Raw genomic sequence first — 545205 nt, forward strand, 5'->3', positions numbered from 1 at the left:
GTGACTTGTGGCAAACTTTAGATGAGACATTTTATGGATATCGTTGAGAAATGGCTTTCTTCTTGCCACTCCATAAAGGCCAGATTTGTGCAGTGTACGACTGATTGTTGTCCTATGGACAGACTCTCCCACCTCAGCTGTAGTTCTCTGCAGTTCATCCAGAGTGATCATGGGCCTCTTGGCTGCATCTCTGATCAGTCTTCTCCTTGTCTGAGCTGAAAAGTTTAGAGGGACGGCCAGGTCTTGGTAGATTTGCAGTGGTCTGATACTCCTTCCATTTCAAAATGATCACTTGCACAGTGCTCCTTGGGATGTTTAAAGCTTGGGAAATCTTTTTGTATCCAAATCCGGCTTTAAACTTCTCCACAACAGTATTACGGACCTGCCTGGTGTGTTCCTTGGTCTTCATGATGCTCTCTGCGCTTTCAACAGAACCCTGAGACTATCACAGAGCAGGTGCATTTATACAGAGACTTGATTACACACAGGTGGATTCTATTTATCACCATCAGTCATTTAGGACAACATTGGATCATTCAGAGATCCTCGCTGAACTTCTGGAGTGAGTTTGCTGCACTGAAAGTAAAGGGGCCGAATAATTTTGCAGGCACCACTTTTCAGTTTTTTATTTGCTAAAAAAGTTTAAAATATCCAATAGATTTCGTTCCACTTCACAATTGTGTCCCACTTGTTGGTGATTCTTCACAAAAAATTAAAATTTTATATCTTTATGTTTGAAGCCTGAAATGTGGCAAAAGGTTGAAAAGTTCAAGGGGGCCGAATACTTTCGCAAGGCACTGTATGAGTGCTCTCAGGATCAATCGTGTGTGGGGTCTGTCCGGTTTTTAATAACATCAAGTTAGCGAGTGGCGGGCATTGTGATTGATGATAGAATTACCACGAGGGACATTTTCTGGGCATTTTTTTAACCACTTCAATACCAGGCACTTTCACCCCCTTCCTGCCCAGGCCAATTTTCAGCTTTCAGCGCTGTCGCACTTTGACACTGCACCCAAACAAAATGTTTAGCTTTTTTTTTTTTTGAGACAGAGAGCTTTCTTTTGGTGGTATTTAATCACCACTGGGGTTTTGTTTTTTGCTAAACAGACCAACAATTTTGAAAAAAACTTTTTTCTTAGTTTCTATTATAAAATTTAGTAAATAAGTAATTTTTCACCTTCGCTGATGTGCGCTGATGAGGTTGCAATGAGGGGCACTGATAGACTGCACTGATGAAGAGGCACTGATAGGCGGAACTGATATGCACTAATAGGCAGAACTGACATGCACTGATAGGCGACACTGATGGGCGACATTGATGGGCACTGATAAGTGGCACTGATGGGCACTAATAGACAGCACTGATGAGGAGGCACTGATTGGCATCAATGATGGGCAATGATTGGCATCCCTCATGAGTAGTGATTGGCATCACTGGTGGGCACTGGTGGGCATCATTTTAGGGCACTGACAGGATTTACCAAATCAAATCATGTATGGGCTGCTTAAAGGCTCTATTTAAAAAAAAAATAATTGCCGGACAAATGCCATAACAAATTTTCCCTGTATTTTGTCTAATACCTTTATTTCCTATGATTGTCAGCTCCCTCTAGTAGCCATAATGCATTATTTTCCTGACTAAGGTAATTCAGGAAAATACCACATTAAGGCCATGTGTCGGCTCTCCTTTACTCACACAATGTCATTGTGAGGAGAGGAAAGCCGAAAACTGGCATTTCCTATTTACACTGTGATCAGCTGTGATTGCACACAGCTGGTCACATGGTAAAGATCCTACGTCATAGGCTCTTTACCGAGATCGGTGATCGCCGCGCATGAGCGACCCATTGTGAAGGATGTCATATAACGTCCATTCAGAATGGTAAAGCCCCTGCCCAGCCGTCATTCTGCTATAGGCCACAGAAAGGTGTTAATAAAGGACTTGTCCAGTGTTTGGGTGTCTTTATTTCTAGAGTATACTTTTTTCCTCAATGTGTAGGGGTACTTTAGGGGGGGGGGTAACTGCGGGTCCCCTTTTTTTAAAGGGGGCTTCCAGATTCCAGTAAGATCCCTGCTTGCAGACCCCACTAGGCTTGGTTTGTGGAAGAGACCCTTGATTTGATCAACATGGGGACTCATCTTGTGACCTTGTATGGTTCGGGAAAGCACTGTTTACTTTTTTCTTTTAACCTTATTGAAGTATTACAAAATGATACACCTATTCAACTCTATACACCACATCGTGTTGTGACGTGGTGCAGTGATTTGCTCTGCGTAAAAATGCATGTCTGCAAGGCACATCATGGAAGTATTGTGGTGTAAACAGGGTACATTTTTTGCGGATCAATGCAGATCAATGCATCTCAACTTAGTTACTGTGAAAAAGCGCTAAGACAGAAATGGAAGAAACAGAAAATCTTACTGCTTCCTGTCTATTTGATGGAAGTCAGACAGAACAGGAAGTGAGGGGGGATTCTCCTCACTTTTATTGGAAGCACAGAAAACAATATATTCTCTATTTCTGGATGCAATTTGATGAGATGACACTGACTCCTCTAGATTCAGCACACTGGTAAGTGGTTACCGTTGGTGACATCCTCCCGTTTCTTTACAGCTTTCTTCCTGTAGACATGCGGGCGGTGCTGTGCTTGCAGTGACTGCCGATTGTAGAAGACTACAGTCATCCCTGTGAGGAGACACAGCAGGATGCTGGCAGTAAACAAAGTAATGCCAATTAACAGGAAATAGAGATATTCATAGAGTGTAAAGAAGTCCTGGCAATGGTCAAATGAGCTGGGTTCAATCTGCAACATCGGGTACTGGTTTAGGTATTTTGGAACGCCACATAATATCCGTTGCTTTTCTGGAAGACAAATTGTTTTTGTTGGTAAGATAAAGGATTTATGCACTGAATTAATTTTACAGACAACAGAAAACTTTACAACTGTCCAATAAGGTTGGAGCTCTCCATAAAAGGCGCAGATATCAAGCATTTGACTCATGTTTTTGATAAGGCCCAACTCCAACCAAATATATTATAATATATTATTATAATTTCATATAGTGTGATTAGAGTAGGGAAGAGTTATCATTTTCGTTTAGGTTTTCTAAAAAGAAATGGGGGAGCAACTGGGGGAAAAGCAATGAAAAACATTGTTAGGCTTTCCATTCCATCCATATTCTACTTAAAATAATAAAAAATGTATGCAGGGTTTTTTTTCTGTCTAGGACGCCATTGGGAAGATTTCCATTGCTTCCTGTGTCAATGACACCAGGACAGAGAATGAGTGGATTGGTTTTCACCAGAACAGGAAGGCACATTTCCTTACCCGACGCTACAAAAAAAATATAGATATTTGTCTGTATGCCCACTGGAAACATTTGCCATCACTTCCTGTCCTGATAGAATGCTATAGTAAATCTCTCCAAAAAGGGCAAAGATAGCATTAAAAAACCCTTACCGAGGCCTGTTCCCACTATATCCAAAACGAAATAAAAAGTTTTATTTGGAGTTGTACTTTAACCACTTGCCGACCTACCCAAGTACATTTACAGCAGCAGGTCAGCTCTCCTGCACGAACCGACGTACCTGTACATCGGCCCGTGCAAGGAGGATAGCAGGTGGGAGCTTGCCCACCGGACCCGTGGTCTCGCGATCTCTGGGTACAGAGGAAAGCGATTCCCTGTTCTGCCTAATGATATTTCAGGGGATCTCCTGTTTCCAGTGATCGGGAACAGTGATCTCTGTCATGTCCCCGTGAGCCCACCCCCCCTACAGTTAGAACACACCGGGGGAACACACTTAACCCCTTGATTGCCCCCCCTAGTGTTAACCTCTTCCCTGCCAGTGTAATTTATACATGATCAGTGCATTTTTATAGCATTTTTATAGTGCTCAAAAAGTGTCATTTCGGGTTAGATTTGTCCCGCACAATGTCGCACTCCCGCAAAAAATTGGAGATCGCCGCCATTACCAGTAAAACCAATTTAAACAAATAAAAGTCCCTACATCTATCCCGTAGTTTGTAGACACAATAACTTTTGCGCAAACCAATCAATATATGCCTACTGCGTTTTTTTTTACTACCAAAATGTAGAAGAATATATATCGGCCTAAACTGATGAATATATATTTCTCTTACGTTCACTGACTGACACAGCTCCTTACTTAGACCATCGGGTTGTTACGCCATCTTCAGGAGAGGACTAGGCAGAACATGTTAACATGTGCAACAAAACCAGAATGTTTTAGTTCCGCCCTTAGGTAACAACCCCCCAGCCTGCATACTGCAGCCTCAGTTTTTTTCTGCCTAGTGAAAGAGAAGGACCTAGGAAACCTGCGGGCCCATCGGTCCGTGGATTTTTTCTGCAGAAGTTTGCCCTTTGCACAAGATTTAGATCCTGTGATCTGCTATCAACAGCCGGCTTACCGGATACCCTTATCCTTGTAGTCTCCCCAGCCTGGCCAGCGAGCGTGTGCAGACCAGAAATCTGCACTGGGTCGTTCACGACACGCCCCTCATGCTCCAGGCGGGGCCGGTGAGCTTAATGCCCTGGGGCACACATATGACCGGGCTACTGATGTCTGCGTCACAGTGTGCCGGGCCAGCAGCCACCCCGTGCTGATCAGAGAGTGGGTCTATGATAGAATGTTCCCCAGCTCGTCAGGACTGGTAAGTACAGCTTTCCCTGCCTTGGTGGGGCTGAGCAGCTGGGCATTCCCTGGGAGGTCGATTCGGGGGTCCTTTACCTCCCTCTCTTCTCTCCCTGCCCCCACCTTCCCTCCGACCCCCCTGTGGGGGATGCTGCATGGGCTGCTGAGAGGTGTGTGTGCCATAGACAGGGGCCCCCTGTGGGGGCTCTCACCTTGTGCGGTGGCTGCGCTGGGTGGCTGTGCCCTGGATGTCTGTAATGTCCCTCCCTTGGGTGTCTGGAGGTCTGTGCCTGCTGATCGCTGTAGCACTGTTTGAGAAGCATGGTCAGACTCCATTTTTCTGAAGTCCGGCAGCCATTTTCCCTGTGATTATGTCCTTTGTACTGGACGCTGGGCAGCCATTTTGTTGAAGTCTAAACATGTTTATCATGCTCAGCGCTGTTCTCTGGGGCTCAGCATAGCACGGTTTTCTCTCACAAGCATCTGGGAGCTGACACAAGACACAGGCACACCTAGCTGGACAGCACGGAACTCGGTCAGGGTGGTGAGTCCTGCCATGGGGGCCCCTCAGCCTGCAGTAGTTAGGAGGGTCACTGTCCTATGTCCCCAACAGGTGGCAGACAGGGTAGGGTCAGCATGGCTTCAGAAACTGGTGTTTCTTCCCCTGAAATCCAGGCAATCGCAACTGTTTCGCCTGCAGAGAGTGCAGTGCCTCTGGACGCTTTGTTGGCGGTCCTTAACATGTTTGTTGCTAAGATGGAGGCGGTGCATGGGTGCAAAGGTGGTAAAAAGTGGTCCCCGCCCCCCTGTCCTTCTGGGGAGAGTTCTGACGCAGACTTGGGCCCCGCTGAGGCTGGTGACCCCTGCTCTGTTGTTTCAGATGACGCTGACCAGGACCGATCGGACAGTAAGGATGAGTCCCTGTCCGGGTTATCCTGTTGGAGCACTTATCACAGCTGTGATACCCTGAAAATTCAGGATACAGCAGATCGCTCTGCTGATGTAGTGGTCCCTTTTGGGTCCCGTAAGCCAGATTGACCTCAGTGTCCCTGTTACGCAGACCTAGTGAGCCTGGTGGCGGACGCCCCCCTGGCGACTGCCGTTATGAGAGGATCTTCTGTCTCCATTGCTAGTTTTAACGGCATGGTTATTGAGAGCCAGGTGCTAAGGAACCAGGGCCTATCGGACTCGGTGATTCCAACTATGTTGAGAGCACGGAAATCTTCTTCTCGGAAGATATATCATCGTACCTGGAAGGCCTACATCTCCGTGTGTGAGGAGAAAGGATGGCGTCCGCGCTCCTATTCTATATCCAGGATCCTGCTGTTTCTACAGCGAGGAGTAGACCAGAAATTGGCTTTAAGCACCATTAAAGGACAAATATCAGCCTTGGTTGTCTTTTTTCAGTGACCCCTGGTGTCTCACTCTTTAACATACTCTTCCACATCCTTGTGGAGCCCAGGTCACCAGTACTGGTGTGAGAGGAGAACAAAGGTTCTATGGGACAATGTGTCTGTTAAACATGGAACCATGAGCTCAGTGCAGCTCCATAGGTACAAAGGTTTTGCCAGGAGGAAGGTTCGTACCCAAGGAAGACGTCACATGTGACAAAACATGTCAGGCTGTGATACGCGCTGATGCCATTGCACCCCATGTGATCCTGGAAGGACGGGTGTATGTTTGTTTGCTGGCAAAAGGATGTTATATTTGTGCATAAGATTTTTTAACCTTGTAAGTAGCCATTTGCCTTTTTTTCTTCAATTAAACATTATCTGAATGGTATTACACTATTGGAGCTTTCTTTCTCCCTATGAAATATCTTTGGATGATCTGGAGATGCCGCTGTGAGTGTGTTCAGGGGCTCTGCCCCATTAGTCTGCAGAGGTTATTCTGCTTGTTTGTTTGACCATCCTAGAGATTGGTGGTCCCTAATATCTGGTAAGAGTCCCTGATTACCACTAACTGTGTGTCACAGAAGATTCAATATTTATCACCTGGTGGAGGAATAAACATCTATTCATCTTGGACAATTTGATGTTATATTATGGACTTATTTATTTATTAATTTTGGTGGATCTATTATTTATTTTTCTTGCACATTGTACTCTCTATGCTTTTTCAGTGCGATTATATGTTCATTCGACTTATTCATTTAATCTGTGGATTTGTCGTTTATACATTTTTGCACATTGCACTTGCACATGTCCCTGGTTTTAAGGTAAAGAAAAAAATCAAACCAGGAAAAGAATAGGGACCAATGGGCCTGTCTAGGATTCAAGTGACATGCAGACTTAAGTTACTGCAGGTTCTTATGATCCTTGTAGATTGTGATGTGATGAGGTGAACCATCCAAGAAATATTGCCACCTTTCTAGGGCCAGTTTTAGAGCAAGTAATTCTTGATCTCTGATGGAGTAATTTTTCTCTGCTGGGGAAAATGTCTAATGCCCCATACATGCGGTCGGATTTACCGATGGAAAATGTGCGATCGAATCATGTTGTCGGAAAAACCGATCATGTGTGTGCTCCATCAGACTTTTTCCGTCGGATTTTCCGACACACAAAGTTTGAGAGCAAGATCTAAAATTTTCCAACAACAAAATCCGATCAGTTAAATTCCGAACGTGTGTAGACAATTCCAACGGACAAAGTGCCAAGCAGGCTCAGAATAGACTAAGAGATGAAAGCTATTGGCTACTGGCCTCTTTATAGTCCCATCATACGTGTTATACGTCACCACGTTCTGAACGATCGTATTTTCCAACAACTTTGTGCAACCGTGTGTATGCAAGACAAGTTTGGGCCAACATCTGTTGGAAAAAATACGACGGATTAGATAAAAAGGTACATGGGTGCCTAGCTCCACTAGGGTACTGAAAAATTACTGTTCCCACTCCTACATCTAAATTGGTCAAGACTTGGTAATGTCTGCCCTCAAGAGAGTAGGGTCAGAAAGGAAGGCTTGTTTGATGCATGAAATGCTTCCACTGCTTCAGAAGGCCAATTCTTGGGATCAGCGCCCTTTCGTAAGGCCTGCAAGCATTGAGTAATGGTGAATAAACTACCAATAATAGTTGGTGAAGTCAAGAAAGCGCTGAGTAGCCTTGAGGCAGTTAGGCAAGATCAAGTTTGTAATAGCTGCAATTTTTTCATGATCCATGGAGACTCCATCCTTGGAGACAATATAACTTAGGAAAGGTAATCATGGGAGTTTAAAGAGAAACGTTTCAATTTTAGCATAGAGTCCATTGTCCTGATCCTGAACATGCTGTAAGATGGTACGGTCATGCTGTCTGTGAGCAGAGAGATCTGAAGAAAAAATGAGAATGCCGTCCAAAAAGCCAACCACACACACATAAAGAATGTCTCAAAAATATCTCATTCACCAAATGCTGGAAACCTGCAGCCATTGCACAAACCAAAGGGCATATCAAGATTTTCATAGTGGCTGTCCCTAGTGTTGAACACAGTTTTCCACTCATCACCTTCCTTTATGTGAATCAGATTGTAAACTTCCTGCAAATCTAATTTCATGAAGATTTGAGCCCAAATGAGATGATAAAACAATTCAGAAATGAGCGGCAATGGGTAATGGTTCTTCATTGTGATGGTGTTCAGGCCCCATTAGTCTATACAGGGATGAAGCCAATGTTCATCTCTACAAAGACTGTAAGAAAACCTTGCTGGAGCCAAAAAAACTGAAAATTGTATCATACTTACCGTAATTTTCCTTTCCTGGTGCCTATCCATGGCAGCATACAAGTGATAGAGCTCCGCCTCGACTCCTCCCTCAGGACTAGTGAATAGCATAAATTAAAGGCATAGTCCCTCCCCCAATATTCTCTTTAACATAGAATACTGAGGGTGGGAGCGTATGCTGCCATGGATAGGAACCAGGAAAGGAAAATTATGGTAAGTATGATACAATTTTCCATGTTGCTGGTGCCTCCATGGCAGCATACAAGTGATAAATAACTAGCTGACAAGGGTGGGATAATGCTTAATAAGTATTTAATCAGAAAAGGACATTGCAGCCTGCACTGCTCTCCTTCCGAACTCAACAGTTGTGAGAGCTCCTGGATCAATATGGTAGTGTCTGAGAAAAGTATGTTGAGAAGACCAGGTGGCGGCCCTGCAAACCGTCTCCAATGAAACATTAGCCCTTGCTGAGACTGCCCTCGTAGAATGAGCATTCACTCGAGATGGAGGCTCTATACTCCTCACTCTGTAGGCCTTCTGATTTCAGCTTTACAACCCAGGATGCTAGAGTTCTGATGGAAGCTTCTTTTCCTCTGTATCTACCGAATGGTACAATGAAAAGTCTCTCTGAGTTTCTGAAGGGTCCAGGGGCTTCTAGGTAAGCTCTGAGCACTCTGGAGATGTCCAGCTTGTGACAAGACTCTGAGTCTGCATCTATGAAAACTGGTAGTGCCCAAGGTTTCCGATGGGTGGCTTGTGGAAGCAACCTTAGGTGTGAACCCCGAAGGGGACGAAGTTCCACTCTGTCTGGGAAGAAGGAGATATGGTCGTCACCTATCCCTAAAGAGTGAAGTTCCAAAATTCTTCTGCCAGATGTAATGGCTAGCAGGAAAGCCATCTTCAGTGTTAAATTCCATATTGCTACTTGTTCTACTGGAGCAAAGGGATGGTCAGATAGAACTTCAAGGACTAGGGACAAATCCCATTTAGGAAACAATCGTCTGACAGGAGGGCGAATCTTTAATACTCCTCTGAGAAAAGTGACCACCAAAGTATCCTCCACCCATCTTCTATTTGTTGCTTCAGAAATTGCTGCTACCTGCACTTTGAGGGAGCTTAGACCAAGCCCCAGGTCAAGACCTGTCTGAAGAAAACTCAAAATATTGGACGTAGAGGGAAGGATTGGATCAAAGTTATTACCATCAGCGAATGACAAGAACTTAGTTGTAGGTTTTCTGGCTTTTAGCAGGGTGGATATGATGCCTGGGGAACACCCTAAGGCCTCGAACTTTCGAACCTTCGCCTCTCAATATGAATTGTCGGTTCCCCATAATACAGAGAACAGTCATTGATAAAAAAAAAAGCGTGGGGTTCCCCCCAAATTCAGTTACCAGGCCCTTCAGGTCTGGTATGGATATTAAGAGGAACCCCACGTCAATTAAAAAACAAATGACGTGGGGTTCCCCCCAAATATCCACACCAGACCCTTTATCCGAGCACACAACCTGGCAGACCACATGAAAAGAGGGGGGATGAGAGAGCGCCCCCCCTGAACCGTACCAGGTCACAACATTGGGAGGATGGTTTGGGGGTCTGTGACCCCTCAAAGCACCATGTCCCAATGTTTATGGGGACAAGGGCCTCATCCCCACAACCCTGGCCGGTGGTTGTGGGGGTCTGCGGGCAGGGGGCTTATCAGAATCTGGAAGCCCCCTTTAACAAGGGGACCCCCAGATCCCAGCCCCCCTGTTTGAAATGGTAAGGGGGTACAAAAGTACCCCTACCATTTCACAAATAAAGTGTAAAAAATTGTTAAAAAAACACACACACACACCGTTGGAAAAAGTCCTTTATTAAAAAAAAAAAAAGATTCCATGGTGCTTTGAGGGGTCACAGACCCCCAAAGCATCCTCCCAATGTTGAGGGCTTGTGGCCTGGTACAGTTCAGGAGGGGGGCGCTCTCCCGCCCCCCCTTTTTTTCCTGCGGCCTGCCAGGTTACGTGCTCGGATAAAGGGTCTGGTATGGATTTTTGGGGGGAACTCCACGCCATTTTTTTTTCAATTTGGCATGGAGTTCCCCTTAAAATCCACACCAGACCTGAAGGGTCTGGTATGAGTAATTGGGAGGGAACCCCACATGGAAACATGCGCCCCTTTACAGGCATACTATACACACCCCCCAAGGAATATTACACTTTTATTGTTTCACTAAGCATTATTAAAATCACTGCTCCTGAAAAAACTGCCGCATTGATACATATCCCCTGGGGCAGGACCTAGGTCCCCAAACACTTTTTATGACAATAACTTGCATATAAGCCTTTAAAATTAGCACTTTAGATTTTCAACCTTCGAGTCCCATAGACTTTAATAGGGTTCTAAAATTCACACGAAGTTTAGGTCTGTTAGCAGGTTCTGGTGCAAACCGAACCGAGGGGTATTCGGCTCATCCGTAATCTCTGGCTCTCTGACATTGGCATTGGTTGACTACCCGATCTGGTTTCTGAACTCTGGCTATGTATTGACTACACTTACTCTGTTTTACCTTTTTATTATTATTAAACAAGTGTGATTAACTGTACTTCTGTCTCGGTCTGATTCATGGTTTCTGACAGTAGGCGAAGCCCATGAATTCAGAAGATGCAGTCAGTCCACTTGTTGGTAATATTTTCTCCAGATTGGATGACCAGGATCACCACATGGATCAGTTTGCCTTGGCGTTACAAACAATCCTGAGTCGCACGGCTTACCTGGAATCTTCCACTATGGCTGCTCCGGTACAACCTGTGTCGCAGGACATCCCTGCTGCTGCTCCAGTCTCTGTGCAGGCACCCGCCTCAAGTATTACCTCTATAAGAGGCATGTCTGGTTCCGCTCTGCTTCCCCAGCGATTTGGGGGCAATCCAGTTCAATGCAGAGGGTTTCAAAACCAAGTTGAGATATACTTTGAGATGCTGCCCCAGGTGTTTCCCAGAAGCAAAGTAGGTTTATTGATATCTTTGCTTTCTGAGAGAGTATTAGCCTGGGCAAACCCTTTATGGGAGACGCAAAAAATCCATGGTCTTGCGTTACCCAATAATTTGTGGCTTCCGTCTAAAGGGTATTTGGCGTTCCCACGCGCTCCATGAGCCTCATGTCCATCAAACAGAGTACGAGAACTGTTGCCGATTATGCCATTGAATTCCGTACTCTGGCAGCAGAGGTTGCTTGGAACAATGAGGCCCTCGTGGCTGCCTTCTCTCATGGTCTCTCGGATAACATTAAGGATGAGATAGCAGCTGCCCGAGATATACCAACTGAGCTGGAGAGGTTGATCACATTTGCCATCCTCATTGACTCCAGACTCAGAGAAAGACTCTCTTTTAAGGAGCGCTGGCACAATCCTCCTGTACTTTTGTCTCCGAGCTTTGCAGTCCCACCCTTGCCTCCCTCACATCCCATGCCTCCTGGTACTGAGTCGGTCTGGGAAGATGAACCCATGCACTTGGGCTTCACGTGTCTCTCTGTGAATGAGAGAGCCCTTAGGAGGAGGGAGAGATTGTGCCTTCATTGTAGCCAGGCTGGTCACTTTTTGAAGTCTTGTCCTACCCATCCAGGGAATGCCCGAATCTTGAGGTCCTGTCACGGACAGACCTTAGGTAGCGTTGTTTCGTCTTCAGTTTCCCAGAAAGATAAGACCCTGGTTTCGGTTACCCTGTCTTGGGTTGAGTCATCCATCAAGATACAGGCTCTAATCGACTCTGGGGCTGCAGACCTGTTCATTGATGCTGCCTTTGTATCGAAGCACTCGATTCCACTGCAGCTGCGTGACACTCCACTTGCCTTTGTGGCTCTTGACGGGAGACCTCTACAGCCTGCCCATGTGACTCATGAAACTGTTCCATTGTCCATGGCCGTAGGGGCCCTTCACCATGAGATAATCTAATTCCAAGTTATTTCCTCACCTAAGTTTCCGCTGGTTATTGGTTATCCTTGGTTACAGAGGCACAACCCTTCTTTTGAATGTCTCTGTGCTAAGGTTCTGTCCTGGTCGCCACAGTGCAGTGAGAGATGCTTCCGGAAAGTAGCCTAGGTCCTGTGCACCTCTTCACTCCCCTCCCTGCCGGAGGAATACCGTGATTTTAACGATGTCTTTGACAAAGGTCAAGCCTGTACTTTGCCTCTGCACCCGTCGTATGATTGTGCAATTGACCTTCAACCTGGTGCCATACCCCCTCGTGGCCGGGTTTACCCTTTGTCAGTCTTGGAGAATAAGGCCATGGAGGGGTATGTTGCAGACGCACTTTCTCGTGGTTTTGTCCGCAAATCCTCATCTACTGCATTTAATACCAGATCTGGTCATTATGAGTATCTTGTAATGCCTTTTGGCCTTTGTAATGCTTCGGCAGTTTTCCAGGAGTTCATTAACAATGTCCTCTGAGATTTGTTACAGTTATGTGCGGTGATTTATCTCGACGATATCCTTATATTTTCCAAGTCCCTGGAGAGCCACCACACAGATGTGTGTCCTGTGCTTTAGAGACTACGAGAGAACAATCTCGATTCTAAATTGGAAAAGTACGAATTCCATTGTGAACAGGTGAAATTCCTGGGCTGTCATTTCCACTGCTGGTTTTTCGTGGACCCAGAGAAACTTTCAGCGGTCCTACAGTGGCCTTGACCCATGAGTTTACGTCCTCTGCAGCTTTTTCTTGGCTTTGCCAACTATTATCGGAAGTTTATGTTGGCATAAATGTATCTATGTATTGACTACGCTTACTCTGTTTACCTTTTTATTATTATTATTAATAGTGATTAAAGTGTGATTAACTGTATTTCTGTCTCAGTCTGATTCATGGTTTCTGACAATAAGGCACCTTGGCATGGTTTGGAGGAAATGCTGTGGCTGCAGTTACATTGAATCAAAAACCTATGGTGGAATTTTTGGAATCTCCTGAAAACAGGAAGGTGGCAACAAATGTAAGGAAGACACTGAAGGTATTGGTTGCTGAGCTGGAGGCAGTGGAGACTGAGCAGACTGTTCAGGTGCTACTGCAAGGAAGGCCTGGATTTGATACAGATGATTGGTAACTGCATGGAGGTGGTGCAACATCTGAACTTGCTTGGTGTCATAGGCAAACAGTTTTTAGAGCAGACACTCAGCTCGACCCACTGGTTGCTGTGAGCCTCTGACATTTTGATCTAAGCAAATGGTTATAGATTATGAAATCTACTTCCAGTAGGGGCTGGGTTGTTGAAACTTCGAGTGGCAGCTGGCTGGATAGTGGTTAAAGTCATAAGTTGGACATGGAGAACTCAGCTGGCTGTTTTCTTGCTGGAGTTGAGAGGTCTGAAAGGGACTGAGGTGCAGGGTCTAAGATACCACCTTGTCTTCACCAGAGCTTGGAGATGTTGCACTGCAGGTGATCCTCAAACTCAACCGAGTAGGTTGCAACCAAGAACAGGTGAGACTTTCTTGCAGCGCTGAGGTAATAGGTAACAGAACATGTTGCAGTAAGTAGCAAGAGTGCATGGGAACACACAGAGACACAGGAGAAACACAGGCTGGGAGGTCAAGGCACACAGGGAAAAAGACTGATGCAGACAAGCAGGCACTTACTGCAGTGCAGAGGGTAAAGAGATAGTGAAGGAACACAGGAACAGACACGAGGACACAGGAAGAGGTACCCAAGACTGGAGACCAAACACACTGCACTGGGGGGGGGGGGGGGGGGGGGGATGTACCTGGTTTTGCCATGGCATTCTGAGCTACATACAAAACCATGCAAAATATGCTGTTAAGGTATAAATAAACATACAATTAGGCAATTGATCAATTACAAAAAAACTACATCTGCATGGTGAAGCATTGGCTTAAGCCAGTGGAGATCTTAAATTCTATATGGGCACAATAGCATCTTTATGGTCACAACAGCAGCTTTATGGGCACAATAACATCTTCATGCTATGTTGCTGTGCTTAACCACTTGCCTACCGGGCACTTTCAGCCACACCCTACCCAGGCCAATTTTAAGCTTTCAGCGCTGTCACACTTTGAATGACAATTGGCGGTCATGCAACACTGTACCCAAATTCTTATGGTGGTATTTAATCTTCTTGCTAAACAAGCAAAAAAGGCTGACAAAAAAAGTTTTGCTTAGCTTTTATCATTACATTTTGCAAATAAGTAGTTTTTCTCCTTCACTGATGGTGACTGATAGGTGGCACTGATGGTCACTGATAGGGGGCATTAATAGGTGGCACTGACTGGCAGAAAAAGAATAATGTAGTTCAATGTGGCCACCACATGGCAATTATTGGGTTAAATCAGGTGGTGAGGAGGCAACATATTGCCTCCTCATCACTTCTGAAAAGCAATCCAAACATGGATCTTTTCAGAGAAGCAACAGTCACTTCCACACATGTGAAGGAGCCCTAAGAGTAGCCAAGTAAAAGCATGCAGGGAAGTAAAGTGCTAAATCTCTTCACATGATAACAGAAGGTTCAGCCTGATGTCCAACCAGGATGACAGTGTAAGGAGATACACAGTCTATGCCAGTTATGGCGAACCTTGGCACCCCAGATGTTTTAGTACTACATTTCCCATGATGCTCAACTACACTGCAGAGTGCTGGGGCATCATGGGAAATGTAATTCCAAAATATCTGGGATGCCAAGGTTCACCATCATTGGTCTATGCTGACAGGTCCGCAGTCCTACATTTGGAGACACATTCCACAAGCAGTTTGCTGATAACAGAAGATAAGAGATATGGGCAGCCTGTGACAGCAGGGAAAGAGATCCAGGTGTCAGCCCAACAATAAATAGGACTGAGCTCTGGTGAAGTAAACATTCTCTTATCATGTTTGACTTTACTTAACTACACTTTCCTCCCTAGTGTGCGGACACCTTGCTGATTCCAGGAGAGGGCACTTGACCCCCCTTGCCCCCTCCTGTGGATGCCCATGTGCTAGCATGTAGACATGTTGCTCAAACACTGAGTAATCTGCATGCTAGCCCTTTAAAACAATGTTACTTAGGTGATTTGCTGGAAGCTGGCAGCTGCACACAGAGGAAAAGTCCTAGCTCTACAAAATGGAACAGGAGAGTGTGACATTTACAAAGAAATCGCACTATAAGACCCTGAACAGCTTTTGTTTTGACTCACCTGGATTGTATATATTAATTTAAAATGAAAGCTTCCACTGGCTTTAAAGTGGTTGTAAACCCTTACAAACCACTTTAACCTACAGGTAAGCCTAGATTAAGGCTTACCTGTAGGTCCAAGAAATATCTCCTACACGGTTTAGGAGATATTTGCCGAAACACAGGCACCACTGTCTACGGCGCATGCGCCGTAGACAGCGGCGCGCAGGCGCACTGAGCGAGCCGCTGTTAACAGCGATATGCCGTGAGTGGCGGCTCCTGTGCGCATGCACGGGAGTGACGTCATCGCAGCTCCGACGAATTACAGCGCCGGAGCAGCGAGACCCACCAAGAAGATGGAGGCTCCGGACTACAGGGGACATCGGTGACTTCGCTGGCTCCTGTGTCAGGTAAGTGACACATAATGGACTACTATGCGATGCATAGTATTTCATTATGCTTTACCTTTGCAGGAAATCAAAGAGGAAGTAAGCATAATTCCTGACAAATTGTTTTCATTTTTTTAACCACTTTCAGACCGGACCATTTTGCTGGTCAATGACCAGAGGTCTTTTTACAATTTGGCACTGCACTGCTTTAACTGGTAATTGCGCGGTCATGCAATGTTGTTTGATTGCCTCTGCGATTTTTATTTTTTGCGATATAAACGTAAAAAGACCGCAAATTTTGAAAAAAAATGATATTTTATACTTTTTGTTATTAGAAAAATCCAATAAACTCAATTTTAGTCATACATTTAGGCCAAAATGTATTCAGCCACATGTCTTTGGTAAAAAAAAAGTCAATAACTGTATATTTATTGGTTTGCGCAAAAGTTGTCACATCTACAAACTAAGGTACGTTTTCTGGAATTTACGCAGCTTTTAGTTTACGACTGCCTATCTCATTTCTTGAGGTGCTAAAATGGCAGGGCAGTACAAACCCCCCCCCCAAATGACCCCATTTTGGAAAGTAGACCCCCTAAGGAAATTGATAAGTGGCATGTTGAGCCCATTGAATATTTTTTTTTTTTTGCCTCAAGCGATTGAATAATGACAAAAAAAAATTTTTTTATTTTTTTTTACACAAAGTTGTCACTAAATGATATATTGCTCACGCATGCTATGGGCATATGTGAAATGACACCCCAAAATAAATTCTGCTGCTTCTCCTGAGTACGGGAATACCACATATGTGGGACTTTTTGGGAGCCTAGCCGCGTACGGGGCCCCGAAAACCAAGCACCGCCTTCAGGCTTTCTAAGGGCGTAAATTTTTGATTTCACTTCTCACTACCTATTACAGTTTTGAAGGCCATAAAATGCCAAGATGGCACAAAACCCCCACAAATGACCCCATTTTAGAAAGTAGACACCCCAAGCTATTTGCTGAGAGGCATGTTGAGTCCATGGAATATTTTATATTTTGCCACAAGTTGCGGGAAAATTACAAACTTTAATTTTTTTTTATTTTTTTTTCACAAAGTTGTCACTAAATGATATATTGCTCACACATGCCATGGGCATATGTGAAATGACACCCCAAAATAAATTCTGCTGCTTCTCCTGAGTACGGGGATACCACATGTGTGGGATTTTTTGGGAGCCTAGCCGCGTACAGGGCCCCGAAAGCCAAGAACCGCCTTCAGGTTTTCTAAGGGCGTAAATATTTGACTTCACTCCTCACTACCTATTACAGTTTTGAAGGCCATAAAATGCCAAGATGGCACAAAACCCCCACAAATGACCCCATTTTAGAAAGTAGACACCCCAAGCTATTTGCTGAGAGGCATGTTGAGTCCATGGAATATTTTATATTTTGCCACAAGTTGCGGGAAAATTACAAACTTTTTTTTTTTTTTCACAAAGTTGTCACTAAATGATATATTGCTCACGCATGCCATGGGCATATGTGAAATGACCCCAAAATAAATTCTGCTGCTTCTCCTGAGTACGGGGATACCACATATGTGGGACTTTTTGGGAGCCTAGCCGCGTACAGGGGCCCCGAAAACCAAGCACCGCCTTCAGGCTTTCTAAGGGCGTTACAGTTTTGAAGGCCATAAAATGCCAAGATGGCACAAACCCCCCCAAATGACCCCATTTTGGAAAGTAGACACCCCTAAATTTAGGGGTACACTAGTGAGACTAGGTAATAAATGGCGGGTGCCCTGAAACTATAAAAAAATAACTAACCAACCAGCGTCACCTGTAACAGTTATATGGTGATCACTGGTGAAAGGGTTAACGAGGGGGCAATCAGGGGGCTTTATGCGGTAGTATATGGGGGTCCCTGGCGCTATAAAAAGCTGCGGCGAACCTAAATACCTACCTGCCTAACTAGCGTCACCTGTGACACTAATACAGCGATCAGAAAAACGATCGCTTATTAGGCTGGGTTCACACTGGAGCGATGCGTGAACGCCACGAATCCGCGGCGGGTTCCCGCATCGCATGCCTCCCGGCAGCAGTTCACACTGCCCTATGCGAACTGCTGGGAGTGTCAGTGAAATGTTAATGACACCCCCAGATCAGTTCGCATATCGCAGTGCGATCTGCAAACTCGGATCGCATGGTGTGAACACCCATGCGATCTGATTCTGCTGCGGACCAAAAAAAGGGTCCCGTGCGAGTTTGCGGCGGGTGCGACACGAATTCAGCCATACTATCTGTATGGCTGAACTCGAATCGCACAGAGATCGGATGTGATTTGCACTGCAGTGCGGCGCGAATCACATCCGTTCTCATAAACCGCTGCAATGTGAACCCAGCCTTAGTGACACTGGCGACGGGGGGTGATCACGGGGTTAAACCTTTATTGGGGGGGTTAGGGGGGTACCTTAGAACTAAAGGGGGCTAACCCTAACTGCCCTAACAGTTATTACAGTCACAAATGACACCCGCCGGGTGATCAGGGGGTTAAACCTTTATTAGGTAATAAATGGCGGGTGCCCTGAAACTATAAAAAAATAACTAACCAACCAGCGTCACCTGTAACAGTTATATGGTGATCACTGGTGAAAGGGTTAACTAGGGGGCAATCAGGGGGCTTTATGCGGTAGTATATGGGGGTCCCTGGCGCTATAAAAAGCTGCGGCGAACCTAAATACCTACCTGCCTAACTAGCGTCACCTGTGACACTAATACAGCGATCAGAAAAATAATCGCTTATTAGGCTGGGTTCACACTGGAGCGATGCGGGAACGCCACGAATCCGCGGCGGGTTCCCGCATCGCATGCCTCCCGGCGGCAGTTCACACTGCCCTATGCGAACTGCTGGGAGTGTCAGTGAAATGTTAATGACACCCCCAGATCAGTTCGCATATCGCAGTGTGATCTGCAAACTCGGATCGCATGGTGTGAACACCCATGCGATCCGATTCTGCTGCGGACCAAAAAAAGGGTCCCGTGCGAATTTGCGGCGGGTGCGGCGCGAATTCAGCCATACTATCTGTATGGCTGAACTCGAATCGCACAGAGATCGGATGTGATTTGCACTGCAGTGCGGTGCGAATCACATTCGTTCTCATAAACCGCTGCAATGTGAACCCAGCCTTAGTGACACTGGCGACGGGGGGTGATCACGGGGTTAAACCTTTATTGGGGGGGTTAGGGAGGTACATTAGAACTAAAGGGGGCTAACTCTAACTGCCCTAACAGTTATTACAGTCACAAATGACACCAATGCAAAAAAAAAAAAAAAAATGACATTGGTGTCACTGTGACTGGGGGGCAGGGGTAATTGGGGGGGGTGATCGGGGGGGTGTGAGTGTGCCTGGCATGTTCTACTGTGTAGTGTCGTGTTGGTGCAACTCACCGATCCTCTCTCCTCGGTGTCGGAACGAAAAATACCGACACGGAGGAGAGATTACATCACTTCCTCTCCTGTGTTTACATTACAGGAGAGGAAGTGATGTCACGGAGCATTTTCATTCGTCGGGAGCGATCGCAAGGGGGTGGCCATGAATGAATGGCCGCCCCCTCATCCCGGATCGCTCCCGAACGAATACCGACCGCCGCAGGCACCGGGGGGGGGCCCGATCGGCCCCCCACCCACGGGAAGGCAGGAACGTACAGGTACGCCCATATGCCTGCCCGTGCCATTCTGTCGACGTACATCGTCGTGCGGCGGTCGGCAAGTGGTTAATAATGAATAGAGTAGTCAAAGACTTCTGTTGCTGTTATGTCCATATAATTTGTTCACAACTGGATGATTGATATGGCTCACTAATCTATGCGAGCTTCCCCTCTAGTAAATCTCAGTTTCCTTAATAAATTAACTTCAGTGGGTCAGCTCAGACTGGTTTGACAACAACATTAACCACTTCAATACCGGGCACTTAAACACCTTCCTGCCCAGACCAATTTTGAGCTTTCAGCGCTGTCGCACTTTGAATGACAATTGCGCGGTCATGCTACACTGTACCCAAATGACATTTTTATAATTTTTCCCACAAATAGAGCTTTCTTTTGGTGGTATTTGATCACCTCTGCAGTTTTTATTTTTTGCTAAACAATTAAAAAAATACCGAAAATTTTGAAAAAAAAATGTTTTTTTTTGTTTCAGTTTCAAAATTTGCAAATAAGTAAGTTTTCTCCTTCACTGATGGGCACTGATGGGGTTACACTGATGGGCAATGATAAGGCGGCACTGATGGGCACTGATGAGGTGGCACCAATGAAGTGGCACTGATGAGGTGGCATTGATGGACACCGATATGTGGCACTGATAGGCGGCACTGATGGGTGGCACTGATGGGCGACACGGATGGGCACTGATAGGTGGCACAGGTGGGCATGGGTTAGGCGGCACAGGTGGGCATGGGTAGGCGGCACAGGTGGGCATGTGTAGGTGGCACAGGTGGGCATGGGTAGGCGGCACAGGTGGGCATGGGTAGGCACTGATAGGCGGCACAGATGGGAACTGATAGGCGGCATTGTATTATAATATATTGTACTAATGGATGCCAATCAGTGCCAATCAATAATGCATGCCAATCAGTGATGCCCATTGTGGGCACTGATTGGCATCCATTATGGGCACTGATTGGCATCCATTGTGGCACTGATTGGAATCCCTGGTGGTCTAGGGTGGCATACCTTGTCCTTGGCATCCCTGGTAATCTAGTGGCGTCCCTGGTGGTCCAGTGTGGGCATCCTTGGGGGGGCTGTGCTGATAATCGATCAGCATAGACCCCCCCTGTCAGAGGAGCAGCCGATCGGCTCTCCTCTACTCGCGTCTGACAGACGCGAGTGAGGAAAAGCCGATCACCGGCTTTTCCTATTTACACTGTGATCAGCCGTGATTGGACACGGCTGATCATGTGGTAAAGAGTCTCCGTCGGAGACTCTTTACCGAGATCGTAGTTGCCGGGTGTCAGACTGACACCCCGCAACAACGATCGCCGCGATGCGCGCCCCCGGGGGCGCGCAGCGGCTCATAATCCTGATCACGTCATATGACGTCCGGTCAGGATTATGAAACCACTTTGCCGCCGTCTATTTGCTATAGGGCGGGCGGCAAGTGGTTAAACTCAACATTGCTGGTTGGTTGTACTACAGTACAAATCAAGTTCTTGGTAAAGGTTAATTGGGGTTGAATTACTAAAACTGGAGAGTGCAAAATCTGGTGCAGCTGTACATGGTGGCCAATCATCTTCTGACTCAAACTTGTTCAATTAAGCTTTGACAATAAAACCTGGAAGCTGATTGGTTTCTATGCACAGGTGTACTCGATTTTGCACTCTCCAGTAAGGATGAGGTCCGGCGTGTTCGCATACTCCATGTGCAGAGCCCGCCAGGAAGTCAGCACAGTGCTAATCACAGACAGCGAGACATTTCCCTATGTGCGGCTGCAGAGATCGGGAAATGTCTCCCTGCCTGTGATTAGCACAGTGCTGTGCCGACTTCCATGCGGGCTCTGCACGAGGAGTGTGCGAACACGTTGGAGCTCATCCCTACTCTCCAGTATTAGTAAATTAACCCCATTGGGCGCTGAAGCTCCTCAAAAGAGCAAAGATAACCATGGGCAGGCTGGTAAATATTTTTTCATCAACGTCAATTGCAGGGTGACTAGTAAAAAAAATGTGACAGTGACAGAGGCACCTAAGCTATGCCACTTCTAAAGGGGTGCTATCGTTTTCTAACATATTTGCCATGTAGATAGTTTACAAACAAAGCCATTTAGTTATTTATATTGTATACAAAAGAAATACTGCTTGTGCAAAAAAAACAAAAACAAAAAAAAAACAAAAAAAAAACATACAAATAAAATTAAACTATTACAATGTAAGCATTCAGCAGAACCACTAAGGTGAGATATAGTCACATTACATAGCATATACAAAAAACTGTGTTGAGCTAAAAGTTATTTATATTGTATGGTTATTTGTAAAAATCCACAGGAAAAGTAAAACCCTGCAAAGATAATAATATATAAACTGCTATTGCTGACATGTTACAGACAGTATAATATGCAAGGGATAGAGCTGTCCAAATTTGGACACCACTATCTCTTGAGTCACTAACCTGGGATAAGCCTGTAGCCATTAAAATCGCAAAAATCAAAGCTTCTATACTGTTAGCTTGTTTTAGGTTACAAATTCACTAGGTAGAAAAAGAAACATCAGGGTGACAGCTTTAGATCTTGCTTTCTAAATAATTCCTTACCGTAAATTTTCTCAGAATGCTGTATCATCCAGAACAGAAGATATTGTATCTGACAAGTGCAGGCCCAAGGATTCCCATCTAACCTCAGTTCCACAAGAGATGGTAACTTGTACAGAATTTCTACTCTTAAGCTTGTTAGGGCATTAGTATGCAGATAAAGGACTCGCAGGTTTGTCAAGGACTCCATCACATTCCCAGGCAGCCAAACAATTCGATTGTTGCCCAAATTTAAAGTTGTTAGACTGGACAATGGCTGAAAAACCTCAGGTCTTAGAACCATCAGTTGGTTGCTGCTTAGATCCAAGTAGGAGAGGTTGTGCAGGTTTTGGAAAGCCTGGTGGTGAATAGTAAATATCAAATTGTTGTGAAGCTCAAGGTGTTTCAAGTTTGGGTATTTGTAAAATGACAAGGTCTTAAGACCGGTGATTTTGTTATAGGCCAGTAGCATGGTGTGAGGGTCTTCATCTATATCCTCAGGAACAAAATGTAGTCCTTTGCCATAACAGTCCACCTTTCCACTGAAACAGAAGCAAACATCGGGGCAACAAAATATCTTTAGAGTGTTGAGACCAATAAGGATAGATTGTATGGAGAACCTTACAAAACAGTTCATTCTTTGATTGATCTATTCCATCAAAGCAAAAATATCGAAATGCACCTGGAGAAAGTGCTGCAAGACTTCCTAAAGTCCAAGGCTAAGCTCAAAACATCTCACAGGGTCTTCCTGGTTAGTTTCTATGAAGTTTAAGAGCTACTTTGCACGTTTAGTGCTGTGAATTAAACTGGCAAATTGTGTAAACTAGTCCCAAAGTCTTAAGATAAAAGACAGGTCATATGAGCTGTGCAAATATTCTCAGAGATTAATTGTGGGTTGTGTGCCCTCTGCATTGCTGCATTGTTCTACTATTGACAAAGAACCAAGACGTAACTCCACCCAGCAGAATAAAGAAAGAAGATAAATATTTCTCACTCCAGGCAGAAAGGACATATTGTAAGAGATTAACAAGGCTGACATAATAGTATTTGCGCTAGGGGTTGAAACATCTAAAATTTCCTTTTGTCCAACTAGGAGAATCAAGGTGCGAAATTAACGGAGAGATTATCATAAATTAATAATTTAAGGGCAGCTCCATCAGGATTGCTTTTTCTTCTTCTTATTATTATTATTATAATTATTATTATTATTATTACTATTGTTGTTTTTATTAAAAATAATAGTAATAATAATAATAATACATAGATTTGTTGTTTAACCACTAATGCTCACAGTAGCTCACAGTCATCATTTTGCTTCCTGTTTAACAACTATTTGGAGAACATATCAAGCACACAAGTATTGCATTGTTTTCCGTGAGTTAGCTGTCTGACAGAATTTATAAGAAGCAGCACCCTTGCACTACATTGTTGATAGTAGATCCAAAGAAGCATGTGCAATCATATTGTGTAGCATATGGTCAATTTATATTTAATATACAGCTTCCCTTTAAAGTGAATTTGTACCCAGGTCATGCACACTAAAATGCACAATAGAGGTAGTGAAATCTTAACTTTTTTTTCTTTGAGAACAAATCTTGTTAGACTTCAAGCCTTCTAATGTAAACAACCAGGAGGTGTTTCTAAACTGTTAGAACCAACTGGAACTCAATTTTAGAAAATTTTAGAATTTGGCATCTGGCGTGTCTGTGCGTAGCAACCATACAGCTTACATTTTTTATTTTCAAAGCTTGACTGAAAAAGCTTAAGATAGAAGCCGATTGGTTGCCATGCACAACTGCTGCAGATTCTGACAACTCCAGTCTTAGTAAATTCCCCCTTTGCTGTGATCGTTGAGGATTATTTAGACTAAATAGATTAAAAAGCGGCTAGAGAGGTCAAGGATGACTTGTTTTAAAGCTCTTTTACTTTGTGTTAATATAATATAAATTGTTGAAAGGTAAACGCTGAGAATATCTTAAAAATGTATATCGGACCTGCTTGGTTGCTTATAAGTAGCTATAGGATTTATTTACTAAAAGTATATAAGCGGCTCACTTTGCAAGGGAAATTGCACAATGCAGAACCTAGTGGATGTGGTGAATTTGCAAATTATACCAAAGAAAAAAAAAAAAAAAAGAAAAATAATTTCACATGATTAGATAATGGAAGTCAACAGAACCTCACCTCATGCATTAAGCTCTGGGGAAAATTTCCTTGAAATGTGCAATTTCTCCTGCAAAGTGAAGTCTATTTGCCTGTAGTAATTCTACCCCTCTATGTCATATCTGGAGGGCTGCAGAAGAGTGTCAAGATCACTGCATTAGGCTGGCCATTCACGGGTTGCAGGAAATAAATTTGCAAGATTCCCCATCAACACAAACAGTGCTGACAGGGAATTTAGCAATTGTCTTCTCCCGGAGGGGGCAGGCAAGAGGAAGCCATCCCCGCTGGGAGAACATTGTGATTATTGCTAGCAGCTATAGCAGACAGATCATTTTGTGTCGCCACACCGCCCACTGCTGTGACTGACATCTGATTTCTTTAGCACACGATCGGCATGACAGAGAGAGAGAGAGACGATTCCAGCTTCCCATCCCCCCTACTTTCTTCTCCAGCTCTCCCAGGATTGGCTTCTCCACACCTCAGCATGATTGTCATGCGGTGCCTTTCCTGAGTTTTGACTGGATGTTACTCAAAACTCAGGTAGGAGAGTGTAGAGGTGGGCGGGGAGTCTTGTGACATCACAACTCCTCCAACAAACTTTGGCAAAGAGACCCACCCACCGATTCCAGGATTTTGTGGGGCTGAAGGGGGTGACATTTGCAAGTTACGGATACATGTAGGTGGCTTGCATGTATATAACCCCTCCTTCTAGATTGTAAACTCTAACGAGCAGGGCCCTCTAGTCCCTCCTGTATTGATTTGTATTGTAAGTGTACTGTCTGCCCTCATGTTGTAAAGTGCTGCGCAAACTGTTGGCGCTATATAAATCCTGTATAATAATAATAATAATATATACATTAATACTGTGCCATTCGTTTATACTGGATGAGTGGTGGGTTTACATCCACTTTAAACATTTATTCATTACATTTTTAGCAGGAAAAACAAGTCAACATTCATATTTGCAGGGTTATATAAATTTATAGGATTCCGTGCTTCGGTATAGGCTGGGTTGCTGCCTCCCCTAGGGGGATCCAGAAATGGGCCACTGATTGCAAGTTAAGAAATTAATAAAGGGGTAGGTGGCGCTGCCCGTCACCTGAAGAGTGAATCACACTTCTCAGGTGAAAGTGCAAATGCTAAATTGAATTATTAAAGTGGGGTTCCACCCTAAAGGGGAACTTCCCCTCATCGGAACCTCCCCCCCTCCGGTGTCACATTTCGCACCTTTCAGGGGAGAGGGGGTGCAAATACCTGTCTTCCATGCATAGACTCCCACGGGAGTCTATGCTGTTTCCTGTCCCACTGTGCTGTCTGCTGGGACACACACGGGTCCCAGAGACAGCACGGACCATTGCCATTGTGCTGCGTGACTCGCGCATGCGCAGTAGGGAACCGGGAAGTGAAGCCGCAACTCTTCACTTCCTGATTCCCTCACCAAGAATGGCGGCGGCAGCAGCCGAGAGCCGAGCAATCGATCGGCCTTGGCTGCCGAAATTGTTGGACCCTGGGACAGGTGAGTGTCCATTTATTAAAAGTCAGCAGCTGTAGTAATTATAGCTGCTTAATATTTTTGTTTCCAGTGGAATCCCTCGTTAAGTATTTATGACAGGGAGTGTTGTGTACCAGTCATGTAAATATAAAACTCATATAAATAAAAAGTGTTCCCAACCTATTATACTTTACCAGTACAAAAATATTGTGTGTAGTGTTCTAGTAAGTGTTTATAGTGCTTATTCCCTGGGATGTGTATATATTCCAAACACACAATAATGTGAAGAGAATGAATGTGAAAATATATGTATCTATAGAACAGAAAAAACAAAATCAAGAAAGTTCATCAAAAGAATCCATCAAATATATGAATCAAAAGAAAATCTGAAGAATGTATAGTATCTCACAAAAGTGAGTACACCCCTCACATTTTTGTAAATATTTTATTCCATCTTTTCATGTGACAAGACTGAAGAAATTATGCCGCGTACACACGAGCGGACTGTATTTACTGTACTTAGTTCGTCATACAATCCGACGGACAGTCCGTCGTACTTTCGACTGAACGGACTTGACCACACACGGATGCACAAACAGTCCGCCGAAAGCTTGCGCGATGACGTGTACAGCACGTACGACGGGACTAGAAATAGGAAGTCCAAGACACAGCAAAGCACCCTTCCGCCGTGTAAATCCTTTCTGGGCATGCGCCATTCTTAGTCCGTCGAACTAGCATACTGACGAGCGGATTGTCCGCTGAAACCAAAGTACGACGGACAGAATTTCGAAAAATCCGAAATTCTTAGTACGCCGGACTGCACGCTGAAAAAGTCAGCTGAAGCCCACACACGAGCGGATTGTCCGCTGAAATGTGATTCGACGGACTAAGTACGCCATACAGTCCGCTCGTGTGTACGCGGCATTACACTTTGCTACAATGTAAAGTAGTGAGTGTACAGCTTGTATAACAGTGTAAATTTGCTGTCCCCTCAAAATAACTCAACACACAGCCATTAAAGTCTAAACTGCTAGCAACAAAAGTGAGTACACCACTAAGTGAAAATGTCCAAATTGGGTCCAAAGTGTCAATATTTTGTGTGGCCACCATTATTTTCCAGCACTGCCTTAACCCTCTTGGGCATGGAGTTCACCAGAGCTTTACAGGTTGCCACTGGAGTCCTCTTCCACTCCTCCATTATGACATCACAGAGCTGGTGGATGTTAGAGACCTTGCGCTCCTCCACCTTCCGTTTGAGGATGCCCCCACAGATGCTCAATATGGTTTAGGTCTGGAGACATGCTTGGGCAGTCCATCACCTTTGCCCTCAGCTTCTTTAGCAATGCAGTGGTCATCTTGGAGGTGTGTTTGGGGTCGGTATTATGTTGGAATACTGCCCTTCGGCCCAGTCTCTGAAGGGAGGGCATCATGTTCTGCATCAGTATGTCACAGTACATGTTGGCATTCATGTTTCCCTCAATGAACTGTAGCTCCTTAATGCCGGAAGCACTCATGCAGCACCAGACCATGACATGCCCACCATCATGCTTGACTGTAGGCAAGACACACTTGTCTTTGTACTCCTCACCTGGTTGCCGCCACACATGCTTGACACCATCTGAACCAAATAAGTTTATCTTGGTCTCACAGGACATGGTTTCAGTAATCCATGTCCTTAGTCTGCTTGTCTTCAGCAAACTGTTTGCGGGCTTTCTTGTGCATCTTCTTTAGAAGAGGCTTCCTTCTGGGACGACAGCCATGTAGACCAATTTGATGCAGCGTACAGCGTTTGGTCTGAGCACTGACATGCTGATGCCCCACCCCTTCAACCTCTGCAGCAATGCCAGCAGCACTCATATATCTATTTCCCAAAGACAACCTCTGGATATAACACTGAGCACGCACACTCAACTTCTTTGGTCGACCACCTGAGACTATGGCGAGGCCTGTTCTGAGTGGAACCTGTCCTGGTAAACAGCTGTATGGTCTTTGCCACTGTGCTGCAGCTCAGTTTCAGGGTCTTGGAAATCTTCTTATAGCCTAGGCCATCTTTATGTAGAGCAACAATTCTTTTTTTCAGATGCCCAGAGAGTTTTTTTTGCCATGAGGTGCCATGTTGAACTTCCAGTGACCAGTATGAGAGAGTGAGAGCGATAACACCAAATGTAACACACCTGCTCACACCTGAGACCTTGTAACACTATCGAGTCACAGGACACCGGGGAGGGAAAATGCCTAAGCCCACGTACACACGGTCGGAGATTTTGGCAACCAAATCCGTTGGATTTTGCCCGTCGGATTTAGTCCGACGGATTGTGTCCGAAACTGTTGCATACACACGGTCGGGCCAAGTTGTCTGATTTCGCAGGTGGCCAAGAACGCGGTGACGTAAGCCGTGTACGGCGGGACTAGAAAAAGGAAGTTCAGCTCCACGTCCAGCACCCTTTGAGCTCCTTCTGCTGATCTCGTGTTTTAGTAGAAGTTTGGTGAAAGACTATTCGCGCTTTTCAGATTAGTAATTCAGATCGCTACTGCTCTTCAGTTTCTGCTTGTCTTTGCATATCTGATAATCAGTGCGTGCAGTCATTAAGTATTTGCTTCTCATTGTGGACTCTATCTTGGTATAGTACACTTTGAAAGGCATTTTTTATTGTCTGCTTGCTTCTGCTATTCAGGTCGTCCTTTCAGGCCTTGCTGTTTAGCGTTGCTTTCTGGTGTCCGTTATGACCAGCCGACCGTTTTCAAAACATGTTTCGTCTACGTACTCATCGTACAGTTTGTGCTGTGCAGGGGTTCTTACTTTGACTTTGACATAAGCCAAAGGGCTTGTGTCAAAGTCAAAGTAAGAACCCCTGCACAGCACAAATTGTACGATGAGTACGTAGATGAAACATGTTTGGATGACCAAGAATTGGTTGCGCCAGCGTCACCAGTTCTCCCACATGCCTTTGCTCCGTGAGATCCGCGAGAATAATCCTGATCATTTCTGGATTATTCTCAGGATGACGGACCCCGTTTTTTACTGTCTGCTGGCTTTGCTGTCACCTTATATCACCAGGCAGGATACCTGCATGCAGCAAGCCATCACTCCGGAGCAGAGGCTCATCGCCACATTGCGCTACTTGGCGACAGGGAGAAGTCTTCAGGACCTCAAGTTCTCTACAGGCATCTCCCCCCAGGCTCTGGGGATCATTATTCCAGAGACCTGTTCTGCCATCATTCAGCTCCTGCTGAAGGACTATATTATGCTAAGTTTTAACCTTAAACATCACATTCTATGTATTTCATGATTGCTAATGTCTTGCATTTCTTTCCTCATTCCCTAATTACCATCATTGCAATATGCTCTAATTCATATGCTCTGCCCCTTTGTCCTCATGCAGATTTGCCTCACTAACTTCCCCACCATGCTCTTCTTGGCCCCTAAAACTATAGTCTAGTCACTTGACAATGTCTTTTGTCAGCTCCATAGTATTGCTTTCCCCTAAACACCCCCTAAAATCTCTACGAATGTGATGTGTGTGCTTCAATTCATGCAAAGTGACCTTTTTATTGTTTTTTTGGAGTTATGCCAAACTCATTAGGAACCCCCCTCTCCCCAACTGTTACCTCAGCTGATAGCAATCTTCTATCTGATGACTTGACCCAACCCAATACACACTCTAAATACCTTTTTCATGATAACATTTATGGAACAATTCACCAAAGCATGTAGTGTAAGGGCCTCAATACTTTCAAATGCTATTTTGATTTTTTTAACACATTCATTTTCTTGCTATGTAATAGCAGAATGTCAACATGTGCTTCCATTTTGTTATTATGACACTTCTTACCTGTCCGGTGGGCTGGCAATAGTGTAACTAAGGAGGGGCTTCACAAAGTATCACACATTATTTAGGCATTCAGCTCTCAATCAAGTGGAGAGGGTTACCTGTCCAAAACGGCCCCCCTCATTTTTTAGCAAGGGCCCATCAGATGGGGGGGATGGGGGGGTTAGGACTCTCATAAGGGGACCTTATACTTTAGGCTTTAAATACTCATTTTAAAAAATGTTATACTAATCTTGTCCAAAAATGTGGGTGTCTAATCTGCATGCAATGTTGATTTGTCAAATTACTATTTTTTTTCTTGTGTCACTACACAGTGTCCTTCAACGCCACAGGAATGGCAGACTGTGGCCTCCCACTTTGCCATTTTTCGTCAAGTTGTGCCTTTTTCACCAACAGTGCAAACCCAAGTTCAGAGTGAGATGAGGGGACAGTCTCTTCTTCAGATAATCGTATTATGTTGTGGGTCTGCTACACACACACCTTCTTTTTGTTAACTAATGTGTAGTGCATTACTGATCTAAATCATGCTCATTTTCAGCACCATGGCAGGAAAATGGCATGATTGTCCAAATTGACACATCACTGTGGGTGCTTTTTACTAAAGGCACATCCACTATGCACTACAAGTGCACTGCAAAAGTACACCTGAAAATGCACTTGGAGTGCAAAGTGGAGTTGCCTTTAGTAAATTGCACTCCTTCTCAGCACAAACTCAAATGTCACTACAAATACATTTTAAGCCCAATGAAAAAGGAAGCCACACATTGTTGAGAATTCAACTTTTTAATACAAGCACATTCACATGTGCGTTTAGTAAAGGTTTTTACAACAAACCAAGATATTTTGGGGATCCAAAACCGAGTTTAATAATATTTATTTTTTAGTTGTTTTTTTGTGTAAACAGGCATGTATCAAAGCGTAAAATACAGAAAACAGGAACTTACAAAGTTCAACTTGGAAAAGTGAAGACAATATCAGACATGAGTATGTACAAACTGGGCTGATATTGCCTTCATCACATGGGGTGTGACCCCTGAAAAATACAAATTTGGAAGATGCACACAGTGTGTCAACATGTGCTATCTCCCATCATGGGGGATCAATGTCCATGCTTTGGGGCTGCAACCCCTTCATCTCAGCCACTTTACACAAAACATGTACATTGATCCCCCATGATGGGAGATAGTGCATGTTTACACACTCTGTGCATCTTCCAAATTTGGAATTATGCAAAATACAAAAATTTTTGGATAAAAAGCAAAAATAAAACTCTATCTAGTTTTTTCGTTTTCACACTCTCCCCAAAACATCAATGATGTTCTTCATTTTATTTTTAACATCATTGATGTTTTGTTGTACAATTTCCAAATCCCTATTGCACCCCATTATCTCCCCGATCAAGATCTGGGCACTTTCACTGGTAAAACGGGAATCTTCCTCCACATCACCTAGAAAAAAAACAAACACACCATGTAATCCAAATATGGTGATATACATTGATGAGCTTACCGGAAGCTGTGTTCTCCGACACTCACCTGTTGTGGTGACAATTTGGCCAACCTCCACGATCTCTCCTTCTTCCTCCTCCTCCTCCTCCTGCTCCTGCTCCTCTGTTTCTTCTTTTGGAAGTTGCCCTTCTTTGGGAGGGGTGTGGTCCCTGGTGTCCTCATGGTCCCTGGTGTCCTCATACTTGCCGAGTCTTCTCTCCCCTATGAGAATGTAAACAAAGATTAATTAGCACACAGAGGGCATAAATAGGAATATGAAACATTGCTTGGAAGTGTTGTACAATGTGTTTTTGGGCCGAGTTCCAAGGTGAGAACATTATTGGGGCCACTTTGTTAAAGCGGAGGTCCACCCTAAAATGGACCTTCCTCTCATCGGATTCCTCCCCCCCTCCGGCGCCACAATTGGCACCTTTCAGGGGGGAGGGGGGTGCAGTTACCTGGATAATCCAGGTAACTGCACCCACTTCCGGGCTAGCTCTCTGCGGAAAGGGGCGTACATTACGCCCCTTTCCGCAAGTGCCCGCCCCCTTCCGCAAGTGCCCCGCTGCCTGCTGGGAAACACACAGATCCCAGAGGCAGCGGGGACCGTCCTCATTGCGCAGCGCGGCTCGCGCATGCGCAGTAGGGAACCGGGAAATGAAGCCGAAAGGCTCCATTTCCTGATTCCCATACCCAAGATGGCGGCGGCAGCACTCGAGTGTCGATCCAGAGATCGGCTTCGGGTGCCGACATCGCGGGCGCGCTGGACAGGTAAGTGTCACTATTTTAAAAGTCAGCAGCTGCAGTATTTGTAGCTGCTGACTTTAAAAAAAAAAAAAAAAACGCGGAGTCCCGGCGGACTCCCGCTTTAAGCTGGAATACTTCCCTGCAGAACGATGTTGCCTACGAACGAACGAAACCATGATCTTGAAAGTGGGCATTTTAAAATGCACAACATAAAATCAAAGCACATGGAGCATGTAAGCAAGCAAGAATAATCATATGAACACACGACAACTACTTACTTTTTTTAAGAACACGCTTGATCCTTACGTACTGCTCGTGCTCCCTCAGTTTCAGGTCTGACCAACGTTTTCTCAGTTGATCCTTGGATCGGTGTACCCCAAAATTCTTCAGAAGACTCTTCACAACTTTATTCATGATCTTGGCCTTTCTGATATTTGGGTTTGGGTAAGGTCCATACTTCCCATCATAGTCGGTCCTGTTCAATATGTCGACCATCTCCAACATCTCTCCAAAAGACATATTTGAGGCCTTAAATCTTGTCTTCCTGGATCGGGACATTTCAGGCTCCGGGCTTTCCACACCCTCCTCCTCGTTAGTGGAACTATTATTGCGCACCTGCGTTCTCTCCGCCATGTGCTCTCCCCACTGCGCGGGAAGCGAAGGGGCGGGGAATAGTCTGGAAAGAACGTCAGGGGCGGGCAGAGTTTCACGCATGCGCACTGTATATAAAACGCCACACATGTGTATCGTCCGTACGATCTGGGAGGAGAGTGTGAGTCACGGACGCGGCGAACATGGAAACGAAGGTAACATTTTTAACTTTGTGCTTCACTAGACTAGACTGCTTGTATCTAGGCCGCTGTTGGGACAAGATTAGGGGCGATTTTAATTGCATTATTAGTATTTGAGGGTTTGTCTTGTGTTGTGTCTTGCAGAAAAAATTGACCCATTCAACAATGCCAACTTTATGGGGCTATTCTTCGAGCTCTACATGGAGATGCCTTGCCTGTGGCAGTTCCACAACAAATTTTATAATGACAGATCAAAGAGGAATGTAGCACTGGAGAAACTGCTTGCTTTGGTGCAGATCAGGGTCCCCACGGCAGACATGACATATCTGAATTGCAAAATTGTGACCATGAAGCTTACATATTTCAGGGAGAGGAAGAAGCACCTGGAGTCCTTGAGAGCAGGAGATCCAGATGCTGTTTATTACCCCAGGATGGTGCACTTTGACAGGCTGCATTTTCTGGTAGACCAAGGGGTACCCAGGCCACCACTCAGGCCACCACTCTCCTTGCTTCCTCCAAGGCATCCTTCACCCCCAGCTGAGGCTTCTGATGTACAACCTGGGCCTTCCAGGCAGCAACATGTGGTGGGGCCAAGCTTGAGACAGGTATTGAATTGTTGAACATATTTCTTGTGTTACATTTAATGATGTTAACTAGATGTTCTTATTGATCAGTAAGTTGAGATTTTTCCAAGTGGTTTACATCTCAATAGACAGTAGTGACCAAAAATTATTGGGACGGGAAAGAAAAATGCTGGTGTCAGAATGATAGTCTGTTCTATTTGGTAACAGTCAAGTAGCAAAAGCCAGGAGCACAAAATGTTGTGATTGATGATCAAAAAACTAAAACTATGTCCCCTTTTCATACAAAGGAAGACCTCAGTCGGGGGGAGGCTGTGGCAAGTGGCAGCCAGGAGGTCCACCAACGCCCTCCTTCTCCTCCTGCCCCAGCTACAGGAGCCCAGCCACAGCCTGGAAGGATGCCTGGTGGAAAGTCCCAAAGGAAGACCAGAGAGTGATGGCCTGGGATGAGTCTGGTGTGCCAGAAGATGCAGCCTCTTCAAGATCACCATCCTGGGGACAGAAATGGCATCTGAATTTCCTGCTCTCTAGGACTTCAGGAGCAGACTTCTCTCCCTGAGATATCTACTCCTCAGGCCACCAATTTTTTTATATCTCATTTAGTCATGTCTGCCCTGGGGGCCAAAGGCTGCACCAAAGTTAAGAAGTTTCTCCAGTGCTGCGTTCCTAGTTTTATTTTGGAGCAAACAAAATAAATTTTATTTTTGTTTGATGAAATACTTGTGTAATGTGTTTTCCTTCAAAAAGTAGAGTTTATTTGTGAGCAGGCAGGTACATTTCCAAAATACAAAGTGAACTAAAGAACAAGGGGTACCAACACTAAACAACCTCCTGTAGATTAAAAAAGACAAAGAAAATCTAAAAAATACAATAATGTTGTTGTTGTAAGTTTACACCCAAAAATAAAAAGTAAAAAAAAAGGATAAATGACCAGTGTCATTAAAGGAGATTTTTAGGGAATCCCCCCCCCCAAAAAAAACATCCAAAAAAAACAAACAAAAAAAAACATTGTGTAGATGTGACCTAAAATAAAATTGTATTGCTGAAATGGTTAAAAAAGAGTAATGAAATCCGTTCGGGAGAAGTGTGTGTGACTATGAGCATCAAAAGAAGTTGGTTCTTGCAGCATTGTAAAGAACAAGAGAATGCGCTTGATGACTGATTTTTTAACATTGCAGCGTGACAAATGTGCTATATCGCTTACGAGCAGTAGTTTTACCTGAACGAGCGCTTCCGTGTCGGAATTTGAATGTGAGCATGCGTGGCACTTGGTCCGATGAAAATGCTCTACACATGATCGGATTAGGTCCGTACGGCCCAGTTGGTCGGGAAATCTTTCCAACATGTTGGAAAATTGGGTCGGACGGAGATTCGGACGGAATCAGTCCGATGCATACCACACACAGTCGGATTATCTGACGACGCGGTCCGATAAGACTCATTCCGACAGATTCTCCGACCGTGTGTACGCGGCATAACTGGGCCCAATTTGGACATTTTCACTTAGGGGTGTACACATTTTTGTTGCCAGCGGTTTAAACATTAATGGCTGAGTTTTTTGGGGGGAATAGCAAATTTACACAATATACAAGCGACCATTTCTTCTAATTTCATTGTGTGCGGAGGCAAGCACTAAGCTTCCTGATCTCACCAGGATCAGCGGGTGTGTTTTTTCTAGACACACCCCTAATGCAACAATCAAAATGTCAACAGTCTGTAGATACAAAGGAAGATAGATAACAGCCACTTTTCCCACAATTGTCAATTCCACCACACTGCTTTACCATATCACATTTGTTATAATGATAGAGTTATCCTTTAACTCAGTCTTTCTTGACCTGGGTTCCTCCAAAAGTTGCAAAAAGTTCCTTAAAGCAATGAGCAATTTCTGCTTCTTAGTTAAGCAACTATTGATAATGTTAATATTTTTCATCTATCTGCAAGTATGCAAGTCTTTCATCTGATCAAAACTGTAGTGAATGTTCTTCCCTATTGACCATCACATCATGTACTGTGAGCTATAGATGCAGTAATTATTAGCAGGGGTTCCCTGAGACCAGAAACTTATTTCAAGGGTTACGTCAAAATGTTGAGAAAGGTTGCTTTAGCTTAATAAAAGGTCTCAGCTTGGTTTCTGTAACCACTCATCAGGGCAAACTCGCACACACTTGGTGCAGTCATTGCAGACACAATACCACACATTCCATTATGGGAATGTTGTGCACTAGAGGAGAAAGAAACACGACAGACAGCCAATGGGATAGGTCCAGGAGGAGGTCCTCGTCCTCTTGTGAAGACAGAGCAATATTGTGGGGGGAACCTAATCCATCAGAGACAGAGGAGGGGCATGTTTGTGGATCAAGCTTAATGTTAATTCTTTTTTTTTTTTTATAAATTCTTTTTATTCGTTTTAAAAGAAAAAGTACAGAACATAGCCTCGGGGCATTCCCCGGCTCACACAATACAACACAACAGGTAAGGCAGAACACCTACAAAACTATCCGCCTAACCCAAAAAACATACAACAACAAAACCCCATAGCTTGCTGCTAAAATTGACAGGAGCAATGTAAGTCTCAGTAATTAATATTAAGCGTAATGATGCACTATAGGCAGTCTACCAACAGAGATCTACAAGTGGGCGTCAATCGGATACTCAGGCATCCCAAACGCTACCCTAGATAGAGCTTACCAGAGGAGTTGTCTACTGAATAGATTAGGTTGATAACCCAACAGGGCTGTCCCGCTCCCCAATCGTTGTCTCAGACTCCAACCATATATTCCAAACCTTCTGAAACTTCTGAGGGCAACCCCGGATGGAATATGCTTCTTTGTACAGTGGTATTGCAAGGTTAACTAATGATTTCCATGCACTCAGGGTGAGGGTTTAATGTTAATTCTTAGCCCTTGTACACACGGTCGGATATTCCAATGGACAATGTCCGATAGCACCGTGTTATCGGATAATCCGACCGTGTGTGGGCTCCATCGGACTGTTTCCGTCGGAATATCCGACGGACCAAGTTTTCCAGATGGGCTATAAAATTTTCCGACAACATGATCCGATCGGGCTTTGTCCGATTGTGTGTAGAGAATTCCGATTGGACAAAGTGCCACGCCTGCTCAGATCAAATTCCTAGACCAAAGCTATTGGCTACTAGCCTGAACGTAGTCCCATCGTAACGAAATAACATCACCACGTTCTGAATGATCGGCTTTTCCGACAACTTTGTCCGACCATGTGTATGCAACAGTTTCGGAAAAATCCGTCGGACAAAATCCGTCTGACAAAATCCAACGGATTTGGTTGTCAGAATGTCCGACCGTGTGTACAAGGGCTTACTGCGATTGTGAACTTTTTGGTCATAACATGGAGGTGAATGCGCGTTGCACCTAGAGGTGACTAGTTGGTGGTTGGAGAATTTATTACCCATTTTCATGCACTGAGGAGCAAGGATTGCTTCTTTGTTTGGAGCATGTTATCACATTGGATCTTATGAACTATATCTAAATGTCTCCCTTTTAGATTAAGATTTGAGAATAAAGGACTATAATATTTATATATACATTTTTTATTTTATTTTTGTCTTTTTGAATTAGCGCACCATTGTTTCACATTATTGTTTGTGTTTTTAGTGTTGAGGTCGCTATCAAATGGTTGCAGCTGTTCATTTGACTTTCAGGTGGTAGTTAATCACATTTTCAAATTGTTTGGTATCTTTATTCATCTTTTTTCCATATTTTTTTGGGTTTTAATCCACAGCAGCTCACAAGTACTTTGTACACAGATTAATCACAGTAAAATACAACACAATTACAGCGCAGGGATCACAATCTTTTATACGTATATTGAATATTAAGACATGTTTGAGTAACTGACAGATTGATGCAAATGTATTGAGAATTTTGGGCCCAACACCTGGTTTGAATAGTTTGCAATCCAAGGTCTTGGACTTTTGCCCTTCCAGATGAAACCAACACGAATTCAGTGTAGTTATATTTGAATGGCTTAAGAAAAAAGGAATGGCGTGGAGAAGGTAAATAAGCTCAGAAAAGCGCATAATTTTAATAAGATGGCAGTGCCCCATCATTGAAATTTATAAATCTCTACAGGAAAACAGCTTCCTAGTAATTTTATCTATAATTGTAGAAAAGGTCAATGAATACATTACAGTTTTCCTACTAACCTGATTAACCAAATATGTAAACCAGTTGAATGCCATATTGCCGCTTCCACAAACAATTTTAAAGTAGATCTGATGCAGAGAACAGTTTAGTTAGAGGTTTGAGAATGAGTGGTCAATGATGGCTACAGTGAGGCAAAGTTAGGTTTTAGGGTCTGCTGAGAAAAATTTTGTGTCATTGGCACAAAGCGATGTTTTAACTGTGATTAGTCAATATGGATGCCTTCAAACATAGTTGTAGTTTAAAGAGATCAAGCGAGAGATTCAATTAGCTATTATTAAATATTAACAACCACAATGGGCACCACCAACAGCTTTCTTATATTATACTGATAGTGGCTCATAGTTGGTATCAGTGGGAGGAATAGTGGCCCATGGCTGGTAGTAATGGAAGGAATAGTGGTTTGTATCAGTGGGAGAAGTATTTGTTCATGGTTGGTATCAGTGGAAGGAATAGTAGCCCATGATTGGCATCAGTAGGAGGTATACTGCTCAACCACAGTTCCCAAAGGACCGATTAAAAGTAAGCAAAGGGCCACAGACTCAGTGTAGTTACCATTGCAATAGACATTGTAAGAAAACACACAGGTGAAAGAATGTATTGTATTTCAAAAGCATATCATATACAGTATGCATGATATACAAAACATGACAATTATGTATTGTAAGTAAGTTAATGATTTACATTGAATAAAAACACAATTTCCAGCATCTCAGCAACACACTATATTGTGTCATTGTGGACAATAAAAGATAAGTGTCATTTTACAAGCTTTATAACTTAGTTTCTTTGAAAATTAGTTATAGGCAAGCCTTCTCACCGCTATCAGGCTGCAAAGAGACTGCTACTGTATGCGTGGAAGCAGTGGTCTCTCTGCAGTGGTCAGACACCCTCTCCTGAATCAGAGCTAATTAGTGAAGCTCATGCTGAATGTCCTAACCCAGTAGGATGAGGGTGTAAGGCAGATGTTTTCACAGAACCAGCATCACTCCATCTGTACAGCCTGATGGAGAGGGAACAATATAATTACATAACACACAGCAAAAAAACATTCCATATAGATAAAAGGTCATTCAGCAAATCTAAGTACATATGCAAATATAAATAAATGATTTATAAAAAAAATTTTTATTATTATTTATTATAAAAAAAAATTAAATGTGATACTTGTACTGTATAAAACGAATACAACAAATATATACAAACACAACACATCATACAATAAATTACTTCTTATTAGACAGTAAAAAGTCCCATGTAAAGAATTGATGTTCTATTCAATATGAAATTATGAAGGGGAAAGGGGGGTAACTCCCCGGCAGATACAAATACCCTTCATAAGATCACAAGGAAAGAGACTACGGGAAGGTAGCTGCACCATAAAAGCCAGGGTAAAGAGATGAAGGAAGATGTGGGATTACATACGTGTCTTGATGGTCCAGTTGCTGGTTTATATTTGAATTTAGCATTTTTCACTTTCCTAAAACACAAATGAGTAAAGAAAAAAAACATGAACGGATCACACACACACACACAATCACTATGTGATAAAACAAGCACAATTTCTTAGAATATTACAACAACATCTTTGAATACATTTTTAGATTTATATAGCTATAGCCCTAAATTAAGGGAACTATAGGTTTAAAGTGAACCCGTCACCACCATAAAGGCACTGACAGGGCTGTGGTACTTGGTGTTGCATGTGCACATCTTTAGATTTCTCCTACAGTTATCCAGGTGCCCAAATCCAGAGTTGTATAGAAGTTTTTTGCATGTTTTAACATTCATGGTACTGTCTAGAATTGGCTCAACCCTACTGCATGTTCCTATTGGTTTAGCGCTATGATGGGGGGCCTTGCTGTCCAATAAAAACAGAGGAGGCAGAAGAGGGCATGCCAACTCTCAAAACTGTCAAGAAGGGCCAAACTGGTATATTGCATCAGATCTCAGGACACATAAGGAGCTGGAGGGGTCATCTAATGGTTTGTGTAGGCATCACTAGGTACCTATGTTATACCACCTTTATAGTACTGACTGGATTTACCTTAAAGAATATCGGCTGCAAAGATTTAAGCAAATACTGACCACGTGATAATAGTCATTACCTGCACACTGCTAGGCAAGCCCCCAGCCCCCCGTGTAAGGATCTGATAGTACCTGCACACTGCTATGCAAGCCTCCAGCCCCCCCCCCCCCCCCGTGTAAGGATCTGATAGTACCTGCACACTGCTACGCAAGCCCCCCCATGTAAGGATCTGATAGTACCTGCACACTGCTATGCAAGCCCCCCCATGTAAGGATCTGATAGTACCTGCACACTGCTATGCAAGCCCCCCCGTGTAAGGATCTGATAGTACCTGCACACTGCTATGCAAGCCCCCAGCCCCCCATGTGATGATCTGATAGTACCTGCACACTGCTAGGCAAGCCCCCAGCCCCCGTGTGATGGCATCAGGGCCTGTATTGTTGGAGAACAGGGAGTGTCATATGTCCCCCACAGCCACAAATACTAGACGGTTGGAGCAGGGACCTAAGTGGTGGAGGAGTTTATTTAAACATGGACATATTTTTAAATAAATCTGGAATAAACTGGGGTAATGTTATGTGCAAATCTCAAGCTGTTCTATGATCTAGGCCCTGGACCCCCTCAATCCGACAATTCCCCCCCCCCCATTTCTTTATCCACCCAACACATGAACACACCAAGAGGGGTTCACAAGAGGTGGTGGGGAGTAGAGCTTTAATGCAGACTATACATTCATTAGTAGATCATATGAAGTGGCAATTATTAACATAAGAAGTCTAAGGTCCACTCAAATACGTGGATGTTGATCTACACTACAGTATAAAATGAAAATTATATAGTAGCCAAAATGTTAAAATTGTTACTAGAACAAGTGGTTAGTGTAAATCCTCCAGTGGGGACACTTGTACTGATGACAACTCCGATGGGAATTTCATATACTTTGTAGAGATTTCCTCACACTTCCTGCTGCATCTCTAAACCAGGAAATGGAGTGAAATCCCCCCCAATGGGGCACATGCACTTGAAGCCAAAGTAGTTGCTGGTGACAGAAAACCATGTTTCAGCTTCCCAGGGCTAATGAGAGAGTGAAAATTAAAACCCTATGGGTAATATTGCATCACTTCCAAAATCAGGACAAACTGATTAGGAGAACATAGGGGCTTGTTCATTATAGAGGTAAGGACTGCTGTTTATCTGAAAAGCAATCCACCCTCAGATCACTTTTCAGAGGCATTTGACAAGTGGTGAAGAGGCGATATCTCAACTCCTGTTTTGCTCCATTAAATGACACACCACTGCTAACCATGTACAATGCATGCGGTTGCAGGCTGGCCCCGTTCACTTGAAAGGGTCACGTTTGCGAAACGTTATGGGTTGAATTCATGGCAGCGACAGGGGGTATAATTCCTACCACGGTCATAAAGCAAAGCATAGAGCTCATGGCATGTGTACACCCCAACTGCTGCCTCTTCAGGTAAAGAATAGGTAGTGGTAAAAACGTGGATTAACCGTTCACCACTCCATCCACAATAGTGAATGAGCCCCTAAACAATTGAACAAACCACAATACAAGAGCAAGAATATAGTCAGGAGAGGCCGAGTACTTACAATTGTGGCTCTTGGCTAGATTTCACTATCTCTTCTAACATCTTGGAAGAGAAGACGATGACGGTAGTGTTCTTCGGAATGTAGGAGTGCTCTCCGTATGCTACAATAAAATAATAAAACAAAACATGAGAAGCATTCACAACAGATCAGGAAAAACTTTGTAGCTGCAGTGGCATCACTGGTGAGGGGGCACTCATATGTTACATGACATTGTTATCACTTCAAGGTTACACCATATGTTTTAAATATTTTCTGGTACAATAGCAGTAAGGGCTCGTCTACACTTGTAGCAAATACTGCTGCTCCTCTGAAAACAATTCATGTTTGGATTGCTTTTCAGGTGTTTGGCAGGCAGTGAGGAGGGGATATGTTGTTTCTTACTGCCCGTACTTACCCCCTAAATTTCATGCTACCACATAGCAACCACATGCATTATACACAGTTGCAGCGCAGCCCCCTTCACTTGAATCGGTTGCATTGTGGCCAGTACTGCCTGCTGAACACAACAGGGGGAGAAATTCCTGCCACAGCCCCCCCCACACACCTAAACCTCGTCTGCTGCCTGTCACACAGGTGGTCTGCTCCAATGTGAATGGCAGCAGTAGCAATCTACTGCCTCCCTGGTGTTTGCTAGTTTAAAAGTACATCCAGCAGAGATCACCGCAGGTAACAGCCAGAACAGCCGCAGTCACCCACAACCAGTCACTGAAGTGTTTGGGGCTCTGCAGCCATCCGCTCGCACCTGCCACAAACACCAGCAGAAGGCAGTAGATTATTGCGGCTGCCATTCACATCGGAGCAAAACAACTGTGTGACTGCAGCCTTTAGGGGAGTGGCTGCATAGCTCGACTATCCCTTATTTTGAGGGATTTTCCCTGATTTTGAACAAAGTCCCTCTGTCCCTCATTCCTCCTCATGTGTCCCTCATTTTGGTCTGATCTATATAATTGTATACAAAAGGTGCACTTTTTATCTGTCAAAAAGTGTTTCCCAGTGCTAAACCTCTCATTCAATTTCTAAGTTGCTGCATTTGTAAATTTCAAAAGCCAGTATAAAGGAATAGTAGTGGTAAAAAAAAAAAAAAAAAAAAAAAAACACTTGGGGGTTTAACCACTTCAATACAGGGCACTTAAACACCTTCCTGCCCAGACCAATTTTGAGCTTTCAGCGCTGTCGCACTTTGAATGACAATTGCGCGGTCATGCTACACTGTACCCAAATGAAATTTTTATCATTTTTTTCCCACAAATAGAGCTTTCTTTTGGTGGTATTTGATCACCTCTACGGTTTTTATTTTTTGCGCTACAAATAAAAAAATACCGAAAATTTTGAAAAAAAAAATGTTTTTTTTTTGTTTCAGTTTCAAAACTTTGTAAATAAGTACGTTTTCTCCTTCACTGATGGGCACTGATGGGGCTACACTGATGGGCACTGATAAGGTGGCACTGATGGGCACCAATGTGGCACCAATGAAGTGGCACTGATAGGCGGCACTGATGGGCGACACGGATGGGCGACACGGATGGGCGACACGGATGGGCGACACGGACGGACACTGATAGGTGGCACAAATTGGCACTGATAGCTGGCACGGATGGGCGGCACGGATGGGCATGGATAGGCGGCACAGGTGGGCATGGATAGGCGGCACAGGTGGGCATAGATAGGCGGCACAGGTGGGCATGGATAGGCGGCACAGGTGGGCACTCATAGGCGGCACAGGTGGGCACTCAGGCGGCACAGGTGGGCACTCAGGCGGCACAGGTGGGCACTCATAGGCGGCACAGGTGGGCACTCATAGGCGGCATCGGTGTTATAGTAATGGATGCCAATCAGTGCCAAACAATAATGCATGCCAATCAGTGATGCCCATTGTGGCCACTGATTGGCATCCATTATGGGCACTGATTGGCACCCATTGTGCTGACTGGCACCCTGGTGGTCTAGGGAGGATTATGGATTTTTATTACCTTTTCCCTGGTGGTCTAGTGGTGTCCCTGGTGGTCCAGTGTGGGCATCCTCGGGGGGGCTGTGCTGATAATCGATCAGCACAGACCCCCCCTGTCAGAGGAGCAGCCGATCGGCTCTCCTCTACTCGCGTCTGACAGACGCGAGTGAGGGAAAGCCGATCACCGGCTCTTCCCATTTACACTGTGATCAGCCGTGATTGGACACGGCTGATCATGTGGTAAAGAGTCTCCGTCGGAGACTCTTTACCGAGATCGTAGTTGCCGGGTGTCAGACTGACAAGGGGGTGGCCATGAATGAATGGCCGCCCCCTCATCCCGGATCGCTCCCGAACGAATACCGACCGCCGCAGGCACCGGGGGGGGGCCCGATCGGGCCCCCCACCCACGGGAAGGCAGGAACGTACAGGTACGCCCATATGCCTGCCCGTGCCATTCTGTCGACGTACATCGTCGTGCGGCGGTCGGCAAGTGGTTAATAATGAATAGAGTAGTCAAAGACTTCTGTTGCTGTTATGTCCATATAATTTGTTCACAACTGGATGATTGATATGGCTCACTAATCTATGCGAGCTTCCCCTCTAGTAAATCTCAGTTTCCTTAATAAATTAACTTCAGTGGGTCAGCTCAGACTGGTTTGACAACAACATTAACCACTTCAATACCGGGCACTTAAACACCTTCCTGCCCAGACCAATTTTGAGCTTTCAGCGCTGTCGCACTTTGAATGACAATTGCGCGGTCATGCTACACTGTACCCAAATGACATTTTTATAATTTTTCCCACAAATAGAGCTTTCTTTTGGTGGTATTTGATCACCTCTGCGGTTTTTATTTTTTGCTAAACAATTAAAAAAATACCGAAAATTTTGAAAAAAAAATGTTTTTTTTTGTTTCAGTTTCAAAATTTGCAAATAAGTAAGTTTTCTCCTTCACTGATGGGCACTGATGGGGTTACACTGATGGGCAATGATAAGGCGGCACTGATGGGCACTGATGAGGTGGCACCAATGAAGTGGCACTGATGAGGTGGCATTGATGGACACCGATATGTGGCACTGATAGGCGGCACTGATGGGTGGCACTGATGGGCGATACGGATGGGCACTGATAGGTGGCACAGGTGGGCATGGGTTAGGCGGCACAGGTGGGCATGGGTAGGCGGCACAGGTGGGCATGTGTAGGTGGCACAGGTGGGCATGGGTAGGCGGCACAGGTGGGCATGGGTAGGCACTGATAGGCGGCACAGATGGGAACTGATAGGCGGCATTGTATTATAATATATTGTACTAATGGATGCCAATCAGTGCCAATCAATAATGCATGCCAATCAGTGATGCCCATTGTGGGCACTGATTGGCATCCATTATGGGCACTGATTGGCATCCATTGTGGCACTGATTGGAATCCCTGGTGGTCTAGGGTGGCATACCTTGTCCTTGGCATCCCTGGTGGTCTAGTGGCGTCCCTGGTGGTCCAGTGTGGGCATCCTTGGGGGGGCTGTGCTGATAATCGATCAGCATAGACCCCCCCTGTCAGAGGAGCAGCCGATCGGCTCTCCTCTACTCGCGTCTGACAGACGCGAGTGAGGAAAAGCCGATCACCGGCTTTTCCTATTTACACTGTGATCAGCCGTGATTGGACACGGCTGATCATGTGGTAAAGAGTCTCCGTCGGAGACTCTTTACCGAGATCGTAGTTGCCGGGTGTCAGACTGACACCCCGCAACAACGATCGCCGCGATGCGCGCCCCCGGGGGCGCGCAGCGGCTCATAATCCTAATCACGTCATATGACGTCCGGTTAGGATAATGAAACCACTTTGCCGCCGTCAATTTGTAATAGGGCGGGCGGCAAGTGGTTAAATTTTTCTTGTATAATTCTCCTTCAATGGGGTGTGGCAGGGGTGGTGCCCTATGCCTACATACTGGTGCTAATAGGTGTCCCTCGTTCCACTCTCAAAAAGTTGGGAGGTATGTGGCTGGAGGGGCGGGGAAAACACAGCTCAGCCATCCCCAATATCCAAGGATCCCCAATATCCACCTATAGGAGAACACACAAGGTGCACCGCCTCCAATGTCATCCATCACATGGCACAAAGTAACTTCATTCATCATTACACAGGAAATAGATGGAATCCTTCCATCTTCCCTGATCTATTTCTCTGTGGACACCTTCACCAATTACAATACAAATCAGACAACATTTTCCACCCATATGGGGGGAGGGGACTTTATATGTGCTACCCAGAAATCACACACCTATATCCGATATATATATATATATATATATATATATATATACACACTACCAATATATATATATATATATATATATATATATATATATATATATATATATACACAGTACACCGCTCACATTTTTATAAATATTTTATTCTATCTTTTCATGTGACAACACTGAAGAAATTACACTTTGCTACAATGTAAAGTAGTGATTGTACAGCTTGTATAACAGTGTACATTTGCTGCCCCCTCGAGATAACACAACACACAGCCATTAATGTCTAAACCGCTGGAAACAAAAGTGAGTACACCCCTAAGTGAAAATGTCCAAATTGGGCCAAATTAGCCATTCTCCCTCCCTGGTGTCATGTCACTTGTTAGCGTTACAAGTAGGGATGGCCGAACTGTTCGCCCGGTGGTCGGTTCGCGGCGAATTTTGCGTGTTCGTGATTCGCCAAACCGGCGGACTAGTGCCGCTGTTCGCCCGGCGGACATATGTGTTTACAGTGTGAAAGAACTTTGACCCATGATGACACATCCATCATGGGATACAGGACAGCCAATTGAGACATTTCAGCACATGGACAATTGGACATTCCCCCTACCTTATAAATAGACCTGATCTGGTGGCCATTTTACATTCTGTCTTATGTCAGTGTAGGGAGAGGTTGCTGTGTGGAGCAGGGACAGACTGTAGTGACACAAATCGCTAGCTATTAGGTCCACAAAAGTCCTTTTAAGGACTGGTATAGGTGTAGTACAGTATATAGGGTTCAGTGCACTGCTGTGCTGGTGATTGCAGCTGTCTTTTGTCAGTGCAGGGACAGGATGCTGTGTGCAGCAGGGAGAGACTGTAGTGACACAAATCACTAGCTATTAGGTCCACAAAAGTCTTTTTAAGGACTTGTATAGGTGTAGTACAGTATATAGGGTTCAGTGCACTGCTGTGCTGGTGATTGCAGCTGTCTTTTGTCAGTGTAGGGACAGGACGCTGTGTGCAACAGGGACAGTAAGTTTAATCACTAGCTAGCTATTACTATTAGGTCCACAAAGGTCCTTTTAAGGACTGGTATAGGTGTACAATATATAGGGTGCTGGTGCATTGCTGTGCTGCAGATTACTGCTCGTTTCTGCAGCTGTCTTTTATCAGTGTAGGGACTGAGGGACAGTCTGCAAATCACTAGCTACTAGGTCTACAAAGGTCCTTTTAAGGACTGGTATAGGTGTACAATATATAGTGTGCTGGTGCAGGGCTGTGCTGCAGATTACTGCTGGTTTCTGCAGCAGTCTTTCATCAGTGTAGGGACTGAGGGACAGTCTGCAAATCACTAGCTACTAGGTCCACAAAGGTCCTTTTAAGGACTGGTATAGGTGTACAATATATAGGGTGCTGGTGTCAGTGCTCTCTATCACAGTGCTGGTGTCAGTGCTCTATATCACGGTGCTGGTGTCAGTGCTATATATCACGGTGCTGGTGTCAGTGCTCTCTATCACGGTGCTGGTGATCATCTCCTGCACCCTCTTCATAGCCTACCCTGGCCTTTCCTCTCCTCCATTGCCTTCATGCGCTCCTGAGTCCTGAATTGTCAAAATTTCACAGATAAAAAAAGAATGGTGTAGTTGTCGATCCCAGATTCACTTCATACATGTGTTATGTCAGTGGCCATGTGGTGGAACTATGTGTGCACAGCTAGTAAGTATTTTATGGCTGAAAATATGACCTGTAGGTTTTTAAGGTTCACCTGCCATTGAAGTAAATGGGGCCCGTCGCAAACTTTGCGGTTCGCAAACTTTTGGCCGCATTCGCGGTTCGTCCCGTCGGAAGTTCGTCCATCTCTAGTTACAAGGTCTCGGGTGTGAATGGGGAGCAGGTGTGTTAAATTTGGTGTTCTCTCTCTCCCTCTCTCCTACTGGTCACTGGAAGTTCAACATTGCACCTCATGGCAAAGAATTCTCTGAGGATATGAAAAAAAGAATTGTTGCTCTACATAAAGATGGCATAGGCTATTAGAAGATTGTCAAGACCCTGGAACTGAGCTGCAGCACAGTGGCCAAGATTATACAGTAGTTTAACAGGACCGGTTCCACTCAGAACAGTCGCCATGGTCGACCAAATAAGTTGAGTGCATGTGATCAACGTCATATCCAGAGGTTCTCTTTGGGAAATAGACGTATGAGTGCTGCCAGAATTGCTGCAGAGGTTGGAGGGGTGGGGGGGGTCAGCCTGTCAGTGCTCAGACCATACGCTGCCAATTGCATCAAATTGGTCTGCATGGCTGTCATACCAGAAGGAAGCCTCTTCTAAAGATGATGCATAAGAAAGCCCGCAAACAGTTTGCTGAAGACAAGCAGACTAAGGACATGGATTACTGGAACCATGTCCTGTGGTCTGATGAGACCAAGATAAACTTATTTGGTTCAGATGGTGTCAGGAGTGTGTGGTGGCAACCAGGTGAGGAGTACAAAGACAAGTGTGTCTTGTCCTGCCTACAGTCAAGCATGGTGGTGGTAGTGTCATGATCTGGGGCTGCATGAGTGCTGCTGGCACTGGGGAGCTACAGTTCATTGAGGGAAACATGAATGCCAGCATGTACTGTGATATACTGAAGCAGAGAATGATCCCCTCCCTTTGAAGACTGGGCCGCAGGGCAGTATTCCAACATGATCCCAAACACACCTCCAAAACGACCACTGCCTTGCTAAAGAAGATGAGGGTAAAGGTGATGGACTGGCCAAGCATGTCTTCAGACCTAAACCCTAGTAAGCATCTGTGGGGCATCCTCAAACGGAAGGTGGAGGATCACAAGGTCTCTAACATCCACCAGCTCTGTGATGTCCTCATGGAGGAGTGGAAGAGGACTCCAATGACAATCTGTGAAGTTCTGATGAATTCCATGCCCAAGAGGGTTAAGGCAGTGCTGAAAAATAATGGTGGCCACACAAAATATCACAAAAGGTCTCTTCTATGTTTTCATCCTAGACGCCATATAAGAGATAACCGCATATAGACAACATACTATCATTGCCTTATCCATGCTGACTTCTAACAATGCCCACCCATCTATCAGTGTTCTTAGATTCCACTGGGTTCAATCCCAGCTCCTTCAGTCCCCACCTATCGGTGTTCTTATATTTATCTGTCTAGCCCCACCTTCTCCTGTGCCTGCCCCTCTACCTATCAGCGTTCTTAGATCCATCTGGGTCCAGCCCCCAGGCAGCATTTGGGCAACTCTCATTTCTGGCAGTGTGGTGCAGGAAGCTCCCAGCATGCACCCCCTCATCACTGAGCAACGGACAAGAGGGGAGAGTTAAATGTCAGACGGGTGCTTCCATGGCAAAGAAGGATAGGAGGGATTAGTTCCTCTTTCAGGGGAGGCACACTGGGTAGAGGGTGGAGACTGATCTGGGAGGGGGCGCAGACAAATCTAACCCAGTGACAATAGCCGCCTCATTCCCTAATGCCGCGTACACACGTAGCGGACTATCCGACGGACTTAGTCTGTAGGACTTCCCGCCAGACTGTCCGTCCGACTTTCCAAACGGGCTACTTGCCCACACACGGCACTTTTTCAGCGGACTAATACGGCGTACTAAGTCCGCCGTACTAAGTCCGCCGTACTTTTGAAATGAACGGACTCGCCCACACACACGGAGGAAAGTCCGCTCATTTCGAGCGGGTCTCCAGGTAGGCGGGGCCCGTGAAGGAGACGTCGCTGGCCCCACCGCCTGGTATGGACTTAAAGGGGAACCCCAACGCTGAAAAAATCGGCGTGGGGGTTGCCCCCAGGTCCACATCAGACCCTTGTCCGAGCACGCTACCCGGCCGGCCAGGAAAGGGGGGACGAGCGAGCGGCCCCCCTCTTGAGCCGTAACAGGCCGCGTGCCCTCAACATGGGGGGTGCCTTGGGGAAGGGGGGGCCGTGCAGCCCCCCCACCCCAAAGCACCTTGTCCCCATGTTGATGAGGACAAGGGCCTCTTCCCGACAATCCTGGCCGTTGGTTGTCGGGGTCTGCGGGCGGGGGGCTTATCGGAAGCCGGGCTCCTCCGCTAGCAAAAGAGCTAGCAGAATATAGCGGAGGAGTCCGGTCGAGAAGACCCCCAAAGACGGAAGACCCCCGGAGCTGTGCAATAAACTATTTTTACCCTGTGTTGTGTTTTTTTTTGTACTTTTTTTCACAGGTGAATGGGTAGGGGTACATTGTACCCCATACTCATTCACATAGGGTGGGGGGCCTGTGTATCAGGGGGCCCCCTTATTAAAGGGGGCTCCCGGATTCCGATAAGCCCCCCGCCCGCAAACCCCGACAACCAACAACCAGGGTTGTCGGGAAGAGGCCCTTGTCCTCATCAACATGGGGACAAAGGTGCTTTGGGGTGGAGGGGCCGCGCGGCCCCCCCCTTCCCCAAGGCACCCCCCATGTTAAGGGCAGGCGGCCTGTTACGGCTCAGGAGGGGGGGGGGCGCTCGCTCGTCCCCCCCTTTCCTGGCCGGCCGGGTAGCGTGCTCAGACAAGGGTCTGATGTGGACCTGGGAGGAACCCCCACGCCCATTTTTTCGGCATAGGGGTTCCCCTTTAAGTCCATACCAGGTGGCGGGGCCAGCGACGTCTCCTTCGCGGGCCTCGCCTACCTGGAGACCCGCTCGAAATGAGCGGACTTTTCTCCGGGCGGGAAAAGTCCGTTCATTTCAAAAGTACGGTGGACTGGCATACGCACGGCCGGATTGTCCACCGAAATGCGAGTCCGGCGGGAAGATTGGAGTGCAAAACTACTTTCTAAGTCCGCCGTACTTTCGGGTCAAAAAAGTCTGCCGGAGGCTACACACGGGGGGATTGTCCGGCGGACTTGACTTTGCCGGACTTTTCCACCCGATTGTTTGATCGTGTGTATGCGGCATAAGGGGGGGATTAGTAAGTAGTAATTGCCAGTAAAAAATAAATACTGGTACAGTTGTGCCTATAGTACCCAATCAGCTTCCAGGTTTTAATGTCAAAGCTTAATTAAACAAGCTGAAGTGAGAAGCTGATTGGATACCATGCATAGCTACACCAGTTTTAGTAAATCTCCCTGAATATGTGGTGACAGATAGGACACAATTGTGTCCTAGGTGTCCCATTCACATTGCAACGCAGTCTAGCGCTGAGCTACAGTAAGATGCAGACATGCAGCATTTTATCGCAGTGCTTTGGGCCAAATTGCACTTCATTGTTGTGCAATGAGCTGCCTTGACAACCCAGTGAATGAATTCTACGTTTTATACATAAAGTTGGTAAAAAAAAAAGGAAAAAAAAAGGAAGCTGTATGCTGAGCTGAATCACATTGCCCTCTAGCACAGCCGGGGTTCTGACAAAATAGCCAACTCTTCAAAATCTCCAATTACATCACTTCTGGTGCAGGAGAGTCACAATCAGCTGGGGTTAAGGAAAATTACAGAACACCACCATGTTGGTACACCTAAAACATTTCTGATTCCTAATTTTGAACTCAGAATCAGTTGATCTTCCTCTATAGTTCTATGAAAGGATCTTTGCCGACAGGCCTCCATGTTATAATAAAATTCCAGTGAGCGCCTGCTGTTTACTGGACTTTACCAGTAGGACGGGGAATAGGGTAGCCACCTTTTCTTCATGCCAAACCTGAACACCTTAGCAACACACAGAATTTTTTTTGTAGTATACACTATAGAATTTTAAAAGACCAGGGACACCTTTGAGTGCCCCACGGAGAGAAGTAATGTGGCGCACTTAGCGCGCCAAGGCAAACAGTGGGTGTGACTTAATAGCGGTAACAGATTAACCACTTAACAACCGCCCCATAGCCGAATGACGGCTACAGTGCGGTTTCTTAACTCTGGGAGGCCATCATATAACGTCCTCTCAGATTTCTGCTCTCGCGCCCCCCCCCGGGCGCGCACTCGAGGCCGTTTACCACGTGATCGCTCCGTCAAATGACGGAGTGATCACTTGTAAACAAACCGGTGTCATGTTATGGTTCCTCCCTCCCCTCTCTGTACCGATCGGTACAGCGGAGGGAGAAGAGATCGATGTCGGCAGCGCTGTGGGCTGCATCTGCAGTGCCCTCATCGCTGCTCACCGAAATTAACCCCTCAATACCCCGCCAATAATCTGCAATACCAGCCAATACTCTGCAGTACCAGCCAATACTCTACAGTACCCGCCAATACTCTGCAATACCCACTAATACTCTGCAGTACCCACCAATACTCTGCAGTACCAGCCAATACTTTGCAATACCCGCCAATACTCTTTAATACCTGCCAATTGTCATGGTTATGCAATAGAGTTCGTCTGCTTACCTGTCTCCATGTGTTCATTTCTAGAGATCAGCCGACCCTCACCTGACTGCTTTTATAATCCATCCTCTGGCATGGCTCCACCCTAGCTCCTATCAGAGAACCCTATATTAACTTGTGCACTGCAAGCCAATCCTGCTGATCAACCTTTGTGTGTTAGCTTCCTGTTACCTGCCGTGTGCTCTTCTACTGTTTTCCGTTACCGACTTTGGCATGTCTTTGACTATCCCTGTTTGCCTGTGATCCTGACCTTTTGGCGTGTCCCCGACTATTCTTGTCTGCTTGTGGCCCCAACCTTGGCTTTGTCCCTATTCATCCCTATCCTCCTGTTGCCTACTGTGGGTGTGAGCTGGGGGACCCTGGGGGTCGCGACCTGGAGCCAGTTGCAGCCAAGTCCATCCTCACCACTCGAGGCTCTGGTGAACACCTGCTGGCTCTTAGACTCCGCGCCCCAGGGAATCTTACGCTCTAACCTCGGTGGGATCCATCTTGGTGTTCTGGCGGCCCTGCCTCCCTATCACCTTGACCCCTGTCCGCAGCAGTCAGCCGTAGGGTCCACAACCTTGCTGTGCACTCCTAATCCCTACGGTGTGCATCTGTCACCTGGGCTCAAGGTGACCTGACAGTTTGATCAGCCATGGACCCGGCTGACGTGCCGCTTCCTGCAGTCGATCCTTTGCAGGGCATAGTTCGGAGACTTGAAACCCAGGAATCTAATCAGACTCAGGTGATGCGATTCCTTCAAGATCTGGCTTCCCGGTTCGAGCAGCTACAGGCTTCCTTGGGGACCCCGAACCTGCAGCCTCAAGTACAGTCTGCGACTGCACCTATTGCACCAATCGCATCCACGCATTCATTAGTACTGCCAGCTCCGTCCCGTTTCTCTGGGGACTCCAAGGCCTGCAGGGGCTTCCTCAGCCAATGCACCATTCATTTTGAGCTCCAGCCTCAAAACTTTCTGTCTGATCGAGCAAAGGTAGCCTATATAATTTCCCTCCTCTCCGGTGAAGCTTTAGCCTGGGCTGCTCCCCTGTGGGAGAAAAATGATCCAGTGGTTTCCAGCCTGTCCAACTTCTTGAAGCTCTTTCGTAATATCTTCGAGGAGCCAGCTCGGGTTTCTTCTGCGGCTAGTGCCCTTTTACGCCTTCGCCAAGAATCTTTTTCAGTGGGACAATATGCACTTCAGTTCCGTATCCTTACAGCGGAATTTAGCTGGAACAATGAGGCCCTGGTCACAACCTTTTTACATGGCCTCTCTGACCGAGTGAAGGACGAATTAGCAGGAAGAGCTATCCCCGCCGGTCTGGACGATATAATTTCCTTATGCAATCAGATTGACATTCGTTTCCAGGAGAGGTCCTTAAAAAAAAGACGCCAGCACCCCCTAGGTCCTAGTCAGCCTGAGCTTTTTTCCCGTCGCCCTGTGGAGCATCCTCTGTCTGCTGAGGAACCCATGCAGCTGGGCCGGACCAGACTAACCCCCCGAAGAACGTGCTAGACGCAGAACTTTGGGCTTGTGTCTTTATTGTGGGGGCAAGGGTCCTTTTCCTGACTCCTGCCTGCTTCGTCCGGGAAACTTCCCATTGCTACCACATCTGTATCGTCTGATCTTCCCACGGCATACAGCGATTTCCGATATGTGTTCTGCAAGAAGTCTGCTGAGGTGCTTCCTCCCCACAGATCTTTTGACTGTGCTATTGACCTTGTCCTTGGAGCAACCCTGCCCAGGGGTCGTACCTACCCTTTGTCCATTCCAGAGACCCAGGCCATGTCTGAGTATGTCGCCGAGAATCTGGAGAGAGGTTTCATCCGGAAATCCTCATCGCCTGCAGGAGCAGGGTTCTTTTTCGTTGCCAAAAAGGATGGTACCCTCAGACCCTGCATCGACTATAGAGGTTTAAACGCTGTGACTATTAAAAACCGATACCCCTTACCTCTAATATCTGAGCTATTTGACAGGTTGAAGGGGGCTTCCATTTTCACTAAGTTGGATCTCAGAGGTGCATACAATCTCATTCGAATACGGGAAGGTGACGAATGGAAGACCGCGTTTAACACTAGGGACGGGCATTACGAATACCTGGTTATGCCTTTTGGTTTGTGTAATGCTCCAGCTGTGTTCCATAACTTTGTCAATGAAATATTCAGGGATCTACTGTACCAGTTTGTTGTCATCTCTCTGGATGATATTCTCATCTTTTCCGAAAATCTGCCTGCTCACAGAAACCATGTACGCACCGTACTTCAGCGCCTTAGAGAGAACAATCTCTATGCCAAGATGGAGAAATGTTCCTTTGAATGTTCTGAGGTCCTGTTTCTGGGATGTTTTGTTTCTAGTGCGGGTCTTCGCATGGATCCCAGAAAGCTCTCAGCCATTACCAACTGGCCCCTTCCCGCTAGCCTCAAGGCCTCACAGCGCTTTCTTGGCTTCACAAATTATTATAGGCAGTTCATAAGGAATTACTCTTCCATTGCTGCGCCTATTATCGCTTTGACCAAGAAGGGTGCGAATGCCAAAGACTGGCCTCCCGAGGCTGTCTCTGCGTTTCACGATCTGAAACAGGCCTTTGTCTCTGGACCACTCTTGAGGAGACCAAATCCTGAGGACCCATTTTTTATTGAAGTAGAAACTTCTTCAATGGGGGTGGGAGCTGTGCTTCTTCTTCTTCGTCAACCATGTGCGTTCTTCTCCAAAAAAAATTCTCAGGCAGAGAGAAATCATGCCATTAGTGATCGGGAACTTCTCGCAATTAAATTGGCGTTGGAGGAGTGGCGTCATCTCTTGGAAGGTTCACTCCATAACGATCTTTACTGATCATAAGAATCTACAGTACCTACAGAATGCTAAACGTCTGAACCCCAGACAGGCCAGGTGGAGTCTCTTCTTTTCCCGTTTTAAATTCACCATTACCTACAAACCTGGTTCCTGCAATGGTCGAGCTGATGCGCTCTCTAGGTCATTTGACACTTTGGACGAGGAGTCCAACCCTGATCCTGAGCCGATCATTCCTACCTCATGCATTGTTGCCCATTCTACCACCCTGGAATCAAAAATTCCTCCTGGTAAGACCTTTGTTCCCACGGAGCTAAGAACTAAGATCCTTCGTTGGGGACATGATTCCAAGGTGGCAGGTCATGCTGGGTTCCTCCGATCCTTCCTGCTCATCAGTTGTCACTACTGGTGGCCTAATCTCTGCTCGGATGTTAAAGACAATGTTAACCACTTCAGCCCCGGACCAATAAACAGCCTAAGGACCAGAGGTCTTTTTACAATTTTGCACTGCGCTGCTTTAACTGGTAATTGCGCGGTCATGCAATATTGCACCCAAACGAAATTTGCGTCCTTTTCTTCCCACAAATAGAGCTTTCTTTTGATGGTATTTGATTGCCTCTGCGATTTTTATTTTTTGCGATATAAATGGAAAAAGAGCGAAAATTTTGAAAAAAAAAAGATATTTTCTTCTTTTTGTTATAAGAAAAATCGAATAAACTAAATTTTAGTCATACATTGAGGGCAAAATGTATTCAGCCACATGTCTTTAGTAAAAAAAAATGTCAATAAGCGTATATCTGTTGATTGCGCAAAAGTTATAGCGTCTACAAACTAGAGTACATTTTCTGGAATTTACACAGCTTTTAATTTATGACTGCCTATCTCATTTCTTGAGGTGCTAAAATGGCAGGGCAGTACAACCCCCCCCCCAAATGACCCCATTTTGGAAAGTAGACACCCCAAGGAAATTGCTGATGGGTATGTTGAGCCCATTGAATATTTATTTTTTTTGTCCTAAGGGATTGAATAATGACAAAAAAAAATTTTTTTTACAAAAAGTTGTCACTAAATGATATATTGCTCACACATGCCATAGTTATATGTGGAATTGCACGCCAAAATATATTCCGCTACTTCTCCCGAGTATGGGGATACCACATGTGTGGGACTTTTTGGGAGTCTAGTCGCGCACGGCACCCCGAAAACCAATCACCACCTTCAGGATTTCTAAGGGTGCAAATTTTTGATTTTGCTCCTCACTACCTATCACAGTTTCGAATGCCATAAAATTCCAAAATAGAACAAAACCCCCCAAAATGACCCCATTTTGGAAATTAGACACCCCAAGCTATTTACTGAGAGGCATGTTGAGTCCATGGAATATTTTATATTTTGCCACAAGTTGCGGGAATATTACAAACTTTTTTTTTTTGCACAAAGTTGTCACTAAATGATATATTGCTCACACATGCTATGGGCATATCTGAAATTACACCCCAAAATACATTCTGCTGCTTCTCCTGAGTACAGGGATACCACATGTGTGGGACGTTTTGGGAGCCTAGCCACGTACGGGACCCCGAAATCCAAGCACCGCCTTCAGGATTTCTAAGGGCATACATTTTTTATTTTACTCCTCACTACCTATCACTACCTATCACAGTTGTGTGAGACTTTCAGGGAGCCTAGCTGCGTACAGGGCCCCAAAAACCAATCGCCACCTTCTGGATTTCTAAGGGCGCAAATTTTTGATTTCACTCCTCACTACCTATTACAGTTTCGAAGGCCATAAAATGCCAAAATAGCACAAAACCCCCCCCAAATTACCCCATTTTGGAAATTAGACACTCCAAGCTATTTGCTGAGAGTCATGTTGTCTGAACCATTAGAATACCTCCCTTCATCCCCCCACTTCTAATGATGGACATACATGCACCATTTATATATGCCGAAGCATGGGGGCATCCTCCCGCAAAAAAGTTATGCCGCATACACACGGTCGAACTTTTCCACGGGCAAGCCCTCCGTCGGAATTTCGACCGTATGTACGTGGCATTAGGAGCAAAATCGCTCCTCCACCCCTTATGCCCCCATGCTTCGGCATATATGTTCTTTTTTTTTAACTGTAGTGGTGAAATCACCTCCTACAGCGTTGGAGTCGCGGCTTTATGTATCGTGGGAGGAAACGCTGTTGCTGTCAAGATAAATAAATCCACGCTGCAACTGAATGGCGTACCTGCTAAGCAAATTATGGTTAACGTTAAAACAAAGTAACATTACAGTATAACAGTAAAACCTTACCATACCATACCTGCAAAGCAAATGCCAAAAAAAAACCCAGTAAAAAATAAAACATTTTTTAACACAACCTGTGCCTAAAATATATATATGCCGAAGCATGGGGGCATCCTCCCGCAAAAAAGTTATGCCGCGTACATACGTTCAAACTTTTCCACGGGCAAGCCCTTCGTCGGAATTTTGACTGTATGTACGCGGCATTAGGAGCAAAATCGCTCCTCCACCCCTTATGCCCCCATGCTTCGGCATATATGCTCTTTTTTAACTGTGGTGGTGAAATCACCTCCTACAGCACTGGAGTCACGGCTTTATGTATCGTGGGAGCAAACGCTGTTGCTGTCAAGATAAATAAATCCGCGCTGCAGCTGAATGGCGTACCTGCTAAGCAAATTATGGTTAACGTTAAAACAAAGTAACATTACAGTATAACAGTAAAACCTTACCATACCATACCTGCAAAGCAAATGACAAAAAAAACAGTAAAAAAGAATTTTTTTTTTAACACAACCTGTGCCTAAAATATATATATGCCGAAGCATGGGGGCATCCTCCCGCAAAAAAGTTATGCCGCGTACATACGTTCAAACTTTTCCACGGGCAAGCCCTCCGTCGGAATTTTGACCGTATGTACGCGGCATTAGGAGCAAAATCGCTCCTCCACCCCTTATGCCCCCATGCTTCGGCATATATGCTCTTTTTTAACTGTGGTGGTGAAATCACCTCCTACAGCACTGGAGTCACGGCTTTATGTATCGTGGGAGCAAACGCGGTTGCTGTCAAGATAAATAAATCCACGCTGCAGCTGAATGGCGTACCTGAAAACAAGAAAAATGGTTAACAATAAAACACAGTAAACAGTAAAGTATAAAAAATTAGAGAGAAGAGAGAGAGAGAGAGAGAGAGAGAGAGAGAGAGAGAGAGAACAATAAAACGACAACTATTTTTGGTTTTTATATTTTATATTTTTTTTTTGTTTTTTTTATTTTACTTTTTTTTTATTTTTTTTATACACTTTTTTTTGAACTGTAAACTGTAACAACTGTAACATTTCGGGTCTCTCAAAATGCAATGGTATCTTGGGAGACTCTGTGTTAGTGTGCCTAGCCTGTGAAATGCTGTACCCTATGCTAATACTTCACTAGTGTGTGGTAGCATTCAAAACACTCACCAAGGCAAAGACCAGGATTGCCAGGACAGCGTGGACAATAACAACGGGTGTCATGCCTATATCCGCGCTTGGTACAGACACGACATCTTTTTTGGGGGGCTCGTTGGGTAGGGGTACTCGGGATGGCATAAGAATAATGCCTCTCATGCAGCCGGCTTACTGTATTTGGTTGAGAATGGTGAGGTGCAGAACCGTCTGGATACAGAAGCTCTGTGACAATCTCTCTTTGGAAGAAAAGAAAGGTTAAAGTCCCGCCTGAAGTTTTGTATAGCACAAAAGCATTCAGCAAAGCCAATTGAAATAAGTAAGCAGACACTTTTTTGTACCAGCGTCTGGCCTTACGGGAAACTAGATACAGCGCCAACAACTGGTCATTGAGGTCCACCCCTCCCATATTTTTGTTATATTCGTGGACACAGAGGGGTTTCTCCACAATACCAGTCGCCGTAGGAATTTGGACCGTCGTGTCTGCATGAAGGGAGGTAAGAAAGAAAACATTCTTATTATCCCTCCACTTCATAGCGAGCAAATTATTACACCGATAGCAGGCTCTCTCCCCCAGCCTAAGACGGGAATCTACAAGCCGCTGGGGAAAGCCCCGGCGATTAGGTCGCACGGTGCCACATGCTCCAATCTGATTATCAAACAAGTGACTAAACAGTGGCACGCTGGTGTAATAATTGTCCACGTACAAGTGGTACCCCTTTCCGAATAAGGGTGACACCAAGTTCCACACTATCTTGCCAGCGCTTCCTATGTAGTCAGGGCAGTTCTCCGGCTCTACGGAACTATCTCTATCACGGCACTTATAGAGCTTCACCCCGTATCTGGTACGCTTGTTGGGAATGTACTGTTTGAATGACAAGCGACCATGAAACTTAATCAGGGACTCATCAACGCAGACAACTTTTTGGGGAGTAAACAAGTCTGCAAAACGTTGGTTGAAGTGGTTTATGAGGGGCCGAATTTTGTAGAGCCGATCGTATTCAGGGTCTCCACGATGACGACAAAGTTCATTGTCACTGAAGTGCATGAACCGCAAGATCTGCTTGTATCGTTTCCTGGACATGGAGTTAGAGAACACGGGCATGTGGTCAGTCGGATGCGTGGACCAATAAGCCCGCAACGTGTGCCCATGTTGAGGGAAAGGCCCAGAAAGGTCTTAAATTAGGAAACCGTAACTGGTTTCCAATCTCTGGCAAGGGAAGGCAACTGGGGATTAGCGGTGATGTGTTGACCAGCATATAAATTGGTTTGGTCCACAATAGATCTATAGAGATCTTCCGTGAAATACAGAGAATAAAAATCAAGTGGCGTAAAATCATCGGTATCCACCTGAATACCGGGTTGGGCAGTGAATGGGGGAAGTACTGGTGCTGCAGAAGTGGTGGGCACCCAATCAGGATTGGCGAATTCTGCAGGAAGGGCACTATGGGAACGACGGGCCTGTCTTCGTCTTCTTCTTGGTGGCAGCGGGACACTACTTGTGCTTGCCACCTCGCCAGCTTGAACTGCACTTATGGGACTCGCCACGTCACCATGTGATACTGCAGTGCTGGATGTACGTCCAGGGTGTACTAGGCCGCTGGTGCTTGCCAGTTCACCAAAAGGATGAGCGGTGCTAGTACTGGCTCTATACTCCATACGAGGGACTTGCGGTTCCTGCACCTCAACAACATCAGAAGATCGGGGTCGGGTACGCCTGACGTTAGCAGGGACCTCATCTTCGTCGTCAGAGCTATCTGTCATGGAGGCACTGTCCTCTACAGGCTCGTATTCTGAGCCTGAATCTGACAGATCAGTGTCTTCCTCTTCACTATCTGTCACGCTCAGAAACGTGTAGGCCTCTTCACTAGTGTACCTTCGCTTTGCCACTTTGGGCTCTAAATTTAGGGGTACACTAGTGAGACTCACAGGTAAAAAAGCACCTAGCCTGTCAGCGACTGTATCAAAACGCTACAAAAAAAACTGTTAGCGATCGCAGGGATCAAGCCTGACTCTGCGAACGCTGCAGTTATGTGTGTTGTGTTTTGTAAGTGACAGTGATCGATCGATACTGCACTTGGGTGGGCTGGGCTGGGCGGAGGGGCAAAACGCAGGTGCTAGCAGGTATCTGGATTGATCCTGCTAACAATGCGTTTTTTTAGAACCCTAAATTGCTGGGCACGCAAGTATAGATCTGATCAGATCAGATATTGATCTGTTCAGATTCTATACCACTAAGGGAGGTGTATGCTTTGCGCGTGGGTGTTAGCGGTACTGGCACTAACCTAGCACTGCCTGGGGCGACGCTGTTATACCTGAAGGGTTCCACATGTACTGTCACTTTAAGGCTGGCTCCACCCAGGAGTGATGCCAAGGGTCAAGGGGTATAGTAGCCATCTTGGACACATGTAAGCAGCCTAATAAGATGTACTGTCCTGAGATGCATGTTGCAGTGTACAGTGAGTACTGGAAATAAACTTCCATTGTTCCAGACCAGAGTCTTGTGTCTCTCACAACACAGAGGATATAACAGTGGCGACAAAGATGGGATTTACAAAGTGTCTATCAGTCTGAGAGAGAGACAAAGACATTGTGGATTGTCACCTGGATAAAAGCAATCACAGATCCCAGCAGGAAAATGTCATTGATTGGGACATTAAGTGAATTTGATGGAGAACAGACATCCTGGAGTTCCTGGGTGGAGAGACTGGAACAGTTTTTCAGTGCAAATGGCATCCCAGGTGAAAGGCAAGTAGCAGTATTTCTGACAGTGGTCGGTGCTCAGACATATGACACTCTCAGGGATCTCCTTTTTCCTGTAAAACCAGCAACTAAGACATTGGCAGAGCTCCTGACACTGTTAGAGGGTCACTTCCAGCCTAAACCACTAGAGATTGCAGAAAGATTTCGTTTTTATCAGAGGCAGCAGCAGCCGGGTGAAGAAATTAAAGCTTATGTGCTCGCCCTTCGCAGACTAGCCTCTACCTGTTCTTTTGGGGAGTACCTACCTAGTGCACTGAGAGATAAGTTTGTCATGGGACTGAATTGTGACTCTAGCCAAAAGAGACTGTTAACAGAGAAAGACCTTACCCTTGCAAAGGCAATTGATATAGCTTCAATGATGGAAATGGCTGTGAAAGATACAGAGCAATTGAACCCCCAGGGCAGAAGAGAAGAGGTGAAACAAGAAGTTTTCAGAACAGCAGTCAAGCCCACAGTCACAAACTGGAAATACAGACCTCCACCAAGCCGGGAGTCAGCTTGCTACCGTTGTGGGAATACAGACCATGATCACAAAGTCTGCAGGTTTAAGGATCAGACCTGTCATAACTGTGGTAAAACAGGACATCTGAAACGAGTTTGCCGGAGCAAGAAGGTGCGAGATAAGCAACCTCTGAACCCCAAGACAAAGACCTATATGGTGGGAAGATATACATCATCATCTGAGTCAAAGGATAAGGAAGTGCTCCACAGTTTAGACATACATCATATGCATTCAGCACCCTCTGCAATGACTGTAGAGGTAACCATTGAGGGAAAGAAACTAAAGATGGATGTAGACACAGGAGCAGCAGTTTCAGTTATCACTCAGAAACAATGGAGACAACTTCAGACCCGAACAACTGTCCGCCCAACGCCAATCAAACTGCAGACATACTCAAAGCAGATACTCCACCCACTGGGTTATGCAAAAGTGCAGGTATTGTACAAGGGTCAGACAAAGAGACTGCCATTATATATACTAGAGAATGGGGGACCCCCTCTCTTTGGGAGAGACTGGATCGCTCACTTTGGTATGCCAGACATCGCCATAAATCCCTGTAACACTGTGACAATTCCATTAGGAGATAATGAGGGATGGGTGGTGTCCCTGAAGCAGCGGTTCCCAAAGATCTTTGATGACCAGTTGGGGAAAATAAAGCATGACTGTGTGAGACTCAAGCTGAAACCCAACGCCCAGCCTAAGTTCTTCAAAGCTCGCACAGTACCTTTCGCACTCCGAGCAGGAGTGGAAGCAGAACTAAGTCGGCTGGAGGAACAAGGTGTCATCTCAAAGGTAGAGCGCAGCGAGTGGGCATCACCTGTTGTACCAGTGAAGAAAGCGAATGGGGACTTGCGCATTTGTGGCGATTTCCGCCTTTCTGACCCTAAAACCGAATTGATATCACCCGCCGGGTGATCAGGGGGTTAAACCTTTATTAGGTAATAAATGGCGGGTGCCCTGATGCTATAAAAAGCGAACTACCTAACCAGCGTCACCCGTAACACTTATACGGTGATCACTGGTGAAAGGGTTAACTAAGGGCAATCAGGGGGTTAAAACCTTTATTGGGTATTTATATGGGGGTACCTGACGCTATATAAAAACCTGACGGGGAACCTAAATAACTAAATAACTAACTGGCTAACCAGCGTCTCCAGTGACACTTATACAGCGATCGCTGGTGAAAGGGTTAACTCTAGGGGCAATCAAGGGGTTAAAACATTTATTAGGTTATATATCGGGGTACCTAACGCTATAAAAACCTGGCGTTGAACCTAAAAAAAAAACTAGCTTCCTAGCGGGACCAGTGACACTAATGCAGCGATCAGAAAAAGATCACTTAGTGACACTGGTAAAAGGGGGTGAAAGGGTTAACTGGGAGGGCAATCAAGGGTTTAAACCTTTATTAGGGGGGGTAGGGGGCTACCCTGGACCTAAAGGGGCCTAACACTAGCTGCCCTGACACTTTTTACAGTCACAACTGACACTAAATGCAGTGATCAGTAAATAAATTACCACTGCAATTAGTGACACTGTGACTGGGGGGGGGGGGCGGGGGCCGATCGGGGGGGTGAAATGTATGCCTATGTGTACCTATGTGTCAGTGGACTGTTGGTGCACTTACTTGGATGTCTTCACTCCGCACTGTCCGGTCAAAAAGACCGACACGAGGAGTGTGACATCACTTCCTCCTTCCTGTGTTTACATTTACACAGGGGAGGAAGCTTCTCATTCGCCAGGAGCGATCGAGAGGGGATGGCCAGAAACCAACGGCCATCCCCTCATCCCGGATTGCTCCTGAAGCGAACTGGACTGCCGTATCCAGCGGAAGGGGGTCCAATCGGACCCCCCACCCGCTGGAAGCCAAGCACGTACATGTACGTGCTTGTGCCTGTACATGCCATTGTAATGACGTACATTGGCAATACGGCGGTCCTTAAGTGGTTAAGGCTTGTCACGTCTGTGCTCAGTCTAAATCTTCCACTCAAGCCCCTGCTGGTCTTCTCATGCCCTTGCCCATTCCTAAGGAGCCCTGGTCTCATATCGCCATGGATTTTATCACTGATCTTCCACTGTCGGAGAATAATACGGCCATTTGGGTAGTAATCGATCGGTTCTCCAAGATGGCTCATTTTGTTCCCCTTCCTGGTCTCCCTTCTGCCCCTGCCTTGGTTCCCATTTTTGTACGAGAGATTTTCCGCCTTCATGGTGTTCTTTCTCATGTCGTTTCGGACAGGGGTGTGCAGTTTACTTCTCGTTTTTGGAGAGCCTTTTGCAAATCCCTCGACATTACCTTGGATTTTACCTCTTCTTATCATCCCCAATCCAATGGCCAGACTGAGAGAGTTAATCAGGAGTTGGAGGTCTTTTTCTGTACCTTGGTCTCTGCCCATCATGATGATTGGGCATCACTATTACCGTGGGCTGAGTTCTCCCACAATAATCATGTCAACGTCAGTTCTCAGAAAACACCCTTTGTCACTGTTTATGGAAGACATCCTCAGCTTCCTCTTCCTATGACTTGTTCCTCTGACATTCCAGCTTTGGCTACTGTTCAGGAATCATTCAATTCCATGTGGGCTGACGTTCATGATTCCCTCCAGAAAGCTGCCAACAAATTCAAGAGTTTTGCTGACCGTCGCAGGCGTAAGCCACCTTCTCTTCAGCCAGGAGACAAAGTCTGGCTCTCCACCAGAAACATCAAACTCCTGGTTCCTTCTCTCAAATTTGCCCCAAGATTCATTGGTCCGTACACCATAATTTCTAAACTGAATCCAGTTTGTTTCAAGCTCCAGATTCCCAAAAGCCTCAAAATCTCTAACTCCTTCCATGTTGCCCTTCTGAAGCCTTTAGTCCTCACTAAGTTCTCTGGTCCTCTCTCTACCGTAGCACCGGTCTCTGAGGATGATCAGGAGTACGAGGTTAGCCAAATTTTGGATTCCCGACTCTGTAGAGGCATTCTCCAGTACCTCGTGCACTGGAAAGGTTTTGGTCCTGAGGAGAGGTCGTGGTTTTCAGCTTCCGAGGTCTTTGCACCTCGTCTGTTGAGGAAGTTTCATTTGAAGTTCCCCTCAAAACCTGAATCCTGCTGATCAACCTTTGTGTGTTAGCTTCCTGTTACCTGCCGTGTGCTCTTCTACTGTTTTCCGTTACCGACTTTGGTCTGTCTTTGACTATCCCTGTTTGCCTGTGATCCTGACCTTTTGGCGCGTCCCTGACTATTCTTGTCTGCTTGTGGCCCCGACCTTGGCTTTGTCCCTCACCATCCCTATCTTCCTGTTTCCTACTGTGGGTGTGAGCTGGGGGACCCTGGGGTCACGACCTGGTGCCAGTTGCAGCCAAGTCCATCCTCACCACTCGAGGCTCTGGTAAACACCTGCTGGCTCTTAGACTCCGCGCCCCAGGGAATCTTACGCTCTAACCTCGGTGGGATCCATCTTGGTGTTCTGGCGGCCCTACCTCCCTATCACCTTGACCCCTGTCCGCAGCAGTCAGCCGTAGGGTCCACAACCTTGCGGTGCACTCCTAATCCCTATGGTGTGCATCTGTCACCTGGGCTCAAGGTGACCTGACACCAATCCTCTGCAGTACCCGCCAATACTCTGCAGTACCCTCCAATACTCTGCAATACCCGCCAATACTCTGCAATATCCGCCAATACCCTGCAATACCCGCCAATACTCTGCAATACCCGCCAATACTCTGCAATACCCTGCCAATACTCTGCCATAAATTGCCATACCCAGCCATACTCGGAGATACCCAGCCATACTTGAAGATACTCAGCCATACTCGGTGATACCCTGCAAAACCCAGCCATAGACGTCCCCCCCGCCCTTCGGTGCTTCTACCGACTCGCCACAATCTTTTTTTTTTTATTTCAGGCTTCCCAGCCTAGAGGTGAGATGTGGGGTCTTATTGACCCCATATCTCACTGTAAAGAGGACCTGTCATGCCATATTCCTATTACAAGGGATGTTTACATTCCTTGTAATAGGAATAAAAGTGATCAAAAAAATAAATTTGGGGGGAAAAAAATGTCAAACTAAAATAAATAAAGTAAAATGAACAATAATTATTTTTTTTTTTTTAAAGCGCCCCTGTCCCCATGTGCTCCCATGCAGAAGTGAACGAATATTTAAGTCCCGCCCGCATATGAAAACAGTGTTCAAACCACACATGTGAGGTACCGCTGCGAACGTTAGAGCGAGAGCAATAATTCTAGCCCTAGACCTCCTCTGTACCTCAAAACATGTAACCAGTAAAAAAAAAATAATGTGTCGCCTATGGGGATTTTTAAGTAGTGACGTTTGGCGCCATTCCAAGGGCGTGTGCAATTTTGAAGAGTGATATGTTAGGTATCTATTTATTCAGCATAACTTAATCTTTCACATTATGCAACAATTGGGCTAACTTAAAAAAAACATTTTTTTTTTTAAGCACAAAACATTTTTTTTCCAAAAAAAATACGTGTTTGAAAAATTGCTGTGCAAATACCGTGCGAGATAAAAAGTTGCAACGACCACCATTGTATTCTCTAGGGTCTTTGCTAAAAAAATGTATATAATGTTTTGGGGTTCTATGTAATTTTCTAGCAAATAAATAATGATTTTTACATGTAGGAGAGAAATGTCAGAATTGTCCTGGCTGCTCCAGAACGCCTGATGGTGCTCCCTGCATGTTGGGCCTCTGTATGTGGCCACGCTGTGTAAAAGTCTCACACATGTGGTATCGCCATACTTGGGAGTAATAGCAGAATGTGTTTTGGGGTGTAATTTGTGGTATGCATATGCTGTGTGTGAGAAATAACCTGCTAATTTGACAACTTTGTGAAAAAAAAAGGAAAAAAAATCTTGATTTTGCAAAGAATTGTGGGAAAAAATGACAACTTCAAAAAACTCATCATGCCTCTTACTAAATACCTTGAAATGTCTTCTTTCCAAAAAGGGTCATTTGTGGGGTATTTGTACTTTTATGGCATGTTAGGGTCTCAAGAATTGAAATAGGCCATCAGTACTTCAGATGTGATAAATTTTCAGATATTGACACCATAGCTTGTGGACTCTATAACTTCCACAAAGACCAAATAATATCCACCAATTTTTACTTATTTTTACCAAAGATATGTAGTAGTATAAATTTTGGCCAAAATTTATGAAGAAAAATTACTAATCTGCTAAATTTTATAACAGAAACTGAAAAATATTTTTTTTACAGAATTTTCGGTCTTTTTTCTTTTATAGCACAAAAAATAAAAAACCCAGCGATGATTAAATACCACCAAAAGAAAGCTCTATTTGTGTGAAAAAAAGGACAAAAATTTCATATGGTTACAGTGTTGCATGAGTGAGTAATTGTCATTCAAAATGTGAGAGCACCGAAAGCTGAAAATTGGTCTGGTTATTAACCACTTGAGGACCGCCGTATTGCCATTGTACGTCAGCACAATGGCACAGGCAGGCATAATCACGTACATCTACGTGATTGCCTTCCAGCGGGTGGGGGGTCCGATCGGACCCCCTCCCGCTGGTTACGGCGGTCCGATTCGGTCCAGGAGCGCTCCGTGATGAGGGGATGGCCGTTGGTTTTCGGCCACCCCCTCTGGATCGCTCCTGGCCAATGAGAAGCTTCCTCCCCTGTGTATTGTTTACACAGGAAGGAGGAAGTGATGTCATTCTCCTCGGGGCGGTCTTTTTGACCGGACTACGAGGAGAACAGTAAAAGTAAGTGTGCACCAACACTACACTGACATGTAGGTACACACAGGCACACAAACCCCCCCCGATCCCCCCCCCGATCGCCCCCCGATCCCCCCCCCCGCCCCCCCTCCCCCCCCAGTCACAGTGTCACTGATTGCATTGATCATTTCTTTACTGATCAATGCATTCAGTGTCAGTTGTGACAGTAAAAACTGTCAGGACAGTTAGTGTTAGGTCCAGGGTAGCCCCCTATCACCCCCCAATAAAGATTTAACCCCCTGATTGCCCTTAGAGTTAACCCTTTCACCCCCTTTTGCCAGTGTCACTAAGCGATCATTTTTCTGATCGCTGCATGTGTCGCTAGTGTCGCTAGGTAGCTAGTTATTTTTTTAGGTTCACCGCCAGGTTTTTATAGCGCTAGGTACCCCGATATACTACCCAATAATGTTTTTAACCCCCTGATTGCCGCTAGTTAACCCTTTCACCCCCTTTTGCCAGTGTCACTAAGCGATCGTTTTTCTGATCGCTGCATTAGTGTCGCTACAGTCGCTAGGTAGCTAGTTATTTTTTTAGGTTCACCGCCAGGTTTTTATAGCGCTAGGTACCCCGATATACTACCCAATAATGTTTTTAACCCCCTGATTGCCGCTAGTTAACCCTTTCACCCCCTTTTGCCAGTGTCACTAAGCGATCATTTTTCTGATCGCTGCATGTGTCGCTAGGTAGCTAGTTATTTTTTTAGGTTCACCGCCAGGTTTTTATATCGCTAGGTACCCCGATATACTACCCAATAATGGTTTTAACCCCCTGATTGCCGCTAGTTAACCCTTTCACCCCCTTTTGCCAGTGTCACTAAGCGATCGTTTTTCTGATCGCTGCATTAGTGTCGCTACAGTCGCTAGGTAGCTAGTTATTTTTTTAGGTTCACCGCCAGGTTTTTATAGCGCTAGGTACCCCGATATACTACCCAATAATGGTTTTAACCCCCTGATTTCCGCTAGTTAACCCTTTCACCCCCTTTTGCCAGTGTCACTAAGCGATAATTTTTCTGAACGCTGCATCAGTGTCGCTAGTGTCGCTAGGTAGCTAGTTATTTTTTTAGGTTCACCGCCAGGTTTTTATAGCGCTAGGTACCCCGATATACTACCCAATAATGGTTTTAACCCCCTGATTGCTGCTAGTTAACCCTTTCACCCCCTTTCACCAGCGATCACAGTATAAGTGTCACTGGTGACGCTGGTTAGCCAGTTAGTTATTTAGGTTCCCCGTCAGGTTTTTATATAGCGCCAGGGACCCCCATATACTACCTAATAAAAATTTGAACCCCCTGATTGCCCACTGATCACCGTATAAGTGTTACGGGTGACTCTGGTTAGTTTGTTTTTTATAGCATTTTATATTCAAATCCGGAAGGCAGTGCTTGGTTTTCGGGGTCCCGTACGTGGCTAGGCTCCCAAAAAGTCCCCCACATGTGGTATCCCCGTACTCGGGAGAAGCAGCAGAATTTATTTTGGGGTGTAATTTGACTTCTGCACATAGCATGTGTGAGCAATATATCATTTAGTGACAACTTTGTGCAAAAAAAAAAAAAGTTTGTAATATTCCCGCAACTTTTGGCAAAATATAAAATATTCCATGGACTCAACATGCCTCTCAGTAAATAGCTTGGGGTGTCTACTTTCCAAAATGGGGTCATTTGGGGGGGTTTTGTGCTATTTTGGCATTTTATGGCCTTCGAAACTGTGATAGGTAGTGAGGAGTTAAATCAAAAATTTGCACCCTTAGAAATCCTGAAGGTGGTGATTGGTTTTCGGGGTGCCGTGCGCGACTAGACTCCCAAAAAGTCCCACACATGTGGTATCCCCGTACTCGGGAGAAGCAGCAGAATGTATTTTGGGGTGTCATTTCACATATGCCCATAGCATGTGTGAGCAATATATCATTTAGTGACAACTTGGTGCAAAAAAAAAAAAGTTTGTAATATTCCCGCAACTTGTGGCAAAATATAAAATATTCCATGGACTCAACATGCCTCTCAGTAAATAGCTTGGGGTGTCTACTTTCCAAAATGGGGTCATTTTGGGGGGTTTTGTGCTATTTTGGCATTTTATGGCCTTCGAAACTGTGATAGGTAGTGAGGAGTTAAATCAAAAATTTGCACCCTTAGAAATCCTGAAGGTGGTGATTGGTTTTCGGGGTGCCGTGCGCGACTAGACTCCCAAAAAGTCCCACACACGTGGTATCGCCATACTCGGGAGAAGTAGCGGAATATATTTTGGGGTGCAATTCCACATATAACCATGGCATGTGTGAGCAATATATCATTTAGTGACAACTTTTTGTAAAAAAAATTTTTTTTTTTTTTTTTTGTCATTATTCAATCCCTTAGGACAAAAAAAATAAATATTCAATGGGCTCAACATACCCATCAGCAATTTCCTTGGGGTGTCTACTTTCCAAAATGGGGTCATTTGGGGGGGATTTGTACTGCCCTGCCATTTTAGCACCTCAAGAAATGAGATCGGCAGTCATAAATTAAAAGCTGTGTAAATTCCAGAAAATGTACTCTAGTTTGTAGACGCTATAACTTTTGCGCAAACCAAAAAATATACGCTTATTGACATTTTTTTTACTAAAGACATGTGGCTAAATAAATTTTGCCCTCAATGTATGACTAAAATTTAGTTTATTCGATTTTTCTTATAACAAAAAGAAGAAAATATCTTTTTTTTTCAAAATTTTCGCTCTTTTTCCATTTATATCGCAAAAAAAAAAAATCGCAGAGGCAATCAAATACCATCAAAAGAAAGCTCTATTTGTGGGAAGAAAAGGACGCAAATTTCGTTTGGGTGCAATATTGCATGACCGCGCAATTACCAGTTAAAGCAGCGCAGTGCGAAATTGCAAAAAGACCTCTGGTCCTTAAGGTGTTTATTGGTCCGGAGCTGAAGTGGTTAAGGGTGTTTAAGTGCCCAGTGGTCAAGAGGTTAACTAAGGGTAACAAGTACTTAAGGAGCCACAGTCCACTCTGAATAATGTTTTCAGGCAGACTGAAACCCAGACACATAATTCAAAACTTGGACTGTCTGGGTGAATCCCGGAGAGAGGTGGCAACCCTACATGGTGCTCCAACCTCCTTGGGTCGCTCTAAAATCCATGGGTTACTCAGTTTATTTGGGGCACTCTTATTTTCATGGGTCACTCTAATATTCATGGGGTACTCTGCCTATGGGGCACTCTAACCTCCACAGGGTGTGTCCATGGAGTGCTCTGTCTATTGGGTCACTGTAGCATCCAGAGGTTATGGGGCGCTCTAACCTCCATGGGTTGCTTTGTTTATGGGATGCTCTAATGCCTATGGGTCACTCTATCATCCATAGAGTGCTCTAACCTCCATGAGTTCTTTGTCTATGGGGCGCTCTAACCTCCATGGGTTGCTTTGTCTATGGGGTGCTCTAACCTCCATGGGTTGCTCTGTCTATGGGGTGTTCTAACCTCCATGGATTGCTTTAAAGCGGTTGTATACCCGCACAAAAGAAAATATTTTTAAAAAACCCTGTAAAATTATTTTTCTTTACACCTTTGTGAACATCCAAATGACATGACCAAAAAGGATCCCTTGGAAGAGAGCGGACTTTGTCTGAGCCCCACATCGATGGAGGCAAAGGAAAAGGCATGGGCCAAGCGAGCCAACAGACGGGCCCCCCAGATGGGCTGGAGCAAAAAGCACAAGATCTTCAGCAACTTCTAAATCCTCCCAATTCACCAACAGCTGAGATGAGAGCGTTCGCTGGACTTAGACCCCTCACCCACCACCTAAAAAAACAAAAACCACTGCAGATTGAATCCACTTGCCTACAGGGCACTTACACCCCCTTCCTGCCCAGGCCATTTTTCAGCTTTCAGTGCTGTCACACAACAGCAATTGCACGTCCTTGCTACACTGTACCCAAACAATTTTTTTTACAATTTTATTCACACAAATAGATCTTTCTTTTGGTGGTATTTAATTAAGGGAGGAGTAAAACCAACTAATGAGAAAATGTCAAGAAATTACTTGCCTACTGGGCACCTTTACCCCCTTCCTGCCCAGGCCAATTTTTCACTTTCAGTGCTGTTGCACTTTGAATGACAATTGCCCAGTCATGCAACGCTGTACCCAAACAAAATTTTTATCATTTTTTTTTAAACTGATAGAAAAAAAAAGACCGAAAACTTTGAAAAAAAATCGATTTTTGTCGTTTTTGTTATAAAATTTTGTAAATAAGGAACTGATGGGCACTGATAGGCTGCCCTAATGAGCACTGATAGGCTGAACTAATGGGTACCGATGAGGCGGCACTGATGAGACAGGACTGAAGGGCACTGATGAGGAGACACTAATATGCATCACTGATGGGCACTGATATGTAGCACTGATGAGCACTGATAAGTGCCACTGATAGAGGGCATTGATGGGCACTGATAGGCAGCACTGTTTGAGATCACTGTTGGGGCTGCACTGATGATCAGTGCCCTGATTATCTGTGCAGATCTCCCCTGTGAGGAAATGCCACTGATTGGCTCTCCTCTCCTAACATTCTCTCAGTGTGAGGAAAGGAATGCCCATAACCCGCATTGATCAGATGCAGCTAATCACATGGGTAAAGAGCCTCATCATCGGCTCTTTACTGAGATCGGTGATGCACCGTATCCCTGGGACAGAGCCCACCACCGATTACCCAGAGAGACCTGCCACCCGTCCATCATTTGACAGTACGGCAGGCAGGAGGTGGTTAACAATTTTGGTCATGCAGCGTTTCAAGGCCAGTTGCAACAGGTGCATGTCACCTCCACCAGCTTTGCAGGCGGGAGCCGTCTTTATCTCAGATGAGATCCTTTTGCTGGTTCCTAGAATCCTTTGGTGTGAGCCATACCCCTCCAGCAGCACCTCATGGGCACTATTGTCAGACTGACCCATGGACTTTGCCTGGCCGCTACTGAAGAGCCTATACATTATAAAATTTTCTATAATTTTCTATAATTTCTATATTTGTATAATTTTCCTTTAGATTTACCAAAATAATATGAGGTCACACCTAAGCACTTTCAATTTGTATGCAATTAGGCATGCCTTTGCACTACATAGTTGAAGATAATCTACAGGAAATTGAACAAGAAAATTGTATAATGTATTGCCAGCCTTAGTGAAGCACTCAGGATATAAGGCGGCAAGTTTGCCACGTGACAGTGTTGCCAACCGCCAGTAGATTTACGGGCAGCCCGTAATAACAAGGCATTTTTCCAGTGCCTGTAAAAGTCCATAGTAAGGGAAAAGTGCCAGTAAAAATGGCTACGATCGGCCCAGGTAAGAACTGCGCATGCGCCGCAATTCCGGAAATCCCCGAGATCCAAAATCAGCCGTCGCGGAGTCTCAGTGCACTTGCGCACTGCCGCCCTCTGCCTGCCTACAGTGCCCAGCCCAGCATCAGACAGGCCAGCCCACCTAACTGCGTGGCGTGCTTGCAGGAAAGCCACTGCCTATCAGCAAAGAGGTACTCACTGAGGCCAAGATGCAGAGAGCAGTGGCTGTTGCGACTCAGCGCACACCACCCCTGGAGGTGATACAGGGAGTGGGTTGCACCAAGAGGCACAAGCCTCCAGCGGGATACCTGACTTGTGTGAAGGTCTGGAAGAGGGCTTGTGCAGGATGGACTGGACCAGAAGGTAAGTAGCCAGCGGGTCTGCAAAACAGGTAAAGAAGGTGTAGAAACAGGCCGAGGGTCAAACACAAGTAATCAGTCCTGGAGCCAGCAAGGCTGAGTGCAGAGGATAATCCGGAGGCAGGCCGAGGGTCAAACACAGATATCGGTCCGAGAGCCGGCAAGGCTAAGTGCAGCAGACAGAGTATAATCCAGAAGCAGGCCGAGGGTCAAACACAGGTATCAGTCCGAGAGCCAGCAAGGCTAAGTGCAGCAGACAGAGTATAGTCCAGAGGCAGGCCGGGGGTCAAACACAGGTATCAGTCCAGTGCGCAGCAAGGCTAAGAGCAGAAAGTCCGTTAAACAAGCCAGGGGTCAGGTCAGGAGAGAATCAGCATAGTCTTCAGGCAATCCGGGTCACAACAGGAAGTGGCAAACAGGAACAGGAAGCAGAGGAACACAGGTGAGCTGAGACAAACCAGCAACTTGTCTGGGTGCTAAGGATCCTTTTATAGGCTGGTCAGGGAATTCACGTTATGCGTGTGCTTGTGCGCACTCGCGCACTCCTCTCAGTAGGGCTGCGAATGTGCGTGCGCCGGAGCGCTGATCAGCAAATTTGTGTGCATCTTTGCGCAGGGAGATGGTGAGTTTGATACAAATTACTTCCCTGATAGTGCCCCCCCCCCCCAAGGGACGGCCTCCGGACGCCAAAGCTGGCCATCAACTCCGGATGTTCCTGATGAAAAGCTCTAATCAATCTTGGAGCATGAAGATTACCAGAAGGTTCCCAGGAGTTGTCTTCTGATGGGTACCCTTTCCATTTTACTAGGTACTGAAGTTGTCTGCCCGACTTTCTGCAGCTAAGAATAGCTTCCATTTCAAATTCGTCCTCCCCATCTATTACAACTGGAGGCGAGGCTCCTCTCTTCCGGGAAATGGACTAGGAACCACTGGTTTTAAGAGAGATACGTGAAAAACTGGATGTATTCTGTATGATCTGGGTAAGTCTAACTCGAAGGCCACAGGATTCACCATTCTCTTGATTGTGAATGGGCCTATAAACCTAGGACCTAACTTACGTGAAGGGCAGGATAGTTTGAGATGAGTAGACGCTAGCCAGACCTTCTCGCCAATTCCAAAAGCTGGATTCTCCTTTCTCCCTTTGTCGTAGTACTTCCTGTAGTCGTCTTGAGCTCTTTGCATGGTTTCTCAAATCTTTTGAAAATTTGATTGGATAGAAACTATCCGATCCTGAACAGCAGGGACTGACGTTTCAGGGATGGAGTTGGGGAGGAAGGAGGGATGGAATCCAAAATTCGACCAAAACGGTGTTTGGTTAGTAGCCGTGTGTACAGAATTGTTGTATGCAATTGTTGTATGCAAATTCTGCATAAGACAGAAGGGAAGACCAGTCATCCTGGGAGCCGGAACAGAAACAGCGGAGATATTGTTCTAGAGATTGATTTGACCTTTCTGTCTGACCGTTGCTCTGAGGATGGTATGCGGATGAGAGACAGACCTTGATTTCCAGGGCCTTACAGAGTTCTTTCCAGAATTTAGAAGTAAACTGAGCACCCCTATCTGAGACGATACTGTTAGGTACTCCATGGAGTCTGACTATTTCCTTAATAAAGGTATTGGCAGTGTCCAAGGCAGAGGGAGTACCAATCATGGGCAAGAAGTGGGCCATCTTTGAAAGACGGTCAACCACGACCAGGATGGTGGTAAACCCTTCTGAGGGTGGCAGGTCCACAATAAAATCCATAGAGATGTCTGCCCATGGCCTTTCAGGGATAGGCAGGGGTCTCAGTAATCCCCAAGGTTTGGCTTTAAATCCTTTGTTGCGTTGGCACGGAATGCATGAGGAGACAAATTTCTGACAGTCCCGCCTCCAACCAGACCACCAGAAGGAACGGGAAATCAATTCTGACGTCTTCCGTATTCCGAAGTGGCCGGCCAACTTGTGGTCATGAAAAGTCTTTAAGATGGCTGGCTTTATGTCACATGTCACATGGGTTGATGTCACATGGGGATTGTGACATCGTAAGGGGGCGGGGTCACCATGTGATACCAACCCATGTGACACCGCCCCTTGTCCCTATATAAGTGGCCACGCAGCGCGTCCCTGGCATTGTGGCCGGAGAGAGCGTCGAGTCAACATCTCCAGGAGAAGAAGGAGAAGAAGAAGAAGAAGAAGAACGGAAGGCGGCGGCGACAGAAGACCGGGCCACCGCCTGTAAAAGAGCTATAAGAAGGCGCGGTGGCCCAGCAGAAGAACCGAAGAGGGGGACAAGACCCCCGAAGTCGGGAGAAGAGGCCGGCGGCGAGGAAGAAAGCCGGACTCCTCCGCTAGCAAAAGAGCTACAAGAAGATAGCGGAGGAGTCCGGCGAGAAGATCCCCGAAGACGGAAGACCCCCGGAGCTGTGCAATAAAGTATTTTATCTCATGTGTTGTGTTTTTTTTGTACTTTTATTTTACAGGTGAATGGGTAGGGGTACATTGTACCCCATACTCATTCACATAGGGTGGGGGGCCGGTATCCGGGGGCCCCCTTATTAAAGGGGGCTCCCGGATTCCGATAAGCCCCCCGCCTGCAGACCCCGACAACCAACGGCCAGGGTTGTCGGGAAGAGGCCCTTGTCCTCATCAACATGGGGACAAGGTGCTTTGGGGTGGGGGGGCCGCGCAGCCCCCCTTCCCCAAGGCACCCACCCATGTTGAGGGCACGTGGCCTGGTACGGCTCAGGAGGGGGGGCGCTCGCTCGCCCCCCTTTCCTGGCCGGCCTGGTAGCGTGCTCGAACAAGGGTCTGTTGTGAACTTTGGGGGACCCCCACGCCGATTTTTTTCGGCGTTTGGGTTCCCCTTTAAGTCCATACCAGGCGGCGGGGCCAGCGACGTCTCTTCGCGGGCCCCGCCTACCTGGAGACCCGCTCGAAATGAGCGGACTTTTCTCCGGGCGGGAAAAGTCCACTCATTTCAAAAGTACGGCGGACTGGCATACACACGGCCGGATTGTCCGCCGAAATGCGAGTCCGGCGGGCAGATTGGTGTGCAACACGGCATTCTAAGTCCGCCGTACTTTCGGGTCAAAAAAGTATGCCGGAGGCTACACACGGGGGGATTGTTTGGCGGACTTGAGTTTGCCAGACTTTTCCACCGGATTGTTTGATCGTGTGTACGTGGCATCAGAAGAATGGAGGTATCTCTTAGAGGGCGCAACTCATCCTATTACAATTTTTACGGACCACAAGAACCTGGAATATCTCAGAACAGCCAAGCGCTTAAGACCACGACAAGCCCGTTGGGCACTTTTTTTTTCTAGGTTCAACTTCCACATTTCCTACCGTCCCAGGTCCAAAAATGGCAAAGCGGATGCACTCTCCCGGATGTTCCCTGAATCCCCCCAGTTTACTGAGCCCTTCACCATTCTGTCACCGCAAAATTTTCTCCTGCTTACACAAACTGACCTGGTAACCGCCATTAAAACAGCCTCAAGCCACTGTACCGATCCTGTAGTGTCTTCCTTGAAGAAACACAATGATCTACTTTGGGCACAGGATAAGATCTTTGTCCCTCAGGAAGTAAGGCCAGCAATCTTAAAGACTTTTCATGACCACAAGTTGGCAGGCCACTTCGGAATACGGAAGACGTCAGAATTGATTTCCCGTTCCTTCTGGTGGCCTGGTTGGAGGCGGGACTGTCAGAAATTTGTCTCCTCATGCATTCCGTGCCAACGCAACAAAGGATTTAAAGCCAAACCTACATTGTACCCCATACTCATTCACATAGGGTGGGGGCCGGTATCCGGGGGCCCCCTTATTAAAGGGGGCTCCCGGATTCCGATAAGCCCCCCGCCCGTAGACCCCGACAACCAACGGCCAGGGTTGTCGGAAAGAGGCCCTTTTCCTCATCAACATGGGGACAAGGTGCTTTGGGGTGAGGGGGCCGCGCGGCCCCCCCTTCCCCAAGGCACCCCCCATGTTGAGGGCACGCGGCCTGGTACGGCTCAGGAGGGGGGGCGCTAGCTCGCCCCCCTTTCCTGGCCGGCCGGGTAGCGTGCTGGGACAAGGGTCTGTTGTGGACTTGGGGGGACCCCCACGCCGTTTTTTTTCGGCGTTGGGGGTTCCCCTTTAAGTCCATACCAAGCGGCGGGGCCAGCGACGTCTCCTTTGCGGGCCCCGCCTACCTGGAGACGCGCTCGAAATGAGCGGACTTTCCTCCGCGTGTGTGGGCGAGTCCGTTCATTTCGAAAGTACGGCGGACTTAGTACGGCGGACTTAGTACGCCGTATTAGTCCGCTGAAAAAGTGCGGTGTGTGGGCAAGTAGCCCGTTCGGAAATTCCGACGGACAGTCTGGCGGACGTCCGCCAGACTAAGTACGTTGGACAGACGGCTACGTGTGTACGCGGCTTAAGGCAAACTTAATGGCCAATAGCTCGGTCACCGACATCATAGTTCTTTTCTGGAGGATTTCGCTTTCGGAGGCAAAAGCTACTGGATGCAAAAGGGCCTTGGGGCTTTGTGAAAGAATGGCTCCAGTGGCGGTTTCAGAAGCGTCAACTTCCAACACAAATGGCAAAAGTGGGTCTGGATGCTGTAGAATGGGTGCTGAAGTGAACAAAGATTTCAGTTTAATGAAGGCTTCCTGAGCTTCCTGGGACCACTGGAAGCATCCATATTGACGGGTCAGCTGCGTAATCGGAGAAACAATGGATGAGAAGCCAGCAATCAATCTTCGATGGAAGTTAGCAAAGCCTATGAATCTTTGCACAGCTTTTTTGTCCCCTGGAGCGGGCCAATCAAGAATCGCCTTGACCTTTTGAGGGTCCATGGCGATCCCCTGAGTGGAAATGATGAATCTGAGAAATTGGACAACGGTCTTCTCAAATTCGCATTTTTCTGCCTTAAGGTATAGTTTATGTTTTCTAAGAATGGTAAGGACCTTTCTTACATGGTCTCGGTGTAGTTCGATGGTGGCAGAAAAAATGAGAATGTCGTCTAAATATACGACTACAAAGTCGTCAAGGTAGTCTCTGAAAATGTCATTCACCAGGTGTTGAAATGTGGCCGGGGCGTGCACAGACCGAAGGGCATCACTAAATACTCAAAATGCCCAAACCTGGACCTGAAGGCTGTTTTCCATTCATCATTGGTGCGAATCCGGACAAGGTTATAAGCGCCTCATAGGTCAAGTTTGGAGAATATCTTGGCAGTCCGGAAGCGCTGAAATAGTTCTGGGATGAGCGGGAGCGGGTATCGGTTTTTGACAGTTATTTTATTAAGTTCTCTATAATCGATGCAGGGTCTGAGGGAGCCATCTTTTTTCTCAACAAAGAAAATACCCGTCCCGGCTGGAGATGAAGAGGGCCGAATGAAGCCTTTTTCCAGCTTCTCATGGATGTAGGCTTTGAGAGCCTTTAGTTCAGTCTCGGATAGAGAGAATATGCGCCCGAAAGGAATTTCAGATCCAGGTAACAATTCGATGGGGCAGTCGTAAGACCGATGAGGTGGTAGACAATCGGCCTTCTTCTTATCAAAAACATCCTTAAACTCAAGATATACTGGAGGGACATGCTGAAGACTGTCGGATGCAGGAACGACTGCCATACAAGTAGCTGGAACTGGAGGAAAACAGTGTTGAGAACAGTAGGAGGACGTAAAGGAGACCTTCTTCTTGCCCCAGTTAACTTGGGGGTCATGGGCCTGCAACCAAGGGAGTCCTAAAATAATAGGGAACATGGGAGAAGAAATCAAATCAAAGCGTAGGAACTCCTGGTGGCCCGAGTCCGTGATGGTGAGAATTGGCTGGGTCTCTTGTGAAACTGGTCCAGAGCGAGGTAAAGACCCATCAGCCAAGTGGACAAGAAGATTTAGTTTTTTGTCTTGGAGAGGGATGTGAAGTTTTTGAGCCACAGAGATGTCCAGGAAACAACTGCATGCTCCGGAGTCAATTACGGTCGGTAGTTGAATCCTCTCTTCCGCCAGCTGCAGAGAAACAGAAAGAGTAAAATAAGACTGGGAGAGGTTTGTGGCTTGATAGTTCATAACAAATTGCAGAGGTGGCTTACAGGGTCTCACTGGGCAGTTGCGAAGGTAATGGCCAACCCCTCCGCAGTACAGACATAGGTTGGCCTGTCGTCTTCGTTGCCTTTCATCTGGGGTGAGACGAGGGCGAACAGTCCTAGCTGCATGGGTTCCCCTTCCGCGGCCAAGGGGCCGGCAGGGACCGGAATTGGAGGGTAAGGAGTGGTCGACTTGGGGAGCATCCAGCTGGGCCGAGGGGTCTGAAGGCGCTCAGAGCGACACTCTCGCATACGCCTGTCCAGCTTGGTGGCTAATTGAATCAGGTCCTCCAAAGAGGTGGGGGTCTCCACTCGAGCTAATTCGTCCTTCAAAGTTTCGGAAAGGCCTTGTTGGTATTGGTACCTGAGGGCGGCCTCATTCCAGCCGGTGTCAGCTGACCACTTACGGAACTCGACGGTATAGTCCTCCGCTGGTCTCTTTCCTTGTGTTAAGGTGTGCAGAGTGGCTTCAGCTGTAGCAGTACGTTGTGGGTCATCATATAACTGACCCATGGAGTTAAAGAAGGACTCCACCGAGTTCAGGAGAGGACTTCTTTGTTCCATAAGGCTATGTGCCCATGCCTGGGGTTCTTCAGGTAGTAAGGAGATGATAAATCCAACTTTCACTATTTCAGAAGAAAAAGTTCTTGGTTGCAGGGCCAGATATAAGGAGCAGGCATTTTTAAATGCCCTGAATTTTTTTCGGTCGCCTGAAAATCGCTCGGGCATAGGTACCCTTGGTTCAGGAGTCGCCATCATCAGGGCAGGCGGTGAATGGGCCTGCGGTAGGGAGGCCCCGCCGGGGGCGCTGGTGCTGCGTTAACTGGTGCAGGTGTTCCTGCTAATTGCTGAAGATGGCTGTCGATTTGGGTGTACCCTTCTTGGAATTTCTGCACAGCGTCTGCAAGGGCTGTAACTTGCTGGCACAACATCTACAAAGGTGAACCCGCTCTGTTGGCCTCTGACATGGCTGGTTTGTACTATCAGCAAAGAGGTACTCACCGAGGCCAAGATGCAGAGAGCGGTGGCTGTTGCGACTCAGCGCACACCACCCCTGGAGGTGATACAGGGAGTGGGTTGCACCAAGAGGCACAAGCCTCCAGCGGGATACCTGACTTGTGTGAAGGTCTGGAAGAGGGCTTGTGCAGGATGGACTGGACCAGAAGGTAAGTAGCCAGCAGTTCTGCAAAACAGGTAAAGAAGGTGTAGAAACAGGCCGAGGGTCAAACACAAGTAATCAGTCCCGGAGCCAGCAAGGCTGAGTGCAGAGGATAATCTGGAGGCAGGCCGAGGGTCAAACACAGATATCGGTCCGAGAGCCGGCAAGGCTAAGTGCAGCAGACAGAGTATAATCCAGAGGTAGGCCGAGGGTCAAACACAGGTATCAGTCCGAGAGCCAGCAAGGCTAAGTGCAGCAGACAGAGTATAGTCCAGAGGCAGGCCGAGGGTCAAACACAGGTATCAGTCCAGTGCGCAGCAAGGCTAAGAGCAGAAAGTCCGTTAAACAAGCCAGGGGTCAGGTCAGGAGAGAATCAGCATAGTCTCCAGGCAATCCGGGTCATAACAGGAAGTGGCAAACAGGAACAGGAAGCAGAGGAACACAGGTGAGCTGAGACAAACCAGCAACTTGTCTGTGTAAGTGCATTTTCGCGCCACACCGGCGCCAGCCTATAAGTAGGCAGAACAGTCGAGCGGGCTTATTGAGGAGGCTCGTGGGACACGTCACTCACTGGAGAGAGACCTGAGCACCGGCGGCAGCGACGGAAGCGGACACACGACCCCCCCCCCTGCCCGGGCCCGGCTTCACCCGAGCAGCAGGCAGCAGCAAGACCAAGTGGGCAAGACAAGTTTTTAGGCCAGCAGCAAGACCAAGACTGCCCTGCCCCACTCGGCACCCGCCCGCCATCGCCGCTGTGCCCGATGTCTCTCTCGAGTAAGTCAGACGGTCAGTCAGACTCAGTCATAGACAGTCCAGCAGCAGTGACCGTGACCGGTCCAGCAGTCGGTCGGTGTCTCAACTCTTGGTGAGTGTCATCGTGCTGGTTCTCCTCGGTCGGTGGTACTGCTGGTGGTGACTGGTGTGGTGACAGTGTTGCGTGATTGACTCTCTGTGACTGACTACTATTGACAGTATGACTCTCTGACTGAGTGAGTGACTGACTGCTGTCTGTCTTGTCTTCTTGACTTCTTCTTGTCTGTGACTGACTTTTTGTGACAGACAGACTGTCTGAGTCTGACACTGTGTGTGCGGCTGTGTGTCTCTTGTAATGTGTGAGGCCCAGACCAGTGAGGCACTGCCACTGAGGTTCTGCCTGGCAGTGGCACCGACTGACCCCCTGAGAGTGAGTGAGCCCTGGACTCCTGAGTCCTGACTGTACTAGCTGGCTGCCTCAGGCTGGCTGCCAGTCAGTGGCACTGTGGCAGACTGGCAGGCCAGCAGCCCAGTGGCAGTGAGGCACGGAGGGCAGCCTAGCTGTCTGTGACTGTGCCTGCAGTCTGCACTTTTATCCTTCCAAATTCCGAATCCAAATTAAGCCAGGCAGGCCATGATGACCATGAGTCCAGGGCAGGCCCAGCCAGGCCAAATAGCTGGGGGCCTGGGCTGGGGCCCGCGGGCATAGCACTGCAATCTGTTTGTTTGTGTGTTCGTGTTGTGAAAAAGCATTCTCTCTCTGGTCTCCATTGGGGCAGCCTTTCTGTTTCATGTAGATTTTCCTCCTCTCGACCCCACTGTGACCAGCCTGCTCCTTCAAGCCACCTTGGACCGACCAGCCTGCTCCTTCCAGTCCAGCAGCCTTGGACCGACCAGCCTGCTCCTTCCAGCCACCTTGGACCGACCAGCCTGCTCCTTCCAGCCGCCTTGGACCGACTAGCCTGCTCCTACCAGCCTCCTTGGACCGACCAGCCTGCTCCTTTCAGCCGCCTTGGACCGACCAGTCTGTTCCTTCCAGCCGCCTTGGACAAAGTTTTACTGCCCTGGGGAAAGGGCTGCCTGCAAATACCACAGCTACAGATTACGGTAAGTACGCAACTTAATTTGTGGTGGGGGGGGGGGGTTTAATCACTTAGCTGTTCTCATTTTAGGTTTCCTCCCTCCTATTTTTTTGAATGTAGGTAGATTTTACCAGACTTTTCTTCTTGGACGAGCCTGCTCCTTCCAGTCTTCTTGGACCAGCCTGCTCCTTCCAGGCTTCTTGGACCAGCCTGCTCCTTCCAGAGCCGCCTTGGACAAAGTTTTACTGCCCTGAGGAAAGGGCTGCCTGCAAATACCACAGCTACAGATTACGGTAAGTACGCAACTTCATTTGTGGGGGGGGGGGGGGGGTTAATCACTTAGCTGTTCTCATTTTAGGTTTCCTCTCTTCTATTTTTTTTTTTTTTTATGTAGGTAGATTTTACCAGACTTTTATTCACTTGGACCAGCCTGCTCCTTCCAGTCTTCTTGGACCAGCCTGCTCCTTCCAGTCTTCTTGGACCAGCCTGCTCCTTCCAGTCGCCTGGGACCAGCCTGCTCATTCCAGCCTGCTCCTATCAAGTTACTCCCCTGGGCAAAGGGCTGCCTGCAAATACCACAGCTACAGATTACGGTAAGTACACAACTAAATTTCTGGTGGGGGTTTTTAATCACTTAGCTGTTTTCTCATTTTAGGTTTCATCCCTCCTGTGTTTTTTTTTTCTCTCAGTTAAATTTTGATTTTGATGTAGTTTTCCTCCCATAGAAATCAACATATTAAGAAGATAGCTAGCTGTATGGCTCTACAGCCAACCCCACCGCTGCCACCACCAGATTCGAGAAAACGATCTACTAAACTGTGAGCCCTTGTACACACAGTCGGAGAATCTGTCGGAATGAGTCTTATCGGACCGTTTTGTCAGATAATCCGACTGTGTGTGGTATGCATCGGACTGATTCCGTCCGAATCTCCGTCCGACCCAATTTTCCAACATGTTGGAAAGATTTCCCGACCAACTGGGCTGGACGGACCTAATCCGATCATGTGTAGAGCATTTTCATCGGACCAAGTGCCACGCATGCTCACATTCAAATTCTGACACAGAAGCGCTCGTTCAGGTAAAACTACTGCTCGTAAGCGATATAGCACAATCGTCACGCTGCAATGTTAAAAAATCATTCATCAAGCGCATTCTCTTGTTCTTTACAATGCTGCAAGAACCAACTTCTTTTGATGCTCATAGTCACACACACATCTCCCGAACGGATTTCATTACTCTTTTTTAACCATTTCAGCAATACAATTTTATTTTAAGTCACATCTACACAATGTTTTTTTTGTTTTGTTTTTTTTTTTAATGTTTTTTTTTGGGGGGGGGGGGGATACCCTAAAAATCTCCTTTAATGACACTGGTCATTTATCCTTTTTTTTTACTTTTTTTTTTTGGGTGTAAACTTACAACAACATTATTGTATTTTTTAGATTTTCTTTGTCTTTTTTAATCTACAGGAGGTTGTTTAGTGTTGGTACCCCTTGTTCTTTAGTTCACTTTGTATTTTGGAAATGTACCTGCCTGCTCACAAATAAACTCTACTTTATGAAGGAAAACACATTACACAAGTATTTCATCAAGCAAAAATAAAATTTATTTAGTTTGCTCCAAAATAAAACTAGGAACGCAGCACTGGAGAAACTTCTTAACTTTGGTGCAGCCTTTGGCCCCCAGGGCAGACATGGCTAAATGAGATATAAAAAAATTGGTGGCCTGAGGAGTAGATATCTCAGGGAGAGAAGTCTGCTCCTGAAGTCCTAGAGAGCAGGAAATTCAGATGCCATTTCTGTCCCCAGGATGGTGATCTTGAAGAGGCTGCATCTTCTGGCACACCAGACTCATCCCAGGCCATCACTCTCTGGTCTTCCTTTGGGACTTCCCACCAGGCATCCTTCCAGGCTGTGGCTGGGCTCCTGTAGCTGGGGCAGGAGGAGAAGGAGGGCGTTGGTGGACCTCCTGGCTGCCACTTGCCACAGCCTCCCCACGACTGAGGTCTTCCTGTGTATGAAAAGGGGACATAGTTTTAGTTTTTTGATCAATCACAACATTTTGTGCTCCTGGCTTTTGCTATTTGACTGTTACCAAATAGAACAGACTATCATTCTGACACCAGCATTTTTCTTTCCCGTCCCAATCATTTTTGGTCACTACTGTCTATTGAGATGTAAACCACTTGGAAAAATCTCAACTTACTGATCAATAAGAACATCTAGTTAACATCATTAAATGTAACACAAGAAATATGTTCAACAATGCAATACCTGTCTCAAGCTTGGCCCCACCACATGGTGCTGCCTGGAAGGCCCAGGTTGGTCATCAGAAGCCTCAGCTGGGGGTGAAGGATGCCTTGGAGGAAGCATGGAGAGTGGTGGCCTGAGTGGTGGCCTGGGTACCCCTTGGTCTACCAGAAAATGCAGCCTGTCAAAGTGCACCATCCTGAGGTAATATACAGCATCTGGATCTCCTGCTCTCAAGGACTCCAGGTGCTTCTTCCTCTCCCTGAAATATGTAAGCTTCATGGTCACAATTTTGCGATTCAGATATGTCATGTCTGCCGTGGGGACCCTGATCTGCACCAAAGCAAGCAGTTTCTCCAGTGCTGCCTTCTTCTTTGATCTGTCATTATAAAATTTGTTGTGGAACTGCCACAAGCAGGGCATCTCCATGTAGAGCTCGAGGAATAGCCCTATAAAGTTGGCATTGTTGAATGGGTCCATTTTTTCTGCAAGACACAACACAAGACAAACCCTCAAATACTAATAATGCAATTAAAATCCCTCCTAGTCTTGTCCCAACAGCGGCCTAGATACAAGCAGTCTAGTCTAGTGAAGCACAAAGTTAAAAATGTTACCTTCGTTTCCATGTTCGCCGCGTCCGTGACTCACACTCTCCTCCCAGATCATACGGACGATACACATGTGTGGCGTTTTATATACAGTGCGCATGCGTGAAACTCCGCCCGCCCCTGACATTCTTTCCAGACTATTCCCCGCCCCTTCGCTTCCCGCGCAGTGGGGAGAGCACATGGCGGAGAGAACGCAGGTGCGCAATAATAGTTCCACTAACGAGGAGGAGGATGAGGGAAGCCCGGAGCCTGAAACGTCCCGATCCAGGAAGACAAGATTTAAGGCCTCAAATATGTCTTTTGGAGAGATGTTGGAGATGGTCGACATATTGAACAGGACCGACTATGATGGGAAGTATGGACCTTACCCAAACCAAAATATCAGAAAGGCCAAGATCATGAATAAAGTTGTGAAGAGTCTTCTGAAGAATTTTGGGGTACACCGATCCAAGGATCAACTGAGAAAACGCTGGTCAGACCTGAAACTGAGGGAGCACGAGCAGTACCTAAGGATCAAGCGTGTTCTTAAAAAAAGTAAGTAGTTGTCATGTGTTCTTATGATTATTCTTGCTTGCATACATGCTCCATGTGCTTTGATTTCATGTTGTGCATTTTAACCACTTCCCACCCGGCCAATGCACATATACGGCCGGGTGGGAGCCGTCTACTCCTGATAGGACGTTCAGGAACGTCCATCAGGAGGAGCGGGATCGCGCGCGCGCACGTGCCCGCGCAGCGGCGCGATCCCGATGCGCCCGTGTCACCGGGACAAGGCGCATCTCAGATCGGCAGGAGGGCTCTGTGATTGGCCCTCCTGATCACATGACGGCCATGTCCAATCACGGCCGTCATGTGATGTAAACAAACAGCCGGTTGCTAGGCAATCGGCTCCTCCTCTCCTCACACAGAAGTCATCGCTGAGGAGAGGAGAGCAGATTGCTGCAGCCGGCTGATGATCAGTGAGTATGAGCTGTTTTTTACAGCTTTTTACTCACTGATCTTCAGTCTAGTGTAAACACACAACACACCACACAGTGTAAACACAGTCCCCACATATGTCCCCATAACACACATGTCCCCAAAACATACATGTCCCCAAAAAATAAAAACACATGTCCCTAATAATAAAAACATGTCCCCCACATATGTCCCACTAAAATCACTTGTCCCAATGATTATGTGCACACATATGTACGTGATCACCTGCACACATATGTACATGATCATTTGCGTACATATGTCTGTGATCACACAAACCAATTATTATACACTTAACGGAATTTTTTTTACCAAAAACATGTAGCAGAATACATTTTGGCTTAAATTTATGACAAAATTAGATTTTATTGGATTTCTTTTAAAATAGAAAAAAGAAAATATTGTTTTTTTTCCAAATTTCCGCTTTTTTGCGCTTATATCGCAAAAAAAAAAAACAGAGTCGTGAATAAATACCACCAAAATAAAGCTCTATTTGTGCGAACAAAATGATAAAAATTTCATTTGGGTACAGTGTAGCACGACTGCGCAATTGTCACTGAAAGCGCTAGAGCGATGAAAGCTGAAAATTGGGCTGGGAAGGAAGGGGGCGATAGTGCCCTGTATTGTAGTGGTTAAAATGGCCACTTTCAAGGTCATGGTTTCGTTCGTTCGTAGGAAACATCATTCTGCAGGGAAGTATTCCAGCTTAACAAAGTGGCCCCAATAATGTTCTCACCTTGGAACTCGGCCCAAAAACACATTGTACAACACTTCCAAGCAATGTTTCAGATTCCTATTTATGCCCTCTGTGTGCTAATTATTCTTTGTTTACATTCTCATAGGGGAGAGAAGACTCTGCAAGTATGAGGACACCAGGGACCATGAGGACACAAGGGACCACACCCCTCCCAAAGAAGGGCAACTTCCAAAAGAAGAAACAGAGGAGCAGGAGCAGGAGGAGGAGGAAGAAGGAGAGATTGTGGAGGTTGGCCAAATTGTCACCACAACAGGTGAGTGTCGGGGGGAACACAGCTTCCGGTAAGCTCATCAATGTATATCACCATATTTGGTTTACATGGTGTGTTTGTTTGTTTTTTTTCTAGGTGATGTGGAGGAAGATTCCCGTTTTACCAGTGAAAGTGCCCAGATCTTGATCGGGGAGATAATGGGGTGCAATAGGGATTTGGAAATTGTACAACAAAACATCAATGATGTTAAAAATAAGGGTTTTATTTTGGATTTTTTTTAAAAAAATGTTGTATTTTGCATAATTCCAAATTTGGAAGATGCACAGAGTGTGTAAACATGCGCTATCTCCCATCATGGGGGATCAATGTACATGTTTTGTGGAAAGTGTCTGAGATGAAGGGGTTGCAGCCCCAAAGCATGTACATTGATCCCCCATGATGGGAGTTAGCACATGTTGACACACTGTGTGCATCTTCCAAATTTGTATTTTTCAGGGGTCACACCCCATGTGATGAAGGCAATATCAGCCCAGTTTGTACATACTCATGTCTGATATTGTCTTCACTTTTCCAAGTTGAACTTTGTAAGTTCCTGTGTTCTGTATTTTACGCTTTGATACATGCCTGTTTACACAAAAAAACAACTAAAAAATAAATATTATTAAACTGGGATTTGGATCCCCAAAATATCTTGGTTTGTTGTAAAAAACCTTTACTAAACGCACATGTGAATGTGCTTGTATTAAAAAGTTGAATTCTCAACAATGTGTGGCTTCCTTTTTCATTGGGCTTAAAATGTATTTGTAGTGAAATTTGAGTTTGTGCTGAGAAGGAGTGCAATTTACTAAAGGCAACTCCACTTTGCACTCCAAGTGCAGTTTCAGGTGTACTTTTGCAGTGCACTTGTAGTGCATAGTGGATGTGCCTTTAGTAAAAAGCACCCAGAGTGATGTGTCAATTTGGACAATCATGCCATTTTCCTGCCATGGTGCTGAAAATGAGCATGATTTAGATCAGTAATGCACTACACATTAGTTAACAAAAAGAAGGTGTGTGTGTAGCAGACCCACAACATAATAAGATTATCTGAAGAAGAGACTGTCCCCTCATCTCACTCTGAACTTGGGTTTGCACTGTTGCTGAAAAAGGCACAACTTGACGAAAACTGGCAAAGTGGGAGGCCACAGTCTGCCATTCCTGTGGCGTTGAAGGACACTGCGTAGTGACACAAGAAAAAAACTAGTAATTTGACAAATCAACATTGCATGCAGATTAGACACCCACATTTTTGGCCAAAATTAGTCTAACATTTGTTAAAATGAGTATTTAAAGCCTAAAGTATAAGGTCCCCTTATGAGAGTCCTAACCCCCCCCCCCCCCATCCCCCCCATCTGATGGGCCCTTGCTAAAAAATGAGCTGGGATGTTTAGGACAGGTATCCCTCTCCACTTGATTGAGAGCTGAATGCCTAAATAATGTGTGATACTTTGTGAAGCCCCTCCTTACTTACACTATTGGCAGCCCACCGGACAGGTAAGAAGTGTCATAATAACAAAATGGAAGCACATGTTGACATTCTGCTATTACATAGCAAGAAAATGAATGTGTTAAAAAAATCTAAATAGCATTTGAAAGTATTGAGGCCCTTACACTACATGCTTTGGTGAATTTGTCCATAAATGTTATCATGAAAAAGGTATTTAGAGTGTGTATTGGGTTGGGTCAAGTCATCAGATAGAAGATTGCTATCAGCTGAGGTACAAGTTGGGGAGAGGGGGGTTACTAATGAGTTTGGCACAACTCCAAAAAAACAATAAAAAGGTCAAATTGAAGCACACACATCACATTCGTAGAGATTTTAGGGGGTGTTTAGGGGAAAGCAATACTATGGAGCTGACAAAAGACATTGTCAAGTGACTAGACTCTAGTTTCAGGGGCCAAGAAGAGCATGGTGGGGAAGTTAGTGAGGCAAATCTGCATGAGGACAAAGGGGCAGAGCATATGAATTAGAGAATATTGCAATGATGGTAATTAGGGAATGAGGAAAGAAATGCAAGACATTAGCAATCATGAAATACATAGAATGTGATGTTTAAGGTTAAAACTTAGCATAATATAGTCCTTCAGCAGGAGCTGAATGATGGCAGAACAGGTCTCTGGAATAATGATCCCCAGAGCCTGGGGGGAGATGCCTGTAGATTACTTGAGGTCCTGAAGGCTTCTCCCTGTTCGCCAAGTAGCGCAACGTGGCGATGAGCCTCTGCTCCTGAGTGATGGCTTGCTGCATGCAGGTATCCTGCCTGGTGATATAAGGTGACAGCAAAGCCAGCAGACAGTGAAAAACGGGGTCCGTCATCCTGAGAATAATCCAGAAATGATCAGGATTATTCTCGTGGATCTCACGGAGCAAAGGCATGTGGGAGAACTGGTGATGCTGACGCAACCAATTCTTGGTCGTCCAAACATGTTTCATCTACGTACTCATCGTACAGTTTGTGCTGTGCAGGGGTTCTTACTTTGACTTTGACACAAGCCCTTTGGCTTATGTCAAAGTCAAAGTAAGAACCCCTGCACAGCAAAACTGTACGATGAGTACGTAGACGAAACATGTTTTGAAAACGGTCGGCTGGTCAGAACGGACACCAGAAAGCAACGCTAAACAGCAAGGCCTGAAAGGACGACCTGAATAGCAGAAGCAAGCAGACAATAAAAAATGCCTTTCAAAGTGTACTATACCAAGATAGAGTCCACAATGAGAAGCAAATACTTAATGACTGCACGCACTGATTATCAGCTACGCAAAGACAAGCAGAAACTGAAGAGCAGTAGCGATCTGAATCACTAATCTGAAAAGCGCGAATCATCTTTCACCAAACTTCTACTAAAACACGAGATCAGCAGAAGGAGCCCAAAGGGTGCTGGACGTTGAGCTGAACTTCCTTTTTCTAGTCCCGCCGTACACGGCTTACGTCACCGCGTTCTTGGCCACCTGCGAAATCAGACAACTTGGCCCGACCGTGTGTATGCAACAGTTTTGGACACAATTCGTTGGACTAAATCCGACGGGCAAAATCCGACGGATTCGGTTGCCAAAAACTCCGACCGTGTGTACGTGGGCTAAGTGTTTTTGTATTGTACCACATAGAATTGGACTATATTATTTCTTTTTTTTTTTTGCAGAGACATCTACACCTGCAGAACTTCACACGTGATGCCTCTCGGTGTTAACCTTTCAATAAATTCCTGTGATCAGTTTTCATAGCTATTTGGTATTTCTCAGGCAGGCACCTGCAGCACACAAGGCAGTTTTTATTAGTTCATGGCACATTTTTTTAAGATTTGTTCAAAGCAAGTATGCACCTTGTAATACAACAAATATCAGGGCTTGAGTTTGCCATAGGTTGCACTGTCTGTATTCTGCAGTTCCGCTTTAGACATGATGGAAGAGGCACCACGACCTCGTGAAAAAAAAACTCACAAAGTCAGGCCTTGTTCTTTCGTTGCTGCTTGGCTGACAGACGTTGACTTCAAATTCTGATTAAGAGCAGATGCTGAATCAAAACAAAATACGAAGTGTGTGTGGTGCAAAAAAGTCTTCAGCATTGGATATGGTGGTGTTCATGATTTACACAGTCATTGCACAAGTTCTAAACATAAGGCTATTGCTGCAGCTAGGCAACCCAGTGCTGGCATTCGTTTTGCTAAGCAAACACTACCAGATCCAGTAGTGTTGGCTCATAAGAAAAGGACTTTCGAAAGTGAGCTACAAATGGTAAATTTTATTGCACAAAAATATTTAGCATTAAGCCTGTTAGATGATCTTAGCAGTAATGTCACTGACTGGTTTCCAGACTCTAAAATCACAAAATCCATCAATTGTAAATGAACTAAAGGTTCCATGTTGGTTAAGAACAGGGCCGTTTTTAAGGCAGGGCAAAAGGGGCAGCTGCCCTGGGCCCTGTCATTGTTGTGGGGCCCAAAGCAGCTGCCTCATAGTTGCCAACTATCCTGGTCATTGGCAAGTGTCTGAAAGAGGAGTTGTGCAAAAGGCTTACATATTGTCACTTTTCCGTACTGATTGATGAAACTACTGACATATCTACAAGCAAAAAATTAGCTACGGTTGTCATTTATTTTTATGAAGAAGTTGGTAGAACCAAATACCAGTTTTATCGCCTCCTTGATCTTACTGAAGCAACTGCTGATGCTATTTTTGATAAGATTAAACAGGCTTTTCTGGAAGATGGTATACCCCTAAGAAATGTAATGGCTCTTGGTACAGATGGTGCAAGTGTAATGGTTGGTCCTAGAAACTCTGTACTGTCCCACTTCAAAGTAGAGCAGCCTTAAAGAGGAAGTAAACCCTGATGAGTTTACTTCCTCTTTCATTCCCTGCAAAGGCAAAGCATAATGGACTACTATGCATCGCATAGTAGTCCATTATGTGTCACTTACCTGACACAGGAGCCAGCGAAGTCGCCGCTGTCCCCTGTAGTCCGCCGCATCCATCTTGTTGGTGGCGTCTCGCAGCTCCGCCGCTGTCATTCGGCGAAGCCGCGATGACGTCACTCCCGCGCATGCGCACGGGAGTCGACACGCACGGCAGCTCCATTCTTGGAAATCCCGCGCTCAGTGCACCTGCGCGCCGCTGTCTACGGCGCATGCGCCGTAGACCGCGGTGCCCATTTTCGGGCAAATATCTCCTAAACCATATAGGTTTAGGAGATATTTCTTGGACCTACAGGTAAGCCTTAATCTAGGCTTACCTGTAGGTCAAAGTGGTTTGTAAGGGTTTACAACCACTTAAAATTTTTCACATTCATTGTACCTGCCATGTTGCTGCCTTGTGTTCTGCAGATGCCTGTAAAGCCATACCAAAAACTATTGAGCAACTTTGCAGAGACATACTTAGCCACTTTGCACATAGTTGTAAACGTTTACAGTTGTATCATGAATTTCAGGAATTTGTAGATGCAGATTGTCTAAAGATTCTACAACTTTGTTCTACCAGCAGGCTTTCAATGCTAGATTGTGTCAACCACATTCTGAATCAATATGATGCCCTGTTAAGTTATTTTCAGTCAAGTGATGGTTCAGATCGCTTGGTAACCATTGACAGAATAAGCATTAAGCTACAGGATCATATTTCTAAGTGCTACTTTTTGTTTCTTCAAGCAGTTTTGCCAAATTTCACACAGTTCAATACAATTTTCCAGAGTAATTCACCTATGTTACCTGACTTGTAATTGAAGTATTGCCAACTGCTGAAAAGTCTCATGGGCTACTTTATGAAGCCAGATCTGTTGGTTTCCATTCACAATGATGCATTGATTGGATTTTACCACACTAATAGGGATGGCCGAACGGTTCGCCTGGCGGTCGGCTCGCGGCGAATTTCAGCTGTTCGCGGTCCGCCCGATTGGCAGACTATTGCCCTGTTCGCCCGGCGGACTTCCGTGTTTACTGTGTAAAAGAACTTTGACCTATGATGACACATCCATCATGTGGTACAGGACAGACAATTGAGACATTACAGCACATGGACACTTGGACATTCCCCCTAACTTATAAATAGACCCGATCCGGCGGCCATTTTACATTCTTTCTACTGTCACTATAGGGAGAGGTTGCTGCGTGGAGCAGGGAGAGACTGCAGTGACCCAAATCGCTAGCTATTAGGTCCACAAAAGTTCTTTTAAAGCGGGATTCCACCCTAAAGTGGAACCTCCACTGATCCGATCCCTCCCCCCCTCCGGTGTCACAATTGACACCTTTCAGGGGGGAGGGGGGTGGAGATACCTGTCAAAGACAGGTATTTTCACCCACTTCCGGGCATAGACTCCCGTGGGAGTCTACGCCATTTCCTGCCCTGCCGCGCTGTCTGCTGGGACACACACGGGTCCCAGTGACAGCGCAGAGATTTCCTATTGCGCGGCGCGGCTCGCGCATGCGCAGTAGGGAACCGGGAAGTGAAGCCGATTCGCTTCACTTCCTGATTCCCTCACCTAGAAAGTTGGCGACAGCAGCCGAGAGCCGAGCGATCAATCGGCCTCGGCTGCCGGCATCGCTGGAACCTGGGACAGGTGAGTGTCCATTTATTAAAAGTCAGCAGCTGTAGTATTTATAGCTGCTGGCTTTTAATATTTTTTTTTTTGGTGGAATCCCTCTTTAAGGACTGGTATGGTATAGGTGTTAGGTGTAGTTCAGGATATAGGTTTGAGGCACTGCTATTCAAGTCATTGTTGCAGCAGCCTGTCTTTTGTCAGTGTAGAGAGAGGGACAGGATGCTGTGTGCAGCAGGGACAGTCAGTTTAATCATTAGCTGTTACTATTAGGTCCACAAAAGTCCTTTTCAGGACTGGTATGGTAAAGTAGTACAGGATATAGTTTTGAGTGCTATTCAAGTTATTGTTGCAGCAGCCTGTGTTTTGTCAGTTTAAATAGGGACAGGCAGGAAGCTGTGTGTGGCAGTGAGGGACAGTCAGTTTAATCAGTAGCTGTTACTATTAGGTCCACAAAGGTTCTTTTCAGGACTGGTATGGTAATAGGCTTGTACACGTATAATATTCTTTCTTCCAAATATAGAAAGAATATTATACTTGACTGCTGCCCTTCTGCTGCAGTAGTCCTTTATCAGTATAGGGACTGAGGTACAGTCTGCTAATCACAACCTACTAGTTGCACAAAGGTCCTTCTAAGGACTGGTAAGGTATAGCGTACTAGAGTATATAGGGTTGAGTGAGGTACAGTCTGCTAATCCTTAAGGACTGGTATAGGTCCACAATATATAGGGTTGAGGTGCACTACTGCTGACTGCTGCCCTATTCTGCAGCAGTCCTTTATCAGTATAGGGACTGAGGTACAGTCTGCTAATCACAACCTACTAGTTCCACAAAGGTCCTTATAAGGACTGGTAAGGTATAGTGTACTACAGTACATAGGGTTGAGTGAGGTACAGTCTGCTAATCCTTAAGGACTGGTATAGGTCCACAATATATAGGGTTGAGGTGCACTACTGCTGACTGCTGCCCTATTCTGCAGCAGTCCTTTATCAGTATAGGGACTGAGAGTTTTGTCACAGGGTCATTTAAAAAATGACAGGCAGAGGAAGAGGCAGGCCCTGCTGCAGGGGTGGTAGGGTTTGGGCAGGAGCAACAGGCTTGAGCCAAAGTGGGAAGTTGCAGACGGTGCATTCAATTACTTTAAAGGACGCACCAGACTTGGTTGAGTGGCTCACTCAGCCTTACTCTTCTGCACCCTCCTCATCCTCTCGATCTGCACCCTCTTCTTCACTCTCTGCTATGTGCACCCCCAAAGACACTACCACCAACAACACCACCACCACCACCACCACATATCTTCCGCTTGAGTCACAGGAATAATTTTCCGATCCATATCAAGACATTTCTGATGCGCAGCCACTCTTGGCATTGGATCAGGAAGAGGAGGTAGCAAGAACCGCCACTCAGCAGTCTGACGACAGTACCCAGATCAGCCCAAGGAGGAGGTTGGTCCCCGGTGTTGCTGCCTACTCTGAGATCTCTACTTATAGCGGTGGGGAAGGCGACGTCGATGATGACGTGTCTAGTGATGTCACGTGGGTGCCCACAAGAGAGGAAGAGGAGGGGAGTTCAGAGGGAGATATGGACTAGCAGATAGGGAGGAGAAGCAAGAATAACTTACATTGCACAGGAGGGACAAAGCAGACTGCTAATGTATCAGGAGCGAGTCATTGACCATGTACGGTCACATATGGCGCTCCCAGGACGCCGGGCACATGGCTCCGCAGTGTGGCCTTTTTTTAACGTGTCCGCTGCTGACAATAGTGTTGCCATCTGCAATCTTTGCAGTCAACGCATTAGTCACGGTAAGCCCAACACTCACCTAGGGACGACCGCCTTAAGAAGGCACATGAGCAGCCATCACCGAGCCCAGTGGGAGCAACGGAACACACAAAGCCACACTCCAGGCTCTCACCGTCCAGCCTCGTCTTCTACTTCTTCTCCTCTCTCCTCACAATTGTCCTCCACTCCACCTTCCATCACGCCAAGCTCACGTTTTTCTGCAAAAAGGCAGGCTTCCGTGGGCCTAATGTTCGAGCATAAAAAAATGATGACGCCGGATAACCCTCTTGCCCAACGGTTGACGGCTGGCTTGTCAGAACTCATAGCCCGCCAACTACTGCCATATAAACTGGTGGACTCGGAGGCCTTTCGAAAATTTGTGGCCATTGGAACACCACAATGGAAGGTCCCAGGAAGGAAGTATTTCTCAGAGAAGGGCATCCCAGAGCTATATGGCCATGTTCAGCGGCAAGTGAATGTATCTCTGGCACACAGTGTCGGTGCCAAGATACATCTGACCACAGACACGTGGTCTAGCAAACACGGGCAGGGAAGGTATATCACTTTTACTGCCAACTGGGTGAACCTTCTGACGGCCGTCAAGCATGTAACCCGTGGCACCCGTGTAGATTTGGATTTACCGCCACGGATTGCATGCAGGCCTGGCTCTTCTTCTCCTCCTCCTCCTACTCCATCCTCCTCCCTCTCCTCCTCAGCTGACTCCTCCTTTTCCGCTGCTAGCGTCTCTTCCGCTGCGCCGCCCAAGCTCCCCAGAACCTATTCGACATGCCAGGTGAGACGTTGCCATGCCGTGCTGCGTCTGTTGTGCCTGGAAGCCAAGAGCCACACTGGCCCAGCACTCCTTTCAGCTTTGCGTTCACAGGCAGATCAGTGGCTAACACCGCTCAATTTGACAGTTGGTAAAGTGGTGTGTGACAGCGGTGCCACTCTGCTTAGCGCATTGAAACAGGGCAAAATTACGCACGTGCCATGCATGGCACACGTCTTAAACTTGGTCGTGCAGCGATTCGTTGTCAAATATCCTGGGGTCCAGGACATCTTGCGGCAGGCAAGGAAAATCTCGGGCCATTTCAGAAGATCTTACACGGCCATGGCTTGCCTTGCTGACATTCAGCGGCGACACAATCTGCCGGTCAGACGTCTTATTTGCGATTGCCCAACGCAATGGAACTCAACCTTCTATAAGCTTGATAGGCTGCTAAAGCAGAAACGTGCAGTTAACGTCTACCTGTATGAACTTTGCGGCAGAACAGGTTCTGGGGAGCTGGGTTTTTTTTCACCGCCCCAGTGGCTGCTCATGCGCGACGCATGCAGACTTCTGCGGCCATTTGAGGAGATCACCAAACTGGTCAGTCGCAGCCATGGTGCCATCAGTGACATGGTACCTTATGCCTTCTTTATGGAGCGTGCATTGCGTCATGTCATTGATCAAGCTGTGGAGGAGCAGGAGCGGGAAGATGAGGAAGTCGCAATGCTGGATGAATTCCCAGGGGGGGCTACTCTATCTGAGACAATAGAACAACAGGAGTCTGAAGAGGAATCAGAGGAGGATGGTGCCGGGGTGGATGAGGAGGAGCAAGAAGAGCATGCTTTAAACCTTTCTGGGATCCCTGTTGTTGTGCGTGAATGGGGAGAGGAGAATGAAGAGGACGACATTATCCTGGATGATGAGCAGGAGCCAGGCCACCACACCGCTTCCAGTTTAGTGCAAATGGGGGCCTTCATGCTCCAGTGTTTTAATAGGGACCCCCGTATAAAAAGCATAAGGGTCAAGGACCAGTACTGGGTGGCAACGTACTTAGACCCTCGGTACAAACACAAAATGGCAGAAATGTTACCGCCGTCACAGAGGGCTGTCAGAATGGAGCACTTACAGGGCTTGCTTCGAGAAATGCTGCATTCTGCTTTTGCGTGCGCTGGCAGAGGAGCAATTTCCACTCCCAGAGAAGGAGTTGCGGGTACCAATCCAACAGCGCCTGCAAGAAGAGGCCGGTTTGAAGATGTGTTGGTGACTTCTGATATGAGGTCATTCTTTCAGCCGACCCATCGACAGGTGTCATCCGGATCCAGCATCAGGGAATGCCTAGACCGTCAGGTGTCCGACTACATCGGGTTAACGGCCGATGTGGACGCTCTGAGGAGTGATGAACCCCTGGACTACTGGGTGGGCAGGCTTGACCAATTTGCAATCGAACTGTTGGCTTGCCCCTCGTCCAGTGTCCTGTCCGAAAGGACGTTCAGCGCAGCAGGGGGGATCGTGACCGATAAGCGTACTCGCCTAGCTCACAACAGTGTTAACTACCTCACATTTCTAAAAATGAATGAGGCATGGATCTCGGAGGAATTCAACACATGTGACCAGTAGACCATGTATATGTCTATAAACGATTTTTTTAATCGAGCACACAGACCTTCTTTCTTCATTTGGCTCACTTCCTTGTCCAAAAAAAACACACCGTACTATATGCCCATACCCTCCTGTTTGAAGAGGTTGAGCGGTATCATATTTCTACTGGGGCTTCTTATTATGAGGGGCTCCCACCATCCCTGTGCTGTGCTGATTTCCTCCTAGGGCTGCTTATTATGAGGGGCTCCCACCATCCCTGTGCTGTGCTGACTTCCTCCTGGGGCTGTACCACTGCTGTGCATATTATGAGGGGCTCCCACCATCCCTGTGCTATGCTCATTATGAGGGGCTCCCACCATCCCTGTGCTATGCTCATTATGAGGGGCTCCCACCATCCCTGTGCTGACTTCCTCCTGGGGCTGCTTATTATGAGGGGCTCCCACCATCCCTGTGCTATGCTGACATCCTCCTTGGGCTGCTTATTATGAGGGGCTCCCACCATCCCTGTGCTGTGCTGACTTCCTCCTGGGGCTGTACCTCTGCTGTGCATATTATAAGGGGCTCCCACCATCCCTGTGCTATGCTCATTATGAGGGGCTCCCACCATCCCTGTGCTATGCTCATTATGAGGGGCTCCCACCATCCCTGTGCTGTGCTGACTTCCTCCTGGGGCTGCTTATTATGAGGGGCTCCCACCATCCCTGTGCTATGCTGACATCTTCTTGGGGCTGCTTATTATGAGGGGCTCCCACCATCCCTGTGCTATGCTGACTTCCTCCTGGGGCTGTACCTCTGCTGTGCATATTATGAGGGGCTCCCACCATCCCTGTGCTATGCTCATTATGAGGGGCTCCCACCATCCCTGTGCTATGCTGACTTCCTCCTGGGGCTGCTTACGCTGCAGGTGTCAACGCTGCTGATGTCAGTGCTCTCTATCACGGTGCTGGTGTCAGATCACTCTATCACGGTGCAGGTGTCATTGCTGTATGTCACGCTGCTGATATCAGTGCTCTCTATCACGGTGCTGGTATCAGATCACTCTATCACGGTGCAGGTGTCATTGCTGTATATCACGCTGCTGATGTCAGTGCTCTCTATCACGGTGCAGGTGTCATTGCTGTATGTCACGCTGCTGATGTCAGTGCTCTCTATCACGGTGCTGGTGTCAGATCACTCTATCACTGTGCAGGTGTCATTGCTGAATGTCACGCTGCTGGTGATCATCTCCTGCACCCTCTTCTTTGCCTACCCTGACCTTCCCTCTCCTTCATTGCCTTCATGCGCTCCACAGTCCTGAATTGTCACAATTTCACATATAAAAAAAAGAATGCTTGTAGTTGTAGATCCCAGATTCACCTCATACATGTGTTATGTCATTGGCCATGTGGTGGGATTATGTTTGCACAGCTTGTAATTATTTTGTGGCTGCAAATTTGACCTGTAGGTTTGCAAAGTTCGCCTCCCATTGAAGTCAATGGGGCCCGCCGCGAACGTTACGGTTCACAAACTATCGGCCACGTTCGCGGTCCACGTTCGCGAAACGTCCCGTCGGAAGTTCATCCATCACTACACACTAATAGTGCAAACTTCAAATCGTCAGATGGCATTTTTATTGGATATCAAACAAAAGAACATTTGTCTACAGTAGATGATTTGTCAGCTGTTCACCAGTTCATGGTGCAAGTAACGACATTTTACACAAGAGCTGTAACTGCAATGAAAAAAACGAATGCCTATTGGAAACCAATACATTCAGCTGTTGGTTTTACTAAAACCTTTAAACAGGTGTACTGCAAATTCTGGGGAGATTGTAGAACTTGCCAAGCATTTTTCTCAAATTGTTCCCCCATCTGAATTTGATGCACTGCATACTGAATTTATAGAATACCAAGTGACAGAATTTATTGATCCTGAGACTCACACTTATGGTTCTTTTTCTCACATGGTAGGACAAAGCTGCAGTATCAATCCGGACAATCTGAAAGTACCTAAAATTTCCACAGCTGGTTAAATTTGCAAGAAATATGCTTTTTCTTCCCCATGGGACAGCTGAGGTAGAATGTGTGTTCTCTTCTGTAGAGTTACTGAAAACTGATCATAGGAATAAACTTTCCACTCCAATGTTGGAAGGACTGCTGTCAGTAAAGAGTGGCCCAGGAAAGATTACTCAGCACATGATTGAAAATGTTGACGTTACAATGTATGACCACAAGGTTGAAACTTTATGAAACCGTAAACATAATAAGCCACTGTGTGTGTCTTCTGCTGCTGGCAAGAACAAAGATGTGGTGGTGGTGGAAGAAGAGGAATAACTACAGAAATTTCATTTCTTTCTGATGTAATTGTACAACACATTTTAGACAGGAATATCCTGTTACATTTACATTACATTTACATTTACATACTCACATGGATTACTGTTGTGAAAATTATGGGGATAACTAAGTTTGTCTCCACAAAAGCTGCTAAATGTGTCTTTAACTAAAGAAAATTGAAATTTTGCTTCAGGTTTTTGGAAGCTGTTCGTCACTGTTTGGAAAGTTTACACTTGTATTGTCAAAGGGACAAAAATTACATATTGACAAAATAGCAGTTGTTAGTGGAACTGGAGGTGAAGCAAAATCTTCACATGGGGACCCCTGTTCCATTGTCCACTGTTGCAAGGTTGAAGTACATTATTTCTCACTTTTGTAAAAATACGTTTCTATTTTGCCAGTTATGTTGAAAAGACTATTTGTTTATTGCTGTTTGTTACAGTTAGGGAGAGTTATTCTCAGGGGTCAAGTCCTGGGGAAAAAAGTGTGGGAACTCTCACCCAAGATCCACTCCCCCACCAAAAAAAATAAAAAAAAATAAAGGTACGCTCATATGCATATATATTTCACAGAAAATACAGTACATTTATTGTAAAGTGCCAGTTTACAAATACAAAATAAGTTAACTTGTCAAACAGAATAATCAACACAATGGGTGATGATCTTTCCCTCGCAGGGAATTTCTAACACAAATACACCCTGTTCCAAATTCAAATACAGCAAATTAGAAAATATCACACAAACTGGAATAACGTTGCCCTTGCCGTGCAAGATTATCGGCAACGGATCAAAAAACTCACGGATCGGATCATTCCTTGGATCTGAGTCACAGATCGGATCTTTTTTCGGATCAGCAAATAATAATTGAATTTGCAAAAACCTGTGAAAAATTTCACCACCATATAGTCCCCACTGCAATATACATCTCCCCTACTGTAATATCCACGTCATCTCCCCCAATAATATTTTGGCTGAGCATGGATGGGTATGGCTGGGTATTAGCAGAATATGTATTGGCAGGGTAAGTATTGGCAGGGTATTGCAGAATATTGGCAGGATAAGTATTGGCAGGGTATTGCAGAGTATTGGCAGGGTATGGCAGATTATTGCTGGGTATTGCAGTCTTGGCAGGGTAAGTATTGCAGAGTAAGTATCGGCAGGGTATGTATTGCAGAGTATTGGCAGGGTATTGCAGAGTATCGGCGGGGTATGTATTGCAGAGTATTGGCAGGGTATTGCAGAGTATTGGCAGGGTAAGTATTGCAGAGTAAGTATCGGCAGGGTATGTAATGCAGAGTATTGGCAGGGTATTGCAGAGTATTGGCAGGGTAAGTATTGCAGAGTATTGGCAGGGTATGTATTGCAGAGTATTGGCAGGGTATGTATTGCAGAGTATTGGCAGGGTATTGCAGAGTATTGGCAGGGTATGTATTGCAGAGTATTGGCAGGGTATTGCAGAGTAATGGCAGGGTATGTATTGCAGAGTATTGGCATGGTATTGCAGAGTGCTGGCAGGGTATTTCAGCGTATTGGGTAATGCAGAGTATTGGGTATTGCGGAGTATTGGCAGGGTGTTGCAGAGTATTGGGTAATGCAGAGTATTGGGTAATGCAGAGTATTGGGTATTGCAGAGTATTGGCTGGGTATTGCAGAGTATTGGCTGGGTATTGCAGAGTATTGCAGAGTATTGGCTGGGTATTGCAGAGTATTGGCAGGGTATGGCAGAGTATTGGGTAATGCAGAGTATTGGCAGGGTATTGCAGAGTATTGGCAGGGTATTGCAGAGTATTGGGTATTGCAGAGTATTGGCAGGGTATTGCAGAGTATTGGCAGGGTAATGCGGAGTATTGGCAGGGTATTGCAGAGTATTGGCAGGGTATTGCAGAGTATTGGGTAATGCAGAGTATTGGCGGGGTATTGCAGAGTATTGGGTAATGCAGAGTATTGGCGGGGTAATGCAGAGTATTGGCGGGGTAATGCAGAGTATTGGGTAATGCAGAGTATTGACAGGGTAATGCAGAGTATTGGGTAATGCAGAGTATTGGCAGGGTATTGCAGAGTATTGGCGGGATATTGCAGAGTATTGGGTAATGCAGAGTATTCGCGGGGTATTGCAGAGTATTGTTGGAGTAATGCAGAGTATTGGTGTAGTAATGCAGAGTATTGGGTAATGCAGAGTATTGGCGGAGTATTGGCGGAGTATTGGCGAAGTATTGGCGGAGTAATGCAGAGTATTGGTGGAGTAATGCAGAGTATTGGCAGGGTATTGCAGAGTATTGGGTAATGCAGAGTATTGGTGGAGTAATGCAGAGTATTGGCGGAGTATTGGCGGAGTAATGCAGAGTATTGGCGGAGTAATGCAGAGTATTGGCGGAGTAATGCAGAGTATCGGCGGAGTAATGCAGAGTATTGGCGGGTTAATGCAGAGTATTGGCGGGGTATTGCAGAGTATTGAGTAATGCAGAGTATTGGTGCAGTAATGCAGAGTATTGGTGGGGTATTGCAGAGTATTGGGTAAAGCAGAGTATTGGCGGAGTAATGCAGAGTGCTAGTGACTAACCTGGTTTACTTCTCGGGAGAGCACTGGGTAGAGGGGAGGGAGGAGACAGTCCGTATCCCAGCAGCGTGTGTCTGTCGCTGGCTGCGCTGGAGGCCGTATGCGCACTGCCCACTGACTCCAGTGCGTGCCCACGTGTATGGCCGACGTCATGTGACCGGTTGCTAGACGCGGAGCAGCCCTAGCCTAGCAACCAGTCACTCGGGCGGCAGAGGAGCGGCGGGCTACGCGTTCCCGTTGTGGAAATAGTACGGGAGCGCCGTTCCCATGCGTTCCCGCAGGACTCGAGCCCTGGTTATTCTCTATTTTTGTCCTATTTACTTCTATCACCAAAAGAGAAATTGATTCCAGAACAGGAATAAAGGTGAATCTTCAAAATTTTGTGTGACCATATATGGTGTATTGAAAAGAATCAACTCTCTTTAACCACTTGCCGACCAGCGCACGACGATGTACGTCGACAGAATGGCACGGGCAGGCAAATAGGCGTACATGTACGTCCCTTTAAATTTGCCACCCTGCCATTGGGAGTGCGCCGCCGGCGGCGCGCTCCTGCGCTGGTCGGGACCCCCGTGAGTCCGGTCGCGGGACCCGTGGACTCGATCGCCACGGGCATCCCCGCGATCGTCTCACGGAGCGGCCGAATGGAGAAGTGCCGTTGTAAACAACATTTCTCCATTCTACCTAGCAACTAGTGATGCTGATCTCTGCTCCATGTGATTGGAGCAGAGATCAGTGTTCACTAAATGAAAGCCCAACCCCCCCACAGTTAGTAACACATCCCTAGGAACACTTAACCCCTACACTGCCACCCACTGGTTAACCCCTTCACTGCCAGTGTCATTTACACAGGAATCACTGCATTTATATAGCAGTGATTACTGTATAAATGACAATGGTCCCAAAAATGTGTCAAAAATGTCACTATAAAAATCGCTGATCGCCGCCATTACTAGTAAAAAAAAAAAAATAATAAAAAATTATTAATAAAAATGCTATAAAACTATCCCTATTTTGTAAACGCTATAACTTTTGCGCAAACCAATCAATAATCGCTTATTGCGATTTTTTTTACCAAAAATATGTAGAAGAATACGTATTGGCCTAAACTGAGGGAAAAAAATGTTTTTTTATAGATTTTTTGGGGGATATTTATTATAACAAAAAGTAAAAAATAATGCGTTTTTTTCAAAATTGTCGCTCTATTTTTGTTCATAGCGCAAAAAATAAAAATTGCAGGGGTGATCAAATACCACCAAAAGAAAGCTCTATTTGTGGGAAAAAAAGGACGTAAATTTTGTTTGGGAGCCACGTCGCACGACCGCGCAATTGTCAGTTAAAGCGACGCAATGCCGAATCGCAAAAAGTGGTCTGGTCTTTGACCAGCAAAATGGTCCGGTCTGAAAGTGGTTAAAATCACATTTTGTTGCTTAGTCTAAAATGAAGACAGTGAGTTTTCATTTTATCCAGCTGTATTTACTCATAGCATCCAAGTGAAGGATATAACACCGTCACCAACATGTCAGAAAATAAAGCAAAAACAGAATTGGTGAGTTGGAAAGGATCACACATACCCTTGCTAGAGTCTAAATGTGCCATTTTAGTAGAGACATATCCTAACAGACCAAAGGCTGGAATTAAATCAAAAAAGGTGGTTCAACAAAATATGGTTCCTTGTCCAACTCAGTGCTTCTGTTATCTGTTTGTGTTTTTTTTTTTTTTTTTTGGAGACATGTTGGTGTTTTTGGCTGACATGTTTCCACACTGAAAACCAATGTAAGAGGGTAATATGGGAAATGTTACTGGGGTTTTCCCACTGACAGCCAATGTAACATTTCCCATTAACCTCCTACATTGGCTGTCAGTGGCAAAAAACCCCAGTACCACCATCCCCTCTTACATTGGCTGTCAGTGGCAAAAAACCCCAGTACCACACCATCCCTTCTTACATTGGCTGTCAGTGGGTAAACCAAAGTAAGCCCCTGTACACACGTTCGGAGATTTCCACAACCAAATCCGTAGGATTTTGCCCGTCGGATTTTGTCAGTCGGATCTTGTCCGAAACTGTTGCATACACAAACGTCGGACAAAGTTGGCGAAAAAATCCGAAATTTCAGAACGTGATGACGTAATTTCGTTACGATGGGACTACATTCAGGCTAGTAGCCAATAGCTTTGATGTAGGAATTTGATCTGAGCATGCGTGGCACTTGGTCCGATCAAAATTCTCTACACATGATCGGAGTATGTCCAATCGGCCCAGTTGGTCGGGAAATATTTCCAACATGTTGGAAAATTGGGTCTGACGGATATTCCGACGGAATCAGTCCAATGCATACCACACACAGTCGGATTATCCGACGACACGGTCCGATAGGACACATTCCGACGGATTCTCTGACCGTGTGTACAAGGGCTAAGAGGGGATGGTAGTACTGGGGTTTTCCCACTGATAGCCAATGTAAGAGGGTATGGTGCTGCTGGGGGAAGACATGATATAAGAGGACACTTTAATGTAAGGGATGAGTGGGGGGACTCACTCTAATGTAAAGAGGATGCATACAGGGATAACAATGATGTGAGTACTTGTCTTGATGCAAGGATGGATGCTGATGTAAGTGGGATTTTTTTTTTTCACTTGGATGTTTATAAGTTGCACTAAGTAAATGTAGCTGGCTAAAACTGCATCGGTCTTCATTTCAGTTTTTTTTTTTAAGGGGGAGTGATTCTATTCTATACCCACTGCAGGTGACAAAAAGATGGGTTATATTAACCCGCTATTACTATTTAACAAATATTCTTTTATTATTGATCTTGAAATCTCCTCTATATTACATTGTTTTATTTGTTTGTAGCATAAATACAAAAATTTGCATTAAAAAATGTAATTTTGTGATGTTTTGGAAGTGCCAGTAAAAATTTTCTTGTGCCAGTAAAATTTGGGTGTTGTGTCAGTGAATTTTATTCTGGTAGGCTGGTAACTCTGCCATGTGACCTTGTGGCAGGAGCGGTGTGTTTTTGTTTTTTTACATTTTTATACAAGTTTTATGGCCTTTTTTGTACATGTACTCCCATTTTATCTAAAAAATACTACACCATATTAGGTACTTTCTTGGCTCCGGGTGATCTTTTTTACGCAGTTTAACCTCACTGAAGGGGTATGCCAAGTCATTGCTGTTTACTTCACTTCGACCTGGATGCTGTTCATTGATGCAAAACCTGGCTAAGATCAACCTCTGTATACGTGTTTTATAACACAAGGCTCATCTTTATTCATTTTCTAGTGAGTGCATTATATACTGGAGGAGGGATATCACCGCGCAGAACCTACAGTACAAACCATATTTTTGGTGGCATGTCCTCTGCATCAGATGCTATCTTCCAGCTGATACACATTGTGACACTTTATTGTTTCTTTGAATAGAGACGCTTTAATAGACTCATTCATTTTTTAACACCATGCACTTTGGCACTTTATGTCTAACCATGAATTGATGTTCTTTATGTATCACATGCTCTTTTTCATGACCAGTGTAGATCAGACGTCCTTTTATCTGCCGACCATAAGTACTCACCCCCCCCCACCCCTTCTTATTACCTAGATTAACAAGACCAGACATGAAATGGAGGACAAATGGCCATAGCAGCCTTTTTATTAACCAAAACACTTATGCAAATAACATTCTTTACATCAACATCTGAAACCAAAATAAACAGTCCTCAGGCCTGTTGGTCTGTGAGGGCAACCCCAACATTCCAAACCATGTTCTTCTGCTACACGGCGGGACCTTTACTATGATAAGGCCTGCAGCCGTGAACACCAGCTCGGAGACAACCCCACTACCTGCAGTGCAACCATTACCCTATTCCAGCTAAACCATGTTAACTGGAATCCACCAGAGGGGCACATACCACCGATGAGTCCCCCACACTTCCATCTCGTAAGTAATTTCTTACACCGTCACAGACCAATCTACCGCCACCGTACAGGGTGACACCTTACCTTTAAGGACCCCTCCACACCCTCAAGGCACGTTGAATCCCATCCTGCAACCCCAGGGACCACAAATCTATCCCCACCGCCGATAGATGGATTCCATCCCCCCTTAGGTACATCCTGGTATCAGATTCGAATTCCATATGGCGAATGAAAATGCCCCAATTTCTCATAAAAAATTGGCCCTCACTTTATTGACTTTAATTAGAGTCTTGTAATTGGCCTCGACATGCGCCAAGTCGTCTGAGCCACCATGTCAAACCACAAGATCAGTATACTGGGGAAGGCCGTACGGACCCGCAGTAAATCTAACTTGATGTCCATAATAAGCTACCTACTAGAACAAATCCCCAGATCATTCCCTCCAACATGAAGCACTATAATGTCAGGTGACCTGTCATAGCACGCAAAACGATATACCTCTGGCACCACCCTATTCCACATCATCCCTGGTACACCTAGCCAGCGAATACATGCCTCCCTCCTGGAAATACCTAGCTGTCATCCGGCCTAACATCAGCTCGCCTGGCCCCCCCAAAGTACGTATGAATGGCCCAAAATCCAGACGAGGCGTGTCTGCACTCCATCTGAAAGAAAAAAATTAGAACCACAGAATAACACAAAAACACAATGAATACTCACCCACAAGCAAAGAACCATCCTCTATTAGGTACCCCCCCTGCCCCCATGATCGGCTAACAAATGTGGATGAATGTAGATACAAAATCTCCTTGAGTCCCACCTACCAATCCTCCTCACAGGCGCCTCATCAAGCCCGCATCGAGTGGCCTCTGTGGCCACCCCGATATGGAAGGAGTGCGAGGCATACAGTTTTCCTTCCAAACCCGCCACCCAAAGACTCCCTAAATATGGTAATGAATTGAAACTTGGACAACAGTGACCCATCTTAGGTGAGGAAATAACTTGGAATTGGATTATCTCATGGTGAAGAGCCCCTATGGCCATGGACAATGGAACAGTCTCATGAGTCACATGGGCAGGCTGTAGAGGTCTTCCATCAAGAGCCTCAATGGAAAGGGGAGTGTCACACAGCTGCAGCGGAATCGAGTGCTTCGATACAAAGGTAGCATCAATGAACAGGCCTGCAGCTCTAGAGTCAATTAGAGCCAGTATCTTGACGGAGGACTCAGCCCAACAAACGGTAACTGAAACCACTGACTTATCCTTCTAGATAACTGGGGACGAAACAACGCCACCTATGGTCTGTCCGTGACAGGACCTCAATGTTCCGGCGTTCCCTGGACGGGAAGGACAAAACTTCAAAAAGTGTCCTGCCTGGCCACAATAAAGGCACAATCTCTCCCTCCTCCTAAAGGTTCTCTCATCGGCAGAGAGACGCGTGAAGCCCAAATGCATGGGTTCATCTTCACAGACTGGTACCAGGAGGCATGGGAGTTGAGGGAGGCAAATGTACAGGGGGCTTCCGCAAGCGCTTCTTAAAAGAGAATCTTTCTCTGAGTCTGGAGTCAATGAGGATGGCAAACGTGATCAACCTCTCCAGCTCAGTGGGTATATCTCGGGTTGCTATTTCATTCTTGATGGTATCCAAGAGACCAGAGGGCCTCATTGTTCCAAACAACCTTTGCTGACAGAGTATGGAATTCAATGGCGTAATCAGCAGCGGGTATCGAACTCTGTTGAATGGACATGATGTACCTGGCAGCAGAAACGGAGCGTGCGGGAACGCCAAATACCCTTTTAAAGAAGTCACAAACTCAGGGTAACTCAAGACAACAGCATCTCCCATAGAGGGTTTGTCCAGGCCAAGGCTCTCTCAGAAAGCAAAGATATCACAAAACCTACTTTGCTTCTGTCTGTGAGAAATGCCTGAGGCAGCTTATCAAAGTATCTCTCAACCTGGTTGAGAAACCCTTTGCATTGGACTGGATTGCCCCCAAATTGCTGGGGATGCAGAGCAGAACCAGACATACCTCTTATACAGGGGCGGATCCAGGGGGGCAATGGGGCAATTCCCCCCCCCAGAAAACATTACCGACTCCTAGGCTTTCTCCCTCCTCCACCTTACCATATTTAAGTTTGGAGAGGCAGGGACTTTATTTCTGCTTCCCCCGATTCCTTGTGGCTCCCAGGTGACCTAAGATATATTCAATCGGCCCCATCAGTTAATTTAGAGGGCCTCAGGCAGTGATGTCGCTTTGGGGGTACAGACCGTGGAGATACTGGGGCCGCCGCTACACACTGTGTAGTATTACTGGCAGAGCCACAGCACAGCGGTGCGAGCGTGCCCAGTGTATTCCTGCCTTTGTAAGTACTTACATCCCTGTCAGGCAGAGTGATCTCCACCCGACAGGAGCTCCCTAGTCCAGTATATTAATAATGATATTATAGAATGACAGTAACATTCATCTTTAGGACTCATTCACACAGGGCGTGCTGTAGACATGCATCTAACATACGGGGCTGTCTTTTACTGACTTGGGGATGCATAAAGTGTTGCGTATATCCCTGTGCTGGCATCCCATTTATTTCTACTGACACACACAGCTATTGTGTCCCAATATGTCGTGTGTGGTGGGCGTGGGTCCCAGAATGCACACAGGGTGCGTTCAGGGACCCACACCAGCATGTCATATTGGGACATAGCAGCTGTGTCAGTACAGCTATGTGTCAGAATACAAATAAATGGGATGCATGTTACACTTTAAAACAGTGTCACTGTTTTTAACAAGGTTAGGACTGTATGATATGTTAAATATAGTTCTGTAAGCAACACCTTATTTTATGGCAGTGCCCCTTCTGATACTAGACTCTGGATCTGCCCCTGCTCTTATAGAGGTAATACTCGAGGTGGGTGCCTGGACAGAGACTGGAGCAGCAGCAGGGAAGGCCTGCAACACAGGTTGTACTGGAGCAGCCACAGTGGGAGATTCCAGGTGAGCCGTGTGACTCAGGAACGTTTGTAATGCCTTGGCAAACTGATCCAGCCATCCATCATTAGCGGATCAGGGTCTTTAGGGTCTGGGTCATCCGTACTTCTTCTTGGCTCCGGGACAGATGTTTCTGTCCAGACAGTCGGAACATTGAGGGGCCACAGGGAGACACATCTGCTGCCCAAACCGGTGATCCTGCTCATCCAATCTGGAGAAAATATTACCAACAAGTGGATTGACTGCATCTTCTGAATTCATGGCCTTCACCTACTGTCAGAAACCATGAATCAGACTGAGACAGAAGTACAGTTAAATCACACCTGGTTAATAATAATAAAAAAAGGTAAACAGAGTAAACGTAGTCAAAACATAGCCAGAGTTCAGGAACCAGAGGGGATAGTCAGACAAGCCAAAACATCAGGGAGCCAGAGATGAGCGTAGTAGAACAGCAAGCAGGATCTGGAGCCTGAAGGAATGTCAGCCAAGCAAATCTTTAACAGGAACACAGGAGAGCATCTCTAGAGATGTGACCAAGGCGAAGGCAGAGATCATCTGGACTGGACGGCTTAAGTAGGCAGGACTGACAAGCAGGATATCATCAACAGTTGAGTCACTGTGGAGAGATAGGAGCTGGCAATTAGCTGACAGCCGAGCTGCCAACTTTGAGAAGGAAGAGCTGAACCCAGCCCTGACGTTATGGTTGATATCTTCAGCCATAATCCCGGCAAACCACTTGCAAACCGCAACGTGTATAAACTATTTTAACCCTTGTGTGTTTTTTACATTTGTTTCACAGGTGAATGGGTAGGGGTACATTGTACCCCATACTCATTCACATAGGGTGGGGGGCCGGGATCCGGGGCCCCCTTATTAAAGGGGGCTCCCGGATTCCAATAAGCCCCCCGCCCGCAGACCCCGACAACCAACGGCCAGGGTTGTCGGGAAGAGGCCCTTGTCCTCATCAACATGGGGACAAGGTGCTTTGGGGTGGGGGGCGCGCGGCCCCCCTTCCCCAAGGCACCCCCCATATTGAGGGCACGCGGCCTGGTACGGCTCAGGGTGGCCGGCTGGGTAGCGTGCTCGGATAAGGGTCTGATATGGACCTAGGGGGGACCCCCACGCCATTTTTTCAGCGTAGGGATTCCCCTTTAAGACCATACCAGGTGACGGGGCCAGCGAGGCTTCCTTCGCTGGTCCCGGCTACCTGGAGCCGCGCTTAAAATGAGCAGACTTTTCTCCGGACGTGTAAAATCCGTTAATTTCAAAACGGTAGACTGCCACACATATGGCCGTACTGTCCGCCGAAATGCGAGTCCGGGTAAAAAAAAGTCCGCCGGAGCCTACACACAGGCGGATTGTCCTGCGGACTTGAGTCCAGAGCCTGAAGGTTTCCATCAAGCAAGAAGTAGCTGCAAACCGACCGGAGTGAACCAGGGTTGGCCTGGACCTTTCCTGAGCTGGACTGGGAAGGAGGTGGCACCTGGGACTGTTAGCGTTTCAAAGTACCACATGCTTTTCAGAGGGCGTGTGTGTCAGCTCACTAAAGGAGTGGGACAATCACTCATACATCTCAATCCAGAGGCAACTTGTATTCTGTGTATCACTGATGTGATAGTACCTGCCGGAATCTGGAATAAAGTTGAAGTTTTGAACTGTTCTAAATGTGTGCTTTACTACAGCAGGGGTGGAAGAAGCAGGGGTTAAACCAGCCGTACTGTATGAACTACTAGCAGCTTCCAAGGGAGTAATGCACTGCAATACATAACAGGTTCTCTTTACTCTCCCATGATGGGTGCTATTATGCCATGCACAACAGGTTCACGTTCTATCCTCACACATAACAAGTTATCTTTATTCTAAAAGACATAACAGATCTACTTTATACTTGTGTATGCAACATATCATGTTGAGGTGAAATCCACAACCGTTCCACCAGCATTCTTCTTTTTCTGTAATTGTGAAAATAAAGAATATTTTAACAATTAATTTTAACAATTGCTATCACTGACTTAAATAATTTTCAAAGGATTATTCAAAGTGTCATTTTGTTGAATTGAATCATAAAAAGACCCAAAGCTTCTAAACCCAAATCATAAATTGTACAGATGCGTTTTTCTACTGACCAATTCAACTTGACACTTTTTAATCAATAATGAAAACTTTTGGTCTTTTCTAGTGATGACAATAGAAACAATTCAAACTTAATGCAGAGCTGACATCTAGAGTCTGATAGTGGCAATTGCACCTTAAAATCAACTCATCTATGACACCTAGTGGCTGTTTGCATCTCTTCAGCTATGAATGCAAACATTTCATCGTAGAATTTGTTGCGCTTACATCGAGCGATACAAAAATACAAGACTCAAAAAATCATACCGTGTGTCTTTAATATTTGTATGTGGTCGGGCATCTCCATCCATCTTAAAGATGCATATCCATGCAATGTATTCAGTTCAGGATGATGTCTGCAAAGGAGTCACTTTTGCAGGCCCACATTGCAGCTTCTGGTGCCTGATGGACATTTGTTGGGCATGGTTCACGGTCAAGAACAAGAAAAGTACACGTGTGTGAACAGCAAAATGTACACATCAACGTGCCTCCTGGCGGTTGCCCAGTTTACTTTTTTTTTTTTTTAAAAAGCTCCTCCTCGAGGTATTGAGTCCCAGGGGGCGGGGGTAGATGTTGGGAGATGCGGGCCACCACGCATGGCATTGCTGCACCCAGCATGTAGAGAAAATCTGTTGAGATTCACTCTTACTTCCTGTGTATACCCAACAGGAAGTCCAAAAATATTCACCTAGGACAGTCATCACCAAGTAAATCCACAGAAAGATCCATCTTGAGCAGATCAACATTTCACCTTTATAACACCAGCCTATTTAAAGGGCTCCTAGAATAATTTAAGTTGTTAAAATTCAAATAAAGTAGGTAAAAAGCACAGCAGAACTTACATTATAACAATGGAACCCTTTTTAGTATGACAAAGCTTCCAATCCCTATTATGCCACGTACACATGATTGGATTCTCCAACGTGAAATGTTGGATGTGAGCTTGTTGGCGGTAAGTCCAACCGTGTGTATGCTCCATCCGACATTTGTTGTCGGACTTTCCGCCAACAAATGTTGGCTAGCATGTTCTCAAATTTTCAGCCAACAAATGTGTGTTGTTGGATTTTCTGATCGTGTGTACACAAGTCCATCGGACAAAAAAGTACAAGCACGCAAGTTTGGAAGCAGAAGCGGTTAGTCTTGTAAACTAGCATTGGTAATGGAAAATTAATATTCGTGGCGTGGCAAATTATGAAATCTCGAAATTCAGCGCACATTCTCTTCTTCTTTAATGGGATAATAATGAAGCTGCTTTGCTGGTGATACTGATGGAGTTATTGCAAACAAATTTTTCAAAGGCTTTTTTTTCTAGTGATATCAAGAAAAATATTATGTTTTTTATTTATTTTTTATTTGTGCAAGTTACCACACATCCCTTAGTTTATAAGATCAAAGATACAACTATGTTGGTGTCCCTTGTCAATTTTACATTGTATTTTTTAAAATGTAACTACCTACTCCCAAACTGTCATTTGAAGTAAAACACATTGCCAAGTATTATTCTTCACAATTTTTTAATTGTGCATTAAAAAAAATGTTTTTAGACATGCTATCTATAAATAGAACTTAACCAAAAAGTGCATTCTATGCATCCAAAAATATAGAAAATATACCAAATCAAATCATAATTCAACCAAAAAATAAATAAATGTCAAAGCAATAACTCCAAGGCCGATAATAAATAACACGTTATCTCCTCTGCTTCGGCAACATGTCTGGCTGACGAACAGCCATTCAGAAATGAAATGAAAAGCACAAAATGAAAAACACAAAAAGAAAAGCGTGATTCAACGCTCACCAAACTTCCAACACCAAATTAGCAGAAGGAGCCCAAAGGGTGGCGCTAAAGAGCTGAAAAACCACGTAGTAAGTCTAGTATGACACTACATTCGTAATTGTTGGCCAACATTTGTGTGACCGTGTGTATGCAAGACAAGTTTGAGCCAATACCCTTCGGACAAAATTCCACGGTTTTGTTGTCGGAAAGTCCGATCGTGTGTACGGGGCTTGAGGGTTTTTCCATCTGTGTATTCTGTAAGAAAAACAGAGATAGTGAGGGATCACTTTTGGAACAGATAAGTCAATGTATATCTAAAACCCAGAACAAACACTCAATATGTTGATGCTAGTCAGTCCTTAGATATGGTGGCTGCATTCATTTTCTTTTTTTCAGACACAGTAGAGTGAGTGGGTGAGCATTGTCACAATAGGACAGGATCACCTGGTATAAAATAAAGGTAAAAAAGAAAGTATGTTTGTTTGTTTTTTTGTTTGTTTTTTTGTTAATAATCATACTTACCTAGGTGGATCTGGAAAGGGCTGTGGAGGGGGTGGGAGCTGCTGGCTCAGGGTCTCAGGGGCTTGCTTAGAGACTTAGCCGTGTGTTGGTCTAGGTATATGGGTAGATCCTGACTTCATTGTCATGATCTTGCCCCAGCCTGGATCGGCTCTGACGTCAGCAAACAGCAGGCTTTGGCTAACTGTCTGCTGAATGGGTCACAGGAGTGGAGAACAAACTTCACGCCTGTGATCCACGGGAGCGGTACAGCCACAAATGAGCTTTCCCCGTACTTCTCCTTTTAATGCAGAAACCACATCTAAGGACTGATCAGCTGCAATATTTGACCTTTTTTCATGGGTTTAGATATGCTTTAACCTACTTAAAGTGATACTAAAGATTCTTTTAAAAAAAAACAAACAAACATGCCATACTTACCTCCACTGTGCAGGTTGTTTTGCATGGAGTGGTTCCAATCCTCCTCTTCTGGGGTTCCTCTGCGGCTCTCGTGGCTCTTTCCCGCATTAGATAACCCCCTGGGAGAAGAGCTCTCCCAGGGGGTTTCTTGCAGGCACACTCCCGAGTCCAGCATTCGACGACCATAGACGCTGAATGCAGGACTCGGCTCCACCCCCTGTCGGCTGTGTCATTGGATTTTATTGATAGCAGCAGGAGCCAATGGCTATCAATCTAACCAATCAACAGCCGAGAACCCCCTAGCTGAGCAACGGCGCTTCCCCGTGACAAGTTTGATGGTTCAGGTAAGTAGACCGGGGGCTGGGGGCCGGTCACTTCCAGGTGTTTTTTCACCTTAATGCATAGGATGCAATAAGGTGAAAAAACACTTACCTTTACAACCCCTTTAATACTATATAGTAGATTGTTAAAACAACTCCATTCATTCATACAGTCTAAAGCTGAATTCCAGGTATGGATATTATTTCATGGTTACATTGGTTCTGCTTGGACCAGTATAACTATGCATGTGGGATCCCTGTGGAAGCTGGAAATCACTGTAATATGCAGTGATGTCACAATCTCCACCTTGCACGATCAGAGAAATCTTTGCATTCGTTAAGAAAATACAAAGTGTCCTCTGAATGGCGTTGGTGTCATGCAAATGACCTTCTGCATTCATTAGCAGCAAGGCAGCTACTCAGCACAGGACCTGGAAGCTTGCAGTGATCATTGCATTAGCCATGCATACTACAGTGATTTACATCTCCACCAATATTCCCCACCCAGGTATGGATCATTCATAATTACATCCAAGCTAGAGCAATGTAACTGCAAAAATATCCATACCTGGATTACAGCTTTAGGCCCCTTTCACACAAAGGGACCAATCAGAGGCTGCACAGAGTGTATTATCATTACACTTCTGCACATCTTTTCCCTGTTTGGACATGGATGTAAAACGCCCTCTAAAATAATTACATTAAGAGCTCTTGGAGCCGAGAATTGTTATGGAATACCTGTCCTGAATCTCTGTTGTTTTTAACTAGAATAACATGGAATGCTAATTGAGCAACTCACTATAAATACGTAAGTGTACAATGTTAAAATTGTTTGTGGATTATTGTATATACATGTGATGTCATATATGCTTATCCCTCTTTATTTAATACATTTTATTTTAGAATATAAATTTCTCTTGCTATCATTTACCCCTGAGGAAGGAGATACGTGTACTCCGAAACGCGTTGGGTCCAAGAGTATTCTGTATTGTTGTTAGTGATGGACGAACTTCCGACGGGACGTTTTGCAAACACGGTCAAAAGTTTGTGAACCGCAAAGTTTGCGGCGGACCCCAATGACTTTAATGGCAGGCGAATCTTAAAAACCTCCAGGTCATATTTTCAGCCACAAAATACTTACTAGCTGTGCACACATAGTCCCACCACATGGACACTGACATAACAAAAGTATTAAGTGAATCTGGGATGGACAACGACAAGCATTCTTTTTTTATCTGTGAAATTTTGACAATTCAGGAGCCCATGAAGGCCATGGAGGAGAGGCAAGGTCAGGGCAGGCTATGAAGGGGGTGCAGGAGATGATCAGTGCCACAGTCAGGGCAGCGCAGTCCTGTGCCAGTGTCCCAGTGGGCCAACCTGTGCTTGAGCCCCTCCCTCTGCTGGACAGTGAGAGCCTGGAGCGTGGCTTTGTGGGTTCCATTGCTCCCACTGGGCTCAGTGATGGCAGCTCATGAGCCTTCTTAAGACGGTCATCCCTAGGTGAGTGTTGGGCTTACCGCGACTTATGCATTGACTGCAAAGATTGCAGATGGCAACACTATTGTCAGCAGCGGACACGTTAAAAAAAGCCCACACTGCGGAGCCATGTGTCGGCGTCCTGGGACCGCTAGATGTGACCGTACATGGTTGATACCTCGCTCCTGATACATTATCAGTCTGCTTTGTCCCTCCTGTGCAATCTAAGTTCCGCCTGCTTCTCCTCCCTATCTGCTGGTCCATATCTCCCTCTGAACTCCCCTCCTCTTCCTCTCTTGTGGGCACCCACGTGACATCACTAGACACGTCATCATCGACGTCACCTTCCCCACCGCTATAATTAGAGATCTGGGAGTAGGCAGCAACACCGGGGACCAACCTCCTCCTTGGGCTGATCTGGGTACTGTCGTCAGACTGCCGATTGGCGGTTGTTGTTACCTCCTCTTCCTGATCCAATGCCAAGAATGGCTGCGCATCGGAAATGTCTTGTGATGGATCGGAAAATAATTCCCGTGACTCAAGTGGAAGGTATATGGTGGTGGTGGTATTGGTGATAGTGTCTTTGGGGGTGCACACAGCAGAGAGTGAAGAAGAGGATGTAGATTGAGAGGATGAGGAGGGTGCAGAAGAGTAAGGCTGAGTGAGCCACTCAACCAAGTCTGGTGCGTACTTTGACGTAATCGCACACACCTTCTGCAATTTGCCACTTTGGCTCAAGTCTGTTGCTCCTGCCCTACCCCTACCACCCCTGCGGAAGGGCCTGCCTCTTACTCTGCCTGTCATTTTTTAAATGACCCTGTGACAAAAGTCTCTAGAGAAGTGCAGTATGTATGTGGAAGAAGGTATATAACACCCTGCTTCAATCTGTCATTTTTGGGGACCACTGGTCTATCACACCAGTTATAATACTTTTTTTTTATTGCGTTTGTCACTCTTTGTAGTATCGCTGTAGAACCACTCAGCAGTCACAATGCTGCACAGTGAAAATGCACTATACTATGCTTTCTATATGTGCAAGTATTTTATATGTGTATTACACCCCTATATACTGCACACCAAATAGTACACCTATACCAGTCCTTAAAAGGACCTTTGTGAACCTAATAGTAATAGCTAGTGATTAAACTGACTGTCCCTGCTCCACACAGTGTCCTGTCCCTACAGTGACAAAAGACAGCTGCAGAATCGGTCAGCAGTACACTCAGCAATCAGCAGCACAGAAGTCAGCAGCAGTGCACCAGAACCCTATATACTTTACACCTATACCAGTCCTTAAAAGGACCTTTGTAGACCTAGTAGCTAGTGATTTGCAGACTGTCCCTTAGTCCCTACACTGATAAAAGACAGCTGCAGAATTGGTCAGAAGTCAAGTATAATAGGCTTTCTATATTTGAAAGAAAGTATATTATACGTGTACAACCTTATATACTGTACACCTATACCAGTCCTTAAAAGGACCTTTGTGGACCTAATAGTAATAGCTAGTGATTAAACTGACTGTCTCTGCTCCACACAGCATCCTGTCCCTACACTGACAAAAGACAGCTGCAGAATCGGTCAGCAGTGCACTCAGCAATCACCAGCACAGCAGTCAGCAGCAGTGCACCAGAACCCTATATACTGTACACCTATACCAGTCCTTAAAAGGACTTTGTGGACCTAATAGCTAGTGATTTCTGTCACTACAGTCTGTCCCTGCTCCACACAGCAACCTCTCCCTACACTGACAAAAGACAGAATGTAAAATGGCCGTCAGATCAGGTCTATTTATAAGGTAGGGAGAATGTTCAATTGTCCATGTGCTGAAATGTTTCAATTGGCTGTCCTGTACCCCATGATGGATGTGTCATCATGGGTCAAAGTTCTTTCACAATGTAAACGCATATGTCTGCCGCGCGAACAGCGCCAGAAGTCCGCCAGTTTGGCGAATCGCAAACACGCAAAATTTGCTGCGAACCGACCGCCGGGCGAACCGCAAGGCCATCCCTAATTGTTGTATGTATACAGATGTAAACATCATATATGCATTCCTTAAGCCCCATACACACTATCAGTTTTTCTGCTGAGTTTTTCCTTCAGATTTACCAAAACCATATAATATGAGGTCAAACCTTAGGAGTTTCACTGTGTGTGCAATCAGGAAGGCCCTTGCACTACATGGTTTTGGTAAACCTGAAGGAAAAACTCAGCAGAAAAACTGATAGTGTGTATGGGGCTTTATGTTACATGTTGTATGATCCATAATATTTTATACTTTTTTATTTAATAAACGACTTTTGTATTAAAATACTACTTTACTCTTCATGTGCCTTAAAAGTCCACCATTAGGGGTTTTTGTTTTTTAGCACAGAGAAGAGAGGGGATTTCAGATCCCCAGACTGCTGGACTGGCTGTGTGGGTACTGACAGCTCAGGATCACCACAGGTAATTACTAGACATGTGCATTCATTTTCATCCAAATGCATTTTAGCCAGAATTTCAGGTATTTTCGTTATTGTTTTAACAAGCGATAATGAAAGTGCAGAATCCAAAAAAACGAAAGATCCGACATAAACAAATGCTTTATTTTCATTTTCGTTGTGACAACAGTTCGATATAGATAGGAGATTCGACATGACGCTGACAATAACAATCTGTGTCTATCGAACCTGTGGTCAAATGTGCCTAACCTTACCTCTATTAGTCCAGGATTATTCTACATAGAGAGAAAAGATTCGACATAGAGAGAAAAGATTTGACATAGAGAGAAAAGATTCGACATAGAGTGAAAAGATCGCTGCTGGAATTGGGTGGGGAAGTAAAATAAAAATAAATGATGATGATGAATGTTATTGGCTGATTGTAACTAAAGAGGGGGAGCAGTAAAATAGCTAGAACTAAGTACACTCGTACAGCCAACTTACTTTTACTTACGATTGCTAGCAGAGAGAGACACACAGCAAGCTACAGTTCAACTTAACTTTTTCATAATAATCTGCTGCTATTGTGTTAGTGTTGTGAATTTGATAGTGATACTAGTGTTGCTAGTGTTGTGATAGCCTCAGAGGCTTCCCGTGTTGTGGGGGGGGGGGGGGGGATTTATTATTATAGATTCTATATTATAGATTGAGATTCTATATAGATTCTATATACCCTATCTTGTTACATGTCTGATCAGTGATCACTATCACCAGTCCATTTTCTGTATGAACTATATACATTCAACATGAAGGCCAAAGATTCGACAGAGCAGCGAAAAACATACAAACGTCGAATCTTTGGCTGATGGTGTCTGTCGAAATTTCTAAGAAGATTCGATGGAGCAGCTAAACTATACGGAGTCATACAGTTTAGCTGCTCCGTTGAATCTTCTTTGAACATTAATTTGGATTTTCAGACGAATGCAATTTTTACCGAAAAACAAAATAAAAAAAAATGAATTTCGGGAGTAACAAAATAAATGTATTTTTCAGACGAAAACGAAATTCCGAAACAAAATATTTCAGTGTGCACATGTCTAATGGCTACTGGCTATTGAACTTCCTTTTTTAGTCCAGTCTTACGTCATCACGTTCAAAATGAACGGAGGACATAGTCCGTTCGTGTGTGGCCAAGTCAGTTAGTTCGGAAAGTCCGTCGGAACTCTGCCGAAAGTCTGTTGGGAAGTCTGTTGGACCTAGTCTGACGTAAAGTCCGGCTGTGTGTACGTCTCAGGACCTGCTTCCTGATTGCCTGGGAGGAGAAGCTGGAAAACATTAGTGAATCAGCACAGTGCCTCAGGCTCTAACCCCTTTGCTTAAAAAAAAAAAAACCCTGTTGAAATCCATGCGTCCGGGGCTCTGCATGGAGATTAGGGGTCGAGTGCATGGATTAAGGGGGCAGCGCCCCTAATGAGCAGGCGGCCACTGTTTGGCACCTTTTGGGGGGATGGGGAACAGGTACCTGTTTTTGACAGGTATCCATTCCAACTTCCAGGAGACATGGCTGCGGCGAGATGGGGTGAGGTCCCCTAGAAGTTTGGCCTCCCTCTTCCTTCCTCCACCGTTGGGCCAGTTAGAAAGCGCAGCATACTTTGTGCATGTGCAGGAGGGAACTGGCCGTGAAGCTGAAAGGCTTCACTGTTGGCTTCCCTTACCACGAATGGTGGCGGCAACACCTGAGAGATCCAAAAATTGCCTCGGGTGCTGACATTGCTGGATCCCTGGACAGGTAAGTGTCCTAATATTAAAAGTCAGCAGCTACAGTATTGGTATCTAGAAGACAGAAGCACAAGGCACAACTCACACTAAATGTAAGTAATGTCCCTTGTGCCTATTTTGTATTTTTTTTGTTTATGGTAAACTTAAAGCGGTATTCTCATTAGTAATTATGAGGCGTACCCTCTAAAGCTAAGTAAAATCACTGTGTGTTATAAAACAATCAATAATTAATACCTCATGCATTATATAAACATATATATGCAAACTACAAACTCATATTATAAAGTGAACATTCCAAATGTAAATTGACAGTTCACATCCAAATTTAACCTCTTGCTGCCCACCCACTGTCAAATGATGGAAGGGCGGTGCGTCTCTCATTCTGGAATCGTCATATAATGTCATCCCAGAATGGCCGCTCTCACACCCCCACGGACATGGCGTGACCCTGATCTCTGTAAAGATGACGTGTGGGTGACCCCGCCCCCCTCTGATATAATGAAGGTTTCTGTTACATCAGAGGGGGGCGGGGTCACCCACACATCATTAGGGAAGCCAGGCTTTCCCCCCTGCGTCAGAGGGGGGCGGGGTCAGGTGACGGGTGGCCCCGCCCTCCTCATATAAGAAATGTCAGGCTGCCCGGATCCCCGCAGTGTCTCTGCCAGTGGAGACAGAGGATGGATGGACTGCGCTGTGCTGGACTGGAGGGAGAGATCACACGTCGCTGGATCAGATCAGCCATTGCTGGACCCCGGAGAGATGATCCATCGCTGGATAGCAAGAGTGGATTACCACCGCTGGAATCTTTTTTTATTTTTTTAATAAAGGCCTTTTTTAAAAGTGTGTTTGTCTTTTTTAACATTCTTTTACACTTTCTTTGTGAAATGGTAGGGGTACTTTTGTACCCCCTTACCATTTCAAACATGGGGGGCGGGATCTGGGGGTCCCCTTGTTAAAGGGGGCTTCCAGATTCTGATATGCCCCCCGCCCGCAGACCCACACAACCACCGGCCAGAGTTGTGGGGATGAGGCCCTTGTCCTCATCAACATGGGGACAAGGTGCTTTGAGGGGTCTGTGACCCCCCAAAGCATCCTCCCAATGTTGAGGGCATGTGGCCTGGTACGGTTCAGGAGGGGGGGTGCTCTCTCGTCCCCCCCCTCTTTTCCTGTGGCCTGCTGGCTAAAGGGTCTGGTATGGATTTTTAGGGGGAACTCCACGTCATTTTAAAAAAAAAAATTGACGCGGGGTTCCCATACCAGACCTGAAGGGCCTGGTAATTGGATTTGGGGGAACCCCACGCTTTTTTTTTTTATCAATTTCTTTCAATGACTTCTCTGTATTATGGGGAGCCGACAATTCATTATGGCTTGTCTGCAGAGCTGACTTTAAAGCCCGAAGGTGTCTTTTAATAAGTGTCTTTTAATTTAGTGTTAGTACCACAGATACCAGGGTGCCGTGACGTTTCTCTGTGGCTCACGCATGGGTTTGCGAATGCGTGCAGACTAAACCCCTGTTTTTAATGCATACTGTTAGACAGGTTTATTTGGTTGTCTGCGAGCTGGTGGTAAGTAAGCTTTGTTTTTTTCCTGGGCCTTCCCCAGGCTTTTGTTGTTACCTATTTTAGCCCTCCAAATGCTGCTTACTGCGATAGCCAGCTATAGATGAGGGTGGTGGCAAGTTTTTTGGTATCACATTGGTGTTTGTATTGGTCCAGCAACGCACCAACACCTTTGCAGCCATTGTGCTAGTTGCTGGGTGTTTGGTGTGCTGCTGTATCTTTAAGAAGGGGTGGGTTACCCTTCAGTCCTCCTGCCCTCATTTATCCATCAGAATGCATGTGTTTCCACTGTGGGAACACTCATATTTTAGTGTTAGGACCACAGATACCAAGGTGCCATGACGTGGCTCTGTGGCTGATGCATGCGTTTGCAAATGCGTGCGGACTAAACCCCTGTTTTTAACGCATACTGTTAGACAGGTTTATTTGGTTGTCTGCGAGCTGGTGGTAAGTAGGCTTTGGTTTTTTTCCTGGGCATTCCCCAGGCTTTTGTTGTTGTCTTTTAATAAGTCCCATCATAGGCCCAGACTTCTCTGTACAGGTGGTATGTCCATTCCCATATTCAAGTCTTTAAACCCTGTGGCATGATCACCAGGTTGAAAGGCTTTCATAACAGCAACACTATTTGAAGCAATCTTGTGTAGTCTGAGGTTAGCCTCAGAAAGCATATCTTGTGTCCTTTGGAGCATGTCTATGGCTTCTTCGTCTGTAGGTAAAGATTTAAGTCCATCGTCCACATAGAAGTCTCTCTCAATGAAGTGTTGAGCATCCATGCCATACTCCTTTCCACCATCAAGGGGAGTCCTTCGTAAACCGTATGTTGCAACAGCGGGTGAGGGACTATTTCTGAAAACATGTACCTTCATGCGGTATTCAATCATCTCATTGTCCATGTTGTTGTCACGGTGCCACAGAAACCTTAGGCAGTTCCTATGGTCTTCACGTACAATGGAGCAATGAAACATTTGTTCAATGTCAGCAGTTATGGCAACTGGCTCTCTTCAATAAGTACACCTACAAGGTTGTTGGTTAGGTTTGGACCAGTGAGAAGAACATCGTTCAGGGATACGCCTTGATGTTTGGCACCGGAGTCAAATACTACCCTGATTTGCTTTGGCTTACGTGGATCATACACTCCGAAGAAAGGCAGGTACCAACACTCATTGTGTCTTTGAAGTGGTGGGGCTGGTTCGGCATGATCATTGTCAAATATCCTTTTCATAAAAACGATGAAATGGTCCTTGATATCAGGCCTGTTCTTTAGTGTTTGTTGAAGTGAGTTGAATCTGGATAGAGCCTGTTCACGATTGGTTGGGAGTTTAACCCTTGCACCACGAAGCAGTAATGGTGTAACCCAGCTGTTAGACTCATCCTGGAAGAATTCTTTGTCCATTATTTTGATGAACTCTCTGTCTTCGACTGACAAGGCTATTTTGTTGTCAACGCTTGTAGTAGAAAACACTGTGGTACCCAGGTTTGCACCACAAAGGTCAGGCATGATATCAGGCACTTGGATGATGTCAAGAGGCTTCTCTTTTTCTTCTTAATGGCGAAGGCACTGTTTGAAGTTCTGTTTCCTAACATGTAAGTTTGTGTAAACAAGGCCAGGACAAGAAAATATACATTTAAAACAAGCCGAGATGTTAAAAGGCCAATATAAGTTACAGGTAATAGATCTCTACATGTTTTGCCAAAACATTGGCTTCTTCAGAGGAAATTATGTTATTAACCTGTGCAAAAATGTGGATTCTGAATAAAAAAACTGAAAAAGCACACAAAAAATTGCTTATTAATAATTTATATATATTGAGAAATAAACATATTTTATAAATGCTGGAAGCATGGCATAGCTATAAATGGCTCCCCATGGCTGGTAAACCCAGACTTCCTAATACCTACCCTGATATCACCAAAGGCGAATATGACACTGAGACGTCAATACCACATAATTGTGAGTAATGAGGCTATGTTAGCCCTTTTGTCTGGGATATAATTTATCCCGATGATGTTCATGTATTATACTGATACAAGTTTTTATTTTTACATGCTAGGTCTCTGTTAGCCCCCTGCAGCCACATTAAGTTGGGGTGCATTTCTGTTGATTCCCCTGGGGGGGTCTCGGTGCCATATTCGCCTTTGGGGATATCAGGGTAGGTATTGGGATGTGTGGGTTTACCAGCCATTTACAATAGAGGTATAGAGGGTTAAGGGGAGTTTAGGTACCTGGGAATTGAGGGTTAGAGGTATTTCCTTGATCCAGAGGACAAACAGCTTCCACAGACTTCAGTCACCGGATAGGCCTCTCTCACTGACCTAGCAGCCGGTGGGAAGCTCAAACAAAGTATCTGCCACAGACTTGTCAATTTAAATTAACTTCTTGAGAAATTAAAGAACTGTCACACAGTACCAGTTTCCTTCAGCCGATCTGGCGATACTGTGTGGTTAGTGACCCGGGTTGCGTCCTCCAACTGAGTCTCCAGGCTCCTCCAGAGATACCAGCCTTGTTGCTCGGTCCTCTCCTGGAAAAGTCCTCCCCTGGATCCTCCAGTCATTTGGCTTATCTCCGCAGGCAAGACAGCACAGAACCACCCTTGGATCGGCAAGCCCCAAGACTTTTGGGCCTACCGTTTCAGTTGTAAATCCTCGGGCCAGCCCGCCCCGAGACAAAGGAATAGGCAGCACACACCCCAGGCCAGGAGGGCCATGAGGTCGGGATAGCGAACCCCAGAAAAGAGACCCCTCAAAGTGGCGTTAGTACCTTAAATACCCCCAGCCAGAATGCACAGCTGGTGAACCACTCCCACTGGGCTATTTCCAAGTAAAAGGGGTATTCAATACATTCAGCCTGTTGCATTTCCAACACTTACCGGTGGTGACAGCAACACCTACGGCCAAGTAGAAACTAGCACAACCCAGCTGAACTGGTACAGAAACCAGAACTTTGAAATAATTAGCCTGAGCCAAACTGCATCTTCAGACAACTTAATTTTGCAAAAACAATAGTGTCTGCTCATTAGGAGCTTACATTTATATATATATCAATTATTAATATGCAATTTTTTTTGTGTGCTTTTTCAGTTTTCTTATTCAGAATCCACATTTTTGCACAGGTTAATAACATCATTTACCCTGAAGAAGCCAATGTTTTGGCAAAACATGTAGGGACCTATTACCTGTAACTTATATTGGCCTTTTAGCATCTCGGCTTGTTATATATGTATATTTTCTTGTCCTGTCCTTGTTTACACACCCATGTATGTATTTTTTTTGTTTCTATCTTTGTATTAAATAAAATCAAAACTTTTTATGTATTTTTTGGCACCATTATAATCCCTTTTCTCTATCCCTATTCAATTTTTCAAAAAAAATTTGGGATGAGGACTTTCCAGCCATACTCCATTTTGTCTAAAGCCACAGGTAGTGTTCTATTTTTTTTTTTTTTTTAACTGTTTTCCAAGAAAGTCCGTTCAGTTCTCGTGTAAAATCTCAAAAATGTATTTAATAATAAAATAGCAAAATATTACAAGAACAATAACAAAATGTAGAATGTAAAATTATCAATAATGTATTATATCCTTAAGATGAAGATTGAAACAGATATGTGTCTGTGATCTGAAATATATGGTCAAAAAGCCAACATTGGGGGGAAACTCCGCATTGACGGAGTGAGATGGGAAGAGGATATAGGGGCAATAACACAAGGGCAGTGGAGGAGAATCCTAGAGGTGGGACCGGTCTCACCCCTGTAGAAGAAATCCCATTTGATGGTGATAAATAGAGCTTACTACACCACCAAGTGATTATTTAAGTTCGGCAGAAGAGCAGATGATAAGTGCCCCAGATGTCAGGAGACTGGTGATCTCATACATATGTTGTGGAGATGTCCAAAGTTGTTCCGATACTGGGAGGGTGTGACTAATATAATGAGAGACATATTTGGGATAACTTTGGAGATGGATGCGGTAGTATGCATATTGGGGTATAGAAAGGAACTGGGGGAGAGGAAGAGTACTACAATAGCAATACTATGATGCTTGTTTCAAGCTAGGAAAATTGTTGCAATTATCAGGCAATTGAGTGCACCCCCTACAGTAAGAGACTGGATTGGGGTAATAAACGAGACCCTCTGTAAAGAAAGAGCAGTGTACACAAAAAGAGACAACCTCAAGGAATTTGATAAGATGTGGAGGCTTTGGCTGCAAAAAATGCCCCCCCCCCCCCCCCCGTATAGAGTGTAAAATTTATAAAAGAGTTGGAGAATAATCAGAATAGATAAACTGACACTAAAAGGATATATCAGATAAACTTAAATAAATCTAAACCAAGTGAATGGAAAACAAATGGTTGAGAGAATTGATCTATGAAATCAATTATGAGTTCACTGGAAGAGTAATAGGAGGGGCGGAAAAGAGGGGAGGGATTAAGGTGTATTGCTACATTTATAATATTGGAAGCGGGAGAAGAAGGGAGAATAAGGGTGGTCCTTTTCCCCCACGGTCTTTATCTTTTTCTTTACTCTTTTCTAGTATAATGTGTTTTTACTTCTGCTTATTTATTAACCTTTTTGTGAAGATAAGATGATGATTACTTGTTCTCTCGTTCTTTTTTTTTTTATTGTAACTGAAATGGAAAACTGAATAAAAAAATAAAAAAAAGATATATGTCTGTGAAGCTGTATTCAATGTCTCGTGGAGTGTGTCTGCAGCCAAATCTGCCTTTCTGTGCTCTGTTACTAGCTTTTTAGTCTTAAATACTGACATCCACTTTATCTTTAAAAGGGCTGGTTTAAAGAATCTCTAAGATTTTCTTGTAGTCCTACAGAAAATTGCGAACTTTCCGCCTCACTCAATGGTGAGAGTTGACATTCCTGAGGAGTGGGCCAAGAGGAGCTATATGTAAAACCATTTAAACGTATACAACATAAGTTCCTATTAACTTCTAAATTCAAATACTACATATAGAAGTATGTATATTATATTCATTTAAAACCCAATGTTAATAAAAATATCCTAATCAAGAAATATTGTAGTATAAAGAAATTATATTCTTAACTAACATATTGAACTTTTACATCTTAAATTATGTGAATCCTTCCTTCTCACAGATGGGGGAAGGTGAAAGGAAATTAATTAATAATAATTTCACTTTTTCCATAACTAAAGGATAATATATATATATATATATATTTTTGTAAATATTTTATTATATCTTATCATGTGTCTTTAAAAATGCTGGTATGTGCTAACTGAGCCATCTCCACCCAAAAACTGAAACACTGCTATCTGCTTTTCATGTGTGTCTTTAAAAATGCTGGTATGTTATTTTTGCTCAACAGTCTGTAGACCTGTCCACATTACAATGCTTTATTATCTCCCTTGTCTTACCCAAAATTATGGCCCGTCTAACTTTAGTGCCCTCTTGGTAGTCTGTTTCTGAAGTTAGAATTTTGCCCTGTTAACCAGCCAAGCTTTATTACCTCCTGAGTGATAATTGAAATCCACCCACACCCCACCCCATCAGTATAAAGATAAGCTTCTTTTGGGGGAAGCTATTGCAGGGGGCACATTTGCAACTGGGGCTCTTTCTCAAAGTGGCGATTTCTATAAGTGGAACCACTTCTGACTCTGCACTTCAGCGAAATGCACAAAGCGAAGGGACACAAGAAAATACTTGTTTAACCCTTTAGCTCTTTCTCCTTGTAACGTGCACTCTCTACCACTCCTTTTGACAGCTCTGTCCTCTATCCTAAAACTATCTCTCCTTCACCCCTCTTCTTGTGGACCCCCCAACGCCTGCTAATTCTAAATACACACACACTAAAAAATCTGCATCTTCTGCGGCCCTATCCCATTGTGGTCTTCTCTGGACTCACTCCCCCAGATCCAATGGACATAAGGGAGGAGGTGTCGGAATCCTTCTAGCCCCACATAGCATCTTTCAGGTACTTCAGCCACCTCCCTCTCTGTCACTCTCCTCTTTCGAAGCACACTGCATTCATCTTTTCACTACAATTTTCCTAAGGATAGCCGTGATCTACAGGCCCCCTGGACCAGTATCAACATTTCTTGATGACTTCTTTGCCTGGCTACCCTACTTTCTTTCTTCTGAAATCCCCACAATCATTCTCAGGGACTTGAACATCCCTATTAATACTAACACTGCTGCCCCTTCCAAACTTCTCAGCCTAACCTCCTCCTTTGACCTGAAGCAGTGGATACATACTCCTACTCACTCCGAAGGCAATATCCTTGACCTCGTTTTCTCTCACCTTTGCACTCCATGCAACCTCTCTAACTATCCATTCCCTCTCTCTGATCACCACCTCATTAGTTTCACTCTCTCCCTCTCCTTCACCTCCTCTCCCTCCAAACGCCTTAAAGTTACCCGCAGAAACCTACGTCATCTCAGCCCTTCTCTTCTCTACTCTGCTATCAACATCCTCTACGACAAAATCTCATCCCTATCCTGCACCAACCTAGCCACTTCTGTCTACAACGCTTCACTTCTCACCTCACTGGACTCACTGGCCCCCCTCACTACACACAGAATCAACCTTGGCAAACAGATGTTACTAGAAGTCTGAAAAAACATAGTCGTGCTCATGAGAGCCTGTGGCATAAGACCAAGTCTCAGAGAGATTTCGACAAATATAAATCTGCCCCCTTGGGGTCCCCCAAGATTCTGTTCTTGGACCGCTCCTATCTTCAATCTACCCCTCCTCCCTGGGTCAACTGATAGCCTCCCATGGCTTCCAATACCACCTCTACACTGATGACACCCAAATCTATTTCTCTACCCCTGAGCTCACTCCCTCTGTCTTCTCGCGTATAACTAATTTACTATCAGATATATCAGTCTGGATGTCACACCACTTCCTCAAACTCAATCTATCCAAAACCAAACTTATAATTTTTCCTCCCCCATATGCCCCTTCCCCTGATCTCACTGTCAAAATCAATGGCACAACCATAAGCCCATCCCCACATGCCAAGGTTCTAGGTGTAGTCCTGGACTCTGAACTCTCCTTCAAGCAACACATCCAATAACTGTCCAAATCCTGCCGCCTCAACCTCTGCAACATCTCCAAAATATGCCCCTTTCTAACCAATGACACAACAAAGCTCTTAATTCACTCGCTGGTCATCTCTCGCCTCGACTACTGCAACTCCCTTCTCATTGGCTTACCTCTACATAGTCTATCACCTCTTTAATCCATCATGAATGCTGCTGCCAGACTCATCCACCTTACCGATCGCTCTGTGTCTGCTACTCCTCCCTGTCAATTCCTCCACTGGCTTCCGCTCGGCCAAAGAATTAAATTCAAAATACTAACAATTGCGCACAAAGCCATCCACAATTTTGCCCCCAGCTACATCACTAGCTTAATCTCTAAATATTACCCTACTTGTTCTCTTCGTTCCTCTCAAGACCTTCTGCTCTCTAGCTCCCTCATCACCTCCACCCATACTCGCCTCCAGGACTTTTTCCAAAGCCTCTCCAATCCTATGGAATGCCTTACCCCAATCTGTCTACCTATTTCCTGCTTTATTAGCTTTTAGACGATCCCTGAAAACCCTTCTCTTCAGAGAAGCCTACCCTACCCACACCTAACAACTGTATTTTCTTTACTCCATCAGCTCATCCCGCACAGTTATTACCTTTTGTTTCGACTTGACCCTCCCTTCTAGATTGTAAGCTCTAACGAGCAGGGCCCTCTAGTCCCTCTTGTATTGATTTGTATTGTAAGTGTACTATCTGCCCTCATGTTGTAAAGCTCTGCGCAAACTGTTGACGCTATATAAATCCTGTATAATAATAATAATAATAATGTGACAACACTGAAGAAATTACATTTTGCTATAATGTAAAGTAGCGAGTGTACAGCTTGTATGACAGTGTAAATTTGCTGTCTCCTCAAAATAACTCAACACACAGCCATTAATGTCTAAACCGCTGGCAATAAAAGTGAGTACATTCCTAATTGAAGTTGTCCAAACTGGGCCCATTTAGCCATTTTTCCCTTTCCGGTACCATGTGACTCGTTAGTGTTACAAGGTCTCAGGTGTGAATGGGGAGCAAGTGTGTTAAATTTGGTGTTATCGCTCTCACCCTCAAACTGGTCACTGGAAGTTCAACATGGCACCTCATGGCAAAGAACTCTCTGAGGATCTAAAAAAAAGAATTGTTGCTCTACATAAACATGTCCTAGGATATAAGAAGATTGCCAAGACCCTGAAACTGAGCTGCAGCACAGTGGCCAAGACCACACAGCAGTTTAACAGGACAGGCTCCACCAAAGAAGTTGAGTGCACATGCTCTTCACCATATCCAGAGGTTGTCTTTGGGAAATAGACATATGAGTGCTGGCAGCATTGCTGCAGAGTTTGAAGGGGCGATTGGTCAGCCTGTCAGTGCTCAGACCATATTCCACGCACCGCATCAAATTGGTCTGCATGGCTGTCATCCCAGAAGGAAGCCTCTTCTAAAGATGATGCACAAAAGCATGCAAACAATTTGCTGAAGACAAGTAGACTAAGGACATGGATTACTGGAACCAGGTCCTGTGGTCTGATGAGATCAAGATAAACGTGTTTGGTTCAGATGGTTTCAAGCGTGTGTGGCGGCAACCAGGTGAGGAGTACAAATACAAGTGTGTCTTGCGTACAGTCAAGCATGGTGGTGGGAGTGTCATGGTCTGGGGCTGCATGAGTGCTGCCGGCACTGGGGAGCTACAGTTCATTGAGGGAACCATGAATGCCAACATCTACTGTGACATAGTGAAGCAGAGCACGATCCCCTTGCGTCGGAGACTTGGCCGCAGGGCAGTATCCCAACATGATAACAACCCCAAACACACCTCAAAGATGACCACTGCCTTGCTAATGAAGCTGAGGGTAGAGGTAACGGACTGGCCAAGCATGTCTCCAGTCCTAAACCCTATTGAGCATCTGTGGGGGCATCCTCAAATGGAAGGTCTCTAACATCCACCAGCTCAGTGATGTCGTCATGGAGGAGTGGAAGAGGACTCCAGTGGCAATCTGTGAAGCTCTGGTAAATTCCATGCCCAAGAGGGTTAAGGCAGTGCTGGAAAATAATGGTGGCCACACAAAATATTGACACTTTGGGCCGTTTGTAAACAAAAGTGCAGAATCCGAAAAATAAAAGCTCCCACATAAACAAATGCTTTATTTTCGTTTTCATTGTGACAACAGTTCGATATAGATAGGAGATTAAGAAGGAAGGTACGGCAGGGCTGCATGAATTTGTTGTGCCACATCCAAAGACTATAGTTACTAGAAAAGGAATCCCCTAGGGGTGGGTTTTTAAGGCATGTACAATTTTACTTATAGATCAATACAAAAATTATTTTATTTTGTAAAACAAACAAAAGGAATATAGTATACAGTATACATCTAAAATATATATCTAAGGGTGTACTTATACAAACAGTATTGATGATATTATACAACACTTGGTTATGCCATATAATCCATGTAGAAAAAATCCCCCTACGCGTTTTCGGAGCTTAACAAAGCATGTCCTTCTTCATCGGTATGAATACAGCATTTACATGGAATCTGATAAATAACAGGGGACACGATGTAAGAATTAAATAATGATTAGGCAGGAATACAGGTATGAATATAGCAATTGGTTACAAGAAAAAGAGATTTACAAATACTTACAATACTAGTAATGAGGGTGATGTTATCCCAAAGATATTGTTTAATAAAAACAAATAATTACAGATGACCTCACATGTAAGGATGGCTCTGCCAGTGTTCAAGGTACGTCCCAAAACTTGTCAGCATGGGGGCAGATGGTACGAGTGTCGTGCAAGTATGGCAACGACAAAAAAAAGGTTATGCGGACCAGAGAAAGAGTCCGAATAGACTGAAGTTCTAGTGGTGCTCCACCCAGAAGTGCTCCTGAGAGGAAAAAATAAAAATAAAAAAATGGGCGGGGATGATGTCCCCGCCCATTATGATGTCACAGTCCCAGAGGATGCTGGGACTGTGACATCATAATAGGCAGGGACATCATCCGGCGTTGTCCCTATATAAGTCGCCACACGCCGCGTCCCTGTCATTGTGACCAGAGACAGCGACGAGGCAACAGCTCAAGAAGAGAAGAAGAGAAGGGAAGAACAGAAGGCCAGAAGACATCGGCGACTGAAGACCGGGCCACCGCTTGTAAAAGAGCTAGAAGAAGGCGCGGTGGCCCGGCAAGAAGAACCGAAGAGTGGGACAAGACCCCTGAAGAGGGGAATAAGACCCCCGAAGTCTGAAGAAGAGGGCGGCAGCGAAGAAGAAAGCCGGGCTCCTCCGCTAGTAAAATCGCTAGCAGAAGATAGTGAAGGAGTCCGGCGAGAAGACCCCCGAAGACGGAAGAAGACCCCCGGAGCTGTGCAATAAACTATTTTAACCCTTGTGTGTTGTGTTTTTTACATTTTTTTTCACAGGTGAATGGGTAGGGGTACATTGTACCCCATACTCATTCACATAGGGTGGGGGGCCAGGATCCAGGGCCCCCTTATTAAAGGGGGCTCACGGATTCCGATAAGCTCCCCGCTCGCAGACCCCAACAACCAACGGCCAGGGTTATCGGGACGAGGCCCTTGTCCTCATCAACATGGGGACAAGGTGCTTTGGGGTGGGGGGGCCGCACGGCCCCACTCTTCCCCAAGGCACCCCCCCCCATGTTGAGGGCACGCGGCCTGGTACGGCTCAGGAGGGAGGCGCTCGCTCGTCCCCACCCCATTTCCTGGCCGTCCGGGTAGCATGCTCGGATAAGGGTCTGATATGGACCTGGGGGGGACCCCCACGCCCTTTTTTCAGCATAGGGATTCCCCTTTAAGTCCATACCAGGCGAAGGAAGCGTCGCTGGCCCCGGCTACATGGAGCCGCGCTCAAAATGAATGGACTTTCCTCCGTGTGTGTGGGCGAGTCCGTTCATTTCAAAAGTACGGCGGATAGCCGGCGGTACGGCGGATAGTCCGCCGGACCTAGTCCGCTGCAAAAGTGCCGTGTGTGGGCAGGTAGCTCGTTTGGAAAGTCCGGCGGACAGTCCAGCGGTTTTGTCCCCCAGACTAAGTCCGCCGGATTGTCTGATACGTGCATACGCAGCATTAGCTGGTCCGTATGTCAGAGAACCTCAATTATTTAGCAATTAAGCATAAGCACAGCAGCAGAACAATAGTGAAGCAAGCTACAGTTCAACTTAACTTTTTCATAATAATCTGCTGCTATTGTGTTAGTGTTGTGAACTTGATAGTGATACTAGTGTTGCTAGTATTGTGATAGCCTCAGAGACTGCCGTGTTGTGGGGGGGGGGGGGGATTTATTATTATAGATTCTATATTATAGATTGAGATTCTATATAGATTCTATATACCCTTGTTACCTGTCTGATCCGTGATCACTATCACCAGTCCATTTTCTGTTTGAACTATATACATTCAACATGAAGGCCAAAGATTCGACAAAGCAGCGAAAAACATACAAACATCAAATCTTTGGCTTATGGTGTCTGACGAAAGTTCTAAGAAGATTCGACGATGCAGCTAAACTATACGGAGACATACAGTTTAGCTGCTCGGTCGAATCTTCTTTGAACATTCGACAGACACCATAAGCCTTCAAAGACAGATTCAACCTTAATTAATTTGGATTTTCAGACTAATGCAATTTTTTATGAAAAACAGTAACCAAATAAATGTATTTTTGTATGAAAATGAAATTCCGTAACAAAATATTTCAGTGTGCACATGTCTACTAATTACAGCATGGACCTAGGGGGTGGGGAGGGTGTAAAATCTTAGTTCAACTTTAGGCTTCGTTAGCACTTGTACGACACCAAAGTTGGACTTTGGAGTGCAACTTTGGTGCAACTTTGGATGGGTGTAAATTGAATACGACTTTGGCTTTGACCAGTGATAATGGACAACTGTTGCATTGTACATGACTTTCGAGCAACTTTTGAGGGTTAACATTGAAGTCTATTGCCTTCAAGTTGCATGAAAGTCAGACCAAAGTAGTGCATGAACTACTTTGAAGGTGCTACAATTTTAACTACTTCCGGACAGCCCGCCGTCGTTATATGTCAGTACTTTGAAGAGAAATATCGTTGTTATGGCAGCAGGTAGCTGCCATAACCCCGGTCTCCTCTTCTTCAGCGGGCGGTCCACTTCAAGATAAAAGTAGTCCCTGTGGCGGATTCCCAGAGAGAACACTTTTATCGGCTGCGGGAGAGGGGCCCTTCCCTGCTGGGCTCCGGTGCCCTCCGCCACTTAACGGGGCCGCCGACAGCGGAGGAGACAATCGGACCCTTTCCCTAGCCTGACATGGAGATGAGTGAGGGGAAGATGGCCCCCACTCGTCTACATATCATTGCAGGGCAGAAGCAATGGCAAAACGTCACTTCCGCCCATAGCTCTTAAAAGGCCATTTTATTTTTATTTTATTTTTAAATGACAAATTTTTATTTTATTTTTTATTGCATTTTAGTGTAAATATGAGATCTGAGGTCTTTTTGACCCCAGATGTCATATTTAACCACTTAAGCCCCAGACCATTTTACTGGCCAAAGACCAGAGCACTTTTTGCGATTCGGCACTGCGTCTCTTTAACTGATAATTGAGCGGTTGTTTTGGCATGGCTCCTAAACAAAATTGATTTCATTTTTTCTCCACAAATAGAGCTTTCTTTTGGTGGTATTTGATCACCTCTGCGATTTTTATTTTTTGCGCTATAAACAAAAAAAGAGCGACAATTTTGAAAAAAAACACATTATTTTTTACTTTTTGCTGTAATAAATATCCCCCAAAAAATATGTAAAAAAAACATTTTTTCCTCAGTTTAGGCTGATACATATTCTTCGAAAAAATTTTGGTAAAACAAAATGCAATAAGCGTTTATTGATTGGTTTGTGCAAAAGTTATAGCGTCTACAAAATAGTAGATAGATTGATGGCATTTTTATTAATATTTTTTTACTAGTAATGGCGGCAATTGGCAATTTTTATCGTGACTGCAACATTATGGTGGACAAATTGGACAATTTTGACACATTTTTGGGACCATTGGCATTAATACAGCAATCAATGCTATAAAATTGCATTGATTGCTGTAAAAATGTCACTGGTAGTGAAGGGGTTAACCACTATGGGGTGGGGGAGGGGTTAAGTGTGCCCTGGGAAGTGATTCTAACTGTCTGAGGGATGGGCTAGCAGTGACACGACACCGATCGTTGCTCCTGATGACAGGGAACAGACGATCAGTGTCCTGTCACTAGGCACAATGGGAAGATGTTGTTTACATCGGCATCTCCCCTTTCTTCAGCTTCGTGACATGATCGCGAGTATCCCCGCGGACATCGAGTCCGCGAGTCCCGCGGGCACGGTCACGGAGCTCGCGGCAGGCATGCGCGTGCACGGCAGGAAATTCAAAGTAACATACAGGTACATTAGTTTGCCCAGCCATGCCATTCTGCTGACATAAAAGTACAGGAGGCGGTTGGCAAGCGGTTAAGAGGTCCTGTCATGTTTTTCTATTACAAGGGATGTTTACATTTCTTGTAATAGGAATAAAAGTGGCACTTATTAAATTTTTTTTAAAGAACAGTAAAAAATAAAAAGTAAAATAAATAAGAAATATATTTTTTTAAACACGCCCTGTCCTGGCGAGCTCGCGTGCAGAAGCGAATGCATACATGAGTAGCGCCCGCATATGAAAACGGTGTTCAAACAACACATGTGAGGTATTGCCGCGATCGGTAGATTGAGAGTAATAATTCTAGTCCTAAACCTCCTCTGTAGCTCAAAACGTGCAACCTGTAGAATTTTTCAAACGTCGTCTATGGAGATTTTTGATTTTTAAGGGTAAAAGTTTGTCGCCATTCGCGAGCGGGCGCAATTTTGAAGCATGACATGTTGGGTATTAATTTACTTGGTGTAACATTCTTTTTCTCGTTCAAAATTTTTTATTTTATGTTAAAATAAATTACATGTACAGAATATAAGACAAATTATGTGATGCCAGAAATAAAAAGTAAACATATTGAAGTACGGATGATACAAAGCAAAGAAGAATTTCAAGATATTCTCGTGGGAATGACAATAAATGGCCTTTATATATTTTAGAATTTGAAAACATTCTTATAGCTGAGTTTTAAACATTTTAATCCCAAGAAAATATAAATATGTCTAAAAGAAAATATATGATTTTAAAGTTTTGACCATAACTTCTAAAGTATGTTTATAGTAAGTATTATATAGTAAGGGAAGAACATAAAAGGTATATAGGAGGGGAAGGGGAGGGAATAATTCTCCGGAGGAGGTTTTATATATCATCTAATGTTGTAATTCTATAAAAAATCTTAATCACCATAACAATAAAACTCGGTTGTCAATATTATCTGACGTATAATATTTAATCCAGGGTTTCCATATGATATCAAACTTTGTCATCTGGTTTTTATCTATAGCGTCCATTTTAGCATGGATGAAAGATTGATTCATTCTACGTTTGGTTTCTGCAATATTCACCACATCTGTTTTCCACGCATTGGCTATAGTCTGCTTTGCGGCTATCAGGAGTATAAGAACTAATTTGAATTGTTTCTGATTCAGAAAGGCTGGTTTTAAATTAAGGAGAGCTATAATTGGGTCTGGAAAAATTGGACGATCAAAAAATTTTGTAATTACCAGAAAGATCTTTTTCCAAAATGATTGTACAATTGAGCAATGCTACCAGGTATGTATATAGGTACCTTTTTCTGGACAGCCACGAAAGCAGAGGCCAGTGTTGTCTGTTGAGAATTTGGCGATTCTCGCAGGAACCAAATACCAGCGTGTGAGAACTTTATATGATGATTCAGATGCCAATATATTTATAGAGGAAGATTTTGTGAAAGACCATATGTTGGACCAAGACCTAGAATCGATCGTACAATCCAAATCTGTGTATACAATGATGTAATACGACCTTTAGCATGTGGTTCCTTGAGACAAAATCTTTCAAATTGAGAAATATTATGTAAGTTTACATTTAAATTGAGAAGAGGAGTATAAAAATCTTTGATTTGGAGATATCTGAATATTTCTGATTGTGGAAGCTTATATAATTCACATAGATCTGTAAAAGATTTTATTGATGTAGTTGAAGTTAAATTATATAGACAAGTGATACCAGCCTTAGACCAAGCTTTAAAGGTTTTGGGATATTTCCAGGCTGGGTAAAAAGTCGGATTCTTGTGGAAAGATAATAGCGGATTTTGTGGAGATTGCAGACCATGTGAATTTCTATACCTATCCCATATAGATAGAGAGTGCTTAGAAATGGGGTTATTTATAGACTTACGATCCGCAGGTTGTAACCATAATATATTGTTTATAGGAAGAGGATCACAGTCTACAGCTTCGATGAGGACCCATAAAGGAATCTCTGTAGAAGAGTGATATTTTGTTAATTGAGATAATTGAGCTGCCTTATAATATATGTTAAAGTCTGGGAATCCCAAACCACCCAAAGCTTTGGGGAGAACAAGTGTTTTTTTGTGAAGTCTGGGTTTTATTTTCCCCCAAGTAAATTTCGTTACTTTTTGTTGAATCAGCCTAAGAAAATATGCAGGAATATGAATCGGGAGAGTTCTGAATAAATATAAAAATTTCGGAAGAACAGACATTTTTATGATATTGATTTTCCCAAACCATGATATCGGCATTGATGACCAATTAGATAAGACCTTGTAATATTTTTTAATAGAGCTGGGTAAACTGCACACCCAGATATGGGAGGCTATGATCTACCCACTTAAAGGGTAGTGAATTTTGTAAAGATTGTTTATCTTTTTCGACAAGTGAAATGTTTAATGCTGAAGATTTTTGAATATTGACCTTAAGGCCCGAAATAAATGAGAATTCTTGTAGTACAACCATAAGATTTGGGGCCGAAACATGTGGAGAAGATAGAAAAAGGAGAATATCGTCTGCGAATAAACAGAGCTTATGATGAAAGCCACCCATTTCAATACCTGTTATAGTGGGTTCCATCCTAATTCTTTGTGCTAAAGGTTCAATGAGTAAAGCAAATAATAATGGCGAAAGTGGACATCCTTGACGAGTCCCCCTCAGTATATTAAACTCGTCCGATTTGTACCCTGCATATCTGATATAAGCTTTGGGATCTTGATACAAACTAGAGATCCATCGTAAAAAATGAGGGCCGAATCCCCATTTGGAAAGGGTATAGTTCATATATGACCAAGATAATGTGTCAAAAGCTTTCATAATATCTAAAGAAAGAAAACAAGTGGGAATACGTCTTTTTTTAGCGGCATGTGACAGGAGTGTTGCACGTCTAATATTATCTCCTGCTTGACGTAATGGAATGAAGCCCACTTGATCACGATGTATTAGATTGCCTATAATAGTATTTAATCTGTTAGCTAGAATTTTGGCTAAAATTTTTATGTCCAAATTTAATAACGAAATAGGGCGATAATTAGACCATATTGAATCGTCTGTGTAAGGTTTAGGGAGCATACAGATAATTACAGTTAGGGTTTCTCTTCTAAAAGAATGACCTTCCAAAAGGGAATTAAAAGTGTTTGTCAAGACTGGAGATAGGGTGTCTACAAACGTTTTGTAATACAGCGCAGAAAAACCATCAGGACCTGGCCTTTTATTTAGTTTCAGATTTTTGATAACTTCAGATACCTCTATAATTGACACTGGTTCCTCCATCATTTCCATTTGTGTTTTAGATAGTGTCGGTAGAGATATATGAGAGAAAAAATCATTTGCTCTAGAAGGGTCCAACTCATTATTAGAAGAGTATACATTTTTTAATTGTGTTTTGAATTTTTGTAATATTTTAGAAGGATTATTTGTGTATACCCTCCTAGAGATTTTCAGACGTATCGGTTTCGTTGGGTTCTGGCAGGATTTTAATGCCCTGGCTAATAGTGTGTGAGGTTTATTCGCATTGATATAGAAATTGTGTTGTGATCTCTTGATGGTTTTATCCGCTGCTTCAGTAAGGAATAGATCAAATTCCAATTTAGCTTTGTCAAGATTTATTTTAGATAAAGAAGAAGGGTTATTTTGGAATGCTGTGTGACATTTATTGAAATTTGTTTCTAAAGTCTGACAAAGGATTTTCCGCTCTCTGTTGAATATGTTTGCTTGCTGTAGACATATGCCACGGAGAACAGGTTTGTGTGCTTCCCATAATGTAGTCGGAGAGACGTCAGGTGTGGAGTTATATTTTATATAATCTTTGAGCGCAATTTCAATATTATTTTTATGAGCTGGATTTTTGAGTAGGAAATCTCTTAATATCCATGTTGGATCTTTTTTTTTTTGGAATTATAGGGGCAACAGTAATGTAGCCTGCACTATGATTGGACCATGGGATGGGAATAATTTTTGTAGATATTATTTCTGGAATTAGCCCTGTGGACATAAATATATGGTCTATCCTAGAGAATGAGCGATGAGGGAATGAGTAATGTGTGTATTGTCTCTTGGTTGGATTCAATTCTCTCCAAGTATCTACTAGGTTATGTTTTGTAATTAGTTTTGATAAGAGTTGTTTGTCTGCTGTATGTGACTGTGGGATTGGTGATTTATCCAAAAATGGCAATATGGTCTGATTAGAATCTCCACATAGAATTGTAGTACCTATTTTGTGGTGTTCTATAGTTTGAAATAAATGAGAAAGAAAAGAAATAGGATTTTTGTTAGGAGCGTAGTATGATGTAATGGTGATAGCGGTATCAAGTAGGTGTCCTTTAACCACTTCAGCCCCGGACCAATAAACACCTTAAGGACCAGAGGTCTTTTTCCAATTTCGCACTGCGCTGCTTTAACTGGTAATTGCGCGGTCATGCAATATTGCACCCAAACGAAATTTGCGTCCTTTTCTTCCCACAAATAGAGCTTTCTTTTGATGGTATTTGATTGCCTCTGCGATTTTTATTTTTTGCGATATAAATGGAAAAAGAGCGAAAATTTGGAAAAAAAAAGATATTTTCTTCTTTTTGTTATAAGAAAAATCGAATAAACTAAATTTTAGTCATACATTGAGGGCAAAATTTATTCAGCCACATGTCTTTAGTAAAAAAAATGTCAATAAGCGTATATTTTTTGGTTTGCGCAAAAGTTATAGCGTCTACAAACTAGAGTACATTTTCTGGAATTTACACAGCTTTTAATTTATGACTGCCTATCTCATTTCTTGAGGTGCTAAAATGGCAGGGCAGTACAAACCCCCCCAAAATGACCCCATTTTGGACAGTAGACACCCCAAGGAAATTGCTGATGGGTATGTTGAGCCCATTGAATATTTATTTTTTTTGTCCTAAGGGATTGAATAATGACAAAAAAAAAAAATATTTACAAAAAGTTGTCACTTAATGATATATTGCTCACACATGCCATGGGCATATGTGAAATGACACCCCAAAATACATTCTGCTGCTTCTCCTGAGTACAGGGATACCACATGTGTGGGACTTTTTGGGAGTCTAGCCGCGTACAGGACCCCGAAATCCAAGCACCGCCTTCAGGATTTCTAAGGGCATACATTTTTTTATTTTACTCCTTACTACCTATCACAGTTTTGAAGGCCATAAAATGCCAAGATGGCACAAAACCCCCCAAATGACCCCATTTTGGAAAGTAGACACCCCGAGCTATTTGCTGAGGGCCATGTTGAGACCATTGAATATTTTTTTTTTGTCCCAAGGGATTGAATAATGACAAAAAATAAAACAAAATTTTTACAAAAAGTTGTCACTAAATGATATATTGTTCACACATGCCATGGTTATATGTGGAATTGCACCCCAAAATATATTCCGCTACTTCTCCCGAGTATGGGGATACCACATGTGTGGGACTTTTTGGGAGTCTAATCGCGCACGGCACCCCGAAAACCAATCACCACCTTCAGGATTTCTAAGGGTGTACATTTTTGATTTCACTCCTCACTACCTATCACAGTTTCGAAGGCCATAAAATGCCAAAATAGCACAAAACCCCCCAAAATGACCCCATTTTGGAAAGTAGACACCCCAAGCTATTTACTGAGAGGCATGTTGAGTCCATGGAATATTTCATATTTTGCCACAAGTTGTGGGAATATTACAAACTTTTTTTTTTTTGCACAAAGTTGTCACTAAATGATATATTGCTCACACATGCTATGGGCATAAGTCAAATTACACCCCAAAATAAATTCTGCTGCTTCTCCCGAGTACGGGGATACCACATGTGGGGGACTTTTTGGGAGCCTAGCCACGTACGGGCCCCCGAAAACCAAGCACTGCCTTCCGGATTTAAATATAAAATGCTACCAAAAAAACTGTTAGCGATCGCAGGGATCAGGCCTGACTCTGCGATCGCTGCAGTTATGTGTTTAGTGTTTTGTAAGTGACAGTGATCGATCGATACTGCACTTGGGTGGGCTGGGCAGAGGGGCAAAACGCAGGTGCTAGCAGGTATCTGGGCTGATCCCGCTAACAATGCATTTTTTTGGAACCCTAAACTGCTGGGGACGCTAGTATAGATCTGATCAGATCAGATATTGATCTGTTCAGATTCTATACCACTACGGGAGGTTTATGCTTTGCGCGTGGGTGTTAGCGGTACTGGCACTAACCTAGCGCTGCCTGGGGCGACGCAGACCCTGACCCTAAAACCTAATTGATATCACCCGCCGGGTGATCAGGGGGTTAAACATTTATTGGGTAATAAATGGTGGGTGCCCTGATGCTATAAAAAACAAACTAACCAGAGTCACCCGTAACACTTATACGGTGATCAGTGGTGAAAGGGTTAACTAGGGGCAATCAGGGGGTTCAAATTTTTATTAGGTAGTATATGGGGGTCCCTGGCGCTATATAAAAACCTGACGGGGAACCTAAATAACTAACTGGCTAACCAGCGTCACCAGTGACACTTATACTGTGATCGCTGGTGAAAGGGTTAACTAGGGGCAATTGGGTAGTATATGGGGGTACCTAGCGCTATAAAAACCTGGTGGTGAACCTAAAAAAATAACTAGCTACCTAGCGACAGTAGCGACACTAATGCAGCGATCAGAAAAATGATCGCTTAGTGACACTGGCAAAAGGGGGTGAAAGGGTTAACTAGCGGCAATCAGGGGGTTAAAACCATAATTGGGTAGTATATCGGGGTACCTAGCGCTATAAAAACCTGGCGGTGAACCTAAAAAAATAACTAGCTACCTAGCGACAGTAGCGACACTAATGCAGCGATCGCTTAGTGACACTGGCAAAAGGGGGTGAAAGGGTTAACTAGCGGCAATCGGGGGTTAAAACCATTATTGGGTAGTATATCGGGGTACCTAGCGATATAAAAACCTGGCGGTGAACCTAAAAAAATAACTAGCTACCTAGCGACACTAGCGACACTGATGCAGCAGAAAAATGATCGCTTAGTGACACTGGCAAAAGTGGGTGAAAGGGTTAACTCTAGGGGCAATCAGGGGGTTAAATCTTTATTGGGGGGTGATAGGGGGCTACCCTGGACCTAACACTAACTGTCCTGACAGTTTTTACTGTCACAACTGACACTGAATGCAGTGATCAGTAAAGAAATGATCACTGCAATCAGTGACACTGTGACTGGGGGGGGGGAGGGGGGGGGCGATCGGGGGGGGGGGGGGTTTGTGTGCCTGTGTGTACCTACATGTCAGTGTAGTGTTGGTGCACACTTACTTTGTGTCTTCTCCTCGTAGTCCGGTCAAAAAGACCGCCCCGAGGAGAATGACATCACTTCCTCCTTCCTGTGTAAACAATACACAGTGGGAGGAAGCTTCTCATTGGCCAGGAGCGATCCAGAGGGGGTGGCCGAAAACCAACGGCCATCCCCTCATCACGGAACGCTCCCGGAGGGAAACGGACCGCCGTATCCAACGGGAGGAGGTCCGATCGGACCCCCCACCCGCTGGATGGCAGGCACGTACATGTACGTGCTTGTGCCTGCCTGTGCCATTGTGTTGACGTACATTGGCAATACGGCGGTCCTTAAGTGGTTAAGAATCAAGTAACGACTTTCTGGATCCTTGATTTCCTTCATTAGTGAAAATGGTGTATTGCGATGGAAAGCTATAAGCACGCCTCGTTTTTTAGAGGAGGCCGAAGCTGTGTATACCTGGGGGTAGTCTTTACTGAAAAATTTGGGAGTGGATTGTGACGCAAAATGAGTCTCTTGGAGGCAAACTATATGTGCTTTCTTGGATGAAAATGAGCGGAAGGCTTTAGTGCGTTTGTGTGGAACGTTTAGTCCCTGAGTATTTAATGATATGATGTTTAATGGGGCCATGGAGTTGGGAAAAGTAAATATGTGTTGGTGTTTATGTTAGAACGTGTGTCATATAAGAAATTATTTGTCTCCAGAGTATAGGGGTGGAGGGAGGGAGGGGAAAGGAGATAATGACTGAAAAAGAAAATACAATTAATATACAATATTGAAATATATCTTAACATATCTATGTTCTTAATGTGTCCGTTGGGAGGAGAAAAACTCTCCCTCCAAGGGTACATGAGCCACTGTCAACTGCCCGGTGTGCACCGAGCTGCTGAGGGTAGCAAGAGAGGGTGCAAGGAACTTCCCTGCAGGACACCAAGAGCCAATCATATAATTTCATTTTTCAAGCAAAAAATAAAAATGTAAGATTAAGGCAACCTCAGAAACAAAGAAGAGAAGAGAGAGAAAAAAAAGTTATAATAAAGGTGCCTAAATTATTAGGAACATTTCTTAAATAAGATTATGATAAAAATATTGATTGGAAGTCAGAGAAAAAACTCGGCAGTAGCCATTCTGTTGAAGAGGCAAGATAGTAGCCTCAGTACAAGTGTTTATCAGTCCATAGTGTCAGCCAGATCTGGAGGTGGAGATTGTATGCGACTTCTTTTCTGTGGATTGTAGTCTTCTTCTCTTCTGGAAGCAGAGGAGGGAGTATCAGCATATGAGGATGATTTTTGGCGAGTGTCCGCAGCATCTCTTGATGTGTTTATCATCCCTAGTTTCTGTAAAGTAGTTTGCAGGTCCTTAGCTGTTCGGGACACATATATTTGCGACTTTGGAAAGTAAAACGCACTGAGAAAGGAAAGCCCTATTGGTAGATTATGTCATTTCGCTGTAATATTTGCAGTAGTGGTTTCAGGGTTCTTCTTTTGTTGACTGTAATCTGTGAGAGGTCTGTGAATAATTGATATTTATGACCCTGGAAAATTAGGGGATCTTTATTTCTAGCTGTATTTAGCAGTAGTTCCTTAGTGCGGTAGAAATGCAATTTTGCGATAATGTCACGGGGAGGACCATCTGTTTTCTTTGTTGCTAGGGCTCTATGAACCCGGTCCATTTCAAGACGCGCTAGTGGGATAGCTGGTTGTAATTCTTGAAAAAGTGCAGTAATAGCACCGTTTAAATCAGTCACAGATTCGGGTATTCCTCTAATACGTATATTGGAGCGTCTTGCACGATTTTCGAAATCCTCCAATTTGGATTGTAATATGTCATTTTCCTCTTTAAGAAAATTAATTTCTGAGGCAATATTAGATGTATAATTTTCCAGATCGTCTGCTCTAATTTCCAGTGCTGATGTACGCTGACCAAGTATTCTAATTTCTTTGGTAAGGCTTGTGGTGATGATATCTGCAGTGTTTTTTTGTGATTTTTGAAGCAGATTTTCTATTTGTTTCAGCTTTACAGGAGGGGATAAGTCTTTTTGTGTGGAAAGTTCTAAATTCTCCAGAACTGACATATTTTTCTCAGGTATTTAGTTAGAGAGACTATGTGCTTTTAATGAGAGAACATCTTTATGTAAAGCAGCAGAAGGGGCTGTCTGTTTGTTCTCCTCACTGTGTCTCCCCTCAGAGGGGGAGGGTTTCAGTGCCATACTGCTGTGTGTGTGAGGCGGCGCTTTCTTGTTAATTTTCTGCCTCATGAGTCTCCTCTGACCCCCCCGAATGTCACCAATGTAAGGTAGGGATATTTATCTACCGTTTGGTATGATATATATGCGGAGGGTCAAGTTACCTCCGCCGTTATATGGCTCCGTTGTCCTGCTGAGAATGGAGCTCTAAGCCAGCATTACCTCTCGGCTAGGCTCCGCCTTCTCCCTCCCGTAACATTCTTTTTCACAATATAAAAACAAAATGGGCTACCTATACTGTTGTCTTATTTTTTAATTGAAAAAAGTGTATTTTTTCCCAAAAAAGTGCGCTTGTAAGACCACTGTGCAAATTTGGTGTGACAGAAAGTATTGCAACAACATTGCAGCACCGTTCTATTCTCTAGGGTGTTAGAAAAAAAAATGTATAATGTTTGAGGTTCTAAGTAATTCTCTATCAAAAAAATCAGTTTTGAACTTGTAAACAACAAATTAAATGGTTAATTTGCGCATATGTGAATGGTTATCATTGGAAAACATAGGGAATGACTTGTCATGCAACTCTGATGTCCAAAGTTGCATGACTGACAAGTCGCACAAGTGTGAATGGAGCTTAACATTTTTTTTCTGTAAAGGTGAACCAATCCTTTAAAAACAACGTATCAAACTAGCAAGCAACTCTGAGGACCAGCAAAGCTTATATAATTCAGCAGCATGTATCAAACATGAATCGGCATGGAATAAAATTTAACTTTTACTCTTGATGTATAAAACAAATTCAAAGGCAAAGCCATCCACTACCATTATATTTACCGCACCAATAGGACTCAAAAATGAATGAATCAATCAAGGGTAGATGAATAGAGCATAGGTGCAGGGAGAGACATACTCAGCTCCATTCATAAAATTTGAGACATCCCATTCATGGTTAAAGTGATATTAAAGGAAGAAAAAATAATAATAACAAACATGTCCTACTTACCTACTCTGTGGAATGGTTTTGCACAGAGCAGCCCCGATCCCCCTCTTCTCCCCCTAAGAGTGCTCAATAAGACACACAGAACAAGGCGCAGCCCCATCCCCCCTGCTCCCTCCTCACTGGCTGTGATTGACAGGAGCGGCTCCCACTGCTGTCTCTCAGCCAATGAAGAAGGCAGAGACCCAGGAGAGCAGCTGCTCTTGTGCACATCGCTGGATTATGCCCGGACTCGGGTAAGTATAAGCCCCCGTACACACGGTCGGACATTCCGACCACAAAATCCGTCGGATTTTTTCAGAAAATGGTGTTGCATACATACGGTCGGACAAAGTTGTATGCGTGGCACTTTGTCCGATCGGAATTCTCTACAAATGATCGGAAAAAGTCTGATCGGATTTTGTTGTCGGAAAATTTGAGATCCTGCTCTGAAATTTTTTCCATCGGAATTTCTGATGGAAAAGTCCTTTAGAGCCCACACACGATCGGATTTTCCGACAATATAATCCGATCGGACCTTTTCCATTGGAATGTCCGACCATGTGTACAGGGCATTAGGGAGAGCTGGTGGGAGGGCTTCACACTGAACATTTTTTACCTTCATACGTAGAATGCTTGAAGGTAAAAAACTTTCAACCTACAACCACTTTTAGTCCATGAGGGATTCCGATATACAACACTGGTAAATACCTTTCTAGAATACCTCTCACTTTATTATACTAAACCCAGTAGAGGACCTCCTCTTCCCATTTGATCTCAAGTAAACCCTTTCAATTTTTAATTTTGACAATTCATCATGTCAATGAGTGGTTTATGTGGCTGAACATAGGTGTGCGCGGAGGGGGGGGGGGGGGTTGTGCCAGGTGTGCCTGGGCACACCTTAATCGCTACATGCATTGTAGACTCCCCCTACTGCCTGGGCAGTAGACTGTGTTTACTTTACTTCAGATTGTGAATGAACAGGAAGCCGCTCAGCACAGAGCACTTCCTACTGTATTTATTCACCGTACCGTACAGCTGAGGCCGTATAGAAAGTCATGTATGTTTGAGTTTTGGGTTGCACACGCTAATGCAATAGGTTGCGCACACCTATGTGGCTGAAGCTGCATTCAGGCAGCCTATGTTTTCTATGTTGGCACAGCGGCATTATGGACACACCCACCTCTCCTAAATAGTGTACAACGTGGATAGATTCATGCAATGCATGTATCTATCCATAGTACACAGAGGGGTGGCTGGAGAGAGGGGGAGGCACCCATGCACCCTTAACCACTTCAGCCCCAGAGCCTTGGGCTGGCCAAAGACCAAAGCATTTTTTGCGATTCGGAACTGCGCCGCTTTAACTGACAATTGCGCGGTCGTGCGACGTGGCTCCCAAACAAAATTGACGCCCTTTTTTTCCCCACAAATAGAGCTTTCTTTTGGTGGTAATTGATCACCCCTGCGGTTTTTATTTTTTGTGCTATAAACAAAAAAAAAACCATTTTGAAAAAGACTGCATTACTTTTTGCTATAATAAATATCCCCAAAAAATATCTAAAAAAAAAATGTTTTCCTCAGTTTTGGCCGATTCATATTTTTCTACATACTTTTGGTAAAAAAAAAATCGCAATAATCGTTTATTGATTGGTTTGCGAAAAAGTTATTGCATCTAAAAAATAGGGGATAGTTCTTTTTTTTACTAGTAATGGCGGCGATCATTGATTTTTATCGTGATTGCGACATTATGGTGGACAGATTGGATACTTTTGGCGCTATTTTTGGACCATTCACATTTATACAGCAATCAGTGCGATTAAAAATGCATTGATTACTGTGTAAATGTGACTAGCAGTGAAGGGGTTAACCAGGAGGGGGCACTGCAGGGGTTACGTGTGTCCTAGGGAGTGATTCTAACTGTGGAGGGAGGGGCTGTGTGTGACACTACACTGATCATCGCTCCCGATCACAGGGAGCTGTGATCAGTGTCAGTGTCATTAGGCAGAACAGGGAAATGCTTGTTTACATAAGTATTTCCCTGTTCTTTCTCTCCGTTAGATGATCGTGGGTATCCCCGAGGTCGGACTAACGGAGCTCGCGGCATGCTCCTGCTATGCAAGCCTCGTGAGATTATGTACAATAACGTGATTTTGTGCAGCGGAGTCAACCTGCCACAGATAAACTGCAGCGGCTGGTCCGCAAGTGGTTAATGGATGCACCGCCACTGCTTGCATAACTCTGGCTGTAGACTTGTGGGGCTCATGCTGAGACTTGCAGGGCTTTTGCTGTAGACTTACCACTGCAAATTTGCTCTTGCTAAAGACTTGCCACGCAAATTTGCGACAAATTGGAAAACTGTCAACTAGAACTTGTGCTTCAAATGCTCTGCAAGTATACAACTTGCCAGGGAAGATGTGCCAGGGAAGACGTACAATTCAATACTGCCACAAATGTTTAGAAAGTTATCCTTGCTATCTGGGATACCCTGTCATGAGCATAGTCATCCAGATCCCGTTCCAGTTTGGTTCTCTTATGCCGTGTACACATGACTGGACTTTCCAACGGACTTTCGGCAGAATTCCGACGGACTTTCCAAACAAATGGACATGGCCACACACGAACGGACTAAGTCCGTTCTTTTGAATGTGATGACGTAAGATGGGACTAAAAAAGGAAGTACAATAGCCAGTAGCCAATATCTTCCATTGCGTCGTATTTGGTCCGTCGGACCAGCATATAGATGAACGGTTTTCCTGATAGGAATTGAGTCTGTTGGACAGATTTGAAACATGTTATATTTCTAGATCCGTCTGATTTTTTAAACGATGGGATTAGCCCACACACGATCGGATTACATCAGACCTAGTATGGCGGAAAGTCCGGTCGTGTGTACGCGGCATAACGAGTTTCAATATTTTTCCCAAAAGTCACATGGTTATCTGTAAATGTTTTCTTCATCATTATTATTTCTTCTTGACCCACAGTGTTACAAAGTTGAGTTTCCAGTCACAGAGGCTCCTTCTTGTTGCAAAAACTGCACAGCCAATGTCAAGTCAAACAAGCATTTGTTAATCATTTGAACAAACTTGGTTTTAAAGTCCATATCATGTGCAAGCAGGGTAGGCAGGGGTCAAGTCCTGGGGAAAAAAGTGTGGGAACTCCGACCCAAGATCCACTCCCCCACCAAAAAAAAAAAAAAAAAAAAAAAGATACGCTCATATGCATAAAATACAGTGACTGCAAATGCGACATGCTACAAGAGATGACCAGACTGCGAATGTGACTACAGGAGATGATCAGACTGCGAATGCAACTACAGGAGATGATCAGACTGCGAATGCGACTACAGGAGATGACCAGACTGCGAATGCGACTACAGGAGATGACCAGACTGCGAATGCGACTACAGGAGATGACCAGACTGCGAATGCGACATAGTACAGGAGATGACCAGACCGCAAATGCGACTACAGGAGATGATCAGACTGCAAATGCGACTACAGGAGATGATCAGACTGCGAATGCGACTACAGGAGATGATCAGACTGTGAATGCGACTACAGGAGATGACCAGACTGCGAATGCGACATAGTACAGGAGATGATCAGACCGCAAATGCGACTACAGGAGATGATCAGACTGCGAATGCGACTACAGGAGATGATCAGACTGTGAATGCGACTACAGGAGATGACCAGACTGCGAATGCGACATAGTACAGGAGATGACCAGACCGGGAATGAGACTACAGGAGATGATCAGACTGCAAATGCGACTACAGGAGATGACCAGACTGCGAATGCGACTACAGGAGATGATCAGACTGCGAATGCGACTACAGGAGATGACCAGACTGCGAATGCGACTAGAGGAGATGACCAGGCTGCGAATGCGACTACAGGAGATGACCAGGCTGCGAATGCGACTACAGGAGATGATCAGACTGCGAATGCGACTACAGGAGATGATCAGACTGCGAATGCGACTACAGGAGATGACCAGGCTGCGAATGCGACTACAGGAGATGACCAGACTGTGAATGCGACTACAGGAGATGACCAGACTGTGAATGCGACATACTACAGGAGATGATCAGACTGCGAATGCGACATAGTACGGAAGATGACCAAGTAGCTAGTTTTAAAATTTAAACCTGTCCTCAGCCCCTTTATGGCACCTCCTTTACATTCCTGTCCTCACCCCCTTTGTAGAACCCCCCTTCACATTCCTGCCCTGCCTCCCTTTTATATCACCTCTCCTCATTCCTTTCAGTTTCTGATACTTTCCCCCTCCATCCTTCATAACAGTGCCCTCCTCCCTGTCTTACCTTACACAGGACACAGCAGATGACATCGGAAGTGCAGCAAAGGGATGGACAGAGGGCGGGACCTGCCCCAGTTAACTGATTGGTTGATAGAATGCAGAGCAGTTCTATTAACCAATCAGTTAACTGAGCCAGCCCCTGCCCTCCGTGCATCACTGTGCTGCTCTTCCGATGTCAGCTCTGTGAAGACAACGCAGCTAGCAGACTGTGCTAGAGCCTCGGGCGGCTCTGGTCCTGCAAAGGGAACGGCGTTCCTGCTGTGAAAAAAGTGCGGGGACGCCGTTCCCACGCATTCCCGCAGGACTCGAGCCCTGAGGGTAGGTATCAGATGTACACATAAACCCCTTGGAATGAGTTCAAGTTTAAAATATTCAGCTAGTGTAACTTGATGCAGTTCTATCGTAATTGATCTTTATCATTTCTTGGGCTTACATGTGAATTGTACTGTTGAAACTTGTGTCAAAAAGTCTCTTGATCTGTGAAGATCCAAGGTGCATCATCCTTGATGTAGCCATCTCCCTGTGGGTTCCAGAAATTACCTGTGCACCAGTGTTGCCAACCCCTCCCCAAGGGTGAATGGGGAGGGGTTGGCAACACTAGTGAGGGTGAATCTCCCCAACTGGAGCACAGAGACATCATTAAAACTGACATAGCAGTTACCAAAAAGGCAGTAATGCTAATGCATTGTTCAAAAAACTATTTGTTAAATTAACTTGCAGCAGTTTTCAGTGGAACAGGTGTCCTCGTGTGAAGGTTTCCCCTCACTACCTGTTCCAGTGAAAACGACTGCAAGAGATACATAGAAAACCATTTAAAGGGGTTGTAAACCCGCGTGTCCTGCTTCTGCATGTATTCACACAGAAAGCAGGTGAAAAAACATGAGGGTTTACAACCCCTTTAAGCCCAGAGTAGCTATAACTGTAACCAATATTTTCAGAAGTCAAACTGTTTTCACTGGAACACGTGAAGGTTTCCTCTTACCACCCAGTAAAAACTGCTGCAATAGACCACCTTTTGCAGAGTGAATGCATTAAGGTTAGGGGGGTTACTGATATAAGGGGACCTAGATATCAGTGCCCCCCCTTATCTTACTTTATTCACTCCCCCTTACATCAGTGATGCCCCCCTCCTCCTCAAACTGGCCTGGCGGCACTTTCACTGACCTCCTCTCAAGTGCACCATGCAGAGCTCAGTCAGACGGTCCTCTCCAGGTTCCAGCTTGGCAGCTCTGGATTCATGGTTTCATCCTATAGTCTCCACTCCATAGTCCACAATTGTCTGACTACTTCCGCAACCCCAGTCCCGGCTGCGCTCCCACTCATGACTCCTCTCCAGGTTCCCCCTCAGAGACTGCATACATGATACAAGAGATGGTTAGAGATTGTGGACCTGATACAAGAGATGGTTAGAGATTGTGGACATGATACAAGAGATGGTTAGAGATTGCGGACATGATATAGAGATGATTAGATATTGCGGACATGATACAAGAGATGGTTATAGATTGCGATACATTAGATAGTTAGAGGCTGTGTATATGAATCAGGAGATGGTTAGAGGCTGCAGACATGATACAGGAGATGGTTTGAGGCTGCGGACATGGTACAGCTGATGGTTATAGGCTGCAAACATGGTACAGGGGAGTCCTGGCTGTTGTGGAGATTATTCATTAAAATGCGCCAACGACATCACTGACTGCACGCCCAACTGCCCCCCACTGAGCTTGCCTGATCTCGGACTAGCATCAGAGAACTGCGTGCTTGCAAAGATGTAAAGTCGGCCTAAAGGCCATCCTTTTTACATCCATAAATGGACATTTCTGGACAGGCTGTAAATTATTAAAATCTATGGACAGTTGGAAACCCTACTGTGCACATTCACATGGGTATTTAAAGATCCACAGGTGAGGTGAACAGCACCGCAGTGATCTTCTAGTACAGGGGTCTCCAAAATTTCTGAACAAAGGGCCATTTTATTGTCCTTCAGACTTTAGGGGGGCTGGACTGTGGCTAGCAGGAGTGGAAATTTTCTAATCATCAGTAAACATCACCACATTTGGTATTAGGGGGAGGAATAGTGCTCTATCGTTGGTATCATTAGGAGGAATAGTGCCCCATTGTTGGTGTCAGTTGGCAAAATAGTGGGAGAAATAGTGCCCCAAGGGCCAGAAAAAGGCAAGCAAAGGATTACATACGGCCCCCGGGACGCAGTTTGGAGACCACTGTTCTAGTGCTTGCAATCAGGCCCTCCTAAAGGCCAAATATAGAGAAAATAAGTCCAGGATTGCTGCACTTAAAATTTATAAAGAAAATAACTTGTGTAATGTAATAATGCGGTCCGTTGTCATACGATCTCCCATAGGGGAGAGCGGTGTTCTGACAGGTCTGTCCCTGCGCAGTGTGCAGAGATGGAACTTTCCTCTGCCTGCTCAGCGGGGATCGATGGAGTGATCCCCGCTGAGCAAGCGGATATCCATGAGGTGGATCATCACTTATCCGCCCCGTGTGAAAGGACCCTTACATTTGCAGAAAGTCAGAGATTTTGCAGGATTAGAGTCAGGTGTATAATTAACCAATTAGTACGAAGCATGTCCTAATTATCATCAATTTTATATGTAGGTTGAAATACAGTCATTAGAAGGGCGCATGCACGGAGCCGAGACGAGCGGTAATGCCGGCTTAGAGCTCCGTTTCCAGCAGGACAGCGGAGCCACATAACGGCGGAGGTAATTCTTCCCTCCGCAAATATTTAATACTAAAAGACTGATAAACTTCCCTACCTTCTCTGGGTGTCATTTTGGAAGGTCAGAGGAGACACAAGAGGCAGAAATATAACAAGAAAGCGCCGCCTCACAGACCTAACAATATGGCGCTGAAGCCCTCCCCCTCTGAGGGGAGGCGCAGGGAAGAGAATATACAGACAGCCCCTTCTGCTGCTTCACACAAAGATGTTTATTCATTAACCACTTCCCACCCGGCCAATGCATATATACGGCCGGGTGGGAGCCGTCTACTCCTGATAGGACGTTCAGGAACGTCCTTCAGGAGTAGCAGGATCGCGCGCGCGCGCCCGCGCAGTGGCGCGATCCCGATGTGCTCGTGTCACCCAGACACGGCACATCTCAGATCGGCAGGAGGGCTCTGTGATTGGCCCTCCTGATCACATGACGGCCGTGTCCAATCACGGCCGTCATGTGATGTAAACAAACAGCCGGTTGCTAGGCAATCGGCTCTCCTCTCCTCACACGGAAGTCACCGCTGAGGAGAGGAGAGCAGAACGCTGCAGCCGGCTGATGATCAGTGAGTATGGGCTGCTTTTTACAGCTTTTTACTCACTGATCATCAGTGTAGTGTAAACACACAACACACCACACAGTACAAACACAGTCCCCACATATGTCCCCAAAACACACATGTCCCCAAAACATACATGTCCCCAAATAATAAAAACACATGTCCCTAATAATAAAAACATGTCCCCCACATATATCCCACTAAAATCACATGTCCCAATGATTATCTGCGCACATATGTACGTGATCACCTGCACACATATGTACATGATCATTTGCGTACATATGTCCGTGATCACACAAACCAATTATTATACACTTAACGGAATTTTTTTTACCAAAAACATGTAGCAGAATACATTTTGGCTTAAATTTATGACAAAATTTGATTTTATTGGATTTCTTTTCAAAGAAAATATTGTTTTTTTTCCAAATTTCCGCTATTCTTGCGCTTATATCGCAAAAAAAAAAAAACGGAGTTGTGAATAAATAACACCAAAATAAAGCTCTATTTGTGCGAACAAAATGATAACAATTTCATTTGGGTACAGTGTAGCATGACCGCGCAATTGTCACTGAAAGCGCTAGAGCGCTGAAAGCTGAAAATTGGGCTGGGAAGGAAGGGGGTGAAAGTGCCCTGTATTGTAGTGGTTAAAGTCACATAGTCTCTCTAATAATATACCTGATAAAAATGTGTCAGTTTTGGAGAATTTAGAATTTTCCTCACAAAAAGACATGTCTCCTCCTGTAACACTGAAACAAATTGAAGATTTGCTTCAAAAATCACTAAAATCTACCGCAGACCTCATTACCACAAATTTGACCAAAGAAATTAGAGAACGTGGTCAGCGTACATCAGCATTGGAAATCAGAGTAGATGACCTGGAAAATAATTCATCAAACATTGCCTCAGAAATTGATTTTCTTAAAGAGGAAAATGACATAATACAATCCAAATTAGAGGATTTCGAAAATCGTGCAAGACGCTCCCATATACGAATTAGAGGAATACCCGAATCTGTGACTGATTTAAATGGTGCTATTATTGCACTTTTTCAAGAACTACAACCAGCTATTCCACCTGAGCGTCTTGAAATGGACCGGGTTCATAGAGCCCTAGCACCAAAAAAAACAGATGGTCCTCCCTGTGACATTATCGCAAAATTACATTTCTACCACACTAAGGAACAATTGCTAAATACAGCAAGAAATAAAGATTCCTTAATTTCCCAAGGTCATAAATACCAACTATTCACAGATCTCTCACAAATTACAATCAATAAAAGAAGATGCTTGAAACCACTACTTCAAATTTTACAGCGCAATGACATATTCTACCAATGGGGCTTTCCTTTCTCAGTGCGTTTCACTTTTCAAAGTCGCAAATACATGTGCTGTACTGCTAAAGACCTGCAAATCACATTGCAGAAACTTGGGATGTTAAACACATCCAGAGATTATGCGGGCACCTGCCAAAATCATCCTCATCTGCTGACAATTCATCCTCTGCTTCCAGAAGAGAAGAAGATCACAATCCACAGAAAAGAAGTTGCATACAATCTCCATCTCCAGACCCAGATTTGGCTGACACTATGGACTGATAAACACCTGTACTCAGGCTACTATCTTGCTTTTTCAATAGTCTGACTACTACCGAGATTTTCCTGTCTTCTAGTTAATATTTTTGTCACAAATATATTTAAGATATGTTTCTAATAACTCAGGCACAGTACTGTTACTGTTTTTTTTTTCTCTCTCTCTTCTTTTCTGGTTTTGCGGTTGTCTCAAACTTACACTTTTTACTTTTAGTTCTTACAAAGAAAATATATGATTGGCTGTTGGTGTTCTGCAGGGAAGTTCCTTGCGCCCTCTCTTGCTACCCTCAGCTGCTCTGTGTTCTCGGGGCAGTTGATAGTGGCTCATATACCCTTGGAGGGAGATTTTTTCTCCCCTCGACAGACACGTTAAGAATTTAGATATGATAACATATATTTCAATGTTGATCATAGAATGTATTATTTTTTTCAGTTTTTATCTCCCTTTCTCCCTCTACCCCTATGCTCTGGAGACAAATAATTTCCTATATGATCCATGTTCTAATATAAACACCAACATATATTCCATTTTCCCAACCCCATGGCCCCACTAAATATCATATCATTAAATACTCAGGGACTCAACGTCCCACACAAACGCACTAAAGCCTTTCGCACATTTTCATCCAAAAAAGCACATATAGTTTGCCTCCAAGAGACCCATTTCGCTTCACAATCCACTCCCAAATTCTTCAGCAAAGACTACCCCCAAGTATTTCCGGCTTCGGCCTCCTCTAAAAAAAGAGGCGTACTTATAGCTTTTCATCGCAATACCCATTCACTCTAATGAAGGAAATGAAAGACCCAGAAGGCCGTTACCTGATTCTTAAAGGGCACATACTTGATACAGCTATAACCATTACATCATATTATGCTCCTAATAGAAATCCTATCTCTTTTCTTTCTCATTTATTACAGACCATAGATCATCACAAAATAGGTACTATAATCTTATGCAGAGATTCTAATCAGACCATGTTTCCATTTTTGGATAAATCACCAATCCCACAAACACAAGCAACAGACAAACAACCCTTATCAAAACTAATCATAAAACATAACCTAGTAGACACCTGGAGAGAATTGAATCCAACCAAGAGACAGTACACACATTATCCGTTCCCTCATCGCTCATTTTCTAGGATTGATCATATTTTTATGTCCATAGGGTTAATTCCAGATATAATATCTACAAAAATTATCCCTATCCCATGGTTCCGACCACAGCGCAATTCACATTACTTTAGCCTCTATAATTCCAAAAAAAAAAGACCCAACACGGATATTAAGAGACTACTTACTTAAAAATCCAGCTCATAAAAATATTATTGAAATTGCGCTCAAAGATTATATAAAATATAATTCCACACCTGACATCTCTCTGACTACATTATGGGAAGCACACAAACCTGTCCTCCGTGGCATATGTCTACAGCAAGCTAACATATTCAACAGAGAACGAAGGATCCTTTGTCATACTTTAGAAACAAGTTTCAACAAATGTCACATAGCATTTCAAAATAATCCTTTTTCTTCATCTAAAACAAATCTTGATAAAGCTAAATTGGAATTCGATTTGTTCCTTACTGAAGCAGCAGATAAAACCATTTTAGGAGATCACAACATAATTTTTTTATGAATGCAAATAAACCTCACACACTATTAGCCAGGGCACTAAAATTGTGCCAGCATCCAACGAAACCGATACGGCTGAAAATCGCTAGGGTGGTTTATACGAATAATCCTTTGAAATTATTACAAAAATTTTAAACACAATTAAAAAAGTTATACTCTTCTAATAATGAATTGGACACTTCTAAGGCAAATTATTTTTTCTCTCATATATCTCTACCGGCACTATCCAAAGCACAAATGGAAATGTTGGAGGTATCAGTGTCAATTATAGAGGTATCTGAAGTCATTAAAAATCTGAAATTAAACAAGAGGCCAGGTCCTGATGGTTTTTCCACATTGTATTACAAAACATTTGTAGACACCCTTTCTCCGGTCTTGACAAATACTTTTAATTCCCTTTTGGAAGGTCATTCTTTTAGAAGAGAAACCCTGACTGCAATTATCTGCATGCTCCCTAGACCTCACACACACGATTCATTATGGTCCAATTATCGCCCTATTTCGTTACTAAATTTAGACATAAAAATTTTAGCCAAAATTTTAGCTAATAGATTAAACACTATTATAGGCAACCTTGTACACTGTGATCAAGTGGGCTTAATTCCATTACGTCAAGTTGGAGATAATATTAGACGTGCAACACTCTTGTCACATGCCGCTAAAATACGACGTATTCCCTCTTGTTTTCTCTCTTTAGATATTATGAAAGCTTTTGATACGGTATCATGGTCATATATGAACTATACTCTTACCAAATGGGGATTCGGCCCTCATTTTTTACAATGGATATCCACATTGTATCAAGATCCCAAAGCCTATATCAGATATGCAGGGTACAAATTGGATGAGTTTCATATACAGAGAGGGACTCGTCAAGGCTGTCCACTTTCACCATTATTATTTGCGCTACTCATTGAACCTTTAGCACAAAGAATTAGGATGGAACCCACTATTACCGGTATAGAAATGGGCGGCTTTCATCACAAGCTCTGCTTATTCGCAGATGATATTCTCCTTTTTTTATCTTCTCCACATGTTTCGGCCCCAAACCTTATGGTTGTATTACACAAATTCTCATCTATTTCGGGCCTCAAGGTTAATATTCAAAAATCTTCAGCATTAAACATTACTCAAAGAGAAAGATAAACAATTTTTACAAAATTCACTACCCTTGAAGTGGGTAGACCATAGCCTCTCATATCTGTGTGTGCAGCTTACTCCTAACCCCTCCGATTTATTTGCAGCTAATTATCCTGCTTTATTAAAAAATATTACAAAATCGTTATCTAATTGGTCATCAATGCCGATATCATGGTTTGGGAAAATTAATATTATAAAAATGACTGTTCTTCCGAAATTTTTATATTTATTCAGAACTCTCCTGATTCATATACCTGCATATTTTCTTAGGCTGATTCAAAAAAAAGTAACGCAATTTACTTGGGGGAAAAAAAAACCCAGACTTCAGAAAAAAACATTAGTTCTCCCCAAAGTTTTGGGTGGTCTGGGATTTCCAGACTTTTTTTTTTTTTTTTTAACATAAAGTTTATTTATAATTCCAAAAAAACAAGCTTACATTAACAGGTTACAAAAAATAAAACGAGCAGACAGATATCCAAGTTTCAGTAGATACTTATTACTGTATTTATCGGGGTATAACACGCACTGGCGTATAACACGCACCCCAAGTTTAGGAGGGCATTTTAAGGAAAAGAGTTTTAGGAGGGAAGTTTAAGGAAAAAAAAAACTTACATTTAAATGCCAGTCAATGCAGCCTTATCAGTGTGCATCTGCAGCCTTGTCCATCATTGCAGAATGATCAGTGTCATTTGCAGCTTGCCCAGCGCTGTTTGCAGCTTTGCAGTGTCATTTGCAGCTTTGCAGTGTCATTTGCAGCTTGGCCAGCGCCGTTTGCAGCCTTGCCCATGTTTAAATTTCCCGCCGCCGAGACAGACCGAGCGAGCGCCGCCGAAAAATACAGAGCCGACTTGCTCGGCTCCGCTCGTAGTCTCACCTCCCTGCTGTTTCTCTAGCGAGCGCTGCCGAAAAAGACCGAGCCGTCTGTACTGTGTATTCGGCTGGGCTCCGCTCGAGCCGAGCCGAGTACACAGTACAGACGGCTCGGTCTTTTTCGGCAGCGCTCGCTAGAGAAACAGCAGGGAGGCGGGACTACGAGCGGAGCCGAGCAATCAGCTCGGTATTTTTCGGCGGCGCTCGGTATTTTTCGGCGGCGCTCGGTATTTTTCGGCCGCGCTCGTTTTTTTTGATCGCAGACAGTGGGGATCGGCGTATAACACGCACCCACGACTTTCCCCCGATTTTAAGGGGGAAAACTGCGTGTTATACGCCGATAAATACGGTATATTCATTTCCTAGTATTTCGTATAATCTCTAGTCGTTACATTACAGATAGCAGATGTTACCCGGTATCTCCTCCATTAATACAAAAATCATATATGATAACAAGAAGGGATCCCACCGCCCACCACCCCCCAGGCCTAATCAATGGTCAGGTGCTTCGCCTCAACCCATGCCGCCCAAATCTTCCCCAATTTTTTGGGGCAGTTCCTGCCTAGATATGTCAGTTTGTATAGTGGAAGAGCCGCGTTTACCAGGGACTGCCACAGTTGTTTAGTAGGAGGGAGAGGTTGGTTCCATTGCAATAGAACCGCTTTCCTCGCGTATAGTGTGGTATAGAAAATAAACAGTTTCTTCCCCCAGGAGATTTCCAAAAAATCACAGATGCCCAACAGGAGAGGTATTGGGCTAAGTGGGATCATAAGATCCCCCACAGCATTAATATCAGCCAGGACGTCTTTCTAGAATTCCACTACCCCCGGGCAGGGCCACACCGTGTGAAAAAAGTCAGCATCGTCCTTGTTGCATCTAGGGCAGGCAGTCGGTCGGTCAGGGTAAATCCTTGCCAGGCGCGCCGGTGAGAAGTATGCCCGGTGCAGGAACTTCAATTGTATATACCTGTCCCTTGCCGAAACTGCCAGGGTCAGGTATTGCTGTATACCCTCCTCCCAGTCCTCCTCAGTAAGTTCTGGAATGTCACAAATGGGAGATCCTTGTCTTGTTATGTGTAGCCAGCGCATTATATAGCGTAGACATTGTGCGCTCCCCCCGCAGAACCAAGCATGTTCTCCACTGCTGACACCTCCAGATTCACCCGGGATGGGAATTGAGACCGGAAGGCGTGCCACAGCTGCAGAAATCTGAAAAACATGTGGTTCGGCAGGTCTTTATCGTGTTTTAGAGCGTCAAAGGAGAGTAGTTGCCCTTGAGACACTATGTCCCCTAGTGTTATAACTCCATGCCTGGCCCAGACAATTGGACTGAAAATGGGGCAGGTGGGGGTTTCCCCAAAGAGGGGTCACCGGGGCCCACACCCCTGGGCCCACCAGCTGCCTGTTGACTAATTCCCATACCTTAAGGGTCGTGCGCATCGGAAGAGTTATCCTGGGGTTGGATCGGGGTCCCCTATGGATTAAGTTCCTTAATTGCGCATAAGAGCCCAACAATGCCAATGAGGATGCAGGGTTAGCTGGGCCCTCAGAGAGCCACCACTTAATAGTCACCAGAACTGCCGCCCAATAATACTTCAAGAAACAGGGTAATGCCAGGCCTCCTTGTACAAGGGGCAGTTGGAGGGTTGCTCTAGCTATTCTAGGGGGTTTACCATTCCAAACGAAGGACGAGATAATGCCGTCTAGCTGCTTAAAGAATCTAATTAGAATATGCACTGGGGTCTGGCGGAAAAGGTAGGTAAACTTAGGGAGAACCGACATTTTAATTAAATTGACCCGTCCCACAGGTGACAAGGGTAGGGATCTCCACACATTACACTTCTGGGCTAACTGGGTGACCACTGGGCTCAGGTTAAGAGTAATAAACAGTTTCAGGTCTCGGTGTATTTCCACTCCCAGATACTTAAATTGAGAAACCCTGTGCAGTTGCCCATCCACCTGGGGGTTGCCATCACCGTCGTGTAGTGGGAATAAAGTCGATTTTGCCCAATTTATTCGTATGACCTATAATCGACAATGCTGCTTTTAGAGAGGCTCCGTCATCTCTGAGATACAACAAGGTATCATCAGCATATAACGAAACCTTTTCCTGCAAAGGGCCCCTGACAATGCCCCGAACCTCAGGGGAGGAACGGAGGAGACCCGCCATGGGTTCAATTGCCAGTGCAAAAAGCCCGGGGAGAGGGGGCATCCCTGCCTGGTTCCCCTGTGGAGGGGAAAAAGCGGGGAGAGGACCGTGCCCGTGCGCACTCTAGCTGTGGGAGCCTTATACATTGCCCTGACCCAGGAGACAAAGACCGGACCAAATCCAAATTTACGGAGGACCTCCCAGAGATAGTCCCATTCCACAGAGTCAAAGGCCTTCTCCGCGTCTAGGGATGCCACTACCTCCTCCCCGCCTTCCGCATCCCCCGAGGCCAAGACAGTGTACAACCTACGGATATTAATGTCTGTCCCCTTCCCTGGCATAAAGCCTGACTGATCCTCATGGATTAGGGTAAGTATGACATCATTCAGGCGCCTGGCAAGGATTTTGGTCAGCACTTTTGCGTCCGAGTTGAGCAGGGAAATAGGTCGGTAGGACGAGCACAGCTAGGGGTCCTTCCCAGGTTTGGGTATCACCACTATAATGGCCTGTGCCATAGATGGAGGGAGATCTTCCTCCTGGGGGGATGTGGTAAACATGTCATGCATTCTAACAGTCACCTCTTCCAGATAGTGTTTATAGAATTCCGGGGGATCCCATCCCCCCCGGTGGTCTTCCCCGACTGCATGGACCCCAGTGCGAGTCGGACCTCCTCTAGTGTGATCGGGGAGTCTAAGCTGTCCCTAGCCTCAGAGGGGAGGGCAGGGAGTGTCACCCCCTCTAAAAAGGCACGCAGCTCCTCAGGTGAGTACCTTGCCCTAGAGGAGTAGAGGGTGGAGTAAAACTCTGCAAAACAAGCGTTAATGGCAAGAGGATCCGTCACTAGTTTCCCAGCACTATTCGGGATACGGGGTATAGTGGAGACTGGGGCCTGCTCCCTAGAGATCCAGGCCAACAGTCTCCCCGTCTTTTCTCCCTGTTCGAATATCCTCTGCGTCTGTGCCAGGTGATGTTTGCTTGTCTTAGCTACCCTAAGCAGCACCACCTCCCGGTACGCTACTTTCATATCTTGCGCCGTGAGCGGGTTGGCCGTGAGGGTGAATCGGGTTTCAAGGTCCTGGGCCCTGGATTCTGCCTCCCCTACTGTGATCCTATCATTCCTGCGCTCCCGGCCAATAGATGAAAGATAACACCCTCTCATGTAGGCCTTAAATGTATCCCAGACTATCCCCCTCGCAGCCGTGCAGGTGTTGGAGGCCCAAAATCCCCGTATTTCTCTGCCCATCTCAATGGCTATAGTGGGGTGCTCAATCCAGTACCTAGACAGTCACCAAAGTCTATCTCGTTGGGGGGGGGGGGTAGAGGTCTGCAGCGTACACAATAGTGGGGAGTGGTCAGATATGCCCCAAGGGAGCAACTCTATTCCAAGCACTTTAGGGAGCATGGGGGCACTAGCGTAAACAAGGTCAATACGGGAGAGGGTGTTATGGGAGGAGGAATGGCACATAAACCTGCGATCTGACAGGTGTTTCCACCTCCAGACATCCTCCAATCCAAACACCCGGGCCCAGCGAGAAAGTGGCGAGTCCGTAGCCTGGTCAGGCGATAACCTATCTAGTGATGGATTAGGAGGGATATTGAAGTCCCCCGCTAAAACTACATTGTCAGTATGGAACTGGGCGATTAGGGCAGTCAATTTGTGTAGCAAAGACAGGTTTGCCGGTGGTGGCATATAGAGACCCACCAGCACCATCTCTATCATATCTATTCTGGCATGCACCAGCACATACCTCCCTTCCTGATCTGTAACAATATCAAGAGGCTCAAAATTGAGGGTCTTGTGGACCAGGATACTAACCCCTCGGGCCTAGCCAGAATGCGTGGCATGATAGTGGTATCCCACCCAGGGCCTTTTCAAGCCCATAATCCTTCCCCCTACTAGATGCATCTCCTGAAGAATACAAACATGTGGTGCATATTTTTTCATGTAATCGAAAAAAAGAGAGTGTTTAATCTTTTGGTTAAGCCCCCTGACATTCCAGGACAGGATCTTCAACAGAGCCATAACCCGGAAGGGCAGGGGGGACCAATGGAGATGACCGCCTGACCAAGGTCAAGGCACATATATCTCATACTTGATAATGCAATGACATACGCAGTACATTTGTTGTAGTAGAGCTGTCCGCAGTAAAAAACATATAAGCATATAACAAAAAACCAACTAAAAAACAAACAGAACTCCCCTCCCATCCCACCCCACACCCCAGAAAAACAGCCCCGGGGTGTTTGAGAACGCAAACCAAACTTAATTGAACTCATTCAAAGGAGAAATCTCCTGTGGGGGCGGTGTGTACCAACCAGTACACCTAGGACAGAGTCTTCTGCGTTAGAGTAGACAGACTCCAGCGCAGCCGCTTCCTGGAGGCAATACATGTCAAAGGGGATCAAATAAGGGTATAGGTGACACCTCAGACTGAAGTACAGTGTTCGCTTGGAATGTTCCAAGGGCCCAGTCTTAGTTGCAGCACTTCCAACAGGGAAGAGATAAAAATTTGAAAAAGAAAAAATAAGGGAAAAAGAAAAAAGGGGGAGAAAAAGGTGAAGCCCCGTGAACTTAGGCTATCAGAGTGTCCTGGTCCGGCAACACACGTGTAGCATGTCCATGTCCAGAGGTTTACTTACAAACTGGGCAGTACACCCCTCAGGCACAAACTCGGGGGGAAATCAGGCCAGAAGGCCAGCAGGATAATAACATGGACCCCCTCCCCTGTGGAGCAACAGTGCACAAACAGCAACTCCATGTCATCCCCTCGCCCCCTTCACAAAGTAACGGATGGGAAGGCAGTCTAATCGGTTCTCCAAGACAGGTGTGCTTACCGCTGGGCATAGCCGGTGATGCGCGTGGACCTCAGCCGGGGATTCTCCATTCAGGATCAGCCTTGCCGGCGGAGGGAGTCAATCCATCTGGAGGCCTCACTCGGGGAGGTAAAGAGACGGACGGATTCACCATCAACCACTCTGAGTTTCGCGGGGAACATCATGTTGTACTTGAGACCTTTGGTGCGCAGCTGGGCCTTGACTTGGTCGAATGTCCTGCGTTGCCTTTGCGTCTCCACTGAGTAGTCAGGAAATAGCATGATTTTGACGTTTTCAAAGCGCAGTTCGCCCACCTTTCTCCCGAAGAACCAGGTCTCTGTCTCTGAAGTTCAGAAGGCGGAAAATAAATGTGCGCAGCGGAGCTCCTGGCGGGCCTCGAACAGATGGCATTCTATGTGCCCGCTCCACTACAAAGTGAGGGGAGAACACAGCCAGCGGGAGGAGTGTGCTCAGCAACTGTTCAGTAAAAGCCTTTGTGTCTCGGCCCTCCGCACCTTCTGGCAGGCCTACCAACCTCAAATTATTCCTCCTGTTTCTGTTTTCCTGGTCCTCCGCCCTAGATTCCAGCGCCTTCATTTTCACCTGTAGTGTGCGGAGGGAGGCATCATGGTCGCAGACTACATCTTCCGTGTCCCCTATCCTCCGCTCAGCCTCCGTGAGCCTCTCCCGGTGTTTATCCATGTCACGCCGTATAAGCCCCATGTCAAGCTGTATCTGTTCTATCTTGGTGGTTAGGGTAGTCTGGCAGCCCGTAATCGCCTGCATGAGAGCCTGGAACTGTTCAGCTCCCAGCGGCGGCGTGTCGGCCTTTTCCGTCTGAGACGCCAACTTGGTGTGGGCCTTCCCGCGTGCAGCGTGGGTCTGTAGCGGGGTTCCCGGCGCTGTGTGTTTCTTCCGTTGGGAACCGGAGCTGCTCCTGCGCATACCCGGTCCTTACCACCGCTTCGCTGGCCCAACAGGATAGATATATGTCCCTACTTGCCGGATAAACAGCCTGCCAGGTGCGGAGCTCTCTTCCAACACATCCTAGCTGGTTGCAATCTTGACCACGCCCCGTCGATTTCCAGACTTTAATACATATTATAAAGCAGCTCAAATATCTCAATTAACAAAGTACCACTCTTCTACAGAGATTCCTATATGGGTCCTCATTGAAGCTGTAGACTTTGATCCTCTTCCTATAAACAATATACTATGGTTACAACCTACGGATCGTAAGTCTATAAATAACCCCATTTCTAAGCATTCTCTATCTATATGGGATAGGCATAGAAAATGGTTTACAATCTTCACATAATCTGCTATTATCTTTTCACAAGAATCCAACCTTTTACCCAGCCTGGAAATACCCCAAAACCTTTAAAGCTTGGTCTAAAGTTGGTATCACTTGTCTATATAACTTAACTTCAACTACATCAATAAAACCTTTTACAGAACGATGTGAATTATATAAGCTTCCACAATCTGAAATATTCAGATATCTTCAAATCAAAGATTTTTATACTCCCCTTCTCAATTTTTTTGTAAATTACATTTTATTGAGTTTTTTTGACATACAAACAGTAACCCGCAAAAGGCGGAAACAAACACTGGTTACAGCATAAAACAAAAAGACAAAAAACAAAAACGGGGACCATTTCCCAACCCCCACCCCCCCAGAAAAAAAGGAAGGGGGGAGGGGAAAACCCCCACAAAAAACAAAAACAAAAAAGTGTTAGCCCAGCCCTGGCACGGTCTTATCTAGACAGATACGCCCACTACATTACCCTCCAGCCGGAGGCACAACAGATAGCGATTCTGTGCAGTGACTCCCTGCTCCATCGTACAGGAGAATGTCTACTCATGTGATCCCTCCCCCCCCACTCCCCGCCTAAAGAAAAGGTACCCCTCAGGTACGTGAAAGGGCCATCTATTGGGGAGATCTTGCATTTGGTTCAAGCCCACCCGCACTCCACTCCTTCAGGACTCCACAGGGAACCCCAGGGGCATTGAGCTTAGCTGATCACACAGCAGTTAGTCCGAAGCCGAGTCCACAGAAGCCACCCATCCTCCCCAAACCTTATCAAACTTGGCAAGAGCTCCTCTGCTCAAGTAGGTAGCTTTATAAAATGGGACCGCTTTGTTGACGAGAGATTTCCAGCTCTCCAAGGTCGGGGCAGACGAACTCCTCCACGATAAGACAATTCTTTTTTTAGCATAAAACAATAATAGGGTGAGAAGAGTTCGTATAGCCCTAGTAGTGGCCAAAGGTTCAATCAAGTGCAACAAACACACTTCAATGGACTGGGGGATTGAAATAGAGGTGACCGATCTGATACAGTGAGCTATAGCTTGCCAGTAGGCTTTAATATGAGGACAGTCCCAGAATATATGCATGAAGTTCGCCATAGGCATGGAGCATCTCCAGCAAAGCGATTGCTGGTTCCCAAACATTTTCGCTAACCTAGCCGGGGTTAAATATATTCTATGTAGGAATTTGTAGTGGATTAAGCGGTCTCTGGCAGAGACCAAGTATTGAAACGTGGTCCCCCACATGTCATCCCAGTCATCTCTGTCTATAACCGGGGCCACAGCCTCCCAGGCCAGTCTACAAGGTTCCATTAACGTGCCCGTTTCTTGGAAAAGGTTTTTATATATGCTAGAGACTGGTTTAACCAAGGAGTCGTTGCGTATCAATGTTTCTAAGCCACTAGAGCCTAGGTTCAGCCGTTCCCTTCCAAATTGCGAGTAAAATGCATGTCTCAGTTGGATGTATCTAAAGAAGTGTGAAGTGGGAAGGGTGAGACGCTCCCTGAGATCATTAAACGACATTAGGCTTCCATTTAGTACAATATGTTGTAAGGTTTTGACCCCATATTTGGTCCAGACAACAGGGTCTGGGTAATTATAAAAATGTACCAGATTGGGGTTTCTCCACAATGGTAAATTAGGGGAGAACACGCTCACAACAGATGACCGCATTCCCTGAGTCACATTCCATGCCCTAATTACTGAGCGCATGGAGGGAGTCAGGGAGTATGGAGACTTTAAACCTCTGTAGACCAAATGTGAAAGTGCCTCATAAGAGCCCACACAGGCCGCCTCCAGGGACACCGAGGTGTCGTCTGGGGGAGAAGTCAACCAGCGGTGGGCTACCGTCAGTTGGCCAGCTAGGAAATATTTATAAAAGTTAGGCACTGCAAGGCCCCCCTCCCCCCATGGCTGCTGGAGGATGGCCAGTTTCAAGCGAGGAGTTCCCCCCTGCCACAGAAAGGAAGAGAGCATACTGTCTATCGATTTGAAGAGGGACTTTGGGATCCACACTGGCGAATTTCTGAGAATATATAGAAGCAAGGGCAGTATTTTCATCTTAACCAGGTTTATTTTCCCAATGAGGGAGAGCGGGAGGTTCCCCCAGGCATGTAATTTTCTAGAGAGAACATCAAGCAGGGGGGAGACATTTAAGCCAATGAAATCTGTCACAGAATTTGTGATTAAAAGTCCAAGGTATTTAATCTGCCTCACCCATTGCAAAGGACTATTGGGATCGGCTTGCCCGGGTACAGGATGGGATCTTAAGGGGAGTATTTTGGACTTGGTCCAGTTTACTTTAAGGCCAGAGACCACAGAAAATGTGTCTAGCAGTGACAGCGCTGCCCGCAGAGATGGTCCAGAATCTTTAAGGAACACCACTAGGTCATCTGCATACAGGGCTGTAACTTCAGTCAGAGTGCCCACGGTGATACCCTGAATCTGTGGGGAAGTGCGCAGTGCCATGGCAAGAGGCTCCATGACCAGTGCAAAAAGCCCTGGTGAGAGCGGGCACCCCTGTCTGGTGCCCCTGGACACTGGAAAGGCATCCGACACCCCGCCATTAAGACGGAGAGCTGCTACTGGATGATCGTACAGCAGCGATATCCACCGAAGGAAGGTGGGGCCGAACCCCATGCGGTGTAACACCTGCTTCATGTACCCCCAATCAATGGAGTCAAATGCCTTTTCCAGATCGAAAAACACCAGCACCCCCCCTGATGAACCTCCAGCCTCCAACTGTGTATGGGTATACACCCTCCGGATGTTGATATCTGTGGCCTTTTTAGGCATGAACCCAGTCTGATCAGGCGATATTAATTGATCTATTATTGTCATTAACCGATTGGCCAGCATTTTTGTAAGAATTTTGAGGTCCATATTCAGCAGTGCTATGGGTCTATATGATGAGCAGGATAAAGGGTCTTTGTCAGGCTTAGGCAGCAAGACCACATGAGCCTCGTAAAAGGAGGTAGGTAACGAACCAGTTTCTATACATTCGCTATAGAGGTGCAAAAGTCTAGGGGACAAGAGTTCCATATATTGTTTATACCATTCTGCGGGAATCCCATCCGGGCCCGGCGACTTGCCATTGGGAAAGGAGGCAACAGCCGCTACCAATTCCTTTTCGGTAAAAGGTGCATCTAAACTGGTCGCAACCTCGAGCGGCAGCACCGGGATCCGGAGGGGGTCCAGCAGATCTATCAATAGCTGATTGTCATAAGGCGGGAGCGGGGCGTACAGTGCAGAGTAGTAAGAAACAAATGCATGTTTGATGCCCTCCCCATCTCTGACCAAGGTGCCCCCAGACGTGTGGACACAGGGGATCGCAGTGTGGGTCCGGGCGTCAGCAGTCAGATAGGCTAAGAGCTTTCCATTTTTATCCCCTTTTTCAAACAGCGTTTCGGCTCTAGTTTTAAAGTGACATTGAGTGAGACTTTGGAAGTGTACCAATAGTGCCCTTCTGGCCATTTGCAACTCCGCCAGGGAGGAAGTGGAAGGTGTTTCAGCATGAGCCTTTGCACAGAGTGTTTCATGTATCTGGAGCCTGTCAGTGGTGAAGTTTTTCTCAGCCCTTGCAGCCTTGATGGCCGATACATACATCCCCCTGGCGGATGCTTTAAATGCATCCCAAACCACAGGCCCAGCCGCTGTTCCCTCATTGTGATCCCAGTATTCTGTTAGCTGTGGCGAGACCGAAGCCGCTACTGAGGGTTCCGCCACCCAACCAGGATGTAGCCTCCACACCCTACTGCGTCCGCCCGGGGCCAGAGTTAGTGTGACCTGTAGGGGAGTATGATCTGAAAGTCCCCCAGCCAGATATGAGACCTCAGTGACCTGGGGCAACAGAGCAGGGCCAGCAAATGCTAGATCTATGCGAGAGGAGGAGGTGCTAACGTGAGAAAGGTAGGAGTAACCCCTCTCTCCAGGGTGCTTCCACCGCCACACCTCCGCCAGTGTCGCTGAATCCGCCCAATGTCCGAGCTCCAGGTTCTGCAACCGGTTTGGGTTAGAGGTGTCTAAAGTATAGTCTAAAATGTTGTTAAAGTCCCCAGCCACAAATAATTTTACAGGGCCAAAGGTGGCAACTTTCTCAAGGACAGTGTACAAGACCTCACACTTAAAAGGGGGTGGGACATAGACATTAATGAACGCCATCAGTTGGGATTCAACCTCCAGAACCACCACCACATAGCGCCCCTGGGGGTCAGTAACCACATGTTCCACTGAGCAGGTCAGCTGCTTATGGATAAGGATAGCCACCCCTCTAGCATATGAAGAATGAGTGGAGTGTATGGCCCTCTGGATCCAACTTCTGTTTAGGGAGAGTATCCTGTTCCCAGTTAAATGAGTCTCCTGCAAGAAGACTATGTGCGGATTCTGATTTTTAAGGTATTGGAGTACCAACGATCTCTTAAATTTAGAGTTCAGGCCTCGTACATTCCAAGAGAGAATTTTGAGATTACTCATGAAGCCAATAGGTATAATACATATGGACAGGATGGATGCTGTAGTGAGGGGGGGTCAGGAAGGTAGGTCCCGGACCCAGAGAGCCACAACACACCACAGGACAAAAACATAGCAGCATAGACCGTACCAGGCGAAGAGCCAGCCCATTCATAGAGTTCCTCAGGGCAGAGCTGAACCAAAAGAAAAAAATCATAAACAAAGGTTGAAAAAATAAAAACAAAAAAAAAAACAACAAAAATTCCAAAAAGAGTTCAACAGCGTGAGTTCCCAACTCCTTGTTTGCTCCAGGTGAACAGAACAAAAACCACCGGAGAAACTTAATTCCCAAAAACATAGCAAAAAAACTGTGGACCATTCTAAGAGTCTATCCACTCCGTGGGGGATCTTGAAGACTGATAGGTTCCGATCATAGTCCAGCTATAGGGTCGTAGGCTCCTGCGATTGACGGGTAAGCAGTCCCGGACTTAATAATGCTGTGCACTCTGTAATGAAAATACTCGAATTGGAGGAGCAAGTTATAACCCAATTATTATATTTGACACAACAGTTCCCAGCCAACTTCTTCAAGCAATGGAATCCAACCAGTCCACCGCCTCTGCAGGGGAATCGAAGAATTTTGCGGATCCATGATGGATGACTTTGAGGCGGCTAGGATACAACATGTTGTAGACTAGGCCCTTGTCCCTCAGGCGCCTGCGGACATCTGTGAAGGAGCGCCATTTTTTCTGGAGATCTGGGGAAAAATCTGGGTAAAGGTGTATCGTGGCGTTGTCATATCTCAGTTCAGGATGCTTGCGCGCCTCCGCTAAGATGAGATCCCTGTCCCTAAAGTTCAATAAGCGAACCAGGAACGCCCTCGGCCATGCACCAGCAGGCCTCCGGCCGGAGGGCACCCTGTGTGCGCGTTCCACCACGTAAACCGGGGACAGGTGCTGGAGGCCCAGGAGTTGTTTAAAAAATGCTTCAGCGAAGACCACGGGATTAGACCCCTCTGTCCCTTCTGGGAGGCCGACTACCCGGACATTATTGCGTCTGAGCCTGTTCTCGGCGTCTTCCGAACACGCCATTAGGAGTTTTACTTGTTGCTGTAGTTCGGCCACAGACTGCCTAGTGTCGGCAGCACTATCCTCTACCTCAGATATGCGCTGTTCAGCCTCATGAAGGCGGCCCCTAAACTTGTCCATGTCCTGTCTTATCAAACCACATTCTATGGACAGGGTATCAATCTTGCTTTCAACAGAGGATTTGCTGTCTGCTATTGCTGCCAGTATCATAGCAGTGGAGTGCTCACCCTGGAGCTCAGCATCCCCCTGACTGCTGGCAGAAGAACCCACAGTGGCCGGGATCACAGGCGCCGCCATGGCAGGATCTGTCTGTGTCTCAGATGAGACAAATATGCAGGGGCTGACAGGCAAGATGGCCGCCGCTCGTGCGCCCGGCGGGACGTTCCGGGACCTCTGAGGAGCCGAGTTTTTCAGCGTTTTGCCTTTCCCGGGCATGGAGGGGATCAGGGGGGCTTCCCAGACCCCCAGGAGGTACCTGTGTTACAAGGCGAGTAGCAAAAGTCCGGATTTCGGCGGATGTTTAGGACGGATGGCAGGAGCCTATGCTGGACACGTCTCCTTCCTCTCACATCGCGGCCACGCCCCCTCCCCTTCTCAATTTAAATGTAAACTTACATAATATGTCACAATTCGAAAGGTTTTGTCTCAAAGAACAACATGCTAAAGGTTGAATTACATCACTATATACGCAATTGATATCTAATTCTAATACTATTATACCTACATATGTGGCCAAATGGGAAAAAGATCTAGACTGCACGATCGAATCTGAATCTTGGTCCAACATATGGTCTTCCACAAAATCCTCCTCTATAAATATACTGGCATCTGAATCATCATATAAAGTTCTCACACGCTGGTATTTGGTTCCTGCAAGAATCGCCGAATTCACAACAGACAATACTGGCCTCTGCTTTCGTGGCTGTCTGGAAAAAGGCACATACATTCATACTTGGTGGCATTGCCCAATTGTACAATCATTTCGGAAAAAGTATTTTTTGATAATTACAAAATTTTTTGATCGTCCAATTTTACCAGACCCAATTATAGCTCTCCTTAATTTAAAACCAACTTTTCTTAATCAGAAACAATTTAATTAGTTCTTACACTCCTGATAGCTGCAAAGCAGACTATAGCCAATGCGTGGAAAACATCTGTCGTGAATATTGCAGAAACCAAACGTAGAATGAATCAATCTTTCATTCATGCTAAAATGAACGCTATTGATAATAACCAGATGACACAATTTGATACCATATGGAAGCCTTGGATTAAATATTATATGTCAGATAACTTTGATAACCGAGTCTTATTGACATGGTAATTAAGACTTTCTACAAGATTAAAACAATAATTGATACATAAAACCTCCTCCAGAGAACTATTCCCTTCCCCTCCTATTTACCTTTTATGTTCTTTCCTTACTATATAATTTTTATTATAAACATATTTTAGAAGTTACGGTCATGACTTTAAAATCACATATCTTTATTTAGATAAATCTATATTTTCCTGGGTTTAAAAATGATTAAAACTTAGATATTGGAATGCTCTCAAATTCTAATATATATAAGATCATTTGATGTTATACACACAGAAATATCCTGTAAACCTTTTTTGCTTTGTATCATCCATACTTCAGAATGTTTATTTTTTCTTTCTGGCATCAAACAAAATAAAACTTTTGAATGAGAAATACAGTCATTAGGTGAAAGGAAACAGCTGTATAGGTGGCTTAAAAGTGGGTGAGGAACAGCCAAATTCTGTTACTAAAGTGAGGTTGTGGAAGAGTTTTATGTCACAGGTCATACACCATGGCAAGACTGAACACACCATCAAGACACAAGGTAGTTATAATGCATCAGCAAGGTAATGTAAAAGCAGACTGGGGTTTCAAGACATGCTGTTCAAGCTATTTTGAAGAACACAAAGAAATGGGCATCATTGACCGCAGACACAGTGGAGTTCCACCCATTTAAAAGTCAGCAGCTACAAAAATGATGGCTGCTGACTTTCAGACACTCACCTGTCCCACAGTCCAGCGATGCGGACGTACGAAGCCTCGCTCCTCTCCCCCTCCTCTCTGTGGCGCTGGAATTCTATCTGTGGGTGCCCGGCTATCGCTTCACAGCCGGGCACACACTGCATATGCGCGAGTCGGGGAGCGTGATGCCAGGGGAGGAAGAGGGATTTTTATCTAAAAAAAAACTTTCTATATATCCTTTTTTTGTTTATAAAATATTATCTGTGAATTTTCATCCATTAATTTATTTTTACCAATTATATTTTTTAATGTTAGCTCCTTCTAGTGCTCAGCCTGTCAGTCCCAATCCAGCTATTGGCAACCTGATAGTCTATTGCATTATATTAGCAATTAACTTCTTTTTTGTGCAGAGCATTTATACTTGTTCCTCTTCTTTCCCCTTATCACTTGAGAAAGGAGCATGCATGCTCTGTATGAACGTATGCTCTGAAACACGTTGTGATTTCCCCATACCCTGGTGACGTCACACGCCGAGAGGCATCGCGCCCTGAGCCGCTCACATCTGGTTACCAGGGGCGGACTGACAACTTATGGGGCCCCCGGGCAATAAGAGATTATGGGGCCCCCAGGCTTACAGATGGCCGCCACGTGGCAGCCATTTTTTTTTTTAGAGGAGGGGCACCAAGCTCGGCGACATGCAGGGTGGCAGGAGACCTAGAGCTGGTGACCCAGTAAAGGCACCACGAGCCTCTCATGGGCAGTTCCACCTTAACATCATGGGCCCCTGGGCAAAATACTGCACTGGGACCCCTACCAGGGAGATGATGATCTGTGGCATGCATAGTGAACCATGGCGAACAATGGGCATGGTCAATGGGAGAGTCTTAACCACTTCAGCCCTGGAAGTATTTACCCCCTCCCTGACCAGAGCACTTTTTGCGATTCGGCACTGTGTCGCTTTAGCTGACAATTGCGCAGTCGTGCGAAGTTGTACCCAAACAAAATTGATGTCCTTTTGTTCCCACAAATAGAGCTTTCTTTTGTGGGATTTTTAGTTTTTGCGCTATAAACGAAAAAAGGCAGACACTTTTTTTTAAAGAGCAATATTTTTTACTTTATACTATAAAAAAAAAGTAAGACTGATAGATAGAAAGATGGATAGATATACACACACACACACACACACACACGTTTTTTTTTCCAGAGTTTAGGCCAATATGTATTCTTCTACATATTTTTGTTAATAAATAAAAAATAAAATCACAATAAACGTATATTGATTGGTTTGCGCAAAAGTTATAGCGTCTACAAAATAGGGGATAGATTTATGGCATTTTTATTATAATTTTTTTTTTTTTTACTAGTAATGACGGCGGGACTGCGACATTATGGCAGACAGATTGGACACTTTTGACATGCCCTACGGCAGAGCCCCCAGAGTGCCACCTTCCATGAATATCCCCTTAGGCGCCGTACACACGCGGGGACTGTCTGCCGAAACTAAGTTCGTCAAACAGTCCGCTCAAACTTTTGAATGAACGAACACGCCCACACACGGCACTTTTTGAGCGGACAAATACGGCAAACTTTGTTCGTCGTACTAAGTCCGCGCAACTTTTGAAATGAGCGGACTCGCCCACACACGAGGCAACAGTCCGCTCATTTCGAGCGCGTGTGCAGGTAGGCGGGGCCCGCGACGGAGACGTCGCGGGCTCCGCCGCCTGGAATGGACTTAAAGGGGAACCCCAACGCCGAAAAAAATCGGCGTGGAGGTCCCCCCAAAGTCCACAACAGACCCTTGTCCGAGCACGCTACCCGGCCGGCCAGGAAAGGGGGGCGAGCGAGCGCGCCCCCCCTCCTGAGCCGTACCAGGCCGCCTGCCCTCAACATGGGGGGTGCCTTGGGGAAGGGGGGCCGCGCGGCCCCCCACCCCAAAGCACCTTGTCCCCATGTTGATGAGGACAAGGGCCTCTTCCCGACAACCCTGGCCGTTGGTTGTCGGGGTCTGCGGGCGGGGGGCTTATCGGAATCCGGGAGCCCCCTTTAATAAGGGGGCCCCCGGATACCGGCCCCCCACCCTATGTGAATGAGTATGGGGTACAATGTACCCCTACCCATTCACCTGTAAAATAAAAGTACCCAAAAAAAAACAACACACGAGATAAAATATTTTATTGCACAGCTCCGGGGGTCTTCCGTCTTCGGGGGTCTTCTCGCCGGACTCCTCCGCTATCTTCTTGTAGCTCTTTTGCTAGCGGAGGAGTCCGGCTTTCTTCCTCCCCGCCGCCGGCCTCTTCTCCTGACTTCGGGGGTCTTGTCCCCCTCTTCGGTTCTTTTGCCGGGCCACCGCGCCTTCTTATAGCTCTTTTGCAGGCGGTGGCCCGGTCTTCTGTCGCCGCCTTCCGTTCTTCTGCCGGGCCACCGCGCCTTCTTATAGCTCTTTTGCAGGCGGTGGCCCGGTCTTCTGTCGCCGCTGTCGCCACCGCCTTCCGTTCTTGTTCTTCTTCTTGTTCTTCTTGTTCTTCTCCAGGAGATGTTGACACGTCGCTCTCTCCGGCCGGAATGCCAGAGCCGCGCTGAGCGGCCACTTATATAGTGACAATGGGGTGGTGTCACATGGTATATGTCACATGGGTTGGTCACATGGGTTGATGTCACATGGGGACTATGACATCGTAAGGGGGCGGGGTCACCATGTGACCAACCCATGTGACATATACCATGTGACACCGCCCCATTGTCACTATATAAGTGGCCGCTCAGCGCGGCTCTGGCATTCCGGCCGGAGAGAGCGACGTGTCAACATCTCCTGGAGTGGCCCGGCAGAAGAACCGAAGAGGGGGACAAGACCCCCGAAGTCGGGAGAAGAGGCCGGCGGCGGGGAGGAAGAAAGCCGGACTCCTCCGCTAGCAAAAGAGCTACACGAAGATAGCGGAGGAGTCCGGCGAGAAGACCCCCGAAGACGGAAGACCCCCGGAGCTGTGCAATAAAATATTTTATCTCGTGTGTTTTTTTTTTGGGTACTTTTATTTTACAGGTGAATGGGTAGGGGTACATTGTACCCCATACTCATTCACATAGGGTGGGGGGCCGGTATCTGGGGGCCCCCTTATTAAAGGGGGCTCCCGGATTCCGATAAGCCCCCCGCCCGCAGACCCCGACAACCAACGGCCAGGGTTGTCGGGAAGAGGCCCTTGTCCTCATCAACATGGGGACAAGGTGCTTTGGGGTGGGGGGGCCGCGCGGCCCCCCTTCCCCAAGGCACCCCCCATGTTGAGGGCACGCGGCCTGGTACGGCTCAGGAGGGGGGCGCGCTCGCTCGCCCCCCTTTCCTGGCCGGCCGGGTAGCGTGCTCGGACAAGGGTCTGTTGTGGACTTTGGGGGGACCCCCACGCCGATTTTTTCGGCGTTGGGGTTCCCCTTTAAATCCATTCCAGGCGGCGGAGCCCGCGACGTCTCCGTCGCGGGACCCGCCTACCTGCACACGCGCTCGAAATGAGCAGACTTCCCTCCGAGCGGGAACAGTTTGCTCATTTCGAAAGTAGCCTACACACGGGCGGACTGTTCGCTCAAACCAAGTTTCAGCGGACAGTTTTTCGGAATTTCCGAAAAACTTTGTTCGTCAAACTGTCCGCTGAAACTGTCCGCTGAAGCCCCACACACGAGCGGACTGTCCGCTGAAACACTGTTCAGCGGACAAAGTTGAGCCAACAGTCCGCCCGTGTGTACGCGGCCTTACACACACACACACACACACACACACACCTTTGCACCTTGGTGCTTGGTGAGGTAGGCAGCTGGCGGGCAAGGCCTTTAAAAAAAAACTAAAGCCACATGTTGCAGGCTCTGAACTGCACATGTGCTGTCGTAGAGCCAGCGGAATAGTGAACTGCAGTGGTTGGCCTCAGATCGGGCAGTGCGGCATATGAATAAAAGCTGTGCACCATGTTATCACTGCACAGGTGTGCACCCAGACCTGCCTTTCTGCCTGATCCGAGGTTGAGCTCAGCAGTGCACCAATCAGATGGCTCCGAATGGCAACAAGGGCATTTTTCACGGGCACAGGATTGTTGGATCAAATTCTGTTGAGCGGCAGTGAGCACACATGGATCATACAGTATACACACACGCATGCACAGTACACACAGATGCACAGTATATACACAAACACGTGCATGCACAGTAACACACAGACACAGTATACTTACAGACACACACACACTAGTGCACAGTATACACACACACACACACCTGCACAGTATACACACACACGCACACAGTATAGACACAGACACATGCCTGCACAGTATATACACACACACACACACACACACACAATATATATATATATATATATATATATATATATATATATATATATATATATATATATATATATACACACACACACACACACAGTATATATAGATACACACACACACACACTAGTGCACAGTATATATATACACACTATATATATATATATATATATATATATATATATATATATATATATATATATACACACACACACACACACACACAGTAGTGCACAGTATAGACACAGACACATGCCTGCACAGTATATATACACACACACACAGTATATACACACACACACAGAGTATACACACACACGCATGCACAGTAAATATAATACACACACACACACACAGTATACACATGCATGCACAGTACACATACAGTATACATATAAACAGTACACACACCAGCACTTTTTACCCAAAAAGTCTGATGGAACACACTGCTGCCTCCATCTCCTGGCATGCTGGGACTTGTAGTACCCCAGCAGCTCACAGACACAGGAAATAGTAATGCATGTGAGGGGACTGTGCCTGTGTACTGGTAGGCAGGTAATGAGTAGGGAGGTGTAGCACAGATGGGGGGGAGACATTCAGCACATCCTCCAGAAGCAGTTCACTTCTCCTCAGACAAACGATCTAACTGCTTCAGAGACAGGAAGAGCCCAGCTTGAGCAAACACAGCCTCCCCCCCCCCCCCCCCCCTTGCTGACAAGGGTAAACCACTCATAATAATATATTCAGCTCAGTTATCTTACCTTCTATCAGGCTGCAGGCTGTCCCCTTCTTCTTCTCTCCTCCAGCTGGCGGCATCTCCTGCTCATATCTCATATAAGCGGCGCTGAAGAAGGGGGCGGGTACACTGTTTTCCCATTGGCTGAGGAGGCAGTGGAGAGGCGGGGCAACTACAATCTCTGGATTTTTACATTAAAGGTATGTCGGTAAGGGACATTTCAGGGACAGAAGTAAAAAAACACAGATTTTTTACATACTGTCCCTGGTTTTTATTATGGCTGACAACCCTGATGGGGCCCCCTAGTGGCCGGGCCCTCGGTCCGTGACCGAGTGACCGAATGGTCAGTCCGCCCCTGCTGGTTACCCAGTTATCAAACAGGATCAGCTGGCTTCTCTGCTTGGTTTACCGCGGTTCTCGCAGCGGGTTCACAGCTCACACAGGAAACGTTGTAGATGATCCCCAGAGAATTCATTTCTTATTGTTCATCACCTCCATGTAAGTGTTGGAATATCTTTGTTATTGTTCAATAAACATTGCACTCAGAAGCGCTTTTCTGTTTCTCCATATGACACAAAACATTGACACTTTGGGCCCAATTTGGACATTTTCACTTAGGGGTGTACTCACTTTTGTTGCCAGCAGTTTAGACATTAATAGCTGTGTGTTGAGTTATTTTGCGGGGAAAGCAAATTTACACTGTTATACAAGCTGTACATTAACTAATTTACATTGTAGCGTCATTTCTTCAGTGTTGTCACATGAAAAGATACAATAAAATATTTACAAAAATGTGAGTAGTGTATTTACTTTTGTGAGATACTGTAAGTCCCAAATCAAGTGCCTTATGCAAGAAAAAGTTCCTTAGTGCCCCATGTGCTTTACAACCACTGTCGTACTTTCCACTTTAAGCCTTCATTCATCATGTGCAACCTCCACCTTCACAAGCTATTCACCAGATATATAGACCTACCTCTCTTTAGGGTCAAAACATGCTTAGGATCACAGGAGGGTTATCCCACTCATCCGCCTTGCTTATTCAACAGCACTGCTTCAATCCTCTTGCTTTCAGAGTCTGCACCACTTATCTCTCCTAAGGGGTTCCACCACTATTGCACGTTTCACCTTAAAGGCCTCATCAGGGAGTGTAAGCTGATATGTGCATTGGATCGGAGCAATACATGACGTCATCCCGCAGGCAGAGTTGGGTTCGCACCAGTCTGAGCAGTGGAGCACAAACTAACTGTGAATGAGTGATTGATCTTAGTGCTGGGATACAGCACAAGACATTGTTATTTGGATTTTATCCCTGTGCCGGCATCCATATGAGAATAAAAGAAGAGTTATGATGATTGGCTGACTGGTCTGGAACCCCTTAGGAGGGAGATCAGCAGTGGAGATCCTGGACAGCAAGAGGACCGAGGTGGTACTGTTGAATAAGCAAGGTGGAGGAGTGGGGGAACCCTCCTGTGATCCTAAGCGTGTTTTGACTCTAAACAGCTGTGGGTCTATATATCTGGTTATTGGTTTGTGAAGGTAGAGGTTGCACACTGTGAATAAAGGCTTAAAGTGGAAAGTACAACAGTAGTTGTAAAGCACGTGGGACACTAAACCCCCGTACATACTGGGCAAATGCTGGGAGACATCGGCTGGTTCAATAAAAATTGCCAGTCTTTCAGCCTGTGTGTATGGGAGCCAGTCCGAGGCGACTTCTGTCAGACAAACATGGGTGAAAACCAGCAACCGACCAACTCCCAATCAGCTCTTTCAGCCAATGGCAGAGATCGCTGACCGGATTGTTCTGGTGGGGGTGCCACACCCCTGTCAGAACAGCTCAGTGGATGAGATCGCTGTACTAACATTGGATTGTTAGCTCTGGTCAGAGCCACTGTACTGACAACTTTTAAACTCATAGTGTGTATCAGGCTTAAGGCACTTTTTCTTGCATAAGGCACTTTTATTGATATGCATTTTTTTTTGATTTTTTTGTACTGGTTTGATTCATATATAATCACATGGTTTTATGTATAAACTATGGGTGATTTTGTTTAGAGTATTGAGCACAATTAGCACTTTATATCTAATTGAGCTCTGTATTTATATAACTTCTATCTTAGATTACATTCTGATCCAGTACAGCAGCTGAATAAAAAGTAGGGATTGCACCATGGGTGTATGAGTGAAAATAAAACCATGTTAATTCTTGATCTTCAGTTGAGTGCTGATGACTTCTTGTGACAGAACATGATGGGAGGGGTAGGTGTTGTCTAGGTAGTGAGCTGTAGGCTTGCTAAGGACTGTCAGTGGAGCCATTGGTAAGAGAGTAAAAAGGGAGGGTCACATTCTGCAAAACAAATAGTCATCTACTGCTCCCGGCAAACATTATCTTCTCAACACTGCAGGCTGCACATGATACAACACAAGGTAAGACGGTGTGTACCTACCTTTAGCATATCCCTTTAACTCAGTAGTGAAAATAGATATTGTGACCAGAGATTGGAATTTAATGCTGTGACATAATGTTCACTAATATAGCTACTTGTACATCTGATGGTTATAGATACCTGTGTGATGTAACACTTTCCCCATATTCATTGACACTTAGGGTCGGTTCACACTACAACGACTTTGGATCCGACTTGTCAGCCCTAAAGTCGCTCCAAGTCGCTTGACATTGGGAATTTAATTATAGTCAATGAAAGCCATCTTAATGTACACTACTGAAGTCGCTCCGACTTCAGAAAAGGTTCCTGTACTACTTCAAGGCGATTTCTAGGCGACCTGTACCCATAGAATTCAATGGAAGTCGCCTCCAAGTCGGATCTCCATCTATATTGAAGTGACTTTACAGGAAAAGAAATTAGTTTACCCAGGCAAACCCCTCCCTCCCAGAGAGCTGATTATTCTCTGATTGGCCACAGCCAAAGTCACCTGTCCTGGGGGCGACTTGAAGTCGTGTTGTAAGTCGCTTTGAAATTGCCTGGCAAAGTCATACTGAAGTCGCGTTGCCCCTGTGTGAATCGGCACTAATATATCCTTCTGAGTACTGTAGACAATAAAAAATATTCTGTATAATAATTTATCTGTGTAATCAACCCAGCGATAGGTAACTAGTGGAATCCCAGATGGTGGAGGAATACAAGTCTCAGCTTACCTGGATAAATCTATATGTTCTTGGAACAGAAAGATATGATGGAACTTGTAGTCATTACATAAACACAGGTTCTATCTAGCAATATCTGATCCTTGAGAACTATAACTGACCACCCACCATTAGAATTTTGTACGAATATTTGTTCCCAATTCTTAAAATGTCCTACTTGGAGCATTTGATCTTGTCATCATCAACCACCTCAATACCTGGCATTTTCACCCCCTTTGCACCCAGACCAGTTTTCAGCTGCAACATATCAAATTTTGATCTTTTTCTCCCCCCCACAAATTATTATTATTTATGGTACTTACATAGAGCTGTTAATTTATGCAGTGCTTTACCTATACATTAGCATCGGTCCCTACCCTCAAGGAGCCTACAACCTAAGGTCCCTAACTCACATTCATATACTAGGGTTAATTTGGACAGAAGCCAATTAAATTACCAGCATGTCTTTGGAGTGTGGGAGGAAACCCATGCAGGCACAGGGAGAACATGAAAACTCCAGGCAGGTAGCAACATGGTTGGGATTTGAACCAACGACCCTTTTTACTGCTAGGCAAGTGTGCTACCCACTACACCACTGTGCCACCACGAACAGATGTTTCTTTTGGTGGTATTTGATCATCACCTCTGTGGTCTTTATTTTTTGCGCTATAAACAAAGAAAGAATGACAATTTTGAAAAAAATTCACCAAATTTTTAACTTTTTGCTATAATAAATATCCCAATTTTTAACCAGCTCAATACAGAGCACTTCCTGCCCAGACCAATTTTCAGCTTTCAGCGCTCTCACACTCTGAATGACAATTACTCAGTCATGAAACACTGTACCCGTATGAAATTTGCGCCCTTTTTTTTCACACAAATAGAGCTTTCTTTTGGTGGTATTTAATCACTAGTGGGTTTTTTTGTGAAAAAAATGCCCTTTTCTTTGTTTCTGTCATAAAATGTTGCTAATTAGTCATTTTTCTTCAGACGTTTTGGCCAAAATTTATACTGCTACATATCTATGTAAAAATAACCCAAATTAGTGTATATTATTTGGTCTTTGTGAAAGTTATAGAGTCTACAAACTATGGTGCCAATCACTGAAAATTGATCACATCTGATCAGGCCTTCAGTACATCAGGTGTATCTCATTTCTTGAGACACTAATACGTCGGGAAAGTACAAATACCCCCCAAATGACCCCTTTTTAGAAAGTAGACATTCCAAGGTATTAAGTAAGTAGCATGATGAGTTTTTTTAAGTAGTAATTTTTTCAAAATTAAGATTTTATTTTTATTTTTTTACAAAATTGTCATATTATCAGGTTATTTCTCACACACAGCATATGCATACAACAAATTACACCCAAAAATACATTCTGCTACTCTTCCCGAGTATGGCAATACCACATGTGTGAGACTTTTTCACAGCCTGACCACATAAAGAGTGCCAACATTGAAGTAGCACATTCAGGTGTTCTACGAGCATAAATTACACATCTCATTTCTCAACCACCTATTACACTTTTGAAGGCCCCGGAGAACCAAGACAATGGAATTGCACACAAAATTACCCCATTTTGGAAAGCAAACACCCCAATGTAATTGCACACAAAATTACCCCATTTTGGAAAGCAAACACCCCAATGTATAATCTATGAGGCATAATGAGTCTTTTGAACAGTTCATTTTTTTCCAGAAGTTTTTGGAAAATGTGTAAAAAAAATGAAAACACTTTTTTTTTACACAAAGCTGTCAATTTATAAGATATTTATAACACATAGCATGTATATAGCAAAAAACACACCCCAAAATACATTCTGCTACTCTTCCCAAGTATGGCGATATGTGTGAGACTTTTACATAGCCTAGCCACATCCTGAGGCCCAACATTGAAGTAGTACCTTCAGGCGTTCTAGGAGCATAAATTGCATATCTCATTTCATTCCTATGACACTTTTGAAGGTCCTTGAGGTCCTTGAGCACCAGGACAATGGAATTACCCACAAAATGACACCATTTTGGAAAGCAAACACCCCAATGTATATTCCATGAGGCATGGGCTGAAAATAGGTACTCAGGTACTCTGATGGGCTGCAGATAAGTACTCGGGTACTCTAATGGGCTGGAGACAGGTACTCAGGTACTCTGATGGCCTGGTGACAGGTACTCGGGTACTCTGATGGTCTGGTGACAGGTACTTGGGTACTCTGATGGGCTACAGATAGGTACTCGGGTACTCTGATGGGCTGGTGACTGGTATTTGGCTACTCTGAAGGGCGGTGACAGGTACTCATATGGACTGTGACAGGTACTCGGGTACTCATATGGACTGTGACAGGTACTCAGATCAACTGTGACAGGTACTCGGGTACTCAGATGGACTGTACCAGGTACTCGGGTACTCAGAGGGACTGTGACAGGTACTCGGGTACTCAGATGAACTGTGACAGGTACTCAGATGAACTGTGACAGGTACTTTGATGGGTGGTGACAGGTCCTCATTATTGGGGGGGGTCAATCAGTGTGATTGGTGAACACTAAGATGTTACCGCAATCTCCTTCTCACACACGATCGGTGTGTGAGAAGGTTTGTTAGAGAACCTTAGTGCACAAATAGCATCATAAAGGCCAAGGAACACACCAGACAGGTCAGATAAAATTTTCGAGTTTAAAGTGGTTGTAAACCCTTACAGACCACTTTTTGCTACCGGTAAGCCTATAATAAGGTTTACCTGTAGCTACCCAGAATATCTCCTAAATCTGGTAGGTGATATACCTGCGCACTGAAGCCAACTGAAGCAATGATACGTATGTGCTGTTACTGCGCGATACCCAGAAGTAACCCCCGAGAGTGATGTCGGTGCTAGCTCATTATGCCTTTGTCTTGTAGGTGTTATTTTTTTAGTTTTTTTTTTCAAAGTGGGTTTAAATCAGGGTTAGGTCATAAAAAAAAATATCCCAGGCTTTGAACATCTCTCAGAGCACACATCAATCCATCATCCAAAAATGGAAAGAGCATGGCACAACTGTAAACCTACCAAGACATGGCCCATCTAAACTGACAGGTCGGGCAAGGCGAGCATTAATAAGAGAAGCAGCCAAAAGGCCCATGGTAACTCTGAAGGAGCTGCAGAGATCCACAGCTCAGGTGGGAGAATCTGTCCACAGGACAACTATTAATCGTGCACTCCACAAATCTGGCCTGTATAGAAAAGTGGCAAGAAGAAAGCCATTGTTGAGTGAAAGCCATAAGAAGTCCAGTTTGCAGTTTGCGAAAAACCACATGGGTGACATAGCAAACACGTGGAAGAAGGTGCTCTGATAAGACCAAAATTGTACTTTTTGGCCTAAAAGCAAAATGCTATGTGTGGCAGAAAACTAACATTGCTCATCACACCAAACACCCCATCCCCATTGTGGTGGCAGCATCATGTTTTGGGGTGCTTTTCTTCAGTAGGGACAGGGAAGCTGGTCACAGTTGATGTGAAGCTCGATGGAGCCATATACAGAGCAATCTTAGAGAAAAACCTGTTTGAATCTGCAAAAGACTTGAGACTGGCGCTGAGGTTCACCTTCCAGCAGGACAATGACCCTAAACATACAGCCAGAGCTATAATGGAATAATTTTGATCAAAGCATATTCATGTGTTAGAATGGATCAGTCAAAGTCCAGACCTAAATCCAATTGAGGATCTGCGGAAAGACTTGAAAATTGCTGTTCACAGACGCTATCCATCCAATCTGAGAGAGCTTGAGCTATTTTGCAAAGAAGAATGGGCAAAAATTTTAATCTCTAGATGTGCAAAGCTGGTAGAGACATGCCCAAAAAGACTTGCAGCTGTAATTGCAGTGAAAGATGGTTCTATAAAGTATTGACTCGGGGCTGAATACAAATGCACGCCACACTTTTCACATATTTATTTGCAAAAATAGTTGAAAACCATTTATCATCTTCCTTCCACTTCACAATTATGTGCCACTTTGTGTTGGTCTATCACATAAAATCCCAATTAAATACATGTTTTTGGCTTTAACATGTGGAAAATTTTAAGGGGTATGAATACTTTTCAAGGCACTGTAATGATAAAAATAGAAGAAAAGATTTTACCTTCAAGGAAAACCATATGCCAACAACAATCAAGATGTAGAGATGGGAGCATCTACTGCCCTAAATGTTAGCTACCGGAGTCAGCTAAGTGCAGATATATAATTAATAGATAAAGGAGATTATTAGAACTGAAGTAAGATACAGCTCTAGATTTGAGAGAACTAATTTTTCTACATGTAGTGCTTAACCCCTCAGGTGCCGCTAGATATGTCTCTGTATTTAACAAGGGAGTATGGGAATTAAAAAATATAGATATATATTTATACTCACCTAGGTGGATGCAGCATTGGTTCGATGCTGCATCTGTCCCCTGCCTCCTCTAAGACTGAGAACTGAGAGATCAAACACCGCTGACTGCTCAATTCTCGGTCTTCAGGCTGCAGAGAGCTGGTGACTGGAGCACTGGGCTGTCGCTCTGGCATCTGGGTGGATCTGAACATTAAAATCGGGATCACTCTAGAGCAGTGATGGCGAACCTTGGTACCCCAGATGTTTTGGAACTACATTTTCCATGATGCTCATGCACTCTGCAGTATAGTTGAGCATTATAGGAAATGTAGTTCCAAAACATCTGGGGTTCCAAGGTTTTCCATCACTGCTCTAGAGCCTGGACCAGCTGAGAGACATCAGCTGACAGTTGGCCTTTAGCCTGCTGTCAGCTGAATACCGGTAGAGTGGCTCTACCGGTGTAGAACTAAGGTCGAAAGAGCTTTGGCCCAACTTCTCCTTTAACCTTTTCGATCCCCACTGACACACCTGCTTATAAGTTGGAGGCTGCCCATACCTGTGTAATTTAAGAGTTGATATGCTTCCAATCTAAAATAGTGCAGAGAAAATAGGCCACAAGCAAATTGATGGTAGATTATATAGATATATTACGGCAAGGCAAGTTAGACAATGCATGGACCAGTAAACAGGCAACTCAATAAACGTATTCAGACAAATAACTGAACTGCAATAAATCTAAACCAAATATTAACTGCCATAAACAATGGGAAATAATTTGGTATTAGCTGACCAAAAAAAGCCATCAAGTGCACTCAGTGCATACACCTCCACTAGTGGGTGTATGCATCCCTGATAGGGGTACCCCTGGGGGTGGCGGCAAAGTACCATGAACCTATTCAGTGATAATTCAGCTGGCTATCATTGGGGCCTGTCTGTAAAGTGGTGAACCTGATTCTGTCTCTGTAAGAGTGTACACATTGGTTGGTTGATGGGCTGCTAAGTAAGGAGCAGTCTCTAGTGGCATTAACAGTGGGCTGTAAGGGGTTAAGCTCAGTTGTTCCGCTCGCTGCTGTTGGTATGCAACAAATCCAGTCCAGTACTCTTGGCGGTCTATTGTCCCAGCAATTCTGTAGGTCTGCACTCTCTTGGTTCCCCTTGAAAAAGACCCCGCCCTCTGCAGAATTGTCCACAAAATGTTCTGGGCTCCCCTCCTCTGTGTGCAGGGAATCTGTGGCCCCATCCTCTGTGCTGTGCAATGTTCCTTTAAAGACTACAAGGTCAGAGGTTGCATTGTGGCCACATCATCATCCAGCCTTCCGCAACCACTGCAAAGTCAGAAGAGAGGGGGGAAGGAGTGGGGGATTTTACACAGATGGAGGGATAAGGCAGTCACCAGAGCACAGCCTATTCTTCCAGCTAGTGAGGGGGGGGAGGAACTGAAGACAAAGCCCAGCATTCTGACACAGTAGGCAGGGGGGGGGTGGGGGCAGAGCAGGCACTTATCCGGTAGAACACCTGGCTTCTTACACAAAGATTCATGTCTAATAATGCGGTTAATGACCAGTGCAGGTAGACTTTGGTAGGGTAATATGGGCATTATGAGGTTGACTATTAGAGACAAGACTACCTAGCAAAGTGGATTTTCACAAGCAAAATTTCCCTTAGCTTAATGAATCAGGTGAACCTCTGCTGATTTCCATCACCCAATCATTTTCAAGCAAAAAATCTTTTTTTTTTCCTTGCACAGAATTGAGCATTTCTTGCAAAGTGAAATTTCACCACAATCATTAATCTAATTGAAAATTCCCATGCAAAGTGAAATTTCACTTTGCAAAGTGAACATACTCTATTATTTAGTAAATCAACCCCAATAGGTCACTAGGGTGATATGGAAAGGATGATTGCTAAGAGTTTGCTGCACAGATGAAAGAAATCCAAAAATTATTTTCTTAAAATTCCTCATTTGTTTCCTGTTTAATTTTCTTCACAGCTCTTGAAGAGATAACTCAGCTCCGTGGCAGTCCACCTACATGTTGTGCGCACACCACCTATAATGGAAACCAAGGTGCTCATCAGTTGTAACATGGAAAGAGCTGTCTCCTCCCCAGAACTGTATGCAAGAATTCTTTGTAAAATGAAAGAGGTTTTTCATGGTACTCAGGAGGCAAGAGTTGGCCAAGGTTCTTGGAGTAAAATTATGCTGGCCATAGGAGTTATGTTGGTCTTCACATTGATGGTTATGTTGCTTCTTTGGAACTATAAATGTATTGTGGTTGATCATCTTTGTTTGGGTGGTGATGAGAACCCAACAACTAAAGATAATGAGAAGATTTACAATATCGGCACCAATGACTTTGGTCGTCAGTCATGAAGAGTCACTGTTTTGGAATGAACCATCTTAGAACTGTGAAGTTGGACATCCAATAAATGGATACACTTGATAGTGTGCAGTTAGCATTAAAGTGTTTGTAAAGCTTTGATTATTTGATTATTTAAAAAAAAAAAAAATACATATACTTACCTCCACTGTGCAGCTCGTTTTGCACAGAGTGGCCCCGAACACTGTCTTCTGAGGTCCCACAGCGGCTCTCACGGCTCCTCCCCACATCAGATAACCCTCTAAGAGAGCAGTGTCCTGGGGGTTACCTTGTGGACGTGCTCCAGAGTCCATCGTTCGGTGTCCATAGCCGCCGAATGTATGACTCGTCCCTGCACCCACATCATTGGATTTGATTGACGGCAGCAGGAGCCAATGGCTGCACTGCTATCAATCTATCCAATCAAGAGCCGGGAACCCCGGGCAGAGGAAGAGTGCGTCCCGCTGGATGAAGTTCCAGGGCTCAGGTAAGTAAAACTGGGGGGGGAGCTGCCAGGTGTTTTTTCACCTGAATGCATAGGATGCATTAGGGTGAAAAAACACAAGGGTTTACAACCCCTTTAATGTTCTACAGACATAGCATAACCATTAACGTTTTATAGTAAATTATTGATTTATCTTGGTGGCCATTTAAGGTTGGACTGGATGGACGTGTGTCTTTTTTTCAGCCAGACTAACTATGTAACTATATGTAACTATGCAAGGCTGAAAAGTAACAGCATTCATTAAATTGTATGTAGCGCCATCAGAGATCATAGAGCTATGTAAAACAGGTAATAATAATAATAATACGATGGAGACATTATATGGAATGGCTTGACTAAAAGTCAGTTATACATTGGAAAATATAGGTCACCACTGCAACATTTTTATATTAAAAGTACACCTGTCACCTATAAATCTTCTACAATGACTTAAAGAGGAACTTTACCCCCAACAACTTTTTTTTTTTTTATATTTCTTTATTTTTGATATTTTCCAAAATATACAAACAACTATAATTCATATAAAACCCATTTCACATAATAAAAAAAATACATCATCATTTCTTATAAAGGTTGTCTTTCTTTTCCCTCCCATCCCCCCCCCCCCCTGCCCACCCCTCTCTCACTCGGTCCTACTCCATGGGATTCCTTTTAACTAACTTTCCACCATCTTCAAATAATTTTCAGTTTTACCAAATAGTAGCCAAAGACGCCATTTATTCTGGTACCTTTCCTCTATATTATCCAGTTTGTACATTGACTCCTCAATAATTCGTATCCTTTCTAATCTTTCTACCCACTCCCTCATCGAGGGAGGCTCAGACCTTTTCCATTTTAGCGGTATCAATGATTTAGCAGCATTTAATAAACAGGGGATTAAGGAATATCCATACTCCCTCTCTCCTTTTTCTATATCATGGAATAGGCATACCCATGGATCCCTCCTAATCCTTTCCCCTGTTACTTCAAAGATAGTTTCTATTACTTTATCCCAAAATGTCTGTATCTTAGGACAAAGCCACCATATATGGGCAAATGACCCCGTCCCCAAACAGCCTCTCCAGCATAACCGGGGGGTCGCGCTACATATTTTATTTCCTTGTTGTGGAGTTATGTACCATCTTGTCAAAAGTTTATATGACATCTCTCGTGTTTGTGAGTCTATGGCAACCGAATAAGTTTGTCTAATTATCCTATTTCTATGATAGTCATTACTTAAGGGCCCAATTTCCCTTTCCCACTTTTCAAGATAGGGGGGGTAGTTTTGCTCTATTCTTTCTATTAAGATTTTATAAAGTTTTGAAATCCTTTTTTCAAGGCACTGACGATTCGCTAATAACTTCTCCAATGGTCTAAATTGTTCCTTACCCCGTAATGGCTGTGGTAGAGCCTGAGTAAAATAATATAATTGATAATATCTCCATTTATCTAATGGTTTGTGACCCCATTTCCCTATAATTTCCTCATATGTGCACATCCTATTACCTTCCATCACCTCCAATAACTTAATGTTATCTTTCTTAACCCATCTACTATAATATAAATATTCCTCATGACCTGGGATGAAAAATGTAGTGTCCAATAGTGGCATTAATGGTGAGTTGTGATCCCAGTTATGTCTCTTATTTATTGTGTCCCATATCTGAAGTGAATTTTTTGTCAGTGTGTTTGTGTTAAGGCCTAATTCCCTATATTTTGCAGGTATCCATACTATTTCCCCTAATTCCCTTCTACTTAACTTAATTTCTAGTTCAACCCAATCCTTACCCTTTTTATTGTGTATCCAATCCGGTATTCGTGAGATTACTATAGCCTCATAATACTTTTGAAGATCCGGCATTGCCAGCCCTCCCCTCTCTTTACTTCTTATCAGGATATTCCGTGCCACCCTCGCCACTTTTGTTTTCCATATAAATCTATTAATCAAAATTTTGAGTTTATTTAAGTAAACCTGTGGTAATACTATTGGGATCATTTGGCATGTATAGGTGAAAATTGGTAAAATAAACATTTTAACTACGTTTATTCTACCTGTCCATGATAGAGCTTTATGTTGACACCTTTCCAGATGTTGTTTAATTTTATTTAGTATGGGTATATAGTTGGCATCAAACAGATCCCTCATCTCCGATGTCAACCTTATTCCCAAATAGGCCAATTCCCTCTCACACCATCTAAAGGGGAATTTAGATTGAAGGATGCTCTGCTCTGTTATTGGGGTATTTAAGTTCAAAATTTCAGATTTAGATATATTAACCTTGAAGTTAGAGACCTTCCCATAATCTGATAATTCTTCCATTATTACTGGTATGGAAGACCCGGGGTTGGAAATATAGAGCAAGAGGTCGTCCGCAAATGCTGCGACCTTAAACTCCCTCTCAGCGGCCCATATCCCATGAATGTTTTTGTTCATCCTAATGGACATCAATAGGGGTTCAAGCGACAATATAAATAATAATGGGGATAACGGGCAGCCCTGTCTTGTCCCGTTAAACAACTCAAGGGGACAAGACAGGGCCCCATTTATTCTTATTTTAGCTTTAGGGTGGGTGTATAGGGCTTCTATCCAGCCCCTCATCCGCTCCCCCAATCCATACCTTATCAGCACTTCAAACAGGAATCCCCACCCCACTCTGTCAAATGCCTTTTCCGCATCTATTGACATGAGTACCGTGGGGGCACCACATCTTACAGCTTCTTGGCATAACATAATAGTCTTTAGTGTGTTATCCCGACCTTCTCTCCCTTCAATAAATCCAACCTGATCCTGCAGTATCCACTCTGGCACATGTGGTCTCAATCTTTCAGCCATAATTTTTGCAAACAATTTAATATCTGAGTTTAGCAAGGAAATTGGCCTATAGCTTTCTACTGCAGTTGGGTCCTTGCCCTCTTTCAAGATCAGGACCACATGTGTCAAGAGTGTCTCCTCGCGAAATTTTTCGCCTTTCCCCACTGCATTAAAATAATCGCATAATTTTGGGACTAGCTGTTTTTGGAATTGCCTGTAATATGAGATCGAGAAACCATCGGGTCCCGGGCAACCTCCCTTAGCTGTATTTTTAATCGCCATCTCAACCTCCCCCCTTGTTATTGGAGCTTCTAGTACTTCCATTTCTAATTGCTTGCCCCTGGGGATATCTATCCGATTTAAATAATCCTTTATTTCCTCCCCTACTCGATTCTCTACCTTATCCTGTTGCCCGATATTATAGAGGCCCCGGTAATATGTAAAAAATGTATTCACAATATCATCTGGCATATTTTGTAGATCCCCCGCAGCATTTCTTACTTTTGGGATGAAAGTTCTATTTTTCTTTTCCTTCACCCTCCTAGCCAACCATTTACCTGATTTATTCCCCCATTGGTACCTTTCTCTTCCCAGAATATGGTAGGCCATTCTCCTATCCTGCTCCAAATACTCTTCCAACTCTCGTTTTTTTATTATCAAATCCTGGGTGTCCCGCAGCCCCCATGGTCTCCTCGTCTGTTCTAATCTCTGAATTTCCTCATATAGTAGGGTTTTCTTCCTCACCCTCTCTCTCTTTTTCCCTGCACCGATCCCTATTAATACCCCTCTTATAACTGCCTTGTGTGCTTCCCATAATACAGGGCTGGAGGTTTCCGGTGTGTCGTTCAAACTAAAAAATTGTGCAATCTCCTGCTCAATCCTTTCTACTGTATCTTTATCCTGTAATAGAGATTCATTCAGTCTCCAATTCATCCTCGGTCCATGGTCCCCCCCAATCTCCAGCTGGATCCACACAGGTGCATGATCTGAGACTGTTCTTGTCTTTATTTCCGCCTTCTTAAGTGACCCTAAAAATGAGTGTTCCAGAAAAATATAATCTATTCGGGAGAAAGAACCATGGACCGAGGAGAAACATGTATAATCCCTATCTTTTGGATGCAGTGTTCTCCAAGTATCGTATAATTGATATGAAGTTAATGCCCTTAGAAACATTCTCTGTTTATGTTCCGATATCCTAGGGCCCGCCCCTGTGGTATCTATTTTAGGGTTCATACTCCAATTGAAGTCTCCTGCCAGGATTAATTTCCCTTCTTTAAAGTCTTCAATTTTATTCAATACTTTCTTCAGGAATCTCCCCGTATTCTTGTTTGGGGCATAGATATTAACAATTGTACATTTAAAATTGAACAGCCTACCTTTTAGGCACAGGTAACGACCCTCCGGATCCACCAGTCGCTCAACTAAGTTAAATGTAGTTGTTCTACTAAACCCTATCGCAACCCCTCTCGAGTAGGGGGATGGGGAGTCCCCATAGAACCACACCGGAAAATTGGCCGAATTCAATCTAATCCCAGAAGTACATGTTATATGCGTCTCTTGAAGACATACTATATTTGCATCCATGTATTGCAGTTCGTCATTTATCCTATATCTTTTCCTTTTTGAATTTAAACCCCTTACATTATAAGTGGTAACATTAAGGACTACCATACCTCTCAAACCGGGGTAATTCCCCCTCTATCTTTTTTTTTTCCCTTTTTTTTTTTCCTTTCCTTTTCCTTCCCTTAAGCGTCTGGTGGGTCCGGTGTTACCTGTCCCCGCCAGCCCCATGGGAGGACCGAGTGAGAGCCCCAAAAACCGACCAAAAACCACCCCCCTCCCTCTCCCTCCCTCCCCCCTCCCCCCTCGTCCTATAACGGCACGTCTCGTAAGACTGGGTAGGACATCCCCCTTCCCGTTAAGCCTATGGCATTGGTGGGCCGATATTTGTGTTCGCCTCACCCCCATAGTGTCCCTGGGGCTCATACCCTTATCTGCCCGAGGCCCCCCTCGCCTTCCCTCCCCCCCTCCCCCCATCTCCCCTCCCCCCACACTCCTCCGCTCTCAGCGTGGCCTATTAATCCATCTCACTTCCAAAAATCTACTTTCGACTCCAACTGTTCGGTCGACCATGCCCTTTCCTCCCCTGGGTGCTGTTCCCCTCCCCCCCTAATACATCTTCACCCCCCCATTCTATCTGAGGGGCGGGGTATATGCCTAACTGCTCACAAAATTCTGGGAGGTCTTCAGGGTAGCGCAGAACTGCAGATCGTCCCTCTTTCTTCCCTATGAGGCATGCTGGAAATCCCCATTGATATGGGATGTCCGCCGCTCTCAGTAATTCAGTGAGTGGTTTTAAGCATCTCCTCCTTCCCAATGTCTCACCCGCTAAATCAGGGTAAATCTGCAGTTCCGTGCCCTCATGGACCACCCCAGGTTGAATTCTCCCTCTTCTCATTACCTGCATTTTTTCTGCTACATTATGAAATCTCACTATGACGTCTCGAGGTGCTTCTGTTCTAATCCCCCGGGGTCGAGTCATTCTATGTATTCTATCAATTTTCAATGGGGCTGTAACTTCCTTGTCCAATAAGGGATTAAGAATCTGTTGAGCTATCTCTCCCAGGGCGGACCCACCATATGTCTCGGGGAGACCTTTTATCCGTATGTTCTTCCTCCTACTTCTATTTTCTTGGTCCTCCAACTTATATCTAATTGTTCTATTTGATCTCCGGAGGGCTGTTATCTGCTCTAAGATTCCATCCATCTTACGCTCTTGAGTCTCGACTCTGTTTTCTAACTCCTAAACTCTCCCCAATACCAAACCTATATCGCTTCTTATTGTTGCGATATCCGCCCTTAGAGAGATCTCCATTCTTGAGAACATCTCAGAGAGCATCTCCCTAATTTGTGGGGGTTGGGGGGTTTCATTATGGCTATCCGGAACCATTTCTTCTGCCTCTCTGTTAACCACCTCCCCCTCTCCCCGGGGGTTATTCTGGTCTACTTCTACATTCTGTGGGTTTACTCCGCTTTTTTTTTTAAGCTCACTTGACTTTATGGCAGGATTTTTTACCCCCCTACCCTCTTCCCCCTTCTGTCTACTTGGGCCCGAGCGGATAGGTTTTTCTGTTCTGGGGCTATCGGACCCTTCATCCTCTCTTATACTAGAATTTGCAGCCAGATATTTTTGAATCCCGACCGGACTTGTAGCCGGGGTGACTGTCTTGTTGACTTTACTTGTCTTTCCCCTCATTTTGGCAGGACTGAAAACCCTCCTCCCTTTATCTAACACTCACCAGGTGTTCCTTTTTACTATCAACCCCCTCTCTTTTCCTTCCTTCCCCCTCTTCCCCCCTATCTCTACCCTAATCTAATATACCTCCCTCCGAACCACTGAAAATCTCCCAGAGGCCTAGAACCACCCACAATGAGGTACGATTAAATCAGGGGTAACATCAGCAACGGCTAGCTTACTCTCAACCCCAAAAAAAGAAAAGAAAAAAAAAAAAAAGGGGGGATGAGACCTAGTTCAGCTGCTTTCCACGCCGCAGATATATCCTCTATCAGAGTCCATACCGTCTAACTCAACGGTATACCTATAATGTAATAGGCTAAGCAGCGAAAAGTTATTGATATTAATATTATTACAGCTGTTATACTGAGTTCGTCTTACATTGATGACAAATTTTCCCACCCTAAAATCAAAAAAGCAAAAAACAATATCAAATATATCCAGTCCTTTAACTGTTAAATGGAGGCAGTCAAAACAGTCACACAGCCAGAAAAGGTTTTAGATGAGTTTTTCCTGCAAAAGAAACTCTTGCGTCAGATATCAAAACATCGAGATGCATCCAACCTCAATTGTTCACAACAGCGCAAACTTCATCCTTTGGTTATATACATACTCGTTCAGTTGTAATTTTGTGTTCAAACAAAAGAGGGTTTAGCAGATAAAGCGAGTTCCAGTAGCAAGCAGATTATTATTCTTCCTCTTATTATAGCTTCCCCTTCTCCTCTCCACGTACACTTATAATCTAGTAGCGGCAGGTTTGGGGTATGCAAAGAAACACTGTCCTTCGAGGGTAGACCTTCAAAGACATTCAATAACAGCCTTCTTATGCCATTAAAGGGAGGGGGGAGGGGGGGTACTCACAGGTGAGCCCAAGCTATAACCAGGGGGAAAGGACCCTTCCTATCAGGTATACTGTCTTTAGCCACCTCCAGCTTTGGGCTGCCCCCCTCCCCTTCTGACCGCTTGTCTTACCGCTGTCCTGTCATCATAGACCGACCGCCAGACACCGACAGGCACAGACACAGCTCCTTGAGTACACGGCTCCTCTCCTGACACCAGGTTTCGGATACAGCTGTCTGCTAGTCAGGGGGTCTTCATCACTGAGGGGTAGGCATCCGCCAGATCTTCCGCCGATTCGCCGAGCAAAGGGTGGCTGTCAGTGTTTGCACAGTCCGCGCATATGCCAAGATCACGGGAGCCGCCGCAGCTTGGTTCGAGTCAGCGCGGCGTTGCTGGAGCTCTCCGTGGGCCAAGAGAGTTGCGCACAGCCCAGCATCGAGAGCGTGACGAGGGGGAGACAGAGTGAGGATCTCGGGAGATCCGGCGTGCGGCCGCTCCTACGTCATGACGCTCCGCCCCCCGACAAAAGGACCCCCAACAACTTAATAAAAATAATGTTCTTTAGCAAAGAACTTACATTTCACACTAATAATTATGTTACCAAAATGAGTGTGTGCTGTAAATTGCATCCAGCATTGCTCCTGTTTCTTCTTGATGGAGGCTGCCATTTTGCTCAGAGCCCCTAAGCAGTAAATCATAAAGTGCAACTAAACACATCGATTTAAGTTTAAAAAAAATGGGATTGCTAATGGTCACACTTGCTTGTGTCCTGCAGATCAAACAGAAGCAGCTTCCTTGGCTGTAAAGGATAGGATGGTTTAATTCCACTTTAAAGCAGAGTTCCACCCAAAAATGGAAATTCCACTGATTGGATCCCCCCCTCCGATGTCGCATTTGGAACCTTTTAGGGGGGAGCAGATACCTTTATAATCCAGGTATTTGCTCCCACTTCTGGGCATAGATCACCGTGCAGGCTCCATGGCGATCTGCGTCATGTCCACCCCCTCCTCCGCCCCCCCCCCCCCTGAGAGAAACATAGGTCCCAGAAGACAGCAGGGACCAGTGAGGACACGCAGCACAACTTGTGCATGCACAGTAGGGAACCAGGCTGTGAAGCCGCAAGGCTTCACTTCCTGATTCCCTTACCGAAGATGACGGCGCCTCCACCCAAGAGCCAGATCGGCTTCAGGTGAGGACATCGCTGGCACCCTGGACAGGCAAGTGTCCATATTTTAAAAGTCAGCAGCTGCAGTATTTGTAGCTGCTGACTTAAAATAATAAATAAAACATTCAGCGGAACTCCACTTTAAGGCTGTCTGCAAATCGGCCTCTACAAATTTGTTAGTGCCTAAAAATAGAGAGCAACTGAGCATATGCAGAGAGGGTGAGACAATTTATTACTGCATTTCAAACAGTATAGGCACTTAGATAAACTTTCTGTTTGGCCTTTGAGTGCCACATCCCTCATTCAAAATATTAAAGTTCAAAAAGTGTTAAAAAAAACCTAAGTATGGTGGGATTTTAATGGCTCAAGTCCATTTATAGTTAAAATATAAAGTTTATTACAAAAATTCATTTACATGACATTTATCCAATCAGAGTGTCATTAAAGGGCCTTTAACTTAGGCAAAAAGATAAACCAATGTGTGCATAGTAATAATAAAATAGGCCAAAAGGGCTTGCAGCAAAAGCAACAGGACTTGTAAGTGAGCAATTAAAGGGTACATACCATCCATAGCTTTCTAAAGAAGCATGTGTTCCTAGTGTAGGAGTACAGCCGGTGTGAATTCCCCCAGCAGCACAAACTCCATCCTGGGTCACCTGCCTATGTACCTCCTAAATTGTCCGCCATTGTATAGACCCTTATTTTTAATGTTTTACATAGCTATACATGCAAATGGGGCCAGCCTGAAGTGATCTAGCAGGACCTAAATTTCTGACAAAAGTTCCACTTTACCTGTTCCCATCCGGCCTATTGTACAATAATGGCCGGGCGGGACCGCTCTTGTTCTGGGAGGACATCATATGATATTCTCCCACCCAGTGCGGCGATTGGTGGTGGTCTGTATCTTTTTTCAACCAGACTAACTATGTACAGTGCCTTGAAAAAGTATTCATACCGCTTGAAATTTTCCACATTTTGCCATGTTAAAACAAAAACGTAAATGTATTTTATATGATAGACCATCACAAAGTGGCACATAATTGTGACGTGGAAGCAAAATGATAAATGGTTTTCAACATTTTTTACAAATAAATATGTGAAAAGTGTAGTGTGCATTTGTATTCAGCCCCCTTTACTCTGATATCCCTAATTAAAATCTAGTGAAACCAACTGCTTTCAGAAGTCACCTAATTAGTAAATAGAGTCCACTTGTGTGTAATTTAATATCAGTAGAAATACAGCTGTTCTCTGAAGCCCTCAGAGGTTGGTAACAGAACCTTAGTGAACAAACAGCATCATGAAGGCCAAGAAACACACCAGACAGGTCAGGGATAAGGTTCTGTAGAAGTTTAAAGCAGGGTTAGGTTATAAAACAATATCCCAAGCTTTGAATATCTCATGGAGCACTGTTCAATCCATCATCCAAAAATGCTCTGGTCAGAGACCAAAATTGAAAATTTTGGCCTAAAAGCAAAACACTAAGGGGGTTGTTTACGAATGGCAAATCCACTTTGCACTACAAGTGTACTGAAAATGCACTCGGAAGTGCAGTCACTGTAGATCTGAGGGGTAGATCTGAAATAAGGGGAAGCTCTGCTGATTTTATTATCCAATCATGTGCAAGCTAAAATTCATTTTTTTATTTTCCTTGCATGTCCCCCTTAGATCTACAGCTACTGAACTTCCAAGTTTGCCTTTCGTAAATAACCCCCTATGTGTGGCAGAAAACTAACATTGCACATCACCCTGAACACCCCATCCCCACCGTGAAACATGGTGGTGGCAGCAACATGTTGTGGGAATGCTTTTCTTCAGCAGGGTCAGGGAAGCTGGCCAGAGTTGATGGGAAGATGGGTATAGCCAAATAGAAGGCAATCTTAGAAGAAAACCTGTTAGAGTCTGCAAAAGACTTGAGACTGGGGTTGAGGTTCACCTTCCAGCAGGACGACTCTAAACATATAGTTAGAGCTACAATGGAATGGTTCAGATCAATGCATATTCATGTGTTAGAATGAGCCAGTCAAAGTCAAGACATAAAAATCTGAAAGAGAATCTGTGGCAAGACATGAAAATTGCCGTTTACAGAGGCTCTCTATCCAATCTAATAGAGCTTGAGCTATTGTGCAAAGAAGAATGGGCAAACATTTCACTCAAGATGTGCAAAGCTGGTAGAGACATACCCAAAAAGACTTGCAGCTGTAATTGCAGCGAAAGGTGGTTATATGAAGTAATTGACTCAGGGAGGCTGAATACAAATGCACGTCACACTTTTCATATATTTATTTGTAAAAAAATGTAAAAAACATTTATCATTTTCCTTCTACTTTACAATTATGTGCCACTTTGTGTTGGTCTATCACATAAAATTCCAATAAAATACATTTATGCTTTTGGTTGTAACATGATAAAATGTGGAAAATTTCAAGGGGTGTGAATACTTTTTCAAGGCACTGAAACTATGTACATGAAGAAGTACAAGCTTAAAGTAAATATAAATATAAATACCGTATTTATCAGCGTATAACACACACTTTTTTCACCCCCCAAAATCAGGGGGAAAACGCCCATCCCCTGCTGTTTCTAACCCTTTCTGCTATTCTCTGCGGCTTCCGGGTATTTTCGGCCACACTCGGCTATCTTCGGCCGTTCTCAGTTATCTTCAGCTGCACTCGGCCGCTCTCGGCGGCTTTTGGAAAGCTGAAAACCGCCGAGAACGGGCGAGTGTTGCCAAAAATAGCAGAGAACGGCCGAAAATACCCGAAAGCCGCCGAGAACAGCCAAGAACTACCAAGCGCCGCTGAGATACACAGGACATCCGCTCTGTATCTCGGCGGCACCATTTTTAAATGGCAAAGACACTGACAAGACTGCAAATGACTGACAAGGCTGCAAATGATTGACAATACTAAATGGAAGGCTGTAAATGACTGACAAGGCTGCAAATGATTGACACTACTAAATGGAAGGCTGTAAATGACTGACAAGGCTGCAAATGATTGACAATACTAAATGGAAGGCTGTAAATGACTGACAAGGCTGCAAATGATTGACAAGGCTAAATGGAAGGCTGCAAATGACACTGACAAGGCTGCATTGATGGGCATTTAAATGTAAGTTTTTTTCCTTAAACTTCCCTCCTAAAAGTTTTCTTCTTTTAAATTCCCTCCTAAACTTGGGGTGCGTGTTATACGCCGATAAATACGGTATATAATTAATTTTATATATATATATATATATATATATATATATATATATATAATTAAGTGATGTGTAATAAAATGGAATGACACAGGGAAAATGTATTGAACACATGAAAAAGGTAGCACAGTAAAGGAAAAAAAAAAAAATCAGCATATAAAAGATTCAAGAAAACAGGAGGTGTAGTTGACAGAGAAGATTTTAAAAATAGGACAGAAGGAAGCCAAATACATTATTAGTGCTGCCAAAGCACAGAAAGAGGAGGAAATTGACAAATCTATTAAGAGAGGTGATAAAAACCCTTTTTAGGTACATTAGCAATAGAAGGAAAAAATTAAATGGGATCACTAAAAAGGTAAAAACCTTGGGCCTTTAGAACCACTTTAAAGCTTCATGCCTGCAAATCCTGATGTTTACTTCTGGACAAACATTGATTCGGTAGGCTATGAAAATTTCCTGACCCTATTGTCCCACCAACCACCACCATTAGCGGTGTGGGGTCACCAGACGTCCCCGGTTTCCAGGGGCTGTCCCCAATTTTATGTAAATCAGTAGCAGTAAACACCAATGGCATTTTGTGCCATTACTATATCGATTTGGATTGTGACTGGAGAGAACTCTGATGGCGGCCACCTCTAAATACAGCCTGGGACATGACCTGTTACATGAGTGTGTTGGTGTTTACCTGTCCAGAAATAGGCACAGGGGTGCTGGGGAGGTGACATGCACTGATGGCACAGAATGTTCTGAGTCCTGTAAGTATATGATGCCTTCTGCAGCTGTACAGGTGCTACCACTGGAGATGAGGGGAGCAAATTCACCAGCAGATGGTGGACTATGGGAACTCACCAGCAACGCAATACCAAGGTCCAATAATTACAATTCTAGGAGCAGGGGAATTTGTGCTGGAGGTGGTTTGGTCATGTAAGGGGGTTGAATTGGGAGGAGAGAGGACCTTTGTTTGGTAGGCACTCTGTTGTACTTACTTTTACCTGTACACTCTGTATGAAATTCACTCTTGACCTAGAGTAAAGTAAGTTCAAGTGTTATTAAGGCTGGGTTCACACTGCTGCGGGGGGAGATCCGGATGTGATTCGCACAGCAAATCACATCCGATCTCCGTAGCACTGCGAGTTCAGCCATACAGATAGTATGGCTGAACTCGCAGCTGTCCCGCAGCAAACTCGCACAGGACCCTTTTTTGGGTCCGCAACGGAATCGGATCGCATGGGGGTTCACACCATGCGATCCGATTCCTGTGCGAGTCGGCAGATCGCACTGCGATATGCCGACGGATCTGGGGGTGTCATTAACATAACATTGACACCCCCAGCCGTCCGCATAGGGCAGTGTGAACTGCCGGCGGGAGGTATGCGATGCGGGAAAACGCCGCGGATTCGCGGCGTTCCCGCATCGCAATAGTGTGAACCTAGCCTAAACCATACCTTTTCAAACCCATCCTACTGTTGACACAATTTGGCCACACTCAACCTTTGGTGTTGCATGCTTTGTGTGGTGGTAGGATGTCCCTGTTTTTCATTTTAAAATATGGTCACCTTAGTGAAGTGCTACCAGCAGGTTCTTTCTGCTCCAATTTCTTCTCCATTTACAAAAATGCTAAGCTGAACTAAGAGTTTTATAGCAGTACAGGCTTCACCGCTGTTGGCTAATTCAGTTCCATGCTGTACATTGTGGTAGTGAAAGGGGCATGTGCGCTGGACACTATCTGTGTATATGCAGTGGGTGGGAACAGCGCTGGGAGCTTCCCTCTGACAGGAGTGACTACAGTGTCACCTCTGTGAGCATGGCTTTCTTCTGTATGGTACTATCCCTCTGCGCCCCACCAGCTGCTGTCACCTGTAAACACAGAAGTGGATTCCTGAGCCGATTCTGTGTTTACATATGACACAGCATGCCTCAAGTGACAGCACCTTCTCAGTTTAGGAGGAGCAGCTGCCAGGAGGCTAGGCATGGAGAGCTCTGCATTGCGGGGGAGATGGGCAGGAAGGGGGTGGGGGAGCTCTGTACTTGGGAGGGGGGACCTCTGTTCTGGGGGGTGGCATGGGGGTGCTTGGTCTCTTCTGCATTAAAATTATGTACCTGCCTGTCTGCCCCTGTACAGTTCAGCTTGTTGTAAAAATGTGGTGATGTCAAAGCTGACAGAACTTCCATGCCCCCTGACTGATGTCATCTTGGCCCAACCAATGACAACAGCAGGAGCTCCGGAACGTTGCTTCTCTGGACTGCAGTGCAGTGCAGTGTAGACTGCAGTGTAGTTCCTTTACCCACTTGCAGATCGCACTATAGCCGAATGATGGCAACAGCGTGGACGGCCAGTTCTGGGAGGGCGTCTATTGATGTGATGTCCTCCCAAGACCATGCCCCCCGCATGCCTGGTGCTGCAGGCTCTGTGATCGCTGTGTCCAATCACAGCAGCCCTTTACCACGTGATCAGCAGTGTCCAATCATAGCTGATCATGGTGTAAACACACTTGGCAGTTAGCGGCATTCCTTTCCTCACGCTGTCACAACGTGAGGAGAGCTGGCAACAAGCAAGTGTGAAAGAGGACATCTACACTAATAATCAGGGTACTGATCATCAGTGTCCTGATTATCTGTGCAGCCCCAACAGTGCTGCCTATCAGTGTGTGCATGCAATCACTAGAGTTATGTCTCCTTGCACAGTTTGTATAAAAAAATCTAAATAAAAAAAACACACAGCCCAGAAGCCTAGGATGGGGGGGGGGGGGGCACTACCCTGCTCCTCCTTTCTCCCCCCCCCCCTCCCCTGACAGCCTGACTGGAGCCTGCACTGTCCCCTTTTAACTCTTTCCTGTGAAGACCATAAGTTCAGAGAGCAGGGGTCAGCAGCATTGAAAGTTGTAAAATGCAAGTGCTGGATTAAGAATCGTAATAATTAGTTTCCTGGGGAAAACAAATCATTTTATTGTGCTCCATGTGCTAGGTTTAACTTTCTCAAACTGTAGATGTTAAATTCTGTAAAAGTTTCCAGTTGCGTGAAGCTGCCTGAGAGTTTCGCAAATGCTTTGCATTTTTGGCAGAAGTTACACAACCCTTCATAAAAATCATACAGAGAGAAACAGTCACCCCAAAGATTCCTTTTCTGTGCACCGTGCCATCATTTGTTTGGCCCCAGGAGCCACCCTCTTGCTGCCAATTACAACCAGGGATAGATTTCAAAAGAAAAAGGGAAGCTCTCTCTGCTTATATACATAAAATAAGAACATATCACTTTTTGATAAGCAACCATTATATGGTCTAACTCTGCCATTCTCAAACAGGGTTCCTCCAGAACCAGAAGCATGATCTTTTACCAGTCTGTATGTGTGGCATTCTGTCCCTGATTGTAAGGGGACATTCCTCATATTTGCTACAAATGAGAGGTGCAAATGAGATTCTTTCCACCGTCCAATGAATTTGATTTAGCAGGAATTCCTTGACACCGGAAAATTATTTGAAGGGTTTCTCTGGAGTAAGAAGGTTGAGAAAGTCAATCATTGTTAGCCCCTGTACACACGGTCAGAGATTTCGACAACCAAATCCGTCGGATTTTGTCCGAAACTGTTGCATACACACGGTCGGACTAAGTTGTCAAAAAATCCGATCATTCAGAACGTGATGACGTCATTTCGTTACGATGGGACTACGTTCAGGCTAGTAGCCAATGGCTTTGATGTAGGAATTTGATCTGAGCATGCGTGGCACTTGGTCCGATCAAAATTCTCTACACATGATCGGAGTATGTCCAATCGAACCAGTTAGTCGGAAAATATTTCCAACAAGTTGGAAAATTGGGTCTGACGGATATTCCGACGTAATCAGTCCGATCCATACCACACACAGTCGGATTATCCGACAACACGGTCCGATAGGACACATTCCGACGGATTCTCCGACCGTGTGTACAAGGGCTAAGAGGGGCATTCTTCTGACTACCGATGTAAGGGAAATTCTTACCACTGTACATTGAATTGGTTTAGCAAGAATTCATTGACACCTGAAAATAATTTCAAGGGCATCTTTTGGGGTAAGAAGGTGGAGAAAGGCTAATTAATCCTTGGATCCTTATTTAGTTACATGGGAGTGAAGCAAAGTTCCACATTTATTACAGTTTTCACAATTCAGCTCCAACTGCATAAGTAAGCAAAAGCATTAGTAGCACCAATAGGCATAAAAAATATACATCCCTCCAAAGTTTACATAACCCATGGCTGAATAGTTTACATATCAACATAGAAATTGTTACTATATAACAAGTAACCGGCAGTTCAGGTTTAACTGCTACTGTTGGCCTTTTTATAACTGGGGTTAATAGAGGCCACAGCAAACAAGCTGGATTTCATTTTCCATTTAAATAGCATTTATTTGGTTATTACAAGAAGATAGCATGCAAAAGTTCTGGCTGCGCAGGGGCTAGCTTTAGCAATTGTAACAGAGGTTAGTTTGCAAAGAAGATATGATATCTCAAAAACCCTCCTAAAAGCGGGTATAACAGCAACAGACAGGCATGGTCCAGAGGGTCTTAGGGGGGTTCCCAAAAATAATGGGCTATTCCCTGGGCCCTGCAATAGACATATAGTGGAATAGTATACATCCTATACAAGTTCAGAAAAGGAAGGACTAAGTAGAAAACAATGGGCAGTTGGCGCATATGAAAAAGTTTGCGCACCCAGCAGGTGAAGCAGTAAAGAAAAGCCAGAATTGACTGGGGGGGGGGGTCAAGAGGTTAGAGGCCGTGGGGGGGGGGAAGAGAGGGAATAAGGACTCTGGAGCATTGAGGCTGCCCATCATAGGGGACCTAGGCTTGCTGGGGGGAGAGTCAGGAAGGCTTATGACAGCCACGGTTCCCAGATCTTGAGGAATTTAACATGGGAGTCGTTGCTGATGTTAGACAGTTGTTGGTTAAGCATCAACACAGTCATGCAATCTCTCATCCCCTGGAAAGGAACAGATGGTTTCCTGCAGGCTTGGGCAATTGTTCTTTTGGCTGATAGAAACAAATAGGAAGCAAGCTTCTGCTGGTGAGCAGCTGGATTTCATTTTCTAATCTGCTTTAAATGCTGTAACAGTGAAGAACATCTGTCATCTTGCTAATCAGCTCCCAAACAGCCCATAAAAAAAATAATTTTAGAAAAAGAATATGGTTGCTATAAGCAACATCATCACCTTAATAAACTTGACCAGCGACGCACCCATGTGTCGCTAGACTTCAAGTGGTTATACCGGAAAGATGCCTGCTTTTAAAGTGCTTTTAGTTTAAATTATAGTTAGTTTTTAAACTATCTTGTGCCATCTTGCCCGATTATCAGCTGAGTGGTGCAGTCCTACTTCCTTCAGCCCCTGTGACAAGTGGAGGTAGGTACAATAGTCATCCCTTTTGCCCTTGCATCACAGGGGCAACAATGCAACAAATGAAGTAAGCAGGGCTGTAGTTTTGAGTACTGAGAAAATTATCAACAGTTCTGGGAATGTTGATTTCTTGGTCCCTTGTAGCAAGCTAGGGTTTCTCCTAATGGTCCTTTCATCATTACAGAACACAGTAATGACATAGGGAGGAACAGACTAAATAATCGCATGCAGCAAGTAATCAGACATTCCTCAAAGTGTCAGATTCTGCAGGATTGCTACAGAAATTAGTGATGAGTTGCAGGCGAGATGTCTTCTTCGTAAAGAACAGATTATTTTTAACATTTATTTTATATGGAAGTTTTAGCGATTGGGTTTAAATATACTTTTAATACCCAATAAGGACATGTTCTCTTCCAGGCTCGCAGGTGCATTAGCGTTTATTTATAAGGATTATTGCAGAAGTAAAGATGTAAACTTTGGACGTTGCTGTGGAGATGGCGATGTCTCCTGCTTGGTGATGCATTTTTGGATAGTAATAGCTTCCTGCAATAAACTGCAGCAGACGGTCTACAAACTGACTGTGCGACAACGATGTTAGTAACCAGGGAACAAGCACTGATAGATGCTGGAAATGTACACATCACAGCTAGCGTTAAGAGCAGGATCGCAGCCTCATTGTTTGTATATAGTGATTTCAACTATTATTGCCTTTTTTTTAATGTGTTTATGACTGTCACACAAATCTCAGTGCCATCAATAAATCGCTAAAGAAAATGGCAGGACTGCATCAAAGCAGTAAATGCAAAATGTCAACTCTTCGATTTGGGTAGACATGTGACCTGCAGTAAATGGCACCTATTAAACTTAGCAGAACCTTTGAATAATGACAATTCCTCACCTCAGGTGAACATGTGACACACACAAAAAAATGGCACCTACACAATCCAGTGAATATGTACAGTTCTATGAAAAAGTATTCATACCCCTTGAAATGTTCCACATTTTGTCATGTTACAACCAAAAACATAAATTTATTTTATTGGGATTTTATATGCTGGACCAACATAAAGTGGTATTTGGCTTCATCCATCTTCATATCAACTCTGACCATCTTCCCCTGCTGTCACCACCATGTTTCACGGTGGGGATGGTGTGTTCAGGGTGATGTGCAGTGTTAGTTTTCCTGCCACACTAAGGCTGGATTCACACCTATGCATTTTTAGCGCTTTTTGCATTTTGCAGATTTGCACAACAGAACGTGTTCCATAGAAAACCATGTTAACCACTTTCAGACCGGACCATTTTGCTGGTAAATGACCAGAGGTCTTTTTAAAATTTGGCACTGCGCTGCTTTAACTGGTAATTGCGCGGTCATGCAATGTTGTACCCAAACAAAATTTGCGTCCTTTTCTTCCCACAAATAGAGCTTTCTTTTGATGGTATTTGATTGCCTCTGCGATTTTTATTTTTTGCGATATAAACGTAAAAAGACCGCAAATTTTGAAAAAAAATGATATTTTCTACTTTTTGTTATTAGAAAAATCCAATAAACTCAATTTTAGTCATACATTTAGGCCAAAATGTATTCAGCCACATGTCTTTGGTAAAAAAAAAAGTCAATAATTGTATATTTATTGGTTTGCGCAAAAGTTGTCACATCTACAAACTAAGGTACATTTTCTGGAATTTACGCAGCTTTTAGTTTACGACTGCCTATCTCATTTCTTGAGGTGCTAAAATGGCAGGGCAGTACAAAACCCCCCCAAATGACCCCATTTTGGAAAGTAGACACCCTAAGGAAATTGATAAGTGGCATGTTGAGCCCATTGAATATTTTATTTTTTTGCCTCAAGCGATTGAATAATGACAAAAAAAAAATTTTTTTTTTTTTTTACACAAAGTTGTCACTAAATGATATATTGCTCACACATGCTATGGGCATATGTGAAATGGCACCCCAAAATAAATTCTGCTGCTTCTCCTGAGTACGGGGATACCACATATGTGGGACTTTTTGGGAGCCTAGCCGCGTACGGGGCCCCGAACACCAAGCACCGCCTTCAGGCTTTCTAAGGGCGTAAATTTTTGATTTCTCTTCTCACTACCTATTACAGTTTTGAAGGCCATAAAATGCCAAGATGGCACAAAACCCCCACAAATGACCCCATTTTAGAAAGTAGACACCCCAAGCTATTTGCTGAGAGGCATTTTGAGTCCATGGAATATTTTATATTTTGCCACAAGTTGCGGGAAAATTACAAACTTTAATTTTTTTTTATTTTTTTTTCACAAAGTTGTCACTAAATGATATATTGCTCACACATGCTATGGGCATATGTGAAATGACACCCCAAAATAAATTCTGCTGCTTCTCCTGAGTACGGGGATACCACATATGTGGGACTTTTTGGGAGCCTAGCCGCGTACGGGGCCCCGAAAACCAAGAACCGCCTTCAGGTTTTCTAAGGGCGTAAATATTTGACTTCACTCCTCACTACCTATTACAGTTTTGAAGGCCATAAAATGCCAAGATGGCACAAAACCCCCACAAATGACCCCATTTTAGAAAGTAGACACCCCAAGCTATTTGCTGAGAGGCATTTTGAGTCCATGGAATATTTTACATTTTGCCACAAGTTGCGGGAAAATTACAAACTTTAATTTTTTATTTTTTTTCACAAAGTTGTCACTAAATGATATATTGCTCACGCATGCCATGGGCATATGTGAAATGACACCCCAAAATAAATTCTGCTGCTTCTCCTGAGTACGGGGATACCACATATGTGGGACTTTTTGGGAGCCTAGCCGCGTACGGGGCCCTGAAAACCAAGCACCGCCTTCAGGCTTTCTAAGGGCGTTACAGTTTTGAAGGCCATAAAATGCCAAGATGGCACAAACCCCCCCCCAAATGACCCCATTTTGGAAAGTAGACACCCCTAAATTTAGGGGTACACTAGTGAGACTAGGTAATAAATGGCGGGTGCCCTGAAACTATAAAAAAATAACTAACCAACCAGCGTCACCTGTAACAGTTATATGGTGATCACTGGTGAAAGGATTAACTAGGGGGCAATCAGGGGGCTTTATGCGGTAGTATATGGGGGTCCCTGGCGCTATAAAAAGCTGCGGCGAACCTAAATACCTACCTGCTTAACTAGCGTCACCTGTGACACTAATACAGCGATCAGAAAAACGATCGCTTATTAGGCTGGGTTCACACTGGAGCGATGCGGGAACGCCACGAATCCGCGGCGGGTTCCCGCATCACATGCCTCCCGGCGGCAGTTCACACTGCCCTATGCGAACTGCTGGGAGTGTCAGTGAAATGTTAATGACACCCCCAGATCAGTTCGCATATCGCAGTGCGATCTGCAAACTCGGATCGCATGGTGTGAACACCCATGCGATCCGATTCTGCTGCGGACCAAAAAAAGGGTCCCGTGCGAGTTTGCGGCGGGTGCGGCGGGTGCGACACGAATTCAGCCATACTATCTGTATGGCTGAACTCGAATCGCACAGAGATCGGATGTGATTTGCACTGCAGTGCGGTGCGAATCACATCCGTTCTCATAAACCGCTGCAATGTGAACCCAGCCTTAGTGACACTGGCGACGGGGGGTGATCACGGGGTTAAACCTTTATTGGGGGGTTAGGGGGGTACCTTAGAACTAAAGGGGGCTAATCCTAACTGCCCTAACAGTTATTACAGTCACAAATGACACCCGCCGGGTGATCAGGGGGTTAAACCTTTATTAGGTAATAAATGGCGGGTGCCCTGAAACTATAAAAAAATAACTAACCAACCAGCGTCACCTGTAACAGTTATATGGTGATCACTGGTGAAAGGGTTAACTAGGGGGCAATCAGGGGGCTATGCGGTAGTATATGGGGGTCCCTGGCGCTATAAAAAGCTGCGGCGAACCTAAATACCTACCTGCCTAACTAGCGTCACCTGTGACACTAATACAGCGATCAGAAAAACGATTGCTTATTAGGCTGGGTTCACACTGGAGCGATGCGGGAACGCCACGAATCCGCGGCGTGTTCCCGCATCGCATGCCTCCCGGCAGCAGTTCACACTGCCCTATGCGAACTGCTGGGAGTGTCAGTGAAATGTTAATGACACCCCCAGATCAGTTCGCATATCGCAGTGCGATCTGCAAACTTGGATCGCATGGTGTGAACACCCATGCGATCCGATTCTGCTGCGGGCCAAAAAAAGGGTCCCGTGCGAATTTGCGGCGGGTGCGGCGGGTGCGATGCGAATTCAGCCATACTATCTGTATGGCTGAACTCGAATCGCACAGAGATCGGATGTGATTTGCACTGCAGTGCGGTGCGAATCACATTCGTTCTCATAAACCGCTGCAATGTGAACCCAGCCTTAGTGACACTGGCGACGGGGGGTGATCACGGGGTTAAACCTTTATTGGGGGGGTTAGGGGGGTACATTAGAACTAAAGGGGGCTAACCCTAACTGCCCTAACAGTTATTACAGTCACAAATGACACCAATGCAAAAAAAAAAATAAAAATGACATTGGTGTCACTGTGACTGGGGGGCAGGGGTAATTGGGGGGGTGATCGGGGGGGTGTGAGTGTGCCTGGCATGTTCTACTGTGTAGTGTCGTGTTGGTGCAACTCACCGATCCTCTCTCCTCGGTGTCGGAACGAAAAATACCGACACGGAGGAGAGAATACATCACTTCCTCTCCTGTGTTTACATTACAGGAGAGGAAGTGATGTCACGGAGTATTTTCATTCGTCGGGAGCGATCGCGAGGGGGTGGCCATGAATGAATGGCCGTCCCCTCGTCCGGGATCGCTCCCGAACGAATACCGACCGCCGCAGGCACAGGGCGAGGGCCCGATCGGGCCCCCGACCCACGGGCAGGCAAGGACGTACATGTAAGCCCTTATGCCTGCCCATGCCATTCTGTCGACGTACATCGTCGTGCGGCGGTCGGGAAGTGGTTAAATGGACTTTAGTACAAATCTGCAAAATGCAAAAAGCTCTAAAAATGCATAGATGTGAAACCAGCCTTACACCCCTTTCACACTGAGACAGTTTTGAGGTGTTTTAGCGCTAGCATCCCATTCATTGCAATGTGTGCTTTCACACTCGGGCAGTGCGCTTGCGGGACGTTAGAAAAGTCCTGCAAGCAGCATCTTTGGGGTGGGTAGGGAGCACTATAAATAGAGCTCCCAAAACACCCCTGGCCATTGAAATGAATGGGCAGCGCTTCCAAAGTGCCTTAAGAGTTTTGAAAGAGCCACAAAACGGGTCTTTTTTCCTCTTTTTTAAGGTCACGTGACCGTAAGAAAACCACCCTGCTAAAGCACTGCAAAAACGACCAGCGCTTTAGTGGCGCTTCAGTGTGAAAGGGGTCATAGCGTTTTGCTTTTAGGCCAAAAAGTTCATTTTTGGTCTTAACAGACCAGAGTACCTTCTTCCAAATGTTTGCTGTTTCCCCCACATGGCTTCTCGCAAAACAGGACTTCTTATGGCTTTATTTCAACAAGGCTTTTCTTCCTGCCACTCTTCCATAAAGGCCAGATTTTCCTTCCACGTCACAATTATGTGCCACTTTGTGTTGGTCTATCACATAAAATAGATTTATGTTTTTGGTTGTAACATGACAAAATGTGGAAAATTTCAACAGGTATGCATACTTTATCAAGGCACTGTAACTTACAAAAAAGGCACTCTATTACCTGACAAGTACGTGTCCTTTATACAAAATTACATCTCTTTACCGCTAAGGTTGCCATCCTTTGTTAGAAACAATACCAGACTTAGGATCACTCTCCTATTACTATAACATTGGCCAAGCTGGTAAACTACAGTACCAAGCTGGTGGTAAACCTACTTACCACAGGTGAAAGCGTGACCTGTACAAAATGCAGAGGTCAGCCTGACGATTACTTTATAGAGTGATAACAAAGGAATGTGCTTCAGCACAACTGGCTGAAAATTTGTTTGAGCCTAGGTTCACCCTGACTGCAGGAATAAAATCGTGCAAGTTCAGCTGGACTCGCACAATTTCATTCCCGCATGCCAGTCCCAACTTCGGGGGCGATTTCAGAGACATCTGTGCGGGTTTCTGCATAGATGCCAATGGAAATTGTACTCTAAATCTCCAAAAGTAGTACAGAAACTACTTTTGGGAATTGGTGTGGCGTCACAAATGCGGCGGTGCACTGATTCGGACGCTGCCATTGCCGGCAATTGCATCAATGTGAACCAGGACTGAGAGACATATCTTAAAGAGGACTTACACAGTTTAAAAGGAAAAAAACAAACAAACAAAAAACAAACAAACACCAAAACATCAGTAAGGTGATTATTTACTAAACTATGAGAACCATTAAAATTGAAGAGGAGGTCCAGTCTTCCCCCAAAAATGTAAAAGTCAACAACTACAAATACTTTAGAGAAACCTGTAGGCTAGGAGATCTTATAGAAAAGGGGGAAAAAAATCCCAAGGAATCCAAGGAGAAACAACCGTTATTAATCAAAGTTAGTTAAATGCTTATTGAGGAATGCCACATAGACACTAGAAACAATATAACGTTATATCTAAATAACCTTCACCACATTCAGTTTAAAATTTGACAACGTTGTCAGAAGACACAGGTAGCCACCACAAACACTCATACCACACATATATTATGGCCCACTAATTCCACATGGTTATGTGCTGAATCTGTGGTTAATTGGATCACAGAGCCAAGAAAGCTGGCGCCGGGGGGCGTGGCTTGGCACGCGGCGCGGATGGCAGCAAAGAAGACAGCTTCCCGCAGCCTTTAGCCTCACACTGACCACTTGGATCTTCAAGATGGGCAAGCACAACAAGTCCCAGGTCGGCACACCGGCTCGTAACCTACCCGCTACGCAGCGAGCGCATGGTATACCGGACCTCTTCAGATCTCGGCCTTGTTCCTCACGGGGACCCGAGGCCTCCATGATGGCGCCGGAGGAACACGAGGACGATTGCAGCGAGGACTCACAAGCTGCATCGGAGGATCTGGTAAGAAGCCACTCTGCGCGAGACCAACCCCTGACTCAGGTTTTGGAGCGCTCTGGGCATAAAAGGGACAAAGCCATTACTAGACTGGAGACAGTGTCATCTGCCCATACAGCTCAACTGATAGTGGTTAACCGCCATTTGGAAGATTTAGAAAACAGAGGGAGACGACATAACATCAGGGTGAGGGGGATACCAGAATCAATCTCATCTGAGCAGATTGTGCCGGCGCTCACATCCATTTTTAATAATTTATTGGAAAGGCCTGCAGAAGCTGGGATTGATTTTGACCGTGCGCATAGAGCCCTCAGGCCTAAACCACACAAACCAGCGCCACCTAGAGATGTGATATGCTGTATTACAGATTACAAGCTAAAGGAGGACATCCTAATGCGGACCCGACTAAATGAGCTCATTACCTACAATGAACACACAGTCACACTGTTTCAAGATCTATCCCCCATCACCTTGGCCAACCGCAGAGCCTTACTTCCGCTACTGAACGCGCTGAGAAATCGTCAACTCTCATATCGATGGCGGTTCCCCTTTGCTTTAACAGTTCAATCAGAAAGGGTGACACACACCCTTAAAACGCCGGATGAATTAACAACATTCTGCTCGGCCCTGCGTATCCCCTATATGGACTTACCCGACTGGTACCGTGAATTCCGGTTCCTGCCTACTCCGCAAAGTCCTTTGACGTCTCCACACTCCACTCCTACCAAACCTGCGCCCAAGAAGGGGAAGTTTTATCAGCAACAGGACCCGGAGGAAGCAAGATCTTCCCAGTCGTTCAGGAGCACTAGGAGCAGGGAACAAAGCTGCGAATTTGACACTTGATCACCTACTCTTACCTGTACTTCTACCCATACTTTGGTGGGCCACGTCTGATGTAAGTTGTCTGGGGTTTTTATCCCATGTTTACCTTGTTTGTTTACATCCACGGTCACAGATCGAGGCCCACTGATGGCTGAAGGGCTAATATGGCGGGCACCTGAACGTTGCTCTCTGATTTATCGGCCGCCTTCATGATGTGTGCTTCCTCATTTCGGTGGTCTGATTACTCATGCTGCACCTTTGATGTTCCACATATTCCCACCTTGTACAGATGAGATGAGAGACCACTTTTTTCTTACAAGGTTCATGGTGCTCCTGTCTGCCTGTTGGCGTGATATCATAACTGTTACACTCCCCGTGGAGTTCTGAAACTCTCCCAGACGTTTGCCATAGGGTTCTTCCCCTCTACCAAACTGAACCGGTGATATACGCTTCTCTGTTGTCATTTTTGTTTTGGCGTACTCGCCTACCTGGATCCATAATTTATAGTGATAGTTTTGTTTATAATGTCAGTGTTGAATTTCATGCACATTGTTATTTTATGTTATAGGCTGCGGTAGGGGACTGCCATATGTCTTACTTACAGATACCTTATTTGACCTTGATAGCCCTTTCCTGTTGCCTTTCATATCGCCAGTTGCTCCCACGTACCCCACACTGTGCCTGTTCTGGATGGCCCATGGGGGTTATGACACCTCCATCTGTCTGATTTCCAGTCCCCCCCGGGGGTGGGTACCAGATCAGGCACAATCTGTAGAGCCCCTCTGCGGTTGTAGCGGTGTGCTCGTTTGCTTTACTATTTGAATCCCTTCGTCTGTCCGGAGGGTCATCTATACTTTTCCTTGCTTTTTCCCTCCTATTCACCTTTCCGCCCTTTTTCTTTGCATCCCTCCCCCTACCCCCTTTATTTATTTATTTATTTTTTTCCAACTCCTTCTGCCTCTCCCTGGGAGTCTGTTAGTTGTGCAGTTCCTAGTAGCTCCGCGTTTCTCGAACTCAACATGGCTTACTCGGCCCTGGATAAATACCCTACGTTGATTTCACACAACCTTAGAGGTCTTAATATTCCTGAGAAGCGGATATCTTTGATGAGGGAATTGAGGAAGGCTAAGCCTGCATTTGTATTTTTACAAGAAACCCATTTCTGCTCCCAATCCATTCCACGGTTATACGATAGACACTTCCCGGAGGTGTATCACGCGCCAAACCCAGCCCATAAATCCAAAGGAGTATCGATTCTAATACATAAGAATGCTAATTTTACACTCGCTCAGCAATACGTAGACCCCTCAGGTAGATTTTTACTTTTAAAAGGATCCTGGCACAACATCCCAATCACATTAGCAAATGCATATTTTCCCAATTCGGGACATCTAGCTTTCTGCCGTTGCCTAGTGGAAGAGCTCAAGGGCTTTGCCACAGGTTGCATTATACTAGGTGGCGACTTTAATATCCCATTACTTCCGCTACAGGATACCTCAAATGGTAAATCTAGCATAACGTACGCTATACTCCAGAAAATTAAAATGCTACTGAACTCTCTCAATTTGGTGGACTCTTGGCGCCTGGTACACCCCACAGGGAAAGATTTTACGTATTACTCAGCGTTACACAAAAAACACTCTCGCATTGATTATGTCTTTATTACTCAACGTGATCTAACCCTACTGAACACTGCCCACATTGGCATTCAGACACTTTCAGACCACTGCCCGGTTTCGATTTCTCTGGCACCACCAGATAGGTCTCCTAAATCATGCCATTGGCGACTGAATCCCTCCCTACTAACGGACTCTACCAATTGCCAGGCGATCACCACAGCGTTGCAATCATACTTCCGCACTAACAACACTGAAGACGTGTCACCCATGACAATATGGGGGGCACACAAATGCGTCATACATGGCGAGTTCATCCGCATGGGAGCCCGTAGGAAAAGAGAGGCGGCCAAAGTAATCACCTCACTTGCTTCTGAAATTGCTGTGCTGGAAATTCAGCATAAGCAATCTCAGGCTGAAGCTATACTTGCCATGTTGACAAATTTGAGAGACAAATTGAATTCCCTACTTAATCTTAAAGCCAACCGCGTAATATATTTTCGGAAGGGCTTATATTACGAGCACGGGGATAAGTGCGGGAAGTTCCTCGCGAAAGCCCTTAAAGAGGTGACACATTCACAATCCATTCTGTCTGTCAAAAACACGGACGGCAGGTTACTTCACCGGAATGATCATATTGCCTCACGATTCCACACTTTTTATTCAAAATTTTATAACTTACCCCTCCCCACAAATCACCAGAACTCCAGGATTCTAGGGAAGACATTCTACACTCATACCTTACTGATAGTGGCATGCCTACATTACCTCTACTTGACAGGGACTCCTTAGAAGCTCCTATTACTGAAGCTGAACTGATAAGGGCGATTACAACCCTTAAAACAGGCAAAAGTCCAGGCCCGGACGGGTATACGGCCCACTATTATAAAATGTTTACTGACCTACTTAAGACGCCTCTCCTTCAGGCCCTAAACTCTCTTGCTGCTTAGCCATCTACCTTACACACCTTTACATTGGCACATGTCGCATTGCTTCTCAAACCGGCAAAGGATCCCACTGAATGTTCCAGCTATAGGCCCATTTCTTTACTGAATCTGGAACTAAAAATTTTAGCAAAAATTATGGCCAACAGGCTATCCCCTTATCTGTCCACTCTGATCGGGGGAGAGCAGGTGGGATTCATGCCAGGGAGGGAAGCTCGTGGCAACGTCACCAAAACCCTAAACATAATTCATCATGCAAATCAGGGGGACGTCGAGGGCCTTCTCCTGTCAACTGACGCGGCGAAGGCCTTCGACCGTGTGGCATGGGACTACCTTTTTGCTACATGTAAGCATATTGGAATGATAAACGGCACCCTGTCGGAAGCGGTGGATATCAGTAATGGCACCAGACAAGGCTGCCCCTTATCCCCGCTTCTGTTTATCTTGTCTTTGGAACCCTTTATCCGCACAGTAAACGATAATCCAAACATCAAAGGTTTCCAGATTAAGGATTGCAATTTAAAATAGCGGCCTATGCAGATGATCTTCTAGTTTTTCTTACACAGCCACATATCTCCATCCCAAACCTGATTAAAGCCTTCCAACTTTTTGGATACATATCCAATCTGAAGATCAACTATGAGAAATCAGAGGCCCTCAACCTTACCCTATCCACCGAGTCGCTAGCTAGAGCGCAGGCCGCTTCCTCATTTCGCTGGGTGTCCTCTTCTATCTCATATCTCAGTGTTAATATTACAAAAAATCTGACGGACATTTATAGGGCTAATTTCCCCCCCCCCCCCCCTTCTGAGTAAAATTCAAATAGACCTATCAGTATGGAACAACAGACCCTTTTCATGGTTTGGAAGGGCGGCCATAGTCAAAATGGTGGTGTTACCTAGAGTCTTATACTACTTTCATACCCTCCCTGTGTCGCTCCCCTGCCAATTCTTTAAATGCTTAAGGGCCATGATTCACACTTTTATCTGGATGGGGAGAAGATCACGGATAAAATTTGACACCCTTACCAAACCCAAACTGGCAGGAGGCATAGGCCTCCCAGACTTCACACTTTACCATTGCAGGGTCCACTTAACTAGAATTCTGGACTGGAGTTGTCACCAGGAGCAAAAGGACTGGAACTTCTTAAAGGAGGCGATTTCTGGCCTCTGTTCCTGAAGGTCCCCTACTCATTTCCCCCTCCCTCTTCCTCCCCCCCCCCCCCTCTATCTTACCGCCCCCTTCACTTTAACATTTGGGTTGGGCAGATTTCACCTGTCACCTGGATTTAATAAAGGCCAACCTGTGTGTGACGAATAATTTACCGTGAGCAGCTGTTGCACCTAGTATTTTATATTGGTCACTACGGTTTATATTTTGTTGCACTATTTTTTCTACTCTGTTATTTCTATGCTGATGTGTGCTTCTGCGTTAATTGTTGACTTATATCATCTGTATTCTGTGATTTCTTAAAAACGATTGAACCAAAAAAAAAAAAGAAAGCTGGTGCCTAGAGTTCCATATGTTACTCCTCATGGGAGAATAACAACTTCACAGATAGCTTCAATGATGAACTAGATAGTGGTCCACGTGAAACATATTCCCCAGAAGTGGAGGGAAGAAGTCTAGATGATTCTGGAAAGTGAAAGGGGAATGGACAAAGCAAATCCGGAGATCGTACACAATAGTTAGGGAGTAGGTAGAGCAGCCGATTATTGGCATGGGACAGTCTAAGCCCACGTATTAGATCCACACCTGGCATTTCCCACCTGTGACACAGATACTGGAACATATTCGCGTTTTTGAACTATAGCCCCAGGATCCAGGTTCTGTTGGCTGAGAAAGTCTGCCTGCTAATTTTCTTCACATGGAATGTACATGGCTGAAAAGGGTAGACCATAAAGTTCTGCCAAGGATTTGATCTGACTTCAGGTTCCTCCCCAATTATTGATGTACACCACCCCCATGGCCTGACTGAATCTGTGTCAGATGACCCTCCAGTAGGATGGTCTAACATCTATTAATGAAAGCCAAATCACCTAAAGTTCTAGGATGTTGATTGATAAGGTTCCCCCAATATGAAAGTCTCCTGCACGGACAGGATGCCCAATATGCCTCCCCTGGCTGGTGTCCATTCTGAGGAACCTCCAAATGAACTTCCTCAACTCCAGAGCTAGATTCAGGAGTTACCCAGCCAGGCATAATCAGTCTGTCCAAAAACTGACCTGACTTGTCTCACAATGACAACATGTGTTGTAGAGGTCTAGTGTAAGACCTAAAAAATAGGACCACTTTCATAGGGGCTACCATCACTCCTGTAGAAGGAACACTCTGGTCTGAACTGTTTCCAGGACTAGCCCCAGCCATGACATGATTTATTTACTGCCTGTTAACCTTTTCAAAGGATGGGTTGTCTGAAAATTTGGCAGACTTATATGCCAAATCCCAAGGGTGTATAGGAAGCCATGTTTGGAGGGGTCTCAATGGGAGGGTTGAGGGAGTGGAGAAATTAAAGGTTGTTTCCTAACAGCTAAAGAGGGAGAAGATGCAGCAGCCCATTGCTTCTGCTAGAGAAACTGGGTGCTCCTGCAACCAGTAGCATACTTTATGGTGTTGTCTTGTCTGCAGAGACACTGTCTCTGAAAGGCCATGTGCACAAAATACTTTTTACCGACTTCAAGTGCACACATTTCACCTCCTTCCAATCCAGGCCATTTTTCAGTTTTTAGCACTGCCACTCATTGAATGACAATTACTCAGTCATACAACACTGTACCCAAATGAAATTGACATTTTTTTGAGACAGATAGAGATTTATTTTGGTGGTATACAAGCACCATTGGGTTTTTATTTTTTGCTATATAAAATGATAAAAAAACAAGCATTTAGAGAAAAAGAAAAAAGTTTTCTTAGTTTCTGCTATAAATTTTGCAACTAGATAATATTTCTTCATAAGTTTAAGCCAAAATGTATTTTGCTACATTTCTTTGGTAAGAATAAATCAAATCAGTGTATATTTAGTTTGTGTGAAAGTTAGAGTCTGCAATCTATGATCTCCATCTCTATACATACATACATACATACACACACACACACACAAAGCATCTCACAAAAGTGAGTAAACCCCTCAAAAAAATATAAAATATTTTTATTATATCTTTTCATGTGACAACACTGAATAAATTACAGTTTGCTACAATGTAGAGTGTACAGCTCGTACTAGTGTCAATTTCCTGTCCCCCCTCAAAATAACTCAACACACAGCCATTAATGTCTAAACCACTGGCAACAAAAGTGAGTACATCCCTAAGTGAAAATGTCCAAACTAGGCCTAATTAGCTATTTTCCTTCCCAGATGTCATGTGACATGTTACAAGGTCTCAGGTGTGAATGGGAAGCAGGTGTGTTAAATTTGGTGTTATCGCTCGCACTCTCTCATACTGGTCACTGGAAGTTCAACATGGCACCTCATGACAAAGAACTCTCTGAGGATCTTAAAAAAAGAAAGAATTGTTGCTCTACATAAAGATGGCCTAGGCTATAAGAAGATTGGCAAGACCCTGAAACGGAGCTGCAGAACGGTTGCCAAGACCATGCAGCGGCTTACCAGGACAGATTGCACTCAGAACAGACCTCGCCATGGTTGACCAAAGAAGTTGAATACACATGCTCAGCATCATATCTAGAGGTTTTCTTTTGGAAATAGATGTATGCCAGCATTGCTGCAGAGGTTGAAAAGGGGGGGGGGGGGGGGGTCAGCCTGTCAGTGCTCCGTACACCGCACACTGCATCAAATTCCAGAAGAAAGCCTCTTCTAAAGATGATGCACAAGAAAGCTTTTGGAGACTGGGCCGCAGGGCAGAATTCCAACATAACGACCCCAAACACACCTCCAAGATGACCACTGCCTTGCTAAAGAAGCTGAGGGTAAAGGTGATGGACTGGCCAAGCATGTACCCAGACCTAAACCCTATTGAATATCTGTTGGGCATCCTGAAAACGTAAGGTGGAGGAGCGCAAGGTCTCTAACATCCACCAGCTCTGAGATGTCGTAACGGAGGAGTGGAAGAGGACTCCAGAGGCAACCTGTGAAGCGCTGGTGAACTCCATGCCCAAGAGGGTTAAGCTAGTGCTGGAAAATAATGGTGTCCACACAAAACATTGACACTTTAGGCTCAATTTGGACATTTTCACTTAAGGGTGTACTCACTTTTGTTGCCCGTGGTTTAGACATTAATGGCTGTGTGTTGAGTTATTTTAAGGGGACAGAAAATGTACACTGTTATACAAGCTGTACACTCACTATTTTACATTGTAGAAAAGTATCATTTGTCAGTGTTGTCACATGAAAAGATATAATAAAATATCTACAAATAATTTGAGGGGTGTACTCACTTTAGTGAAATTATATATATATATATTAGACATGTGCATTTATGTTTGTCCGAATTTCAGGCATTTTCCAAATGATAACAAAAGTGCAGAATCTGAAAAATGAAAGATCCGACATAAACAAATGCTTTATTTTCTTTTTCGTTGTGACAACAGTTCGATATAGATAGGAGATTCGACATGACGCTGACAATAACAATCTGTGTCTATCGAACCTGTGGTTGAATGTACACTCACTACTTTACATAGTAGCAAAGTGTAATTTCTTCAGTGTGGTCACATGAAAAGATAATAAAATCTTCACAAAAATGTGTGGGGTGTACTCACTTTTGTGAGATACTGTGAATACATATATACACATACATATATACTGGCTACTGTGTTCTTCGCCTATAGCAGCCCCATTTCCCATAAGGAAAGCAGGCCTACCAGCCCAGGACTTATACACAATACTATATATAGTGCCTGGCCACCACGCCTGGTCATGCGTGAACTGAGCAAAGCAAACAGGTACTTGCGATTGTCAGACAGGCAGAGTGGTTCAATGACAGTCCATGTAAAAGGTAGGCATAGTTCAGAGAATAGTCCAATATGCGATCTGAGGTCATACACAGGGAAATCAAATCTGGCAGGGCAGGCAAACAGGCATCTTGATCAGGTATTTCAGACACTGTAGCACACTATCACAAGCATGAGACTGAAGGTTTGGCTGGCTTATAAGAGGTCTGGCCTCCACCCAGATCAATCACCTTGCAGGTGGACAGAGACAAGGAGAATGCCATGGCCAAAACTAGGATGCTGAAATAAGGAGCAGGAGCGCTAGACACTCCTGACACTGCCATTCTAATTTCTTGAGGCCCTAAAATGGTAAGACAGTAGAAATACTCCACAGATGACAGTTGTTTTGGAAAGTACAGTCAAAGATATTTAGTAAGAGGCATAGTGATTTTTTTGAAAAATAAAGAAATTTAATAAAATTCTTCTGTTTTGTTCACAAAGTTTATTTGAACAAGTTATTTCTCACACACAGCAAAGGCATACTAATAATTACACCCCGAAACATATTCTGCAAAAATCTCTGATGGATACCACATGTGTGAGAATGTTTCACAGTCTAGATTTGTAGAGCGATTCAAAATCCAAGGAACACCTTTGGGCTTTCAACAAGCATAAATTACACATTACACATCTAATTTCCTGACAACCTATCACATTTTTGGAGGCCCTGGAGCACCAGGACTGTGGAAATGCCCACAAAATTACCCAATTTTGGGAAGAAAAGACAAGAGTCTTTTGAAAATCTTTTGGGAAATGCTATTTTTTTTTTTTTTTTACACAAAGTTGTCAATTTACACACTTCCCGCTGGGTGGACGTCCTTTACTTTGAGTACACCGGGATGATGTCTGCAGCTAAAGCACTTGTCAGGATAAAAGAAACATGGATGAGGCAAAATACCATGAACTTCTTGAGGAAAATCTGCTGCCCTCTGCCAGAAAGTTGTCAATGGGAAGGTTTACCTTCCAACATGACATGACAATGACTCAAAACACACAGCAAAAATGACCACAGTGGCTGAAGGAGAAAGGGTGAATGTCCTTGCATTGTCTAGTCAAAGCCCAGACTTAAACCCCATTGAAAATCTGTGGAATGACTTGAATACTGCAGACCACAGTCACCATCTAATTTAACTGAACTTGAGCAGTTCTGCAAAAAAGAGTGGGAAAATATTGCAGTCTAGATGTGTAAAGTTAGTAGAGACATACCGCAACGACTAAAGGCTGTAATCAAAGCAAAATGTGGTCCAACAATATACTTACATAAGTGGGTGATCCTGTTTCTAACTCAGCAATTCTGTTTTTGAATTTTTTTTTCTGACATGTTGGTGTTATATCTTTTACTCAGATTTTATTAGTAGCACTTGTAAATATAGCTGGATAAAACAAAAAAATGGTCTCTTCATTTCAAGCTGCAAAAAAAAAATGTGATTGTTTAAAGGATGAGGGTGATTCTTTCCTATACCCACTGTATGTAAGATAATCTTCACCAGTAGACCTGCTGCCTTATGTTCAAGGATATTGGTTTATTTTGGAAAAACAGAGTAGAAGAGTAGAACCAAACAAAGCGGATATTTCAGGACCAAGCAGAGTCGCTTTATCAAGGCAGATGATCTTTAAAAGGAACTTGTGAATGATAGACGTTAGGTAGCTGTCATTTTTTGGTTTTGTGTTTTAAAGGGCAGGTTCCTGGATACTCAATCTGTATTCATTCTTTACACCACCTCCGCAAGGAGAAAAAAAAAAAAAAACGACACACTTAGGGGTCCATTTATAAAAGTTTTCACACATTTTACTAAATAAATCCACTTAGAGGAGTATAAAAAAAATAAAATAGAAATGGACTTCAATATGTCTTTTCTCCAACTGAAAAATAGGCTTTTTTGTACTCACCGTAAAATACTTTTCTCTGTAACTAAATGGGTTGTATAGCCTGCCATTAGGAGAAACTAGGCAAAATTGTTACACAATACACAGAACTTTAATCCTGCCCCAGGGGGGCGGGCCCCATGCTATCAACCCTTCCCACTGCTCCTGGCAGCTTCAGTATGTCAACAAGCAGTATAACGTAGAAAAAAGGAGGGGTGGGTGCTGTGTCGGTCGGTGAACTACAGAGAAAGGGATTTTATGGTGAGTACAAAAAATCTTATTTTCTCTTATATTCACCAACTGACTTCTCTCTGTAACTAAATGGGACATCCCCAAGCAGTGCCAAACGAGGGGTGGGGAAAAACAGCATAAAAACTTCATCCACCATGGCAAGTGGGAACAAGTGAAACTAAACCCACAAAAAAAACAGCAGTGTGTGGAAAAACACCACTATATAACCGGGTATCCTCAACAGGAGTGATCCCCAAGACCGCAACATTGCGGAAGTAATGCAACAGTGCATTAACCAAAACATTACTGCGTTTTTATTGAAAAACCAGGAAAAAATTCAATTGCAACTACATGGCTGCCTGCAAAATTTTGCAGCCAAAACAGGCATCAGCCGGTGCACTGACGTCTACCTTGTAGAACTTAAACGTAAACGTATGGACAGACGACCAGGTCGCTGCCTTACACACCTGAGCGACAGAGTGCTTGGTGTTGGAAGGCCCAAGACGTTCCAATTGCTCTTGTAGAGTGGGCCGTGACTGGAAAGGGAAGCGCCTGCCCCTTCAGGGCGTAGGCTTGGACTACAATCTGTCTGATCCACCTGGAAATGGTGGCAGACGAGACCACCATGCCCTTCTTAGGACCAGCCACCGAAACAAACAGTGAGTCTGACTTCCGAAAGGAAGCTGTGGCAGACAAGTACACCTTCAGAGCCCTAACCACATCGAGAGCGTGAAGAGCCACCTCTTTGGGGTGCTTCGGCTTAGGACAGAACGATGGTAATACAATGTCCTCATTGATGTGAAAAGTCGAGACCACCTTCGGTAGAAAAGATTGCGGACGCAACACCACCTTATCCCCGTGGATGACCAGATAAGGCGACTTGCAGGACAAGGCCGCCAGTTCCGAAACCCTCCTGGCCGATGTGATGGCCACTAGAAAGACCACCTTCTGTGAAAGGGTCAGCAGAGAAATATTCTCAAACGGTGGCTTCTGAAGCGCCGACAACACCAGGTTCAAATCCCATGGAGGTAATGGAGGACACACCGGAGGGACTACATGTCGCACCCCCTGCACAAAGGTACTCACTAATGAGTGAGACACCAGGGGTCTTTGAAAAAAGACAGCCAGAGCTGAAATCTGCCCCTTGATGGTGCTCAACGCCAACCTCTGGTCTACACCTTGCTGAAGAAACAGCAGGATTCTGGATATAGAGAAGGAGCGCAGATGCCACCCTTTCTCCTCACACATGGAGATGTAGGCCTTCCAGGAAGATATACCAGCGTACTTGGAAGAAGATTTCCGCGCCCTCAGCATAGTTGGAATCACTGAGTCTGACAGAATCCGGTTCCTCAATACCTGGCTTTCAATAGCCAGGCCGTTAAAGCCAGTGATGGTAAAGCAGGGTGAAGGATTGGACCTTGAGATAGGAGGTCCCCTCTCAATGGCAGTCGCCAGGGAACGTCTGCCACCAGGCGCACCAGGTCTGCGTACAAGGTCCGCTGAGGACAATCTGGGGCAATCAGGATTACTGGAATCCCCTCGGCTTCCACTCTGCGAAGCAGGCGTTGCAACAGTTTCAGCGGAGGAAAGGCGTAGATCAGCTGGTACTGATCCCACGGAGCCACCAGCGCGTCTGACGCGTCTGCCCACGGATCTCTTGTCCTGGACACAAATCTTGGCACCTTCCAATTGAGCCGGGAGGCCACTAGATCCACATCTGGTGTGCCCCATTTCAGGCACAGCAGCCTGAATATCTCCGGATGCAATTCCCATTCTCCTGGGTCCAGCATCTGTTGACTCAGATAGTTCGCCTGCCAATTTTCCACCCTCGGGATGTAAATGGCCGACAGGGCAGGAACGTGTCGCTCTGCCCACCGAAGTATGTGAGTGACCTCCCGAGCAGCAGCTGAGCTTCTTGTTCTCCCTTGGTGATTTATGTACGCCACAGCCATGGTGTTGTCTGACTGTATCCTGGTTGGACGCCCTTGAAGACACGTTGACCACGCGTGGAGGCACAGCCTGATCGCTCTCAATTCGAGCAGATTGATCGGCAACTTGGATTCTTCCGTCGACCAGAGACCCTGAGCCGACTGAATCCCCATCACTCCACCCCGGCGTCTGTAGTGACCATCCATTTCAGAGGAAGGAACGATTTGCCGGCCTGAATCACCGGGGACCTCAACCACCAGATCAGGGAGTCCCTGACTGGCTGGCTCACCTGGATCTGCTGATCCAGGGACACCGGAGATTTGTCCCATTTTGTCAAGATCTCCTTCTTCAGGACTCTGGTGTGGAACTGGGCATAAGGTACTGCCTCGAAGGAGGCTACCATGATCTCCAGCACCCGCATGCAAAAGCGGAGTGATGACCACTTGTGGTTCATTAGTAGTTTGACTGCAGATCTGAGAGTCAGCAATTTGTCTGAGGGGAGAAAAACCCTCGCTTCCCTGGAGTCCAATAGTAACCCCAGGTACTCCAGACGCTGAGTCGGTACAACCACCGACTTCTTTAGGTTCAACAGCCACCGAAATGCTTGCAGGGACTGCAAGGTGATCGCCACATCCTCCTCTAATTCTGAGGCGGAAGAAGCTCTCAGGAGGAGATCGTCTAGGTAACCCACGATCACGATCCCGCGTTGTCTCAACAACGCCAATACTGGAGCCAATACTGGAGCCAATACTTTGGTAAAGACTCGGGGGGCTGATGCCAGGCCAAAAGGAAGAGCCACAAACTGGTAGTGGGCTTCCCTGACTGCCAAACGCAGAAACTTTTGATGCCGAAGGCATATGGGTATGTGTAGGTAGGCATCCTGAATGGAAGTCCCCTTGATGGAGTGCAGCGACTACTGAGCGAACTGATTCCATTCTGAAACTCTACACTTTTACAAAGTGATTTAGGGCTTTTAGGTCCAATATGGGATGTACCCCTTCTTTCTTGGGAACCACAAACAGATTTGAGTAGAACCCCTGGAAGCGTTCCGAGTCCGGAACTGGTAAAATCACCCCCTGATTCAGCAAGTCCCTCACCGCACCTAACAGGGCCTCCCGGCGAACCGGGGACACGTGTATGCTGGAGGAAAAGAACCTGTGGAAATCAGATCGCAGACCCATTGGTCCGATAACCGGGAGGTCCAACAGGCTGCAAACTCTCGAAGACGACCCCCCACCCGAGACATGGGTGGGGGCAAACCTTCATGCAGTAGCACTTTTGTTCGCAGGCTTGTTAGGCTTGCGGTTCTAGGGACGCTTCTGACTGTCCGTGGGCGTCCTATCGGGCTGGGGTCGTTTTGCCAAAGCATCGGGCGGACGAAAAAGCCGCTTGTGAGCGGAAAAGGAGGGCCCTTGCCTGCGGCATGGCTCCTTAGCCTTCCTGGCCTGTGGAAGTAGTGTACTCTTACCACCCATGGCATTTTTAATAATGTTATCCAACGAGGCTCCAAAGAGCCGTTCGCCAAGGAAGGGAACATCCGTCAGGGCTTTCTTGGATGCCTGGTCAGCAGACCAGCATTTCAGCCAAATGAGGCGCCTCAGCACCACGGCTGACACTGAGGCCCTGGATAGCAGAGGGAGAGTATCCAGGGCCGCGTCGTACTTAAGGCCATTCACAAGTTGGTCTGCTAGTTCCACGCAGACAGGGGAGGCATTCTGCTCTCTCAAACGTTTTGCCCACTCAGTCAGTGTCTGCGACACCAGTGCGGATGTCACTACAGGGCGCACGGCTGACCCCACAACAAGGAACGAGCCACTGCTTCGGCCTTCCTGTCCGTGGGATCCTTGAATGCAGGAATCCCCTCAACCGGGATCGTGGTTACTTTATTTAACACAGATACTGGGGGGTCCACGACTGGAGGAGCCGACCACTTTTTGAGAAGGCTTTCCTCAAAGGGGTAATGCACCACCAAATTTTTGGGGACCGAAAAGGTCCGTTGCAGGCGACCCCATTCCCTATAGATGAATTTGTCAAAATAAGTAAAATACGGGAACGCCTTAGGTGAACGTGCTGGCTTGCGGGACCCAAAAGGGACCGGTACATCAGCAGAGAAATCCGCTGGCTCCTGAATCTTCAGGGTATCACGCACAGCTGTGATAAGTGCTCCAACAAGCGCCATGTCGCGCCCAGACCCGGATGGGGAATAATCCTCACTGTCCAAACGGTCCTGGTCAGCCACGTCTGATAGGTCAGAGCAGGGGTCTCCAGCCGCAGCAGGACCCGAGTCTGCATCAGAGCTCCCCCCAGAGGACAGGGGGGCAGGGGCCTCTTACGTGCACCTTTCCTGCCACGTGCCGCCTCTATCTTAGCAACATAGGAGTCAAGGACCGCCGTCAGGGTGTCCATGCGCACATCGCTAACTGCGGACTTAGGACAGTGAGGGTCCCGCCCTCCTGCTGCCGCCGCGTGGGGGGGGAGAGGGGTTACTTAGCGCTGGACTCACCACCCTGGGGCGTTCTGTGATAGCCACAGCAGTGCCTGTAGTCCCTAGGAGGCTCACAGTTGCAGAGAGGAGAAAACTGTCAGCAGCAGCAGCTCCCACCAGCGGTGCAACGATCTCCAGAGCAGCTTCAGCGCTCAGCAAAGAGCCATCCAGCGTCCTGCACACACACAGTGGATACAGGAAGCAGAAAGAGAAAGCACATGTCATGCTGCCACAAGAGGCCAGCGGTGAAAAAAGCACAAAAAAAATGGCCGCCAATGTAATCAATAGGAATCCTAAAGAAAATGGCTGCTGAAGCTCATCAGGGGAATTTATAGCTTTCCCAAATCCAATATGGCCGCCGGAACGGCGCCATGCGGTGACAGAGCAAAAAATAAAAACGCGCTGCCTGCAAACAGTCAGAACAACCTCCATAAACATGTTTTGGGACCCCCAGACCTGGACCAGGACCAACGTCAGCCGCATAGACCCCCACAAGTGAGAAACAGCGACCCACACACACACACACACACTGCCCGCATGCAGCCACCCCCCTCAGAGGGGGGAAGGAGGGGTGATAGGGACTTGGGAGAGAACATAGGGAGGTGAGGTGGCCCCCGAATCGACCCCCCAGGGAATGCCCAGCTGCTCACCCCATCGAAGCAGGGAGAGCCGTACTTGCCAGTCCTGAAGTGCTGGGAGACATTCCATCACAGACCCACTCCTGCGCAGTTACAGGGTGGCTGCTGGCCTCTGTTTACTGTGATCCAAATATCAGTAGCCGGTCATATGTATACCCCAGAGCATTGAAGCTCACCGACCACCTCTGGAGCTGAGGCATGTCGTGGCCTGCCGAGCCTTAGCTGTGGCCTGCTCACGCTCGATGGTCGCACTGGGGAGACTACAAGGATTTCATTAACCAGCCTGTCACCCAGCCGGCAGTTGATAGAAGATCTTGGGATCTTTCATCTTGTGCAAAAAGCAGTAAACCTGCAGCAAAAATATGGATCAAGAGGCCCGCAGGGTTTCCTAGGTCATTCTCCTTGCTAGGCAAAATAAAAACTGAAGCTGCTAGGAGCAGTGGGAAAGGTTGATAGCACGGGGCCCGCCCCCTGGGGCGGGATTAAAGTTCTGTGTATTGTGTAACAATTTTGCCTAGTCTCTCCTAATGGCAGGCTATACAACCCATTTAGTTACAGAGAGAAGCTGTGTCGGTCGGTGAATATAAGATAAATAATCTTCTTTTAAGCTTCTTTAAAATGTGCACTGAACTGTACATTCTCAGTAAGCCTTGGTGTCAGGATGAATTAGAGGGAAAAAGAGGGAAGTTTCAGGAAAAAAAAAAAAAAAGTAAACATTTTTAAATAAGGAACTTTGAAGCAAAATAATGGTCAGTGCCCATCTGCAACCTCACAAGTGCCATCCATGTAGCAGTCTCACCACTGCCACCAGTGCAGCCTGATCAATACCCATATGTAGCCTAGAGGGGACAGGGAGGGGGTGGGACAAGCGTTGAAGTATTGGCTTATAACACATGAGGTTGGTATGGAGGTGAAGTATAGAAGGAAGAAGAAAGAAGACAAAAGACAATTCTCTCTCCCCCCCACCCCCCACAACAACAGCACTTGCCTAGGTGGATGCAACATAAGTCAGATGCTGCACCTGCCTCCACAGCCGGGCACACACTGCGCATGCACAAGCCATAAGTTATGAATGGCCAGGCAATCTTCTGGTACCTGTGGGAAGATTGCAGGGAGGGGGGAGAGGAACTTTCCAGTGCGCGCGGCGCCAGGAGAGGGAGTGGGAGCTGGGTAGTAGGTAGCCACCCCCCCCCCCCAAAAAAAAGACATGCCAAATGTGGCATATCAGGGGGTCACGAGTACTTAAAGCAGAAGTTCAATTTTTGGGTGGAACTCCGCTTTAAGAACTGGAAGACCAGGCCATTTTTTTGCACTGCATCGCTGTAACTGACAATTGCGGTCATGCGACTCTGTACCCACACAAAATTGATGTCTTTTTCCCCACAAATACAGCTTTCTTTTGGTAGTATTTGATCACCTCTGTGGTTTTTATTAGTGACCATTAAAAAAAAAATGTACTTTTTGCCAATAAATTTCATTTTAGGCCAACATGTATTCTACATTTTTTTTTTATCAAAAATCTGTAGAATACATGTTGGCCTAAATTGATGAAGAATTTTTTGGGGATATTTATTGGCAAAAAGTAAAACATTTTTTTTTAACCGCTTGCCGACCGCCTCACGCCGATATAAGTCGGCAAAAGGGCTCGTACATGCAAACTAACGTACCTGTATGTTGCCATTTAAGTGGCGGCCTGTGGACGCCAAGCTCTGCAAGTCCGGTCGCAGGTCCTGCAGACTCAATTGCTGCGGAGATACCCGCGATCATCTCATGGAGAGGAGGGAGGAGGATGGGGAGATGTTAATGTAAACAAGAAAGCCAATGTTCACTGCCATTGTCAATTACACAGGAAACAGTGCATTTGTATAGCACTGATTATTGTATAAATGACAATGGTCCCAAAAAGGTGTCAAACATGTCCGCCATAATGTCGCATTCAGGGGAAAAATAAATAAATAAATCGCTGATCGCCACCATTACTAGTAAAAATTTAAAATTAATACAAATCCCATAAAACTATCCCCTATTTTGTAAACGCTATAACTTTTGCACAGACCAATGAGACGCTTATTGCGATTTTTTTTACCAAAAATATGTAGAAGGATACGTATTGGCCTAAACTGAGGAAAAAAAAATTTTTATACATTTTTGGGGGATATTTATTATAGCAAAATGTAAAAAATAATGCGTTTTTTTCAAAAGTGTCGCTCTTTTTTGTTTATACTGCAAAAAATAAAAACCGCAGGGGTGATCAAATACCAACAAAAGAAAGCTCTATTTGTGGGGAAAAAAAGAATGTCAATTTTGTTTGGGAGTCACATTGCACAGCTGTCAGTTACAGCGACGCAGTGTCGAATCGCAAAAAGTGCTCTGTCAGGAAGGGGGTAAATTCTTCCTGGGCTGAAGTGGTCAATCAAAAGTCGCAATAAGCGTATATTGGTTTGTGCAAAAGGTATAGCGTCTGCAAAATAGGGGATATATTTTTGGCATTTTTATTATTAATTTTTATACTAGTAATGGCAGTGGTCAGCATTTTTTAGCGGGATTGCGGCGGACAGATCGGTCACTTGTAGGGTTGCCACCTTTTGTTCAAGTCAAACCCGAACACTTTAGCGGAGCACGCCAATTTTTTTTTTTATAGTAAAAACGATACATATATTTTGCTATTAAATGACATTTCTAATCATATGAAGTTAATAACAAGAGTCCCCCTTTACATCAGAGCCCACAGAGTTCCCCTTTTTACATCTGAACTCGCTGAGTTCCCTTTCACTGTAAGGGGGGACTCTGCAGACTCTGATGTAAGGGAGAACTTTGGGGACTCTAACATAAGGGATGCTCTGGGAACCCTGATGTAAGGGAGAACACTGAGAACTCTGATGTACGGAGAGAGGACTCTAATGTAAGGGGGAACACTGTGGCCTCTGGTTTAAAGGGGAAATCTGATGTAAGGGGTGCTCTGAGAACCCTGATTTACCTTAGTGTACTCACTCAGAGGCAGGAGAGAGAAGGGGGGAGACTTCAATCACAGACAGGGATGGATGGTGAGCTCACTCACCCCTTGGCAGTCAGCATCTCTCATCCAAATGTATCTGAGGCTGCTGAACTTCAAATTTTTCCAGCCCCAACTTTCCTTTTCTGAGGCACAGTGCCAGGAATTGGAGTGTGGGCAGACCCAGAGGTGTAGGGGTGGGTGGAAGAGGTGCTGATCGAACCCTCTCTCCTCTCCCGTCTGTGTGTGTGTTTCGGGGGGGAAGGGGTTAGTGCTGGCTTTGAGCAGTGTGAAAGAGTGTAACAGACACTTTCAGCTTAGACAACTGCAGCCAGCAACCCTGCTGGGAAGCCATAGTCCAGTCTAACTAATGTGTCCGGGTTTCAGGCAGTCTGAAACCCGGACGCATGATTCCAAACCCGAACTGTCCGGGTGAATCCTGGACAGGTGGCAACCCTAGTCACTTGACACTTTTTTTGGGACCATTGACATTTATGCAGCGGTCAGAGCTAAAAAAATAGAGACTTATTACTGTATAAATGGCACTGGCAGAGAAGGGGTTAACACTAGGGGCAATCAAGGTGTCCCCTAGGGAGGCATTTTCAACTGTGGGGGGAGTGCAGTGACTGGAGGAGAGAGATCACTGTTCCTGATCACTAGGAACAGCAGATCTCTCTACTCCCCTGTCAGAACGGGGATCTGTCCGTTTACATTGACAGATCCCAGTTCTGGCTCTGAGGAGCGATCGCAGGTGGGGGCAGACATCGCAGCCATGCACATCAGCTCCAGGGTCACGTCCACTATAGCCCTTAAAGCGGCCGCCGTACAGCCAAGGCAATTTGCGCAGGGGAGCCAACCTGCCGCCGTATAACGATAGCAGCTGATCGGCAAGTAGTTAAAGGCCACCAAACAGCTGTCAGAGGATGCAATGCAAATTACAGAAGTGCTAGCTTCAGCCAGGCAGGGAGGGAGGGAGTTAAAGTGGTTGTAAACCCTTACAACACACTTTGACCTACAGGTAAGCCTAGATTAAGGCTTACCTGTAGGTCCAAGAAATATCTCCTAAACCTACACGGTTTAGGGGATATTTGCCGAAAGACAGGCATGCGCCGTAGACAGCGGTGCGAAGGCGCACTGAGTGTGCCGCGGTCAGCGGCGATATGCCGCGAGTGGCGGCTCCCGTGCGCATGCGTGGGAGTGACGCCATTGCGGCTTCGCCGAATGACAGCGGCGGAGCAGCGAGACTGACCGAGAAGATGGATGCGCCGGACTACAGGGGACAGCGGTGACTTCGCTGGCTCCTGTGTCAGGTAAGTGACACATAATGGGCTACTATGCGATGCATAGTAGTCCATTATGCTTTACCTTTGCAGGGAATGAAAGAGGAAGTAAACCCATCAGGGTTTACTTCCTCTTTAAGCTGCAGGTGTGCTCTGCCAGTAACTAGCACTATGTCCAGGAATCAGGGAGCCCTCAGTGCTGCAAAGGAGTATCACCTGTAGCAGATTAAAACTGTCCTTAAGTGCCGGTTCACACTGAGGCAGCACGACTTGCGCGTGACTGCCTCAGGCGACCTGGACACGTCAGCAGCGGCGACTTGCAAAACTACTTATCTATAGAATTCAACGCAAGTCGCCCCCAAAGCCGTACAGAAACCATTTTGTAAGTCGGAGCGATTAGAAAGGTTCCATTGTACAGAACGGAAAGCGACTTGTCAGGCGGTTAAGTCGCCTGACAAGTCGTCCCAGTGTGAACTGGCCCTAAGGATAAGTTTAATTAAAAAATAAATGAACTTTTTTTTTGCACGTAAAAAAAAAAAAAAAAAAAACTGAAACGAGCATTTATTTATTTTTTGAGCCTGTAAAGTATTGCACCAGCTATCAGCAAACCACTGGTGCCATGCGGGTCTTCTACAGACCTGTAGGTGCATCTGTCTGCCCATACAGGCAAGCAGATACACTGACAGGAAGATTCAATGAACTACCACAGTGCTCCACAGCACCATGTATTGAGAACTACAAGCCGACAGCCGCTATGGAAGAGGGGGGCGCGTATAATCAGGTAGCTGCTGCAGCATTGGGAACATGTTACATGTCCCACCTTAAAAAATCCTAAAGAAGAACAGATCACAGTGCAAAACATTTCAATAACTTTTAATTACAAAATGATTTTCTGTTTTGTGTAAAAGTGACACAGTGTACAAAAGAAAACATTCCATACGTTTACAGCGTCCGTGAAACCCTTAATGGACACACATAAATGATAAGTTATCGGTCATTGCTGCGGCAGCAAGTCTCGGTTCACACTGGTACGATGCGGGACCTAGCGCAATTCCTGTGCCGGTTTCTGATTCACAGGCAGTTCACACTGCTCTGTGAACCACTGTGGGTGCTTATAGAAATGTAATGACACCCCCAGATCAGTTTACAGGACGCAGTGCGAACTGTGAAATCAGATTGCATGGGTATGAACCCTCATGCATTTAGATTCCAATGAAGACCGAAAAAAGGATCCTGCACCATTTTAGTGCAAATGTGATGTGATTTCAGCCAAACTGTACGGCTGAATTTGCATCGCACACACATTGCATGTGATGTGCACAGCAATGCGGTGTGAATCACATGATATGCCTGGCATCGTGCATTGGTATGAACCCATCCTTAAAACCCTAGTTACCTGGCTATTGCGATTTCAGAAATATGAGTCACTGTTCTGGAAGAGGTATGTGGTTCAGGTGTTGTGACTTCACTTGCTGGATAATTGTCACAATGGGGTTGATTTACTAAACCTGGAGAGTGCAAATCTGGTGCAGCTGTGCATGGTAGTCGCTCAGTTTCTAACTCCAGCTTGTTCAGTTAAGCTTATGCTGGCCATACACGGTTCAAATTTCGAAAGAATTTTCTTTCGAAAATCATATCTAAGAATTTTCGTATGAATTTCGCACCATTAGTGGGCTTCAGCAACAGCCGATTTTTGTGCGGAAATCAAATTTGAGGAATCGGACATGTTGGAAATTTTTTGAAAAACAAACGATATTCTAATCAATGATGGAAGAATGGTGCGAGAAATGTAATAAGAAAAGAAAATTTACGGAGAGAAAAGATTCCTGGTCACGAAAATTATTTTCTGTATGTAGCAACATGAGGTGAAATTGAAGGCTTGGTCGGCATGATCGGATCACAAAAAAACAAACTTTCTGATTTTGAAAAGAAAATTTGTTTGAAATTCGACCATGTATGGCCTGCATTAGTCAATCAGCTTCCAGTATTTTTTGTCAAACATGCACATTTGTTCCAGATTTTGAACTCTCCAGTTTTAGTAAATTAACTCCATTATTACACTTCCATGAATAAAGTACTGAACCAAAGACAGCCATGCAATTAGAATTTTCAGGTGGTCAGCAATAGCATTGCCCACATTTTTGTCATGACAAGATTTTTAGCTCCAGTCTAGGAGTGCTGAATGCAGATCTTAAGGACAGTGCTGTCTTGTTTACAGCTACAGCCAAGCACTATTCCTATAAGGTCTTCATTCAGCAGTCTCAGAATGCAGCTATAAAAGGCTTTATGGGCTTCAAAATAGTGGTTTGAATATTTATTTATAAATACAATATAGTTCAACCACCAAAATCATGGAAATGGTACTCATACATTTGAGGGGCGATTGGGGAAAATGGCTATTGATGTTTGCCTCCTTAGTCACCTCTTCTCCCTCAGCCAGTGACAGGACAGAAAAAGAACTGCAACTGATGTCATCGCTTTGCTTACTCCTACTGTCAGCAAATGTTCACGCAGCAAAGCTTGACTGGCTCCAGCTGCTGCCCTTCCCTCTTCTAGTCTGAGTGCTGCTGTGCAGGGGATGATACCAAGATAGATTCAAGAACATATCTATACCATATGTAAATATATTGTAATTACATAACTAGATTCATTGGTGCTAAACATTTGCCTGGAGTTCAGCTTTAAAGCTGATATCCAGTGAAGTGTAAACAGGTTATTTGGACAAAGGTGGTCCAAATGAACTAATAACTTCACTAACACATGCAGCAGCTGTGAGCGTTGTATAAACTGTATGTAGCCTCGGTGTTCTGGCAGTAGGATGAAAAATTCCTTTTCCACTGCCAGGACAAGATCAATGCAAGCTGAACGCTGCTCAGCCAATCACAGAAAGCTTTGTATTTTAGGACAGAATACAAAGCTCCCGTGGATTGGCTGAGGTCAAGATTGTAATGTCAATCATCCACCTCAGCTACTCAAAGGAAGCTCTATATTCACTTCACTACACACTGATGGGGTCAGTGGTTTAAGCATACACACCTATGCTAGTCTTTTCAGCTTTATTTCTTTCACACACATTCACACACCTTGGTTTGGTTGCACCACTAGTTAATTGTTTTTGAACACCCACACTATTTCATGACAATGTCGATTATCACTATGGTGACTCTACACCTGTTTATTATTAGCATAAATACCATTTGGGTATTACTCCCTTTCTACTTTATCTTCATTTTCATTCACATACGCTCTTGTAGAATAGCACAACGGTGCAACACATTAGTCAAACATTCAGTTAGAATACATATATTTTTTTTTTTGCAATATATTTGCTCTATATCTCATTTTATTTTATTATTATTTTTAGGTGCGGCCACCTAGGGTGTGCCAAGAACCTCCTCCTCTGTTCCTCTGGTCCCCCTGGGGAAAACTCCAGATACTGTCAATTCTTGTAAGCTAGCGATCAATGACCCCGTGAAGTTGTTTCCCTCTGTTCCCCCCCCCCCCCTCTTTTTTCCAACCTAGTGGGTGGCTAAGGAGGGCCATAACAGCAGGGTAGTGGATTCAGGATGACCCTTGGAGAGAAGGCACAAATTTCTCTTTTTTCAGATTTTAATAAAAATCTCTGGTTGAACAGTAACGGTTCGGTGGAATTGGTAAATATCACTGAAATAAGTTATGATAATTAATACATTTTTGGTAAAACCTATTATATTGAAAGCCTTTTTTCCTGATTATTTGCAGAATACACAATACAATTACTCTTTTCGCTTGGGCTTTGTTTTTTTTCCCACCCTGAAGAAGACCCTGATTCTTTGAAGGTCGAAATGCATTGGGTTAGCCTGGGTGTTATTTGCAATTTTTGAAAAATGTATGTATTTGTAAATTGTTCCTGTAACCATTTCTGCATTAAGTGTTGCATATACCTTTTATCCATTGATATGCTGTAATAATATATACCAGAGCCTGTATTTTAAATCTATGATGGCGAGTAAGCTTTTGAACCAATAAAACAAATATATTTTTTACAAATGTATTTCTGCTTCTTGTTGCTGCCTGAAAACCCCAAGGGGAACTTTATCCTTTCATTCTCTCCAGAATATTTAGGGGTGTGCAGCTAGCTTGTCCTTTAACTATTTTATGCACTTTCCTTCTTTCTTACATTTAGCTCTATATTCATAAACCAAATACAAAGCTTCCTGTGAATGGTCAAATTGATTTTGTTCTGAGAGGAGGACTGAAGGTCTGTCGCGCAGCTGCTGCATGCATCTGTTAGTGAAGCAAATAGTTTGGACCAGGCAAACTAAATTCCTAAAAACTGAATAAGGCTTTACTTTGACACCCTGGGGCCCATTATCAGAGACTGCTCAGATTTTCCCTTAATACTGTCAAAGTCTAAAGTAACCAATACTTCATCAAATGTAAGTTAGAAGTCCAAAAATTAATTTAATAGAACCAGTTACACAAAATTCAGAAAACTCTGAAACAGACAGAGCACAAGATCTGTGCAGGTATTTTCAGTGCTGATCGCAGGCCTTGACCACTTTCAAATGCTGGTAAACGAAAGGTGAAGAAAGTCTGTGCATCGCAACCATGGTGTCTGAGCATTAGCTGGAGTTTTTGGGTAACCTGTAAACCCCCCCAGAGTACACAAGCTGTTGGTCACTGACTTTCTTCTGCAGAAAGCCCTGGAGCTCCTGAATATCTATCTCTGTCACCACAGGACCAGTCATCACAAACATCTTTAGCATACTGTGGATCCGCTCCAGTGGCAAGCTCTCCAGGTTGGTCAACATGGCCTGGATGTAAGTCCAGAAGAGCTGGGGAAATTGGAGGGAGAAAAAAAAAGAATGAGGATCAGTCCTGTTACTTGTACCAGTCACATGCACACAATTTGGAGACTCCTAGTAAAATGACATGGTTTATTGATTTTGGTTGACTAATTGAAAAATGCGGGAATAGTTGAAAAAACAAAAAACACATCTATACTTACCTCCTTGCTGCAGCGGTTCTTCACCAGCACTAAGCCTGAGAACTGAGCAATTAAATGACCGTCGATTGATCTCTGCTCAGAACAGACTGACAACTGAGCAATGACTGTCAGTTACCGCTCTCTGCTTTGCCCCTCCAGGGCTCACAGTAGCGCCGGGCTGGGGAGGGGGCAGGAGCAGCTGGCTCTAGCTCTCGGCCGCTGAGCTGGCTGCTGGTCAGGCATCTGGTTGAATCCCGACATTGTTGGGATCCTTCCAGGTTGGCCCAGTGACGTCAGGAAGAATGGCTGTTTACTGCCCACAAGAAACATCTGATGTCTACTAAGTACTGACTACAACGCTGCACAAACCTCAGACACAAGCAACATCCCATCCAGATATACTAGAGAAATACAAAATATACATTAAGCAAACCTCCAGACAAAAAGCCAAAAATACAAATAAAAACATGCTTATTGTTGAATCTGCCAAAAGGACTTGTAATTTTATTTAGCCACTCTTGTGATTTCTACAGGCAGAATGAAAATGTTATACAACTTCCTGGTTCAGCCTCACGGGTTCCTAGGTCACCCCTCAGCAAAGATGACTGTGCTGATTTGTTGCCCAATTAGCAGCCAGACACGTGACATAAAAAGTAGTTTTGCAAAACATAATCTGTTAATCTGCCTGGCTGTGCAGTGTGGTAGAGGTGCATAAAAATCACAAGATCTGTAGAGAATTACAAATACTTTGGCAGATGAAATACAGCTTATTTTAGCCATAGGATTGGATTAACACCTTAAACGAAAAGCCAACAGCTTTATAAATAGAAAATAAATTGGAGGAGTCTGCTGTTTTCTAAAGTACTATTGCCTGTGTGGGACTGAAGTAGTAAACTAATTATTTTCTAGGAACTAGTGCCACAACTATTCTGTATATAAGGAAGGGGAAGCACCTGGAAGTGCAGCAGCCAGGAGTTGTTATAATAATAAAAAAAGTAAGAAAAAACAAAACAAATGTAAAGCCACACAACACCATACCACATTCACAAAACGCGGTGGAAAGGAACCTATCAGTGCAATCAAACCGCTTTGTGTTTCCTCCGTCAGCAGCAGTAACATCCCTGAAGTGACATCAAACCGGAAGAGGCAGTCTTCGGATGGGTCTGGTTTTTGGACCACCCCTTTCAGTGTGATGTCACCTTCCTGCTTACGCTCCACGTTGGTTTTGGAAGTCGCCACATGGCCATCTTGCTAGATCATGGATCCAAAGCTGCTGGTTGGCTATTAAGATTGGGGACACTGCCTACTGCTGCCACAAAAGGGAGACGCACACCAAGGGGTTTGATTCTGCTGAGGCTCCTTTTCAGCATGTTTGTATTTTTTAACTCTTAGCTGCTGCACTTAGAGGTACTTCTTCTTGATTATATTTCCTTCAAATTTTACTCCACACCTGATAAGCAGACAAGTGCTTTGCTGCATTCTGGCGTTTTTCTCTCTGTATACACACACACACCATACCATTATTGATAGAGATACCCTCACATATGTAATCCGTCAGGCTCCTAGTTTTGTTCCTTTTTTTTATATGCTCAAGACCACATGAGAGGCCTTTCCCTCCAGTACGCCCTCTAAACATAATTCCCAAACTTTTCTCACCTGCAATTCCTCCTCCTTCTGATCAGCCTGTGAAGCCATCGCTGAGTCCCCTTCTTCATCACTATCTATTAAGACCACTTTCTCCGCCTGGTCTTTCTGCTCCTCCTCGATAACCATGAATGCCCCTTGAGGGTCTTCACGGAGAACACCTTGCTGGAGCCAGAAGGTCATTTTCCTCCGCAGGGAAGCAACAGGTACCTTCAACACCTCACTGAGCTCTTCTAAGGTCCAGGTACCTAGATAGAAAATCAAGCACCAGTTAACTTGGGATAAGCATGTGTGCGCCAAGATTAGGGCCTCATTTACACAGGCTACTTTGATCAGGCAGCCAATTCTGTCCAAACTGTACAAAGCAGCACCAGGCTGACTGGAGCTGCAGCTGTGTCACTGTTTGTATGTAAATCGCACAGCCAGCAAATACATGTTTGTTAAGGACAGATGATTGTCCCTGGATGCAGACATTTCCCCAGTAAGTGTCCAGAGTACGACTATAGTTTTCCTTGCATAAAAAGACAACTGTCACAAAAATGTATTTTCCTTCTACACTCATTTAAAAGCAGAAGGTTTGAATGCCTTTTCCCAATCATTGCTGTACACACAATTAGCTGCAAGAAGATCAGCCCTGCTCTGCTTTCCTTAACGTGCAAGATTCCCTGAGAGCTACAGGAACAATTACAATTTTCTGCATCCTTCTATTCATATCAATTGACAGCAGTCTCACAGAAGCAGACAGCCCTGGGAGTCAGCCCTCCCAGCTAAATTGTACAGAGCACACAGAGAATCTGCAAATGATGCAGCAGAGAAAGGGTTGTCCATTTTTTTTTCAAATTAAGACAAGGATTTGCAATCTACCAATTTAAACAGAACGGCAAATTTGAGCTAAATGCAGACTTACTTTTATTCTGAAAATTTAGTATGATGGCAGCATGTACAGGGGACACGGAGTAAGAGAGCGTGCGGTCAGCTAGCTCCACGTCCAGACTCACCAACCCAAGGTGGTGCTTCCAGTTTAGGGTCCTCATCGCCTGCGAAGGAGAACCAAACAATGTTATAAGTTATGACAAAGACCATTAAATCTGTACTGTGCTAATTAGCTTTGGGTCTTACCTTGAGCTTCTCATATCTCCGAGTGAACATATCCATGGTTTCTTTAATCTGCTCTGGAAGTTCGAGCTTCTCCTCCTTTAGGGCTGGCCAAAACTCGCTTGAAAGGATAACTGCAACCAGGTTAAATGGAGGCCGTTCTTCCTCTGGGAGCTTTTCTTCCTCATCACGTATATTTGTATTAATGCGGCGAGAATCTGCCATGTCCTGAAAAAAAAAAAAAACACATTTTCTACTGTAGAAGCTGTAAAGTTACCAGTGCAGCACACAGCATGAGAAACTGAGGGACTATAAAGCAGCAATATGGCCTAACTGTGGCCATAAAGCCGCTTAAAAAAAAACAAAAACAAAAAAACAACCTGGTACATTTATAAAGAACATTTTTGTACTTTACAGGTGTTCTCTCCATCTTGCTTGGTCCAGGACTTAAAAGCAAGCAAAACCCCATCCATACTAGCTAATGGGGGGCGGGAAACACGTCTTGACAAAATATGCTAAAGTGAGCCTCATAGCAACGTTATTTGAACAAGAGGCAGATTTAGGGGAGCACAGACTTGCTTTCTAACCTTGCTCCCCATTTAAAGATTTTATGATTCATGGCCAAGCCATGCAAATGTATTTGTTTTGCTTCTGTGTATTAAAAAAAGGTTTTCATCACAGACAGTCTAAATATACAAAAATATTTAACCATTTATGCAACTCATCAGGGCAGAATATGGATCTAGGTCTTTATGTGATAAATTATATAATTCAAATAAATTAAATAAATTACATAGATCCATGTCCCTGGTTTGAGCAAATGCCCACAGACTTAAAATAAACCTCATAGTCTGCGACAGCTAAGCCCTATATAGTAACCCCACATTTATAATCACAAGGCCTATGAAAAGAAAAGAAAAAAAAGATTTAAATCCTTAAAATGTTTGTAAAGTCTTGTTTTTTCCCCCATAAATAATAACAAACATGTTATACTTACCTACTCTGTACAGTTGGTTTAGCACAGAGCAGGCTGGATCCTCCTCTTCTCAGGTCCCTCTTCAGTGCGCCTGGCCCCTCCCTCCTGTTGAGTACCCCCACAACAAGCGGCTTGCTATGGGGGCACCCGAGCTGAGCCACAGCTCCGTGTCCATTCAGACACAAAGCCCCGACCCGGCCCCACCCCCTCTCTCCCCTGATTGGCTAGCTGACTTTGACAACAGCAGGAGCCAGTGGTGCCACTGCTGTGTCTCAGGCAATCAGGAAGGAGAATCTGGGACGGCTGAGACATCCACGGACATCACTGGACAGAGAGGGAGCTCAGGTAAGAGTTAGGGGGGCTGCTGCACACAGAAGGCTTTTTATCTTAATGCACAGAATGCATTAAGATAAAAAAACTTCTGCCTTTACAACTCCTTTAAGCCACAACTTTTGGCCTATTCATCTAGGTGATGCATTACTCTTCCACTTACGATCTCAGCTGCAATTTGCCATTTAGAACCCTTACTTACAATCTGGGGCTAAATGTGGAGGAAAATACTATACAGGGTTGAGTTGTTGCAGACAGCAAAGTGCACTAAGCATGTTTAAGTGGATTTTCACTGCATCTGAGCACCATAAACCAAAAACGCTATTTAATTCATTTTTAATGATTCAAAGTAAACTCCCCCACCCATCCATGTCTCCATGCTTTATTTTGTCGAGAAATCACTTTGAAACCCCCCCCCCCCCCTAGCATTTCTGGCCATGGCCATCTTGAGTAAGGGCAAATGATTCATATAGCATTTACTTCCTGGAATCCATCTTCCCTTAGCCAAAGCATGCATGCAGAAGAGTGTGCTTGGCTGAGAAAACCCCTCCTCCTCCTCTCCTGAAGACTCCTGGGATGCATGACATTTGCCTAGGCAAGAAACCAAGCGAAGAAAAAAAAAAGAAAAAAAAAAAGTTTAATAAATATGATATACAAATATGCAGCCACATATTTGCATACCATAATGTAAACAAATGCCCTGGGTACTCCTAGCACCAGTTACCAGTGCCTAACGGAATGCTCCTGATCGCTACTTGTGATTAAAAGCTTTTTAATTACGTGACCTCTGCGACAACCAATCACAAGCCATTAGTGAAGATATACAAAATATTACATAGCTTAAAGCGGACAGGTACTGTTCCCCACTTCCGGAAGATGGGGCCAGAGGTCCAGCCCCCTCCTCCTCCCTATGCACCAACTAGAAAGCGCAGTGCGCTTAGAACATGCGCAGTAGGGAAGCGGCTGTGAAGCCGAAAGGCTTCACTGTCGGGTTCCCTTACTGGGAATGGCGGAGGCTGCACCTGACAGCTGATCTAAATATCAGCAGGGATGCCGACATCGTGGGCTCCCTGGTCACCTAAATGTCCTAATATTAAAAGTCACAGATGCAGCATTTGTAGCTGCTGACTTCAATAGTTTGATTTAAGTGCGCATCATCTGTGAGCTTAGATATTTCATTTATGCACAATACAGTCTCCATATAATGCACAGTAGTCTATGTCCTGGCATTATATAAAACAGACATTATCCTTACCTTTAGCATGACCTCGCAGTAATGCATCTGAGCCTCTCCAAAACGCAGCTTCAGCAATTCTACATTACGAATTTCTCTACAATAAGAGATAGAAGCCATACATCTTTAATGGCAATTAAAATTTGTGAGCATTAGAATTACAATACATTTTGAGAGATTAGTGTAGAGAGAGTGGTTAGGAACTAATGAATGGAAAAATGTAAAACCAATAAATTATAAAAGAAAAAAAACGCTGGTTACTAATGAATAATCAGTAGGTTGTCCTTCCCACAACACAATATATTTACCTCTCAGAACTGTAGCTGAACTGGTGGAGCAGTCTGTCAGCAAGGAGGGTTCTGTATTCATTAATAAAGAGCTCTTTGCTGCCGTAAATACTGACCAGAAGGCTGATGATGTCTGAGGAACGACGCTTGGAGCCACTTTTACCTAGAAGAAAAGAACGTAGATAGTATTGCTACAAAAGCCATTACCACAATTATACTAATTCTGCTGAGCAAAACAATCCAAAATAAGCAGTAATGTTGTGTTTAGCATTTGTTGTGTGCACATATATGACTATCACAGGCGATAGGAGACCGAGCAGGGAGCATGAACACACTACAGCGACTTGAGAGGAATGAGGGCAGCAGCTGGGACTAACAGACATATAACCTTATCAAAGTTCTCTAAAGACCCAATGCTTTCAAGGGTGTCAGATGCCTAGAAAACGTTGAGCCCCCGTTCACACCTATGCGAATTAGATGCGGCTTACACCGCATCCAATTCGCAGGACATTTTAAAATACATTCATTTGAATGCATCTGGTTCCCATATGTGCATTGTACATATGTACATTCGCACTGCGCATTGTAAAAAAAAAAGTGTGCGTTTTCTGGGCATTGCGGTGCGGATTACAACTCATTATCTTCTATAGGCATGCATCTGATTCGCAAGATGCATTCCGTTCTGAACACAAATTCTCTCCTTGTCTCACTATACCCCCCCCCCCCCTCCCTGCTCACTGATCCGCAGCTAAAACGCAGAGGAACCTCAGAACAACTGATTTTTATCTTCGCAGTGAAACCCGGAGCTTCAATTTGCAACGCACATGTGTGAACCCGGGCTTATTGGTTATACAACCCCAATTCCATAAAAGTTGGGACACTGTGTAAAATATACAGAATACAATGAGATACAAATCTGATAAACCCATTATTTTATTCACAATAGAAAATAAAATAAAAAATCATCAAAAGTTTAAACTGAGAATACTGACCATTTTTAAGAAAAAAGATAATTTTAAAATTGATGGCAACAACACGTCCAAAAAAAAAAAAATTGGGACAGGGCCACGTGCCCCTCTTCTTTTAACAACACTCTGTAAATATCTGGGAACTGGGATCAGTTGCTGGAGTTGTCTTGGTATGTCGACACCTTAAGAATTCCCTTCACTGGAACTAAGAGGCCAAGCCCAACTCCTATAAAAAGAACCCCACACCATAATCCAGTGCACAAAGCAAGATCCATCAATACATGGATGAGGAGTTTGGGGTGGAGGAACTTGACTGTCCTGCACAGAGTCCTGACCTCAACCCAATAGAACACTTTTGGGATAAATTAGAGCGGAGACTGTGAGCCAGGCCTTCTTGTCCACATCAGTGCCTGACCTCACAAATGCGCTTGAATGGTCAAACATTACCATAGACACACTCCTAAACCTTGTGGACAGCCTTCCCAGAAGAGTTGAAGCTGTTATAGCTGCAAAGGGTTGGCCAACCCAATATTGAACTCTACGGACCAAGTCTGGGATGCCATTAAAGTTCATGTGCGTGTAAAGGCAGGTGTCAATACTTTTGGTAATATAGTGCAAGTTGTCAATTCCATTCCTCTCAGGATACTGGGCCGCATCAACCTTATTATACTCCTCCCTTAAAATTCTATATATCTTATGGCACACCCCTATGCATCTTCCACTGAATTATTTCAAAACCATGGATTCAATTCTCAAACCCTTCATCTGGGGGAAGAAGGAAGAATAGACATAAATTAGCACAGTGATTACTTAAAAACCCCACTGACCTGGCCGGTACAGCCCTACCAGACTTTACTCTATACTACCTACTATCCCAACTGTTCCATATAGATAAGACTGACAGAAAGATTTACTTTGCTTCTATGCCCCACCTGGGCCCAATTGACAAATGACCCCATCTGCACTATAGCAGCTGGCACCGAAGGTACTACTAAATCAGAGGAACACAATTCTCTTATTAAGCCACTAAAGGATATGGCGACTGGCCTCCATCAAACTAGACATACCTACCTACACATAACTATTCTTCCATCTGGCATAATAGGACACTACAGGAATTCTTGACTATACCGGACTCAGAAACATGGGGCATAAGTGGAATTTTCTACCTATCACACTTACTGCAGGGCACATTAAAGACATTCAATACATTAAAACTAGAATTTGAACTCTCAAATCACATGTTTTTTGATTTCTACAGGTCAGACAAGCAATTGGCTCCCAGTTTCCAGAATCATTACCTAACCCTACTTGTAATCCTATAATGACCAGTCAAAAGTGTAGATCCCCAGAAATTAATATCAATATTCTATAATATGCTTCATACTCCATCATCCACTAAAACAGCTTACAATATAAAATCAAGATGGGAGGGGGACCTAGGAATCCTGGAAGACGAGGACTGGAGTGAGGCATTTGATGCATGCAAAGCTGTCTCACCCAAGCTATCTGACAGATTGACCCAAATATACATCCTACACTGCGCATACCTCACACCTATAAGAATAGCAAAATCCAGCCAGGGACAACCCTCCACATGTCTATTATGTAGTCGAGAAACAGGCACATTCTATCACCTCCTGTGGTCCTGCCCCTACATACAGGGCTTCCGGAAACAAGTGGTAGATTTTCTTCATGACAATATGGGATCTCCGCTGACCCTAGATCCCAAACCATGCCTAATGGGTATTTTCCCAGATGCCGACACTGACAAATACACCAAAACTTTTATGCAGGAGACAATATTTTCTGCATGGAGAACTATTGCTAAACAGGTTCACCCTAGATTATCTGACTGGAAAACGGATGTTAACAGCACATTGCCCTATAAAAAATTAATCTACATTAACCAGTTCCTGACTGGTGCACGCCGATGTATGCTGGCAGAATGGCACGGGCAGGACTCGATCGCCGCGGGGATACCCGCGATCGTCTCACGGGGCGATGTCGTTGTAAACAGCATCTCCCCGTTCTGCCTAGCAACAAGTGACACTGATCTCTGCTCCATGTGATTGGAGTATAGATCTGTGTTCACTAACACAAAGCCCAGCCCCCCACAGTTAGTAACACGACCCTAGGAACACTTAACCCCTACACTGGCACCCCCGGTTAACCCCTTCACTGCCAGTGTCATTTACACAGGAATCAATGCATTTGTATAGCATTGATTGCTGTATAAATGACAATGGTCCGAAAAATGTCCGATGTGTCCGCCACAATGTCGCAATCACAATGAAAATCGCGGACCGCCGCCATTACTAGTAACAAAAAAATTATTAATAAAAATGCCATAAAACTATCCCCTATTTTGTAAACGTTATAACTTTTGCGCAAACCAATCAATAATCGCTTATTGTGATTTTTTTTTACCAAAAATATGTAGGAGAATACGTATTGGCCTAAACTGAGGGGAAAATTTTTTTTAATATATTTTTGGGGGATATTTATTATAACAGAAAGTAAAAAATTATGCATTTTTTTTCTAAATTGTCGCTCTATTTTTGTTTATAGCGCAAAAAATAAAAAACGAAGGGGTGATCAAATACCACCAAAAGAAAGCTCTATTTGTGGGAAAAAAAAGGACGTCAATTTTGTTTGGGAGTCACGTCGCATGACTGCACAATTGTCAGTTAAAGCGACGCAGTGCCGAATCGCAAAAAGTGGTCTGGTCTTTAGCCAGCAAAATGGTCCGGTCTGAAAGTGGTTAATAGAGAGTGCTCTGCAAAATATAACCAAGTTTGGGACCATTGGCTTAATACAACTGACGTGTGTAGAACTGCAGATCACATCTCCTCCTTTCACGTGCCACCCTACTGGACCAGTACCATACAGCTCATTCTATTCAAATCTGTATAATAGCAAATTATATATTAATACCCAAAAAGGTCTACTGTATTGCTACATTGTAACTCTTTAGAATCGACTAGAGACTTCTGGCTATCACCTATGTGAGTAATATGTATAATAATTGTGCTGAACAAAAGACATAATGTTTGTGCATTGGAAAATTGTACAATTTTTTGGGGGGGGGGGGGGGGTGGAATAAAGTTTTAATTTAAAAAAATAAATATGTTTCAGACATAGGATACTGCATACCAGGATCGGCATCTACAGGGTCTGGCACCCAATCTTCTGGGTCCGAAACATCATCATCGCTCTCTTGACCATTCTCTAGGACCACAGGATCAGCCTTAGACAGTTCATTGGCCAAATCCCCTTCGGCGTCTCCTGTTAAACCAGCAACAATTTGTCGCACGGTATCCTCTCGTGTTCTGTTGGGATAGGAGAGAGGAAAAAAAAAGAAAAAAAAGATTATAACATTTACCTGACACTCATTTTGACAAAGTTTTAATAAAAGTTTTGCTTTTTAAAGCGTTTGACTGCCTCAGAATTTTTAGATCCATCCTATGCCATTGTAGAATGGATCTTTGCACAATTGCGAAGATTACATAATATGGTACAATACAATTTTAATATTCTTATCAGGGGCATGGATTCATTATGAGTAACAAGATAAATAAAAAACACCATCATGTACAGAAGTACACAGAAAGCAGCACAGCCTGCATAGGGAATGAGGAAATAATGTTGCTGCCATCTAGATGTGCATTTACAAATTAACACAAAAGCAAGTCAACAGGTCTGAAAGACATCTATTTATAAACAGTGACTGTATGGAATGAATGGTTACCTCAAGTATTTCCTGATTGGCTCACAGGCCACCTCCAGAATCACCATAGAGGGATCCAGCTCTCTCAGAGCTTTAATGGCAGAAATGTATAAGGTGATGATGTCTGATGTATTCACACCTGTACAAGACAAATACCAGTTACTCCCAAGAAAGATTTGCATGGAACGCATTAATTTTGTGCGGTCAGCTGTCTTGCAAGGTTTCCCTCTTAAAGTTTATTTTTAACCCCGTTGGAGAACTTTCACTTTACTTCCTAAGTATGTGGATGACATCATCCATGTTTTCTCCCTCTTGAAAGTAGGTTCATAATGATAGATTAATAGAGTGCAAAGCAAAATATTATAGCCTACGGTGCCAAGAGTCACTCTTCTGTGAAAGGGATTACAGTAGGGCAATAATAAGACTAAGGGCTCATTTAAACTTGCTTCGGCTTCAACACACATTAACGGCTAGTTTACACTTCCTTCAAAAACAAGGCTTCGGACAGGCTTTGTTAAAGCTCTCTGAACGCTAGTCAAAGCTCCTGTCACTAAAGAAAATGGTTAGCTTACAGTCCCGATTACATCTTGCTTTTACTTTGGCTTCAAAAATTATACCCCATGTAGCTTTAGTGGCGCTTCAAAGCATCTTCAAAGCCTCCATAGAAGTCTATGGCAAAGCTCGCTTGAAGCCCCAAAGCACACAGCAAAAGCAAGGTGTAAACAGGACTCTAAGCCAACCATTTTATTTAGTGACAGGAGCTTTAACCAAGCCTGTCCGAAGCCTTGATTTGAAGCAAGTGTAAACTAGCCCTAACTCAGTTACTTATGCTAGATCAGTGTAAAACTACATTTAGGGCCTATATTGACTGGCTTTAATGGTTAAATGCAAACACACACATCTACATAAGCCAATATACAGAATATGAATACTTAAAGTAATATTAAAAAAATTGTTTTTACAGACATGTTATACTTACAGCGAGTAACATAAGTATTGAACACGTCACCATTTTTCTAGGTAAATATATTTCTAAAGGTGCCATTGACATTAAATTTTACCACGTCAGTAACAGCCCATGCAATCCATACATACAAAAAAACAAAACAAATAAGTTCCGTAATTAAGTTATGTGTAAATAAATTGGAATGACACAGGGAAAAAGTATTGAACACCTGAAGAAAGGGAGGTGCATAAAGGCATGGAAAGCTAAGACACCAGCTGAACTCTATCAGTAATTAGAAAGCAATCCTGCCCCTTGTCAGTGCAAATTATTATCAGCTGGTTCAGTCTCAACTGATGACAAAAAAAGGTGTCTCATTACCAAGGTTTCGTACAAGAAATTTCTCATGATGGGTAAAAGTAAAGAGCACTCTCAAGACGTTTTCAACCTTATAGTTGCAAAACATACTAATGGTTACAGAAGGCTTTCTAATCTTCAAAATCTTCCAGTGAGCACGGTTGGGGCCATAATCCGGAAGTGGAAAGAACATCATTTCACCATAAACCGGCCACGACCAGGTGCTCCTCGCAAGATTTCTGACAGGGGAGTATAAAGAATTATCAGAAGAGTTGTGCAACAGACAAGGACTGCTTGTGGAGAGCATTACAAAGACCTGGAATTAGCAGGTACAATTGTTTCAAAGAAAACAAGTAATCCACTCAACTGCCATGGCCTGTATGCATGCTCACCACGCAAGACTCCATTGCTGAAGAAAAAGCATGTTGAAGCTTGTTTAAAGTTTGCTGCAGAAGATTTAGAGAAGTCTGTGAAACACTGAGAGAATATAGTCTAGTCAGATGAGTCCAACATTGAACTATTTGGATGCCATAATATACACCATGTTTGGAGGTCAAATGGCATTGCACATCACCCCAAAAACACCCCCCATACCAACAGTGAAATTTGGAGGTGAGAAAATCATAGTGTGGGGCCATTTTTCCAGCAAACGGTACTGGCAAACTTCATATCATTGAAGGAAGGAAGGAAGGAAGGAAGGAAGGAAGGAAGGAAGGAAGGAAGGAAGGAAGGAAGGAAGGAAGGAAGGAAGGAAGGACGGACGAATGGAAAAATGTACCAAGACATTCTTGATAAAAATCTGTTGCCATCTACCAGGATGATGATGATGAAGATGAAACGAGGGTGGTAATTTCAGCAAAAAAAATGATCTCAAATGCAAGCAAACTCTCAACTGGTTTCAAATAAAGAAAATAAAGTTGCTAGAATGGCCCAGCCAATCACCGGACTTGAATCCAATAGAAAATCTATGAAAAGAACTAAAGATCAGAGTCCACAGAAGAGGCCCATGGAACCTTAAGATTTGAAGACAGTGTGGAAGAATGGGCCAAAATTGCGCCTGAGAAATGCATGCGACTAATTTCTCCATACAGGAGGCGTCTTGAAGCAGTCATTACCAATAAAAGGATTTTGTACAACATATAAAGTTCATTTTAGTTAGCGTGTTCAATACTTTCCGTGTATCAATCCATTTTATTACACATAACTTAATCTCTGAATTTGTTTTGGTTTCTTTGTATGTATGGATTGCATGGGTTGTTACTGACAGGTGGTGAAAATGTCATGTCAATAGCACCTTTAGAAATAGCTTTACCTAGAAAAATGGTGATGTATTCAATACTTATTTTACCAGTTGTACATGCTCCGTGTAATGGTTCTGCAGAGTAGCCCCAATTTCCCTCTTCTTGAGTCACCTTTCAGTGCTCCTGGCTCCTCTCTCCCCCATAGCAAGCCACTTGCTATTCAGGCACTTGTGCGTGCTCACTCTTGAGCCCTGTTCTGTCAGTCCATAAGACACACAGAGCGGGGCTCAGCCCCAGCCCACTCATCGCTGGCTCTGACAGCAGTGGGAGCCAATGAGGAATGAGAGAACAGAGACAGCCTCGGCTCTCGCGCACATTGCTGGATTGAGATCGGACTGCATCGAATGCAGTATGGTAAAAAAAAAACTTCTGCCTTTAAAACTGCTTTAACATCGAAATAGAAACAGAATTCTCACCAGGATGTAGCAACCTGGTCTCTAGAGCAGATTTCAGGCTTGAAAGTAGTTCCTGCCTCTGATTGGTCCGCTCCAGACAGTACTTTAAATCCTTGATGGCTGGTTTAGAGTCAGGAAAATCTGGATAAAATAAAAAAAGTTAAAGATAACCTGTCACAGGAGACATACATAGGCCACCCCTGTTACCCGCGCCTACAATTTAAGTTTCCTTGATGTTCGGCTTACAGAGCTTGAAGTAAACTTATAAGCAGTCTGTTGCTTAAAACATTAAATTAAAAAAAAAAAAAACGCTCTCAATGGCCAATAACGCGTTTCAATCGTATATTGCTCTGATCTTCCTCAAGGAGATGACAGCTTCAAATTGAAATATCGTGCTTGACCAGAGTCGATTAAAAAAAAAAATATTAGGTGGGGTAGTTTCCAGGTGGTATCCTGTCCAAAGAGTATGGAATGGGCCCACAATATCCCATGGAAAGTCAGCAGACTAAATGGGAGGGAAAGGGAGCACAGACATACTTGTAAGTGGCCTTAGATGGTAAATAACATTCAAATGTAATATATGTGGTATATATATATATATATATATATATATATATATATATATATATACACACACACACACATTTTCCCACTTGATTGTACAAGTTCAAATCCAATGTAGTTTAACTGTACAGGTCCTGTTTGCAGGGGCATATAATAATAAAGTTTAAAGAGTTAGGGATTCGTGCAAGGAATACCTCACGTATCCAAATGAAAATGAATCATATTTTGGGCTAGCAGCACTCTCTTCACCCATGTGGGTGGGTTTCACTTGTTTACAGTTGCTCAAAATATTACCTTTGCAATACAACACTGACATTATTAGAAATCTGCTTTCAAAAGTCACTTTGTTTTAGAAAGAGCATGCAGCCAGGTGAAGTCATATATGCAGTGAGGCCACTGAATCAGCATGCCAGCTAGGAAACCATTGTAGGAGGAAATTTTAGCCCGTGGCTCTTTATTGAAAACGGTTTTCCGCAGTACATTAGTGTGACGGGAGTCACTTTGGGCGGGAGCCAGTGAAACCCAGAATCCCTTGGAGAGGTTGGGAAACCCTTGTTTCAGTTCCCCATGCACCTCCTATGTCTATCAGAGGCACAGGGTGACCGAGAACCCATGTCTGATATGTTGCTGGGTCATTTGGGGTGTGGCTGTATTCCATTGTGTCTGTCTTATGTATTTGCTGTGAGAAGGGAGAAGGGAGAAGGGAATTCCTCCAACAGCTTTCCCTGCTGATTGGACAGTCTACCCTACCCTGCCCTGAATACAAAGGGAGGCGGGATTGGACCGAGAGTTTCCCGTGTACTTGTGTGTTTCAATAAACAGTTCATGTTCAAGCTGTTTACTTACCTCGGATAATGCAGAAGAGTTCATCAATGCGCATGCTAGCGTACAGGCGGTAGAAGAATCGCTGAACATGACAACGCCACCGTTTCAGGGTACTCATAGCTTTAAGTTTGGAGACTTGAGATGTCTCATCCTGCAGGAAGACCTTACTGAGCCAGCCAATCACCTTCTCTATCCACTGCCAAAACAGGTGGTTAGAATTTACATCACCCTCCTAGGAGCTCGTACAAACACACAATGACGCTTCCTTACATACATTGTCAGATAACCAATGCCAAACCAAATCAGTATTTTAAATGGACTATGTATTCTAAAATAATTATAACATTAATTTTTAATTGTTAGGTGTTAATGCCTATTGATAATTCAGTTTCTACAAAGCCATATGCTAGGTACTTGTTCATTAGATTCATTGCTATATTTTTAGCATTTTACAAAATGCAAAGTGAGCGAACAGAAAAATCTAAATCAAAATGAACATTTGGTGCAACTGCCCTTTGGTTTAAACCCAGCATCAATTCATACACTTGCACAAAGTCAGGGATTTTGTAGGATTAGCGTCAGGTGTATGATTATCCAGTTTTACTAAGTGGGTGCTAATGATCATCAATTTCTTATGCAAGTTGATACAGTCATTAACTGAAAACAGAAACAGCTGTGTGAAACAGCCAACCTCTGCAACTAAGGTGGAAGACCGTTTCTTATCACAGATCAAACAACATGGCAAGACTGAGCATAACAAGACACAAGGTAGTTATACCACATCAGCAAGGTCTCTCCCAGACAAAGATCTCAAAGCAGACTGGGGTTCCAAGAAATACTGTGCAAGCTCTTTTAAAGAAGCACAATTTAAAAAAATAAATAAATAAATGTAATCGGGTAGCATTGAGGATCACAGACGCAGTGGTCAGCCAAGAAACCAGAGGGATCCAGGTACACCCATTTACTGTCCAGAGAAGTCTGGTAAGATGTGGTTTTCATGAAAGAAGTGTGGCCAAAAAGCCATACCTCTGAAATGGAAACAAAGCTAAGGGACTCAACTGTACACAAAAACATAGGAACTGGGGTGCAAAAAAAAAATGGCAGCAATTGCTCCAGACTGATAAGTCGAAATCTGAAATATTTGGCTGTAGCAGGAGGCAGTTTGTTTGCTGAAGGGCTTGATAGCAGTACAATAATGAGTGTTTTGTTAATTGATAAAAATAAATTAACATTTCTATTTCAGAAAGCATTCTTAATTTACAGTTTTTCACACCTGCCTAAAACTTTTGCACAGTAATGTACATAAATATTTCACATATTATTCCTTAACTTTGTACAGCAGATAAGCCTAAATTTCTGGGGTATGCGGATACACAATTCCGCTGTTCTTCCACAGCGTGTTCATTTTCAATAAAGCACACATGTGGACAAGGATCCAATGGAAACCTTCCAAGTACTAAGTACTACTTAAATGGGAGTGTATCTATTACAACTATGCGCCCTTGGTTTCCTGCCTAGTAGCGCATAATTGCCATTCCCTTTAGTGCACCAATGCTTATAGTCTCCTTTTCCTCAATCACCTCATTTCATTCAACTGCTGGAGAAAATGGAAATAGCAAGTATTTCTAGGTAAGTGCATATACATCTCTCCTCTTCCCCTCACAAAGCAGTATGACTGAGCAGACAATAGCCAGTACCAAAGGCTGTTACATAGCGGAGAAAAAGAGTCCTTAAACCTGTGTAAGCTCCAACCAACTCAATCCCAATTAAGGGCCAGTGTTGACAGGCTTTTGTTTGCTTTAGAATGGCTTCTCCCCCCATACAAGTCTATGGAATTATAAAGCAGGTCAGCTGCACCTCCACTAAATTCTAAATTATCTCATAAGCATCCCAAATTGATTGCTGCATTTTGATTCAAATACTTTACACACAGGGCTTTAGTTTTCTGTTCCAACAAGTAAACAGAAGCACTAGAATAAATGTGTTGTGCCCTACATGCATAAAGCACAGGCTCACTTTAGGTCGGGCATCTCAACATTACCTCTAAGAATTCAGTAAGAAAGGATCTCTCATAGTCTCCACGGCATCTCTTCTCCATTCTCTGCTCGATCATCTTGTGCAGAATTGTGGTAACTGCATCTGAACAAACTCTCTCCAGCAGATTCAACCTGTGGCTACATTAAGTGATGTCATGTCAAAGGCACAATAAAAACTCCCTTCAAAACATAAAAAATGTGCCCAACTCTATAATACCCGTTACATAAATCCATTATAACTACAGAATGTATTTGATGGCGTTTGCATGCCTCACATGTAGTAGTGAATAACCCTATATAAATCGCAAAATGCTCCAGTTGCATATGATTGACTATTGCTACATACTTGTGTAGCCAACACCATAAGAAACCACTTGTGTCATCTGTTAAAGCGGAGGTGTAGCCTTAATAAAATATCTTCCTGGTTGCAGATGTTTTTTTATTACAGATAAAGCAATAAAGCACCCTTACCTTCCTCTTCAGAATTTCTTTACACTGTACACAGGTGTTTACTTAATAAAGGCAAATCCACTTTTCACAAATGCACTTGAAAGTGCTGTTGCTGTAGATCTGACGGGGACTTGCAAGGAAAATAATAAAACAGCATTTCTGCTTGTACACGATTGGATGATAAAATCAGCAGACCTTGCCCTAAGATTTACAGCAGCTGCCCTTCCAAGTGCACTTGTAGTGCAGAGTGGATTTGCCTTTAGTAAATAAACCCCACAGTGTTGTAGGTGCTCAATTCCACCATCTGCTGAGTTGCATTAACTACGCCATCACAAGCTGGTCAATCAAGACAGCCAACTAGCAGCAAAAGTGGGGTGATGTTGGCTCTGGCAAGGAAGCTCGTGATGTTGCAATACTGGAGCAGAGTTGGGTATTTGCAGACTGTGGTACATCTATGCTTTACTTGACCGTTTTGTGTATTTAAAAATGCTGTAAGTATAGAAAAATACTTGTTTATCTGCTAGAAATCTAGCAAGTTCAAAATGCCCCATTTGATAAGACAACAGAGTCCCTATGCTGGACTGAAATCCTAAGAAATGTCAGTCATGCCCAGGAAATTAGTAGTACACTAGATTTTCTGGCTTTTATCAGTATTGTAGAATTTTTCTGAAGAATAAATCACAGGGAAATGTACAGGCATAGCAAGGCAAGTTTGGGGTGGAGGAACTTCACTGGTCTGCACAGTCCTGACCTCAACCTAATAGAATACCTTTGGGAAAAATTTGAGCGGAGACTGAGAGCCAAGCCTTCTCATCCACATCAGTACCTAACCTTACAAATGCACTTCTGGAAGAATGATCAAACATTCCCATAGACACACTCCTAAACCTTGTGGACAGCCTTCCCAGAAGAGTTGAAGCTGCTATAGCTGCAAAGGATGGGCCAACTCAATATTGAACCTTACGCACTAAGACTGGGATGCCACTAAAGTTCATGAGTATGTAAAGGCCCAACAGGTTTCGTCCAAAGGGACGTCATCAGAGGCCTCACAAAAACAAATATACAATTGCACCATTTGATAAGCATGCACTTTACTTGTGTTGTTGGTGGGATTCATGTTGTGAAGATCATATATACGAGGGACTCACTCTATACTTAAATTTGTCAGGTGTTCAAAAATTCTTCTGTGGATTGAAAAAAAAAAAGCAGGAAAAAAGAAAAATCAGGGTACTAAGGATTATCTTTTTTATAATTCTATATTGTATGCATTACATTGTAAAGCACTCTCAGGGTTTATATTATATATTTGGATTGTAACACTTGGTGCTTCATTTGGAACATGGGAATCTGAGGTTTTTTTGTGTATTACTTTGTGAAGCACTTGATTGGAACGCCTTGCGTTTTTATCTTTTCACAATATTATATGCTTTGATTGTATCACTTCATGTAAAATATTACGTTTATGCGGTCACGCTGCAAGTTTTATCTTTTATTTCCTCATGCATAAGGCCAACAGGACTATAGTAGTCCTGTGATTAAAAGTGGTAATGAGCTGTGTAATCAGTGAAAAAATGTGACACTGATGAGTAAACAACTTGCATCTCTAGGTATAATGTTAACCTTTTCAAAGTGTTTACTTTGTTTATATGTGGTTATATGGTTAATAATGTACAATGAATGTTTTCAATGACATATTGGAATGGAGAACTTACAAGATGCTATTGAGCTCCTGAAACTGCTCCATGGCAGTGCTGCACCAGCACTGATCCTTAGGGCTCTCACAACCAGCACAGTAAAAGTCCTCTACCACAGGGTCCTCAGAATCACTCTCCTGCTCGTTCATGCTGCTGTCACAGTCACCAACACTATCATTCCCCCTCTTCTTCTGCCTCATGTAAATCTTAAATGTCCGACTATAAAACTGCTGAACCATGTTTTGGAAAGTCTTGGAGGTGGAAAAGAAGAGGATAGCTTTAAACATTGTGAACACTTTATCCCTCAAAATCTGTGAATCTGAGCCATGCAAGATGCCCATGTCTGCCCATCTACCAAGGATCTCCAGGCTTTTTAGGTATGGTTGTAAACGAGACAAAAGGAGACGGAAGGTGTCCAGTAAGAGCAGTACGCATTCCTGCTCTTCAACAGCATTCTCCTGTTGGTTGATGCCATTCCAGAACTCTGGAGCAATGTTCCTCTGCAGATCCATCTGCAAGACTTCGATGAACCATTCTTCCACCACAGTATGCAGGCCACAGACACGGAGCACATCTAAGGCTATTTTCAGATCGCTTTCCCCTATCGACTCATCGGTACCAGATCTTGGAGCAGCCTGTCACAACAAACAAGAGATTTGAAAACAAAAGTATGAGAAGGACGCAATAGGGTAAAAACAGTTACAAGTGTTATTATCTGCCATCTGGTGACTCACTTCTCTCATCACATTGCAGCGTCTAAGGGCTCATTCACACAAGCAGCCAGGCTTAGGTAAAATCAGGGGGTTGAGTCGGAGTTTTACTGCCCCCTGGCCACCCACCTAAACACAACAATGCAGGGCTGTACCCATGCTGTGATGCTTTGCAGCCAAAATGAAAAGGCATGTCACATTTGGCAGGCAGTACTACTGCTAAAAGCAACCCATTAAAGTGAGTGGGGCTGCACCCCAACAACATGCAATGCACATGACTGCAGTGGCTTAGCATTAGGAGAGTCAAAACAGGTGGTGAGGTGGCAACAGATCACCTCCTAACTGCCTGTCATATGCCCTCCTAAAAGCAATCCACCCCGGTAAGCAGTGCCTCACATGTGAATTTTGTGGGTAGCGTTCTTATATTTAGGCTGGGTTCACACCATTGCAATTTTTTTTTCTTTTTTTGCACTATAAACAGAAAAATACCAACAATAAAAATAAAAAAAAAAAAAATATTTTTCACTTTCTACTGTAAAATATACCCAATAAAATTTAAAAGAAAAATATAATTTCTTAAGAAATTTAGACCAATATGCATTCTGCTACATATTTTGGGTAAAAAAATCCCAGTAAGCGTATACGGATTGGTTTGCAGAAAAGATATAGCTTCTACAAACTATGGGATATATACTGGATTGTTTATTTTTAATACTAGTAATGGCGGCAATCAGCGAAATTACAGCGGGACTGCAATTTTGCGGCAGACAATTTTACACTAATACAGTAATCAGTGCTATAAATATGCACTGTCCGTGCACTGACACGGGCTGGGAAGGGGTTAAACATCTAGGGCGACCAAAGGGTTAAATGTGTGCCTACCCAGTGTTTTTGTGTACTGTGTGTGCTGTTTTTATTAAGAGATGTTATGAATTTTCTTTCCCTGCTTTGCCAAGAAAATCCATGAAATCCCTGCTGACATAACAGAGCTCTGTTTACATAGGCAGAGAGATCTCTGTTCTTTCCCTCGCCAATCAGCAGATGCCGGTGAACATCCATTGGCTGGCACCTGCTGACTGGCTTGTGATGTGTCTAATCAGTCTAATCTGGCGTGCGTCTCCTACCCGGAAGCACCAGATCATGTAATGGGTACGCGCAGGAGAGCCACCCTGCCACCGTATAACTAAGTTATGTGGTCTAAAAGTGGGTAAAGTGAATTTATCCTTTAAAGCAGAACTTCACTCAAAAAGTAAAGCCCTGCTGCTTCACTCCCTGCAGAAGACAGGGCTGGATCCCAAGGACTGGTAAGTACCTGAGTTTTTTTTTAAAAAAGTCATCAGTTACGGTATTTGCAGCTGCTGGGTTTAAAAAAAATTTAAAAAAAGTTAATCTTTAAAGTACAGGGCTCCTTCATTCAATTTCCATCTATATAGAGTTTTTATGTCCTCTACAATCCAACATACCATCATGAGTTACATATGTAAGCTTCCATTTCCACCCTTAAACAATAGATGAACCTTAAAACAGTGCATTTATCCTTTTTTGCCCTCTACAGATTACATTTAACCAATGGTGGTGCCTGAGTATTACTCCTCAATGGGGTTGATTTACTAAAACTGGAGAGTCCAAATGCTGGTGGAGCTCTGCATAGAAACCAATCAGCTTCTAGGTTTTAGCCTAGGTTCACACTGCTGCGGGATTGAAATTGTGCGAGTTCTACTAAGACCCAACTCGATCCAGGGATATGCACAAGAGTAGTGGCTCACCCGGGTCTCTTCCTCTTCAATGGCTGAAACAGTAGCGTGAGCCATTGGCTCCCACTGTTGTCAATCACAGCCAACGAGTAAAGAGCAGAGGCAGGGCAAAGCCACACTCTGTGTCTGAATGGACAAAGAGCAGTGGCTTGGGAGTGAACCTACTTGGGTGCCCCCTAGTAAACTGCTTGCTATGAGGGCACTCGGCAGGGGCCAGGAGCGCTGGTGGGGGACCCAAGAAGAGGAGGATCAGGAAGTGGTTTTGCAAAGAGCAGGCAAGTATGACATGTTTTTATTTATTTCATTTTCTTTCATCTGCCTTCTACACCCCTCCCGCCTCTGCTAAAAGTGATAGCTTTTATGTGAAAGAGAACGGGTGTTCTGTCGAAAAATGCCTCTGCGCATTACAAAACATCAATCCAGCTGATATGTTGATCAGCTGGTGTGATGTCAACACAGCGCACGCGCAGATTGACGCTAAGCAAACAGCGGGGAAACAAAGTCGTCAGATTGAGCCTCGCTCGTTTACACTTCAACCGCTCACTTCTGCATGTGCGTTTGCACGCATTTTCAGGGACAGCTTTTTTAATTTCATTCACACGCGTTCATGTCACAATTTGCTTTCCAGTGCAGAAAAATTCAGAATTTTTTTTTATTTATTTTGTTGTTATGCACACATGAAAGCGCTGCAATGGCGTAAACTAGGCTCATTGGAATGCATTCGTTTGTCTTGCATGCATGTCTATACTGCAGTTTTCTGCGTTTAAAAACGGCACCTGACTGCATGTGGTGTAAACAAACCCCAACTCCACCCCCACCGTGCAGAACTGCACGTCCCAGCAGGCCCTGTCAGTTCCCACTCAGCCTTTATTCTGCTACATGTAAACCCTGCCATCCCCACAATGGTCCCTGCACAGCTGTGAGCAGCACACTGACCAGCCCCAGGGCGGAGGCGGGCACCAGGCCCAAGCTCAGGGTGTTCCAGGCAGCGGACAGCTTCTCCGGGCTGCAGCGCGCCATCGCTCCTCTGACGCCTCTCTGGGGCGGGCCAGTCGCACAGCCGCGCGTCGCCTCAGTCCACGGCTGATGACGTAACAGAGCCGGTGTAGTAAAATTTTCTGCGACTCGTGCAGAAAGCAAACCCAGTCACTGAAACAGCTGACGGCGGGGCTTTACCGCGCATGCGTCACTTCTAAGGCCATTTTTCCGGTCACGTGTTAACCAGCGCTGGGCTCTTATAGGCTGCTGACCGGGGAGGCGAAGGGGAAATAGGTGGCGTCACTATAAAAGTAGTGTCGTAAGCACGCTAAGCAACGGTTTGTTAAGCGCTTCGGAGTTGGGGGAAGGATGAGCCAGCAGGGGGCGGCGCTGCAGACCTATAACAACGAGCTGGTGAAATGTAAGACCCCCTGATGTACCATGAGACCCCCAAACCCTTTCCTGTGACCCCTCTGTTCTCACCTGACTTCCCCACCTCCTCTCATTGACTGACACCTTTCTTCTATAGGTCACAGTGCCTTCAGCACTGCCTGCCCCTCACCGCAATGATCTCTGGAGCTATCTATAGAGGGGAGGGGGATTTTCAGTGTCCACATGAGGCGGGAGTGTTCTTCCCACTAATGTCCATATGATGTACATACAGTCATTACCGGTGTTCTGTCCAAAAATGTCTGCCTAGTAAATAGTGTAGTGCGCAGTACGGAGCAGAGGAGATTCAGAAAATCTCCGAAGGTGGACGGCGCCTGCGCTGTGGGTCCAGATGCAAGCCCCATCATCCAAGTGGACATAGGGCTGCGTATAGTTAGAGGGCCCCTCGCGGGCTCGCCACGCTTCGGGCACGGCCTTGCTTTGATCGGCTCTTTTATATTCTAAATCTATGTCCACTTGGATGGTGGGGCTTGAACCTGGACTCACGGCGCAGGCTATTTTCGGAATCTGCTTGTCATGGGTACTGCGCATGCGCAGTACACAGCGGACACTATCCGATGGGGGACAGTATTTGACTGGACACCGGCAGGGGTCCCTCAGAATGGAACGTTACTTCAAGGGATCCTTCGTGGTAATATAGTTTAAATAATATAGATCACTAAATGGCGGATTGCTATTCCCATGGAGGGTGGGAGATTCCCAAGATAGCTTTTTAACCACTTGCCGACTGCCAATTTACGCTGGTAGAATGGCACGGGCAGGCAAAAGGGTGTACCTGTATGTCCCTTTGAATTTGCCGCCTACCAGCTGCGCGCTCGCGAGCTTGATGGTTTGATTGAGGAGAGACAGAATAGGGAGATTTCTATGTAAACAAGGCATTTCCCTGTTCTGCCTAGTGACATGACAGATCACCGCTCCCTGTCATTGGGAGGAATGATCACTGTCTTGTTGTAGTGAGACAATCCCCCCCCCCCCCCTAATCAGTAAGGCCTCATATACACTGCTGCTGGTAAAGAGATGTTCAGAGGCAGTTGACTGCTTTTTTTTTTTTTCTTCAGCTGCTCCTGAACTCATCCTATCTTATATGTACATGTACACAGGTTCGTTAAGACCCCTTTCACACCAAGGGCATTTTGCAGGCGCTATAGCGTTAAAAATAGCGCCTGCAATCCGCCCTCAAATAGCTGCACCATTGTGTCCGGTGTGAAAGCAAGAGGGCTTTCACACTGGAGCGGTGTGCTGGCAGGACATCGGAAAAGTCCTGCCAGCAGTGTTTACTGCTGCTCCCCATTGAAATCGATGGGGCAGCACAGCTACACCGCCGGCATAACGCCGCTATTGCGGGCGCCTTTAACCCTTTCTCAGCCGCTAGCTGGGGTTAAAATACCCACTAGCGGCCGAAATGCGCTGCAAATCCGACAGTAAACCGCTGCTAAAAAATAGCAGCGTTTTACCGCCAACGCTATGGGCGGCGCAGTGTGAAAGGGGTCGTAAGGTCATTTTTAGGCAGTTGAGTTTTTAGAGGCCTTTTTTGGGAAGCAAAAAAATTAGTTCAGACGCTGAGTCTCGAGGCATTTCAAGCGCCAAATGCTTCTAAAAGTGGTAACTCGCATTTAGCTGCATTTCGTTTATAGGTGTTTTTCAGTTTTGGCTATTTTGAAGAGGGGAAAAAAACATTTATTTATTTATTTATTTTTTTGCAAATGCGGTTAAACAGAGTATATAAACACGGCAAAACGAACATTTTATCTGTCAAGTTAAAGCATTCAGGAGAGGTTGTAAAAAGTCCCATGTACATTAAGCCTTAGAACACACTTAGGATTAGAAAAGGTGTAGGTGTGGCGCTATTCCTACTTGAGATAGAGTGGTGAGAAAATAATAAAAATTTACTCTCCCAACAAGATCAGAACCTGAAATTAATTTTTAAAATTAAAAAAAAATGAAGAAAACTTTAGTCAATAAATATGGGGTGTTGTGCTGTACCCTCTTCCGGCATCAAAATCATGAGTGGGGGGTGTGAGAGATGGTATATTGTAACCAAATGTTAATGTGTTAGACCCTCTGTGCTGGCTAAATTAGCCTTAAAACAAGTGTTGGTGTGTTAGACCCTCTGTCTGCTACACAGGTGAGTGTGGGTAATATGTTAAAAAATAGCTATGTGCTTTATCCTGATGTGAAAAAAAGACAAAAACTGTTTGTTAAAAAAATAGCTATAACTCGCGTTTAGTTTACGGGTGTTTTTTTAGTTTTGGCTATTTTGAAAAAAATGTGTATATATATTTTTCAAAGCCTCTAAACGCAAACGCGGCATGTGAACGGGCAAAACGTACATTTTAAACGGTTACTATCTGTCAAGTTAAAGCATTCAGGAGAGGTTGTAAAAACATCCCGTGTACATTAAGCCTTAGAACACACTTAACCCCTTGATCGCCCCCTAGTGTTTAACCCCCTTCCCTGCCATTGTCATTTATACAGTAATCAGTGGCTATTTGTAGCTCTGATAGCTGTATAAATGTTATTGGTCCCAAAATAGTGTCAAGTGTCCAATCTGGCCACCATAATGTCGTAGATCGCCACCATTACTAGTTAAAAAAATAAACAAATGCTATAAATCTATCCCCTATTTTTTTTTTTTTTTTTTAGATGCTATAACTTTTGCGCAAACCAATCAATATACACTTATTGTGATTTTTCTTTTTTTTTTCTTTTTTTCTCTACCAAACATATGTAGAAGAATAATATATATTTTTATAATGTAACGAAATAGTCCATATATTCATAAACACCAACGATGAGAAATGGATGAACACACGGTGATAAACAATCCCAGGGGAAAGGGCTCACAGAACTCTCACCTTAAAGGAAATTCAGGCTCATCACAAATTCTGCAAATATCTCACTTCATTCCTCATATTCAGTCATCGGAAGGATCCTTTTGCTGTGCCAGATAGAAAACCATTTCTATATCCAGCCACTAGAGGGCCATGATAACTCGTATATAGTAATGATGACCCAAACGTGATGATTCGTGATGGATAGCTCAAAAAGAGGAGGAGGGGGAAGAGAGAGATAGAGGAGGCTCCAATAGTGTAGTATATTAAAAATGAAGTAATCAATTTATTGGTAAGTGATAAAATTGGACTCTCACATTGTAAAGAATAAAAACCACACAAGAGAAGTTAAAATGGTGGAGATCCCCATGAAGAAGTCACATGGTATGACGTAACGCGTAGGGAGTGGCCGTAGGACGCACCGGAAGTACAGTAGGACTGGCGGAAGACGCCACCATTTTAACTTCTCTTGTTGTGTGGTTTTTACTTTCAAAATTTTTTATTTGTTTCAAAGGAAAAATATAATCCATACAATAGAGCACGGCAACATGTCGTCTCACATATATATGAAGAACATGGAAAACAAGTAAGAAAGTACAGGCTAACAGCATAAGCCGGAGAATACACATTGCGAATTGAAAGGCATTAGTAATATTAGCAACAGATGAGATGAAAGTGAGAGGAGTTCTTTTTGTCTGGAACGGAATGACATGACAATTGAGGGAAACCTAGGAAATATGGACCAGATGCCACCCAGTACCCCCGACACCCCAATTGGGAACACGCTGTGTCGAGGGCAATAGGCGCCCACAAAATATGAACATAAGAGGGGAGAAATGAAAGGGAGTTGTCAATCCAATACCAGAAGACTCCTGTTTTACCAGACGGTCAGCCTCTAGGCCTAACTGAGGGTCCTCTGTTGGGAGAAGCAAATCAGAGCGCATTGCATCAGATTCTTTATGTCAACCAATAAACAGTGCCTAGGCAACATTTATACAAACTTTTATACCTTTCCGGACTAGCTTAAGTCCATAGTATGGAAACCAAGAGAACATATGCAAACAAGAGGAAAGAAAAGGGAAAGGTAAAGACAAAGAAAGAGGAGGGAGATAGAGGGGGGAAGGGGTGGAGAGAGCGTCACTACTTGCGTCAAGATCATTAAGAGCAGTTCATACATATGGGAAGTTGGTCAGGCCCATTATTCGGGCCCAGGGTTCCCAGGTGGCTACAAACCTATCAGATGTGTCCTCCAACATGCTAGCAATCCTCTCCTGAGACATGATCCAGGAGATCTTATTCTTAACTAGTGTGAAAGAGACCCCTGTTTTCTTCCAATTCTTGGCTATGGAGATTTTTGCTCCCAGCAGCACAAATTGGGTCAACCTGCAGGCGGGTTTAGAGAGGTGGGGAATTGGATCATTAAGGAGAGCCACTGTTAGAGTCCAGATGTGGAGCCCGACTTGTAGGAGGAGACCTCTCTTACAGCGCTGGTTCAGGAGCCGCTGGAATGGGAACAGCGGTCTCGAGAGCGCAGTGGGTAGGAGGGCCTGCTGGATAGGGCCGCTGGAGCTGGTAGAAGAGCGGAGATCCCTCTGAAGGCTGAGTGGACTGCGGTTTGCTGGAAGCAGGCAGTAGCTTCAGAAGCCGAAGATTGGAACTGGCAGCAGGCTGGAGAAGAGTCAGACGGTCCGGGTCAGAAGGTAAGCAGACTGGTGGTAACGGAAGGCAGAAGAGGTGTCGGTAAGCAGGCAGAGGTCGGCAACGGAATCACAAGCAGAAGAGGTTTCGAGGTCAGGCAGGCCGGGTCGGGATTGGAGAAGGCAGAGAAGTCAAGCAAGCCGGGTCGATAACGGTAGCAGGTAATCAGGTTCAGGATCAGGTATTCAAAGGTAACCGGGTTCAGGATCAGATATTCAGACACACGGAAGCTGAGACGAAACAGCGCCGCACCGGCGCTCTTGAGGGTCCTTTAAACGCTCAGTGGCGGGAAGGAGCGCACGCACGCCACGCACGACCACGTGAACGAGCGCGCGTACGAATCGCCACTCGCGAACGTGCACACTAACGCGTAAACGAACGCGTACGCGAACGCGCAGAAGACACACGCCGACGCCTGTGTGCACGCAGCTGTACCTGTCTATTGCTGGTAAGTTCCTGACATTGCCCCCTCCCAAGGGGCAGCCTCCGGATGCCCAACAGGTTCCTCTTTTCTGGATGGGCAGACAAGTATGCGTGAATTAACCGCCTGGCATGGATATTGCTGTTCGGTTCCCAGGAATTGTTCTCTGGCCCAAATCCCTTCCATTTGATCAGAAATTGGATGCGTCCCTGTCTTTTTCTGCAATCGAGGATGGCCTCCACCTCGTACTCCTCATTTCCATCCACTAAGATGGGTTCTGGAGGTCTAGTTCCTCTATCAGGAAAGGGATCAGGGGTGGCAGGTCTCAGCAGTGACACATGGAACACAGGATGAATCCTAAGCGACTCAGGCAGGGTTAGCTCGTAGGAAACTTCATTAATTTTCCTCTTAACCGGAAATGGTCCCATAAATTTAGGTGCAAGTTTCCTGGAGGGACAAGCCATTTTAATGTTATTGGTAGAAAGCCATACCTGGTCGCCAGGTTGTAGGATCAGTTCCCCTCTTCTTCTCCGGTCAAAGGCTCTCTTACTGTCTGCCTGGGCCTGGGCCTTGGCCACTGCTTCCTGCAACACCCGGTTATTGTGGCTGAGGAAATCCACTGTCTTCTGGACCGCTGGAACTGAGGTTTCTGGAAGAAAATCAGGCAAAAAGGTTAAATGAAAGCCATAATTGGCGAAAAAAGGGGACTGACCGGTGGCCGAATGACAAGCATTATTGTAGGCAAATTCTGCCAAAGGCAGCAGGGACACCCAATCATTCTGTACGAATGATGTGAAGCACCTAATGTACTGCTCAAGAGTCTGGTTGGTCCTTTCTGTCTGCCCATTAGTTTGGGGATGATAGGCCGAGGACAGTGCCAGCTCAATTTTCAGGATCTCGCACAGGGCCCTCCAGAAGCGTGAGGTGAACTGCACTCCTCTGTCGGAGACTATATTCGCTGGAATCCCGTGTAGCCTCACAATCTCCTTAATGAACACGTGGGCAGTCTCCACAGCAGATGGGGTGCCTTTTAAGGGTGAGAAGTGGGCCATCTTGGATAGCCGGTCTACAACCACAAAAATAGTTGAACATCCCTCAGAACATGGAAGCTCGACAATAAAGTCCATACTAATCATTTTCCAGGGTCTGTCGGGTACGGGTAGGGGTTTCAGCAGTCCCCAAGCCCGGTTCCTGGGTGTCTTGTTCTGGATACAGACGGGGCAAGAGCTGATGTACTTTTCGCAAAAGTCCTTCAAATTGGGCCACCAGAACGTGCGTTGTACCAGATCAAGGGTCTTGCGGACCCCAAAGTGGCCTGCCAGTGGGTGGTCATGAAGAAGGGACAGCACCTTAACTCGGACATTCTTGGGGACAAAAATTTGACTTCCCCCTCCAGAACAAGCCATCTCTGGACATTAAGGTGATTCCGGGGGGTCTAGAGGAGTCAGAGGATGCTTCTCTGATCAGAGAGAGGAGGTCAGGCTGTAAAAGTAAAAAATTCCCGGCAGGTAAGATGGTGTCAGGAACAGATGAGTCCTTGGGATTGTCATACATCCGTGACAGCGCATCCGGTTTCACGTTCTTCGATCCGGGCCGGTACGTGATGTGAAAGGAGAAACGTGAAAAGAACAGGGCCCAGCGGGCTTGTCGGGGTCTCAGTCGCTTGGCAGACCGTAGATATTCTAAGTTCTTGTGGTCTGTGTATATTAGTACCGGGTGAGCAGCGCCCTCCAATAGGTATCTCCACTCCTCCAAGGCGGCCTTAATGGCGAGCAACTCTCGGTCGCCTACGTCGTAATTCTTCTCCGCGGAAGAGAGTTTCCTGGAGAAGAACCCCACGGGATGCATTAGGTCCTTGTTGCCTTGACGTTGGGAGATGACCGCTCCTACGGCCACTTCAGAGGCGTCTACCTCGAGGATGAAGGGTAGAGACGGGTCCGGATGGCTGAGAATTGGGGCGGACGTGAAGAGTTTTTTAAGTCTTTCGAAAGCACTCTGGGCCTCCTGAGTCCAGCAGAAGCGGAAGTTTTGTCTGGTCAGTTGCGTGATGGGCGCAGTTATAGCTGAAAAGTCTCTTATGAACTTTCTATAAAAGTTCGCAAAACCGATGAAGCGTTGTACACCCTTCTTATCCAAAGGCGCTGGCCAATCTAGTACAGCAGACACCTTTTGGGGATCCATCCTGATGCCCGTTGGGGAGATCACTAGTCCCAGGAATCGGATGCTCTGTAACTCAAATTCGCATTTCTCAGCCTTTGCGTAGAGTCGGTGCTGGCGAAGGCGGTCTAGGACTTTACGGACGTGTTCTCGATGCTGATCAAGAGAGTTGGAAAATATTAAAATGTCGTCCAGGTAGACAATCACGAACACATCGAGGAAATCCTTAAACACGTCATTGATTAGGTGTTGAAATGTGGCCGGGGCGTTGCAGAGCCCAAAGGGCATCACTAAATATTCATAATGACCGAATCGGGTCCGGAAGGCTGTTTTCCATTCATGCCCGGCCTGGATGCGAACTAGGTTATACGCTCCCCTTAGATCCAACTTGGTGAATATTTTAGCGGATCTCAGTCTCTGGAAGAGTTCGGGTATCAAGGGTAAGGGGTAGCGGTTCTTAACCGTAATCTTGTTTAAGTCTCTATAGTCCACACATGGACGGAGGGACTGATCTTTTTTAGTGACAAAAAAGATTCCAGCTCCTGCTGGGGAAGTTGAAGGACGGATGAACCCCTTCTCTAGGTTTTCGTCCAAGTAGGTCTTCAGTGCCCCCTGCTCCTTTTCTGATAAAGGGAATATGCGTCCGAAAGGAATCTCGGCCCCAGGGAGTAGCTCGATCGGACAATCATAGGGACGATGGGGAGGCAGAGTGTCTGCTCCCTTTTTACTGAACACATCAATAAAGTCATGGTAGTGCTTGGGCACAGTCTGCAGTAGGTCTTGATCAGAGTCTAAACATAAAAGGGTGGCGGAAGGCTTGGTGGAATCTGTTAGGCAGTGTTTCAAGCAATAGGAAGATGGAAATGTGACTTCTCTGGTAACCCAATTGATGTAGGGGTTGTGGGCTTGGAGCCAGGGTATGCCCAGAATGATCGGGAACATTGGAGAGGAGATGACATCCAACGTCAGAAATTCCTTGAGTTGAGAGGAGATAGTGACAGGTAGAGGGAGAGTCTCTTGAATTACCTTTCCAGAACTGATGCTAGACCCATCGGCCAGAAAAACTGAGAGTTCATGAGCCTTGCCTCGTAACGGGATGCCCTGTCGGCCCGCAAAGGTGGAGTCTATGAAGCAGCGGCATGCCCCGGAGTCAATGATAGCGTTGACTGTCACCGTCCTTCCTTGGAGCTGTAGTGAGAGAGGAACGGCAAGGTGGGTTGAATTGGCAGTCAATGCAGAGAGACTGGTAGAAGCAGAAGGTAGACACTTACTTGTCTTGACAGGGCAATTAAAGACATAGTGACCCGAACCACCGCAGTAGAGGCAGAGATTCTGCTGCCGGCGACGTGCGCGCTCTTCTGGAAGCAAAGCGGGGCGCAGTAGTCCTAATTGCATGGGCTCGGAGGTGTCAGGAGCCGTACAGGGCGGAATAGGACTGGACGGAGGTACATAGCGAGAAGCAGGCATTGGGGCTCTCGCTGTCATCCAGACTGGACGGGCTTGCTGAGCGGAGCGCTCTGATCTTCGCTCCCTGAGACGGCGATCAATCTGGATTGTCAAGGAGATCAGGGCCTCCAGGGTTTCTGGTATACCGACTCGAGCCAGTTCATCCTTAAGTCCTTCGGATAACCCCATGCGAAATTGATGCCTTAAAGCCGCATCATTCCATTCCGTGTCTGCGCTCCAGCGTCGAAAGTCCGAGACATAATCCTCAGCCGGTCTGCGGCCCTGCTGGAGCGCAAACAGAGCAGATTCAGCCGTGGCAGTCTTTTGGGGGTCCTCGTAAAGCTGAGCCATGGCCTCAAAGAAGGATGGCAGAGAGAAGGTTGCGACTGAATCTCCTTCAAGTAAACGGTGGGCCCAGGTCTGCGGTTCACCTTGTAGGAGGGAGATTACAAATCCTACCTTCGTGGCTTCCAGGGAGAAAGTCCGTGGTTGTAGGGCAAAATAGAGTTGACAAGCGTTCCGAAAAGCCCGAAATTTGGTTCGATCCCCAGAAAACCTTTCCGGAATGGGTACCCTTGGTTCAGGTGGAAGCATGACAACGGATGGTGAGGCGACGGGCTGTGCTGATAGGGAGGACGGAGCAGGGGCCACGTGACCAGTATCTGTAAGGTCCTGGACCTGTCCTTCAAGCCTGGCGTAGCTATCTTGAAGCGATTTTACCGCTTGGGTAAGGGCCGACAGGTGCGTGCAGATCTCCTTCATGGGAGAGGTCTCTCCTGCGGGCTCAGTCATGGCTGTTTCGTACTGTTAGAGTCCAGATGTGGAGCCCGACTTGTAGGAGGAGACCTCTCTTACAGCGCTGGTTCAGGAGCCGCTGGAATGGGAACAGCGGTCTCGAGAGCGCAGTGGGTAGGAGGGCCTGCTGGATAGGGCCGCTGGAGCTGGTAGAAGAGCGGAGATCCCTCTGAAGGCTGAGTGGACTGCGGTTTGCTGGAAGCAGGCAGTAGCTTCAGAAGCCGAAGATTGGAACTGGCAGCAGGCTGGAGAAGAGTCAGACGGTCCGGGTCAGAAGGTAAGCAGACTGGTGGTAACGGAAGGCAGAAGAGGTGTCGGTAAGCAGGCAGAGGTCGGCAACGGAATCACAAGCAGAAGAGGTTTCGAGGTCAGGCAGGCCGGGTCGGGATTGGAGAAGGCAGAGAAGTCAAGCAAGCCGGGTCGATAACGGTAGCAGGTAATCAGGTTCAGGATCAGGTATTCAAAGGTAACCGGGTTCAGGATCAGATATTCAGACACACGGAAGCTGAGACGAAACAGCGCCGCACCGGCGCACTTGAGGGTCCTTTAAACGCTCAGTGGCGGGAAGGAGCGCACGCACGCCACGCACGACCACGTGAACGAGCGCGCGTACGAATCGCCACTCGCGAACGTGCACACTAACGCGTAAACGAACGCGTACGCGAACGCGCAGAAGACACACGCCGACGCCTGTGTGCACGCAGCTGTACCTGTCTATTGCTGGTAAGTTCCTGACAGCCACCGTGGGAACTCTGGGGACTTTGGCACCAATCAATCTTTCAATCAGGTTAAATACTTTCTTCCAGAAGGGGCGGATTCTTGGGCATTCCCACCAAATGTGTGACATCGTCCCCGTAAGCATGCATCCCCGGAAGCAGAGCGGACTGGCTGTTGGGAACATGTGTGCAACTCTGGCTGGCGTATAGTACCATCTGGTTAGTACTTTTGTCCCTGCTTCCATAAGGTTTGTATTGAGCAGACCCCGAAAGGATCTAGCCCCTATTGAGTGCCATTTGTCCAAGGACCATTGGAATGAGAAATCAGTTTCCCAGGCGACCATATAGGGCGCCTTTGTTTTGGGGGTGGTGAGAGACGTGTAGACTAAGGAAATCCCCCTCTTCTGGTCCATGGCTTGACCACACCAAAGTTCGTATTCTGTAAAGAGCGGGGGGTTTGATTCTCCTTTGCAAAGGGAGTGTAGAAAATGTTGAATTTGATGGAACCGAAAAATTTCGGTCTTAGGCATGCTTAATTTCTTGATACAAAATTGCAAGGTAATAGGTCCTGTGGCTGTGAAAAAGTGTCCTATCCTGTAGAGACCCTTATCAACCCACCATTTGAAGGCAAGTACATTGTAACCTGGAGGGAAGCGAGGATTATTGAAAATATGAGTTAAAGGTTTAATTGCTGAGACCAAGGAGGTAGAGTAGCGCAGGGAATCCCATAGTTTAAATGAGTGGGAGAGAGTAGGGGACAAGATAGCGGGTCTATTTTTCTGAGGGGTCCATAGTAAAAAGTCGAGGGTAAAAGTGGGGACAGCCTGATTCTCAATATGGATCCAGTCTGGCTTCTCGTATTTTGAGTAAATTACGGATAACTGTGTTAGCCTAGCTGCTTGGTAATAACGGAATAGAAGTGGGAGGCCTAAACCACCCTTCTTCCTGTGCGCGAAGAGGGTATTGCGGGTTAGTCTATAGCCCTTCCTACCCCAAATGAATTTTAGGATTTTGTTTTGGAAGTTTGAGAGGTGGACCCTACGAATGGGGATTGGAAGGGATCTAAACAAATAAAGTAATCTGGGTAATAGAGTCATTTTGATAGCGTGTATCCTACCTAGCCATGATATGGGCAGATGGGACCACTTTTGTAAATCTGCTTCTAGAGTACGATACATCCGGGGATAATTATGACTGTATAAAGTCTCCACCTTAGCTGTGAGGTTTATACCTAGGTATTTGATGGAGGATTCGCTCCATTGGAAATTGAAGTTCTGCTTTAACAGTTCAACAGTGGGGGGAGTTAGAGAGACGTTGAGAGCCTGGGATTTACTGTAGTTCACTTGAAGACCCGACATCTTGGAGAAGGAATCTAGTATAGCGTTTAAATTGGGTAAGGAAGTTATGGGAGAAGTGATGTAGAGCATGATATCGTCCGCAAATAGGGCACACTTGTGGACACGAGAACCGCATACCACCCCTTTTATGTCTTGGTTTTGTCTAATAGCTATAGCGAGGGTCTCGATTGCCATCGCAAAAATTAAAGGGGACAATGGGCATCCTTGCCTAGTTCCTTGTCTTATGGGAATGGGTTTGGAGTAGAAGCCCTGTATGCGGATTCTCGCTGTAGGGGTTGAGTATAGGGCCTGTATTAAGCCAGTAAAGCGTTGCCCAAAGCCCCATTTGCGGAGGATAGCGAATATATAAGGCCAGGAGACCGAGTCAAAGGCCTTCTGTAGGTCAAGCGAGAGAAGCATACCCGATTGTTGGGGTCCACCCGCCCAGTTTGTTTGGAGAATGGACATAATATCTATGGTTCTTCTTATCTGGGCCTTGTCTACCAGGAATGAAACCCACCTGATCCTTGTGTATATACACATTAATGAATTCAGCCAACCTGGAGGCGAGGATTTTGGTTAGTATTTTAATGTCACAGTTAATTAAAGAGATTGGGCGGTAATTTCCAACCTCTTCTGGGTTTTTATCAGGTTTTGGAATGACAGTTATAAGTGCTGCATTTAGGTGGGGATCAAGTGGGTTTCCCTTCGAGGCGTAGTTGAAGAATTTAGAGAGGTAAGGTGCTAAGGTTTCGGCAAACTTTTTGTAATAAGGATTGGACAGGCCATCCGGGCCAGGGGCTGATCCCGGTTTTAAGGTTTTAATTGCTGCTAAAACTTCTGCCGTTGTAAAAGGGGCTTCTAGGCTGTCTCTATGGCTCGAGGATAGTTGTGGGATAGGAAGGTCATTTAGGAAAGCGTCTATAGAGTGATCAGCAGGGGCTGGGGATGGAGAGTAAAGTTTATTGTAAAATTCTGCGAATTCCCCTAGTATCTTTGTAGGGTTAGCTGAGGGACCATGTCCAGGGATTATAATCTTTGGAATAGCCTGTGTTTTGAGTCTGGGGGATAATTTATTGGCCAACATAGAGTCCATCTTATCACCTTGTGTATAGAATCTATTTTGAGACCATCTCATTTGTTTTTCGGCTTTAGCTGTCAGAGCTAGGTTCAGTTCGAGCCTGGCCCTGTCCAATTGAGGGAGTAAATTAAGGGACGGGTCTAGTTTGTGCCTGGTTTTTAGGGACACGTAGTCGTTCTCTAGTTTTTTGATTGTTGCCTCTCTCTCCTTTTTAATGGCTGATGACAATCTGATAAGTTCTCCCCTTATAAAGGCTTTATGAGCCGCCCAAAGCGTTTCCGCTGAAACATCATTTCCGTCGTTAAATTTAAAGTATTCCTTTAGGGAGTCAGAGAGCGCAGACTCGGACAGGGTCTGATAGTATGGACTCGTTCAGCCTCCATTGCTTCTGGCCCGCTCTATTGTATTGTGACCGGATGGTCATGACAACTAAAGAGTGGTCCGAAAGGGAGGAGTCAATAATTTTTGACTGAGTTATGGCCGGGATAACTGAAGATTTCACTAACAGGTGGTCAATTCTGGCGTATGAATTATGGGGGTGTGAGAAGTGAGTATAGTCTCGTTTGGTGGGGTTTAGTTCTCTCCAGACATCAGCCAGGCCCTGGTCGTGTATTAATTTCGCCAGTTTAAGGCTCTCATTAGAGGGGCGGGTAAGTTGGGAACCTGGGGGTCTAGTTTTGTCTAACCCCTGATCAAAGGCCACGTTGGAGTCTCCCCCGAGTATAACTGTTCCCTCTACAAGGGGGGTAAGGTGAAGGATGAGTCTTCTGAAAAAGGCTGTTTGACCCTTATTAGGGGAGTAGTAGGAAATAAAAGAGTAAAGGTGGCCATCTAGAGTGCCTTTCACTAGCAGATATCTGCCGTCAGGATCTTTAGTTTCGGATATTAATTGGAAATTGCAGGATTTAGCAAACACTATTGCAACCCCCTTGGTCTTGTTAGTTGCATTTGCTAGGTAGAATTTGTTGTAGTGGGAGTGTAAGAAAGAGGGGTTATACGAACTGGGAAAGTGGGTTTCCTGAATCAAAAGGACGTCTAGTTTGGACGATTTATATGATTTAAAGATTTTCTTGCGTTTAAGGGGAGAGTTTATACCTTGAACATTGTGCGAAGCTACCCTCCAGGTATGTTGTGTGTGTGGTCAGCCATGGGTCTCGCAGTGGGGGGAACTACCTGTCAGCATATCACTCACCCTCCCAAGGTGCCAAATTGGGCACCGTAGCCGGACAAATTGAGTACGTTGGTGTAATGTGAGAACCGTTGTGATGTTGCCAACTTCCTTCAAGTCTGAAAAAGAGAATACAAGTGAGTGACGCTCTGGAAAGGGTGAGGGAAGAGAGGGAGTTGTATAGAAGAAGTAATAAGAAAAGGAAGAAGAAACATCCCCCCCCCTGGTGTACAGAAGAGCAGGAGGGGAGGTAGGAGAACCACGAACATCTCACAGACAAGTATGAGATGCGTAGAAAAAATAAATAATTCCAACCCTAGGGTTGGTCTTCCAACCTCACCGACCATTGATATGGTCGAGAAGGTAGGAGGAGGCGCATGTGGCTCACGCCGCGCCCCAGCACTTCTTAACCCGCATGAAAAAACCAAGTGAAAAAACAACCAAACGCTTGCCAGCAGGTGTGTATAAAACACGTAAAGAGCCACCCGAGAGGCTTTAAGCCTCAATTACTATAGTCTGGTGCACCACAATAGCGTACAAAAAAGGAAAAAGAAAAAAAAAAGAGAAGAGAAAAAAAAAAAGGGGGGTTTAAGGGGAACACAGGAGACGTCAGTGCCTCCATTGAGGGAGGACTGGTGGACCTTTCAGTCTTCAAGGTTCAGGGAAAATTTTCTTCCAGGAGTGGAATCCTTTCTGAGAACCGCTTGGAAAGTCTTGGATGAGTCAGGGGGGACCGTGATTGGAAGATCTTCGGGATTTGGTTTTGCTCCAGAGTGGATTGGGAGATCCGGTAGGTGGAGGGCGTTTGTTGGAAGTGGAGGTTGGAGCGGCAGTCTCCATTTCCATTTCCTGGGCTATGATGTTTAATTTCAGGAGTAATTTTTCACCTGCGTCGAAGGTAGAGAAGGAATAAGACCGGTCTTTAAGTGAAAATCGAACCGCAAATGGGAAGGCCCATTTATATTTGATGTCCTTTTGGGCCATGGCTGTCAGGAGTGGCTTCAGGGCTCTTCTCTTCTGGATGGTAGCCGGGGAAATGTCCGCAAATATTTGCACAGGGTGTCCTTGACATGAGATCTGCGGTAGGGTTCTGGCTTGTTTCATCACCTCTTCCTTTACAGCATAGTATAGAGGTTTAGCAATGACGTCTCTGGGAGACCCATCCTTCCTGGGGGGTCCCATAGCTCTGTGGACTCTGTCTAGTTCCAGGCGGGCTGTTGGTATATTGGGGACTAGAGCTCGGATCAAGTCTTGTGTTGCCGTGGAAACATCTGTAATGGATTCTGGTAAGCCTCTAATTCTAAAGTTCAGTCTCCTGGATCTATTTTCCAGGTCGTCAATGCGTGAGAATGCTGTCTCTAATTGATCTTGCAGAGTTTGAATAAGCCCGGTGTTTTGATGGGAGATGGCTACTGTTTGCTCAATTTTGTCTTCCATAGCATCCATCCTGGATCCTATGTTTTGCAAATCCGCCCTGATTTCGCCCGTGATGGCTGCAGCGTTAGCCGCCAGACCCCTATCTAGGAGTGTTGAGAACTTGAGGAATAGTTCTTCCATGGATGACTGAGTCATATGTGTAACTGGGCCCTGAGGGCCGGGGGTGGGTGAAGCAGGGGGGGCTGCCGGGGAGAGGGCCTGGTCACCAAAAGCTTGATTGAGTAGCGATTCTGTAGAGGTGGGTGAGGGGGTCCCCATGCTGTGAGGTCCTGCTGTGAAGTGAAGGATAGCCGGAGCTAAGACTGATCTGTGGTCTGGAGTCAGCTCTAGGTGTTGAGGTGGGGGCTGAGTGGCGGTGGTCACCTTGGAGGCCATCTTGTGACTCCCTGACGGTGTGGTGGAGTTAAACTCCCCGTGTAAGTTCCTCCTGGCCCTCGTTTTAAGCATACAAGGTATGGTGGAAGGGATTGAGGATTACCTTCGGATGCAGTTTCTGAGCTCTTTGGTGCGGGGAGAACTTCACAGCACGAGCGCTTACAGTCTGGCGGCCATCTTGGTACACCCCGCGGAAACGGGATTCGGCCTCCACACAGCTTACACTCGTTCCGGATCGACGATTCGGTTTCCGGGTGATCCCCAAGTTATGTAGGGTCCGATGCACAGCGCGTGGATACGGTAGTTTGGCTGGGTGGCCCGCTAGCAGTGCTGGAGAGACGGCGTGGCGCGGAGCTCCCGGCTTACGCGGCCATCTTGGAACTCTCGCGCATGCGCACCATCGTTGTGTGGTTTTTATTCTTTACAATGTGAAAGTCCAATTTTATCACTTACCAATAAATTGATTACTTCATTTTTTTTTTTAATTAAAACCATTCTTTGAATGATTACACTATGGAGGTATCTTCTGCTTTTTCTCTGAGCGACACAGCTATATTATCTGTACTGAGCCTGTAAGCAGCCTAGAGGAACCATAAGGTTTTTGGGAACACCTGTGAAGTTTCCCTGTGCTTGGAGAGACCGTATGTCTCTTGGGTGGATCACGTTTTTTTTCCGGACTGAATCACTGGTTGGGATTAAGGAATATCTACCTCATATTTATTTCAGACCGGACTCTTTTTACACACTTGTTGCATGGATTTTAATTGTGTATCACCACTATTGAGGATTGTTCTTTTTACTGACTGTTTTAATTAAAGAGGAAGTAAACTCTCCCACTCTGATGCTTCTTTTTATTTAGTCCATTTTAATAAGTAATTATCAAAGTATAACCAATGTAATCCAGCCCAAATCGCATATTACTTACTGTTTAAAGAAACTTTAAAAAAAACTTGTTTCCAGGGGTTAGGCAGCGCCATCTTAACTATTGTTTTCAGTTGTATTGTTTTGAGTCCACAGTGGAGTGTATTTCTGCCCTTACATTGAGCACTTCCTGTACTGTTAACCAAGCCTCCTTCTCAATCCAACATTTCTACGGCAACCCTGCTTCCCTGTTCATAGCTGACTTGTTTATTTCATAGTATTTACTTGTGTTTCATAGTTTGTTAGGTTGAATAAAGACACCAGTCCATCCAGTTCAACCTTAGTGAGTGTCTACAATTGTCCCTATCCCTGTACATTGTACACTCACATTGGTCCCTGCCCACAATCCAAGGTCCCCATTCATATACTAGGGCCAATTTTGGACAGAAGCCAATTAACCTACCTGCATGTCTTTAGAGTGTGTTGATTACCTAGTGTTTGACTGTATGAGTCCTATCAGCTTCAGCTGATAAGACTGCAGTACTGCTGTCCCATTCCCTGGTTTACTGTATGTGAGGTCACATGGTGTGTAGAAGGAAGCTCTGAGTGATTAGAAGCCTGCTGGGAGTTCAGTGTTGTGCCGTAGAAAGTCGTGATAACAGATAGATAAGACATAGAGAGTGTGCTGTAAATCAGGGGAGATCTGGGCATGCTCAGTGACATTGTTCTAAAGAACAAAAAGGATTACAACAATGCTAAGCAAGTAAGGAGATATCTACAATTAGTGGTCATTAGGGTTTTTTATGCTGATTCACATGGGACAAAGTTGTAGGGGAGGGTTTACAACCACTTTAATGTAGTATCTTCATAGGAGTAATTACACTTTTTTTTTTTTTTTTTTTTTTCACTGCAATTTGGTGGCTGTCTGCCTTAGTTTAATCTACTTAGGCTCTTCTCACTACCATTGTGAAATTGAATGAATTTTTTTATTGGGAAGTTGAATGAATTTATCTATTTAGTTTTAAATTTAGTGCGTGCCTGCTTTAGTTTTATTCACTAAGGTTCTTTTCACCACTACAGGGAAATTATGTTTTTTTTTTTTTTTTTTTTTTTCTATCGCTATATAATATTTTATAGTTATTTACTTTAAATTTAAAGTATTTTTCTCCAGTCATCTTCCAGGACGGCACACCTGGGAGATGACTGGTCCACCTGACAGGAAACACAATCAACAAGTTTAAAAGTTCCCAACTTCCCACCCCTCCCTCAGACCCTCAGTTCTTGATTGTGTTTCCCACAGGATGGCAGCGAAACCAAGTTTCTCCTATTTATTTTTTATTTTTTCTGAAGGGGTCTGGGACCCTTTTTCTCTACAGAATTTTCCCTGGGACTCAGGCAGACAGGGTCTGTGACAGTCTCATGCAAACCTCCAGGGGTTATTTTTTTTCAGCCTCAGGGGACAGGGGAGTTGTCCTAGTAGTGCTGCTTCCCTATTTATGCCTTACCTAGAACGTCATGTTCGTTGGTGGAGTGCGGTGAGCTGCATCTTTTCCCTAGCAATGCTGAACGCGGATGGTGTGCGTTCCAGCGCTAGTGCGCATGTCCGGAAGTTCGCCGGAGTGCCGCGTCACTTCCGGGCATCGAGCTTCCGGATAGCGCGGAAAATCTTGCTGATGCAGTGATCTCTGGACGCAGGCGTGCATTCCAGCATCACTGCGCAGGACCGGAAGTCCGGCGGGAGAGTCCCGACGTCATTTCCGGGCGACGGACCTCCAAAAGATGGTGCCAAGCAGCAGTCATATAAATGGCAGAGGGTGCAGTGGAGAGCACTCAGACAGCGTTGCTGGAGAAACTCTTCATGCAGTTGCAGCATCTCCAAGGGGAACACTCAAGACAGCACCTGATCCAGCGATCCTGCAGGGCAGCTAAATCGCTATGGAGGTGGAAGGGCCGTCTGAGCAAACAGCCATTGAGGTCGCCACAGGGGGTGAGTGATCCAGCTGTGTTTTGTAGGGGCAGGGTACTCTGAGGCAAACCCCCCCCCCCCCTTGCTAATTGTCTATTTTTACTGTTTCCAGGGACTGAAGGCTCTACCCAGGGGTCAGCCTGTAGGTCTAAAGGAAAAGCTACTTCGAAGTCCAGGCGTTGTGGTTATTGTAATTCTAAATTGGCACAAGACCACAGCAAGCCCTTCTGCGATAGATGCATCTTTAAACTTGCAGGCAAGGAGACCGCCCAGGTTGTGTAAGAATGTCGGGCCTTACAGTCAGAAATGTTAGCCACCCTCCAGTCTTTCCAGACTACTCTAGTGAAGAGTCAGGATGAGGGTCCATCTGGGAGAGAGACCCCTCGTTCACAGGAAAACTTTTCCACATCTTATACGGAAAGTTCCCAGGGCCAGGTCTCCCTATTTGAGGTGGAGGAAGGTCAGGTCCCAGATTTTACTGGGGAGGAAGATTCGGACCAGGATAGCCAGGGGGAGGCTAAGCCTGGGGGACTTTTGTTCTCAGCAGAGGACATGGAAGGCCTATTAAAGGCCATTTACACCTCAGAAGATATTCAGGTCCCCTCTGCTCAGGTTTCAGCACAGGATAGGGTGTATAGGGGCCTAGGAAGGTTACAGGCCAGAACCTTTCCCATCCACCAGTCTCTGAAGGATATAGTCCTCAGAGAATGGAAGGAACCTGAACGTAAGCTCCTCAAACTAAAAGCTTGGAAGAGAAGGTGTCCCTTTAAGGATGAGGAAGAGAAGTTTTTTTTTTTTTTAAAACTCCCCGTTTGGATGCAGCCCTAGCACAAGTATCTAAGAGGTCTGATTTATCCTTCGAAGACTCTGGAAACATTCAGGACCAGATGGATAAAAAGTCTGAGACCTTACTCGAGAGGGCCTGGGAGGCGAATGCGGCGGTGATGGCGCCGGCTCTAGCCTCCGCCTGTGTAGCCAGAAATGCAGACGCCTGGCTTGCCAGATTGATGGATCACGTCTCCCCGAGTAAGACTAAAGAAATTGTAGACTCGCTGGAGGTAATCAGTCGAGCGGTAGCGTATGTGGCAGATGCAGCGGTGGAGACTGTTAGAACCACAGCTAAGTCAGCAGCACTTCTAAACTTCGCCAGGAGGGCCCTATGGGTAAAGACCTGGGATGGAGATTTCACTTCCAAGTCTCGCTTATGCGGGATTCCCTTTGAGGGTTCCCTGTTTGGGTCAGGTCTAGATCAGGTCCTGTCCCGGTCTACTGAGAAGGGAAAGAAGTTCCCTGTGAAGCCCAAGAGGGAAAGGGGTAAGATTTTTTTCGTGGCCCCCACTCAAAGACTCATCATAAGGGGAAAGGTGAACAGAGGAAGAAGTGGAACCTCGGAAAGGGGGAAACAAAAAGGTGCAGTTCTTTTCTCCAGTTCCGGAGCTTCTCAGAAGGAAGCCAAATGACTCCACTGTAAAGGTAGGCGCAAGGCTCAGCGACTTCCTTCCCCAGTGGGAAAGGATTACGCAGAGTCCATATATTTTAAATCTCTTAAAGGAGGGGTACAGACTGGAATTTCAGAGCTTTCCCCCACAGAATTTTCTTTATTACTTTTCTTCCCAGGGACCCAGCCAGGGCAGAGGGGTTACTAGGAAATTTAAAGGAGCTGGCAGAGCAAGGGGTTATTGCTCCAGTACCAGCCAGTCAGTTGTCCCAGGGTTTTTACTCACACGTGTTTGGGGTTCCAAAACCCTCGGGCATATTTCGGTTAATAATAAATTTGAGGACTCAACCGTTACTTACTACACAAGAGGTTCAGAATGGAAAGTATTCAGTAAGAAAACCTCTTCAGGCAGGAGTTTTTATGGTCACTCTGGACCTGAAAGACGCATATCTACACGTACCCATTGCTCCCGAACACCAGAAGTACCTACGCTTCACAGTTTGCATACAGCAGAAGGTACAACACTGGCAGTTCAGAGCTCTTCCCTTTGGGCTGGCGGCCAGCCCAAGGGTATTCACAAAGGTGATGGCCGAAGTCGTAGCATACATGCACCTACAGGGGATTGGGTTAATACCCTACCTGGACGACTTGCTGATCTACAGTGTGGATCAGAGGCAAGCTTTGATGGACAGAGACATCTTGTTAGAGACTCTGGAGACCTTGGGTTGGATGGTCAGTCGGGAGAAGTCCTCACTGACACCAGCTCAGTCCAAACTATAGCTAGACTCGCAGGCACAGAGGGTATTCTTACCAACAGAAAAGGTAGTGAAGGTCCAGAATGCGGTTGTCACCCTTCTCGAAAGAGGAGAAGCCTCTCTGAGGTATATAATGAGACTGCTGGGTCTCATGACCGCCTGCATACCGGCAGTAACCTGGGCACTACTCCATTCTCGGCAGCTTCAGGCCTTCCTGCTTGCCTCATGGGGAGGAAAAGGAGAAACATTGGAGAGGAGTCTCTCTCGATCTCTCTCTCTCTCTCTCTCTCGATCTCTCTCTCTCTCTCTCTCTCTCGATCTCTCTCTCTCGATCTCTCTCTCTCTCTCTCTCTCGATCTCGATCTCGATCTCTCTCGATCTCGATCTCTCTCGATCTCGATCTCGATCTCTCTCGATCTCGATCTCTCTCTCTCGATCTCGATCTCTCTCTCTCGATCTCTCTCTCTCTCTCTCGATCTCTCTCTCTCTCTCTCGATCTCTCTCTCTCTCTCTCTCGATCTCTCTCTCTCTCTCTCTCTCTCTCTCTCGATCTCTCTCTCTCTCTCTCTCTCTCTCGATCTCTCTCTCGATCTCTCGATCTCTCGATCTCTCTCTCTCTCTCTCGATCTCTCGATCTCTCGATCTCTCTCTCGATCTCTCGATCTCTCTCTCTCGATCTCTCTCTCTCGATCTCTCTCGATCTCTCTCGATCTCTCTCGATCTCTCTCGATCTCTCTCGATCTCTCTCGATCTCTCTCGATCTCTCTCGATCTCTCTCTCTCTCGATCTCTCTCTCTCTAGAGAGATTGCCCCTGGTCCCAGGTAGACCCATTGGCCTTGACCATGGACGCCAGGGAGTCCTCCAATTTCAGGGAGCTTCTGGCAGTAGGCAAAGCCCTAGACTATTTCCAAGAGCAGCTGCAGGGCAGAGAGGTTCAGGTCCTCTCAGACAACCTGGTCACGGTTGCATACCTAAACCACCAAGGGGGGACAAGGTCAGGCAAACTGAGGGGAGTTAGCACAGCAAATCCTTGGAAGCAGAAAGGAAGGTCCTTTCACTGTCAGCGATTCATATAAAAGGCTCGCTCAATCTGCAGGCAGATTTCCTAAGCAGACAGCCCATCCTTCAGGGAGAATGGGGATTGAGCAAAAATCTTCTCCCTGGTGTGCAGACATTTTGGCAGGTCAGAAATAGATTTATTCGCTTCCCGGAGGAATGCAAAGGTCCGCAGGTTTTTCTCCCTCTACAAGGATCAAGAGGCAGAAGGGATAGACGCTCTTGTACAGGTGTGGGATTTCAAGCTGGCTTATGCTTTTCCCCCACTGGTACTCCTTCCCAGAGTTCTACAGAAGTTAACTTGCTCAAGGACAGACCTGGTGCTGATAGCACCCTGGTGGCCCAAGAGGGTTTGGTTTCCCACCATTCAGAGTCTTTATGTAACTCCCCCGCTGCATCTGCCGGTGCAACGAGACCTGCTCAGTCAAGGTCCAGTCTCTCACCCCGACCCGGAACGTCTCTCTGACAGCATGGCTCTTGAGAGGGAAATACTCTGTGACAGGGGCTGTTCGGAGAGAGTGATAGACACTCTTCTCCTTAGTAGGAAAGGTGTCACCAGAAAAATTTATGCGAAAGTCTGGAAAGTTTTCTCCCATTGGCTGCAGTCTAAGGAGGGAGCTCTCCAGATGATACCTACCATCCTGGACTTTCTTCAAGAGGGGGTAGACCAGGGTTTGGCAGTCAGCACCCTTAAAGTCCAGGTGGCAGCCCTGTCCGTGTTTTTTGACAGGAAGCTAGGACAGGAGCCACTGATAAAAAAAAAAAAAAAAAAAGGCTTTTGTTGGCCAGGGAAAGGGTAGTTCCAGTCAGGTCGGTCAGTTGCCCTCCATGGGACCTATCCCTGATAATAGATGCCCTAACAAAGGGACCTTTTGAGCCGGTGGCTCAAATTTCTGTTAGCCTTTTATCGTTTAAGTTGGCCTTCCTTCTGGCTATCACTACAGCCAGAAGGGTGGGTGATATACAGGCCCTTTCGATTAAAGAGTAGTTTTTGCGTATCCTAGAGGATAGGGTAATCCTCACTCAGGATCCTCTTTATTTGCCAAAAGTAGCTTCGTTATTTCACAGAACACAGGAGATTATTCTCCCGTCTTTTTGCCAGAATCCCAAGAATAAGGAAGAGGAAAGGTTCAATTTCTTAGATGTCAGGCGCTGTCTCCTAGTATATTTGGAAAGGGTGAGAGACTTTAGGAGATCCAGTCACTTATTGATCACCTTCTCAGGGAAGAGAAGGGGTCTACAAGCCTCTAAGGCAACGATAGCTAGATGGGTCAGACAAACCATATCTATTGCTTATAGGCAGGCAGGTAAACCAGTACCAGCTCGCCTTAGGGCGCATTCAACCAGATCCCTGGCGACCACCTGGGCAGAAAGGGCAGGCGCCTCAATTGACCAGATCTGCAGAGCAGCAACATGGACAAGCCATAGGACATTTCTGAGGCACTACAGAGTGGAGCTGTTGTCCCCTCAGGATTTGGCATTTGGCAGGAAGGTCCTACAAGCGGTTGTCCCGCCCTAAAGGTAGGCCTGAACTTCTTGCTTATCATCTCAGGTGTGCCATCCTGGAAGATGACTGGAGAAAATGACCAGTTACACTTAACGGTAACGGCTTTTCTAGGAAATCTTCCAGGACGGCAGGCCTACTTCCCTACCCTTATCTTATTGGTGTGGTATATTCATTCCTCACAGAATGTTCCCTCTGACTTTTCTTTACCATAACTGAGGGTCTGAGGGAGGGGTGGGAACTTTTAAACTTGTTGGTTGTGTTTCCTGTCAGGTGGACCAGTCATCTCTCAGGTGTGCCGTCCTGGAAGATTTCCTAGAAAAGCCATTACCGGTAAGTGTAACTGGTCATTTTTTTAATGGTTATTTGGTCTTATTAGTGCTGCACTTCTTTTCTTATTTCCTGTACACCTGCGATGCAAATTTTAGCATTCAGAAGAACAAGTTACCAGCTTTTATCTCCTTTCCTGATGTGTTAGGAAGACTTCACAAGACCGTGGAATGTCTACTTGCCTTCTTGGATGTTTTGTTTCCTTATGGACTATAGTTGGCTTGTGTTGGATATATACGCTTTACTCATCACATATCCAAGAGGCCTCAACACTGCCTTCTTGTTTTTGTATTTTCTCAAGTCCAGTTGGGTGCCGATGGGCCCTATCAAAGCAGATTGTTGTTAATATGCTTTTTCCAGTTTGTACAGGGAACAAAATGGCTTCCCAAAAACCTTTTTATCAAGTGTCTTCTGTATTTACTACTATTGGGGTTTTGTTTTATGATGTAAATTGCTCTGCTTACAACTTCTACTGTCTGATTCAGGTATAGAAGATCTGTGCAGCAAAAGGGATGAGCTGAACCGTCAGGTCCAGCAGGAGGAAGAGGAGAAGAATAAGCTTCAAAATGACATCCGCATCCTCACAGAGAAACTGTCCAGAGTGAACGAGAGCTTGGCAAAGAAAATGGCTTCCAGGACGGAGTTTGATAAAACTATTGCTGAGACCCAGGCTGCATATATGAAGGTAGAGTATATAGGAGTGATTGTTTTGGATATCGTGATAACTTGTTTATTTTTACAATGGACCGATTCAGAGTCTTGGACTATGCGTTATGCAGCTTCTTTGAAGTGATTAGACCCTGGCACACACCGCTGAAAGGACCACCCCAAGAAGACCCTTCCCATGCCAAGAAAGCCAGTGTCCTTAGATGGATGTCTTCCTCTAATCTGAGAGAAGCAAACATTTTATTCACTTTTTTTTTTTTTTTTTTTGTTTAACCACTTGCTTACTGGGCACTTAAACCCCCCTCAGTCCCAGACCAATTTTCAGCTTTCAGCGCTGATGCACTTTGAGTGACAATTACGCGGTCATACAACACTGTACCCAAATGAAATTTTTATCATTTTTTTCCCACAAATAGAGCTTTCTTTTGGTGGTATTTAGTTACAGCTCGGAGTTTTATTTTTTGCTAAACAAACAAAAAAAGATGCAAAAAAAATAAAAATAAAAATCATGTTTTAATAGTTTGTTATAAAATTTTGCAAACGGGTCATTTTTCTCCTTCATTGAAGTGCGCTGATTAGGCGGCACTGATAGGCTGCATTGGTGGGCACTGATGGGCTGCATTGGTGGGCACTGATGGGCTGCATTGGTGGGCACTGATGGGCTGCATTGGTGGGCACTGATGGGCTGCATTGGTGGGCACTGATGGGCTGCATTGGTGGGCACTGATGGGCTGCATTGGTGGGCACTGATGGGCTGCATTGGTGGGCACTGATGGGCTGCATTGGTGGGCACTGATGGGCTGCATTGGTGGGCACTGATGGGCTGCATTGGTGGGCACTGATGGGCTGCATTGGTGGGCACTGATGGGCTGCATTGGTGGGCACTGATGGGCTGCATTGGTGGGCACTGATGGGCTGCATTGGTGGGCACTGATGGGCTGCACTGGTGGGCACTGATGGGCTGCACTGGTGGGCACTGATAGGCACAGATAAGGCGGCACTGATAGGCACAGATAAGGCGGCACTAATAGGCACAGATAAGGCGGCACCGATGGGCACAGATAAGGCGGCACTGATGGGCAAAGATGGGCACAGATAAGATGGCACGGATGGGTGGCACGGATAAGTGGCACGGATGGGTGGCACGGATGGGCACTGATGGGTACCACAGATAGATGGGACTGATGGGCACTGATAGGTGGCTCTGATAGGTGGCACTGCTGGGCACTGATGGGCGGCACTGCTGGGCACTGATGGGCGGCACTGCTGGGCACTGATGGGCGGCACTGGGGTGCAGCACCTGAGGCAGATTTTGGGTGGCACTGCTGGGTGGCACTGTGGGTGGCACTGTGGGCACTGCTGGGTGGCACTGCTGGGTGGCACTGTGGGCACTATGGGCACTGCTGGGTGGCACTGACAGGGGGGCACTTACTTTATTTCAGGATGGCACTGCGGGTGGCAGGTGGGCACTGGCAGGGGGCAGGTGTCCTTTTAAATTGCTGGCCGTGATCGGGACTGATGTCCCGAACACGGCCGCCGGCGATCGGCTTTTTTTTTTTCTCCTCGCGCTGTCAGCGCGAGGAGGAATACTAGCCGATTACCGGCTCCGTTTTATCACATGATCAGCTGTCATTGGCTGACAGCTGATCACGTGATAAGGGGTCGGGATCGACCCCTTACACGGATCGGTGATCAGGCGAGTCTCACGGACTCGCCGATCACAGAGCGCGCCGCGCGCGCCCCTCAGGGGGCGCGCAGGCCGCTCGTAACCGGGACTACGTCAATAGACGTAGTCCCGAAAATGTGGGTCCGCGCTATTGCCGTCATTTTGCAATAGCGCGGATCCCAAGTGGTTAAGATTCTTCCAGCAAGTTACTAGCTACTACATAGCCATGGTTGCTTTCACCTTGTAACTTTTTGGGTCTTGACTCATCGGCTGAGCCTTGGGTGATGACCATACCTGGCCTCTGTCTCTGAATCCCCTTTGGAGTATATGTCCTCCAAAAAGATCTGAATGGGGCTTGGTCCCTAACAGTCGCCTCTGAGAGGGTCTCCATATTGCCGCAGTATATCCGGACTGTTGTAGCCTGTAGCGGCAGCAGGCCATTATTTGCACTTGCATTGGGTTGGAATGCCATTGCGCCTTTGTGGGCCTCCTTCTCATGAGGACCCATTACAAAAAGGAACACAAGGGGGCGCTGCTAAGTACTGCACCGATGGGTTTATTATGCTTAAAAAGCCAAATGCCAACTCACAGAAATATAAAATCAAAGAGCTTATCTGCAGCCATGCCACATTGGATGGATGCTGTCCACCGGAAGTACCTCTGTGACGGTAAACTGCATGTTGTTAGTGAGGTAACTAAGTCCAGTGTTCCAGGAAGTGAGGAGAACCACTGTGGAACATAGGACAGGATGTGACATCACACCTGGGGCAGGCTGGTTGGTATGGTAACGCATTAAACCCATTGATGCTTCACTTAGCTGGCACCTCCCTGTGTTCGTTTTTTGTAATTTTCTGAGATTTGGTTCGGTCTCAGTTGGAGCTGCCTACTGAAGTACAACACCCTTCCTATGGGATTTTCATGAACTACCTATACTACACAAGTGTATCTTCACATTGGGAAGGGTGATCAAGGCCAACTAGTGTGGCTAGTGGATTGGGATAGGTTTGTTCCACAATTTCATTTGTTTGTACATGTGCACTTAATTTTATCTACACATGCTAGTTCCTCTGCCTCCTGTCTACCAACACTATACAGCACAGTAGTCCATGGACATTATGGTCTCCTGCTGTTTACAGTGACTGGTCACAGAAGGCTTAAAGCAGAACTCCGGACATTTTTTTTATTTTCCATGTCCTTGTTGCTGATCTCCTACCTTCACCAAGTTTGCCATCTATGTTCTTCTGAGCTCTGTAGTTCCTCTGTAATAGGCTGCTGAACTTTCTGAAAAACCGTTATTGCCTGCTGACATCCTGTTTGTAAGACCATAGGCTGCTATCCCTCTCCTCAGCTCAGCCAGTGGTCTGACACACCCCCTTGTAGTCCTCTGAAAGCCGAGCAGGGAGGAAGCAGACATGTTGTGGGCAGAGTGGGTTTCACAGCCCCCAGTCTGTGCTTCACCATGGAGGATGTGACCTTCTCCTCTCACCTCCCTGACAGCAATCCGCCCCTCCACTACCCTCCCTCCTCCTTGCCAGCAATCCACGCTGCTGCCCACCCTCCAGACTATCTCTGTGCAGAGCGGGGATTATCACTAGCAATCAGTTGTATGACACAGTGGGGATGTCCCGCTGTGTCAGGTATAGTATATCAGAACACCGTTCACTGATGTCCCGTCTCCCTCCGGTATAGGAACAGTGCGCTGTCAATCACAATACCGGGAGGCGGGACATCAGCGCTTTGTTTTCTGATATACGATACCAGACACCGTGGGAGATCCCAATGTGTCATACAGGCGATTTCTAAAATAATCCCCGCTCTGCACTGGTGATGGTCCCTGACAAGCTGCACTTGTGGTCCCTGACGTTTGCCACTGGTGGGGGACCCTGACACATTGCACCGGTTTGCATCTATAAGGCTGTAACCTATCATACCGTGTGTTATGTATGGCTTGCTGGCTGCAGAGTGAGGGGTGTAATTTATGTTGGAAGTGGGCGAGTTCACATGTACAGGCCTAGTGCACCCCCCACATTCACTCCCATCCCAATGATTCATGGGAAGTGTAGGCTGATTAGTTGGAGAGAAGAGGATATGATGCAATCACTGTTCTAAGAGACCCTCCCTGCATTTTTTTTTTTTTTTTTTTTTATCACGAAATGGACTTCCTTCAGACACAGAAATTTCACAAATGTAGTAACTGTTTAATGTTGTGGGGGTGGGGTGTACTAATGGGGATTTTTAAATATCCGGGAGTTCTGCTTTAACCTTTCTGCTCTGCAGTACAGGTCTTTAAATACTTGTAGTATAAAAAAAAAAGCCAGAAAACTTGAAAAGTGTCTGTATTTACTACCTTAGGTGTTTTCTGTTTGTTTTTTATATTTGAAGACTTTTTTTATTTTTATTTTTTTATTAACCTCCAAACATGGGGTGGGAACCCTGCAGTACAAACGTAGGTGCAAGTATTATCAAGGTCACATCAAATATATCAGAAAGAATAAATATACTGCAGAGTACAATTTAACTGTTAGTGAGAAGCATTTGAGCCAGTGTAGACTCTCAAACTAGACTCCTATATCCATAATAGAAAAAATAACGTTCCTGCATTGGGAGAGGGTGTTGGGGAAGAAGCTGGATCCGGAGGACTGGCGGGCAATGACATTAGCTTTGTCCAAGTGCTCGCGCAACGTAATAATTCTGGAAAATGCCAATAAGGTCCTATACTGGTGGTATTACACCCCGATGCGCCTGGCCCGCTTCATCCCAGCCTGTTCTCCACTTTGCTTCAGGGGATGCGCTCAGGAGGGCACCATGGCCCATATTTGGTGGATGTGTACGTGGGTATGCAGACTATGGGTCAGGGTATACGCTCTACTCCGTAGTCTACTTCGGGTAAAAAAAGATGCGTTTGAGGCACTCCTTGGCAAACCGATTAATGACTTATTACGCCCGGAACGGCAGCTAGCACAACATCTCTTTACTGCGACTAAGTTGACAATAGCGAGAGCATGGAGAACCCCAGCCTTGAGTTTTTAGGCATTCAAAAATCACCTGAACGATGTTATGGTCAATGAAAAACTGATGTCTATTCTCTCCGACACCCATACCAAATTTCTCAGGGTTTGGCAACCCTGGATTGCATATCATTCTCCTAGATTCGATATCGCTTTATTATCACTGTATGAGCTCAACTGGGCACACCCCGTGAACCCCTTGTCTTCTCCCTTTTTCCTTCCCCCCTCTCTTCCCTGATCTCCCTCTTTCCATTCTTGACTCGCACTACCCCCCCCCCCTCTATTTTCCTATTTTCCTCTCTAAAAATCTCCTATTCCATCTTTAGTCTTTGGTACATCTTTCTTCCCTTTTCCTCTTTTCTCCCACCCTGTTTTCTGAAAATGATTTCAGGGCTTTCTGTATATTGAATGACATTCATGTGTTGCAGTTATAGAAAAAACCCAGTCATCCGGAACCAGGATTGGTATTTATTGCTTGACAACAGCCTGTATTGTGATCTGAATGTAAGCCTGTAGTGTTGGAATCTAAGTTTATAATAAAACTTTTGTTAAAGAAAAAAAATAACGTTCATTTGGGAAGCAAAACTTCGGGTATACCTTCCCAACTTTGAGAGAGAGACACCCCAAGTCTTCTTGTGGGCCTCCTGTCTGTTATGCAGTTAGGATCGGGTCCTCCATTTTCTTTACCTCTTCCACCTTCCGCAGCCAATGTGCTACAGTCAGGGGGGGATTGTTTCCATCGCAGGGGATACATGCTTTTGCTGCATTTAAGTGCCTTTAGCAGCGACGACTTTTAGTTATTAGTGGGGATTTTGGAGTGGTGTGGAAGGAAGAATGCTGCGTCGTCAGATGACATATTCTGGAAAATACGACGAACCTCTCCCCAGAACTCTTTCAGTCTAGGGCAGGACCAGAAGATGTGTATTAGCATTCCCTCCTCCCTGGCACAGCACCGGTTCGAGCTAGAGGGAAAGCACCTCTGTAATCTGGAGGGCGTTGGATACCAACGTGTAAGTAGTTTGAAATGTAGCCGGATCACCTTCCAGATGGGAAGTCAGAAGGTTCCCGTTGAGTCAATTGGTACCGAAATTGATGGCCTCTTTCCGTGTGTGCCAAATTTGGCTGCATGGTCATGTCTGGATTCTCTAAGAGAAGAATATTCCGTGGATTGTAAGCCTGGCTCGAAGTTCGGGTTGCCTAGAATTGGAAGTAATGGGGAATGTTTGGATGTGAGGGAGGTATGGTTGGCAATCTGGTGGCTGTCCCTTAGGGTAGTACCCAGTAGTAGATGCAATTTCAGATCAGGAGGCAAGTCGTCATAGCGCCCCTTGTTAGAGGTATGTGGGTTTGGGCCTGTTCAACCCATATCCACAGTTTTGGATGTCTCGTCTCCAGTCAAGTATACGTCCCAGGTGGGAGGCTAGATGGTATTGACGGATATCAGGTAATGCCAGTCCACCTCAATGTTTGGGGAGCGCTAACTGTGAGCGACGTAATCTGGGTTTATGTACCCACACAAACCTAGTGAAAAGGGCCTGTACCTGCTTAAAAAAGGAGGGTGGTATTTGTATGGGCAGGGCTTGGAAAAGGTAGATGAACTTGGGGAGCATGCTCATTTTTATAAGGTTACACCTACCAAACCAGAATTGAAAGTCTGAATGCCATCTCTCTAGAGTACGAGTCTTGGTCAGGAGGGGTGGAAAATTAAGATCGAATGTGCAGTTTACATCAGGTGGTAGCTGTGTGCCCAGGTATGGTAAAGCTGTCAGTCCATTTAAAACCATAATTGGCTTGTAGATTACGTTGCGCGTGGGAGGGGGTTGTTGTGCACATAGCCGTCGACTTTGTGAAGTTTATCTTAAGATGGGATATTGCACCGTATACTTTAAATTCTTGGAGTAGGTTCAGTAAGGATATTCTGGGGTTTGTCAAAGAAAATAGCAGGCCGTCCGCGTATGCAGAGATTTTGTAGCGGGAGTTGCCTATCTCAAGAACCTGTTGACCGGGTTTAACCTGATGGGCTCTTAGGGTGTCTCTTGAGAAGTCAGTCCCAGATCCCAGTGCGCTGAAGAATGTAACCATATGTGGGCCTAAAATTGGAAGTAGAGTCTTGTAGTATTGGATGATGAAACCTTCTGGGCGTGGAGCCTTGCCAACCTTCAAAGAGGCAACCGCCCCTTGAAGCTCCTCCAGGGCGGCTCTTGTCTCCATCGGGAGCGACAGTAATTGCGAATGTGCGATATATATTTGTCTATAGCTAGTTGATTGGCTGTAGAACTCTCCAAATTCTTTTGAAATTTGCTCCAGTGTTGTGGCTTTTTTTTTACCATCTGGTCGTGTTATCTGTGATATGTATGATGCTGACTTGACCTCTTTGACCGACTTGGCTAGAATTTTCCCACATTTGTCTCATGATTAGTAAGACCTCCTGTGGCAAAACTGCAGGGCTGCCTTGGCTCTATAATGTAGGAGGTCTGTTATTTGAGTCCGGAGAGTCTTCAATTCTAAATCTAAGGCCTGTGCGGGGGCGTGTTTGTGTTGAGCCTCCACTGTGGCTAACTTGGCTGGTAAGTTGGACAGGAGCTCGTTTCTTTCCCGTTTAATTTTCGCCCCATGTTTAATAATGACCCCTCCGAATAATGGATTTGTGAGCCTCCCATAATACTCCTGGGTCGCAGTCTCATGTGTTCTCTCTAAAATATAGGTCCAATTTTTTTTTTTTTGGGACACTTCTGTCATAACCTCAGGTATCTATTATTATATCTAGTATAGAGGTCTGGGTGAGGGTGTATGTGAGGGATATTGGGGCATGGTCTGACCATGTTATTTGACCTATTGAAGTGGTGTTTACTAGGTGTAGTTGGTCGTGGGGAATTGGGAAGATCTATCCTTAAGTACAGCTTGTGTGGGACAGTGTAAAAGGTGTAGTCCGGTGTGTTGTAGACGCCACACGTCGTGTAGTTGGGCATTGTGGAGTACTTGTGCAACCCGTTTCCTGCAAGCGGGGGGTACGGATGAGTTGCCCGTTGAGGTGTCTGAAGTGGGGATCAGTGGGATATTGAAATCACCCCCTAGTATGAGCTTCCCTTCCCTAAAATGCCGGTAACCTGTCTAATGTCTATCTGAGGAATCTGTCTTGGTGCTCGTTGGGAGTGTATAGTGTTGCCAGTGTGAATCTTATCCCACCTATCTGTCCTTTTTTTATAAATAAGTAGTTTCATAGTTGGTAAGGTTGAATAAAGACACCAGTCTATCCAGTTCAACCTGAGTGCCTACAATGGTCCTTATCCCTGTACATCGCACATTGGTCACTACACTCAATGAGCCCACAATCCAAGGTCCCCATTCATATACTAGGGCCAATTTTGGACAGAAGCCAATTAACCTACCTGCATGTCTTTGGATTGTGGGAGGAAACCGGAGTACCCAGAGGAAACCCACACAGGCACAGAGAGAACATGCAACTCCAGGCAGGTAGTGTCGTGGTTGGGATTCGAACCAGCGACCATTCTTGCTGCTAGGTGAGAGTGCTAACCACTACACCACTGTGCCATCCCTCGGAGTCAGCCACACTTTCTGTGAGCTGCCACGGCAACCTACCCGAGATCAATAGTGAGACCCCTCTTGACTTGGATGTGTGGTTAGTAGAGTGATATGCTCGTGGGAAGAACTTGTTTTGCAGTAATGGAAGTTTATCTTTTTTCTTTTTTTTTTTTTTTTTTTTTTTTCCGTCTCCTTGAATAAAGGCCACGTCAGAGTATGTGTATGTGTGTATATATGTATATATGTGTCGTGAAGTAGCATGCGCCTCTTCTCGGCTGTATAAGCCCTTAGGGTTAAGGGAGGTCACCCTGATAGCCCACCGTGTCTCTGAAAGTAAGGGGGAAGTATAGGAAAGGCGAGAGTAAAGAGGTGGGAGACTGGGTCAAAGAGGACTTAGGAGGGGAGATAGGGAACAGTGGTAATGGGGGTCAGAAGTGTTGACGGAGGGCCAAAAGGGACCATTCGGCCCCACGGGGGAATAGCTAATTGTTCACATTCAAGCTCAACTTGAGTCGTGCACAACCCAAGCCGGGTGCACACTGGGCCTAAGCGGAGAGTGGGGGTGGACCGAGCCAGGAATCCCAGAGTCCAGGCCGCCAACCCACCCAGGCATCGTTTAGGTATAGGTAAAAAAACAGAATATCAAATGCAACAATAGCAAGTAAAGAAAAACGGGCAAAAGAACAGTTAATTAGAACAGTGTAATTCAAGGCAAACCATCCGACATTGACCAGTGAGACCGTGTATAGGCATGGTTTCCCCAGCATCAACCCAACAAGGCATTCAGAGCGTCATCTTGGGCCCAAGAGCAGCATCCGAGGCTGCATAGTAGGGACAAGTGGTCTTTACCATCTCCCCCAGGTCTGCAGCTTAACCCCATTCCCACCAAGGGCACATACCTTCTGCGCTGGAGGGGGAGGGTTGGGGGGGGAAGGGGCCTCATTCCATGTATGAGGTCCAGCCACTCTTCACTGAAAAAAAAGTACCAGCTGCTCTTTGTGTGCTATGGGAGTGAAGGAGCAGCCCCAGTATGCACAGGGGGTCAGCTGGCAACTACATGACAGCATATTAGGCCCGGGTCAGTGAGTGCATAGTGGACAGCCTAATGCAGTGGGAAGTGGGTGATTCCATAGGCCCCGTGCTCTGATTGTGAGAGTTAATGTAATGTTCAGTGGCATCCCACCAGTAAAGAGGGGGTAGCAGAGCCAGTGACACATTAGGAGCCATTAGATCGCACAAAGTGGTGCGGGGGTGAGCCAGGTAAACAAAAGGTACTCGCGCCTCACGAGTCTCTTCACTAGACGGGGTATGGGATTGACATCTTGAGCGTGGTCTTCTCTGTGGTTGCGGGGCGGCAACTCTTGGTGCACTCAAGCATCCCTGTGTCCTCAGTAGGTATCCAAGCCAGTTGGGAACAGTGATTGGGTTTGCTGCAAGGAAGCTGAAGAGGGCCGGTAGAGCCTCCAGGGTTCTCAGGAGGTACGACTTCTGATCTTTATGTAAGGTTACCAACAGCGGGAATCCCCAGCGATGTGTCGCGTTACTGCGCCTCGCCAGCTCCAGAAGGGGTCTCAGCAGGGATCAGCGGTAGTGTGGGTCTGGAGATGTCGGGTAATATCTTCACAGGCGCCCCATCGAACACTATCTCTCCTGCCTCCCAGGCTTTGCGGACTATGGCCTCGTGTGTGTGTGTGTGTGTGTGTGTGTCTATAGTGGTGCAGGCGGCACATCCCGTCCCATGGCCTGGCTGGATCTGGTGATTGTGGACCAAGGGCCCTATGGACTCGGTCAATTTCGAATCGGTCTGGGAGCCCGCCACTCTTTTAAAGATATCGGTGACCGTTGCAGGTAAATCTGCCTAGCCCGTAGCCTCCGGTAAGCCCCTCAGCCTAAGATTATTTCTCCAGCTTCGGTCCTCTATCTCCTCCATGCAGAACTGCATCTCTGTTGCAGATTCCACCACTTCTTTATGCTGGGACTCTAGTTCACTGACCCTCCGTTCTAGAACCACCAGAGAGGATTCACCTGTGGTTAGCCTAGTATTCAGAGCCTGCACATCTTGCTTGACCGCATGGATTTTTTATTTTATTTATTTTTTGAGCGGCCTCCACTCTCCCCACAAGGTCCGTAATGTCCGCTTTCATCAGGAGGGATTGCAGGGTTGCCTTTAGTTCTGCATCGGCTCTGTAGGTGAGTGGCAATTGTGGGGTGTTCCCCGGGTCTGTCAGGAGCCAGAGGAGAGCTGGGAGTTGGTATCTCCACGTGGGACACTGCGCTCTCACCTCGCGGTGCCGCCATCTTGGGTCCCCGGGAGCTGTCACGAGGGGCTCCAAATAGCCTCTGAATATCTCCTTCCGCAGGGGTATTTGCAGCCGGGCTGGTTCTCTGTTTGGTCTTCTTGCTATTCCGCTTCTTAGATGTGTGCATTCTGCAAGGTGGTGACAGAATATGCCAGTGTAGGTTGTGGACAGCCGGGAGCTCCGTGAAAATGTCTCTACTCGGTCATGTCCAGACCACGCCCCCAGGTGTTCTGTTTTTATGAGGTAAGTTGCTCAACTTACAGCTTCTATTGTCTGATACAGGTATAGAAGATCTGTGCAGCAAAAATGAGCTGAATCATCAGATCCAGCACTAATGCTCTGCAGTACAGGTCTTTGTGTACTTGTTGTGGGTTAACCCTCCCCAAGGGGAATGGCCAGCGGACTCTACCAGCTTATTCTTAGCAAACAACTGGGGTGCGGGCTGCGTTGGCAGTAGAACGCTGCTAGTTTTACCGGCGCTGTGCGGGCAGGAGAAAGAAGGGTTTAAAAGCGCCTTTGCCGAAGCACTGCCCATTGATCTCAATGGGGGGGGCGGTTTAGGAGCGGTGTATATACCCCTCCCGCACCGCCCCAAAGACGCTGCTTGCAAAAGCATCCGGGCTTTCACACTGGGGAGGCTTGAGAGGCACTTTACAGGTACTATTTTTTTATTTTTTTTTATTTATTTATTTTTTTCTTCTAAAACGGCTGAAAAGTGCCTTCAGTGCGAAAGGGGTCTAAGGGTCTGTAGCATCTACCCCAAAGGTCCAGATTCTGTTAGTCTTTCACCGCTGTGTCTAGGCTGAGTTGCTGCACTCCTCAGTGAGGTCCCACGCTCCTTCTGTTATGTCTCCCTCCCCCTGTTTATCCAGAGGCGTTTTTGGCCACTATGTCTGAGTTTATGGGGAGGCTCTTGGTCCTTTTAGAGGCCTCAGACCACAGGGGCTGCAAGTGGTCCCCTAAAGGGCCCCTTCTTGATTATGCTCTTACAGCTTCCATGCTTCCTGAAGGGGTGGAGGAAGGTGGTTCCTCTGAGTATTCGACCTATGAGGAGACCCAAGCTTAACTTCAGTAAACGTGTGTATTTTTTATTTATTTTTTTTCCCCCCAACTTTCCACCTATTACCGTAAATCTTCTGCCCTTGTTGTTTTAAAGGGTGGTACAGTGGTGTAGTGGTTAGCACTCTCGCCTAGCAGTAAGAAGGGTCGCTGGTTTGAATCCCAACCACGACACTACCTGCCTGGAGTTTGCATGTTCTCCCTGTGCCTGCATGGGTTTCCTCCCACACTCCAAAGACATGCAGGTAGGCTAATTGGCTTCTGTCTAAAATTGACCCTAGTATATGAATGGGGATCGTGGGGGCTCCTTGAGGAGAGGGACTGATGTGAGTGTGCAATGTACAAGGATAGGGACAATTGTAGACACTAACTCTGGTTGAACTGGATGGACTGGTGTCTTTATTCAGCCTTACCAACTATGTAGACTAAAAAAACTTTGGATTGTAAAACTTTTTTTTTTCTTCTAGTAAATGCCTTATACAGTCCACTTCCTGTTTGTCTGGTCATTAGCCTAGGCTTATGACATCATGCACAGCGCTTGCTTTCTCGTTCTCCCCTCTTTTTTTCGCTTTCTCATTCTCCCCTCTTTTTTTCGCTTTCTCGTGTTCTCCCCTCTCTTTTTTTCGCTTTCTCGTGTTCTCCCCTCTCTTTTTTTTTTCGCTTTCTCGTGTTCTCCCCTCTCTTTTTTTCTTTTTTTTTTTTTTTCTTTTTTTTTTTGTTCTCGTTCTCTCCTCCTTTTCGCTTTCTCGTTCTCTCCTCCTCCTTTTCGCTTTCTCGTTCTCCCTTCTTTTTTTCGCTTTCTCGTGTTCTCCCCTCTTTTTTTCGCTTTCTCGTGTTCTCCCCTCTTTTTTTCGCTTTCTCGTGTTCTCCCCTCTTTTTTTTTCGCTTTCTCGTGTTCTCCCCTCCTTTTTTTTTTTTTTTTTTTTTTCCCTTTCTCGTGTTCTCCCCTCTCTTTTTTTCGCTTTTTCGTGTTCTTCCCCTCTTTTTTTCGCTTTTTCGTGTTCTTCCCCTCTTTTTTTCGCTTTCTCGTGTTCTTCCCCTCTTTTTTTCGCTTTCTCGTGTTCTTCCCCTCTTTTTTTCGCTTTCTCGTGTTCTCCCCTCTCTTTTTTTTTCGCTTTCTCGTGTTCTCCCCTCTCTTTTTTTTCGCTTTCTCGTGTTCTCCCCTCTCTTTTTTTTTCGCTTTCTCGTGTTCTCCCCTCTCTTTTTTTTTCGCTTTCTCGTGTTCTCCCCTCTCTTTTTTTTTTCGCTTTCTCGTTCTCCCCTCTCTTTTTTTCGCTTTCTCGTGTTCTCCCCTCTTTTTTTTTTTTTTTTTTTTTTCTTATTTTTTTTTTGTTCTCGTTCTCTCCTCCTCCTTTTCGCTTTCTCGTTCTCTCCTCCTCCTTTTCGCTTTCTCGTTCTCTCCTCCTCCTTTTCGCTTTCTCGTTCTCTCCTCCTCCTTTTCGCTTTCTCGTTCTCTCCTCCTCCTTTTCGCTTTCTCGTTCTCTCCTCCTTTTTTTCGCTTTCTCGTTCTCTCCTCCTTTTTTCGCTTTCTCGTTCTCTCCTCCTTTTTTTCGCTTTCTCGTTCTCTCCTCCTTTTCGCTTTCTCGTGGGATGAGTCATAAAGGGGCCAATGAGAGCTGCAGCGCTAGAGGTGTGTCTGTGTAAATCCCAGGAAGTGAACAGACAGCAGCTTCAGCTGCCCACAGTTAAAATGGCTGCAGCCAGACTCAGTGGAGGGAGATTTCTGCAGCATATTTGGCAAGTACAGAGTCATAGTATATATATATATATATATAAAATACGCAAAGTGGTTGGATGGAAGCTTCAGAATGGTAAAGATGTTTTTATTACAAATTATGTGACCAGACTGCAGTTCCTCTTCAAGGATACTATTTCTGTCCTGATATGGCTTGTTAATGTCTTGCCTTGCATTAACCACAGTCAGCCTGACCAAATGTCACCAGATTATTTTCCTTAAAGTGGTTGTAAACATGGACTTTTTTTTTTTTTTTTTTTCTCTCTTCACCTTAATGCATTCCCTGCATTAAGCTAAACGTCCCAGTTTTTTTGTATCACCCCTCTGCCCCCCCCTCCCCTGTATACCTACCTGAGTCCTATCTTGATCCAGCACTGTGCCTGTCTGCAACTGCTTTTTTTTTTTTTCCTCTACTCACATAGGCAGCAGTGCGTGATATTGGCTGCTGTCAATCAGATCCTGTCAATAGACAAACAGCCTGGCTTGGGATTGAGCCTGCATGTGTGACCCCCATAGGAAGTGGCCTGCTCTGGTTTAGCCCAAAGGAGGAGCCAAGAGTACCAGCGGGGGACACGAGGGGGTTGAGGGCCAAAGGTATTGCACAAAACAGGGAAGTATAACATGTTTGTTTTTTTAGAATAAAAATTTCTTTACAACAGCTTTAAAAACTCATTGGCCAGCTAAAACTAATTCCTACAGCCTGTCTTCTCTGGTGAGTGGTCTCAGTCTGAGAGTCTTCATCCCTTCCAAGCACTTTGCTCAGCAATATCCTATACAGTAGAACTTCTGATATAACAAAAAAAAACTGCTTCACTTGTGTACCATGCCTTTACCGGTTTTAACAAATGGTAGTTGTTGAGTGTCCTTGTTTCCAAGGAAGTAGATACGTTCATAAGCCCTTTTCAAGGACTTTTTTTTTTTTTTTCTGGCAGGTTCTACTGTGCAACACTCCTTTGCTACTACATCTGTTTAAGGCTCGGTTCACACTGTAGCGATGCGGGAACCCTGTGAATCCACTGCGGGTTCCCGCATCGCATGTATCCCGGTGGCAGTTTACACTGCGCTATACGAACTGCTGGGAGTGTCAATTGAAAGTTAATGATGCCCCCAATCCATTCGCATATTGCAGCGCAAACTGTAAATTTGGACAGGAATCGGATCGCATGGGTGTGAACACCCATGCAATCCTATTCTGCTGCGGACCAAAAACGTCCTGTGCGAGTTTGATCTGAATGCAAATTCAGCCATACTATCCATTTGGCTGAAATCTCATCGCACATCAATTGAATGTGCTTCGCACCAGACATCACCTGCAATGTCGGACATTGTACCAGTGATGGGTTCAAGAGCATGGCTCAGGACCCTGCATCTGTGTCCTCCCACAGCCCATGACCTTGATCTGCAGTGTTGATGGATTGGTATGTAATGAGCAAATTTTAGGGCTTGGAGGGTCTGCATTTATATATTAATGGGTACATATGGATTTTATTTTGTTTTTGTGGTGAATAAGTTGAGATCGCTGCACAAGGTTTTGTTTGTCTGTTTCACAGCAGGTGCAGTCCAGTGCTTTTAGTCTTTTCTCCTGCATCAAAAACACATGGACAGTAGATTATATGGGTTCCAATGGCCTAGTTTACACTGGTGCAGTCAGTTCCACTGCAGAAAAAAGTAGCTGCATTTATTTATTTATTTTTTTTACCGTACTAGAATGCAGCATAACACCTCAGAAACATATTGCAGCAAACAAAAGGGAAAATTTGGGGAAAAAATTTGAGCCGAAATGCATTTAACCACTTGCTTACTGGACACTTAAACACCCCTCCTATCCAGAAAAAAAATTCCAGCTTTCAGCGTTTATGCACTTTGAATGACAATTGCGCAGTCATACAACACTGTACCCAAATTAAATCTTTTTTTTATCATTTTGTTCCCCCAAATAGAGCTTTCTTTTGGTGATATTTGATCACCTGTGTGATTTTTTTTTTTTTTTTTTTTTTTTTTTTTTTTTTTTGTTATAAAATTATAAAACTGGTCATTTTTGTCCATTGATGTACGCTGATGAGTTGGCAGTGATGGGCACTTACACTAAGGCAGCACTTCTATGTGGCACTGATTGGCACCACTGGTGGGCATAGGTGCCACTTGTGGGCATCGATGGGTGGTAATTATGAAATTATGAGGCATATAATTGCCTCTTCTGTTTCGGGACCGATGTGCCTTTAAGGTGAGTCAGTGATCGGCTCTTTTTTTTTTTTTCCTTCTCCGCTGTCAGCGTGAGGAGGAAAAAAGATCACTGAGCTTTTTTGATCATGTGATCAGCTGATCACATGGCAAGGGGGCCGGCCCCTTACTCAGATCGGTGATCACCCGAGTCTCGGTGATCACCGCGCGCGCCCTACAGGGCGCGTGCACAGGGGAAGCTATCATATGACGGCCTCCCGGGAATTCACATCCACACTGTGGCCGAATGATGGCCACAGCGCGGATGTCAGGAGGTTAAAGCTGCAAAGCACATCAAAAGCACACATGTAGAAACGCAACTGGAATGCACCTGAACTGCGTTTCTGTGGCGTGCACCAACCCTTAAAGTGTTGCTAAACACAGTAATATGAAAATGGTTCCCACAGCTTTTAAATCTTCTTTTTACTTTAAAATACTGCCACTATATAGCCTTTTGACTGATCTGTATACCACGGTCAGGTGATAAACTGCAGGGTCTACCTGAGTGTTCAGGTAGGAGGAGATTTCCACTACAGCCCTTGTCCTCATGCTGTTATGGGAGGTGGGTCATCCATTAATCAAGATGTGACATCCCACACACTGTTCTTCCCTTCCTTTTTTATTTTTTTTAAAATTTTTAAAATTTATTTTTATTTTTTTGTTACTGGCCATGGAGGGAGGGAGGCACTGGGCTGTCATTTGGGATCTGTATACACACCCACGTGTGATGTGTCATACCATGTGACCTGAAAAGCTCAGCTCAACAAGGAAATGTTCTCTCCAGCAATAGAGGTCAAACTGAGCATGTGCAGCAGTACTACCCTCACTGTGTCTTATTAGGCCTTGCCAAGAAAGACCCTGCAGAAGGGGGGAAGATCTGTGCTTACAGGATCAAACAGCCTTTTTACACAATGCAGAGAATTAACCCCTTAAGTTCCACAGTGAGTAGAACAAGAATGCTATTCTGCATATACAGAAATATTTTACTGTTGTGGGTTTAGTAACACTTTAATGTGTGGCTCTCTGTGCTGGTGAGCTCTGAGTAAGGGAGCGAAACTGATGCGTAGCTGTACAGGAGTATTTGTATTACTCCATCAATGGGTTCACTGACTTTGTATGTATAAATATATATTAATTTTCACACTTTTTTTTTTTTTTTTTTTTTTTCACACAAATTCATGGACCTATTTTTATTTCAGATCCTGGAGAGCTCACAGACTTTACTGAACGTCCTGAAGAGAGAGTCCGGTAACCTGGGCAAAGCCACAGAAGTACAAGGAAGCTCAAACACATAACCACCAGTGCTAGTTTTTATATTGCATTTTGGATCGACTATTGAAACTTTTATATATTGGTCTGGGTTAATGATATAGTAAATTTTGAGTGTATTTTTTATATTTATAGCTAAAATCAAGGCTAAATAAATATTGTCTAAAATACTAGAGCCGTGTGTTATTTTAGTACACCCCCGTGTATTTCTTCCTGATCTGTTTAGTAATCCAAAAACTAGAAGAAAAACTTCTGTTTTCAACTCTTTATCGTTTTTTTAATAAAGACAACACTCAACAGAGTATCCGTTTCAAAAAAGTTCCAAAACTCATCTTGTAAAAAATGCAATCATATACATTACATATTTACATAACACCTTACCTTTAAGACTTAACATTCCTGAAATAGAAATTTCTACTCTTTTCCACTCCCTACATCCAACTCCTTTAAGCTATACCATGCCTACCTAAGGCCTGATTCACACCTGTGTATTTTGCAGATTTGCACTACAGTCCATTTAACATGGTTTCCTATGGAACACGTTCTGTAGTGCGAATATATGCAAAAAGCACTAAAAGTGCATGGGTGTGAATCCAGCCTTAAAGAATGAAATTCGATAATTGGATACGGACGCAAAAACAGTAAGGGGGATAGAGGAGGGGGGCGATGGAACTTAAAAGAAGAAGAAAAAAGAACTCGCCCATAAAATTCCCAATCCTATTCTCCCAGTGCTTCTATTATGACATTTTGAATTGATCATTTTATAAGGGGTGGTACAATTGAGAATTTGCCTTTCGTCTACTTCACCCAGTCCACCATATTGCTGTGTATTCCTCTTACCTTTTAAAACTTCAAATCTTATTTTAACCCAATTCTTAATATAATAACCCAAAGTGTATTACTAATTGTGACTATCTAGAATTAATAATATAACCCTCATCTCCTAATGCCTCAAAAAAATGCTTGTTCATCTTCCCTGGGGGGGGGAATGGTTTGTACCTGAAAGGGGCATTAATGGGCTGTTATATTGCCATAGCCTAGTTTTAAAAAGGGTATGTCCCGGAGACTATAAGATGTAAAGGAATTACTTGTGACTGTTTGTCTGTAAGTTTCTTCTATGTACCATGCCAGCCTTTCAATAAAAATTATTATTAAAAAAAAAAAAAAAAAGGGTATGTCCCTAAACTTCCCAGGTACCCACATTATTTGGCCTAAATATCTTCCACATCTTCTTCCAGTGGTACCCATTTTTTTTTTCTGGGAGGCACCATGGACCCAGTTGAACATCCTCTAACAACGCTGCCTCATGGTACCTCTCAAAATCTAGGAGGTATGAACCCCCCCCCGACTGTCGTCTTGTCAGAGATCCCTAAGAGATGCGTGCTCTCCTATCCTTCCATATGAATCTTCCGGCCAACCTCCCAAGGGTCTTAAAATAGGCCCTCTGGATGTTTATCGGAAGAGTCTGAAATGCATACAAAACCCTTGGCAATGTCACCATCTTAATCACTTATCCTGCCAAACCATGGCAATTTATTGACCGGGTATCCCCTCAGATCTTGCTTGATTTTATTTAGTAAAGGTAGGTAATTGTCCTGTTTATAAATGTTTCCAGAGTAGACAAAAGGATACCCAGGAGGACTTTAGGTTTCCAAGCAAATGGATACTGAGTTTTAAGATGTCTGCTGTTTGCTATAGAAGTGGAGACATTTAGTATCTCCGTCTTTTCTTTATTGAGCTTCAAGTTTGCAATTTCATATATAGCCATATCTTTCAAACGCTGACATTATAATTGGGAGCAATTGTCCTGGGTTGGAAACATACAGCAACACATCGTCCGCAAATGCAGAAACTGTGTTCTTGTCCGGCCAGCTCCATCCCCCTTCATTTTATGATTTTCCTGAATAATCGCCAGGAAGGGTTCCAGAGAGGACGAACATTGTACAATGCAAAGGGGCCCGAAAGAGGTTCCCATTAACTCGTATCTCTGCAGTTGGTTCGCAGAACATTGCCTCGATCCATCTGTACATTTGTGGGAATATGCCTGTGTATCTCAATGTTGTGAGCATATACTCCCAATCCAGTCTATCAAAAGCCTTTTTGGCATCTAATGATAGAAGTAACTGTGGTTTCTTTTCCTTTTTGGCTCCGTGGATCATGAGTAAAGTTCATATTACATTATCCCTCACCACTCTCCCTGGGACAAAGCCTGCCTGGTCCTTGTCTATCCACTCTGGCATAAGGGGTTTCAGCCTTTCTGCCAATATATTTGCATAAATCCTTATGTCTTCATTTATCAAAGATATCAGCCTATAACTGGCGCATACTGTTGGATCTTTCCCTTCTTGAGCTATGAGGGTAATATGGGCACGTAATGCCTCTGCGAATCTCCTCACCCTCTCCTATTGAGTTCACATATGACAAAGATTAGAACTTGTAGTATAATGAAGTAACCCATCAGGGCTGGGCTTTTATCTATTCTACAACTTTTAATTGCCTGTTCTATTTCATTTTTTGAAGTCTCCATATCCAGTTTGAGTCCTTCTAATAAAGCTGGGAATTTTACCTTTCCTAAGTATTGTTCTATTTTGTTTCTTCTACACTTTATATCCTCGGTTCTGTATATTATTTACTCTATATAGTATTCTTGCAGGACCTCTAACGTCTTTTGTGGAATATTTTAATTTGCCTTTTTTATCCTTCATTTTTACCATATAATTTAAGTTACTTCTGGGTTTAATTATTCCAGCTAATAATTTTCCTGGCTTATTCCCCATTTCATAGTATTTCTTTTATTAAATACCCATTTAGAATCCTGTTCTATCAAATCTCTCAAAGTTTCTCGCTTTCTTGTCAATATAAGCTATAGTTTGGTCTTCAAGTAATCTTTTGTGTGGCTGTTGTAGAGCCTGGATTTCCCCCAGAAGTGACTGTTTCTGGGCTTGCCATATATTTTCCTCTTAGCCCTCTCTACTGTCAGCCTCCCTCCCATATAGGCTTAAGGGGTTCCCAAAGTACAGTTTCTATCATTTTTCTTTAGAAAAAATAAATTTCTCTTTCTAGATCCCCCCCATTATCCTAGTGTTGTGTAAGAGGGATTAGTCTACTCTGCAAGACCAATGGTCAAAAATCGCACCCCTGGCCATTTTACCCCAAAAGAGGTTCAAAATTACCAACCCCCCCGGCCCTTTTATCCCAGAAATGGTCCAAAATCGCACCCCCGGCCCTTTTAGCCCAAAAATTGTTTAAAATGACCAAAAATCGCACCTCCATCCCTTTTGGCCCAAAAGCGATCCAAAATGACCAAAATCGCACCCCTGGCCCGTTTTTCAGAAATGCTACCACATTAGAATTGGAGCTAGGTGGCGGGAACTGATCGTATTTTTTCTTAAGTGTGGACTTGGGTTTGGGCATAGCCGTGGGGGGCTCTCTCCCACATTTGCATAATAGTTTTTCAATATCAACAGTCAATCAAGTCTGATTGTTTTCCTCTTATTAAGTTGCGTTGTTTCATTGGTGTTTTTATTATACATGTGTTAAGGTAAAAGTTTCTGTGTAAAAAGGTGAAGGTCCTTGACAAGATCATATCTATCAAAGTTCTCATTGGGACAAAACCCCAGACCCTTCATCAAAAGCTGTGTTTTGTAAATTGTGAGTGTATGTGATGATTGACTATATTCATCTTAGTATCTTTGTCATTATAGCCACCATCACACACACCTAAGTATTTATCTGTGCGTTTATCACTTTGTTCCCTTTCATTGTATTGAGAACCGAGTGATTTTGAAAAGAAGAATTTTGAAAAATTGGTGCACAAGGGGTAGATGAAGTGTCCCTTCGATCCACAGTGTGGCGTGTTTTAATGTGTTCATGTATGCATTCACCAGACCCATTTGTGGATTACCTGCCACAATAGAAATTGAGTCTTTTCTAGGATAGGTGAATATGTGCCCATCAGTACTGCCTTATCTGTGCCTATCAGTGTCCACCAATGAAGGAGAAAAATTACCTCTTTGCAAAATTTTATAACAAACCCTGAAACATGATTTTTTTTTTTTTTTCAAAATTTTCAATTTTTTTTGTTTAAGAAAATAAAAAGCCCGGCTGTGAAAATACCACCAAAAGAAAGCTCTATCTTTGTGAAAAAAAAAAAAAAAACATTTTTTATTTGGGTACAGTGTAGTTCACTTTGTCATCGGTGCTAAAATGCTGACCTCGTCTCTTGTGCAATTTCACGACAGGTTATGCATTGATTATCCAGGATCAGGCATTCCACGCACTGAATATTCACAGGAATGACTGCTGTGGGCTGGGAACCACCACACCCGGGATCGTCACCTACACACGCCATTTTTGAAAGTTTAGACCATTCAAATGTCTTACAGGCTTAGTCTTCTGTAGATATCCGTGGGTTTTATACCCTCATTAGCTTAATCACCACATGCTGTTCCATGCACACACTAACACTGTTGTCTGCCATCTTGATTAACTACTTGCCTGCTAGGCACTTCTACCCCCTTCCTGCCCAGGCCAATTTTCAGCTTTCAGCACTGTCACACTTCTCCCGTGTACAGATGATCGGACATTCCAACAACAAAACCATGGATATTTTTTTTTTCCAACGGATGTTGGCTCAAACTCCTCTTGCATACACATGGTTGCACAAATGTTTTCGGAAATTCCGAACATCAAGAACATGGTGACGTACAAGACAGAGCCAAGAAAAATTAAGTTCAATAGCCAGTGCGGCTCTTCTGCTCGATTCCGAGCATGTGTGGAATTTTGTGCGTCGGAATTGGGTACACACGCTCGGAATTTCTGACAAGTTTTGTTGTAGGAAAATTTGAGAACCAGCTCTCTCAAACATTTGTTTTCGGAAATTCTGACAGCAAATGTCCGATGGAGCATACACACGGTCGGAATTTCCGACAACAAGCTCACTTTAAACAGTTGTTGGAAATTCTGACCGTGTGTACACAGAATAAGAATGACAATTGCCCCCTCATGCCACACTGTACCCATTTTTAATTATTTTAGTTTTCTTTATAGTTTTTTTCATACAAACAGAACTTTCTTTTCGTGGTATTTAATCACCACTGGGTTTTTTATTTTTTGCCAAATAAACTAAAAAAAAAGAATTTAGAAAAAACTAAAAAGTTTTTCATAGTTTGTCCTAAAATTTTGCAAACAGGTAATTTTTCTCCTTCACTGATGTACGCTGATGTGGCTGCACTGAGGCGGCACCGGTGGGCACTGATTAGCGGCACTGTTGGGACTCCACTGAATCAGGACATTAATAATCAGTGCCTTAACCACTTTCAGACCGGACCAATTTGCTGGTCAAAGACCAGACCACTTTTTGCGATTAGGCACTGCGTCGCTTTAACTGACAATTGCGCGGTCGTGCGACGTGGCTCCCAAACAAAATTAACGTCCTTTTTTTCCCACAAATAGAGCTTTCTTTTGGTGGTATTTGATCACCCCTGCGGTTTTTATTTTTTGCGCTATAAACAAAAATAGAGCGATAATTTTGAAAAAAACGCATTATTTTTTACTTTTTGTAATAATAAATATCCCCCAAAAATATATAAAAAAACATTTTTTTCCCCTCAGTTTAGGCCGATACGTATTCTTCTACATATTTTTGGTAAAAAATATCGCAATAAGCGATTATTGATTGGTTTGCGCAAAAGTTATAGCGTTTACAAAATAGGGATAGTTTTATAGCATTTTTATTAATAATTTATTTATTTATTTATTTTACTAGTAATGGCGGCGATCTGCGATTTTTATTGTGACTGCGACATTGTGGGGGACCCATCGGACATTTTTGACACATTTTTGGGACCATTGTCATTTATACAGTAATCACTGCTATATAAATGCAGTGATTCCTGTGTAAATGACACTGGCAGTGAAAGGGTTAACCAGTGGGTGGCAGTGTAGGGGTTAAGTGTTCCTAGGGGTGTGTTACTAACTGTGGGGGGGTTGGGCTTTCATTTAGTGTACACTGATCTCTGCTCCAATCACATGGAGCAGAGATCAGCGTCACTAGTTGCTAGGCAGAATGGAAAAATGTTGTTTATACAGCATTTCCTCCATTCGGCCGCTCCGTGAGACGATCGCGGGGATGCCTGCGGCGATCGAGTCCGCGGGTCCCGCGACCGGACTCACGGGGGTCCCGACCAGCGCGGGAGTGCGCCGCCGGCGGCAACGAATATTGGACGTACATGTACGCCAATATGCCTGCCCGTGCCATTCTGTCGACGTACATCGTCGTGCGCTGGTCGGGAAGTGGTTAATTATCAGTGTAGATGTCCCTTTCACACAAGCTGGTTATTGGCTCTCTTCTTCTCTCCTCATGCTGTTAGCGTAAGGAAAGGAATGCCGATAACCGCCTTGTGTTTACATCATGATCAGCTGTGATTGGACACAGCTGATAACGTGGTAAAGAGCCGGTGATTAACTCTTTACCCCGATCTGTGATCAGCTGTGTCCCGAGGACAAAGTGATCACAGAACACGCCACCTGTGCGCACTGTGCTAAACAGGTCTATGGTCATGGTCAGCCAGCAGCAGAGACCTGTCCCTAAAGATTCCTTCAGGGGGATGCCTGTTGCGGAGGGGGGCGAAGCCAGGGTGGGGTCTCAACCCTTGTATCCTGTTCGAAGTGTCAATATATCTGCTTTGGTAAGCGCTCAGTTTGTGCCCTTTAAATCTGCCATGGGGTGCTAACGCTCCTATGCTTTCATCACCTAGCAGTGCAGCGTGTGACACTTTAAATTGTGTGCTGCAGCAATGAATGGGAATCACTAGCCATTTAAATTTGGCACAATATTTTTTCCTCAGTCTAATGCAAGTCTGCCTCTACCTACTGCACCCACACAGCCTTGTCACTGAACACGTGCAAACCATTTGCCATCTTCGGGCATGCTTTCTCATGGCCGGCACCAAAAATCCAGGACAAGCTCCAAAGTACAGCATAGTGAATCTTGGGTCCCTACCTGGGTGCAGCAGCCTACAATGCCTAGCACAGAATGCTTAACCATTGGCCACAGCAGCAGAGGTCACAAGTATCCCCCTGGGGACACATACACTGAACATGCAGATCACAAGCAGGGGGAAAGGGGCCAGATGGCCTCACTAGCTCAGACTCTGCACTTGGCTAAGTCTTTTTCTTTTCATTAACCACTTAAACACCGGACCACTTGGCTGGTCAAAGACCAGAGCACTTTTTGCGATTCAGCACTGCGCCGCTTTAACTGACAATTGTGCGGTCGCACGACGTTACTCCCAAACAAAATTGCCATCCTTTTTTCCCCACAAATAGAGCTTTCTTTTGGTGGTATTTGATCACCTCTGCGGTTTTTATTTTTTGTGCTATAAACAAAAAAAGTGACAATTTTGAAAAAAACGCATTATTTTTTATTTCCTGCTATAAATATCCCCCAAAAATATATAAAAAAATGTTTTCCTCAGTTTAGGCCGATACATATTCTTCTACATATTTTTGTAAAAAAATTGCAATAAGCATTTATTGATTGGTTTGCGCAAAAGTTATAGCGTCTACAAAATAGGGGATAGTTTTATGCCATTTTTATTATCTTTTTTTTTTACTAGTAATGGCAGTGATCGGTGATTTTTATTGGGACTGCGACAATATGGCAGACACATCGGACACTTTTGGCGTGATTTTGGGACCATTCACATTTATACAGCGATCAGTCCAATTAAAAATGCATTGATTACTGTGTAAATGTGACTGGCAGTGAAGGGGTTAACCACTAGGTGGCGCTGTAGGGGTTAAGTGTGTCCTAGGGAGTGATTCTAACTGTGGGAGGAGGGGCTGTGTGTGACACGACACTGGTCACCGTTCCTGATCACAGGGAGCTGTGATCAGTGTCATTAGGCAGAACGGGGAAATTCTAGTTTACATTAGCATTTCCCCGTTCTTCCTCTCCGTGAGATGATTATCCCCGCGGATATCGAGTCCGTGGGACCTGCGATCACGCTCACATAGGTCCAAACAAAAGAACTCGTTGCTCCAGGTGAGAAAGGAAGCCTAATGATATCACGGGAGCCTGCCTCGGCTCACCTCTGCATATGATCAACACTGAAGAAATGGCTGCACTCCAAGATCCATCAAAATTTTTGTTTAATAAAGAACATCCCGAGTGTTACAGACAGTACAAATGGTAGACGCATTTCACACACTAACAGGTGCGCTTATTCATTAATACCTCTTAACCACCTTCAGACCGGACCATTTTGCTGGTAAATGACCAGAGGTCTTTTTACACTTTGGCACTGCGCTGCTTTAACTGGTAATTGCGCGGTCAATCTTGTACCCAAACAAAATTTGCGTCCTTTTCTTCCCACAAATAGAGCTTTCTTTTGATGGTATTTGATTGCCTCTGCGATTTTTATTTTTTGCGATATAAACGTAAAAAGACCGCAAATTTTGAAAAAAAATGATATTTTCTACTTTTTGTTATTAGAAAAATCCAATAAACTCAATTTTAGTCATACATTTAGGCCAAAATGTATTCAGCCACATGTCTTTGGTAAAAAAAAAGTCAATAATTGTATATTTATTGGTTTGCGCAAAAGTTGTCACATCTACAAACTAAGGTACGTTTTCTGGAATTTACGCAGCTTTTAGTTTACGACTGCCTATCTCATTTCTTGAGGTGCTAAATTGGCAGGGCAGTACAAAACCCCCCCAAATGACCCCATTTTGGAAAGTAGACCCCCTAAGGAAATTGATAAGAGGCATGTTGAGCCCATTGAATATTTTATTTTTTTGCCTCAAGCGATTGAATAATGACAAAAAAAAAAATTTTTTTTTTTTTTACACAAAGTTGTCACTAAATGATATATTGCTCACACATGCTATGGGCATATGTGAAATGACACCCCAAAATAAATTCTGCTGCTTCTCCTGAGTACGGGGATACCACATATGTGGGACTTTTTGGGAGCCTAGCCGCGTACGGGGCCCCGAAAACCAAGCACCGCCTTCAGGCTTTCTAAGGGCGTAAATTTTTGAGTTCACTTCTCACTACCTATTACAGTTTTGAAGGCCATAAAATGCCAAGATGGCACAAAACCCCCACAAATGACCCCATTTTAGAAAGTAGACACCCCAAGCTATTTGCTGAGAGGCATGTTGAGTTCATGGAATATTTTATATTTTGCCACAAGTTGCAGGAAAATTACAAACTTTTTTTTTTTTTTCACAAAGTTGTCACTAAATGATATATTGCTCATGCATGCCATGGGCATATGTGAAATGACACCCCAAAATAAATTCTGCTGCTTCTCCTGAGTACGGGGATACCACATATGTGGGACTTTTTGGGAGCCTAGCCGCGTACGGGGCCCCGAAAACCAAGCACCGCCTTCAGGCTTTCTAAGGGCGTAAATTTTTGAGTTCACTTCCCACTACCTATTACAGTTTTGAAGGCCATAAAATGCCAAGATGGCACAAAACCCCCACAAATGACCCCATTTTAGAAAGTAGACACCCCAAGCTATTTGCTGAGAGGCATGTTGAGTCCATGGAATATTTTATATTTTGCCACAAGTTGCGGGAAAATTACAAACTTTTTTTTTTTTTTTCACAAAGTTGTCACTAAATGATATATTGCTCACGCATGCCATGGGCATATGTGAAATAACACCCCAAAATAAATTCTGCTGCTTCTCCTGAGTACGGGGATACCACATATGTGGGACTTTTTGGGAGCCTAGCCGCGTACGGGGCCCCGAAAACCAAGCACCGCCTTCAGGCTTTCTAAGGGCGTTACAGTTTTGAAGGCCATAAAATGCCAAGATGGCACAAACCCCCCCCCAAATGACCCCATTTTGGAAAGTAGACACCCCTAAATTTAGGGGTACACTAGTGAGACTAGGTAATAAATGGCGGGTGCCCTGAAACTATAAAAAAATAACTAACCAACCAGCGTCACCTGTAACAGTTATATGGTGATCACTGGTGAAAGGGTTAACTAGGGGGCAATCAGGGGGCTTTATGCGGTAGTATATGGGGGTCCCTGGCGCTATAAAAAGCTGCGGCGAACCTAAATACCTACCTGCCTAACTAGCGTCACCTGTGACACTAATACGGCGATCAGAAAAATGATCGCTTATTAGGCTGGGTTCACACTGGAGCGATGCGGAAACGCCACGAATCCGCGGCGGGTTCCCGCATCGCATGCCTCCTGGCGGCAGTTCACACTGCCCTATGCGAACTGCTGGGAGTGTCAGTGAAATGTTACTGACACCCCCAGATCAGTTCGCATATCGCAGTGCGATCTGCAAACTCGGATCGCATGGTGTGAACACCCATGCGATCCGATTCTGCTGCGGGCCAAAAAAAGGGTCCCGTGCGAATTTGCGGCGGGTGCGGCGAATGGCTGAACTCGAATCGCACAGAGATCGGATGTGATTTGCACTGCAGTGCGGTGCGAATCACATTCGTTCTCATAAACCGCTGCAATGTGAACCCAGCCTTAGTGACACTGGCGACGGGGGGTGATCACGGGGTTAAACCTTTATTGGGGGGGTTAGGGGGGTACATTAGAACTAAAGGGGGCTAACCCTAACTGCCCTAACAGTTATTACAGTCACAAATGACACCAATGCAAAAAAAAAAAAAAAAAAAAATGACATTGGTGTCACTGTGACTTGGGGGCAGGGGTAATTGGGGGGGTGATCGGGGGGGTGTGAGTGTGCCTGGCATGTTCTACTGTGTGTGTAGAGTGTTGGTGCAACTCACCGATCCGCTCTCCTCCGTGTCAGAACGAAAAATACCGACACGGAGGAGAGAATACATCACTTCCTCTCCTGTGTTTACATTACAGGAGAGGAAGTGATGTCACGGGGGATTTCTATTCGTCGGGAGCGATCGCGAGGGGGTGGCCATGAATGAATGGCCGCCCCCTCGTCCCGGATCGCTCCCGGACGAAAACCGACCGCCGCAGGCACCGGGCGGGGGCCCGATCGGGCCCCCGACCCGCGGGAAGGCAGGGACGTACAGGTACGCCCATATGCCTGCCCGTGCCATGCTGTCGACGTACATCGTCGTGCGGCGGTCGGCAACTGGTTAAAGGGCAAAGTGCAGGTATGTGATTCTGCCTGTATGCGCCCTTCTACTGCTGTATATCTGTGAAGCGGTCAAACTCTTCTACTATCACAAGGGGGCTAATAAGCACCCTATATGATAGCATGGGAAGTAACAGGTTCTCGTAAGGCTTAATGTACATGGGACTTTTTACAACCTCTCCTGAACGATTTATCGCGTTTAGAAGCATTTGACGCTTCAAATGCCTCAAAACTCAGCATCTGAACTAATTTTCTTTCCAAAAAAGGCCTCTAAACTCAACTGCCTACAAACGTCTATAAACGACCCTGTGTACATGTACTGATAACAGAGGAGGGTTCAGGAGCAGTTGAAAAAAATGCCCAACTGTTCCTAAATGTCTGTTTACCAGCAACAGTTCCCTTATAGGGAAATCATGGGTCTATTAGACCCCAGTGCCCTCCACTGCAAGTAATCACAGATGGAACATGATTATCTGCCCGGGCACTGCAGCCAGGATATTACAGGTCTGAACCCAGAAGTAAACCTCTGCTCTGTGTCCCGCCATGTACTCCACGAAACGTATTTCACGGGTAGGACAAAAATCCAGTTTTCAGTCGCCTGATTCTCAATACAACTGCTTTCAAGATATATTTTCTTAGGCTGGTATTTCAACACCCTATCTCAATCAGTGGGAACTGGCCAGACACATGTTTTTACACATAATAATATATCCAAACCACCAAAAAATATTTTTGTCTGATCTGGCCAAAAAGTATGCTGATTTGATCAGCAGAGCTGTTAACTTTTAGTAATGTTCAATGTGGTTCGCCTACATTTACCATGCATATGAGGATCATGGAGAAAAATTATACAGTTTATTTAAAATGCACATAAATAAACATGTAAAATTCATTTTAAGGCAGACTATTTTGTATTTTCATTAACCACACATTGCCCATTTTTTATTACATATTTTATTTTGTTTTATTTTTTAATCTGACATGCCGGCTGTTCATTTAGCATTTTTCATATATGGATTTGCAGATCTAATCCCTAGCAAGTGTGTCAGTCTATACCTATTGCAGGTCAGTTATTGAAGGTATTGGCAAGGTGGGAGGCAGTGGGGACTGGTGTGGTTTTTTTGGAGGAGGGGGTGGCAAACAATCCACCCGACGCCAACACCCACCCCCTCCTTCTGGTCAATCTGGGTACGGGGTGTTGCCCCTGCCCAGAACGCTACCTGCGAGATGGGGTAACCCCCCCTGGTCCTTCAGTAGTTGGGGCACCGCACTTAATCCATTTCACGGGCAGCGGCGGCTTCTCTCCGGGCTGTGGGTGGCTGCTTCCTCGCTTCCCCTGCGTCTCCTTCCTCCTTCTCCTGGCAGTCATATCCGTTCAGATCTCCTTTTGGCCAATTGGTTGACGGTTCTCAGGACCCACTTCCCGATTGTTCGGGAGGAGAATCGGTGTGACAATAGCGAATATTCTTTCGCTATTGTCACACAACTGGGTAGGCTTCAGGCGCAGCCTCTAGCTCTGATCACTTGCCTCCAATAAAAAAAAACCCTGATTAGAATCTATGCGTCCAGGGCCCTGCATGTAGATCAGGGGGCTGGATGCAAAAATAGGGGGTACAGCGCCCGTGCGCCTTCTATGGACGAGCCGCCACTGAGGAGGGTCAACAATAGCAGATACTTCTTTCATGACAAGTTTCAGCCCGTGGAGACCTGCACTGAGAGTAGATCAGCAAATCACATCTATTGTGCTGTATTACTAAACAGGAGACAGCTCCTTTATTTTTAATGAGCAAATATGGCTGCTCCCATATACACACTCATTATCGCAAACTATACTATACATGGTAACATTATTTACATTAAGCTCATCAAATTCATAACTTCCAAAGCCTGTATATTCCTTTTAAAGAACCTAATATAATGAACATGTCCAATATATGACCTATTGGTGCTGCCCAAAGGCCACCAATCAGACTTAAGCCTTTGCTGGAAAGTGACGTCAGTTTTAATATGGTTGCTGGCAGTAGGACAACCAAAGCTTTTACTTATAGAAGGTAGGCACTATAGTGGTGATATTAGTTGAGTTGAGTGGCATCTTGATATAGTGCGGTCATTTTTCCCAAAGGATCCCGAAACGCTTGGCGGAGTCCCTGGAATACCCAGGGACTAGGAGGAGACAGAATCAGGTGGAAGCAACATGATAGATGGAACAAGAGATTAAACGCAGAGACGTATTAAGATCCCAATCATTAACACAACAATGGCTGCAATAAGCACCAGAGATCTCCGCACTATTAGCTCCCTTTTGGACAAAGTCTTCTGATGTGGTCTTTCAGATTGTATTTGCTCATTTTCTATGTTCTCAGGTGTTTCGGCAGTTTCCATATCTTTGAATATTCCCGTCTTCGACTCCTCTCGGACATCTGTAAATTAAAAATTAGCTGTAATAAATACCAGGCTTTATTGCACCTTTTTTTTTCATGTATATTTATTTTATAAAGCGTCTGCAATTATTACCCCTATGAGTTTGTTTTTACTTTGGGTACTTCTCATTTCCAGTTCTGGTGACAACTGTAAACGTGACAATGGTCTCAAAAATAGAGACGGAATCTCCCAGCAGGTACACAGACAGCAATAAAAACCTGACAGGGATTTTAACCTTTTCACAGTTTACATACACAAATGAGCCCCCTTTGTACACTTATTCTGTTCTGTATGTAGAGGCCACAACCCGTTGCAGGGCGGCTTTGACTTAATGGGCTTACCGGTTACCTTCTCCTGGCCTGCTCCTCCGCGTCTAGGGGTTCCCAGGGTTGATACCCAACAACTTGTACACTGACAGGAATGAAGTCCTTTCAAAAGGGTTTATTTTGCAGTAGAACTTTCACAAACACAGTCTCTTAGGGAACAGAGGGCACAGGTGAAGAACTCAGGCACCTTGAACTACAGGTTTAGCAAAGTCTCTATTTCCACCCAGAGAGTAGCCACTCGCAGCTGGGTACTTCAAGGCTGAACAGATCTCTAGCCAGAGATCATGGCAGTCAGCACGTTGACTCAAAACTTGAACAATCAACTGAGGGTATACAGGAACCTTTTTCCAATCGTACCTGGAACGTTTCCCGCTTCCTTTATGGTACTGGAAAATTGTGAATTCATCAACGTCCTTCCCCACTCAGTAACAAGGCACTTCTCAGGATGCCACTTGCCGGCCCTCCTCCGAAGAGTCCTCCCCCGGTCACTTCCACAAACTGTGGTGTCCCTCCAAGCCAAGAGCACACCCGGACACTTTGAATCCTCCCTCAGTTACTGCGCCTCAGACCAGCAGGTTCCGAGACTCAGGAACAGACGGATCCCTACCCCAGACCAGACAGGTCTATCAGGGGCCACTAACAGGAACATGTTGCTGGATGACGAACACCCCATGACCGGGACCCCTAACGGGGCTACCCCAGTCCTGGAACCAGAACAGACCACATGGGTCTCACAAACAACTCCGGAACCCTGAACACATGACCCACACCTGTTTAAGTACCCCCTCCCAGACTCCTCACTGGACCCCGGCACTCCCGCTGATTGGCTCCAAGAGGGCCGATACCAAAACATCCAACCAGACTTGGTTCTGGCCTCTCATGTGCACCTCACCATTCACACGACCAGGCAGAACTTTTAAACACAGCCTGGCCAGACTGGTGTTAGGCCTACCTACAATAATTAACCCTCAAGACCTTTATTGTCCTGAGGCCAAAAACTAAATTTACAATGCGTGTGATATTTGATCCCAAATGTCATCCACTACACATCCCCCCAGCCATTTAGACAATGTCCCCATCGTCTGGATAACAACTGGGGTAAAAATCCTACTCAATGACAAAAAAACTAACAGCGCCAGAGTTCTTGGTTTTGGTGTTGGGGAAGGGAAAGAAAGGGAAACATGTTCAAACATTTAACACTTATTACAATGTCACATCAATGCTGTATGCACACCACCCAACTAGCTATCTAAACCCACCCGGACTCCTCCGATGACCTTGATAGCTGATCTCAATGTATCCTGAAAAAGAAAACATAATGCAAAAAGGCAACACTGTGCACTATACATTCTAGAGTTTGAAGGGCAAAATTCTGGCGTGTATACAACGGAATATCCTCCTTCAACAGCATATGAAATATCTTCTCTAACACATTCTAATCATCAGTGAAAGGAAAAGTCTCTGCGCACTATCACTATTTTCCTGCCAACTCACGCCACCTAGTGGTCAGAGCCACTTTAACTGCAAGTCCTTTAACAAGGCCTGAAGAACTTAACATGTATTCTGTTATAGAACCACCTGTCTAACTACCCTAGAGTCTTTGTGGATTGCAGTAATACTGAAAAATGTAAAGACACAAGGAACTCTTCTCCTTTTCTTTCTGCAACTTCTCAAAACTTGACTCCAGAAAACAGCTCACCAGAACCTTGGGTCAGGTAGAGTCAAATCTTTACCTTGAGCATCCACTGTAGTGATGAAATAAATGGCACTTTCTTTATCCGGTCGGCAAATTACGATTTTGTCACTGTAGATGTGTCGACCATAGCTCCAGTGTAACAAACACCCTTGAAATATGTCATAAAGCTCCGGTGAAAAGGCCCTTTTCCAAAGCGGCTTTGGCACCTTGAGCTAGTTCCAAACATCATCTTCATACCAAGCCTCACGATTTTCCTCAATCACAGTCATAACATCCCTGGGGACATAGGGAAACTTCAAACCAAACTCGGCAGCCACCCTTTTGTGTAACAGTCTCTGTGACCTTGCAAGTTTTGGCAGCCCACGAGCATTTCCCTCTCCAGGTGGTATGCAGGAGTTTGGGGACCGCTGCACCAGTACGGCAGAGCCCCTTTTTAGTGTGGACAATTTCACAGGCTTTGGAAGAGTCACACTCACCGTAACAGGACCCGCCACGTTCAACACTCTATTCCCGGAGGTCAACTCCAACCAGTCCGTAACATTTGCACAAGTGGAGGCCACATCATCTCCCCCTGCCCACAACAACTCCTCCAACAGTACCCCAAGAATGTCCCCATCTTCTAAATCTGACAGTGTCTCTAGCTCTGAATCTCTGCACTAGAGATGGATGAACTTCCGACGGGACGTTTCGCAAACACGAACGCGGCCGAAAGTTTGCGAACCGCAAAGTTTGCGGCGGGCCCCATTAACTTCAATGGCAGGCAAACTTTAAAAAGTTCATATTTCTAGGTCATATTTCCAGCCACAAAATAATAACTAGTTGTGCACACATAGTCCCACCACATGGCCACTGACATAACACATGTATGGAGTGAATCTGGGATCGACAACTACAAGCATTCTTTTTATATATGTGAAATTTTGACAATTCAGGACTCAGGAGCGCATGAAGGCAATGGAGGAGAGGAAAGGTCAGGGTAGGCTATGAAGAGGGTGCAGGAGATGATCACCAGCACCGTGATATAGAGCACTGACACCAGCACCGTGATAGAGTGCACTGACACCAGCACCGTTATGTAGAGCACTGACACCAGCACCGTGATAGAGTGCACTGATACCAGCACCGATATGTAGAGCACTGACACCAGCACCGTGATAGAGTGCACTGATACCAGCACCGTGATATAGAGCGCACTGACACCAGCACCAAGATAGAGAACACTGACACCACACCAGCACCGTGATAGAGAGCACTGACACCAGCACCGTGATAGAGAGCACTGAGACCACACCAGCACCGTGATAGAGAGCACTGACACCAGCACAGAGATAGAGAGCACTGACACCAGCACAGAGATAGAGAGCACTGACACCACACCAGCACCGTGATAGAGAGCACTGACACCAGCACCGTGATAGAGAGCACTGAGACCACACCAGCACCTAGATAGAGAGCACTGAAACAACACCAGCACCGTGATAGAGAGCACTGACACCATCACCGTGAAAGAGAGCACTAAGACCAGCACTGTGATAGAGTGCACTGACACCAGCACCGTGATATAGGGCACTAACACCAGCACCGTGATAGAGAGCACTGACACCAGCACCATGATAGAGAGCACTGAGACCACACCAGCACCGTGATATAGAGCACTGACACCAGCACCGTGATATAGAGCACTGACATCAGCACCGAGATAGAGAGCACTGACATCAGCACCGAGATAGAGAGCACTGACACCAGCACCGAGATAGAGAGCACTGACAGCAGCACTGATACCAGAAACTCGCTGCTGGGCCCCAAAAATATGACACCGCTCAACCTCTTCAAACAGGAGGGTACGGGCATATAGTACGGTGTGCTTTTTTTGTACAAGGAAGTGAGCCAAATGTAGAAAAAAGGTCTGTGTGCTCGATTAAATAAATCGTTTATAGAGATATACATGGTCTACTGGTCACATGTGTTGAATTCCTCCGAGATCCATGTCTCATTCATTTTTAGAAATGTGAGGTAGTCAACACTGTCGTGAGCTAGGCGAGTGCGCTTATCGGTCACGATCCCCCCTGCTGCGCTGAACGTCCTTTCGGACAGGACACTGGATGAGGGGAAAGCCAACAGTTCCATTGCAAATTGGGCAAGCTCTGGCCAGAGGTCAAGCCTGCCCACCCAATAGTCCAGCGGTTCATCACTCCTCAGAGCGTCCACATCGGCCGTTAACCCAATGTAGTCGGACACCTATCGGTCTAGGCCAGTGATGGCGAACCTTGGCACCTCAGATGTTTTGGAACTACATTTCCCATGATTCTCATGCACTCTGCAGTGTAGTTGAGCATCATGGGAAATGTAGTTCCAAAACATCTGGGGTGCCAAGGTTCGCCATCACTGGTCTAGGCGTTCCCTGATGCTGGATCCGGATGACACCTGTAGATGGGTCGGCTGAAAGAATGACCTCATATCAGAAGTCACCAACACATCTTCAAACCGCCCACTTCTTGCAGGCGCTGTTGGATTGGTACCCGCAACTCTTTCTCTGGGAGTGGGAATTGCTCCTCTGCCAGCACACGCAAAAGCAGAATGCAGCATTTCTCGAAACAAAGGCCTGGAAGTGCTCCATTCTAACAGCCCTCTGTGACGGTGGTAACATTTCCACCATTTTGTGTTTGTACCGGGGGTCTAAGTACATTGCCACCCAGTACTGGTCCTTGACCCTTATGCTTTTTATACGAGGGTCCCTGTTAAAACACTGGAGCATGAAGGCCCCCATTTGCACTAAACTGGAAGCGGTGTGGTGGCCAGGCTCTTGCTCATCATCCAGGATAATGTCGTCCTCATCGTTCTCTCCCCATCCACGCACAACAGGGATCCCGGAAAGGTTTAAAGCATGCTCTTCTTGCTCCTCCTCACCCGCCCCAGCACCATCCTCCTCTGACTCCTCTTCAGACTCCTGTTGACTTGTCTCAGATAGAGTAGCCCCCCCTGGGAATTCATCCAGCATTGCGACTTCCTCATCTTCCCGCTCCTGCTCCTCCACGGCTTGATCAATGACACGACGCAATGCACGCTCCATAAAGAAGGCATAAGGTACCATGTCACTGATGGCGCCATGGCTGCGACTGACCAGTTTGGTGATCTCATCAAATGGCTGTAGAAGTCTGCATGCATCGCGCATGAGCAGCCACTGGTTCCGTTGTTCCATTGCTCCCACTGGGCTCAGTGATGGCAGCTCATGTGCTTTCTTTTTTTTTTTTTTTTTTTTTATATTCTTTATTTATCTTTTTAGTACATTATTCAGATATGTTTTTACAATTCTTGCGGATGAGAATATTTTTTAATTTATTTCACAAACCGTAGGCTACTTCCGCCTCTCCTTTTAAGAAATACATTTAAAACCCCTCAACCCCCCTCCTCCCCCCTTGGGCACAGAAAAAAGAGAAAAAAAAAAAAAAAAGAAGGAGGAGAAGTGCCCCCCCCCTCTCCTCCTATACCCTTCGTCCCCCTCCTTGTCACCTTCTCCTATTTAATCAGACATGGTAATTCCCACTCTCTAAGAATGTCAGCCATTTTTGCCACTTTCCTTGAATTTCATTTTCTATCTCCTGGGTTTTATTGATCCCATCTTCGATCCGCCTAATCTGCTCCACCCTCTTAACCCACTCCAGAATTGTCGGCTCCTGCGGGTCTCCCCAATGATTCGGTATTAAGGCTTTGGCTGCATTCAAGAGATAAGGGACAAGTGTAGCTTTGTACTGCCTTACTCCCATGTCTGTATCGTGGAACAGGCAAGCCCATGGACATGTCCTAATCCTCCTTCCGGTTATCAGAAAAATATTTTGAATTATTTTATCCCAGAAAGATCTTATTTTCGAGCACTCCCACCATATATGTTTAAACGATCCTTGTTCCTTACATTCCCTCCAGCACATCGCTTCCTCACCAGTTCCTAGCTTCTGCATTCTAGTGGGTGTCATATACCATCTTGCTATTAATTTATATGCCATTTCATGGGTTCGTGCGTCTTTCGCTAGTGCGTATGTCATTTTCAATATTTTCCTTCTGTGTTCGTCATTTCTAAGTGTCCCTAATTCCCCTTCCCATTTCCTTACATATTCCGGTAACTCCCCCTCACCCTCACCTCGTAATATTTTATATAATTTGGAAACCCTTTTCACTATACAGTGTGCATCTTTAAATAATTTTTCTAGTGGCCTTAACTCCTTCAATCCTCGTAGAGGCTGTGGGAGCCCTTGTGTAAAATGTACTATTTGGGTATATCTCCATCTATCTAATGTTCTATGTCCCCATACTTGTGTGATTTCCCTAAACGTTACAATACTATTCCCTTTAATCACCTCTCCTAATGTGATTTCTGCTTTCTGTGCCCATCTACTATAATACAACCGCTCATGTGCTTTCTTAAGGCGGTCGTCCCTAGGTGAGTGTTGGGCTTACCGCGGCTTATGCCTTGACTGCAAAGATTGCGGATGGCAACACTATTGTCATTAGCGGACACGTTAAAAAAAGCCCACACTGCGGAGCCATGTGGCGGCGTCCTGGGAGCGCCAGATGTGACCGTACATGGTTGATGCCTTGCTCCTGATACATTTGCATTCTGCTTTGTCCCTCCTGTGCAATCTAAGTTCTTCCTGCTTCTCCTCCCTATCTGCTGGTCCATATCTCCCTCTGAACTCCCCTCCTCTTCCTCTCTTGTTGGCACCCACGTGGCATCACTAGACACGCCATCATCTACGTCACCTTCCCCACCACTATAATTAGAGATCTCGGAGTAGGCAGCAACAGCGGGGACAAACCTCTTCCTTGGGCTGATCTGGGTACTATCGTCAGACTGCTGAGCGTTGTTGCTACCTCCTCTTCCTGATCCAATGCCAAGAGTGGCTGCGCATTGGAAATGTCTTGATATGGATCAGAAAATAATTCCTGTGACTCAAGCGGAAGGTATATGGTGGTGGTGGTGTTGGTGGTAGTGTCTTTGGGGGTGCACATAGCAGAGAGTGAAGAAGAGGGTGCAGTTCGAGAGGATGAGGAGGGTGCAGAAGAGTAAGGCTGAGTGAGCCACTCAACCAAGTCTGGTGCATCCTTTGACGTAATCGCACGCACCTTCTGCAATATGCCACTTTGGCTCAAGTCTGTTGCTCCTGCCCTACCCCTACCACCCCTGCAGAAGGGCCTGCCTCTTCCTCTGCCTGTCATTTTTAAAATGACACTGTGGCAAAAGTCTCTAGAGAAGTGAAGTATGTATGTGCAAGAATGTATATAACACCCCGCTTCAATCTGTTGTTTTTGGGGGCCACTGGTCTATCACACCAGTTATAATACTTTTTTTTATTGCGTTTGTCACTCTATGTAGTATCGCTGCAGAACCGCTCAGCAGTCACAATGCTGCACAGTGGAAATGCACTATACTATGCTTTCTATATGTGCAAGCATTTTATATGTGTATTACACACCTATATACTGCACACCAAATAGTACACCTATACCAGTCCTTACAAGGACCTTTGTGGACCTAGTAGCTAGTGATTTGCAGACTGTACCTCAGTCCCTACACTGATAAAGGACTGCTGCAGAATAGGGCAGTAATCTGCAGCAGTGCACCAGCACCCTATATATTGTACACCTATACCAGTCCTTACAAGGACCTTTGTGGACCTAGCAGCTAGTGATTTGCAGACTGTACCTCAGTCCCTACACTGATAAAGGACTTCTGAAGAATAGGGCAGTAATCTGCAGCAGTGCACCAGCACCCTATATATTGCACACCTATACCAGTCCTTACAAGGACCTCTGTGGACCTAGTAGCTAGTGATTTGCAGACTGTACCTCAGTCCCTACACTGATAAAGGACTCATGCAGAATAGGGCAGCAGTCAAGTATAATATTCTTTCTATATTTGGAAGAAAGTATATTATACGTGTACAACCCTATATACTGTACACCTATACCAGTCCTTAACCACTTACAGACCGGACCATTTTGCTGGTCAAAGACCAGACCACTTTTTGCGATTCGGCACTGCGTCGCTTTAACTGACAATTGCACGGTCATGCGACGTGGCTCCCAAACAAAATTGACGTCCTTTTTTTTCCCACAAATAGAGCTTTCTTTTGGTGGTATTTGATCACCCCTGCGGTTTTAATTTTTTGCGCTGTAACCAAAAATAGAGCGACAAATTTGAAAAAAAACGCATCATTTTTTACTTTTTGTCATAATATCCCCCAAAAATATATAAAAAAACATTTTTTTCCCCTCAGTTTAGGCCGATACGTATTCTTCTACATATTTTTGGTAAAAAAAATCACAATAAGCGATTATTGATTGGTTTGTGCAAAAGTTATAGCGTTTACAAAATAGGGATATTTTTATGGCATTTTTATTAATAATTTTTTTTAATTTTTTTATTAGTAATGGCGGCGATCGGCGATTTTTATTGTGACTGCGACATTGCGGCGGACACATTTTTGACACATTTTTGGGACCATTGTCAGTTATACAGCAATCACTGCTATATAAATGCAGTGATTCCTGTGTAAATGACACTGGCAACCAGTGGGTAGCAGTGTAGGGGTTAAGTGTTCCTAGGGGTGTGTTACTAACTGTGTGGGGGCTGGGCTTTCATTTAGTGAACACTGATCTCTGCTCCAATCACATGGAGCAGAGATCAGCGTCACTAGTTGCTAGGCAAAATGGGGAAATGCTGTTTACACAGCATTTCTCCATTCAGTTGTCCCGTGAGACGATCGCGGGTATGTCTGCGGCGATCGAGTCCGCGGGACCCGCCACCGGACTCACGGGGGTCCCGACTGGCACGCGATGGCAGGGCGGCTTTGAAGATTGCACGTACCTGTACGCCAATATGCCTGCCCGTGCCATTCTGCCAACGTACATCGGCGTGCGCCGGTCGGGAACTGGTTAAAAGGACCTTTGTGAACCTAATAGTAATAGCTAGTGCTTAAACTGACTGTCTCTGCTGCACACAGCGTCCTGTCCCCCCCTGCACTGACAAAAGATAGGCTGCTGCAATCACCAGCACAGCAGTGCACTGAACCCTATATACTGTACTACACCTATACCATACCAGTCCTTAAAAGGACTTTTGTGGACCTAATAGCTAGCGATTTGTGTCACTACAGTCTCTCCCTGCTCCACACAGCAACCTCTCCCTATAATGACATAAGACAGAATGTAAAATGGCCGCCAGATCAGGTCTATTTATAAGGTAGGGGGAATGTCCAATCGTCCATGTGCTGAAATGTCTCAATTGGCTGTCCTGTACCCCATGATGGATGTGTCATCATGGGTCAAAGTTTCACACTGTAAACACATATGTCCGCCGGAGGAACAGCAGCAATAGTTCGCTGATCGGGCGAATCGCGAACACGCAAAAATTCGCCGCAAAACGACCGCCGGGCGAACAGTTCGGCCATCCCTACTCTGCACTCCTCTGCCGGTAGATAATTAGACGAAGATGTACTCACGGTCAGACTTTAAGACTTTTATCTGAAACAGTTTCCTTCCGCTGATCGGATCCAGCTGGACTCAGTGGCGGGACCTTGTGCGGCTTCCTTGAAGACTTTGTGCTCTTCACTCTTTCCAGTGGAGGCATGGTAACTTCTGAAAAAATGGTAGAAGCAGTGTCCATTTGTTCCAGGGTGGTTTCCTCCGCAGTCCACGCGGTGGAAGTAGCAGCATCTCCGGAACATCAACAACAACCGGTGTCACCTTTGTGGAAGGCCTCACCAGCGGAGCGAGAACAGCCGGTTCATCTGTTATACCCATGGCCCAGTCCATGCAGTAGGCCCTTGGCAGCCCAATCGGCTAGTCCACCTTGAAGACATATACTTCACACTTGCCACATCTAGAGAGTGGCCGAGGGTTGGCGACCAGACCGTTGCACTTTCCACACAGCATACCCAGGCCGTCGACGTTTCCAGTAGTGTAGAGCATAAACCGCTCCTGTGGTAGCAAACGAATGCCCGTGTCCGTAAATACTGACCCGAGTGGCAGCGTTCCTACAAGACCCGTTCCCAAGGGCATCCTGGGTCCTGGAACAAGTTGCACTCCCGGTACACGGTACATCCCGATGAATTTTCCTTCTCTCCAATTCCGAGAAGGTAAACTCAGTCCTTCCCTCTGCAACCCACACTTCAGCTGTGCCTCATGCTGGGAAAAAAATCTGCTCAGACTCCTGCCACTGGGCGCTGGCTCCTGTCGATTTTCGCTGGCTTTTGATACAGGCTCCTCCCATGCTTGCGGACCTCACTGAAAGACTTTCCAAAATGGTGCTGATCTCTGTGTCGAAAAACACATTCTTCACTCTCTGTTCCAAGGCCCTGCAAGGTAACGCTAAATCCCGAACCACGAGCACCCATGTGTAGCAGCCACAACCCATTGCAGGGCGGCCTTGACTTAATGAGCTTACCCGTTACCTTCTTCTGGCCTGCTCCTCCGCGTTTAGGGGTTCCCAGGGTTGATACCCAACGACTTGTACACTGACAGGAATGGAGTCCTTTCAAAAAGGTTTATTTTGCAGTAGAACTTTTACAAACACAGTCTCTTAGGGAACAGAGGGCACGGGTGAAGAACTCAGGCACCTTGAACTGCAGGTTTAGAAAAGTCTCTATTTCCACCCAGAGAGTAGCCACTCGCAGCTGGGGACTTCAAGGCTGAACAGATCTCTAGCCAGAGATCATGGTAGTCAGCACGTTGACTCAAAACTTGAACAATCAACTGAGGGTATACAGGAACCTTTTTCCAAAAGTACCTGGAACGTTTCTCGCTTCCTTTATGGTACTGGAAAATTGTGAATTCGTCAACGTCCTTCCCAACTCAGTAACCAGGCACTTCTCATGATGCCACTTGCCGGCCCTCCTCCGAAGAGTCCTCCCCCGGTAACTTCCATGAGCTGTGGTGTCCCTCCAAGCCCAGAGCACACCTGGACACTTGGAAGCCTCCCTCAGTTACTGCACCTCGGACCAGCAGGTTTCGAGACTTGGGAACAGACGAATCCCTACCCCAGACCAGACAGGTCTATCAGGGGCCACTAACAGGAACATGTTGCGGGATGTCGAACACCCCATGACCGGGACCCCTCAAGGGGCTACCCTGGTCCTGGAACCAGAACAGACAACACAGGTCTCACGAACAACTCCGGAACCCTGAACATGTGACCCACACCTGTTTAAGTACCCCCTCCCAGACTCCTCAGCGGGCCCCGGCACTCCCGCTGAATGGCTCCGAGAGGGCCGATACCAAAACATCCAACCAGGCTTGGTTCTGGCCTCTCATATGCACCTCACTGTTCACATGACCAGGCAGAACTTCTAAACACAGCCTGGCCAGACTGGTGTTAGACCTATCTACAATAATTAACCCTCAAGACCTTTATTGTCCTGAAGCCAAAAACTAAATTTACAATGCGTGTGACATTTGATCCCAAATGTCATCCACTACACGTACATAAGGACAATATATATATCTATATATATATCTATATCTATCTATCTATCTATCTATATATATATATATACATATATATATATATATATATATATATATATATATATATATATATATACACATATACATATATATATATATACATATACATATATATATACACATACACACACACACACACACACGGCCAGGACAAGATCACCCAGTGCCCAGGGCAAAGATGCCAAATTACGTCCCCTTTCCCCCTTCATTATGTGCAAGCTTATGAGGAGGAGGGGGAGAGAGCACAGCCCGAACCTCCTCCTGGATCTCTCCTCTCCTTGCTGCTTCCAGCGCTTGGCTAACAGAAGTAGTGATGCCACCGTCACTACTCCTGTCAGCCTTAGACCCCTTTCACACTGCCGACGTTTTTCAGGCGCTACAGCGCTAAAAATAGCACCTGCCTAGCGCCTGAAAAAAAGAGGCTCCATACACTCCAGTGTGAAAGCCCGAGCAGCTTCTTTGGAGCGGTGAAGGAGCGGTGAACTCACTGCTCCTCCACCGCTGCTCCCCATTGAAATAAATGGGCCAGCGCTGCGATACCGCCGGCAAAACAGCTCCGGTGACGTTTTGCGGGCGGATTTAACCCCTTTTCGGCCGCTAGCGGAGGGTTAAAACCGCCTGCTAGCGGACGAATAGCGCCGCCAAAATGGCGGTGGCGCTAAAAATAGCGGCTTGGTGTGAAATGGGCCTTATAGTAGAAAAAAACTTGTGGCACCCTCACCCCTTTTGTCCACTCCTTGTCCCTGCCTTATGTGTGTGTATATGTGTATATATATTATATATATATATATATATATATATATATATATATATATATATATATATATATATATATATGTTTTCCCCATGTTGCTCACCTGTCACAGAAGCCCTCTGATAAATTGTTGGGTTGCTGTTAGTGGATAGTACCATCTGCTGCCTCTCCTTAGCCCGTGCCTGTGCCTGCAAGAAGAAAACGTGTTTGCTGCAAACTTTACAGTGGAACGACAGGCAGTAATCGAAATCAGCTAACAACCAAATATTTCCTGGAAACACTCTTAACTACTAGTCAGAAAATCCATTCACAGTATGTGCATTGTGGTGCTCAGTACTGCTGGTGTATTGGCAGTTACTGTACAAATGCGCTTGGGTGACGTTATTAATGGCAATACGCATTTTTATCACTCATCGACATGCACTGCAATACCGTGTTGTAAAATTGCATTATCAAAGCACATCAGTGAGAATGGTCCCTTTGGCTGTCCATACATTATACAATTTTCTTGTACAATTTTCCTTTACATTTACCAAAACCATTGAATATGAGGTCAAACCTAAACACTTTCAATTTGTATGCAATCAGACAGGCCCTTGTACCACATGGTTGAAGTTAAAGGGTAACTCCACTTTAGTGGGGAAAAAAAATTGCAAATGAAGAAAAAAATAATATAGCATATACAATTGTGACAAATTGTGTACAAATTTGACTTGTGCTCTGATGATATTGAAGGGGTTCTCCCTGCCAAATAAAAAAAAATAAAAAAGCCATGGTTTCTCCCTCCAATAGCATACCAGGCCCTTCAGTCTGGTATAGATTTTAAGGATAACCCCTACGCAGAAAAAATGGCATGGGGGTCCCCCCAAAACCATACTAGATCCTTATCCGAGCACACAGCCTGGCAGGTCGGGAAAGAAGGTTGGGACAAGCGAGTGCCCCCTCCTCCTGAACCACACCAGGTCAAATGCCCACAACATGGGGGGGGTGAGTGCTTTGGGGCAGAGGGGCCCCACCCCAAACTCTTGCACAATCTCCCTATGCCAAGATACAGTAAGGGTGGAAGAACTAAACAACACAGTGGGACCAGGGAAGCCTGAATTTTTGCAGTCCTAGTTTATAGACAGTAGAAAAATAAGAAAAGCTGGTAACAACAAGGGCACTATGCACTGTGGTAAAACATGCTTTCATGGTCTATGATGCACTGCAGTAAGGCAGCCCATTTCTTCTCCACTCAAGCAAGATCTGCTTGTTAGAACTTGTTCACACCATGTGTGGTGGGCTGTATTTTTTTTCACACTGTGGCACATGTATGGTGTGAACAGGGCACATAGAAAACAACTGTGGGATAAACACAAAAAATACCTGTCATGGTTATGCAGTGATCTTCCTGTGTTTGCTTACCTCCCCTCATGTCTTCAGACTCAAGAGGCCAGCCACTTCCACCTGGTGGTTTTTATAACCTCTCCTCTAAGCATGGCTCCACCCCAGGCCCTATCAGGGAGCCCTATATTAACCTGTGCACTGCAGGCTATCAGGGCTGATCAACCATTGTGTATTCCTTTGTGTGTTTAGCTTCCTGTTACCTGCCGTGTGCTCTTCTACTGGTTTCCGTTACCGACTTTGGCGTGTCTTTGACTATCCCTGCTTGCCTGTGATCCTGACCTTTTGGCGTGTCCCCGACTATTCTTGTCTGCTTGTGGCCCCGACCTTGGCTTTGTCCCTCACCATCCCTATCCTCCTGTTGCCTACTGTGGGTGTGAGCTGGGGGACCCTGGGGGTCGCGACCTGGAGCCAGTTGCAGCCAAGTCCATCCTCACCACCAGAGGCACTGGTGAACACCTGCTGGCTCTTAGACTCCGCGCCCCAGGGAATCTTACGCTCTAACCCCATCGGGATCTGTCCCCCGTCTGCAGCAGTCAGCCGTAGGGTCCACAACCTTGCGGTGCACTCCTGATCCTACGGTGTGCACCTGTCACCTCGCCTCAAGGTGACCTGACAATACTCTCACTGCAAAGAATAAATGCTTGTTAGGTCTAGGGCAGGGGTGTCCAAACTTTTTTCAAAGAGGGCCAGATTTGATGAAGTGAACATGCGTGAGGGCCGACCATTTTGCCTGACATTCTTTAAACCATTAAAATTCGGTGTGTTCATCCCAGCACTAATACACTGCCCAACAAGAATTCTCTTGCCTTTGTGACTGCGTGTGGTGAAAAGATGAGCTTGGTTGTGTTATTTGGATATAGCGTTTTTATCGGCTTATAACGTGCACCTTAACTTTTAAAAAGGACGTTTTAGGAAAAAATCTTAAATTTTATATAAAGAACTGTGAAGCAAAATAAGGGCCAGTGCCCATCAGTGCAGCCTAATCAGTGCCCATCTCCAGCCCCACCATTGCCATGAATGCAGCACCCCCATTGCCATAAATGCAGCACCCTCATTGTCATAAATGCAGCACCCTCATTGTCATAAATGCAGCACCCTCATTGTCATAAATGCAGCACCCTCATTGTTATAAATACAGCACCCTCATTGTCATAAATGCAGCACCTATGTTGCCCATAATGCAGCACCCACGTTGTCCAGAATGCAGCACCCCCGTTGTCCAGAATGCAGCACCCCCGTTGTCCAGAATGCAGCACCCCCGTTGTCCAGAATGCAGCACCCCCGTTGTCCAGAATGCAGCACCCCCGTTGCCATGAATGCAGCAAACCCCATTGGCATGAATGCAGCACCCCCATTGCCATGAACGCAGCACCCCCATTGCCATGAACGCAGCACCCCCATTGCCATAAATGCAGCACCCCCATTGTCATGAATGCAGACTCACCATTGCCATCAGTGCAGCCTGATCCATGCCCATCTGCAGCCTTGGAGGAGATAGGGAGGAGGTGGGACGAGCACCAACAGACATACAGGAGAAACTACTGTTTTCTCGGCAGCCTCTTTAAAAGAAAGTCCCGCCGTGTAAACAGGAAATTCTTCCCCTTCTCCTGCTCTCCATAACTTCCGCTCCCTGCCTCCTCCACGGTGGCCAATCGGGATGCTTGTCTTTTCGGACAATCGGGAAACGGGTCTCATACCCACTTCCTGATTGGCCAGGAGGAGGATCAGTGTTTCAATAGAAAATATTCATTCACTATTGTAACACACCTGGGTAGGCTCATAGCGCAATGCCCGCCCTATTTTGAACCTCTGGCTCTAATCGGGTGCTTAAACCCCCCCCCCCCCCCCAGTGGCCCACCACTGCTGGATTTAGACTTTAAGCAATTTCAAAGCTTTATACCTTAGCCAGTTTTGCTTTGTGAACTCATTCTTTATTTAGTGTACATTTCATTTTTATTTATAATTATTTTGATACTTACATAATTAGGTAACCATTCATCTCCAGGCATTGTTGCTTTAAGCTGGATTCACACCTATGCATTTTTTGTGCTTTTTGCATTTTGCAGATTTGCACTACAGAACGTGTTCCATAGGAAACCATAGTAAATGGACTGTAGTGCAAATCTGCAAAATGCAAAAAGGAAAAAAAAAGGCATAGGTGTGAATCCAGCCTTAAGCTCCAAAACACTCAACATCCAAAATTCCATGGTTTTCAATTTTGCCTGTTCACACCTGAACGCAGTGTTGCTTGATGCTTGAAGCTCGTAGCTTGAAAAAAGTACACAAGCTTCTTTTGAGCTACAAACTTTAAATGTTTTGACCCCAAAAGTCTTCAATAGAAGTGCCTGAAAATCCCTTGCTTAATAACTACTTTAAAAAAAAGACGCTCAGCTCAAGTGTGAATGTAGCCTGACAATAGTTGGAGGTCAATGGCAGTTCACAATGCCACCAATACATCAGGAATGATAGCTAGAGAAATCTTACCTCCTGAGAGGCCTTATCCCAGTCAATCCGGAATACGAAGGTCAGGAAACCGATACTTTGTAAGAATGCACACAGGAGAACTCCAAGCCAAAACCCTGGGTGAAAGTAATGTCTGATTATCTGGGAACAGGCAGTGATGATGTTGGCAATACAGCTTGTGTCTTCTTCATTCTCTGCTTATTTTTGTTATTTCCAGAGCTCTAACATCTAAGATCTGATCATCGCCAAATGGCCACACAACTGGGAAAATGAATATTTTTATGAAAAAAGCCCATTTCTTTTGGTGTCCTATTCCAGCTACATGTACCACAACTGGATATTTGTTTGATATTTTAGCCAATCCCTCTCAGCATGTCAGCTGAGCTGGTTTAAACTGGGGAAGTGCGGGGCCCGATCCCCACGATACAAGAAGAACATTTCTGCTGTATGTTAGTAGACATACTGTAATTCTAATGCTGAAATCTTTCAATACAGAAATGACATAAGTGTTAGTTGCTCACTCTTAGTGCATGTGTAAACGGCTGTAAGTTACACCTATTTGAGCCCAACCTGCATGAGGCTGTGCTCAGTGCTTTTGGAATATCCTACACCTCCATATACCTTTCATTCAACTCTACAAGCAGTAACATTTTGAAGGCTCATAGGCAAGGGGTTGTCAAACAAATGGTATAGGGGCTGGGCACTACCAGGGGGGACATGTATCGAAGCAACAAAAAAGTATAAAAATACAATTTTGCAGGGAGCAGTGATTTTTTTGATTTTTTGAATGAAACATTAAAAATACAAAATTCCTTTGAAAAACATTGGCCTAGAGGATGACTCCAACCTGCTTGGGAAGTGGCGCATCTATACAATATTTATAATGCACCACAGAAAATCTGAAATTATAAAGAAAAAATAAATGCCATTTAAATTGTTGTTAAAAGACATTTCCCTTTCAACTATCACTTTTGCTGTAGTACATTCTACAGCAAGAACGAGGAAAAAGGATAAAAAAAGAATTGTCTCCCCCACAATTCATATCAGAACCCTTATCCTTAATTGGGGTCTGTTCTGGATTTTAGGAGGAAGCCTCACATAAAAAGATTAAAAAGGCATGGGGTCCCCTCCCAGGCTCTTTGTGTATGTCCAGCTTAACTAAACATGCTCAGATATGTTACTGTATGTGGTCCCAAAAACACAAGTCTCCAGCAACCTTAAAGGGGTTGTAAACCCTCAAGTTTTTTCACCTTAATGCATTCTATGTAAACCTTCTGTGATGCTGCAGCCCCCCCAGCCCCCGTTTTACTTACCTGGCCCTGATCCTTCTCCGGCCAGGAATGAGCACACCAGCTCTAGCTGGTGTCTCGTGTCCTGATTGGATAGATTGATAGCTGCGCAGCCATTAGCTCCTGCTGTTGTCAATCAAATCCAATGATGCGGAGCAGGGGGCGGGGCCAAGTCTTGCATTCTGTGTGAATGGACACAGATGTGGGACTCAGGAGCATGCCCGCACGGGTGTCCACCAAGGAGAGCACTTCTGCAACGTGGACACTCAATGCGGGGAGGAGCCAGTAGCACCGCTGAGGGATCCCAGAATTGGGGCCACTCTGTGCAAAACGAACTGCGCAGTGGAGGTAAGTATGCCATGTTTGTTTAAAAATAAAATGGAGGGTTTACAACCCCTTTAAGCTGGCTATACACAGCTCGAATTTCTATGATTCCTGTTGAAGTCAGCAGGGATTCTAGCCATGGGTGGCCCTGTCACCACTAGTGATAGCATGCTCCAAACTTATCTCTATCCAAACATTCCTGCCTCTCAACACACGAAAACAAAACAAAGAATTCATTGGCTAAAAATGGGCACTGACATCATCAGCATGTCGCTTTTTGTTTAGAAGTGCTGAGGGGTGGGTAATGACCGCTTAATGCTAGGCCACAGTGCCAATGAAAATGAGGCCTTAGTGACATAATACAAAGAAAACATTTTCTATAAAATACTTACCACAATTTTCCTTTCCTGATGGGCTCCATGACAGCATACATTTGGGTAGCCCCGCCCTCGCACCTACCCCATAGGACCTCACTCCCATAAATTTTCAGACTGAGCCAGAGGCAGCGTTCCATTACTAGCCTACTCATGATCATGGGAGGGAACTGCCATGGAGCCCATCAGGAAAAGAAAATTATGGTAAATATTTGATAGTACATTTTCTGTTTCCTGACAGGCCCCATGGCAGCATGTTTGGGAAATAACTAGCCCAAAACACAAGAGTTGGAAGGCGTAAAAAAGAAAGGTTTCCAACATAGCCAACAGAAACCTTATGGATAGATACTAACAGTATAAGGAAGATAGCTACACCCCACAAAGAGCCAGAACAGCCTTAATAGGAAACACGCCATTCCCCTACAAATATTCCTGGCGCCCTTTCAAAGGGAGCCCACAAAGCCTACACACTACTGGTTGAGTGTGTCACTGCTCCATAGGAATCAAGCCCTAAGCTCTATAGCAGTGATGGCGAACCCATGGCACGCGTGCCACTGATGGCCCGCCGAGCCCTCTCTGTGGGCACGCCATGAAAGGAGAGCCATTAAATGAGAAAAGCACACAGTGAAAACATAATCATCCGCACCGCAAACTACATCTCCCACAGTTCTGTAGGCGAGTTGGCGTGACAAAGAATAAGTGCCCGGGGGTCACATGCGCACGCTAATCCAATCATAGAGGCTGTCTCATCCACACTGCACCCACCATCAAACAAATCAGTGGTGACGTGCTGGGCGTTACTGGGAGAACATGCGGCTGGGATCAGAGGAGACTTGCAGGTGGGAATGAGCTGCCGGAGAGACTGGAGACAGGTAAGATCAACGCGGAGTGGATCCATTATTTCCCTGCTTGTTTAACGGTATGTAACGATCTACAAACAAATACAAACCAACTCACGGCAATGCTGACATTGTGCTCTGTACAGTTACCGATTTTACTCAATTTTTCAAAATAAAGGTGTTAATTCGGTGAGTGCATGTGTCAGATAGGTGAGTATATGTGTCGGGTAGGTGAGTGTAATGGTCAGGTAGGTGGGTGCAATGGTCAGGTAGGTGGGTGTAATGGTCAGGTAGGTGGGTGTAATGGTCAGGTAGCTGAGTGCATGTGTCAGGGAGGTGAGCGTATGTGTTAGGGAGGTGAGTGTAATGGTCAGGCAGGTGAGTGCAATGGTCAGGCAGGTGAGTGCAATGGTCAGGCAGGTGAGTGCAATGGTCAGGTAGGTGAGTGCTATGGTCAGGTAGGTGAGTGCTATGGTCAGGTAGGTGAGTGCTATGGTCAGGTAGGTGAATGCATGTGTCAGGTAGGCAAGTGCAATGGTCAGGCAGGTGAGTGTAATGGTCAGGCAGGTGAGTGTAATGGTCAGGCGGGTGAGTGCTATGGTCAGGCGGGTGAGTGCTATGGTCAGGCGGGTGAGTGCTATGGTCAGGCGGGTGAGTGCTATGGTCAGTTAGGTGAGTGCATGTGTCAGGTAGGCAAATGCAATGGTCAGGTAGGTGAGTGCATGGGTCGGGTAGGTGAGTGTATGTGTCGGGTAGGTGAGTGTAATGGTCAGGTAGGTGAGTGCAATGGTCAGGTAGGTGAGTGCAATGGTCAGGTAGGTGAGTGCAATGGTCAGGTAGGTGAGTGCATGTGTCAGGTAGGTGAGTGCATGTGTCAGGTAGGTGAGTGCATGTGTCAGGTAGGCAAATGTATGTGTCGGGTAGGTGAGTGTAATGGTCAGATAGGTGAGTGCAGGTGTCAGGTAGGTAAATGTATGTGTCAGGTAGGTGAATGCATGCGTCAGGTAGGTGAGTGCAGTTGTCAGGTAGGTGAGTGCAGTTGTCAGGTAGGTGAGTGCAGTTGTCAGGTAGGTGAGTGCATTGGTCAGGTAGGTGAGTGCATTGGTCAGGTAGGTGAGTGCATTGGTCAGGTAGGTGAGTGCAATGGTCAGGTAGGTGAGTGCAATGGTCAGGTAGGTGAGTGCAATGGTCAGGTAGGTGAGTGCAATGGTCAGGTAGGTGAGTGCAATGGTCAGGTAGGCGAATGTATGTGTCGGGTAGGTGAGTGTAATGGTCAGATAAGTGAGTGTAGGTGTCGGGTAGGTGAATGCATGTGTCAGGTAGATGAGTGCAGTTGTCAGGTAGGTCAGGGCAATGGTCAGGTAGGTGAGTGCAATGGTCAGGTAGGTGAGTGTAATGGTCAGGTAGGTCAGTGCATTCTGAGCACAACGCATTGCTGATCGATGCATTCTGAGCGAATCTGCTAGAATCGTAGATTTTTGGTCCCTTAGGATTGATTCAGAGGGAAGATCAGTCCCATCCTCCGTACAGAGCCGCTGGCAGGTTTAATTCTGTGTTGGCACTTTGAAAGAAATAAGTTGGTTTTGCGTTGCGGTTTGGGCACTCGGGCTAAAAAAGGCTCGCCATCACTGCTCTATAGACCTATTGGCTAACTGGAATGACCCATCCAGTGATGATTCTGGATATCTGTCTTGCTGGTTCTGCTACAGAGAGTGACAAATATGTCCTAAAACTCTGAGCAAAACTATAGCTTGAGAGCATGCTCAAAGTATCCCAATATCGATGGCATGAAAGCATTTATCCTTGGTTGTCCTGCATATGGGAGGAACAAAACTTTTGTTCTCATAAGATGCTGAAGCCACCTCAGATCGCAACCCAGTATGGATATAAACACTACCCCAACTAGGCAGAAGGCCAATAAGGATCCCTCATGGCAAAAAAGGCCCAGATCCCAGCAAACCTCCTGACTGAGAAAAAAGAACCCTTAGAAAGTCAGCCTTTATGACCGAACCTTTACTTAAAACTAGACTGAAAGAGATCCCATCTGGAGCAGCGAACTGCAAATGGTCTTAAAGGTCCTGATTCTGGCAAACATATTGCTGAGTATGTAACCCTTAGAGAAAATGACATCATGGCTAAAATTCTTACTCCAACTGGAATGCAGGTGATCCCACCTGGAGCTGTAAATCCCCAAGGGATTCTTCCTAGCTTAAACTTTGATCTTGACAAACTTCCTGGCTGAAGAGCTATCCCTTAAAGTACAGGACTTCATAGCTCAGTCTTTACCCAAGCTGGACTGAAAAGAGATTTCATCTGGAGATGACAACGAAGTCCAGAGCAAGTAGTAAATCCCACCTAGAGAGTTTTCGCTCTCCTTTGAGTCTCAGATGCAGCCCCCCATCAAAGTATTGGATGAGTAAGGGATAGTCTACCCATGAGACAGTGGATATTACAGGGACTGCAGAGATTTGCTCTCTAAGAGAGCTTTAGGATGATTTGAAGTCCAGAACGCAGCTGACCAGAGGACTGAAGCAAAAGAAAACAGAGCAGTCCAAACTGAAGAAGCTTTATTCAAATCCTTTTGTAGGATTTATAGATATTAGCTTAGAGAAACAACAGTCAAGCCTGATCAGTCTCTTCCTGCCAGGATGAGAAACCGGAACAGATAAACAAGGGTAAAGTATTAAGCCCCGTACACACGAGAGGACTTATGTCTGACAGATTTCCGAAGGAGTTCCGTCGGAGTTCTGCTGGAATTCCGACGGAGTTCTGACGGACTTTTCGGCTGAGCGGACTTGGCCACACACGATCACACTAAACTCAGACGGATTCGAACGTGATGACGTACGACTGGATTCGAATAAGGAAGTTCATAGCCAGTAGCCAATAGCTGCCCTAGCGTCGGTTTTAGTCCGTCGGAATAGCATACACACGAGCGAATTTTTCGAAGGGACCGGGTCCGGCGGAGTTCCTTCGGAAAAATTTGAAGCATGTTCCATATTCTAAAAGTGGTCAGCCTTCGCGCCGCTAAGTGGTAATAAGTGACTAAAGTGGAACAAAATCCAAAATCAGATATAATGAAACACAGATGCTGTGAAAAAGAGCCTGAGTGATATAAAGTGCAAATGCTAACTAAAAAATGCAGCAGGACAAAATAGTGAGCACAAACTATCAAATAATGAATATAAAGGGGTGGGTCCTGCGCAAATCGTGCCACTCAAATAAAATACACAAATTCAAAATAATATAAATATGTGCATACATACAATGCCGTGATTTTTTTTTTTAATATAGTCCAAAAAACAGCACGCATAAAAATATATAAAAAATATATAAAAAAAGGTTTAATGATAGAACAATAATAAAATGTCCGCTACTCAAGGCTCCCAGAACTCTCACCTTTAAACGAAGTGAATAAGCAAATCAAACAAACTCCAGGATTCTCTTATTTCATTCATAAATAATAAATAATAGCCATCAGGAAATCCAAAGGAGGGATGCAATGATACAATTCCGCCACTAGAGGGCCAGTCCCAGCTTCCAGAATAGGTGAAATGGATCTTCACTTCTATTTCACAGTGTATGGCTCAAAATAAGAGAGGAGGGGGAGAGAGAGAAACAGGAGACTTCCATAGTGTAGTAGTTTAAAAAACGGCAGGTAGATTTATTAAAAAGCAGTAAAGACTCTCACATTTTAATTGCAAAAACAAGCACAATCAGGAAGAGGGTATAATAACAACTTCCCCCCGCCTTACTCTACTTCCGGTTCGTCCTCTGGCCAATCCCTACGCGTTACGTCATGTGACTTCTTCATGGGGATGCTGATAGGACCTTGCTGGCCTCCATAAGTATAATGAGAACAGGAACCGGAAATGCCAGTTCGGCCATTTTGGAAAAGGGCAAGGATAGAGGTAAACAAGCGAAAACAGGAAGTACTGTCTCCGCCATCTTGCTACTCCAACATTGCTAGATGGAAGTGTAGAAAACCACCATCTTGGAGTAGAAGAAAAACACAGAATCGCCAATATAGACAAAAACAGCGCTAATAAAATATTCAAAAAAATATAAATTACTTTAATGATAAAATTAACATACATATTATATCCCAAATGCATCTAAAAAGCAAAACGCTAAATCTGAGATTAAGAAAAGCATGACATCATTTTGACTGAATGATCAAGCTTGCTAAAGAGGGATAATAGGGAGATAGGATAAAAATATAAATATAGATTGCAAAATGGCAAACCCGCTGCAAAAACTGGGACTACTATATAAAAAATCAGTATATCAATGTATAATAATAATCATACTAATACAAGAAAAAAAATTTTTTGTTTAAAAATTAAAATTAAATTATTAATAATTAATTTAATAAATATGAATACGTGAGATAAATAAAGTCACATACCGGAAATAGAGTAGGACTTTACAAAAATTATTATATAATAATCTATCCACAATTTCATCAATAAATAATCACAGAAAAAAAAAAAAAAAACATAAAAATTAAAAAGATAAAAATATTAATAATTAATACCATCAATATTAAAAATTACTTAAAAAACAATTCAGATCAAAATCTACATTAAGACCATCAGGATAAATCACAGTGTGGCCAATGCCTTTATGGCCCACTGGGAAGAGAAGGCTGTATATCAAGACATCCCAGCAGAGTTGACGCTCTATAAAAGATTTATTGACAATATTGTTATTGTCTGGAACGGTAGCCATGAAGCATTGGAAAAATTCCTTACCAAATTGAATAATAATGATAAAAATATCCATTTGGAATGGATAATAGATGAAAAAAGTATTAATTTTTTAGATTTAAACATCTCCCTGGATAAGAACACAGTAATTACAAAAACGCATTTTAAAAGTGTCGATGCGAATAGCTATATCTCCATTAACAGCTGTCATTTTAAGCCATGGTTGTACAACATACCTAAAGGACAGTTGGTCCGAATAAGAAGGAATTGTACTAAAACCGATGACTTTTTAGAACAGGCTAACTTAATTGCCACCAGATTCAAAGAAAAGGGCTATAAAGATTTACAACTAAAAAGGGAAATTGAACATGTTAAATGCATGGATAGATGTACCATGCTCCAAGATAACGTTAACAAGAGACTCAAATACAATTATGAGGTTCCTTCTATTATTCTTGATTATAACGTACAGTACAAAGAGCTTTCCAGAGTATTAAGTCAGCATTGGCATGTCCTTAAAAATGATAGGGACTTGGGCAAAATCCTACCAGAAAGACCGAATGTTATTTATAAAAGGGCTCCCACCCTGAGAGATATTATTGCCAAATCTGTTGTCGAACCACCCCCCAAAAGGGATTTTTCTTTTTTTACAGGGAAAGGTTTTTATCCATGTAAAAACTGCTTTGCATGTAGACATGCCAAAAAATTTCAAAATAAAAAAATTAATTTTGTTAGTACTATCACTGGACAAACACACGATATACGTGACTTTATAGGATGCCATACGGAGGGTGTAGTATATTGCCTCCAATGTAGTTGCAAGTTGCAATACATTGGGAGAACAAAAAGAGCGTTGAAAGTTAGGCTAAAAGAGCATATACAGAACATCCTTAAGGGGTTTCCCAATCATAGTGTGTCTAAACATTTTGATCAGGTACATAATCGAGACCCCTCCCACTTGCAGTTTTGGGGCATCGAAAGATATAACCCCACCTGGAGGGGTAGCCACAAAATCCGAACTATTAGTCAAAAGGAATCTAGATGGATTTTTACTATGAGGTCTTTTTATCCTGATGGTCTTAATGTAGATTTTGATCTGAATTGTTTTTTAAGTAATTTTTAATATTGATGGTATTAATTATTAATATTTTTATCTTTTTAATTTTTATGTTTTTTTTTTTTTTTTTCTGTGATTATTTATTGATGAAATTGTGGATAGATTATTATATAATAATTTTTGTAAAGTCCTACTCTATTTCCGGTATGTGACTTTATTTATCTCACGTATTCATATTTATTAAATTATTAATTAATAATTTAATTTTAATTTTTAAACAAAAAAATTTTTTCTTGTATTAGTATGATTATTATTATACATTGATATACTGATTTTTTATATAGTAGTCCCAGTTTTTGCAGCGGGTTTGCCATTTTGCAATCTATATTTATATTTTTATCCTATCTCCCTATTATCCCTCTTTAGCAAGCTTGATCATTCAGTCAAAATGATGTCATGCTTTTCTTAATCTCAGATTTAGCGTTTTGCTTTTTAGATGCATTTGGGATATAATATGTATGTTAATTTTATCATTAAAGTAATTTATATTTTTTTGAATATTTTATTAGCGCTGTTTTTGTCTATATTGGCGATTCTGTGTTTTTCTTCTACTCCAAGATGGTGGTTTTCTACACTTCCGTCTAGCAATGTTGGAGTAGCAAGATGGCGGAGACAGTACTTCCTGTTTTCGCTTGTTTACCTCTATCCTTGCCCTTTTCCAAAATGGCCGAACTGGCATTTCCGGTTCCTGTTCTCATTATACTTATGGAGGCCAGCAAGGTCCTATCAGCATCCCCATGAAGAAGTCACATGACGTAACGCGTAGGGATTGGCCAGAGGACGAACCGGAAGTAGAGTAAGGCGGGGGGAAGTTGTTATTATACCCTCTTCCTGATTGTGCTTGTTTTTGCAATTAAAATGTGAGAGTCTTTACTGCTTTTTAATAAATCTACCTGCCGTTTTTTAAACTACTACACTATGGAAGTCTCCTGTTTCTCTCTCTCCCCCTCCTCTCTCTTATTTTGAGCCATACACTGTGAAATAGAAGTGAAGATCCATTTCACCTATTCTGGAAGCTGGGACTGGCCCTCTAGTGGCGGAATTGTATCATTGCATCCCTCCTTTGGATTTCCTGATGGCTATTATTTATTATTTATGAATGAAATAAGAGAATCCTGGAGTTTGTTTGATTTGCTTATTCACTTCGTTTAAAGGTGAGAGTTCTGGGAGCCTTGAGTAGCGGACATTTTATTATTGTTCTATCATTAAACCTTTTTTCCATTTTTTTATATATTTTTTATATATTTTTATGCGTGCTGTTTTTTGGACTATATTAAAAAAAATTTTCACGGCATTGTATGTATGCACATATTTATATTATTTTGAATTTGTGTATTTTATTTGAGTGGCACGATTTGCACAGGACCCACCCCTTTATATTCATGTTCCATATTCTAAAGTCCTTCGGACTTTGGCGAGTCAAAAGTCCGTTGCAGCCCACGCACGATCGAATAGTCTGACGGACTCAGTCCGTCGGACTTTGGATGTTGAAAAGTCCGCTCGTGTGTACGGGGCTTTACACTCTGCTACAGAAAATGTAATGCAAGAGAAAGGACTTAAATCTGATAACCCGGTATCAAAGGCAGAAACCAAGGCCTGTTTGACCAATGAGGAATTATTGCAATAATTGCCACAGTCTTTAGCAACAGACCCCCACAAAACTGTATATGGATCGGACTGGAGGGAAAGCATATGGCTTGTGAGACTTTTCCTGATCTGTCACTGTTCTGTCTATAGGACCAAGAGCTAAACCTTCCCCCTCAAACTTCATATACCATATTTCTTTTATCTTAAATTTATTAGAACAAGCCAGGTGAAACTACAAAATGATAAAACAAACATCAATCAATACAATATGCCATATAATAAAGAAATAATGCTCTATAACACAGAATGGGATAACAAGGACCAAGTTTTTAACCACTTCAGCCCCGGAAGATTTATTTAGAATTATGGCATTTTTATTATTTTTTTACTAGTATTGACGGTGATCTGCGATTTTTTGTTGGGCTGTGACACTGCTGCAGATAGATCGCACACTTGACACATTTTTGGGACCATTGACATTTATACAGCGATCAGTGCTATAAAATGCACTGATTACTGTGTAAATGTCACTGGCAGGGAATGTGGTTAACACAAGGGGGCAATCAAGGGGTTAAATGCATTCCCTCCTGTGTGTTTCTAACTGTGGGGGGATGGAACGCGCCTGCAATGGCTCTTAAAGGAGCCAGGGTATGAGTATGACATTTCATGTGAACGAACCTCTTTGCTGACCTATATATGCGTGAGGTGGTCGGCAAGTGTTTAAGCTCGCTAAGAGATGATAGCGAGAGATTGGAGAAACAGCCTTAATGTCTTGATGTAGATTCCTAAAATAGTGGCTGACCCAATTCCTCTAAAAGAATTCTCCCATAACGCACTGGCTCCTAAGAACTTTAACACATTCTAGGAGAATACAATATGTAACTATGCAAAACAGCAAGCTATACCAGAAAGGGAACAGTAAGTGGCACCTGCGCTCTGCATAACTATCTTGGTGTACATCAAGAAAACCAACATGTCATTTAAGCACATAAACACAAGTAACTGAATAAAGGCCTGGTAGGCAGAACAGTCACAGCATCTGCACCCAGGGCTTGGCCCAGGCCCCTAGTGAAAATATTTCCAGCTTGTAACAGTAAGGAGATGCTAGCAGATCCAACTCTGACATCTTGTCCGGAGATGAAATCCACTTGGAGGAACCTGGATGTAGGAACCACTTGTTGCCCAACTGGGCTACAGAATGTGGATTCTTCCCAAGAAGTTGTGAATGTAGACTCAAAGGAGATGATAGAGAAATTTTATAATGCAGCTTCTGACCTGTCCCTGATGTAGGACACCATTGTGACCGTTGTTCAGCCTCACTGGAGACTAAAAAGCCTGCTGTCAGGTGACAAAGGGCAAAAGGAGCATAAAAGAGCTGGCCAAAAAAAACAGAATGTTCAAAACAACTTCCCAACCAGGGAGTTCCACTGACAATAACTCAGCAGCACAGAAGGTTTATTACTCTGCTAGCACCCAAGGCTTCATCTGCCTGTTTGTGAGACATGAATAACTGGGTGCATAATCAACATTGGGGAAAAAAACCTCTCAGGACAGGAGGCCATTTCCATTGAGCACACCTCAATATAGGGATGGGGAGAACTCTCTCCGTATTCTTGACAAGGATCCCTGTCTAGAGGAGGAGTGGATGGAGAACCCAACCAGCAGACATGTATGTTGCATAACCTCTTGACCCATGTAGAAACAGAGGTATGTCAGAGAAGACAGCTCTGGGAGTTGGAAATATGCATCCCTCTGAGCAATAGTACTCCTCTTAAAATCACATCTGCTGGAATTGGAATTTCCGTCCCTAGAGACGGCAAGAACCATATTGGCTAGTGGAACATGCCTGTTGTTACTGGCGCAAAGGATTCCTCCTGCCACAGTCAGAGGCTTAAAGGTGACTGATTGTCCAACATAGCCTGAAGTGCTTGTCCGGAGGGTCAAACCATACAAGACCAAAGCTGGATCTTTCTATCAGAAGAGGAACAACCAGGTACCCATAAGATAGGAGATGAGAAGGAGAAAAAAGGAACGCAGCCTCTGGCTCAGTCTGAAAATTTATGAGTGTGGTCCTTTGGGGTAGAGTGGGGCAACCCAAACCTATGCTGCCATGGAGCCTGTCAGAAAACCTTTAATTTCTAACATATGTCAGGAAACATGGAGAAATATACCTTTCCTCAATGGTGAAATAGTTTGACAATGTATTTGGTTGGACACATTAGTGGGCATATGTATAAAGTCGTGAACGTGACTTTGACCAAATATTCACTAGTGGTGAGTCAGTCACTGATATCACTGATATTTTTATTTTATTTTTTTATTTATGACAGAGAAAACCGATCCACAAGGATCACAGTACAAGAATAAGACATCAGATGTCACAGATATACATTAAAACATTCGCATATAGTTCTCTATTGCCATCTGCAATCTAGAATCACTAAGAGAGAAAAGAGCAGAGAATAAGGAAAAAGGAGGATAGTGAAGAGTAAACCCTTGTACACACGGTCGGAGATTCCGACAATCAAATCCGTCAGAGTTACTCCGACGGATTAATTCCGGACCAGGTCCGGAAGGGATGTTGCATACACACGGTCGGACTAAGTTGTCGGAAAATCCGATTGTACATAACGTGATGACATTATTTCGTTACAATGGGATTACGTTCAGGCTAGTAGCCAATAGCTTTGGTCTAGGAATTTGATCTGAGTATGCGTGGCACTTTGTCCGTCGGAGTAGGCTACACATGTTCGGAGTATGTCCGATCAGAGCATTTTGTTTGTCGGAAAATATTTCTGGCAAGTTGGAAAAGTTGGTCTGACGGATATTCCGACAGAAACAGTCCGATGCAACCCACACACAGTCGGAATATCCGACAAAACGCTCCGATAAGAAACATTCCGATGGAATCTCCGACCGTGTGTACAAGGGCAAAGAGGTACAGGGGAGGAGGTACAGGGAGGGGAGGGAAGGGGGGGGGGGTGCAGTGAACATGGGTCTGGTGGATCCTGTCCCTTGGGGCCATGTCCTCTTGGCTGACCCTGTCAGGGGCAGGGAGTCTGGTCTTATCTGGTCTAGTCGTCTAGTCAGACCAGTCACTGTTATTTAATACATATGCACCAGGAAGATTCACCTGTAGTGAACAATTGGTGAATGTCAGATTAACTGTTTTATAAACATTCATCTTTGTGTACAAAATGGTTGTTTGTGATACTGAAGCACAGCTTGGTGTTATCCTTTAGAACTGTTCATTTTCTTTACCTGTAGCTGCTACAAATGTGGGATCTTTTGTTTGACTGTATAACCTTATTGTAAGATGTATGGAAAGGTAAAAACCTACCGATTATGCCAATCTTGGCTGCAAACATCAGCGAGACAGCCACCGGAAGACAGATGACATAATAACCAACAGCGTGAAAGATGGCACCGATCTTCTGTTTTCCAGTGCCACGGAGGATTCCACCGCATGTTGCCTAGAAAAAAAAAAGAAAACCCATTATGCATTCTCCAAAAAAAGAATTGGCTACTTTTTGTGGAGATGGAGACAAGGGGGGTTATTTACTAAAGGCAAGTCCACTTTGCACTGCAAGTTCACTTGAAAGTGCACTGAAAGTGCACTTGGAAGTAAAGTCGCTGTAGATTCAAGGGGGACAGGCATGGAAAATAAAAAACAGCATTTTAGGTTTCACATGATTGGATGATAAAATCAGCAGAGCTTCCACTCATTTCAGATCTACCCCTTAGATTTAGAAAGACTGCACTTCCAAATGCACTTTCATTGCACTTTCAAGTGCACTTGCAATGCAAAGTGGATTTGCCTTTCGTAAATAACGCAGAAGGAGTTGTTTAAGTTCCAGCAGCTCCAGGTCTTCAGTACATAGTATTTTCTAACCGCTGAAAGGCCCTGTTCACACTGGCATTGAAAGCAGGAGTTTGAGGTGCTTTTTTACTGCTTCTCAAACTCCTATGCCCTTGATAATATGGACAGTACACAGTGCTGTTCACATTAACAAAACATAATGCGTTAGCGTTGCGTCTTATTGTTTCAAAATTGAAGCTTCATGTGCAGTTTAGAAGAAGCTGAAGCATCTCAACTCTTTCCATTCAGGTCTATGGTCATGCACCATAAACGAACTGGCACACATTTGCCACGCATTTGCTTTGCCTTGTTCGCAACAGACAAAATAAACCACATAGAGCGTTTGGAGAATGTTCTTAATGCAAACACATTGAGCAATTCGCATTAATGCTATGGCGCATTTGTTAAGCATAAGTGTGAACAAGGCCAAAGGGAGATTCATGTTTAACCACTTGCCGACCACGCTATAGCCGAATGATGGCTACAATGCGGATGGCTAGTTCTGGGAGGCCGTCATATGACTGCTTTCCGTGATCGCACCCAGTGCTGATCACAGATTGAGGTAAAGAGGCAATCATCTGCTCTTTACTACGTGATCAGCTGTGTCCAATCGCAGCTGATCGTGGATGTAAACAGAAGCAGATTATTGGCACTCCTTTCTTCATGCTGTTAGCATGGGGGGGAGAAGAGAGCCGATAACCGACTTGTGTAAAAGGGACATTTACAATGATAATCAGGGCACCGATGATCAGTGTCCTGATTATCAGTGCAGTCCCAACAGTGCCCACCAGTGCTGCCAATCAGTGACCACCAGTGCCTCCTCATCAGTGTCACCTATCAGTGCCCATCAGTGTCACCTATCAGTGCAGCCTCATCAGTGCAGCCTCATCAGCACATATCAGTGAAAAAGAAAAATTACCTGTTTGCAAGATTTTATAAAAAAACTATGAAAACGTTTTTTCGAAATTTTCGGTCTTTATTTAGTAAAAAAAATGAAAAACCCAGTGGTGATTAAATACCACCAAAAGAAAGCTCTATTTGTGTTAAAAAAAATCTATACAACATTCATATGGGTACAGTGTTGCATAACCACGCAATTATCATATAAAAATAAACTGAAAACGTAGGCGAGTGATTGATGGGGACCGGGGATACAAGGTTTCATCTATGTGTGTATGATCCAATGTCACCTGCAGTGGCTGAGGAGGCATCATCATTTATGTTAGAATTTTTTACATCTCAGGGACTGTTAAAGCCATATACACCACAAAAATAGTAAAAGCTCACATAGAGATAACCATTGTTCTTTAAAACCTACAGTGGGGGTTTGTTAAAAGGAACAATTTAAATCTAAATAGCACTTTAGTGGGATTTTCTTTGAGTCACACGTTGGTTCCTTTTCATTCCTGACACTCTAGGAGACATGGTCTGAGAGATATAAGAAAATGTAGTAGCCACTTTGCAAACTACCACAGATTGGTTTTAAGGTTAAAGGTAGTTTTCATTTAGGTAGGTATATAAAACTCTTACCACGCATCCATCGAATAAGTGAGACCCAGCGTACACAGGGAGAACATAGCTGACCAGTTCCACAATTCCCCTTGAAGAGAAAAAAAAGTAAGGTTTGATCAAATGATGACCGAGAGAGGAGCCGAGGCCGAGACATTCCCAGGAGGCCTGACCTTGGTGCACTTTGTCCTGCTAATGAAATCCTCTGTTTTCATTGGATAACTTACACTGGCCATACACCTACAGATTATCTGCAGATTTTCTATGGTCAGATGGAAAAAGTGGGAGATTCTTCCATCCACACATTTCAGCATAGATGGAGGAATCTGTTCCACTAGGAACCTCCTGAATTAACAACAGAGGAGTAAAAATTGAATAGAAAACATACTAGTAACACTGGCAGCTAATCGACTCAATAATTATCACTGTGCTGGTATTCTCAGCTCAATTCCTCCACTTTAATGGAAATGTTTCAGCTGAAAAACACTGTATTTCTATTGTCGTTCTCTCCTTGTGACAAGGGAGTGGGGAGGCAGAACCGAGCCCGCATGGGTACCCCCATGGTAAGGGACTTTCCGTGGGGGCACTTGCCGAAGAGGAGGGGTCTGGAGTGATGGCGGGGGACACCAGAAGAAGTGGATCAGGGCTGCTCTGTGCAAAAGCATTGCACAGAGCACAGAGCAGGTAAGTATGACATGTTTATTTAAAAAAAACATATTCACATATTCATAGCGGGTTCACATATATGCGGTACGGGACACCATATGTGATTTGGACAGGAATCGCACCGTATTCCTATTCAAATCACATGCAATTTCTGTGCAGTACAATTTGAGCCATTCATTTGTATGGCTCAAAGCGCACCAAATCCACACAAAAAAGGTGAGGGATCCATTTTTTCCCCACAGTGAAATCAGATCACATGAGTGTGCACACCTGAGATCTAATTCTTTCAATCGCACTACATTTTGCAAACTGTTTGGGGGTGCCGTTAAGCCAGCACTGACATCCCCTGCAGTTTGAATGAACACTGTGTGATTTCAATGTAGTGCGGGAAATGCACAGGATTCGCTACGTTTTCCCGCACTGCATATATGTGAACTGAGCCTTAGACCCTATTCTTCAAGCTGAGTGAGTCTGTCATGCATTCTGTTAAAAATATAGGGAGAACTCTACTGAAAACTACTGGAAATTGGCACCAGAGTCTGGTACCTTTGATAGTGCCAGATAGTGCTTCCACTGTGGAGGCTCCCTGAAATGTATACAGTTAATACTGTGGTGCTGTGAAGTGGCTCTGCAGCTTACGCATTTTCAAATAGTGCTAACTAAACCAATGTTTTTAAAGTAAACTGTTAGACAGGATGATTCAGTTGGTTTCAGGCTGGTTGATTAGTTTAGCTGGGAATGTTCTATGGTTTTGTTTGACTTACTGTGTATGCCAGTATATTTTACATAGACAAACATCTAAAACTATCCAATTGTCCTATTGTCTTCAAGTGGTCTTTTGTAAACACACTGCTTAATGAAACAGTCATTTGTAGGAAATACACTAATCAAGACTGAACGTTGTTTAACAGAAAAATACTAGATACTTTCCTGTCCTTATCTGTTATTTACTATTCGGTGATCTATTTACTGGGTACTGGGGTGCCGTGAAGTGGCTCTGCAGCTTACACACGTATTTGCAAATGGGTGTAAACTATACCCCTGTTATTAACGCAGACTGTTAGACAGGAGAATTTGATTGGTTGCAGGCTGGTCGGAAAGTTGAGCTCGAAATTTTCCTTGGTTTTGTTTGATATGTACCACCTTTCCATGTGTTGTGAAGGCCAGTTATAGATGTGGGCAGTGGATATTTGTTTGAACAGTCTGTTAGCTACCCTGGGGTAACAAATGTGAATGAAGTGCACAAAAAGAGGTAAATACCATATTTATCGGCGTATAACATGCACTTTTTTCCCCCTAAAATCGGGGAAATCGGGGATGCGTGTTATGCGCCGATCCCCCGCTGTTGCTACCCGTTTCTGCCGTTCTCTGCGGCTTCCGGGTATTTTCAACCGTTCTCGGTTATCTTCGGCCGCTCTCGGCTATTTTCAGCCACACTCGGCCGTTCTCGACAGCTTTCGGAAAGCCGAAAGCCGCCGAGAACGGCCGAGTGTGGCCGAAAATAGCCGAGAATGGCCAAAAATAGCCAAGAACGGTGGAGTGCGGCCGAAAATACCCGAAAGCCGTCGAGAACTACCGAGCGCCGCCGAGATACACAGGGCATCCACTCTGTATCTCGGTGGCGCCATTTTTAAATGACAAACACACTGACCAGGCTGCAATGGACTGACAAAGCTGCAATGGACTGACATGGTTGCAATGGACTGACATGGTTGCAATGGACTGACATGGTTGCAAATGACTGACATGGCTGCAAATGACTGACATGGCTGCAATGGACTGACATGGCTGCAATGGACTGACATGGCTGCAATGGACTGACATGGCTGCAATGGACTGACATGGCTGCAATGGACTGACAAGGCTGCGAATGACTGACATGGCTGCAATGGACTGACATGGCTGCAATGGACTGACATGGCTGCAATGGACTGACATGGCTGCAATGGACTGACATGGCTGCAAATGACTGACATGGCTGCAAATGACTGACATGGCTGCAATGGACTGACATGGCTGCAATGGACTGACATGGCTGCAATGGACTGACATGGCTGCAATGGACTGACATGGCTGCAATGGACTGACATGGCTGCAATGGACTGACATGGCTGCAATGGACTGACAAGGCTGCGAATGACTGACAAGGCTGCAAATGACTGACAAGGCTGCAATTGAAGGCTGCAATTGACTGACAAGGCTGCAATGCAAGGCTGCAAATGACACTGATAAGGCTGCATTGATGGGCATTTAAATGTAAGTTTTTTTCCTTAAACTTCCCTCCTAAACTTGGGATGCATGTTTTACGCCGGCGCGTGTTATACACGATAAATACGGTACTAAAAGAAGATACACCATAATATTACTTACTGATCTGTGGTGTAAACATAGGCGATGACATCCTTTAGGCTGATGAGTAGAATGCAGCAAGTCAACGCACAGCCCTCTGCACAACAAAAACGAAACACATTTTTATTAGAGTGGGGAAGGCTTAAAACGTGTAATATTTTTTGCTCTATATGCCTTTCTGTAATTACCAACTGTTTAACCCTTAAGGTTTATCTCCAGGAAAAAAGCTCCAATGAAGAGGGCTACCCAGCCCACCCCTTTTCTGACAGCCAGGGCTCTTCTCTACTTCCCTATTCTCCAGCAGTGGTCTCTTGGTGCTTTCACATCTGGAGGACAAAGGACCTGTGACTGCCGAAGCGCAGGGGGAAGAAGACTGCAGAGTCCTACAGCCTGAAGGAAGCCTGCCGGAGCAGAGTTTCAGGTATCGATCGGGGTTGTAGCCCCTAGAGATAAACATCATTTAACCCTTAGCGGTGCAAGGGCAGCCCCATTTTCCTTTCTCTGGAGTTCAGCTTTAACTTTTTCAGCCATCGCAGGTACAGAAGAAATAAACATTTACAATTTAAACAAAGAAATTTGCTGGACAGAGTAAGATGTAAGCAGACATTCTTCCAACATAGACAAAGAAGAGAAATCTCCTCAACAGCATTTAAAACTTCACAAATATAACCCTTTTCCACTCTATACGAAACTAAGGGACAGTTTACAAAGTCTTACCGCAGCCTTACCACTAATTAAAGAAAAAAAAACACACACATTTATAGAGCACAGTGATATGTGCCTTATTATATGTAGTGCCCAGCCAACTTTCAGAGTCTGAAGCAGGTGAAACATTATTAAAATGAATGAAGTGTCTCTCCCGGCCACTCCTGTCCCAGTCTACTTAAATTCAACCTTCTTTCCGATATACATGGTGCTGATGGAAAGAGACTTGCACCCCCTGGCCTCTCTTTTGGAAGACTCTGCCCATTCCCCCAGTCATGGGCTCACTTATTTGCAACTCAGATTTCTACCAATCTCTGAACGATAGAAGTCCTCCCAACATAAAGACATAATAACAGAAAGAACTCTCCATCCAGGCTCTACACTCTAAACCCCCCTGCTATCCTACACGGCCCCCTGGCTCCCCTATTATATAGCTGAATGGGAGATGGAATTGGGGTGGAGTCTCTCAGTTAATATTTTCTCTGTTTTATTCTGATACATAAGTTCTGCATGGCTAGCTGTTTGGATAGAAAAAGAGCATTCAAATTCTTACCAGGTGGCATCAATATCCATTGGGCTGCATTCCATTTTCCCTCAAGTCCCTGACACCTGTTCAAGGTGTAATTCCTACCCAGAAACTATGTTACACGTTTGATGGATATGTTAGAAAGTTTTCTTTAATTTAATATGTAATATTCATCTATCAACAAATATTAACAAATTAATGAATGGATTAGATCTTTATAGAATAATTGAGTTGAATATAATATATATATTTATATCTTCTTAGTTATGGAAAAAGTGAAATTATATAAACTCTTATATTTGTAAAAGTAAACAGATGGTTTTATAAGCTTCATATTTCTATGGTGACCCTACATGTGTAACTAAGATTGAGCTGGGTTCTTACCATCCTTTCATGGCAAATGAGATGAAGGGTTTCACACTTCCTAAGATGCAACACATTTCTTAAGATGTAAAAGTTAATGCTTTAGTTAAGAATATAAGTTTGTTTATTTTATATATATATATATATATATATATATATACATACATACATACACACACACACACACACACACACACACACACACACACACACACACACACATACACACACACAAGTATATGTAGTATTTGATTAGAAGTTATAGCCTATACTTAAAATAGTTTCAAACATTGTTCTAGCCCATCCCCTTGCAATGTTGTGAATAGAGATAGTGTTGTATTTCAGCATCTGCCGTTAGGCCAGACACACACAAACCTGATTCAATCTTCATCTTAAGAATATAATACATTATTATTATTTTTGCTTTCTACATTTTGATATTGTTCTTGTAATATTTTGCTATTTTATTATTACGTTTTTTAATTTTTACACAAGAACTAAATGGACGTTCTCTGAACTTTTCTCATCAATATGAATTATTGAATATATAAAATATAAATACCATAATAATGGTATTGTAACAGGGTATGCCTTCCACTCACATCACTCCCCATCAAGTTGGTGGTGGAACCTACTCCATAATACATTCCTCATCCTGGGTGTGTTTTCACCTCTTCGACCCACCACCCTTTTCTCATCTTTACACCTGCTGTGCTCCCTTTCCTCAGATTTCTCTATACCCGACTATACACTAGTAGAATTGCAATCAAATTTTTGATTAAACAATGGTTTGATTTTCTAATCATTGATGGGGTCAAATTGACATTTGTTTTTGACCACAGTGATAAGAAAATTTGAAGGAGCGTATGGATGAACATTTGTTTTAAAATCTACTAGTATGGCCAGCTTTACTCTTTGCTCTTCCTTTGTCTCTGCTTCTTTTCTCTCATCTTTCTCACAGGACAGTACAGGTAATGTCCTTAAAGGGTTTTTCATACCTGCCTTATTTTCTATGTCCTGCCAGGTTTTATGGACCTCTATTGTGGGGTGATGCGTATAGTTCACTTTACTATATTTTCTCTGTGCTTTCCGTTAAGCCTGTAAAATCCTTTTTACCGTAAATCTAATCTTCAAAAAATGTAATGGAGTATAATTAAAAAACAAATGCCAGGCAGAATCTGGTCATGTAATCTGTAAAAGTCAGGGAGTTCTCACTGCTACAATAAACAGGGAGAGCTCAGTAAGGTATCACAGGTGCAATACTGTAGCATGCATTTTAAGAATGAACTGCAAAATAGAGGTAATTGAGCCAGAAAAGTATACCGATTGCCGATGTTTCTTACCTGTCATTAACAAAGCAACAACCATGGATTTCTTTGCTTGTGCTATGTCTCCAGCCCCCAGGGAGTGACCTATGCGAACACTGGTTGCAATACTGTAGCCCACCGGCACCTGCAGGATGGAAGCACCTATGGTTACATCTTTACTAGAACAAATTAATAAGCTATCCTACAGTGGTTAGGGGAACTAAAAATACCAGCATAACCTCCTGCATGGCAGTTCATGCACAGACTTGACAAGGCAGTGGAAGCAGCAGGGATGAAGTGAAGTGCAGCAACCTGATTTTAGTTTCCATAGGACAGATCAGTGAAAGATTACTTCTGACTGGCTTCACATGCCTTTAGTCATATGATGTCCTTGAATTTGTGCGCGGATATCTGAATGATGGCTGCTGCTACAGGCATCATTTAGATATCATTCTTTCCAGCCGGCGATTCTGTGACGGATAAGAATGATCATAGTGGCTGTTCCACCACTTAATTGTTCTTACAGGCGACGGGAGGGGACATCCCCCCTCCCACCGCCATCCGGTGCTTCTTCGGGCTCTTCCGTGCCATCGGGGGCCCGGAGAAAGAATCGGCCAGTGCCGGATGACGAGCATAGAGATTTCCAGTGACCAGATGGTCACCAGTCATCTCTATGGCCATCGGAGGCCTGGGCGCGATGTTATGACATCACGCCCAGGTTCCCGAATGTAAACAAAGCCACGATCACAGCTGACAGCATGAGATTGGTGAATTTTTTTTCACGATCTCATGCTTTCTAGCCTGGAGGAGAGATGTGGGCTGGAAAATGAACAATCTAATAGGATATAAAGTGCATGGGGGGGGGGGGGATTGCTGGTCACAGAGGGGGTCATAAAACTTTAGTATAATGGGGAAGGAAACCTATATCTAAATTCAGGCCATTATTTTTTGTCAAAGAGAATTATCATTCTTAGTTCAAAGGTTTTCCCTTCCTGAAAGAACTAAAACATTGAGATCTTCTATAATGTGGTCCGGTTGTGAGACGTGATGTCCCACAGGTGTGCATAAACTGTCTTCTTTATGTTCCTTGATGGTATGTCTGTGCAAATTCATCCTCGCTTGCAACTTCTGTCCTGTTTCACCAACATAAGATCCTTTGCTGCACCTCTTGCATTGGATGAGGTACACATTACTGGAGGTACAGTTGTAAGATCCCATGATATTGAAGGTCCCATTTGTGTGTGACACTTTTACATCGCTTGATCTAATTGCATAGTTTGTAGCTTTTTTTATTGCAGGGTTTGCTTCCATTATTTGTGACTTCATAATCAGAGTGAAGTTTCCTGCTGATTAGTTTGTGTCTGAGGTTGGGTGGTTGTCTGAAAGCCAATAATGGGGGTTATTGGAATATTCCTTTCAGAGTTTCATCCTCTGTTATAATGGGTTGTAAATCTTTGATTATCTTTTTGATCCCTTCTAGTGCTGGGTTGTATGTGGTGACTAGAGGTATTAGGTTATTTGTTTTTTTTTCTCTGTGTATTGGAGGAGATTTTATCTTTGGGTTTTCAAGGCTGTGCTTATGCTGTTGTTGATGGTTTTGTCTTTGTAACCTTTCTTATGGAAGGAGTCTGCCAGTGTTCTTAAATGTCTATCTCTGTCTTCTGGGTCTGAACAAATTCAGTGGCATCTGATGGCCTGATTGTGTATGATGGCCGTTTAGTATGTTGGGGGTGAAAACTGGAACTGTGAAGATGGCTGCATCGGTCAGTCAGTTTTCTGTATATCGACATGTGAAGCTTGTGATCCCTGATGTATACTGTAGTGTCTAGGAAGTTGACAATACGTAGTTGCATAATCCATTTTTAGTTTGATAGATGGGTGAAAAGTGTTGATCAATGAGAAGAATTGGTTTAGACTTTCTTCACCTTCAGTCTATATCATGAAGATATCATCAATATAGCGATAATATCTGTATGGCTTTTGTTGTATGCTGTTCAGGAATTTGTCCTCCAGGTCAGCCATAAATACGTTTGCATATTGGGGTGTCCTTTGCGTATTTTGCTTCCCATAGCAGTACCCATACACTGGAGATAGATGTCATTATTGAAAGTGAAGTAGTTGTGTGTAAGAATGAATTAGATGAGCTGTGTCACATCCTCAGCAGTGTATTTGTGGTTTAATGAGGATGATAAGAATCTGTGACATCCATCCTTGTGAGGGATGTTACTGTACAGAGATTCTACATCTATAGTGACTAGAAGTGTATTTGGTGGTAATGGTTGTATATTGTTAAGCTTCTTCAGAAAATCAGTGGCGTCTTGCAGGAAACTCTCAGTGTTCATGACTAAAGGTTTTAACATATTTTCTACAAGGCCTGAGATATGTTCGGTAAGTGTATTAATACCTGTTATAATGGGTCTGCCTGGATTTCCTGGCTTGTGAATCTTGGGCAGCATGTAGAAGTCTCCAATTTCTGGATTATCTGGAATCGCATTGATGAGTTCTGAATGTAGGTTTGGTATTGTTGCAATGAGACCTTTTAATTGCTTAGTAAAATCCTGGGTCGGATCATAATCCAGTTTTTTGTAGTAGTATTTGCCAGCTGCCTCTGGCCCTCTTGTATATATTTGTCTGTATCCATCACAACGACTGCTCCCCCTTTATCTGCTGGTTTGATGGTTATGGCCTGATTATTGACAGAAGACTGAAAAAACAGCGCCAACCTAAGTGCAGTATTTCAGATCACAGGTCTTTATCACAGGCATCTGCATCAGGCCTGATGAAGGAGCACGCATGCTCCGAACGCCTGCAACAACGTCATCACAGCGCGACCCTGAACAATCCACCAGCTGACCTCCGTGACGCTGCGACACCGAGCCGGAGACGCTGGGAACCACCGGCGCCACCGGACGGGAACCCACAGCTTAAGAGGACCGCTTCTCCCCGGGAGCCCTGTGATGTCCCCCACAAACTTCTCTTCCACGTAAACGTGATCTGCCTGAACTTTTCCAACAGAGAGTGAGTCTATTACTTTATGAATAAATACCTGTGATCTGAAATACTGCACTTAGTTTGGCGCTGTTTTTCGTCTTCTGTTTGTATATCTCCTAAAGGTGTCTTCTACCCTTGAACATGCTGCCTACCTGCTTGTGCTAAGAAATCCTCTTTTCCCTATGGCTATAACTTACTATTTTTATAACTACGCAATCTACTATTGACTATTGGCTATAACTTACTATTTTCTATCAAAACCTGCACAGTTAACTATTGACTATTATCTAGCATACTTATTAAGAACTGCAGAATTTTGTGGATCAGTCTGCAAAAGTATCAGATTGGAAACCCAATACTGCTGTATACCAAAGTCACAGTATATACCCCTTATCTCCCCATCCCACCTCCCCCCCCCTTTTTTTTTTTTTTTTTTTCCTCCCCTTTTTTCCTCCCCTTTCCCCCCCCCCCATCCCCTTCCCATTAGCCTCCCCCCATCCTGGATACATATAACCCAGCAGCGCAACACAAAAATTTTTTGTTTCTCTTACTTTGTATATGGCCTGATTATTGCGCAGTTCATGTACAGCTCTTCACTCCAGTGGTGAAAGGTTGTATAATATTTTCTTTTGCTGGGTGTATATCAGGGATGGGACTCGCAGCCTGAAGCTGTCAATATAGGAAACCAGTTTGGGGTTGCGTCCCTGTGGAGGTGTGAAGTTGCTGTTCTTTTTCTTTTTGTCACCTCCTATTGTCCTAGGATTCCTTTCATTACTGTGAAAATATTATTTGAGCCTTATGCCGCGTACACACGTATCAGACTATCCGCCGGACTGTCCACAGGACTTTCCGAATGAGCTACTTGCCCACACATGGTACTTTTGCGGCGGACTAAGTCTGCCGGACTATCCGCCGTACCGCCAGACTATCCGCCGTACTTTTGAAATGAACGGACTCGCCCACACACGGAGGAAAGCCCGCTCACCTCCCGTCCACCCCCCCATCACCTGGTATGGAGTTAAAGGGGAATCCCTATGCTGAAAAAACAGCATGAGGGTTCCCCCTAGGTCCATATCAGACCCTTATCCGAGCACGCTACCCGGCCGGCCAGGAAAGGGGGTGGGGACGAGCGAGCGCCCCCCCCCCCTCCTGAGCCGTACCAGGCCGCGTGCCCTCAACATGGGGGGGTGCCTTGGGGAAGGGGGGCCTCCCCACCCCAAAGCACCTTGTCCCCATGTTGATGAGGACAAGGGCCTCTTCCTGACAACCCTGGCCATTGGTCAGGAAGAGGCCCTTGTCGGGGTCATTTCAAAAGTACGGCGGACTAGCACACACACGGCCGTATTGTCCGCCGGACTAGCACACACAGGGCTGGATTGTCCGCCGAAATGCGAGTCCGGTGGACAGATTGATGTGCAAAACTACTTTCTTAGTCCGCCGGACTTTTGGGTAAAAAAAAAAAAGTTCGCCGGAGCCCACACACGGGTGGGTTGTCCGCCGGACTTTTCCACTGGATTGTTTGTTCGCGTGTACGCGGCTTAAGTCTCCTAAAGAATTCCTCCATATCTGACCATACCTGTAAATTATCCAATTTGGTGGTTGGGCAGAATGTGGGGCCTTTGGAGAGGACGGTTGTTTCTGGTGTAGAAAGTTTATGATTTGACAAATTTATGATTCCGAGCTCCTCTGTTATATCCACATTTTCTGTCAAGTCAGCATTTACACAAGGGATACCATGAGATTCTGGATCGGGTTTCCAGTTGCTGATAGCAGGAGTTATAGAAGTTGTGTTTGTTTTGTGTTGTTTAGGTTGTATCCAAAACGTATGCTCTTGGTGTAGCTTTTGGAGTTTTTTTTGCTTCCTGTTCATGGCAAGTTTTTGCAGTTGTCTTTGTAAGGTTTTGATTTCATTCTTAATTTGGTTGATGCTTGTATGGTCCAATGGTGCTGAGGTTTCAAACATCAATTGCTTGTGTTTCCGGATTGTTTCCCTTTTACCATACAGTTTATGAATGAGGTTGTTCCTTAACCTTTCACTGGTACGTCTGCAGAGTCCTTCAGCATAAGGAGAGTGCAGTGTATTTGCACAAGGATTTTTAATCCGGAGACCCTGTGGTATGAGATTCCTCTTTTTGCATCTTGAGAGAAAGAAGATGTCGCTGTTGATCTGTGTTTCCTTTGTGATCAGGTTGGTTAACTGCTTCTTTAAGTGGCTATATGCAGTATCTTCCATCATACTTGATGTGATTGTAGCCGTATTAGTGCAATTGTGACAGAGAAAATTGAGTACTGTCCGTGATACTTTTTTTTATTTGCACTAACATACAATTTTCCAGGACAAGCTTTCGGGGTATGTCCCCTTCTTCAAGGTCCAAGCAGTACCGATTTACAAATTTTTAAGCAGAAAAGCTTGTCCTGAAAAATTGTATGTTAGTGCAAATAAAAAAAGTAAAAAGTTAAGGAACAAACGCAAAATTTCGTAAACTGGAAAATTTCGTAAATTAGAAAATTTGGAAATCCAAGAATAAGAACGAAAATCTGACAATTCAAAAGCATGAAAATCTGAAAATTCGAAAACCCAAAAATCTGAAATAATAACTAATACATATTAAATTATAGGTATTGGAATTTCCTTTCAAATTTGGCTGTTAGTGAACATAAATACGAATTTTTCTGAAATAACGAATCCCGTACCTAAACGAATGGAACGTAATGATCTAATAATAATAAATAACAATAATAAAACCTTTTTATTATTATTATTTATTATTAATTTGTTCCATTCCATTTGTTTAGATACGGCATTTGTTATTTCGGATAATTCGTAACTTTAGAGAAATTTGTATTCGTTACATTCACAAACAGCCAAATTTGAAAGGAAATTCCAATAGCTATAACTTAATAGTTAGTTATTTTGAATTTTACTGATTTTGTTTCAGATTTTCGAATTTTTGAATCTCCGAAAATTTGAAAATCCGAAAATTCTAAATTCTGAAATTTACGATTTTTTGAATTTCCAAATTTCTGAAAAAAGCTAAGAAAAAAATGAAAAGGAAGCAAACAAATTTTTTGTCAGTGCACGTGTCTACAATTAATTAGGGTAGGGTACAGAAGGTGAAATATTTAATTACCCTAATGGGGTATAAAGGAACATACAAAAGGTTGAAGAGCTTACAATTTGTTAGGGTATAAGGGAGGATACAGAAGGTGGGGGCACTTACAATCTACAGTAGTAGGGTATGGATACAGGACATGGAAATACTCTAACAGGGTGAAAGGGAAGAAACAGAAGATGAAAAATCTTACATTCTGATAGAGTATATGGGAGCATACAAAAGGTGGAAGAGCTTATAATCTTTTACTTATAGACAATTAAAAAAATAAATTAGCACATATCTGCTAAAAACTTTACTAAAGAAAATTGCTGGGGTTCTATATAAAAATAAATTACCCAACCACAAGAAAACAGAAATCTGCATAATAAGGTATTGACAGATCTGCGACATCCCTTACTAGATTGTTACCATGAAGACGATATTCGCCATTTGGTAGACAATAGACTGAGCCCCGAGGTCCTCCACACCGAGTATCCCTATAGGGGGGCACAGAATATCAGTGTCACTGCAATGTGAACATTACACTATAGATCAGATATAGACAATACCTGACCATCCAGCTAAGATAGGACTGTAGGACCTGAAATGCACTGCAGGTCACAAGTTGAAAAAAACAAAAACATAAAAACATAAAATCAAGGGACATTTTTTTCTGAACCTGTGATTCTGAAGGAATAGTTGTGGTAGCATCACAGTGGAAAATAGAGCAGTGCACTTAAAGCTGAAGTAAATCCATAAATTTAACAGTTTCAAACAGAGGCCAAGATGGCTGCTTCCTTGGCTAAAAAGATAGGAGGGTTTACTCTCATTTTAAAATACTAGACTACCACCTAAACATGAACTCCAGCCCAAAGCTTTATTATAAATAAAATACTTGTTTCCACCTTTTGTTACATCTCAGTGCAGCTGTTCTCCTGTGGGCTCTTTCAGGCCATTTCCGATCTACCTGTATACATTACAGTTATGGCTGTACAGCATTTCCCAGGGTGGGTTTCCTGATGGTGACAACAGTAGACAATGTATGTAATGTGTGTTGCAATGGCAAAATTTTAGTACCCATTGTACGTCTATATGACAGATTGACAACTCAAGAGAACAAGTTGGAGACAGGGACAGAGTTGTCACCTTGTGGGAGAAAGTGCCTGAGCATTTAAGGCTTCATGTACATGGGACATTTCTCAACCTCTCCTGAACGCTGGAACATCACATCAAACGTATGTTTAGCAGCATTTACAAGCCACGTTTAGCTGCATTTGCGTTCAGGAGCGTTTACTAAAGATAACCTCAGGAGACCCTCCCAAATGATTAGACAGCACTAAAAACATTTATTAACTATTTCAGCCATTCTGTGAGAGAACAATGTAAGTAGCAGCTGAGAAAGCAGTGTGCTTGTAGCCATCTGTTATTTTTTGGTTGGTTTGTTAATATGGATCCCATGATGAGCATGTGTGAAGAAATGCTCCTGATGTTGCTTTTGCTGAGGCTCCAAAGACGTAGAAAATTGCGTGAGAGGACCAGAGTTCATTGCTACTGGACACATCCATTGATGGCTCAACACATGTCCACAGGATACATTTCTAATATGTATGTTCAGCTGCATAATTACTCAGAGAATGTGAATTTACAGCATAATTGGCTGATGAGGGGGAATATCACATGGTATATCAAGCTTTTATACAGTGATAACTGAGTTTTTGGTGTGTTTTTCCAGGCTTAAAAGTATTAAATGCTTCCCTTTAAAAACGCTACTAGACAAAAACGCGCCTAAACGCAGATACCGTTTAGCTGTGTTTGGTATTTGAAAATGCTTCTAAACACAGCTTCTGAATGCATTTGTTTGGGTTTAAAAAAAAAAAAGCCTCTAAACGCAACTGCCTAGAAACTACTAGAAACGACTATAACTGACTGCTTGCTTTTACTTTTGTCCTGGTTCTCTCAGCCTCTCTAATGAGCTCTCCTACAAAGTGTGTAGTCACAAATCAGATTACAACATACAGTTGGGATCCTGAAGAGTTATGCCCTGTACATACGATAGGATTTTCCGACAACAAAATCTATGGATTTTTTCTGACGGATGTTGGCTCAAATTTGCCTTGCATACACACGGTCACACAAAGTTTGTTGGAAATTCCGAACGTCAGGAACGCAGTGACATACAACACGTACATAGAGCCAAGAAAAATTAAGTTCAATAGCCAGTGCTGCTCTTCTGCTTGATTCTAAGCATGCGTGTACGGAATTGTGTACACACGATCGGAATTTCCAACAATGTATTTTGTTGTTGGAAAATTTGAGAACTAGATCTCAAATTTTGTGTGACGGAAATTCCTATGGAAAATGTGTGATGGAGCCTACACATGGTCGGAATTTCAGACAACAAGGTCCTATCACACATTTTCCATTGGAAAATCCTATCGTGTGTACAGGGCATAAGACTTTGCTGGCCGCACAGGACATTATTGTTGCTTTCAATCAGCTTACAATCACAAATGTTGATGGGTGTCAAGAAATAAAACAGAAACCATGATGTGATTTAAATGAAAATGCCTTTTCAAGTGGGATTGAGTTTTTAATTTATTTTCACACCTTGTTTGGATTGCCTGTCTGCTGAAAACTAAAAAACTAATTTGAAGCTAAATGTGAATGAAAGCCACCAAACTGCCTAATGTATGGCTACTTTACATGATGTATCGGAACGATGCTCCACCGAAGTGATGTTAACCCAGGATTCTCAAACAAGCAGGTTGAGGGACTCCAGGGGATTTGTTTAATTAGTAGGAAACTGGCTTTTCAGTTGCTTCATGGTTTAGAAAAATCAGTTTTAGGACTTTTGTGAACCGCCAGCACACTGATTGGCCAAGTGTGAGCTGGGCTATTAGTAGTGACCTGACCATGGTTCTGGGCTCCACCCTACTGAGGAGTCTAGGTGTGCAAGGGAGAAACCAGAGAGTGTATGTGTGCACTGGGAAAGCCTGACCCAAGCCTGAGGGTTAGAGTAGCAAGGGGCTACTATCTATGTGGATAGGGTTGACAAGGAAATGGTCTGTAGGAGACAGACGAGGGCCTGAACTGGAAGGCTCAAGCAGCATGGTATGTGTAAGCCAGGAGGCTGTAAAACAACCGTATTTCTTTACTAAAATGAGCCAGGAGGCTGGATATTTAATGTTTGGGTTAATGGTGAAGACCCACTGTGTGGGAAAGCTATGGATTATGTTTTCTGGAACCTTGTTTGAACTTTCTTTAATAAAAGTAGGCCAACAACCCCTTAAATGATCTTTTCTGGCGCAGACTGTACTCACTAGCGGGTGTAACACTTGAGTTATACAACCCCACACTTTACAATGGGTATTTGAGATCAGTTTGTGTTTTTACTATTATTCCTCCATACAAGTCACTGTGATTACATGACATTCAAGGCATGATTAGATCATTGTTACTGCAACTGACCTGCCAGTATGATCCCAATTTCAAAGGTCCACCACTCAATACACAGCATAAGCATACTAGGAATGGCAAGTTGGGTGAAAGAGCCCCAATCATCAAAGCAGGCCACAGACCATCCTGGGGAAGATTAATATAACATACATTATTAAACAACTAGTAATCCAAATATTTTTTTTTTTTTTTTTTACCATATCTCAGGGAGCCATGCCACATCCCAAGTACTACCAAGACAACATAGAGAGGATTACCTTCCAGGATTCAGGGACTTTAGAGGCATTCTACTTAAACTAACAACACAATTAAGTAAAACAATATTTATTCAGTCCCGTTAAAACAAAGGGTGGGATAACATGTGACCACTACATATAAAAAGGTACAAACGTGATAATACAAAAATTTAAATAAAAACAAATGTGTAGATTAAATAAATATTGCTGTATCCCGCTGGTTAGTTCACAACTGCTTCATCGGGGGACATCGCAACAAGTTGCAAAACATTTCAACAGTACAGATATTGTCACAATTTAGATAAAACAGATGATATGGTATAACTGCTTAGGCTTACCACAGCATTTGACATACCGACACTAATAGGCAGGATACAGCAACATTTGGTTCATCTACACATTTGTATTCATTTTTGTATTTATTATTTGTAATTTATATGTTTTTTTATTATTATTTGTAATTTATATGTGGTGACCATGCATTATCCCGCAGTCTGTTTTAATGGGATCAAATAAACATTGTTTTACTTAATTGTGTTTTTAGTTTAATTACAATGCCTCCAAGGTCCCTTAATCCTGGAAGGTAATCCTCCTTTTGTTGTCTTGAACAACTAGTAATAACAAACTCTCCCATTCTACTGACCTAATACTTTTACCCCGGAAAATAATGCAAACCAATAAGCCCTTGTAGACACGGTTGGACATTCTGACAACCAAATCCGTTGGATTTTGTCTGACGGATTTTGTCCGAAACTGTTGCATACACACGGTCGGACAAAGTTGTCGGAAAATCCGATCATTCAGAACGTGATGACGTAATTTCGTTACGATGGGACTACGTTCAGGCTAGTACCCAATAGCTTTGGTCTAGGAATTTGATCTGAGCATGCGTGACACTTTGTCCGATCGGAATTCTCTACACATGATCGGACAAAGTCCGATCAGATCATGTTGTCGGAAAATTTTATAGCCCAGCTGGAAAACTTGGTCCGTCGGATACTCTGACGGAAACAGTCCGATGGAGCCCACACACTGTCGGATTATCCGACAACGCGGCCCTATCGGACATTGTCCATCGGAATATCCGACCGTGTGTACAAGGGCTAAGGGTCCCAAAATGCTGTAAAAATGAACACCTCCCATTTCATATCCATTTTAGGATTTTGAAGTAATTTCCAGTTTTCACATTTATATAGCTATAATTTATATAACTAAAAATAAAGTGATAATATATGTCAAAAGGGAAGGCAAATTTGCGGTTTCCCTAGCAGATTTTTAACTACATCAGCACTCTTCCTTTCTCAGCAGGCACTTGTAACCAACCATAGCAGAGAAGGAAATTCTGACAAAAGACAGTTAAGAAGCCAAATAGCACTAGTATGTTTTTGGGTTATGATAAGAAAATTGCACATACACTTTAAGAACATGCAAAGGGAAAATTAACCAAAGACACCTGTGCTACAAAAAAATAAATAAAAAGGGTTGAAGTTTGATTTAGGCATCCCAAAGATTATGGTGGAAGGAAAGAAAATGGCTTGATTCCTCCATCAACACAGTTAGTGTTTATGTGGGAATTGCTCCCACAGCACTATTGTGTTCTTTTGACAGGGAGCCTTCCCAGCCGGCAGGACACAATACTGCTAGCGGCTATAGCAGTAAACGCACGTAAAGGAACCGACAGGCTGGTTGACATGGGTAGAACAAGCCTGCCCATAGATGGATCGAATCTTATCCGGTTCAGCAGTTCCATCTATGGCTGGTTTTAATCTGTTTGATGGAAAAAACCTTAATTGAAGGTGCAAGGAGGTGATATTATAGAAAATGCCCGGATATTTATTTTAGTAACTTACTTTATCCAAAATGAAAAAAAAATAAAAAATAAAAAAAGTTTTGCCTTTAGTTTTACTTTAAAGGAGTTTTCCACTTTAAATACACCCAAGCCCCACAGCTTTCAGAGTTATGCAGACATATGGAGAGAAGCTTCCTAGTTGTCACACAGAGTGGCTTCACCCCCCCCCCCCCCCCCCAGGTACACTGCTGGCATTTAAAAAAAAAATAGGATTGCAAATTATAACTTGCTTGTGATCTCTGGATGCTGAGCCAAGCTACCGCAGCAACTTCTCTAAACAGATGATCTACTTGCTATAATTACAACTAGCTCCAGTGTTGCAAAAAAAAGAAAGTCCCAAGATATGCAGTACCCTTGTCCAGTACCTCACTTGCTGTATATTAAAAGCCTCAGTGCAGCAAAGCTTTAGGCAGAGCTGGGGATTGGTGAAATTTTATTTCAGGCTCTGTGCAGACCTTTAGGAAAGGCAGTGCGTCAATCAGACAAACCGGAAGTAAGATTTCCGGGGAGGGGGGGGTGTTCTGTACACAACCTGGATCTCCACTAAAACTGCATTAGAAATATCCAAATGATGGTTAGATGTTACAGGTAACATGTGATAAGGTCTTGTGGTCGGTACCTCCCCAGGTGTCCACGTAAAGTTTCCTCCACACTATGTAGAAAAAGAGGAGAATGGCCTGGACATACTGAGAGATGGTATTGGCCCATGCCGAGCCCCTGGGGATAGAAACAAGGAAATGTTCACTGCTTCTTAGATGTATGATACAGGTCTGCTATCACAAATGACTAGAACCAATATAGTTTACATCGTTGCTTTCCTAAAGTTCTTTTTGTAACTGTATACTGTATATATAGTAGGATCTATGAAGTAGGTAGGACATTTTACACCTAATACTAAAAGTTTTAACACGCATGGGCCATGATCATCACCAATCGTGTCTTGATTCAATGGTTTACCTGATAAAATAACCCATGTTTAAGTGAAATACCACTTACAGTGCCTTGAAAAAGTATTCATGTACCTTCAAATTTTCCACATTTTGTCATGTTTCAACCAAAACCGTGTATGTATGTTATTGGGATTTTATGTGATAGTGGCACATAATTGTGAAGTGGAAGGAAAATCAAAATAAATGGTTTAGCAAGTTTTTTTACAAATAAATATATGAAAAGTGTGACGTGCATTTTTATTCAGCCCCCTTTACTCTGATACCCCTAACTAAAATCTTTTGGAACTAATTGGCTTCAGAAGTCATCTAATTCGTAAATAGAGTCCACCTGTGTGTAGTTTAATATCAGTATAAATATAGCTGTTCTGAGAAGTCCCCAGAGGTTTGTTAGAAGACCTTAGTGAAGAAACAGCATCGTGAAGGCCAAGGAACACACCAGACAGGTCAGGGATGAAGTTGTAAAAAAGTTCATAGCAGGGTTAGGTTATAAAAAATATCCCAAGCTTTGAACATCTCTCAGAGTACTGTTCAATCCATCATCCGAAAATGGGAAAGAGTATGGCACAACTGCAAACCTATCAAGACATGGCCGTCCATCTAAACTGACAGGCTGGGAAAGGAGAGCATTAATCAGAGAATCAGCCAAGAGGCCCATGGTAACTCTGGAGGAGCTGCAGAGATCCACAGATCAGGTGGGAGAATCTGTCCACAGGACAACTATTAGTCGTGCTCTCCACAAATCTGACCTTTATGGAAGACTGGCACGAAGAAAGCCATTGTTGAAAGAAAGCCATAAGAAGTCCTGTTTGCAGTTTGTGAGAAGCAATGTGGGGGACACAGCAAACATGAGGAAGAAGGTGCACTCGCACTGATCAGAGGAGACCAAAATTGAACTTTTTTGCCTAAAAGTAAGACATTATATGTGGTAAAAAACTAAGATTGCACATCACCCTGAATACCCCATCCCCACTGTGAAACATGCTGGTGGCAACATCATGTTCTGGGTATGCATTTCTTCAGCAGTGACAGCGAAGCTGGTCAGAGTTGATGGGAAGATGGTTGGAGCCAAATACAGGGCAATCTTAGAAGAAAACCTGTCAGCCCTTGTACACACGGTCGGACATTCCGACGGAAAATGTCCGAACGGACCGTGTTGTCGGAGAAACCGACCGTGTGTGGGCTCCATCGGACTGTTTCCGTCGGAATATCCGACCGACAAAGTTTTAGAGCTGGGCTATAAAATTTTCCGACAACATGATCCGATCGGACTTTCTCCGATCGTTTGTAGAGAATTCCGATGGGACAAAGTGCCACGCATGCTCAGATCAAATTCCTAGACCAAAGCTATTGGCTACTAGCCTGAACGTAGTCCCGTCGTAATTAATTTACGTCATCACGTTACGAACGATCGGATTTTCCGACAACTTTGTCCGACCATGTGTATGCAACATAGGTTTCGGACAAAATCCGTCAGACAAAATCCAAAAGATTTTGTTGTCGGAATGTCCGACCGTGTGTACAAGGGCTTAGAGTCTGCAAAAGACTTGAGACTGGGGGTTCACCTTCCCGTAGGACAAAGAGCCTAAACATACAGCCAGAGCTACAATGGAATGGTTTAGATCAAAGCATATTCATGTGTTAGAATGGCCCAGTCAAAGTCCAGACCTAAATCCAATTGAGAATATGTGGCAAGACTTGAAAATTGCTGTTCACAGACGGTCTACACCCAATATAACAGAGCTTGAGCTATTTTGCAAAGAAGAATGGCCAAAAATGTCACTGTCTAGATGTGCAAAGCTGGTAGAGACATCCCCAAAAAGACTTGCAGCTGTAATTGCAGAGAAAGGTGGTTCTACAAGGTATTAACCCAGGGGGGTGGAATACAAATGCACACCACACATTTTTATAATTTTCCTTCCACTTCACAACTCTGTGCCACTTTGTGTTGGTCTATCACATAAAATTCCAATAAAATATATTTACATGTTTAGTTGTAACATGACAAAATGTGGAAAATTTCAAGGGGTGTGAATACTTTTTCAAGGCACTGTAGGCTCCCAAATTATTGGCAGGCAAATGTATTTTTATATATGTAATATAATACTAAATAATATGTGGATCTAGTTATTTTGGCAGCAGGAACTTTACACTTTCAACTTTAAATCTTGGTAGTACTAGTACAGAAGTATTATAGACTTTTTGGGTTAACCACTAGGTAGGAGAGGGTTAAGTTTTGGGGGATGCCTTAACATGCGGGATATTGTCCACATAAAACATATTTGTTCTCCACAAACACCAGACTACTGCCACAAAGAAAACATTTATAAAATAATATATTATAAACATATATCCTGCTATAATAATCCAACCTAATCCAAAATAGGTCATCACAAGTATCTAATAGGATATTTTATAGGATACTTTACACATAGTTTGAACACAAAACATGACATACTGTAGAATATAATGAATTGCACAATAATGCAATACTTATAATTAAATACAATGTAATATAATTCATTACAATACATATTCATATTAGTGGCTGCCCATCCTTCCTCCAAGCACTGTATTCAGCAAGACCTCCATTTTCCCTGTTAGACCGACCAGTAGTACAGTGCCACACACATGTAGTGAGATGTTCTTGCAAACAGTTAGTGTACAGTCACCTAGACCTGGTCATCAAGACTGCTGTGATCATAAAGAAAACCTGGGCTGGTAGAATAATAGGGGATTCTGAAAATACTATTTACCTGGCTGCCATTGGCTTTGAATCACTGCATTGAAACAAGCAAATTAACTCAGAATTTCTGAGCTGCAAACTCCATCTGAGTCAGTGATCATTGGGTCAGCATGTCAGCCAGGCAACTAGCATTTTCATAAAGAGATCAGCAACGTAAGCCTTCATAATTTCCTTTGGATTCCTTAGCTCTTAGCCCTTGTACACACGGTCAGACATTCCGACAACAAAATCCGTGTGGATTTTGTCCGAAACTGGTGTTGCGTACACACGGTCGGACAAAGTTGTCTGAAAATCCGAACGTTCGTAACGTGATGACGTTATTTAGTTATGACGGGACTACGTTCAGGCTAGTAGCCAATAGCTTTGGTCTAGGAATTTGATCTGAGCATGCGTGGCCCTTTGTCCGATCGTAATTCTCTACACACAATCGCACAAAGTCCGATCGGATCAGGTTGTCGGAAAGTTTTATAGCCCAGCTCTAAAACTTTGTCCGTCGGATATTCTGACGGAAATAGTCCGATGGAGCCCACACACGGTCGGATTATCCGACAACACAGTCCGATCGGACATTTTCCGTCGGAATGTCCGACCGTGTGTACAAGGGCTTAAACTTGTAAAACAATGCTTCTATCTGCCTGATTGCTCATTTTGTGGAGTCATTTATGGACCCCTTCACTTTCTACAACACCATAGGAAATTAAAGCACTATATGCACGGCATGATTTAAAAAAAAAAAAAACAATAAACCAATAATAAAAATAATAATGTAAATGTAACAGTTTTAACAGAGGAACTTACATGACTCCCAAGCCAAGCACGTACAAGAAAAGGTAATTGATAAGTGCATTGAAGATATTTGCTATCAATCCAGTTAGCACTTGAGGAAATATTATTCCCTGTAAGTAACAAAATCTGTTAGCATATGAATACAAAAGATCCTGTGTATATAATATTATGTGTACATAATTACAATTGTGAAGTGGAACGAAATCTATTGGATATTTTAAACTTTTTTAGCAAATAGAAAACTGAAAAGTGGTGCGTGCAAAATTATTCGGCCCCTTTACTTTCAGTGCAGCAAACTCACTCCAGAAGTTCAGCAAGGATCTCTGAATGATCCAATGTTGTCCTAAATGACTGATGGTGATGAATAGAATCCACCTGTGTGTAATCAAGTCTCTGTATAAATGCACCTGCTCTGTGATAGTCTCAGGGTTCTGTTGAAAGCGCAGAGAGCATCATAAAGACCAAGGAACACACCAGGCAGGTCTGTAATACTGTTGTGGAGAAGTTTAAAGCTGGATTTGGATACAAAAAGATTTCCCAAGCTTTAAACATCCCAAGGAGCATTGTGCAAGCGATCATTTTGAAATGGAAGGAGTATCAGACCACTTCAAATCTACCAAGACCTGGCCGTCCCTCTAAACTTTCAGCTCAGACAAGGAGAAGACTGATCAGAGATGCAGCCAAGAGGCCCATGATCACTCTGGATGAACTGCAGAGAACTACAGCTGAGGTGGGAGTGTCTGTCCATAGGACAACAATCAGTCGTACACTGCACAAATCTGGCCTTTATGGAAGAGTGGCAAGAAGAAAGCCATTTCTCAAAGATATCCATAAAAAGTCTTGTCTAAAATTTGCCACAAGCCACCTGGGAGACACACCAAACATGTGGAAGAAGGTACTCTGGTCAGATGAAACCAAAATCGAACTTTTTGCCCACAATGCAAAACGATATGTTTGGCGTAAAAGCAACACAGCTCATCACCCTCAACACACCATCCCCACTGTCAAACATGGTGGTGGCAGCATCATGGTTTGGGCCTGCTTTTCTTCAGCAGGGACAGGGAAGATGGTTAAAATTGAGGGGAAGGAAGATAGATGCAGCCAAATACAGGACCATTCTGGATAAAAACCTGTTGGAGTCTGCAAAAGACCTGAAACTGGGACGGAGATTTATCTTCCAACAAGACAATGATCCCAAACATACAGCAAAATCTACAAAGGAATGGTTCACAAATAAACGTATCCAGGTGTTAGAATGGCCAAGTCAAAGTCCAGACCTGAATCCAATCGAGAATCTGTGGAAAGAGCTGAAAACTGCTGTTCACAAACGCTCTCCATCCAACCTCACTGAGCTCGAGCTGTTTTGCAAGGAAGAATGGGCAAGAATTTCAGTCTCTCGATGTGCAAAACTGATAGAGACATACCTCAAGTGACTTGCAGCTGTAATCGCTGCAAAGGGTGGCTCTACAAAGTATTAACGCAAGGGGGCCGAATAATTTTGCACGCCCCACTTTTCATTTTTTTATTAGTTAAAAAAGTTTCAAAAATCCAATAGATTTCGTTCCACTTCACAATTGTGTCCCACTTGTTGGTGATTCTTCCCAAAAAATAAAAATTGTATATCTTTATGTTTGAAGCCTGAAATGGGGCAAAAGGTTGAAAAGTTCAAGGGGTCCGAATACTTTCGCAAGGCACTGTGTGTGTATATATATATATATATATATATATATATATATATATATCAGGAGCTCTTGTTGTGCAGTGACAGGTACTCTAATGCCCTGTAGACACGGTCGAACATTCCGACCACAAAATCCGTCGGATTTTTTCTGACGGATTTTGTGCAAAACTTGTGTTGCATACACACGGTTGCACAAAGCTATCGGAAAATCCGATCGTTCTGAACGAGGTGACGTACAACGCGTAAGTCGGGACTATAAACGGGCCAGTGGCCAATAGCTTTCGTCTCCTAGTTTATTCTGAGCATGCATGGCACTTTATGCGGTCGGATATTTTTGTCGGAAAATTTTAGGTCCTGCTCTCAAACTATGTGCGTCGAAAAAGTCCGATAGAGCCCACACACGATCGGATTTTCCGAAAACATAATCTGATCTGACTTTTTCTTCCTGCCCAGACCAATTTTCAGCTTTCAGCTCTCTTACAGTTTGAATAACAATTACTCTGTCATGCAACACTGTACCCATGTGAAACTTGCGTCCTTTTTTCACACAAATAGAGATTTCTTTTTGTGGTATTTAATCACTAGTGGGTTTTTTATTGTTTGTGCTATAAATAAAAAAAGACCGTGCATTTTTAGAAAAAGTGTTTTTTTCTTTGTTTCTGTCATAAAAGTTTGCTAATTAGTCATTTTTCTTCATAAATTTTGGCCAAAATTTATACTGCTACATATCTTTGGTAAAAATAACTCAGATTAGTGTATATTATTTGGTCTTTGTGACAGTTATAGAGTCTACAACTATGGTGTCAATCACTGAAAATTGATCACATCTGATCAGTTAAATTAAGAAGGGCGAGTTCAGGGGTGTTAGCGATCGACTCTTGGACAACTAAATTGTAGAGGGTAAAGACCGAGTTCCAAAGCTTGTGAATGGGAAGACAAGCCCACCAGATAAGGATGAGATTTCCAGGAACAAGCATCCAAGTGGAACGGGTAAATGGAGTGTAGTCTAGTAGGGGTGGGGTCCTATCTCAAAAGCAATTTAAAGTTATGTTCTTGGGAGGACCACGACATGGATAGTTTGTGAGTGTTGAGAAAAATTTGCCGCCAATTATCATCTAAGTGCGGATGCCCAAAGCAGCCCATTTATCGGTGTAAGGAGGGAGGCCAGAGGATAGGTTCGAAGATAGTAAGGAATATATCTTGGAGATGAGTCATTCAGGAGGTGAAGTGGAAGTACAGAGTTGCTCAAATAAAGTGAGGAATCGATATATAGCGGTCTTGAGCAGGATTGAGTGGCAGTAGCTCTGTAGCTGAAGGTAGGAAAACCAAAAGGCCCCTAGATTTGCCATGGAGGACCTGAAGCTCAAACAGACGTCCGAGCAAAGTCCATTTAGGTTAACCCCTTTTTTATTTTTAGGGGGCATGGAAAAGTAGATTTACTTTCCAAACCCTCGGTTCCTGCAGGCTGGTCTACATAACTAGATGGCCCCTACAGCCTTTTCTCTCCATGCTCTAGCGGTCTAAGGTCCTGATGTCATAGCTCTGAACTGATCAGGATGCTGCCGAGGGACAGCTCACCATCAGAGCATGATGGAGCACCAGGTAAGTAAAAGTACTTTTCCATCCCCTAGAGAAATGTAATGCACTATTAAAAGATTTACCTATAAAAGCTGAAATGTCTTTAGCATAGCTGACTCAGAATTCTGGCTTGTGCTTATTTAATAACCTGTAGATGTTACTGTAGTACAACTCGACAATAGGCTTTGGATGTAATATTGATTAAAACACAAGTACAACTATTCTGCATTTTTGTGGATTCACAGTCTCTGTTGGATTTGGTACCTGGTTTTGCAAATATTTGGCTTGTAGTTGATAAAGAAATGAAGCCTAAAAAAAATAAAAAATAAACAACATTAATGCACATGGGAAGTATGCTACACCTTTCATCCAATTTCTAAATTGCTGTATCTGTAAATGTCAAATGCCAGGAATAGTAAACTAAAGCAATTGTAGGTTGTGGGTTAATTAGATTTTTTTTTTTGTATAATTCTCCTTTAAGGGGGAGTGGAAGGAGGTGTGTCATATGCCTACAGTGAGGGAAAAAGTATTTGATCCCCTGCTGATTTTGTATGTTTGCCCACTGACAAAGAAATGATCCATCTATAATGTTAATGGTAGGTTTATTTTAATAGTGAGAGACAGAACAACAAAAAAATCCAGAAAAACCCTTTTCAAAAAAGTTATAAAATGTTTTGCATTTTAATGCGTGAAATAAGTATTTGAACTCTTTACAAAACATGACTTAGTACTTGGTGGCAAAACACTTGTTGGCAATCACAGAGGTCAGACATTTCTTGTAGTTGGCCACCAGGTTTGTACACATCTCAGGTGGGATGGGGGGTACAAAGGCGAGTGGTGGAATAGGGAGGTGGAAAAGGTGGAATGTTAGGTACAGAGTAAATAAATGGGGGTACAAATGTAAGTAATATAATGGGGGGTACAGAGGGGAGTGGTGGAATGAGGGAGGTGCAGAGGTCAAAGTACAGAATGTGTACAGTGCAGGGAAAGAAAACATGAACAAAGGTAGGGAAAAAATTATTAAAATGAAATCCCAAATTAAGTATTTTTTGTGAGAATTTTTTTAAATTTAGATGCAAAATTGATTTCTGGCAGACTTGCACAATATAATAATCCTTGGACAATTGGAAACAGATATGGTTAGACTTACCGGAAGGGCTGGAATGAATATTAATACATAGATCTGTGTCAATCTATAGGAGAAAAAAAATAGTTTATTTTAAAGCTGGTCATACATAGCTGATTTTAAATTCTCAGTACATTTGATGACTTGAAAAATTTTGTTCAAAAGTAGCTCAAAATTTCGTTAGCTTTTAACATTTAATTTAGGAATTAATAGACTTTCCAGATTAAGGGAATATTCACTGTAATATTGTTTGAGAAAAAAAAAGGAAAATGGCATAGCCTAGGTATTGGTTAAACACTGATCAGCTTTTGTTCAATGGTTGGCTAGCTAGTGCCTAAATGAAGGTGTGTCATGAAGAAACTACCATGTAGTTGTAGCTAAGGTCCTTTGGGATATATAATAGAAATATAATTTTGACATTTTACTAGGAATTCATATTTAGTATCTATCCATCCATAGCCATGAACCTATGAAACCAGCTATGGCTGGCATTAAAAGATGCACCCTCTGATTCTTTACCACATTACCACAATCTTCATACAGGCTTCCAGGTTTTTTTTTAATTAGCATTAGGCTGAGGGGGACTCGATGCTTATGTTAATCCTGCATCCACACAGACTGAGAATTTTCTCCATTTTCTCTAATTTTTCCACGCTTTTTTATATTATTGTCGACATCATGGTCACAGTAGACTTCATATGTTCTATGGACACCCAGCATGTAGCACAATGGCAGCAAAGCTGTCCAGTGCGTCCCATCACCAGTATGCCAACAGTTAAAACAAATGGTCACTGCCCCCACCTATAATGGGCCTTTGCAGTAAGGAGAACATGGAAGAGCGATGCACCAACCAGTCTGCAAGCAACTGAATTATCCTGTCTAACAGTTTGCATTAAAAAACAGGGGTTAAGTTTGCACACATTTGCAAATACATGCATAAGCTGCAGAGCCACTCCACGGCACCCCAGTATTATCTGCAATCCTAATGTGCTCCTTATTGCAAAGGCCAGTAAAAGTAGGGCAGTGGCCATTTGTCAGCACTGTTGGAATATTGGCGAGGCGATGCACTGGACACCTTTGCTGCCATTGTGCTATGTGCTGGGTGTCCAGTGTGCCATTGTGCCTTAAAGGAGGGGTGGGCTTCCTCCAGGCTTACTTGCCCTCTATCTATCCATTATTATGCATGTGCTTCTACTATGGAGGCTCTCAAAATGTATAGAGTTAGGACTGCAGAGAATACTGGGGTGCCGTGAAGTGGCTCTGCAGCTTACGCATGTATTTGCAAATGTGTGCAAACTAAACACATTTTTATTTTATTAAATCTTTATTGATTTTCTTAGTGTAGTACACATACAACTGCTGCCCATGCAGGGGGAAGACCAAGTGGTCTGAGTTCATGTCTACATTTAAAACATGAACAAAACAACCAAAAACAAAAATCCTAAACTACTTCCCAATAAGGAGAGTGGGATCTGCTCAGCACAAAGGTGAAAAGGATATAGGACATAGTAACAATTCTATGACAGAGTGTTAGTCAAGGCCTACACATTAAATCGTATCATTTGACTCATTGGTTGCTGTAGAAGTGTCATCAAGCCAGCATGGTGCAAACTAAACCCCTGTTTTTAACCTAAACTGTAACTGTAAGCCCTTGTACACACGGTCGGAGAATCCGTCCGAATGTGTCCTATCGGACCGTGTTGTCGGATAATCTGACTGTGTGTGGTATGCATCGGACTGATTCAGTCTGAATATCCGTCTGACCCAATTTTCCAGCATGTTGGAAATATTTCCCGACCAGCTGGGCCGATCGGACATACTCCGATCATGTGTAGAGAATTTTGATCGGACCAAGTGCCACGCATGCTCAGATCAAATTCCTACATCAAAGCTATTGGCTACTAGCCTGAATGTAGTCCCATCGTAACTAAATTACGTCATCACGTTCTGAAAGATCGGATTTTTCGCCAACTTTGTCCGACCGTGTGTATGCAACAGTTTCGGACAAGATCCGACGGACAAAATCCGACAGGCGAAATCTGACGGATTTGGTTGTGGAAATCTCCGACCGTGTGTACAGGGGCTTAGACAGGATAATTTGGTTGGTTTCAGGATGGTTGGTTAGTTTAGCTGGGAATTTTCTATGGTTTTGTTTGACTTACTGTATATGCCAGTTTAGTTTACAGTACATAGACAAATATCTTATAATATCCAATTGTCCTATTGTCTTCAAGTGTTTTTTTGCAAACACACTGCTTGATGAAACAGTCATTTGTAGGAAATACACTAATCAAGACTGAATGTTGTTTAGCAGACAATTACGAGATACTTTACGGTCCTTATATGTTATTGACTAATGGGTGATCTATTTCTAAAAAAAAAAAAATAAATAAAAAAAAAAAATAAATAAAAAAAAACACCGGGTACACTTGTAATAAAACCCATTTACTGATGTTTGATGTTGGTGTAAAATATTTCTCTGCAATTTCAATCACAGGCTTCTCCTCCTAAGAAAAATAGGACTTTAAAATGTTTACAACAAATGTAAACATATGAATTAGGGCCCCAGGATAACAAGGGACATTTACACAACACTACCATTCCTATCTTTCCTTCCTTTGAGGGGACAGTCAGTCCCTCATTGGGACCCAAATCCATCTGTTCCACTCTTTTCTTAAACAGCTTTTATTTCCATATGCACTTATTGTACAGTAAACAAGATACAGTTGGAATATTCCAACAAACACACACACACACACACACACACCCACAATTGACATTGTATATCAGGGTTACAATTCGAGACCAACATCCAAACATACTGTGCCTAACCCAAATTCCAAATGGAAGAAATTTGCAGGGAGCTTAAACCAGTATAGAATAGTAAGGCTGACATAATCACATATAACTTTTCTGTTATATTATATCTTGATATAAAATTAAGAGACTCCCCCCTTGCCTGGTGTTTCCTAATTGGAGCACCTGACAGGGGTGACCCTAGTCCGTGTTATAGTTTTGTTAGTCTAATGACTAGGAATACCACAGATATAGCTGGTTTTATGGATATAAGCTGTAATCTGATTATTTTGCTGCATTTGCAAAATATATGTGTCACTTGGAGGCACAGAAGGCTTCTGACCTGTGGACTTGCACATATCGGTGCATGCCCTATGGCGGAGGACTTCATCCTGCTGAAGAATGGCGAGACTGGTTGGATGCTGATACAGAACTGATTTAAATGCTAGTCCAGTGTATGCTTACTGAGCAGCTCTTCTCCCCTTATGCTAGGGGCTGGAAGGGAGCAGATTGAATCCATGCTCAGTTTGAGCCCTTCCACCTTTATTTAGACATACTCTCCCCCTTACGATTGCTGGTCTTATTTATGGAATCCCTAGAATGTCGACACTTTCTGACCAAGTCAGTGCTAGACCCGCATCCCAAATCGGAGAGGCAGGCTCCCCTCTGAATTTCTCCGGCTCAACCACTCCTTCCCTTCACTCCCACTTAGGTGGATTAGCAGGCCTGTATCCACCTACAGTATATGATTTAAGAGTCCACTATTAAAGGGCGCACCTTCCCCAAATTTTCTTTTCCTCCTTCTGTTTTCTTCCCTTCTCTCTTCTGTGTGTCTCTCTCTTTCCCCTCAGCTGCCGCTCCGTTCAATGCCTTTGGTAACTGGCCGCAGTAGCCTTACCTGGACTGCGACATATATTTTTGATCATGCCTCTTAATTCAAATTGCTCGGCTCCTCTCTCTCTCTCAAAGTCTACTCACTCAATACCAAAGACCTAAATATTCCTGAAAAGCATATCAGCCTTCTTTCAGAAGCACATCCTCATAGAGCACAAGTGGTTTTCTTGCAAGAGACACACTTTAAATCAGGTTTTATTCCACGCCTATCTAACAGAACATTCCCCACGGTGTCTCATGCTACCTGCCTGGACTCCAAGACGAAGGGGATTCAATTCGACTTTCCAAATCCCTAGCTTTGCGCGTCACTGACCAATTATTGGATCCAGAAGGTAGGTTTCTCTTTCTAAAAGGTTTGGAAAAATAGGACATTTGACACAAATGTGTACTGTCCTAAACCTAAAAAAGTACCCTTTTTAAGAAATGTCTTTATAAAACTTACACTCTTTCGGGATGGCCTCTTAATCCTTGGGGTGACTTTAATGTCCCCCTAAATCCTCTTGTAGACACCTCTAATGGGGCCTCATCTCTCTCCTTTTTTGCACTTCTTCATATCAAACTTCAAATAGCCTTTCTTACACTACATAATACTTGGCGAACCCTTCATCCGAGAGATTGAGATTACACCTTTTTCTCATCCCCACTTAATCGTTATTCGAGACTGGGCTATCTATTTATTTTGCAAGCAGACCTTTCATACCGTCACAGTGCTACTATAGAGAACATGGTGCTTTTGGACCATCACCCAGTAACAATGACATTATGGTTTCTGTGGACAGGATCACCTCCACTAGGATTTGGAAAATGGATGCATCCCTTCTTTTAGATCCTTGTGACCTGGAATTGATTAAGCAAAAGATTGGTGACTTTTTTCGTCACAACAGCACCCCTGACATTTCTTACATGACAAAGAGGGAGGCACATAACTGTGTCAAACGGGGCCGCCTGCTTTCCATAGCTGCTAGAAATAAAAAAAACAAGTAAAGTCGAAAGTTACTAGTAGAACTCTCCGATAAGATTCGTAGATTGGAAGCCCAGCACAAACGTTTACAGGCGATCACGATAGGACAGCATCTGGAGGAAATGTGTTCACTCTTACTAGAAGAACTTTTCAAAAGGGCACGTTGACGTAATGTCTCATCCCAGAAACTGTTCTACGAGCAGGGGAATAAACCAGGTAGGCTTTTGGTCAGGGCCACAAAGCAATGTACTCTTGCCTCCACGATCCACCATGTTATGGATGCATCAGGGATGACCCATTCTGCGAACAAAGATATTGCTAACCAATTTCATAGCTTCTATAGTAAGCTTTACAATCTACAGTCTAGCGAGTCAGTTCCTACCATAGCGGGTAATCATGCAGAGCTGATATGTGAATTTCTGTGACAACATGGCCCTCCTACCTTATCTGTAGCAGATGCAAAGGCTCTAGAGGCTCCTCTGATGGAGGAGGAGTGGAAGGTGGCACTGAAAGCTACAAAACCGGGAAAATGCCCAGGCCCTGATGGCTTTCCGGCACAATACTACAAAGCATTCTCTGACTTTTTAGCCTTGAGTTTTCTAAAGGCATTCCATTTATTGTCCACTCTACCCTGTACCTCAGAAAGCCTCCTTGAGGTATTTATTTCGGTTATTCCCAAAGACAGTAAAGAGCCCACCAATATGGCCATTTATCGCCCAATTTCCCTTCTTAATGTGGACATCAAGTTGTTCTCCAAGATCCTAGCGACCCGTTTGTCCTTTCATGTCTCGGCCTGGGTTGGCTTAGATCAAGTGGGGTTTCCCCTGGCAGATAGGCCAGGAACAATACTATCAAAGCCCTGAATTTACATCACTGACTTACCTCTAACAAACAGCAGGGCTTTTTTCTGGAGATGGATGAGGAGAAGGTGTTTGACAACATGGCCTGGGACTATATGGCAGTTTTAAGTGCTTTGGGGACTGGATCACTTATGAGAGCCTTCATGCTATTCTTGTATGCCACTCTCAGAGCCAGAGTGAAAGTCAATGGCCCCCTGTCAAATTCCTTCTCTATCCATAATGAGATCAGATAGGGGTGTCCCCTCTCTCTCTTGCTATACATTCTTACACTGGAGCCCCTTCTCTGCTGCATTCGAGCCAACCCTGATATTAAGGGCATAACATTTCTGCTTTTTCTTTCTTCCCCACTGACGTCCTCCCTAACCTTATGAAAGTTCTCCACCAATTTAAATTTCTTTCAAACCTAAATATCAACTACTCCAAATCTTTCGCTTTGAATGTTTCACTCCCTAGAACAATGCCAGACTAACTTCCCCTTTCATTGGAAAGAAGATGCAATCACCTATCTAGCAATACAACTACCGACAGACTTAACTGAACTTTATAATAGAAACTTCTTCGCGGAATTGCAGGTCATCCGTCGGGATCTCCAAAGATGGGAGCCTTCGTTTTTTGCAGTATACAAATATGTAGAACTTTTATATGGTCCAATAAGTGTGCACGGATAAGTTGGTTAAAACTCATACTCCCGAAGTCTAAGTGACAAGGTTATTTTTATCTACCTCACTTATATACTTAACATAAGGAATTAAAACCTTTTATCTATTTATGAATCAAACCATGCGGTTGATTCTGTAATCCATGAAATCAATAAGGAATGATAATGGTGCTAAAATACGAAGATCTAATTTATTTATACAGAAAATACATTTACAGTGTTGCCAGTCTACAAAGCTAGTTAATGCAAAAGAAGATATGGTTACAATTGACATACTCATGGTATTAAGACAAACCCTGGGGTCGAAAACGTTAGAGATGAGAAGAGACATATAGACAATACAGATACATTACCTAGACAGTAGTGATGGCCGAACGGTTCGCCCGGCGGTCGTTTCGCGGCGAATTTCCGACTTTCGCCGTCCGCGGGTTCGAACGCCTTTTTCCGTCGTTCGCCCCGGCGGACTTACGTGTTTAATGTATACAAGAACTTTAACCTTTCGTGACACGTTTATCATGTGTTACAGGACAACCAATTGAGACATGACAGCTCATGGACACTTGGACATTCCCCCTAACCTATAAATACACCCGATCCGGTGGCCATTTTACATTCTTTCTTCTGTCACTGTAGGGAAAGGATCCTGTGTGGAGTAGGGACAGAGAAAACGCTAGCTATTTGGTACACAAAAGTTCTTTTCAGGACTGGTATAGGTGTTAGGTCAGCAGCCTGAGTTTCTTTTGTCAGTTTAGATAAAGGGACAGAGCGCTGTATGCTGCTATTTTAGGGACAGCTCAGCCAGATTAGTCTTTCTTCATCATCATCATCATCATCATCATTAGCTGTTACTATCAGGTCCACAAAAGAGCTGTTCCAGCTAATCGTTCCAGCCTACTCTTTTTTGCCAATTTGTATAGGGACAGGCAGGAAGCAGTGTGTCAGGCAGTGAGGATAATTTTAAAGACTTGCTGTTACTATTAGTTCCACAAAGGTTCTTTTCAGGACTGGTATCAGTGGTACGGTAATAGGCTTGTACACGTATAATATTCTTTCTTCCAAATATAGAAAGAATATTATACTTGACTGCTGCCCTTCTGCTGCAGTCTGCTAATCATTCACAACTCACTTGTTCCACAAAGCTCTTTATCAGGACTGGTAACTTGGTCTGTCTAGGGTGCTACGGTACATAGGCTTGGGTGCGGTACAGTCTGCTGTTCTGTAAGGACCGCTATCGGTCCACAATACATAGGGTTGCCGTGCACTACTGCTGACCGCTGCCCTATACTGCAGCAGTCCTTCATTGGTATAGGGACTGACGTACAGTCTGCTAATCACTAACACACAACCTGCTTGGTCCACAAAAGTTCTTATAAGGACTGGTAACTTGGTATAGGGTGCTACGGTACATAGGCCTGAGTGCGTTACAGTCTGCTGTTCTGTAAGGACCGCTATCGGTCCACAATACATAGGGTTGCCGTGCACTACTGCTGACCGCTGCCCTATACTGCAGCAGTCCTTCAGCGGTATAGGGACTGACGCACAGTCTGCTAAACACTAACACACAACCTGCTTGGTCCACAAAAGTTTTTATAAGGACTGGTAACTTGGTATAGGGTGCTACGGTACATAGGCCTGAGTGCGTTACAGTCTGCTGTTCTGTAAGGACCGCTATCGGTCCACAATACATAGGGTTGCCGTGCACTACTGCTGACCGCTGCCCTATACTGCAGCAGTCCTTCATTGGTATAGGGACTGACGTACAGTCTGCTAATCACTAACACACAACCTGCTTGGTCCACAAAAGTTCTTATAAGGACTGGTAACTTGGTATAGGGTGCTACGGTACATAGGCCTGAGTGCGTTACAGTCTGCTGTTCTGTAAGGACCGCTATCGGTCCACAATACATAGGGTTGCCGTGCACTACTGCTGACCGCTGCCCTATACTGCAGCAGTCCTTCAGCGGTATAGGGACTGACGCACAGTCTGCTAAACACTAACACACAACCTGCTTGGTCCACAAAAGTTTTTATAAGGACTGGTAACTTGGTATAGGGTGCTACGGTACATAGGCCTGAGTGCAGTACAGTCTGCTGTTCTGTAAGGACCGCTATCGGTCCACAATACATAGGGTTGCCGTGCACTACTGCTGACCGCTGCCCTATACTGCAGCAGTCCTTCATTGGTATAGGGACTGACGTACAGTCTGCTAATCACTAACACACAACCTGCTTGTTCCACAAAAGTTCTTATAAGGACTGGTAACTTGGTATAGGGTGCTACGGTACATAGGCTTGAGTGCGGTACAGTCTGCTGTTCTGTAAGGACCGCTATCGGTCCACAATAGATAGGGTTGACGTGCACCACTGCTGACCGCTGCCCTATACTGCAGCAGTCCTTCAGCGGTATAGGGACTGACGTACAGTCTGCTAAACACTAATACACAACCTGCTTGGTCCACAAAAGTTCTTATAAGGACTGGTAACTTGGTATAGGGTGCTACGGTACATAGGCTTGAGTGCGGTACAGTCTGCTGTTCTGTAAGGACCGCTATCGGTCCACAATAGATAGGGTTGACGTGCACCACTGCTGACCGCTGCCCTATACTGCAGCAGTCCTTCAGCGGTATAGGGACTGACGTACAGTCTGCTAAACACTAATACACAACCTGCTTGGTCCACAAAAGTTCTTATAAGGACTGGTAACTTGGTATAGGGTGCTACGGTACATAGGCTTGAGTGCGGTACAGTCTGCTGTTCTGTAAGGACCGCTATCGGTCCACAATAGATAGGGTTGACGTGCACCACTGCTGACCGCTGCCCTATACTGCAGCAGTCCTTCAGCGGTATAGGGACTGACGTACAGTCTGCTAAACACTAATACACAACCTGCTTGGTCCACAAAAGTTCTTATAAGGACTGGTAACTTGGTATAGGGTGCTACGGTACATAGGCTTGAGTGCGGTACAGTCTGCTGTTCTGTAAGGACCGCTATCGGTCCACAATAGATAGGGTTGACGTGCACCACTGCTGACCGCTCACCTATACTGCAGCAGTCCTTCAGCGGTATAGGGACTGACGTACAGTCTGCTAATCACTAACACACAACCTGCTTGTTCCACAAAAGTTCTTATAAGGACTGGTAACTTGGTATAGGGTGCTACGGTACATAGGCTTGAGTGCGGTACAGTCTGCTGTTCTGTAAGGACCGCTATCGGTCCACAATAGATAGGGTTGACGTGCACCACTGCTGACCGCTGCCCTATACTGCAGCAGTCCTTCAGCGGTATAGGGACTGACGTACAGTCTGCTAAACACTAATACACAACCTGCTTGGTCCACAAAAGTTCTTATAAGGACTGGTAACTTGGTATAGGGTGCTACGGTACATAGGCTTGAGTGCGGTACAGTCTGCTGTTCTGTAAGGACCGCTATCGGTCCACAATAGATAGGGTTGACGTGCACCACTGCTGACCGCTGCCCTATACTGCAGCAGTCCTTCAGCGGTATAGGGACTGACGTACAGTCTGCTAAACACTAATACACAACCTGCTTGGTCCACAAAAGTTCTTATAAGGACTGGTAACTTGGTATAGGGTGCTACGGTACATAGGCTTGAGTGCGGTACAGTCTGCTGTTCTGTAAGGACCGCTATAGGTCCACAATAGATAGGGTTGACGTGCACCACTGCTGACCGCTCACCTATACTGCAGCAGTCCTTCAGCGGTATAGGGACTAAGAGTTTTGTCACAGGGTCATTTAAAAAATGACATGCAGAGGAAGAGGCAGGCCCTTCCGCAGGGGTGGTAGGGGTAGGGCAGGAGCAACAGGCTTGAGCCAAAGTGGGAAGTTGCAGAAGGTGCGTTCAATTACTTTAAAGGATGCACCAGACTTGGTTGAGTGGCTCGCTCAGCCTTACTCTTCTGCACCCTCCTCATCCTCTCGATCTGCACCCTCTTCTTCACTCTCTGCTATGTGCACCCCCAAAGACACTACCACCAACAACACGACCACCACCACCACCACCACATACCTTCCGCTTGAGTCACTGGAATTATTTTCCGATCCATATCAAGAGGACATTTCTGATGCGCAGCCACTCTTGGTATTGGATCAGGAAGAGGAGGTAGCAACAAGCGCTACTCAGCAGTCTGACGCCAGTACCCAGATCAGCCCAAGGAGGAGGTTGGTCCCCGGTGTTGCTGCCTACTCTACTTATAGCGGTGGGGAAGGTGACGTTGATGATGACGTGTCTAGTGATGTCACGTGGGTGCCCACAAGAGAGGAAGAGGAGGGGAGTTCAGAGGGAGATATGGACCAGCAGATAGGGAGGAGAAGCAGCAATGACTTACATTGCACAGCAGGGACAAAGCAGACTGCAAATGTATCAGGAGCGAGTCATCGACCATGTACGGTCACATCTGGCGCTCCCAGGACACCGGCACATGGCTCCGCAGTGTGGGCTTTTTTTAACGTGTCCGCTGCTGACAATAGCGTTGCCATCTGCAATCTTTGCAGTCAACGCGTTAGTCGCGGTAAGCCCAATACTCACCTAGGGACGACCGCCTTAAGAAGGCACATGAGCAGCCATCACCGAGCCCAGTGGGAGCAACGGAACACACAAAGCCACACTGCAGGCTCTCACCGTCCAGCCTCGTCTTCTACTTCTCCTTCTCCTCTCTCCTCACAATTGTCCTCCACTCCACCTTCCATCACGCCAAGCTCACATTTTTCTGCAAAAAGGCAGGCTTCCGTGGGCCTAATGTTTGAGCGTAAAAAAATGATGACGCCGGATAACCCTCTTGCCCAACGGTTGGCGGCTGGCTTGTCAGAACTCATAGCCCGCCAACTACTGCCATATAAACTGGTGGACTCGGAGGCCTTTCGCAAATTTGTGGCCATTGGAACACCACAATGGAAGGTCCCAGGAAGGAAGTATTTCTCAGAGAAGGGCATCCCAGAGCTATATGGCCATGTTCAGCGGCAAGTGAATGTATCTCTGGCACACAGTGTCGGTGCCAAGATACATCTGACCACAGACACGTGGTCTAGCAAACACGGGCAGGGAAGGTATATCAGTTTTACTGCCCACTGGGTGAACCTTCTGACGGCCGTCAAGCATGTAACCCGTGGCACCCGTGTAGATTTGGTTTTACCGCCACGGATTGCATGCAGGCCTGACTCTTCTTCTCCTCCTCCTACTCCATCCTCCTCCCTCTCCTCCTCAGCTGCCTCCTCCTTTTCCGCTGCTAGCGTCTCTTCCACTGCACCGCCCAAGCTCCCCAGAACCTATTCCACATGCCAGGTGAGACGTTGCCATGCCGTGCTGCGTCTGTTGTGCCTGGAAGCAAAGAGCCACACTGGCCCGGCACTCCTTTCAGCTTTGCGTTCACAGGCAGATGAGTGGCTAACACCGCTCAATTTGACAGTTGGTAAAGTGGTGTGTGACAACGGTGCCAATCTGCTTAGCGCATTGAAACAGGGCAAAATCACGCACGTGCCGTGCATGGCACACGTCTTAAACTTGGTCGTGCAGCGATTCCTTGTCAAATACCCTGGGGTCCAGGACATCTTGCGGCAGGCAAGGAAAATCTCGGCCCATTTCAGAAGATCTTACACGGCCATGGCTCGCCTTGCTGACATTCAGCGGCGACACCATCTGCCGGTCAGACGTCTTATTTGCGATTGCCCGACGCGATGGAACTCAACCTTCTATATGCTTGATAGGCTGCTCCAGCAGAAACGTGCAGTTAACGTCTACCTGTATGAACTCTGCGAAAGAAACGGTTCTGGGGAGCTGGGTTTTTTTTCACCGCGCCAGTGGCTGCTCATGCGCGACACATGCAGACTTCTGCGGCCATTTGAGGAGATCACCAAACTGGTCAGTCGCAGCCATGGCGCCATCAGTGACATGGTACCTTATGCCTTCTTTCTGGAGCGTGCATTGCGTCGTGTCATTGATCAGGCTGTGGAGGAGCAGGAGCGGGAAGATGAGGAAGTCGCAATGCTGGATGAATTCCCAGGGGGGGCTACTCTATCTGAGACAAGTCAACAACAGGAGTCTGATGAGGAGTCAGAGGAGGATGGTGCCGGGGCGGATGAGCAGGAGCAAGAAGAGCATGCTTTAAACCTTTCTGGGATCCCTGTTGTGCGAGGATGGGGAGAGGAGAATGAAGAGGACGACATTATCCTGGATGATGAGCAGGAGCCAGGCCACCACACCGCTTCCACTTTAGTGCAAATGGGGGCCTTCATGCTCCAGTGTTTTAATAGGGACCCCCGTATAAAAAGCATGAGGGTCAAGGACCAGTACTGGGTGGCAACGTACTTAGACCCCCGGTACAAACACAAAATGGCGGAAATGTTACCGCCGTCGCAGAGGGCTGTCAGAATGCAGCACTTCCAGGCCTTGCTTCGAGAAATGCTGCATTCTGCTTTTGCGTGCGCTGGCAGAGGAGCAATTCCCACTCCCAGAGAAGGATTTGCGGGTACCAATCCAACAGCGCCTGCAAGAAGAGGCCGGTTTGAAGATGTGTTGGTGACTTCGGATATGAGGTCATTCTTTCAGCCGACCCATCGACAGGTGTCATCCGGATCCAGCATCAGGGAACGCCTAGACCGTCAGGTGTCCGACTACATTGGGTTAACGGCCGATGTGGACGCTCTGAGGAGTGATGAACCCCTAGACTACTGGGTGGGCAGGCTTGACCTCTGGCCAGAGCTTGCCCAATTTGCAATCGAACTGTTGGCTTGCCCCTCATCCAGTGTCCTGTCCGAAAGGACGTTCAGCGCAGCAGGGGGGATTGTGACCGATAAGCGTACTCGCCTAGCTCACCACAGTGTTAACTACCTCACATTTCTAAAAATGAATGAGGCATGGATCTCGGAGGAATTCAACACATGTGATCAGTAGACCATGTATATGTCTATAAACAATTTTTGGAATCAAGCACACAGACCTTCTTAATTCATTTGGCTCACTTCCCTGACCCAAAAAAGCACACCGTACTATATGCCCCTACCCTCCTCTTTGAAGAGGTTGAGCGGTGTCATATTTCTACTGGGGCTGCTTATTATGAGGGGTTCCCACCATCCCTGTGCTGTGCTGACTTCCTCCTGGGTGTTCTTATTATGAGGGGCTCCCACCATCCCTGTGCTGTGCTGACTTCCTCCTGGGGGTTCTTATTATGAGGGGATCACACCATCCCTGTGCTGTGCTGACTTCCTCCTGGGGCTGCTTACGGTGCTGCTGTCAGCGCTGTATGTCACGGAGCTGCTGTCAGCGCTGTATGTCACGGAGCTGCTGTCAGCGCTGTATGTCACGGAGCTGCTGTCAGCGCTGTATGTCACGGAGCTGCTGTCAGCGCTGTATGTCACGGAGCTGCTGTCAGCGCTGTATGTCACGGAGCTGCTGTCAGCGCTGTATGTCACGGAGCTGCTGTCAGCGCTGTATGTCACGGAGCTGCTGTCAGCGCTGTATGTCACGGAGCTGCTGTCAGCGCTGTATGTCACGGAGCTGCTGTCAGCGCTGTATGTCACGGTGCTGCTGTCAGCGCTGTATGTCACGGAGCTGCTGTCAGCGCTGTATGTCACGGAGCTGCTGTCAGTGCTGTATGTCACGGAGCTGCTGTCAGCGCTGTATGTCACGGAGCTGCTGTCAGCGCTGTATGTCACGGAGCTGCTGTCAGCGCTGTATGTCACGGTGCTGCTGTCAGCGCTGTATGTCACGGAGCTGCTGTCAGCGCTGTATGTCACGGAGCTGCTGTCAGCGCTGTATGTCACGGAGCTGCTGTCAGCGCTGTATGTCACGGAGCTGCTGTCAGCGCTGTATGTCACGGAGCTGCTGTCAGCGCTGTATGTCACGGTGCTGATGTCAGTGCTCTGTATTACGGTGCTGCTGTCAGTGCTCTGTATCTCCTGCACCCTCTTGTTTGCCTACCCTGGTCCCTGACCTTCCCTCTCCTCCATTGCCTTCATTAGCTCCATAGTCCTGAATTGTCAGAACAATTTCCCAAATAAAAAAAAAATGCTTGTAGTTATCGATCCCAAATTCACCTCATACATGTATTATGCTATTGTCCAGGTGGTGGGACTACGTGCTACCCCCTAATAATTACCCCGTGGCCGCAAATTCGACCTAAAGGTTTGCGAAATTCGCCTCCCATTGAAGTCAATGGAGCCCGCGGCGAACGGTCGTTTTCGCGAACGTTTGTGTCCGTTCGCGTTTCGCGTTCGCGAAACGTCCCGTCGGAAGTTCGTCCATCACTACTAGACAGCCCTTATGTTACCATGTTTCATCTAGACCGTGAGCCAAAGAGCATTAGCATTCCTAGACTTTGGTTTTTCTGTTCCCTCTCTACCCATCCCTGCCAATCAAAACCCTGGACTACCTCATTGGTTCAGAAGTGACATTGAATCCTGACTGGCTGAAATTTAAGCATGCTTCCCACACAAGCAAGAGGCTATCTCTGGTCCCTCTGTGTCTGCCTTAAAACAGTTAGCCCTCTTTGATCATAATATAACCAGTTCTGAAATTAGCATGTCAAAAGACCCCCAACCAGGGAGTGACAAAAAGTCTGAAGAGTAACTTAATTATCACCTGCCTAAAACATTCAACAGCTTTTGAGAACCAGGAAAAAAATAATTTTTTTTAAAATCTAAGTTGGGCTCAATCTGATATCACAAAATATAGAACGTCCCGTAAAAACATATACATATATATCCAATGGGGCATGGTAATTTAATTAGAGAGTGCTTTTATTAGAGAGTCCCCTTGAAGATATAAATATGGATTTCAAAATCTCCACATCATAAGGGCAGAATTGGGCTCCTGAATTTACAACGATACTACTGGGTGGTCCATCTTACCCGAGTAGTAGACTGGAAGGTTCATGCCAGATGTAAGGGATGGGTGACCTTGGAAAGCCTGATCTCAGATTTGGATTTACGGGAGACCCCCTGGCTCCCCAAAGATCATGGTCTGACACACTTACTACATCATCCCCTTATTGGGGCTACCCTTTATGCCTTTGACAGAGCGTGCTCTACGCACACAGTGTCAGCTAAATTTAGCCCAACTCTTCAGTGCCCAGTAATCCCGACTTTCTCCCAGGCCTCTCCAAGACCTTTCTGGCAAGAGAATCGCCACATTTAGAGATGCAGACGAAACACTTTGAGGCATACGGAGCTTGCAGATATCCAAAACAAACTCTTTTCCTTTCTAGCACTATATTCAACTGAAATATTACCTGGATTGTCCATACCGTAGGGTAGGCTTCACCAAGGTGCCAACATTTATCATATTTGAATCACTCTGTTCCTAGTCTTCTCGCCAAAAGTCATGCATTTTCATTCCTTTATGCTGCCATGTTTACAGATACACCTGATTTGTTCCGCTCTGACCACGCATTTTGGGAAACTACATTGGGGACCGAGATAGATGAGGCTGCCTGGAAGAGCATCCACCTTTATATTCTCTGCCTGCTACGTAGACTCATCCCCTTCATTCAAGAAAAGGAGAAAGCAATAGTAGTTGGAACAATCATCAATTTGCGACTCGACTATGCAAATTCCCCCTACATAGGACTACCTAAATACCAGATTGCACACCTGCAAGTGGTTCAAAACACGGCAGCAAGACTAGTCACGGGAAAAAAAAAAACCTGGGAATCCATTTCCCCATCCCTGAGGACCCTACATCGGCTAACGGTAAAGTATAGGATCACATTCAAGACCCTCTGCCTCACCCACAAATACACACAAGGAAACGCTCCTCAATACCTATGTGAGAAAATGAAACCCTACACACCCAATCGCAACCTCCAATCAACTAACCAAAACCGCCTCCTCATCCTCAAGTCCCGCTACAAATCAAAGGGAGAACGAAGATTCGCAGTCCAAGGACCATGGCTATAGAACGCTCTACCCACTAAAATCCGCATGCAAGAAAACCATCGGGCCTTCAGAAAAAAACTCAAGACCCACCTCTTCTAAGAAGCAGACAACACAGGACGGACCAAGGCCTTGAGGGGATTCAGTTTGCATTTGCAGCGCTATCCAAATCATTCATTCATTCATTCATTCATTCATTCATATTCACAAGGTATCCTTGAATGGCTCTTTTCACGAAAATGTAAATAAACTAAAAACAAGATGGTATAGAACGCCAGATATTCTTCACAAATTTACCCCTTCCGACCCTGATTGCTGTTGGAGATGTGATATGGAGCTAGGCACTTTCCTCTATATTTGGTGGGAATGCCCACTAATCCAGCCTTTCTGGTGTAAGGTGCATGATGTGACAGTTGAGGTTTCTTCCCTTCCATTAGAGTTTTCACCGGCACAGTACCTTCTACATTTTTCCAAGATAGCTAAAAAACGCTACTACAAATCAGCGGTTGCTATGCATATGATCAATGCTGCGAGACAATGTGTACATTGGAGGTCTACTCCCCTCCTCTCCCCTCGATGAAGGAGTGGGTCAGACAGATTAATCGCATAGCAGAGAAGGAGTAGCTGATATATGCCATGCTTGATAAAGCTTCCAAATATTCTGAGATATTGTTACCCTGGGCAACCTACCGAGAGTTGCATACATATCAGGAGCTCCAACAGAATGCAAATTGACATCTGTTCACCTTCACGTGGCTCTGAATTGAGAATCTTAACTGAATAATGCACACCTCATGATATTCTAACATATATTTGGTGGAGATGGATGGAGAGGCCAGCTGGTGGAGGTCCCACTACCTCTTCATTCCTCATCCTTTGCGGTATTGTTCCCCCCCCTTTTCTTTTCCTTTCTCCCTTCTTTCTTTCTTATTTCTGCGCCCCCCCCCCCCCATTTATTTATTTCTTTTAGGTCCGCTGAATCTGAATGGCAAGGCTGGGAATGACCTGAGATACTTACTATATTCATGCCCTCTTGAGCTAGGTGACAAACATGCCAGTCAATAAATATTACTCCCACTCTTTGTAAACAGTAGCCTATAGATTATCTCAGGAATGGATTTTCGAGATAAGGGCCAATTGTTATAACTGCTTATAGAACGTGTTATACTCTTAATGGGGGAGGTCTTCTTACTGAGAGACCCTCCCTTCACCACGTAGTTGCCTTTGTTAAAATGAATTTTCTTTTCTTTTTGAATTATGTGACATGTCATTCTCCCCTTGCATGAATGTGTATTTTATGTGGAGTATATTTCAGTGTCCTTTATGCTGTATTTCTTTTGAAATCTAATAAAATGTTTATGCAAAAAAAATAAATAAATAAAAAAAAAAGAAAGCAGACCATACCAAACAATTTCAACCATTTTCACAACCCATTTCAACAACCAAAAACCAAAAAAAAAAAGGCAAAAACATACTGGAGAAAACTTTGACTCATTCCAGTCCATTCATCAAAAACAGTACTATTTTTATACTGTAAAACCCTGCATTACCCTAGGCCAGCATAGATATCGGTTTTATGCCGTAACCCACCTGCACAAAGTTCTTACAGGGAACAAGACTTTTTATTTCCATACAGGCTTTCTGCCATTGTTTCGGGACAAATTCAATCAGCGGCTCTTTACCATGTGATCAGCTGTGTCCAATCACATCACATGCTCATGTAAACACAAGCCCATTACCGGCATTCCTTTCCTCACGCTGACAGGATAAAAGACAACCACAGGATCCTGGTTATCAGTGCAAACTCAACAGTGTCCACCAGTGCTGCCAATGAGTGCCCACCTGTGCTGCCAATCAGTGCCCATCAATACCTACTCATCAGGGTCAGTTATAAGTGCTGCCTACCAGTGCACATCAGTGCCGCCTATCAGTTCCCATCAGTTTTGCCTATCATTGCCACCTATCAGTGGTACCTATCAGTGCCCATCAGTGCAGCCTCCTCAACGCCCACCAGTGCCACCTCATCAGTGCCCATCAGTATAGCCTATCAGTGCCCATTAGTGCAGCCTCATCAGCGCACATCAGTGAAGGAGAAAAATTATCTGTTTGCAAAATTTTATAACACACTATGAAACCTTTTTTTTAGCAAAAAAATTAAAACCCAGAGGTGATTAAATACCAACAAAAGAAAGCTCTATTTGTGAAAAATTGGCCTGGGCAGGAAGAAGCTAAAAGTTCCCAGTAGACAAGTGGTTAAAACGACACTGATCTGTTCCACTTTTATTAATGTTTCTCCTTTCATTCTAATGTACAGACCTTTTTAAACAAATGTACTACATAACCAAAAGTTTTATTTTTGCCTTGAAAGATTATTTAGGGAATAAAAACATTGGTTCCCCCATTTCCAAGCTGTTCGTAAAGGTGCAGGACCATTACTCTTTCATAAAGAGCTCACCTGGACACTTCTGGGTCTTGCCGGAAGAGAAGCAAGATGGGTTCCGTATTCAAGAATAGGGCCCAGCACGGGAAGCAGAAGAGTAGCAGGATAAGAGTACCTCTTTGCATGATTATCCCAACCAATTTTAGGTTGCGCCCTCCATAGATCTGAAATAAAAGTGAATAATCGGTAAGGATAGCTCTCACTGAGCAGAGACAGGGTACACCTTGGGAACAAAACTAGCTGAATTCAGACAACATAACAGAACATTTGCATAATGCAGAAAATTTACACATACAATGAAACAACACCTATAGGGTTATGAATGCTAGAGTAAACATTTTTTATTTTAATTATGGATTTGACCACCATCTAATACAGAGTGCATTGGCAAAATTCATTTTACATGTATGCTGGATTAACTGTGCTACAAGAGAAAAGGTGGCAAGTGCTCCACCCCTGGGATTTCTTTGGCCTTGTATGGAATCAGATCTCCCTGCTATTTAGGTCTTTTTCACATGTAAAACTGTTGCCTAAAGCTGGGCATACATGGATCAGAATTTTTTGGTTCCAATTTGAATCTTTGTGTAGCCCTCTCTGTTCAACAGAACTGGCTTTTGTCAAACAGTTCCAGTCCTGCAGGAAAACCAGAATTCAATCAGTGCATGCAGCCATTGAGCTGCAGAGCTGATCAGAGTATTCTGATCGTGGGGGAGTCCTGCTGTCAGAATACAAAGACACAGTGGTTAGAATTTACCCATCCACCTAGAATGTTTGGATGGGGAAATCAGTTTTGCTTTTCTCATTCAGCTGGCTGCCACGTAATTTAGTCTTCAGAAGGCTATTACAATTGTATAGAGAGTCAAGGACTATAAGTACCCCCGGTGACTGCTAGCACTTCACCATGTATCTTACCTGCGATATCAATGTGTCACATGCTCCAGCAAGCCCTGCTCCCACTGCTACACCAGTAATATTCACCACCTGTAGGGGATTAGAAATATAATGTATAGCAATACGCTCAAATAGAATAAGAGTCTTTTTTTAAACCTTATATCTTACATGGACATGTATGTGTTTGCAATTGTTTGCCTTTACATCCTTTTTCTATAATATATGATGCAGATTCATTCTACTTTTATTGGAACGTACCGCGATGGCCAGTGACACAGCGTCTAGCTCCACCTTCCCCAGGTGTCCACAGAATATGGAGCTCACAATGCTTATCATGAAGATCATGAGCTGAGACAGGAACTGTAGATAAGATAAAATCTGAAATTATTCATAGAGGCACCATGTATAAAATCATAAACTGCCCACATAATAAACATGGTGCAAACTTGTTCAGTTTAAGGTCATCACAAAAGAGAAGGTGAAATTATTTGTGCATAGAGGAATAGAGGTTCAACCTCGGCATACAGAAAGGGCTCTTTTACACCTTTCAGGTTCATTGTACTGCAGTACGTCAGATGTGTTAACATGCAGTATTTTATGCATTAATGCACACTGCATTAAGGAAGCACATTCATTTAAAAAAAAGCTGCAACTTTTTTTTTTTTTTTTTAACACATCACTATAAATTGCAAAGAGTGTAGAAAAATAATAAATTCACTTTAAAGTATTGAAGCCAAGGGATCAACATAACAACCAGGCAACTGAGACGTCAGAAGTGGCAGCCTCCACGTTTCTGTCAGGAAAAAAAAGATAGGTATTCACACATCATCTTATGCATATATATATATATATATATATATATATATATATATATATATATATATAAATAATACATGGAGATAAACAATAACCCTATCATAAGCTTCAAACCAGGGGACCTATATGGAAAAGTCCACAAAGTATACCAATAAAGCTCTGAAAATAGAAAGGCTTGAGAAAAGAGCTAGGCAGCCCTGAAACATGTTGCCACGCCCACCTGCCATGCCCCAGCATGTGACGTCACTCCTGGAGTTCCCACGCTTTCTTCTGGGATTCTTGCCACTGGGATTCAGTGTGGCTAAACACCATGTGTCAGAAACCATAATTTAGACTGAAACAGCAGTACAGTTAAATCACGCTTGTTTAATAATAATAAAAAAGTAAACAGAGTAAACTTAGTCAAAACATAGCAGAGTTCAGGAACCGGAACGGATAGTCAGACAAGCCAAAACGTCAGGGAGCCAGAGATGAGCATAGAAGAACAGCAAGCAGGATCTGGAGCCAGAAGAAATGTCAGCCAAGCAAGTCTTTAACAGAAACACAGGAGACCATCTCTACAGATGTGACCAAAGTGAAAGCAGAGATCATCTGGACTGGACGGCTTAAGTAGGCAGGACTGACAAGCAGGGTATCATCAACGGGTGAGTCACTGTGGAGAGATAGGAGCTGGCAATTAGCCAACAGCTGAGCGGCCAACTTTGAGAGGAAGGACTGAGCCCAGCCCTGAAAGTCCCCCCTCCTCTAGGCTCCCTCCCCCTTAGAGAACCACCAGGCTTGGGGGGAAAACATCTATGCAAATCACAGAGGATGACAGGGGTATGTACACCCGGGGTTGAGACCCAAGAGCTTTCCTCCGGACCACACCCTTTCCAATGCACCTGGTACTGTATGCGCCCACGGAACCTACAGGAGTTAATGGACTGTACTTCATACTCCTCATGGTTCTCAACCTGTACAGGGTGAGGATGAGACACAGAGGTGGTAAAGTGGTTGCAGACCAAAGGTTTTAATAAGGAGACATGAAATACATTCAAAATATGCATATTAGAAGGAAGGTCTAATGCGTAAGCCACTGGGTTAATCCTGTGAAGAATACGGAAAGGCCCAATAAACCGAGGTGCGAATTTCAGAGAGGGAACGCAAAGTTGGAGGTTGCGAAATGACAGCCAGACCCTGTTCCCAACCTGGTAGGAAAGCGCAGGCAGGCGTCTGCGGTCAGCATGGAGTCTGTACCTATCATTAGCATGTCGCAAAGCCTCCTGGACTTGTGTCGAAGTGGAACGAAGACCACTGAGATGCTCCTCTAATGCAGGAATACTCTGCAGAACAAATGAGTCAGGCAACATGGAAGGTTGGAAAACATATTTTGCCATAAATGGGTACAATTGGGAAGCAGAATTCAAGGCACTATTGCGAGCAAACTCCGCCCACTGACCAGTTGGTATGATGGTCAGAAATAAAGCAACATACAGTGCCTTACAAAAGTATTCACCCCTCTTGGCTTTTTACCTATTTTGTCACATTACAGCCTTTAGTTCAATGTTTTTTTAATCTGAATTATATGTGATGGATCAGAACACAATAGTCTAAGTTTTTGAAGTAAAAGTAGAAAAATAAATACATAAAACTATTTTTCAGAGATAAAAAACTGAGAATTGCCATGTGCGTATGTATTCACTCCCTTTGTTAAGAAGCCCATAAAAATCTCTGGTGCAACCAATTACCTTCAGAAGTCACATAATTTGTGAAATGATGTCCACCCGTGTGCAATCTAAGTGTCACATGATCTGTCATTACATATACACACACCTTTTTGAAAGGCCCCAGAGACTGCAACACCTAAGCAAGAGGCATCACTAACCAAACTCTGCCATGAAGACCAAGGACCTCTCCAAACAAGGGACAATGTTGTTGAGAAGTACAAGTGAGTGTTGGGTTATAAAAAAAATATCCAAATCTTTGATGATCCCTAGGAGCACCATCAAATATATCATAACCAAATGAAAAGAACATGGCACAACAGCAAACCTGCCAAGAGATGGCCGCACACCAAAACTCACGGACAGGGCAAGAGGGCATTAACCAGAGAGGCAGCACAGAGACCTAAGGTATCCCTAATCCACAGCAGAGACTGGAATATCCGTACATAGGACGACAATAAGCCGTACGCTCCATAGAGTTGGGCTTTATGGCAGAGTGGCCAGAAGAAAGCCATTACTTTTAGCAAAAAACAAAATGGCACGTTTTGAGTTTGCGAAAAGGCATGTGGGAGACTACCAAAATGTATGGAGGAAGGTGCTCTGGTCTGATGAGGCTAAAATTGAACTTTTTGGCCATCAAAGAAAACGCTATGTCTGGTGCAACCCAACCAGTGGTGGAACTACTGCCATAGCGACCCACGCGGGCACTATGAGGCCCGCAGTCGATCTAGGGCCCGGTGAGTGGCGTTGCTAGGCGGGTGCGGGCTGCACCGGGTGACACTTGCCAGCGGGGCAACACCCTTGGGTAGCGGCAGCCACACCACTAACACCTGTGCCTTCTTTTGTGCTGCAGTGCAGGCTGAGGGACACAGTGTCGCGGACCGAAGCTGCCTTCCCCCCTCTCTGTTTACACCCACAGAGGAGGAGGAGCCTGCACTTGAGCCTCGAGGGACACACACCGCTGTGTGTATGTGGAGACTGTCTGCACTACTGAGGGGGGTCTGCACTACTGAGGGGGGCTGCACTACTGAGGGGGGGTCTGCACTACTGAGGGGGGTCTGCACTACTGAGGGGGGTCTGCACTACTGAGGGGGTCTGCACTACTGAGGGAGGGTCTGTACTGAGGGGGGTGTGCACTGCTGGGGGGGTCTGCACTACTGAGGGGGAGTCTGCACTACTGAGGGAGGGTCTGCACTACTGAGGGAGGGTCTGCACTACTGAGGGGGTCTACACTACTGAGGGGGCCTGCACTACTGAGGGAGGGTCTGCACTACTGAAGGGGAGTCTGCACTACTGAAGGGGAGTCTGCACTACTGAAGGGGAGTCTGCACTACTGAGGGAGGGTCTGCACTACTGAGGGGGTCTACACTACTGAGGGGGGTCTGTATTACTGAGGGGAGTCTGTACTGAGGGGGGTCTGCACTACTGAGGGAGGGTCTGTACTGAGGGGGGGTCTGCACTACTGAGGGAGGGTCTGTACTGCTGGGGGTCTGCACTACTGAGGGGGGTCTGTACAGAGGAGGGTCTGTACTGAGGAGGGTCTGTACTGAGGGGGGGGGGGGGGTCTGCACTACTGAGGGAGGGTCTGCACTGCTGAGGGGTCTGCACTACTGAGGGGGGTCTGCACTACTGAAGGGGGGCTGCACTACTGAGGGGGGCTGTACTGAGGGTGAGTCTGCACTACTGGGGGGTCTGCACTACTGCACTACTGAGGGGGTTCTGCACTGCTGAGGGGGGTCTGCACTGCTGGGGGGGGGGTCTGCACTGCTGGGGGGGGTCTGCACTGCTGGGGGGGGTCTGCACTGCTGGGGGGGTCTGCACTACTGAGGGGGGTCTGCACTACTGAGGGGGGTCTGCACTACTGAGGGGGGGTCTGCACTACTGAGGGGGGTCTGCAATGCTGGGGGGGGTCTGTAATGCTGGGGGGGTCTGTAATGCTGGGGGGGTCTGTAATGCTGGGGGTGTCTCTGTACTGCTGGGGGGTCCTGCACTGAGGAGGGTCTGTATTGGGGGTGTATGTACTAAGGGGGGTGTCTGCATTGCTGGGGGGTATCTGTACTGATGGGGGTCTGCACTGAGGTGGGGGGTGTATGTACTGATGGGGGGGTCTGTACTGATGAGGGGTGTCTGTACTAACAGGGGTGTCTGCACTGCTGGGGGTGTCTGTACTGATGGGGGTCTGCACTAAGGTGGGGGTGTCTGTACTGGTGGGGGGTCAGCACTGAGGTGGGGGTGTCTCTACTGATGGGGGGGTATGTAATGCTTAGGGGGTCTGCACTAAGTGGGGTGTATGTACTAAGGGGGATGTCTGCACTGCTGGGGGGGGGGGGCTGTACTACTGAGGGGGGTCTGCACTGAGGGGGGTGGGTTTGCACTGCTGGGAAGGTCTGCACTGTGGGGGGTCCTGCACTGAGGGGGTCTGTAAGGCTGGGGGGGGGATGTCTGTACTGAGGTGGGTGGTCTGCACTGGGGGGGTGTCTGTACTGCTGGGGGTGTCCTGCACTGAGGGTGGTGTCTGCACTGAGGGGGGGGTCTGTAATGCTGGGGGGTGTCTGTACTGATGGGGGTATGCATGGGTGTCCTTCAGGGGCTGCATACAGTATACTGCATACTTTGTTGGTTGAAATTAATATAAGCTGTTGCCTGGGTACTGTGCTACATGAGTGTGGTAATCTGTTGTTCAATGGCATTAGTTCATTTTTTTTTGTGGGGGGGGGGGTTGTTTGCGGGGGGGGATGCAACATTTTGCTATGGGGCACTGTGATTTCTAATTATGCCCCTGAACCCAACACATCACATCACCCGAAGAACACCATGTTTTTCAGCGGTTGGGACTGGGAAAATGGCCAGAGTTGAGGGAAAGATGGATGGTGCTAAATACAGGGATATTCTTGAGCAAAACCTGTACCACTCTGTGTGTGATATGAGGCTAGGACAGAGGTTCACCTTCCAGCAGGACAATGACCTCAAACATACTGCTAAAGTAACACTTGAGTGGTTTAAGGGGAAACATGTAAATGTGTTGGAATGGCCTAGTCAAAGCCCCCAGACCTCAATCCAATAGAAAATCTGTGGTCAAACTTAAAGATTGCTGTTCACAAGCGTAAACCATCCAACTTGAAAGGAGCTGGAGCAGTTTTGCAAGGAGGAATGGGCAAAAATCCCAGTGGTAAGATGTGGCAAGCTCATAGAGACTTATCCACGGTGACTTGGAGCTGTGATAGCCACAAAAGGTGGCTCTAAAGTATTGACTTTAGGGGGGTGAATAGTTATGCACTTTGACTTTTTCTGTTATTTTGTCCTATTTGTTGTTTGCTTCACAATAAAAGGAAAAAAATCTTCAAAGTTGTGGGCATGTTCTGTAAATTAAATGATGCAAATCCTCAAACAATCCATGTTAATTCCAGGTTGTGAGGCAACGAAACAAAAAATTCCAAGGGGGGTGAATGCTTTTGCAAGGCACTGTAGGAATTGCTCCAAGGACTGATTGGCTCATTCTGCAGTCCCATTAGACTGTGGGTGATAAGCAGAGGAGAAAGCAAGCTGAATTCCTAACTGTGCACAAAAGGCTTGCCAGAACCAGGACACAAGCTGACTACCCTTGTCCGAGACAATCAACTTGGGTAGCCCATGTAAGCGAAAGATCTTCCGAGCAAAAATGGAAGCCAGTTCCTTAGAACTGGGCAACTTCTTAAGTGGAATACAATGGAAAATTTTCGAGAACCAGTCAACCACCATAAGTATAACTGTGTTGCCCTGGGAGTTGGGTAACTTCATAATGAAATCCATAGACAGGTGTGTCCAGGGCCTCTCTCCATTGGGTATGGGTTGTAGGAGGCCCACTGGAAGGTGTCAGTGGAGTCTAAGCCCTCGTACACATGGTCGGACATTCCAACCACAAAATCTGTCTGATTTTTTCCGATGGATTTTGTCCGAAACTGGTATTGCATACACACGGTCGGACAAAGTTGTCGGAAAATCCGATCGTTCGGAACGTGAAGACGTTCGTTCATTAGACGGGACTACGTTCAGGCTAGTAGCCAATAGCTTTGGTCTTGTAATTTGATCTGAGCATGCGTGGCACTTTGTCCGATCGGAATTCTCTACAAACGAACGGAGAAAGTCCGATCGGATCATGTTGTCGGAAAATTTTATATCCTGCTCTCAAACATTGTTGGTCGGACATTCCAATGGAAAAAGTCAGATGGAGCCCACACACGGTCGGATTATCCGACAACACGGTCCGATCGGACATTTTCCGTTGGAATGTCCGACCGTGTGTACAAGGGCGTACTCTGAGCACACATGGAACAGGCAGGTACCAAGGTAGTTACATCAGCACGTAGACTAGACCAGCAAAAGTGTTGGGAAATGGCCCTAAAAAAAGAGTTGACTCTTCCCAGGGTGGCCAGCAGCCTTGGGATAATGACAAGTCTGGAATTTGGCAGTACGGAGACTCTCACGAACAAAGCAGCGATCACAAGGTTTCTCAGGAGAAGCATGGACGTGGGCAGCAAGAATTTTTTCACCCAAAGGAGAAGTGAGACTGGTGTGACCCTTAGCCAGAATACATTCAGGAGGAATCAGAGGAACTGGAACTGACTCCATCTTGGAAGTGGAGAAAAAACGGTTGTGACAAAGCATCAGCCCTTACATTCTTAGTACCGGGTAAGAATGAGACAATGTAATTGAAACTAGACAAGAAAAGAACCCATTGCACCCTTCAGGTTGAGAGGCCTTTAGCCTCAGACAAGAATGTGAGGTCAGTAAGAATGAGAACTGGCACAGTAGTACCTTCGAGGAGATGTCTCCATTCTTCCAGGGCTAAAATTATGTCTAACGGCTCTCTATCACCAGTCTCGTAATTGCACTCCGCAGGTGACAATTTCTTGGAAAAGTAGCCACAAGGATGGACGCTCTCAGAGGTAGGAGGTTGAGACAGAAGGGCGCCAATTCCAGTCTCAGAAGCATCAACCTCAAGGATAAAAAGGTAACATAGGATGAGGATGTGCCAACACATGAGCAGAAACAAAGGCAGCCTTGAGACTCTCAAAGGTCTTAATGGACTCCGGAGACCAACGGTGGGTTCCTGTCCTTTCTGGTCATTTAAGTCAGGGGCTTGACCAGAGACAAGAATTTACAAATAAAACTTCCGATAATAGTTGGTAAAGCCAAGAAAACGATGTAGAGGACGTAAACCCACGGGTCGGGGCCACTGTAGGACTGCTGAAAGTTTCTGGGTCCATCGAAAAACCAGCAGTGGAAATGACATAACCCAGGAATTTAACCTGTTCACGATAGAATCCGCACTTCTCCCATTTACAATAGAGATTGGTGGCTCTCCAGGGACTTGGAAAATATGAGGATATCGTTGAGATAAACCACCACACATAACTGCAAATCTCGGAGGACATTCCTTTATAAATTCCTGGAAAACTGCCGGGGCATTAAAAAAGGTCAAAAGGCATTACTAGGTACTCATAATGGTTTGTTCTGGTATTAAAACTCAGTTTTCCACTTGTCACCCTCCTTAATCCTGATGAGATTGTATGCCCCTCTCAAATCAAGCTTCTTGAAAACCATTGCTCCCTTGAGGTAATCAAATAACTCCATAAGCAACGGAATCGGATAAGCATTATTAATCGTGAAACAATTGAGACCCCCTATAATGAATAAAAGGTCTCAGTTCACCACTCTTCTTCAAAGGAGAAACCAGCACCAGCAGGAGATGAGGATTTGCGGATGAAACCTTGAGAAAGTGCATTTGCAACATACTCCTCCATGGCCTTATCCTCCAAGACTGACAAAGGGTAAACCCCGGCCACGAGGGGTATGGCACCAGGCTGAAGGTCAATTGCGCAATCATATGACCGGTGTGGAGGCCAACTACCGGCTTGACCTTTGTCAAAGACATCGCTAAAATTATGGTACTCCTCCGGCAGGGAGGAGAGTGAAGAGGTGCACAGGACCTTGGCTACCTTCTGGAAGCATGTCTTACTGCATTGTGGCAACCAGGAGAGAACCTCAGCATGGAGCCAATCAAAAGAGGGGTTGTGCCTCTGTAACCAAGGATAACCATTAATTAGCAGAAACTTAGGTGAGGAAATAACTTGGGATTGGATTATCTCATGGTGAAGAGCCCCTACAGCCGTGGACAATGGTACAGTCGCATAAGTCACATGGGCAGGCTGTAGAGGTCTTCCATCAAGAGCCTCAATGGCAAGAGGAGTGTCACGCAGCTGCAGCAGAATAGAGTGCTTTGATACAAAAGCAGCATCAATGAACAGGCCTGCAGCCCCAGAGTCGATTAGAGACTGTATCTCGACGGACGGCTCAGCCCAAGAAAGGGTAACCAAAACCAGGGGCTTATCCTTCTGGATAACTGGGGATGAAACAACGCAAGGTCTATCCGTGACAGGGCCTCAAGGTTCGGGCGTTCCCTGGATGGGTAGGACAAGACTTCAAAAAGTGGCCTGCATAGCCACAATAAAGGCACAATCTCTCCCTCTTCCTAAGGGTTCTCTCATCCTCAGAGAGCACATGGGTTCATCTTCACAGACCCACTCAGTACCAGGAGGCATGGGAGGAGAGGGAGGCAAGGGTAGGACTGCAAAGTTCGGAGACAAATGTACAGGAGGCTTCTACAAGCGCTCCTTAAAAAGGAGTCTTTCTCTGAGTCTGAAGTCAATGAGGATGGCAAAGGTTATCGACCTCTCCAGCTTAGTGGGTATATCTCAGGCTGCTATCTCATCCTTGATGGTATCCGAGAGACCATGACAAAAAGCAGCCACGAGGGCCTCATTGTTCCAAGCAACCTCTGCTGCCAGAGTACGGAATTCATTGGCGTAATCGGCAACAGTTATCGTACTCCGTTTGATGGACATGAGGCACTTGCCAGCAGAAGTGGAGCGTGCAGGAATTTCAAATACCCTTTTAAAAGAAGTCACAAACTAAGGGTAACTCAAGACAACAGGTTTTTGCATCTCCCATAGAGGGTTTGCCCAGGCCAAGGCTCTCTCAGAAAGATATCACAAAATCTACTTTGCTTCTGTCCGTGGGAAACGCCTGGGGTAGCACCTCAAAGTATATCTCAACCTTGTTGAGAAACCCTCTGCATTAGACTGGATCCCCCCCCAAATCGATGGGGAAGCGGAGCGGAACCAGACATACCTCTTATAGAGGTAATACTCGAGGTGGGTGCCTGCACAGAGACTGGAGCAGCAGCAGGAATGGCCTGCAACACAGGTTGTATCAGAGCAGCCACAGTGGGAGATTCCAGGCGAGCCATGCGACTCAGGATCATTTGTAACGCCATGGCAAACTGATCCATGTGGTGATCCTGCTCATCCAATCTGGAAAAAATATTACCAACAAATTGATAGACTGCATCTTCGGAATTCATGGCCTTTGCCTATTGTCAAAAACCATGAATCAGACTGAGACAGAATTACAGTTAAATCACACTTATTTAATAATAATAAAAAAAGTTAAACAGAGTAAACATAGTCAAAACACAGCCAGAGTTTAGGAACCGGAACTGATAGTCAGACAAGCCAAAATGTCAGGGAGCCAGAGATGAGTGTTGTAGAACAGCAAGCAGGATCTGGAGCCAGAAGGAATGTCAGCCAAGCAAGTTTTTAACAGGAACACCGGAGAGCGTCTCTAGTGATGTGACCAAGGCGAAGGCAAACATCATCTGGACTGGACGGCTTAAGTAGGCAGGACTGACGAGCAGGATCTCATCAACAGGTGAGTCACTGTGGTGAAATAGGAGTTGGCAATTAGTCAACAGCTGAGCGGCCAGCTTTGAGAAGGAAGGGCTGAGCCCAGCCCTGACACCATGCAAATGTGGGCTTAGGCTTTTTTAAAACTACTTATCTTTTGCATTGTCATGAAAATACCAAATGCAATAATTTAAAGCTGAAATAGAGGAATAAGACAAAATGCACCACCACTCACTCCCCACACTGCAAGGGTTAAGTTACTTTTTAGTCTTGGGGTGAAAGGATAGGTTGTATCATTTGTTTTACTTACCTCATTCCTGGCTCTGACTACCTCCAGCACTGTCCTCAAGTTCTGTGGGGGGGGTCCCACTGCATCACTATGCTAAGTGCAAGCCTAATAACCCTACACTGTATAAATCCTTGATAGAGGCACCTGAGAGCTTTTACTTGACAGTACATGATGTGAAGAGAGCAAAATGGCTATAAAAGGAGACATAGGGTAAAGTACAATTACCTAAAAGTGGAATAGGCAACTTTTTCTTTTGGTTTCGGGTGGAGTAGAGAAAGGTTTTGCCCCATGTCAGATTTTATCGTTGTCTGTATCCTCACTGTCACCCTCATTATTAGTGCTGGTGATAACCACTGTTACCAGGAGTGAAAGTAATGGGATAACCAAAGATTTTCAGTTTTCACCAGAACATCTGGTGAGGGAAAATCTTCCAAGTTGGGATTTCCTCTTACTTTGGGGAGATGTCTACATACTCTTGTCATGTCTCTGGTATATGGGGTTCCAACAGGAGTTCTATCCTTTTCATAAAGTGTACCCTTCAAAAAAGATTTTGGAAGCAGTTCTGCTTTAAGATTGATGTGACTGCTAGGCGGTAGCAGAACTACTAAGAAGCAATCATGCTGGGATATGCAGGATACATAGAGGTTGATTTACTAAAACTGGAGTGCAAAATCTGGTGCAGCTCTGTATAGAAACCAATCAGCTTCCACTTTTTTTTTTTAGTCAAAGCTTAATTGAACAAGCTGAAGTTAGAAGCCGATTGGCTACAATGCACAGCTGCACCAGATTTTACACTCTCCAGTTTTAGTAAATCAACCCCTGAGTATTACCCAAAGTAGTTTTGGGCTCATCTAGGCTACAGAATCAAAGGAAGGGGCCATCAGTGCTCACTGATGTAACGTAGATGGGATAGGAGTCTGTTAGCTCCCAGATTGTGGCCCCTAGGTCCACCCCACTGTAGACCACAAGGCGCTGGCTGGTGAACAGGGAAAGCAAATCGATGAGCCAAGGTCAGCAATATGAAGATTTTAAAAAATGTTATTACTGCTTGGATAAACCATTACAAGAGAGAGGGCATTCAAGTCATGTTTACTTTCCCCCTATACAGCTGGTAATGACACAATTCTCATGGACCATGACTAAACTTTGAAGCTTTAACTTTTGCTGTTGACGTCTGATTATTCAACTATGTAAACAGTATAATGTTTATTCAGTTAGACAGTGTAAAGTACAATGGTAAACCCATTGCTAAAATTTTAACTTTACAATGCAAGTATCATTTCAAAGGATGTTTTCACTGGTTTTAAATTTACAGGTTTTATTTAAGTAATTCCTAGTGATTCTGCCATAGAGGCAAGGTGTCAAATGCAAGTGGCTGTTCTGACACCCATTGCACAGGCATATTCCATCACGGTCACTATCAGATAAACGTGTCCAGAGCAATTATGTGCAGCCCACACTGGAGCAAGTGCAGGCAGACAGAAAGTAGTCAAGAGAGCCTGGATCAGTATCAGTAGCAACGATATACAAAAAGTAAAAAGGTAAAAAAATGATTTTTTACGTTCCCTAGAGTACAGTTTGGAACGTACGTTTTTTTTTTTTTTTAAAGCACTTGCACCCCCTTCCTGCCCAGGCCACCTTTCAGCTTTCAGCGCTGTCACACTTTGATCGACAATTGCACGGTCATGCAGCACTATAAACAAATTTGATTTTTATCATTTTATTTTACACAAATACATTTTATTTGGCGGTAATCACAAATGGGGTTTAATTATTATTATGAACTAATTATTTTTTGTTAAATGAAAAAAGACCAAAAATGTGGGGAAAAAAAAGTTTTTCTTAGTTTCTGTTATAAAACTTTGCAAACAGATCATTTTCTCCTTCACCGATGTGCACTGATGAGACTGCACTGATGGGCACTGATAGGTAACACTAATGGGCACTAATAGGCTGCACTGAAGGGCACTGCTAGGTGGCACTGATGAGGAGGCACCAATTGGCAGCACTGATTGGAAGCACTAATGGGCACTGTTGGGGCTGCACTGATAACTATGACACGGATGATCTCCTGAAAGCCTTAGGAGAGTACACAGGTGGGAAAATGTGTGCTCCTTAAATAAAGGCCTTAACTAGGAAGAGAGAAGCCAAATGCCTCTGGAACAAAACAGCTGAGGCTGACATTTGTCATTTAATGGTACCCAAGGCCAGATGCTAATCTAAACTAGACTGAAGGAAGAGTGAAATACATTGCACAAATACATTGTAAATTTTATAGAGGTGGAGATCTACTTGAACAACATGAAAGAATACCGTGCACAGTGTGTTTGCTCAGTGCGGTCTCCTCACACCTGATTTAAACCTCTAAATGCCATACTACCATGTTGCAATCGCATGCATTGCACTGCAATAATGAGTTTAAATCAGGTGGTGAGGAAAGCAACAGATCGCCACCTCACCACCTGTCAAACATACTCGGATCACTTTTCAGAATGAATAAATACTTAGTTGCATTCAGTAGCAGCACCATTCACACAAGTTGGAGGGTGGTAAAACCCTTTCGGCTGATTCTCATTTTTCTGACGCCATTCCCTACTCCCTTTAGCTGCTTAGGCAGCAGCCAAAGGGTGTACACATGCTGCAGCAGGATTTAAACACCCTGTTGCTTTTGGTGGGTGCTACCACCTTCCAAATGCAACCCGTTCAATTAAATGGGGCCACTCTGCAAGCGCCCTGCAACTGCATGCTTCTGCAGGGTCCAAGGGGTTAAAGCAGGTGGTGAGAAAGCAACAACCCTTTTTTTTTTTTTGCTGTACTGCATAAGGTTGCAGTGCATTTGCAGAGCAGCCCTTATTCACTTGAATGCCAACCCCCAAAATGCAAATGTAAATTAACCCATACTGTTCTGAGCCCCCTATAAGGCTGCTTTCACACGGATGTGCTGCGGTTTACCTGCACCACCGTTGCAGCGCAGTGCATCTGCGGCCTTCCTGGGTTATTTATGCTATGCCATAGATATCCTGCAGGTGTGGTGCACTTTCTGAAAGCGCCAAACCCACAGGATATAATGTAAGTCTATGACTAAGCATAGCAAACCCGCAGGAAAGCTGCAGGTACACTATGCTGCACCTGTGGTGTGGGTAAACTGCAGCACATTAGTGTGAAAGTAGCCTTATACTATTATGCCAAGTGTACTGCTTCACACTGACCTAAAGATCTCTTCTTTCCTGCTGCTGGCACCACTCTGAAGACCACTAGCCAGGATAAGAGGTGGAGTGCAGTTGGTATCAATCAGCATGGGACAGGAGCCTGAACTACAGAGGAGGCAGAGGAGACAGGAGCTAATTTAACTGGTTCCAGACTAGCTGCCGCAGTTTTACTGCGGCAGAATGGCATGGGTGGGCGAAATTATGTTACCTTACATCCAGCGCCCTAGGCGGCCATGACGATCAGATTTGTTTTAGAACCGATTACTCTCCAGACCCAGATTTGTGGCCTGGACCTGCTGATCCGTTCTGACGAAGGAAATGCTTCCCCTGCCTGTAAGTGTAAACAAAGGCAGGGGAAGTGATGTCATCTCCCTCTCTGGAATTCTTTTCCATTCCAGAAAGAAGAGAGAGGACATCCAAATGTAAGTTGCACCAACACTACACTGACACAGTACACTTAAGCACCGATTTCACCCCCAGATCGCCCCCCCCCCAGTAAACCCCTACACTCCCTGTCACGGTGTCATCCAGTGTTCATATTTTCCTTTGATCACTGTACTGGTGTCATTTGTGACACTAATCAGCGTTAGTATACTTAGTAGTAGGCCCAGATAGGTCTAGGGACCCCCCCCAATAAAGGTTTAACTCCTTGATCACCACCTTTCACTAGTGATCACAATATTAGTGTCACGGGGGATGCTGGTTAATTAGTTATTTTGTTATAGCGTCAGGCACCCGCCGTACAATACCTAATAAAAGGTTTAACCCCCTGATCAACCAGCGGGTATAATCAGTTAGGTTTTAGCGTCAATTAGGGTCTGCGTCACCCCAGGCAGTGTCCGATTAGTGGCAGTAGTGCTAACACCCATGCAAGCACCATACACCTCCCTTATTAGTATAGTGTCTGAACGGATCAATATCTTTGATCTGATCAGATCTATACTAGCGTCCCCAAAAGTTTAGGGTTCCCAAAAATGCAGCGTTAGCGGGATCAGCCCAGATACCTGCTAGCACCTGCGTTTAGCCCATCCGTCCAGCCAAGTGCAGTATCAATCGATCACTGTCACTTACAAAACACTAAACACATAACTGCAGCATTCGCAGAGTCAGGCCTGATCCTTGTGAACGCTAACAGTTTTTTTGGTAGCATTTGAAGCAAACGCTGACAGTTGGGTGCTTTTTTCCTGTGAGCCTCACTAATTGTACCAGTAAATTTAGAGGCCAAAATGTCCAATTGAAGGTACACTAGCGAAGAGGCCTACACGTTTCTGAGCATGACAGATGAGAGTGAAGAGGAACTCACCATCTGTCAGATTCAGGCTCAGAATACGAACCTGTAGACAGTAGCGGCACCCTGACAGATAGCTCTGACGAGTAGTGGTCCCTGCCAAGGTCAGGTGTACTCGATCCCGCTCTTCTGCTGTTGTTGAGGTGCAAGAACTGCAGGGCTCTTGTATGGAGCAGAGAGCCAGTACTAGTGCTGCTCATATTTCTGGTGAAGCACCAGTGGCCTAGTACATCCTGGCTGTACATCCAGCACTGCAGTAACACTTGGTGACGTGGCGAGTCCCATAAGTGCAGTTCAAGCTGGTGAGGTGAGGTGGCTAGCACAACTAGTGTCCCGCAGCCACCAAGAAGACAAAGACAGGTCCGTTGAGCTGATAGTGCCCTTCCTGCTGCATTTGCCAATCCGAATTGGGAACCCACCACTTCTGCAGCACCTGTACCCACCACTTCTGCAGCACCCTGAATACGATCAGCTCTACAAAATTCGGCCCCCTGATTATGTGTTCTGGCCACTTTTCATTCAAACAGTATCTTCCCAGTAAGCGTGCCAGATATGAGGTCAAGATGTACAAGCTCTGTGACAGAGCAACAGGATATACCTATAGTTTTATGGTTTATGAGGGAAGAGATAGTTATGTAGAGCCAGAGAATTGCCCAGACTACATAGGAAGTGCTGGTAAGATTGTGTGTGACTTATTGGGAAAAGGGGTACCACTTGTATGTGGATAATTATCACACAAGAGTGACACTTTTTAGTCACTTGTTTGATCATGGAATGGGCACATGTGGCACCGTGCGATCTAATTGCCGGGGTTTACCCCAACAGCTTGCAGATTCCCATCTTAGGCTGGGGGAGAGAGCCTGCTTGAAATGTAATAATTTGCTCACTGTGAAGTGGAGGGATAATAAGAATGTTTTCGTCCTGTCCTCCTTTCATGCAGATACAGACAGTCCAAATTCAAACAGGGACTGGTGTTGTGGAGAAACCCCTCTGTGTCCACGAATACAAACTTAACATGGGAGGGGTGGACCTCAGCAACCAGTTGTTGGCGCCGTACCCAATTTCCCGTAAGGTCAGACGCTGCCATAAAAAAGCATCTATATTTTTTTCCAATTGGCTCTGCTAAATGCTTATGTGCTATACAAAGCTTCAGGGCGAAATGGATCCTTCCTTAAATTCCAGGAAGAGATCACCACAGCCCTTCTGTTTCCAGATGGTGCTGTGGCCCAACTTCCCAATCCAAATGCAGTGAGCCGGCTGCATGAGATGCGATTTCCGTATGTCCTCCCTGGTACCCCTACCCAAAGAAATACCCAAAGAAGATGTTGTGTCTGCAGAAAACGCAGATGTAGGAGTGACACCCGCTTTTATTGTCCCTCCTGTCCTGACCAACCTGGTCTTTGCATTGGTGAATGTTTCGAACGCTACGACACACTAGTGGAGTATTAGCGTAGAGTACAGCATTGCAGTCCTAGGGGACACTTACACAAGGTCTCAAAAGATGAGATGGCCATCACATTTTGAGAGACCCTAATCTGGAACACTTACAGTTTATATAAATATGCAAAAAAAACACACACAAAAAAAAAAAAAAAAACACAAAAAAAAAATAAAAGCCCAAAATAGCTGCGGTTTTATTTTTTGTCTGCCTCTAATGTTCTCTCTCTTATGTTCACTCTCTATTGTCCGCTCTATTGTTCGCTCTCTATTGTTACTGTATTTTAGAACTCTAATGTTTTATTTTTACTATGTTTTATTGTATTTGCTTAGCAGGTATTTTTTTTGTTATACTGTAATGCTACTTTGTTTTATTGTTAACCATCATTTGCTTAGCAGGTACGCCATTCAGCTGCAGCACCGGTTTATTCATTCTGACAGCAACAGTGTTTGCATCCACGATACGTAAAGCCGTGACTCCAGAGCTGTAGGAGGCGATTTCACCACCACAGTTAGAAAAAAGATTGAATAAAAAATAAATAAACAAAATGTCATATGTAAACAGCAATTGCACCATACATGTGGGGTATCACCGCGAAGGTCAGAATGAGGGCAGTAATTTTAGTAGTAGTTCCATAGTTCCATAGTTAGTCAGGTTGAAAAAAGACACAAGTCCATCCAGTTCAACCAAAAAAAAAAAAAATATATATATATATATATATATATATATATATATATATATATATATAATAAATATCATACCAACCCGAATACCCACAGTTGATCCAGAGGAAGGAAAAAAACCCCAGCAGAGCATGATCCAATTTGCTAAAGCAGGGGAAAAAATTCCTTCCTGATCCCCCGAGAGGCAATCAGATTTTCCCAGGATCAACTTTACCTATAAATTTTAGTACCCAGTTATATTACGTACACTTAGGAAATAATCCAGGCCTTTCTTAAAGCAATCCACTGAGCTGGCCATAACCACCTCTGCAGGGAGTCTATTCCACATTTTCACAGCTCTTACTGTGAAGAAACCTTTCCGTATTTGGAGATGAAATCTCTTCTCCTCTAGACATAAAGAGTGCCCCCTTGTCCTCTTTGCTGACTCTAAAGTGAATAACTCAACACCAAGTTCCCTATATGGACCCCTTATATATTTGAAGAAGAGTGAATAAATTCAGTTCCTCTAATCTTTCCTCATAGCTGAGTTCCTCCATGCCTCTTATCAGTTTGGTTGCCCTTCTCTGCACTTTCTCCAGTTCCCCGATATCCTTTTTGAGAACTGGTGCCCAAAACTGAACGGCATATTCCAGATGAGGTCTTACTAATGATTTGAACAGGGGCAAAATGATATCTCTCTCTCTCTGGAGTACATACCTCTCTTAATACAGGAAAGGACTTTGCTCGCTTTGGGAACCGCAGCTTGGCATTGCATGCTATTATTGAGCTTATGATCTACCAAAACCCCCAGATCCTTCTCCACTATGGATTCCCCCAGTTGTACTCCCCCTAGCGTGTATGATGCATGCATATTCTTAGCCCCCAAGTGCATAACTTTACATTTCTCAACATTAAACCTCTTCTGCCACATAGTCTCCCAATTAGACAGAGCATTGAGGTCGGCTTGTAAATTGGTGACATCCTGTAAGGACGTTATTGCACTGCATAGCTTGGTGTCATCTGCAAAGACGGAAATGTTACTTTTGATCCCAGACCCAATATCATTTATAAAGGTATTAAAAAGTAAGGGTCCCAGCACTGAACCTTGGGGTACACCACTGATAACCTTAGACCATTCAGAGTAAGAATCATTAACCACTACTCTCTGAATTCTGTCTTTTAGCCAGTTTTCTATCCATCTACAAACTGATGTTTCCAAACCTGTAGACTTTACCTTACACATGAGCCGTGTGTGCAGAACTGTATCGAACGCTTTTGCAAAATCCAAATATATCACGTCCACCGCCACCCCTCTGTCCAAGGTTTTACTTACCACCTCATAAAAAGAAATCAGGTTTGTCTGACAACTTCTGTTTTTCATGAATCCATGCTGTCTGTTGCTCAAAATATTTTTTTCCTGCAAGAACTCGTCTATGTGGTCTTTTATTAATCCCTCCAGTATCTTCCCAACTATAGAAGTTAAACTAACGGGTCTATAATTACTTGGTAAAGACTTTGTTCCCTTTTTAAATATAGGCACCACATTGGCCCTGCCAATGTAGACCTCCTCTATAAATCTAAAGTGGTAACCTGTAAACCTGTAAAGGATTTTAAATGTAGTTTGTCGCCACTTTACCCTTGTGCACAATTTTAAAGCAGGTCGTGTTTGGTATCCATGTACTTGCCATCAGGTCATCTTTTTTATTTCATCAAACATTTGGGCAATATTGGACCCATTTTTGGAAAGTAGACACCCCAATCTATTTGCTGATAGGCATGTTGAGCCCATGGAATATTTACCACATGTTTCAGGAAAATTACAAACTTTTTTTTTTTAAAGCACAAAGTTGGCACTTAAAGCGGTAGTCCCGAAAAATTTTGGGAGCCTAGCCGTGCACAGGACCCAGAAAATCAATCACCGCCTTCAGGCTTTCTAAGGGCGTAAAATGGTTATTTCACTTCCTCACTACCTATCACAGTTTCGGAGGCCATGAAATGTCAAGATAGCACAAAACCCCTCCAAATGACCCCATTTTTGGAAAGTAGACACTTCAAGCCATTTGTTGAGAGGCATGTGGTGCCCATGGAATATTTTTTTTTTTTTGACTTTGACAAAATGACTTTGTGCCAGACGTTTTGAGGCTCGTCTTTTTGGCATATTGTAAGCGGGATACTTTGTGGCATTTGCATAGTAATGGTACACCATTCCTCCATGTCAAACAGGGAGGTGGATCGCTGATGTTTTGGGGATGTGTATGCTACAAGGCACAGGAAATTTGGTCAAAATTGATTGCAAGATGATGTTATCAAAAAATATGGAGGAACATTTGCATTCATCAGCCAGGAAGCTGGGCATGAGACGTACCTGGACATTCCAACAAGACAATGAGCCAAAACACAAGGCCAAGTCGACCTGTCATTGGCTACAGCAGAATAAAGTGAAGGTTCTGGAGTGACCATCTCAGTCTCCTGACCTCAATATCATTGAGCCACTCTGGGGAGATCTCAAACCTGCAGTTCATGCAAGACAGCCCACTAATTTACAGGAACTGGAGGCTTTTTGCCAAGAGGAATGGGCAGCTTTACCATCTGAGAAGATAAAGAGCCTCATCCACAAATTCCACAAAAGACTTCAAACTGTCATTGATGTTAAAGGGGGCAATACATGGTATTAAGAACTGGGGTATTTAAACTTTTGATTAGGGTCATTTGGATAGGTTCTGTTGTGATTATGATTTAAAAAGAGTAAACAGAGTTGATTGTTAATAAATGGCTTCAGCCAAACACGAAACCATAAGTGAAAGAACATTTTTTTATGTTCTCTGTTCATATTCTTTGAAAAATGGCCAAGAAATCATAAATTCTTCTAGGGAATGTACACGTATGATCACAATTGCTGTGTTATTATATATATATATATATATATACACACACACACACATATTATACACAGTGGGGACGGAAAGTATTCGGACCCCCTTAAATTTTTCACTCTTTGTTATATTGCAGCCATTTTCTAAAATCATTTAAGTTCATTTTTTTCCTCATTAATGTACACACAGCACCCCATATTGACAGAAAAACACAGAATTGTTGGCATTTTTGAAAAGAAAAACTGAAATATCACATTGTCCTAAGTATTCAGACCCTTTGCTCAGTATTTAGTAGAAGCACCCTTTTGATCTAATACAGCCATTAGTCTTTTTGGGAAAGATGCAACAAGTTTTTCACACCTGGATTTGGGGATCCTCTGCCATTCCTCTTTGCAGATCCTCTCCAGTTCTGTCAGGTGGGATGGTAAACATTGGTGAACAGCCATTTTTAGGTCTCTCCCCAGAGATGCTCAATTGGGTTTAAGTCAGGGCTTGGCTGGGCCATTCAAGACCAGTCACTAAGTTGTTGTGAAGCCACTCCTTCGTTATTTTAGCTGAGCGCTTAGGGCCATTGTCTTGTTGGAAGGTAAACCTTCGGCCCAACCTGAGGTCCTGAGCACTCTGGAGAAGGTTTTCATCCAAGATATCCCTGTACTTGGCCACATTCATCTTTCCCTTGATTGCAACCAGTCGTCCTGTCCCTGCAGCTGAAAAACACCCCCACAGCATGATGCTGCCACCACCATGCTTGGGACTGTATTGGACAGATGATGAGCAGTGCCTGGCTTTCTCCACACACACTAATTAAGGCCAAAAAGTTCTATCTTGGTCTCATCAGACCAGAGAATCTTATTTCTCACCATCTTGGAATCCTTCAGGTGTTTTTTAGCAAACTCCATGCGAGCTTTCATGTGTCTTGCACTGAGAAGAGGCTTCCATCGGGCCACTCTGCCATAAAGCCCTGGTGGAGGGCTGCAGTGATGGTTGATTTTCTACAACTTTCTCTCATCTCCTGACAATCTCTGGAGCTCAGCCACAGTGATCTTTGGGTTCTTCTTTACCTCTCTCACCAAGGCTCTTCTCCCCCGATAGCTCAGTTTGGCCACACGGCCAGCTCTAGGAAGGGTTCTGGTCATCCCAAACATCTTCCATTTAAGGATTATGGAGGCCACTGTGCTCTTAGGAACCTTAAGTGCAGCAGAATTTTTTTTTTGTAACCTTGGCCAGATCTGTGCCTTGCCACAATTCTGTCTCTGAGCTCTTCAGGCAGTTCCTTTGACCTCATGATTCCCATTTGCTCTGACATGCACTGTGAGCTGTAAGGTCTTATATAGACAGGTGTGTGGCTTTCCTAATCAAGTCCAATCAGTATAATCAAACACAGCTGTACTCAAATGAAGGTGTAGAACCATCTCAAGGATGATCAAAAGAAATGGAGAGCACCCGAGTTAAATATATGAGTGTCGCAGCAAAGAGTCTGAATACTTAGGACCATGTGATATTTCAGTTTTTCTTTTTTAATAAATCTGTAAAAAGGTCAACAATTCTGTGTTTTTCTGTCAATATGGGGCACTGTGTGTACATTAATGAGGAAAAAAAATGAACTTAAAGGGGTTGTAAAGCTTTGTTTCTAATTTTCTAAATAGGTTCCTTTAAGCTAGTGCATTGTTGGTTCACTTACCTTTTCCTTCAATTTCCCTTCTAAATGTTTTTTTTCTTGGTCTGAACTTCTCACTTCCTGTTTCTCCTCAGTAAACTTCACACCATCATCCGAGCGGTGTTTAGTCAGCCAGAACAGCTTACTGAGGAGGAATAGGAAGTGGGAAATTCAGACAAAGAAAACAAAGAAAAAAAAACATTTAGAAGGGAAATCGAAGGAAAAGGTAAGTGAACCAACAATGCACTAGCTTAAAGGAATCTATTTAGAAAATAAACAAACCTTTACAACCCCTTTAAATGATTTTAGCAAATGGCTGCAATATAACAGAGTGAAAAATTTAAGGGGGTCTGAATACTTTCCGTGCCCACTGTGTGTGTATATATATATATATATATATATATATATATATATATATATATATTTATTTTTTTTTTTTTTTTTTTTATTTCTTCATTTATTTTTTAATATAGAATAATTTTTGTTTGGACATTTTATATGGACTTTATTTGCAGAGATATAAATCAATTTAGGATGAGTTCATCATATGTTTATTGTGCCTTTATTGTGTTTCTTATGTGATTTATTAACTTATAACTAGGACAAGGATAGCGCAATTTTTATTATTTGGCTGGAGCTTTTTACACATCCTACTTGGATTGGTGATTTAGATGCTGTTATCCGTTCTATCTAATGGAGTTTTTATTGCATTTGTTTAACTTAGTTTTTTGTCACTAAGGTTTACAGGTTTTTTTGCACAAATATCTTGGTTTTAGTGATGTTCTGGAATGGCAGGTCAGCAAGCCCAGACCACGATCTGCCATTCACCTGGCCACGATCTACTGGTAGATCACAATCTACTGGTAGGTCACAATCCACTGGTTACTGGCCCCCATTTTATAGGATGATACAAGGACATTATGAGATGAAATGGTAGACTTTGTGAGAACTAGATTTAGCCTTCAAGAGGGTAGGGATGAAAGATAAAATGACTTGAAGAATATAATTTTGTGTCTCGCTCCTGTTGCAAAACTCCTTGGCTTGTCCAAACAAAAACTGATTTCACACGGCACTGGCAGAGCTTGCTGGCGTATTGCAATGGAATATTATCTGCATGCTACATCCCACAGAAGAGAATGAGCAGTATACAACTGAATAGAACATAATTACATGAGTAGCTGATCCTTTTACTAAAGCCTATTGACAAATATATTCTATATTCTAAAAACAGGTTTGGCCAGAGGTTCGAAAATATAAGTAAAATTCTACCCTGTCTCCACTGTCATAATCTTTAGTTGTCAAAAGGCTTTTGTTTGCTTCAAATGGCTTTTGCATCCCCATACAAATATATGACAATGCAAACCCCGCTTGAAGCTGGTCAAATGCAGGTCAGAAGGACATCAATTGCAGATCAAATCCACCCATCATTGAATTCTGAATAGTCTCAGAAAAGAATCAAACTGACGCCATTGACACAGACTCAAAGCTTGTCAACACTCTGTGGTTAAAACCCAGCCAAACAGTTACATACAGATGGATGGCTCAGCTGAACAAGTCTAAAGCTGGGTACACACTACAGTTTTTTATGACATGCTAGGTTGGTCCCGCAATCTCCCCTGCTGGGCTGTTGTGTTCTGAGAACACTCCATTCAGCACTCTCTGTTACTGGCTGACAGCGATGATCAGGAGCCGGTCAGCTGCTGGTTTTTCAGCATGCAGGTCCAACAGAAGCCGGCCAAAAGGCCAGCTTCTTTCGGACAGACTGACATACACACGGGCAGAATATGGGTCTGTATTTTTTGTACCGGCAAATGTCTCCCGACATTCTGCCCGTGTGTACAGGGCTTAATACAAGTTAAAAATAAAAATCAGCCCATAAAGAGATGGTCTTGCTGAAGTTGGGGGCAAGGTGTTTTAGAAATGGGATGCAGAAATAACCTTTTGAAGGGGAGGATGTCAAGTCCTAGAAAGACCATTAGCTTCTCTGCCAATGTAAAGGAAAAATGTAAAAATGAATTTTAATTATACACAATTCATTTACCTATGGGCCTCAACCCAGTATTCTGTAATTGTAAACCAAACGAAAATGTGTGTGAACCGCTCAGGATTTAGGGATGCTGTGAGTGCTGGCTGAGGAAGGAGCTAATTTGCTTTGTTTGTATATGGAGCTTCACAGGTCCTAATCTTCATGACCAGTTCCATCCCCATGGTTAAGCTTCGAGGGGTGGAGAAAAACATTTTGGGGGGTGGCCTAGTTGGAGTCCAGGCTGAGGTTGCCACATACTATACCACAGCAGGCCTGCTTCAATGTGTGGCTTACCGGAAATTTACTTTAGTACATTTTGTAATTGAAATCTCATCAGATGGCCAAAGACTGTCGGAGAGGCAGTCCTGGTTTTCACTATAGGAGTCATTTTTTCCACTTGATCAGATTTGTTAGTACTACATTAAAAAAGGTTCTCTTTTCAGGCACAGACCTGGCCACACTCATTCATATGTGCCTCATTGTGCTTTGAAACCTGCATTTAAAAGACTGCAAAGGGGCTTGAGGCAGGGTGGATAAAATCAGATGTGTGATTTAAATCAGATTTTTTTTTAGCAAATTTATTTAAATAAAATGATAGATTTCTATTTAAGATACATGAACAATTTAGTTTGTTCAGCATGAAATGAGCTTAGTTATGTAGCATGAGGCTGTGTGAGATAACATGCATTGCATTGATGCATTCACACTATTTCACAAATTAACCATGAGATAAAACCGTTCAGGAATATTCCTTTATACCATTGTTGTGCAAATCTGTGTACACTACAAACTGTATGATTGAATCGGTTCTGATATCTCTGTTTTACTAACCTGACAGCTTATTATTCTAAATAGGAAACCTTTGTTTTGTTTGCAAATATTAAAGATTCTAGTTACCAGCAAGAATAAGTCCTTACATTTAAATAGCACCTGTCACTATAGACCCATCATGGCAGCGCCTGTTACTGGGCAACCACTCACCTGTTGCCTCCACCTCCTTCCCCTTTTGTCACTGCCACATCACCAGCCGCCCCATTAAAGTGAATGGGACTGTCGGTGAGTCACCAGCAGGTCAGAGGAGGGGTCGCTGGGGGACAGAGATGATAGTTGCTCTTTAAAAATTATGATTTAAATCGAGTAGATTTAAATCAAGCCTTTTTACTAGTGATTTAAATCAAATTCACCCTTGCTTGAGGCCATGTATCTCTTCCACGTTGGTGATGAACTGTTTGGATTTGTATGCAACAAAAAAAAAAAAATAATAATTATGGAAACTGATAAATAAAACCTAACTATTCTGAGATTTTAAACATCTCTCTCCTTTTAAAAAGTACATCCAGCTTTGTTTCCTTTTAAAACTGCAACTTTTGATTACTGTGGAAAGCTCGAGAAGTGTTTTTAATAATTAACCTAAAGCCCAAAATTAAAGTAAATCTAAATCCAGATTTTGTTTTTGTGTTTTTTCAAGTTTTGAGTTGAGTAGGGAAGGGTAAAACACTTTTTTGCTGTCTGAAGAATAGGAGGGGGAAATTATCCCAACTCAAGCCAAAACTCCCCCCCCCCCCCATTTACACATGAATAAAACAGGGAGTGGATAGAACTTTTGTTAGGTTGCAAGTGCTGTCTGTGTCCCCATTGGGGGGGATTTTCTTCATTTTCTGTTCCATGTGACACCGCTCACTGACAGGAAGAGAAGGGGAATTTCTCCAAAGGGGACAGCAGTAAAAGTCTGACAGAGGTTCTAACTCTTCCCCACTCTACAGGTATGTAAAATAAAAAGAAATATGGCCTTAGATACACTTTAAGTCAACTCCTCCACCATTGCTACCTAAAAATAAACCAAGCCCTCTGATACCTGTGATGCAGTAGATCTCGAGGATGTGGGGGGGGGATTACTTTAACTTCAGTGGGCAACAAAATTTTTTGCCCCATTTAGGTATGAATAGAACGGGGAGTCGATAGAACCTTTGGTTCAGGTCTTTGTTCCCATTAAGGAGATTTCCAGATTTCTCGTCATTTGTTGTTTCATAAAAGACCCATGACACTGACCGGAAGAAAGGAGGAATTTCTTCAATGCGGGACGCTGACAGCAAAAAAAAAAAATAATCTATCCAAAATAAAATAAAAATGTGGCTTTACTGTAGATACTCTTTAAATTAAAACAAAAAAAAAAAAAACACAACAGCCCCTCCAATACCCATGATCCGGTAGGTCTCCCCCCATACCCCACAAGACCACATCTACTAAAATATTTCCAGCTCTGCCTACCACTGGGGACAGCTTCTTGAAGCCCATAAGGCACATGCACTGGTTGGTAGTCCCATGGATGGGAGGGGGAAAATTATCCCAACACACGCCAAAACATATTTCCTCCATTAAGTTTTGGATGAAGAAGGGAGTGGTTAGAACCTTTTATTTATTTTTTTGGCTTCAGGCGCTGTCTGTGTTTCCCCTCATTTGCTGTTCCATATTACACCCATCACCATGACAGGAAGACAGAGGGAGTTTCTCCAAAGAGGACGCAGACAGCAGTTAAAATCCTTCCCCACACTAATAGAAAAAATAGTTTCTTCTCATAGGGAATTATTTCACGACATGTTTATTATAATATAGAAAGCCATTCTATGATGTATGCTTTTTCCTAACCGACTTTGATTCGCTTTGTGTACACCAGAGCTCATATTTTAACTTCTGTACTTTAACTTGTTTAAATCGCCTTTTTGATAAAAAAATTAATTATTTTTACAAAAATTTTTTTGTCTCTTAACCACTTAAGCCCCGGACCAATTTGCAGCCAAAGGGCCAGGCCCCTTTTTGTGATTCGGCACTGCGTCGCTTTAACTGACAATTGCGCGGTCGTACGAAGTGGCTCCCAAACAAAATTTGCGTCTTTTTTTTCCCCACAAATAGAACTTTCTTTTGGTGGTATTTAATCACCTCTGCGGTTTTTGTTTTTTGCGCTATAAACAGAAACAGAGCAACAATTTTGAAAAAAATGTAATATTTTTTACTTTTTGCTATAATAAATATCCCCCAAAAATATATAAAAAAACATTTTTTTCCTCAGTTTAGGCCGATGCGTATTCTTTTATTATTATTTTTGGTAAAAAAAAAAAAAAAATCGCAATTATCGATTATTGATTGGTTTGCGCAAAAGTTATAGCGTTTACAAAATAGAGGATAGTTTTATAGCATTTTTATTAATATTTTTTCTTACTAGTAATGGCGGCGATCAGCGATTTTTTATTGTGACTGCTATATTACGGTGGACACATCGGACAATTTTGGGACCATTTTCATTTATACAGCAATCAGTGCTATTTAAATGCACTGATCCCTGTGTAAATGACACTGGCAGTGAAGGAGTTGACCATTAGGGGGCGAGTAGGGGTTATGTGTGACGTTGTTTTTTTATTTTTTTATTGTAGGGGGCGTGGCCTGGCATGTGACATCACTGATCGGCTTTCCCTATAACAGGGAACAGACGATCGGTGACAGCCACAGTAGGAAGCACAGGGAGAGGTTTGTTTACACAGACCTCTCCTTGTTTTTCAGCTCTGTGACCCGATCACGGGACACCAGCGGCGATCGGGTCAGCTGGTCCCATGGGCACGGTCACGGAGCTCAGGACTGGGTCAGGAGCGCGCCACCAGCGTTCCTGACCCGCGGCTGGGCACTTAAAGAGCAACGTACCGGTATGTGCTTGTGCCCAGCCGAGCCATTCTGCCAACGTATATGTGCAGGAGGAGGTCCTTAAAGAGGGATTCCACCTACAAAAAAAATATTAAAAACCAGCAGCTATAAATACTACAGCTGCTAACTTTTAATAAATGGACACTCACCTGTCCCGGGTTCCAGCGATGCCGGCAGCCGAGGCCGATCGATCGCTCGGCTCTTGGCTGCTGCCGCCACCATTCTAGGTGAGGGAATCAGGAAGTGAAGCGAATTGGCTTCAATTCCCGGTTCCCTACTGCGCATGCGCGAGTCGCGCAGCGCAATAGGAATTGTCCGCGCTGTCTCTGAGACCCGTGTGTGTCCCAGCAGACAGCGCTGCAGGACAGGAAATGGCGTAGACTCCCACGGGAGTCTATGCCTGGAAGTGGGTGTAAATACCTGTCTTTGACAGGTATCTCCACCCCCCTCCCCCCTGAAAGGTGCCAATTGTGACACCGGAGGGGGGGAGGGTTCCGATCAGCGGAAGTTCCACTTTAGGGTGGAACCCCGCATTAAGTAGTTAATTGCTGCTAAAAAACCCCATGGGGAATTCTCGGAACCTTTTCCGATTGGATAGATTGCTTTCCTTTTTGTTCTGTCTGATATGAAGTGAGCAGAAATCTCCCAAAATGGGAACATACGGAGAAATAAAATGGTGACAGTGGTGGGACCACTGTCACCATTTTATTGCTCCGTATGTTCCCATTTTGGGAGATTTCTGCTCACTTCATATCAGACAGAACAAAAAGGAAAGCAATCTATCCAATCGGAACCAGATAAATCAGCATTTTTCATAGAGGTTAGCAATAAGAAACACCATATTTATCTCATGGCAGGTTTAACCACTTTCAGACCGGACCATTTTGCTGGTCAATGACCAGAGGTCTTTTTACAATTTGGCACTGCGCTGCTTTAACTGGTAATTGCGCGGTCATGCAATGTTGTACCCAAACAAAATTTGTGTCCTTTTCTTCCCACAAATAGAGCTTTCTTTTGATGGTATTTGATTGCCTCTGCGATTTTTATTTTTTGCGATATAAACGTAAAAAGACCGCAAATTTTGAAAAAAAATGATATTTTCTACTTTTTGTTATTAGAAAAATCCAATAAACTCAATTTTAGTCATACATTTAGGCCAAAATGTATTCAGCCACATGTCTTTGGTAAAAAAAAAGTCAATAATTGTATATTTATTGGTTTGCGCAAAAGTTGTCACATCTACAAACTAAGGTACGTTTTCTGGAATTTACGCAGCTTTTAGTTTACGACTGCCTATCTCATTTCTTGAGGTGCTAAAATGGCAGGGCAGTAGAAAACCCCCCCAAATGACCCCATTTTGGAAAGTAGACCCCCTAAGGAAATTGATAAGTGGCATGTTGAGCCCATTGAATATTTTATTTTTTTGCCTCAAGCGATTGAATAATGACAAAAAATAAATTTTTTTTTTTTTTTTTACACAAAGTTGTCACTAAATGATATATTGCTCACACATGCTATGGGCATATGTGAAATGACACCCCAAAATAAATTCTGCTGCTTCTCCTGAGTACGGGGATACCACATATGTGGGACTTTTTGGGAGCCTAGCCGCGTACGGGGCCCCGAAAACCAAGCACCGCCTTCAGGCTTTCTAAGGGCGTTACAGTTTTGAAGGCCATAAAATTCCAAGATGGCACAAACCCCCCCCCCAAATGACCCCATTTTGGAAAGTAGACACCCCTAAATTTAGGGGTACACTAGTGAGACTAGGTAATAAATGGCGGGTGCCCTGAAACTATAAAAAAAATAACTAACCAACCAGCGTCACCTGTAACAGTTATATGGTGATCACTGGTGAAAGGGTTAACTAGGGGGCAATCAGGGGGCTTTATGCGGTAGTATATGGGGGTCCCTGGCGCTATAAAAAGCTGCGGCGAACCTAAATACCTACCTGCCTAACTAGCGTCACCTGTGACACTAATACAGCGATCAGAAAAACGATCGCTTATTAGGCTGGGTTCACACTGGAGCGATGCGGGAACGCCACGAATCCGCGGCGGGTTCCCGCATCGCATGCCTCCCAGCGGCAGTTCACACTGCCCTATGCGAACTGCTGGGAGTGTCAGTGAAATGTTAATGACACCCCCAGATCAGTTCGCATATCGCAGTGCGATCTGCAAACTCGGATCGCATGGTGTGAACACCCATGCGATCCGATTCTGCTGCGGGCCAAAAAAAGGGTCCCGTGCGAATTTGCGGCGGGTGCGGCGCGAATTCAGCCATACTATCTGTATGGCTGAACTCGAATCGCACAGAGATCGGATGTGATTTGCACTGCAGTGCGGTGTGAATCACATCCGTTCTCATAAACCGCTGCAATGTGAACCCAGCCTTAGTGACACTGGCGACGGGGGGTGATCACGGGGTTAAACCTTTATTGGGGGGGTTAGGGGGTACATTAGAACTAAAGGGGGCTAACCCTAACTGCCCTAACAGTTATTACAGTCACAAATGACACCAATGCAAAAAAAAAAAAAATGCAATTGGTGTCACTGTGACTGGGGGGGGCAGGGGTAATTGGCTGGGTGATCGGGGGGTGAAGGGGGGGTGTGAGTGTGCCTGGCATGTTCTACTGTGTAGTGTCGTGTTGGTGCAACTCACCGATTCTCTCTCCTCGGGGCCAGAACGAAAAATACCGACACGGAGGAGAGATTACAGCACTTCCTCTGCCTGTGTTTACATTACAGGAGAGGAAGTGATGCAATGCTTCACTTCCATTCGTCAGGAGCGATCGCGAGGGGGTGGCCATGAATGAATGGCCGCCCCCTCATCCCGGATCGCTCCTGCACGGATACCGACCACCGCTGGCACCGGGGGGGGCCCGATCGGGCCCCCCACCCGCGGGAAGGCAGGGACGTACAGGTACACCCATATGCCTGCCCGTGCCATTCTGTCGACGTATATCGTCGTGCGGCGGTCGGCAAGTGGTTAATTCAACAATAATTTTGTTCAACTCAGAAACAATGTAAAAGGATGTGAAATGTGCGACGTGACCCAAAGCAACCAATCAGATTTCCTCTCCTAACTAATAGAACTACATGAAATTGAACCACTGCATGGTTTCTGGGAGTGACATCACTATACCATTTGCAAGCCTTGCACTGCTTACCGCTGGTCCAGCAAGAGCAATGATTTTCCGCATCTCCTCGCTGATTGAATCTGGAAGAAGCCGTCGCATTTTTGGCATACATCCAACTGCATTTGGCACCTGATCTGGAGAGACTTGGTGGTCTGGGGTAGTGATCAGCGATGCAGACCGACTCTCCTCATCCTCTTCCTTCTCTTCCATTGTTGAGCCTTAAGCGCCGTCTGTGTCTAATACTTAAAGGACAGCTTAACCTAAGAAAACAGAAGTTCTCCTTTTAGAGAGGCACCATACTTTATTGTGTATTAATTCACATTGTATTATTATTCTTGGGGGGGAAAAAAAAGCTCAACAATGTTTGCATTTACAGTTTTACATTTATTAAGTATACAGTATTACATTTCATCTCCATCCAAAACTGAAACTTCGTTTTCACATAGATACTGGTGGGTTCTATCACATATTTACTTCCCACAGTGGGAAAAAATAATAATCACATTTTGTTTCTTTGCAGTCTGAACATGACAGAAAATGTTAAAACAAAGACAGAATCACAGAGTTGGAAAAAGGATTACCCTCTTCTGCTGAACCACCTTATGCTTTAATTAGGGCATTTGGTTTGTTGAGATATGTCTCTACTACCTTTGCACATCTAGACATTGCAATATTTGCCCATTCTTCTTTGCAGAACTGCTCAAGTTCATTTAAATTTGATGGGGACTATTTGTGAACTACAGTCTTTAAAGGGATTGTAAAGTTAAAAATTTTATTTTTTTTAAATAACAAACATGTTATACTTACCTCCACTGTGCAGCTCGTTTTGCACAGAGTGGCCCGAACCTTGTCTTCTGGGGTCCCTCGGCGGCTGTCTCGGCTTCCTCCCGCAGGTGCTTCTCACGTTCATGCGAGCTCCCTCGCATGGTGAGAAGCATCTGCGGGCGCGCTCCCGTGATACAGCCGGCGGCTATAGCCGCTCGCCGTATCACACGGCCCCGCCCCCCCCGGCGCTCCGCGTCAGTGGATGTGATTGACAGCAGCGCGAGCCAATGGCTGCGCTGCTTTCCATCCATCCACTCCAGCCAATCAGCGGCCAGGCTGAGTGGTGAAGAGGAAGTCAAGGACGAGCGCGGGACTTTCAAGGGGTCAGGTAAGTAAAACGGGGGGACTGGGGGCGCAGGCACTGTCAGATGTTTTTTCACCTTAATGCATAGAATGCATTAAGGTGAAAAAACATTTACCTTTACAACCCCTTTAAGTCATTCCACACATTTTCAATGGAGTTTAAAAGGGGTTGTAAACCCTCGTGTTTTTTCACCTTAATGCATCATATGCATTAAGGTGAAAAAACACCTGGCAGTGACTGCCCAAACACCCCCCCCCCCCCACTAGTCACCCCGTTTTACTTACCTGAGCTCTGGAACTTGAACCATGGGGACGTGCTGTCTCTCTGCCCGGGGTTCGCGACTCTTGATTGGATAGATTGATAGCAGCGTAGCCATTGGCTCCCGCTGCTGTCAATCAAATCCAATGATGCACGCGCCAGGGGCGGGGCTGAGTCCTGCATTCGGCCTCTATGGACGCCACATGCTGGACTCAGGAGCGTGCCCGCAAGGTATTCCTCTGAGAGAGCGCTTCTCCCAGGGGGTTATCTGAGGTAGAGAGGACCCGCAAAACCCGCGAAGGACCCCAGAATATGAGGTTCGGGGCCACTCTGTGCAAAACAAGCTGCACAGCGGAGGTAAGTATGATATGTTTGTTATTTAAAAAAAAAAAATTTATGCTGCGTACACACGATGGGAATTATCGTCAGAAAAAGCTATGATGGTTTTTCCGACAAGATTTACGCTCAAACTTGGCTTGCATATACAGTGGTGTGAAAAAGTGTTTGCCCCCTTCCTCATTTCCTGTTCCTTTGCATGTTTGTCACACTTAAGTGTTTCGGAACATCAAACCAATTTAAACAATAGTCAAGGACAACACAAGTAAACACAAAATGCAATTTGTAAATGAAGGTGTTTATTATTAAAGGTGAAAAAAAATCCAAACCATCATGGCCCTGTGTGAAAAAGTGATTGCCCCCTAAACCTAATAACTGGTTGGGCCACCCTTAGCAGCAACAACTGCAACCAAGCGTTTGCGATAACGTGCAATGAGGCTTTTACAGCGTCCTGGAGGAATTTTGGCCCACTCATCCTTGCAGAATTGTCCTAATTCAGTTACATTAGAGGGTTTTCGAGCATGAACGGCCTTTTTAAGGTCATACCACAACATCTCAATAGGATTCAGGTCAGGACTTTGGCTAGGCCACTCCAAAGTCTTCATTTTGTTTTTCTTCAGCCATTCGGTGGTGGACTTGCTGGTGTGTTTAGGATCATTGTCCTGCTGCAGAACCCAAGTTCGTTTCAGCTTGAGTACACGAACAGATGGTCGGACATTCTCCTTCAGGATCTCTTGGTAGACAGCAGAATTCATAGTTCCTTTTATCACGGCAAGTCTTCCAGGTCCTGAAGCAGCAAAACAGCCCCAGACCATCACACTACCACCACCATATTTTACTGTTGGTATAATGTTCTTTTTACGAAATGCAGTGTTCCTTCTACGCCAGATATACTTGGACACACACCTTCCAAAGAGTTCCACTTTTGTCTCATCGGTCCACAGAATGTTGTCCCAAAAGTCTTGGGGATCATCAAGATGTGTTGTGGAGAAATTGAGACGAGCTTTGATGTTCTTTTTGCTCAGCAGTGGTTTTCTCCTTGGAACTCTGCCATGCAGGCCATTTTTGCCCAGTCTTTTCCTGATGGTGGAGGCGTGAACGCTGACCTTAACTGAGGCAAGTGAGGCCTGCAGTTCCTTGGACGTTGTTGTGGGGTCTTTTGTGACCTCTTGGATGAGTCGTCGCTGCGCTCTTGGGGTAATTTTGGGCGGCCGGCCACTCCTGGGAAAGTTCACCACTGTTCCATGTCTTCGCCATTTGTGGATAATGGCTCTCACTGTGGTTCGCTGGATTCCCAAAGCTTTGGAAATGGCTTTATAACCCTTTCCAGACTGATAGATCTCAATTACTTTCTTTCTCAATTGTTCCTGAATTTCTTTGGGTCTCGGCATGATGTGTAGCTTTTAAGGATCTTCTGGTGGACCTTACTGTGTCAAGCAGCTCCTATTTAAGTGATGCCTTGATTGTGAACAGGTGTGGCAATAATCAGGCCTGGGTGTGGCTAGAGAAATTGAACTCAGGTGTGGACAACCACAGTTATAGTATGTTTTAACAAGGGGGGCAAAAACTTTTTCACACAGGGCCATGATGGTTTGGTTTTCTTTTCACCTTTAATAATAAACACCTTCATTTACAAATTGCATTTTGTGTTTACTTGTGTTGTCCTTGACTATTGTTTAAATTGGTTTGATGTTCCGAAACACTTAAGTGTGACAAACATGCAAAGGAACAGGAAATGAGGAAGGGGGCAAACACTTTTTCACACCACTGTACACAGTCAATGCTTCCGAGGATGCGTCGAATTGTTTCCGAGCATGCGTAGGCATTTTGTGTCGGAATTGCTACAGACGATCGGGATTTCCGATAGAACCTTTTTCCATTGGAAAAATTGAGAACCTGCTCTCAATCTTTTGCTGGCAAAAATTCGGCCAGCAAAATTCCAATGGAGCATACACACGGTCACATTTTCCGAAGAGAAGCTCTCATCTGTCTTTTGCTGGCCGAATTTCCATTTGCATTAATGTCACTTGGCTCTGACTAGGCCTTGCAAGGACATTCACCTTTCACAGTTGAAAGTCAAATGGCTTTGTGTGCCATTGAGAAGATGATTAGCTAAACCCGATTGAGTTTACAAGTCATTTTTAGAAGGGGTGATTGAATTTTTAACCACCTCAATACAGTGCACTTATACCCCCTTCCTGACCAGACCAATTTTCAGCTTTCAGCACTCTCGCAGTTTAAATGACAATTACTCAGTCATGCAGCACTGTACCCATATGAAACTTGCGTCCTTTTTTCCACACAAATAGAGCTTTCTTTTAGGGGTATTTAATTACTAGTGGGTTTTTTATTTTTTGTGCTATAAAATTAAAAAAAATGTAATAATTTGTGAAGAAAAATGCCTTTTTCTTTGTTTCTGTCATAAAATTTTGCTAATTAGTAATTTTTCTTCATAAATTTTGGCCAAAATTTATACTGCTACATATCTTTGGTAAAAATAACCCAGATTAGTGTATATTATTTAGTCTTTGTGAAAGTTATAGAGTCTACAAACTATGGTGCCAATCACTGAAAAATGTATCACATCTGATCAGGCCTTCAGTACATCAGGTGTATCTCATTTCTTGAGACACTGAGGCCCCTTTCACACATGCAAAACGGATGTCCGTATTTCATCCATCCGTTTGCGGATGAAATATGGACATACATGCATTCCAATGGGATAGCGGGTGTCTGCGGATGAACATCCGCAGACACCCGATATCGTCCGTCTCCGCTATTGTCCGATTCTGCAGACGGAGGAAAATCCTGTTTTTCTATCCGTCTGCAGAGCGAATTGGATGAACATGGACAGACGGTCCATGTTCATCCGATCCCCCATAGAGGAGAGCTGACAGGGTGGTCCCTGCACAGTGTGCCGGGACCACCCTGTCATTCGCCGGCTCAGCGGGGATAAACGGAGCGATCCCCGCTGAGCAAGCAGATCATCACGGGGCGGATCATTACGGATCCGTCCCTTGTGAAAGGGGCCTAACAAGTCAGGAAAGTACAAATACCCCCCAAATGACCAATTTTTCGAAAGTAGACATGACAAGGTATTAAGTAAGTAGCATGGTGAGTTTTTTTAAGTTGTCATTTTTTCCCACAATTCTTTGCAAAATTTAAGTTTTTGTTTATTTTTTATTTACAAAATTGTCATATTATTAGGTTATTTCTCACGCACAGCATATGCATACAACAAATTACACCCCAAAATATATTCTGCTACTCTTCCCGAGTATGGTAATACCACACGTGTGAGACTTTTACACAGCATGGCCACATACAGAGGACCAAAATTGAAGTAGCACCTTCAGGCGTTCTACGAGCAAAAATGACACATCTCATTCCTCAACCACCTATTACATTTTTGAAGGCCCTGGAGCACCAGGACAATGAAATTGCCCACAAAATTACCCAATTTTGGAAAGCAAACACCCCAACGTATAATCTGTGAGGCAGAATGATTCTTTTGAACGGTTCATTTTTTTTCCAGAAGTTTTTGGAAAATGTGGAAAAAAAAAATGAAAACGCATTTTCTTTTAACACAAAGTTGTCCATTTATAAGATATTTCTAACACATAGCATGTATATAGCAAAAATTACACCCCAAAATACATTCTGTTACTCTTTCCGAGTATGGCGATACATGTGTGATACTTTTACACAGCCTGGCCACATAGAGAGGCAGAACGTTGAAGTAGTACCTTTAGGCGAGCTAGGAGCATAAATGACACATCTCATTTCATTCCTACCCATCACACTTTTGAAGGTCCAGGAGCACCAGGACAATGGAATTACCCACAAAATGACCCCATTTTGGAAAGCAAACACCCCAACGTATATTCTATGAGGCATGGGCTGAAAATAGGTACTCGGGTGCTCTGATGGCCTGGTGACAGGTACTCGGGTACTCTGATGGCCTGGTGACAGGTACTTGGGTACTCTGATGGGCTGGTGACAGGTACTCGGGTACTCTGATGGGCTGGTGACAGGTGCTCTGATGGCCTGGTGACTGGTATTTGGATACTCTGAAGGGCGGTGATAGGTACTCATATGGACTGTGACAGGTACGTAGGTACTCATATGGATTATGACAGGTACTCAGATGGACTGGGACAGGTACTCGGGTACTCAGATGGACTGGGACAGGTACTCGGGTACTCAGATGGACTGGGACAGGTACTCGGGTACTCAGATGGACTGGGACAGGTGCTCGGGTACTCAGATGGACTGTGAGTGACAGGTACTATGATGGGTGGTGACAGGTCCTCTTTATTGGGGGGGGGGCAATTAGTGTGTGTTGGTGTACACTGTAGGTGGTAATGAGATGTTAACGCAATCTCCTTCTCACACACGATTGGTGTGTGAGGAGGAGAACCCGGTAACATCTCGTTACCGCGGTTTGTTTACATTTAATGATCGCTGTGAAAGGATCACAGCCAATCACGTGGGTAAACAGCCGGCCAATGGCTGTTTACCACCGTCGGTGACAAGCAGTGTTTCCAGGAACACGCCGCTATGGACGTGCACGCCCAGCGTGCTCACGATCGCGTGCATGCGCAGTGCACAGTGGGGGTGGAACTATCTGATCGGCCGTGATGAAATCACGGCCGATCACGTGGTAAACAGCCATACCCAATGGCTGTTCACCCCCCTCAGTGGCGAGCGGTGTCTCCGTGACACGCCGCCACCGGAAGGACAGGGTTTCGCGCACACGATCGCGCGCATTCCCTGTTTAAATGGAAGGACGTCATATGAGGCTATCCCGTCACAAGAGCCGTGTCACCTGGCCGTCATTGGACGGCCGCCGGTCGGCAACTAGTTAAACTTGTTTTTTTTTTTCTTTTTTACATTTTGGTGTTACATCTTTCACTTGAATGTTAAAAGTTGCACTGAGGAAATACAGCTGGATACAACAAAAACTATCTGTCTTCATTTCAAGCTGTAAAGCAGGCATGTCCAAAGTCCGGCCCGCGGGCCAATTGCGGCCCGCGGTCCGGTTTTGAACGGCCCGCCTGGTTGTTTAAACATATATATCTTTTGTGGCCCCCGGCGATCTCCCAGCGCCGGAGCCACAAAAGATGTATAGTCCAGCTGCCTCGGAGGGAGGAGGCGGGACGAGTGCCGTGCACACAGGAGGAGAACTTCCTGTTTACACGGCAGCTGTAATAGGAAGTCCCGTCTCTGCCATTGGACGACTGTGCTGTCCATCAAAGGAGGCGGGACTTTCTCTTAAAGAGGCCGTTGTGTAAACAGGAGATTCTCCTGTAATATGTCTTTGGCGCTCGTCCTGCCCTCCATGGCAACACTGATGGTAATGGTGGCTGCATTCCTGGCAATTGCAATTGTGGAGCTGCATTCCTGGCAATGGTGAGTGAATTACTAGCAATGGTGGCTGCATTCCTGGCAATGGTGGGTGAAATTCCTGGCAATGGTGGGTGAAATTCCTGGCAATGGTGGCTGCATTCCTGGCAATGGTGGGTGACATTCCTGGCAATGGTGGCTGCATTCCTAGCAATGGTGGCTGCATTTCTGGCATTGGTGGATGCATTCCTGGCAATGGTGGCAGCATTCCCGGCAATGGTGGCAGCATTCCCGGCAATGGTGGCAGCATTCCCGGCAATGGTGGCAGCATTCCCGGCAATGGTGAGTGAATTCCTGGCATTGGCGGGTGAATCCCTGGCAATGGTGGGTGCATTCCTATCAATGGTGGGTGCATTCCTGGCAATGGTGGCTGCATTCCCGGCAATGGTGGCTGCATTCCCGGCAATGGTGAGAGAATCCCTGGCAATGGCGGGTGAATCCCTGGCAATGGTGGCTGCATTCCCGGCAATGGTGGCTGCATTCCCGGCAATGGTGGCTGCATTCTCTGGCAATGGTGGCTGCATTCCTGGCAATGGTGGCTGCATTCCTGGCAATGGTGGCTGCATTCCTGGCAATGGTGGCTGCATTCCTGGCAATGGTGGCTGCATTCCTGGCAATGGTAGCTGCATTCCCGGCAATGGTGGCTGCATTCCCGGCAATGTTGGCTGCATTCCCGGCAATGGCGGGTGAATCCCTGGCAATGGTGGCTGCATTCCTGGCAATGGTGGCAGCATTCCCTGCAATGGTGAGTGAATTCCCGGCAATGGTGAGTGAATTCTCGGCAATGGTGGGTGAATTCCCTGGCAATGGTGGGTGCATCCCTGGCAATGGTGGCCGCTGCATTCCTAGCAATGGTGAGCGCTGCATTCCTAGCAATTGTGGGTCTGCAGATAGACACTGATCCTTGTTTTGCTTCACAGTTCTTTATTTAAAATGTTAAGTTTTTTTTTCCTGAAGTTTTCTTAAAGTGAAGGTGCGTGTTATACGTCAATAAATATGGTGTATCCAAATAATACACTTGAGCTCATCTATTCACCACACACAGCCACAAATCAAGAGAATTCTTGTGGAGAAGTGTATTAGTGCTCGGATGGACACACTTAGACCGAACTTTAATGGTTCAAAGAATGTCAGGCAAAATGGTCGGCCCTCGCGCATGTTCAGTTCATCAAATCTGGCCCTCTTTGAAAAAAGTTTGGACATCCCTGCTGTAAAGCAACAAAATGTGATTTCTTTAAAAAAGGGGGTTGGGGGGGGGGGGGTGATTCTTTTCTATGCCTACTGTATATCTCTCAGGATTTCAAATGGTGAGATGTCTGAGAATTGCCAGTTCTGCCGAAATGTTGTAGCCTATACAAGGCTATAATGATGTTGGCACAGATTCTTCACTGTCAACTGAGGCAACATACACACCAAGCATTTTCTCAGCTTCCCTGAACTTCTTTTCTTCCGGCAGGAGAAAGACTGCTTATAAAAAAAAAAACGCACCTAAGGCAAAGTTTTGCACACCCCCTTAGACACGTCAAGCATTTGAGCGCTTCCATTTGCTGGAATCTTAATTTATTCTGGACATGTGTTCTCTGCCCAAAAGCTCCTTTCCTATACGTGCTGGTGACTTTTTTTTTTTTCTGCCTATGAATCCTTATGTGTGCATGGACACATAGGTTAACATAGAGGTGTGTTTACAGGCGAAAAAAAAAAAAAGTAAAATGCTAGCTGCGTGTTTTTTTTTTTTTATTTTTTTTTTTAATGCCCAGTGTGCATGAGGCCTGAAAATAGCCTAATAAACATTTTCATTTCCCTGCATTATAAACCCATTTTAAATGCCTATTCAAAGATGTATTGTGGCACTGTGCGTTTTACTGGGCATCAAGGCAGCACACGTTAATGCTTGATAAGATATGGTTCGTGTTGGCTCATTTAGACTAGCACCACAATGTACTTGTAGATGCAGTTGAGCTCACCACAATGCACATAGTACTGCTGCTATGTGCGATTGTGTTGTGCACTACTGCTTTACTAAAAATTCAGGTGCAGGTGTGGATATATGCTTTAGTATGAGTTTCTAGCCCTTCAAAATTTCTGTGATGTCTTAATGCAGCATACTTACATGCATGAAAACATCCTGCATTAGGCTAGCTTAACTAAAACTAAAGGCCAAACTTTTTTTTTTTTTTTTTTAGTTTTGGATAGAGGGAAGATGGATTAGAACACCTTCCAGTTTTTATTGCTGTCCATGCCCCCCATTAGGGAGATTTGCCCTCTCTATTTGTCCTGTTTACCATTATCATTGCAAGTGAAGGTAAAAGAAAATCACAAAGGCTGTCCCAATAAAAGTAATAGAGGGGAAATCTTCCAAAGGGAACACTCGTTCTGATGAGCTGGGGTCCCAGTGGAATTCCCTTAAATTTCAGGGATTTCCTCTCACTTCCTGTTTTGGCTATGAGACAGGAAGTGAAGGGAAATCTCCCTATTGGGACAAAGATGGCAAAGATATTCCCATGCAACGTAAAAGCATAATGAGCTAGTATGGGATGCACTTAACAAAAGGAAGCCCGCGTCCAACTTTACCTCTCTTCCTTCCGGGACCGTGGACTCTGGCTCTGTGGCTGGCTGGAGACACGTGACGTCACTCGCGCACGCATGCAATCATGCTCTTTCTATAGTGCGCATGCACCAATGATGTTGGCACAAGTGTATATGGTAAATATCTCCTAAACCATGCAGGTTTAGGAGAGATTTGCAGTACCTACAGGTAAGCCTTATTATAGGCTTACCTGTAGGTAACAGTGGTCTGTAAGGGTTTACAACCACTTCAAGGTATAAAGGTAATGCATACAGATCAAAACATTTCAGAAATGGTATTTACAGCAGTAAAACATAGAAAAAGGAAAGAAACAGTTACCATGAAGAGGATAGAAGCAGTGATTATTGATTGGAATAATGTTTATCAAGGGGGACATGAATATTACTAGTAAATACTGAAAGCAGAATTACCAAAGATAAGCATAAAAGTGTTGATTCTAGAGACAGGAAGTGTGGGGAGTGTGTTGAGAGGGAGGGGCATGGGGAGAGGGTGGGGGAAAGGGAGGAGCTTAGGAAAGAGTAAAGAGGGGCCAGGTAAGGGAATAGGAGGAACAGAGAGACAGGTAGACTAGTTCAAAAAGCTATATCCTGTGGACAACCTCTAGAAGGTTTTAGTTGAAGTCACTAGAGAGAAATTTGGAGCTCCAAGGTTGTCTGATAATCAGAGACTTGTTCATTTTATCTGTTAATTTTTCCTAAATTTTTAATGCATCATACACTGTATAGTCTGTCTTTTTAGTTTTGATTAAAGAGAGGTAGGGAATTTCAAGGCTATTGCAACTGTCTGCTTGGCCGCTGTCAGGACTTGGACGAGGAGTCTAAAACTATTTTTAGGAGACCAGGGGGAGTGTATTGGGCCAAAATAGATCAGGATGTCCAAGAGCTCAGAGATAAACTGTAACATCTTTAGCCAGAATTGTCATATTATAGGACACATTCACTATTAGTGGAAAAAGGTGTTGAAAAAGGTTCGTACCTGACCATACCCCCAAAGTCCAGTGGTTGATATCTAGTCACCCAGTAGGCAATCCTGGAGGGCGCCAAATATTAATGTGTCAAAACTTTACAGTTGTTTCCACTGTCAATACATTGTTAGAGCAGTATTTGGACATTTCCCATTTCTGGGCCTCAGTCTTCTGCATCCAAGTCTATGCCTAGATCTTGGGTCCATTTATGTGTATAAGAAGGGAGTTGTTGTGAAGAAGGGGATGGAAGTGAAGAGTAAAGATAGGAGATTGTCTGCATGGGGGTCAGAGTCACATTAATGTTCAAAAAGGTGATTGAGTATCGAATGATCCTCTGGTTTGCAGACTCTCTATTGCAAAAAAAATTTTTTTTATTCAAAAGTAGAAAAATAATTCACTACTAGTAGAGAGTTCTTTTTCTTGTTGTAATAAATGGAAGGGTTTAACTCCATCCTCACGGAATAGCTGTCATACTTGTGTGATACCTTTAAGAGCAGCCTTTAAAAAACACAGGAAAGTTGAACCCAGGTGGGAAGGCAGGGTTGTAAGCAAGTGACATAATAGGTTTACTGGGAGATTAAAAAATCTGATTATTTAACAGCATTCCAGATCTGCAGCTTAAATTTAATGATAGGGTTGGATAAGTGCTGTCTGTTTGACAGGCAGAATAGGTTGCGTATCACAATCAACTACTTTAAGTGCAACCCGTAGGGAAGTCTCATATGTAGCTTGGTATTTGGGGATCTGGGCACTCTGAGAGCCATAAAAGTACTTTGAGAGATGTGGCAGACTAAGTACCCCTGAATATTTGTTGCATGTAAGGGTATCCTTATTCGGTCAGGACCTATTATTGATGGGGTCAGATTTCCAATATACCTGTATACGAATAGTAGAGATTGTCAGATGAATCCATAAATAGTGAAGAGTAGACATGTGCATTTAATTTTGTTCCGAATCGAAATTCGGACAAATTTTCATTATTCGGACATTCGAATGCATCCGAATTACAATGCTAACGAATTCAACCGAATTCGGATGAAATTCAAATCAAAATTTGAAAAATGACATTTTGCGACCCGAATTTGGGGCCACGCATATTAGGGCCACTTATAGCTAGAAACCCCAAATTAGGTATGCAAACACAGTAGATCTAGTACTACAACATCTCCAAATTTGGGGTTTCTAGCACCAAGTGACCCCGAGATACGTGGCCCTAAAGTCGGGTCGCAAAATATTTTCAAATCTGGTTGAAATAGTTTTGAATGCGGTTGAAATAGTTTTGAATGCGGTTAAAATAATTTCGAATCATGTTGAAATCATTTTGAATCCAGTAGAAATATTTTCGAATTTGGTTGAAATATTTTCGAATTTGGTTGAAACATTTTCGAATGTGACCAATTTTTCGAATTCGGTGGAAAACTAAACGAAATCCGAAAATGAATTTAACGAATATAACTAAACAAAATTAATTAATTAACGAATTAAAACTAAATGAAACAAATTTTTTTCCTTTTGCACATGTCTAGTGAAAAGACAAGTGGAGTTTGGCCCCCCTGCTCCTTCCTCAACCGCCAGGCCAATTAGAAAGTTTCTTTTTGTGTGAAAAAAATTATTAAAATTTTGTTTGGGTACAGTGTTGCACGACTGAGTAATTGGCATTCAAAGTGAGAGAGCACTGAATGCTTAAAATTGGTCTGGGTAGGAAGGGGGTATAAGTGCAACTGTCCCGAATTTCCTGGGACATTCCTGGTATTTAGACTCTCTTCCAGATTTTATTGTTTCCCACGAAATGTCCAGAGAAATCCATTTTTTCCCGATTTACCACCGCCGCTATAGGCCCGAGGCCGGCAGAGACATTGTCTCCACCGGCCGCCATTTTTAAAAAAATACCAGAAGAAGTAGAACACGGCTGGGTGGCTACAACAGAAATTGAGCAGCTGCCGGTCTGTTATGGAAAGGGGCGGGGGTGAGCGGTGGTTCTATTGTAACCAAGCGGTCGGCTCCACCTCTATTTTGTTCCCCCTTGGCCTCTGTTCTGTAATGGTGGTGGAGACACCGCTAGTAGGTCATCTGATGTAAGGAGGGGCACTGATTGCTGCCACTGGTGGGCTCTGATCACTGGCATTGGTGGGCACTGTATGCTGGCAATGGTGGGCATGGTATTTTTACACTTTATACAGTATATTGTATAATGATCAGTGCCCTGATTACTTCCCTAGCTGTCCCCCTGTGAGCAGATGCTGCTGATCGGCTCTCCTCTCCTCACACTCTGTCAGTGTGAGGCGAGGAGAGCCAATTACCAGCATCTCCGTGTTTACATGTGACCGGCTGTGATTGGACACAGCTGATCACATGGTTAAACAAATAGCTGCGGACTTTACACAAATCAGGGTCGTATCGTGTCCTAGCAACATGGTGCGGCTGCGATCACCACACTGCGCACCCCCATGGGCACGCAAGAGCGGCCGTTCTATGCTGCCATCATGACAGCGGCCCAGAACAAGAGCTACACCGCCCCGCTGTCATTTGACAGTGGGCGCGTCGGCAAGCAGGTAAACAGACAGTTTGACTATGCTTAGAATCCAACAACAATTGACTAGAGATCTTCATTCAGTTTGATCAGATTCAAAATATCTGGTTTCTTTGCATACTTGTCCACTGCTGCCTCTGCAATGCAGATTTAGCATAGCATAAAGCCAGTAATCCACCCTCTCAGGCTGACACATCGGCCAGTCTAATGAAGACTCTTTGGCTAACTGCTTCTGAGGTAGAGGAGGACTTTAAACAGATGTAGCTGCTTAAATAGCAAAAATTAGTGCAGCGCAATTCAACAAATCAATATGATACATCAACAATGCAATCATTTTTGTTATTGCATTGTTGATATTGATTTGTTGAGTTGCATTGTTAATATCTTTTGATATTGAGTGTTGTGGAATCACTTATCTGGTACCGGCTGGCAATTTTATTGTGATTTTTGAGCACTGATTATATGATTTTTTACTTTTATTTTTCTTATACTCAGAGAAGTGTCTGGCCTCAGGCGAGACACAGAGATGGAACAGTTACTCCTACATAAGTTGTACCTGTTTATCTGCAGACTTCTCCTCTCTACATCCATTCAAAGTCCAGAATTGCTTCTCTGAACAATCAGAAAAAAGAGAGGAGAGCGGAAGTCACACTTTTCAGAGCTCAGCGAGGAGAGCTCTGAGAACTAATTGGAAGGAGAGGACACACCCCCTTTCACACAGAAACAGTGTTTAGTCCGTCGATCAGCTGCAAGCCCCTACATCACCTTTTTTATCTTGGTGTCAGGAAAATTTGTCATAAGTGGCACTTGGTGCTCTTAATTGAGACAAGTTCACACGATATAGGGAAATGCTTTGTTCATATTTCATGTCTGAGGTTTACAACCAGGGGTGTGAAAAAAGTGTGGGAACTCCCACCCAAGATCCACTCCCCCCCACCAAAAAAAATTAAAAAATGATACGCTCATATGCACAAACGCTTCAAAAGTGGTATTTTTCATCTAATTTTCGTATATTGTGTGTATGAAGCTTAACTGTTAGTACATAAAAAAAAAAAACAATTCTCAATAAACATAAATACGGTAATTCTCTGAATAATCAGCATTCATTCAATTGTGCTTCCATGCAAATGTGAACATCATGTTCTGATCTTTATTGGGGAATTTTATTTTGTATATTTGTGTTTATGTGGGGAGTTTACACTTTTCATTGAACAGAGTTTGGATAACACAGGGTTAAACGGAAAGGTCATAAATGAACTGCACATTATCTGGACAGAATTCTTGGGGAGATAGTGATGTGTTCCTGCTTAGGAGATGTATGTTAGCTTGGGGGGCTGCAAACTCTGCAGTGCTCCAACTAGGGATGAGCTTCGTGTTCGAGTCGAACGTACGTTCGACTCGAACATTGGCTGTTCGGCGAATTCCGAACGTTTGGGCCGTTCGCGTCAAAACTCGAGTGGCGCGCGCACGGACCACAATGCACTGCGGTGGCGCAGTGCATTGCTGCCCCATGATTGGCCAAGCATGCACTGTGACCCCGCATGCTTGGCCAATCGCAGCGCCGGCAGCGAGGAGAGCCATGATTGGCCACAGGCATCCTGCCTGTGGCCAATCATAGCTCAGGCTGTGTAGTGCACGCCCCACACTATATAAGGCCGCCTTTGAGGCGGCCTCCTGTAGTGTGTTACTTAGCATCTGAAGCAGTGGGTGTTCTGTGTACCTTCAACACAGTACACACCAATCGTTTTTGGCTGATTTCCTATCTTGCTGCTGTGTAGTGGTTGTTGTCTGTGCCCTGACTGCAGTATACACCACTATATTCACCTCACCTATATAGCTAGTGATCTAGCTTTAACCACTTAACAACTGCCCATTGCCGATTAACGGCTTCAGGGGGGTTGTTTAACTCTGAGAGGCCGTTAATTAACGGGCTCCCAGAATTCTGCTCTCGCGTGCCCCGAGGTGTGCGCACTCGAGAGCATCCGTGACCGCCGGGTCGCATCACGGATCACGGTAAACGGCCGCTCATAGCGGCCGTTTACCACGTGATTGCTCCGTCAAATGACGGAGTGATCACTTGGAAACAAACCGGCATCATGTTATGACGCCTGTTCCTCCCTCCCCTCTCTGTACCGATCGGTACAGCGGAGGGGAAAGAGATCGGTGTCAGCAGCGATGTGGGCTGCATCTGCAGTGCCCACATCGCTGCTCACCGAATTTAACCCCTCAATTCCCTGCCAATACTCTGCAATACCAGTGCATACTCTGCAGTACCCTGCCATTACTCTGCAGTACCCCGCCATTACTCTGCAGTGCAGTACCCTGCCATTACTCTGCAGTGCAGTACCCTGCCATTACTCTGCAGTGCAGTACCCTGCCATTACTCTGCAGTACCCCCCATTACTCTGCAGTAACCCCCATTACTCTGCAGTACCCGCCATTACTCTGCAGTACCCTGCCATTACTCTGCAGTACCCTGCCATTACTCTGCAGTAACCCCCAATACTCTGCAGTAACCCCCAATACTCTGCAGTAACCCCCAATACTCTGCAGTACCCGCCATTACTCTGCAGTACCCGCCATTACTCTGCAGTACCCGCCATTACTCTGCAGTACCCGCCATTACTCTGCAGTACCCCCAATACTCTGCAGTACCCCCAATACTCTGCAGTACCCTGCCATTACTCTGCAGTAACCCCCAATACTCTGCAGTAACCCCCAATACTCTGCAGTACCCCCAATACTCTGCAGTACCCCCAATACTCTGCAGTACCCTGCCATTACTCTGTAGTACCCCCCAATACTCTGCAGTACCCTGCTATTACTCTGTAGTACCCCGCCAATACCCCGCCAATACTCTGTAATACCCTGCCATAAATTGCCATACCCAGCCATACTCAGAGATACCCAGCCATACTCGGTGATACCCTGAAATACCCAGCCATAGACGCCCCCCACCCCTCACCGCCCTCCGGTGCTTCTACCAACTCGCCAGTACGATCAAAGCCAGAATCTTTTTTTTATTTTTTATTTCAGGCTTCCCAGCCTAGAGGTGAGATGTGGGGTCATATTGACCCCCCAGATTTCACTGTAAAGAGGACCTGTCACCCCATATTCCTATTACAAGGGATGTTTACATTTCTTGTAATAGGAATAAAAGTGATCAAAAATATATTTTTGGGGAAAAAAATGTCAAACTAAAATAAATAAAGTAAAATGAACAATAAAAAAATAAAATAAAAATTAAAGCGCCCATGTCCCCATGTGCTCGCATGTGCCACACATGTGAGGTATCGCCGAGAATGTTAGAGCGAGAGCAATAATTCTAGTCCTAGACCTCCTCTGCAACTCAAAACATGTAACCAGTAAAAAAAAAATTAAAGCGTCGCCTATGGGGATTTTTTAAGTAGCGACGTTTGGCGCCATTCCACGGGCATGTGCAATTTTGAAGAGTGACATGTTTGATATCTATTTATTCAGCATAACTTCATCTTTCACTTTATGCAAACATTGGGCTAACAAGTGGTTAATAATAGAGCTTGCAGTCAGTAGTGTTAGGAGATAGTGCGTGCTGTCTGCGTGCTCTGTACCCAGTACATACCGCTATAATATAGGGCAGGCCCCTACTTTCAAACATCCAACTTACAAACATCTCCTACTTGCAAACGCAAGGAGACAGCAGCAAGTGAGATGAAAAAAGATGGACGACAAAACAAATTATACAGGGGTAATAACCCTTCCCTATGTTTTCCAAAAAGCTTAAAGATAGTTTTTTTGACTGGAGCTACACTTTAAAAATGTACCGGTTGAAAATGACAAACAGATTCAACTGAACACAACAAACCTACACAGTCCCTGTCTTGTTTGCACCGCCTGTATACTGCTGTTCTGAGTATATAGGGCCTGGGGGCCACACGCATTTCCTTTTTTTAATATGGGTACGGGGTTCCCCTTAATATGCGTACAAGACCCAAATAGGCTGGTAATGGGCAGGGAGGGCTACCCATGCCATGTTTCTCAATGATTTTCAACCATATTGCAGGAACCAGATATAACATTAAAACCGCAAGCAGTTTTAAATGGTGTTATTTCCGTTTAATGTCATTTTGTGCAGGGACTGTTCTAAACACGGGAAACACGTGGCACTTCACAGGCATACTACAGACACCCCCCAGGCACCATATTTAAAGGAATATTTCACTTTTTTTTTTCACTTTAATCGTCATTAAAATCAGTGCTCCCGCCAAAACGGCAGTTTTTAAACTTTTTTTTGCAGTGACCCATGTCCCCTGAGGCAGGAGGCAGGTCCCCAAACCCTTTTTAGGACACTATCTTGCATATTAGCCGTTAAAATTAGCACTTTCCAATTCGAACGTTCGAGTCCCATAGACTTCAATGGGGTTCTAACGTTTGTACCGAACGCGGGGGTCGTTCGCAAGTTCTGGTGCGAACCGAACCGGGGGGTGTTCGGCTCATCCCTAGCTCCAACACACACTCGCTGCTATTCCAACCCTTCACATATTTCCACATAAACTTCCCTCCTGGCATTAAACTTTGCCAGGTATTGTGCTCAGCTTACCACCCCAAACTGATGTTCCTCCCTCAGATCACCTCTCTCCCTGCATGTCCTAGATAGAGGAGGGGGGGGGATTCAGCGGGACACACAGAGCAAGTATGCAGGACAAGGGGGGGAAGATGAGGAGCCAGAAAATCAGGAGGGGCCGGCAGGGAGGAGCGCATCACAAGAGGTCTGACTAAATACAATCTCTTAGCAGCAGGTCCTGATCTAACCGTCAGATAGCTGTGATTGACAGGTAGATCGAAGCGGAAGCTGTCATGGGGCCCCCTACTGGCAATGCCTGAATGGTCAGGTGTGCAGCACTTACTATTGCGAGCTGTGTCTGCGGCTGCTGGTGTAGCACCTGCGACACAGCTCGCATACTTCAAAGTCTTGCAGGACATGGCTGCTAATGGGAACTGAGTTCCTGTTGTGGAAAAAGTACAGGAACTCCGTTCCTGTGAGTTCCCGCAGGACTTGAGCCCTGCATCTCCCCCAATGTAATATTGGCTGAGCATGGATGGGTATGGCTGGGTATTGGCAGAGTAAGTATTGGCAGGGTAGGTATTGGCAGGGTATTGCAGAATATTGGCAGGATAAGTATTGGCAGGGTATTGCAGAGTATTGGCAGGGTATTGCAGATTATTGCTGGGTGTATTGCAGATTAATGCTGGGTATTGCAGATTATTGGCAGGGCATTGCTGGGTATTGCAGGGTAAGTATTGCAGAGTATTGGCAGGGTATGTATTGCAGAGTATTGGCAGGGTATGTATTGCAGAGTATTGGCAGAGTAAGTATTGCAGAGTATTGGCAGGGTATGTATTGCAGAGTATTGGCAGGGTATGTATTGCAGAGTATTGGCAGGGTATGTATTGCAGAGTATTGGCAGGGTATGTATTGCAGAGTATTGGCAGGGTATGTATTGCAGAGTACTGGCAGGGTATGTATTGCAGAGTACTGGCAGGGTATGTATTGCAGAGTACTGGCAGGGTATGTATTGCAGAGTACTGGCAGGGTATGTATTGCAGAGTACTGGCAGGGTATGTATTGCAGAGTACTGGCAGGGTATGTATTGCAGAGTACTGGCAGGGTATGTATTGCAGAGTATTGGCAGGGTATGTATTGCAGAGTATTGGCAGGGTATTGCAGAGTACTGGCAGGGTATTGCAGAGTACTGGCAGGGTATGTATTGCAGAGTATTGGCAGGGTATTGCAGAGTATTGGCAGGGTATGTATTGCAGAGTATTGGCAGGGTGTTGCAGAGTATTGGCAGGGTATTGCAGAGTACTGGCAGGGTATTTATTGCCGAGTATTGGCAGGGTATTGCAGAGTCCTGGTAGGGTATGTATTGCAGAGTATTGTCAGGGTATTGCAGAGTATTGTCAGGGTATGTATTGGCAGGGTATTGCAGAGTACTGGCAGGGTATTGCAGAGTATTGGCAGGGTATGTATTGCAGAGTATGTATTGCAGAGTACTGGCAGGGTATGTATTGTAGAGTATTGGCGGGTATTGCAGAGTATTGGCATGGTATTGCAGAGTATAGGCAGGGTATTGCAGAGTATCGGCAGGGTATTGCAGAGTATCGGCAGGGTATTGCAGAGTATCGGCAGGGTATTGCAGAGTACTGGCAGGGTATTGCAGAGTACTGGCAGGGTATTGCAGAGTACTGGCAGGGTATGTATTGCAGACTGCAACTTAATAACACACTAACCTGGTATTCTCTTCCCTTCTCGAGAGAGAAGTAAACTGGCAGCGGCTTTGGCCCCAGGAGGCCAGGACTGTCTGGCACTGGGTAGAGGAGAGGGAGGGGACAGTCTGGATCCCTGCCGTGTGTCTGTGGCTGGCTGCTCTGGAGGAGCTGCTCAGCCGTAGCCCGGGCTGTATGCTGCGCACTGCCCACTGACTCCTGCCAGTGCGTGCCCACGTGTACGCCCGACGTCATGTGACCGGTTGCTAGACGCGGAGCGGCCCTAGCCTAGCAACCAGTCACTCGGGCGGCCACGGAGTACGCAGGCGGCTAATGGGAACGGCGTTCCTGTTGTAGAAATAGTACGGGAACGCCGTTCCCATGCGTTCCCACAGGACTTGAGCCCTGTTTACAACCACTTTAATGCACAATCTGCAAAGCACTGAATGGTTACAGCCCCATTCACAACTGCAAAAGGTGCCGTCTGCAACCAGCCACAGAGACAGAAAGGGCCCCCAGCGTAGGGTTGCCACCTGTCCGGGATTCACCCGGACAGTACGGGTTTTGAAACATGTGCCCGGGTCCATTATTAATTTCGGACCCGCCAGTGTCATTAGTGCGGTGGCGGCCGTGTCTCCTCGATTTCGGGTCCGCTCGGGCGCAGCACTGCTTGATTTCTACTAGTGCTCAGCTGTCTGAGTGCAGGACAGGAGTCAGAATGCAGAGGCAGAGATGGAGCCTCCATGGTGCTCTCCATGAATCCTCTGGCTGACTACAGAAGGGACAAGGAGGTTGGCGGAGCCATCCCATTCCCTGCTGCTCTGGAATGTGTGCAGAGATCGCGCTGGGACTGCAGACATGCTTGTAAGGTAAGTTTTTTTCCATGTCAGAATTACAAAGTACTCTCTCCTCTCCTCCCCCAACAATACACTATACACCCCCCTCCCCCACCATACACTATACATACACCCCCATACACTATATATACACCCCCCACCATACACTATACATACACCCCCATACACTATATATACACACCCCTCCCCCCACCATACACTATACATACACTATATAAACACACCCCTCCCCCACCATACATACACCCCCATACACTATATATACACCCCCCTCCCCCCACCATACACTATACACCCCCCTCCCCCCACCATACACCCCCCTCCCCCCACCATACCACTATACATACACCATATATACACCCCCCTCCCCTACCATACACTCCCCTCCCCCCACCATACACCCCCCTCCCCCACCATACACTATATATACACCCCCCTCCCACACCATACACTATATATACACCCCCTCCCCCACCATACACTATAAATACACCCCCCTCCCCATACACATCCATATGTACAGTTCTCACCGGGTGACACCGTCCACTGCCCTACCGACACCGTCCACTGCCCTACCGACACCGTCCACTGCCCTACCGACACCGTCCACTGCCCTACCGACACCGTCCTCTGCCCTACCGACACCGTCCTCTGCCCTACAGACACCGTCCTCTGCCCTACAGACACCGTCCTCTGCCCTACAGACACCGTCCTCTGCCCTACAGACACCGTCCTCTGCCCTACAGACACCGTCCTCTGCCCTACCGACACCGTCCTCTGCCCTACCGACACCGTCCTCTGCCCTACCGACTTCCTCTGCCCTACCGACACCATCCACTGCTTTACCGACACCATCTACTGCTCTACTGACACCATTATCTGCCCTACTGACACCATCATGTGCCCTACTGACACCATCATGTGCCCTACTGACACCATCATGTGCCCTACTGACACCATCATGTGCCCTACTGACATTGTCCAATGCTCTACTGACACCATCATCTGCTCTACTGACACCGTCCACTTCTCTACTGACACCGTCCACGTCTCTACTGACACCGTCCACGTCTCTACTGACACCGTCCACTTCTCTACTGACACCGTCCACTTCTCTACTGACACCGTCCACTTCTCTACTGACACCGTCCACTTCTCTACTGACATTGTCCACTGCCCTATTGACACCATCATCTGCTCTACCGACACCATATACTGCCCTACTGACACCATATACTGCCCTACTGACACCATATACTGCCCTATTGACACCATCATCTGCTCTACCGACACCATATACATCCCTACTGACACCATATACTGCCCTATTGACACCATCATCTGCTCTACCGACACCATCATCTGCTCTACCGACACCATATACTGCCCTACTGACACCATCATCTGCTCTACCGACACCATATACTGCCCTACCGACACCATATACTGCCCTACTGACACCATATACTGCCCTATTGACACCGTCCACTGCCCTATTGACACCGTCCACTGCCCTACTGACACCGTCCACTGCCCTACTGACACCATCATCTGACCTACTGACACCATCATCTGACCTACTGACACTGTCCACTGCCCTACTGACTCCATCCATTGTTCTACTGACACCGTCCACTGCTCTACTGGCCGACAGTGTCCACTTTTAAGGTAGGCTATTTTCACTGACAGTTCTTTTATTAATCAAATCATATTTTATGGATACACCAATGCTTTTGTTTTATTTAACCATGCCCCTTTAAGTCTTCCCCCCCACTGTTAATGCAATTTGGCCACAGCCACTGTTCACCGTAGCACACCTTATTACTACTCTTTTTGGGTAACCCAAGGTATTTTACAATCCTATAGCGTGTACTACAAAAAAATTGCTGTGCGCCGCAAAAATGTTCGGGTTTGGCTTGAAGAAAAGGTGGCAACCCTACCCCAGCGGCCACTGGCAAACAGACTCCCCACAAGTGTGAGCGAGGTCCAAGACACCTTAGACAGAAGCACTTCCAGGTTGATGCCCAATAGGCAAAGTACTGAAGGCAATGCAAGCTAATCAGTAGCACTGAAATTTACGCCTGGAAATTAGAATTGACATATTAATGCACAGCAGTCATCAGCACTGAAGAGGTAACAAACTACAGGTAAAGCATTGAAGGGTTAATAGCAAGGTTGCCAACCATCATTAAATTTACAGACAATTTGTAAAAATCTGTGATTTTTACAACTCTCTGTTATATCAAGGACTGATAATTTGTCGTGTCGTGTTGACTATTTAAAGCCTGGCACACACAAGTTTTTTTGGGTTGAACGAAAAAAAACTGACAGCTCCGGTCGGAGGCATGTGCTCATTATGCAAAGTTAGTAAATCGCTCTCCCCCACTTCTGATAGGGGTCATCGCCTGCCCCGCCCCTCCCCCGCCATTGGCTGAGATCACTGATCAGGAGTCGGTCGGCTGCTTGATTTCCAGCATGCTTATCTGACAGAAGCCAGCCAAAATGGACAGCTTCTGTCCAACAGACCAACATACGCACAAGCCAAATGTCGGACATTTTTTTATTTTTTTAACTGCCCGATGTTTCCCGACATTCAGCCTGTGTGTACAGGGCTAAAATCGTTTGTTACCCCAACACTTCATATTCCTGATATGTGCCTGCTGTACCATGTACTTGTATAAGAAAGTATCTTGTTTTCTTTGTATTGCTTCCTTTATGTGAAATCCCTGCTTTGTGTTCCTGTGCTCCCTTTAAAAAAAACTGACCATACTAAGCAGAACAACACACTGTGGTCTGTTCTCTAGCTATGCTACAATGAGCAGACTTGTCCTGACACGCCACCGCTGCACTGACATTCACTGGGAAGATCAGTGTACTACTGATTCTCCTCATCTCCCAGCTCTTATGCAGCTGGGAACAGAGGGAATGTGATCACTTAGAGAAAAGGGAAAAAAGGTATTTATATATATATATATATATATATATATATATATTTTTTTTTTATATCTATACAAAAATGTTTTGCCTTTCATTTCTATTTTAAACTGAATGTGCTATTTTACAAGGTGATCATTTACAATCACTTTAAATGTAAACCAGGCAAATTACTTGTTATGGGTATTGTCAGTGTTTCCATATTGTGTTTATACTTTTTAAATATTGATTGTCTAAAGCTTCGTACACACGATCGGATTGTTGGCCAAAAAAACGTGGACTTTTGTCCGAAGGGCATTGGCCCAAGCTTGGCTTGCTTATAAACTACAAGGATTTGTTGGCCAAAAAATACAAACGTAGTGATGTACTACATTGTGGTTCAGCTCTTTAGCGCCACTCTTTGGGCTCCTTCTGCTAATTTCGTGTTAGTAGAAGTTTGGCGAGTGTTGATTCGCTCTTTTCTGAATGGCCGTTCGTCAACCAGACATGTTGCAGAATTGGAGGAGATAACATGTTATTTATTATTGGCCTTGGAGTTATTGCTTTGACATTATTTTTTTTAGTTGAATAATGATTTGATTTGGTATATTTTCTTTATATGTTTGGATGCATAGAATGCACTTTTTGGTTAAGTTCTATTGGCAGATAGCATGTCTAATTTTGTTTTCTTTTTTTTTTTTTATTTTCAATAAAAAAAAATGTGGAGAATAAATACTTGGCTATGTATTTTACTTCAAATGACAATTTGGGAGTAGGCAGTTACAATAAAAAAAATACAATGTAAAATTGACAGCTAAAACCAACATAGTTGTATCTTTGATCTTAAAAACGACGTGATAATGGTGTTGTGGTAACTTGCTCAATAAAAAATAAAAAAAAATAAAAATAAAAATGAATAATATTAATAATATTATTCTTGATATCACTAGAAAAAAAAAAATAATTGAAAATTTGTTTGCAATCAGTATCACCAGCAAAGCAGCTTCATTATTATCACATTAAAGAAGAAGAGAATTGTGCGCTGCATTTCGAGATTTCATAATTTGCTGTGTCACGGATGTTAATTCTCCATTACGAATGCTAGTTTACAAGACCGACCGCTTCTGGCTCGTCCTTGTTTCTGAGCATGTGTGTTTGTACTTTGGACTTTTGTCCGACGAACTGTACACACGAAAATCTGACAACAGACATTTGTCTGCGGAAAATTTAAAACAAGCGTTCCAACATTTGTCCGTAGAGATTCTGAAAACAATTGTCCGATGGAGCGTACACACGGTCGGATTTTCCACCAACAGCCTGTCATCGAACATTTCCCGTTGGAAAATCCAATCGTGTGTACAAGGCCTTTGTTTTTCTTAGGAGTTCTGTCATTTTTCAGGTTGTCAGTAAAAAAAAAAAAAAAAGTGCTCCATCAGTAAATTCCCCATGTTTTGTCAGTAAAAAATCCTGTGGGTGGTTGGCAACACTGGTTAATAGACACCAGATAAGTAGCACTTGCAGGTTAATCTACAAAAGGCAAAGACACTTCAAGGGTTAATACAAAGCATATAAATTAATGCAAACACTAGCTAGAATATTTACCTGTTAAGTGTTGACAAAACAGACAGAACTATGGACAATAAAAACAAGCCAGCAAGGACTGACTTGTGATGCCTACCCCTAGCAGTGAAGAAAGGGCTTAACAGCATATACAGTGCTTGCAGACAACTCCTATTTAGCGCCACTTTACCATTTTAGCGTTTTTACCGTTTTAGCGGCAGTAATCAGCCTCTGGCAGAGAGGTTTTACCCCCCAGCGTGCTAGCGGCCGAGAAAGGGTTAAAACCACCGCAAGGCGCCGCTGCAGCAGTATAGCTGCTCTGCCTCATTTATTTCAATGGAGCTTCACCGCTCCAAAGATGCTGCTAGCAGAACTTTTTTTAGCGTCCTGCCAGTGCACCGCCCAAGTTTGAAAGCCCTCCGGCTTTCACACTGGAGTGTGAGGAGCGGCTCTTTCAGCGCGATTTACCAGCGCTATTTTAGTAAGTGTGAAAGGGGTCTTAGAGGCAGTTGTGCTCAGTGGCATATTTTTGAAAGCAAAAAATCACGTTCAGGACAAAAGTGTATTGATATTTGAAACGCCAAATGCATAAAACAGCACGTAAACACATCTAAATGTGTTACATTATGCTTATAAGCGTTTTCGTTTTTAGCGGTTTTTAATGGGGAAACATTTCTGACCAATTGCAATATGAAAAAAAAAAAAAAAAGACTTTCCAGTACACTTGTATATTGTGGGCTGCAAGGGGGGCGAGGGGGTTGGGGGAGAGAGAGATTTTCTTGCATTGTAGGCATTTCTGAGGTTATGTGGATCAGTACAATTATCTGGAAAAACGCTCATGAACGGCGATAAACGCGGCATATAAAGCTTAATATACACGGGACGATTTTACAACCTCTCCTGAGCGATTTAACTTGACAGATAGTAACCCACGATTAAAATGTCTGTTTTGCCATGTTTACATACCACGTTTAGCCGCGTTTGGAATTATTTTTTCTCAAAATAGCCAAAAATAAAAAATGCCTCTAAACGAAATGCAGCTAAACGTGAGTTACCATGTTTAGCCATAATTAGAAGAGTCTGGCGCTTGAAATGCCTCTAAACTCAGCATCTGAACCCATTTTTTTGCTTTCCAAAAAAAAGACCTCCAAACTCAACTGCCTAGAAATGACTGTAAACGACCCTGTTGGAATCAGACAGGAATTATTATTATACATCTACACCGCTGTTTGTACAGCCGAACTCAGCCATGTTGATGTTTGCATGACACATGTTTAGAATGTGTAGAGGAATGTGGCAGAATCTGCATATCAAAGGAGTTACCTTCAGCCCAAATGGTGCACACAAGCTTCAAAGAGATTGATGACAAAGACGGCCCAGGGCACATCAGATGGGACTGGCCACAAAGCCAAATATGGCAGAACAGTCAGTGATATTAGGAGGGCTGTCATGTGAACACTGATTGGTCCAAACCAAATGGGACTGGCAGTAGGGTGTGGTATGGGTGAGGTATGTTTAACAAAAAGGTTCGCAACCATGAGGTCTTCCTCTGTCCCTCTGTATTCCATCAGGAGATCCAGTCATGAGGTGTGGTTGCGAAGGTCGGATAAGTATGGCGTATATTATACTTTGATTGTATGCTATGTATTATTGCAACTCCTATTAATACCTTATGCACGCTGTATTATTTCCTTGGGAAATAAATGAGATTTAATTGACCTTAAACGTGTATTGATTTCATAGCCAAGGGTGATAGCATTGTGGTATTAACAATAACATGTGCTTGGCGTAATTGATAGATTAGCTGAACTATAGGGACTAAACAAAGGAATACATAACTGATAATAATAAGAATAGAGGGTATTGATCAGTTACTTCATTTGGCACCCCAGATAACATGTGGCAATCCTAAAAGCTGCATAGAACTTACAGGACAGAAGTGCTCGGATACAAGGCAGCTGATAATGCCACATTAAGTGTGGTAAATCTGTACTATGGATAGGCAAAATTGAATGGTTTTGAATGATATCAGGTAAAAGTGGCAACGAATTAAGAATAGAGAATGCTAGAAGAGCGATTTGTTTTTGTTTTGTGTGAGTTGTAAGAGCTAACGATAATTGAGTTTGATTTGGTACTCAATGCAGTGTTGGTACGTTAGTGCAAATAGAAGTGTGTATTGTGTGGATTGTATGGTTGTGAAATGGAACTTGTGTATACATATGTTAAAAAGTATGCCTCTGCCAGTTACCATTCATGTGCAGATGAAACTCTTGAAAGCCAGTATAAGACTCTATTATCTCAGTGTCAGCAACATAATAGCAAAGTATCGGGCAAACAGCTAAAAAAAGTTAAGAAAGAAAAGTTGGCTAATGAAATTGCAGTTTTGCTCAGAATTAAAGTTATATCTGAGCAAATGGGGGGGAAGTGGGAAGTAGAGAGGAGGCATCTGAGTGAGGACATAGCGGAAGTCAGTGAAAACCTTCTAAAGATTGCAACAGCCTCCAGTGATGAGATGGATGAATTGCAGGCAAAAGCAAGAGATTTGTCAGAGAGAAACGGTGAACTACAAGAACAGATCCACAGTTACAGGATGGACTGTAATATGAAGAGCAAAGTTGTAGAGTCATTGCGAATGAAATTGTCAGAGATGGAGGAGTTGGTTATGTCTTTAGAAAGAGAATTAGCAAATGTACGCTCCCAGCTTCTTACTACAGAGAAAGTTATGGTATCGCTCAATGAGCACAAAGGAACATGCCAATTGGCCGATATCTGCACGATCAATGAGGAGAAGGGCCGTGATGAAACACAGTCTGCTATGGCACCTATAGCTTCAAGGCAGAATGAGAGTTTGATTACAATCCAAGAGAGACTTACTTTGTGCCAGATGTTGGGTGAATTTAATGCCCTGGAATCACCAATGAGTCTGTCCAATAAATTTGAAGCTCTAGTGGTTAAATTCCATTTGAGTAATGAGGATGCATGCTCTCTTCTGAAAGCATGGCTACCAGGACCTTTGGTAGGTCAGTTATCGGCACAAGTCAATGATAACGTAGCAGTTGCAGAGGTGCGGAGGAAAGAGTTGCAGCGTATTGTGGACAGTCGTGATAATGGTATGAGTGATTTGCAACGAATGAAATTTAGGAGAGGAGATGACCCAATTTTGTTCTGCAGTGAGTATCTTGCATTGTATATGAAAGTGTTCAACTGTCCTGACTTATTGGAGGACGATGCAAGTTTCATATACTCAATGGCCAATAAGTGTTATGTAAGCTATCCCACTAGAATGGCTCTGAGGAATGCTAGATCCTACCAAAATTTTGTCAATATTCTCAGAGACTTCTGTCAAGAGTCCAGGGAAAGGGAGTATGGGTCAAAGGCAGATGTGTCCGTAATAAGCAGAGGTACAGGAAGGCAGAGAAAGTTCAGACATAGTAAATGGAATAGACATAGATTTCATAAAGTCCTTAAAATTGCTAGCATTGAACAGGAAACCCCAGAAATACAAGTACCTACAATGAAAACCCCCACCCAGGGCAGGGACAGGGTAAATCAAAGGCCTGATATGAAAGATAGCAGCCAGGACAGATTACACAGTTCTGAAGGAAAGATAAGGAATGACAGTTCACACCCTAAGCACAGCCAGCAACAAGACTGGATGAACATTCCAACATTTGCGCCCTGGGCTAATCTACCATTTTGGCTTGTATGTAATTGGACACAAATGGCATTGACATTTTTCTTGGGTAATATGGCAAAGATTTCCAATACCACTGCGTAGTATAGAAAGGTATGGCAACTATATTGCATTAATGGGAAAGGCTTTGGGGACTTAAAAAGTCAATTGTCATGATAATTGTGTGTAATCACTGTCTTTGTATTTTTTTTCCACAGACCATGAAAGAAGTTAAATGGCTTTAGATACTAACATTTGCATTTGTTTGCAGGTCTGTCAAAGTGAGAACAACAGTGGTAAAATATATGAACATGGGTTAGGTTATTGTAAATGCATAATCGATTATCACATGGTACCATGAGCTCATTAGTTAGTAATTGTTTGCAAACAATGAAAAATAATAGTACTAAAAAGAGTTACAAATGAAGCTAAAATGTTGTGATGATACATATGCTTTGTTTTGTTTTTGTTTTCCCCATTAACTAATTGTATTTCAGATTGGAATAAGCACTCTTTGCAGGAGAAAAATCCATGGATGTTGTCAACTAAAAGTTGAGTGTTTGTCGTTGTTGTATGATGGTTGTCTTGTCGTATGATGGTTGTCTTGTCATGTTGTTTGTGTGATCATGGCCGGATTTTTTAAGTTTTTACATTTTTTTTTTTTAATTTATTTTTTTTTGATTTTATTTTTTTTATTTTTTTTTCTTCTAAAAATTTTTTTTGTTGATATTGGTTTAGTCCTCTATGTTAGTTATATTTTTATTCAGGTGGAAAAGTAGTAGGTCTAATCCACCTGAAAGGGGGGGAATTAACAATGCCCTCAGTTAGAACCAGTCACCTGAAAGGGGGTAGTGCATACATCGTAAAGATACAGATAGATGCATTGTTTTTTTTAGTTTGTAAAATTTGAAGTTTTTGAGAAGCAACACTGACGTTCAGTTTTAAACGGTTTTGATCATACCATGGGGATCCATTTTACAGCGGGTGTAGCCTAAAGAGGTCATGGTTGTTTGGATAGTTTGGTCAGAGTTGCAGAAGCCAGGAATACTGAGGTCCTGGGCTCCAAGGAGGGAACTATAAGTAAACATGGTAAGCGATCAGATATTGTGGATAAGAATTTGATACTGCTCTTGTTTTTCACTTCCAGAATCCAAGTGGAGCGAGAATTGGAGAGGCTTCCGGAAGATGGATGACAGATGATCATCTGGTTGGCAGTTTGTCTGTGCCACACCATACCATAAATTAGTTCCAATACACATCAGGAGAGAAGGAAAACTGAAAGATTCAGATTAATACCTGTTTCTTTCGTATGGACAATTTGGTGCTAATGCTGAATCTGAAAGACTGTGCCTAGCAAGAGAACTTGTGAAATATTTTTGCTGAAGTCTCTCCTGATGAATGCAAACATGTTATTTATACATGTGCAATGGGTTGGAGGTTGGGGAAGAATTGACACATCCAATCCGTCAAAACATGAAAATGTAAAATATGTGTTTTTTTGTTGGAAGGAGGAATTGAAAGAAGAAAGGTTTTAATGTATGACATGCATTGATGTAACGGAGTTAATATGGTGCAGGTACCCAGGAGGCATACTGGCGCTTATGCATAATAAGGTGGCTGTTGGTCAGACTAAAGGGTGCCAGGTGATACATCAATGGGGTGAAAACTTCCTCGTAGGGGTGGTGTCTCAATCCTAGCGGTCCTAGAGAGAAGCTTTCGGTTACAGGACATGCGGGACACCAGAACTAGAGACGAGGAAGATACGCCCGGTTGGTGTCTCACCTGAGAGGTTGAAACCCTGCACAGATAATGCCAGTGAATACACACAGGAGCATGCTCCGTTAAAATAAAGGGAACAAACGCTGGCTACCAGGGTACCGTAGGACTTCACCACATGGTGCTGCAACATCTCATGGTGGTTGACAAAACCTATCACCCTATATGTGCTGAGTATACACTGAATCAGGTGCGGTTATTGTACCAGTGACTTACTCCCAGAGATGAGAATGAGGTCCATGCAGGATGCTTATTTCTGGGGAGTAACCCGAAAGAGGAGGGATGTATTCAGCACTATATTGGGGGGGAACAATAGCTGGGATGGGTGTTATTAATGGAGGGGACATCGGCCTCCTGAGGAACAAACTCACAGCCATAGCTTCAGAGAAGGAGCGTGACTTTGTTACCCTGGGAGATTGGTGGCATCCTTGATAACATTCAATGAAATCACGGAAACACTCAGGTTAGAATGGCTCCGGATTTTGTCAACCATGTGGAGAGGTTGGTAGGGAAGACAGAAACCTGTCATTGGCTCTGGCGCGCACTCTGTGGCAGGTGGAAATATCAGCCAACATCAAGCTGATTATACTGTCTCTGTATGAGGGGCAGTGGCCTGATGAGTTAGCGTCACCGCTCAGTAAGATTTTGCCAAAACACGTTGCTTACACTAATCCAAAATAGTGGTCGAATGCCTGTATGGGTGGTACTAAGTTGGATTGTGAAAGGTGTTATGCTGTATGTTCTCATATACAGAAGTGCAGACTTGGTCTGTATATTTGGTGGCATCAATGGGCTTACTGACTGGGGACTCTATCTTGTTGCATTTGAGGCTATATCACACATGTGATCAGAGAAGCTGAACGCTGGAGGCAGGTTGATATTTCCCTTTGTCGGAAGCATGACCATGATGTCCTTTGTAGGCCAGGTCAATACATGGGGATGAACGAATAATGTTGGGAGGTTATTTCTCTCTGTATTCTGGATGGAGAGGTCATTGCTGGGAAGGCACCCAGGTATTATTTAGGACATAGGCGAGTTTTGTTTCTTTGTCCTAAAGAATACCGGTGTAGTGTTAGTCAAGGGACTAGAGGGTTCCTTGAACCTAACCGTAGGTAGAGGTGCATGGTACAATGGGCATGATCTCTGAAATCCAGGCACAGGGGTGGAATTGTGTGGGTTTGGTAATTGTTGTAAACTTATATGTGTAGTTAAGCAATATTTATCTAGAAGGGTCTCCCAGTTGTCTATGCAAGTTGAGGGACGATTTGACAGTGAGCTCTCTGTGTACAAATTGGAGACGTTGCTGCCAAGTCAGAGCCCTGCAACGCCGCTGCGAGCAAGCCTGCCTAATCCCGACCCGTATTTACAGTAAAAGGTTATAGGAGGTTGGGAGCGGGGTGCGGAATACATATATAAATATATATTATGGTAATGAGTTGATTTATGTTTGTGGTAGAGTATGACCTATGGGTATTGTAGGCTAGTAATATGGGCAAGAAGGCCCTCCTCAAGACTCTGGGTCTGAAAGCTGGGTGATATGTTGCTCTGAATGGGTACTGGTGAATGGTGAATGAATGGGCACCCCTTGCCTGTACTGCCGTCCTGAAGATACCCAAGATACAGAATGGTGACATGGAAGCTGTCGCTGAAGAATGGTGGAGATGTGTCACTCAGTGGCAAAGCGGCACGTGTTGGGAAACATCACGTGGTAAAACAATTATGGACTGCTCCATAGGACCTGTTTCTGCACACGTTGAAAACACAACGTGGTAAGACACTTGTGTACTGTTCCATAAGAGATGTCTCTGGAGCGCTCGTTGGAAACAACCACGCGTTACACAAGCTAAGGACTGTGCCACAGGTGCTGGTTCGGAAGCACATGTTGGGGAACCACACACGTTAAGACAGTTATGGACTGTTCAAAAGGAGCCGTGTCTGAAGAAGGGTGGTATGCGCCGTGTTTAGGCGCAAAGCGGCATATGTTGGAATCAGACAGGAATTATTATTATACATCTACACCGCTGTTTGTACAGCCGAACTCAGCCATGTTGATGTTTGCATGACACATGTTTAGAATGTGTAGAGGAATGTGGCAGAATCTGCATATCAAAGGAGTTACCTTCAGCCCAAATGGTGCACACAAGCTTCAAAGAGATTGATGACAAAGACGGCCCAGGGCACATCAGATGGGACTGGCCACAAAGCCAAATATGGCAGAACAGTCAGTGATATTAGGAGGGCTGTCATGTGAACACTGATTGGTCCAAACCAAATGGGACTGGCAGTAGGGTGTGGTATGGGTGAGGTATGTTTAACAAAAAGGTTCGCAACCATGAGGTCTTCCTCTGTCCCTCTGTATTCCATCAGGAGATCCAGTCATGAGGTGTGGTTGCGAAGGTCGGATAAGTATGGCGTATATTATACTTTGATTGTATGCTATGTATTATTGCAACTCCTATTAATACCTTATGCACGCTGTATTATTTCCTTGGGAAATAAATGAGATTTAATTGACCTTAAACGTGTATTGATTTCATAGCCAAGGGTGATAGCATTGTGGTATTAACAATAACATGTGCTTGGCGTAATTGATAGATTAGCTGAACTATAGGGACTAAACAAAGGAATACATAACTGATAATAATAAGAATAGAGGGTATTGATCAGTTACTTCAGACCCCATGTACATGGACAGAGAAGAGAACATAGAAGAGATTCCAGGAGCAGTTTAAAAAAATGCCCAACTGCTCCTAAACATCCGTTTAGGAACAGCAGTGTACATGAGGAAAGTGTAAAAACGGGTGTTTTTAAAAGTCGGTTAGTAGCCGTCAAGTTCCAGCATTCAGACAAGGTTTTTTTCAAACGTCCTGTGAACAGCAGCTGAGCACAATGGCTTTGTGCACCAAGTCGTGTGCCTTACCACCTGAGTGCTTCAGAACCAGCAGGAAATCCAGTGGTTGTCCAAACATGGAGTCATGATGAAGGAGGCACTTGTGCAATCCCTAGCATCCTACAACCCCAGCATCCTGGATATGGGGGAGGCTTCCTTCATATAGGAGATTTTGGTGTGCGTTTCCTTAAAGCGGGAGTAAACCCAGTTTCAAAAAACACTTAGGCCCCTTTCACACATGCGGATGGTATGTCCGTATTTCATCCATCCGTTTGCGGATGAAATACGGGCATACATTCATCCCTATGGGATAGCGGGTGTCTGCGGATGAGCATCCGCAGACACCCGCTATTGTCCGCCTCCGCAACTGTCCAATTCTGCAGACGGAGGAAAATCCTATTTTTCTGTCCGTCTGCAGAGCGGATCGGATGAACACGGGCAGACGGTCCGTGCTCATCCAATCCCCATAGAGGAAACGGAGAGCTGAAAGGGCGGTCCCTGCACAGTGTGCGGAGACCGCCCTGTCCGCCGCCGGCTCAGCGGGGACAACGGAGCGATCGCCGCTGAGCGAGCGGATCATCACGGGGCGGATCATTACTGATCCGCCCCGTGTGAAAGAGGCCTAACATTCCCGACATGCCGGAAATGCTAACGTTCACATTGCTTGTGCTCTCAACCAAACTTTCAAGCCATCCAATGGTTGGTTTCATAACTGATCACATGTGCAGCATTATGGCAGTTGAAGAATCAGAGGCCAAGATGGCAGCTTCCTTGACTGATAACGATAGAAGGGTTTACTTCCACTTTAAAGCAAAGTTCCACCCAAAAGTGGAACCTCTGCTTATTTGCTTCCTCCCCCCACATTTGCCACCTTTCGGGGGGGAAGAGGGAACGGGGACCTGCTTTTGACAGGTCCCTGCCCCCACTCCTGGGACCCGGCGCTGTCCCTCGGAAGTTCAGGCCCCTCCTCCTTCCTCTGCTGCCAGGCCAATTAGAAAGTGCAGCACACTTTGCGCACATGCAGGAGGAAACCAGCTGTAAGGCAGAAAGGCATCACTGCCAGTTTCCCCATGTGGAGATGGCGGCAGCAGCACCCGAAAGCCAATCAGAAAATCGCTGGGGTGCCGACATCGTGGGCTCCATGAACAGGTACTGCAAGTGTCCTTGCAAAGAACGGTGAAGTGCGCCAAACTAAGTGCAGTATATATAAAAATGTGTTTAACCACCTTGCGCCCGCCCTATAGCCGAATGACTGCCGTAGAGCAGGCGCGTTGGTCCGGGAGGCCGTCCCTGGACGTCCTAATGTTTACTTCCGCAATGCGCGCCGCCACGGGCGCGCATCGCGGAAGTTCTGTGTTCGCCGTGTCCCCCGGGGACAGGCAAACACAGATCGCTGTAAACGGCCAATCACAGCAGCCGTTTACAGCGTGATCGGCGTGTCCAATGGGAGATGATCTCATATGTAAACATATGAGATCATCTCTCAGCGCCGCTCTCCCTCCTCACACAGACAGTGTGAGAGGGGAGAGATGAACGGCTGCAGCGGCAGCCGTTCTGCCTTGAGTAAAAAAAAAAAAAAAAAAAAGTGCCATCCTCCCCCAGCAGTGCCATCCACCCCAGTGCTACCTTCCCCCAGTGCCATCCACCCCAGTGCCACCTGCCCCCAGTGCCACCTGTTGTCAGTGCCATTTGTCCCCAGTGCCATCTGTCATCAGTGCCACGTATTAGTGCCATCTGTCATCAGTGCCACGTATCAGTGCCATTTGTCATCAGTGCCACCTGTCAGTGTCACGTGCCATCTGTTGTCAGTGTCACGTGTCATCAATGCCACTTATCAGTGCCATCTGTCATCAGTGTCACGCGTCATCGGTGCCATGTATTAGTGCCATCTGTCATCGGTGGCACGTATTAGTGCCACGTATTAGTGCCACGTGTCCTCAGTGCCACGTATTAGTGCCACGTGTCTTCAGTGCCACATATTAGTGCCACGTGTCCTCAGTGCCACATATTAGTGCCACGTGTCATCAGTGCCACATATTAGTGCCACGTGTCATCAGTGCCACATATTAGTGCCATCTGTCATCAGTGCCACATATTAGTGCCATCTGTCATCAGTGCCACGTGTCATCATTGCCACGTATCAGTGCCATCTGTCATCAGTGTCACGTGTCATTGTCTTGGTGCTTCAAAAGTGTAATAAATAGTCAACAAGTTAGATGTGTAATTTATGTTCCTAGAACACATGATGGCGCTACCTGCATGTTGGGCCTCTCTATGTGGCCAGGCTGTGAAAAAGTCCCACACATGTGGTATTGTAATACTCAGGAGGAGTAGCAGAATTTTTTGGGGGGTGTCATTTGTGGTATACACATGCCACGTGAGAGAAATAACCTATTACAATGACAATTTTGTGGAGAAAAAAAAATGAAAAATCTTAATTTTGCAAAGAATTGTGGGAAAAAAAATGACAAAATCAAAAAGCTCACTATGCCTCTTACTAAATACCTTGGAATGTCTACTTTCCAAAAAGGGGTCATTTGGGGGGTATTTGTACTTTCCTGACTTGTTCGGGTCACAAGAAGCGAGATAGGCCACCAGTACATCAGATGTGATCAATTTTGTGCGATTCGCACCACAGCTTGTAGACTCTCTAACTTTCACAAAGACCAAATAATATCCACTAATTTGGGTTATTTTTACCAAAGATATGTAGCAGTATAAATTTTGGCCAAAATTTATGAAGAAAAATTAATAATTTGCATAATTCTGTCACAGAAACAAAGAAATATGCGTTTTTTCAAAATTTTCGGTCTTTTTTCATTTATAGCGCAAAAAATAAAAACCCCAGAGGTGATCAAATACCACCAAAAGAAAGCTCTATTTGTGGGAAAAAAAGGACACAAAATTCATTTGGGTACAGTGTTGCATGACTGAGTAATTGTCATTCAAAGTGTGAGAGCACCGAAAGCTGAAAATTGGTCTGGGCAGGAAGGGTGTTTAAGTGCCCAGTAAGCAAGTGGTTAATATAATAAAAGCACACAGCCAAATGGCTACTCACAAAAGTTGATTATAATCAGGCATGTCTATACAGTGAAGGGGGAGACGCGTTTCACAACACCCATTGTTTCCTCAGCTCTATCGGTTTGCTCCAGGCTTCCATCTTGACAGTCGCCTGTGTAATTTATTTTGAATTTCACCTTTCGTAAATCCTGCCGTCTCGGGGGAGGCAGAGGCTGCAGAGACCTGAGGCAGGGAAGGAAGAGACTGAGAGTCACGTGATGGCAGGATTTATGAAGGTGAAATCCAAAATAAATGTGCCCATTTATTAAAAGTCAGCAGCTACAGTATTTGTAGCTGCTGACTTCTCATTTTTTTGTTCCCAGGCCGAACTCCTCTTTAAAGCTGCCTGCACTATGATTACCCTATAAGGGATAATCTCAATAATAACAACACTAAGTATGTGGGGCGCTAGTTTTACATATACAATAAAGTGCTCAAATCAATGATAATGCTGTAAAAAAGGTACTTATACATCCAATTCAAATAAAGTTTTGGGTGGCATACTCTGTGATTGCCAAGTCCTTCGGACTCGGCTGATCGCAGATTGGCGTAAAGGGCCAACCCCAGCTGCCCTTTACCGCGTGTTCATCTGTCAGCCAATGACAGCTGATCACAGAAGTAAACACAAACCGGTTATCAGCTTTTTTTTATCCTCATGCTGACAGCGAGAGGAGAAAAGAAGAAGAATGCATATAACCAGCTTCTGTTACAGGGACATCATTCCAAACAGTGCCCACCAGTGCCACCTATAAATGCTGCTAATCAGTACCAATCAGTGCTGCCAGTGTCCATCAGTGCCACCTATCAGTACCACTTCTCAGTGCCCTTCAGTGCTGCTTATCAGAGCCCATCAGTGCCACCTATCAGTGCCTCCTCAGTGTTGCCTCATCAGTGCAGCCTATCAGAGCCCATCAGTGCAGCCTCAGCCCTTTTTTTTTTGGTTTATTTTTATTTCTTTAAGTATAAAAATTAAAAATAAATAAAAAACCCAGTGGTGAAGAAATACCACCAAAAGAAATCTCTATTTGTGTGAAAAAAAATCATAAAAATGTTGTTTGAGTACAGTGTTACATGACCATGCAATTTTCATTCAAAATGTAACAGTGCTGAAAGCTGAAAATGGCCTGGGAAGGAAGGGGGTATAAGTGCCCAGTTAACAAGCAGTTAAAGCACATGAACTTTATTTGAATTGGATGTATAAGTACTTATTTGCAGCATGCAGCACTTAAATAAGATTTATTGCACTTTTCAATGTGATTCATCATTCATGAATTTATTTACTGTGTTCATTGTTTATTTTATTGAGATTGAGACTTTGAGCACTTTACTGTATATGTGGAAATAGTGTTGCACAAACTTAATGGTGTTAATATACTGTAGGATCTTTACAGACTGTACAGAATGAACTTAGGCATCCACTGACACCAATGTTGGGGGGGAGGGGGGGGTATTATGCGTCCATTGAACTCGGTGATTGGGGTTATTCTTGCATCCACTGACTAATGCTGGGAATTATTATTGCGTCCACTGACTCCAATGCTGGGAGTTATTATTGCACCTACTAACACCATTGTTGTGGAATATTATGACTCCCACTCAGTGCTGGGACAAGGCCATTTGGTGCCCAGGGCAAAGATGGCAATCCGCGCTCCCCCCGGCCCCCCCCTTTTTAAGAAAGAATCAATGACGTTTCAAAACACTACAAATTCAATTATCACCCTACACACAGTATTTCGCCCTTTACATGACCCCCCGCACACACAGTATTCTTACTCTTATGCCTGCTAACAACCCGCCCAGGGCTGTCTTTAATATTGTTTGGACACTGGGCCAGCATTTTCCTGGGGCCCCCTATGCAATTTTGCTCTTCACCCCAACATCCCAAAAAATGTACACACATTCTGTATACCCCCGTCCACAGCCACCTCTGTACCCCCCGTCCAAAGCCACTTCTATATAAACCCACTTCTATAGCCTCCTCTGTATCCCCCCTTCCATAGTCACCTCTGTATACCTCCTTCAATAGTCACCTCTGTATACCCCCCCCTTCCATAGCCACCTCTGTATACCCCCTTCCATAGTCACCTCTGTATACCCCCTTCCATAGTCACCTCTGTATACCCCCCCTTCCATAGTCACCTCTGTATACCCCCCCCTTCCATAGTCACCTCTGTATACCCCACCTCCATAGTCTCGTCTGTTTACCCCCCCCTTCCATAGTCTCCTCTGTATACCCCCCCTTCCATAGTCTCCTCTGTATACCCCCCCTTCCATAGTCACCTCTGTATACCCCCCCTTCAAAAGTAACCTCTGTATACCCCCCCCCATAGTCACCTCTGTATACCCCCCTTCCATAGTCAACTCTGTATACCCCCCTTCCATAGCCACCTCTGTATACCCCCCCTTCCATAGTCTCCTCTGTACACCCCCCCTTCCATAGTCACCTCTGTACACCCCCCCTTCCATAGTCACCTCTGTACACCCCCCCTTCCATAGTCACCTCTGTACACCCCCCCTTCCATAGTCACCTCTGTACACCCCCCCTTCCATAGTCACCTCTGTATACCCCCCCTTCCATAGTAACCTCTGTATACCCCCCTTCCATAGTCCCACTCAGTGCTGGGACAAGGCCATTTGGTGCCCAGGGCAAAGATGGCAAACTGCGCCCCCCCCCCCCCCCTTTTTAAAAAAAGAATCAATGACGTTTCAAAACAACAATATACCTAAAACACTACAAATTCAATTATCACCCTACACACAGTATTTCGCCCTTTACATGACCCCCCGCACACACAGTATTCTTACTCTTATGCCTGCTAACAACCCACCCAGGGCTGTCTTTAATATTGTTTGGACACTGGGCAAGCATTTTCCTGGGGCCCCCTATGCAATTTTGCTCTTCACCCCAACATCCCAAAAATTGTACACACATTCTGTATACCCCCGTCCACAGCCACCTCTGTACCCCCCGTCCAAAGCCACTTCTATATAACCCCACTTCTATAGCCTCCTCTGTATCCCCCCTTCCATAGTCACCTCTGTATACCCCCTTCCATAGTCACCTCTGTATACCCCCTTCCATAGCCACCTCTGTATACCCCCTTCCATAGTCACCTCTGAATACCCCCCCTTCCATAGTCACCTCTGTATACCCCCCCCTTCCATAGTCACCTCTGTATACCCCACCTCCATAGTCTCGTCTGTTTACCCCCCCTTCCATAGTCTCCTCTGTTTACCCCCCCCCCCCCCCATAGTCACCTCTGTATACCCCCCTTCCATAGCCACCTCTGTATACCCCCCTTCCATAGCCTCCTCTATATACCCCCCTTCCATAGCCTCCTCTGTATACCCCCCCTTCCATAGTCACCTCTGTATACCCCCCTTCCATAGTCACCTCTGTATACCCCCCCTTCCAAAGTAACCTCTGTATACCCCCCTTCCATAGTCACCTCTGTATACCCCCCTTCCATAGTCACCTCTGTATACCCCCCTTCTATAGTCTCCAATGTATACCCCCCCTTCCATAGTCACCTCTGTACACCCCCCCTTCCATAGTCACCTCTGTACACCCCCCCTTCCATAGTCACCTCTGTACACCCCCCCTTCCATAGTCACCTCTGTACACCCCCCCTTCCATAGTCACCTCTGTATACCCCCCCTTCCATAGTCACCTCTGTATACCCCCCCTTCCATAGTCACCTCTGTATACCCCCCCTTCCATAGTCACCTCTGTATACCCCCCCTCCATAGTCACCTCTGTATACCCCCCTTCCATAGTCCCACTCAGTGCTGGGACAAGGCCATTTGGTGCCCAGGGCAAAGATGGCAAACTGCGCCCCCCCCCCCCTTTTTAAAAAAAGAATCAATGACGTTTCAAAACAACAATATACCTAAAACACTACAAATTCAATTATCACCCTACACACAGTATTTCGCCCTTTACATGACCCCCCGCACACACAGTATTCTTACTCTTATGCCTGCTAACAACCCGCCCAGGGCTGTCTTTAATATTGTTTGGACACTGGGCAAGCATTTTCCTGGGGCCCCCTATGCAATTTTGCTCTTCACCCCAACATCCCAAAAAATGTACACACATTCTGTATACCCCCGTCCACAGCCACCTCTGTACCCCCCGTCCAAAGCCACTTCTATATAAACCCACTTCTATAGCCTCCTCTGTATCCCCACTTCCATAGTCACCTCTGTATACCCCACCTCCATAGTCTCGTCTGTTTACCCCCCCTTCCATAGTCTCCTCTGTTTACCCCCCCCCCCCATAGTCACCTCTGTATACCCCCCTTCCATAGTCACCTCTGTATACCCCCCTTCCATAGCCTCCTCTGTATACCCCCCTTCCATAGCCACCTCTGTATACCCCCCCTTCCATAGTCACCTCTGTATACCCCCCCCCTTCCATAGTCACCTCTGTATACCCCCCCCTTCCATAGTCACCTCTGTATACCCCCCCCCTTCCATAGTCACCTCTGTATACCCCCCCTTCCATAGTCACCTCTGTATACCCCCTTCCATAGCCACCTCTGTATACCCCCGTCCACAGCCACCTCTGTACCCCCCGTCCAAAGCCACTTCTATATAAACCCACTTCTATAGCTTCCTCTGTATCCCCCCTTCCATAGTCACCTCTGTATACCCCACCTCCATAGTCTCGTCTGTTTACCCCCCCCTTCCATAGTCTCCTCTGTTTACCCCCCCCCATAGTCACCTCTGTATACCCCCCTTCCATAGTCACCTCTGTATACCCCCCTTCCATAGCCTCCTCTGTATACCCCCTTCCATAGCCACCTCTGTATACCCCCCCTTCCATAGTCACCTCTGTATACCCCCCCTTCCATAGTCACCTCTGTATACCCCCCCTTCCAAAGTAACCTCTGTATACCCCCCTTCCATAGTCACCTCTGTATACCCCCCTTCCATAGTCACCTCTGTATACCCCCCTTCTATAGTCTCCAATGTATACCCCCCCTTCCATAGTCACCTCTGTACACCCCCCCTTCCATAGTCACCTCTGTACACCCCCCCTTCCATAGTCACCTCTGTACACCCCCCCTTCCATAGTCACCTCTGTATACCCCCCCTTCCATAGTCACCTCTGTATACCCCCCCTTCCATAGTCACCTCTGTATACCCCCCCTTCCATAGTCACCTCTGTATACCCCCCCTTCCATAGTCACCTCTGTATATCCCCCTTCCATAGCCTCCTCTGTATACCCCCCTTCCATAGTCTCCTCTGTTTACCCCCCCTTCCATAGTCACCTCTGTATACCCCCCCTTCCACAGTCACCTCTGTATACCCCCCCTTCCATAGTCACCTCTGTATACCCCCCTTCCATAGCCTCCTCTGTATACCCCCCTTCCATAGCCTCCTCTGTATACCCCCCTTCCATAGTCACCTCTGTATACCCCCCCCCCCCTTCCATAGTCACCTCTGTTTACCCCCCCCCTTCCATAGTCTCCTCTGTTTACCCCCCCTTCCATAGTCTCCTCTGTTTACCCCCCCTCCATAGTCTCCTCTGTATACCCCCCCTTCCATAGTCACCTCTGTATACCCCCCCTTCCAAAGTAACCTCTGTATACCCCCCCCCCCCATAGTCACCTCTGTATACCCCCCTTCCATAGTCACCTCTGTATGCACCCCTTCCATAGCCTCCTCTGTATACCCCCCTTCCATAGTCACCTCTGTATACCCCCCCCTTCCATAGTCACCTCTGTATACCCCCCCTTCCATAGTCACCTCTGTATACCCCCCCCTTCCATAGTCACCTCTGTATACCCCCCCTTCCATAGTCACCTCTGTATACCCCCCTTCCATAGTCACCTCTGTATACCCCCCCTTCCATAGTCACCTCTGTATACCCCCCCTTCCAAAGTAACCTCTGTATACCCCCCTTCCATAGTCACCTCTGTATACCCCCCTTCCATAGTCACCTCTGTATGCACCCCTTCCATAGCCTCCTCTGTATACCCCCCTTCCATAGTCACCTCTGTATACCCCCCCTTCCATAGTCACCTCTGTATACCCCCCCCTTCCATAGTCACCTCTGTATACCCCCCCCCTTCCATAGTCACCTCTGTATACCCCCCCTTCCATAGTCACCTCTGTATACCCCCCTTCCATAGTCACCTCTGTATACCCCCCCTTCTATAGTCACCTCTGTATACCCCCCCTTCCAAAGTAACCTCTGTATACCCCCCTTCCATAGTCACCTCTGTATACCCCCCTTCCATAGTCACCTCTGTATACCCCCCTTCCATAGTCTCCTCTGTATACCCCCCCTTCCATAGTCACCTCTGTACACCCCCCCTTCCATAGTCACCTCTGTACACCCCCCTTCCATAGTCACCTCTGTACACCCCCCCTTCCATAGTCACCTCTGTATACCCCCCCTTCCATAGTCACCTCTGTATACCCCCCCCTTCCATAGTCACCTCTGTATACCCCCCCCTTCCATAGTCACCTCTGTATACCCCCCCTTCCATAGTCACCTCTGTATACCCCCCCTTCCATAGTCATCTCTGTATACCCCCCCCTTCCATAGTCATCTCTGTATACCCCCCCCTTCCATAGTCATCTCTGTATACCCCCCCTTCCATAGCCATCTCTGTATACCCCCCCTCCATAGTCACCTCTGTATACCCCCCTTCCATAGTCCCCTCTATATACCCCCCTCCATAGTCACCTCTATATACCCCCCTCCATAGTCACCTCTGTATACCCCCCTTCCATAGTCACCTCTGTATACCCCCCTTCCATAGTCACCTCTGTATACCCCCCTTCCATAGTCATCTCTGTATACCCCCCTTCCATAGTCACCTCTGTATACCCCCCCTTCCATAGTCACCTCTGTATACCCCCCCTTCCATAGTCACCTCTGTATACCCCCCCTTCCATAGTCACCTCTGTATACCCCCCCTTCCATAGTCACCTCTGTATACCCCCCCTTCCATAGTCACCTCTGTATATCCCCCTTCCATAGCCTCCTCTGTATACCCCCCTTCCATAGTCTCCTCTGTTTACCCCCCCTTCCATAGTCACCTCTGTATACCCCACCTTCCACAGTCACCTCTGTATACCCCCCCTTCCATAGTCACCTCTGTATACCCCCCTTCCATAGCCTCCTCTGTATACCCCCCTTCCATAGCCTCCTCTGTATACCCCCCTTCCATAGTCACCTCTGTATACCCCCCCCCTTCCATAGTCACCTCTGTTTACCCCCCCCTTCCATAGTCTCCTCTGTTTACCCCCCCTTCCATAGTCTCCTCTGTTTACCCCCCCTCCATAGTCTCCTCTGTATACCCCCCCTTCCATAGTCACCTCTGTATACCCCCCCTTCCAAAGTAACCTCTGTATACCCCCCCCCCATAGTCACCTCTGTATACCCCCCTTCCATAGTCACCTCTGTATGCACCCCTTCCATAGCCTCCTCTGTATACCCCCCTTCCATAGTCACCTCTGTATACCCCCCCCCTTCCATAGTCACCTCTGTATACCCCCCCTTCCATAGTCACCTCTGTATACCCCCCCCCTTCCATAGTCACCTCTGTATACCCCCCCTTCCATAGTCACCTCTGTATGCACCCCTTCCATAGCCTCCTCTGTATACCCCCCTTCCATAGTCACCTCTGTATACCCCCCCCCCTTCCATAGTCACCTCTGTATACCCCCCCTTCCATAGTCACCTCTGTATACCCCCCCCCTTCCATAGTCACCTCTGTATACCCCCCCTTCCATAGTCACCTCTGTATACCCCCCTTCCATAGTCACCTCTGTATACCCCCCCTTCCATAGTCACCTCTGTATACCCCCCCTTCCAAAGTAACCTCTGTATACCCCCCTTCCATAGTCACCTCTGTATACCCCCCTTCCATAGTCACCTCTGTATGCACCCCTTCCATAGCCTCCTCTGTATACCCCCCTTCCATAGTCACCTCTGTATACCCCCCCTTCCATAGTCACCTCTGTATACCCCCCCCTTCCATAGTCACCTCTGTATACCCCCCCCCCTTCCATAGTCACCTCTGTATACCCCCCCTTCCATAGTCACCTCTGTATACCCCCCTTCCATAGTCACCTCTGTATACCCCCCCTTCCATAGTCACCTCTGTATACCCCCCCTTCCAAAGTAACCTCTGTATACCCCCCTTCCATAGTCACCTCTGTATACCCCCCTTCCATAGTCACCTCTGTATACCCCCCTTCCATAGTCTCCTCTGTATACCCCCCCTTCCATAGTCACCTCTGTACACCCCCCCTTCCATAGTCACCTCTGTACACCCCCCTTCCATAGTCACCTCTGTACACCCCCCCTTCCATAGTCACCTCTGTATACCCCCCCTTCCATAGTCACCTCTGTATACCCCCCCCTTCCATAGTCACCTCTGTATACCCCCCCCTTCCATAGTCACCTCTGTATACCCCCCCTTCCATAGTCACCTCTGTATACCCCCCCTTCCATAGTCATCTCTGTATACCCCCCCTTCCATAGTCATCTCTGTATACCCCCCCCTTCCATAGTCATCTCTGTATACCCCCCCTCCATAGTCACCTATGTATACCCCCTTCCATAGTCACCTATGTATACCCCCCTTCCATAGTCCCCTCTATATACCCCCCTCCATAGTCACCTCTATATACCCCCCTCCATAGTCACCTCTGTATACCCCCCTTCCATAGTCATCTCTGTATACCCCCCTTCCATAGTCACCTCTGTATACCCCCCCTTCCATAGTCACCTCTGTATACCCCCCCTTCCATAGTCACCTCTGTATACCCCCCCTTCCATAGTCATCTCTGTATACCCCCCCCTTCCATAGTAACCTCTGTGTACCCCCCCTCCATAGTCACCTCTGTATACCCCCCTTCCATAGTCACCTCTGTATACCCCCCCTTCCATAGTCATCTCTGTATACCCCCCCTTCCATAGTCACCTCTGTATACCCCCCCTTCCATAGTCACCTCTGTATACCGCCCAGGGCACCTGTTCCTCCAGCCCACCCCTTGTACCAGCTCTGCTCCCACTGACACCAATGCTGGGGGTTATTATGACTCCCACTGACACCAATGCTGGGAGTTATTATGACTCCCACTGACACCAATGTTGGGGGTTATGACTCCCACTGACACCAATGCTGGGAGTTATTATGACTCCCCCTGACACCAATGCTGGGGGTTATTATGACTCCCCCTGACACCAATGCTGGGGGTTATTACTGCATCCACTGAAAGCAATGCTGGGGATTATTGTACTCAGAATTTTTCAGTGCGCATTGCAAAACACTGCAAGAAAATGCAGCAGGGCCAACATTTTTGGCCGTTGAGTTACACTATAGCCCATTCATTTTGCGCTGCACTGCTTCTCTGAAGCCCCCTGGAAGTGTCCAGGGCTACACTTGAGGCCCTCTATGATTTTCAAGTTTACCACCCCTGCTGTAATGTGCTCAGTGCAATGTAAATTCTGATCTTCAGAGCTGGCTGCAGAATGCAGAGGCAGAGTATCTCTACTGCTGGAAAAGTTGTGTGTGTGTGTGTGTGGGGAGCCGGCTGATTCTGCAGGTAGTTGGAGGACACTGGTGCTATGTTCTGCTTCAGCTTGCTTCAGTTGTTTCATCTGTACATTCTCCTGTCCAGTGGCTTCTGCAGTGCTGGAACTCAGGGGCAATTTAAAAGAAAAATCCCAGGTATGGCTATATTATACATAGTTACATTGGTTCCAGCTTGAACCAATGTAACTATATACACTATATTACCAAAATTATTAGGACGCCTGTCTTTAGACGCACAGTATGGGGACACCTGATGTAAGGGGGCACTCTGATGGTGACCCTGATGTAAGGGGTCACTCTGATGGGGACTCATGATGTAAGGGGTCACTCTGATGGGACCCTGATGTAAGGGGTCACTCTGATGGGGACTCATGATATAAGGGGTCACTCTGAAGGGGACTCATGATGTAAGGGGTCACTTTGATGGGCACTCATGATGTAAGGGGTCACTCTGATGGGGACTCCTGATATAAAGGGGCATAGCTTCCGTTTGCGTTTCCGGATTTGGATTAGATCCGGATTAGATCTGTCCCTGCCTGTTGTGTTCCAGCTAAAAAGGGACTGGAATTCAGCACACCCCTATCAGGAACGTATGGTTGGAAAATTCACTGTCATTGCCTACAAGCGGCATAATAATAATTTTTTAAATGATATTGTTATTTGTTTATACATACTGGAGGAAAGTTTTTTTTAGAAACCAGTTGTCTTTCATTTTTCCACATAGCACATTGAAAGATGTGACAGTTGTTTGTAATGCCTACTGTCTGTACATGTAATCTCAATCACTAAAATCCCATAAAATATTTAACTGGTTCATGTAATTTAACAATTTTATTTTTCAGTCTGTTTAAAGCAGTATTAAAACCAAACATTTATTGCATTGCAGCTTATCAATTCTTAGATGTGATGGCTACATTTGTTTTATTTCCTAGGCTTTCTTTCTTCATCTGCTAATCCAAACAGTAATGCCGCGTACACACAGTCGGAATTCCAGCCAGAAAAAGACCGATGAGAGCTTTTCATCGGAAAATGCGACCGTGTGTATGCTCCATTGGAATTTCCGCCAGTCAAAAATTGATAACGTTCTCAATTTTCCAGACGGAAAAACTTTCTATCGGTAATTTCCGATCGTGTGTATGCAATTCAGACACGCCAAAAATCACGCATGCTCAGATTCAACTACGAGACAGAAGCTATTGGCTACTGACTATTGAACTTCCTTTTTCTAGTCACGTCGTACGTGTTGTACGTCACCACGTTATAAATGATAGGAATTTGATGTGACCATGTGTAAGCAAGACAGCTTGAGCCAAATTCCAACTGGAAAACCATCAGAGCTTTTTCCGACAAGAATTCCGATCGTGTGTATGTGCATTAGGCCTCTTTCACACGGACTGTCCGTTCAGGTTCGCCTGTCGGTTTTTTCAGGTGGACCTGTACGGACGCTCCATAGACCTCTATGGAGCATCGGATGTCAGAGGTGACATGTCCGCTGACATCCGACCCACTCTGATCCGAACAATTGTGACAGAGGAAAAACCTACTTTTCCATCCACCTGAGGATCAGATCGGGTGACGACGGACTCTACGGTCCATCTTCATCCGATCTCCCATAGGGGAGAGCGGTGCTCTGACAGGTCCATCCCTGCACAATGTGCAGAGAGTGACCCGTCATCTTCCCGCTCAGCGGGGATTGACAGAGCTACAGTTCATTGAGGGTACCATGAATGCCAACATGTACTGTGACATACTGAAACAGAGCATGATCCCCTCCCTTCAGAGACTGGGCCGCAGGTCAGTTTTCCAACATAACTACCTAAAAAAACACCTCCAAGACGACTACTGCCTTGCTAAAGAAGCTCAGGATAAAGGTGATGGACTGGCCAAGCATGTCTCCGGACCTAAATCCTATTGAGCATCTGTGGGGCATCTTCAATCGGAAGGTGGAGGAGCGCAAGGTCTCTAACGTCCACCAGCTCTGTGATGTCATCATGGAGGAGTGGAAGAGGACTCCAGTGGCAACCCGTGAAGCTCTGGTGAACTCCATGCCCAAGAGGGTTAAGGCAGTGCTGGGAAATAATGGTGACCACACAAAATATTTACCCTTTGGACTCAATTTGGACATTTTCACTTAGGAGTGTACTCACTTTTGTTGCCAACAGTTTAGACTGTTGGCTGTGTGTTGAGTTATTTTGAGGAGACAGCAAAGTTATACAAGCTGTACATTCACTACTTTACATTGTTGCAAAGTGTCGTTTCTTTAGTGTTGTCACATGAAAAGATAGGATAAAATATTTACAAAAATGTGAGGGGTGATCTCACTTTTGTCTGGGGTTCTGAGTAATTTTCTAGCAAAAAAAAACAAAATATGATTTTTACATGTAGGAGAGAAGTGTCAGAAGTAGTTAAGTAGTTAATCAGTACAGCTTTCATCCAAAAATACAATACATCACTTCTGAATAATTTTTTTCTGTTGTACGAGAATTTTCATATTTTAGTAACCTATTCGCATTCGATATGAAGACTAGCATGCAAAAAAAAAAAAAGGACGAACATTCATCGCGTGTACTAGGCTTTAAAAACAATCCATGATAATTATCAATAAAACACTCCTAAAAGGGACCCGCCTAAAAGCAGAGTGCGAAAGTATCAGAGTGTCTGTGGCGGGGATGAAATTATAAATGTATAAAAATTTTTTTTTTTAAATAAATAGATAAAAAAAGAGCATTGCGTGGCTGTGATGGAGAGATTAGGGTTTGACCTCCTCTAATGCAGACTGATGTGAATGGTTCAGTGTTCTCTGTACAGCACTGCAGAATATGTCTATTTTAGTTTAAAGCGGAGTTCCACCCAACAATGGAACTTCCACTTATCCCGGTTCCTCCCCCCTCCGGTGTCACATTTTCCACCTTTTGGGGGGGGGGGGGGGGGGTGGTGAAAGATCTCTGCAGTATTCGTGGCAATCTACACCATGTCCGGCCCCTCCTTTGTTGTCACTACAACCTAGAGCAGGCATGTCCAAAGTCTGGCCTGCAGGCAAATCGCGGCCCGTGGTCCGGTTTTGAACGGCCCTCCTGGTTATTTAAACATATACATCTTTTGTGGCCCCCGGCGATCTCCCAGCGCTGGGGTCACAAAAGATATATAGCCCGGCTGCCTCCGAGGGAGGAGGCGGGACGAGTGCCGTGCACACAGGAGGAGAATTTCCTGTTTACATGGCAGCTGTAATAGGAAGTGTCATCTCTGCCATTGGATGACTGTTCTGTCCATCAGAGGAGGCGGGACTTTCTCTTAAAGAGGCTGTTGTGTAAACAGGAAATTCTCCTGTAGGATGTCTTTGGCGCTCGTCCTGCCCTGCATGGCTGCACTGATGGTAATGGTGGCTGCATTCCTGGCAATTGCAATTGTGGGGTTGCATTCCTGGCAATGGTGAGTGAATTCCTAGCAATGCTGGCTGCATTCCTGGCAATGGTGAGTGAATTCCTAGAAATGGTGGGTGCAGTCCTGGCAATGGTGGGTGCATTCCCGGCAATGGTGGGCGCTGCGTTCCTAGCAATGGTGGGCGCTGCGTTCCTAGCAATGGTGGGCGCTGCGTTCCTAGCAATGGTGGGCGCTGCGTTCCTAGCAATGGTGGGCGCTGCGTTCCTAGCAATGGTGGGCGCTGCGTTCCTAGCAATGGTGGGCGCTGCGTTCCTGGCAATGGTGGGCGCTGCGTTCCTGGCAATTGTGGGTCTGCAGATGGGCACTGACCCATATTTTGCTTCACAGTTCTTTATTTAACATTTTAATTTTTTTTTTTCCTGAAGCTTACCTTAAAGTGAAGGTGCGTATTATACGCCAATAAATACAGTGTATGCAAATAATACACTTGAGTTCAGCTCTTCACCACACACAGCCACAAAGGCAAGAGAATTCTTGTTGGGAAGTGTATTAGTGCTTGGACGAACACAGTTAGCCCTTGTACACACGGTCAGAGAATCCGTCGGAATGTGTCCTATCGGACCGTGTTGTCGGATAATCCGACTGTGTGTGGTATGCATCGGACTGTTTCCGTCGGACCAAATTTTCCAACTTGCTGGAAATATTTTCCGACAAGCTGGTCCGATAGGACATACTCCGATCATGTGTAGAGAATTCCGATCGGACAAAGTGCCACGCATGCTCAGATCAAATTCCTACATCAAAGCTATTGGCTACTAGCCTGAACGTAGTCCCATCGTAACGAAATTACGTCATCACGTTCTGAAAGATCGGATTTTTCGACAACTTGGTCTGACCGTGTGTATGCAACAGTTTCGGACAACATCCGATGGACAAAATCCGATGGATTTGGTTGTCGGAATCTCCGACCGTGTGTACAAGGGCTTAGACCAAATTTTAATGGTTCAAAGAATGTCAGGCAAAATGGTCGGCCCTCGCACATGTTCAGTTCATCAAATCTGGCCCTCTTTGAAAAAAGTTTGGACACCCCTGCCCTAGAGGGACTACAACTGCCAGCATGCCCTGTCACTGCCCTCCAGAGGGACTACAATTGCCAGCATGCACTGTCACTGCTCTCTAGAGGGACTACAATTGCCAGCATGGCCTGTCACTGCCCCCTAGAGGGACTATAACACTCAGTCTTTTTACTGCCTATTACCAGACTATTTTTAGGTTAGACCTCCTGTCGGATTGTTATCTATAGCTGGGTGATGACAGGGGACAGTAATTCCTGTGGGCTCTATCGCATGCTGTACAGGGTCATCACATGCCATGCGATGACTCTGTACAGCATGTGATGACACTGTATGGCATGTGATGGATCTGTACATCATGCATAGCTCCCAACTGTCCCTGATTTCAAGGGACTGTCCCTGATTTGAAGCAATGTCCCTCTGTTCCTCATTTGGATCTGATCTATATAGTTGTATATGAAATGCACTTTTTATATTTCAAAAAGTGTTTCCCAGTGCTAAACCTTTCATCCAATTTCTAAATTGCTGCATGTGTACATATAAAGGAATAGTAGTGGTAAAAAAAAAAGTCCTTGTGGATTTAAATCAACCCTTTTTGGGTTTAATTCTCCTTTAAGGGGGGTGTTGCATAGGGCATGTCCTATGCCTACATACATTTTGCTAGTACATGTCCCTCATTCCCATCTCAAAAAGTTGGGAGGTATGTGCCATGTGATGACACTGTACGGCATACACCTCCTACTTCCCATGTGTGACCCCAGGCTGCATCTGTGAAGGGGGACCCCATTTCTGCCCTAGGATAACCCTAAAGGGCCCCATTCCTGCCCAGTGCCGGGCCCCTGGGCCCCATTCCTGCAGGTTGTCCTAGTAGTGACGTATGTGGGTATGCTCTCATTCCACTCCTGATATAAATGGGGCTCGGGTGATGAGAGATAAGGAATGGAGGACATTCAGGGATCACATTGCATGCCAGATCCCATGTCTGCCCTTTGGCACCATTTCTGCCTTCCCGGAGTGCAGCCCGGATTAATATAGCCAGAGACACAGAGACATTGTAATAAAGAGAACCTGTCACTGCGGTACTGACACAGGAATGTGAGCTGTGTGGGAGGTGCTGGGTACTGATGGTCACTCTGTAGTGCAGGTGCCATTCCTCAGATGATGGAGGCCTTGGTGAAGGAGTAGAGCCCCTGGCAGGTTTTTTTGCCCTCCCTGACATCCATTGGAGCAATTTTTCTTCACTGAGGGAAGATCTGCAACAAGGACAGCAATAGACACCTGACAGGGGTGCTCCCTTCTCCCTTTCTGTCTGTGTGATGGCTGACCTACAAAGTAAACGCATAATGTGCTAGTATGCATTGCTTACTAGCACATTATGTGGAACTTACCTGTAAACAAAGCCCTCCATCGATGCGTTGTCACCGCTGCAGGACGCATCCCCCATCTTCCTTCCGGGTCCACGGACTCTGGCTGTGTGACTAGCCGAAACCACGTGACGTCACTCCCACGCCCGGGTGGCCGTTCCTTCAGAGCGCATTCACCGATGACGTCATCGGCTGCATACATAGTAAATATCTAAAACGTGCATGTTTAGGAGATATTTACAGTACCTACAGATAAGCCTATAATAAGGCTTACCGATAGGTACAAATAATCGATGGAAGTTTACTTCCACTTTAAGGCTCGGTTCACAATGGTGCGATGTGGGAAACCCTGCAATTCCTGTGCGGGTTCCTGCATCGCACCAAAATCGCAGACGGGTCACATTAACATCTGCGGGTGTCAATGTAAAACTAATGACACCCCCAAATCGGTTTCACAGATCACAGTGCAAACTGTGAAATGGTACAGAAATCAGATCGCATGGGCGTGAAGACCTATGCAATCCAATTCCAGTCCGGAGCGGAAAAAAAAGGATCCTACACCATTTTGGTGCAAATGCAATGCAATTTTAACCAGTTTGTATGGCTGAATTCGCATCGCACAGACATTGCATGCGATTTGCACAGCAATGAGATGTGAATCACATGCGATGTCTGGCATCACACTAGTGTGAACCCAGCCTAAAGGCTTGTACACACCATAAAGCCCCGTACACACTATCAGATTGTCTGCTGAGTTTTTCCTTCAGATTTACCAAAACCATGTAGTAGAAGGGCCTGCCTGATTGCATACACATTGAAACTCCTAAGGTTTGACCTCATATTATATGGTTTTGGTAAATCTGAAGGAAAAACTCACCAGACAATCTGATAGTGTGTACGGGGCTTAAGAAAACCAGGCAAACATTTTTGTCCAAAGAATTTTCGTAGGATTTTTCGTAAAGCGTGTACACAACTTTCGACAGCCAATTCCGAATTTTCATGCGAAAATCCCCGAAGGGATGAACTCCCACAGGAACAGAACGAACAATTTTCGTTTAATGTGTACCGTTTTCGTACAAGAAAAATCTGAAAAGAAAGACTATGTATGATCAGAAACAAACAAAAAATAATTTAAAAAAAGCCTTTGTCGTATGAGAATTTTCATATGAATTTTCCTTCATCGGTTTATGTTTGCCCGATTTTCTTGTAGTGTGTATCCCACTTAAGTCCTGCTAGATTACTTCAGACTGACCTCTTTTGTAGGTATAGCTATGTAAAACATTAAAAATAAGTGTCTAAACTGTTTAATCACTTCCAGACGTCATGTGAGGTCTTTCATTTTGAGTGCGGATATCTGAATGATGGGTGCTGCTGCGGGCATCATTCAGATATCATCTTTTAGAGCCGGGGATTCTGTGTGCTGTAAGAACAATCATAGTAGCAGTTCAGCCACTAGATCGTTCTTACAGGTGGCAGGAGGGGACGTCCCCCCCCCACCCTCCGCCCCCGTGTGCTCACGCACAGAAGCAAACACATCACATAAGTTGCATCTGCATATGTAAATTGAGTTCAACATGTTAGGTATCGCCGCCTGCGTTAGAGCGAGAGCAACAATTCCAGCACTGACCTCCTCTGTAACTCTAAACTGTTAACCTGTAAAAAAAAAAAAAGTAAAGTGTCGTCTATGAAGATTTTTAAGTACCAAAGTTTGGCGCCATTTCACAAGTGTGCACTATTTTAAAGCACGACATGTATCTATTTACTTGGCGTAAAATAATCTTTCACAATATACAAAAAAAAAAAAAAAATGGGCTAACTTTACTGTTTTCTTATTTTTTAATTCATGAAACAATTTTTGCGCAAATACCGTGTGATATAAAAAGTTGCAACCACCATTTTATTCCCTAGGGTCTTGTCTATAAATTTTATATATATATATGTGTGTTTGCGGGTTCTGGGGAATTTTTCTAGCAAAAAATGATGATTATGAGAGGAGTGCCAGAATAGGCCCGATATGGAAGTGGTTAAAATCCAGTAATACACTATCTCACTCTGCTCTGCACATGCTCAGTTGATCTCTATTTTTTGGCATTGCCAAAAATATAGATGCTGATCTGCTGACAGCCTAAAGATTTACTGCTGCTTAGGGGCTCTGGGATCAGCAAAATGGTAGCCTCCAGCAAGAAGAAACAAGAGCAATGCTGGAGGAAGTTTACAGCACACTCAATTTGGTAGCAAAATTATTATTGTGGAATGTATGTTCCTTGCCAAAGAAAAAGATTATTTTTTATGGGTAAAGTTTTGCTTTAAGCTCCATTGGTGCAGACTGACCTGAATGGTTCTATGTCTTCTGTACAGCACTGTAGAATATTACAGAAAAGAGAAAGGAATGGGACTTTGTATGAGGCGTGTCACTGCATGGATACCTTGTTCATATCAATCATAAAATTATTTATTAATTACAAATCACGTTGTAAAGAGTGAAAATCTGTAATACAGGATACAATGTACTATAGAGTTGCCACATCATCTCTTTAAACCTGAACACATATGAATTACACAGGTTCTGAGGCTAATTAAATGCAGATAAGACAACAAGCGAGTTTAATTACCACCTTAATCAGCCACAGAACCTGTGTAATTAATATGTGTTCGGGTTTAAAGAAATTAGATAGCAACCTTAACTATAATACACTTGTATGAATATATAGTTATACAAAATAAAATACAACATAATTAGCGGTACGGTTACATAAAAACACTCATCCATTCATAAAAGTTCAATGAACATAAACAATTGCTCATGGTGAGCCAAACTTGTCTGGGCTTCAGTTCGATGCATACCCGACGCACGTTTCATGGCTCATGCCAATCATCAGGAGTAAGGATGAGCTCAGGCGTGTTCGCATACTCCACTTGCAGAGCCCGCCAGGAAGTCGGTGCAGCGCTGCGCTAATCACAGGCAGTGAGGCATCGCCCCAATGCGCGGCTGTAGAGATAGGGCAATGTGACACTGCCTGTGATTAGCGCAGTGCTGCACCGACTTCCTGGCGGGCTCTGCACGTGGAGTATGCAAACACGCCAGAGCTCATCCTTAATCAGGAGTATAATGCTCTGAAATTAAATCAGTGATATCTATAAATATAGGATACCCTTTAAACAGAGAACAATCTCCAAGGGAAGACAGGGGACAGGGGACAGGGATGATGATCTCCCCCAGGGCTGAGGCGACTATGTGAATGTGGTGTATGCTTAACAGTAAGGATGAGCTCAGGCGTGTTCGCATGGTCCACGTGCCGAGCCTGCCAGGAAGTCGGCACTGCACTAATCACAAGCAGTGAGACATTGCCCCGATGTGCGGCTGCAGAGATCGGGCAATGTCTCACTGCCTGTGATTAGTGCAGTGCTGCACCAACTTCCTGGCGGGCTCAGCACATGGAGCATGCGAACACGCCTAAGCTCATCCTTACTTAACAGTCCACACTGCTCTGCAAGGATAAGAAGATGGAACCATGTGAAATAAATGTATTGATTAATGGAATGAACCTATGCCTATGTGCAAGGGAGGTGATGAATGGTGATGATTGCTATAGTGATATGAAGTGTGTTAGCTAAGGGAACTACAACCAGAGAAATTGTGTATGCATATACCCAAAACAAATGAATCCAAAAACAAAACCCCCATGTAATGGTGGACTGTAAAATGTGAAACTAAAACGAACCCAAAAAGTGTTGTAGTGGGTATGAGTCAAACTCAATTACCTTATGTATGATTCTGTGGCCATAGGCATGCCTGGTAAGGATGAGCTCCAGCGTGTTCGCACAGCCCATGTGCAGAGCCTACCAGGAAGTCAGCACTGCGCTAATCATAGGTAGTAAGACATTTCCCGATCTCTGCCCAATGCACAGCTGCAATGTCTCACTGCCTGTGATTAGCGCAGTGCAGTGCCGACTTCCTGGCGGGCTCTGCACGTGGGGTGTGCGAACACGCCGGAGCTCATCCTTAATGCCTGCAATTCTGCTTGTGTGAATGAAGAATGGGGGAAAACACTGCGCTATAACTGAATATAAAACAAAAACAGCCGCCAACACTTAAAACAAACAAAGTTCCACAGTCAAAAAGTAAAAAATAGTGTAGCGCTTCGGTAGTAGTGAATGTGATCAACACATGCACACAAAATTCAAAATAAATAGTCACATGCGACAGTCCATATACATAAAACACAGTCCAATGGAATAAGTATGAACTTCCGTGATGTAACTGGTGCAGGAATGGTTAGGCCATTACAAGGAAAGAGAGGGATCTTGCTAAACAGATATACCCATGTAAAACAGCTTGTCTGTAGACGTTAAGGAAGTAGATGAGTACTCTTACCAGCTGTGTTGGACTCACACGGTCATATGACAGTTGAGTCAGTAAAGCTTGGGGTCCCAATCTAGGGCCGGGGGGTGGATCGATGAGGGTCCGTCAAACTGATGAGAGAACTCCAACCAACTTTGTGCCAGGCGATGTATTTCACGGATGGAACATCAGGATGGTTTCTTATCCAACTCGGACGTAGCACGATCAACACCGATACTCCGATCACCCCAAAATAGGGTGAAGGATGTTAGAGGTTTTTTAGTCCAAAAAAAGAGGAAAAAGAGGGCTCAGACGGTATAAAACGGCAAATTTATTTAAAAGTCAAAAAATTATATAAAATATTTTATGACTTAGTGATCACAAAAAGGTTAGGTAAAAATAAGAATAAAAGCAATGTAGGGTGCCAACAGCTAGCCCCCCTCCTGTCCAGACCAATTTTCAGCTTTCAGCGCTGATGCATTTTGAATGACAATTGCGCGGTCATACAGCACTGTACCCAAATGAAAGTAGAGCTTTCTTTTGGTGGTATTTGATCACCTCTGCGGTTTTTATTTTTTGTTAAAAAAATAATAAAAACACTGATTTTTTTTTTAAATATATATTTTTTTAATATTTTATTATAAAATTTTGCAAACAGGTAATTTTTCTCCTTCATTGATGTACGCTGATGAGGCTGCACTGATGGGCACCAATAGGTGGCGGTGATGGGCACTGATGGGTGGCAGTGATGGGCTCTGATGGGTTACACTGATAGGTAGCACTGATTGGCACCACTGGTGGGCATTGACAGGTAGCACTCATGGGCATTGATACATGGCACTGGTGGGCACTGGCAGGTGGCAATGGCAGGTGGCACTGGTGGGCACAGATGAGGCAAAATTGCCTCTTCCTCTTCGGGACCGATGTCCCTTGCACATAAACCGGTGATCAGCTTTTTTTTCTCCTCACGCTGTTAGCATGAGGAGAAAAAAAAAAGCGATTACTGAGCTTTTGTTTACATCGTGTGCTCAGCTGTCATTGGCTGACAGCTGACCACATGGTAAGGGGCTGGGACTGTCCCCTTGCTCTGATCTGTGATCACCCAAGTCTCAGTGACTCAGTGATTACAGCGCGCAAAGGGGAGGACGCCATATGACAGCCTCTCAGAAATTCAGGTCCGCTCTGTGGCCGTCATTGGGCTATAACGCGGACGCCAAGTGAATCATTTCAGAGCATTTTACTCCCGATGATTGGCACGAGCCATGAAACGTGCGTCGAGTACACATCGAAACTGAAGCCCAGACAAGTTTCGCTCACCATGAGCAATTGTTTATGTTCATTGAACTTTTATGAATGGATGCGTGTTTTTATGTAACTGTGCCGCTAATTATGTTGTTCTCCTATTTTGTATAATAACAAGTATATCATAGTACTGTGTCCTGTATCACAGTTTGACACTCTTTACAACATGATTTGTAATTAATAAATAATTTTATGATATAAACAAGGTATCCATTCGGTGACATGCCTCATACAAAGTCCCATTCCTTTCTCTTTTCTGCTGTTAATTACATATTAGAGATGGAGGCCTGCCACTGCATTAATTAGGTTGTGTCAGGTCGCATTACTATATAGCACTGTAAGCTTTCCTGTAAGCAGGGCTTGTTCTGCAGAATGTGTCAGCACAATATAGATGAGTAAAATAAAAAGGAGGAAGGGAATGAAGCAATGAGACAGAAGGAGAGATGAGCGAAGTTCATACAGGTGGCCAAACAAGTGGTTTAGCTACATCCCCCCCCCCACAAATGTCTACCTACAAATTACCATGATGGACGCTCAGGTCTGCGCATTCTGCTACACCGGCAGTGAATATGGCACGTGGTTGTGGTGCAATATTTTGGTGTAAATTCAATATACATTTCACCCTTATAAATACAAGCATTCCGGAGGCGGCGGTATCCCTTTCTCGACACCTGTAAAAAGGTTACTCAACTGCCACTGAAAACTGATCTGCAGTACAATTGTTAAGTCCTCTGCCGGTGTGAAAGGGACAGAGAGAGAAAGCAGTGCAGAACCTGATAAGTTTACAATATCTAAGAAACCTGAAAACAAGATTGATTAGAGGATCAATAGCAAGACAGACAAAGAGATCATAGAAATAGAAGTGAGAGGGAATAAAAGAGAGCAAGGCATGGAATGAAGGAGAAAGAAAGTAAGAATAGTTGAGAAAGTTAAGTAGGAAGACAAAGTTATGACAGACAGACAAGGTGAATGGCAGTTGCCCCCATGCAGCCACTTGCCTTAGTCCCCGAGCCCTGGGTGTAGCAGTGTCCTGTCTAGCTGTCCATGCTCTCTGCAGTGAGTCTATGGAAGTACTGCAGGGCACACACTGTGCACTCTCTGTGGATCATGCAGAGACTCCCTCTTTTCTTCCAGCGTTTGGCTCCTCCCGTTTGTTCCCTGCCAGGAAAAGCCTATGACTCACATTTTTGGATTAATGACAAAAAAGTTTAAAAAAAAGAAAAAAAAACTTTTTAGGGACACCTTTATAAATCAGTGAATGTGACTTTCACCAAACATCCACTGGTGGTGAATCAATCACTATAATTTACAATACATCCACCTGGAAGATTTACCTGCAATGAATTTTTGGCGAATAGCAGATTCACTGCTTTATAAATACGGCCTTTAGGGGTTATTTACGAAAGGCAAATCCACTTTGCACTACAAGTACACTTGGAAGTAAAGTCGCTGTAGATATGAGGGGGACATGCAAGGGAAATAAAAAACAGCATTTTAGCTTGCACACGATTGGATGATAAAATCAGCAGAGCTTCCCCTCATTTCACATCTACCCCTTAGATCTACAGCGACTGCACTTTAAAGAGGAAGTAAACCCTGATGAGTTTACTTCCTCTTTTTTTCCCTGCAAAGGTAAAGCATAATGGACTACTATGCATCGCATAGTAGCCCATTATGTGTCACTTACCTGACACAGGAGCCAGCGAAGTCGCGCTGTCCCCTGTAGTCCGCCGCATCCATCTTGCTGGTGGCGTCTCGCAGCTCCGCCGCTGTCATTCGGCGAAGCCGCGATGACGTCACTCCCGCGCATGCGCACAGGAGTCGACAAATGCGGCAGCTCCATTCTTGGAACTGCCGCGTTCAGTGCGCCTGCGCGCCGCTGTCTACGGCGCATGCACCGTAGACAGCGGTGCCCATTTTCGGGCAAATATCTCCTAAACCATATAGGTTTAGGAGATATTGCTTGGACCTACAGGTAAGCCTTAATCTAGGCTTACCTGTAGGTCAAAGTGGTTTGTAAGGGTTTACAACCACTTTAAGTGCAATTTCAAATGTACTTTGCAGTTGTAGTGCAAAGTGGCTTTGCCTTTCATAAATAACCCCCATTGTGTTACTTTTGAACACCCCGTCCTACACATAAGAGAGTACTTCTGATCAACCGGTTCCCGACCGGCGCACACCGATGTACGTCGGCAGAATGGCGCGGACAGGCAAATGGGCGTACAGGTAAATTTTGCTGCCATGCCATCGCATGCACGCACCGGCCGGGACCTCCGTGAGTCGAGGTGCGGGTCCCACGAACTTGATCGCCATGGGGATACCTGCGATCGTCTCACGGGGAGGAAAAACGGGAAGATGCTAATGTAAACAAGCATCTCCCCATTCTACCTAGTGACAGTGTCGCTGATCTCTGCTCCTTGCAATTTGGGAGCAGAGATCAGTGACGTGTCACATGTAGCAATGCCCCCCCACAGTTAGAAACACTCCCCAGGACACACGTAACCCTTACCCTGCCCCCTAGTGGTTAACCCCATTCACTGCCAGTGTCATTTACACAGGAATCAGTGCATTTGTATAGCACTGATTGCTGTATAAATGACAATGGTCCCAAAAATGTGTCAAAAATGTCCGATGTGTTCTCCATAATGTCACAGTCATGACAAAAATCGCAGATCGCCGCCATTACTAGTAAAAAAAAAAATATTAATAAAAATGCCATAAAACTATCCCCTATTTTGTAAACGCTATAACTTTTGCACAAAATAATCAAACGATTATTGCGATTTTTTTTTACCAAAAATATGTAGAAGAATACGTATCGGCCTAAACTGAGGAAACATTTTTTTTTTATATATTTTTGGGGGATAATTATTATAGCAAAATGTAAAAAATAATACCTTTTCAAAATTGATGCTCTTTTCTTGTTTATAGCGCAAAAAATAGGTGATCAAATACCACCAAAAGAAAGCTCTATTTGTGGGGAAAAAAGGACGCCAATTTTGTTTGGAAGCCAAGTCGCACAACCACAATATTGTCAGTTAAAGCGACACAGTGCCGAATCAGAAAAAGTGCTCTGGTCAGGAAGGGGGTAAAATCTTCCGGGGCTGAAGCGGTTAAAGGGTCAGTGCCGGTTGAGCAAAACATCTGACAGTTTCCTATATCTTTAGGGGACTCTTTTTAGCACCATTACTTCCCCAATTTTCAGGGTCCCCCATATTCTCTACTGGATTTTTTATTTATGTCTCACTGTTCGAATATCAAGACATAAACTATGTTACCAAAAGTATTGGGGCACCTGCCTTTACACTCACGGGAACTTTAATGGTATCCCAGTCTTAGTCCGTAGGGTTCAATATTGAGTTGGCCCACCCTTTGCAGCTATAACAACTTCAACTCTTCTGGGAAGGCTGTCCACAAGGTTTGGGAGTGTGTCTATGGGAATGTTTGACCATTCTTCCAGAAGTGCATTTGTGAGGTCAAGCATTGATGTGGATGAGAAGACCTGGCTCTCAGTCTTCGCTGTAATTCATCCCAAAGGTGTTCTATCGGGTTGAGGTCAGGACTCTGTGCAGGCCAGTCATCCATGTCCTTATGGACCTTGCTTTGTGCACTGGAGCACAGTCGTGTTGGAACAGGAAGGGGCCATCCCCAAACTGTTCTCACAAAGTTGGGAGCATGAAATTGTCCAAAATGTCTTGGTATGCTGACGCCTTAAGGGCCTGTTCACACTTGACAAAATTTTGAATGCTTAACAAATGCTCCTATAGTGTTAGTATGGGCGTTAGACTTGCATTAATGAGCTTTAGTATGATCGTTGGACTGGCGTTTTACAAGAGTTAAAAATGCTTTCCCAAACGCCCTATGGGCAGTTTTGAAGCGTTTGATGAGCGTTAAGGCGTGTTAAAACTGCTCCACCTATTCCACCTATTCCATTACAGTTAATAAACTAATCTTAGCACCCCGCAACCATACTGCAACTGCCTGCCAGAACATTTGCAAAGCATTACCATAGACTTGAATGGAAGGTGTTGAAAGGCTTCAAACGCCTCCTGACTTGAGGCTTCACTTTTGAAGCGACGCTAACGCTTCATGTTTTGTGAACAGTACTGCTGTATGTGATGTCCATTGTATCATTTGCATAGGCATTTGAGGAGCATTTTAATGCTTTAACCACATCCCGTCCGGCCTATAGCAGAATGACGTCCAGCGGGATAAGCTGCTCGTGCATGTGGCGATCGGTGGTGCGGAGTGTCGGTCTAACACACTGCATCTCCAATATAGGTAAAGAGCCTATGACGTAGGCTGTTTACAAGGTGATCAGCTGTATCCAATCACAGCTGATCACATGGTAACCAGGGAGTGCCATTCATTAGCTTTCCTCCATTCACGCTGACAAGGCATGGGTAGAGGCGAGCCAATCAGTGGCTCTCCTGACAGGAGGGGTATGTGCTGATAATCAGGGCAGACCCATCAGCGATGCCCACCAGTGCCTGCCAGTAATGCCAATCAGTTCCCACCTGTAACCACATGTGATGCCAATCAGTGCCCATCAGGGATGCCAGTCAGTGCCCATCAGTAATGCCAGTCAGTGCCTCCTCATCAGTGCTGCCTATCAGTGCTGCCTATCAGTGCCCTTTAGAGCTGCATATCAGTGCTACCTATCAGTGTCCATCAGTGCTGCATATTAGTGCCTCCTCATCAGCGCCGCTTCATCAGTGCCCATGAGTGCTGCCTCATCAGTGCCCGCCAGTAAAGGAGAAACTATTTACAACATTTTGTAAACCGAAACAAATACATTTTTCCACAATTTTTAGTGTAGCGGATGACATTTTGGACAAAGTGCCATACAGGTGTAAATTTAGTTTTGCCTCAGAACAGTAGGGGTTCTGATGGTTAATTATGTAGGTTGACTTTGACATTAGTTTGGCTGGGCTGTGTTAGAAGTTCTGCCTGGTCTTGTGTGTAGTGAGGTGCACATGACAGGCCAGAACCGGGTCTGGTTGGATGTTTAGGCATCAGCCTTCTCGGAACCAATCAGCGGGTGTGCCGAGCCTCGCTGAGGACTCTGGGAAGGGGTACTTAAGATGTTGGGGTCACGTGTTTAGGGAGAGCAGTTTTTGAGGCCCGTGTGATCTGTTCTTGTTTCCAGGACCGGGGTAGCCCCGCGAGGGGTCCCGGTCACGGGGTGTTCAACATCCCGCAACATGCTTCTGTTGGTTACCCCCAATAGACCCGTCTGGTCTGGGGTAGGGATCCGTCTGTTCCCGAGTCTTGGAACCGGCTGGTCCAAGGCGCAGTAACTGAGGGAGGATTCAAGGTGTTCGGGTGTGCTCTTGGCTTGTAGGGGCACCACAGCTCGTGGAAGTGACCGGGTGAGGAATCTTCGGAGGAGGGCCGACAAGTGGCATCCTGAGAAGTGCCTGGTTACTGTGTTGGGAAGGACATTGACGAATCCACGCTTTTTCCAGTACTATTAAGGAGACAGAGAACGTTCCAAATACTGAAGAAAAAGGTTCCTGTTCACTCTTAGTTACAACTTGTACACCTTCATAGGATTGTTTCGTTTGAATCAACGTGCTGATTGCCACGATCTCTGGCTAGAGATCTGTTCAGCCTTGAAGCACCCAGCTGCGAGTGGCTACTCTCTGGGTAGAATTAGAGACTTTGTTTTTCTGCAGTTCAGGGTGCCTGAGTTCTTCACCCTTGCCCTCTGTTCCTATATGAGACTGTGTTATTGGATGTTATCACTGCAAAATAAAACCTTCCAAAAGGACTTTATTGGTGTCAGCGTCCAAGTTGTTGGGTATCAACCCTGGGAACCCCTAGACGTGGAAGAACAAGCCAAGCGGAGGTAACCGGTAAGCCCAGTAAGTCAAGGCCACCCTACAAAGGGCTATGGTCTTTTTTATTTGTAGTGCAAAAAATAAAAATGCCAGTGATGATCAAATACCACCAAAAGAAAGCTCTATTTATGTGAAAAATAAGATAAAAATTTCATATGGTACAGTGTTGCATGACCGTGCAATTGTCATTCAAAGTGCGACAGTGCTGAAAGCTGAAAATTGGCCTGGGCAGGAAAGAGGGGGGGGGGGGGGGGTGGAGTGCCAAGTATTGAAGTGGTTAATGCCAGTGTAAACTTAGCCTAACAGTTCCCTTCACTGGAACCAAGGGGCCAAGCCCAACCCATGAAAAACAGCCCCACACCATAATCCCCCCTCCACCAAATGATTTGGACCAGGGAACAAAGCAAAGTTCATGATGACATGGACGAGTGAGTTTGGGGAGGAGGAACTTGACTGGCCTGACCTTAACCCAACAGAACACCTTTGGGTTGAATTAAAGACTGCAAGCCAGGCCTTCTCGCCCACATCAGAAGAATCTGGAAGAATGGTCAAACATTCCCATAGACACATTCCTAAACCTTGTGGACAGCATTCTCAGAAGCGTTGAAGCTCTTATAGCTGCAAAGGGTGGGCCAACTCAACATTGAACCCTACAGACTAAGACTGGGATGCCATTAAAGTCCACGTGTGTGTAAAGGCAGGTGTCCTAATACTTTTGGTAATATAGTGTATAAGAAACCAGAAGCTGACTCAGGCCACTAGACTATAATATATCAATTATGCGTGGAATGCCTCTTTAACCACTTCAATACCAGTCACATTCACCCACTTCCTGCCCAGGCCAATTTTCAGCTTATAGCGCTGTCACACTTTGAATGACAATTGTGCGGTCATATAACACTGTACCCAAAATAAATTTTTATCATTGTTTTCATACAAATAGAGCTTTTTGTTTAGTGGTATTTAAGCACCACTGGGGTTTTAAGTTTTTTTTCTAAATAAATTTTTTTTTTTTAAGAAATTTCAGAAAACATTTTCCAAGATCGAAAACAGTGGAAAAATAGATGACCATCCAAGGTCAGAAATGCAAAATGCACAAGACAAAACATACAGTGTTTCGTGTGCAAACAAGGATTTTTCCTTTGGGAGAAAAAAAAGTGTTTTTCTGCTTTTCTGTAATAAAATGTTGCAAACAAATAATCTCTCTTTATAAATGTAGGCCAAAATGTATTCTGCTACATTTCTACCCGAAGGGGAACCCCTGCCAAAAAAAAAAAAAAAAAAATTGGTGTGGGATTCCCCCCCCCCCTTCGCCCAAAAAAACGGCATGGGGACCCCCCAAAAATCCATACCAATCCCTTATCTGAGCACGCAGCCCGGCCGGTGAGGAAAGGGGGAGGGGACGAGCGAGCGCCCCCCCCCCCCCTCCTGAACCATACCAGGCCGCATGCCTTCAACATGGAGGGGCAGGTGCTTCGGGGCAGGGGGGTTCTGAGCCCCCCCCACCCCAAAGCAGCTTGTCCTCATGTTGATGAGGACAAGGGCCTCTTCCCGACAACCACTGGCTATTGGTTGTCGGGGTCTGCGGGCGGGGGGCTTATCGGAATCTGGGAGCCTGGCAATCTGGCAGCTCCGGGGGTCTCTTCCGACTTCAGGGGTCTCTTCCTTTTTCTCTGCGCTCTCTGGCCCCTTCTGCCAGGCTCCTCTGCTATCTTCTGCTATTTTGCCTGCTGTTTTGCTAGCGGTGGCCTGGTCTTCTCCGTCGCCTTCTTCCCTCTTCTCTTTTTCCAAAGTTGACACAATGCTCTCTCCCCCTGAAATGCCAGGTGCACAATGACTTATATTATTGGCGTGGGGCGTGGTGACTGGGTGATGTGATCTGGTGACATCACCCGGTGACCACGCCCCACGCCAATATAAGTCATTGCGCACCTCGCTCCTGGCATTTCAGTGGGAGAGAGGATCGTGTCAACATCGGAAGAAGAGAAGAGGGAAGAAGGCGACGGAGAAGACTGGGCCACTGCTAGCAAAAGAGCAGAAGATAACGGAGGAGCCTGGCAGAAGGGGCTGGAAAGCACGGAGAAGAAGGAAGAGACCCCCGAAGTCAGCCCCTCTGCCTCGAAGCACCTACCCCCCCATGTTGAGGGCATGCGGCCTGGGACGGTTCAGGAGGGGGGGGGCACTCGCTCGTCCCCACCCCCTTTCCTGACTGGCCAGGCTGCGTGCTCAATAAAAGGGTTTGGTATGGATTTTTGGGGGACCCCACACCGTTTTTTTGGCGATGAGGGTTCCCCTTAAAATCCATACCAGACTGAAGGGTCTGGTATTGTCCGAAGGGCAGAACCCCCACACCAATTTATTTTGGCTGGGGTCCCCCTTCATCCTCAGCACACAAGTCGCACCTCATGTCGGATCATGATGCTCTGACTTCTTTTTTGTTGCAGCCTCACTGTACCATCAAATGCAGCCACTGTGCCCAATAATTGCCCCCACTGTGCCCCATCAAATTCAGCCTCAATGTGCCCCATCAAATTCAGCCTCACTGTGCCCCATCAAATGCAGCCTCACTGTGCCCCATCAAATTCAGCCTCACTGTGCCATATCAAATGCTGCCAGTGTGCCCCTTGCCTGCCGTCTGTACTTACCCTGTCTTGGTGGCGGTGGGACAGCTCCTCGATGTCTTCTCCCATCCTCTGCTATGATTGGACGCCTGATAAGCATCCAATCACAACGCCTGTCATTTCAGCCAATCAGGTGACATGGAACAGATCTGAGCACCTGATTGGTGGAGAGGCGGTTTAGTGTTAGAAAAGCAAATGAGTATTCACTTTCCTGACACAACTGAGTGTCATGGTTCTCACAGGTCACCTTTTTTGACGCCTATCAGAGCCTATGACTATAATCAGGTGCTTTAAAAACACTCCCCGCTGCTGTAATTCAGGCGCCCGGCACCTGAAAAGGGGCCGACGCCTGAATAGGGGGAGGCAGCAGCAGCCATATATAGATTCATGCAATTCATGAGGATGCACGGAACAGTTTGCATCCTCATGCAGGTAAACATGGCCCTCCACAGGCGCACTAATGTGCGAACAAGGCCTAATAGCCATCACATGGTGGTTAGGAGATTCTGTAGAAATATAAGGACATAATCAGGGGTGACGTTTGGTCACAATGTGAATATTGATGGGCGAGCAGATGCATACATTGCTGGTCTCTTCATGGGGAATAATGGTGATCAGCTGGGTAAGGCCATTTTTGTACGATCTGCATGTATTCGTTCCTCTTTTATTGCCTCATAGGTGAGGCCAGAGATGTCTTATTCTTTAGTCTGCACACGCCACTTCCTGATACATATCTTAGCCAGATGTAAAAGCTGCCTCTGGGCTTATTGGGAATATTGAATTCTTGCATTAAGGTCAAACGATAAGAGCTGGTTATGGAAAACAGAGCGAGCTCTTCAATGTTTTATCTCTTAAAGGCACATCCACAATAAAGGGATATTTTTCTTTCGGGTGGATCCCCTGGTCGGTTAAGTCAGCCCCTGGCTTCTAATATCTGGTGAATTACCACAGTGAGATCTTCGAACCACAATTCCTGGTTCTTTTTGTGGGTGTCCCACTCCCAACCCACCCACTTTTGTGTGTTTCAGCTACTACTGTTACATTGTCTATTGGTTATGCCTTTTGGCCTTTGCAACACTCCTGCAGCTTTTCAACACTTCATCAAAGATGTTTTTCTAGACCTGTTGGGCCAGTTAGTGATTGCATCTGGATAATATTCTCGTCTTTTCTGATAATCTAGAGCAGCATTTCTCAACCAGTGTGCCGTCAGAGGTTCTCAGGTGTGCCGTGGGATCAGGGAAGAGAAGGGCTGTCAGATGAGCCCCATCTCCCGATCCCCTGCCGAACTATATGTAGTGCCCACCACCTTTAGGTGGGTGCTAACAGGTTAGAGATAAGAAGTGAAATTGCCAGTGCCTTACACTGTTTGTTTAGGCCTGATGGGTTAATTTGGTTTGGGAGGAGTGGTAGAATAGAGGGGGGGTGTGACCACCTGTATTGTGCCCTGGGAAAACCCTCCCTTGCTTTCCCCAAGAATGTTCTAGAAAGTAGGGGAGTGCAGGCAGTGTATATGGCCCCTGGCCCAATCATTACTTTGTAGGACTGATATATATTCTGAGGTCAAATGCTTCCTAGGGGAGGATGGGAAGAAACTGAGTTCAGTGAAGCAGCCAAAATGTAACTCCAAGGAGTAGGCTCAAAGACCTGGAGTTTCAGAGGCCTCAGTGCTGGGTGGTCTCAGCACATCAAGACGTTCCAGAAATCCTGGGGAATTAATCCAGGCATCCCAGCTGGGATGGTCCAATATTCAAGGATCGGGAAGTAGCTGCAAAGCGGACAGTGTAGACCGGGGTATCATCTACACTTGGCCTGGGGAGGATCACAGGAGGCGAGATGGGCAGGTGAGGCCTCCAGCATCCAGTTACCAAGGTGGTTTTCAGAGGAGCGCTGGTCAGTTCGCTAAGGGAAAGGGATCTAGCTACTCAGAGGAACTAGGAGGTGGAGGCAGCTCATTCTTCCTACCACCACCATTACACATTGACTACAGCAGAAGGAATAAACGTTACCTGTTCAACTTTATTAACTGTATCTGTTGTGAATCATGAGGGGTGGAAGAACGAATGCATGTTGGCAGTATGGTATGAACTACACAGCAGCTCCCAAGGGAGTAGTGCGCTACATATACAGCAGCACTGTGAGAAGCTCCATCAACCTCAGCAGAGTGAAATTAAAGTGCCTGGGAGAGTGCTGTGCTCTCTGCTTCCCCCTACAGTGCAGTACCCGGCAAAAGGAGGACACTGGAAAGGTACTGTGCTAGAAGCTATTGTTATTATAGGTACTTATATAGCGCCATCAATTCACGCAGTGCTTTACATATACATTGTACATTCACATTGGTCCCTGCCCTCAAAGAACTTACAATCTAAGGTCCCTAACTCACATTCAGGGCCAATTTAGACAGAAGCCAATTCATCTACCAGCATGTCTTTGCAGAGATTCATTTTAAAAGGGCTTCATACATGTGTGTATGTTTGTACATGTGTGTGCTCATGTGTCTGTTGGAGTCACCTCATCCCTTTAAACCCCAACACCTTTGAATTACACAGGTTCTGAGGCTAATTAAATGCAGATAAGGCACCAAGTGAGTTTAATTACGACCTAATCGGCCACAGAACCTGTGTTAATTGATATGTGTTGGGTTTAAAGGGATGAGGTGGCAACCATAGTGTATGTACGTGTGTGTGCATGTTTCTGTATTTTCTTTTTAATCCTGACCCCTCCCCCATTCCTGTAAAATCAGAACTGCTTTTGTAGGACTTCTTTGTGATAGCAGAAAGGACTGTTGCTCCTCTGAAAAGCAATCCATGCACAGATTGCTTTTCAGAGGCATTTGACAGGCAGTAAAGATTCATTATGTTGCCTCCTCACCACCTGTTTTAATGCAGCATCACTACACCACAACCGTGCAATGCACACAGTTGCGGGGTAGTTGCAGTAAACCCTGATTCACCCTGAGTATACCTTCAGCTGCAACCACAGCATGTGTACACCCCCAGCTGCTGCCTCTGCAGCCCAAAAACAGCTCAACCATGTGGTTTTAACACCCCCTCCAACTTGACATGATAACAAGCCCTTGGTTCAAATCTGTGTGGCTGCATGTAGGGCAGCCCATTAATTTCAGTGGGCTTCCCTACCCACAAAAATGCAGGGAAAGAAGAAGTCCTCGACTTTTTTTATTTATTATTGCACTGCACCAAAAGCACCCCACGCTTTCCAATGTGTGTGGTACCATTAAAAATGAATGGCACCCCCTAAAGAGAAGAGCATTTGTCTGTGTGTCAGGAACACGCACGATTTTGCACATGTTCCGCGACACACAGTAACGTGAACCAAGCCTTGGACTGGGGTGCCTCAAGATTAAAAATACTTTTTAAGGGCGCCACGACTGGAAAAAGGTTGAGAAACGCTGATCTAGAGAAGCATCGCAAGCATGTTTGAACTGTCTTTGAGAGATTGTGCAAGAACAGACTTTACATCGAACTGGAGAAATGTGAGTCTGAACAAGCCCAAATCCAGTTCCTGGGATACATTATTTCTCCAGAAGGAATGAGCATCGATCCCAGGAAGATCAAAGCAGTGGTGGATTGGCCTGCACCTTAGAAACGTTAAGGAAATAGTGATTTGTTGGATTTGCTAGATTCTACAGAAAATTCCTAAGAAACTTCTCTAAGGTGATAGAACCAATTATGAAGCTAAAGACTTTTTATTTCAGTACAAATATTGGTACATCCCAATCCTGTACTACCTTTGATCATGGGAGCTATTCTTTTTCAGCGAAGAGATGCAGCTTCATCCTTGTGTTTATTAGTCTCCCTTAAGGTCTTCAGCTGAAAAGAATGATGACATTGGGAATAAGGAGTTGCTGGCAAGTAAGCAAGCTGCTGGAAGGGGCTAATTATCATGTAACTGTTCTAACTAATCATAAAAATCTAGAATGAATTTGTTCTGCCAAGAAATTGGTTGCTGTTCTTTTACAGATTCAATTTTATTACCTTGCATTGACCTAAGTCAAGAAATTTTAAGGCTGATGTCTTGTTGCAGATATTGGCTGGCCCCTCCTGGAAAGCAACTACGAATGTATGATTGTGCCTCAAAATAACTTTGTAGGGGCCACCACAAGTTTGAAGACATTCTTGAATCTTCTCAAAGATGAGTATAATAATGACTCACTTCTCAATCATCTCCCTAAGGACATTAGGCTTGCTTATAAGAAAGTCTTGGATTCAGGGGCATTGTCTCTATGTACCTGAATATGCTTGGGTTGAAATCCTCAAGTTGGTTCATGACCCAAAACTTGCTGGGCATTTTGGGGTTTCTAAGATAGGGGAATTTTTATCACATTCCTTTTGGTGGCCTGGTTACAAGAAAGATGTCAAACGCTATGTGGCCTTGTTAAATTGTAAAAAAAAAAAGAAAAAAAGTCTCTGCCATGTAAAAAAAAACATAATGGTGACTGCGCTCTACCAGTGTCCATAAGTTCATCTCCTTAACTATTTCAATACCGGGCACTTTCACTCCCTTCCTGCCCAGGTCAATTTTCAGCTTTCAGCACTCTCGCACTTTAAATGACAATTGCGCGACCATGCAACACTGTAACCATATGAAATTTTTTATCATTTTTTTGAGACAAATAGAGCTTTCTTTTGGTGATATTTAATCACCATTGAGTTTTTATTTGCTAAACAAACGAAAAAATAACAAAATTTTGGAAATAAAAAACATGTTTTCTCAAGTCATCTTCCAGGACGGCACACCTGAGAGATGAGAGGCTCCTCCCTACAGGAAACACAATCAATCGACAGCTGTTTTAAGTCCCCACCCTTCCCCTTGATCCTCAGTTTTTGATTGTGTTTCTCCCTACACAGCGAAACTGTTTGTTATTTTTCCAAATGACCCGAAGCCTGGGGCTGGTGGTCTCCCCCTTGGAGCCGGACCACAAGCTTGGGAAGCCTCTGGGTCTGGTAGGATATTCTTGTCCTTCCTGGGGGGTTCCCCTATCTTTTCCTCAGGGGGAGCAGCAGAAATTGGAAGAGCCCCCCTGAGAGCTGAAGGACCCTGGGTACAGTGGTGTACCCAGAACTTCAGGGGCCATTATCCTGTCTCCCCTCCTTACCTGTACAGGTGGCTGTTCAGACGGGGGTGCTGGCCATCGGTTCTTTCCAAGGGGATCGTGTCCCCGGTTGCTCGCGTGGGCTGCCGGAGAGGGCGTGGCAACAAGCACCCGCGTCATTTTCAAACTTTGGGAAAATGGCGGCGGCTTTCTTACCCAGGAGGGAAAGCTGAGAGTCAGTAGGAGCAGGCGCCCACATCCACCTTTCGCTTGAGCGAGGAGGCACCAGTTTACTACAGTGGATGTCTGCCTTAACCACCTCAGATGGGAATGAGGAATGGAAGGCATTGCCCCCCCCCCCCCCCATGTGTATAGACTGACTGGTACAGTGCAGGACACAGCCTAACCTGGCACCTCCCTATGGGGACAGTAGTTGGGGGGGGGGGGGGCACATTGGCGGCTATCCTCCTTGCGTGTGGACCATAAGGATGGAAAAGCAAGCCCGCTGGCTGTGGCAAAAAGAGGAAGACGACAACGGTGAGTACTTTCCTTTTGCCGTGGGAATTTAGCTGAAAAATCCCCAATTCCAGCCAGAGGGTATCTGGGCATTTGAGATAATCTCCCCTGGGGTCTGGATTCAAATAGCCCTTAAGCTTCTGCTAAAAACACCAGCTGCAGCTCCCTCTTACATCAGAGAAGCTGTATGGTGGACAGGTGGTGCAGAGGAACGAGTGTGCCTAAACCACCTCAGATCGGAAAGAGGTAGGTAGGCCATTGCTCCCCCTTCCCCGTGTATATACTGACTGGTGCAGTGCAGAACCTGGGGTCTGGATACAAATAGCCCAGACGCCACTGCTAAAACCACCAGCCACAGCTCCCTCTTACAGCAGAGACACTGTGGTTATCGCAGCAGTAGGTTGCCAGCCTCTCCCTACATTCCCAGTTGTGGTACATTAGTAGGGATGAATATAGCGTACAGAGGGGACCTGGTAGATACAAAGTTACTTACAGGCCAGGTATACCACTGAACAAGTTATTAATTGGGCAGTGGTTGGTGGATTCAGAAGCTCCCCTGGTCAGCAGGTGCACTGGGTTACCGGCCTTATTAGCCCAGCTGCTAGGAATATGAAGTTGCTTCATGATGCTTAAAAGCTGACCTAACATTGAAGGATGGGCAGGGACCAAGCTTCTGTATGGCACAGTAGGGGTTCCCTTGTGACAGATCCTCCTTTTGGGGGTTGCTTGTTATAGGTAACTTTCATAAGCTCCAACCTCCCACTCCACCTTTACACTGTGGTTATATTAAAAGTGTAGGAGGTAAGAAGAAACTTTTTTATTTATTGGTTTGGGCTACAATCCACTCAGTGGCAGATCTAAGGGCGATTCACCATAGATTGCTTCCTACATCCTTTTAATTGAGGATTTTCTGTGCAAACCTACGCAAGAGCTACATAATTGCTTGTTTGAAGCCTGCAAATAGCTATTTACCCCCAGGCTTAATTGGTCACCACCTCTTCTAGAGGCTGTCTTAAATTGGTCTCTAGGGCTTGGCTCATTGAGACTTTAGTTGCTAATCAGCACCACCTGGGTATGAGCTGGCTAGCGTTTGCTCAGTCTATGGAGGTAAGGTAAGACTACAACTACTATAGTAGGGTGTCCAACCATTTTAGGATTTGTTCCTTCACTGGTGGTGAAGGTTTAGTATCTACAGCACAGGCTATGCCTATGAAATAAATTACCTGTTGGTTATTTCATAAAGGGATAGACCATGACTCCTCATTGGCTGCACACCAGTATACCTCAGTAGTGAAGGTTTGTCCTTGCTGGGATGTTTTTGTGGCACAGCAGAAATACACATTGAGATTTGTGACATCTCTGCTCATAAGGGCTATATTGCTGTAGATCAGAAATGTGCTACACTGAAGCTTGTTTGCTGTCCTTTATATCCTAAAGGTACTGCTTTGTTTGGCTACAGATCAGAAAAATACAACAGTGAAGGCGGTCTGTACTTTCTGGTTTTGTGCTTCACAGCAGAAATGCACATCATTGAGTCTGGTGACATCTCTACTCATAATGGTTCTATTGCTGCACATCAGACATACACAAGATTGAGGTCCGTCTGTGGGGCTTTGTGTCCTGTTTTACTGCCTTGTTGGTTACTTATCAGAAAGGCAGCAGTGAAGTCTGATGGCCTGATTTGAGTGGCGTTGTGCTGATTCAGACAGTGCTATTAACGGCAATGGCTGCCGAGTTTAAACATGCAATTTGACATGTTGAGTCGCATGACAAATCATTTCAATATGGATGTGCTATCTCTATTCAGAGTGTTTTATTGTTGCACATCAGACATATACTGGATTAAGGTCTGTGGGGTTTTGTGTCCTGTATTACAGCCTTATCAGAAAGGCAGCAGTGAAAATTGATGGTTCGAATTTGTTGGGCTACATAGCAGAAATACAAATTGAACCCCTGCCAGGTGTAGTACATATACTGCCTTTGGTAATCCGTGTAGCACCACAAAGTGGTGTTGTGCTGATTTTAGCCATGCGATTTGACATGTTGAGTCGCAAGGCCAAATCGCTTCAATATGAATGTGCTATCTCTATTCAGAATTGTTATATTGTTGCACATCAGACATATACAAGATTGAAGGCTGTCTGTCCTTTTTATGTCTTGCATATACTGCCTTATTGGCTGCATATCAGAAAGGACACAGCAGTGAAGATTGCTTGTCTTTTTCAGATTTTTTTTGTTTTTGCTGCTCAGCTGAGAGACACAGTGAGGATGGTGGCATCTCTGCTCAGTATTGGTATATTGCTACACATCAGACATACACAAAGATTGAATGTTTGTGTCCTGTATGTCCTATATTCACTGCCTTGTCATTTGTATATCAGGCACAGCAGTGAGCAGTGTTTCTCATCGATCTACCTTTCTGCATCTTAGGGATACACAGCAGGGGTTTGTTGGCTGCAATCCTCCAGGCAGTCACATCATTGGGGATCCCTTACTTGTTCGACCTGAAAATTTCTATTTTTTTCCCTGCGACCTGTGTAATCTTGAGGTCTGTGGATCCAGGAATCAGGGACTGCTGGAGTCGCACAGACACAAATGGTACCCATTGGAAGCCATAGTGTATGACTTCTCATGTGTCTTGCAGTCCCAAGTCGCAGGTTGGGTCGCACGGGTGTGGGAACCCTAAACTTATCTGTCCCTTCTGATTGAGGTTTTGCTACACAGCAGGAATACTCATCATGGTGTTATTGTTTTATTTTGCAGCAGACCAGGAAGATTGCAGCTGTAAAGGCTGTCTGTCTTTTTCCTCAGTGTCTGCTTTTATGTTGTTGCACAGCAGAAATACTCAAGATTGAAGCTTGTTGGTGCTTTCTGTTTCAGAAAAACACAATGCTGTAGGTTGCTTGTGTCCTTTCTCAGTGTTGGTTCTATCTGAACTACACTACAGAAGTGCATGACAGAAAGGATTGTCTTGTGTTCCATATTTTACCCTGCCGCATAGCAGAAATGCACAACACGGGAGTTGTTCATATTGATCTTATAACTGTATTTGGTGGTTTGTCAGAAATACACAACATAGAAGTTTGGGTCTTTCTGTCTTTATATTTATAGCCTTGTTTTGCTGTACATCAGTAAAACACAACAGTAAAGGGGGTTTCTGTCCTTTCTGTATTTATATATCAGTTATGACCTAGCTAGCTGCACTAAAGAAATACGCAGCATTTAGGGTTTGCTTGTGTCTTAATGTTTTTACGTCTTGGCAGCACATCAGAAAACCAGACTGTGAGGACTGTTTGTCTACATTGAGGTTCAGATTTGGGTCTCTTCCCATATTTGATATATGGGTTTAGCTAGTCACACTCAGGCACACAACATTGTTGTCTATGCTTGTGTCCTTTCTGTCTAAATCTATTGTGCCGTGCCCACAATCTATGATCATTTTATTTGTGATATTAATAATACATGTATCACCTTTTGTATTTCAGCCTTCTTTTCCATGGAGGGGCCAGGAGTTCGGGCTGCAGATGCCACATGTCAGAAAACCTCAACCCCTTACATTCAGGGATGCCAGAACCATTTCCTAGGGTTGAAGCCCTGTAGGGTTATGGGACACTGGAGGAAGGGGATAATAAATCGCCCTGTTTAGTAAGAACTTGGAGAGTTCTGTTCATAGAAGTATTAGGGCCTGAGGCTGAAGTATAAAGATGTATACCCGATCGAATAGGTTTCGGCGCAGTGCATGGCCTTCATTTCGCCCTTTTAGCAAAACTAGACGTAGCAATATGGGTAGTCTACTCCTGCTAGGGACTTTAATCTCCTGAAGTAGGCTCTCAGGCGTAAGTAAAGACATAGATTGGGCATGCCTTAAACCCAGGGATCAAGCTTCTGTTAATCTATTACCCTTAAGTAGGCTTCCCTTTAGTCTTTGCTGACATAAAGATAAAAAGGAACAAAAAAGTTGTCTGTCAGGGCCCCCCCTTTTTTTTGCAGTTTTTTTTCCCTGAACAGGGTAGTGTTAAGACAGGCCCTCTTATTGATTAATGTAGTGTCCTTGTCTTACACAGGTCTCTTATTTATCTTTTTAGTGGTTCCAAGTAGCACCTACAGGCACAATAGGCCATGGTTGTTAGATGTGTGAGATAGGCAACATTGCTAACCTACAAGTTTAACATGTTTTCTGATTCCATCTTTAAGAGCCCATTTCACCTAGATACTGCATCCGAAGCGGAAAAGGCAGGGACATCTGTGGAGCAGACCTGCAGATCAGCCGTATGAAAGATACCTTCATCAAACATATGAGCATATGGAGTGGAGGTAAAGCTCACTGCAGAACCAAGGTTCGCCAAGAGGGTCTTGCAGTGGCCCCACCCTAAGGTAGGCCTGAGGTACTTGTTTATCCTCTCAGGTGTGCCGTCCTGGAAGATGACTTGAGAAAGGTACCAGTTACTTACCGGTAGCTGACTTTCTGGGAAATCTTCCAGGACAGCAGGCCTACTTCCCGCCCATTGGAGGAGGGAAAATTGTAGAACACTAGAAGGTGAGTACCTATGAGGAAAGATTTCCCTTGTGAACCAGGTTCAGGAGTTACTTCTCTACAAACTGAGGATCAAGGGGAAGGGTGGGGACTTAAAACAGCTGTCGATTGATTGTGTTTACTGTAGGGAGGAGCCTCTCATCTCTCAGGTGTGCCGTCCTGGAAGATTTCCCAGAAAGACAGCTACCGGTAAGTAACCGGTACCTTTTCCTTCATTCCTGTTGTAAAGAAACCATTTTCTTGGTTTCCGTACAATTTTGCAAATAAGTAATTTTTTTTCTACTTTACTGATGGGCACTGGAGAGGCTGCACTGATGGGCACTAATGAAGTGGCACTGATTAGGCAACACTGATGGGCACTGATATGCTGCACTGATGGACACTAATATGTTGCACTGATGGGCACTGTAACGGGAAAGCCGGTTATTGGCTTTCCTTTCCTCAGACACTGACAGCGCTGAGGAAAGGAAATGTCAATAACTGCCATTTGTTTACAATTGGACACTGATCAGCAGATCAGATGGTAAAAAGCCTACGTCATCGGCTCTTTACCCTGATCAATGTTGTACTCTGTGTCCATGCCCGGCCTATAGCAGATTAATGGCTGGGTGGGGGTTTTACCAGTGTTAAAATGTGTGTGTATATATAAGAAGGTCAGTATGGTGGCCTGAATTTATGGGAGGAGTCTGGGGGGTATTTAACCACTTGCTTACTGGGCACTTAAACCCCCCTCAGTCCCAGACCAATTTTCAGCTTTCAGCGCTGATGCACTTTGAATGACAATTGCGCGGTCATACAACACTGTACCCAAATGACATTTTTATCATTTTTTTCCCACAAATAGAGCTTTCTTTTGGTGGTATTTAATCACAGCTGGGAGTTTTATTTTTTGCTAAACAAACAAAAAAAGATGCAAAAAAAAAAAAAAAATCATGTTTAATAGTTTGTTATAAAATTTTGCAAACAGGTCATTTTTCTCCTTCATTGAAGTGCGCTGATGAGGCGGCACTGATAGGGTGCACTGGTGGGCACTGATAGGCATAGTTAAGGCGGCACTAATAGGCACAGATAAGGCGGCACCGACGGGCACAGATAAGGTGGCACTGATGGGCAAAGACGGGCACAGATAAGATGGCACGGATGGGTGGCACAGATGGGTGGCACTAAGGGGCACTGATAGGTACCACTGATAGATGGGACTGATGGGCACTGATAGGTGGCTCTGATAGGTGGCACTGCTGGGCACTGATGGGCGGCACTTCTGGGCACGGATATGTGGCACTGGGGTGCAGCACCTTTGTTGAGGCAGACTGTGGGCACTGCTGGGTGGCACTGTGGGCACTGCTGGGTGGCACTGACAGGGGGGGCACATTTTTTATTTAGGCAGGCAAAGCAGGGGGCAGGTGGGCACTGGCAGGGGGCAGGTGGGCACCGGCAGGGCTGGCTGTGATCGGGACTGATGTCCCGATCACGGCCGCCGGTGATCGGCTTTTTTTTTTCTCCTCGCGCTGTCAGCACGAGGAGGAATAATAGCCGATTACCGGCTCCGTTCTATCACATGATCAGCTGTCATTGGCTGACAGCTGATCACGTGATAAGGGGTCGGGATCGACCCCTTGCACGGATCGGTGATCAGGCGAGTCTCGTAGACTCGCCGATCACAGAGCGTGCTGCGCGCGCCCCTCAGGGGGCGCGCAGGACGCTCGTGCACGGGACTACGTCAATAGACGTAGTCCCGGAAAAGGAGATCCGCGCTGTAGCCGTCATTCGGCTATAGCGCGGATCTCAAGTGGTTAAGCAGACCACTAACCTGTGGGCTTTGTCGGTACCGGTGCGCGATTCATTACGTCACTAGGCCGACTCTTCCCAACTCGCTTTGTGTTCATGAGTTGTGTGTCCAAATTCCAGTGTTGCACCTTCTCCGTTCCTGGTTTTTCGCCGAGCAAAGTCTTGCTCACTATCGCAGGTAGGATTTGTAACCATTTCTTTGTATCAAGTATAGTTGTTTCGATCCATTATGTTCCCATAGCCCACGGCTCCCGTAGCAATATCCTCCCTCCCATTCCCCTTTTCAGGGCACTTCTCAGCACACTTCTCTCTACAATCAACCATTACTTATCTTTGGGTATGCCTCTTTTTTTTTTTTTGGCATACTGGCCAGCCGACCAGGGCACAGCTCCGATCTATGTTATCTTGTAAGTCTTGTGGCGTGTTTATGTGGTTCATATCTGTCTTGGTTGAAGGGCTTTGACAATATATTAAGTAAATTGTCCCATGCATTCATATACTTAATAAAGTGTCTCATGCAAAAGATATTTCTAGTGCAAAGTTCATGTGCAAAACAAAATTCATATAACAAAGTGCTAGTGCTTCAAGCAGGATACTCTTCTCCCCTTCCAGTGTCCACACTGTGTCTTCCTCCACCTTCCACACTAAAAACAAATAACATCAAGCTTTCACCGTCATTTCATACTGTATGTCCAATGCAACTCTTTTTCAGCCACCATGGGGTTAAACCAATCCACTCTCCTCTCCTGGACCACCATCATTCTTGCTCGAGACCGTAAATAAGAAACAAAAAGCGCTGCATCATGTGAAACCATTTTATTAAAAACTGATAAAAACCACAATGCACAATATGTAGCCTTGTGCCTGATCTGTGCACATAAGACACTGATCTTCTTCTTTGGGGTTGCTCCAGACACACCCTGTTCCATCGAGACAATGGGGGTCAATTTCTATGGACTTTGTGGTCAATTTTATTTCCCCCAAAAGAAATGACGGTTATTATGGTAGCTGTCAGAGGAGTGCAGTTTATTTAAAAATTCTGGAAAAACTTTTGCTCAGCATTAGGTGTCACAATTGATCTGTCCTCTGCTTTTCATCAGCGGTGGCTGCTCCATAAAGGCATTGCCCCTCTAATCCATGCGCCCTGCCCCTAATCTATTTGCAGAGCGTTTCAATGTTTTTTTTTTTTAAGCACATGATTAGAGCCTGAGGCTCTAATTTAGGCTGACCCCCCTGTTTTCTGGGGACAGTCCCCGGATGAGGGGAGCTCTCCCCGGACCGAACATGTCCCCGGATTGGCGCCGCAGCAGCCATGGCACTATTTTCAGCTGCTCATTCTCAGGCGCTTCCACATTTTAGCTCCGGTCGGCCGCCCAGGAGTCGGGCTGTATCACCTGTTGCCCGTTCCATCAGCACTTCCTGGCTCCTCCCTCACTCTGCCTCAAATTGGTGTCCGCCCAACCCCAGCCTCCTGCAAGCAATGCATGCACGGTGCTTAGTCTACCTGTGAAAACCAGCCTGAGAGGGGAGGCATAATTGGTGAGTGAGCCATCCGCTCCATGAACAGCTCTCCTCTCTCACCAGACATCTTTGCTTTTCCTCTTTCCCTTCTCATTTTGTTCTCCCCCCTGTGCAGACTGGGTGGGATTGTGTGGTATAAGGGGAGGCCTGTAATGTACACAGTGCTCTGGACGGTGGTATGAGGGGAGGCCTGTAATATACACAGTGCTCTTGATGGTGGTAAAAAGTATCTTTCTTTTTTTTATTTCCTGGACAAAATGTGGGAACAAATGTATATATCATACAATCATTCCATAAATACATACCACGTACACTGCATATATCATTTGAGGAAAATATGCTTATAAAATATATATATACATTTGCCAATGAAAAAAAATAAATAAAATGTCCTCGGATTTCATTTTGAAAATCTGGTTACCTTACTCTAATTGGCTTAAAAGGGTGGGCTCAGGGCACAGAACACCCTTTTGGTGTGGGTTTGTAGGCTGGAGCCATCTGAGGTCATCAGGGGTGCATCATGATAGAAAAAAGCCATTCAGATCAAACTCTTAATCCACTACCGAACTGTACATGGGTAGAGCGGGAGCTCTGTCAGGATATGGACAGTGGAAGGGAGAGTCCTGAGTTCTCCCCCTTCAGTGCAGTACCTGGCAGTTGGAGTGCCGTACAGTACTGACAATTTTTAAAAAGGTTATGTGTGTGTGTGTGTACTGTAAGTGTGTGTATGTAGGTGTGTTTATATGTACAGTGTGTGTGTATTTATGTATGCACTATATGTGTGTATAAACAAAGGGCCAGTTTATTGTCCTTAAGACCTCTTTCACTCTGACTGTCCGTTCAGATCCGCCTGTCAGTTTTTTAGGCGGACCTGAACAGACACTCCATAGACCTACTTTTCCATCCCTCTGAGGATCGGATCGAGTGATGACGGACTCTACGGTCCGTCCTCATATGATTTCCCCCATAGGGGAGAGCAGAGCTCTGACAGGTCCGTCCCTGCACAGTGTGCAGAGACGGACCTTGTCATCTGCCTGCTCAGCGGGGATCGACTGAGCCATCCCCCGCTGAGCAGAGCGGGCTCGGTACACGGACACGGCCCTGTGAAGGAGCCCTTAGACGTTAGGGGGGCTGGACCATTACCAGCGGTAGTGGAAATTTTCCTGCCATCAGTGGGAGTAAACATCGCCACATTTGGTATTAGGGGGAGAAGCCGTGCCCCATCATTGGTATCATTGAAAAGAATAGTGCCCCATTATTGGTATCAGTAGGAAATATTGTGCTTCAGTGTTGGTGTCAGTGGGAGGATTAGTGTCCCAAGGGCCACAGTTTGGAGACTACTGTTTAAGAGTATGGAAGGAGTATAACTCTATTCTTTGACTATCTGGGGCTCTGGTTGAAAGATTAATGCCTGCTTAGTCAGCCACAATTTAAGCTGTGGGTGAACATGTTGGCACCAGTACCTCCCAACCATCCCGGATTCTGCGGGACCTTCCTGCAATTTGAATGTGTATATATATGTGTGTTTTTTATATGCATTTATGAATGTGTGCCTATTTATGTATGTGTTGCTCATATCAGAGGCCTTTGACAGGTAGTTAAAGCCGAGTTCCACCCTAAAGTGGAACTTCCGCTCATCGGAACCCTCTCCCCCTCCGGTGCCACAGTTGGCATCTTTTTAGGGGGGAGCAGATACTCGTCTAAGACAGGTATTTACACCCACGGGAGTCTATCCCTCTTCGTGTCTCGCCGCGCTGTCTGCTGGGACACACACGGGTCCCAGAGACAGCGCGAACCATTCCCATTGTGCTGCATTACTCGCACATGCGCAGTAGAGAACCCGGGAAGTGAAGCCGCAACACTTCACTTCCTGATTCCCTCACCAAGAATGGCGGCGGCAGCAGCCGAGAGATCGATCAGCCGCTGACATCGCTGGACCCTGGGACAGGTGAGTGTCCATTAAAAGTCAGCAGCTGTAGTATTTATAGCTGCTGGCTTTTAATAATCATTTTTTTTTTCGGGTGGACTCCTTTAACCACTTGCAGACCGGACCAATTTGCTGGTCAAAGACCAGACCCCTTTTTGCGATTCGGCACTGCGTCGCTTTAACTGACAATTGCGCGGTCGTGCGACGTGGCTCCCAAACAAAATTGACGTCCTTTTTTTCCCACAAATAGAGCTTTCTTTTGGTGGTATTTGATCACCCCTGCGGTTTTTATTTTTTTCCCCCTTTAACCAAAAATAGAGCGACAATTTTGAAAAAAAAACGCATTATTTTTAACTTTTTGTTATAATAAATATCCCCCAAAAATATATAAAAAAAAACATTTTTTTCCCTCAGTTTAGGCCGATACGTATTCTTCTACATATTTTTGGTAAAAAAAAAAAATCGCAATAAGCGATTATTGATTGGTTTGCGCAAAAGTTATAGCGTTTACAAAATAGGGATAGTTTTATAGTATTTTTATTAATAATTTTTTTTTTTTTACTAGTAATGGCGGCGAACAGCGATTTTTATTGTGACTGCAACATTGTGGGGGACCCATCGGACATTTTTGACACATTTTTGGGACCATTGTCATTTATACAGTAATCACTGCTATATAAATGCAGTGATTCCTGTGTAAATGACACTGGCAGTGAAAGGGTTAACCAGTGGGTGGCAGTGTAGGGGTTAAGTGTTCCTAGGGGTGTGTTACTAACTGTGGGGGGGTTGGGCTTTCATTTAGTGAACACTGATCTCTGCTCCAATCACATGGAGCAGAGATCAGCGTCACTAGTTGCTAGGCAGAATGGAGAAATGTTGTTTACACAGCATTTCCTCCATTCGGCCGCTCCGTGAGACGATCGCGGGGATGCCCGCGGCGATCGAGTCCGCGGGTCCCGCGACCAGACTCACGGGTGTCCCGACCAGCGCGGGAGCGCGCCGCCGGCAGCGCGCTCCCGATGGCAGGGCGGCATTGAATATTGGACGTACCTGTACGCCAATATGCCTGCCCGTGCCATTCTGTCGACGTACATCGTCGTGCGCTGGTCGGGAAGTGGTTAAGAGGTTATGTGTTGCCTCCTCCATAGCCTGTTTTAACCCCCTAAATTCAGCATCACAATGCCACACCTGCATGCAATGTATTCAGTTGTGCGGCGGTTGCAGCACGGCCCCATTCACCTGGTGGTATACTTCCAGCAGTGGTGACAGTATGTTTATGACCCTGACTGCTGCCTCTGCAGTTAAAGAGGTAGCAGTAGGGGTGGTAAAATTGTCTCAACCATGTGGTTTTACCACCCCCAATCTCATCTGTGAACAAGCCCTTGGTTCATATCTGTGTGGCTGCGTGTAGGGCATTTCACTGGCTATTGCTACAATACAGAGGAAACAAAACAGGCAGTTGTGACAATACATGAGCAAGAAACAGGCAGTCATAATGTCTGGGGTAGAAAACTAGTAATCATAAGTGATTAACTCATGAGCAATCAATCATTATAAGAAACGGGCAATTGGAACATCATGCAGTATATATTTGCTATAGTGGAACGAGGCCTACCAAACTCTCAGGATCCATTGAACCTTTGAAATCACCATAATTTAACCATAAGCTAAAAGTGCCAACATTTCCTGATTGTCTTCAAAATTTTGGCAAGGTAAACGCCGTCGATTTCGCTCGTCCCAATTTCTGACTATTCCCTTCTCTATCCAAACGTAATCAGAAAGTTTTAGCTTAAAGGGATTGTAAAGTGATTGTTATTTAAAAAAAAATAAACATGTCATACTTACCTCCACTGTACAGCTCGTTTTGCACAGAGTGGCCCCGAACCTGCTCTTCTGGGGTCCCTCGGCGGCTGTCTCGGCTTCCTCCCGCAGGTGCTTCTCACGTTCATGCGAGCTCCCTCGCATGGTGAGAAGCATCTGTGGGCGCGCTCCCGTGATACAGCCGGAGGCTATAGCCGCTCGCTGTATCACACGGCCCTGCCCCCCGGCGCTCCGAGTCAGTGGATGTGATTGACAGCAGCGCGAGCCAATGGCTGCGCTGCTTTCCATCCATCCAATCAGCGGCCAGGCTGAACGGTGGAAAGGACGACGGAGGCGAGCGCGGGATTTTCGAGGGGTGAGGTAAGTAAAACGGGGGAGGGGGCTGGGGGTGCAGGCACTGTCAGATGTTTTTTCACCTTAATGCATAGAAAAACATTTACCTTTACAACCCCTTTAAGGCTACTTTCACATTGAGGCGCATTACAGGCGCTACAGCACTAAAAATAGCACCTGTGTAATGCCTGTAAAGAGCCTCTCCAGTGTGAAAGCCTGAGGGCTTTCACACTGGAGCGGTGCACTTGCAGGACAGTCAAAAAAGTCCTGCAAGCCGCATCTTTGCAGCACTGTAGGAGCGGTGTATTCACCCTTCTCATTGAAAACAAATGGGGGAACGCCACTAAAACTAAGGTAAAGCAACGCTAAAAATAGCGCCTCTTTACCGCCGCCACCCGCCTGCCCTGGTGTGAAAGTAGCCTTAGATATGTGAGCACTTCTGATCTCAAAAACATCGCAGGCACCTGACTCAGGTTTTCATCAAAGAGAGAAGAAATGCCTTCTAATTTAATCAGTGCTGAAACAGCATTTGGTGGATCACATGCTACATGCTTGTGTTTTCAAAGTAAGACTGTCACAAAGGTACCCAAGTGTAAATCTAGCTATGACGTATTTACTTGGTTTAAGACCCCTTTCACACTGTGGGCATTTTGTAGGCACTATAGTCTAGCAGATGACTTTTGGGACCAAATGTCACACGCATTGTAAATTTCGTTTTTGCCTCAGGACCCCACAGTTCTAAGGGTTAAAGGGATTGTAAAGCAACATTTTTTTAAAATAACAAACATGTTATACTTACCTCCACTGTGCAGCTCGTTTTGCACAGAGTGGCCCCGAACCTGCTCTTCTGGGGTCCCTCGGCGGCTGTCTCTGCTTCCTCCCGCACGTGCTTCTCATGTTCATGCGAGCTCCCTCGCATCGGTGAGAAGCACCTGCGGGCGCGCTCCCGTGATACAACCGGCGGCTATAGCCGCTCGCTGTATCACAAGGCCCCGCCCCCCGGCGCGCTGCGTCATTGGATATGATTGACAGCAGCGCGAGCCAATGGCTGCGCTGATTTCAATCCATCCACTCCAGCCAATCAGCGGCCAGGCTGAGCGGCGAAGAGGACGGCGGGGGGCGAGCGCGGGATTTTCGAGGGGTCAGGTAAGTAAAACGGGGGGACTGGGGGCGCCGGCAGTGTCAGATGTTTTTTCACCTTAATGCATAGAATGCATTAAGGTGAAAAAACATTTACCTTTACAACCCCTTTAATTGTGTTGGTACAAAAAAACACCCAAAAAGGAATGAGTGTATAACCTCTATGAGAATTTAAATTGGGTAGCTGGCATTATATTAATAGATAAGAATTTTTTTTTTTTTTAATATTTGAAATTATTATTCATTCAACAAAAGAGAAAAAAAGCCACTAACAGCAAGTAGCATTACACATAAAAAAAAAAATTGGATGTATACTAGAAGTACATAACATATATACACATAGAACAATGAATGACCAGGTCTATTGCAAGAGATGATCCTTACAAAAAGTAACCCAACATTTCGAGGTGTGTGTACATACATACATACATACACACAAACACACACATACTTGATCTCTTCTTCAGGGGTAATTCATGGTCAAATTAAGTAGATCTGTAGTAAGGAAAAAAATAAAAATTAAGATTAAAAATTAAAAGTAAGAATAAAAAAAATTACAAGTTCTCGTGTGAGTCACGTACATAAATACCCATAAGCAAAATACAATTTTAATAGCTAATCATGTGTACATTTCAATATAATACACTGACACAATCATAGTTTACATAACAACAAATGCATATAAATATATACACATTACTAACCAGATGTGTAGATGGTGAACTTCATATAACATCCAAGAAGGTTGATCTACCCCAGCTCCACCGAGGTCAAAGAGCCCAAGGGATGAGGAGGTGGCATCACAGAGGGCACAACCACACAGGCCCGCCACGCTCCAATTGGGTGTCCAAACTGGCTAGATAGAAACACACATACAAACATGTATCATAAGTACCTCCCCAGGCATCCCCATCAACATTGGGGTAGTATCAAGAAAATCTGTGATTACATACAAACTGAGCTGAAAAGACCTACCCTCACTGCTGATGCAAAATATATTAGATCACAGGTGTGAATCCTCTCATAGGGACCAGGCTTGAGAAATCCCTCTACAGGGGCAGGGCTCAATTATCACCACACTGGAAAAGTGTCCTGTACCCAAAATCTGGGGGCATGGCGGACAGGCAAATAAATGACTCCATCCTAGTGTCACACATGCCTCTAATAGCCACAGCATATTGTATATATGTCAATGTCGCTTACCAGATAACCTATGTCTGTCCCAGAACCTGTGATCAGCTGCTGGCAGGAGAGAGCACTTGTGATCAGCCTGTTAAATACAGGCGTCACATGGTGCTCTTGATTCGGCCAATTCAGTCCAGCTGTATCTCCTAGATTGGAGACCCACTGGAGCTAGGCGTATCCCCACTGAGTTAGGTGCCCCCCGGGTGGGCGGTGCACGACGCCCCCCTGCAATTGTGCACGCCACCCCAACAGCAATCTCCACCGAGACGCCGGGGAGCACATGGTGGAACCCCACGACGCATGCGCAAGGCCGGCCAGCGTCACCCACCCACGACACCGATCCGGCATGGTCGCTTGCATAACGCGTGCATAACCATAGGGTGGACACCGGCCTCCCCTGCGCCGAGTTACACCATCGGTGAAAAGGAAGGACCCGGAAATTAAAGGAATGAAAAACACGGACCACAAGGATTTTTCTCCGAAAACCCGTCCGGTATCCCCCACCTCCAAGGGGGAGGAAAAGCCCTGACCACTCCGCCACCGGGCAGGATCAACCATAAATTGTCGGAAAAATAAAAATAAATAAATATGTACTGCTTGCAGAGGGAAATCTATTTGTTATTTATATTTATTGGAAGGTGCATTTGACTTGCAGCAGAAGCCCCACCTCGATAGAGGTGGGCAGATTTTTTTTTTGAAATAATGGATTTTTGTATTTAAAGAAAAATTATCATATTACTAAGTCTCTATGATTCTCTGTGCAATAAGAGGCAGATCCTGGCTGGTAAGAGATATGAAAATGCCTTGATGGGTGGATGAAAATCTAAGGAAGTAGACATTTCTAGGCAGACTTGTCAACTCCCACATGTGAAAAAAAAATTTTGAAAGAATTTTTCTTTAAATACAAAAATCCATTATATAGCAATACATGGCTCCTGCGCTATTAAGGAAAGCTAGAATGAATCACGTCTCAAGAGTGCTGCATACACCGTATGAGTCAAACAAATCTCATAAGTCAATGGACAAAATCAATATAATGGTGTTGCTCTCCCAGTGTGAAAAATACTCAAATAAATAATCAAATAATCAAAATTCCTAAAATTCATGTGGTAAAAATCCGAAACATAAAAAGAAAGGATTGATAAATGAGTGATCGCTACAATAAATATCACAGTGACAAAGATAAAAAGTGAAAAACAAAATAAAATGCAGTGATTAAATAGATAAAAATTTTATAAAATTAAGATAATTGATCAAACTTAAAAATATATGGATTTGTGTATATCTCAATACACAGTGAATGGTGTCACTCAGGTGAAAATTCATACACAGAAGTGGGTTAAAAAGCCCTCCAAACAATGTAAAAGATGCAAAAAAAAACATCAGCACTCATAAGTGTCAACAAAGTGTCCAGTGCATTCATACACAGTAGTGGATTAAAAAGTCCTCCAATACAAAAAAGCATCAGCACTCATAAGTGTCAACAAAGTGTCCAGTGCATATTCTGGTGTCCACCGACCAGTGAGTGTGTTACATAATTACCTTACAGCTGTAAGCTTATCAGTGTAAACATAGACTCCTGGGAGGAGGGAAGGGAAGAAGGGGAGAGGTCCAATACCACGCTATTCCTCTTATCCTGGCACTTGGTGTTGGAGACAACTTTGAGTGAGTATTCAAAAAACAAAACCTGAGCCAACCATGGTGTAGTATTTCATGTAAACAGAGCAATGTTATTTATAATACAAGCTACTCGCATGGTTTTTCCAAGATTATTGCACATACAAAACAGTCACGAGCAGTCCGCTCGTATGCGTACGTCACTTCCGGTGTCCGTCTGCTATCCTGCGCGTTACATCACTGTCACGTGACTTCCACTGGGATCAGCCGAGGCTATCAGAAGTAGCTTAATATAGGCTAACGTCGTTTGCTCGCCACCCATATTAATCAATATTCAGTAACAAATTTTTGCATAGAAATATACTTTTTATAAATCTTTATTAAAAAGTAATTAAAAACCAAGAAAAAAATCAATTAAAAAAGGTCATAGGATGTATATCCTATGCATGTCCTAGGTGCAGCCATTTTCTTGGAGCCCGACAACCAATGTCAAGCGAGTGTATTACGCAGAAAATTCCACATGGCGCCGATTATGATCAATTTGCCCATACTATACCGAGATGGACAAATCCTGTACAGTAAAAAACGAAAATAAAATAATAATTATCTTGTCTGTATCACGGTGAGGGCCATTTTGTCGGATACAGACTGACATAATCAGGTGTCAGCAACGGATGTATTCCATCCACAGACATTGAAAGAGAAAATTGTGTGGAAACTAAAAATAATCTGCAAAACAACCCTATGAAAAAAAAATATATATAATATATACATACATACATACATATAAAGATAGGTTTTAACACAGACTTGCCCAAAGGACAGTCATTACTATAAAAAAACCCTGATCAGCACAGAGGCTGATGGTTAACATACCACGGACTCGGAAATAAAGTTTGCATAATCTATAATGACATGAGAGCAAAAGAGGGAGACAACAACGAAAAAAAAAAAAAAAAAAAAAAAATATAATATATATATATATATATATATATATATATATATATATATATATATATATATATATATATAATAACATTAAAATTGTGAGAGTAAGGCCGCATACACACGGCGGATTGTCTGGCCAACTAAGTTCGTCAGACAATCCGACAGACAGTCCGTTCAAAATTTGCATGAACGGACTTGACCACACACGATGAGCAGACAGTCTGCTGAAAGCGTGATCGATGACGTGTACAGCACGTAAGACGGGACTAGAAAAACGACGTCCAATACACTGCAATGCAACCTTCGGCCGTGTAAATCCTTTCTGAGCATGCGCCATACTTAGTCCGTCCAACTTGCCTACACACGAGCGGACTGTCCGCTGAAACCAAGTTTGGACGGACAAAACCAAGTTTGAACGGACAAAATTTCGGAAATTCCGTAAGACTTTGTTCGTCAGACAGTCCGCTGAAAAAGTCCGCTGAAGCCCACACACGAGCGGATTGTCCGCTGAAACACGGTTCAGCGGACTAAGTTGGACAGACAAGACAAGGAGTAGGAATAGACTTAAAATTAAATATCACTAATAAAACAATTTAAGTCAAACTCAACGTTAAGGCCCCTAGGGACAAACGTATCTAACATAAAAATCCATTTTGATTCAATTTGACTAAGGGTCCTAACCTTATGTCCCCCTCTCCAATGTTTAATGTAGGGTACAATCCCCAAAAACTTCAGGTGTGTTGGGTCTTTTTGATGGTGTGTAGCGAAATGTTTTGAAACGCTATGTTTATCGTACCCTTTTAAAATATTCTGTACATGTTCCTTAATTCTCACCCTCAGGGGTCTTTTTGTGCGGCCTACATATTGTAGGCCACAGCTACATTCCAAAACGTAAACAGCCCCCTGAGAGTTACAGCACACGAAATCTCTGATTTCATAAGTGTTTCCTGTGCTTGTGGATGTGAATTCAAACACTTTATTCGGTTTGCTTGTTCGAGTGCATGCAAAGCACCTTCTGCAGGGAAAAAACCCTTTACCTGTGAAAAATGTAAAACCTTTGGTCGGTGGGTCTGGGATATTCTTAACCAACCTATCCCTAAGTGTAGGGGCCCGTTTATATACAAATCTCGGTGTAAGTGGCAGGATCGTCTGTAAGTGTTTGTCATTTAGTAAAATATGCCAATGTTTTCTGATTATTTTCTCCACACTCCTGTATTGTGCATTTATAATCTAGAATAATCGCTCCGTCTTTTGCTCCTGTTTTGTTGGCGGGCCTCGACTTATCTTTAATCAGTTCCTGGCGGTCCATCTTCCCTATCTCCAGCATCTTCTCTTCAATCAATTTCCTATCGTATACCTTCTCACGGAATCTGTGGCCTATTTTCTTAGCCTGTTTCAGAAATTCTTCCTGTTTGCTGCAATTCCTCCACAACCTGATAAATTGTCCTTTTGGGATATTAAATAGCCAATTATGGTGGTGACAACATGTTATGGGTAAATAACTATTTTTGTCAACACTTTTTTAAAGTGTGTTTCATTTTGCATCTCATGAAGTTTGGTTATTTTTCTTTCTTAACATTGAGGGCTTTTAAATCTTCGACAATCACTTTATTTGTTGTCACTAATCTGAGGATTAAACACAGATTTATTCCTCAAGGAACTATGTACGATTCTTGGATCCATACTCGATGTTTGTGTCTTTATGGGGTTACTTATAAGGTATTTTTTGATATTCAAACCTCTGACATATTTCTGGATATTTATGTATGTCTGAAATTTGTCCAAATTTCTTACCGGGGCAAACTTCAGACTTCCATCCAGTACAGCAGTCTCTTCCGCTGTTAGTGGTATGCCACTCAGGTTGAAAATACCCTCTCCCTTCACTCTCTTTTTCTTTTGCTCTCTCTTTCCTGATCTTCTTCCTCTCTTCTTGCCGGGCTTCTTCTCACTTCTCTTTGTTTGTCTAGTATCCTTGGAGGGTACTGATCCGGACCTCTCCCTAAAAAAGGTCTATTCTCATGCGGTTCAGGATAATACGTTTGATAATATCTATCCTCTCTCTCTACGTCAGGATAATCCCTTAAAGGGGCATAATGATTGTAGGTAGGGATAGAGTATTGGTCGTAAGGCCTCTGATGTGTCTGTGGAGGCCCCCAATTTTCCCTTTCCCTATAGTTGTTTTCATGGTAGGGTGTAAAGTTTCTCACTTGGGGTGCCAGGATAAGAGGAATAGCGTGGTAGTGGACCTCTCCCCTTCTTCCCTTCCCTCCTCCCAGGAGTCTGTTTACGCTGTTAACCTTACAGCTGTAAGGTAATTATATAGCACACTCACTGGTCGGTGGACACCGGGATATGCACTGGACACTTTGTTGACACTTATGAGTGCTGATGCTTTTTTGTATTGAGGACTTTTTAATCCACTACTGTGTATGAATGCACTGGGCACTTTATTGACACTTTTGCATCTTTTACATTGTTTGGAGGAGTTTTTAACCCACTTCATGTGTATGTTTACACTGATAAGCTTACAGCTGTAAGGTAATTATGTAGCACACTCACTGGTCGGTGGACACCAGGATATGCACTGGACACTTTGTTGACACTTATGAGTGCTGATGTTTTTTTTGCATCTTTTACATTGTTTGGAGGGCTTTTTAACCCACTTCTGTGTATGAATTTTCACCTGAGTGACACCATTCACTGTGTATTGGGATATACACAAATCCATATTTTAAGTTTGATCAATTATCTTAATTTAAATTTTTTATCTATTTAATCACTGCATTTTATTTTGTTTTTCACTTTTTATCTTTGTCACTGTGATATTTATTGTAGCTATCACTCGTTTATCAATCCTTTCTTTTTATGTTTCGGATTTTTACCACATGAATTTTGGGAATTTTAATTATTTGAGTATTTTTCACGCTGGGAGCGCAACACCACCATTCTATTGATTTTTTCCATTGACAAAAATCCATTATGATTTGGATCTCCTGATGCTGAACTCCCATTTTTGGGGTCCCTAGGGAACCAGACCAATCTAAGGAGGGTCGTTCACTCGAGAGGCTCCCATTCAGAGCCCCCAGAGGAAAAGCCCTCCAAGAAAGGCCTGTTTGAAATCGCGCCATTTAGGCCTGGTGATTTGGTAGCATTCAAACGAAAAATCCAGCGCTGTTCTGGTTGGAGAAGTAATTTATTTACGGTAAGTCCCCGTCTCTTATCCCTGCATGTAACCTATCCAATATTAGAAACAATATCTTAGGAGTGATGCCATTATGTACCTTACTGACATGTCTTCCCAGAGGAAGACTAAGATTACATGTCTGTATTGACAAAATATGTCTGTACGCGCGGCGCCAAAATTGCTGTAACGTCTTCCCTACGTAGAAGCATTGACAGTCACACAGCAATAAGTACACGGCCCCTGCTGTCTGACAGTTTGCATAATGTCTAGGGCGGTACCGCTCACCTTTTGAGAAGTGTGATATTTCGTGCCATATTCATGTAACAGCAATAGCTCCACCCACCACAGGTGAAAGTACCAGGATATTTGCAGGGATCCCGACCACCCAGGCTCTTAAACTCACTAGAAACCAGATGGTCCCTCAAAGATCTTGCCCACTTAAAGGTAAAAGTGGGTTTCTTGCTCACAAATGGACCAATAGTTGGGTCCATGGACAGAACATGCCAATATTTATTAGCAATTTTCTTAAATTTGTCCTGTTGGTTGGAAAATTTTGTGCTAATAGAAATAGGCTTTGTTCTTTTGTTTTTTGATGAGGGATTTTGTAACAGATCTTTCCTAGGTCTCTGTATGGCCCTGTTGTATGCCTTTTTTAAGGCAAGTTTTTGAGTATCCTCGTACAAGTAATCTGTCCCTCAAAGCATTGGCCTCCTTTCTAAATCATCCGTACAGTTTCTGCGTACTCGCAGAGATTGGCTAAAGGGGATGGATGTCACCAATGCTATTCGCGTGCAAGATAGTATTCCCACTTGTAGGTTTCCTATAGAAGCTACTGCTTATGCGACCCATGGTGTCCTTGTTGATGTTTACGTCCAAAATGGTTATGGAAGATTCATTCCATAACATTGTAAATGTCAGGTTGAAGTTGTTTGTATTTAAATGACTAAGAAATGATGCCAATTATTCAGCAGGAACATCCCATATGAGCAAGACGTCATCAATGAACCTAAGCCAGAGACTGACCCTGCCCATAAAAGGGGCAAGATCCTCTGACTGCCCTATTGACTGCTCCCACTCCCCCAGGTACAGGTTTGCATATGAGGGGGCACACAAAGTCACCATCGTGACCCCCTGCACCTGGAGGAAGTGGGAGCCATCAAAGGTAAAGTGGTTGTGTTGTAAGATATATTCCAGGGAACCCAACAAAAATTCAACCATTTTTCCATCATACCTGCCATCCCAAAGGATGGCATGCTTGATGTTTGCTAAGCCAATGTCATGTGGTATGGAGCTGTATAGTGCCTCCATGTCGATTGATACCAATATCGATGTGGAGGGAATACACAGACCATCCAATACCTGCAACAAGTGAAGAGTATCACATAAATAGCTTGGAATATTGATTACAAGAGGACATAAATATCCATCCACAAAGGCACTGAGATTTTCAGATATTGACCCGTTGCCCGATACAATGGGTCTACCTTTAAGGCACTGGATAATCTTGTGCACCTTAGGTAATGATTAAAACGTGGGAATTATAGGTTGTTTGATTCTAATTTTAGGTTGTTTAACATCAGTCTGGCCAGACCATGTTTGAAGTTCTGCCTGGTCATGTGAGAGGTGAGGTGCACATGACAGGCTAGAACCTGGCTTGGTCGGATGTTTGGGTATGGCCCTCTCGGAGCCAATCAGCGGGAGTGCCGGGCCCGCTGAGAAGTCTGGGAGGGGGTAGTTAAACAGGTGTGGGTCACGTGTTCGGGGTTCCGGAGTTGTTTGTGAGACCCGTGTTGTCTGTTCTGGTTCTAGGACTGGGGTAGCCCCGTGAGGGGTCCCGTCACGGGGTGTTCAACATCCCGCAGCATGTTCCTATCAGTGGCCCCTGATAGGCTCGTCTGGTCTGGGGTAGGGATCCGTCTGTTCCCGAGTCTCGGAACCTGCTGGTCCGAGGTGCTGTATCTGAGGGAGGATTCAAAGTGTCCGGGAGTGCTCTAGGCTTGGAGGGACACCACAGCTCATGGAAGTGACCGGGGGAGGACTCTTCAGAGGAGGGCCGACAAGTGGCATCCTGAGAAGTGCCTGGTTACTGAGTTGGGAAGGACATTGATGAGTTCACACTTTTCCAGTACCTCAAAGGAAGCGGGAAACATTCCAGGTGTGGTTAGAAAAAGGTTCAAGTTTTGAGTCAACGTGCTGACTGCCATGATCTCTGGCTAGAGGTCTGTTCAGCCTTGAAGTGCCCAGCTGCGAGTGGCTACTCTCTGGGTGGAAGTAGAGACTTGTTAAACCTGCAGATCAAGGTACCTGAGTTCTTCACCTGTGCCCTCTGTTCCCTAAGAGACTGTGTTTTGTGAAAGTTCTACTGCAAAATAAAACCCTTTGAAAGGACTTTATCTGTGTCAGTGTGCAAGTTGTTTGGTATCAACCCTGGGAACCCCTAGACGCAGAAGACAGGCCAGGAGAAGGTAACCGGTTAGCCCATTCAGTCAAGGCCACCCTGCAATAGGTTATGGCCGATACAATAGCATTAAAAATAGTGCCTGCAAACCGCCCTAAAACAGATGCTCCATTCACTCCAGGTCGCAGCCCCCAGGGTCTCCCAGCTTACACTCACGGTAGGCTACTGGTGGATAATGAGGGTTAGTCAGGGGATAAGACAAAAGGTCGGGGCAACGAGCAGACAGGGGTAGTCAAAGAACACACCAAAGGTCAGGGTATGAAGCAGACAAGTAGTCAATAACAAGCCAAGGACGGTTAACAGAATCAGATGTAGAGCACACGGAAAGAAGCACACAGGAATCCAAACATACAATATTGATCAGTGAGGGTTGGCTGCAGTGCATAGGTTAATATAGTGTTCCTTGTTAGAGGGTGGGGTGGAGCCATGCTTGAGGGAATATTACTTAAGCAGAGAGGTGAACAGGGTCAGTCTCTAAGCTGAACACAACAGAGAGATAAGCAGACAAACATGAACATTACTGCAGACTCGTGACACTAGGTTGGAGTTAGGACAGCAGCTCATGACCCCAATCGTACTAAGTCCAAATGCCACACAACTGCTGCAAGCAGGGTCTATACTATTGTTTCTTCACTCCTTAGCTTGTTCTATGAAGCCAAGACATACCATTTTGCATTGGCACAAACGTTATCTTGCATATTCAAAGAAAAACATTCTTATTTCCCCATGACTAATATTTAGAATTTTATGAGAGATAGAACATAATCCACCTGATCTGAGAAAAATTAGAAGTCCAAGCAGAGGGTTTGGTGTCTCCAATATGGGATGACCTCACCCCACCCCCCAAACACACACTATTTTGCACCTATTGCACCTAATTGCAGTTGCCAGGTTTGAGTGATTCTGAGGACTTGTGAGATGAGGTTATGGTTTGATCTTATCTATAGCAAGAAGCCTACAAGGTCCTCTCAGAAGCTTGTACATAGGACCTTTAACCTGAAATCAAGCTTTTCGCAGTTTGGAGACAGATTTGGCTAGTTTGCCTGCCCTTCTGAACCTCCAGCTGCTGGTATTACTACAAGCACTAAATTATTATTATTATACAGGATTTATATAGCGCCGACAGTTTATGCAGCGCTTTACAACATTAGGGCAGACATTACAATACAATACAATTGAAGACAGGGGGAATCAGAGGAACCTGCTCATTAGAGCTTACAATCTAGGCAGGAGTGTCAGGAAATGTTCCATCCGCTGATAATATCTGTCTTTTGGCGTGCAGTACTGAGGTCCACCAGCAGGTGTCTCCTGGCAGTTTCGAACTGTCAGGAGAGCTTTTCCCTGCTGATGTTATCTCATCTTTGGGCTGCAGTACTGGCATCCACCAGCGGATGGATCCTGGCAGTGTGGAGCAGACAGCACCTCCTGCAATCAGGTGTCACTTGAGGCCAATCACAGGCCTATAAATAGCTGGCAAGCATTCACATGTTTGCCTTGGTATTGTCCTTGTGCCCTGACCTGCTGCTAGTGATCCTGATCCTGATCCTGATCCTGAGCCTGATTCTGAACCTGTTCCTGTGCCCTGAACCTGTGACCCGTGTTTCTGATCCTGTTTCCCTGTCCTGGTCCCTACCCTGTCCCACCTGTTACCATCATCCCTGCCCTGCAGTCTGATCCGTCCATCCTCTCCCTGTCCTGTGTTCCTACCCCATCTGCTGATCTCCCCATGTATGACCTCGGCCTGACTTGTGTCTCTGATTCTGGACTGCCCTGTGTTTATCTACTGATCCTCTGTGCATGACCCTGGCCTGCCTATCGTTTACAATCCTGGTATTTCCCCATTTATTGTACATATCTGTCTGTTGTTATTTGGGAGTCTCTGTTGGTTGATTTATTGCACTGTGTGGTTGTATTTATATTATTCACTTTCCTTAATAAATCATTATATTCTGGTCTTATCTGATATATGACAGGGAGGGACAGCTTCAAACCGCCTGCCAGCTTCTTTCGAATTATAAACAAGCTAGCGGGTACCCCAGATAACGTCATTGTCCAAATATGGTCACAACTATATTTGATTAATGACACCAGCCAGCATCCTCCACTAGTTTGCTACAAGGTTAGCAGCAGGAGAGGATCGCCGTTGTGCATGTCATCGTGTTTGTGTTAATGAGTTGTCTGGGCATCACTCATCATGGTTGAGGATGGAATTGCATCAATGGACAATGTGACTGGCTGCCTGGAAACTGTCATTTAATGGCAATATTTTTCTTTTAAATGTCACTTCTGCATGCAATCTTCAGACCCCCCAAGCATGTTTTTTAGAAGGTATTGTGTATTTGTAATGTTGCCCTCCAAGCTACATTAAAAAAACTGCTTCCTACTAAATTGTAGTTTGTACTTTTTTTTTTTTTGATTAATTAACCATTTGCTGCCCGCCCATTGTCAAATGACGGCGGCAAAGTGGTTTCAAAATCCTGACTGGACGTCATAGACCGTCCTCGGGATTTTGCGCCGCTGCGCGCCCCCGGGGGCGCGCATTGCGCCGATAGTTGTTGCGGAGCGTCAGTCTGAAGGAGACTCTTTACCACGTGAGCAGCCGTGTCCAATCACGGCTGATCACAGTGTAAATAGGAAGAGCCGGTGATCGGCTTTTCCTCACTCGCGTCAGACGCGAGTAGAGGAGAGCCGATCGGCTGATCCTCTGACAGGGGGGGGGTCTGTGCTGATCGATTATCAGCACAGCCCCCCCCCCCCCCGAGGATGCCCACACTGGACCACCAGGGACACCACCAGGGATGCCCATCACCAGGTATGCCCCCTAGACCACCAGGGATGCCAGTCAGTGCCCACAATGGGCATCACTGATTGGCATGCATTGTTTGGCACTGATCGGCATCAGTGCCCATCCATGCCAACTATCAGGCCCATCCATGCCACCTATCAGTGCCTATCCATGCCCATCTGTGCCGCCTATCCATGCCCATTTGTGCCGGCTATCCATGCCAATCCGTACCAGCTATCAGTGCCAATGTGTGCCACCTATCAGTGTCCATCCGTGTAGCCCATCAGTGCCCCCTGTCAGTGCCCATCAATGCCACCTTATCATCAGTGCCACTTCATTGGTGCCACCTCATCAGTGCCGCCTTGTCAGTGCTGCCCCACCAGTGCCCATCAGTGAAGGAGAAAACATACTTATTTACAACGTTTTGAAACTGAAACAAAAAAACAACATATTTTTTTTCAAAATTTTCGGTCTTTTTTTATTTGTTTAGCAAAAAATAAACTGTAGAGGTGATCAAATACCACCAAAAGAAAGCTCTATTTGTGGGAAAAAAATGATAAAAATTTCATTTGGGTACAGTGTAGCATGACCGTGCAATTGTCATTCAAAGTGTGACAGCGCTGAAAGCTCAAATTTGGTCTGGGCAGGAAGGTGTTTAAGTGCCTGGTATTGAGGTGGTTAACATCCTTGTGGCATTGCCTAGGTATCCATGCCCTTTGTATCAAAAGCTTACAAACTGATCTTTTAAAAAGGCCAGAGAAAAATCACAAAATTTGGCTAGCAATGGGGTTCGGCCACTCAATTTGGCGTTTCACAGATTCAGTGGCGTAACTATAACCTTCGGGGCCCTGATGCAAGAAACCATGAAGGGCCCCCCTGAACCCCAGCCAGGGCCCTTCCCTCCGAGTCCAGCGGTGGAACTCCAGGGCATGGTCACAGGTATGACCTTTGTGAGCCCTGTAGTTCCACCACTGGTATCAGTATTTTTTTAATTTTTAGGTGCCCCATTGGGTGACTGTCCCCAGGTGAGGTGGGGGTCCCTGTCCCCACATGAGAAGGGGTCCCTGTGCCCAGGGGAGATGGAGGGGGTATGTAATGGTGTGTGGGAGATGGGGTCCTCTCACTCACCATGACCAAGCTGTAGGCCGCGCACTCATCCATGTTGGCCTGGGCTCCATCCAGTGTGCTGGACGGGTGATCAGCATATCTCCCAGAAAGACCTTTCATCATCTGTGTATGACAGGGGAGGAGGGGATCTGGCAGACAAGCCTGCAGTGTCCTCCAGGGAGCTGGCTCTCATAGGGCTGCACTGCATCTGTGTGGGGCCCCCCTGAACCCTAGCCAGGGCCCTTCCCTCCGAGTCCAGCAGTGGAACTCCGGGGCGTGGTCACAGGTATGACCTTTGTGAGCCCTGTAGTTCCACCACTGGTATCAGTATTTTTTTAATTTTTAGGTGCCCCATTGGGTGACTGTCCCTAGGCAGGATGGGGTTACTGCCCCCAGGTGAGAAGGGGTCCCTGTCCCCATGTGAGAAGGGGTCCCTGTGCCCAGGGGGAGATGGAGGGGGTATGTAATGGTGTGTGGGGGATGGGATCCTCTCACTCACCATGACCAAGCTGTAGGCCGCGCACTCATCCATGTTGGCCTGGGCTCCATCCAGTGTGCTGGACGGGCGATCAGCATATCTCCCAGAAAGACCTTTCATCATCTGTGTATGACGGGGGAGGAGGGGAGCTGGCAGACAAGCCTGCAGTGTCCTCCAGGGAGCCGGCTCTCATAGGGCTGCACTGCATCTGTGTGCTTAAAGTTTGTTTACCCGGGAGAAGTATGCAGTGCAGTGTGGGCCGGACTTGGGGGGGCGGGACTCTGGCTGGGGAGAACAGACATCGGACTGAGCGGCAATGCATGGAGCAGGAGAGGGGTACTCTGAGGAGCCGGCTGAGGACACAGGTCATGCAGGGAATGCACAACTAAAGATAGTTGCGATAGTTGAGCATGGAGCTCTGCTAGTCACCCTCCACCTCCAGTCACCCGTGTGCATGGTGCACTGGTACCCAGGGCCGCTGATAGGCCAGTACAACTGGCCCTGCTGTACCGGGCCTGACCAGCATGGGGGGCCCAGGCAACCTGAACTGCAAAGTAAATATATGTTAAAAAAAAAAAAAAAAAAAAAAAAAAAAGGATTCTCCTCCACCGATCATCGTCCGCATCCATCCAATACACTGCAATACATACTCTGCCAATACATACTCTGCCAATACATACCCTGCCAATACATACCCTGCCAATACATACCCTGCCAATACTCTGCAATACTTTATACTTACCCTGCCAATACTCTGCCAATGCTCTGCAATACTTACCCTGCCAATACCCTGCCAATACTCTGCAATACTTACCCTGCCAATACTCTGCAATACATACCCCGCCAATACTCTGCAATACATACCCCGCCAATACATACCCCGCCAATACATGCCCCGCCAATACCCTGGCAATACATACCCCGCCAATACCCTGGCAATACATACCCCGCCAATACCCTGGCAATACTCTGCAATACTTACCCTGCCAAAACTCTCCAAAATACTATTTTATTTATTCATTAATGGTTTGTATTAAGTATAGATATTAAAGAGGTCTGTTCTGATCTGAAAACAGTATTTCTTTTGGATAATCAAACCTATAACTGGCTGGAGAAAAACAAATATCACTTGTAGACAAACCTACACTTTGTTTCAAGGCGGGTCTGGGGCTAAAGGAGGGACCAGGGGCGGGGCCAGGGTGGAGCTGAAGGGGGCCCCGTCAGGTAGGCTGTACGGGGCCCCATGATTTCTATCAGCGGCCCTGCTGGTACCCCTAGCTGCCTATGCTGCTGCCGGCCATATGTAGAGGGGGCTGCATGGGCCCCCTGCATCACAGGGCCCGGTTGTGGTCGCAACTGCTGCACCCCCTATAGTTACGCCCCTGCACAGATTGCTGGCTGTGTTTGCAGATCCTCAAAATCCAGACCAGTTTGCTCATCACTACTCATTAGCAGCTATGTGTTCCTCAAAGATCCCATGCCCATGCTTTCTATTTAAATTTTGAATTGTAAACATTGGTTTACTACTCAACAGTAAATTAAAGTGATAGTAAACCCACTTTTTCATCTTTTGCTTACAGGTAAGCCTGTAATAAGGCTTACCTGTAGGTACTGTAAATATCTACTAAACTTGCACTGTTTAGGAGATATTCAGAGTGCATGTAGCCGGTGACATTACTGTGCCGGACTTTCAGAGCCTGTGCCGTAAATGGTGGCTCCCACGCACATGTGTGGGATGGACATCATGTAGCCGAAGGCAGTGGCAGCTGGTGCTCCAAATTTTTTTTGAGGGGGGGCGCAAACAAACTGAAAAAAACCCCAATCAATTGTTGCCAGTGTGCCCCATCAGTTGCCGCCGGTGTGCCCCATCAATTGCCGCCGGTATGCCCCATTAATTGCCTGCCAGTGTTCCCTGTCAGATGCTGTCCCCCGCCCGGCACTTACCTGTCTCGGCACTGTCCGCCATGCTCCGAGTCCTCCCTGTCTTCTCCCGTCCTCTTTCTGTCATCTCTGCTATGATTAGACACCTCATAGGCATCCAAACACAGCGCCAGTCGCTTCAGCCAATCAGGTGACAGGGTAACCAGACCCGGTGCACTTGATTGGCTGAGAGGCGGTTCAGTGTTAGGGAAGCAATGTATTCGCTTCTCTAACACAACACCGCATAAACAGCGAAGGCACAGCATTGCTGTTTACCAATTTGGAAGCCTACTAGAGCCCACGGCTCTAGTCAGGACGCCTATTAGAGCCGACAGCTCTAATCAGGCGTGTCTAAAAACACACCCGCTGCTGTAATTCAGATGCTCGGCGCCCGTCAAGGGGCTGGACACCTGAATAGGAGGCGGCAGCAGCGACAATAGAAGATAGATTCATGCACTGCATGAATCTATCTATTGGTGATAGAGCAGTGCAGGAGAGAAAGGGGAAGACTGGGTAAAGATGGAAGCCCTCTCAGCGGTGACAGCGCGAAGATGGAGGGCTTCCTTTTAAGGTGATGTATAGCGTGTTGCTTACTGACACATTATGACATTGCCTTTCAAGGGATTTTTTTTCTTCTTTAACTGTGGTTTACTGCTGCTTTAAGAAAATATCTGTAATATCATCTCACTTCTAATTTTGGCAGCTTCCACCCTTATGTATTGTTCTTTACAAAGCAGTCAGTCTGAATTACCGGGGTATGTGACAGGTTCTCTCTAAGTACCTTTAGTTTACCTCCAAACTTGGGGTAGGCAGTTGGGAACAGAGCAGCAAGGGGAAATAAAGAAGAGGCTGGTCAACTGTGGAAGTCAGGGTTCATAGATCAGCGTGGGTTTTTATAACAGGTTGGTTTTAAAAAGTCCTACCACTGACTTTTCCAAAACATTTACATTACATGCCCACAGGCATGAGTAGAAAAGCTCATGGTTTCAATGCAAGCTCAACACGAAATTATTAAAATGCAGTGAGAAAAAAAGCACAGGGCTGCATGCAATTTTTGTTCATGCATGAAGACTATGGGGTTTAATAAAGGCAAATAGGCTGTGCACTTTGCAAAGAGCTGCTCCAGTGCTTTGTTTGGCTGGATTCACACCTATGCATTTTTGGCGCTTTTTACATTGTGCAAATTTGCATTACAGTCCATTTACCATGGTTTTCTATGGAAAACGTTCTGTAGTGCAAATCTGCAAAATGCAAAAAGCACTAAAAATGCATAGGTGTGAATCCAGCCTAAGTGAACAGAAGCTCTGCTGACTTCCATCATCCAATCATGTGCAAGCAAAAATGCTGTTTTTTTTATTTTATTTTCCTTGCATGTGATTGGGTACTTTTTGCAAGAAGCTTTACCTCGTTTACTAAGCTCTGGCGAAACTGCACATGGAGAACACAGCTGCACTTTGCCTTTGCAAAGTGGCCTATTTGCCTTTAGTAAATCAACTCCTATGAATGGGATTCTTTTTTGCTGCATCTCATGGCACTATCATAACCCAAGTCCATCACTAGAGGGCAGTGTCTGCAAAGAAACTAAAACCTTAAAGTGGTTGTAAACCCTGATGCCGCGTACACACGAGCGGAATGTCCAACAGAAAAAGTCAGACGGAATCTTTTCATCAAATATTCCGATCGTGTGTATGTCTCATCTGACTTTTTTTTTTTTTTTTTTTTTTTTTACAAAAATTCTGACGGACATAGAAATAGAACACGTTTTAAATCTTTCCGACGGACCAAAAACGATGCATGCGCTGAAGCAAGTACGAGATGGAGGCTATTGGCTACTGGATATTGTACTTCCTTTTTCTAGTCCCATCGTACGTGTTGTACTTCACCTCATTCTTAACGATCGGACTTTGGTGTGATCATGTGCACGCATTACAGTCTCAGCGGAACTCTGTCGGAAAAACCTTTTGGAGTTTATCCCGATGGGAAAACTGGTCGTGTGTACCTGGCATTACACACCTCTTTTACCTACAGGTAAGCCTATAATAAGGCTTACCTGTAGGTACCATGAATATCTCCTAAACCTGCACAGTTTAGGAGGTATTCACTGTATCAACATATACCGAACGTCATCGTGGATCACCTGCAACATTTACCCTGGGCAGGTCTTCCCTCTGGGCAATGGGCGGCCGGCTTCCGCTGCGTCTCTTCCTCTGCATCACGGCGGTGTCTTCGCTGTGCGTCTACTCCCTCGGCCAATAGGGTAGCTTCTCCTTTCGGACAATTGGGAAACTTGTCTCAGGAGGCAGAATCAGTGTGACAATAGCGAATATTGATTCGCTATTGCCACACAACTGGGTGGGCTTCAGACGCAGTGCTCTAATTTCCTGACTACCTAGGCCCTGGAGCACCAGGACAATGGAAACGCCCCAAAAAGACCCCATTTTGGAAAGTAAACACCCCAACGTATTATCTATGATGCATAATGAGTCTTTTAAATGTGTAATTTTTTCGAATTTTTTTGGGAAAATGTGGGAAGACAATGAAAACGCATTTTTTTTTATTTTTATTTTTTTAACACAAAGTTGTCCATTTATACAATATTTCTAACACATAGCATATACATACCAAAAATGACACCCCAAAATAGATTCTCCTACTCCTCCTGAGCGATACCACATATGGGAGAATTCCACAGCCTGGCCATATACATAGGCCGAGTACGGCTGGGTATCGCTGAGCATGGCTTGGTAAAGCTCGGTATGGCTTGGTAAAGCTCGGTATGGCTGGGTACGGCTGAGTATGCCTGGGGGTGGATGGGATGGCTGAGCGTGGATGGATGCGTATTGCTGAGTATGGATGGCTGAGCATAGATGGGTGGATAAATATGACAGGGGGATGGCTATGCATGGATGGATGAGTATGAAAGGCCGGATGGCTGAGCGTGGATGACGGGGTGGCTGAGCGTGGATGGGTGGATAAGTATGACAGAGGGATGGCTGAGCATGGATGACTGAGCGTGGATGGCGGGATGGATAAATGTGGATGACGGGGTGGCTGAGCGTGGATGGCTGAGCGTGGATGGCGGGATGGCTGAGCGTGGATGGCGGGATGGCTGAGCGTGGATGGCGGGATGGCTGAGCGTGGATGGCGGGATGGCTGAGCATGGATGGCTGGGCGTGGATGGTGGGATGACTGAGCGTGGATGGCAGAGGCTGCAGTGTGGAAGGCTATTACAGAGGAATGGATGAATGGCAGAGGCTGCAGTTGTCACTGAGCAGCGCTGTGGGCACTACACATCCAGCCCACAGCACTGCTGCACCCGGCCTCTCCCCTCTCTGCTCACACTGTACGGTGAGGGGAGAGAGAAACTGGATATCATGTGATTTGTTTAAATGTGATCACTCCGTCATTTGACGGAGTGATCACGTGGTAAACACCTGCTGTCAGTGCACATTTACCGTGATCCGTGATGCGGATACTCACGGGAGCGCGATTCAGTATGCAGAGTGTCCTGTGCCTGCGAAGAAGATTAAGCCGAGTAACACCGCGGAAGACTTCCGATCTACGGAACAGGAGAAAAGCGGGATCTTCTGTACATATGAGGGGTCATTTACTTTAGCGCCAGGAAGTACTGGGCACTATTTGCAAATAATAGCGTGCATTTTAGCCAAGTAAAAGTTTAAGAGGCGAATGTGCGAATGAATATGAGCGCTATTAGCCACAAACAAGCATTAGTAAATTCGAAAATCTGCACTAATTAGCGCCTCCGCATATACGCGAAGGCATATTTTTTTTCAAGTTATATAGCACTGCGCTATAACCATGATCCATGTACGTTAAAAACATACATTTTTATGTGAGATGTGCTGTACTTTGTGTGCATCTGTTGATGTATATTGCAATTAGTATTCCTAGATTTTTTTCCTTCTTTTGCTAACAAATGCAGTTATGAATGATTATTACATGTCTGCTATTCTGTAAAGTTACATGTATTAAACATTTAGGTTAGCTATTTGTTGTATGTTGTATTTTATTTTTTGATTTAGATGACTATAAAACTGTAATTATTTATGATCATTCTTTAATCATACTACACTATTATGCAGGTATTGTACTTGGCACGATGGCTTAGTGGTCTACTCAGATGTCTCCACAGCACTCATGGTACAAGTTCAAATACCAGCCAACCTACCATCCACCAGCTGTGTTTATTTTTTCAGTGCACAGTGCAAATTAAAATAAACAAACAAAGATATGTAATCTGCCCATTAACTAGTGTGTGGTGTTTGGAATTTCACAGCATAATATTATTGAATACTTACATATCATTGCATGCATTTGAAGAGCTAATATAATAAATGCAGCCAAATTAACCACTTCCCGACCGCCGCACGACGATGCGGCTGCGGCGGTCGGTATTCGTTCGGGAGCGATCCCGGACGAGGGGACGGCCATTCATTCATGGCCACCCCCTCGCGATCGCTCCCGACGAATGAAAATGCTCCGTGACATCACTTCCTCTCCTGTAATGTAAACACAGGAGAGGAAGTGATGTAATCTCTCCTCCGTGTCGGTATTCTTCGTTCCGACACCGAGGAGAAAGGATCGGTGAGTTGCACCAACACGACACTACACAGTAGAACATGCCAGGCACACTCACACCCCCCCGATCACCCCCCCAATTACCCCTGCCCCCCAGTCACAGTGACACCAATGTCATTTTTTTTTTTTTGCATTGGTGTCATTTGTGACTGTAATAACTGTTAGGGCAGTTAGGGCTAGCCCCCTTTAGTTCTAATGTACCCCCCTAACCCCCCCAATAAAGGTTTAACCCCGTGATCACCCCCCGTCGCCAGTGTCACTAAGGCTGGGTTCACATTGCAGCGGTTTATGAGAACGAATGTGATTCGCACCGCACTGCAGTGCAAATCACATCTGATCTCTGTGCGATTCGAGTTCAGCCATACAGATAGTATGGCTGAATTCGCATCGCACCCGCCGCACCCGCCGCAAATTCGCACGGGACCCTTTTTTTGGCCCGCAGCAGAATCGGATCGCATGGGTGTTCACACCATGCGATCCGAGTTTGCAGATCGCACTGCGATATGCGAACTGATCTGGGGGTGTCATTAACATTTCACTGACACTCCCAGCAGTTCGCATAGGGCAGTGTGAACTGCCGCCGGGAGGCATGCGATGCGGGAACCCGCCGCGGATTCGTGGCGTTCCCGCATCGCTCCAGTGTGAACCCAGCCTAATAAGCGATCGTTTTTCTGATCGCTGTATTAGTGTCACAGGTGACGCTAGTTAGGCAGGTAGGTATTTAGGTTCGCCGCAGCTTTTTATAGCGCCAGGGACCCCCATATACTACCGCATAAAGCCCCCTGATTGCCCCCTAGTTAACCCTTTCACCAGTGATCACCATATAACTGTTACAGGTGACGCTGGTTGGTTAGTTATTTTTTTATAGTTTCAGGGCACCCGCCATTTATTACCTAGTCTCACTAGTGTAACCCTAAATTTAGGGGTGTCTACTTTCCAAAATGGGGTGATTTGGGGGGGGTTTGTGCCATCTTGGCATTTTATGGCCTTCAAAACTGTAACGCCCTTAGAAAGCCTGAAGGCGGTGCTTGGTTTTCGGGGCCACGTACGCGGCTAGGCTCCCAAAAAGTCCCACATATGTGGTATCCCCGTACTCAGGAGAAGCAGCAGAATTTATTTTGGGGTGTCATTTCACATATGCCCATAGCATGTGTGAGCAATATATCATTTAGTGACAACTTTGTGTAAAAAAAAAAAAAAAAAATTTTTTTTGTCATTATTCAATCGCTTGAGGCAAAAAAATTAAATATTCAATGGGCTCAACATGCCACTTATCAATTTCCTTAGGGTGTCTACTTTCCAAAATGGGGTCATTTGGGGGGGTTTTGTACTGCCCTGCCATTTTAGCACCTCAAGAAATGAGATAGGCAGTCGTAAACTAAAAGCTGCGTAAATTCCAGAAAACGTACCTTAGCTTGTAGATGTGACAACTTTTGCGCAAACCAATAAATATACAATTATTGACTTTTTTTTTACCAAAGACATGTGGCTGAATACATTTTGGCCTAAATGTATGACTAAAATTGAGTTTATTGGATTTTTCTAATAACAAAAAGTAGAAAATATCATTTTTTTTCAAAATGTTCGGTCTTTTTACGTTTATATCGCAAAAAATAAAAATCGCAGAGGCAATCAAATACCATCAAAAGAAAGCTCTATTTGTGGGAAGAAAAGGACGCAAATTTTGTTTGGGTACAACATTGCATGACCGCGCAATTACCAGTTAAAGCAGCGCAGTGCCAAATTGTAAAAAGACCTCTGGTCATTTACCAGCAAAATGGTCCGGTCTGAAAGTGGTTAAAGTGCATTGGCTAATTGGCATTCACCTATTTTTTAGCATATGCTGCTTTGGCTAATTGTCATTTTGCCTTTTTTTCACCAATCTTTTAGTATCTCTCTGTGGGATTTGAACCCAGGAGTCCTTCAAAGCCTGAGTTGTTTAAGTTAAACATGCTGACGTATTGGACATAGCACAAACATAGAAATTACATTTACTAGTGTTTGATGTTTCTTCTCCCGAGCTGTCTCTCCTGCCACCACCCTCTTCTCCCACAGATGTGTTCTTCCGCGCAGCCGGTTACCCACTAATAAAAAAAAAAAAAGGCCGCTCTTCTTCTGTGGCCATCCAATAATGCAACCGGAGAGTCCGCTCCATGGCTGTGTAAAAGATGACATTCTGCGGGTGACAACACAGTGGAGGAAGACCGCTGCAGAAGAAGAGCAGCTTTTTTATTAACGAGTAACTGGCTGTGCGGAAGAACACAGCAGATGGAGAAGACGGCGGTGGCAGGAGAGATGGCTCTGGGAGAATACAGCTTGGGGAGAAGATGGAGGGAGAGAAAGGGAGAGAGGGAGAGAAAGCGTCTGGAGCTATTTTACAATAAAGGACTTGTCAAAAACCGGCTGTTGATTTTTTTTACATTTCACTGCTTTTTTTGGTGAATAGGTAGGGGTACGATGTACCCCATACCTATTCACATATGGGGGCATGATCTGGGGGCCCCCTTGGTAAATTCTGATAAACCCCCTGCCCGCAGACCGACAACCACCGACCAGGGTTGTCAGGAAGAGGCCCTTGTCTCCATCAACATGGGGACAAGATGCTTTGGGGCATGTGGCCTGGTACGGTTCAGAAGGGGAGTGTGCTCGCTTGTCCCCCCCCCCATCCGGAACTCCAGGCTGCATGCTCAGATAAGGGTCTGGTATGGATTTTTGTGGGGCCCCACATCAATTTCATTTTACATGTTGGTGTGGGGTTCCCCTTAATGTCCATACCAGACCCGAAGGGCCTGGTATGTACTGGGGGGGGGACCCTACGAAATTTTTTTCCTTGATTTTTGGAATTCCATAACATAATATTGCATAACTACATACCATTGCATGCATTTGAAGAGTTAACCCTTTCATGACTAAGCCTATTTTTGGCATTTGGTGTTTACAAGTTAAAATCCATATTTTTTGCTAGAAAATTACTTGGAACCCCCAAACATTATATATATTTTTTAAGCAGAGACTCTAGAGAATAAAAGGGCGATTGTTGCAATATTTTATGTCACACGGTATTTGCACAGCGGTGTTTTAAACGCAACTTTTTGGGAAAAGGGACACTTTCATGAATTTAAAAAAAACGAAACAGTAAAATTGGCCCAATTTTTTTTGCATAATCACTTCAGCCCCGGACCAATTGTCAGCCTAAGGACCAGAGGTCTTTTTACAATTTCGCACTGCACTGCTTTAACTGGAAATTGCGTGGTCATGCAATGTTGTACCCAAACGAAATTTGCGTCCTTTTCTTCCCACAAATAGAGCTTTCTTTTGATGGTATTTTAATGCCTCTGCGATATTTATTTTTTACGATATAAAAGGAAAAAGACTGAAAATTTTAAAAAAATAAGATATTTTCTACTTTTTGTTATAAGAAAAATCGAATAAACTAAATTTTAGCCATGCATTTAGGCCAAAATGTATTCAGCCACATGTCTTTAGTAAAAAAAAAATGTCAATAAGCGTATATTTATTGGTTTGCGCAAAAGTTATAGCGTCTACAAACTAGAGTACATTTTCTGGAATTTACATAGCTTTTAATTTATGACTGCCTATCTCATTTCTTGAGGTGCTAAAATGGCAGGGCAGTACAACCCCCCCCCCCCCCAAATGACCCCATTTTGGAAAGTATACACCCCAAGGAAATTGCTGAGGGGCCATTGAATATTTTTTTTTTTGTCCCAAGTGATTGAATAATGACACAAAAAAAAAAGTTTACAAAAAGTTGTCACTAAATGATATATTGCTCACACATGCCATAGTCATATTTGTGGAATTGTACCCCAAAATATATTCTGCTGCTTCTCCTGAGTATGGGGATACCACATGTGGGGGACTTTTTGGGAGCCTAGCCACGTACAGGACCCCGAAAACCAAGCACTGCCTTCAGGATTTAAATATAAAACGCTACCAAAAAAACAGTTGGCGATCGCAGGGATCAGGCCTGACTCTACGAACACTGCAGTTATGTGTTTAGTGTTTTATAAGTGACAGTGATCGATCGATACTGCACTTGGGTGGGCTGGGCAGAGGGGCAAAACGCAGGTGCTAGCAGGTATCTGGGCTGAGCCTGCTAACAATGCATTTTTTTGGAACCCTAAACTGCTGGGGACGATATTGATCTATTCAGATACTATACCACTACGGGTGGTGTATGCTTTGCGCGTGGATGTTAGAGGTACTGGCACTAACCTAGCGCTGCCTGGGGTGATGCAGACCCTGACCTAAACCTAATTGATATCACCCGCCTGGTGATCAGGGGGTTAAACCTTTATTGGGTAATGGTGGGTGCCCTGATGCTATAAAAAGCAAACTAACTAACCAGAGTCACCTGTAACACTTATACGGTGATCACTGGTGAAAGGGTTAACTCTAGGGGCAATCAGGGGGTTAAACCTTTATTAGGGGGGTAGGGGGCTACCCTGGACCTAACACTAACTGCCCTGACAGTTTTTTCTGTCACAACTGACACTAAATGCAGTGATCAGTAAATAAATGATCACTGCAATCAGTGACACTGTGACTGGGGGGGGGGGGGGGGGGGGGGGCGCGATCGGGGGGGAAATTTGTGTGCCTATGTGTACCTACATGTCAGTGTAGTGTTGGTGCCCTTACTATTGTGTTCTCCTCGCAGTCCGGTCAAAAAGACCGCCCTGGGGAGAATGACATCACTTCCTCCCTGCCTGTGTTTACACTACACAGGCGGGGGAAGCTTCTCATTCGCCAGGAGTGATCAAGAGGGGATGGCCAGAAACCAATGGCCATCCCCTCATCCCGGATTGCTCCTGAAGTGAAATGGACTGCCGCATCCAGCGGGTGGGGGTCCGATCGGACCCCCCACCCGCTGGAAGGCAAGCACGTACATGTACGTGCTTGTGCCTGTTGGTGACATTCTGCCGACGTACATTGCCATGCGGCGGTCCTTAAGTGGATAATGTGAAAGATAATGTTACGCTGAGTAAATAGATACCAAACATGTCACACTTTATAATTTCACACACTAGTGGAATGACGACAAACTACGGTACCTAAAAATCTCAATAGGCGGCGCTTTAAATTTTTTTTACGGTTACCAGGTTAGAGTTAGAGAGGAGGTCTAGTGCTAGAATTATTGCTCTCGCTCTGACGATCACGGCGATACCTCACATGTGATTTGAACACCGTTTACATATGCGGGCGCGACTTCCGTATGCGTTTTCTTTGCTTCATGAGCTTGCAGGGACGGCGGGCACTTTAAAAAAAAAATTTATTTTTTTTCATTTTACAATTTAATAAATGTAAAAAAAAAATGTGATCACTTTTATTGCTGTCACAAGGAATGTAAACATCCCTTGTGACAGTAATAGGTGGTGACAGGTACCCCCGATCCCTCCTTTACACTTCAATGTATTCAGATCACCAAAAACTGTGATTCTGAATACTGTATATTTTTTTTTAATCCGGCGCCATTGGCAGCCGAGTAAATGGGAAGTGACGTCATGACGTCGCTTCTGTGTTTACTATTAGGAGACTGGAATGAAGCCGCTTACTGCTTCATTCCAATCCCTCCCTAGCCGCTGGAAGCAGCGGATGTGAGATCGGTGCTCCTGATTGAACGGGAGCACTGGTAAGAGCGACGGGAGGGGGGACGTCCCCTTCCGCTCCTCCGGTATAACAGCCGAGCGTTGGGCCCAGAAGAATCTGGCCAACTTAACGGCAGCCTATGTGCCTGGAGTTCTCAATGTCCAAGCGGACTTTCTCTCACGAGTACACTTGGGTAACAACGAGTTGGCTCTTCACAAGGATGTTTTCAAGTGGATATTAACCTTGGGGATTTCTCCATAGGTGGATCTCTTCGCCTCCCAATACAACAGGAAGCTAACGAGGTTCTATTTGAGGTTCAAGGATCCGCGAGCCTACGGGATAGATGCTCTAACAGAACAGTGGTGGTTCCACAGGGCATACGCCTTCCCTCCAATCCCAATCATCTTCCAGTTCCTGAGGAGTCTCAGATTGGAAGAGGTGGAGATAATAGCCATAATTCCTCACTGGCCCAACAGGCCTTGGTTTCCTCTCCTATCCCTCCTCGGCTTCCAGGATCTAGTTCCTCTTCCATCCAGACGGGATCTGCTCTCCCAAGGCACGATTCTCCACCCATGTCCAGCTCACCTACAGTTGCGGGCCTGGTTCTTGAGAGGGGAAGGTTGGAAGCACTAGAATGTCCCAAAGAAGCTATTCCCACTCTCTGAAGTGCTAGAAGACGGAGCACTAATAAAGTGTATGAACGGATTTGGGCTAAGTTTGCATCCTATATGTCCTCCAGAACTAATTCATGCGGCTCACCTGCAGTTCAAGACGTTTTGAGCTTTCTGCAAACAGGCCTGGACTTGCCCCTGTCGGTTAGTTCCCTTCGGGATCAAGTCTCTGCTATCTCCACATTCACAGGTGTGTCGTGTGCCAAACATGCCCTTATTCAACAATTCTTTAAAGGAGCAGTGAGACTGAGACCCCAGAGGAAACCCAGGTTCCCTAAATGGGACCTGCCACTAGTTTTGGACTTTTTTTTTCCCATCTTGATAAATCTCTTTCCATCAGAGCTCACCATCATTCAGAGATCCTCGCTGAACTTCTGGAGTGAGTTTGCTGCACTGAAAGTAAAGGGGCCGAATAATTTTGCACGCACCACTTTTCAGTTTTTTATTTGCTAAAAAAGTTTAAAATATCCAATAGATTTCGTTCCACTTCACAATTGTGTCCCACTTGTTGGTGATTCTTCACAAAAAATTTAAATTTTATATCTTTATGTTTGAAGCCTGAAATGTGACAAAAGGTTGAAAAGTTCAAGGGGGCCGAATACTTTCGCAAGGCACTGTATAATGATTTTGACTTTAATAGAAAAGATTTTAATAGAATATAAAAGAATAGACTAGAAAAACAATAGAACAGAATAGAATAAAATATAATATATTCTATTCTGTTCTGTTCTATCGTTTTTCTATTCTATTTTCTATTTTATTATAATCTTTTCTATTCAAATTGAAAATTTAATTAATACTATTCGAAATTCAAATTTATTCTATTTAAAATTTGAATTTCAGAAGATGGTTGTATATTCTTTCTATTTTATTCTATTAAATTATATATTTTTTCTAATCTTTTCTATTTGAATTAGAAATTTTGGAAAATGGTTAGTTACTTACTTATATACATCTGTCACATCAACTTCTCATACTTGCAGTGTACCAGTGCAAAAAAACACACACATCTTATTTCATTTATATTTATCACATCAATGAAGTTGTCAGCATGCCTGATTAAAGAAGTCACGGATGTCGATCGCAAGGCAAGTACATATGCTTTTTTGTCATTGTCCACTTGCCACGTCACCTGCCACAAGTTGTGTATTGTCCACTTGCCATGACACCTGCCACGAGTGCCACGTGACCGGCCACGAGTGCCACATGACCAAGCTGTGGATTGTCCACTTGCTACGTCACCTGCCACAAGTTGGTAACTAACACCAAGTGACCCCGAGATATGGACAATATGTCAAGTACTTTTCTGCAGAAGAGAATGACATTTTGCGACCCGACTTTGGGGCCACGTATCTCGGGGCCACTTGTAGCTAGGTATACAAACACAGTAGAACTAGCAGTACAAAATCGCCAAATTTGGGGTTTCTAGCACCAAGTGACCCCGATATACGTGGCCCCAAAGTCGGGTCGCAAAATGTCATTCTCTGCTGCAGAAAAATGCTTGTGTCAGGGCTTAGCCCTTCCTCCTCTGGGCTGGCCGCTCAGCTGTCAGCTAATTGCCAGCTCTCTTCTCTTTCCACAGTTACCAGATGTTCCCAATGATGCTTGTCTTACCTGCCTATTTAAAGCCTTCCAGCTCATTTCTCCTTTGCCTTTACGTTGGTCACATCACAAGGAACTATCTCCTGCTGTTTTGTTTCAAGACTGGCTTGCTGACATCCCTCCTGGCTTCTATCCTGCTTGCAGTTGCTCTCCTTGGATCCCTGACTTCTGGCCTGGCTGATTACCCGATCTGGTTGATGAACTTTGGACTGGCTGACTACCCGATCTGGCTACTGGACTCTGGCTATGCTTGACTATGCTTTTTTCTATTTACCTTTTTATTTTTTATTAATAAACAAGTGTAATTTGATTGTACTTCTGTCTCAGTCTGATTCATGGTTCCTGACAGCATGACATTTTGCGACCCGAATTTGGGGCCCCGTAACTCGGGGTCACTTGGAGCTAGAAACCCCAAATTTGGAGATGTTATAGTGCTAGGTCTACTGTGTTTGCATACCAACTTTGGGCTTTCTAGCTACAAGTGGCCCCAATATATGTGGCCCTAAATTCGGGTCGAAAAATTTAATTTTTCTAATTTGATTCAAATTTCGTCCGAATTCGGTTGAATTCGTTAGCATTGTAATTCGGTAATTCGGATGCATCCAAATGTCCGAATAATGAAAATTCATCCCAATTTCGATTTGGAACGAAACGAAATGCGCATGTCTAATGGTGAGATCTCTACGTGTTCCCCTGTGTATGTGTGATGATGAGATCTCTGTGTTCTCCTTTGTATGTGTGATGGTGAGCTCTCTATGTGTTCTCCTTTGTATGTGTGATCGAGAGATCTCCGTGTTCTCCTTTGTATGTGTGATGGTGAGATCTCTATGTGTTCTCCTTTGTATGTGTGATGGTGAGATCTCTACGTGTTCTCCTGTGTATGTGTGATCGTGAGATCTCTATGTGTTCTCCTGTGTATGTGTGATGGTGAGATCTCTATGTGTTCCCCCCACCTACATACTTTTTATATAAGAAACTTGTATTTATAATTGGCTTGTACTTACCTCAAATGGTATTGGTGTCCCAAAGATCTTACCTTGGGCTACTGGCGTAGCATCCCCCACCTGTGCCGGGACCTGTCGTGGTACAACTAGACCTCTCCTCTGGAAGAGTGTTTGTGATCTAGCTCTTGACTGATAATCTGCAGAAAATAAAAATATAACGAGAAATGTAGAGCGAGACATGGCGGGTGCACAAATTTCTTAGAAAGTCAATGCCTGACAGTTTTTTTCTGCTGAGACACTAATGCCCTGTACACACGGTCAGAAATTCCGACGGAAAAGGTCCGATCGGATTTTCCGACAATATAATGCGATCGGACCTTTTCCGTCTGAATTTCCGACCATGTGTACAGGGCATTAGTGTCTCAGCAGAAAAAAACTATGTGTGGGCTCTATCTGACTTTTTCTGTCAGAATTTCCAACGGAAAAAATTTGAGAGCAGGACCTCAAATTTTCTGACAACAAAATCCGATCAGACTTTTTCTGATCGTTTGTAGAGAATTCCGATTGAACAAAGTGCCACGCATGCTCAGATCAAATTACGTGACCAAAGGTATTGGCTACTAGCCGCAATGTGGTCCCGTCGCAACAAAGAAACATCATCATGTTCTGAACAATCGGTTTTCCGATAACTTTGTCCGACCGTGTGTATGCAACACCAGTTTCGGACAAAATCTGTCTGAAAAAATCTGACAGATTTTGTTGTCGGAATGTTCGACCGTATGTACGGGGGCTTATACTTACCATATGGAGTGGTCCTGGATCTTGTTACGCTGACGCTTGGTGTCAGGACCTGCGGTGTTATGGCAGGGTCCCTCAGAGGGCTGAAACAAAGAAAAAAATAACATTAGAGAGTGAGTCCTCTAGGTGTTCTCCTGTGTATGTGTGACGGTTAGATCTCTAGGTGTTCTCCTGTATATGTGTGATTGTGAGATCTCTACGTGTTCTCCTATATATGTGTGACGGTGAGATCTGTACGTGTCCTGCTGTGTATGTGTGAAGATGAGATCTGTACATGTTCTCCTGTGTATGTGTGATGGTGAGATCTCTACATGTTCTCCTGTATATGTGTGATGGTGAGATCTCTATGTGTTCTCCTGTGTATGCCCTTGTACACACGGTCGGACATTTCGATAACCAAATCCGTCGGATTTTGTCCGTCGGATTCTGTCCGTCGGATCTTGTCCGAAACTGTTGCATACACACGGTCAGACAAAGTTATCGAAAAATCCAATCTTTCAGAACGTGATGACGTAATTTCGTTACGATGGGACTACGTTCAGGCTAGTAGTCAATAGCTTTGATGTAGGAATTTGATCTGAGCATGCGTGGCACTTTGTCCGATCGAAATTCTCTACACATGATCGGAGTATGTCCTATCGGACCAGTTGGTCAGAAAATATTTCCAACATGTTGTAAAATTTGGTCCGACGGATATTCCGACGGAAACAGTCCGATGCATACCACACACAGTCGGATTATCCGACAACACAGTCCGATCAGACACATTCTGACGGATTCTTGACCGTGTGTACAAGGGCTAAGTGTGATTGTGAGATCTCTGTGTTCTCCTGTGTATGTGTGATGGTGAGATCTCAATGTGTTCTGTGTATGTGTGATGGTGAGATCTCTAGGTGTTCTCCTGTATATGTGCAATTGTGAGATCTCTACGTGTTCTCCTATATATGTGTGACGGTGAGATCTGTACGTGTCCTGCTGTGTATGTGTGAAGATGAGATCTGTACATGTTCTCCTGTGTATGTGTGAAGATGAGATCTGTACAGAGGCGGCTCTAGACTTTGTGAGGCCTTAGGCAAAACTTAGGCATGAGGCCCCATTCACTCTACAGTTTGTAGAGGCCAATCTGCTGACAGCCTTAAAGTGGAATTTAACTCTCCTATCCTTTACAGCCAAGGAAGATGCTTCTGTTTGATCTACAGAGACTGTGCACAGGAGATGGTCAGAGACTGTGTGAGTAAGGAGAAGCGGCACAATGATGATCCCACCCAGTAGCGGCTGGTGCTCAAAATTTTTTTTTTTTAAAGAAAAAAAATAAATAAATTGCAGCCTCACTGTACCATCAAATGCAGCCACCGTGCCCATCAAATGCAGCTGCCACTGTGCCCCATCAAAGGCAGCTGCCACTGTGCCCCATCAAAGGCAGCTGCCACTGTGCCTCATCAAATGCAGCCGCCACTGTGCGGGGTGGCTATTTTGGTGCCCCTGCAAAGTGCTGCCCTAGGCCTGGGCCTTGTCAGCCTAGGCCAAGACACAGCACTGAGACAAGGTACAGACCATGAGACCATGACAGACAGACAGGGTACTGGGGACAGACCGTGAGAGACAGACAGGGTACTGGGGACAGACCGTGAGAGACAGACAGGGTACTGGGGACAGACCGTGAGAGACAGACAGGGTACTGGGGACAGACCGTGAGAGACAGACAGGGTACTGAGGACAGACCGTGAGAGACAGACAGGGTACTGAGGACAGACCGTGAGAGACAGACAGGGTACTGAGGACAGACCGTGAGAGACAGACAGGGTACTGGGGACAGACAGTGAGAGAGACAGGATACTGGGGACAGACAGGGTACTGGGGACAGACCGTGAGAGACAGACAGGGTACTGGGGACAGACCGTGAGAGACAGACAGGGTACTGGGGACAGACCGTGAGAGACAGACAGGGTACTGGGGACAGACCGTGAGAGACAGACAGGGTACTGGGGACAGACCGTGAGAGACAGACAGGGTACTGGGGACAGACCGTGAGAGACAGACAGGGTACTGGGGACAGACCGTGAGAGACAGACAGGGTACTGGGGACAGACCGTGAGAGACAGACAGGGTACTGGGGACAGACCGAGAGACAGACAGGGTACTGGGGACAGACCGTGAGACAGACAGGGTACTGGGGACAGACCGTGAGACAAACAGGGTACTGGGGACAGACCGTGAGACAGACAGGGTACTGGGGATAGAGCGTGAGAGACAGACAGGGTACTGGGACAGACCGTGAGAGACAGACAGGGTACTGAGGACAGACGGAGAGACAGACAGGGTACTGGGGACAGACCGAGAGACAGATAGGGTACTGGGGACAGACCGTGAGAGACAGACAGGGTACTGGGGACAGACCGTGAGAGACAGACAGGGTACTGGGGACAGACCGTGAGAGACAGACAGGGTACTGGGGACAGACCGTGAGAGACAGACAGGGTACTGGGGACAGACCGTGAGAGACAGACAGGGTACTGGGGACAGACCGTGAGAGACAGACAGGGTACTGGCGACAGACCGTGAGAGACAGACAGGGTACTGGGGACAGACCGTGAGAGACAGACAGGGTACTGGGGACAGACCGAGAGACAGACAGGGTACTGGGGACAGACCGTGAGACAAACAGGGTACTGGGGACAGACCATGAGACAGACAGGGTACTGGGGATAGAGCGTGAGAGACAGACAGGGTACTGGGACAGACCGTGAGAGACAGACAGGGTACTGAGGACAGACGGAGAGACAGACAGGGTACTGGGGACAGACCGAGAGACAGATAGGGTACTGGGGACAGACCGTGAGAGACAGACAGGGTACTGGGGACAGACCGTGAGAGACAGACAGGGTACTGGGGACAGACCGTGAGAGACAGACAGGGTACTGGGGACAGACCGTGAGAGACAGACAGGGTACTGGGGACAGACCGTGAGACAGACAGGGTACTGGGGACAGACCGTGAGAGACAGAAAGGGTACTGGGGACAGACAGTGAGAGACAGACAGGGTACTGGGGACAGACAGTGAGAGACAGACAGGGTACTGGGGACAGACAGTGAGAGAGACAGGATACTGGGGACAGACAGGGTACTGGGGACAGACAGTGAGACAGACAGGGTACTGGGGACAGACAGTGAGACAGACAGGGTACTGGGGACAGACAGTGAGACAGAAAGGGTACTGGGGACAGACAGTGAGACAGACAGGGTACTGGGGACAGACAGTGAGACAGACAGGGTACTGGGGACAGACAGTGAGACAGACAGGGTACTGGGGACAGACAGTGAGACAGACAGGGTACTGGGGACAGACAGTGAGACAGACAGGGTACTGGGGACAGACAGTGAGACAGATAGGGTACTGGGGACATACAGTGAGACAGACAGGGTACTGGGGACAGACAGTGAGACAGACAGGGTACTGGGGACAGACAGTGAGACAGACAGGGTACTGGGGACAGACAGTGAGACAGACATGGTACTGGGGACAGACAGTGAGACAGACAGGGTACTGGGGACAGACAGTGAGACAGACAGGGTACTGGGGGCAGACAGTGAGACAGACAGGGTACTGGGGGCAGACAGTGAGACAGACAGGGTACTGGGGGCAGACAGTGAGACAGACAGGGTACTGGGGGCAGACAGTGAGACAGACAGGGTACTGGGGGCAGACAGTGAGACAGACAGGGTACTGGGGGCAGACAGTGAGACAGACAGGGTACTGGGGGCAGACAGTGAGACAGACAGGGTACTGGGGGCAGACAGTGAGACAGACAGGGTACTGGGGGCAGACAGTGAGACAGACAGGGTACTGGGGGCAGACAGTGAGACAGACAGGGTACTGGGGGTAGACAGTGAGACAGACAGGGTACTGGGGGCAGACAGTGAGACAGACAGGCTACTGGGGGTAGACAGTGAGACAGACAGGGTACTGGGGGTAGACAGTGAGACAGACAGGGTACTGGGGGTAGACAGTGAGACAGACAGGGTACTGGGGGTAGACAGTGAGACAGACAGGGTACTGGGGGTAGACAGTGAGACAGACAGGGTACTGGGGGTAGACAGTGAGACAGACAGGGTACTGGGGGTAGACAGTGAGACAGACAGGGTACTGGGGGTAGACAGTGAGACAGACAGGGTACTGGGGGTAGACAGTGAGACAGACAGGGTACTAGGGGTAGACAGTGAGACAGACAGGGTACTAGGGGTAGACAGTGAGACAGACAGGGTACTGGGGGTAGACAGTGAGACAGACAGGGTACTGGGGGTAGACAGTGAGACAGACAGGGTACTAGGGGTAGACTGTGAGACAGAGACAGACCATGAGACTGTGACAGTCAGGGTACTGGCCATGAGACCATAGCAAGACCGGGTAATGTATTATGTACAGACAGCTGACAGCATGATGATGCATGTACTGTACCTGCTCCTCAGTCTTCTACACTACTAAAGGCAGCATAAGAACGAAGCCGGCGACAGGTGATGTTGTCTTTGCGCTCCCTGGCCTCATGCAGTGCAATCTGGGAGTTGTAGTCTCTGCACAGCACGGGCACCAGAGGCCCAAGTCTGTTGTCTGTGCTGTGTAGAACTACAACTCCCGCCATGCACTGGGGCCGCCGACTGGGAAAAGGCTAGGACAGCGCCGCAGCGGTGGAGCTGTGTTTTGGATGCAGCCTGACTGAGCCGAGATGATTGATGTCATCTAACTCGTCCGCGGCGGCGGCGGTAGAGGCTCATCAGCTCAGACAGGCGGCGCGGCGTCTATGTGTAGCACCCGCCCGCTCGCCCACCCGGCAACACACACTGAGCGTTCCACTCCCGAGTCCGCACACTGTTTCCTGTCAGGCAAATTAGGCGCCCGCGGCCCGCGAGGCCCTTCTGAGGGCGAGGCCTAAGGCAATCGCCTAATTTGCCTAATTAAAGAGCCGCCTCTGGATCTGTACATGTTCTCCTGTGTATGTGTGAAGATGAGATCTGTACATGTTCTCCTGTGTATGTGTGATGGTGAGATCTCTACATGTTCTCCTGTATATGTGTGATGGTGAGATCTCTGTGTTCTCCTGTGTATGTGTGATGGTGAGATTTCTATGTGTTGTCCTGTGTATGTGTGATGGTGAGATCTCTATGTGTTCTCCTGTGTATATGTGATGGTGAGATCTCTACGTGTTCTCCTGTGTATGTGGGATGGTGAGATCTCTATGTGTTCTCCTGTGTATGTGTGATGGTGAGATCTCTACGTGTTCTCCTGTGTATGTGTGATGGTGAGATCTCTACGTGTTCTCCTGTGTATGTGAGATGGTGAGATCTCTACGTGTTCTCCTGTGTATGTGAGATGGTGAGATCTCTACGTGTTCTTCTGTGTATGTGTGAATGTGAGCTCTGTACGTGTTCTCCTGTGTATATGTGATCCTGAGATCTCTACGTGTTCTTCTGTGTATGTGTGATCGTGAGATCTCTGTGTTCTCCTGTGTATGTGTGATGGTGAGATATCTACATGTTCTCCTGTGTATGTGTGATGGTGAGATCTCTACTTGTTCTGTGTTCTTACCTCAAATGGTATTGGTGTCCCAAAGATCTTCCATTGGGCTACTGGCGTGGCATCCCCAACCTGTGCCAGGACCTGTCGTGGTACAACTAGACCTCTCCTCTGGAAGAGTATTTGTGATCTAGCTCTTGATAATATGCGGTGGTATGACAGGGTCCCGCCAGTTTCTGATAGAGAGTCCCTCTGGTCACTGGAGTGATGTCAGGACCTGCGATGGTATGGCAGGGTCCCTCAGAGGGCTGATGGATAGTCCCTCTTGTCACTGGAGTGGTGTCAGGACCTGCGATGGTATGGCAGGGTCCCTCGGAGGGGTGATGGGATGTCTCTCCGTTTACTAGTGTGGTGTCAGGACCTGCGATGGTATGGCAGGGTCCCTCAGAGGACTGATGGAAAGTCCCTCTGGTCACTGGAGTGGTGTCAGGACCTGCGATGGTATGGCAGGGTCCCTTGGAGGTGTGATGGTATGTCCCTTCGGTTACTAGAGTGGTGTCAGGACCTGCGTTGGTATAGCAGGGTCCCTCAGAGGGCTGATGGTAAGTCCCTCCTGTTACTGGAATAGAGTAGGGACCTGCAGTGGTATAGCAGGGTCCCTGGGAGGACTGATGGAAACTCCCTCCAGTTACTGAAGTGGTGTAACTATTCATCTTCCAGACACAGCCAAATGTTGTGCTTATCGCTAAACCCTCACACAAAAGCTCAGGAATCTTCAGGAAAGAAGAAAGAAAAAATAATGATAAATATGGTGGGAGACATGGGGGGGGACACAAATTCTTTATAAATCATATTGAAAATTAAACAGAATTTTGGAGAGGAATCTACCGTCAGGAGGGTTAGCAAAAAATGAAATCCAGCAGTGGGCAGCAATGCCTCATACTGTATAAGCTGCTGCCCTCTGCTGGATTTCATTTTTTGCTAACCCTTTTGGCCCTTTTTTAACTTTATTCAACATACTGTATGCTATGTAATGTTATGTAATGCTGAATGGTTGGTAAATAGGGGGATATCAGAATCATTTATATGGCACAGCCATGTCCTTGTTAATACCCATTGACCTATGTAGAGGGCAGAACTGCCTTATATGGACTCTGACCAACTGACAAGTGATGTCATAGCAAAAGAATTTTTTTTTATCAACAAAAACTTTATGTAATGTATGTTCAGTAACATTTAAACAACATATAATGTTATGTAAAGGGAGCTTATGTTATGTATTAGTGGTAAAATATAAAAATAAAAATATTGAAAATATAAAATAAAATATTTTAAAAAATCAAACTGATATAGGAATAATTTCTAACCCACAGCTGTGTCCTTGTCCATATAACACAATCACTTGTCTATGTACAAATTCTTTATGGCTGGCTGTACTGTTCTGATTGATATTGTCTGTACTGTAGGACTCTAAATGAAAGGATTTATAATTCACATTTAAAAAAAAAATCAGCTGTTTTTAAAAATATGACAGTTATTTTTTTTTTAACTAAGGTTTGAAAATTACTGTCATATGACTGAAAAGCGGACATCCTTGTCTTTATGTAACCAGCTTCATGAACTGAGCCCAAAGTCCTGTATAGATCAATACAAGTTTAAAAAAACACCAGCATAAGAATCCTCAATTTATTTTTTGTTTTTTAATAATGGCAGTTATATTTAGCCGAGCTTTGAAAATAGCTGTCAAATGTTTGAAAACAGACCAACACATAACATAAGCACCCATTACATAACATTACTGACAGCTGCAATATTCTGCTTGTTTATATAAAAAAATATATTTTATATCCTTATATTTGCCTACATTTGATAAATCGTAAATTAATGTGCAAAATTCTGTAAACTCAGATTGTGATATGCTGAGTGTAGATCTGTCCCCAGAATTCAGGAGAGACTCTCAGAACAACTGACACCCAGCAGAGAGCAGAGCTGCCCTTATATGGACTCTGACCAACTGTCATGTCATCGCAGGAGAAAAACAACTGCTTTTTTTAAAAAAACCTTATGCAGTGTATGTTCAGTGACAAACTTGTAGACAACATATCACGTTATGTAATGGGAGCTTATGTGCTCCCATTAAAAATTGACATTTTTCGTGTTTTGTTGCCTCACAACCTGGAATTAACATGGATTGTTTGAGGATTTGCATAATTGAATTTACAGAACATGCCTACAACTTTGGCAAAAAGCCAAGGGGGTGAATACTTTTGCAAGGCACTGTTACTTCAGTACAGCAAGAGTTATAGAGAATGACTCGTTATTTACTACAGGAAAATCCACTTTGCACTGCAAGTGCACTTGGAAGTAAAGTCGCTGTAGATCCGAGGGGGGCATACAAGGAACATGAAGTGGTTAATGTGGATAGCCAATAATAAGTGGAAAAGGTATTCCAAGCCTTGCAATCGCACATATACATGACTTTTATATATTACAATGGCAGGTAATACCCTGCACACTTAGGCCGCGTACACACGCGCGGACTGTTCGCCCAACCTTGTTCGGCAAACAGTTTGTCAAACAGTCCGCTCAAAATTTGCATGAGCGGACTTGCCCACACACGAGCGGACTGTTTGACGAACAAGGTTGGGCAAACAGTTCGCTCAACTTTTGAAATGAACGGACTCGCCCACGTAAGGAGGAGGCAAATCCGCCCATTTCGAGCGCGTGTACAGGTAGGCGGGGCCCGCGAAGGAGACGTCGCGGGCTCCGCCGCCTGGAATGGGCTTAAAGGGGAACCCCAACGCCGAAAAAAATCGGCGTGGGGGTTCCCCCCAAGTCCACACCAGACCCTTGTCCGAGCACGCTACCCGGCCGGCCAGGAAAGGGGGGCGAGCGAGCGCGCCCCCCCTCCTGAGCCGTACCAGGCCGCGTGCCCTCAACATGGGGGGGTGCCTTGGGGAAGGGGGGGGCCGCGCGGCCCCCCCACCCCAAAGCACCTTGTCCCCATGTTGATGAGGACAAGGGCCTCTTCCCGACAACCCTGGCCGTTGGTTGTCGGGGTCTGCGGGCGGGGGGCTTATCGGAATCCGGGAGCCCCCTTTAAGAAGGGGGCCCCCGGATACCGGCCCCCCACCCTATGTGAATGAGTATGGGGTACAATGTACCCCTACCCATTCACCTGTGAAATAAAGTACAAATAAAAACACAACACAGGGGGAAAAAATATTTTATTGCACAGCCGGGGGTCTTCCGTCTTCGGGGGTCTTCTCGCCGGACTCCTCCGCTATGTGTGTGTAGCTCTTTTGCCAGCGGAGGAGTCCGGCTTTCTTCCTCCCCGCCGCCGGCCTCTTCTCCCGACTTCGGGGGTCTTGTCCCCCTCTTCGGTTCTTCTGCCGGGCCACCGCGCCTGGTCCGGTGGCCCGGTCTTCTGTCGCCGTCTTCCGTTCTTCTGTCGCCGCCTTCGGTTCTTCTGCCGGGCCACCGCGCCTTCTTGTAGCTCTTTTACAGGCGGTGGCCCGGTCTTCTGTCGCCGTCGCCGCCTTCCGTTCGTGTTCTTCTTCTTGTTCTTCTTGTTCTTCTCCAGGCGATGTTGACACGTCGCTCCCTCCGGCCGGAATGCCAGAGCCGCCCTGCGCTGTGACTTATATAGTGACAATGGGGCGGGGTCACATGGTATATGTCACATGGGTTGATGTCACATGGTGACCCCGCCCCCTTACGATGTCATAGTCCCCATGTGACATCAACCCATGTGACCAACCCATGTGACATATACCATGTGACCCCGCCCCATTGTCACTATATAAGTCACAGCGCAGGGCGGCTCTGGCATTCCGGCCGGAGGGAGCGACGTGTCAACATCGCCTGGAGAAGAACAAGAAGAACAAGAAGAAGAACACGAACGGAAGGCGGCGACGGCGACAGAAGACCGGGCCACCGCCTGTAAAAGAGCTACAAGAAGGCGCGGTGGCCCGGCAGAAGAACCGAAGGCGGCGACAGAAGAACGGAAGACGGCGACAGAAGACCGGGCCACCGGACCAGGCGCGGTGGCCCGGCAGAAGAACCGAAGAGGGGGACAAGACCCCCGAAGTCGGGAGAAGAGGCCGGCGGCGGGGAGGAAGAAAGCCGGACTCCTCCGCTGGCAAAAGAGCTACACACACATAGCGGAGGAGTCCGGCGAGAAGACCCCCGAAGACGGAAGACCCCCGGCTGTGCAATAAAATATTTTTTCCCCCTGTGTTGTGTTTTTATTTGTACTTTATTTCACAGGTGAATGGGTAGGGGTACATTGTACCCCATACTCATTCACATAGGGTGGGGGGCCGGTATCCGGGGGCCCCCTTCTTAAAGGGGGCTCCCGGATTCCGATAAGCCCCCCGCCCGCAGACCCCGACAACCAACGGCCAGGGTTGTCGGGAAGAGGCCCTTGTCCTCATCAACATGGGGACAAGGTGCTTTGGGGTGGGGGGGCCGCGCGGCCCCCCCCTTCCCCAAGGCACCCCCCCATGTTGAGGGCACGCGGCCTGGTACGGCTCAGGAGGGGGGGCGCGCTCGCTCGCCCCCCTTTCCTGGCCGGCCGGGTAGCGTGCTCGGACAAGGGTCTGGTGTGGACTTGGGGGGAACCCCCACGCCGATTTTTTTCGGCGTTGGGGTTCCCCTTTAAGCCCATTCCAGGCGGCGGAGCCCGCGACGTCTCCTTCGCGGGCCCCGCCTACCTGTACACGCGCTCGAAATGGGCGGACTTTCCGAGCGGGAACAGTCCGCTCATTTCGAAAGTACAGCGGACAAGCCCACACACGGGCGGACTGTTCGCTCAAACACAGTTTCAGCGGACAGTTTTTCGGAATTTCCGAAAGACTTTGTCCGTCCAACTGTCCGCTGAAACTGTCCGCTGAAAGCCCACACACGAGCGGACTGTCCGCCCAAACACTGTTCAGCGGACAAGGTTGGGCGAACAGTCCGCCCGTGTGTACGCGGCCTTATGATAGACTGTCTGCAGTGACCGCTTCTTGGCAGCATATCTCAGGTTTGGACTCATGTCTGAACACACCTCAGCTCATCCCTCTTGTGTAGTTACGTACCAGACGATTTACAGCAAGGACATTTAGGACAGGGCCTCAGTAGGAGTCTTTTGCAGACTCTGGACAAAGTAAGTTTTATGAAGTCTCAGCATCCTGTTCCAGTTGATCTACAGTGCTGTGAAAAGTAATTGCCTCCCCCCGTTAAAACATGAACTGTGATTAACCATAATAATAACATTTGTATGATGATCTGAATCATTTGTGTGACAAATTTTTCATAGCACTGTATACTTTGTCTATATGGCTCCCTACCACAGACATGAGATTTATATCTGACCTTTTTTTTT

At 45.0% G+C, this 545205-nt stretch overlaps 4 protein-coding genes and 1 long non-coding RNA gene across 8 annotated transcripts; 2 read left to right on the top strand and 3 right to left on the bottom strand.

Moving 5' to 3' along the window:
- Nucleotides 1-728: 728 nt before the first annotated feature.
- LRRC26 (leucine rich repeat containing 26) lies at nt 729-23015 on the bottom strand. The gene is made up of 2 exons (XM_077475774.1): nt 22145-23015; nt 729-2863 (listed from the first exon to the last, which is right to left on the bottom strand). The coding sequence occupies exons 1-2, from the start codon at nt 22755-22757 to the stop codon at nt 2562-2564; spliced, it is 915 nt and encodes a 304-aa protein (XP_077331900.1). The 5' UTR covers nt 22758-23015; the 3' UTR covers nt 729-2561.
- Nucleotides 23016-178527: 155512 nt separating this feature from the next.
- Nucleotides 178528-186180, top strand: LOC143988354 (uncharacterized). Its single transcript, XR_013276830.1, has 2 exons — nt 178528-178643; nt 185693-186180. It is a non-coding gene; the product is annotated as an uncharacterized LOC143988354 (long non-coding RNA).
- Nucleotides 186181-230859: 44679 nt separating this feature from the next.
- On the bottom strand, nt 230860-257358 carry ANAPC2 (anaphase promoting complex subunit 2). The gene is made up of 13 exons (XM_077475787.1): nt 257201-257358; nt 253819-254435; nt 251662-251794; nt 249642-249816; nt 248253-248372; nt 245257-245374; nt 244662-244837; nt 240559-240700; nt 240272-240347; nt 237735-237938; nt 237523-237652; nt 236628-236863; nt 230860-234819 (listed from the first exon to the last, which is right to left on the bottom strand). The coding sequence occupies exons 1-13, from the start codon at nt 257282-257284 to the stop codon at nt 234607-234609; spliced, it is 2424 nt and encodes an 807-aa protein (XP_077331913.1). The 5' UTR covers nt 257285-257358; the 3' UTR covers nt 230860-234606.
- A 139-nt stretch (nt 257359-257497) lies between these two features.
- Nucleotides 257498-298704, top strand: SSNA1 (SS nuclear autoantigen 1). Its single transcript, XM_077475802.1, has 3 exons — nt 257498-257663; nt 281551-281750; nt 298462-298704. The coding sequence occupies exons 1-3, from the start codon at nt 257612-257614 to the stop codon at nt 298555-298557; spliced, it is 348 nt and encodes a 115-aa protein (XP_077331928.1). The 5' UTR covers nt 257498-257611; the 3' UTR covers nt 298558-298704.
- Nucleotides 298705-310572: 11868 nt separating this feature from the next.
- LOC143974432 (multidrug and toxin extrusion protein 1-like) lies at nt 310573-478474 on the bottom strand. 4 transcript variants are annotated; one of them, XM_077475815.1, is made up of 19 exons: nt 478330-478474; nt 420151-420380; nt 389862-389963; nt 389625-389693; nt 388728-388876; nt 370240-370282; nt 369354-369398; nt 365843-365940; nt 361971-362068; nt 359279-359392; nt 356240-356307; nt 349761-349869; nt 346845-346920; nt 343830-343899; nt 341781-341913; nt 328223-328317; nt 324456-324540; nt 313643-313684; nt 310573-312056 (listed from the first exon to the last, which is right to left on the bottom strand). In XM_077475815.1, the coding sequence occupies exons 2-19, from the start codon at nt 420328-420330 to the stop codon at nt 311851-311853; spliced, it is 1782 nt and encodes a 593-aa protein (XP_077331941.1). In that variant the 5' UTR covers nt 420331-420380; nt 478330-478474; the 3' UTR covers nt 310573-311850. The 4 variants fall into 4 exon arrangements, with proteins under 4 accessions (XP_077331941.1, XP_077331950.1, XP_077331958.1 ...); XM_077475824.1 differs by lacking the exon at nt 313643-313684; XM_077475832.1 differs by lacking the exons at nt 420151-420380; nt 478330-478474 and adding an exon at nt 403553-403687.
- Between the last annotated feature and the right edge of the window lie 66731 nt (nt 478475-545205).

Source organism: Lithobates pipiens, unplaced genomic scaffold (genome assembly GCF_037356315.1).
Source record: "Lithobates pipiens isolate NorthernLeopardFrog02 unplaced genomic scaffold, aLitPip1_a1.2 Scaffold_1, whole genome shotgun sequence".
Lineage (NCBI taxonomy): Eukaryota > Metazoa > Chordata > Amphibia > Anura > Ranidae > Lithobates > Lithobates pipiens.

Bases quoted from the DNA above. Each gene is read 5' to 3' on its own strand.
- LRRC26 (XM_077475774.1), bottom strand. From the start codon at position 22,757: ATGAACTGTTTTGTAAGGTTCTCCATACAATCTATCCTTATTGGTCTC. The intron at 2,864-22,144 runs GTAAGGAATTAT...TTTGTCTTCCAG, and splicing joins GCATTCTGAGAAAATTTACG to AAAAGCAACGGATATTATGT.
- ANAPC2 (XM_077475787.1), bottom strand. From the start codon at position 257,284: ATGGCGCGCTGCAGCCCGGAGAAGCTGTCCGCTGCCTGGAACACCCTG. The intron at 244,838-245,256 runs GTAACCATTCAT...CTATCCCAACAG, and splicing joins CCAATCAGGAAATACTTGAG to AACACGAGAGGATACCGTGC. The intron at 240,348-240,558 runs GTAAATATATTG...CTCTTATTGTAG, and splicing joins TTCAGCTACAGTTCTGAGAG to AGAAATTCGTAATGTAGAAT.
- SSNA1 (XM_077475802.1), top strand. From the start codon at position 257,612: ATGAGCCAGCAGGGGGCGGCGCTGCAGACCTATAACAACGAGCTGGTG. The intron at 257,664-281,550 runs GTAAGACCCCCT...TGTCTGATTCAG, and splicing joins TAACAACGAGCTGGTGAAAT to GTATAGAAGATCTGTGCAGC. The intron at 281,751-298,461 runs GTAGAGTATATA...TTTTTATTTCAG, and splicing joins CCCAGGCTGCATATATGAAG to ATCCTGGAGAGCTCACAGAC.
- LOC143974432 (XM_077475815.1), bottom strand. From the start codon at position 420,330: ATGGAAGAGAAGGAAGAGGATGAGGAGAGTCGGTCTGCATCGCTGATC. The intron at 370,283-388,727 runs GTGAGCTCTTTA...TTTCTCCTATAG, and splicing joins CAAGACCCAGAAGTGTCCAG to ATTGACACAGATCTATGTAT. The intron at 362,069-365,842 runs GTAAGTTCCTCT...TTCTATCCCCAG, and splicing joins GTGCTTGGCTTGGGAGTCAT to GGGCTCGGCATGGGCCAATA.